Below are 576,716 nucleotides of genomic sequence, written 5' to 3'. Positions count from 1 at the left end.
CATAAAAATGTAGAATCACATCCCTAGACATGTCCAGTCCCATGCAATAGCTCAAATCTCACACTTCTGTCATTTTCTTCTCACTCCAGAAAGGCCAGAGACATATTTTGTGCACTGAGGCACTCCTTCAGCCTCACTGCAGCTCTGGCACCCCAATGTATCATCTATTACCAGCTTCTGTGCTTCTTCTGAACTAACACATAACAATGTCCCGCAGGGAAAATTGATGCCTTCAAATACATCCATGAATGCCAGAGATTCATTTAGGCCTAGAAAGTTCATTCATATGACGTGTTTGGTGTTATTCTATAGAAATACTCCAGTAGATTTGTAGCTTTTGAGAATTGAGTTTAAAGGAGGAAAACATGGCAATTGATGGCCAAAAGGAGAGTGAATAGGGGAGAAAATATGCGGCCACTTGTAAACTGTAATCTGCTGAAACCCAGAGGGTTTTTTTAAGTTTGTCTTTTCTCTGATCTGTGTTTGTTTATTCTAACAGAACATGTTTTTGTCCGGAAGATATTTGAGGCCTTGAATAAAACATACAGCATTCACAAAGAGCTCTATTTTAAACTGGTATCAACCATTTATGAAGACATTGTGGAAACTGCCCAAAGAGAATAAGAGAATGTGAAGATTCAAGCTTTTAAGGATAGGCTTTTCTTTTTGACTGGGGAAGTTATACAGTGTATTAAAAAAAATAAAATAAAATAAAATAAAAAATCCTCCTTGTAAAACCTTCATCTTGCTGCTAAAAGAATTAGGGGTCTCTGACAGATGGCAAAGATAGGATAGTTTTACAGCCCCGGACTTGAAAGCTGCTTGTGACCTTGCTGCATGAAATGTTGCTTTTAGGTAAAGGACTTGAGCTTAAATTAGAAGAATGTTTCTTTGTATGGGTCCTCTTTGCTTTATTTATTCTATTATAGTCAAGTCAAATATCACTACAGAAACAGAACCACACTGTGTGAGACACAATAAACACACAATAAGCTACACTTTCTATGCTGAAGAAGCCAAGGAGGACAAAGAGGTGAAGTAAAGAAGAGCCAGCCCTTCCGTAAGAGCTGGGAACCTGAAATTCAGTCCATGTTCAAGGTTGCTCAGGAGCTGTGGTTTAACCAGGCTTTCTGAATCTCAGGCTAACATCACAATTGTGAAAATATTTCTTCATTCTTAAGTTTGCAGTTACTTGGCATTTGTGCTAATGTCTGATGCTTGACTTTAGTATTTCAGTTCTGCTAATGCCATACTGGCTTGCCTTTATATGAAAAAAAGGTTTAAAAATGCGGGACAGGGACTGTTTGTTGCAAAGACTTCAAGGTGGTATGTGAAAAGAACTCTGCTGACTTGTTTTTAGTAATTCTGTGCCCAAACCTTACTACAGGAGTAGAGCCCTAGCTGATTAATGTGATCAGGGGTCACTTGTACTGCTAGTGAAGATAATGGAGATATCTTGTCTTTTCAGTGTAAATAGCGTAGGGAAGTGTTTGCTAACACAAATCTGGAGTGTTACTATGCTTTTCCTAAATTGACTTGTTTACAGTGGAAATCAACTGCCCCCATGCCAGTAACCGGCATGAGATAAGGCTAGAGAACTAGGCTAGGGAGTTTGGGACTTGGCAGGTGTTAAGAGAACACAGCAGACCATGGTGGGCACACCCAAGCTGTAGGTCCAATCTGTTATAATTACTAGTACCAATAGGATCTGAGTATTTTCAAAGAATATGGGGATTGTTTTATTTAGGTTTGATCTATGGGATAAACTATCAGAATTTTTAGAGGGACACTTTGTTTTCATGACCCTAATGTCTTTCTTACATGCTTCTCCATTTGGGGGAAGGAAAGGGAGTGAAGCAGAAACAAGGTTATGCCTACAAGATCTACAACTCTGCACAGAGGTACCTGTGCTGGGTAAAGTTACTGGAAGAGGCCACCTTGTGGAAACCAAAAACACAACCACACATTTCTGCAAATCGCCAGCTCATGAGCAGGCAGACTTCTTGGTTTGGGAGGCTGATTGTTAGGTATTACTCACTAGGTAAAAAAAGAACAGCCCCTTTTTTGACTTGTTTGGAGACTTCTGTCACTGCAGCCTCATGGACTGATATACAAAGAGCTTAAGTTGCAGCATTTAACCTAACAGAGGCAAATGGCTTTGCAATTTCAATATTTTTAAAAATATCTCCCTCTGTCTGTCTTTATCTCCCTTCCCTCTGGTAGCCAACTCCAATTCCCTAATAACTACTGAGAATCTATTTAGAATAGGTTTCAGAGTAGCAGCTTGTCACAATATCAGTAATGATTCTCCAGGTTTCTGACTTGTTACTTTTTTTATTATTATTATTATTATTTTTTTTTCCTGATAGTGCTTGTCTTTGCTTCTGTTCTTTTCAAATAATCTCATTGCTGTTAACTATTTGTTTTTTATTTAGGAAAATTAGTCATGTTTTTAAGTGTGCACTTCACGTAACCCCCATAATCTTACAGAAGGGGAGGAAAAAGATTGTGACAAGCATAAATAAGCAAAGAATAGCTGTTGTGTGGTAGCAGCAGGCATTAGAAAGGAAGCCAACAGCAGGTCCTGTGAATGCTGAGATCACATCTGTCGGTGTGACTACTGGTCAGGGTTTGGCTTGAATAATCCAAAGAAAGAGAGGGCAATATTTTAACAGGTGGGTTAAAGAATAAATGAATTGGAATGTTTACTTCTGTTTTCTTTGTTAAAATAGAAACATAAAACACCCATAGCCTTACAATGGAATGAGCTCCAGATTGTGTTCAGAGCCTAAAAAATAGAAACATGGGGTACAAAAGGCTTTCTTGATGTTCATGTATGTTCTGCCTGAAAGGAAAGATTAAAAAGAGCAGTCTTTTTAAAAACACATAATCCTGTGCAAAATAGTTTATTTAAATATATATATATATATGTTTGAAGTCATCAAATACAATAGAAGAGGGACCTGGTTTTAACTAGAGAGGGAATGTGTCAAATTGGCTGTGAATAAGTGTGGTGAGTTTTCTATTTGGGGAGGCAGCAACAAGTTGTTTTTAAAGTACCTGAATGAGGGTTGAGTCGGTATATGACATCTACTAAATTAAAGGACTACGAGTCCATCTCCTGAGTGATCCCTAGCAGTCACCCCTCTCGGGATCTTAGAGAGAAAAATATTTGAGTCTTTGTGCTTCCTGGCATAATGGCAAGGTGTTATAGCAGAGCCCAGGAAACCAGTCCAATCATGTAACAGAGCCTCCAAAGAAAAGGGAAATCAAAAAAGTTGTGCTCAGTAAAGGCAACTGACTGGTAATAGCAAAAGGTTCCTCATCACTGCATTGAGAGGACCAAGAGCCGTTAGTCTGGAAACAGCATACGTTAACACAGTTTATAAATCAGTGTTTTCTCAACGAAAAGAGTGGTGGGTAAGCTAGTGTTAATGTCAGATTTATGTTAACATGCACCAAGGAAATCAATACAAGGTAACACTGTTTGCATAGGGTAAACAGATTTCTGGCATGCTTGCTGCTTTTGATTATCCAAAATCGCGTACACAGAACTGTGAGTTTGTAGTGCATTGTACAAACCAGAAGGTAGTTCTCCCATGTGGAAAAACCAACACATTTCAATAAAGCATCAGAAGGAGCTCAGAGCCAATTTTCCCTGTTGCTTGGCACAAGGGTAGGGGCTGCCCTTTGCTACAGCTTTTTTCTTTGGTTTGAATTTTACTCACTTGCACGTCAGCTTATTCCTGGGGCACTCTTTAACTCTGCCAGGAAAGTGTAAACTGAATTCTTTATGTGGAGGTGGAGGGTGTGGGGGAATTCTTAAGACACAATCAAAATAAAAGCTTGTACAGAACCTGTTCTCAAGGGAAAAATGTGTATGTGAGGATGCTCAAATATCTTTTGTTTTTGTTTTTTTTTTTCTCTCTGTGCAGTTACATCTGAAAGGCCATATGCAAATCTAGTCAGAAATAGTATTTGATCCCAATTGGATTGATTTCAAATGTTTTTTTGAAATCTGTTTTCTCATCAGTGGATGAAATTTTCATCAGTAGCGAACTCCAATGTATTTAATAAAAATTGGGAGAATTTGCATCTCTGCAGCTCTGAGTATTCCCTTTCATACTGTGGCACTACCTGTTTTATACCTTTAATATCCAGTTGTTCTTTTAGTGCAACTTTTTCCTAGGAGAGCTGTTAGTGTGCTTGCTCTCTCACCCCTTAATGAAACATGGATTGTTTACAGCTAATGAAGCTCACTAATGAAGCCCATTTTAATTTGAAGCCTAATTTTCCTGGGCCCAACCAAAACCTATAAACCATCAAGAGCATAAGTGGGGCCTGACTAAAGGCCTGAGGATTTTCTGTCCTCAGTTCCCTCCCCTGCACTGCCAGAACTTATTTCTTTTCATGAAGAACCAAGAATGTAGTGTTTCCAGCAGGACTTGGCAGTGGGGAAGCAGAGGGGCTTTGCCGACCTTTGTCTGCTGAACTAGCTGTCGTGGACCAGGGATTTGGTCTCTCAGCAATGTCTTCGTGTCCTGAGGGCATGGAACATCAAGATTCATATACCCGTTCTCATTTTGCAAGAGTGCAAGCTTATTTTCTTGCATCCCCAGGTGTGGAGATGTCTCCTGTTTAGAAACTGCTCTGTTGCATTCAATCCTTTTCACCTGTTTGGGAACTGTCATTAAAGCAAAAGCTTTCTCAGTAAGAAATATACAGAATCATGTCACCAATGAACATATTTCTTTCTATTCCTCTCCTACTCTGAAACAGCAGAGTAGTTTTGTACACTGAACTGCTAGGTTGTATTTCCCCTTAGCAGGATCCATATTCCAGATCCTGAGGGTGCACAGTGTCATTTTGTGGCAGGAAACTTTTTTACAGAGATTCCTTCTTACTTAGAAAAGTAAAAAGAAAAAAATATAACTTGTTGCTCTTTGCTTCAAGTTTATTCAAGACATTTATTTCCAGACTGCATAATATTTGTTTTCTGCACCACCGGATGGAAGACTGTTTTTTTTTTTTTTTTTTCCCTCACTACTTCTCCCAAACCCATCAGTATTAATAATACAAATAATAAATCTAAAAAGGATTCCTCACCCCCCTTCCCTTACATGAATAGCCTGTGTGTTGCGTTTTGGCTGATATAATATTTCTGCTTTGTTAAATTCAGAAGCATTTATTTTTCCTTCCATCATTCATTTTACTACATTAAGTTAGTGGTACTGTGGGGATTCAGTTGATTAATGACTAATTTCCATTCTGTGCATGCTCAAGAGGAACTTGCTCTCACAGTACTTGCCTCCAAAATAATTTAATCTAAAAAGAGAGAAGAGTTTTGAGGAAGTAAAACCTTCATGGGAAAACAAAAGCCCAGTAGAACTACAATGGAAAACTGGGAAGTTCTAACTGCACTTGCATTGCGGTACTTTCAGGGTCAGGAGAGCGCTGCCCCTACACTGGATGCCTGTGTTTATGTATCCCCTTTTGACTGTCACAGCTTATGAAGACATTACTCAAACAATCAGTTGCTGTTCTGACCCACTTGGAGAGTAAACTTCTGCTGGTTTAGCTGGTCATCTGAATTCCTGGCCGCTTGTTTTGATTTTCTCCATAGAGATGGAGAAAAGGATGGGTAAGCACACAATGACAATCTTCCCTGCCCTGAGAGGAAACAGAAGCAGGGATGGCAAGTGCATTACTCTATGTTGTGCTGCAGGTTGGTTTGAGTTAAAAATAGATCCCAAATCCAACTGTCTGCTTAGTTCTTAATTTCTTCATATTCACACTTACAGTAAGTATGTGCATCCTGCTCCTGGTCTGAGCTTCTCCAAAATAGCCCAGAAATACCCCCTGAACTGCTAAATATGTGCTCTGAGACATTGGGAAACACAAGAACAACAAAAGGCAGACAGCTCCCAATGATGACTCCAAAACTCCAGCAGATGCTTGGAAATGTGTAACACTTCTGAGTGCTTCTGTCATTGCAGGGACAGAACCTGGTCTTAGTTCAATGAATTGCACTTGAAAGTTTGTGGTAAAATTCAGATAGTTTCTGGTAATAACTGATCCATGAAAGCACTTTTTTCTTGTTTTTCATCTTTTATTTTTTTTGGGGTGAAGTCATGCGTTCCTCTGCAGGATCACCCCATGTCTTTTACATATATTTTCAGCATTTGTGTAATGTTAACATAGTTTTAATAATAATACAAAATTCAACAAAAATAATGCAGGCATTTTGGCAACTTTGGCAACTGTCTCTCTCTCTCTCTTTTTTTTTTTTTTTTTTTTTTTTTCCCTGTAGGAATTTAACCATTTAAATTAGTATGTCAGTAATTTAATTGAAAATGCAGGCACCAGATCTGAATTCTCTTGTTTCTCACATCACAAGAGCCATAGGCATCTGGCAAAGGATGCTGACAAACTGACCTTGTGTTACTTCCTTATGCTTCCTCTGAGATTGCACTGAAATATCTATTAAAGGAATGTGGCAATCATAGATCCTTTTTTTTTCTTTTTGGAGATGAACCAGAGGCAAAGTTCCATTGCTAAATCAATTAAAAAGAAAACTACAGGTGCTCTTGTAAGGCTGTTCACAGGAAGACAGATTTCCTGATAAATCAGTTCTTCTGACACACTGTTAATGAGAAATTAAGAACCGCATTGTGTTCTGGGTCTGGGTGACTTAAATTTCTTTTCTTTCTTTGAGTATGAAATTATATTGAAGGGAAAGTAGTTCCTAGCAGAAAGTAACTGTAGATTTTTCTAACGTGCATTTACATTATCAGTCTACACACAGGTTGTAAATATGCTGATAGGACTTTCCTTTGCCAACTTTAATGACAGACAAAAATATTTCCTCTAATTATTAGCAACTAAACCATCTTGTCAAAATACTGTGAAGTAATGTTTTGAAGGAGGAGATAGAAATAAACATGCAGCACCTTACTAACAAGTTGGGAGAAGACAGAAGAGCTACAACATGAGGTTAACTCCTAAATACAGCATATCTATTTTGATCTGTTTTCTTCTCCTATCTTAGGTTTCGACCCTGTGCCTGTGAGTTGCTATGTAAATGAAACTTTAGTCAGCTGTGCTGGATGTCTTGATGTATGAGTGTGGAGGTTCTGATCCAGCAAAGTCCAAAATCACTTGTAAGAGCTGTGGAGGGATTACTGTCAGCTGTGATGGAAAGTGAAAATGTTCAAATGCCCTCTCTCTCTGCTTGTGACTAAAATATCTGACTAGGCATCAAAATCGTTTTGTTGTGCTATTTTAGATCACATAAGTGGAAAGCAGTCTCAACCAAGAGTCATGTTCTTGCCTGGCCTGTTTCACTGGGGAGTTACCCTTCACAGTAGGACTGGGAAAGGAGAAGCAGGATCCCTCAGCTGTCACAGTTCATGGTCACTGCAAAACTCCAGCCCTTACTTCATGCTGGCATTTCATGTCTGTAACTGCTGAGAAGTCAGCACCTGTTCCTTTTTGTTGCAAGGAGGGTAACCTCATGCAGAAGGTGAGGTTTGCAGCTGAAACTGATAAGGTGTTAAATTACCACAGCAAAAATTTCTAGTCTGCATGTCTGTCTATCAATATTTCAGGGAACTTTACTGTGACCCCCCGCCTAGGGCAGTGAAAGTGTTGTGCTAGTCCTAGCTAGCTAGAGTCTCTTGCAGCAGAAGTTAGACTCCACTGTGGACTATCAGATGATATCTGTTTGTCATAACTTTATGATAGCAGATGAAATTGATTAACTTAGACTGGTCGCAGAAGATTATTTTTCTTCTATAGATAATTACATTTCCCCATGAAATTTCACAAAGGCAGTGCTTATGCAAACACATGCATGCACTTACTCTATTAAAAAAAAATATATCTTTATTTTCTGTTTCATAATGTTTTGGATAGATAATCTGCATGTCTCTAGGGATACATTCTGACTATGTTTTCAAAGCCTATTGGACTCGTGTTTTACTAGATGGACTGCTTGCTGTCAGTCCTTCTTTTTGTTGCTATATCTCTTTATTAAAAACAAAGAATACTTTTTTACAAAATGGAATTGGATTTTTTCCTTTTTTCAGATGTACTAGGTATTCAAAGGCGTGATCCCTAACAGAGCAGAGGAGGTCAGTAGCTAAATGTCTTCGTGTTACCTTAAAGGAGGCTGTAGCGAGGTGGGGGTTGGTCTATTCTCCCACATGCCTGGTGACAGGACGAGGGGGAATGGGCTTAAGTTGCACCAGGGGAGTTTTAGGTTGGATCTTAGGAAGAACTTCTTTACCGAAAGGGTTGTTAGACATTGGAACAGGCTGCCCAGGGAAGTGGCGGAGTCACCATCCCTGGAAGTCTTTAAAAGATGTTTAAATGTAGAGCTTAGGGATATGGTTTAGTGGGGACTGTTAGTGTTAGGTCAGAGGTTGGACTCGATGATCTTGATGTCTCTTCCAACCTAGAAATTCTGTGATTCTGTGTTTTGCAAATGTAAACCAGAAGAGCTGTGCTGAAGCCAGTAGAACTGAATGAGTTTGTATCAAATGAGGAAGCACTTGATATATTTGATGCAGTGAATGTTTTTAAAATGCAAGTTAGTTGGATTTTTTTTTTTTTTTTTTTTTTTTTTTTTTTCTGGTGACTATTTCACTCAGTTGCATCTCATGTACAGTTCATATTATGTTCATGAGGGACTAAACCATACTCTGCTACCATTCAAATCTACATGAACCTGACTTTATGGGAATGACAAGCTTATGAATATTAAGCGGTCTTTTGTTTCTATTTCTGAGGTCAAAGGTAAGAGCTAAGTTGCTAGATCAATAGTCTAATCTTTAAATATGTGCCAAACTGTGGCCTGCCAGCACAAAGTAATTGACCGATCAACGTAAGCTGGACCTCACCAGAAATTGTGTGCTTTACCTCATGATTAATTGATGTAAGCTCAAGATACTTTGTCTGACCTTTACTAATTAGTTACAAGGCAAAATCTCAAACAAGTGGGACTCTACATCCAGGCAAATTGCTGCAAGTCTCTGCTGCAGTGGTTTGTGCAGTGCTAATGGGGTTCTGGCTGCATCCTCCCTCCAGAAAAATGGTATGAAAATTAGAGGGAAAAAAAAAAAAGACATTGTAGGATGACTTTTTGACCTGAGTAGAAGCACTAATGGAAACACTGTGAATGAGCGTCTGGGGAAGGAACCCCTGGATGTACAAGTTGCCAAACAAGACTCTCCTCTTTTGTTCAGAAAACTGGGGTGGTGTTGTACAATTGTTGCTTACTTGATAATGGCCATTTTTCTTTGCTGCTCCCTCTGCACATGTACAATTTGCAGTATTTAAAGGCCTGCCCATCTTCTCACCAAGTTCACTTGTGAAATCTCTACTAATCTCAATAGTATCAGAAGCATCCCCAGTAGTTCCACATTGCAAAATAAACCATAGAAGTCCTGTTGCCGGGGGCTGCTTGAAGAGGACATTCCGTAGCAGCAAAGCAACAAGGTACTACTAATCCTTACATCTCTAGCTAGAAGCTCTTCGGCTCTTGGCCCTTATAAGCTCTCTGCTCACCACACATACATGTGCCCAATAGTGGTGAACCTTTAATGTTTCACAGGAAAACCCACATCCTTTAGATGATGGTGATCTCTTGCCTCTTTTCTCATTTTAATCTCCTGGTGTACATCCTCCCTCACCAATGATCAGCTTTGCATAACAGAAAAGTGCTGCTTACAATAGAGTAATTTAGTTACAAGCTAGCAGTAATGGTGTACGGCAACAAAAAGCATAATGCTATACAAAGTAAAACACCGGGGGAGGGAATCAAATAAAAGGCAAAGCAAAGAAAATCATAATGTGTGTTAAGGATAAATCTTATGTCATGACCTTAAAAAACTCCAGCTGGGATTCTGCTATTCAGAATAGCCCTTGGAAATGATTTTCAAAGGTTAGCTGCATGTGAAAAAGGAACAAAACAAAGTTTGATCATCTAGGGATTTGCAAACATGTTCATGGGAGCCACCAGAAGGTGTCCTGTACAAATGACCTGAAAGGAGAGAGAAACAGTTCAGCTTTCCAACCAAGCAAGCAGGAGCGAATGTTCTGCAAACATTTGAATATCAAAGGAGGTATTTTAAAATGAAGCCCTACTTCACAGGAAGCCAATTTAATGAACACACACCAGAAAGAAAATAAATTACCAGGCTGGAATACATTACTAATTGATATCACTCCATTTTGAGGCCTGCCATCTTCCAGAGATTTTTCTGCACAGGTCAAGGAACAAACTCTGATCTGAACCTCACAGTACAACTAGTAGGATGAGGGAAAGAAGCACAGGTTCAGAAAGGACCTGGATTAATGTATAACATTTGAGAATGCACCTGGAGCCAGCTGCTGCTAGAAAAACAGTAGGCACTTGGCATGCAATAATCCTTTCAGCAGGTTTAATGAAGGTTTGTCTCAGATGGTCCCTTCTGGCTTATAACTTCTTATTACTCTGCATCCTTGCTGATTTGTCTATTGCTGATGAAAAGCTACTACTACAATCCCTAAAAGCTGGGCTGGAGCTTGGGCTTCTTTTCTGATGTATCTTTTCATGCAGATGACGGTAGAAAGAAACCTTAAGAAGCAATCTTAGAGATAGGCACTTTGAGTGCAAGTTCCATGTTGGTGAAGGGGAAATTATGTTCCTATCAGTTTAGCACCATGTAGTCCTATGCACCAGCGACATTCCAACAGACACTATTTGTTTCACAATTTTTCATTTATATTTTCTGGAACTCCAAGTAGTAGGGCTATTTATGCTCATTTAGAGTCCCATTTTGTAAAAAGGAACCCCAGATACACTGAGTTTTGAGCAGTGGAAGGCCCTGTGCAAGATTTCTGCACGTCTTACTGCCAGAGCATTCTGTTCAAGTCTAAAGTACAAATGGGTTCTCTGAAGAGTTAGACACATTCATGTCTCTTAATAGTAGCCTGGTTGTTACTTCCAACTCCAGATGTCTCTGCACCACTGATTACAATAAATCAGGAAATTCAATATGTCCTCATTATTCTATTCCTCAATTAGCTCTAGACCCCCACTGGAGCTGGGAGGCTGAATTAGTTGGACTCAGCTCCACGCCTGTTCAATGCTTGTGTCCACCATACACGTAAAAATTTTTCATAAAATAATCTGGTTTTGATATAGAAAGCCTGACACAGGCAGGAACAATGTAACTAAGCAAGAAATATAGGCAAAGAATCACAAGTATGATGGGAGATAAAGATGAAGAAGAATTATGTCAGTATAGATCCACTGAAGGCAATGAAAACGTGCTGATTTACACAACTGTAGTCTTTACTAAGGTAACAGTATAAAAGTATCACTGGGAGTATAACAAATGTTTCTTTCTAGACACAACGGATTGCAGCCAGCTACAGCTGTGAGTTGCATGTGCTTACACCAGGGCTTAATTTGGCACAATAGCTATAAACATGAGATGGCTTAGTGAATGATTTATGCTGTCTCTGTAGGTAGCTGACGGCAGAGATCTCCCAGTAAAACCATAGTGGTGAAGTACAAAAAGAGAAGTGAACGGAAGCTCAGATGGTACAACTGCAGTAATCTGTATGACAATATTTGTGTTGTCTAACTCTGCCTGTGTGAGCAAAGGACATAGAGGAAATACATAACAAGAGCCCTAAAAATCCCTGAATCCAGGATTGGCATGCTATTTTGTCTTGTGATGATTTGTTGGAAAGGATAATTCTCCAGGGGCTATCAGATGAGTTGTTCTCCATGTATAAGCTATCAGAATTGGCAGATTTGGTCAGTGGGTTTCCAGTCTGGTTCCTCTTTTCCTGCAGGTGTAGTAGGAGTGGGTTTGTCCTTTTGTTTGCAGCTTGAGAACAGAAGATGGGGAAAATCCTCTCTTCTAGGAAAAACTGGTGCAAACTGGCATAGCTATGATTTTCCTTGAGACATTTGGATGGCCCCCGTGTCCTGAAAATGAACCACCAGAGCTGAGCAATTTGTTCATACCATGTACCCTGGTGTCATGTTGGGGTATAACAAGTTGACAAATCCAGAGAAGCAGCTCTGGATCAGCAGGAAGCAATGACAATGGAGTGTACCATAGATTCTGTGAAGGAGTGAAAAACCTGTGAATCTCTGAAAACCAGCAAGTATGTGCAAAATAATAGTAGTTCAGATTCATCGCTTATCTAAATGAAAATGTGATAAAGATGGCCAGGGTGGCTGCTGCATATCTTGTGACCTGGTTCTTCTATGCAGAATTGATTCAGTTTGCAAGCAACAGCACTAACCTGGAAACAAAACTGCTTTTCATATTTTAGATTACCCGGTTATGAAAATATTTTTAAAAGAAAAAAAGATCCAGAGGGAGTTGTATTTCAACTTTACTAATTCTTTTAAATAATACTGGGGGAGGGAGAATCTGGTATGTAGCCATGGATGGGGACAGGACTGTGGTTTAGATGAACTGTATGTTCCCAGACTAGTAACTCTCACTGTGTTGCTTTGCCTTGGAGAGTAACAACCAAGATGAGACTGATGGCTAAATTGGTGCTCAGAAACGCAGAGAAGACGTGATCTGGAGAACTCAAGTTGGAGCGTATGCTTTGCACACAGGGAAATGAAGGCAGCTTTTTTGCAGTCAAAGCAGATCTATAATTATAGATATATACTTATAACTATTATTAATACAAGAAGGTGGAGGGAGATTGTATGTGGAGAATATTTCCAGTCATTAAAGTATGTACTGGAATAGCTAGCAGTACTGTGGTTGGTACACTGTGAACTTCCTGTGTTTTATCTCTGAAACGATGTGAGATCACCCATCTGCTTCTGTTCTGCAAGCTGGTTTCTCCTTGTGAAAGAAATTGCTTTGTATATCCCATCAGGACATAGCTTGAAATATTAGCTTGCACTGTTGACTTTCTCCCTAGCATCAGCCTTATGAGTAGATACCACCAAAGGATTCGTGCATGGTCTGATGTGCTGTGGCATAGGAACCTGCTACAACCTTCTATGCTGTCATTGTAAGGAAACATTCAACAACAGAAGCTAGAGTTAGATTTTTTGTTCCTTTTTTGAGTTTTCATTTTTCCTTGTTACAATTGGTATTTCTAGTCCAAGAGAACAAGGAAGCAGGAAGGGAAAATGGGCAGAGAAAGGGAGACAATGTTTAGCATGCAATCCTCACTTTTGACATCCTTGTCTCATTTGCGTCTCTCTTTTGTGTGTAAAGTCTGTCTAAATGTCTCTATAGTGACGTTTGCTAAAGACTTTCCCATATGTGAATCTGTTCTCCCCTGTCTACTCTATTTGACCTGACATTTTCTATGCCAAATGGTGTCTGCGTTAGGCTGCATTATTAAAATTTTCAGGGGGGAATGAGGAGGGGAAGTACAACTGTTATACATAAAGGTAAAAAATTGCCTTTGTTTGTTTGTTTGTTTGTTTTCCTAGTAATTAAACATGAAAATTCTCCTGCCAAGTTGAGGAAGGTAGCAAGGCCAGCATGTTCTGCATGACTTCACCCCCTTTGAATTCTACAGGATGACAGCACTGTCTTTCCAGTCTCTGCTTTTAGGGAGAAAACTACTAAAACTTTAGCTAAAGTAATCTCAAAATAAATGTTTTTTTTTTTTTTTTTTTTTTTTTTTTTTTTTTTTTTTTCTTGATTTGGTTACAAATTCTCAGAAATTTGTGTTGCAGGGTACTCAGGTACTGAGCAGGGCTTCTGTCATGCTATGACACTGCTGAATTTTGCTCTTCTGGGTATTCAAGCTGATGCCAATTAGTATTAAAGCAGCATGCCAAAAAAAACAGAAGACATTTAAAGGGCCAATAAGAGGTGTTAAGTCCCCAGGGTGGGTTTCTGTATGGCAGGGCTGCATGCACAGCTGGTAAAGGATGAGGCTGAAGCAATGAGCCCAGGGGCCTGGCCTTTCTCCTAAGGTCTCTTGCTCTTCTGGTTGTTCAGAGATGGGTCAAAGCCAAAATACAAATGAGTTGTCACAAATTCAAGGGTATTTACAAAGCATCTAAGGAACTAGTGTGCTAACCATGTTTTGGTGGCTATAGTTTTTAATCACTTTTCTCTTTCTATAGACTCTTCGTGGTCTCAGAGAAGACTATAAAAATTCATCAGAAGAAACCCAACCAGCCCACAACATATATACTAGCAAGAGAACAGCATTAGGTAAGAACAAAGGCAATAAATGTATGTCCTAAGTCTTGGTTTTATGTATTTGTAATTTTGCACAACACAAAATACCGAGTCATTTCTACCCCCTCCCCCCCCCCCCCCAGCTTTAATTTGCTTCTTGATTTTAAGAAAAAGATTAAGAAAAGCTCCTTCTAATTCTTCAGAGAGTTCTGCATTCAATTAAATATGCAGCAGGTCAGTTTTTCCACTGTGAGGCACTGGAGAACATGTTAAAGGATTATTTTGTCATTGTGGGTGTGAGATAAATTGTGAATAAAAGATGAGGCAAGGGCAGGGGGCAAGAATCATGCTGTAAGAGGAGAGAGGATTTACTCCCTTAAAAGAAGCTTCCAAATCTCTGTCTAATCTTAGCCTCTCTTCTGTATCCCCTGCTACTGCAACACCTCCCTTCCTCTGCCCCCTTTTCCTTCTCACTGACCTCCTGTGCTTAGAAGGTGAACGTTAGAAGTTAAGCCAGCCCAAGCTAAACACTTTGACAGTATGCAAATTATTTGCCTTAACGCTCCCAGTATGATCACAGTGGAAGTTCCCATTACAGTTGGTTCAGATGGTCTTGGATCCAGTACATAAATACAGTTTCATTGAACATAAATAGGACCAAATGGCCTTGCCACAGGATTAATCCCCCAAGGTCACTTGGGACCCTGGTGTGGGGTTCCCTCTGTGCTGCTGTAGTGCAGGTGTTGAAGCAAATTTGAAGGTAAACAAGATGAGCAAGTCCATCTAAGAACAAGTAATCAGGAGCAAGCGAAAAGCTTGAAAAAAGCATATGTAATCTTGAGTTCTTGTTTACTTTTAAAGAATAGTGTTGAGTTTTTAAATTATTATTTTTTTTTAAGCAACAAGCAAAATACATACAGTTGATTTTATGCTTGTGCTTGCATATTCTGATGTGGTTGTTCCGTCTTTTTGCCTCAGCAATTTTAATTTAATTTCATTTTTTTTCTGAGTTTCAAGTCAATATGAAATCAATGATATTAGGAAATTTGAGGTACTGTTGAAGATGAGCCCAACTGATATTTTTCAGAGCAAGAAGAAGGATTTGGGTTACTCCAGGCAACCCAGCGCAGGTCTTCCCTGTCTTAAAAAATATCCTAATGTCTCTGTCCTACAGAGAAACTAATATAGCAACCAGGCTGGACAGAGAGACTCTCTCCATGATGCTTGGTCTAATTTTTCATCTCTCTTTTGCTTATCTTGTCTTCTAGTACCAGCAATAACTAGTTTCTGCTTACCTCAGTGATGTTCTACAGATATCTTCCCACCTAAGGTCATCACTAGTCTTATTAGAACAGAGGTTTTAATTTCTGTTTGCTAGTAGGCATTGCCCAGTGCTTGCTTTTCACTTGTCTTTCTCATCTTATCAACTTTCTATTCATTCTCTTTCTCACTTAATCAGATTGGTGTCCTCGTCTGCTAAAGGTGTACCCATTATTTGTAAAGAATTTTAAAATAAATAAATACTAGGGAGTATGAAAAAGAGGTACAGCATAGATAATATTCCTCAGTTACCTCAGACTCAATTTCACCACCAAATATAACACAAAGTGCAAATACCCTTCACTTTGATCTGTGATATGGCAGCTCTTGGAAGGGTCTGGTGGGAGAGGTGCTGTGCATGCATTTCATTAGGGCCCTAAACTGCAAACACTCTCAACAACCAAGGCAGAGTCAAGAGGCAAATGAAGGTCTAGAGTTGTGAGTAAAACTAGATGGTACCATGCACTAGGTCAGTAATCATGAAAAACTAAAATGAAGCTTGCTGACTACCAAACCTGACTTTGGACTGGTCTTGCCCAAGCTGCACAATGGGATCCACCCTCAGCTTCATTTGAAAAACACAATGTGGAACAAACTGGAATTAAATAACTACCACAGCTTCTATCCCATAACTCCTAAATTTGAAAAGTATGCTTATATGAGAGCACAGTTTTTACTGTTCTTACAGTTCCCCACTCTCAGCTAAAGATATTAATGTTATTCTCACAGTATTTATCTATAAAGAAAATTTATTCTGGTTGGGTGGGGTGGGGGAGGAAAGGGTGACATTTATGCTGATTTTACCACAGCCTTTTCACTGCCTGTGTCCTTTATTATAGCTGTATTTCTTTCATTGCCTGCTGTTCTGCTGTTCATCCCCTCTTAGAAGTAAAATATTTTAGCAAGCTGACCATCTGATGAAACATTTTTTCTGCTAGGTTCAGAATATATTTATGAAGTAGCATTGGAGGAGTGAAGGCATATAACATTTTCAGACAGTGTGTCACAGTATAAGGGTGATGTAGGTTTATGGGAGATATAAGAGAAAGGAGGGAATCACTTCCTTAGGGTGATTAAGCAGATTTTATTTACAGCACAAACTGGACACATGCAAATTGAGTATCCATTAAACACAACATTGCTTTAGATTTCAGGCAGCTGGAGATGAATGCTTTGGTGTTAATTTTCACCTAACATAGAAATGTTAGATCAAGTTAAGGTTTAGTATATATCAAGTGTTCTTAAGTTTAAAAAAAAAAAAAAAAAAAAAAAGGCAAGAAAAGCAGAGATGCTGCAATTATTCTTAGAGAAACTACTACAAGTACAATAAAATGAAAATGCAAAGTCAAATTTCAAGAAAAGTAAACCATTTAAGGGAAGGAAAAGTGCAAAGCAGTTTAAGCTCTGCCCTCTAGTTTTTCTCCAGATACGTATATATGAAGTGTGTGTGTGTATATATATATTTTTTCACATTATTGTGGTAACTGGTGAGAACTGGGAGAAGGCAGATCTTTGCCTGTATCTTGCCTCTCCCTTCATCTTCAGGGTTGCTTCCCAACAAAGTCATCTGTGATTTGTGCTCCCTACTGATGCCAAAGTGCATTGGAAGGGAAGCAGCTGAGAGTCACCCTCCTCGTGCAGAAGGCATCAGGTGATGGCCAACTGAGAAATGAGGTATATTCACCCAAGGATCTGACCTGAGGTCCCAGGGGAGACAAAGAGGATGAGACCTCTGCTGGGTCTGGCACTGAAGCTGCTAATTAGAGTGAGGGAGAAATTAATAAAAGTGAAAGAATGTATAAGTGGCAGCCAGGACCACACCTAGTGATGACTGAGCAGTCATGGTACCCACTGCTCTTCCATACATATTATGAAACTGTTTTTTGCCCACATCAAACCAAATACAGAAAACCCATAATGGGTTTGTGGCTTAAAATGAATTTACTTGCCCGATGGCAGAACAGGGACCAAAAAACCCTCTCCTCTGGTGAGTCTCAGACCTGTTCCAGCTCATGGTATTTCCTATGCAAAATCCCATTGTCATCAATCTGAGCCACTGTTCTCCGTAAGGAACAGATTCTGGGAGCAAGGGGGGAAGGATACTGTCCTCGCTTGCAGATGTGCAGATTAGGTGCATTTCTTCAGAGTTAGACCCATGTTTCTGTGGAGACAAATAGGTAAGCATGGAGCAGGATGGCATTTACACCTTTTACTCAGCACCACATGCTTTGCACATATTCACTTTCACCATCTCCCCGGTCTTTTTTTGCAGGAACAAAATATGCTGAAGTGTAGGAGATAAAAATCTCACTGGCTTTACAGGTTTCAATTAAATATATCTATTAATGTTATCCTCATGTGCTTATTTATAAAACAGAATTTATTCTTTTCTGCAAGTCGTTCACACAGCTGCTGCTACTGCTATCAAAGTGCTTTCCTTGACTTCATATTTTAGTATCAGCATATTTCTTTAGCTACTTTCTATTCATCCCACCTTAGAAATAAAATATTTCATTGAAATGTCCATCTGATAAAATATTCCTCCTTAGACATATATTTACTCAAACAGTATTTGAAAAGTAAATTTGTATAATGTTTAAGGCAGAAAGTGGTGCCAACATCAATAAATTAGTGGCTGGTTAACCTGCAGTTTTGTAGGCATTCTCTTCCTGCAGTAATACACAGTATATTGTGGTTAGTAACGATATACATGCTCCTATAGATCCCAATTCCAGCAAGACTTATGTACATGATTTGAACAGAGTCACGTGCTCCAGTTATCCAAACTGGAATAGGCTTTAAGTACATACCTACTTGCAGATTGAAGCTTCCTTGGACCATTTGGTGTCTCACAAAATCATGTATTTTATGAATTCCCAAACTGTGTAAAGAGCAGAAAAGCTTCAGTAAAATACAGAAGAGTATTTATGACATATTAAGATGGGGTTCTTTGCAAACTTAAGTATAGCTTTTAATCTGGAAAATATTGCATTTTGGATTCAGAGTTCAACTGCATCCCAAGGCCCTGAGCAGAATTTCCCATTGACCCACAAGGTTTCACCAAGGGTCCAGGGCAGTCAGCTACCAGTGCCTACATCTCAGCACTGCAGGTGAGTTCTCCTCCCCTTTGACTGCATTACCAACTCTGAAGCCTGGCTTGTTTCTTGTTCATTACTCAAGTGAGAGACAGTCAAGGCAAAGCCGTAGCTGAGACTGGAAGAGTTGCTTGCATTTCATTGTACACAGATCTGTGGTGCACAGATCCCTGCTCCATTCACCTGCTCTAGAGCTTCTTTCTGTAGCCTTAGCTGTATGTCCACTTGGTCCAAATTGATGAAGCCATGTGGCTTGAGTGGTGCAAGATATGCTCCCTGATATGCTGTAATGAGACTTCAGTGTGACTGAACACTTGAATGTTGTGAATGTGACACATATTATGAATTATACAGGCCAGAATAAAATGGAAGAATTTACCTCACTGTACAGGAGCCCATTTCCACAATCTCTTGTTTAATGCATTACATGTCCTGTCCAAGGAAGCCTGAAAACACACAGGGATTGAGTGCAGCGGTAAGTTGCCATAGCTGTGCTGCTGGCTCTCAGGGTTGCTTTTGTGTGGGCATTTTGGCAACTGGGGACTGTTTGTGTATTACAGCAAACAAGGGACTCTTCTATGTCTGACCAGCGTTTATGAAAGGCTTTGCAAAAGACATAAGCCGTATGTGTTATTTTAGCTCCTTAGCTGGCTCATTACACAGTAAATAAAAGCTCTAGGAACTGGAGGAGAAAAATACAAATGGATTCAAAGGTAAATATCTCACATCCACAGCTCTTTGCTAAAATCCTTGTTATGCTGGCAGAGCATGGAAAGAGGCTTTTCTCTTTATACAGAAATCATTTTTCTGCTGTGATTTTTTTTTCCCTGATGTGATCTGATTTAGTCTTTACCTAAGAAGGAGCAGGGAGATTTTGCCTCTCAAAGAAGCAAAGTGCCATGTGTTCTCTCTCCATCCCTGCCTTGTCCTTCCCAGAAGCAGCAGCTGCTGGTCCCTCTCCATTTAGCAACTGCTGCCTTTCACAGCATTTGATTTGGGGTCCTGTGGATCTCACATCCCAGGCCTTTTCCTTGTAAGCATGAAAGCATGACTTGCACAGGAATAATGTGTTTTTACCCCAAAGTGCTGTGCAGGTCACTCAGAGTCATTTGCAAAGCAGAATGTAAAACCGGGGTGAAGACCGAGAGCACTTCTCTTCTTAACTGTTGTCTGTGTAGGCAGGTGACAGCCCATGTCTTGCAAATGCCATAAACATTTGTTGTATATTACTTTAATTATAATAGCACTTGAGTGTGAGACTCATCTTACTTCTCTAGCTCTTCAGTTTTCCATGCAGTCTTTCCTCAGAAGGGCTAAATCTACAGCAGTATATTTTAATATTTACCAGCTGGCAATGCTTGGTCTAGAGGGCAGTTTTCTGCTACTGAAGATACCAGCTGGAGCACCCTGGCTCAGGATTTGGGGCTTTCTCCATCCCCACATCATGTGTGACAGCAGCAGTTAGCACAGCTCTCCTTCATGTCCTGCTCTCTCTGCCTCTGGTGCTGAGTAGAGCAGGATCAGTGTGTGGTGTCCCTAGGCATGCTGCTGTCACTGCTGCCTTCCTGCTTCCCCTCTTGTGTCTGACTGGAGGGATTTCTCTTGCTGTAAAACTAAAGAATGGTGCAATGTCACAGGAAAGTTAAATATCTTTGTGTGGTACTTCTGAGCATGGGTTTCGTAGCTTAAGTCTGCATTAACTCAGAGATCTTGCTTTCACAAATTGCTTCCGTTTTTTCCATTGTAACCTCAGTGTATCTTTTTAAAGATCAACAATACTGGAATGTTTATGTTCTCTCTTTTTCGCTTTTTCTCTGCACTGGTTATCCCAACCCTGCTCTCACTCTCAGCGAGTGAGGAGCTGGCAGACAAGATCTGTGTGCCAGCAGAGCTCCCTTCCCAGGGGTACACCACATTCACCTGTCTGCGCCCCTGTTTAATGTGTAATCCTCTGTTTCTGACAAATTAATCTTCTCTGTGCGCAAGCACCAACTGTGACATTACAAGCAGAGGATTACGCTTGCAGGCAGGGAAGAGGAAGCAGAGGAACGTGCACTTTAAACACCCCTTAAAGTTCCTGTTTCTCGTGTATCTTAGTAACAAAGAATTACAAAAAGATGAAAAATGAGAATTTCTAAGATTAATGTAAGATAGCACTTACCAGGTGCTGTTTGAAGGCCCCTATAAAGTTTTGTTGCTGTCATGCAAATCCATCAAGTAAGTGAATATTGCTTCTTTGAAATCGGTTTGGGAACATCTCTTTGAAACAGGTTTTGGGCTTTGAAGGAAACTTTAAATAAAAAGCACATTTTGAGCCTGTCTCCAATGTGGGTCAGTGTTGCAGGGCTTAGGTGTCATAAAACCTGATATGGATGGGGGACATCAGCCAGATTCAGAGTACTTCCTCATATTTGTACTGTTTTTCCTTGCATTTACTGCCTCCCAGTCATGCCTGTCAAGACATATCAACCATTAAACTTAATTCAACCATGGGTCCCCATGGGGTTAAGGCTGTGGTTTGTGACACAGGTGTGGTGAGAACCTCAAATGTCCACTCTAGTTTGCTCTGTTGAAGGGAGATAAGGCATGCTTCTGGCTACTCACTGCTCCTCCCCTTCCCAGGCCTTTTTGAACAGAAGAGGTTTAGCAGGATTTGCTGAGAGGTGCCTGCTCTTCTAAAATTTCTGTAGTCCTCATTAATTTCATGAAAGCCCTTCTTTGCCTTGCAGCAACTGACAGTAGTTCATTGACGGTGGAAGTGAAACTGAGCGTCTTAGAAGTCTTATAGCACTTGAGTAGTCAGGCAATAAGTATCTTTAGCTATGTCCTTTACACGTGCTAGTGCAATACTTATGCACTCAATATATACCCAGAGTAATGCTGTAGTGTGGAGCAGCATGATGCAGATATTACTACCTTTTAGAATCACAGAATATCCTGAATTGGAAGGAACCCACAAAGATTGTCAAGTCCAACTACTGGCTTCCCTTGGGTCCTGTTTCTGTCCCCAGAGAGCAGAGCTCAGTGCCTGCCCCTCCGTGCCCCTCATAAGGGAGCTGCAGGCTGCTATGAGGCCTCCCCTCAGCCTGCCCTGCTCTGGGCTGAACACACCAAGGAGCTATTCCTCATACAACTTCCCTCTAGATCCGTCACCACCCTTGTTGCGCTCCTTTGGACTGTCTCTAATAGTTTTATATCTTATATTGTGGTGTCCAAAACTGCACGCAGTACTTAAGGTGAGGCCATGCCATACTGGAGGTAATTTCTCATTTTTGGTCTTTTGCTTTTAGCTCTTTTGTTAAAAAGCCCAGATGAATTATCTCAGAAATAATCATTGATTTAGTATTTGTCTGATAGTTTATATGGAAGGGAAAAAAGTGACTTTATTCCATTTTATAGTGCAATATCCATATCCTATTGGTCCTCTATTCCCACTCTAATCAGCTTGTATCTTTTCAGTGGTGGGATATGAAAGATGAAATATTAAATAGGCATAGAAAGCATATAATTGATAAACAATATTTGTCATTGTAGAGAGCTGGACATACCAGAGGGTAAATTTGGGTATATTTAAACTAAGGGACACAATTCCTACTGCTGATCAAACTTTGCAGAACACCATCCAGGATCTATAATGATTGAAATAGGCAGCAAGTATAGTGCAAAACCATTTCTAGTTCAGCTGTTTGTTTATACTCTAAACTATTGAAACATCCATTATTTGGGATGACATTTTTAATTTCACCATTGGTATATTTCTGCAAAACTTTGGAAAAATTCCTTGTACTATATTTTAAGATGCATTTTAATTAATAACTGCTTTTGAAATGAAACCCTTTGTCTCCAAGCAGGAAAAGAGAGAAAAAGAAAAGCCACATATCATAAATATTTTTTAAAATGCTGTGATGCGTTAATATATTCAGTTTTTTCTTAATAAAGATTTTGATTATTAAAAATACAAATTGTCTGATTAATTATAAATTATAATTTGATTTATAAGATGGTGTTACATATTAAATAATGCCAGATGGTGCCATGAGGGCATTAGCTCCCTGTAATAGATTCTGGATGACAAGGGAATTAAAAGAGGACAGAATCCGTGAACCAAATTAAACAAGCAATGAAAACTCTGCCAGAATAAAAACTGTTCCCAAAGCATTTTTCTCTCTCTTTTTAAAAGTTTTGTTTTGTTTTGTTTTGTTATGCTTTCAGCCCTTATGATTACAACAGGATTCCAAAGGCAATACAACATGGATTAAATTTTCAATAATTTCACATGCATTATAAACTTCACCCAATATGTTTACATTCTTTACTAAAACACAGAAATCTATTATTTACCAACAGTTTACCAACACTTCTTTTGCTGAATGTTAGAGCAACCAGTCTCTTTACTCATACTACTCCTTGCTATGAAAGTTCCCTCTTTCTACCTTAGCTCTAGAGGCTGTGGTACATCATTAACCTAATGCACAGTTTATCTTCCTATGCAGAATTAAATTAATTAACTGGCTTTACTTATAGACATGCTTATTTATAAACAAAAATATGTGCTTATACATGGAATGGTCTAATACTACTAAAGTGAATGAAAAACTTCTCCTAAAGAGGTAGGAGGGGGTGGAGAATAGAGTATACACAGATTGAAATTCCAGTGAGAGACATTTTTTTAGCACTGAAGTTGAGGGGACATTAGTACTTTCATTGCTGACTTTTAATAGAAGTTGCCTGTGTTAAACTCATGTGAGAAACGGTATTCTGCTTCTTCACCGACCTGAATATCTCTTCTCTTGGCCCTAAGTTTTAATTTCATGTTGGTTCAGTGTATCTAAATATCTGCATTCTCCTATGCTTTCCTTTGCCATGGTATACCATGTCTTCCATCTTAAAGGAATATCCTAGAGGGAGCTAAGCTATGCATCTTTTAATTGCATGCTTTATTTTGAGAGCCATTCATTAAGAGGTTGCTTGTTTCTTTGCCCAGTGAACTATTGCCATTATGTGAGCACTGCGTATTGACTTAGTAATATCCCCTAGAGCATCCTACGGGTAGCAGACCTACAGCGATATTTTCATTTTTCATTTTTCTCATTCTCAAAACAAGTTTGGTGTCCTTATTTGATGTCATTCATTGAATATCTATGGAGACTTTCCTTTTCCATCTTCTTGGAATTTCCATGGATTCTGCTGTAGCAGGAATACAGACAAAGGTGTATGAGAGACTGACAGTCTTGTAAAATAATCCTTGTTAGAATGTGCAATAAATGTCTGAGAAGCCTAAGGAATTCTTTAGGCTTAGCAAGTATGTCTTTCCCCTGGGGACATTGCCTTTTTTTTTTTTTTTTTTTTAAATTAAGAGAACTTTGAAATAGCCTCATGTATTTTATATTGAAATGTCTGATTCAAAAGCACCAATTTCTTTTTTCTTGTGTTCTTGATGCTCTTGTTTTGATATATCATCTTTCTATTGAACAATGACTGATGACTTCTGTTTCTGCCTAATGTGCAATGTTTATAAATGAATCAGAAAAGCAACGTTGCACGTATTTGCATGAGAATATAATGTAATGAAGTTGAACCAATTTTATCTCTGAAATTCCCTATTTAAAGTGCACTGGTCTTCAGTATAAGATGATTTAAAACATGCTGAGCCTGGTTATTTTTTAAACTTGGATTTTCCACTGTAGCTAATTCAAATTTTCCAAATTTCTTTTAGTACTGAACAAGACAAAGCTATTGTATCACTCAATGTATGAAGAAATATATGAAGAAACAGAGGTGTTTTTTTTTTTGTTGTTGTTGTTTTGTTTGTTTGTTTCTCCTCTCTCTTCTTTCCTCTTCCTGGTAAGGTTAATTTTTTTGTTGTTGTTGTCTTATGATATAGTTTTGACTATTAAAAATATAAATTGTCTGATTAATTATAAATCAATAGTCCATTTAAATTTGAAATGAAGAATTTCAGTCACTAAAAAAGAAAATCTAGTAATTCTGGTACAAACATGAAAAAAAAAAACAACGATTAAATATTTCAAAAGTATAGGTGAAAATCACATTTTTTCAATTCCTTTTTGTATGCTTTCTAATTCTTAAGTAGTAATTTTCATTTAGTCTCCAAATAGCATAGAACTTAAATAATATTTCTACTCAGGCTCTCTGTACCAAAGGTAGTAGAGTGATCTGCCTGAATCTCTTCAACATTACACCATACAATTTTTAGTGACTTTTATGATATTTTTAGAAATTGCTTCTGATACTGTTAAGCTTCAGGTGAAGACAACTAATCTTTACCACACCTAGAGGATGTTTCCTGAAACTGTCCAGCTTCAAATTGTAATCTTGTGTTTGAAGAAAATAATGTTTGAATCACAAGATCTTGCTTGATCTAGTCTGCAGACACAAGTTGCTGTAATGAGACCTCAGCTTTGACTCAGCAGTGTGTGCGTGTGTACATAGTTGAATATATGTTTTAATACATACAACTCAAGAAATTAGTACTTAAAAAGAGTCATCTCACAAAGCAAATGAAGAAAAATATCACCCTTTATTTCATCAGCAAAGAATGATGGTAAGTGTCTGTCATGCAATAAAAGTTCTAACTTAGTTTCCTTCCATTTTGGAGCTTAATCTCTGTGATTTCTTCATGAGCTACCCTCTTTTCTCCCACCTCTAATTTCATGAGGTGTAGAATCTCTGTGTCTTATTTTCAAATACCTACATACCTAAAGGTCTCTGAGTCATCTAAGGAAAGGAATATAAGCAGGCAAACATAACATTGTGACCCGTCATTTGACATTCTGATCCTGGTCTGTATTACCAAACAAATGCTCCCACGCTAGTGAAGCTGGACTGCTTGAGACAGCCATGATGCTGTCTCAAGGGAATTGAGTCTTTGATTTCCTTCCTCCTGCATATGTGGTCCATCTGTGGAGAAGAGGCACCCCATGTACTAGAGGCTACCATAGGTCAGCAACATAAAATGGACTGGAAAAGACCTCTGCCTGAGCATATTGCCCTAGCATTTCCAGTTGCTCTCTGAAAACTATTGCAGTGGAAGGGGGGTGAGAATAGGGAAGCAAAAAGGATAGGAAATATTGGAAAGATCCAGTAAAAAAGGAGACTGAAAGCACTGGAGAAGTGAAGATGAAAGGAAAAATTGAGAGAGGATGACAGATATCTAAGGAAAGGTTGCCCAGTTGCTCCTGTTTCCATTTTCTTGTATTATATAATCAAGCTATAATTAAGCTCTCCAGAAGCATATTAAAGCTGACTAAAGGAAATGTGTGTCTTCTGTTTTGTTTTATTGCATTAAGTATTGCATAACGAACTTATGGAACGCCATCCTGAAGGGAAGCTTTTATCTGAATCACATGAACCAGTTTCATTGTAGACACATCTCTTAAAATGATCGCATCTTTAGTTTTCAGGACTAATCTTTTACTCAGCGCAGGTTAGGAAAAATGTTTTGTTAACTCCATAGATATTTCTGTAAAAGGTACCTTTATGAAGTACTTAAGTTTAGCTACCAGATGAGGAAGACTGTTTTCACCTGCTGTTCATATATAGCAAGTAATTAAGTCCACAAGGATTTCTGCCTCTCCACCATAATTAGGTTCAAGATCTGTTCCTGAAAAATGTTCTCTAGGAAAAGACAATTTGAACTAATTTCTGCCATAAAAAAAAAAAAAAAAAAAAAAAAAAAAAAGAGAGAGAGAAAACTATGGAAATTAAAAAATTAAAGTTTCATCTATTTACATTTCTATTTAAATTTAATGTCTCATATTTAGGATAAATTAATTGTGAGTTAAAATATAAATTATTTGAACTGAAAATAGCCCAGCATTGTTATACTCTGGTCTTTTTTGTTCATGAGTATTTTTGATACTATCAGTCTTAAGATGTGTAAAATCAGGAATAAGTTTCAAATTGCCAGCTCTTTAAACAACATGATAATCTATTAGTGCTAATGCTTCCAAAGGCATGCAGGTAAAGTGCAAGCTATTAAGAAGTGGGGCAAATAGAGAAATTACTCCCAAGTAAAGTTTAATTTTATTATTATTATTATTATTTTTCCCTACATGTATATCATCTGTAGATGGGAAATATTTCTGAGTAGTTTTGCTCAGGTATGTAACTCTATTAAAAGAATTGTTCTTACACAAAGATTGACCTAGACTGGAGTTTTAAAAACTGAAATTTGACAAAACATGAAAGATTGTTGAACTAAATGTGCAATTAATTTAACTTGTATTTCTAACACACACAATACCAGCCATAATTTTTCTAACCTCCTCTGCTTTCTCTTTCTATTCATTGCACATTTAAATTCATTATGGAAAAAAATTGGGGAAAAAAATCCCTGATAGTTATTTTTATGATCAAACACCTTTTCCAATTAGTCTTGGCACCTCACTATAATCACGATGAATGTTATTAATTCAGCAGTCTACATCCTATTAAGGGTTTCATCAGAGTACTGTGTTCAGGAACTTAATGGCTTTTGCATATTAATGCTGTAGCCTGTGGTCTTGTATCTGTACTGCTGCATAATATCATGCATTTGCTCTCATACATGTGCATATAAACATATAAACTTATAATTACATACAAATACTAATCAGATGAATGAAAGACTATGAAAGAGCATTTTGAATTTAAACAAGTATTTTAAGTAAGTTTATTCTACACTGAAAATGTTCTCCTCATAACAAAAGATACAGTGCCATTAGAAATCAGTAGGATATCAGGGCAACACAGGAAAAGAAAACAGGAGTAGTAGTTGCTAGGCATGGTGCTCAGGCCTTGGGGATATTTGAGCGCATGGTAAATGCACACTTTAGGTATATAACTATGAGGGTAATTTAAATAAGAGTGATTAAAGCAGGGATATGGTGCTTTGCGAGAAATCTTGAAGGTTAGCAGTGATTTGTAGGGCAAAAATTTTGGTAACCACTGGGCTATAGTAACCAGACTGACAGTCAACTTTTCTTTCTTTTGGCAACAAAATAAGAAAATGTTTGAGCTATCCAGCCTTCAGAGGATTTTGTCTCACCCTGTGTGTATCGTGCTTCTTATTTATCTTTTCTTTAGTAAACCTATGGTTCTTCCCTAATCCTCGAAGATAAAGATTTTTGAAAATTTAAGTGATGGACTGTCAGTTCATGATTTAAATTGTCCCACTAATAATGACCAATATTTAAATATCTATATCTTAGACATATTTATCATGTCTATCTAAATTATCTCTATTTCTTCTTCCATACTGTCTTTTTTTTTTTTTTTTTTTTTTCTTTTTTCTTAATTTATTCAAACTTTCTTCTGTTTTTGGATTTTAAATATCTGGAGCATCTCCTGCAAATTGCTGCAAAATGTTGTATGTTCCTGAATTGCTCTTTAATGTTGCTGTCAGTTCGGCATTCCTCCGGAACACTCCTTTTTGTATGTCTGTTTAAGGATTCAGCAGCACATACCAAAATTTTGACCTGGACCTGAGCTGCAGTTTCTGTTTCTTCTAAGTTGTTGAGGGTGTCCTACTTGTTTGACCCTTCCCAGAGGTAAATTCAACCACATCACTCCCTTCTGTAGTGTTTTTTTAAAAACAAAACAAAACTACAAACTTGTATGCCCTGATAATGTTACTGCTGCAGCTCTTGAGCAGGCTTTGATTTGGAGGGAACAGTCCTTGCACTTCAAACTTGAACTCTTTCCCTGTCTTCCAGAAGGAGCATTATGCAAGATCTATTTAGATATTATGCCCTCATCAGGAAGCACATTTAGAGCTGAGCAATGAAATAGTCCTTGTATCACTAATTAAAATTCAGTGGTGAGGTTGTTTAATTACTCCCTCCACTGAAAATTCTTACTTTACTTTTCACATTTATTCTGGTAATAACGTGTTGAAGAGCTCATCAGGCTCTGAAGGAAGGCAACAATTTTTCTCATGTACATAATCATTAAACTGACAAATAGGCACAGCACTATATAGTTATCAATATTAGTACTGCAGCCCCATCACTATTAAAACTCTTTGTGGCAGGGGATTAAAGTGCATAATGGGGGAAAAATGGTGGGAAACAACTAAGTTTGAGATCCTTCCCTCCTAGCAGCCACCTCAAATCAATTCGTACTGAACACTGCTACTTCCCGTATAAAAGCAAGATGAATGCATTTGATTCTGAAGGGAGGAAAAAAAAAAAAAAAAAAAAAAAAAAGTAATGGCCTTCTTTGGTTTTTCTTTGTGGTTTAGGCTAAAATGATTTCCTTTCTTTTTCTTCCATTTTTTTTTTTTTTTCATTCAAGACTTTAAAACTGGTAGATGAATATAACTGGCTGCTGCAGATGGCTTTGAAATTCAGTCACTGGCTCTCACTCCCAGTGAAATAAGTGGTGTGGAAGGGAGAATTCCCAAATTATCTTGTTGAATCTTGACTTGGTTTAAATAACTGGTTTTCAGCTGCTCAGGCATCTTCTCTGACTTTGGAGAATCAGAGTGCAAAGGAAAGACCACCCAATTTCACAAGAATAAGCTAGCTATCCACAGACTGCCTCTGTGATCTGTATAAATAGGGCCTTATACTCAGGTGAAGTTTTTAGGAGTGTCTGGTCTTGCTGTTTCAAGGAAGAAGCAGAACTGCAGCAAATGGAAATAAAAAAATACCTGCAGCTGTGTTGATCATTGCAGTTAGGGTTATACGGCTGTAAGCATAGCAGGAGGTGAGGAGGGGGGTTCTCATAAGTGCTCTGGAAGGGTGGGATAGTGGTTGAGAGAGGGATCTTCAATGCACTGTGAATGCAATGTCTCATGGCAGGTCTAGGGATCAGGGGTAGGATAATGTATGTTTTGAAAACCCAGCTTGGTAATTTTGAGGCAAATGAGAGAAAGACGATGATAAGGGAAGAATTGTGATTTGGAGCACGTTTATAATGTGAAAGAAAAGGGAAAAAATATGGTATTTCTTCAGTAACTGTGCTGATGATCTGGAAAAGTTGCTAAGCTATTATCACAAAAAAATAATTGAAGTTGAAGATCAATTATCATGATTAACGCTAAAGAAAATACAGGTTCAGTTTGTCATTTTGGTCATGGGAGCTTCTAGCACAGCAATCTGGAGCTGCAGATCATTGCTTGCAGCGCTACAAGTAGGCATGGCAGCACTGCCAAGCCGGGTGGTTTACTAGCACTAAAAATCACTTTGAATAAAGAAAGAAATGATGGCAAATTTAGCTGCTTAAGAAAATAGCAGCATGATAAATAATGTATGGAAATGGGATGTTTCTTTAAGAGATAAAAAAGGAAAGAATGCTGAAGCTTTTATTGAGCAGTTAATGCCCTCTTTACTTATTATCTTTGGAGTTTTTAAACCTTTTGGCAGTTAGACATGTTTAAATGAAAGAATTTATTCTCTTTTACTCTGGAAGAGAGGGACCATAGATTAGATTTGACCTGAAGTTCCAGGTTGTTAGTTTCATTTTGCAGAATTTTTCCTGCAGAGTTTGATGCTTTTGTTGTTTTGGTATTGTTTTATTAGAGATAAACAAACAGGAATGCAAAATTCAAGACATGGACCTGGAATGTGATGCATGCTTTCCATGGGCATTTTTGCCTTGGAAAGGCCAGCATTCCCTGCAGTATAAAAATTACCCCATTTCCAAGTTTGCCAGTGACAGGGCAAGTGAAATTTTTTTTTTCACTTCTAGCAGTCACATCTCAGGCTGATATTTTGAATTTGAGACATGTTTTCTTACCATGATGACTTTGGGCTGATGTTTACTCAACATTATTTTTCAATTTTGGGGGGCATGTAAAAAATGTTTAAAAGGTAGTAAATCCAAATGGTTTATGTATTTTTGGCAGCATTTCCAAATCTTTTGATGTAGTCTTACAGATAATGCATGATTTGTGTCCAGAATCTGTTATTTGCCCATTGTACCATACAGTTTGGAGGCAAACTGTTCAAGGGACTGTGCTAAACTCTTTAATTTGGATCATACCTCTGAAAAGCTTAGAGGAATTGATTTACACTGGATGTGAGCTTTATTTTTCAACCAGAAAACAAACAAACAAACAAACAAACAAACAAAAAAATTCATGTAATAGAAGATAGGCTTTGTTTTGGTACCTCCAATTACTGTTCATTGCTTTGAAGCTTGCTGGATGGACTTTCTGAGATGAAGTGGTGGGAGCCTCACCATCTTGAATTGTTAAAAAAAATCCCATGCTGCAAGCAAAGTTATTGTGTCCAACAAGATAATGAAGTGATATCTAGTGAGTGCAGAAGACCCAAATTAGCTGATCACTCATCCTTTTTGTCTCTTACTGAGTTACAAAGATAATATTACAAGGAATTGAGGAAAGTAGCATACTGGAAGGCAGATTGCTTGAATCACTTGTGGACAGCAGAACATTCAATTCAGATTTACATTTTCATCAAGGGAGATGATTTATCCTAAAAATCAATATTGTGCTGGATATGTCATACAGCACTTCATGTTTTCAAATCAAGAGATGACTGCTTGCTGTTACTAACCTTTGTGATATCTTTTGGGGGTAGATCAAGTGAAAGCTTTTTTTTTCCCGAAATTATAGGCTGGCACAGCAAACCAAGCAAGTATAAGAATCCTTCAATGATTATTGCAATGATTATTGCATTCAATTGAATATTGCAGTCTAGTTGGCAATATCTGAAATGCTTCTATTCAAAAATTATATAGCTGGTCCCCTCCCCAAAGCTGACTGGGGTTAAAGACCTTTCATAGGTTCCAAACTCCAATTTGTTGGAGGATCCAGGTAACCAAGGATCTTGAGCACCATTGTACTCTGTGGGATTTGCTGCAGTGTAATCTTCTTGCTAAGAGATTTCTCTTTATGTCTCTCAGTAAGTACTGCTCAGAATGCAATAAGGTTTTGTATTTGCTCATCTATTTCCTTAAAAAAATAAAAAAATCCACACACACACAAAAAATAAAAATAACCCTAAGCTGAAAGCTTGTCTATTTACATTGAGAAAGTACAGCTGATTTGTAAGGAATTGGTTAGCTTTCATATTTTCCACCTACATGTGTCAATAATTTCATGCAAAGCTGCTTCTGAGAGGGCCCACCCTCTGAAACTATATTGAGATATTTCTTTTGGAAGGATGATGCTGTAATAAGTGACCTCTCAAAATGGAATAAATTAACTGTCATTGTCCCTGTACTCTGATATGTCCAACTATATATATATGTATATGTATTGTTGTCTGTGTTTTCAGAATTGCACCATTTGTAAAAGCCCAATTTGGAAAATCATTTGTTGAAAGGATGCTGAAAATTCAAGGTGTAAAGGGACAAGATAATCACAGCTTATATGTGAAAAATAATGTGACTCATTGTCTTGTGTGTGTATGTGTGTAACAGTGGAATATTACTACCTTTTCTGTGTCATTTTTGGACCAAAACGTATGTCATTACAAAATACTTAGCTATTGACTTAACAGTGAGAAAAGCCCTGTGATTGAAGGGTGGGGAGGAATTATCAGCTCAGCTGGTGAAATCATAAGTGTCCTAATCAGCAGTCCCTGCAGCTGGAGACATGATGCATCCTTTCTCATGTCAACATTTTTCTTTCAATATTGAACGTATCATGAACACTCTTAAATAGAAGGTGAGAGAATTTTCCTCAGTAGATCATAGCTTGCATCATGTCTAAGAGTGAAAGATATATAGCTCAGAGAAGTCCACGTGCTGATTAGGAAAATATTCTGCTTGATGGGGTACTGAAAAATTAATGCCTACAGAAGATCTAAGGTCTTCAGTGTAATAAACAGCTGTAGCAGTAGTATGTAAAGACATCTCCTGAGTTAGTTAAATGCATGCTGTTGCAAGCAAAATCTCTAAGACCTGAGCTATATACTTGCCCATGTTTTAGAGCATGCCTGAAATATTCGTAAAAACAGCTGCTTGAGATTTATTTTTTTTTTCCTGTGAACATGTGAGGTGAAATGCTGTGTATCTGTTTTTAATGGGAAATAATGAGCTTTTCAGCTCATGCAACTTGAATACTGGCTTTTGTGCTTCAGCAGAGCTGATGACCATAAACAATCTCTATCTGAATGTAGATGTTAAATCCCCAAACCTTTAAGTGTGCCAAGCAAGGGTCAACACTAATAAAGACAAGTTTCCATGGGTTTGGTAATGGCATCCAGCTTCTCCAGTCCCTAATAAGCCTTGAGCTCTGATTAAACATTTCTAGCACATGGGCTATTTGCAACATCTTTTTCTGTCTCTCCTGTGGATTTGCTGCCATTTAATAATGTCTGAATTCATAGTGCAGTTTTCTGGTTTTGTTGTTTGTTTGTTTGTTTTCTTGTGAGATGATTAGAGCCATTCCTATAGCTGGTTACTGTTTATTTTCGTGTGAAAACTTAATATCATTCAGCGTAGTCTTCTGCTGTCAAATCTGATTGATACTTGCCAAAGAGCTAAAATTTATTTTATCTCTCTATATATATTTAGGGAAGCACAGTCACATGCACACAGGTTTCTTCAGGAAATGTACCAGTAACAAGGCTGAATAATTGATTCTGGTTCTTGGATCACTTGTCCATCAGGTGCCTCAGACTGATTTAGATGTTAGGGTAGCATGTCAGAGCAGAGACCAGGGGATGTGGTTGGGGTCAAATCACCAGACTGTGTAATTAATTTTATCCTTTTATTTCCTTCTTTCCTTCTTTCCTTCAGAAAATTAAATTAGTAGGGTCAGGATGATGGATGGGGGTGGGATGGGGGGGGTGGGGTGCGGAGGGGTGTTACAATATTCATAATAGTAGCTTTGGAGTTTAAAATAGGGAAAATATGAGGAAAACTACTTAATATGCTATCATATCTCTTCCTAGACCTTCCATAACACATTCCTCACCCTTTTTTCACCACCCTCCAAAAAAATCTGTATCTGTTACTGAGCTCTCTAGGAAGAAATGCAGTATTCTCTACCCCATTTTATATTTTGTCCCTTTTTTAAAATGAGAAAAATTTGTTGTGAAATCTGTTTTGTGATGTTCTGGATCATCAAACTGTATTTGTTTGTTATGTGTCTGTGTTTTAACTTGCTTTTTTTGTAGTTATAGTTTAATGACTAAGTTTATACAGATTCCCAGGCACCCTATGTTTTGCTAGGTCACCAGCTGGGTCTGCAGTTTTATAAGCTGTTTTGTTGCCAGACTGTTCTCAATGGATATGACATTATCAGGTGTGAGGTTGTAAGGATGAAATAGAGAAAGGAAATAAACAATAGAGAAGTAAAGAAAGGGAGAGGGCAAGGTGGCTAAGTGAAAAGGGAGACTGGTCTTCATGAAGAACGTGAGTCCAGTGCCCTGCACAGTAAGGGTTCCCAGCATCCCCACAAAGTACCAGTGTATGGCTATGGGTTGAACTGGGTGGCATCACTAATGAAATCCGTTAGTATTTTTATCCTTTGCTTCTGTGCCAAAAGTACAACTGGCATTTCTTTTCTCACCCTCCTATAATGTTGAAAACTTCTACTACAGTTCCTTCCTTCTATCTTTACCTGATATATAATTTCCCAGCTATTATCAGCCTGTGACATAATTTCTCGAGCAAAATCTCTTTTTATTTTCTTTTGCCCTTCTTCACAATCCTTTTACAGTCCTTTGTTATGTCTGTCTTGAGTCACGTTTGCGGCTTCTCCTCAATTTAAATCATCTGTGAATTTAACATGAAGTTTGTTCCTTCTTGTGGAATATCAGTAATTAAATTAAACAATCCAGATAGACCCTTTCCATTTTCTTCATTACATTATATTAAAGCCCAATGGTAATTAGTTAATGAACCCTTCGATTTTTTTTTTCTTCTTAGACCAGATCTGAAAATTATCATCAGCACAGAGCATATTAGCTTGGCTGGGCCTCTGCTAGGTTAGAGAGGGCAAAATGCAAGCACTGAAAGCATTGTAGTCTGCTGAATCTAAGTGCAGAGAGAACATCACCTGGACTCCTTAAAGAAAATAGCCCTCCTGATACAGCCCCAGACCACACTCTGGCTCACTAGAGATAAAAGAAAGCATCACTTCATATTTTCTTTAGTGGGGATTTTACTAAGGTTAGTCACAAATTAGACTCCTACAAAGCAAGGAAGATGATTGGCAAGACTTTCTTCTACTTGTTTTCTCCTTTTTCCTTTGAAACTCCTTTTGATTTCACCAATGTAAAGAACAGGCAGCCACATCAAATTAGAGGGCTTGGAATGGGAGGATCAAACAAATGTTAACAAGCTGCAGGACAGAAGAGAAATTATTTGAAAAGTGGAGATGTTTATGTCTTTTCTTCTCTTTGTCTTTCCCAAAACAATAGTAAAGGTTTTGGTAATGTTGCTGGGAGAACATAAAGGTCTGCTCTAGCAAGCACATAGGAGTTCGGGTTTACAGAACTTTGGATTTGCAGCAGCGTTATGCCACACAGATTCTGGGGCACAGAGAGATTAAATGATCTGCCTATGGCCATGCCACGTGGAAGAGTTCTTGCTGCCAGTTCTCTGTGTACCCTTTTCTATGAACTAATCCCATGTAAGCCTGTGGAAGTGAAATAGGCCCTATTTTTTTCATAGAAAGGTAAATACACTACGTTTTTGCTGACCCAGGTGGCTCTGTTTATAGGTTAGTGCCAATTTTGTTTCTCTTAGCTTGAGCTAGGAGGAAGTCTTTTCCAAGCTTTCATATTTAATTTTTGAAAAAATGCTAGGGGTTACACTGTTCATCTCTTTAGAAGCATCTGATATTATCCATTTTTAAAGAAAGAACTTAGGTTGCCTGTTCACTTCCAGCTACAAAGAGAATAAATTTGCACTTATTATGGTTTTTTTATGTTTGTATTTTAATGTAAATATTACAAAAATGCAATGTGTAGAATGGCACATGCTAAAGTGTTTCTATGATGCATTTAGATGTTCTGTCTGTGACTTCAAAGCATTAACTTCTTGAATTATTTGTGAAGAAAGAAATGTATGGTAATAACCTGTAATCTGTTTGCATAACTCCCTTGTGGCCTGTTGTACTGCTGCACATGATGTGTTGGTTATGAAATAGTGCTTTGTCACACTGGCAAGGAGATCTGAAATGGAATGGAGAATGAGAAGAGCATTCCCTTCTGTGGCTTGTGCAAAAATACTCTCTTTTACTTTGTCTAAAATGATTTTTAAAAAGTCCTGTGGGAACATTGACAGTGACTTTTAAAGATGATGCCACTTATGAAGCTTCTTTTTCTGGTTACATGTTACGAAACAAAATAGAACAATCTGGGAAAACTACCCAGACACTTCAGTGCCTCTTTCCAGATGAAATGTGGATGCTGTAGATTTTATTGAAAATCCCACAAGATCATGCCAAATTTCTCCTTAAAAATCAACAAGAGGCAATAAATGGCATTACTGGTTATAGAGAATTACAGTGGAATTACTCAGGTTTCTGTACTCAGAAGTCACAGGCAAATCATGTCTCTGCTTTGTAGCTTGGTGGTTTCTCCACTGGCTTCTAGTGAACACTAAGTTGATTGCACTCTCAGACCCTCATGGCAACAAGCAACCAAACACGGACATACTGAAAGCATTTTCTATCACAACTTTGACAATCCAAAGGTGAATCTGTTCGTTGCCAAAAGATGTCCGAATAGAATGCTTCACCTGAAATCTGAACAATTATGTTAAAAAGTCTGTTGCTCACTGGTGGGTCTCAGAGTTCCAAGGCGCACTAAACTTTGTTGTCTGAACTTCACAAGCGTTTCCACTTAATGTAGATTTTTTTTTTCCTTGCTTAATTGCTTCCTGTGTATCTGTGTATTTCTGCTCTGTGGGAGAGTCAGAAAGTGATTCTGAAACAGGAGGATGTGATATGTATTCTGTAGACATTAGGAGTTCTAATTACTCCCTGACGATTCTCATTCACAAAGCATTTTATTTATGATGCTTTTTCTTAAATGATTAAACATTTATTGGTTAAATGTTTGCTAAGTGTAAGGGCATCACATCCTTGATGCTGGCTTCCAGTAGAAAAATAAAAGTAAGAAAATAGTATGTAGCTGTTACAGGAAAGTCTTTCCCAATAGACAATAGCTATTTATCAGAAAGATACTGGCTTCCCTATTTAAAAAAAAAAAAAAAAAAAAAGTAATTACACCACATATTTTTTTAATATGTGGTTCTATCTAAATAGCTTTGGTTTTGTTGTTGTTTATCATTGTTCTTGTTTCACAGCTATTCTGTCTGCTCTTCATCACATAAATAAATCCTTTTGAGGTTTGACTTTGTAAAAAAAATATATATATATCTGAGGTAGCTCGTTAGTCACTGTTTTGTTTCCAAATTGGCAACAGTGTCTTTTTCAAGCTCTCACCTTCAGCCTGCTTGAGTTCAAATGAAGTATATGCAAAGAAAACCAAACTGAAGGACAGAGTGGAAGTCAACCAGGGAAATGCCCTCAGTGGCTCCCATAGAGACATGGGTCTCATGAATGTAACATGTGCCTTTCCAGTTTGCTTTGGAACCATTCTTTGTCTGCTGCTTTTTCTCCCTTCATCCCCCATTTCATTTTGACTCCTGGGATTCCCTTTTTCTGGTTTGTTCTTCTCTTAATTGAGGCAGAGGCAGCAAAGTTAATCACCCTTGGTAGTGCATACACTACCTGATTTGAAATAACCACAATCATCTTGTATATTTTATTATTCCAACAGAACATGCCAAAACAGGAGGGAGAAAACACTTAAGTAGTATCTATGTAATAAAGATGCCATGAAGCATTTGGCCCCACATGGGCATAGGACTTGAGGCTGTGTAGGTGCCATGTTGAGGCCAAGCAAAAAAGTCTCTGAAGTGTGTTATCCTTCTTGGCATAGTGTAGATAGGTACTCAGAGTAGCTCCAGCAGTGATGATGTATGTCAGTGGAGGAATAACATGTAGTACTGTGGACAGGCAATTGAACTCCACCATGCCATTGAAGACTGAAAAGGGTACTGGTCTGGCTTTACTCCTTGCAGCAAGGACTTGGTAAACCATGTAATTCTAAGGTGTAACATCTCAATCCTCCACTCACTGACTGGCTCTTGAGAGCTGAACATCACCAAGAAATACAGTTTTCACTTCTGAGTGCACTACCAAGAGTGCAACTGTTCCTTTTGCATGTCAGGAGAAGGCAGCATGTGGGGCTGCAGATAAAAAGATACAATGGAATTGATTTCTTCAGAGCACTCCTATTTCCTGTGTCTAGTCTGCTGCATAATGCGTGAATTCAGAACAGCTCCACCAAATCCAGAGGAGACGAATGGCATTTACTCTACTGCAGGCGAGATCAGAGTGAGGCTGGAAAATGTATGCATTTTAGTGCCTGTAACATTATGCATTATGCACACAACCCGACAATTCCTGAGCTCAGTTCCTGCTGTTAAGTACCTTCCTCACAACCTGCAAAGGCAGATTCTTTAATTAACCTTTAAATGATAATTATTTCACTGGCAGTGCACCAAGCCAGAATCAAAGTAACTCAGTTCATAGTGTATTACACTTGTCTCCTGAAGATATGTTAGATTACCTGGAGTAAGGCTGCTTCCCCTGCTTTTGTGCTGTTTACTAGCAGATCTGTGGCAAATAGGATAAGGATGGGGAAGATATATGGGGCAAGGCAGATGATGTGCTTTCCTGTGAAACATGCCAAGTGGAACAGGCAGACAATGCAGTCAGGAGTCACTGGGGAAGCAACACAAAAACGCACCAAAAAGGGAAAGTGCAAAGTAAAACTCACCAATTGTAGTGACGTTGGAAATTACCTAAACTAACCACCTTGTGACAAGCACTGAAGTGCAGGTAGAGAAATGCTTGCTATGATACTTGAAAGATACATCCCACTAGCATTAAATCAGTGATATCACTTGCTGCCATTTTAATAAGCTGAACATGGAGTAGCTTACAAGAGGCTGGTTTACATGGATGGCCTCTTGGAACTGCAGAGAGCAATGCGGCAAGTCCTCTCAAAACGAGGGAAGTAAACTGATTTCCTAGGCTTTTTAATGTGTTTCATTTCTATACCATTCACTCACTCCTCACTGAATTTTTTGCAGTGAGCCCACGTTGTATGACTTGAGGAAGTCCTAAGTATGCAAGGAGATACAGGCAGACTTTTGCCTCCTTCAGGCTCCTCATGATGTTTTGTCTGTAAAAGCTAAGGTAGAAGTGAATCTCCTAGCTTGGGTAAGAGATACCAGTGAGGTGAAACTGTGTGTCTAAATGAATTGATTATTTTCTGCAGACCCATCATTTCAGGGAAGGCAATGATGCCAAAGCAAGCAGCTCCCCTTTTTCCTACAACCATACAAATTTCCTCTAACTCTGCAGAAAGCAACTCCCATGAGATAAAGAAAGGAAGACAATTTAAAATGAATAAGTAAGTAAATGAAGCCTCTGCTTCCAGGGCATTTTCCAGATCAGATTGGAAATGTTCTTGGAAGTGATGGTACTGCCTACTGATATTTAAGTCCCAGCTGTCCCAGGAAGCTGGGTGCCACTGCCTTCTCATTTTTTTTTGATTCCCTCAGCAGCATGTCTCAGATGTATGCCTTCCCCTCCACTATAGCTATGCTGTGGTTTTACACACAATTCACTAGTTCCCATTTATTCCTATGTGCTCATCAGCAAGTCTCTCATCTGAATGACTGGAATATATTGCTGTCTCCAGGCTAGTAAAGTAAGAATAAATGGATGCGACCACATTCCTTATCTCCACATTGCAGAAACTTTTGTCAATCCCTGAGATAGACTGGGCAGAAGCTGAATGAATAACAAGATCATTTGGGGTCATGGTACAATGATTAGATTCCTACAGCCTGTGTTACTGTAGATTAGTACTCTGACTCCCTGGAGGAAAAACAAATTTGAAATTCAACACTACAGCCAGATGCCAGGCAGGCCATCATAAGCAGCTTGTGAACGTGAGGAAAACACACGTCCTTTTAATGTACAGAGATCTTTTCCCAGCAAACCCTAATCTCAATCCTAAAGGGAATGCTCAGTTAAGCTTGAAATGCCCTGTTGCAAATGGGACATCTCTGGCCTCTTGTGGAGATCACAGTGGTGGTTTGGCGAACTTTGGAAGCGGTGCTTTTTCTTGAAAGAGGGAGAAAGGCTAGGAAATGCACAGCAGCTCTAATTCAGTGACAGAGATTTCAGAAGCTTTGTGGTAAGACACATAGCAAGGGACAATTTTGACAGGCAAGATCAGCAAGGGACTGCCTTTCTGTCCTAGAATCACATATGTTATCCCCCTGGTGTATGTGTGAAGGACCATAAGGTGCTGCCTAGAAATGAATCGGTGCAGGACATGAAATTGTCCAGGGAGATGGTTTTTATTCAGCACTGACAAGGGAAGTTTTCCAGCTTTTTTGATGTTGCTCTAGTTTCATAGCTTTCTGATTACACAGCTAAATACATTCTGCAGGTCAAAGCTGATGCTTATTTCTAATCTGTATATTTTCTCCTGACACAGGGGTTTATCAATATTCTTCTACCACACAGCTTTTTCCAACATAGTAGCTGCTTTGTGTATGGTTTGCTTACTGAAAAAAAGAAAAACAAAACAAAACAAAAAAAGTCTTATGCCTGATTTACAGACAGCCCCTTAGAGTGCTTGATGGCAAGTGGTTTTGTCCAATCTTGGCATCATGTGATGAGAAAACCTCAGTTTTCTCTAGACATGCTGAATACCTTCCATGGAGAAATACAGTCATGGAAAGCTGAATTTCTAATAGAAGCATCAAACAGGGAAGCGTAATTAAGTCCCATATCATAAGATGAACAAAATAATTCTTCTAACAGGGTAAAAACCCAAGCAACTTCCTTCTTTTTTTTTTTATGTGGCAAAAGAAAGAAACATTTCATCCTGCCAAAAAAACAAAAACAGCAACAAAAAGGTGTTAGCAAATGTGATCTTATTCCAGCAATGCCCAACCTAAGAGAACAATTTGTGCTTCTGCCAGTAGATACTGCAATTGGATACTATTTTGTAGCAGCAGAATTGTTGTAACTGCTGTCGAGGCACAGCATGCTGCTAAAAACCTGGCAACTTTTATGAAAGCCGTTTATATTACTGTAGGCTTCCTATAAACAGTGGCAATAAAAAGCTAAACTGTTTTAGGAATAAGATGCAGATATTAGAGATGAGTTTTTCTGCAGTGGTAATGCCTTTTGGCAAGCATGCTAGCATTTAAAGAAAAAATAAAGATAAAAATAATATATATATATAAAGTATCTCTTAGTCTGTCTCACTGCAGCCTCTATGGCGAGCAGACAGGCAGTGAGCAGAACTGCTGTCCCCAGTACAGAGCCCTGTTTGCAGGGATTTGCCCTGGATTTGGGTTTAATCATTCATGAGATTCTGGGGCAGAACACTCCTCCCAGGTAGCAAAGACATTTCCGTAGAAATGAATATTCAGAAGGGAAGGTCCAAGTTTCTCAGCTGCCCTCCGATGCCTTGTATCGCTCCACTAGCATAGTGTGAGTGTAAGGGTATCTTCAGTGCTGTTGCAGTCAGACACTGAATGACAGCACCAAAGCATGGCTATGGAGACATCTAAGGATAAATTTGCCTTTTCATCTTGAATCCTCTTGGGTACCTACTGGCAGAGCATAGCTTTCCAGATATTTCTGACAACCCATGTGGGCTTATATATTAGGAGTTTAAGACTGGTCCATTTTATTTTATTTTATTTTATTTTATTTTATTTTATTTTATTTTATTTTATTTATTTTATTTTATTTTATTTTATTTTATTTTATTTTATTTTATTTTATTTTATTTTATTTTATTTTATTTTATTTTATTTTATTTTATTTTATTTTATTTTTTATTTATTTTGATTTCTAGTGCTGTTGCCTGGTAGGGTTCTTTAGATTCTACTGTACTTTCCAAGGGAGACCTTGGAAACCAGAACACACTAATTTATGGGCCTAGCTGTAGCAGAGCATATCTGATCTCCAGGTTATATATTTGAAAGCTTTGAACTACATTAATTTTCATACCAGGTATAATTTCTACTGGTTTCTAGGCTTAGAGAGGTTTTCTTTCAGAGCCTGGTTCAAAACAAACAGTCTCCAGAAAATCCCTGAGCTGAAAGTGGCTGGAAGCTGAGAAATGTGCTTACTCTAGTTGTATGTTCTTCACTAGGCATCTCCTTTTAGTCACCACTGGAGACCAGTTATTAGGCTTTGGTTTGAACTACTGAAGCTGTTCCTTACTCGTTTTCTTGTGTGCTGGTGATGCTTTCCAGTCAAACAGCTGTTGGGCAAAATGAAAGGATACATGCTGGGAACTATCCTGTTATTTTTAGGCTCCAAAAACCTTTCATACAAGAACAGATGTATACTAGAAAATCAGTCATGTAAAGTGCTACACCTGGCAAGACTGTTTTCTCTATCCCCAAAGTCCTTTTACATTTTGAATAAGGTAAACAAGAGTCTGTGTCATGCTTCTCTCTGTGTTTAAAAATATTAATACAGTCCCACACATACTCATAAAACACAGAATTTAGAAAATCTGAGGTATTGTAAATTTATGGGAGATTTATAGCCACGTACACTTAATCATGGGCTAATGGAGAAGTGTGGGAGCTGGGCATGAAATGTGTGGAAATTAAATTTCTGTTTTCCCAACAGAAAGCTGTTGCAAATACATCGGCTGCCCAGTGGAGCAGTACAGCTGGGGTTGGCAGTAGTCTGTCTAAGATTAGGTTTGAATTCATTGTCTGCAGCGCTAAAATTATGCCTACTTAAGCTGTGCTCAGTGCCTATTATTTATACTACCTGGAGCAAGATAACAAGGGGCTATGATATCTGTGCTGACTCTCTTGATCTTAAATGGGTTTTTCTTACACTTTGTAGGAGGCTGTGAGTATAAATAGAGTTAAATATAGTTTTCCCCATATTTCCTTATTGTTCCACAGAAGCTCAAATTCTATCTGCTGCATTTAGTATTAGCTACCTAACAGGGCTGGGTACAATGTATAACACATTTTTTTGAAAATTAGATATTTTTTCTCCTTCTATTTGTGGAATGTGGGTGAGCAGATCACCTTCTTTTCTCAGTTACTCACTACAAGAATAATTAGGGACACAGAAGCATGAAGTCTGAGGTGAAAAAGGAAGAGGGAAGGATAATTCTTTGGCTGTATACAGCTTTAGGGACAGCATTTACTGAGATTCAGTGTTGGAGCTCTTTCCACTGGATTCTCTAACTTCAAGGTTTTGTGTCTTCTGTTTGAATAGCAAGCAAGCAGGAGCAGCATTGCAGAGCTTTTTAAAAAATAATTGCTCTTTGCATTAAATCTGAAATATTCTCTTACAACTGAATTTTTTAGTAAAAATTTAAACCCATGTGCGAACTTGTGAGAATTGGGTGATGAGACTTATAGAGGTTTATGAATATATATAAAGGAAACTTATTTAAATGTTTGCTGAAAAATGTGCAGAACATAACTTTTTTCCAAGCTAATCCCCAGTTTATTCATTAAATAAATGTTTCTGCATTTTTCAGTTGCTGAGAAAACAAATCCAAAAACTAATCAGGAGACACAATATCAGTAAATAGATTGGCCAAATCTATTTGGAAATAGTGTGGTGGTAAGAGGGCCAGGTTCTGCTGCCTTCATAACCTCCATCCTCTTTTCCAAGTGAGAACTTGAACCCCTGGGCTTCTTCTGAAAGCTGCTTTCAAAACTAACTAGGAAAGACTGGGAAAGAGTGTCAAGACAAAGCCTCCAGCACATAGATGTGTGCTGCCATTTGGTCTGTCTGAGGATACCTGAGTGCCCGTGTTCAGCAAACCAAGGGGAAGCAGAACCTGGAGGGTACCAGAGCCTCTCTACGGGAGCAGCTGGATGTCAGTCAACATACCCTACAGGTCTGGGATGACATTAAACATGTTTTTATAGAATCATAACATCACTAAGGTTGGGAGGCACCCCTGGAGATCACTTAGTACAAACCTAGTCAAAGCAGGGACAACTACAGTGGGTTGCCTATGGCTGTGTCCAGTTGGTTTTAGAGCATCTCCAAGGGTGGAGGGTCTACAAGTCTCCCTGGCCAACTTGTGCCAGTGTTCAACTACCCTTACAGTATTTTTGTTATTGTTGTTGTTGTTATATTTTGAGGTATTTAAATTCCAGGGCATCCTGAGCTATCAGTCCTGTTATGGCTAACGATTAGGGACACCGGTCTTGGTGACATGGAACGGTCATGGGAGTGGGAAGTGCAGACAGCTGTGTGCAGAGCTGGGAGCAAGCTGCCAGTGACAACAGAGGTCTCAAATCAGTGTTCCAGTAGTTATTAAAAGCAGAGCACATTTCATTAAATTCCTGGTGGTCAGATTCATATGAAGTATAAGATAATGTGACTTCCAGTTACCTGATGCTCAGATTTCCTTGCATCCCACCAGGGGACTTTATGGTCTCCAGCGTATGCTGTAACATTTAGAAGTAGATTCCACTTGTCCCATGGGACGCACAGTTTCAGAGGACTGGGAAATGCACCCGTCACTTCCCTACCTCCACCACAAGGGCAAGATCTGGGAAATCTCAGCCAACCTCTATCCAGTGGACAGAACGTCAGCGTCTTACACACAATTTCTAAAATTTGCTAGTGGCATAAACGTGCATGAGCAATCCACAAGGCAGACAGGAGTCAGTTATGCTATAGATAGACACCCTAGGCAAGAACACATTGATGGGGCTTTCTGCAAAGAAATAGAACAGCAAATAGCTTCCATATTCAGTGCAGCAGCCCAAGGATGTGGCTGCATGAACTGGTTAATGCGAGGTACATGGGGTGTGAATATAGAGCAAGCAATCCTGCGGTCCTGTGTGCTCACTGTTCCCGGCAGTAAATGCAAAGCAGCTAGTCCAGTTCCTCTCTGTGTGCGGCATGGGCCCACGGCCAGCCGATGTGCTATACATCCTCATCCAGCCTCACCTCCGGTACTCACAGCCTGTATAGTGCATAAATAAATCAGCATATCCCTCTGACAAGGTTTTTTTTGGGGACGGTAAATTTATTTCTGATAGGAAGATGCGCATTTTGCCTAGGAAGTGAGGAAGGTGCCTGGCTGTGTAAGAGCATGAGCAGCCGGACCAGAGGCAGGGTCCGTCCTGCCGGGACTGTCACTGCAGGAGGGTTCTGGGGCTGCTGCTGGGGACCAGGAGAGCCTGACTCCTGCCCTGGGCAGCCCTGCAAACGCTGGGTTGTCAACCTGTTGGGGTGCATGCTTGCGTGCTCCCTTCAGCGTCTGTCAGGATCTGTTGACAAGGATTTACTTCAGCCTTTTTGAAGCTCCTGTTGCTGTCTGTCTCCAGTGGCAGCAATTATTATTATTATTATTTTTTTTTTTTTTTTTTGGTGGGGGGGGGGCTGCAGGGGGTTGTTTGTTGTTTTGTTTTTTATTCACGCATAATGGCAGAGCTTTGTCCTCCTCCAAAGATCCAGCCAATATTCACCTGATGTGATAGACCTCAGTTTCCAGCACAGGAAGCCAACTACCATCTCCCTTCCAGCCATTCTCTGGCTTGCTTTCATCTTTCCACAACAGAAACAGCAACAACAAAACCACAGTTCACCCAAGGGCAGGTTAAACAGTGTTGCAGCATTGCCTTTTGCTGGAAGGCGAGCTGCATGCCTGCTTGACAAAAGTAATTAAAGGCAGCACTGTCACTGTGCTTTGAGAGTTTTTTTTTTTTTTAAATCTTGTGACCACTGCATATTCAGGAACTTAATGAATGTAATAGCTGGATCAAAGTTGTGAGGGAAAAATAAAACTGTACACAATTTTTGAGTAAAAATCTTGCTACCGCCATGCTAATCCCTATATACATAATTTTATATACATAGGGTATGTCTATGCGTAATGTAAGCTCAGAACAAGACAAAATATGATTTGATGATTCTAAACCCTTTAGAAAAAGGGACCATATCTCTGTTTTTTTCTTCTACAAAGAAAATATGGCTTAAGTACTTAAGGACTTCAATGATGCAGCAGCCTGGTACAATCAATGGGAATTTCACCTTCTATTAACATCTCATCAGTCAAGTTTGATTAGCATGAAAGAGAAGTTTGATTCACAGAAAGGGAATTTTGAAGCCATGCGTGTACTGGTGAAAACAGGATTTCCAGCTAGCACTCCATCAAAGAAGCTGTGGAAATAGTCATGTGATACCACTGACCCTTTGAACAAAATGCCAGCTCAAATAACTCATAATCATCCATAGGCTTAATATTTGAAGCAAAGAAATCAATATAGAATTCTAAATAGTGAATATATTTGAGGATCTCTATTCTCCCCACAGATTAGCAAAAATGAAAGATTAATTTAATCATATATACTATTGGGAATTCACTGAATTCTGTTCTCTGAGAAGTGATGTGGGCAGGAATTTTCCCACTGTAGATCCACATAGCACCTTTCAGAGGAATAATTTAACCTGCTCCTTCCATTGTGAACAGAAGAGCTTTGCCATTTTTTACCAGCTGGAGTTGGTGAAATTTTGTTGCTTCTTAGAGCAAGCACTTGATCAGTTCCTTTGACTGTATTTTTTACAATAGCTACAAGCATCTTGGGTTCTTCAGAACAGAAAAGAAAAAGGTTCTGATTTCCACGTAAAACTATGATTATTTTCTTTTCCCTTGTGAGAAGCAGACAAAAATGATTTTTTTTTTTAATGCTATTTCACTGTTTTTTTCATCATTTTTCTTTACAGAAAGCTTAGAAAAATAAATGTGTTCATTTAAAGATGATCTGTTTTTATTTTTAAAAAATCCATAAAAGCAAGAAGATACAAAAACATATTTGTCCTCACACAACCTGATTCTCAGATGTAGTCCCTTCTCTGAGAAAATTGATTTGGATACTAGGGAAAGCAGGCTATGGAACTCCCCTGGTGGCTCTTTTCAACTGGGATATCACTAATAAGGTTCTCATGAGATTTGCTGGCTGGTTCTGTAGAAATCAGACAGGTTGTTCTGAAAAATAAATATATAAATAAATCCCACACATCTAAAGAATAAATAACACTATTCTAGTGTACCATTTATTCTGTCTTTGCTTGGAGAAAGCTCACTTTGAGAGGGCTGAAAACACTGGGTGTTTTGTGGTGGCTGGCACTGAATGTGGCATGATTCATGACTGAGGTTGTCAGGATGCTTCACTTGGTCTGGGAGCCAGCTCAAAAACAGAGCTGGCAATCACGGAAGATCTTTGTCCTATTTTTGCTCTCCATGTGCCTTTTAGTCTTCCTTCCAGCCCTTGAGAAATTTCACTGTCCATGTTTAAAACACGTAATTCATTTACGTGGCTTCACTTATTTACATTCTGACAAATCCTTTCTAATCAGACTATTTACTAAATTTGTTTTCTCCAGAAATAGCACAGCATTAACGTGTGACAAATGACATTTCAGCTTGTGACATCTCTCACTTAAATTAGTTTGAAGTGATTCTAAGTACATTTGTGGTTTCATTAAACATGGGCTTTAAAATAATATTTTCCCATTCAGTGTTTCACACTGTAAGGAGGATGAATTCCTTTTCATCTTACCTATCCCCAGCAGTGTGCAAAGAGCTCAGTGACTTCAAGGCTTAAGCCATTAAGATTTTGTAAAGAGATCTATGAGAGTTGATTCTTGAAGCATAAAGAAGAAAAAAATGATAGAACCATGTCACAATAAGTCCAGACTCTTAAGGACCAGATAAGGGGAGAGGGTGGGAAGATCCTTTGTAATCTTTACATATCTCACAGGTATCGAAGAGTAGTATATATCTGTGTATCACTCAAGTGCACTCTAATCCTGCTTTGAAGTCATAATAATCCATAATGTTTATGCATTAAGTCATTTCATCTGTTTGCTAGTAAATAATGTTTAAAAAGCATAAAAATTCAGCAGTTTGAGAAGTAAACATTAAAGAGACAGTAATAGACTAAAATTGTCAGGGAGTTCCAAATAAAAATATTAGTTTTCAAAAGATTGAAAAGAATAAGACATTAACATCTCTCCACTTCTCATTGGGGTGCAGAAAGATGAGCTTGACCCAAGAGAAGGCCACTTCCATCTTGGGCGTTGCTTATATTCCTTGTGTGGCCTCTTCCCAAGCCAGGACTGATCCTCACCTTCAGGTCCAGAGAGGAGACCTTCTGCCCTGCTTCGGGCAGTGGATGTTGGTCTCTTCTTACAATGAAGTCCTGCAGCTTCTTTCCAAGAAGAGTGTGGACAAATATATATATATATATTTAGAGAAAAAAAAATAAAGCAAAACCACTTGTGATAAAAGCTTGAGGCCAGTTAGTGGTGTAAGGTTTATGCTGAATGACTCCCAGGTACGAAGAAGGCCAAAGTGTGTTGTGACAATGTTGGGTTGGCAACTTCCTTTGGCAATGGGCTTGGTGTGCAATTCGAACATGCAACTTGCATACCTCCGTACAAGCAGAAGAAAGCTCTCAGACAGTCAGCAGTGTGAACAGAGAGTTTTATGTACCCGCAGCAGGCAGTTCTTCTAGTGGCTGAAAACTCAGTTAAGCTAAATATTATTCAAGATGGTTATATTATATGATGCTGGGTTTCAGCTGTGTACTGTTACATATATTGAGGCTTCTTTAAAATATATATATATTAAGGAGCAACTGTGATGTCTACTGCAAAACATTTTTAAGTTCTCAATCCTAAGAAATGATGAGAAACCAGAGAAGTGTGATGGTTCTTTTAATAGCAATAAAAGTCTAGTTTCATTTTTATGGATTTTTTATCATTTCAAAGTACTCATTTTGCACTTAAGTCACATTTTCTGTCTTTTTCTCAAAAAACACAAGCAATAAAATCTGCTTAAAAACATAAAAAAAGCTAAAGAAGGAAAATGAAGGCAGAAGTCTCATTTGATTCAATGTTGTTGAGCTTAAAACATCAAATATTGTGATAGATGGTTTATGAAAGCCAGAAATGCTGGTCTTCTTGTTTCTAGTAAAAGAAATCTCATTGAATGATATCTCATATTTTATTTAGAAGAGAAGAGAAGAGAAGAGAAGAGAAGAGAAGAGAAGAGAAGAGAAGAGAAGAGAAGAGAAGAGAAGAGAAGAGAAGAGAAAGGAAAATAAGAAAAGAAAGGAAAAGAAAAGGAAGGAAAAGAAAAAAAGAAAAGAAAAGAAAAGAAAAGAAAAGAAAAGAAAAGAAAAGAAAAGAAAAGAAAAGAAAAGAAAAGAAAAGAAAAGGAGTAGCACTCATTCAAGAAAGAAAAATATCAGTTAACCATTGTTATTCCAATTACAAGTTATTAATACTTTGCTTTCATTGGAGAAACCTTTTTTTTTTTTTTCATATATTGTTCTTATTAAAAGATTGACTTTAACTTGAAAGAACTTTATAAGTTTTGATTAAGCAAAGTGACTCATTTTCAGGTTCGAGGGGAAAATGAGCCTGTGGCAAAAAATACATAATTACACTGTGACTTCTGATTTCAGTTATTAAAAATCCTTGATGGACCCTTTATCTTTTGAGCCCATTCCTATTTTTCTTTTAGCAGTATAACAAAAAGGCACACAAGTTTAGAGTTCAAAAAATCTTTCTATATATTTAATTTTGTTTTGTTTTGTTTCTATCTATGTTTCTAAATCACCACCCTTGACAAGTAATCAATCTTCAATACAAGCTTTATGATTTATGGCTCATGCAACCGGATCAAAAAAGCTTGTGAGAGTCAGGTTGTTATATCTGTCTTTTGCAGGACCATAGGATATAAATAAACATAGAAAATTTAGGTTGAATGTGGTAATAAAAAGCTACATATCTTGACTTCTGTATTTAGCTACTAAAAGGCAGGAATGAACACTTAATATGTATGGAAATTTCAGTTCTAAACTGGAAACTTTATTTATTGATTCCTGATAAGTTTCTTATGATTATTACAAGTTTGAACAAATAGAAATAATACTAAATTCAAACACTATTCTGAAATACATTTCATGGATGAGGTGTCACTGATAGAAATGGAAATACTCTGAATGGATAGAGGATTTTACATGTTGGAAGAAGCCATAGCTGCCATTATCTTTTAAGGCTTGGTCCACTCTCCTCTCTATTTTTCCCATGAAACTGTTTTATGTGAAATAGTGGTTCTGCTGCTTTCTTGGGACTTATTTGTCACTGAAAGACTGGATTATTCCTTGCTCCCAGTGTTGAGTAGCCATGTAACTACTGCATGGTGATCATGATAGTAAAAAGATGGTACTGTTAAGTGAGGAGGGATAGTTTTATGGCTGGAATGGTATATATTTACATGTGCTTGTTTTAAGCACAATAAATAAGTAGATAATAAGAAAAAGTCATTATAAAAGGGTAGTACCTGAGATACAACTACTATTTTTTTTTTTTCATAAATATGCAGTATGGCCATAAGTACCATCTTTTTGACAAATCTTCCAAAAATAACAAGCCCAAGAGAGTGATAACAATACAACTGTTCCTATTGCATAATCAGAGTTCTTTTTTTTTTATTATTATTATTATATATTTTTTTCTGTAGAGGCAGTTATGGAAGAGCTGTGAAATACAACTATATCTAAAATGTTAAAATTTTCTGGCAGTGAAAACAAAGAAATCATCTGAAATTTGAGCCACATCAAAATATGCTTTTCATGAAGGAGTCTCCACTCTCAAAGACAAAACTGAGATGTTTCCAGCTTGCTCCCTTATAGTATGTCGGTCATTTCTTTTGACCTCTGTAACTGTAGGACTTCCCAAGTCTATGAAATGTTGACTGAGTCCAGCAAACTTTGAGGAGTCAATGAAGTTTGTGCATAGGAAGACTGTTGGCATAAGAAGTCATCTGAACAAACAGCAGGAAAGTAGCTAAGCAGTCAATCAGCATTCTGTAATTCTCATGTAAATTTCTGAAAAAATTGATAGGTCTTGGATGGCCAATCCCAGTCAGTGGAAACTATTACACATTCATGAAAGTTTGCAATCACTTCAAATGACTTTCAGATGACTCATTGTTATAGAAGTCTTCAAGGAGGAGAGTGGTAGAAAGAGAAAGGAAGAGAGGAGGAGGCTGTATTAATATGCATTATTAATATATGCATTAACTGAATTTTCTCTTCCATTTTCCTCCCAGATTTCTCTTTTTCTTTGCTGTTAAATTTCTCATCGCAAAGTGTTTGGAGGGTGTCTATGCAGAATTATGCATTACGGTGTTATGGCTCTTCATTAACGAGTGAGATTTGAGTTTGTTGATTGGATTCTGCCTTTTTCAATGTGTCCAAATTGGAGATGAGCGGAGTTGTTTCCACTAAAATTCTTTTAATTTTATGAGCAGAAACTCAAAATAAATACTAGAAATAACAGATAAAGAAATAAAGGAGGCAGTGAGTGAAATACTAAGGAACAAAAATACTGTTCAAAAAGCTATGATTAAACATTTTCCGATAAGCTGTGTAGAGAGTTGCTTTTTCACAGAATTGTCTATATTTGTCCTACATGTTTAGATGATAGTGTTTTCAGTTTTTTTATTATAATAAAAATATTTTTAAGAACTGACAAAAGCAGTTAAAAATATTTTTATCCAGAAGAAAATAAAATTAACCCCCAACCAAACAATATCACACTATTTGTGAGTACAGAGTAAATTTCAGTCTTTCTTAAAATATAGCAAACAAATAAAATCATGTTTGTATGAATTGCATATTTTAAACAAACTACTATTTTCCATTAGTAAAACTGTTTTCAGCTTTGTGACTTTTAAAACTGAAGCTATCAAGAAGAAACACCTTTAGCTAATCCATTGTATTTATATCTTTCTAAAAGAGGTTGAACTTGGAGTATTGATTTACTTCAAAATAAATAAATAAAAAGCCCTCACCGTTTACCTAAACCTTTTACTTTTCAGACTTTCTAACTTCAAGGCTTTACTGTATGGTAGATTTAAATCTGACATTTAGAGTAAGTTTCAAGAGAGCTTGAAAGAACCTGAGCTGTACAAGTCTGTGTTACCCCCTAAAGTCTAACAGCTAGTCCAGATATAAAGTCTAACACTCTAGTCCAGATTTGTATTAAAGAGAGCAAAACTGGGTAGCCTGACTTTGGATTTGTGGGCAGTTATATCCAATCTGTTTAGTCATTACAGTGACATGCAAAAAAAAGAAATACTGATGCTTTTTCTACAACATTATCTCTGCCACACTAGCCTAATAATAAATATGGGACTCCTGCAATATGGTGCAATTTCAATTACTTGGTATGGTATGAATTTTCATAAACTAATATACTATTTTTTTCCTACTTCAGAAGGACTACATTAAAATAGCACTGTGCCAACCCATGCAAGCTGTAAAGCTGCCAGGAAAGGCACCAGCATGTTTTTTAAGTCCTGCCCCTTCCTGTGTGCCATGCAATGTCTGGTGCTCCTCCACAGCCTTCACCTTCTATCTACTGAGATCTCCATGCTTGACCACATACCTTTTCATCCAGAGTCTGTTTTCACATCTGACTATAGTCAGCATTAGCACAGAAACCAAAGAGACAACTCCATATTATCTAATCTATCCCATTAGTGTTTTTAATTAAAGCTCTCCCTTATCTATTCACTGCTTAAATGTATTTAGTGTTGGATTTATCCCAGTGCATCTGATTCTTTTTCTCTGGTATAACAACAGTCACATGGTTTTCCACAGTTATCAAGATAGTATGTTTGGGAATGTGGGTATATATGTTTATAGGTATGCAGTTGTTCTTTAGTTCTTTTTCATTCTGCTGATTTGTTAGTCTGGAAAACAAAAAGAATCGTGCCTTATTTATTAACCTGTTTGTGCTTTAGATAGCAAAAACAATATGAGAAGTAGGTTTATTTGTGACTATGAGTCTGGCTTCCTGTTTGTTTTGATTGCGTTATGCTTTGGAGAAATATTTTTTACTTGTTTATCTTCATAATTTTAGATCCATCTGAAAAACTAACATTTGAGCAAATGAGGTATTAACCAAAACTCCTTTTTGGTTTTGGTTTGGTTTTTGTTTGTGAGAGTTTTTAGCTGGTTTGGTTTTGTTTTTAATCAGCATCTCACTACCTTTCCATCAAAAAGATTACAGATTTCTGAGTCTACTCTGCTTGTGAGCAAAGGTGATAATTGTCCACAACACAGTAATTCATCTAGAAAGAATACGCATCTCAACAAGAACTAGAATGTGTGTATAATTTAGTGGACGTTGGAGTGAAAGAGCAAACTAGAAGAACATTCCAATGACCTCATGCCAAACTCTCTGGTACTGTATACCTCACTTTCCCTATATGTGCAATGGTAATGTGTTGTTTTTCCCTCTTTGTGAATGTTAATATCAACAGTTTAAAAAATGTTTTGGAAAACACTGACAGAGTTGTGCATTTCATTGACCTTACTTGAATCTTTCAAAAGCTGAAAAATTGGTCCTTCATGGCCACAAATTACAGAAATAAAAGGAATTTTGTTTTTATTATTTTAAATCATTTATTCCAGCTGGAAAAAAAAAAAAAAAAAAAAAAAAAAAAACAACAACAAACAGCTCTTCTGTTCACACATGTGTATCATATTATCTACCCTACCCCTGCATATTTTTCTTTTTGTAGCCATGGTAATTGCAATAGCCAGGGTACATGTGAATCTTTGGTCATTGTTCAGCAAATATCTCAGCGAGTAGCAGAGACAGAAGAGGTTTCCCTATACAGAAGATTGAGCTTTTATTTTTATTTATTTATTTTTTATTTTCAGTTATTATATTGTCATGGTTTACAAAAGCAGCAAAAGTTTTCAAAGATACCCAAAATCAATTGTTCTTTTTTCAAACAGTGCCATGGGAATGACTACCTGTGAGTTTAAAAAAAAACAAAAAAAAAAAACAACAAAAAAAAAAACAATAGAGGTGAGTAGTAAGAGAAGATCAAGACATGCTTTTAGCTTATCATGATGATCTGTGACTGGAAGCCTTCATGTCTGATGACAGAATATATGAGCAACCAGATGCTCATTCTAGCTGCTATTTGAGGTTGCATTTTCTTCCATCAAGCCAGGTCAAACACAGATTACCAGCTGTCTGACACTCCCTTTGCAAATAAGGAATTTTATCTCTTGGATAATTACTTTTACAGTGACTTCTATGAGCCCCTTGTCAGGCCCAAAATTTGGATTAAAGTCACATTTATAGTAGCTAAAGAGCTTACCTGATGTGTAGGACTTATGCTGGATGTTTTCATGGGGATTTATGGTGAAATTAAAATCCAGGTACCACAGAAGCAAGCACAAAGACCACCACTAATGTCATTAGAAACTGCATTAGACTGTTTAATTTTTTTTTTCCAAGCAAAATATAAGACATTTCTAATGAGAACTACAAGGAAAAAATGTATGTAGAATTTAGAAGCACTCTATGTTTCCTCCTTTCCTTCCTCCCTCCCTTCCTTGCTTCCTCTCCCTGAAAAATGGTGATCATTTGGTGCTTTTAATTTAATCATTTCAGCTTCTGTATCTGTTCTCTAGTTATCATCTATAGCCAAATATGAACCAATTTTGGTTGTGTGTGCTCCATATCACTCTGTTATTTGCAAAGATACAATGCTCTGTATTTATATTTAGGCCAAAGAGTTTTCTTACACTTTTGCAGTGAACATTATACATAAAAAGACAATATAGATGTGATAAATAGTGCAGTTTGAGGTGATTACAATGGGAAGAAGGGTTTGTATAAATGACCGATATATTTCAAAAAGTCTTCATCTTTTGAAAGTACAAAGATGACTAATTCTTATACTTGAAATGAAAGAATTCCAGAAATAGAAAAGTTTTATTAGTTCTTCTTTCCTAATCACTCACAACAACCATCATCTGCCTACTGAGAGAGTGGGTGGAGGAAGTGTTCTGAAAGCCCATCAAAATCAATTAAAAGATTTTAATGAATTCAGTGGATATTGCATCATCTGGAGTCAGCAATGAAAGGGGAATGGCAAATATTCTGCAAAACTTAAACTTGCTTTGGAATAACCTGAAACCATTACTACATTACAGAAGCATTCTAATCTTTATCCCATTCACTTCTACTTTAATCCAATCTTGAACCTCATAGAAGCAAAGTGTCATTACAGTGGATCTCAGTAATAGGTAATAGGGATAATAATATAATACTTTTTTTTCCTTATCCTAGCCATATATTTTCAACTAGGTGTGCAGTGAGAAGAGTCCAGAAGAGGACAAGAATGCCCAAAGTTCATTAAAACATGATAAAAAGAGAGAGAAAAAAATAAATCAATTATCTTATTTCAGAGAAAGAAATTCAATGAAATTGTTGTGGTGGTCCTAAAATATGAAAAAGGTCACTGAAATTACAAGGAATAAAATGTGCATTTGTGGATGTGTTGGGAAGCCATGGACTTTTGAATTAAAGTATATCCAGGTCAGACTTCTGGAAAAGATCAGGAATCAGTGGACACGTAGGGTATAATGTGTTAGACAAGCGTTTGTCAGGGGAAGGTTACATAAAGCTAGTCCTTCTTTTATGTTATTTTCTTATCCTCAAAATGAAATTGGTTATATCTGATGACTTGGATGATATTGTCCTTTTGAACATGAATTATTTACCACTTACCAAACCCCTTCAATTTTAAGCACTTCTCATTTATGATTCTCATGTTCATCTACTATATTCAGTTCCACAAGTGCCTGTATATTGCAAGTGATCTGAATCCTTATTAACTCAAAGTGATATTTGCCTATGTGTACATATCTTCTTTTATTAAATATTCCTCCTGCAAACTTTCATGACCATTGTGTTGCTGGCTGCTGACCTTATTTTATAACTTTATGCCCCAAATATTCTTTTAAAATCGTAAAGTAATTCCAATTTAATTTCATACACATTATTGTCTTTGGCTACTAAGTACCAGACAAAGTAAGATTAATCCTCTTTAAGGAAGAAAAAAAAAAAGAAAAAAGAAAAAAAAAAAAAAAAAAAAAAAAGAGCTCTTGAAGCTATTATCTTGAAGCTACCATGCCTATTTTTCCCCAAACTCTTGCATTATGCAGGCTCAAAAATATTACAGTAACTAATGTTTCCTAACAAGAATGTACTGTGTTTAATGCATAGAATTATCACAGTAAAGAGATAGCAAAATTAATTTTATTTTCGTATCTTACATATTACTAGATATTTTAGAACTACCATGCATATGATTTATTCTGAATTCATGTTTTTAATGTTTTACACAGACCTTTGGCTCAGATCCTCCAAAGCACAAATTTGAAACCAATAGTAAGTTAGGTAATGTTAGGATCTTCATTGATCTGAAATTACACCCTAATTGACAAGTCAGTTAAGCAGGTGTTTAAATCCATTCTTTTTAAGCAAAGCATTTCATCTTGGCTTTTGGCAAAAATTCAAAGTTAAGCATAAGTGTAGTTAATGAGTCTTCAAGCATATTATACAGTGTTTCTCTAAGTAGGTTAATTAAGGCCTGGTAATGAATAAGACCTTCCTGATGGTAAATATTGTATTTAAACTTAAGCATTTCTGTTTTTGTCATTTCTTTTTCTTTCTTTCCTTTTGCATGTGTACACATCTGCTGACAGTATTAAAACACAGGGATGAGGAAAAAAACATACATTTCACTATTTCACTTCCTTCTTTTTTTTTATTAATAAAAAAAAAAAAAAAAAAAAAAAAAAAAAAAAAAAAGGAATTCCCTGAGGATTCACAGGCTCTCAGCTGAGATTACCATTTGATACTGCCTTGAAAATGGGGGTTCTGGTCTCACAGTAGAGTCCCCAGCACTGTCTCACTGCTGAGGAAAGTCTCCAAAACCATAATTGGAAATAGGATTGTTTTTTACAGATCTGCTACTAGGTCTTAATTCAGCACAGAGGTCAAAGAATGTACTAAATGTAATGTTGAACAGGAGCAAGTATCTGTCATAAAAAAAAATGAAAAAGGAATACCAAAGGGACAAAGATGAAGAAGCAGCCATTTTTCCATTTCAATTTATTAATGTTACAACTCTTCAGAGGGCAGTATATATATCACCAAGCACTGCTTCAGAAATGTAATACTGACTGCTTGGAAGCAAACTCTCCATGTGGGTGTGATCTGATACCTATCCAATGTGTTTATAGCGTCAAAGTTTGTCAGGGTCCACTGGGCTAAAAAGGTTTTGGTGCATGTTTCAATTTTGTTGAGGGGAAGTAGGGTGATTTTTTTTGTGAGTCATTTATCTGTAATACTGGAGCAGAAGGGTTCAGAAATAGCCTACAAAAATGTTCCATGTAAAGCAAACCTGAGGTGAGCAGGAGACTCAGGACAGCTATTCTTGGATTTTTAGACATGGAAAGAATTAGAATATGATTCAAATAATGTCAACAAATACTTACAAGACAAAAAGATTTCTGAAAGTAGATAGATTTTTTTTTTTTTTTTTTATCAGAAGACAGTATGCGATAGAAGGAAATTAAAGACAATTGAATCCTGAGGACAGGACACCCATTTTAGACACAATGTATTTTAATTTTTGAAGTAATTCATCTAGGGATATGATGAATTCTCCATCCTTGAAAGTCAAAGACTGGGAACCTTTTGAAAACTAGGTTAAATCAGAATCATAGCTTTGATGTAGAAATTGCTAGACAGAGTTATTTAGCGTGTACTATGGAGGAAATGATCAGTTTACAACTCAGTCTAAAAAAATGGTTAATATGCGTAGCTAATTTTCATAATGGTTTAGTTTTATTAACATATAAACTATCAGACTGTTATCTAGAATACTTTTACATTAGTTTTTTTAATGGTACAGCTCTCTCTCTGTGGCATAGCCTCATGTTCTCGTCAGGTTCAAGTTTTACTTTATATTCAAAAAGAAATAAGAAATGCATTTTTAATTCATTTGCTTATCCAAGTAAAAGCACCTGCTTATGGGAGTTAGGTCTCTGAGAAAGAAAGTTCTGTTTCTTGATATGACATTTCAGAGGTTGAAATCTGATTTACACCTACCAGGAATTCAGCCTAGCAGTGACATGCTCTCACTTCAGATTTCCTAAACCTGGCAACTCAACAGCTAAGAATCACCATAGACAAATGAGCCAAAATTTGGTCAGGCAGGCCATTTCCCTTGGGAATCATTACACTGAAATTTCCTACTTCCTTCACTCTGCATATTTTTTCATAACAAGGTATCACTTGTACTCCTGTGACAGATGCTGCCAAAATTGCTGTTTGTGCTAAGGATAATAAATTCTATCCAACTCATAGTGCTCTGGGACCTGTCACTAAGGCACTAAAAAATTCCTTAGGAGGGTATTTTGTATGTGAGAGAAGGTGAGATCTATCACAGACCAAGCAACCAAATGAAAATAAAATGTGTGACTTAAGCAAAGTAATAACATGAGAATTTCAAAATACCATAGTTATCTCCTTTATTGACTGCAGACATGGGAAACAGAAATACTGACCTTGCAGGATGATCCTTTCAGCTCTACTGGATGCCAAATTCCAGTGTAAAATATATCCGAATTTTAGAAGTAAATTTTAAAATTCATTTTATTATGAACAGCACCATTGTGACTGACCTTGAAATCTTTGCCTTTGTGTAAACTTTATCTGAAACATGCTGAAACACATCTTTTTTTTTTTTTTTTTTTTCTTTCCTCCCCGGTCTCTGGAGGTGGGATGTATGATTGTTAGTTTTCATTATTATTATTTGTTCTACGGTATATCTATTGTATGATTACCAGTACCAGTAACTATTGCCATCTACAACCCAAACAGGATTACTGGGTGAGACAGGCCTTTGGAGAAACCTCCTTCAGTTACTCTTGTCTTAAATCACACTGGGTCAGTTCCAAAAATAACCCACAACCATTTGTGTGCTGCATCCTAAGAGAAAGGGCAGTCAAAAACACAACAGTTTCTAGATGAAACAGAAATGATGGCACTATCATCTTTACTTCAAACTCTTTTCAGGCTCCTGTGATCCTTGCAGAGATGTGACACGTTGGTATGGTCTCTAGTAGGTGTTGATAACACCTTGCTTTTGGTACAAGGATGCCACTGGGAAATCTCAGAGATAAGCAGCAGTTAAACTCAGGCTGCTTATTTAAGGGTCACGTGCGTTAGGGGTATTATCTACAGCCACTTGGGCATATAAGCCTTGCCTGTGATTGCTACCTGCGTCAGTAGTACATAAAAGATAGAATTCCCAGCTTTGAGTATGTTACTAACCAGTGCAGCGGGGGAGGAAAAAAAAGAAAAAAAGAAAAAAAAAAGATTGATCTGCTGCAATTCATTACAGCTCTTGAATCACTTGCCAGCATCGCATGTGTGCCAGCAAAGAGGCTCATGCAGGCTGCTGATCTTGAGTGCTCCACCAGGCTCTGCCCAGCAGGTGATGGTGCATCCACCCCAGCCGGGGGTATGGCTTTGGCTGGCACAGCACAGTGCCCTACAGACAGTACCCTGTGACCTTTAGGTTAAATTTAAGGTTAATTCACACCTGGAAAGGGCTGTTTGAGCCTGTTAAAAGGCTAAAGCACATACTCTAGCATACTCTAGCTGTCAGCTTTGCTTATTCAGTCTCATACCAGCCCTAGGTTTCAGTGAAATAAAGCATTCAGCAAATAAAATGCTAATGTGGAAAGAAGAGTTCTCTATGAATCTATGTATAGCTTCTTTAGCATTGCTGAGTTGAAAGCTCAGTGCATTCAACATCTGAGTGTCATATAAGGCATTAGAGTTAGTGAGCAAAACAATTACTATCCACAGTCACACACCACATGTACTGAGAGCATACATTCCCTGTGGCAAGGACCTTGTGTACTTTTATGTTTTCTACCACACCAGATGCACACACGGTTCTTGATAAATATTTAAATAACAACACAAGCAGTAGCTCTGCTTTGATTTCATACGAGGCACGCTTGTTCCACTAGATATTTTCAGGGACGAGAAGCTTATAAGGATGCTTGTTGTTCTGTGTGATAGCAGCAGGGTTTTGTTTGGTTATGTGTGCATGAATAGCCTAAGGAGTTCGCAAATGTATTTGATTTGCATTGAGTGAAGAACCTTAGAAACAGCTGTGATGAACAATAAGAAGAAGTACAAATTAGTGTAGCAAGTAATCGGTTGGTGTGTAGCTCTCTTATTAAAGCAACAACAAACTGGTCTTCAAAACTAGATGGCCTTATTTAGTTTCTGTATGATGGTGAATGCATGACCTGAGATCAGAAATTGGAGATAACATTTTGTTGGTTGCAAACTGCAGCTTCCAGTTCCACAGCATCCATGTTTCATCCCAGAAAGGATTTTAACCATGTTTTTTTTGGCAGCCAGGTCTACCTCCTGGTACTATGAAGACATCTGCATACAGTCTGCATTTGCTTGATTTATTCACAAACATCTGGATGGCTGACACACTTCTATCTCTCATTGCAGAATAAGGTGTAGACAATCCATTTTCCCAGTGGGAAATTAAAGATAACTCTAGCCCAGCCTCCAGAGTATTTATTTACAAGTATTTATTGACTGTTCTCTTTGGCCTTTCTGAAGCTGACTAATGATTAAATAGGGACCTCTAACACATCCTGGGAAATGCTGATTGAAAATGGTGGATCAGTGATTATATTGAACATGGATAAAAAAAATAGTCATATATCACTGGGGTTTAATCTCCTTTATAGCAAGCAGAGCATATTGATCAGAATCAAAATGCTTAAAGCTAGGTACACCTTAAATGACAGTATTGGCACCTAGACATGCATCAATAAGGCTATTTTAATGTGTCTTATATTATTCTGTCTAAATTATTTCATGGGCTCTTCTATCATCCTTCTAAAAACCCATTGATTTCTTATTTTCTGTTATTGTTGTTTTATGCCAGGATGCTCTTTGTTGTATTTGCAATGATGTTGCAGTTTTCTGATGCTGTTGGAACCCCACTGAAATTGTTATTTGTTAAGTTACAATTCCTGGGAATAAATGCATAGGTTTTTTTAATTTACTAATTATCTAATATCTTTTTGTTTTCAGTCATTGTGTCTTTAGATCTGTGGTGCAGTTGACAAAGTCTTAACTGGATGTTCCAAATTATTCTTACATTGCAAAAACAAAGCAAAACAAAATAATAATAATAATAATTAATAATAATAATAATAATAATAAAGTCAAGGATGCTTCTTCCTGTTTTTAGAGCAATGAGAGAGAGAAAAATAGTCCTTTCATGCTATTTTCTCTATTCTTCATTTTTTTTTTTTTCTTGGTGAATAACTTGGTTTAAAAGGTAAAGACTTTAATTTTTCTTTCTTATCATTCTTTGCTCTAACTAACATCAAGAAAATGGTAGGAGAACATTATTTTGGATAATTTCAAGCAGCCATGAATGTTAACTAAGTATAAATGCAAAGGGGCTATTTCAGTAGATCGTCACCTGCAATACAAGACAATCCAACTATTGGAAAGGACAACAACCAATTTTGTGCTGTGTGTCTTCCTTTTCTTCAGAGTAAATGGGCTTACAAATGTTATCAAAATTTCAGTCTCTGGAAAATGTCTCCAAGGCATCACACAGTAGCTGGAAAAGTACTGAAATTTTCTGTTGTGATTGTATGAGCAACAACTTCTTGCTCTTCAGGGTCATTCATAGTAGAAATGGGCTGGCTGGATAGACAGTTCATCTATTTGTTGGCATATTTATACATAATTTAATAGATCTATTTAATAGATCTGTTTAATAGATGCATTTAATAGATCCATTTCATAACAAAAGCTAGCCCATTGTATTTTTTTTTTTTTTTAATGTTGGTTTCTTGTTGTTGTTTGATTGGTTTTGGGTGTTGGTCAGATGGTGAAAAACAGAATTGTTCTCTCATCTGGTTTGTTTCATTTGACAGTCCCTTTGTAGATCAGTCTTCAAAGTAATCATGTCCAGATCTTAAGGAACGTACCCTGCAAATACAGTTCTTAATAGCTAATTTATGATAGTCTGCTTGATGACATAGAAAAACATCTTTTGCACATAGGCTACATTGCTAAGTTTCTATACAATTATGTGAAGGGACTATGCATTACTAATATTGTAATAAGGCTTGAAAAAGAAAAAACTTCCCCACTCTCATTTTTTATGATGAGAAGTGTGGTTCACAGTTCCCCATTTAATACTCAAATAACTGGAATCTTCTGTTTTTTCTTTTCCTCTCTGGGACGCTTACAGCTGGTTGTAGATATAAACTACTGTTTATTAGGCTGATATTACAATTGACTTGCTAATTCTTCATCAGATCAGATGGTAATTTGTTTGCGTTGTGACAGGATGGCAATGAGCTGATGTGACATGTATGATGTTATATCTTACAGAAAACTAGAACTGTTTGGATGTGAATTAAGTTCCAGTGTCACTTACAATCTGTTCCAGAGCTGCTTTCTTTGAAGAGAAAAAAGAGTATTCACACTTCTACCGTCTGTGCCATGTAACTGAATTTACGTAGAATACTTCAGGTCATATGAAACAAGAATTTTGGCAGTCAGGAACATATGTTCCTTAAATAGTCCATCAAAGTCAGAATGCTAACATGACTTGCTGTTTGCTGCCGCTGTTTTTTCCTGAAAATTACCCTTTCATACATACTCTGACAATTCTGACAAAATTGGAGGGAAGCACAGATCCTGTATCAAGCTTGATTTTAATCCATGTTTCTTTAAATCTGTGAGACAAATCATGCTATATTCTTAAGTACTGTCTTCTAAATTAAACATTTGCCAAGATGTTCTACTAAGGTACTCCATGATGGTAAATGGATGACATGAAAATCTCTGGGATTGCCATTGTAATAGGGTAAACTGTTTTACATGTCATCCATAAAGACATTAATGCATTACATTTTGTATTGGATTCACCCATGAACACTCAATTATTTGAATTATTTGCACTGTAGGTTATCTTTTTTTTTTTTTTTTTTTTTGGTCATGTGTTGTCTATTAATATAACCTCTTGCCTCTTGTTATGGCTGCAAAGCCGACAAGGCCATAAACTATTAAGAGGCACTCACTTTGCATACTCGTGACTCTCCATTAATACAAATCACTGCAGGCTGTATGAACATGCCTCTACAATCAGACCTGATCTCAGTCTATCCTCATTATTTGCTTTCTCTGGGTCACTCTGGACATGTCAGCAGGGGTTTTCTGAACTAGACAGCCTCAACTATCACCTGTTAGTGCGTTCCCATGCTAACATAGCTCTGTCACTGCTGGTCAAACAGAGAAGGACCGTTATATTCTGCAGTTTGATCTCCTTTAAGCAGTTTCATTCAATGTACTATACTCCTCAGCTGTGGTCTTACTTGTGTCACCAGCAGCCCTTCTCCTCAAAATACTGTCATCAACGTGGGAATACTACACAAGTATTGTTATCACTGCTCTATACAAGTACATCAAGGTTTTCAATCTGTATATGCTCTTGCTTAGGCAGATTTTGAAAGCTTAAAGTCTTACCACAAGATGTGGACCATGGGCACCAGACTGTTTTCTACATATGTGAAGAAATACCCTCAAATTCTGCCAGGAGAGGTTTAGACTGGATATCAAGAAGAATTTCTTAATGGAAAAGGTAGTTAGGCTTTGGTACAGGCTGCCCAGGGAAGTGGTATAGTTGTGATCCCTGGAGGTATTTAAGGGACTTGCAGATGTGGCATTTAGGGACATGGCTTTGTGGTGGACTTGGTAGTGTTAGGTTAATGGTTGGACTTGATGATCTTAAGGATCTTTTCCAACCTAAATATTTCCTGTGATACTCTGTCCACTGTCTGGCAAAGAAGTCGAGAGTACTTAAGGATAATTCCTATGAACTGGAGACAATTGAACTCCGGGGAAAGACTCCTAGTGCATTAACCTTTGGATTGTATCCCTACTTAAGCCTAGTTGAAGAAATGATCACCAAAGCTATTCTGCTGTCAAAATGCATCGAGGATCATTTGTCATGTTGCCATCCTCTGTAGGTTTTGTTCAAAAGGAGAAAAAAAATCAGTCTGTCTAAATTGTCCTTGGGGAGGAGCTTGAAGACAGACTTCAGCCATTTAGTTAGGAAGTGGAGCAAAGATTCGTATTTATCAAGACAGCTCAGAGTATTTGTTATTCTCTACTACTTGAAGATGTAGACTAAGTAATCAAAGATTTCAAGGCCCAAAGAAGTTATTTTGACCCCACCTTTCTTATAATACAGGTAATATAGTCATCTACATGTTTATCATGACAACTATTTCTTGAGCTTCACAGATGTGGATTTGTCAGAATGGGAGATAAAAGGAAAATAAACTCTTTCTAACCTTCTTAGCCATATTATCAGAACGTCAGATGTGAGTGTCTTCCTCTGTTACGAGTACTTCATTTACTGATGAAGGGTTTCTCTGCCTTTGGCTATCCAGTCCTCTGTATTTCACTTTACACTCTTGTGTATCTTTTCCATTTCTGCAAATGGGAAGAAATCAAAATGCATGGTGACTCTATAAAATTTGCATACTATACATACTGTAATTTCTCCAAATGTGACATATTGTCAGCATGTGTAAGTTATTTATTTGCAAAAGATGTGAGATGAGTTCTAGAGCAATCTACATTGCTAGGAAATAACTCCCTCTTCAAACACACCAGCTGCCTCCCTTTTTCACTGGGGTGTTTGCATCATGTTACCACCTGACATCATTTGCCCTGGAGGCTCCAGGAAGGAATAGAAAGGTTGCCATGTTAATTAGAGAAGAGCGATAAAAACTGATGTTTTATTTATTTTCTTGAAGAGGGATTTGTGTGTCTTATCCTGTTTTATGGTAATATTTTTATGATGATTTTTTTGAAGTTTAGTTTAGAATCAGTTCCCCTGAGGAACAAGTAACACGGCAAGTTGCAGAGACCTTCAGTGCTTGAGATTTCTCATTAAAATTAACCCACCCCTGACTGCAGTTAACAAAGAGTCATCATATCCTTAAAAACTTAACTTTTTTCCTGATGAAGAAATAGGTATATTCAAACATATAAACTATTTAAGCATTTATCTTTAAAGGATTACACTGTGATTAAACCTGCTAGTTTAGAAACACTGCAAATACCTGAAGGTTGCAGCAATTTATGACAAGAAAGGAACAAGAAGGCAAAAAGCATGGAGTTATCCAGGTCTATTGTATATTGATTCATGATCTGAACACTTTCATGGATCTGGGCATATGTGGCTCCTTTGCCTGGTAGGAATAGAAAGCAAGCATCACCATTCATGCAAAGTGGACCTTGGAGTAACTACTGAGTGTTGACAAGACTCATGGAGTCTGGTGTCACGCTGCTACAATTACAAGGACTTATGTTTGAATGGGGTCAGGATAGATCTGGGCATAAGAGTGCCCTGAAGCAATGAAACAAACAGGTCTCCTCTTGGAACAGAGCTAGACTTGGCCTAGAGGGGCCTAGTAAGCCAGTGATAAAGACAAAGAAGAACAGTTATGTTTTCCTTGGCCTCAGATTTGCCATAGTTCACTCTTAGGATTCAGAGGTAACACTAAGTTGTCAGATATAATGAAACTGTTGTTGGAAATTGAAATTGTCCCAGAGGAATCAATGGATTAAAAATCAAAAGGTAAAGACCTAACTTTTATAAGCATTTTGGTTTAAATATCCATTTGGTCTAAATAACTTGAATAAACCAATCACAGCTGCAGCCTTGCTATTTGTATTCTAGAAGACCCTAAAATATCCAACCATGAACGAGGTCCCATTTTTCTAGATACTTTGTATAATTCACTAAGAAGAGATGCCTTCCATAAGCATTTATAATCCAAAAGAGAGCTTAAGTGAGAAAATAAATAAATAAATAAATAAATAATAATTATTAATAATAATAAATAAACAACAACAATAATAATAATAATAATAATAAAAAAAAAAAAACAATAAAAGAAAGACCGTTTAGTGCAGACTAACTTTAGGCATATGTTACAGTCAATTGCCATTCAACAAGCCACTTAAGTATTTATCTCACTGGATTTAATGATTAGCTCATCATCTATTTGGGGCAAACACAGTGTTTTACACTTGTATAAACTGTTTACCTCAGCAGGATTCTGGTTCTTGATTGTGGCTACTTGAAGCAATTGCAGTATGAATGACAACAATGATCATAACGGTTCTCATTAACAAAGGGTCACATGCTACAGAAAATACCTCTGAAAAACATCTTTCATTTTCCAATTGTTTTGTACAATTTCTTGTGGTTTCTCGTGAAAAACTCCTGTGTTTACCTTTGAGCTTTTTGCTCTGGCTGTGATTTTAAGTGTCTGTTTTTATGCAAATTGAAGATTATTGACAATTTTTCAGTGTTTGTCTTATGCTGATTGCATTAGCAGCATGCCTTCTGTATTTGCAGTCTTGATGCTAATAATGTTACAGATCATATAATGACGCTAATAAGGAAAGCAACTGTGTCACTTTCATTGTCTATAACACCTATGTGCATGGATGAATAGAAGCTGCTGTGATAATTTTGGAAGGGCTCAACAGCCCATCGTGTGTGGGAGGTTTAACCCATTACGTGTGGCAGCTTTTTTGCAATAGTCTAGCACTCTTCCATTGTCTAGCACTAAGTCCATTGCTTAATGAGAAAAAAAAAATAATGAGTTTTCTCAGGGTCTATCTTTAGATTCTATTAAACCCATTATTTAGATAGAAGAAAATTAGTCAATCCAAATAAAATGGTATAAAGATACAGTTTTTGCTCTAATTGTCACAGATTTGAACAGTGTGTTCTTGCCAAAAAAATTAAATGCATCACTTTACAAAGCTGTTTGTGCAGCATGTGAATTATTTAGAATAAGTTTCATTATGGTGATTAATATGCATGACACTGCATCACAATATGAAACCTATCAAGCCTAGATTGTTTATTTTATTGTTGTTGTTCTTTTGATGGCATGCAATTTAAGAGCAAAACCACCCCCTCTCAATAAGATTTCAGTGTCTTTTCATAGGCTCAATCTCAGTTCATATTTCCAAGATGTGATCATGTTTTTGAAATGTTAATTTATATGCATAACACCTTTGTTACATACACTTCATGAAGAGCTGTTGGGTTTATAGTACACATGGAAACTAATTTTCTCATAGTTAGACTTCTGAGCTTTTACAAGTTCAACACTACAGTTTCCTTTAAAGACCTTCAATTAACACTGGCTCAGGACATATACTCAGAGCTGTGACTTGCGTTCCCTTCTGAACAACCCTTACTCCAAATGAAAGGCAGATTGAATTGGAACTGCCTGGTTTTACTTTTTTTTTTTTTTCCTACAAACTTTGCAATGCTGTGAATTTTATGAAAACCTTGGCACTGATGCATATATGCAGCCTTTTGAGAAACTAGGCAAGAATCCAAAGTATGCTGTAAAGCATAAAAAACAGGGAGTTTCTGGTTGCTTTAAGTTTCATTTTAAATATTTCTGTGCATTTTTGATGAAAAATATCTCAATAGAACTATACCATGAAAAACTCCCTGTCAGTCTTAACTTCCCTAGATCTAATCTAGCTAGTCTTCATTGAAGCTTTATCATATCTTACTGTAACTGAAATCATTAATTAAGATGAAAAAAAAAATAAATTAAAAGGACTGTAAGGTGCATAAGAAACTGGAATGCAAGGAAGGAATAATATTAGGCTGAGGTGAGCTGATATCCTCAAACTCCCATCTCGTTTAATACTTTCTATTGCACTAGTTGTTATGACTAACAGGGTAAATAACGTTTTTGAAACACGTTAACATTTCAAAGGTAGATAGGATGCCAATAAAGACGGAGGATTCAAGTACTAAAGAGAATTTGCTGAGTGACCTTGAGGTCCTGGAGTAATGGAAACAGAAGGTCATGCATGCCGGAACTAATACAGAATATTGAGCACTGTCAATATTTAGCACTACAAGGGAAGGAAAATGACCTGAATGTTTTGATCAAGCTTGGTGTGACTATATAACACCTATAGAAAGAAGCAAATATGGCACTAACATATCTTAGGCAAAGTATTTGAAATAGAAAGAACAAAGCATTAACAATCCTGTGTAAAGCCTGTACAGTTTTTATTCCCTGTATATTTCTGTTTATATGTACTAAAGAAGAATTAATTTGAATGGAAACATATACAGAGAACAGATGAGGAACTGGAAACCTTCTCATATAGAAGAATGAAAGATTTTGGCTTTTTTCACCTAATAAGCTCAAGACTATGACTTCTTTCTGTAAATTCCTCAGGAGATGGAACCTGCAGGAAGGATATGAAATAAAGGGCAAGGTGGACAAAGAAGTATGTATAAATGAATTCAGGATGGAAATCAGAATAAAAACACTCATTTTTAGAGTTATGATAGTGTGTCCTGTACTGAATGATGAGAAACCTGCCCATGTAAACATAGATAAATACAGAGCTACATTAATGGAGGGAATTACTCAAGATAGCAACTGATAATGGGACTTTGACAGCCTGTGATAGACCTGATGACTCAGCTGAATCCTGTCTAGCCTTACGCGTGTCTCTCTCCTTAGCTGTGTCATGCTGTGAATATGACTTGCTCTTGTAGACTTTCACATCAACAATCAAAGTGAGATGTGAAAAGGGATGCTTGTATTATAGACTCATATCTTCTAAAATTTTGTACTTCAAAAGTAAATCAGAAGAATCAGAAGAAATGGAGAAAACTCCAAGTTTCTATATACATTATAAGTCTAGTTGACAGGGAAAACTATAAGTTACAGATAAATTATAAAGTTATATATATGTATATATATTGGTCAAGTGAGTAGATTTTTGCTAAAAAAAAAAAAAAACAAAAAAAAAACAACAACAAAAAACACAAACAAACAAACAAAAACAAACAAACAAAAAAACACAAATAAACATCTAATTCTGCTATAGGCCAAAAGACATTGAAGTTACTCAATACACACATAGAAATGAGAGAACTGGCACTGCCTAATATATTCTTGTCTATAAATGACGTCCCATCTTTCAGGGTTGTAGTGTCCTTTAGGTCACTGTGTGTTCAAATGGGGAAGATCACACTGCACGGTAGTACAGGTGTAATACAGCTGTATTTCTTTTCCTCTACAGCACAGTTAAGCTCTGGCACATGTCCACCAACATACAAGAAAGGTGAACTGCCAGAGTGTTGTGACTCAGTAGAAATATCTAGTGTCAAATCTTGTAAGTCTAGATAATACAGAACATATTAGAGGCTAATAAACAGCCATTAACCACCCAGCTTTCAGATTTACCAATTACCACACTGTTCTAGGCCACGGACCTGCTTGCTGTTGCTGACAACATTGCATTAATGAATCTCAAGTCGTAACCTCCTTGAATTCATGAATAACAATTTGGCTCCAAGTAACTTGATTACTATGAAATGGAAACTTTAGTTGAGTCTAAACATTGGTTATGAGGTTGAGATGGGAGAAAGACAACCCTATTCCATCACTGGTAATTTAAACTCATATAAAACCAAGCACCTGTCACGGTGATAAATGGGTTTTCTTGTTATCTTGCTGTCGGTATCATTTCCCAGTCAGATTCTGATCAAACACCCAGACAATGCTGTGGAAACTAAGGTACAATTGTCTTAATTTTATTTTTCTTCCAGGGAAATAGGTAAAGGTCACAAGATGCTTATAAATATGATTGATTTCATTTTCTTTAAGTCATTCCCAGAACACAGATTAATTTCCTTGTATATGCAAGTGTAAGATTTTATAATCATCATAGAAGAGAGCACCTTTCATTGCTTACAGTCTCCAAGCTTAAGGCACAGCCATCTCAAATCAGGAGGTGTCACAATAGGTTACATCTTTCAAGTTCCTTTTCATAGGATAGGGTGAAAATAAATCAATTTTTTATTTTGTTTTACTTTAGATCAGTGCATCAAAATGTTGAGGGTGTCTTCAGCAACTATACTATGAACAAGTTCCTTTCTTACTATGCCAATGTGTCTTGTGTCCAGTTGTGCTGTATTTTTTTCTATATTTGAATATTCTTAAAAATTACTCTTTGGTTTAAACCTTTCGGTTCTAGGCCTAAGTAGAAAGTTTTCTACTTTCTAAGTAGAAAAGACTGAGAAAGGAAGACATATAAAATAAAAATAAAACATTACACTTGGAAGAATTATCTGTCTTGTAATAAACAAGATGTCTGAATAGACAATCACTGTGACCATTTCTGAATGTAGAAGCTATGTACAAGCTGTCACTTGGTATCAGTATGAATGAAGAGAACTGTTTCTCATCCTGACCTATCTGACAGGTTAAACATTAGCTCCATAACACTACAATGTATTTTCATTCTTTTACAGCTTTGGTGCCGTGCATTCAACATGATTATAGTGAACTTTCATTCTCTTTTCTGAGTGAACTTTCATTCTCAAAGTCTCTGGACTTTGGACATAAAATAGAAATTTGAATGTTATGGATTTTATTATCAGTGTAACAGAATAACTTGTGAACATAGATTGAACTCTCTAGAGATTACAGTAGTACTGCTGTTTTCTTTTAAGTTGTAGCTGATGAAGGAGATGTTAATGATGATTTCCTCTTCTTTACAAAAAATCTGAAGTAAGCAGAACACTCAGATTCTTTCACTCTGCCTCTACTGGATGCTGTTCCACACCTCTTCTCTGAAACATGTAGCAGACTATGGTCTGATCTTCCCTTTCTGAAGCTGTCTCCTTGTAAAGAAAAATACTTATATTAATGGATCATACAACAGGAGGTGAGAGAGAGAGGGATGCTGTATGTGAATTAACAGGTCTCTCTCTTTCTGGGAGAAAGGAAAGATGGTTTTAGAAGATACTTTACAATTGGTTTTGTATTTTAACTGATGGGGTAAAAGAAATAACTGTCCTGAGAGAAGAGAATAGAGATGCTCTTTTAAAAGGGGCAAGAGGGCAATTTGTGTACTGCCAATAAAGTAATTTAACAGTCTATTCCTTTCCTCAGGACACTTTCCTCTGGAGGGGAAGAGCCCAAACTTGATGGAGTGCAGCCAGCCCTCGCCACTTTCTGTCCTTGCCTTCCAACAACACCACAGTTCTGCAGTAGTCTGTGAGAGCAGGAGGCAGCTGGAGAGAAGTCAGAAGAGGAGATGGGGATGTGCAGAGATAACACAATAACTGTCAAAATATTTCACTGTAGAACTTCTCCAAGAGATGGGAATTTGAGTCGTGTCAAAGACATTGAAGCCATTTCTTGAGTGAACCCTCATCTGCTAAGTTGCTGTATATACAGGGCAAGTATGAGATACCTCCCCATCCGCATAGGCTTGGAAAGAAAGGAATGAGAAGTGCTAAGCTCTTTGAAAAAAAGAGCCTCTAAGCCAGCCTTTCAGGAGCATGTTTCAGGTTTCAGTCCAACAGCAAATGGATGGAAGATGTCTTTTTCTTCTGTCGTATTGCCTACCTATTAGGTCTAAGCTGTTCCTTCTCAATTTTCTTTGCCTGCTTTGCCTGCATTCAAACATCTGAATTTTCCTCTAGTCCTGGACAGGGTTTCAAGAGCAGATTTATCTTACATAGATATTATAGCACTACTCATTAAGTCGTTAATGAGATCTTTTACTTATGTAGGACCTATGTGATTTATGAGGTTGTGTAAGTCAACACAAAGAATAAAAATTATTGTGCTGTTAGCTGTTTCCTCAGGTTACCCTTTCTTTTGTGTCAATGCCCAGGCAAGACAGTCCATAATAACTGTGGCTCTTTGGGATGCAGAAATGGAACTTGGCTGGAAATGTGTGAAGGTTTGCTTTTAGTTAAGTTGAATGTCATCCTCCCTTTGAAGAAGACAAAGAAGACAAGGAAGGAAAGTACAATTTATCCACTGTATTGACATTTGGGTTTGGAAAGTACAAAAATATGTGAGCTGCAGATGCTATTAATATTAATAATGTTAAAAAAAAAAATCCCTCACAAGGGCTTTGTGTTAATCTTACATGATTCAAATCTTGGTTGCATAATGAAGATCTTACATATTTAATAAGCAAATTGAAGTAGGCCCAAATGAGCGAACAACATAGCACTGTAAAAAGAAACAGGGAGGAGGGAATTCTTGTCAGATGAGTTTGCTGAAAAAAAAAAAAAAAACCTACACCAAAAAAAAAACACTGATCTACTGACATTTTTATGTCTCCCATCAAATGTCATTGTGAATTGAAAGTGGAATGTCTGAAAATAAAAGCAGCAGTAAGTTTCTATATAACCTGATGAATGTACCTCCATTGTTTCCATGAAATTATATTAAAAAGGTCATTGCTCTATGTATGAAAATACCATGGCAGTTGCTCTATTGCTCTTTCAATTTGGAATAAGCACTTGAATGTCATCAAAGAGAAATAGCTGATATTCTGTAATTAAAAGTAGATTTTGATTTACAGTGGGGAAGAGGATAAGAATGAATGCTTCCATACAGCTGATGTAGACATGCAGCTTATTCAGGAATAAAAGAAACTCTCTGAAGGATGAAGGGAAAATATGATTAAATTAAAATGTCTGGGGTATGAAAATGTGTATGCGAAAGGAACTGAAAAATTCCCCCTTCTTGTGGTATTCTACAAGCAAGTCCTTTGGGTAAAGCCTTTTCCATAGCAACAGATAAAACCTTTATGAGGTGCAAAGTTTTGCTGAGAAAATGAAGGTTTTCTATTCCAGTTCAGTTGATGCTTAAAATGAAATTAAGTCTGGTGTGAGTATTTAGTAAATTATCATCATTTTAAAGATGCATTTTTTAAGACTATAACAGTGAAGAGTCTGGGATAGTTGTAGGGTATATATGTATATAAGGTATATATGAAAGCTGTATTTTACTGCTGGAGATGAAAAGCAGAAATCAGAACACAAATGAGTAGTGACTTCATTTACCCTTCACTCTGCCCACAGTTCTGTCACTGGTTATGTCTCTTCCATGTCTCATTAGGTTTGATATCTGCTTTACCATCTTCCCCTTTAGCCTTTCTGTGATGTCTTTTATGTCCCTCTATATTTTTCACATTTTTAAGAATAGTTAGATGAAAGTATAGTGATAGTTCTTGGCCTAGGGTGTAACATTTCTTCCTACTTTTGCTGGCTCTGTTCCTCATTTTGTGTTAAATCTCTTCCTACCTAACATTGTATTCTCTATTTCTCCAATGTAAAATCAGAGATCCAGACATCCCCTCTTCTCTTGTACTTGATTTTATTTTTCAGACACCAGTAGTGCTCTATGGTACTTGCTCCTTCAATGAGCTCTTGCTTCCATTCAAGGTGAGGGTCCCGATGATTTTTTGTAGGATTCAAGCATTTTCTCAATAGTGCCTCTGTAGATAGATTGAAATTTTCTTGTTCTGGGCATAGGAGCATATAAAGGCTCCTAAGAGCAGAGACAGAGGTATTTGTTATGTCATCATCCTTTTTACTGAAGGGCTCTGGCTCTTCACAAGATACAGGCAACTATCTCAGAGGATTAGGGTGAATCGTAAGAGGATCCTCTGATTGTCTGACAGTCCTGTGAGTTTCCTGGCATTTATACTCTTGGAATTTAGTCTGTGTCAATTATACCTGCAGATGAAACATTTCATCCAACTATGCCAAAATACTTTCTGGTTTTATCTTGCCTTTTTTGTCTTCACCTTCAGGAACATCAGAGTTAAGTTTGTGAATAGAAAATGCCTGTGCTGTAAATTGCTGAACACTTAAACAAATGCCCCCTCCCCTTTCTGTGTTTCCTACCCTAGGCTGTGTAGTTATTTCTCCTCTTTCGCTCCTTTTTTATTCCTCTTTTTATGAGGGATCTGTCCTGACATTGTGGAACTGGGACTGCAAGATTAGAATGACAATGTGTGAAATGGAAACCTCTGTCTATCACTTTGCAATCAGCACTCTGCAACACTCTTTCTTGGCTGCTATCAAGTCCCCGAGTTATGCTTTTATCAGCTGGTTTGCTCTCTTCTTTCTTTCTTTCTTTCTTTCTTTCTTTCTTTCTTTCTTTCTTTCTTTCTTTCTTTCTTTCTTTCTTTCTTTCTTTCTTTCTTTCTTTCTTTCTTTCTTTCTTTCTTTCTTTCTTTCTTTCTTTCTTTCTTTTTTTTTTCCTTCATCAACTCAGTCCTAGAATGCTTTTTGAGAGCTGGCAGCTCAGATGAGCTGCCTCTCCCTTGTCTCTGTTTTGAACACAAGCATTCAAGGTCTCAGAAGCATGGAATTAAAGAATGCATTGAAATGGGGCTCAGAAGTCGTGCTCATGTTCTTGCTCTGTGTCTGCAGACGGTTGTGTTTTGTTCAATTTTCATAGGACCAAGGAACCTTGCCATTCACTATCTGTGGTTACAAATGAACTCTGGTGAGAACAGGGTAAAGTAACAGTGCTTGTAGATCACATAATCACCCTGCTCCTCAGCATTACCTCATGACTGTGGCTGAGGCTGCAGTGCTATTCTGTCACTGGACTGGTTCATGGGATACTTAGACTGACATATAGACAGAATCATAACGCAGGAAGGAGAGTACACCTAAAAAGTACCCAAAGCTTGAAATTTGTGTAAAATAAAATGAAAAAAAAAAAAAAAAAAAAAAAAAAAAGATTCTAAAGAAAATCTTTCAACCACTCTAATTCAAGACATTTCTTCCTTGTAAGTGCCAAAATATGCTATACTTTACACTCTTCTTTCTGAAAACCTTGGGGTGTGTGATTAAACTTACTTTCTAGGATAATTTAGGTATTAAAGTACCTATTCTACTTCCTGTGGCACTTTATTCAAGAAGAGGAAGCAGAAAGGAAAGTGAAAGCAAAATCAATTAAGTGGGGAAAAATCAGTTCTTTCTTTAGAAAGCCATTTTTAAAATTAATTCTCACATGAATTATTTGCATCTAGTTGGCTTGTAGCAGCAGGGAAGGTAATGATGGTGTTTCCTGGCTCTTACTGTGCTGCTGGTTCAGTTCAGACAAATGCAGTATGTTGCTTACTCTGCTTATACACACATGACCACCACACTTCCAGAAGTGTGAATTGCTTTTGTCTGACATGTTTGCATATTAATTTATATTGTTAAATATATATTTTTTGTGTATTAATAATTTATTCTTTTCCCAAGCAGTTACTGTGGTTCCCAGGCACTCTGCATGTATTACAGCACCATTGAACTTTTAGTAATGGAACAGACTCACATGTTCCAGATGCTTTCCCATGTGATATGCTACGAAGCTGCATTTTGTGTTCAGTGCAGGTTTGAATGACTTGAAATTCACTCATGTCCCAGTGAAAATTTGTGTCACATGAATGAAAAGTCATGTCCCAGGAAATTTTACATTTTAGTCTTCTCAGACAGTGTCCAACTGACCATTTGTCTATACTCACAGCCAGGGCAGTCTCTTTTATCCTTTGAAGCTTAGTCTTGTTGACTAGAAAGTCTGGGGATGATGCTGGAGGATGTTGCACCATCTGCTCTGCTGTGTGACACACCAGACAAGGTAAATGGTTAGGAAGGTGAGATTCCATCGCACTGACATTTCCTCACACCTCTCCTTAGGAAACCACAGCTAGATCAGGGCTATATTCAAAATGTTGCTGACTTTCATACAGCTTCAACTAGTAATTGAATGTTTCGTTCAGTAGGGTCTTGTTCTACTGAACAAAATAAATCAAATCAGTTGTAAGTTTGCTCCCTACTTCAGGTGGGTAAATGCTCTGGTTCTTTCTCTTTCTCTTCCATTCAAAAATGAATAGGGGAGGGAAAAAAAAAAGTTTACTGTAGATACAATCACAGATACTTTAGATTTCCTGAACGTGTCATTTGTTAGGCTGCCTGGTAAAAGGTATACGTACCATAGTGATTTTCTCTCAACCTTGGCTTCCTTGCATACTGAGGACCCCCTGTGTGTGTTACCTCTGCAGCAGAGGATTTGATTTATCTCCTTTATGTAGATGATTGGGGTCTAACCTTGCTCTTTCCGTTTCTCTCTGAAGGTCAGAGCCCTGAAAAATGGTCTTTTTTCCTCCTTTCTGCAGGCAATTCGTGGAACTGAGGGAAGCAAAATACAGCATCGGCAGGTGTGCATTCATTGAAAATGTCAAGACTACTCAAAAGCTTGCTCTCTTTAGCAATTAGTGGCCCTGCATGTCAAACAAAGAATCAACCACTTAATCTTCTGCCTTTCTTCACATTATGTTCAGTCTTTGAAGGTTTAGGAAACAAGACACCCATCACAAAAACATGGCCCAAAACGTGTTCAAGTGAGGCATCTCATAAAATCCAAGGCCTGCTAGAAAATTGAGCTCACAGGTGAACAACAGAAATGATAAACTCTGAAAGTTCAGGCTCCAAACTACTGCTGTTGCTGTTTTCAAATTCCTTGAAGTGATTTGCAAGCCACTTGGGCAAGTGGAACTACTGTTACGTCCTTTTCAAAGATGGAAAACTGAGTCATGGAGAGATGAATTGAGTGAAGATCGGCTGTGCCTGGGCTCACTACACTGACCTGGGTCTCTTCTGGATGCCAGGCTTGCACCCTCTGGCCCTATAGAGAGCCAAACTGTTGCAAGGTCTCCTGTCTAAGGCCAAGCAAATGTTCTGTGGAAGTATCAGGATGTGAACTCAGGTCTTTCCATTCTCAGGATACTGCTTTTATTTTTGTTTTCCCCCTACGTGCATCCTCCAAGGCTCTATCATGCAAACAAGTAATAATCCATTACAGACTACTGTTATAACTAATAGCCAAAGTGCTCCCCTTACTTTCGGTCTTTATTCATTCATACCACACAGGTAGTGTATACACAATGGTTACCAGAACATCTCTTTTAGCAGTGTTTGGTGCTTAGCAAGCTCTGAGCAAAGCACAGCACTGACCAAGATGTCCAGAAACGTGCAGACAAACACAGGATTTCCTATGGTGCTTGCCCTTCTGTGAGGCATGGCTGACATCACTTGTGAAATATCTTCAGTTTACTCAGTTATCCAAAATACAGTCTATCTCTTTGTGTAATACCTGCTAGTTCATTAATTTTATGCTGTTAAGTATAGCTAACTGTAGAGCTTTGGATTTTGGCATTTGTGTCTCAACAGGAGAAGAACTGTATGCTACTGTCTTTATATATTTATTTAAAATTCTCTAAGCAATGGTTTATTTTGAGTCATGTTTTAATGTTTTGTGTTCCAGATGAATTCTTTGCGAGAATCAGAGAATGAAGAGATCATCCAAGAAAAAAAAAAAAAAAAAAAAAAAAAAAAGCCAACCAAAAAAACTTAACCCAAGGTGTCAGTCCTTCATTTCAGGTATCCTGAACCCCAAGGTTTGCTAAAACACATGGGCAGGCTAAAATGAGGGAAGTAATTGCTCTTCTTCCTCTGTTGGTCAGACGTTTGGGTCTTTTGGTTTTTGGTTTGTTTGCTTTTACTCCGTATTTTTCAATATTGTTCAGGAAAGTGCAGAAGAAAAGACAGAGTTTATTTAGTATCTTGGAAGAAAAAAACCTCAGCACTGACAAAACCTGGTATGCTCATGCCAGCTCTCTAACAGCTTGAAAATCAAATTAGGTACAGAATTGTTGGAGACAATGTTTGCTGTCAACAACCTGGGTGAAAAAAAAAAAAAAAAAAAAAAAAGAGAGAGAGAGAAAAGGATAAAAAAAAAAAAGTCAACCCCACAACAAAACCAGAAATGGCCTTCCCCAGAAATATCTGTAAGAGCTGTGCTTTCAAATCCATTTGCAACTCCTTACTCCAGCTCTGGTGTTCCCTTTTGCCAGGTGGCTGGATCTGAAACAAAGGCTGCAAAACAATGTTTTAAAAAGTCATTTGAAAGGGAGCTGAGAGATTATATGCCAGATGGGAAGCATGACAGCAAGAAATATCTGAACCTGCTTTGCCAGTGATGAGGAAACCTCCAGAGCCACTTTAGGTTGAGCTCACTGGGGTGGAGGAAGGGGATTTAATCTTAGACTTTCCCAGTGCAATGGCATGCACTGGTCAGTACAGCCCTGCATTGAAGCTACCCTGCTTGTGGACATATTCCTTGAATGTATGAAAAGATGAGGTGGGTCAGATTTACAAAACAAACAAACAAAAAACAACAACAAAAAATCTGCTAACCCAGTCTCTAACTGCGGCCATAACTAAATGCCTAAGACAGATGAAGAACAGTGCAAGGATATACAGCACTTTCCCCAAGTGATCTCCATGATGGCAGCTCTTTTAAGCCTGGAGATTCTGTTATCCACATGTGATTTCTACTTCTTTATATTCGTCAGTGTATTTTGTGAATGGATCCAATCTATTGCTGAACACATATAAACTATTAACATCTGTTAAAGATTTTAGCAACAAGTTCTAGAAGACTTCTACACCCCATGGGGCCCCAGATCCCTTTATTCTCTTTGTTTTGAACTTGATATGCTTCATGTAGCTTCATATGGCATACCTTAATTTTGGTACTGGTGAAGAAATGGACAGTCAGTTCCCAGTGTGTCCATGTTCCTCCTGTTTCCATGGTGTTTCTTCATCTGAAGGATTTTCTACTCATCTGCTAAGCATTATGGCTTCTCTCTTAACATTTTCCAGTTTGATATATCTTTGAAAATACAAGGCAGGAAGGGCTATTATACTGCATGATGCACGCTCCTAGGTCTGTAGCATCATTTCTACTTTTCCCAGGGCCTTTTCAGCCTAGTTGTCTTCCCTCTTCTGCAGTCCATGTTCTCTTTAACAGCATAGCAGCTCACACCATATGTGCTGTAGAGCTTGTGCTGACTTTGCTGTGAGATGAAAGGGACCACTAGCCAGCCTGGTAAATTCTCTGGTGTCCCCTGAATAGGTTTGGAGTTAATTTCTGTTGTCACTGTCAAGTCACAACAAAGTGAAGGTACATTGGGCTAGAAATCTGAACCAATGTGACACCTCCTTTACATGTAGTTTGAGGTACTTGTTTTGTTGGTCTGTCCATGTCCAGCCCCAACTTGAAGAGACATCACCACAAATGGAAACTACCTGTGGGGGAAAAAGCTCATATGCATTACAGTTTGCTTTATCATTTCACTTGTACCTGAGCCCTGTGTGCCAGCTTGTGGCATATTACTGCTACAGTTGTGTGGTTGTCAACATTAAAGCTTGAGTCTGGTCCACAGCAGCAGGTAAATTTTCAAGTACAATTTTTCAACTTTTTTTTGTCAACTTACAACTTGTCCTTTTTTTTCCCTCCCCAATATAACTAAGCTGACTTGTCACGTTAGGCTGCTTTTGTTTCATTTCTAAGCTGAAAAAGTAATCTTGCCAATGTATGGTTACTAATTCCCAGCTGGCATGTAATGCAGATATTTTGAATCAACTCAGATCTTGGATTTTTGTCTTGCTTCAGTAGAAAGGTAAGGAACACCAAAAAAAAATTAAAAAATAAAAAATAAATAATCTAGGGAATTATTTAAAATCAAGCAATGGCTTAGGAAAAAATATTTGTAAAACTTTATCTTGCCTTCTTAAAATTTACTGGGCATGATTTCCATAAGCTACTTCTTACTAACCGGAGAAGATGTAAAGACATGAAACTTTAAAATATAGACAAATTTTATGTTGTCAGACACTCTCAACATTCTCTCTCTTTTCATTGTATCATATTAAATGGAAAGCAATTGTTTTGATCTCTGATTGAAAAAAAAAATCATCACAGTGTGCATCTTGTTTTTGTGATAGTACTTAATGTCTAGCAGGGAATCATGTTGAGGGTTTTCAAATGTCTCTTTCAGCCAGACACTAAACAAAAAAAGTCAGGCAAGAATGGTCTCAATGAGCTGAAGGTGAGGAAAAGTTTCTAGGGAGAAGGTTGATAAGACTATAGAAGAATATTGAATTTTATGTTGTGGTTCATTTAAAATTTGACAGTACAATATATACATTGGAACACAAACTTGTGTTGGACTTGAGGGGTAGATTAAATACTCTGGTTGGCCTTGGAGATGAGATTTTTTCAAAAGCAGTTAATCTACTCTTCCTGTTTAAATGGTAATAGTGTATGGTCAGTATTCAGTGCACTTTGAATATCCCAGATTATGTCTATGGTTTTAAAAGCTGGATCTTCAGTTCTTTACTAAAAGGAAACACCCTCTGTCTCAAAGACAATTTTTTTCTGAAGTTAAATGTGTTGATATGTACCAGGTTGCAAATATACATATTTTTTTGTTTGTTTTGGTTTTGGTTTTGTTTGGTTTTGGCTTTAGTATCTGGAAACACTTCACAGAATCTGATGTTTTCATAGAATCATAGAATCATCTAGATTTGAAAAGACTCACCAGGATCACCAAAGGATCACCAGGTCACCAGGTCTAACCATCAGCCTGACCTATCAAGTCGCATCACTAAACCATGTCACTTAGTGTTACATCCTCATATCTCTTAAATACCTCTAGGGATGTGGACTCCACCACTTCCACCAGAAGCCCTTTCCAGTGCTTGACCACCCTCTCTGTGAATAAATTCTTCTTAATACACAATATAAACTATCATTGATGAAACTTCAGTTAGTTTCCTTGCGTCATATCACTTGTCACCAGAGAAAAGAGACTGACAACCTCCTTGCTGCAACCTTCTTTCTTGTATTTGTAGAGAACAATGAGGTCTCCCCTCAGTCTTATCTTCAGCCTCAGTCTAAACAACCCCAAGTCCCTCAGTCACTCCTTGTATGTCTTGTTTTCTAGTCCCTTCACCAGCTTTGTTACTCTTTGCACAGCAGCAACATCTTGAATCACTGCTGAACCTCTTCTAAGGTTCCTGAAGGTGACTCTTGGTGGATTAACTCTCTAAAAAAGATTCTCATAACAAATCTATCACTCCTTTGCTGCATCCCTGCCCTTGTAAAGTGTTGTGGTTTTTGACAGTGGGAAAAAAATTCTTACTTTAGAAACATCCCAATTTGATCAGCATTGGCAAAGGGAAACAGAGGCTTACAAAAACTAATTTGATTTATTTTTGAAAAACAGATGGGAACCATCAGCACCAGTCCATGCTGGATCCAGGCATTGCCACATACAATGCAGGTACAAAGTCAAATGCACATTGTGGATTACCGGGATAACCCTGGCAAGGTCTCTGGCATGCAATTGTCCTGCTTGATCTAAACATGCAGTATGAGCTACTTGTAACCACTGTAACTATAAGACAACTTTGGTGGGAGTAAGAGGTTGGACTATATCCTTCCAGAGGTCCCTTCTTGCCCAGGTTTCCCTATAACTATGATTCTGGAAGTGAGAGTCTCTTCAATCATACCCTCAGCTTGTGTAATATATTACTGAAATTGTTGTCGATCTATAAATCTGAAACCACCAAAGGTTAGCTCTGGTGATTGACTCCTGAAACTGCTAAAAGTAGGGCACAGTCAAGGCCCTGTTAAGGTTTGAGGCACGACTTGGCTTTGTCTGAAAATACCTTCCAGATTTATTCCAGTCCTGGGAGGCTTTACCACCTTAAAGCTGGATCCCAATATTTCCACACTTCTCCATGTTTTTCTCTTGAATGGAAGTACTGAAAGATTTCCTGTATTTTTTCCCTCAGTTCCACTCCTTGTTGTCACTGCTCTAACTCAAAAAATATCACAGAACAGTCTGATGGAGCTGAAATAAGATATATATTGTTCTTTAGACAGTTGGCAGGTCATAGAGAAATAGCAAAAAACAATAATCAACTGGGAATAGGTGAAGTGCATGATTATGGCAGTCCCATAGATGACACCTTCCACCTTTTAAACTACCTATTAGCAAGGGTTGAGTGAAGACTGCAAACATTCTGTGTTTTACTTTTATAGTTTTAGTGTTATAGTTTTCTCTATCATACTACCACACTCCCTAAACTGATTATTTTTTCTTTCTAGGTTGCCTCTGGAGAGGGGAAGAAGTCTGAAGACTCAAAAGACTAGTGAGAGAGTAATCATTGGTTCACACTGTTTCCCTTCCAGCAACTTGCTGTAAGCAAGAACAACAGAAAAACAAAAACAAAAACAAAACAAAACAAAACAAAAAAAAACACTAAACAAAAACAAAAACATACAAGACAGAGAAAGAAACAGAGCCTGAGGAGAGAACATTCCTATTGTCATTTAGATGAACTATGCAGCTATCTCTCTTGACATACCTATTCCACAAACATGTTTCTTCTCAGCCTGGTATTCATTTTCTGTCTTTCTTGATTACATTAGTGATTCTTTTTTTTCCCCTCCTACTCTGGCTAGAGTCTCAACTACTTGCTTATTTTTTGGCTAAATTAGCCAGGTTGTTTGTATTGCTGTCCTGCAGGTGACCCAGCAGCTCAAACTAATAACATATATTTTTTTGTCAACATGTTACTCTCCAAGCTTGTTGAAGACATTTTATACGTCCAAATTGCAGTGATGTATTTCAGGGATAATAACACAGAAGTGGAATTAATGCCTTTTGGAGCTTTCCTTTCTTGCAAGATTGGACTGGCCTAGATAAATGGTTTTCTCAGAGCTTATTTTGGTTTTTCTTTTGTTTCAAAACCATTGAATTTAATAATGTTGTTTTTCTCCAGACTCTTTATAGAATTTTTATGTTTGTTTCACTCAGTTTGTTCTTATACAGCAGGATTTGCAAGTTCTGTTTCTAACTAAAAATAGAATAAATTGAGACATTCAGATATCATGAAGGTGTGATTGGTTTCATTTACAATGCAAAGTGCCTGGGGCTGCGATTTATGTATTTGTAGAGTTCCTGACATAATGAGGTTTCTTGACTAAGATGAGGAATCTGGTCTGTTTGAGATCCTGACAGATGATTGAGATGATGTTCATGGTAAAGCTAAAATAATTCCAGAAAGAAGGTGTAATTATTTTTGGGTCTCCCTCATTTACCTGATCATGAAACTTGTAGGAACATTTTACATTAAAGTCTGACAAATTCGATTGAAAATAGACAATAGAGTCACATGCTACCAAGGAGGACAGGCACATAAATGGCAGATAATCACAGGAGCTTTCTGCATCTTAAGAAACTAGGATAGAGAAGGAACAGTGAAGACCAGTAATTTCTTAATTATCCATTAATGCAGAGAAAGATGCAAGATGTTGTACATCACAGGGTGCTGTCAGAGTCCATTGCAGGTAAGGCATGGCAACTCTGTCCCACTTTTCTCAGCAAAACATTAATGGAAACTAAGATCAGATTTTTCTCTCACGTGAGATTCCATGTGCATACAGAAGGAGACTCCATGTGAATATAGGAGGAGAAAGTCCTGGTCCTACAGATGTTAGGATATGACAAGATATGAAAGTAATGGAAAATGGTAAGAGCAAATAAATTCATCCTATTCTTAACACATGGAGAATTTAGACATGTTTTAATTACTCCTCACAGAGTAATCCAAGAGTAGTCCAGAGCAGTCCAAGGCCTTGCATTTTATGTACTTGCATTTTATGCACTTCATATTATTATTATTATTATTATTCATATTATTACTTGCATTTTATGTACTTCAGTCCTTGTGAAGTTTTGGGTGTGGGTCATTTACCCAAAATCATGCACTTATCTGCTGTAAGACTTGAGGTCTGAATGAGACTGAAATAATTATCACTCTACTGTGTTACAAAGAACTGCCTAATCTCTGGGTTCACATGAAGTAAGATTTTTTTGACTGTGTTATATCTCATTTTGATTATTTTGTTTCTATAATGTTGCTGCTGGACAAAACATGAGGTTTTATTTGCTTTTAACACAGAGACAACCACTAGTTCATGCAAAACAAAAAGAGCTTGAAGTTCCATCATGAACCATTACCATATCTAGTCTAGTTTCAGGGTTATAAAGCATAACAATTAATCTGTATAGTTAGAGCTCAGTGTTGTAGAAAGGATGCTGGCTTGTTTTGCCACAGCTTTCCAGTAGTATAGCTGTAGATGATTAGCTCAAGATGATTATTCAAGTCCTCTTCTAGATAAGGTCTGTATGGACATGTTAGCTCATATGTTATGCATCACTCACATCCCTCTCTTCGCCACATTGCATAAATGGTGGCTCCAGTGCAATGTGGGAGCATCCCAACAGTGAGATGACCAGTCTTATTGCTGGCTCCATCCTTCCCAGTAGTGTAGGTACAGCTGGCTCCCTGCATTGGCTCTGCAAGCTCAAACATGTCTACCAAAGACAGAACAGATAAAGGTGTTTGGTTCCCTGACAGTAGGGACATCAGCAAGAGGCAATGAATATTCCCCCACATAAATGGATCATGCTTCATCTAATCCGTTTGGGGGAAAAAATAAATAATTATTAATAATAATAATAAAGCAATGAAGACCTAGAAGGCACAAAGGCAATGGAAAGCCAATCAATATTAATATTTTTAAAATGGGTATAAACTACCTACAGATATATCTATTACATCTATAATAGAAATTGGTTGATGATTTCTGATCTTCAGAGGGACAAAGGTCTAGAAGGTCTCCCTCCAAGCAGTTCAACAGAGTTTAAAAAATGTAATTTGTTTTAAGAGAATACAAGTCCCTTTTCAAAAATAATCTTTTTGAATCGCTTAGTAATTTCCTTTTTCAGCTGAGGAACATGACTTACCTCACAGGGAACATTGTGAGGAAAAATGAACAAATGACTGTGTGATGCTAAAAGAGTTGTAAAATACGAGGTAGCCAGAGGGGTTCGGCTGTGAACACATCCAGTAACTCAGCATGTAGGATGTATCATGTCTGCTCTTCAGGCCATTCTGGAGTTTATTCTGCTCTATCCTTTCAAATTAGCCAGATTCCAGCAATACATTTTAAAATATATGTGAGTCAGAACAGAGTGAAAGAGAAAAGAAATACTCTTTTTTGTTAACACTCAAATGGTAGAGTCCTGTAGGTAAAATGAGCCACAGCATTTGAAATCTCAAAATCCTTAATAGAGCTTTGAATGTGGTTAGGTGCTAATTTGTAGTTATCATTGAAGCAAAAAGTGTGCCAAAAAAAGTAGGTGACAGGCTTTTTTGGTGAAAAAAAAAAAAAAGCAAAAAAAAAAAAGCAAAAAAAAAAAAAAAAAAAAGCAATGAAGACCTACAAGGCACAAAGGCAATGGAAAGCCATTCAATGTTAATATTAAGAGTAGACACCACAGTATCTGCTCCAATCACTTTTTAATGCTAAAAGCATTTAGAATATGTCTAAGAGTTGAAAGATTTTCTGATCAGCTGAAACAAATGTGAGGGTAAACCATCTTCCCATGTTTACTTCTAGGATAAGTATATGAAAGCCCCAAACAAGTTAGCTTTAATATAATCTTAACTTTTTCCAGAGGCAGGTGTTAATAGCTTGTGGGTATTCTGGGAGGCAAAACTCTTGAAATGTTTCAAGCTATGCTTCAGTTCCTTCCAAACATACAGCATTAATGCTTGCTTTCAGGGATCTCTGCCAGAAGTCAGGTGTCTTCTCTTCTCAGCCAGTAAAGCCACATCTTCAGGTGTGTATCAAATGGCCAAAGGAGAATGAGGGGAAAAAAAATAAAGGAAATTGTTTCTATATCAAGAAAACAGGGATTCTTAGCAGGTGTAAAGTTATATAATTCCAACATGCATTGCAATTACAACCTGACTGACCCATCATCTCCACAGTGTCTACCTAGTATAGGAAACATAACAGGATTTCCTATTCTAATCCAAGGAAATACTCGAGTGCCAAGGTAAGTTCTCCTAATGTGCTGATTTTTGGTGGCAGTTTACACTGGGGGCACCAGCCATCTCTTACTGCATGCTCTGGAAAGTAGAAATAAAGCCAAGTTGTCTCACTTGAGCACTTATCTGACATGAAATTTTCATCTCATCAGGCACAGCGTCAGTGCCTTGAATTGTAAGCCTTCTGCTGCTGTAAACTGTTATGTGAGCTCTAATGCAAACCAATGCACATTTTTCTTGTGTTGGTGTTTTTTTTTTATTCCCATACCACCATAATTCTTGGCGAGGTCACACAATGGGCTCTTTTGCCTGCAAGCAACTGCTTCAGAGCTGATTGTAGAGAGCTGCAAAATCTCAGCTGTGGCACCGGTTCTCGTTTATCTCACCAACAGGAAAGGGAGAGTTAAAGACGTTAGTTATTTTTCTCTGTTTTTCTTCCTAGCATTTTGAACAATAATCAGTTTTGTCTCATGCTGAAATGTTTCCTAGCAGTGACATTTGATGCTTGCTGCCTTTATGCCTCAATCATCAAACTTCAAGTATTTTCCCAATGATAAAATCAAGATGTATGGCAAGACTCATCTGGGTCTATATAAATTGCCTCTTCCATTCTCTTTGCTTTGTAGTTTTGAAAAGAGTAGATATGTATGAAGAAGCCAAATGCTTCTTGAAATTCAATGAGATTTGAGACCATGTCTCTTTGAATAAGTACTCAGAAACTGACAGTGACCCAAAACAGTCCCCACAGTCTTAAAATTAGCCTTCATATTTTCCTAAAAACCTTCCAACAGTGTAACTGAAAATTATATTAAAAATATATAAATTTCCCTTATTCTGAAAGTACATTGAAGCATCTTTTGCCATCTTTCATTTGCAACCATAGGCTGAAAGCCTGGATGCATGGAAAAGCCAACGAAAGCTCTTGTTGTGATCAGTAGGAAAAGGAATTTCAAATGTTCTCAGAAGTGTATTTAGGGCCCACAGCTGAACTATGCATATTTTTTCAGCCTTTTTTTTCAGAGCTCAGCTGCACTTCATGTTGTTGCACTCTCCAAAGAAAGTTTTTGAGCTGATCCTTAAGTAGTGAGAAAGACCCTTACAAACACCTGCTCCGTGCTTCTGCAGTGAGAGATGCCAGGAATTCTCTATTGAATTTGCAACTAGAAAGCTGTTATTTGGGGCTTGTGGATTGGTTGTTGTTCATGGTGGTGATGTTTTTGTTTTTACAAAATATAGCTGCAGTGGCATTCACATACCCTGTAATTCTGTGGTCCTTCAAAGTTTACTTTAGCTGAAGGAATGGCTAAATGATGAGCCAGCCTCCCTGTTGTCAAACCACAGAACAGACTTCCAAAGTGAGCCTGGTGCCACTTTCTTTCCTGTCTACATTGATTTGTGAATCCATACTTGTCAGAAAGTGTGATTTTGTTCTTGTTTCTCACACTTCCCCCAAGCTAACTGTGACTGTTATTGTGTTTTGGACATGGTCTTAGGTTCCAGCTGCGCCTTATACTGTTTATATAGAGTGTGAAGAAGAGAGGAGAGGAGAGGAGAGGAGAGGAGAGAAGAGGAGAGGAGAGGAGAGGAGAGGAGAGGAGAGGAGAGGAGAGGAGAGGAGAGGAGAGGAGAGGAGAGGAGAGGAGAGGAGAGGAGAGGAGAGGAGAGGAGAGGAGAGGAGAGGAGAGGAGAGGAGAGGAGAGGAGAGGAGAGGAGAGGAGAGGAGAGGAGAGGAGAGGAGAGGAGAGGAGAGGAGAGAGAAAAGAAAAAAATAAGAGAAAAGAAAAAAAATAAGAGGAAAGAAAAAATAAAAAAAATAAGAAAAAATAAAAAAGAACAAAGAAAAAAGAAAAAAAGAAAAAAAAAAAAAGGAGGAGGTGAAGCTGGGTTACAATGGCTATGAACCTTTCATGTTTGATTTGAGGTGGTTTACCAGCCTGGTCTTTTCTCCTTAAATTATGCCTTTTAACCCCACAACAACCATTGCAATTGTTCACCTTGTTTCATGAGCAGGGATTAAAAGGCGAAGGTATACGAGAGTCCAACTGTTCTGTAACAGCCCATCAAACAGATTCTATCTCACTGGATTACATGCTAGGCTGTATTCTTGGTTCACCACACCCTAGTATCTGTTGTTACTGACAGTAAATAGATGAAGGATAGGAATGTAGGTGAAACCTGGAATTCAGGAATTTTGGGACAGTTAAAGAAGACTTCCTCTGTTTGATGTCTTAATTCCTTGATAAATGTGAAGAACATTACAGAAAAATAAGCTTGGGCAAGTACAGGGGTGAACTATCATGCAGACATAGAATTGGAAGGAGAGCAGAATCTCTACATTTGGCCTGGTGAGAAAGTTTTACCATTATGGGTGAAATTACTGGTTAACCAAAATGGGGAAAAATCAGACACAGGACTTTAGGAAGATCTTAGAGCTGATCTTTATTATGTTTACATACATGTATAAATGGTGTTTATACAGTGTATTATATCTGGAAGTTCTGAGCTTAATTCAGTTATCAACGTATGGTTGTGGAATATAAGGAGGACAGAAATTCTGGTCTGGTTTCTTGAACTGATACTGACACTGATATGCTCACTGTCCTAGCTTCCCTCAGTCTAAAATTGAAATAATCTATCTTCTTAGAGACAGCATGATGATGATTTGTTTCATATCACACTCTAAAGATGAAGTATCATTTTGAATCCATCCTTTCTTACAGCTAATGTGTGATGGTAAAGAATCACTGTACCTTTAAAGTAAAGGCAAAACACGAAACAAGTGTTGCTTCTTTGGCATTGATGAGTTAACCTGGATTTTTGTATCTCAAGCTATTCAGATGCTGGGGACCACAATAAATTGCTAACATTACATTTCTCTGAGGCTTCCTATGCAGCTCCTCTGAAAGGTTAATTGTCAAACTTTAGTTTGGGACTATATAATATACTTCCCAACTCCATAACTTGACTTAAGTATTAGCGTAAATGTGGTGGATGATAAAAAGAGACATTTTTCATATTTCAAAAGGTTAAGTTCATATAATTATTCATGATTGAGTAAATAGTTTAGTGAGGTTATTTATTTATTTATTTATTTTTATTTTATTTTATTCCAGAGTACTAACAGCACTATAAATACTCACTTTAAAGCTTCTGTATCTCATCTGACAGCCATTAGAACTGATGGAAAGGTGTACCTTGAGAGCCGTGTTCTTTGGATCATATTCTTTACCTAGGATGACTGTAATTCACATTCCTTCCATCATTTAGAATAGTATTTTCAAAACAGCCTCAAAAGAATGAAGTATAAAACCAGATAGTGTTTACACAAACGTTTTCATCCCCTTTTCTCTCCCCTTCAGTGAATTGATGGAGGAATGGTGCAAATTACTTTGATTGTTCCCCTATTTGTCCCCATCTGTTAAAGAATTATAAGACAGATCTTCTTTATGAAGTCCTTAGAAATCTACTGAGGAAAACTAATGGGGAAGAATGAGGTAAAAGGGGCTACTACTTGTTTTCTTTTCTCTTTAACATTGTGTTCATACTTGTCAGCTGGACACCTTCTGAATTTCACCTCATATTGACTACAACAAAGCTTGTTTTAACAGTAAGAATAATAAGATAAAGAGTGCTGACACTGGCAATGCTCTGCAACAGGTTGTTTAGAAAGGTTGTGAGTTTTCTATCATTGAGCATTTTGAAGAAGAGTTGAGAGAAATATCCATCAGAAAGGAAGCCACTTTTATTGGGAACACAAAGAGTAATGAGCAAGCTTAGATTCCTTTCTAATGGGGATTGTTTCTGGAACTGATTCCAAAAGTAGGCTGAGGCAAAATAACAACAGTTCTGTAACCCAGGACCATTCTGATGTTCAAGCTGATGTTAGTATAGCTGGTATCAGTACCAATACTAGTGAATAATTTGCTGACAGCCATTCCCTTGGAATAACCAACTTGCAAGGAGTGCCTCCACAGACCATAATGGCATTGAACATCAGTCACTATACAAAGCGTCTGCTCTACTGCTGCTCACCAAGTGCATGGCAATTACAAAGGATGTGGAGAGGAACCCAGCAGGGAAAATCCCTCCTCTCAGTTGGAAAGTTCTTTTATTAGGCTTTGCATGAAACTAGTTGTACATCTCTGAACATACAGTTAACAGCAATATATGGGCACTTTGAGAGCTGCCAATTCCCTAAGCCATGCAACTGGGTAGAGGCAGGGTTTGGATGGAACCTCTGTTCTTCCTTCTCCTCATGTGTCCAGCACAGCTAAGTCACCACTGACACACGACTTACCTATGGCAGGGAAAGACTTGCTGCAGGTGGATTCCCTAAAGGAAAAATGAACTTTAATTTGGTCAGTTCTTTGTGCTGGGGGTTGCACAGCCTTGTCCACTCCCTTACTTGGGCCAGACCAGGGAGCCTTAGGTAATTTCTAAAATCAGTCATGTATATGCATATATATATATATATATATATATATATATATATATATATATATATATGCCTGTGTGTATGCATGCACATGTATATGTAATATGTATGTATACCTATCTATAAAAATATGTGTACATATTTGTGTGTGTGTACCTATATACACTCTATGTGTAGGAAGTCAAGCCACAGTAAAGAGATATCTAAGCTAAGCAAACAGCAAATGAAGATGATGTTAGTTTTGGGCAGTGCTTTCCTGGCAGGAAAAATCCTATAGATCATTCTGTCACTGGACTGTGGTCTGGAATTGGCAGCATCTCTGAACAAGCCCACTGCAGAATATTGTCTTCTGGAGATAAAAGTTGAGTGTCTATTTCTGTAACAGAATTTTGTCTCTCTGAGCACAGATTCAGGACACAGCTGCATTTAAGTGAACCTTGTTATAGCATTTCTTAGATCATACCAGAGAGACTTATGACCTTCATAAAGCTGAGAAGGACAAACATTGCTGCTTTAAAAGCTTTTAGGAACTGATCATTTTTCATGCCCACTTGTCTGTGGCAGTTGTAGTAAATTTGTTGTTCTCTGCATGGCTCCAAGATAAACTTTCCATTATTACAGAACCACAACAAAAAATTGTGTAGTAATATATGTTTCTGGCTTCAAATGCAGCTGTACTACTTTGGTTAATTTCCTATTAATTTAGTAATATTAACTGCATGCAGGTGGTTCCTCTCCCTTTAAAAAGTGACATCAGGAAGTCCATGGAATGGGGGTTGTTTATAATCTGCAGCTTTTTTAGATCCAGATGTCCCTAGAACTATTTTTTTTTCTTCAATCGGGAGTCCTCTTGCAGTAATCCAGAATAATTTTTGCTATATATATTCAGTAAGGGACTGTCTTTGCCCAAAGACCTTGTAATACCAAACAGCATATGATTGCTATTGTTTTCATTAGCATTATTATTAAAATATTGTTAATAATATAATATTTTTAATAATAATAACGATGTTCTAAGAAGTAAAATTTTCCCAACCTTAGGATTTATTAGGCTGGAAGTGAATAAACAAACAGAAAACCCCATTGCCATAGCAGTAAGCAGTTCTAAAGATGGACCTGGACCTGGTGGAGCTGCCTGCTATACAAACAAAACCAGCACTTTCTGACACCAAATATCTTACTACTTAATGTAGTAGTAAGAACAGGAACAGACTACGTGGAAACAAGGGTAGATTCATGGTATATTCTCTTGAAAGTTTGTCCATCAAGGGCAGTGGAGTTCAGCTTGATCTCATTTAACAGTGCTGCAATATAAATAATTAATATTTTGCTAGAAGTGACCAGTAGAAATAAATAGTCCCTTAAGCTGTCTAAAGTTTACTATTCTCTTCCTTTCTAGTAGTTTCATAAAACAGCATTTTCCTTTTTTTTATGAATGGCTAAGGAGAATTTGCCATGGGAAAGAATAAGCTTAACCCAATGATAATTCCAGGATGCTTGCTTTGAGATGATCTGACATGTTTCTGTTTGTGTAACAGTGTGACAGGATTTTTTTTTCCCCAGGTGGCAGTTCCAAGGAGTTCCAGCATCAAGTCTATGAGGCACAGGTTTACAAAAATGGCTCTATTTAAATTGCGATTAATATCTCAGATAGATTAGAGAGAGAAAACAGGCAGAATATCCTGTTGTGGGACTTTTCATACATCTTGGTCAAAAGCCATAATATGCACATTTATTGATGTTAACCAATAACACAATTGAAAAAATATTATCCCTCTGGAATATAATTCTGCATAACACACATGCACACAAAAAGGAACAGAGCTACAGAAAGCAAGTCATTTTCCATTAATTATGACAGCAATTATTTCTAAGATCTATATAACCAAGTTATATTAATATTATGAGATAGTAATACAATGTTATGAAAATAAATGGTAGAAATGAAGAGTTTGGTACATTATTAAAAAAAAAAAAAAAAGGAAAGAAAAAAAAAAAAGAAGCTCCAACTCACATGAGGAATAGAAAAAAAAAATAATCACTTTCAAAACCTGATTTATCGTAACAGGAGGGGTTGAGATGTAGTCAAGAGTCAAATCAGGATACAGTTTCTATATGGTGCTGGGTGTGCCCAAGTCATGTCTTCCAGTCACGTAATGGTCAAAGCCTTTTTGAGTAAGACTGTGGACTGTGGTGAGGTTCAATGCAAGTGTGGTTAATCAAAGCATAATATATTCAAATACACCCAAAGCAGAGATATAACCAACGACATCCTGCCAGACAAACATTTAGAAGAAAAGACTCAAGCAGTGGAATTCAAGAAATTCAAGATCTAGGGAATCTGTGAAACTCAGAAACTTAAAAACAAACAAACAACAACATAAACATGGTTATCTTTATTTCTGATCTTCTCTGTTTATAGTAATAATGCTAAACAAAACAGCCTCAATGTACAGGTACTTATTTTCTTTCAGAAAGAAAAAAAAAAAGCATTTCTGTGAACTGAGATATTGCAAATATTGAAAGAATCAAAACATTTTTTTTCTGAGATCTGGTAATACTGCAAGGTTTTTGAATTAGAGAAGGTGAGACCTGTGCCATGTGAAGCCTTCCTTCAAGATCGGGGTCACCGACTCTGTATCTACTGTATTTACTTCATTTATAACTTCCTCAGTGTGGAGAAAAGCTCCATTTATTTATTTACTTATTTTTAATACAAACCATGGATAAGATGTGTTTTCTGTACTTCAGTAATGATGATTCACAATGTGGTATCAAATATTAATGTTCTTTAGGACATCTGGAAAATACTGACTGGAAAATTAAGATGAGATTAATGTTCCTTCTGATGTTTTTATCTTTTTCATGCCTCATCATCATGCCCACTGTACCATGAGATCAACAAGATTAGATATCTTTGAAACCTGCACACCAACAGAATATGATATTCAAGCTGAGGCAAGAAGCTAAAAAAAAACTGACCTGCAAGATTAAGGTACCAAATCAGATGTCCAACAGGGCATCTTTGTTCTAAATAAATGAGGTATGAATCCATGATGCATAGATGTGTTGAATTCTCCTTAGCTGAATTATAATTCGCAAAAACACTAACACATTTTGTTGCTTTTATTTTTTGTGATTCAAGTGATAATGAATAATATTGGTCAACAAAAGAGGCAAAGGGAGAAAGAAAGAAGAGCTTGGAGTAAATAAAATGTTATATATAATATACATATGCATACATTATATAGATGTAAAATAGAATATTTCCAAAATGCACATATATATATATATGCATGTGTGTAAAAAAGAAATAACACATCATGCCTGTTCCTAGACAAGTAGCTCAAGAAGTGTCAGGCTTAAAGTGCAGCTTCATAGGTTAGAAGTTAGGAATAATGCTAACAATTATACTTGTGGATCATGTGGATCTTACATTGCTGAAAATTATTATGAATAGGCTGGACAAACATCTACTAGTCATGATATAGCTGTATTTTATCCTTAAGTTTAGATCACTTTTTAGCATCCTGTCAGCTCTATGATACTATTTCTTTCTAAGATTTTAAACTGTGAACATCAGCAATGCATTTAATCAAACATTTAATGGACAACTGGCACAACATTTAACAGACAACTTCCTTCTTTGGATATATTTGCTATTAATAAAAAAAAAAAAAAAGAAAAAAGTTACCCAATGGAAAACATGCTCTTCTATCCAGCAGAGAGTAAGAGTCATTGCAGGATGTAGCCAGATAACCTAAAACATAAGTTAAACATAACCCAACACATAAGTTTGAGAGACAGTGCATAAGGCAAGTGAAATAATATTTTTAAGTGGTCACTTTGATTTTTCTAAGCCCGGAGGTAAAAGAATAGAGAGATGCCAAACAAATGGGTGTGTTACTGTTAGCAGTTAAATGTTTTAATGTTTTACAAAAAGGATGCTTTATCATAACAATAGTAATCAAGTTTTTTTTTTTTTTTTAATTTCTGACAATTACTGGATGCTTATTGCTATTTTTTTATTTTTATTTTTTAAGTTATGCAAACACCTAAAAGTCACTAATGTACCTTCTTTACAGCAGTAAAGAGTTTCATGCAAGAATATCGAAGGGCTTTCAGGATTCAGGATCAGGTAAAAAGGAAGTTGTTTGGAAAGGACACTAATAAATACATTCATTCTAAAATAAATGTTGAGTAATTCAATCATCAAAATGTATGAACAGAGTGAGCTCCAATGTGAAATGCAGTGACCAAAGAAATTAGTGGAACCAAGTTGCTAAGCAGAGATAAATAGGGGTCTAATTAGTTTTATACATCTCAATTGAGGTACTTATTCATGTGCAAAAAACTCACAACATTAAAAATAATTTGATTTAGAAATTGTTTTCATGGAAAGCGTTTGGTATGAAGTTTTTGTATCAGTGTAATATAGTGACAGCAGAAGATATTTCCAATTAAACACTTGAAAGCTTCATATCCGTAAATTAGTTGGTAGGCAATAGAGTTCATATGAGCTGTGGTTCAGAATGGGAAAATATCTTCTCCTCAGGAAATTCAGGCAACTGAATAATATAAACATACTCTGCAAATTCTGATAGGTCAGTAGTTATCTTTGTAGTTAAAATTAAATTATTTGATATGTTCATCTGCTCTCTTTTACAGGTAGAAATCAAAGTAAACCCAAATATTTGGGTGCCCACATGACTCAGGGAAGCAATAGAAGTATGTACATCCTTTTTTAAACTACAACTACAATCAGAATTAGTCTGGGGTGTTATTACCTTGGACCTAAATTGCCCCACACTCTATTCAAAACTCACTGGTTGTATTACCACCACACTCTGTCCAGAAACTCTTATCAGCTGAGGCTGAACTTTTAAAGCCATGAAAGTCAAAGGTTTTGACCTACCATTTGGGAACCTGGGATCTTTTCCACAGCTCACAAATGGATCCAAGTTGGCCACATTTCTAATGGAGGGACTTGCCCAAATGAAGAACTTCATAGTTTAACACAGGTTTACCAGTGAGTTTAGGCTCCAGCTTGGGGTAATATACTTCCAACATCTCCGGTTTTATTTCACATAAAGAATTCTGTCTGCACAGAAGCTATGTATTTTTTCTACTTTTTGGCAACAAATGTACTTAATAAATAAGTACAAGTTTAGACAAAGTACTAAAAAAATCAGCAGTTATTAAAGGAATTGTCAAGGAATGCATTTGCTGAACTGGTCTCAGATGAAGGCAAACAATGACCTTCTGGGTTATTTCTTAGAAGAAAGCAAGGAACAGAGTGGTTTTTTGCTTGAACTTAATGAAACATGCATTATTCAATAAAAATAAAATAGTTTTCTAGTTGAAAAGCATGCTTTTGAAAAAATGAGATATGTCTTATAAATACTAACATAACTAAATGAATGGTGAATTTTGAAATACAAAACGTCAATCAAAATTACATTTCAGTAAGTGGAAGATTGCATTAGTTCAGATTAAAAAAAATCATTAAAAATATAGAGAGATTTTTCTAAAAGGGAAAGAAGTCTGTTTTATAGCCTTCTAACAAAATTTTGAACTACTTTTTTTATTTTATTTTTTTATTTTTATTTTTTCTCAAAACAAAGTTCTGTGCTCTAGCCAGCATAATGATCTTTGGGTGCTGTGCATGTACATCTGATTTTTTTTTTTTATATTCTATATCATTTGCATCCAACTTAATGCCCAAAAGTTCTCTCAGCAAAGAAAAAATATGGCAAAACTTCTCCGTTTTTAAAGGAATGAATTCCTTATCAAAGGAATAAATTTTGAAATGAATGGGGTGGAGACATGGTTCTTCTTTCTTTTTTTTTTATTGGAAGCAGACAGAACACTCACTTTACAGAAAAAAAATTGAAAATTTTCTGAACAAAAAATGAAGGGGAAAAAAAATCATTGGCTTATTTCTTGTCCTTATTTGATGCTCATAGGGATATATATTTTTGTTTGTTTGTTTGTTTTTCTATAGTCATGTTGAATAGAGATGTTTTGGTCTCCTGTTTCAAATCAACAGAATTAGTTTTGTGTATATTTAGTATGATCTGAGTTACTCTGACCTGAAAGAATTTTATATCAGATCTGGAGTTAAACAAAATGTTCCATCTAAAGAAGTATTCAGCTAAATAAGAGTGTTGGAGATCTGATCTATTGAATTGGACACATTCTTTTTTTCTCTTAAAATACAAAATAATGTTAACAACACATTTATATATGTATATATATATATATATATATATATATATAAAAGTAGGTAGATAATATATATCTTTAAATATCTGTGACTGTGTGTGTATGTATGTACATAACACTACCTGAAGATGTCCAAGTATAATTAGATAATGTCTTCAGAAAATGTGTCTTGCTTTAAAAGTTTTCAAGGTATTGAAACAAATCATCCACTTATAAAACATAATGCATCTCAAAGCCATTGACTTTGTAATATCTCATATCAAATAATTTATAATCTTTCTTGAGGGTATATGTTAATTTTCTTACAAGAACTAGAGCCCAGCTTCTTAAAGATATTTTACTCTCTAATTCCCAGTGAAATCAGTGAGGATTAAGGATCTAAATTGGCATTGGACTTTTAAATAATTTTGAGAATTTGAATATAGTCTGTTAACTACAATGACATTTATAGTAATTAAGAAAAATAATATTCAGATTATAAGTATAAAGTAATTTTCATCATCAACTGAAACTTATCTCTGGAAATACAGCTAAGGCAGTACCTGAAATATGAGAACATTCAGCTGTGGAATGAAATTTTTGTATACAAGCAGCAATAGAACTGAGCTATGGTCAGCCCTGATAAAGGCTGCTTATTAAAAATAAAGAAATATTTCAGTATCTGTCTACTGGTTCCTGGGGAACTCAGTGAATGTCACCAAATTCTACCTAGCTAGATTTTAGCGCCATGTCTCATCCAGGTGACTAGATGAGGCTACTAGACCCAAACCCATTATAGGGCGTGTACTAGTCCTGTCTTCCCATATTTTCATTTAGATGCTGCTCTCTCTCTCTCTCTTTTTTTTTTTTTTTTTTTCTTTTTCATTTCAGCAGTGGATAATAACTCTTGTCCAACATTGGTGTTCATTGGTGCTTGTGGGCACTTGGGATGAAGGTGATGGATACATTGTACAGCGATGAGAGCATTCTTCCCCTTTCCAGTTGAGGGGTGGATTAATTATGCTAGCTGGTATAAGTATATGTATACACATATTTAAATGACTTTTTAAAGTGCTGCCTTTTAAAAGGTCATTGTAAGTTTTTCCATTTCTACTAATTTGGTATAGCATAGCAGTCCCATGCATTTACTTCCCAGATCACTCTTCTGTTGTTTTTCTGCTGTTGTTGTTTGTTTGTTTTAATCCAGCAACTATCCTTTTAATTAGCTGCTGCTAATTAAAAAACAAATAAAAAAATAATATCCAGACTATTGTCAAAACTGGTGATAGTGTATAGATTAAGTGAATAAGGACAAATAGAGGTTTAGCTCATTAACTTTAGTTGAGCATTGCTCATAGTTGTGAAGGGGTCCCCATTGTCATGGGACCTAGCGCAGAGGCTGGATCTGACCAGGTGTATGGGGACACAAACAAAATATCACAAGTCAGGACAAGAATTGACAGACATCAGCTACTCAACAGGTGCTTTTAGGGAGTGGCCAACATGTCATGTAAATCTGCGTTAGGTTTTCCTGTGATAAAAGAGAGGTGAATGATGTTAACTGTGTGGTACAGTGGCTGAGAGCTGTGAAACTTGGAGAGAAAGCCTTTGCATGGAGGCCAAGCACACCCCAGCCAGCAGTGTAGCTAATCATAACCATTTGCACTGCTGGAAAAGTCATGGGACTGATGCCAAGCGGCCCAGTAAACCAAGGCTTTTGGGATAGCACAATGCTGTATGCAGGTAGGAATTGCTGCAACACACCAAGCAGTTACTGCTTTAAGGTTGTTACAGATGTGTCATACAAGAGACATGGCTGCACTTGGGCTATCTCTGTGCTTGCAGCATATATAAAGAGGCCAAAAAGCATGCAGTGCTTTTAGCTAACCTTTGTGCTTGTGCTACATACTACACTGTGGTATGACACAGCAAGTCCAAACAGCTCTCTGAATGACTCAATGGTCCAAGTGTCAACTGCAATATTTCCAGGCCAGATTTAAAGTTAAATAAATAAATAAATAAATAAAAGGCAAGCAAAACACCTAAAAAATAAAAAATTCAAAGCCCCCAAAAAGCTTTCATTATTTTTTCAGAAAGGCTTTGCTAACTGCCTACAAGTTAGAAACAGTTGCATAAATTGTGTTCAGCTATAAAGGTAACTGGCCCTGAGGTATCCAAGATTATTTACATTGTGCAGTGAAGTAGCCAGCATTTTAGTAGGGTAGCATAGGATGATCGTATTGGTAGGAAGTAAGCAATAAATATCATTAAAATTCTAAAAAATTTGGATGATAAATTATAATATTGGAATTGTAAAATTGTAATATTGCAGCTGGTTATAAGACAAATTTAGGTAGAAGTATAGATGAAAATGGCAACTGGGGATAAAGAAAATATTAATAAATAAAATAAATATTTATCTAATACTCTAAATATTTATCTTAATAATAATACTAATAACAATAAAACCAAAGAAGACCTAGTAGTAGCAAAAATGTATTAAGCAGAGGATATAATTAGAAGTGACAGCAGCTACCACATACAAAGTGTTCAATGTTGTGTTAGGCCTTTGCTGATGTTGTTTGACAGTGGACTCTTCTGTGAGGAGAATTCAGTGTTTTTAAGAACCTCCACAAAAAGGAGTATGGCTAGTTTTAGGCAAAGGGGACAGTCTTGCTTTACATAAAATTACTACATTACCAGTATTAGAGCCGGGCTCTCTCAGATCTCAGAGGAACCCAGAGACATTTACCTCAGGTGTTGACTATTCTTTAAGCATATTTGACAACATCCTGGTACAATTTCTGCTAGGAATATAGTGTATTGATTATTTTAGGGGAAGCTTGCCCTAGTAATCATCTGAGAAAGAACACGAGTCCCTGATGACTTGCAAAGGTCCTGGCTTATCCCTGGTATTTTTAGGCAAGCTGAGAAATTAAGTCTCTAAGGCTCAGCAGTTTCATCCTGGTTTTCTTCAGATCCAGAAAGAGTTATTTACTGTTTTCTGTTTTTTTTTTTTTTTTTTTTTTTTTTTTTTTTTTTTTTTTAAAAAAAACAACAACAGCAACAGCAAAACTTTACAAAAGCACTAGCTTTTTTAATCTTATCTGACCTTTGGTGTACAGATGTGTATTTGCGATTCTACATTGGCCATAATAACTTTTATGCTCTACATATCCATGGGGGGAAAGCATTAACAATAACAATAATAATAAAGAAAGTATCCACAGAGTTCTGAGCAAAATGATTGCATCTGAAATTGCTCTTTACTTCCTCTTATGTCCTGGATTAGGGGATTAGCCAGTAAACAGGAAAAGCAAATTAACCTTCATCCAACTCTATTATGAACATCTCAATAACCTCCAATATGAAAGAGGAATGCAACTGAACAAAGATGTAGATTTTCAATATTAAAAGTTTGTTTTTGTTATAATTAATATATAAGGAGAGAACCTGAAAACTGAGGGCTGCGCTGACAGTTTTGTCTGGGGTCTAGAGAACAGAGAGCAAGCAATTTGAATCTGAATAGTACAACCATATTATGAAAACATCCTTTGAGATAGTAATTTATTATATTGTATTGTAATATAAAATTAGGGCTTCTACAATTGTCGCTGTCTCTGCATAATGTAAAACCAATCTGCTACCCCTAAAAGCCATATCAAGACAGGACAGCTTTACATCTTGGGCAGGGGAAGATTCCTACACACACACAGACACACACACAAATCACAAAAGTTTGGATGTTTGTAACAAATAATCTAGTGACAGTCACTACCAAAGCTTATTTTAAGTCTCAGTTTCTTTAATATGATTTGAAAACCATTCCCATCCTTTTGATAAGGATTTAGCTGGCTGTGTGAGAATATACAAAGGTACTCTTCAAACCATATAGTACAGACAATGCCTGCAGATATTTTGACTACTGGGTGGGGGGTTATGCCTTTCTGTATTAAACTATTTTCCAAGCCTGCTATTACTGAGGGGAGATGAAAGTGTGCAGTATCTGTGGTCATCTGAGGAAGCTCATCTCCTTATCAGTGTGGGAACTGTGGGTGTATGAAATATATTGAATGTTGCCCACCTACTAAGGGCCATTACGAATTGGTAATGGTGGTCAACACTACTAACATGCTCTGCATACCATGTAAAATGATTTCTGTCAGGAAACAGTCTCTGGAATTTAAGAATGTACATAATGTCTTCTGAGAGACTGAGGGTCTGAACACTTTAGTAGATGCCCTTAGCTACTTCAGGGTATGCAAGTCCCTAGGTGAGAGAGCTGTAATGATAGTTTTGAGAGACTTTTTCAGAATTGAGAAAAGACAAAGGTATCTTGAACATGTCTTTTACACTATGCCTTCACTAGTAAGTAATTATCCCTGTTTTAGGAAAAAAAAAAAAAAAAAAAAAAAAAAAAAAGCAAATGTTCTTGAAACTCAACAAAGTTTTAACAGGAAAAAAAAAAGACAGGTGTTTTTCGGAAACATGGAGAGAAAAGCAGAGAATCAGGAAAAGAAATAAAAAGAAAATGAAATTGTTTTTAGTAAAGCTAAATAATATACCCCCTTCTAATTAGTTTTGCTGATGTAAATGGTAGACAATATCAAAGTGAACCAACAAAGGTATTTTGCTCCACTGTGTTCAGAGAAATCCAATGTTTAGAGTGCTTTGGTAGGAAACAGTCTTGCAGACTCTGGGGCTTTAGTTACACGACCAAGGAGGTCTTGATTTACTGAATACATGTGTAGCATTTCAAGACTTTTCCTTCCATGAGCAAAGAAATTGAAGCCAGCAGTTCCAGAAGCAGAAAAACGAATGAAGTCTTGTTCTGTGTGGGTTTGGATGTTCTGATTGAATTCTCTGCTCTCATCTAATGAAAATCTGACTGAAGCTTTTCCTAGAGACAGTTCAAGCAGCAGCCTTGCTTCAGTAAAACAGGAGGCAGGGGGGAAGAGTCTATCTTCCTGCTCTGTACTTGTCTGTGTATTTTATTGAAACTTGTAGCAACAAAAAATGATTTAAAATTCATCTTAATTGCAGAATGCCACAGGTATTATCCATTGACTTCAGTAGCTGCAGGAGGAAGTGGGAATGACAGTGACAAACACAGTCTGAACCTTCCCATATGTCTGATGTCTTTAGGTGACCAGGTTAAAAGCAGTGCAAGTCAAACGCCTTACCCTACATGCACTATCACAACACTGCTAAAACGATGTATCACTTCCCTCCTGTTCCCATTCTCATCGTTCAGAGAGGCTTCTACATAACTAGAGAACACTTGCCAGGTTACCCACATCCAGGCCTTTTAGCTTTTTAGGTCTTAGTACAAAATGAGGGATAGTTGTACAGATTCGTACAATTCCCAGGTAAAATACCAGTAGATGGCGCTTGAGAATGTGCAGTGCTGTTCCTGGGTATTGTAGCACGATGAATCCCATTCTTGTGCACCGTGACGGTATTTTGTGGGTAGATCTTTTCTTACAGCTCCTAACAGGAGCCCCTTCACAGGAATCTCCTTCCTGCCAGGTGGAGACAGCTATGCTTGCAAGTTCAGCAGGGGTGAGAGAAAACATAGAGGTCCTGTTAGGGGACACTGGTTTCGCTTGCAGATACTCTGTTTCTTTCTGAATGCTAAAAGGTCAGACTCCTGAGACTGAAGGAGCAGGGCTGTGCTTTTTGAAATGAGCAGGCTCATACCTGGTAAGTGAAAAGCAAGCTGGGTGGCATATGCCTTGCATGACACACTGCAAGCAGTCTGGGCCAGAGGCATACCAAGACTTGGAGCTACCACAACACCGTAGGTCTGGCCTCCCCCCATGTTGAGCCTTCTTGTCATGCACAGGAACCAACACCATTCATAAGTTGAATGAAAGGTATTTTATTTCTATTGCCAGTGAGACACGGATAACCATTGGGATATTGCTATCTAAAGTACAACCACAGCAGTGTGATGATCTTAATCTTAAAACTGAGAAATAAATCCTTTTTCAATATATCCTTGTAAAATTTGACTTTTCATATTTCTCTTTCAATACAGAGATGCTCTTATGTCTCTTGAATGACAGGCAACATTTGCCTCTGGGACTCTGAAACCTTAGTGGAAAGTTCACCTGGAAAATGGGACCTCACCTGAAGCTCCCCTTTGTTGCAGTGCTGTTCCCTCCCCTTCTACTCAAATCACCCCATCTTTGCAGCAAAATGCTACACGGAGAAGGCAACATGAATAGTGGAGGGTCTTTAGAGAGTGGTGACAGTAAAAGAGCTTTAAATTAGGACTACTGATGTTGGTGGGAATCAATGATGAAGCTGCTGCACCTGCCCTCTGTTTGTCATGCTGCCATTTGAAGAGATCACAGCTATCATACAGTGAAACATGTGGGGTGGTATTTAAGTGGCTATGGGGGGGAGATGCTCCAGTTTGCCAGGGCAGGGTAGAAAAAGACTGCTGCTCCTGCTGACCAAGTCCCCACACTTCCCTCAAAGCTCTGCCATCAGTACTGTTATACTGAAAGGCTTTTAAACCACTGTATGTAGATTATGTAGATATTTTTCTTACTGCTTCTACACTACGGAAGTGTGGTAAGTTAAATGCTCCACAGCCTGTTACTCCTTTACATGACAAAGCCTGGGCTGGAGATATTTATTGTGACAGAAGAACAAGAGATAAATATCAGGTGTGTGTGTTTATAAGTATGGAACTTATGCATTTTTTCATGGACATGACTTACTATTTTCCTAGCAACTCTACCACAAGGGACCTCAGGGCTGTAGATGGAGGCAAACAGCATGCCTTAATGTGAGAGAGAAATCCTGCTAGCACTTTGCCAGAGTAATTGACAAAATTATGCATTTGTGCCCCCTTGGAAAGCACAGCATTGCAAAGTGCCTTTTCTTCCCAAATGAGCACCTGAATAATGTTTTTGATAATTTATCCTGAAGCAAATGCATGGTGTTTTTGAGAAGGTCAAACCTTTTTTTGTTTTCTTTCACACGCTTGTAAACAATTTCACCTTTACTCTTTTGCCACATAATAAAATACATCTGAGCATCCGTTTCTAGGCTTATAAATATGACACACTTCTTACTGCATAGAAGATTTTGAATAATTTACTCATGAAAATGTTGACAAAATCTTCACATTGCTTCACATTCCTACAAATTGTTTATGTGTAAATAAATCAACATTTTTCCACTAAAGCCCCTCTCCATTATTGCCTAAATTTGCATTTGTTTCCTATAAACCTGTTCCTGTAAGGCCATTTGAGAAACACTAATTCATGAAATCTTGCAGCCAATCTTGGTGACACAAATCTGGATTTCCATTTTATAATGCCCTAGAATATTGGTTCAAGTGCAATAAAATCAATGAGAATATTTCCATGAATCAAGCACACTCACAGACCCATAGAAGTGAAGGACCCAGTTTTCTATTCCTTGAAACTGGAACAATAGTCTTATCTGCATCAGCTTGTGTTGGAGCAAGTGCATATCTTGCCTAAAAGTCACACAGTGAGTGAGCTAGTGGAGCAGATTTGAGTAGTTAAATTACAGATTCACCTCTTCCTAAATCCTGAAGAGAGATCAAATAATCTAACTTAATTTCCTGTAATAAGCCCTAAAATACCTTATAAGACTTAGAATCATTTCTTCTTGCAAAGAATAGGTAGATGGAGAGAGAGATGGAAAGTGAGATCTTTTTTAGGTCTAGGTGACCCTTGAACACAGAATGAATAATAGAGAAAAAAAAAAAAATAACTGCAGAAATCAGCAGAGAACTGGATGGATGTATCTCTGGAGCATGTGTGTGGGAACACATTGGTGTTACAATGAAAGGCAATTCTCAGACTTCAGGGACACCTGTCTACCATTCATCAAAAACAGAAAACTACATAAAAACCAAAAAGCGATAATCCTCAAAATAAATAAATAAATAAATGATTTTTGGGTAAGCTAAAAAATTGCCTGGGGGAAATTCCTGCTGAGACAAAGTAGTAATGGTTTGGAAGGTAATACAGTAACTGTAATCCCAATGAAGCTGTGTATTAATAACAAGGGATGCTAGTTCTGAGATAAATGCCCTAGCTGGGTTACCAAAGTGCGTCACTATCTATTATTTGGTGGAGAAAAATATAAACAGTTAATTAATGCTTTGGGGACTTAGGGGGATGAGAAGAAGAAAAAAAAAAAAAAAGAATAACAAAACCAAAAACAAACCAATGTTCTCCTAGGTCCCCAGGGATGAATAAATGTAAGAGGTAGAAAATCATTTATTATTTTATGTTGTTTTATTTCAGCTAGAACTTTGACAGAAGGCTGTAAAGCACAACTCAGCTTTAATCAGTGGAAATTTTGGGCTTGATTTGTTTCTGAGTTGCATTGAATTTTATCAAGTGTATAATGACATAAATGCAGAGCTCTCAAGATGATCTAGTCCTTAATAGTTACCAGTGAATTTGGCCCAAACCTTGTATTAGATAACTGTCCCATGAAGATGCTAGTGAGGTGAAGGATAGGTAGGTAATTCTTTGCTATCATAATTCCACTGAACTATAAATGAATTTATTATGGTGTATTTTGTTTGTTCTAAATTTGTTAGTTTCTTTACGAGGGAGGTGAGGTACCGGAACAGGCTGGCAAGAGAAGCTGTGGATGCTGGAGGTGTTCAAGGCCGGGCTGGATGGGGCTTGGAGCAACCTGGTCTGGTGGGAGGTGTCCCTGCCCATGGCAGGGGCTGGAACTAGATGGGCTTTAAGGTCTCTTCCAACCCAAATCATTCTATGATTCTATGAATAGCTTGGTCTTAGTGGAAAGGCCTTTCCATTAGGTGAAGAAAGTTAAGACACCTATTTAGCAGAAGGTATATTTATATATTTATATATTTATGTGTATGGATATATATATATATTATAATGAATACATGTATTATATTTTATATTACATATATTTATATATAAAAACAAAAATAAATATAAATACAAATAATCAGAATATAAATATGGAAAAACTCAAGCACCCAGTTTCCAGAAAAGCAGTTTTCAGGTACTTTAGATGGGGGTAAGCTGAAAAACATGAAGGTACTAGAAGAGAATAGTTTGTATACTCTGGCTAAAAAATAGGAAAACCAGCAGAATGATACAGCTGGAGAAAGGAGAGCTGTGCCCTGACTGACAAGAAAGTTCTGACCTGTTGAAGCCATTGGAAGAATTCCTGTTGATTTCCTAGGGACTTTGGCTCAGGTGCTGATGAATTGCTTAAATGCTCCTGAAGCACACGAGTGGCAATGGAGAGGCAGGGGACAGCTTGGAGCTGAAATGTCAGTATGTCCTGAAAGCCCAAGTGTAAGTTTTTTGAAAAGCATTCAGCTTCACTGTTTCACCTGAATGTCAATATCTCCAGCCTGTATAAGGTGAACATTAGCTGTAAAAAACAGCTGTTCAATATTTTTAACTATGCTGATTATTTTTAGTTCAATGCCTCTTTAAACCTTATCAGTATGTCTCTGAGAAATTTGCCTTCTGGCAGTACCCCCTTGAATTTTTTTTTTCCCCGTAAGGCGCAGATGCTTAACACCAATCCTATTTTCCTCACCTCTTTTCCAGAGAAGAGTGTATTGTATTCTTGAGAATATAATATGAAACTTTATCCAAACTTCATGCTTGAGACCTTAATGTTTCAAAAAATTCAGATTTATCCTTATTTGGATTTTACTCCTTACCCTTCATGCAAAACTTGATATTTTGTTGGATTTCACCTTGCAAATTATGGCACTTACATCTACGTATTAAAGATTGACCTAAGGGTGAAATCCAGCTGCCTAAATATTGGCTTCTAGTGCTATTGTTAATGTTTTTGGACTAACTACTTCATCTCCAGCTACTATTCCAGAAGGGGACTAGTCTCTCAAAAGTCCTCCATCATCTCTGTCAATTGTGTCTTTGTGTCAGGTATCACAGATGGCACTAGAACCTTATTTTAAGGACAGGAATTGAACCCCTAAATTATGTACCTCAGTCTGAAGTTGAATCCTATCCTTACTGAATAGTCAGGATAGATTTCAACCTCATGTTCATGTCTTAAGCTTGCCAAGTGTCTACACTCAGAAAGGCACCAAACTCTATTTAAGTATTAGATGGGCTCTGTTGCTGGCCTTTCTATCCATGTTTGACAGACATAGATACCTTCTCCATTACCTTCTCAGTAGACATAAGACCTTTCTAGTCCTGGACATGCTTCTATAGTTATGGGCCTACAAATGCTGTAAGTTTATGTCTGGTTTCTCAGTCTGGTATACTTCTCACAAGAAAGCTGCAGTGAAAGTGCATGGATATGAGATCTACACTTTCAAAATATGTGTGTAGGATGGGCTTCCAGCTGGGAAAGATGATTGTTATCTAATTATGCATAACATTGTTAAACCTGCAAAGTAACACTGATAGCAACACAGATGTTTTTGCATATTCAGCATCAGGCTCTTTTACAGTGCTGAGCACCCAAAAATCTTGGGAAAAAAATAATATATTTGCGTGATTCATGCCCACCTATCATGCCCAAACTGCTTAAATTAGTATGATATTGGAACTTCAAATTTAAACTCTTTTGCAAGTTGCTGGAAGGTGTTCTGGTCAAATTTCTTGAGCATGAGCATTTCTTTTTCATCCTGTTTCTGTATCCCTTAGCATAACATCTGCAACTTAGTTTTCATTTATGTTTGGAGACAAGGGCAAGCCTGTTATATCTTTGCATTTTGACAGCCCACAAGTTAGCGTTTCACAGAATTTCTCTAGAGATGTTTTCTTGCACTAGACTCTATGAAAGGACCAAACGGACATTCAGTAACAGAAATTCTAGTCTGAGATGAGCAAACATTGACAGGTTTTTGACATAAAATGGAGAATGTCAATAGATGAGACACCATCATGGAGGTTTGGATACCAAAGGCATAAAGCCTCAAAAATATGCAGTCAATCACAAGTCTTTTAAATAGATTTCATCATTTTATGAGATTCCTATCAGATCCAATGCAAATTTAAATCTAATTAATTCCCTACCAGAGTAGCAAACCCCTTTGCTTGTTAGTTTACATTAATAAATTGATAGACTTGACCTGAAACATAAAAAAGTCCAAAAAAGTTCAAAAAGTCCATTGAGAGACAAAGTTCTAGCTGAAATAAAACAACATAATCTAGACATTGAGACTGCAGCTCAAGGTCTAGAAACCACCATCATGGTAGAGATACACAGTGCTGTTGTGAATATTTCCCAGTGCTGCCTCTCCTCCAGCTGGGCTCCTTCGAGTGCATCTCCCATGTCTAGAAAGAGCTGTCTCTTGAGGGGCATAGACATATAAATATGTATGTAAATACATATTTATGTATTATATTTATGTATATAAATATATAAAAATATGTTTGTGTGTGTTTTTATAAAAAGATATGTATACATATATAAAAATTCAGATGTGTATATAAATATATAACTCTTTGTTTTTCACAGCGGTGCCTCAAAGTGGTAAAATGGATTTCAGATCCCAGGCAGGACTGACTTCTGCCCTCACAGTTAGATGGAGTCCCTCACCTTTCTGGCTACTGAGCTTCTTTAATTTGATGATGTGGATCACATTGTAAGGGCCCTGCACAGCAGTTTGCTCTGGAAAATAAAATAAAAATCTCTCCATTTTCACATCAGCTTGCCCTCTTAGGAGGGCAGGGTGAACTAGTGAAGGGAGATTTCTGCTCAGCCCTATGGGCTTGAGGAGCTTCTCGCTCCTGGGCACCAGCAGTGGTGGTAGGAAACAGCTGAGTAGAGACAGTTCCTCTCTGCTGCATAAGCAGAGGAATGGCCTGAAAGTCACAGCCTCATCCTTGATAATACCGGGTGCGTATGGGGATTTTTTATAGATCTATGTAAAGCCTTACCTGTGGGACTTAATCAGTCTTTTGCATAAAGCTCAGGTAAATCCTATCTATGGAAGGCAGCACACAGGTGCGGGTTCAGGTGTACCCTGGGGCAGAACAGTCCCACGTGCCTGCCTCTCAGTTTGACTGCTTCCCATGGCTTTCTGTAACTGAGGGAAATAAGTACTGCTATTTATTAAACTGTTATTTATAAAACTGTTCCTGGTTTTCTCACTCCTCTACAAAATTCAGATGAGAGATGGCCCTAAAGAATAGTAGGTCCTAATCAAGACAGAAAGTGGTTCCAAAATTAAAAATTTATATATAAAATAGTAAATTCCCTAAATATCAGTAAGAAAAAAAACATCTTTTTGTCAGTCCATACCCAGCAGTTGGCTGGTCAGGGGTGTTATGATATTTTAGGCATCAGCACCAAAGATCACCACCTAAAACTGATGTCCATAGGGAAGTAAGGAGTCCGTATATATGTTTCACTTGTTTGTTACCACTCCTATTCCTACTCAAAGTCCAATATTCTGTTCAAATGCTCAATCTTTCAGAAAAAATGCCTCACTTTAACTGAATAAACTTGCTAGCAGGCTGCTAGCTTAGGTTATTGAAGCTGAACTGCTTCATGCTGAATCCTTCATTTGTTATATAGCAGCTTGTTGCCTTTCCTACATGGATCATCCTTTTTAATGCATGCTTTCCCCATCAGAACTTGTTCATTTCCTGATCTGTCCTGTTTATTACAGTTCATTTTACAGCAAAGCATGATACAAAAAAAAAAAAAAAAAATCAGCTTCCCTTCCACATTATTTTTTTTTTTTTCTCTAAAGCTGTAGTTTAGCCACGGGGCAGAGATGCAGCAGATGCATTTGAATACCTTCTCCTTATTAAAGCAGAGATCTGCCACACCTGTCAGTTCCTAATTTCCTACTGCCCAACATTTTGGAAAGTGAAATTGGACTGGAAACTGGTCTTTTGGACAACTAGCCACCCCTTTGTGCCTCCTAATGAGGCAGAGGCACTGTGGTCCATCACATGATGTGGTATTTTGTGTCACAGCAATACTTGCCATGTGTGAGCTGTTTGCAGTAAACTCTAAATCATGTTGTTGGTGCCGTACTGCTACACAGCCATCATCACTACAGGGCTCTGGTGATGTTTTGTTAGGGAAGACTGCAGGGGGCGGGGCTGAGTAAACAAAATATTGGGAGAGGGAAAAAAAAAATCTACAGATCGGTCCTGACACCCCAGCAGGTAAAATAAAGCACGGAGTTCTTGAGATTGTATAGGGTTAAAATATGGTGTGCAAGAAAAGGTGTAAGGGAAGTGGGGTTGGAGTGTCTGAAAAAGAGGGAAACTGAAGAGTATGGGGAAGCTGGAGGAATGCCATAGCTGTTAAACAGAGAAAAAAAGAAAAGGCTGCTGCATGACAGGAAGGGAGCAAGATGTTCTTGCCCTTTCCTTGGGCATTGGAAGTAATGGGCTTAAATTGAGGCAAAGGCTATTTAATTTAGGCATTGAGAAAGAAAGAGCAATGAGCTTAAGCCAGTAAGAGTTAAATATGGACATCACCAGCATGGGAGGTTGGAGGAACAACGTAACCTTGTATAGTTGCTTTTTGTGACTTCTTGCTAGGCTAACTGATATAGAAAAATAAGCACTGACTGCAGCAGCCTAATACTCATGCTGCGGGGAAAAAGCAGACAAATACCACAGCTTACTATAGAAGGGCTCTCCTATATTTCTTTCACAGCAGAGTTTACTTAATGGTATTTGCCTATATATATTTGCCAATGGGCATTTGGATGAAGCAACAAAACTTTATTATAAACCACTTGCTACTCATGTGGCTGCTGCAGGAGAGGTGAATTTTTCATTCTGCCTGATAGAAAAGGACAGCAGGTGTTGAGGGTGAGGCAGATGAAAACTGTATTTGCCACCCACCGTGATATCTTGTCTCTTCTTCCAGACATGGCTAACTATCCATAAACTGCAATTAATGATGTTTTATCAGCCCATCAACTATATACATGCGTTTCCATTACACTAGTGCAATTATTTAATGCAACCTTTTGAATAAAGTCTCCAACTTACCATATGAAAATTCAGGAAGAAGAGAAGCAAAATAAAGAGAAGAAAAAAAGAAACAAAAAAGTAAAAAAAAAAAAAAAAGTATAGGCGGATGGGAGGGCTAAAGAAGCCACCTAGGGAGTTAAAAACAAATGAAAAACCTTCTCCCTCTCTCCTCAGGAAAAGAGAAAACAAGCCACAGTGATGTTTCCAGACTGTAAACTACACAAAGTTAATTTCCAAGTGTTCTTACAACTTCTATTTCTTACAAATAAAATTGTAAGATTTGGCATGGCCTTGCAGGTTTTCAAAGGTTACTTCTGTAACTCCTACTGTATTAGCCATGAAGAAAGAAGGCTGGGAGATTTGTATTGGTATTGCTCTTACTTGCTCATCTTTTTCTCTGAGAAGGAAACTGGTGTGGGGTTCATTGCAACTTGAAGTTTCTGCTAAGTCAAGTGGTCTCTAACGCCTTTCTTCCCCACCCACGAGGAACAAGGGGATGCCAGGAGAGGGTTGCTGGGTAGGATGGCAGTTGTGTCTGCATGTTGTGTGGCTGGCTGTGGATTGGGACACCTGTAGTAGGTTGGAGCATCCTGTGAGACGAGCACTCAGGCACCGTTAACTGCAACAGAACCCCAATGTACATACCACCAAGCTACCCAGCCAAACAGCGCACCTGTGTGCAGGACCATGAACAGTTGTTAACCCCATCTTCTGGAAGGTGTTTTATCCAGAATTGAAGGGGAAAAAAAAAAAAAAACACAAACAAACAAAAAAAAATCACAAAGAAGTTCCTAAGATAACAACACCCACAGCTCATCTGCTAATATATAAATGTTTAATGGTAAAATCACTAATATTGAGCCAGCCCTGGTTTATCATGCTGGGGATGCATGTGATGGCAGCAGTGTGTGAGTGAGAATTGCTGCGACAGGCAGAAGTGTGATCTTTTCACAAGTGGACATGTGGATGCAGCAGGACACACATGGCAGGCTGGGAAGCGTGTACGTGCATGTGCATGTACCTGGAAGGCTGTAGAGCCAATGCCCACACATGCTTTCTAACCCAAATTAAAGCACATCTCCAGACATGTCTTTTAACCCCTTAGACATCTGTGTGCTTGTGCACTCGGGGTAGGTGTTGCAAACCAGCATTAATGAGTTATGTCAGGGATGTGGGTGATGATCAGATGTCCTTGGACAACAACTTTTAGCAATAGCTGAAATCAATAAATCCAGGTTGTGGACTCTTCAGCTTTTATTAATATCCAGTGAGATCTGTTGGCTTAAAGTTAACGCGTAAAAGCCTGAAAAGTAATTTTCCCATATTCACCTCTTTTTTAATGTCCATCCCATGCTAAAATAAAAACACAGCAGGAGACATTTGTCTTCCACACAAAATCATACAAAAAGTCTCTTTTTATTAAATATACATTATTTACAGTTTAAGTCTTTCTTCTGTACAACAGTAACCATAGAAAACAAAAGAAGCTAAGGCTAAATTTTTTCAATCCCCGAACAGTGTATTAAGACGTTACATTGTCTACAAAACTGACGCGGACTGAGGCAACGTCCTGTGGAATTCTCTTTAGAAAACCAGATAGTGAAAGGGGAATCATCTAAATCTCCATTTTACTTTTTACTGTAACTGAGAGACTCTTGCATTACCCTTGGACAGAACATTAAAAGAAAAAAAAAATCTTTGCTACTGAAATGAGCAGTGTTCTGAGAGATTTATTTAATGTAATTTAAGTAGAACAAAGTAAAACGAATGATGCAGGGCCAATTTTTAATTATTATAAATATTTAATCTCAGCTAGATTTCAGCCTGTGAAGCCTTTTTTTTTTTTTCCCCTTTATAGGGTGCATTCATTTTTCAAGTAGGATACAGCAACCCACAGTCCACCAAGAGGTGTATTCCATTAAAAATGCATAAAATCCTCTTAAAATCAATGTGTTGGCTCCCAAGTTGGTTGATAACAGCCCTACTCACATTTCCAGAAACTTGTGAAGGTGACTTAAAACATGACATGGGCTTAAGTGTAGCCGAAGTTCATTGCCTTATACTGAGTTTTATCCACAGTTCTGCTAGAAGACACACATAATTGCAGTGAATGCAACTCTTGTTGACAGCAGTAGGGGATGACGAATATAAGGTCCTGACTTGAATTCATATATGTCAGGCTCAGTTTGCAGGAGATCATCACTGCCCTTGCCTTGGGTGATCTAAGGCTAAATTCATCTGTGAAGTATCTAGATTGACCTCAACAGGATTACCACCAGGTTTGAAGCTGGCTCTGTTTCTTTCACAAAGTGGGTTTCAAAGCAGGTCATGTGTAATGATGTTTAGCTTCTTCCTATCATTTACATATAATGGTCTACGTCAAATATTTCATTTGCAAAACTCACAGAGATTTATATGGTTAGATATCTGAAATATATATATATATATATATATATATATATATATATATATATATACCTCCTTGCTCTTCTAACCTCTGTCTGAAAGTTCATGGAGTGGGCTCAGGTATCCGAATACTCCTCTGTGTTGTAAGGGGCTGCAGCCAACTGTGTCTAAGCTTTAACTCAGAAGTGATCAGCTTTCCTTCTTAATAGGTGTGCTCAGCATTGGCAGCAATGACAAAAATGTCAGAAAATGGTTTGCCTAAACAATGCAAGAAGAAATTCTAATGGTCTGTGGCATGCAAAATAATAAATAATTTCCCATGCAGAAATTGTATCAGATGGACTTTCGTTAGAGTTGTGGGACTGAAATCCACAAAAAGAGGAATGACTGGCATATCAAGAAGCAAATGGTGTTGGGATATAAACAGCAATCAGTAATTTTACAAGAAAGCTGCCACAAGCATCCAAAGTGAGAGAGAGACAAGGAAGAGGATAGCCTCTAAGCAAATACCATTCTTTGGATCACCTGTTGTACCCATTAAATGATCGTTTGAGGGCAATAATCCCAAATTCTTCTCTGAAGCAGCTGGGAGAGCACCAGTGATTTAACTGGGGAGATTCAGATTAATACGATTTAGAGGTGGTTTGAAATTCTCTCCCATGATTGAAGCACATCTCTGATACTTTGCAGATCATCAGGACAATTCAGGTTATGTTTTGGCCAGATAATTGGTAACCCAATTTATGGCATAAATATATTGTGGAAACGGATCTGAAACCCTCATATCCACCCAAGGATTACCATACATGGGTTCAAACAGCTTTACCTTTCTGAGAGCATTCCTCTCATGCACTGCCTCGCTGTGTAATCTGGCGAGGTAATGTCCCCATTCCCCCTTACAGGTCACCATCCCGAGATGACTACATCTCCATGGTGGAGAGCAGTCTCACAGCTGAACACCCAGATGACATTTTGATATTCATGCCATTTCTTCATATTTCTGGTTTCTGCGACTGCCAGGAGAAAAATCATAACCTTAGCATAATAACACAAGTTCTTCTATCTCCTACCACCAATTTGATAGACCCACATGTTAAAGAAAAAAAAGGAGAGAAACAGGAAAGAAACCAGAGGTGAACTAGATATGGAGTGAGTGTCAATATAAATTGTTGCCTTAATCCTTCCTTAGCTCGGCTTGTAGACTCAGTACATTACAAACAACAAACAACGAGCTTACAAATTGCAATAGTTCACCAGAAAGTGTGTTTTTTTCCAGTTTTTGTTTTTGTCAGAGTAACTTAGTGCAAAAGATCACAAAAATAAGGACCAATAGATAGAAATATCCAAAAATCCAAAATCCTATAGGCATGGCTCAAAGTAAACAATCAAAGAGAAAAACAAAACAAAACAAAACAAAATAAAACAAAAAAAAACTTTCAGTTCTAAAAGAAGTGTGTTTAGAAGTTTCATATACAGAAGGAGCACAGAGAGGGGGGCAACCCAAATCAAAAGGGGATGTGGAGAGCTTTTCACTGCAAAAGGGAGCACAGCAAAGTTCAGATCCAAAAGAAACAAAATATGTTTTGAAGCTGTGTGGCTGCAACAGTAACTTTTCAAGAAAACCCCAAAGGACTTGGTGCAACTCTAACTGTAGTCAACAAAGAGGCCTCCCACCAACCTCAAAAGACTGGATAAAGCCATATTTTGGCAGGGATGTAACTATACTGCTTGGCTTGTTTGATAAGTAAGCATTGCAAAACTGCATGAAAGCTTTGAAATAGCACTTATCTCAGAGAGCCTCACAAGGTCTCAGCTTCTGTACAACTCTTTTACAAAGTGTTGCTTTTGGAAAAATAAATAATAATAATAATATAATGACCCTTTGTGCCTGTGCAGTGCAAAACAATACTTGAAACTCATCTTCTTCAGTGTAGGCTTAGTGTAGGTGAAAACAAGAAACAACAATGTCATGAGACGGTGGAGTACAAAGGAGTCAAATCCTGCCTCCTCATAGACTCTGCTAACCCAGGGTAAAGGACGCACTTCAAAAAGTTGGCTTACACTGATGGAAAGGAAGGTTGATTTTGTTCTGAAGATGGGATTTTTCAAGGATTCACCTCATTTAGAAGTTAGGGCTTCTGGATGGGCACTTGATGTAATTTGAAAAACCAACAGGTATCAGTAAATATCTGCTTGGGTCTAGTAGATACAAGACATGAAAGGCAGGAGACTTGCATCCTTACTGGAGCTGCAAAGGAAATCCAGTTTATCTCAAACGGCACCAGACCCATGGGTAGAAAGGCAACTAAGGGGGTCTAGGTTAGCTTTAGATTACAAAATCTGTGTAGATCCGTCTACATGTATACTTTTTGTCAAAGCTCCCCCACTCCCACAGGTCAATGAATGGATCCTGTATTTTGAATAGATCAGAGATTTATTCTCTCTAAACTCCACAGATTACTGACTGGTTGGTCACTGACTCAAAAGGGTGCTTTGATGTGATTTTCAGCTATAAGTAGACATGCATTTCTTAAGCAGAGATGACTAGTGTAATTCTAGTTGCTAGGATGTTCCTTCCTCAATTCCAACTGGCACCTCTGAAAGTAACGTATCTTGTAAGCCCTGTGCAGATATGTCTACTGGAGTTGCAAACACAGTGTGAGATTCCTCTATGTAGATAATCATTGCTATAAGCAGCTAGCATATTGCCCGGAGCTCTATAATCAATAGAGAGAAAGATGCACCTCTTGAGAGTGATTCATTTCATCTTAAAGGATGTCTGAGCTGTTTGCCCTGTCCTCACAGACCAAAGGACAGGACTGAATGACAAGTGTGAAACAGGTAGCTTGTAAAACCAAATGCAAAACAAAACAAAATGAAAGGACTCAAAAAATAAATAAAATAATCTTCAAGTGCTTTGTGGTCTAGGGCTCAATCTTACGTGCAGCAAAATCAATAGTGGACTTCATTATGAGAAGATTCATATCCCCTCACCCTAGTGAAACCATATGATGTATTGATTGTTCCTCACCCAATATGTGAAATGTGATCAGCTAAATGCTAATATAGACAAGCACCTCATTAAAATACAGGTTTGGCCTACACTGTAAAAACTTAATGACTACTAAATAGGATTGGTTCAGTCTGGCTAGATCAGATTAAAATAAAGCAGAGAAAATGCACCTCATGTTTGAATCTTGGCCATCAGTTTTAACTGAAACATCAAGGAAAAGTTGTGATTGAAAATGATCTTAGCACGGCTCTAAGTTGCTTTTTTTCACAGCTACTTTCACCCAAATGAGAATCCTGGTTTAGCCAATGCAGGTTAAAAGCCTGTCCTTTGTTTGCCTTTGTTTTTCATTGTAAACATACTTTAAGGGCCATACCGTGACAAAAAAAAAAAAAAAAAAAAAAAAAAATCTCAGAGCAAAAAAGACACATAACTCCAAGTGAAATTAATTTCAAACAAGTGCTCATCCTGTTTAGTCACTTTAGCATTGATATACATCCTCAGGAGACTAAATTCCTTCGAAAGGCAATGCTTCACTTAGGTGGCAGCCTATATGTCTCAAAAGCTAGTATTAGGGTTTACTTTATATAGTAGGTTTTAGATACTTCTTAATTAGAAAAATATTAATGTCCTGATTTAGAAGACAGTATTTTAAATCATGAGCTCCTACAAATGTGTTCTTTTGCTCAGACCTGTATCATATAAATATTCACATTCATTGCATCCATAGGCATAGATGCATGTGCTTCTTTATACCTATGCATGCACTTATGTACGTGCAGTTCTTTCTTTTTATAGAAACATACCAACACAGCTAAATTTAAGTTTTGATTATTATTTTTTTTCCATCCTGGACTATAATTAATGAAGGTAAGGAAAAATAAAGAAACCACTTACATTGTTTTGCCAGGTCTGTGATTGCACATGACTTGCCACCTGGTCCAGGACTGAGCCACCATGCTGTATCTGAAATGATTGCAGCAAGGCTGCATTTGGTGATGGGAACTTGATCCTCCATAAGAAAGTTCAGCATTTTGCAGAATCAGATTCTGAGATGGCTGAAAGTGATTTAGTCACTTGACAAATGAGAGGACTATGCTTCCTTGCTTAGTCCCTTTTCTCCAGCTACTGCATTGTTTGAGTAGCTTTGCACTTTATATCTGCACTTTGTAGTACTGTTATTCCTACAAGCTAGCACGCAGCAAAGCAGATGAATGATTTGTGTCTATTAGTTTGGCCAGACGAAAATACACCTGTTGGCTTTCCCCTTCTTCCTATTCCATTTTTAATAAAGCTAACTAGATGCATTAGGTCTTCAGAGATTTCTTATGCAGAGGTCATTTCAAATAAGATGACCCAAACAATGGCACAGGGGCTCATGGGCTTGCTCATTCCTCCCCTCTCTCAATGAAAGACAAAGCAGCTTTATCTAGGAAAAGAAAGGAAGGAAAAAGAAGAAAGAATTGCTTTGCCAGGATTTTGCAGTGAAGAATAAAGCAACATAAAGGGAACACAGCCAATGAGTCCATGATTAGACATCTCATCATACAGAAACACACTCAAATAATCATATATTATAAAAACATCCAGAATGAGACAAAAAGGTTGCTGTCAATTATGCTCGAGGAAGAATGACATCAATACTAATTTCAACATAGCTGGCTTTGTGAAATTGCTTTGTTAGACTTCTGGTTATGGGGCAGGTCTCATATATTCCTCTTCATATAAGAACAATACCAACCCAAGATTACTTTCTCTTCACTGTAGTCTACTTCTCATAAGTCTTCAAAAAGAAGCAACACATAATCACCACTTTCAACCTGTCATTTACTAATTTCTTTTTATTTGACCCCTCCATCCATTAAAAATAACCTGCTACATAACTCTGTGATCAGTGTATTGATTGGAGGGAAAAAAAAAAAAGACATTGCACGTGTAATCTCATCAATAAGTTGCTGTTGGTCATTACAGCAATACAGTGTTGCTTTGATTTTGATCTATGTGAAAAGGATCAGTACGTGGACAACCTGGGATGACTGTAGAATGATGTAGGGGACAAGAAAAAAAGAGATTCAGGTGCACAATAATTCTCCTGAATGTATTAGCATCCAAAGAATACTGCAATAAGTAGGAAAAAGCAGTCCTGTGAAGGAAGTATGTTACACAGACACAAGCAGGGTATAAAAACCCCACTTAGGTGGGACTTCTCCATTTCTTAGCCTTGCAGTTACTGTGACTGAAAAGATTTTTCAGGCTTGTATTGAAATCCATGCAGTGCAAGTAAAATGAGCAGGATTTGAGTCTTCAGTATTGTTTTCAATCAGGAAAGGACAGAAGACTTGAATTAATCTTCACCACCATTTCTCTTAAGTGCAGTATTTTGGATTTTTTTTTTCTTTTCTTTTTTTCTTTCTTTTTTCTTTTTTTTTTCACAGCATTCCATGATGTTCTTCCTTGTACACAGGGTTCATTAAATATTAACCTTTTTTAACATGACATTAGACCTCTCTCTATTTAGCTTTGGAGAAGATATTCCAATTCCTACAAACAAGAAATACCAGTCAATCTTTCATGCAGTTTTGGTTGTGTGTTTTTCTAAGAAGTTGGAATTTTATTATTAATATTATTATATTTTTATAACTGGCAGAAGGTGCATCTCATGTTTAAGACTGAACTTTTTATTTCTTATGTATTTTTTTCTTTTCCAAAGCGGCAACAGTGTTTAACCTCAGCGCATGATAATCCTCCATATGGCATGAACATATGCTGCATTTCTAACATTTCAGACAAATATAGTGCACCTAAGTCCTAGCAGCTTCCTAAAACCCTTGGAGATTCAAGCTACTAATTTCCATGCTTCATCTAGAGTTATGCTAGAGTATGTTGGGTCTCTAAAGCCAGCCTTATGAGATGGAGATGAAAGAGGCATATGGGAATGACATTTATTGTTGATATATATTGTTGGAAAAGTATTGGTAAGCCTAAAAGTTACAGTAAAAGGACAGGAGGCTGGGGGAAGGAGCCTGACAAGAAAGACACGTTTTATTTTTCATTACCTCACACCAGCTTCTCAACTGGTATAAATTAATGTAACACCACTGAAATCAATAGATATATATATCAATTCATATCATTTGAGAATTTGGCTGGTTCTTTATGATTGTTGTAAATGAGCCTGTAAAATAAGTCTGGTGTTTTGGTCTCATTCTTTCCCTCTATCCTGTCCCAGTATCTGCAGAGCTACGTATTCAGCTACTTTACCTCTACTTTACAAAGTCCAGCTCTAGTGTAAAAGTGATTAATTAAATGGTCCAAGAGAAAAAATAGAAGTAAAAGTAGGGCCTTTGAAACATCCAGGAACTCAAAGAAGAAACCAGGTGTGCATGTGGATCTTATTCTGTGTAGTGTGGGATAACACGTCTCTTGAGCTGCAGAAGTAAACTGTGACTGCCAGGTTCTTGTGCAGAGAATGAGGCACTGTGATTGTTGTCAGTGTTTCCTGTGCAGGGTGGTCTTTCCCAAATGAAAAAAAAAAAAAAGGTACGCAAAAAAATAATGTTAAAAAGAAAAGAAAAAAAAGAGAGGGAAAAGGAAGGAAAGGAAAGGGAAGGAGGTTGGTTAGGGGAATAAGAGTAAGAAGAAATTGCATTGTCCATCAAATGAAATATTCCCGTTTGCACTCGCTCACTGTGTTCTGCAAGTCAATGTCAGCTTTAAAAGAGCTCTCAAGATTTTCTGGGTGTTCTTTCTCCTTTGTCTGGCTATTTCGATGTGCCTGTTTGTGTTGATAGAGGAATCTGCTCATGATGGCGATGATGCAAAAGATGATGAATATCACAACTGCTATTACACCTGAAGAGGGGTAAAAAAGGAAGGATAGAAAGGGTAAAATATAAAACCAAAAGACTTAATTATGTCAAAAATACATCACCATTGCAAATCACCTAATGGATATGATATAGCAGCTCTTCTCAGTCTGTACCACCAGTCTGTCTCTATCACGCCCTCCCTGATAGTCTTTATTGCTATTTTGTCACTTCAGGTGAGACTTAAAGCAGCAAGCATCAATGTAATTGACCTTTCAATTTGAGTCAAATTCTGCCTTCACAGATAGTAAAGTTGGTTCAGTGTGTTTGTTTATTAAAAAAATAAAAGAAAAAAATCTGTATGCTCAAACAAATTCCTGCCCTGTCATATTTTCTTCTGTGTTATCTCTGAAACCTTGCATGAGCCTTGTACACTTAGCTTTATAGCTTCTAGATATTATCAAAGACAGCTCCCTACAGGGTGTCCTATAAAATAAACAGAGATAAATTGCCTTCCAGGTTGTTAAAGGAAAATGAAAACCCTACATGAAGCTATAAAGACAACTTTCCCAAGTATATAAATGCTTCCATATGACCTAGCAAGTTCCACAACATCAACTTGCAAATCGAGAGCTCAAGAAGTAGAGAATGTGTGAATACTCTGTTGAGGCTCTCATCAGAGTAGTGTGTAAAGCAATTACCAGTTACCTTGGTTGGTACCCAATACCATGTATACCAATACCAAGCCCAGCACTATGGCCTTAGTTCATAATACAGGTACCTATCCAGGTAAATTGATATAGATGTGTGCTAATAAATTGAGAAAATACTAGACCTGCATCAGATCACAAAAACTAGCTGAATTGGATTTTATGGGGCCCAAATTTAAAGTTACCTAGATACTTGCCATGACAGAATTACATTTCAATTTTAATTTTTAAAAATGAAGTTACCTCCAATAACAGCAGAATCACTTCTGACAGCATTGGTGAGAGGCTCCCTTTCATCTGTCTTCCCAAAAGGATCTGCAGTTGGTTAAACATAACAAGACTTATTTTCTATATCAACTACATTAATTTTCACTGTAGTTTAGACAGAAGTGTCCTTTTACCCTCATGAATTGTAATGTGTTTTCAAAAGATGTGATTTGGGGGACTGAAGAATCAAGAAGCTCTCTGAAAAATAAAGTGAGTTTGCAGGAAAATTTTCTTCTATGTGTCCAAGAGCAAAGTCTGTTAAGGATGTATTTAAAAGGAAACAGAAAGACTCACAACTACTCTAACATCTGAAAGTGTTTTCTCAGTTTATCTGTAGAGGAATCACAGAGAGACATTCAAACTAGACTTTTTTTTTTTTTTTTCTTTTTTTTTTTTTCTTTCTTAGTACCTAAGAAACAATATCAGAAAGAAGCAAAAGGAAAGCTAGACAGATATAGACCTGACCTACATTTGTAGGTGAAGATATACAAGTCAAATTCAATCCCATAAAGAGAAGCAGTCTCTGCTTGGAACAATATCTTGTAAGGGATGTTTTCCTCTCCATTGCAGAAATGCAGTGGTCAAATGGAATTCAAAACAGAGAGGGGTCATAAATGAATTCCTATATTTAAAAACTCCTAGATGTTGAAGCTCTCTTCTAACTTTTCTATAAATGACTGCTGTCAAAAACAGTGGGCCAAAATGTCTATATGCATTGGAGTTTCAAATTCAGATTCAAAACTGAGAGGTTAAGCAGTCTCTGAAGTCAGTGGAGTTACGGCACTGTATCTACTTTTGCCCTTTTTGTACTTTTGTACATTTTCTTCCACCTCTTTTTTCTTTCTTTTTTCCTTTTATTTATTTGTTTGTTTGTTTGTTTGTTTTCTTTCAGCTCACCGTCTCCTTTAAAGAGACAATTTGTGTTTCTCTCCTTTGCATACCTCCAGGTTACCACTCAGTGCATGTACTTTGGAGTTAGGGATGACTCTCTCTGCTATGTATTGTATTTCTTTGTCAAACTGATCTTTCCAATACAAATGTAAGCCTGATTGAGAAACTCAGAGTATTGCAAGGTTTATTGCAACTGAACATTGCCTTAGAACCTGACAAAGTCACATTTAGGTACTTCATCATCCAATAAGATATTTTTTAAATAAACACACAGCTATTTTGTATTTGTGTATCACGAGGTGCTGAGTTTGTAAAGATGGTGGCTTTGGGTTGTTTAAGACCATAATGAGGGTACTTTTTTCCCTTATTCTCCTCCAACATTCATATGAGCCCCAAAGACATGCAGAAGGCATCAGTTTCAAAGAGGCTACTGTGGGATTTAGAGGTGGAAGGATTTCTCATCAAACAAATTCATTCTAAACAGTCAGGGTTCATTCTATCTGCAGTTCATTGTCTGAGCTACAGGCACAAAAAGGACTTTGGGTGTCAACTGAATATCTACAGTACAACTCTAGCATACCCACAATCACCATCAATGTAATTGCTAATTTTGACATATTTGGACACTCAAGTTGAGACCTATTTACAATGTGTCCCTTGTTTGGATATTGGGTGCTTATAGTGATGTTGCCAAGCAAGAAATAGTCATGGTAATGCTTATGAAGCATTACCATGACTACTATTATTATGACTTATTTACTATATTCGTGGGATTGGAACAGGGATAAAAATTGTTCTTTTACACATAAGTACAGATAAAGTATATTTTCTGTTCAAGTCCTCAAATGTCTCCAGTGAAATTAACGACAATAAATATACACATCTGCTGAATTGTCAGTCCTACTGTAACTGAAGAAATATCTCTAACTGGTATTTGGTGTGTGATATTAGTCAAGTAGAGTCATGAAAGACTATTAACCATGAATGGAAAAGTGAAATTAAATATCTACCTTAAAAACATATCAGATGTAATTCATGCCAAAAAGGTACATAAGTTCTGATTCTACATGTTATCAAAGCTCCATTGTTTTTTGGTGACTGTTACCAGAATTTAAGCACTGAGAAGAAACCAAAGCAAATGTTGCAAATTATTTTCAGAATGGGAGTCAACAGGCATAGGTCTTAAGAATTATGTTTTGACTGACAAATAAAATCAAGATACAAGGAGATAAGTGTTTTTTACAGGGGAGCAGATGGCATGTGACAGCTGAACCATTCCCAGTGGGAACACAATAAACTGTGAAGCCGAGGAAAAGCAACACTTTGTCTCATAAGAGAATTTTTCAGGACATCCTCCTACTTTTAGATATAACTGATGACATTACTGTGAGTCATAAAGTCACAGTATTGATGAAGTTGGAAGACCCCTCTGGAATTCATCTAGTTCAAACCCCTACTCAGAACTGGGTCTGTTACAACAGTTTCCCATGGCTGTATCCATTTGGGTTTTGAAAATACCACCCAAGGACAGAGACTCCACAACCTCTCTGGACCTACTGTCTTCGCTAAATTTTCCTGCCCATCAGGATGAACCATTCTTGATCTTGGAGAAGGTGATCCTTGTAAATCAAACAGCTGTCCTGGATCCCTCTTCTCAGCATCCCAGTATCTCATGAGATTCTTCCAAGCAGGTCCCTCTCCTGAATTTTGGGATTGAAGTCATAACTACTTTTTTCTTTTTTTTTCTTTCCTTACTTTAATCTCATAGCTGCTACAGCCAAGGCTGCCTATGGCTCATCTACTGTTCTTCTTCATGAGGAAATATCAGGTTCAGCAGAACAAGCACAATGAGACAGGGACTTGTACCATCTAGGTCGCCTTTCAGAAGCAAAAATATTTCTATCTTTGGTATTTTTACTTTAACTGTATGAAGACCTGGGCTGACAAACAGTTCAGAATTCCACCATTCTCACAGATGCATCTGCTGTGGCATTTCCAGTATTTTAATACACTAAAACAAATAGTACAGTCAGAGTCCAACATCTTTATGCCATCAGTGTAGAGCTTAGAATGCCAATATCTCTACATGTATCTCAGCAAGGAATAAGGTGATTTCCACATCTTTGTTAAATATCAAAATCACAATGTCAGCTTTCATTTTGTGTTTCATAATCAAAAACCATGTGCATGGATAACTGAGCCACAAGTGACTACATTTTATTCAGCATCTGTTACCTATGGGACTTTCTTGAAGGCAATAAATATTCTTGTCTGAAGGAGAGAGCTTCAATTGTTTTCAGCTTATAAATATAGAAAGTTTTAGTTTGTTTTTTGTTTGTTTCCCACACATTTACATTGAGATTTCCTAAAGGTCATTTTTGTTGCATCTGTACACTAGAAAACTGACACAGACTTGTAGAGTCAACTTTGAGTTCTATTTTTCTTCTCAGACATACAATAATGATAAATCGGGAAGTGATGAATTGAGATATAAGTGGCTGAAAGTTAATCCTTAACTATCTTCTTTTTATTAAAATGTATCCTTCCCACGCATAAATGTAATTCTCAAGTACATCTATACAAAGAATAATTTGCTATAGATGGAGGGTTTTTTTGTTTGTTTAAAGAATCTACCACCCAGTGTTCTTACTATAGCATATAAAGTCTTCAGAACTAACTTGTTCTAAAGATCTTATTCAGGCTTTAATCAAGACCAATGTGAATAGTGAGGCAGTACTGTCATTTAATGTATCATATTGAGAAGAAAATGTATTTTAAAGCACAGAGAGGGTAAAATATGTTTGGGCTTTTATAATAATTCTACATTTCTGATGTAACAGTACTTAACCTTGACATTAAAGTGCAGCTGATTATAAGATTTAAATATATAAGTGCAAAGATGCCAAATTTTGCTCTGTGTTCTGTCCTGCAGTTCTGAGTCTCAGGTTTTACCAACTTCTAAAGTTCAGAAATACTAAATCATCAAGAGGACAGATTACAGGGCAAGGAGTTAATATTCTCAGTATTATCACACATACAGTATTTACATTTTTTGTGTGCTTCAACGCAGGTACTTTAGACAACTCTGGGTGGAGAAAATAAAGTTGGGGGCAGGAGGGAGAGAAGTGCACGCACACACACTGCCAGCCGCTCTCCACAGAGTAATCAGCAGCTTTTATCCTTATGCAGAATGCTAATAGCAACCTTTTTTTTTTTTTTTTTTTTTTTTTTCCCCATTGACTATCTTAGGCAGAGGCTGCAGGAAATGGAGATTTGATGCAAGTACAAATGTAAAAAGAATCATATTATGATATATAACAGAGGTTTATTAGTTAGTAAAAGAGAAAGTGGCTTCAGAGGTCAAGGGGCAAAAAACAGCTCTTAATTTATACCACTTTCTGGTCATTAGGAATTCTGCTACATGCAGTGGTGACTAAAGCAGCAACTTGATTGCCCCTGTTTAGTGGTGACAATGCTCCCAGCTGCTCTGAGACTCCTTCTCTGCATACAAATTCACATATGCAAAATTCTTAAGATTCCCAGAGGGCAGTTTCAGGATTGAAAGACATAAACGAACTGTTGGAATCATCTTACTGGCACTGCTCAAGTACTGCTCCTTCCCTTTAGCCTGAGAGAATAAATTACAAGCATTCAATGGAGGTGATGTGTATGTGTCAAGGGGCTCATACAAAGAGGTTTTGCTCCTTTCTGCTAGGGTGGGAACAGATCTGACTAGTTTGTCATATGATTCTTACTGCTGATCACAACCAGGATATGAAATCTGTGTAACATTTATGTTTTCCTTTGAGATCTGTGACACTGGAGCTATCTAGAGTGGACGGGAATGTCAAATCAGACAATAATTCAGATGCTGTTTCCACTATGGTGGTGAGAATTTTTTATTTGTTATAGGTATGTTTTAGTACAATGCCCTTTAAAGTGGCATTGGCTAATCCTAAGGCCCATCCTTAACACTCCTGATTCTGAGAGAAAAGTCAGCTTCACAGTTCCAATGTTTATAACACTCTCGCAATTGCATTACAGCAAAAATGAAAGAAACCTCACACCCTGGTATTCTTTAATTTTCCCATTCCCCTCTTGGCAGATCATACCTGATGAGGAATATATTGTGGTTGCTGTGTTCACATCAGTTTCCATCAGGGATGCACAGCTGGATTCAGTCAAGGAGCCCTTGACAGTCACAGGAGCAATGCTGGGATGGCGTAAGGCAGCTTTCAGGGGAGCAATGTGGTTATACCGAACAGAGGACAGGCAGCCAGTGAATCCATAGGCGTTTGCCTTTGAGACTTCAGGGTCCAGTGACAAACTATCTGCAGCACAACAGAAAAACAGTCTGGGGATTGTCTGTTTTAGGAAGACACATTAAAAAATTAATTCTCTTATTGTTTTACCTACTGTTTTACTTCTCTGTATTCAATTTCAATTGTTCAGGTTCTCTTTAAGCAGTCCACAAGTCCTCCCTGGCATGACCCACAAGGTTACCATCACCAGTGTTTTCTCTACAATGCTACTTACTTACTTACTATCAAGTCGGTTTGGACAAAAAAAAAATAAAATTAAAAAATACAGCATTGTGTTATCCATATCCTTATCCATTTTTCCTGCTGTCTTAACAATACCTAACATATTATAGGTGCTAATCAGCACAACAATAATTATAAACAGCAAAAATAACAACACTGACTATCACAGGATCCTGGGGGTGATCTTCAACATTTTTGCATCTGTTAATAACACCATGTTCACAGATGTGTCTTTCTACTTCCTCCACTCTTTTCACAAAGGATCCTGCTCTCCATTGTCTATTATATAATGCTTCATGTGGTCCAGTATTGATAGGTTCCTAGTAAAGACTTCCACTCTTCTTCAGACATCTATTTTTTATTTTTTCCAATCCATGCAATTATGTTGTTAGCATTAACACTTCTTATTTTTATAATAGAGTTGCTAGGAATCCTCCTAATTATGAGCTAGGCTGTCACTCTGCCAGGCCTATTCTACTCATAAAATTCAAAACTATACTTCATTTAAGTCAAAACCAGTATCCCCATGCTCTTTTCCAGCCAGAAGATGAGATGGTGCAATTAATGTATGTGTCTGCCTGTGTTCATTTCACAAAGAGAAAGCAAATTCAACGACATGTTTTTTATTTAGTTCTAAATGTTTTAATATCAATGTTTTGAAAAGTCAGTGAAGGACGGTGAAGCCATCTTCTCTTTCCTCCAAGCTCTCATTTATTTACTTTCCAGAAATTGAAATTCCTACTGCTCAGAGGTCTGTAGCATGATGTGCTTTGGTATCAAGGTCAATCAAACAAAATAAGACAAAAACCACAAATGCACATAAAAATAGTATCAATAGTTATTCAAAGTCTTCAAATTTACTTGTTAATGAAAAACAAACAAACAAACAAACAAACAAAACAAAACAAAAAAACAACTAGCATTCAAAACTTTGGAAATAGTTCCAATGATATTAGAAAATAAGGATTCTCAGCTTTTCAAGTTTATTTTCATAGCTTCAAAGAGTAAGATAGTAAAATTTAAAGTAGGTTCCAGTTTTCCTACCATCATTCCAATACAATGATTTAAAAGCTCTCAGCCAAAGGAATTTAGGAAAAAAAGTACAACTTCTCTTATATCTTTGTAACTGACTTTTCTACCAGAAAGACATATACATATTTTATGTATAAGAAAATACCAAGACTTCTCAAAACAAGCACAAATCACAGGTTAATTTTGGCACTAAGGATCTGAGTCCATAATATCATGCAGTCAGAGGGAATAAACCAAGAAAGATTTAGTAATTATGTTTGAAGGTTTTCATAGAAATATAATTTGGAAGAGTTTGGCCATTTTTTCCTAGGGGTCTTATAGGAGACCCCTCAGTCTGCTGACCTATCTATCACTGCCAGAGCTGTCATGGGGAAAAACTTCTGGGCTGTGGGCAACTGCCAGAAGGAGACACAGGAAGGGAAACAGTGAGACTTCGCCAGTGGAAAAATTGCTGCCTTACAGAGGTTCACATTTGCTCTTCTCAAAGTATATAGGAAGTATTGCATTCAGGTTTTTAATGAGATTTTGGCAGAGGTATTATAAAACAGACAAAGAATCATTCCCAAGTTTCTGCAAGAAGGCCTATATAAAACTAAAAAGGCTGATTTACAGTATTTGTCTTCTTTGTTGAATTTACAGAAACCTTTGTAAACATTTGTACTCTCAGCTTTTCCTGTTTTCTTAGCTCTGACACAAAAGGTGGTTTTGTTGTTATCTTTTAGGCATCAAGCAATCTAAATTCTTCTGTTCTGCTCCAATGTGCAAAAGGTAAAACCTAAGAAATAATGAATTCTTTTTTCATGGAACAGTAACTTGAAAAGTCTAAGATAGAGTGCTGTTGAAGGCTTTCTTTAAAAGTCAAATTAAGGGCAAATTCCCATAGTCTTTTCACAAAGTCAGCTTTGCATGAATGAGAACTAAATTTGTTAAAAAGCTTTGAAATTTGAAAAAATAAAAAAAGTAATAACTAAAAAAAAATGAAACAAAAATCAAAGAACAAACTGAAAACAACCCCAGAGTCCTCTGATAAAAATTCCACCTGCACAGGTACAGGCTTCTTTATTATAAGGCTTTCAGTGCATGATTAAGTCTTTCAGAAAGTTGGACTTTCACTGAACTCAACAAGAGTCCTATGCAACTTGGATGTGAATGACTTGTGATGCCCTATGAATCTCTGTGTGGATCATGTAAATCTGTGTTTATAATACGATTACCTGTGGGAAAGGCTTTTTAAAGGTTGAAAGCCATTCTGTCACTTGAAGTCTTTAAATCACAATAAAATGTTTTTCCAAAAGATATTTTCACTACATGACACAGTGCTCAGTAAAAGAAATAGCTCCATGAAGCTCCAAGGTCTGTGTTGAACTAAGGTCATGTGAAATGTCATTGGCCTTCCTGTGACCTCATAGTGCTGTAAATCTTTCCATGCATTAGACTGGTTTTGAAAATTATACTGAACTGCTGATGATGGTTCGATTTGATCTTATGACATTTTAGCATAGTGTTTCTGTTTGCGGTACAGGAGACTAATTAGAGACTGAGTTACTTTGAATTATCTTTTTGGGGGTGGAAGGGGATGATCGGTGTGAGAAGGCATTTTTGGGGGCTTTTAAGTAATTTAATTCTTCATTACCTGGAATTTAGGTTTATTTTTCCATAAATTTATTTTTAGGAAAAAAATAACTTTCTCTGTTGAGTTGTGCATAAGTTGGTCTAACTTTTTGTGGGGTCCTCTAGCTGCTTCCTGAAAGCTGTCTGCAATGTCACAGATCAATAAAATTTGCATCAGTTTTACTCTTCTGTTTTCTAGTTTAATGTGTTTGCAGTAGCTTTCCTTGACAAAGAGAATTAGGTAAAACATGCAGTTGTATTTGCAACACTCTACTTATTATATCCACATAATTTCTCTGCTGATTCATTTCTGTTCTCCAAAACAGACATTGTGTTGTACAGCTGTTTTTTGTGCACCTCTGCTATTTGTAACACACTTGTTTTAAAATGTTAAATAAAGCATTTTCAAATCTTAATATCTCAGTAATGTGGAATTAATTTTCATCATAAATAGAATAATAGAATTCTTCTGCAAAACTCTAGGACCAAGCATGAGGTTGCTCAGCAATGTATCAGCAAATTAAGACAAAATAAAGGATAGCTAACATGACAGCTAACTGGAATCAAAGAAAGTGTTATCTGAGTGCAGAGAGAGTGGCTCAAAAGACTTTTCTGAAAATAACACTGTAGAAAATGGGACCATAAGCATTACCTAGTATACTTATCCCGTCCTTTCTTTCTAAACATTAATTTCATGTCATTCAAAATTAAATCAGAGATGAACGTTTACTTGTGTGCTCACTAACATCCAGAAAGGCCCATCACAGATTTCCTTATTAGAAACTTCCTTAATGTCAGTGAGGATATAAAACGTTTTAAATAGCTGCACCCTAACTAGCTCATTAATCTAAACATATTACTTAGATACTTTTCACTTAGGTGGACATGCAAAGGATAATTTACTCTATATACTGAAGCACCGGTAGTCCTTTTTTTTCCAGTCTGAGAAATAGAAAGATGCTTTTTGTAGAAGTTATACTATATACTTCACCTCAGTTTACCAAGGTGCTGAACATCGTTGGCAAGGTTACTACTTGGACCTTGTCACTAGATTAGTTTCTGTGAGCCAGAAGTAAAAGACTCTTGTAATCTCCGTATTGCTCCCATCTCATAAACATTTAGTCAACAACCAGGTACCATGTAGTTACCTAGAAATATACTCTACCCTGTCCTTCAACAACCTCCATAAACATTGTTGATGCTAATTATTAATTTAGAAAGGGAAGAAAGCATATCTTGGTTTAGGCTGGAACCTGCAAAAAGGCATCCATGGAAAAATTTCATTTCTTGGTGTGAGTCTTCCACAAAGGTGGCAGTGTGAACAACACAGAAACTTTTTGTAGTCAGAAATATTGAGTTCTGCCACTTTGGCTCTTCCTTAGGAAAAGGATGAGATTAAACAGGAGACAGGGCTCCAAGCATTCAGCATACCTCCAAAACACTTCTGAAACAGAAAACAACAGCAAGAGCAAAAAAAGGGACTTTTTCTTTCGTTTTCCCAGGAATGAGCAGAACACTCCAGGCTTTACTTACTGGCAACTGAACATTTCATGCAAAGTGAAAGATTTGAGAATTTTTGTTTCATTAGGCTTAGCAGAGATAATTTCAGACATGCATTTAGTATGTTTTCTAAACGACAGGTTGTCATTGAAAATGAAGGGCTGCTTTGAATGGCAATGTGAAATTCATTACATCAAAATTTTTGACATTTGAATCTTAAGCTGTCATAACACAGTCAGCCCTATGTGATTTCGCATAGGCTCAAAACATAATCCATAAAAAGAAGAAAATGTGCAAGAAAATAGAGAGACTGTGCAAAAGACACGTTTTTCTCATGAGTAGACAGTTAAAATCAATTAAAGTAGCAAAAATTCAAACTAAAAATAAAATTTCTAGATAGGAGTAAATAATCTTGGACACATTTAGGCAATATTATAATTGGGAAAAAAAAAATTTAACTGTGGTGCGAAGATTTTAAAGTAAATGATACCACTGGAGAAAAAGTCTGAATGTATTTCATCTCTTTTTAATAGAAACATGATGGCATTGTTGGCTCAGACCTTGGATTGCTTCAAGCGCTTATGATAGCCAAGCTTTTTTATTGTAACTAGTGCCATCTTGGTCCCAAATGTCTCTCCTAAGTAGCTATTCTAATTTACCCAAATACTTTACTAGGCTACTATGGGGAAAAACAATTTTAGACTTAAAATGCACCCAAGACATCTTTTTCCAGGATAAGTTCCTACTAAGAAATAGGCATTTAGGGTGGGAAGAATCTGCAGTAAAGGAGAAAGCTTTGCAATGACAAGACAAATCCAGACTATAACTCTTGCAGCCATTACTGTATTGTAAAAATTGTAAACTACAGTATTCTCAAACTTTAAATTTCTCAAGAAATTTGTGACCTTGAGAGCTTAAAAAATGGAATGACTTTCCACAAAGGGGTTAAAAAAAAGACTATAACTTATGTTCTTTCCATCAAAACTCCCCAGAAGGAGATGCTTCTTCAGGGTTAAGTTTTGTATCTCAGGCTTGATGCCAACTTACCCACTGTGATTTAATTATCCCATTATCATCTCCTGTACTATGACACCACTCCAGGATTAATTGTACTGTGATCTCTTCTGTGTATGGGTTCCATTTTCTTCTTGTGAACTTTTAGTAAGAAAATCTATTATACAAATAATAAAAAATGTACTGCTCCTACACAATGATTTTAATAAAATTACTTTTCAGATAAGCTGAATGATTCAGTGTAAAGACTCCTACAACTTAAGTGTGTTTCAGTTCAAGCTTTTAGAGATAAAAGGTATCATGTAGCTAGGCTACACAGTTCTTTATATCGCTAGTGTAGGAAGTTCTGCTAATTCATTATTTTGAGGACACAAATAAATTAGACAGGTCAACATGAATAGGTGCTAAGGAAATCTTTGCAACCCTATTCTGCAGAATACTCCTAAATTCCCTTAAAATCTCCTTTCAAATTCCTTTCAGATTTCCTTTACTCTTGTAATCACTACACTACTAGTGTATTAACTTGCTCAGAAGCAAATATGCAAAGAATTAGATTCATTACCCTGCAATTAGATTCATTTCTCATCATCACTGATTGTTTTTCCAGGTATTGTAATGGCAAAAGATTTAGATATGGTGAAGCACGATGAGAAATTTTCAAAGTGGGGAAAAAAAAAAAACAAACAAAACACTAAAAACTAAAAGCTGCTGCAGATATGGTCACATCTTAGGTACTTCTGAGCTGATATAACTAGTTCAGAATAGAAATAAAGAACTCCAACACTGAACTAGAGCCACTTTCAGATCCTTTCATTCACTCTTCTTTCTTTCAACACCATTCACATTATGGGGTAGAAAGGAACTGTTATTCAGATACTTATGAATCATACAGTAAACCCCAAAACAAATAGATGATATTTTCCATTGGGATAACAGCTTTTTTATTTTAGACAAGACCTAAGCATATGCAAATGTATATCTGAGATCAGAGAATTACAGAATAATCTAAATTGAAAGACACCTCTAAAGGTCACGCAGTTCACTCCCTTGTTTAAAGCAGAACTGGCCTCACAGTAAGGTCAGATTGTCAATAGAATAGAGCTCACGTGGTTAAGTTCAGCAGTATGATCTCTATAAGGAGCACTTAAAGTAAATGAACTGGGACTCTGGCTAAAATTTCACTAAGGCTTTGCCATAAACTGTACAACCCACTTGGGGTCTGAATCCAGTACTCACTAAAGTCCAGGAAAAGAGTCCCCATTGATAGTGATGAGCTTTGGATAGGTCCTTTTGCATCTTGCCTTCGTATGTGTGAAGAAAAATGACAACGAACTATGGGATAATAATATTTCTCTATCACTGTTGGATACTGTGAGGATGAATTCAACAAACGCCTGTTGGCTACTTGAATGCTGCTTCTTTTTACTCCCTTGTCTTCAAAGCCACACTTATATTTAGATTGATCTTTCTAAGGCAGCTATATGGCCCCATTACCGTGGATCTGAACAGCTCACAGCCTTTAACGCTTTTATCCTCCTAGTGCCCCTCTGATGTAGGGATGTTCTATTATCCATGCTTTACTGATAGAGAACAGAGATACTAAAGCTTAGATTGGTTCCAGTGGGAATAAAATGCCTACTTACCTTTATATCTGCACATAAACGGCTTGCCCAAGGTCATTCAAGCAGTCTGTGGCAGAGTGAGTGCCCCTATATTTGAATTCCAGGTGAACCCCCTCTGCCTTAAATGGAAGGCTTTTTCCTGGAATTCAGAGATGGGTGTAGGGCAACCATTCAAAAATACAGCAGATTTCAAAAGCAGAAAAAAGTATCAGAGTGTAAGTAGCTTTTGACTAAAGAAAGTCAAAAGGGGCGGGGGGCAGTGAGAGACTTAAAAATTGAATAAAACTGTACTTTTCAAGAGTTCCAGCTATGCTAGCATAAGAAAAATGTTATCATAAGAAAATCTAGTAAGGAAGAGGTTTTAATCTTGTGAGATGTCTTTCTGGAAGACCTCTTAGAGATTTCTCACCCAGAGAAAAATAAATGGTAGAGTCAAGAAAGAAGATGATATAATCATGTGGTTAAGCAACCATAATCAGACTATTAGAGCAGGCAAAGGAGCAGTGCTATTCAGGTTGGAAGAGACAGAATTTCAGGAGAGTATAGTACAGATGTACCCTATACAGGGTACAGTTTTTCTATATGGTTCTATATGGTTCTATTTTGGTGGTAACTTACATGGTACCTAAGTTTCAGTGACATTCAAAACAAACACTGCCGAAAGTCTAGATCTACTGCTAAGCATCACATGCCTCCAGAAGTTTATGCTTTTACTGAGGGGAAGGGGATGATGAAAAAGGAAGAAGTTGGAGCGTATTGGTTTAGGTTAACAGTATTCACCTTTTGGTAAGCCAACATTATAACAAGCTATGGTTAATATTTTACCCATAAAATATTATAAATTATGAATGGACACATTAATGTAAGTTCTACCTTCCTAAAATGATAAAAGTCTAGTTCCTCATTTGATACTACAAGGCAAGCAGTCTTGATTTTGTAGCAGTTGGGCATTTTTCATTTTTTTATTGTCATTATTGGACAGTTTACAACTTCAGTAAATTTGGAGAAGATACAAAACAGGGTTGATAGACCAGACAATCTCTCCAGCATTCAGAGGGACCTTGACAAACTAGAGAAATAGGCAAAAAGTAACCTCATGAGCTTCAACAAAGAAAATTCAAGGGTCTACACTTGGATTAAGAATAACCCCATTCGCTAGCATTGACTGGCGGCCCAATCAGTTGGAAAGCAGCTTTGCAGAGAAAAGACCTGGGGGTCCTGGCGGACGACAAGATGACCATGAGCCAGCAGTATGCCATTCAGCAAAGGTGGCCAATGTTATCCTGGCATCCAGGTCTGCCTTGGGAAGAGCAATATCAGCAGACAGAAGAAGATGATCCTTCCCCTGTACTCTCTCTGAGTGTTGCATAACTGGAGTCCTGGGTTTGATTCTGGGCTCCCCAGTAGAAAGCAGACAAGGACTTACTGTAGTAAGTCCACAGAGGGCAAAGATGATTAAGGGACTGGAGTATCTTTTGTATGAAAAAAGCCTGAGAGAGCTGGGTCTGCTCAGCCTGAAGAAGAGAAGAGTCAGGGGAATCTGTGACCCGCAATGTGAGGTCATAAGGACTCTCCTCAAAAGAACTACAGCTGTGGGATAAAACTTGGCAAATGAATCCCTAACACAGAAGAATAGTCTGAGGAAATTCATTTAATATATGAAGAAGAAACCAGAATTAGGATTAGGCTGGAATTAAAGTGACCTGCTGGGATGAATTGTGAGATTCCTGGTACAGTAATAAGATTTCCTATCAGCTGGATGAACAAGTTCATGGCTCTTGTGTTACTATATAAGATTAACTACTGCTATCATTAATTTTATTAGTAGTACAAAATACCAAGAAACTTTGGAGCAAGAGAGAAGAAAACAGAGGAGGATGTATCCATTAGAATTTGTCTAGAGACAGATCTGTGGTGTTCAGTGGAACTGAATGCCAATCTAGCTTCTCTCCGTGATGCTCAGTTGCAACTTGCAACTTCAGTTTGCTGGTTATATGTTTGAAGGTCTTTGTGCTATGTTCCATTTGCTGTTCAGAAAAGCCTTGGTTTACTGATTTGTTATTTATAACTGGAGCTTTAAGGTAGAGATCATGACAAGCAATGCTCTTTCAATTTTTCAGCACTACAGATGACCCTTGACAAAATGAGATTTTTGCTTAGCCCTTACTTGGGTTGAAAAGTGTCAGGTCCCCAAACGTGTCCAAAAAGGCTTGGAAGGTTGCTGCATTCTGACCAAACATCAGTTATAATTAAGAGGAAAATCAGTTCCTGTCCTTAATCTACTCAGTAAAGCATGATGCAGAATGCACTGATGTCATTATATACAATTATATTGTACAACTAGACACTAGAGGATGTCTATTGTTTCTGTCTAGCTACCAGTCCCAGAGGCTTTGGGTGCTATTAATAAAGCAGATAAATTGAAATAATGAAACAGATGGTAGGCTTGATAGGGAGGCCCAACTCTAACAAAGGACTACAACGTTTATATCCAAGGAAGCATTTAGAATCTTACTGGGAAAGAATGACTCTCTTATGTAAAGTACTGTGACATACTTGAAATGAAATAGAGGAATTCTACTTTCCAAATTTATGGCCAAGTTTTCCGGTCTTGTAATGGCTTTGTAGTGTGAAAGGGTAAATACAAAGACTGTCCATGCACAGAGCATGCAGAATTGTGGCCACAGTGCTACATGTAACACAAACATTCCTTGCACAATTCAAACAGAAAAGGACAGGGAGTGCAATATGGATAGAGAGGATGAAGGCTTACAGCACTGTTCTTATAATTAGGAAAAAGAAATGGCTTCAGAGGAGCAAGCTACAGTCAGCAAAATGATGCCACCCTGTGCAGCCACACAGGCTGTATGAATCACTTTACTGGAGTGAGCAATGGGAAAAGATAATATTGCTATCAGTGCAAACAAGTAAAGCTGCCAGATTTTTGCATAGACAAGCTTTTACAAGTAGGAGTACTAGAATGCTCAGGCTAACCTTACAGCTAAATCAGCCAAATAAAAAAACAACTCTGTTAAAAAGCCAGCACACAGAACAGGTTAACTCAAGCACTATAATAACTGATGAATCCAAAATATTTTTAGTAAAACCTACCTGTGACCTTGCCCAAGGTAAGTGATTTGGTGGCCTTAAAATCAATCTCAGAAAAGTTGTGTTTGAGTTTGAGAACTTGATCAACCTGGAAGAAGACAAAAAATTAGTTCATTAAAACAGCACACAGATACCCCTAGATCTTTCTCTGTACCACAAACTTGTGGGAAAGCTCTCAGCTGCAAATAACTTAATTCTGCCCCCAAGCGTGATTCAGTTTCTAAAGACAGCAAAGTGAATGTGCTTTAATTTTTGAATGAGAAGCTGAAGGTGCACAAGTATAGTCATATAAAGGGATTTAAAGAAACTTCCCCTGCAGAAAAGCTTAAAATGTTTAACACTGAAATTCCCCTGCTTCCCAAATTTCATGTCTAGTCACTTCAGAGTGCACTCAAAGGAGACCTCTCTAGGAATGCATTGTGGAGAATTAGTTCTCAATAGAAGAAAGCCACAGTGTGGCAGACAATAGAAGACTGGCAATAGAAAAAAACCCTGACTGTTAGCATAAACCTCCTTCCTAGATAATCAGGCCTACCTATTTTAGTTGCTGTGTTAACTGCATATTATTTTAACAACAAGAAACGGAAATTGCAGAGGAAAGAAAAAAATATGGTGCTCCCTGTGTTTCTTTTGCTTTCTCATTCTATTCTTTCATTAACACATGGTTTCTCCTTAGACCTACCCTGCCACTCCTCTGTTAAATGATCATGGACCAGACATACCAAATTTAATTTGGAATTTGAAATGATGTAATTAGCCTCAGAAGGAAAGCAGAAGGAGCAGTAAGATGGCACTCTTCATCCTGCCTTTGAAAAAGAGGCAATGCAAGAGAACAGGGACAGATGAGGGGTCTCACCTCCCATGAAACCACCACAGTAACAGGGCACACCGAAGGGTGGGCCTACATCTAGCAAAGGAACAGGACATCAGCAGGCACACAGTGGCTGCACCCTGCCTTCCTACAGCCCTTCCTCTTTGAGAAGATGAAGCTGCTGTAGTCATATTTTCCTTTGGGGCACATACACCTAATGAAATAACTTTCCCTGGTGCTCCCTCCTTGGTTGTTTTTCTCCATATGACAGCTTTTAAATGATATATGTTGTGTACTCCCTTTGGGCCTACAGGTCACACAGATAACCCTAGGCCCCAGCACTGCTCTAGTGGTCCAGATGAATTTCTAGTCAAATGTGTTTCCCAGTTCACAGATTGTAAGAGACAAGGGAGAAATCACTCTATAGAAAATACCACTGCTGGGCACTCTTTGAGGCATGGTCTGGGCCAGGCCGTGGTCTGGATGGAGCTTTTGTTTAACTCACAGGGCTTTTCTGCTGCTGGACCTCCTACTGGCAATCAGGCACTGAAATCAGTGTGTCTGTTTGTGGCATGAAGTATTCCTTTACACCAAACTGGGAATTTAGCCCTGAAAATAAGCCATGACATACCTGAATGATGAGCTCTCTGCCATCTCTGTTAATCTTCACATGGTGCAGCTCTCGGTTGGCAAAATTTCCAGAGTCAATTGTGAAAATAAGAAGCCCATCCTTACTCAGCTTATATCGGACCTGTAAACTTCCTTAAAAGCAGAGCAAAATTATATAAAACTTGTGTCCATAATGAGATACTGTTCAATACCTTTACATAACATATAACTTATTTTCTTTTCATTATAGTGGAGAAACAAGGTTAAAAAGTCAAGAAACAGGTTGAAGAGAAATGACAGAGTTCACACTTTAATGAAAGGTATGGAAAAAAAAATGCACTGGAGGAGTTTTTCTTCTTACTAGCTAACAAACTCTGCTGTGGAGAAACATAACTTAATAGAGTAACTGAGTGTAACAAAGAAGACAGTGTCTGTCCCCAGGTCAGACATTGAGCATGGCCCCAACAGCTGATCTACGGTAGTCTGTGAAGGATTGCTTCCACCAGAGGGCATGCAGGCCTTGCACTATTCTGTTAAACTAATATTGGTGCATTTTACTATTCCAAGTCAGGACTTCATCAAGATATAACAGCCAATGCAGAAGACAGTGATGACTGTGAGAATTATAACTTAATTTCAGGCATTTAAAGGCCCAGATTCATTATGATTTATATGCTATGCGAGAAAAGATATATTGCAAATGATTAGCAAAAACCACTTTGGTTTTCTAAACTATTTGAAAAAATAAATAAAATTCGTTTAAAACAAATCCCAAACATCTCTTTTAGTTTTTGCAGAAAATAAATACAGCATTGTGACTTCAGAGACACACCACTGACCCTTGATGTAGTCTGGCATTTTAGAGAGGTGAAGGAGCAGCCCTGCTTGGCTCCTCTGTTTGGCCATATTAATGCTGTAATACTGACTTCTTGTCTAGATTTAGAGGCAGAGGGCAAGAAGTGGTTCTCCTTCACTGCATAGCATGGACATAACTGCTCTCCTTACCCTTGGCCTTAATGCAGGAATAAGTGCAGCTGCACTGCAACAGCACTTGCAACTGCTGTCCTTAAGGCTCTTGCAAAACTACTTTATGAGTATAAAACAATGGATAAACTTCCTGCAGAGAAGGAATTTTGCAACCCCTATGCAACTCATAGTTATGTCAACAGTTCTTCCAAATTGGACCCAAAGTCCTATTAAATCATCTCTCTTCCTTTGCCCCACCAGGATGTTTGCTGCTCAGGCTCCTAAGAGCTGCTCTTCTTGTAACATTCTGTGTAATCCCAGATGAGAACTACCTCTCTTTGAGCTTTGAGGGATAGAAACAAAGCTTTTGTAGATGAGAGGGAAAATGAGAATGAACCACTACGATGAAGGCTTTTTAGCTGACTGAGAGGTCTACTGGATCAGGTGATGGTTTAAATGAAAAAATAAAAAAAGTATTTAAAAGGCATTTACTTTCTCACATGTAGTCATGGAAGTAAGAGGGAAATTTCTGAAGAGATCAAGGTCTCTCCTTTAGGAGAGACAGCTCCTAAATTATCCAGTGTGATAATATAGGTCCTGATTCAGCTGCTCTGATTCATACTGCAAAGCTCCTGTCCCCTCATTGCATGTCCAGGACAACTGTTTATCACCTTTAAAGTTAAAGGCCCAAACTTATATCATAGTGCCGTTTTCTTGTACATTTTCTGAGTGATGCATCAACAGGGAATAAAAGTGGGAACATCTGATAATAACGTTAGAAAGACATGAGAAAAAAAAAAAGCCCAAGTGTAAAAAAAGTTAACAGAACTTCTTCAGACTTGCTCATTCAGGAAAAAGTGGAAAGGTTGTCTCAACCTGCATGTCACAGCTGAGATGACCACACAGAATAAAGTGAAATGCATTGTGACAGAGTTACAGAGTGGTCCTAATTGAAAATCACATCCCAGAAGAAGTGTTTTATCAGCCACTCACACCTCTTACCTGCAGTCTTTGAAAAAGGCCTAGTGCAAAAAATGGAACACGGCCAAGATTTGGTCTGTGACCTTGTACTAGTTGATTAGTTTGAAAATCTAAAAACATGCTTGTCTGCTCTTTTCAAATGCTATGATCACACCAGTATATAAAATAAAAATGGTACTACTACATCCAGGCAATCAACATAGTAACCAGCACATTTGTGTTCAAACAATCAGCAAGATATGCAATCTATCCAGGCTCTTAGCTGCTTCAAATAGGGATTTACTCATTGTCTTCATCAGAGAAACACCAATTTCTGCTTTAAAGTAGAAATCATTTGTTCCACAGAGACAACGGAGGACGTTCTTGGCATTCATTAAGAAATAATTTTAATTTCTGTAGTGATATTATTTTATCTTAAATCATCAAAAGAAATAAATGAATAGCATCTTATCAAATTGCTTTGAACACCGATAGAAAGTTTTTTGTTATTATTATTTTTTATTGGATGGCTGTTCTTCAAAACCATTTTATTCAAGTTGACATTTTGCCTGTGGTCAAATTTGCATTAATATAAATCATAAGTATATGGGCTCATGTCTCCAGAGATGTTTTGGCATTTACACCAATGGAGCTGAGAGCTGATTTTGATATGCATTCAGTATCAACATTTTTAGTGTTGGCAGAATACAGAATTGTTACTTTGGTAGATTACATTGCCTTTTTACTATTTGACAGGCAAAATAAATGGGTTATTAATTAAAATTATTATTAAGATTTTTTTTTTGGCCTCTGAATTTTGATTATCTGGTCTGCTGGCTTTTTCTATCATATCATCCTAGTGTCACTAACCACAAATAAAAACCTGTGCATAAACCAGTTCCTATTCTCATTTTTGCATCATTTCTGCTTCACAATAGGGATTCACACTAATCATAAGCAGCATAATTTCTGACAGTCTTGTTGCAGTCATGCTTGTCATCTTCTTTTCAGCTCCCTGTGTCTGAGCATGCACACCTGGAGTGCCGTAATGCTCAAGCAATGCACTGCCTGTTGTGTTTTCTTCCTTCTCTAATATATTTAGAATTGCTGGAGGCAAATTCTATCAAGTCCATAAAAGAGGGAGGGAAGGAAAGAGAGAGGTATCATGTTTTTGGCCTTGGGCAGTGAAATTTTACTGGACATATTACCTCAGTAGTATTAGATAAGAGTATATTCACACTTAATGATTATAGCCATCCCTTTTAGCTTCAAATTCTGGAGGTAACTGCCACTGCAGACTACGGATCAACATGCAGATACACTGCGCTACCTCCAGAACAGCCTGACAGAGGAGCAGGCATAGCTTAGCTGCTGTGTGACCTCTTTTCTCCACTTCTGCAGGAAATGAGTCCACATGGGCTGCAACACTACTATGACAAGGCGACTACTAGTGTCAAAGCTAGTTTGCTACACACCGCTGTGGCTTTCAAACTGTAATTTTCAGTAGTATAATCCATGACTGTAGGGCTGAATGACACCCCCCCGCTCACATCAAGTGGCTTCACAGCCATTTTAACAGGATTCCATGGGGATCCCCTTGTACAGAGGAATGTTCTGGGAAATAGACACCAAACGGAAGTATTTATGCCATCCCATATTGGTGAATAGGTAGGGGTTGATTCTTCTGAAACAAAACACTCCCAGGGTACACTTTCAGTGGTGATGGAGGTCAGGGTTAGTACTTGCTAGCAGTACACTAATGATCAGTATCAGCATAACTAAACCCCAGGCAGCTACAGAAATAGCATGGTGCCTTCAAACCGTTTCTACCCATTTCCTGGGGACAAGAAAGATGAAGTAGCAGCTCTTGAGTCTAGTAATAATACATGGATATTATGCTGGTTCGAGACTTCAAAGTGCTCAGCCTGAAGAAGAAAGTTCTTCATATGCAAGGTTCTTGTCATGCATACCACCAGGACTACTGGTCTTGTGTCATTTTGTCTTGAAGAACCAAACAGCAAGAAAGGGAATGACAAGCCCTTGGGGTCTGAGACTTCTCTGCAGGACTTTTGTTTATAGAAACGGGTTTTAAATGAGCCCAGATTGAACCCAACATCTAAAACAAGTTCAGTAGCAGTTTTTAATGACTTAAACTGGCTGGAGCAGCTGGCAAGACATCTTGCACCCCTCTGAGAAGCTGAGGTTAGTGCAGGGAGCATGTGTGGCTGGCACACATAACATGTGCAGCTTTATCACCATCATGTAACATCAGGAAAAATCATTTAAATCAGGGCAGGTGACAAGTTCAGTTTGGGAGAAGTGTGTATGTATAAAATATGAAATACTGCATTAGGATAAGGATCTTATAATACACCTGCATGTCCCGTTGCCACAGAGGTACTCAGAAACACAAAAGTACCAACAGAACCACTTCAAGCTCTATCACACTGGCAGTCACCCTTGTCAGACAGTAAGGTGTTACTGATGTTAACCCTACCCACCCTCAGCACTTACTGAGCTATTGCTAACAGACAAAATAATAAAGGACTGCACCAATTAAACAACAGGTGGGAAATATTAGTAAGCCTATTGATATTGCTGCTATTATGAAAAGAATTAAAATATTTAGCCCCGAAAGTAATTTGCAACTCGTAAAGTAGAAATGTCGCTTTTTCATTCCTGATTGCAGAATAGCAAATGACAGCTTTCGGTCATCTCCACCACAAAATACCTCTCTGGAAACTTGTACAGCTTCAGTGTCTCTCTTTATAGCCTAGATATTTAAAAATGAACAAATGCTTTCTTGGTTAGGAGCAGCTGGCTAAGAAACCTGCTCCTTAATTAGCAGCTTCTCCCCAGGGATATTTACTCAGTAAATTTACTCTTCAGTGGAAGTTCCACTGGTGATTCAAAGTACAGGGCCCATTCTCCTCTGCATCCACTGGCTTTTAACTAAGAAAATACTTGTACATTTTTAGGAGATGACTCTTGCTATTTGCTTTGCTCAGAGAAAACAAAGAGGAGAAACTGCTGAACATGTTTGCTGATACAATTTCTCAGCTGCAGTGTTGGTTCTGATGACACTATTCTATAGGGTTAAAAAATAAATCATGCCTCCCAAATTCTGCTAATCTCTTATGACAATGAAAAAGATGTTTATTTGAATACTTCGCACTCAAGACTTGAAGCATTCAGGACTTACAGACCATATTCAAGACATCGTATATTAATAACACACTTTCACATTGCATTTCTTCAATTTAGAAGAAAAACAAAAATGAAACAAAAAACAAACAAACTAACTAACCAGCCCCCCTCCCTATAAACAAACAAGCAGGCAGAATAGGAGTCTGTCTGGAGGCCCATGACCTCAGCTTACTTTGCAATCCTGCTAGGCAGCTGGAGCAGAATTAAGAATTTCACTTAAACGTCAACAAATGCAGCTAGTGCCCTTATACGACTGACAAATTTGTTTAACCTTGGTAGACATCTCATTTCCACCAGCCACCAGTTGGCTTAACACAGGCTGACCAGCAATTAAAAAGGAACTGGCAGATGCATCTTACTCCAAAGATAGAAAATATTGCAAGTCTAAAAGATGACCCAGAGGTCCACAGTTGTATAGCTCATCATGCAGTGGCTTATACACCAAGGTTATTCCAATGATTTTAAGGGGAATGTTCTACACAAAACAACCCATAGTCATGCCCATGTGGCTGGGCCTAAAATGGGAAAAGGGCTAACCCATAGATATGGAATATACTAATCAATGTCTACATGAGATCAGCTCATGGGTATCCTGCCATCATACACAGCAGTATATTTGTGTACCCTGGAGGCAATGGAGAGAGCACTGCCACCATTCAGGATTTACCAACTTTTTACTATTGACAAATCATTTTAATTCTCTGTGCTACAGATTATCTGTTGGTGAAGCAGATGAATGCTAACATCCTTTGGAAAATTATAGAAAATCTCTGGATGAGCAGCAGTTTCAAATAATACTATTACCCACTATCATCTGTTGGTCATTATCACTACCTCTCCATGTCATGTCTAGCTACTTCTTTCTGATGAAGAACTGGTTGCCTTTTCTTTTACACTGTGATGCTACATTAATTACTTTTTCCCCAAAGGTAATTTAATGCAAAGATGAAGAGAAGAGTTCAGGGCATCAGACGAAATTAAATCTCCCTGAAATTATCTGCTTTCTGTTTCTGAGATTTATTCTGGTAATTTTTAACCTATACTTTTTCCATACATGCTATGGAATTTCAGAAGTCAATTTAAGACCCTTCATTTAACAAAAGCTATCCGTATAATACTATTGGATCTGATGCTCAGATCTCTCCTCTTGTCTTTGAACACACACTGTATGCCATTAATCTTCTCATGGTCAGACACTCAGTAGGGTCCTACAGTTCACTCATCTTTGTATACAGAAAAATCTTGCCAGGCTTTGATCTTACAGTGTACTTTAAATTTAAGATTAGTGTAGCAGCCAGGCTGGCAGGAAGAGCCTTTACTTTTTACCCAGTGAACAAAACAAAGTATCATTTTATGATTTATATTTCACAAATTCAACCTGGCTTTGCAAATTACACATCAGCACTAACTCTGTGCAAACAGCTTGCAGGCAAAAAAGACCAAGAACCTCTGCTGTGATACCCCAAGGAATCCACGCCAACCTGCCTGCACCAAGATCCTGGCTCATACCATTAGGCCTCTTTGCAGTAAGGGCACTCTTCTGGCTCATGTACAACTTGGTGTTCATAAGGACTCCAGGCCCTTTTCTGGGAAGCTGCTTTCCAGCTGGGCAGTGCCCAGCATGAACTTACATGCCAGTTCTCTCAGTACTCATGTGAGCTCATGGATATATGTATGTCCAGTTTCCTCTCTCACCAAGGGTACATCTTCCTTGTTCCATATTTTCCCCCGATCTCTGAGACATAAGATTCCTGAAGGCTGGTCTTGCTAGTAAAAACTGAGACATAAACACCCATTTTCCTCAGGCAAAGAGGGACAAAGTCCCTCTTCATTATGCAGTGTAACAGTCAGTATAACTCATTTTTAATGGTAAAAATTAACATGCTAATAGGGATGCTATAATCAAGACAGAAGAAGGTTTGCCTCTTTCAAGTTGTGTGGAAACAGCTACACTGCTCCAAGGCAGCACTTGAGTTTCTGCCAGACTACATATCTCTACATCCATAATACAGATACTTCATAATTTAGGAATAACTGAGAAATGACTAAGATCAATCCTCATGGCTAAAGTTTTTGGCAAGTCAGGTTGTAAATAGACCCTTACTTCAGAATTACTGAAGAACACAAACACTCACACGTATATATAATCTGCAGCATCCACTTAAACAGGAGCTTCTGACTCTGTCCTTCCTCTCCACTCCTTTTGGGACAGCTCCTTAGAAATCCAAAAACAAAAAATGACTTTTTAACAGCACAATGTGAGCTTGACATTTCGATCTTCCAGGAGATAGACACCTCCTTCAGTCAAATGTAAATGTATGTTTTCTTCCTAGCTGATTATCTGCAGCTATTGGTCTGGGGTTTTATGCGAGAAACCAGTAAGTTCAAAATCAGTCTGTATATATGCAGAGCAAAGATCAATTATTAACTGCATGCTCAGCCATTCCTGCTCAATGTAATCCAATTATAGTTCCCTTGTTTTTCCCTTGTGGGTCTCCAGAACATCTCTTGACCCTTCGGCACAGTAAAATAATCTTTGTGAGTACAAACATGTCCATGAATTGAGCTAATGAGACAGATCTTTCAGTTCTGTCCTCTTGGAAAGCAGATAAAGAAAACTGCCAGACTCTTTGGCTGAATACTGCGACTGCTTCTCCTTTCAAAGAAGTCTTGTACACTTAGAGATTTAGAATGGCATACGTTAAAACAAAACAAAACAAACAACCAAAAAAGGCTTTGGGTGCCAAGCCCACTCAGATGACTCAATGACTAGTGCAGGATTTGAACTGAAAACTCTAATCAGCATGTCCACTTTCTGCAAGGTGTGCATACAACAAGGGATCATCCAAGGGACCAGAGATGCTTCCAACAAGAGAAGTTTCTCTGTTTACATAAAGAAAGTGTTTGGAAGATCTCCTGCCATTCAATCCTTCCCACTTAATGGTGTCACAGACAGTGTCCCATTCACAATCAATCAGGGGCATTTTTTATTTTTTTATTTTTTTTTACATTCAGCATTCCTGATCAAACTCTCACTGCCCACGCCCCCAGTAAAAAACATAAGATTTCAGGACCAACTACAGCAATTTTTTGAAATGATTTTTAGAAAATATATTCTCCTATTTGCCGTATAAAAGCATTTAATGATTTAAACCAGGACTAGGCAAGTTCTTAGTCTACATTTCTTAGTTTACTCAGAGTTGCTTGAGAACTAGTCTCCTCAACAAAGCTGTCTTCCTCACTTCCCAACATGACTTGCTTTCCTGCTCGTGATCTGTTAAAAATAACTATACCTGAACCTTGGCACAATTTCCCACTTCACAGTCACGTAAATTATGCAGGTTGTTCAATGGGTGTTGAAACTCTTTAAACCAGAAAATGTTCTCAAACAGAGAAAGCCCCAGTGTAGACTTGAAAGTCACCCCCCAAACCCACCCCAATGTTGCAGTAGATCCTATTTTCTCTAATTTAGCTTTGTTCCATTGAACCCTGGAGTGCACAGATTCAACAGTCCTTACCTCAAAGAATGAATTAGTTTATTTTGGCCTGCCTTTAACACTGAATGACAAAAGTTTTGTTTTTGTTGCAGAAAAATTGTTGGAGATGCAGCTCAACAGATTTGCAAGGCAAAAACAACAAAGATAATTTACATGTCTTCAATAGAAAGGCTGCTGCTGAGTTTGAGACAGAAGGAGATGACAGTAGATTACTAGTTTATTAAAAGGCAAAATGTCAGTAGCTTCTCAATGATGACATTTTCTTCTTTTTTTAAGAGTGTTAATTTAGCTCACCTCTATTACAGCTTTTGGTTTCCTTTCCTATTAAGCAGCAGCTGATTTCAAGAACTTTTAGGACAGGGCTGTAAGGCTGATCTATGTCCTGCTACTATATTTTGAATATCACAATATCACAGAGCTGATAGAAGAACTCTGCAAGCTGTTTTCAGTTGCACTTTTGCTTGTAATGTGCTTTTTTCTTGTCTTTAATCCTTCCTATGCAGTTTCAGAGACTTGATTTCCCGAAGAAACTGAGAACAGAGCTCACTCTAATGACAATAGGTCCTGAATAGAGGCAATAAAAACAGGACTCAAATTACTTAGTTTCTTAGGAGATCAGATACTAACTTCAGATTCATTTCAGTCATTCTAGAATAGTTTGAGATCCTATCTTTTTTCTTTGATGTTGGCTATCTGCTCTTTTTCTAGATTTGGAATTGAAGAAACCCAACCACTGTAACAGACAAAGTCAAGAAAGAAAGAAATATTTTCTAGACATCATCATCATATTCATATCACATTTGATCACTTGCAGAGGGAAGGAAGAATATAGAAACAAGAGGCTTTAATGGTTTCTATCCTGACATTTCCCACTCCCATCAATTTCTATCTTTAGGTATCAAGCTGAGTGCATTATAATACTAAGTTACTGATAATTTGGTGAAATAATGCAAATTTGCAAAAATATGCAATGAAAAGGAGAGTGTAGCCTAGTTCCCCAGAGCCTCATCCTCAGACTGATGCAGTGCATTTGCAGCCCTGGGAAGAAAAAGTAGTATGTGTGTGTGTGTGCAGAGTAAAGATGAGAAGAGTGCAAAGGCAGGCCACATATGGAGCAGCTCTGAACAGAAGACAAGACCAGCTGTATTTGCATAACACTGTGAGAGCAGTGCCCTTCTACAGTGTTGGTATTGCCAGGAGACATTTATAAATGGACCAGACTTTTACCCACCATTACTGTGACAAGCTTGAGAGCGCACCCACAGTGACTCTGCTGTACCACAGCTCTGTCCATAGACACAAAATAATCAGGTTACTCAGCTACCCCTCAAGGATGAAAGATCACAAAGCACATGACCTTGCAGCACTATTCATAAGAAAGCACAGCTCTGTGGTGTGCAAATGTCTTCCATCATGCAATTAATGACACCAAACCAGACTCCTCACCATTCAATTAATTAGTGTTACAAGATGCAGATGTTCAAAGGCATATACCCCCTGAAAAAAAAATCTAGAGAAAGGCTTGTGAATACCCCATCCTTGTAAGTGTCTAAGACCAGGTTGGATGAGGCTCTAAGCAGGTCTAGTGGCAGGTATCCCTGCCCATGGCATGGGGGATGGAATTAGGTGATCTTTAAGGTCTCTTCCAATCCAAACCATTCCATGATTCTAAGAAGACTGGGGAGGAGAGAAATGCTAAATTATTGCATCCATTTTCAAAGGCACATGTATGATATAGGAGACTAAGTATTCATTAATAGCAGAAAGAATCCCTACTGAGTCATCTTTAAAAACATAAACTTTTGAAAACTTACCCATGCCATGACTTGAAACCCATTGACCAGATGTAAGAAAAACACTGTGATACAGATAAATCACTAGAGTGGGAACTGTTTCTAGACATACTAGTTGCAAGGCACCACTGAGCATCTAATTTAAGAGAAGGAGGTCATCTGTAAAGATCCAGAATGGTAGCTCCTACACTGACACATGGTGGTACCCAAGATCTGTTATATTTTTATTTCCTACATGAAGCACCTGACCTCTAAGGCTCCAAGCACTGGAAGGGCTTTCTGTGTGAGTGGCAGTGTGCAGCGTGCATAAAGAAATGACTGACTATGAGGAGATTTTATTTCCATTCCCAGATCTGAAACTGACCCGTTGAGTAACTCTAAGTGAATCATTTTACTACCAAAATTCTGGTGTCTCAGTCAGTATGTACTGTATGTTTTAATGATATGACCTCCTTTACAGTCTGCCAGTGGAAAGTGCTTGGGGTTAAATGTGATTATTTATTAATTTTACTGAAACCAATTGATTTTACAGGGAATATTTTACACCTGACTGGATTAGACCACAGTTGCCCATACAAGTTCATTTTCACATAAGCTCCTTTCAATATAGTCTAAATATGAACAAGCCTTGCAGACACTTTCACTTCTTTTATGTTATTTAACATGAGAAGTCTGAACTACCAGGAAGATTCCTCTCATTGCCATTTTTATTAACTAAAAATTTGCAGAGTTGGTTTGTGGTTAATAGAAAAAAGGAGTGACAGGATACACCACTAGAAGCTTCAAAAATACTTACAAAAGTTTGGTTGTGTTGCGAAGCATTAAAGTATACATAGACTGTTCCAATATAATTTCTTAACAAGTTGAAAGGGCCTTAGGATTATGGCAAAGAATATTACTGCTAACCTCTTGAGTGAGAATGCCCAACCCCATTTCACCAGAAGCTAACCTTTATTTAACTATCAGTTACACAGCAGGGACCTACCTAAGTCCTACTATACATTGTCAGTCTCAGCAAATATCCTTGAAAATAAGCCAATAAAAGAGCAGGAATTGTGCTCACTTTTAATTGTACAAAGAATATTATTATTCATAGTCCAGTAACTTTATGGCAAGCATAAACCTCTTGGAGGAAGAAAGAGTAACACAATCTGAATAATCTGAACATTATTTTCATTGGAACAATTTCAATTCCAACAAGACTAAAAAATAAGAGGACATGAGATTTAAAAAAACTACTGATTTGGAACAGAAGACAGAGAATATACATGACTAAAATGACTCTTCTGACAGAATAACACAGGAGCAAGCACAGAACAAATCTGAAAGAGACTTTCAGGACTTAACAAACAAGGTCAGCTAGTTATCTTAATTCTTTGTGTACAGTGCTGCATTTAAATAGTCCAGGGATTTTGAGCCTGACATCTCACCAGCCCTTTAAACTAATGTTCTCTTCATTTTACAGATGAGCAAAGATAAATACAGAGATGAGAAAGACACTACTGTCCAAACTGCCTCCTGATTCTGAGTGTGCTGAGAGCTGCTCCACCTACTTTCTGTAAGTGGAAGAATCTCTATCTCTTTCTGAGTCAAAGAGGAGATCTGCAGATGATGCAGCTGCCAAAATGCAATATTTATTTTAAAATCTGTGGTTCTGCTGAACTACTACAAGAGATCCCAGTGTCCTGTTCCCAACTCCTTCCCCAATCACCATTAGAGAGTTCCTGCGTCTTAGAGACCTCCCAGCTTCACCTTGCTGATGGCTGCATTTCATCAATAAAAGGCAATTGACTCATGTTTCTAAGGTCATTTTATACTACTCTGGCAACAGTAAAGGTGATATAAATGGATATTACATTTTCATTTACTTTAGGGCTATTTGTGATTGCTTGATTGGCATAAAGAGACCTCAGTGTAACTGAGAAGCAAGTTCCAAGCTTTCACCTCAGCAGGGACTAACCTCTCCAACTCTGGAGCTTTGCACTGGAATATTCATATATCTGAATATCATATACACTGAACACCTGCATCTGAGAGCAAAGTGAAGATGGAAATGTGGGACTGGATGGCAGAGGAGAAAGAAGAATGTTTCCTCAAGAGTCCCACCATCCTCCTGCTACTTCATTTAGAGGAGATGGGCCCAAGCTGATACTGCCCTGGCAGCAGGAGGGGCAGCCAGGGATTAGGCTATTCATCCCATGCCAGCCTGAATGCTGGCCACATGACATAACCAGGATATCAACTACTTCAAAGTCCATACAGAGAATAAAACCCTTTTTTTTTTTTTTTTCTCCTTTATACTTTAATTTGATAGTACTTCAAAGGTTAGCTATTTTGGAATTTGCAAGGCTTCAGAGTGGTCTGGGTCATTCGGTCAAATGCACATATTCAAGCACATAACATTAACTTTCTATTGTTCTGCCACAGGCTAGTGACTCACCAGTATGCTTAGTCATCATTTCCAGTGCTCCAGTGCCTGATAAGTCTTGAATAATTCAAACATCCCAGTTTGTCTAGGATGATGCATGTCTGGAGTAAGTTTTTTGAAAGCACTACAAGGACTCGGAAGCTAGAGACTTACTGAGAAGACAGACGGTCTATACCCCTAAAATCTTCACATGTTTTCAGAATGTGCCCACACCATTTACCTTTTAATAGCAAATGGATGTTCTGGTCAGTGGATCTAGAAGATCTGGACATTTTCTGGCTTTAATATTCAGACGTACTGGCTATATTCTATTGAAACAATGCAGTGAAGACCAATATGCATTCCAATAGAGAATGCAAAAGATAAAATAATATATTTCTGCACCAAGTGTTCTTGTACAGTCATGGAATTTCTCATTCCTTTATCCTGGAGGCCTAATGGATCTCACTGTGGAATAAATAGCAAGGAATTGCTATTGTGCAGTCTTGCCAAATGGAAGTCAAAGCACATTTTAAGCCCCAACAATATAATTATTCAAAGACTGAATAGGCAAGTGTAGCACTGAATGCCAAATAAAGGGACATAAACAAGAGTGATGGCTATTTGCATGAACTGAATACCACAAAGCTGATAAAGTTGCAGGCACTATTCTCACAAAAATCACAGCCACATTGGTCTCCCTTTGGTAGCAAATCAAGAGTACTTACCATTTTTGGAGAGAATCACAGCCAAATATTCATGAAAGTAGGTGTTGATGTACAGCAGAAGGCTTGGAGTATGTGCCGTGAGAAAGCTAAATGCAATATTTTCCTTGGGCATGACAGCATCCACATAAATGGAAGAGCTCAAACTGCTTGCATTTTTTGTGACAGGATAAGGTTCTTGGAAAATATAGGTAACGGAAGTGCCGGCTTCAAATAATGCAGAAACCTCTGAAAGCACATATAAACCAAGAGAATTGTTTCAGCCACTGCATTTTCAGGTGTCCCAGACAGGCATACTGCCTGCCTCAGAAGCAGAACATGGCAAAATGCCTCTGATCCAGCTGACATCACCATTCCTTTGGATGAGCAGAGTGTCCTTCCTTACAGTCTATTTGTCTGATTCATAGAAGGGCAGTGTACAGAGACAGGCCTCTATATTCAACAATTTTAGAGCTTGAATCATAGCTCCACGAGATGGAACAGGTCAAAATGTTGTTCAGTCAAATAAATGCTCGGTTTACTATCTTCTGACAGTTGACATGCAAGGCAATATTCTCTGTCTTCCCCCACAGTAATGACAACAATATATTTGTCCTGTCTAGTATTCTTTTTAAGCAAAGTCATTATTAAAACAACACATTAATCCAAAGACACTCACTGAGGGAGAGCAGTAGCTTCAAAAGAAGACAAACATCTACCTATGTGTACTCAAACTATAAGATCTTACAATTATGTTTTCAACACACAACTCAGTCTGGCCACGAAATACACGGAAAAACAAAACAAAACAAAACAAAAAAAAACTGCAACAGCAGTTTTCCTAGTGTCAGACACAGCAAAATCAGGATGATAATATCTTCCACTACAGGCTGATTACAAGAACTCTCTCCAATAAAGCAGATCCGCCTCTATAGCAGTATCTACCAGGGCACTATGTGGGTATTCTATATGCCTCCCGTGACATCGGTGCCAAATCCTCAGCTCATGTAAGTGGGCATAGTTCTATGGACTTGAATACAACTAAGCCGATTTACACCAGCAGATGATGTGGCCCACTGAGCCTGTCGCGTTTGTAAGGTGAGGGGCAGTCACGGAAATTAAAACACTCACATTGCACCTTGCTGTTATTGAGCAGTGATTTTGGTAGTTTCTTCCTCTCCCAAAGAGCATGTTACCTAAACTGGATGCTCTTTATTTGCCCTGCTCCTTTTTCTGGTGTTGGCCATCCCCTAAAAGCCAGCAAACAGGTTCAGTGAGGACACGCTTATCAGAAACTAAACCATGCAAATCCGTTTTCTCCTGAATGTTGCACGTTCATTTTTGACATCTCTTCTTACGGCCAGGTTTAGATGGGTTATCACAGAGATAGCAACAAAAATAAAAAGATGAACTCTTTTTGTCAAGCCCTTGTTCCAAAACTCTGTAATGAAAAGCCCTTAAGATTTTATTAAGGTGGACAAAGCTGGATGAGGTTTAAAACCAAGCAAATGAAGCATTCATATGTGGGAAGAACCATCACAGAAGTTTTCAGCGCTATTGGTTAATGTCTGGACAAGTTATATACAACTGAATACAGGAATCATGCAATACAGTTGGTAATTTAAGTAACAGTACAGCTTGAACCATTTTAATTTCTGAGGCCATCCATCACTGAAGTCAACAATAGGAGGAGTTATAGCCCTCTTAACATAAACACTTAGTTATGTTCAGGGGAAAGCTGCTATTAGAACATACTCTTGCAATATGGTGGACACCAAACTGACATGGGTGAAATTGTGTTAGAGATATTCAGAGACCACTAAGGACTTAGGATCAAAACTCTCTGCCTACCTTTCTTGCAGAACGGTCCTTCATACGCTGAGTTGGTACAATCACAGTAATACCCATTATACTTCTCCACACATTTCCCTCCATTATGGCACAGGTTACCATAACTACTGCAATGTCCTGGACATCCAGGTTTAACACCAGAAGTCATTTTAGCTCTTTCTTCAAGGTCAAGTTTCTGTCCATTTAAATGTAGAGATCGAATACATCCCATAAAGCCCTTTTGTCTGGAAGCTGTTCCCCCTGAAAGAGAGAAAAAATAGGACACACATTTACTGATGAGTCCACAAAGTAATCAAAGCCCTGAAGTTCAATCCATAGGTATAAATATGAATCCATTACATTTAAAAAATATTATCTATTGTGTATCAATGCACACTGTCGCAAAAGATGACAGATGGAAAGCCCTGGAAACTAAAGGTCTCTCTCTATCTGTAAGAAAGGACTAAAGCTGTGTCTAACTTTCCAGTTGCTCTTCTTTTCTTTTCTGCCTTATCTACTGCCCTGTTTGGTATTTAAATTGCAAATTCATTTGGGAAAAGATTAGCTTCTTTCTCATAAGTACACATATCACCTAACAAATGAGAAACTCTTTTTTTTTTTTTTTTTCTTCTATTTGTTGCTATAGTATGGAGTATAAATAACACCTTAATCCCAACATCAGATGAGTTACACATACTGATGAGTCCAGTTATCAAGGATAAATCATGTTCAGTGCCAGGTTTGATGGCTGAAAGGAAATGACTTTGGAGTCAGAATTTATGCATGACTGACCAACCTGATGTTGCATGTGAATGTTTGTTGTAGGCAAGAAACGTGAGTTTGGGTTACAGTTGTGAAATTTATTACAGTTGTTAAACATAATTGCATTACTTTGTGAAGTACAAAGCTGTATGGATTTAGCAAGAGAGCAGTCCAGTCTCTACAGCCTAACGAGCATCTTAGCTGCCCACTGAAATTTCTAACAGTGAAATGAAGATAGTTTTCCCCTGGAAGGTGGTCAATAATACAATAGGTACAATAATAGTAATTCTTGATGACAGTCATAGTACTTTGTGAAAATATCAACATTTTTATTATTGTAGGCTTTGTTTGGCAGTTGCCAATGTTTTGCTCTCAAATTTACTACAATTTTGATTGCTGCTACGAAATCTAACTCTGGCCGAAGAATTAATAGCACTTGTAGCCCTTGAAATGCTAGCTTTATTGCTAATGCATCAATAAAAAAGAAAGAAGTATGAAAGAAAATGTTATCTTTCCAAATTCTTATTCTTTCCAAATTCTTATTCTATAGACGTTTGTTCAATTACAAAATGCATAACTGATCTTTTGATGAGTCCTTGTAGAAGAGCATCTTTTCTGTCACAAATTATTTAATTAAATCAAGAGTTCTGCAAACTATGAGAATGAAACAACAGTCTGAAAAACACTCTCACCAAAACAGTATTGTTCTGTTATTCTGACTTATTTTTCTTTCTGGTACACTAACAGCAGAAGTACTGGATTTGAATTAGAATAACTAAATTCAAGATAGTATGTGTGAGAGAGGTTTACTTTATACCAATATTATGGTGTCTTTCTCAGTGAAACTTTTTCAAAATATTATTTAGCCAACTGCTTTTTCCAGATGAATGAATGTTAACTTACTTATTTTAAAGGCCCTCTGAGCACAACATTTGGGCCTTTTGCATTTGCACTGTGTACACGTGACCATTTTCTTTGGAGATTTTGCTCCAAAACCAAACACACCACACACAATTTTCAGTAATGTCCAAATAAGAAGGAATGTGATTTCTCCCTTTAAAATTACTGGTTACTCTGTTTTCTCTTGCATGGTTACTAAACACACATTTTTCAAGGATAAATGACAATTTCCTTGACTCCTTTTGGCACACAATCAAATTCCAGCTGGTACATTTAAATGTAACACTTTAAAGAAACTATTGTTAAGTATTCTACAAATATCATGTTTACTGCACTGCCCATATTTTTACTCATCGCTGTAGTGTTTTGGAAAGCTGCATAATATGTTTCTTACTCTTCTCCTCTTCTAATGTCTGGAGATTATAGAGCTTAACAGAGACCATCTATCCAGTCCTAGATCCATACAGCATCGATTAAGCAAATCTGTTTATTATTTGGGCATTATGGAAGTTTTCCCCTATTGACCAAAACTAATCTTCAAATACATTCTTTGGAAGTTGAGAAAAATGGAAAACAAAACAAAACAAAAAAATATTTTCCAAATTAGAGTAGGAAGAATCAACAAAGCCTAATAGGCCTGTTTGACTAGACAATTTCATGTATGCAATCTAAATGTTTTATTCAGGAAAACAGATTTTAAGGTAACCCTCAGGACCAAAAAAAAAAAAAAAAAGGTTAAACAGGGTTAAAGTGTTCTTTGCTGAGGAGTGGTGGTGGCAGTCAAACGTGCAACACCACTTTCAGAAAGGTATTTATGCAGCTGAATTTTACTGAAAAGTCTTGGGGCAGAAAAGAGAGAGTCTGAGAGGAGGGGGGAAGGAAACAAAACTGAGAACCAATAGTATAGCTTAGTGACACAACTGGATAATATATTAAGGTTCTATCAGTGAATTGAGGATTTGCTTTTAAAAGCAAAGGTTTTTTTGTTAGCAAGAACTGGATTAGGGAGGCTGAAGTGAAGAACATTAGGAGTGTTCTTGCTTTATGTAATGGATGCATAGAAAAGGATAGGGTATGAGAGTGTAAGAACAACTATCATTACTCGGGAGTAGGAGAACTTGCTATAATAGTACTTAGAAGACATCCAAGTCACACTTAATAGTCTCAGACTAAAAGTAGTAAGCAGTCAGGATACACAAGAATTTAAGCCTACTCCTGGCCTTTGATACGTCCAAAGGTATCCGCAGATTCTTTTAACGAGAGCAACGTCCAACAGGCAAAATATGTCCCTTCTTATCCTCTCCATCCTTTTCTCTGTCCCCCAAGAAAGTTTCTCAGATGTTGACTCTGCCTGTGTTATATTGTCTTTGGACCACTTACAAGATACAGAGGAGATTTCCCCAAGGATTCCTCACATCATTGCTCTCAGGATAAAAGCAGGAACCCAAGCACTTAACTTTGCCAGTCTCTTTAACATACCAAATAAGTAGAACAAAAATTTCTGATCAAGGCTGTAGGCATGAAAGTAACCTCTCAGGATTTTTATTTTGCTTCTCTGATGTTACAAGTCTGAGTGCAAATCCTGTTGTAAAGGAGGTCTGTGAAGATGTATTTCCACTCTCCTCCCCATCCTGGGGTGTTATGAACATGCCTTCACTGGATAAGACAGCACATTTCATCTCAGACTACAGCATCAGAGAAGGTGGTTACAGAACTCCTCTTGGACAACAAAGATATGCCAGAAGATGCAGTATCCAAAGTCACTCATTTTAAATAGTGAGAGTGAGTCCATTGAAGGGAAGGATTTTTGTCTGTTCCTTCAGACCAAATTGGCCTGCTGCTGCACAGAGTTTGGTCAAGTTGATATTATTCAGCTTGTAAACTTCTTCAGGATTTGATCCTTTTACTGTATTTTTTTTTTTTTTTTTTCAAATTAACAGAGGAACATAAGGATATCTATCCTATTGCTGAGGATTATAAAGTGACCAGAAGTAGTTAGATACCCAATGCCCTCTAAAAGAGGTTGAGAAATAGGTTTTAAATTCCTTTAGGCTGCTCTAAAATCTGAGCTTGTTTGATTTTGGGTAATCCTCGATGTACTGAGGCAGTGAAAATTCATTTTTCCCTTTTGCTTTGCACATACAGAGAAAGCTATCCCAGAAGCCTGTCACATACTCCATGTGTGCCAATGTTGGCCTTAAGCAGACTGTCTTTATTCTAAATTATTTTAACAAGTGCAGTCATAGAAAAACTCTTTCTGGTACTACTTAGATAAATACCTAAGTGCCTTATGATTCAATTACACAATAAACACACCAGCTAATCATACAAACATTACGTAATCTACCCTTCTGTCTTTTACTGACTATTCATAACTATTTTGCTTTAACAGAGAGAAACCATAATTGAATACGGTCAGACATTTATAGAAAGTGATGGAATAAAACAAGAATTGTAAAGCTGAATCCTGTCACATTGTATCACTATTGATAACAGGGAGAAAGGAGAGAGATGCTCTATTTTGACTCCTCTCCTTTTGCTTTTACCTCTAGGTAAATCCAGCAAGGAGGTATGGAAAGTACACTATGGCATGTGTAAGAAATCATCACTGCAGTGGAATCCTAGGAGCATCATGCACTGAAGATTTCTTGCACATGGTATGTGGCTGCTGACTTGCTCAGACAGAACAAATACTTAGGTTCTGCTCCCCCAAGGGCGAACATCCCCAAATACAGACATGTAGGGAAAATGCCACATTGGCAAAATGCAAGAACAGGCAAAAAAACCCACTGTGTTAAGTACAAAGCAGAGTAATAAAAGGTGTCTTAAACTTCCAAGAAAAGCTAGGCCTCCTCAACTCCGATCTTCACAAATTATTTAAAGGCTGATTAACTCACTCAGAACATCAGTATCATTGGACCAGAAGTAAATGAAGCACACCTCAAAGACCACTTTGCCACTGACTGCTTTGTTAAGTTTTCTTGAGAAGGCTTCTGTTCAAATTTCTTTGTAATAAGTTGCAGAAAGCTAAAAGTTTGGTTGTCAGACCAACTTGAAAATAAAGCAAAACCACCATGAAGACAAACTTAGGAGCAAAATCCTTCTATTCCAAACAGTCTTAAATGTATCTAATTCTCAGGTTAAGGAGGAAAACTCTGGGCAAAACTTAAGCAAAAAAATTGGTCAGAAAACAGAAACAGTTGACAGGGAATTAGTTGATCCAAATTAGCAGAACTCCTTTGAAATTATGTTATGTGCCAATGGCCCCTGTAGTCAAATTTTATAAAAGCCCAGGTTTATATGTGTGATATACAGTGTCTAACCCTCCAAAAGGAAGACAGACAAAACTGCCTCACATATGCTGTACATATATGCTGATAGCTCTGAAGCATCATGAAAATGATCAGAGTTTGAAAGCTAAACTGGATATCCATTCAATCATCATTTTAGTGGTACATGCTGCTAATACAGTTTCTTTACCCCAAAGGATCAATAAATCTTTCCAAAAGATAAATAAAGTAAATTTTGATATTGAGCTTTATTTATGAGATTTATAAAATATTTTAATTGATTCTGGAAAAGAACCAAGAACAAAAAAAAAAAAAAAAAGGTTTTATCTTAACATCCTTCACAATGAAAACAAAGTTCTATGCTTAAATGAAAAAAAAAATTATGAAGATTAAATTTAAATATACTTGGAAAAGTTTTAAAACAGCAAATCACGTCAGTTACACAGATCATTAATTAAGAATGTGAATACTAACTGTGGAAAACCCTTAATCACTGTCAGTATGCATACTGCTGCAGAAACAAATATGTTGTGGATTATGGAAGACGAAAATAATATGTGCTGCTGTTTCTTTCCTTTTTTTTTTTTTTTTTTTTTTTACAATCAATGTTGTTTATGTATTTATTTTTCAGATGGGATAAAATTCACTCTGCATGGTTCAGGTATTAAATCTGTTGGTTCCTATTAGAAACTGGAATGAGACCTTCAGCAGAGACAAATTATGCTACATCTGTGTATTGTTGGACTTCTGCCACCTTTCCCTGAAGTACTCGAGTACTTCATGGAAACCTTGAAGTACTTGAAGTACTTTCTTGAAGTACTTCTTGAAGTACTTTCTTGAAGTACTTGAGTACTTCAGGGAAAGGGTTAGAATTAGAGACCATTCAGGTTTCCATCTCTTCCAGCTGCTCTTAGAAAAACTCAGAACATCACAGACAGTTTTGATTGTCAACATGGTTTTCTGTGGTAGAGTTAAGGGCCAAAACCCACTCTTATAAACATTAGTTTTTACTCAACCTTGTGTTCAGGGTTCAGTAAAAGTGTGTATGAAAAACTGAAGGTAGTCAAATTACTGAAAGTGAGAACTTTCTATCCCTCTACTGAAATAAAATAACTATGTCCTAGAGTATACTGTAAATACTAAGTACAATCAGAGAAAAAATAATACTTTAGGTTGAAAGTCACTACTGGAGATCAACTGGTCTAACCTCTTCCTCAAAGTATGCCTACATTCGTAGTTAGATCATGTCGTTCAGGGTTGTTTCTAAGAAAGTTTTGATTATCTCTGAGCATGGAGATCACACAGTCTCTTTGGGCACCTGCTTCAGTGCTGCACTACTCTAATTGTGAAGATGATTGTTTCTCTTCCCTTGCTGCAGCCTGCAGGCTACAATCCTGCTAATACAGCCTTGTGTGCAGCCTTCAAAGGCACACTGGAGATTCACTTCTCCACCAAGGCCAACAAGACTTTTTCTGATCAGTGACTACCCACCCATCCAATCAATCCCCGGTTTGCATGGATGCATTGCTATTTTGCCCCAGGTATGTGGCTTTGCATTTGTCTTTGCTGATAACCTTCTACTGGCACATTTCACCAATTTGTTGGGGGTCCTTATCTACCTTGAATTTCCATGATGCAACTCATTGATTATCACTTTAAAATCACCATGAAGTTGGTTCCAGTAACCTGTTTATTATGCAGAGAAACAAGATTATATGCAGATACTGCTTTTCAGATGCAAGACAGTTAAGACATATCTGATAGATGACATGATAATACCTTAATTTTTACTCCTTTACAAAGAAACAGACCAAAAATTTGTAAACAAACAAAGAAAAACAAACAAACAAACAAAAACCCTATCCATTCATTAAGTTCTCTAAGTCTTCTGTTTGCAAACTGTGGCTTGGTTAGAATTCTCTGATGTTTCTAAGGTGCCTAGCAGCCCAACCCTACTGTCCTCAGGCCCTGTCTCTCATGGAACCTCTTTCTAGGATCATCATTTGAGTAACAAGCGATAAGCAGCATGCGTCATACCAGAAAGCAGAAACCTTGTACTGTGACAATTTTAACAGAAAATAAGTTCTTCAGTAGACTTTTCTCAGGCTGAGAGAACGTTTTAGGTATGAATCTATTGCTATGAGGGAAGGACTCCTGGTCAATGATACAACTCTATTTATTAACCAATTCACTCCTTCTGTTCAGACCCCAGTAATTATTGCACAAATCACTCTAACAAGCTCAAATAAATACCTCAAAATCTTCTTAATTCAAGGGGTGTGGATACACAGGTAAACTTTACTAAAATTAGTTTACAGATTGAGGTTTGCCATACCATTTCAGCTAAATAAGATAATTAATTTTAAGGAAAAAATTGGTAATTATTTGCATGGCCCTGAATAAGAAGCAGGTTACAACCTACTCCACCACAGTGTGGAGTACTCAGAGAAGCAGTGTTTGAATATTGAAAAGGGAGAAGACCCTTTTTTATCCCAGATTATATTATCAAATACAAGCTAGTTCTATGTTATCAAATACAAGCTAGTCCACCTCTAGTTTTCATTTACATGGAAGACAAAGAAACAAACTATATGCAAACAGAGGTTTTTGTTTGTTTGTTTGTTTTGTTGAAGAACACCTTCAGTTGAAATAGCTGCATTTGCTTTGACTGTGTTTATCATTCTCTCACACACACATTTTATAGCCAAATGGCAGGCATATTTGAAGGAACAGATTTTAAGCACATATTGTCATCAAGCTTTGCCACTGTAACTTACAAGAATGTATGCCATTTACATTGCATCACAAAAGAAAGATCACATTTCCTTCAGCAAATTACATAGTCAGAGCTGTACAAGAGGAAATAACTAATTCTTTTGCAACAAATATGTTTCATGCAATCTTAGACCCTAAAAATGCCATTTAGTATTGTAAGGCTAACGTTTCTGTACTAAGTGCTTTGAGTGTAAAGGTAGTAGTTTGGGTTGGATTTATGTTGTTTATGAGGGAGTGGAAGAGGAAGAGGCAGAATTTGGTTACCACACCCAAGCTCAGCAGTGAAGCAACAGCATTACCAAGGTATAGACACAGAAATACTGTGCACATCTGCAGAAACCCTTAAACGGTCCCTACCTACAAATAATTGGCTGTTGAGCTGCAAGCGGAAGTGCCCCTCTGCAGGTGCCTCCAGGACCTTCTTGGGGAGGTTATCCACTTGTAGAGATGTTTGCTTGAGGTTCCGCTCTGCTCGGACATAGTGCCACTGGTTGTCATTCAGGGGTGTGGGAGACTGCACGATTGCTTCTGTGGGGCCATTCCCAACATCTACAGAGAAGACTATCTCTTTGGGGGCTGGAACACACAAATAGACATAAAGAGAAAGTGAAGGTCTGAATTAAATAGTGGTTTTAACATCAAGAAATCTTACATAAATATAGGGTCCATTAACTTTTGTGTCAGCAAATAATACAGCATCATTTACATCCCATCTTCTACCCAGCAGCCTCACTGTTTGATCTCTGCTGTGATTATGCTTGGCTGTGGGTATCCATCTTTTTTTGCTATAACAATTATGGTGCCCTAGAAATTGTGATTTATTCTCTTTTGGAAGTAAAAGTGCCAAACACTGTAGTAAAGTCACACAAAAGCACTTGGACAAATAATGCTGAGATGGTGGAAAGGATGAAGGAACTGTTTCTGACTAAATCTTTCAAAATGCATATTCTTAACAGAATTTGGTTATATATGGTTGGAGGGAAACCTTCAAGCATTTGTTTGAGTGAATAAGCCTGACTCAGGAAGCAAGGGAGAAACAGAAGGGAAAAAAAAAAGTTCATTGGTGATCCTAAACTAAAGGGTCATATACATGTATAACATGTCCAGAGATAGCAAGGCTCCTAGAAACAGAACAGTAACTGAAAAACAACAGTCATATGAAGGAGTCCATCTTCCTCTGCTAGAAGCCTGAAAGGGGCCAGAACTCTTTAACATTTTTGTTACTGATTATTTTTCTTCTTCCTAAAATGCTAAATACACCAAAAAGGGCAAGAACCAGGTCCACAGACTGCACAACAACCAGTAGGTTTTGGATTGAAAATTCATAAAAACCTGTTATTTTCAAGCCCAACAAATTGGATTGGTCTGGTTTTGGAAGCTGCTTCTTAGATAGTTAGGATAGGAAACACTCCATAGGGAGAGACAAAGATCTATTCTGAGCTCCTGCATCTGCTAAAAGGCCATTTCCTTTTGAAGCAGCTGGTCTGTGGAACTTCCTTGATACAAGGCCTTTAGGCTGAAATTCCATCTGGCAGCAAGAAACACACCACATAACTACTAATGAGAAGCCCAAATTTAAAGGAAAAAAACTTTCCTCAAATTTTTAAATAACACATTTCTCTGGGAGCCCAGGTATAATATACTTTCACAAACTTTCACTAAACAATCCTCTTAGTGGCTTGCAATATTTGTCAGATATTTGACATCAAAATGCCATTTTTACTTCTATATCCATGAGAATGAAATGCAGTACAACCAAATTGGACTTTGATGTGCAATTAACAGTAAATCATACCTCATTACCTTGTGATAATGCACCAAGACATTTACCATTGGTTTAATGAATTGAAGGGCCTCGGGGTCCATTTTTATTAAATTTTATGTTGGGGTTATCTTAAGCATATTATAAAATGCATAGCACTCAGTTTGTTTTTCCTAAGCTTGACAGAATTTGGAATACAGAAGTCATATTTCATGTCAAAGCCACAGTACTCTTCTGTCACTAATAAAAATTTGAAGTCATCAGAACAAGAATGAGGTTAAAACCTACTCACTAATTAAGTTCTCTACTCCTCTCTTTTATACATTAAGTTGCAGTTGTACTGCAGTCATTTATTACATTTTGAAGTATTCAATGCCCATTACAGCTTACCCTGTATTAGCACTGTGGTCTTCATAGGCTCTCACCTCATAGTACAGTATGCACATAGTACACACTGAATTCCTCTGAAACACTAGGATTGCATTGTAGTGGACATATCATTTAAAAATAAATAAAGGTAACCATGAGAGTTGTTGGTATTAAATTTTGCATCTCTTGACTAAAATTGCAGTCTACAGTCATGTCTGCTGAGTAGCTCTTTCTCTAATGAGGTAAAATGGGTAAAAAATACTGTAAATTTAGTCACTTCTTGGTTTAGGAAAGAAGAACTGAATAACAATAAGATGAAACAAAATGATCAACATTATACAGAGACACTCTGACAGAAGAGAGAGATCTATGTCTCCATCTTATCCTCTCCAAGCTCTTCCAAAAGTCCCAAGACAGAAGTAAAAAGTCCTTCTCACTTTCCTGCTCCTGTCAAATTGGGCAAATACATTGTGATTTCTCCATGGTGAAACTTACAGCTTATTTCAACTCGTATGAAGTCCTTAATCCCCAGGTTTTCCAAGAATACCCCAGAGGGAGCCGTGGTTTTGAAGAAGAAGGAGATGTCTGCGCTGACCTCAGCATGGAAGGTGGGGAAGTGCAGGTAGGAAGCCTCAGTGTTGAAGGAAGCTGCATTCCAGAACTGCCCTGCAAACACAACCCCCTTCTCTATAGTTAAATTGGCACAGGACAGCAGCTGTGAGCTGCACGTGGAAAGATAGCTTTCATCAGATAAACACGTTTAAAAAACAAACAATGAAACAAAACAAAGTAACACCAAAAAAAAAAAAAAAAAGGTACATCCTGTTCCTCTAGAAATTGAGAAGAAGAGCTAGTACTTACTGTCTCCATAGCAACGCAAAGGGCCGATTTTCCAGGCAGCCTCAGAATTTGATCTGTTTGTGTCAGTGATCACTATCTGAGTTACAGGCAAATGGTCTTTGAAAGCAAGGAGGCCAGTATCATTTGTCCTGGATTATAATAAACAAACAAAAAGAGACATTAACAACAGACAAATCCCCAGCATTCCTCGCGTAAGGCAATAGTTGAAAGATGCTTACTTAAATATATTTGCATACTTACTATAAGACTTGTGACCAGTACACATTGCTTAAGATACATACATGCGCACATACGCTCTATGCTCAGACGTAATACTGACCCCCCGAAGACACTGCATTTTGATACACGATACTGTCTGGTATGAATTCTAGCTGTGCTGAATGCTTATGAAGCAGAGGCAGAATGCTGCCCTTTTACCTGACGGACATTGATGTAAAATAGGCTCTATTGGGTTTCCTCAGCAGGATGAATTTGATGTGGATCAGATATAAGCCCAAATCTGAATTTCTGTTAAGTTAGCCAGAGACGGACAATGGAATTTGTGCTGGCTTTATGCTTTATCTGAGCAGAAGGAGGACATGTGATACCTGATGCAGCGTGGTGTTAGCAAGGGGTCGCTAGACAATACCTGATCCAGCTTGAAGACAGCTAGTATATAATTGACTCAGCACACTGCAAAGACAGTTGAATTGGCAGTGAGTTTGCAGTGGATCAGCCCTTTGCGTTACATGTCTGAAATTTTTAGGTCAGCAACTGAAATAATAAAGGCTGATTTACTGTATTGCCCAACTGCAGTCTCTTGTTTGTATCAGCTGCATTTGTTGTTGAGCTATTAACTTACACATGGCTGCTAAAAAGGAAGAGGATGGGAAGATTATTTTCTTTTTAATCTGAGTGCCTTGGGGAAAGCAGTGTCCTCAAAGTGAAGCATGACATTTCATGGCAGCCCTCTGGTCCCTAAAATGATTCAGTAGCTTTGACTCTAGCAGGGTATACAAATGCACATTCATTCCACCTTTCTTCATGAACTTAACCAAGTCCCTCAGGCATCCAGCCCTGATCTTACCAGAGCTGAAATCCCCTCTGGAGGTATTTCTCTATCTATCGATTACAGAGAGGCAAGTGCTACTGCATCTCATCTCCAAAGTGATGTGTTCATCTTCCCCCAACTCAGGTTTGAAGTCTGTTGGAAATCCAGGCACATAAGCCTGGTACAGCATTCTTCATGGAGCCAAACCTCAGTAGTTTTACTGAAAAGGAACCCTAGGTCTGCATGGCCAAGGAATCTGCACGCAAGGTCTGGACTGATCTCACCCATATGCTCAGAGGGGTAAACTTCATGCTGCACACAGGGATGGCAACAATGACCAGACACAAGGTAACAATAATCCCAAATTTATAGCCACTCTCTTTTATGCATACATGAAACAAAGCCTCAGGAAACAGATTGCAGTTTTTGAGTGAAATCATTGCCAAGGAGTCTGACATCCTAGGCAGGATCCCAGACTATACACTGCTCATAATGCCACCTTCCACAAATGTACCCCTCATTATACATGTAGTTCCAGCTGTGGGAATAGACATGATATTTCAGCAAAGAAGTAATCAAGATGAACAACACAGCTGTGCTCTGACACAGCCTCGGATGTTTACTTGTCTAACTGCTCTATTCTGATTAATGTTAGAAGACATAGAAGGGGCACTTTCATCTTTTTGATAAAGGCTGCAAACATTTCATTTATTTTTCGTTGTTTCTAACTGCATGCAGCACAGTTAATTGTCTTGTAATTCCAAGAAGAAAAGGAAAAGTACCTTCTTTGACCCTTACATTTTTCTTGCTTCAGTGGGTGTATGACATGTAGATAATTACAAAATGCAGAAAGATGACATTCTCACACATAAGACAGAGTGAGGCCTTCAACAGAGACTGACACCTTCAATAGAGACTGACATGGAAACGTATCATGTATGAAAATCAAAAGTACATGGTCTCCGAATCTCTTCATTGAGGCCTCTCAGAAGCATTGTCATGTAGCTTATTGTATCAATCCTTGAAAGTCAGTGCAAATGCTCTCAACAGATTATGAAACAGTTGTAACAGAAGCTGATCTATTTGAGTATTTCTTAGGAAGATAATTAAATAAAACATTTCAGGGCACAGTAGGAAGAAAAGTAGGTAGAATGAATGAAAGAAAGGCAGAAAGATTTACAGAAATAGGACATAAAATATGCAATATACACATGAATAACTAAATGACAGTTACATTAAAAAATATAAAAGATTTTTCACCAAATATCCAGGGGTTTTTCCTGCAAATTTATTTTTATTCAAAAAATAGTGCAGACTTTTGACTAGCTATGATCAATAATACAATAAAAATCAGTACCTTCCTGCAGCTACTACTGAAGATACTCACAAAAAAAAAAATAATAAATGAAATTGTGACATTTTAAAGATATCTATTCCACATCTCTGAGAACTGCATCACTTATTAGATAGTCTGTTATATTGCATGAAGTTCTTTTATATCAAACTTTATGACTCTGAGTTTTTACTAGTTATATGCCAGCGTTACTGAGAACTTTAGTAGCACAGCTCAACTGTGAGAAAGAAAAATATTCAAAAACAATAAAAATTATCACTTTTATGTTAATGTATTGAAAACTCAATTAAGTTTCTCTGGAAGCTCAAAAAGCACATTTTATGTATTTTAATCTCTCTCACAGAAGAAAAAAAAAAAAAAAAAAAAAAAAGACTTGTACAAGCATACATGTCTCATACAAGCAGACACTGAAATAAAGTCTATCCGAAACATTCTACCCTTTAGAGAATGTGTTTAGAATGGAAACAACATACCTATTGTCACAGCTAATTACTATTATTCCATGATGAGTAATCAAATTTTCAGTGAAGAATCAACACTTAGGCTGTTTCAGCTAAGAAAAGCAAAAAAGATATTTGAAGGCACTATAAAGTGACTTGCGGAAGCTAAAGCTTGAGTATCTTGAATGCACGGTCTTTTAAGTTAAGCTTATTTCAAACTCAATTTCTTATAAAGCACCACGATTCCTCTTCTCTTTATGTGGTGCATCATGGTAGCCTCTCAAACACAACATATTATGTCTCTGAGAGGAACAAGAGAGTTTCACGTACCTGTACAATCATTTCCTGCAGGCACTATTGTAGCACTACAAAATACAAATATTCCAGGATTTGGACAACATATTTGGAATTTTACCTGAAGAGGGCTTGAGGGTTCACTTTTAAACTACCACAGTTGTCAAGGAAAAGGTGTTATTACCTGATTAGAAAGCACCTGAATTACAATGTGCACACATAGAATTTAGTCTTTTAAACAAAAATAAAGCCTTGTTAGATTCACTGCTTTTGCATTTGTTCCCTGAGCTAGATTTTACATATATGTATTTTAATTTAACACTTCACATAACTTAAAAACAGATTATACTTGGTTTTCCACAGCTGCTTCTCAGCTTTGCCAAAAACACTACTTTTTTTCTCTCAGCAGGCTTCACATAGCACTCCGTACCACTTCTACTTCTTCATTCCACTTCTACCGAGTGCACTTTTTGCACCAGGTGACATCCCACTTCTCAGCACCAGTGGGTCCTGCCTGTGGGATACTCTTTGGCTGGGAATGTGAGCTAAAACCTGATTTCACACAAACCAAAACAGTCTTTATCCCATTCTTGAAAAGAGTTCTGTATGCACAGAATATGGTGCAAATAAATTTGGGAAGAACTTCTGCCTACCTGACTAAGCATTTGGTTCTGCACAAATTCAGGTGAAATTTTTAATGTTTTTCAGAGTGTGGAAAGCACCTTCAGTTAATGTCTCTTTCTCTAAGCTCTTTGCAAGAAGAGCATTGTCAATTTGTACTTCCCAAAACAAAACCAAAACCAATAAAGCTTTTTAAATTTAATTACCAAAATACTTTTTAGCTATGGGTATTAAATACAGTTGGACGTCAACTGTGGATCCATGTCTGAGTATTAACGGCATTGACCCTAAGGACTTCCTCAATAAGTTATGAGGCAGGTTATGCGTCAAGCAAATTCTCTACATATGAGAAAAAACAAATAAACAAACAACATAAAAAAAAAAAAAAAAACACAATCAAAATCACATTTCATTGCAAATGCAGCAACACTAAAAGCGATAGTACATCTGGATACTTTACAGAACAGTACAGGTAGTCCTACCTGTAAATGATGAATAACTATTTTGATGGTAACATTAGGAGACTATTTTTCTTTTTCCTGCATACTAATAAATACTCCAAAAGTTCTCACTCTGTGGTATCCCAACAGCATAAACCATCATATATTGGTAACCTCAAAGTAGCTGTTTCCATATTTCCGTCTACCATATGTTAGACCAGTAGTGTCATCAGACATCATTTCTTCTCATATGATCCCCTATTGGTATGTTTTCTTTTTATACATTAATGAAAACTTTGTTGAGGTCTTTGACTCTGTAGGTCAGATATTCAGGATAGATTTTCATGAATATGGTACATTTGGGAAAAAGAACACTATCAGCGGCAGATGTCAATGAACAGCATTAGGAGTGGGCCAGCAAAATAGGTTTCCATCACAGAAAGTTTTGAGCCTTGTGCAGGACAGATCATTAATAATCCAAAGGAATACATTTTAATTACTATCTTGCAAGTCACATTAATGAAAAAAACAGCAGCAGAAGGGGACATATGTAACCAGTGAGGGCAAAATGCAGTTGCTGCTGGAATTAGAAAAGAGAAACAGAGAGAGTTTGGTAATGATAGTAATGAACTGATTCCTGACATCTCAGGGGCCTGCTACAGTCAGCTCTCTGCAGGCAGCTTTTCTACTTTGTTGACAAATGCAGCCATGAAGGCAGATATGCAAGACAGCTCTATACAGGCCAGGTCACCTCCGGCAGGGTTTCTTTATGAGCTTGCATCAAGTGCTCTACAGAGTTGCCTACCCTGCTTCTGAGGCAGTGGATTCAGCGTGGGATAGTGGCTGAGCAAACAAAACCTGTCAAATCCAGGCTCATCAGAAGCAGGGTTTCTTTGCCCTGCTCTCCTCAACCCTTCCAGTTTTAACACCCCAGCTCTGGCAGAACTCTACACAAATACATCTTGTCCAGATAGGGCCTCATTCAGCTTCATGGGGCTTTCCTCCTCCCTGAACTATGAACAAAGCCAGATATACTCAATACATCTCAGGGACACACAGTGGGTTTGACAATAGTAATATCTCACCTCACCTTTTTTTTTCCTTCCTTCATGCCCTGCGGTTCCCTCATTGCCTGCAGTACCTCAAAGGCATGGTAAAGATGTAAATGTGCATTACTATGGAAATAGGAAGACTCAAAGGCTTAGTTTTCCAGTAATAAAGGCTGTTCTGGAAGATAAAAGAATACTCCTATACCAGTATCTTGTATATACATCTATAGAGGGGACTCCTATAATTTGAATAATAAGATTAGATGATCGGTATAAAAGAAGGCCCTTCAGTTATTGGTCACAATCAGCAAATGCCCACCAAAGTCTGTTGAGACACCTGAGATTTCTGTACAAAATGAATTTCAGAGATGCCATTCTTTCTGTACAAAATAAAAAGATGTAAAATTCCCCAAGTTCACAAGGTATTCCAGTGAATGTAGTCAGCAAGAAAGAGGTTTGGTTTGATGATAGGCTTCAATCAAGCAGTTGCATTTGAAGTGAAAAATGGATTCTAGACAGAGAGACCAAAGTAGCAAATGGACTTCATGACAGTCTTGCAACACCATGGCATGAAAGAGGTTCCTCCCATTTCAGTGAAATGTTTGGTGAGCAGTGATACTTTTGCTGCCAAGGCAAGAGAATTTTGCTTGAGATGAAAGACAACCTGGTAGAGTTGTTTAAGGATCTGAAGGATCTCTAGAATGGACTGATGATAGTGCAACCCTCCATGCATTTCAGAAATGCTTTATTCTTCAGATCTGTTTAAAACCTTTCCCCAGTAATGCCTACATCAAGAACACACCTTCTTTTTGAAATAGGGCATATCTTTTAGGAAGACAATCTCTTTCAAGGTAACTGCTTGAAGAGATGGCAAATCCATCTCATCTACACATAATGTTCCAATAGTTAACTATTCCTAGCTGGGGAAAGGGGAGAGAGAGGAAGAAAAGATTTTTTGGTCTAAATTTAACTTCTGCTTGCAGCTACTGGATCTCAGTGAATTTTCCCATCCACTAGCAAGAGCTTTCAATGACTCCTTTTTTGGAGGCATGCATAAACTACAGTCAAGTCATATTTAACACCTTTCGTGTTAGATATGGGGTCAGACTGTGCCTCTATGCCTTACTTGGGATCAGGGTGCCAGCCTGTGCCTCTTCTCCCTCAGCAGAGGTGATCTCCCATGCTCTAGTAAATACCAACAAGTTACTTCACTGTTCTGCAGTGACAGAACTGGCTGGCACCATACTGCAAAGTTTGGAAGTATGGCGAGGAAAGAAGTGAAGAGCTAGATGGAAAAAAGTATTTTTCACTAAACTGATTTAAATAAAAAGAAAAGGGAAAAAATTCAAAAGACTTCCCCATACAGAATGAAACTAATTATATTCCTGTTCATCTGGCCAGCATAACTCCAGGGGGACTAACTTAGCATCACGTCAAGTAGGAGACTGGAGTTAGCAGCTGGCTCAGGTGTCTGCTTAGATATCATTTAAAAGTCAGCATGCCTAGAAGTGCATATTTTGTTCTGCCAAACACCTGGCTTAGGACTTATTTTTTTTTTAGATCTGTTTTCTCTTGTTTCCTGTTTCTTTTGTTACTCTGAGAAATTAGTAGGTTCTTCTGCACCCAACACAGAGTCTGGGGAAACAAAATCAAAGCAAAATCCTCAGCCTGTCTCCTCTTCCAAAGGATGCTCCAGCCATTCTGGTGAATTTCTACCTTGGAGCTGCACTGAGCAGCCTGACTTATCTAAAAAGAATAAAAATGATTTTCTGCTTTTCCACTCTGTAGCACCCATTTTATTTCATGCTAAGGCAAATAAATGCATCTACTACTGTCTTACTCCTTCCAAGATAATGTATAGCAGGTTAAAGTCACAGTTCAGATCTCAGCAGGTTTCAGATTCAAATGCTCATTATATATCAGGGGGTCAGTGTTCAAGCAGAGAAGCACAAAAGTAATCTTCAAGAGGCATTAAATTTTCTTATGTTTAGAAATTCTTTGTAAAGGTCACTTTTAAAAAAAGCTTTTAAACAGGCAACCTGCAACTTAGAATACCACTCAAAAGATGACCAGATTTCTAATGGATTTTAAAAAAAGGAAAAAAAGAGGAAGAAAAAAAATAAACAAAAAAAGCACCTGCACCCCCAAACCAACAAACAGTAGATAGTTTAACTGAGGAAACTTCTGTGTGTGTCCTGCTATCATCAAGAAATTAGGAGACACAAGCAACTCTGTGAGTTACCGTGCTAATGAAGCATGATATGTAACATCTCTCTCCCATGAGGGTTTTCCAAAATCTAACAGAAGTGTAAGCTTTTTCTTCCTTAACTTCCTTCTTGTGGATTTTAATTGGCTTTTTCCCCTCAACCTGGCATAAATTTTCACAGAATATGTAATTTCTAATACTTTGGAGAGTTCTACTTCTCTGTCAAATATGTTTGAAGTTTATCTTCCTGTTCAAAATCACTGTGCGCGCGCGTGTGTGTGTGTGTGTGTGTGTGGGGGGGGGGGTGATAAACACACCCAGCATAACTTGCTTAGTTTTCACCTTGCATTGGTTAATTGGTTAATATGACCTTGCGGTGCACTGTCCTGCGATCTCAGGTTACCAGCACAGCATATTGTAGAGCAGCAGCTCACCAAGCAAAGAAAAATGTGGATGATGAACACAACCAGGCACCAGTACGAGCATACTTCTGATGCTCATGTACAAACCTTACCAAAGTGCTTCTGGTAACCAAATATTAAAGAAAAGATAGATCAACATGCACAGTGAGGTGTTTCTGTACAAATCGATACAAATTATATTCATAAACTAACATTTACATAAAGAGCTTCTCAAAGAAATCCCTCTAGAACTATGATCTTTGAAAGTGAATAGTGATTCCAGGGATATAAAGGGTCCAAGTGAACATGCACGTTATCTGGAAATGAGGCCATATTGCAAGTATTGCACACAAGCAAGCAAAAAACCATAAAACCATAACACTTAAAATGACAAATCATTTCTGACTCTTTTTTGAGGTGGGGGAAGGGGGATGTTGTTTGTTTCAAGAACCCTTATGGTTCCTTTGTACTGACTCTCTTTTAAGTGAAGGTTTCACAGGGATAATTTGGACACCATTTCAAACAGAGTACTGTATTATAGCAAGACACCCTTGCCCATTTCCATTATTCCTAAATTCTGAACTATTCTATGTTAAAATATACACACTTTTTTTCCCCTTCAGAGAAAGGGCAGCTGCTCCTATCAGTGAATAGTCTAGTAGAGACAGCAGGTGAAGCTGAGTTTTCACATGCATTTTCACGGTATTTCAAATTGTCCTTTCAACACTTATCTGGCATTTCTGTCCCCTCTAACACAAGTACAGAATTAAGTGGAAAGTTCACCAACTAGCTCCCAGCTACTCAAGAGACTATGAAGATGCGAAGAATGGGAGAAAGTTGTGAGGTGTCCTTAGGAAATTCATGCAACATCCAGGCAAAGCTAAGCTCTGAAGCCAAGGAAAGCTTTGAATGTCAATGCCATAAATCTAAAACTTCTTATGGAGACAGAACCAAAACCTACAGGAGCCAAAGGAAGTCCTTTCATTCGCATTAACAAACTTGAGAAACAATGTAAAAGAACATTAAAGTACTTAAAGTACAATGTTTCATATGAAAAATACAAATCCTTTTGATAGTACAGATTTCTCATCCTTTAACTAGCTGTACCTGAACTTTACAGTGTACTCCTGAAATTTCTCTCATGTATATCCATGCACCAACTTCCTATAGCTTTTACTCATCCAACTCAATCAATGGAAACTTTCACACAAATAAAAACAAAGATTTTTGTCAACCTATCCCAGCAACTTGCTTTAGCCAGATATCTTGTCTTTGGTTCAAACAAAAAAATTAATCTGAAATCAGAAGTGTAAATTCTATTTTGACTTTCTTTCTCATTTGATTATACTCAAACCTTTCAGATTTCCCCCAACATACATTAACAGAAGATTTAAGCCTTCTTGCCCTACTTTCTACCCCCAGCTGTCACACAGACACTACCATACACATGTGAAAATTATTACCATTCTTCTCTATCTGCGTCACAGTTGCAAAAATATCTCATATCCAGACAACTTTCTTCCAGTCCACATGCACACTGTTGAATGCCCGGAAGAGATCCTCCCCAGTAAAGATGCTTTTCATTGGCACGGCCAACCCACCAAGCAAATGGCATTCCATCTGGATGAAAGGGGGGGGAGAGGGAGAGGGGGGGAGAAGACAAAGAAAGAGAACTTGATAAGCAAATTGGAATCTCCTGAGAATGAAAAAGAGAATGGAGGTGGACATGTTAAATAATGCTGAAAGAAAAGATGCAAACTGGAGAAATTACAAACCATAAGCTTTGCCCAAATTCCATTTTAATGAATACATGTTGAGAAAGCAATAGCTATATGGTAATACCATTTGGTTTGAGGAGCAGATGTTTCCCCATTGGTCTCATATGCCAAACACCATGAGAATCTTGGTGCATTTTATCTGCAAAGACTTTTGACATGCAATCCCAATGCTACTGTGCACCAGCTGTGTCCAGAGTGTTTGCATGATGCTAGAGGGGAGATCTGATCACTGAAGGAGTCTGAACGCAATTCTTCTGCCATGACTCACTGCATAGCTGTCTTGAACCAAAGACCAAAGACCTCCTGCAGAATCTAACCATCGTGAAGTAAATACCAGCTCTTAGATCAGTATTTTCATATTAGAATTCATACAAAGAGTAAAAATATTCTGAAATAACACAAAAACTCACCTATTACTATGGGCCTAATCCAAGAACAAAATTTGTATCATTTTCTAAGGGAGCAGGACTAGGGATTTTAATATGCTCTCCAAGGGTGAAATCTGCAAATGCTAAGCTTCATAAGATATTAGAACATCCTGGATTACATAGTCAGGTAGGAGATAAGTGGGGAAAAAGATTTCCATACTTATGAATTAAATTATCTCTGTGAAGTATTTTTCTATCTACAGGAGCTCTAAGATCTATGTATTTATATAAGGCAAGGTAGTTTTTGTTTAAATTTCATAATCTGTTTTACATGAAACATTAAATATTAGTAGCCAGTTATAGTAAGCAGATTCAAATATAATGAAATCCATGGATTAACATTTTGCTAAAATTGACTTTGTCTTCTATCTCAGCTAACTTTTCCATTGACTTCTTAATCCTTAAATCAAGAAATGTAATCAGTTACACGTACAGGTAGATAGCAAATTTAGCAAAACTGACATATCAAATCCTTCTGATCAAAGAAGCTTGGAAAAATAAACTGCAACACTAATGTAGAAAAATGCATCAATTTATTCTTCTGTTTTAGTAACATTATTAGTAGGAAGCATTCCTCATTACACAAAGCAAGAAAGTGTAAAATATGAAATGCAATCAAGGTTAACTGTAGAGTGTAAGGGACTAATTAAAATGAGTTTTAGAATCACTTGGCAAAATTAATTCATATTTGTTTTCCTTCTAAGCTTAGGCTGCTGAACTGTAAACTCATGAAAAAAGGAAAATAAAAATAGGAAGAGTAACTCCATTCTCATGATACCAACAATTAAGACATGAAGATTTTGACCAATACCCAGTGGTACTCATTAGAAAATTCATAATTCAAGAACATCTAAGGATTCATCTTACAAAAATGTGCACCACCATTTTAGTTCTCGGATTTTTGTCAACATAAAAAATGTTTTCATTTTTTTCTTTTCAGCTGATGTTGTGAGAGCTGATGCTGTGGCCAGTGAAATAAGTCTGTACTATATTATTAGGAACTTACTTGATAAAGCTTGGAATAATAATGCTAATTGAATAAAAGGGTGATTTGTCTAGCAGCTGGAATAGGCATTTATACAGAATTGCTTAATTTAATTTTAAAAGTGCCCTTTCTGGAAAAAAATACTTAGATAAAAGATAAATCCTTCAGGCTATCAGCAAATAATGGTATTCATTAATCAAATTCAACCTGTGTCTTAGATTCTTTTGGCAGAAATCATTACATACTTTAGCATAACAGTGAAATAAACAATAAACAATCATTCACAGGAATTAAGAACGAGCAGTTTTCTAACATCTTTCAATTTCTGTTACGTATTATCAAGCAATACTGAGCAAACATACAAATAAGATTTATGATATAGACTGAGGAAGTGGAAGAAGCACCACAGTTTGAGACACTTAAAACTGAATTAAATACAGAGCTAAAAACAACAGAACTAAACAGTATAAGGAACAATCTTATTTTGTCAAGGGATAGACTACAAGACAAACAAATAAAAACACTTTTTTTTTTTTTTTTTTTTTTTTTTTTTCCCCAAATTCTATTTATTAGGTGCAATTCTGTCACCCTTTACTCAAGGTGAAAAAATTATTTCTCCCTAAGTAGTCTCTTTGAGATCAATTGTAGTATTATGGAAAATTATGCCCTGATTATTCAAAACTCTTTTCCATGTGCTTATTTTTAACATATGAGAAATAGCAGACCTATTCAGCAAAGCTCTTAAATCTATGGGACTTAAGCAATGTCTGAAGTGTTTAGGAATTACTGAAATGTATATTGTCTGTCATATACCTGTAATGCTGAAGTAACGTAATATTGTACTAGCAACATCAATCTATTCCCAAGCTCTTTTAAGGAAGTTTACATCATTGTACAATCACAAATCTTGAGGATGCCTTACATTATGATTGAGTTTGGCCAACAAGTGTTGACTAATGTTCTTTCTTCTGTATCTGTAGATTTGTTACAGTACCTCCCATTCTGTAATCATTACTATCAGTATTATTATTAATTTTTTTTTCAGAGCATTATCAGTTCTCTTCCACCTCCAAATGAATCAATTTCCTTTCCATGATAAAGCCTCAGACTTAGATCAGTTATGTTAATCAAGGTGTTAACATGGACACAGAAACTAATGGCTACATAGGTCAACAGAATTCCGCTTTAAAATTTCTAAGCCAAGAAGTCCACTTAATAAAAGTGCTCCTCTTTCTTTATTCTGTGCTTATGTTGTACCTAGCAATACACTACTTAACCAAAAAAAGGAAGTCAAAAGCCTGCTGCACAAACTGAAGTACAATTTTCTATGCATTTTCACCTATTTAGAATTGAAAAAATAAAATCAGCTATAATAAATTTATTAAGGTTGTCTTTGAACTTCATTCTATGGTTCTTAAGGAGAAAATCTGTGAAACAATCCCAAACCAGAGAAAGCAAACAAGCCTCAGATGACTGAACCCATAAGTAAAAGAACTAGAGACTAGGTTATTTCAAGTATTTATCCACATATAGCTCAATCAGCCTTTAGAAAGTTGTAATTTTGATAATAAAATTCTCAAAACAGGCAAAGATTTTACATTTCCTACAGAAGATGATAATCATTTCTGTCATGATGCTGTCTGGGAGCCTCTACAAACAACTGTGATAGTAACATCACTGTTTTTACCTGAATTTATTATGACATTAAATAAAGGGAGACAGTATTTTGTATCAAACCAAGTACTGCTGTGTGTTCACAATACCAGGCACAAGCTGCAGAAAGCAAGGTTGGTATTGGTGTTCTGAAAAAGAAGAAGAGGTTTCATCTTCGGTTGACCATTTTTATGTTTGTTTGTTTTTTTTTCTAACTGCCTCTACAGCCTGGTACTGTGTGGTCTGTTGAGCTATTCAACAGCTGAATGCCCAAAACCTGAATGCCCAAATAAGACTTTGGAAACCCTGGCATATACAATACTGAAACACACAGCCAAAAATTCAGTTTCATTCCATCCTGAAAGGCAGAGTGTGAGCTCCTTTCGGACTTCAGTTCTTCAGCAGATCTCCAGCATCTGCTCTTCCAATGAGCTTAACTAAACTGTTCATTATTAGTTCCACAAAATCTACTTTAGCAGAAGCAAAGCTGGAACAGACCATACAGTTCATGAGCACAGAGGCTAAGGACTATGAAGACAGTACCAGTGAGACACATAAAGGTTGTTCCCAGTGAGCCTTAAAAAGAGATAGGGCTTGAGATCAAATTCACCTGCAGTACATATCTGGCTCATGTGGAGACAAGAGTGGCTGGACACATATTTGGTGTCCCTCTACCACCTTACTAGAAAATGTCCGTCTGCCTAAATCTCCCTTGTATTGTCAGTTCCCTAATTTTCTGTATTAGAAGGCATTGAAATTGCTAGTGATATGAGTTATTTTATGTTTGTTCATGTTTTAAATGGAAGACAATGATTTCAAAAATTATTTGTGTAGGCACATAGAAGCTGAAAGAGGGGGAGAATCAGCATATTCCAACAGCATTTAGGTTGAAAGTACAATGTCTATAGATCCCAAACAACTTCCATAGAGTCAGTTTACTTTCCTATAGGCAGAAACTCCTGCCTTTGGTTTTTATGTTTATAAAACTTGAGTTAAAATAAGCCACGCATTTTTAACACTATTATACTTGGAATGTCTTTCAAGATTTGTCTGTATCATTTGCCAGGTGGCTTTTGTTATTGCTACAAACAAAAATCTAATGATAGAAATATAAGATAAACTTGATCCTGTGTTAAACTCCTGTGCTGTACAAACTTAAATTCTGTCTCCAGTAATTGCGTACACAGGGAAGGCTTCTGCACTTAGATACTGAAAATACTGAAACAAGTCAGTTTAAGGCCTTTCCCACCATCATAGCATGTCAATTTATTTGTATTTGTCTGTTGAAATACTGAAACCATATTGTATTTAAACAACATTCTCTTGGCAGTCTTATGTTCAGTTTCCTCTCCAAAGTCAAACTGAGTTAAGCAGAGAATGGAATTAAATCTTATGCCTATGTCTTACTGATAAAAGAGAAGACTAATTTACATATATGCTGTTTTCTCTTAAGTGGAAAGATACACATTATCAAGAGACGATGAAAACTGGGAAAATACTGATTCTAGAATTGAATAAAACAATCAAAGACAATTCTTTGCTACAATACTCAAAAAACTTAAAATACCAGTTTGCATGAATGACTTCAACAAAATCAGATCCTGCAAACAGCTCACATGGTATCCTGAATGTCAGATAAAACAATCAGTTGGCAAGTCTATGTAAACTCATGCATGGCAATGTCAACCTGAATAACTGAATGCAGAGGCCAATCCAGAGGATAAATTATGCTCTCAGATTATCCATTTTTAAAAGGCTTTTGAAGAAAAAAAAAAAAAAAGTGGAGAAAGGAGTAAGAGAATGAGAACAAGGGAAATAGTGATTCAAAGTTTTTTTTTTTTTTTTTTTTTTTTGTTTTTTGTAAGAGTTTACCAGGATCCTGTTTTCTTGTGGTTTTGATTCGTTTCCGTCACATCATTTCTCTAGCTTTTTTAAAGAACTTTTAGAAATTCAACTGCAGCCTAACCTTCTCTAATTAAACTGCAGCCTAACTCTCCCCTTTGGCCTTTTCAGGAGGAAAAAATAAATAAATAACAAGAAATGTTTATATAGTAATTTTGCTTAAAATTATGGATAAAGTGGAGAAATATTCCATATTGAATGGATAATACAAAATAATTATTGAATGGATAATACAAAATAAAAAATTCTTAGAGTCTGTTTATTCAGCAAAGAGGTCTGTGGTGCTAATGACTCTGATTCTGTATTGGTTTAAATGGCAGTTTACAATTTTGGAAGAATAAACTAATCACAGTATGATACAAACTCAGGCTGTGTTGCATTAACCAGTACATCCTACCCCTTCTTTGAAGCAAGCGCTGACAATTAATGGCAAAACCAAGTTGCTCACAGATTTATACACATTTGTGAGGGACTCATGGCTCTGCCCCAGCAGGTAAGAAGCAGCACTTTTCTTCTGAGGTGGCAGCAGGTGGTATATCACAATGGAAGGCAAACTCCAGATCAGTTTGTCTTGGAAAAATGTAATGTATTTAATATGGAGCCAAAAAATAAAATTATTATTATTATTACTAATAATAAAACAACACACTATGACATGTTTCTTTTTAACTACTGACTGAGCCATCAAATTGTTCAATTGTTTTCGTACCACACTACAGTGCTTTTATATGGACACTTACTTGTTCTCTGCTTGTTTCTTCTCCTTTCAGTATAGCAATAATGACCATTTAACACTTGTTTCCTTTTACCCACAACTTCCCCCATGCCAACTGTGAAATTAGGTTTTACTGTCCTTTTTCTTTCTTTAAACTGACACCCACATACCACTGCCCTAATTTTCAGAGATGACAAATGCAACTTCACTGGAAACCACAGGAGGTCAAACAGTAGCAAGACAGATGCCATTCTGTACTGAATAGCAATGCTGCTAGACAATGTTATTAAGATTTCCACTGAATTTGACTTCAATTTGTGGTCAGATCCTGTAATCTTTATTCAGAGCAGCTATCAAAAACTGAAGTAGTTCTGCTAACACCAATAGACCCACTCCCGGGCAAATGTTACCTAGTCACAAAGTCTGACCCTTAAATTTAAACTTTTTTTTTTTTTTTTTTTTTTAAGTGTGGTTAGAATGAGGGGGAAAAAGGCACTGCTTCACTGACTTTTTCTTTCTTATTATTCAGCTTTGCTGCCAAGATGCACTACTGCCATACAGTCTCAGGCTGAAGTAATTGCATTAAAAAGAATAGAAAAAACAACAACAACAACAAACTGCAGCAGATATAGTTGTCTTCTCCCTCTGGAATGGCTGTTATCACACTGCTCTTCCTGGAGTTGTTAAGACATTCTTGCAGATGAGAATGGGCAGAAAGAAGGTAAATAAACATGGAGTTTTACTTCTTCTCAATTTGACAAAAGGCTAATGAGCAAAACTGCTGAGTTGTAATGACAGAGTTGTTATCATCCTACACTTACTGTACTTCAGTAAGGCGAAATCATCATCAACCTTTGGAGAGAGAGAGATCTGAAGGTGGGAATAGACATTTGATACCCAAATACTTTTATATGATGGGGAAGGTTGAATTTACATCAAGATTAAAATTTTATGCCTAGTGTCTCTGCAGAAGGCCAAAGATGACTGAAAATATTATGAACGCTCTGCCAGCTCAGGCTGGGCTGCTTTCTCAATAAATTTCTGGCCAAGTGACAAGTTTCTTGAAAGATCCAAGCGGGCCTTGAACCAACAAGAGAGACTATGGGAACAGCTTATGCGTACAGGTGAGGAAGAAAACCGAGCAGCAAGAAAAACAACCGGAAACCAAAAATGCATAGAAGATTGAAGCTTTTAGGACATACAAAAAAAAAGGAAGGAAGGGAGGAAGGGAGGAAGAAGGAGGAAGGAGGAAGAAGGGAGAAGGAAGAAGGGAGGAGTGGGGAAGGTAGGGAGGGAGGGAAGAAAAAGAGAGAGAGTGAGAAAGAGAGAAAACATTAGTTTTGAACCCTCAGGAGTTTTGCTTTTGCTGAAGATGGACTGGGTATCCTATGCTGCTGAAACAAAGTATTTTACCTGATCTACTTTATCTCCCACATTTCATCTCAGCTTCACTCCAAATCCTGTCTCTCTTGCTTTTAATTCTTTTCTTCTCCCTCATTCCACTTTTCTATCTCATTTTCTTTATTAGCCTAACACATGCAAGTAAATTCAGATGAAAAAATCTGTACTGCCTTAACAGATAGGCCGATGACATCATTTCACATCCTTCCTCTGTGCTGTGACCAAATCCCTGTCAGTGACCTGGATTCAATTGCAAGTGAATAATGGCAATGGGTAAGCAATGCAACCAGCATGACCCTGCCTAGGCCAGAAGAGCAAAAAAAAAAAAAAAAAAAAAAAAAAAAAAAAAAAGAAATAAGTTGATGCCATCATATGTTGTCTTCACACTGCTCTTTCAGCTCCTGTGTGCTCATTCTCATCTTCTTTCACCAGTACCATCTTACCCATTCCAAATAGAAGTCCATATCCAGCAGTGGGAGAAACGCTATTTAAGTTTTCATAGAGGAAGCAATTTCAGAGCCTAGAAATACATCACAGTGGATAGGGGGCAATAGTTGAAACATCAAAGGCTATGGATGGTGCAACAAACTGTAAGCCAATCATTTCACCACGAGAAAACTTAGTTTTCATCTGTTATTCATGGGAATGTTGACATGACACAACTTTCATAGCACTGTAAAAATTATATTACGAGCAACTGCCCCAGAAAAGACTGCCAGGAGGAAACATTTTACAGCTCATTCATTCACTATGATTTTCTAGGGATGAAACCAGCCAGATGCAACAACTATTATAAATGGATCTGGCTCCAGTGAAAAGAGTGTAGCTGTGCTGACCTGCACTCACTGAGGATGAGAGCATTCATAGAAGCAGAGTGTTTGAAGCTGGATGGGACCTCTTTTAAACATCTATTCCAGCCCACTACTTCAGGCTGTTCTGAAACAGAGTCAACTTGTAAGAACTCCTTAGACAAATTCTGTGGTTGTCATTGATACAGATAAAAGCACCATCTGCAGGTATGCAGAGACTGAAATAAAGCCCTGAAGGATATATTTCTGAAGGTGGTAGAAAGGGGAAATTAATTATATATTTGATCCATTTGTTCTTGAAAGAGACACAGCAACAGCTCAAGCTTTTGGGATAGGGCATGGATGGAGAGTAACAGAGGAACCCTACCTGCAGCACTTTTGCACTTAATGTGGTGCAACGGCAGAGCTGTACAGCAAAGCTCACAGATTTGCACAGCTCCCAGTCTCATGGACTCTTAGCTGCCTATCTGCCTGAGGCAGCTAAGAAATTCCAGAGAAATTTCATCAAGAAATTCCAGAGAAAAACAGGTCTACAATCTGGTCTAACAGTAGTCTGAAAGCCAGAGCAGGTTGCCAATGTTTATGGACACAAGTCGATTGAAATAGAGTGGAAATAATACGAGGTTTAATCCAACACTTGCAGGTATCCATGGATGGTTTGCTGGATCATGGCCACAGCAAAAATGTGATTTGATAGACAATAAGATGAAAATAGATAAAATTGGGACATTTCTTACTAGAAACACGGAAAACAGGCTGTGGAGAGCAATCTCTGCTTAGTCCTTTGGGAGAGACTATATATACTAATAATAGTTCTCTCTCCCTTTAGTTTGAAGAGTATCTAAGTAAAAATGAAATTACCTTACTCAACAGAACTGCTTCCTGGATATGCAGTTCTAACTCCCAACATTAATGAGAAAAGTATCCTTATTATTATTTTTCCCCTCCTGCTAACATTACAGCAGAACAGTCACTAGTGACTGAAATGTACTGTCTTCTTATTTGAAAACCCTCCACAAAAGACAGGTTAATTTTATTGCCATCATACTTATGTTGACAGCCTATAGGAATAATAAAAACTAGATTTGGGTATAGAGAATAATTATTAGTAATATTGATTCACAAAACAGCAAGAACACATCTTGTCTTTCAGTTCCCAGCATGGTAGACAGTTAGAAAATAACATCTATTTACACACGGTGAATCTAATCAGAAAGTCATTGAGACAATGTCATTTTCAGAGTATCTTTTTGTAGGGCAACCACAAACTGGTTCCTGTAAGTGGCTGATAATAACTACTGACTTTCATGGCTTAGATTGGTCTTAAAGAAAACACAAAATATCATCTGTAAATATGCTGAATTCCTGAACTAGAATAAAAATAGAAAAAATGTTAAGAGAACATAAATTAGAAAAGGTAATAACATATTGTTAATCACTTTGAAGCTGCAATCCCTAATTACATAAATGAGAGGATTTTCTTAAACCTGATAATAGCTATCGGAGATATTACTGGTATGATGCTTCTGTTTTGGAAAGAATCCTTTGAAAATGATATGTGAACATCTAAAGTTACCTGTAATATTAATTAGATAAACAAACACCTTTGTTAGGAAGAAATCTGGTACTGTTCCCCATACATCTTTCTGTAACAGCCAGAGACAACAATAAAAATAAAATAGCTGAGTGTTTAGATTTACACTAAACAGCTGAAAGAGTACCTGTGCAGAGTACATAATATAGTTGCTGTAGTTTAAAAGGCAAAAATTGTAAACAATGACAAAGGAGAGGGGAGGAGAAGAGAGGGGAGGGAAGGGCTAACATCCAGAAAGAGTTTAGAGAGGTACATTTCCAAGTTTTATACTAATTATGAGCAACAAGGCAGCTTGGACAAGTAGAGTGCTCCTACTCTTCTGTTACATCCCCACCGAACTCTCACACAGCCAGTTGAACTGGGTTTATTTTGTGCTCCCAAAACATATTAATCAGAAAAAGACAACATTCAGTTGTTATTCCTGTGATCCTAACAGCACCCATCTGGATACCCAACACAGCAGTGGAGAAAAACCAGCTACAAGTGCTTTATCAAAAAAAAAAAAAAAAAAAAAAAAAAAAATCGAACTGCATCCCATTATCTGTGAGTGGGCACAAGCATTACTGCAACTCATTAAATTTGCTTATAGTCTGATGTGTTACAACACATTATAGAGAAAAGGAAAATAAATAACTGCTGATTTGACACTGCTTTCAACTGCTGAGCAATTCTGTTTTCCTCAACATTACAATTAATGTCAGCAATTAATGCTTTAAGAGGAAGAATCAGAAACTTCACTACAATAAACAAATACAGTCAGTTTCATCTTAAAGATGTACTCAAACTATAGCACTTTGTTGGTTCAGCCATCCCCTTCTCGGGCTGCAATTACACTTCTGTTGGTCAGAACAGCAGGGGCATCATTTGTCATCCTAAGTAAGGCTAGAGTGCAGTGAAATTGGGCACTTTGGAAAAATGCAGCTGTAGCAGAACATATGTATAGGCAAGACCATGAAATGAACTGGCTCCAAGCCAGTATGTAAGGAGAAAAGCAAGAGAATATAAATGAAAAAATTCATAGAATACTATACTCAGAAGAAGGTCCTGTTGATAGATCCTGAACAGCTTTAAAGGTCAAAATGACAATCTGTCTTCTCTGTGGAGGAGCTTAATCAATTCTCAACTCGTTTTCCTTCACACTCCTAACAATAAGTTTACGTTTTTAGAATAGTTTCTCTATTTAGTTTTTGCTATTTAATTGATGCCAAGTCCCTGTGTATCCAACTGCAGCAAACTGAAGGGTATAGACAAAAGTGTGTATATACATTCATGCGCAGACTACATTGGATGGCGTACGAATTTCTCTGTAGCTCTACTGTAACTAACAGGGATTATTTTTCAGCTCAAAAGGCAGTTTTCTGCTTCTGGAGCAGAAGGAAGAACTCAGCTGTAGCTTCACCACTGAAGCAAATACTGGAATGGCAGAGATTGCAGAATTAAAATAACCATGTAGCTAGCCACAAGATGCCACCAATATTGTGTTAGGTAACACATATACAAGGAGATTAACTCAGCCCACTCTTATTCCAGCACAGGAGCATTTACATGTAGGGAAAGGCAGAAAATTGCATTACGCACCTCCATCTTTCCCATTCCGTCCTCCTCTACCCCTTTTCCCAAGTGCTGAAAATGAACATAATGGAGTGGAGACAGATTTCTTCCCGCACCACATGCATGCACATGCACACACTGCAGTAGCTCTGGGAAATGTAGCAGCGTGTGCCCAATTTCAGAGTCAACAACAAACCTTAACAGTTTTCAGACACAGCACTCCCTACCATCTGCAGGTCAGATGTCTTTTCCCAACCCAGCAGAAGATGACCTGGCCTCATTTATTGATTTCTTGGCGCTACTGGAGCAGAGCCCTTGACTTGAGAGAACTCCAGCTGCCACATCACTTGAGGATCACACAGGCTGCAATAAGCATATCAAATACTTTTTTTTTTTTTTTTTTTTTTCCATTTTCTTCCAATGGAATATATATTCAACAAGGTTACAGTCCCTATTTTCAATTGTAATTAATCTTGTGTTCATTTTATCTTATTTTCAGCACAACTGAGATGGCTATGTCTATATGCCTTCTGTATCTAACAGCAGGAGAACCATTCAGTCAACCTGTGAGCTTAATGAAATCTCAATTCATTAATTCATGAAATTTCATGAATTTATGAGATTTCATTAGCTTAATGAAAAAAAGAAAAAACCTCTTAAAGAGATTTCATGAGCTTAATGAAATCAAGATCTTTACGCACAAGATAACTTTCTACCATGGATCCTTAATCACAGGTAAAAGGTGAAAGAATCATAGAATCATAGAATCATAGAATATCCTGAGTTGGAAGGGACCCTTAAGGATCATCAAGTCCAACTCTTGACACCGCACAGGTCTACCCAAAAGTTCAGACCATGTGCCTAAGTTCACAGTCCAATCTCTTCTTAAATTCAGACAGGCTCGGTGCAGTGACCACTTCCCTGGGGAGCCTGTTCCAGTGTGCAACCACCCTCTCTGTGAAGAACCCCCTCCTGACGTCCAGCCTAAATTTCCCCTGCCTCAGCTTAACCCCGTTCCCGCGGGTCCTGTCACTAGTGTTAATGGAGAAAAGGTCTCCTGCCTCTTGACAACCCCTTACGAGGAAGTTGTAGACTGAGATGAGGTCTCCCCTCAGCCTCCTCTTCTCCAGGCTGAACAGGCCCAGTGACCTCAGCCGTTCCTCGTACGTCTTCCCCTCCAGGCCTTTCACCATCTTCGTAGCCCTCCTCTGGACACTTTCCAACAGTTTCATGTCCTTTTTATACTGTGGTGCCCAGAACTGCACACAGTACTCGAGGTGAGGCCGCACCAGCGCAGAGTAGAGCGGGACAATCACCTCCCTTGACCTACTAGCGATGCCGTGCTTGATGCACCCCAGGATACGATTGGCCCTCCTGGCTGCCAGGGCACACTGCTGGCTCATATTCAACTTGCTGTCTACCACGACCCCCAGATCCCTCTCTTCTAGGCTGCTCTCCAGCGTCTCATCGCCCAGTCTGTACATGCAGCCAGGGTTTCCCCGTCCCAGGTGCAGGACCCGGCACTTGCTCTTATTGAACTTCATGCGGTTGGTGATCGCCCAGCTCTCCAACCTGTCCAGATCCCTCTGCAAGGCCTTTACGCCCTCATTTGAGTCCACAACTCCTCCAAGTTTGGTGTCATCAGCAAACTTGCTCAAAATACCCTCTATTCCTACATCCAGATCATTTATAAAAATATTGAAAAGTACCGGCCCTAGAAGAAGGGAAAAATCTTTCTCGAGTGCTGGATCACGACAGTGAAAAAAAAATCCCACAAGATCACCACATACATCATCATCTTTCCTTCCAACAGGAAGGAAGGCTCCTTAACTGAGTGTACTGTCCTCAAGACAAATACAAATTGACACAGAAGTCATGGATGAGATTCATATTTTAGAGTTAGTCCAACATTGAACATAATGGGAATCCTCAAGGGCCAAACTACTTTTAAAATTGTACACAAGCTCCTCCCTCCAAACATGTCTTATATCTATGTACATTAAGGAATTAAGAAATATAAGTTACACATTTACGGCTATAACACACTCCTAAAGATTATGCTTTCTCTGAAGAGCAGAACAAATGAAAAGACAAACATTACCCTAATGTGTGCCTAATTATTGAACAGGCTGCAGAATCAATCAGCAATATGCAACCTCTTTTAAAGAAGTGTCAACTTCCCCTCCTCCCTCCAAATCAGTATTTGGCAATGTTGACTTTGTGCCGTTTATTTTCTTCCACTCACATGCAACTGATCAAGATAAAGTGCAGATGTTCCAAGATTCAGGTTAAGATACAGATCTATTATGCTGTAAATTCAGATATATATAGAAAACTAATGTGTGTGAAAGAAGCAACCCCCAAACGCAGGAACAAATGTATTTTTCTGAATTTGGGTTTCTTTTCTCTCTACATTGTGACTAAAGTACTTGAGCATATAGCTTTACTTTTAAATAAAATACATAAATGGCTCCCTAACAGCTGGCCTACTTAACAGTACCATGTAAACATCTGTTCGCATTCATGCATGCAAATAAGTACATCAACTAGCAAGTCTCTCAGGCTCAGACTAGTATTTATCAAGTCTTCCCAAAAACCACCAGGGTGGAGGCCAATGATTGCATGAAGAAAGAGGAAAAGAAATTCTTAAACTTTTTTGGAGAATCGGTCCTTGAGAAAGATTGAGTGAGAATACCACAATCATGTTTTCTGTTTTCCACTATGCTTGCTTTAATGGAAATTTTCTTTCCTGTTTATTTGTGGCTATTTCCTACTTGATCACCTATTTTAGCAGCTTGTTACATATATGGACACTGCATCAAAATTTTATTCCCCTTTGTTCAAACTGCCTTTTGAAAGTGCCAGGGATCCCATGTCTGCTCCTAACTAAATGGGATTCTTGACATTGACTTGAATGGAAACAGGATTAGGCCGGCTGTATGCCTCATTAGATAGGCAATTCTATAGCACCCTCTAAAATTCTGCTGAACTTTCCCTTTCAAGCAAATAAAGCAGGTAAACTCAAAGGCCATGAAATGTCACTATTACATTTAGACACTTAAACCGAGTACCTGATGAATTAGCCATGTTCTTGCCAGGCGTCTTAGAAAACTGCAGCCCCCTAGGGACTTCCCCTGGCTGTTACCACTTATTGCAAAGTCAAAGAGAGAAAGCTAAGGTTATTGTTTTGCCTGTGGAATCAAAATATGCTGAGAGATCATGTTATTCCCCAGACTTTCAGGTTTATTGCATTTCTAATTCACACCTAAGGTCACCATATGTCAAGTGAGTAGGTATTCTGTTACCATAGCTAGTGTCATCTTTTCAACTCTAATGCTAAATAGCCCTAGACTGGAACAATACTGTCTTTGAAACAGCATGATTTAAATCTTATAACAGAAGATTGGCCTTCTGATTAAAGATGGAAAATTAAATGTTCTGGTTCCACTGTCAGGTTTATCAGACTCTCCAAAATTGTACAAGTTAGTCAAGCTGTCTGGACCTTCATTTTTACACCAGAAAGCCAAAGAAATAAAGGCCCTTAATAAACAAAGCTAGTACAGCAGCAACTGATTCTTCTCTATTGAGACAGATTAATAAATAAATCGATCTTTGCATTTAAAACTACCAAGATGATGTTTGAAACCAGCTTCTTGTGGCCTGATAAGAATATGCCACAATGACAAGGCTTCCCTCTGCATAATGCATGAACGTGAATTTGACCATACAATTGTCATTTCTTGTCACTTAAGTAGTCTTACAGTTAAGCAGCCATAATTGTCCTTTGGGTGTTATCTTAAATACATTAAGAAAGAAATTGAATGCTTTCACCACATTATAGCTGGGACACTTTTTCAAAGCTAATTTCTATGTCTGTGAATTATTCATAATACACTTCAAACAGGCTCTTCTGGATAAGGTAATTGACCTTGTCTGCATGAAGCACCTACTATCTTGCCTTGGGATAATTAAATCTATGATGTGGTCCATTATTTAAAGGTAATGTCTTCTCATTAGGTTAGGCGATATATTATCACTCTACTAGTCACCTAATTCTGCATTTAGAGCATTCAAGTTTTCATTGTTTTGTCATGGGTTACACTCATAGCAATGTCTCACATTAAGTAATGTGGTGTAACAGTATTTGCTTGATAAATGGAAGCAGGACTTTGAGGACTAACATTTCAAGATCTACACCAGTATTTGAAAGCTCATTTGGCCATACTTTATTTCTGTGGGTGAAAGCAACAAAAGTGTGTCTATATAGTAAGATCTATTGTCATGTCAAAGTTTGAATCCAAGTAATAGACTCATCCTTAAGGTTGGGAGAGACCTCCAAGATCATCTGGTCCAACCATCTCTCTGCCACCGATAATCACCCACTAAACCACATCCTTAATGCACCATGTGGTATTAGCAACACAAATCCACGTACTGCTCAGTGAAAACAGGTATGTACTGTTGACAGGTATACTAAAACACATGCATTGATAAATTAGCACAGATATTTCTAGAGAGTTTTATTTTGCTGTGTAGAGACACCCTTGGCTGGCCTGCCATTGAAGATGCAATTAGCAATGCAGGCTAGTAATGTGCTATTTTGGTTTTCTCTTTGAACCTGTAAGAGACCACTGTGACTCCATTCCTCAGTATGTATTCCTTCAAAAGATGTTGCTCAGTGAAGACCAAAGTAACTGATTATTTTCACATATGCAGAGTGGAAACCTGCGAGAGAACGTTAAACAGCTGAGAACACAACTCTCTCCTCTGTTCAAACTACTTTGAACCACTTTAGCAGAATGAAGTAGCTCTGAATCAGCCACTGAGAAAGTCCTCTTGCTTGGGTAGATTCTTGAGTGGCACAGTGATTTGAAGAAGCTCCTGCATCAATCTCTTTCCTGCCTCTGAGAGATGGCCAGAGATGGTGTTCTAAATTATATTGCACCACTCCAGTAAACAGCTTTAAAGGTGCTATTCCATCCCCTCTACTTAAATTGTGCGGGGTATACCTGTCTGTTTTAGTACAGGAACACAGCATTGGCTTTTTCAATCCATCAATGCTGAAGTGCTTAGTCTCTGATTGTAAATACTGCATTAACAAGCTCTGGATTGACTTGTTCATTTTTCTACTTTACTTATCTGAATTTTTACAGTGTTTCTACAGTTTGTCGTTTCCTTTATACTGAAGTACAATTTCATGAAAGATGCAATAACTAATGAGTTAATCCACCATTTTATTGGCCTAAATCAATATAAACATACTAAATCCAGGGGAACCGATCCTGCATATCTTTGTAGTTTTCAGTTGCATCATTTGATATTGTAGCTTCTCTTCAGCTGCCCATTAACAGAATGCCATAATTATGTTAGCTATCCACAGCTTTTTAATCATATTATACAAACATCATTCAGCCTATGAATTGTTTATTTTGATTAGATTTTGAGCATTTACTTAAAATTATGAAGTATTACTTTAGAACAGAAATAAATACAAGGGCATCAAAAAGATTTCAAGGTGGTAGAGTGAACATATACATTGAAGACCTTTGGCTGAATTCCTATTTGCATGAATATTCAAGAACAATCTGTTCATACCTCAGGAACATTTTTGCAAACAAAAAGTCTCAGTACAGTGGTCCAAGATAATATAAAAGAAGGATTATGAAAACTATAAAAGTGAAATTGAAACGAAATTCTGGTAGGAGAGGAAAGAAATAGCTGCCATTTATCATTTCCCATCAGCTAAAACAAACTAGCCAAGGAACGTATTGTTCTAAGCAGGATTACCTGCAATTGGCCTGTCTGCTAAATCATATTTCATAATGGTTGACTGCCTTTGATTGTGTAACCACAGTTGTGTACTATATACTGATAGCTCCTGTCACTATAATATGATTATGTTTACCCATTAGTTTCTGCTTTTTGTGCCACAACCCAGCAACTACAATATTACAATGGGTCTAATGGCTTGTTGCACTTTGTTCATTTACCTATTAATTTTGGCAACGGCATATTTCATGGCACATAAATTTCATCCTTTGAAAACATGGCAACCTGTAGTACAATATGGTCAGACAGAATCTAGAGCTTTGTACAGAAGTAAAATGAATTGTCCAGGGTGGCATTTTGGAAAGAACATACCTCCCTCTGGAGGCATTGGTTGTAGATAAGGTGATTACTTCAGCAATAATAGGATGTAATTATTCACTCAATAAAATTCCGCCTCTATTAAGTAGGTACTTCTAATGTTCTGCAGATTGAGTGGTGGCCCTAGCCTGTCTCACAGAGGCAGTAAACAAAATGCAACACTGAATCTCTTTGTCTGAATCCTGAACATAAATGTGCACTGTGCAGGAAGTGACCTACTAAGCAGACACTGCTTTGAAGCTGGAAGTTTCAGGAAACAAGACCCACAAAAAGCCCCTGAAAAACAGTCATTGACAGGAGAACCCTCCCCACTTTGGCAATAGATGTTAAAATGGCAAACAGGCAGACCAAACTGGCTTTTCATTACCAGAGAAAAAGCCAAAGGGAGCTGAAACAGAGCATACTTCAAGAGAAGACAATTTGTCTCAGAATCCACTCTCTGCTGTAATGTTAATATTCATTCATGCTGATCTCCCTGTGGGAACCAGCTCCTAAACTTTTGACACATACCAAAATAGTTTCATCTGGATAAAATCAGAGTTTGAAATCACAATCACAATGGAAAGTGAGCAAATGCTAATGTACAAAAAGCCTTCAGTTCAATGTGTGGAATAGTAACCAAAACTAACTTGTCTTGTACTATTTCTGACAATGAGCCATCTACCAGAAGAAGTCAATTCCAGTTAACCATCATTCTTCTTTCCCTCCTAAACTACCTGCACAAATATGCAAACACTTACTTTCTCAAAAAGAGAACACTATATGTATATATTACATATATATGTATATATCAGTAGACAATTTTACGGATTGTTCTGACCATTTGAAACATCAGCTAAAAGAAAAGTCCATATTTAAAACACACCTACAATGTAATCGATGTTACTTTTTCTTCAGAGCTACTTTTCAAATCTCTCTTCATTTTTGAAAACTTTCCACCATGGGCTTGTATTCATCAGTAAAACAAACCTGTCAGACCTGAATTAGGTTCAGTTACAGAAGTTTGAGGAGGACAGTCAGGAACCATTATAATCTTTTCTTTCATATCAACGAGTGCTACTACAAACATTTTGACTGCATTGAATGGCACAGCCTGAACAAAAAGAAGAATAGAAAATGGCTACTGACTGCAGAATAATCTACTGGGAGTACATTTCATGCACTATTAATGATAATATATTGGAATCATTAGAAGTTTTAAATTAGACATGTCATTTAAAACTCTTTAGCCAAAACAAATATGTAGGAAAGGGATACGTGGATTTAAACATTCCAGATAAAGAAACAGGCAGGACTTGAAGCAGCCTGAAAACAGTCTGAAAAAAATCTAGTACAGTTACTACTAGCAGCATGTCCAAAGATCTATGAAAGACTAATGGTTCAGTTGATTTTAGGAGGTACATTTTTTTAAAGTTCCTATTCCTATGTCATGGAGGAGACATATATATATATGTATGTGTCACAACAAGGAAATGAGTGCATCTGCACCTCATTTTTGCCCAAATTAATATTTCCTCCTACCTTAATATTTCCTCCTACCACTAGAACACTTGGAGCCAGCAGGATGATTATATTACTCTCTAACCCCATTGATTCTAGTGAGCTTTATATAGGAATCTTACCCTATAAATTTTCTAGAGAAATGAGACATACTGTCCAAGAGATGAAGGAAGAAATCTGGATTCTTGAGAGATACTTGAGACTATTGCTGGGGCTACAATATAGATTCACAGCTTTCTCTCCCTACCTGGAAAGGAACACCAAACACCTCATTATCACCTGCCCAAATATAACATTACATCCCATGTAATTTGATGGGTCCATAACATGCCACAGATCAAGCCTTCCTCTCTGAATCACCATGTCTGCTTAATCAGTTTGCTAGAAAAAAACAAATGTACCACTAAAGGACGGTGCGCTCATTCTGCTACTAGCAGAACAAGGAAAAGGCGTAAGAGGCATCTATGTGAGTCTTACACTTGGACTGCAAGACTTCAGAGGTGTAGATCTGGGAAAGAAACATTCATTTTACAGTTCTTTTTCCCTGTGTGGACAAACTTGGCTATTTGTTTTAAAGTGGTAATTTCAAATAGAACTAATTGCCCAAACAATTTCAGGAGATTTCATCATTAGTAGACTCATGCCTTTTTCTCCTCCCTGTTAAAGGACATAAGAAATCTTCCTTTAGAAGAGGACTGCATATAGATTAATTGGTTAACCTTTCTAAATGCTAATGTTAAAAAAAAAAAAAAAAAAAAAAAAAAAGAATTTTCTTCTGGGACTTTTGAATTTTCTTGTTGATAGCAAAGTAAGAAGGCCCTTGATGTTGCTTTGAGTCCTGGACAACTCAGGCAGGAACACACCCCTTGGCTAAACCAGTTCCCATTAACATCTGAGTCTTCCTCCTATCAAAGGGACTTGGAACACATTCAGCCTCAAAAGCATTTCTGTTTTTCTTCCCAATTTTCCTGGCCCAGCAGATATTATAAAAGCTTCTCTAAGGAAAATTTTAAAAGGGTTGTTTCTTTTCAGGTCACCATATCTTTTAGCTACTTGTCAAGACTTAGTCAGATCTTCTCCTCCCCCAAATCAATCTCGGCTGGGGAGAGAAAAATAATTCTCAATTGCTTTTAAATGTTTCTTGGGAGGGGAAAAAATACACAGCTTTTTTCCTCAATGGTCTGGAGATGTCTTCTCCTTGCATGCTTGCTTTCCCTCAAATATGTGTGTGTGGGGGGGAGTCATTTTTTTTGCATAAGAGAGAAACAATTTGAAGGGCTATTTTATGCTCTTAATGTCAGATGGTTCACAAAAGCAAAACACTGAACTAAATACTCTTAGGGAAAGCTCTTTGTTTTTTGCTGTTTGAACACCAAACACAAAGTAATCGGAAAATATAGCCTTCAGCTGATCTTCATTGTTTCCTTTCCTCTGTCTCTTCCTTCATACTTTCAAAAAGAGAAAATACGTTTCCTATAGGCTGTTTTCATGCTGTAAATGGAGTAAAATTCCTGGACTTAAGATTTACTAGCAATGAATCTGAGTCTAACCCAACCTAGAAAGACTGAAAACTTGACTCCTTTTTCTGTATGCTTTCATTTTCCTTTCTCCTAATGACACCATATAATTAAATTATGCCATTGTTCATATACCCTCATATCATGTCCGTTTTCCAGGATAGGTCAGAGCAATTGTGGACTCTGTCCTATTCACTTGTTCCATCTGATCTGATTTTCAGTATGTGCCTTGCTTTGCACACACTTTTTTCCCCCAGATCTAGAACAGGAGTCAAATGAACCCCAAACACCCACGAAACTGAGAGATTACAACACAAAATGTCTTTCTATCCTCAGAGATAACATGAATACAAATGCAAATTATTTCTTTACTCATGTGGCATCATGGCAACTGAGAACACTTCCACTGCTATGATTTACATCTTCCATGCTCCAGAATTGGAAAATGTCACCATCATCCCACCTACACTGGGCCAAATTTGAAGGGGAAATTAGTTAAATGTCAGTAAGGCATTTTGAGTCTAATGGAGCCCAAGATACTCAAAGTAGGACAGCTGAATGAAGGAGACAAATGCAAGTGTGATGAGAACACACTCCCTGCTGTGGCTCTAATGAGGAAGAAGACACACTTTTCTGCTCAGGCAGCAGTACTGCTTTCTTTCTTGAATGGTGGACAGGTTGCTGTCATAGCTAATGACCCATTATCATAACAAGCAATGGATTAGCTGTTTTTTTTTTTTTTTTTTTTTTTTTTTTCTCTAATTGCCATTATTTATTTATTGTTAACAATGTGCTGAGTCCTGCAAATTAAAAAAGACTATCACTGGTTCTAATTAGGGAATGCAGACTGGGACAGTCTGAAAAAAATGGTATATTTCTTTCCTTCTTCAAATCTTGTTTATAGAAGAGCTTACATGACTGTGTCTCTCAAGTCTGAGGTATCATCAGAATTTGTTTGGTTCTGGTATACTTGTGTAGCTCATAAAACAATCAATTTTCAAAATCTTATTTTGACTACAGAATTCTCTGAACTCAAGGTTTCTTCATTACTAAGCTATAAGGAATTGTATCAACCCATAGGTTTCACAGGTTGAGCAAAAGACACCATCAACTTTACTCCAAACTGGAGGTTCTTCAGGAACAAAAGTCCCATCCTAATGGATTACAAAGGTTAAGCAAATATGTCTTAACAACATCAGTTTGCAACACTGACTTCCTTACAGCACTGCCAGTAACAGCTCACACAATAATTTCCAGATTTCAAGCTCAAAATCTGTTGTCTAGGTTTACACTTCATTTACTTGATCTGTGTGACTTCATTAATATCCCTGGTAGAAGCTTCATTGGCACTGGAAGGGGTACTTCCATGTCAGTAGAACACAGTAGATCTATTCAATTTGGATTGATGAATTTGTTTTCCATGTCTTTCTCATTGCTTGGCCTGTTAACTGCATTGCAATCTCAGAGAAGCACAATGGGAATAGAGGAGAAGTATTCCAAGTAGGTGCTATTTCTTCCTTGGCAACTATAGCACAATTTACCTACTGTCAGGAGGGCTTGTTTTTAGGGAGGGAGGTAGAGGTTCAGAAATCGGGATAAAATTTCCATTACTTACAGGTGTATGAATGTTAGATGCCAAGTTACCCTCTCCATGCAGCAGATTTTTTTTATTCTTATTAGGCCATCTGCATTTTAATCAGCTTCACATTCCTAACAATATAGCATCTTTCAAAATGGCCTCTAAATCCATCCATACAGGTAAGAGGGCTGACAAGAACCCATGTTACATCACTATGGTGAACTTTATTCAAAATCTCTAAACATAGCACAGTTTATCTAAAGTGTGTTGTGAGAAGCTGTCAGTCAGCACTGCCACTTTGGAGGGGAGAGACAAGGTGTGGTGGTGGAAATACAGATGGCAAGTCAATCATTCTCAAGAAGAGGATCCTAATTACCCAGGAATAATTACACCATACAATCTACACCTGCCACCTATCCACCACTCTCTTTAATATGAACCACTTCTTGAGGGCGGACTGCCCTGTTCTACACTGTTATGTACAGTGACAAATCGTCTCCTGGTAATGCAATAACAATTTAAAGTGCCTGGAATGATAGAATGGAAGTTATATTTGAAAGGCAAAAAATAACAGTGAGCAAAAACCCGACAGTAAATTACTGCTTGTTATGGGTCATTTTATATCACCTCATGGTACTTCTATGTAAAAAAATGTCATCAGAACCCAGGTTTCACACTCCTTTCTTCACAAAGATGCTGTTCTAGGAAGTAGTGTGCTCACTACATAAAATCTTGTTGCAAGCATAGCTCAAACACTGTGGGTCAATTTTGGTGGAAAAAAAAATATTGGACCTAATGAAGGTCCAGAGAAGGGCAACTAAAAGGACTATAAAAGCAGTGGATGAGTGCCGGACTGATTCACTGCATCATGCAATAGCAGAATTCAAGTGCAGCAAACAAGACCTTGGTTTAAAACATGGTCTCTTGCATGACTTGTACTACATGGTAGTTTTGTGCAGTTGGGGAACTTCCAGAACTTGCTTTCCTAGTAGGCTTCATTGGCAGGAAATACAATCAGGTTCATAAAGGGATTAGACAAAGTTACAGACACCCAAACCATAGCGAATGCTAAAAGAAGTAGGGAATGGTATAAGCTCTAATACACTTAATGGTGCAATTATGGTGCAATTCTGGGTGATGGGAACATGTTGAGCAACATACTGAAAACCTCCAGACTTGTGTACTCAACGTAAGCTGCATCTGTCCAGCTGCTGCTGTCGGAGGCAAGACACTGGTTTAAAAGCACCAGCAGTCTGACCCTGCAGGACATTTCTTAGTATCTTAGGCTCTGACATCAGATCTCACCTGTAACTAAAGACTAGGGAGTCTGTATAGACAAAAAGCTCTAACAACAGTACAGGGCAAAAAGGAAGCACCACTGAACTATCCTAACAACAAGAATGATGTCTAAACTGAAATCTAAACTCAGAGAACTTAGGACAATCTTCTTGCTGCCATGTTTTCCAGGCAGTAAGAGAGGAACAAAATGCAAATGCAGTGGGACAGAGGCAAGGGAGAACAGCTATGCCTGGCATGAGGGGGTCACGGCATGGAACACCTCAGTGCTGAGGTAACAGGTCTAAACTGGAAGGCAGAAGGCAGAAAAGGAAGCAGAAATCCAGTGAGCAAGTCCTATGTTATTGAGATTTCACAGGTCTTAACAGGGACAAGGAAGAAGTTCGAGGAAAAGACGTGTAGTTTAGGATGGACATTTGAAATCAAAGCTTGAAGCTACATGGTGTGGTAATTCTACTGGAGAGAGGAAAAAAAAAAAAAGGAGAAGAAAAAAAGACATTCCTATTTCTTTGACTTTGCTCTAACACTGATCTTTTCTCAGTCTCTGCCTATATAAATGTGCTATGAACTTGACTGACTGTCAGCCAAGTATTGTAAAGCAAGCTATCCTGACACTGATACATCCATCACTGTATTGTCCTTGATATGGTGTATGTGAGGTGGCTTTCCAAACATTAAGCCTTTGAGTGCACTTGCTGCGAACCCAGTGCTTCTCGCAACCTGGGTAAATTCAGTCAGAAGCGAGAGGGTTTGTTTGGTTGTTTTCACACCTTGAAACGTCTTATCTATTAACAGTGTAATAAAATGTGCATGTACACACATGCACCTCTCCTTGTACACTTGCCTTAGGTTATTTGCCAAGATGCTCCCCAAGGAAAGGAAATCAGAGCCTTAGGGACCTAAATACCTCTTCTAATTACAAGCCCAATCTTCCTGCCCTCACCACTCAGCTCTTACTAGCTTGTCTTGGTCCTCATCAGATGGTCTGTACTTCTAAGGAGGAGGCAGTGATAAAGTCTGCAGTCTCTTGCTAAGAGTGCAGACGACTTTCCTAATTAATGCCAACTGTCATACTTGCTCTTGTTATGTAGGTGTCTTTCCAACAGGCACGAAAAATCACAAGAGATTTGCAATTACTGGTCATAGATTAAAAGTTTCATTTGCCAGCATCGTGAAAGCCAGCTATTACTTTGATGAACAGACATCTATTCCAACATTCACAAAACTCCTGAAAATCCAGCTGATAGCAGAGATGTACAAAAATGCAGTTCAGGGCAATTTAATTTTAGTTTTCAAAGACATGTTTGCAGCTAAGCCATAGTATGACAGTGAGAACTGATAAGGCTGTTCCAGACAGCAGGAGGTGGAGATGAGTAAACTTCTTTGCCAACTGCCAGATTGCATGTCTGACACATTGCAGATGTAAATTCAAGTAACTCAATGGGGAGACTACACTGAATTACACCCACTGAGGAGGTGCCTATGCCTTCAGGGCAAGAGGTAGTAAGGCGAAAGACAAATTCCATGATATAAATTGGAACAATTTTTATGCAAGCCTGGGAGCCTCCCTTGGTTTTTCTCTCTGAGGCAGCCCAGAAAGCAATGTTTGCTCCTTTGCCTAGGCACATTATTCTTTCCCCACATCAAAGCTGTGAAAGCTGAAGTTACTATGTAACAGCATGTACCTCTGTTGGAGAGTGAAGTCAAGGATGAAAAAGGAAAGAAAAATCTCTTTATTCCTTCTCTGTGAAACATGATAGTGTCTAGATCCTGAAGACAAGGATTTAGGGTTTTGGTGTTACTAGCTGAGATATCCTAATCAGAGGTTCCTCCTCCATGAAGGAAAGAAAAAAAAAAAAAAGAAAGACCCAACAACCCCCCACACTAGATGAAGCTCAGAAATGAATTAGATCCTTTGCAGGAAGGGGAACTTTTATAGTTCTGTCAATATACCCCTGGAAGATGTCTTTCCATCAAACACTCACTGCTGGGCTAAGTCCAGAGGTAAGTGGTGATATTCAGCAGAAGGGATTACGTGACATGATGCTTCCTATTAGCCTATGAATGTGGCATTGTTGTCAACACATGCATTTACATACCAACTTCTGAAGGAATATCTAAAATGTGCTTCATTAACCACAATTAAACATGATACCCTTCATTCAGGTATCCAGAAGCCTGGGCCGAATCAAGAAACCAACCCAAAGAGTTTGATTTCCATTCTGTTGCTCTGACCCCCGTATCAAACTCACTACAATTACTCCTGGGCATAGATAATAAAGTTGAGAATATTCTGCAGTGAACCCAGGAAAATGCCCTGAAGTTAATCACACACACATCTCACCTTCAAGTTTAGAAATGGAAATTCTTTAAATCTTAGGACTATTCAAAATATTCATGGTGCTCAGCACCACTGAGTCTCTAGTATATTTCTACGATATAGCAGCAGTTCACTTCAAGATGAGTATCAATTAACAAAATGATATTTAATGCTTTTGGGGAGAATATTCCTTTCTACTATTTAAAAACATTGAATACTCAGCTAAGAACAAGTATATTCCCCAAACCTTGTAATTTCAGGAGCTCAGACAATTTATTTTTGAGTATGTTCCAAGTCTAGCCAAACTTACAGCCTCAGGCTACTGAGAAAGTTCAGGATGAAAAATTGAAAGTGTAATTAAAAAGCATACAAAAGGAGGAAGAGAGAGAGCTAGAAATGAGAGTCTGCCACATGCAGAGCACTAGATTGTAATTTTTTCTGATTTATCAGCTGGAGATGTATTAAAGAGCTATGAGTCTCGTATGGTCAATTGTCAGGACCACAGCAGCACTGCAGCAACTGCAAGAGAGCAAATCAGGCTGCTGGGCATCATCCCCATACCCCTTCCCTCAAGGAATCAGTGTCATATCTTTTTTCCTATACAAGTGGTGAAGGCGCTACCTATCAGGAACTGTCTTATTATATCTGCCAGTTGGTAAACAGCTTTAGCCCTGGAGAAGGATAGTTACATGCAACAGTCAATCTAGCAAATATTGTTATTTTATTTTTCTGAAGAAGTGGGTCTGGATCTCTAAGAAGCATACCTAACTTTACAGAGGTACCATTAAGATGTACCTCCAGCATATACTCGTAGTGTTTCTTTCTTTGTGTGCATGAGCAAACAAATACCTCACAGAAATGCATAGAAGTAAATATGTGCAGACCTGCTCTAATACTGTGCCCTTCACCCTTAAAAAATTATTTCAGAATTAATCACTGTGGTGATTAAAATTTTCATAACATGTGTCAAGAGTGGTGTGGGATACAGCAGACAATGACACTGAAAGTATTGATAGGATACTTCTCTCTTTTGATGAGCAGCTCCTGTTCTTTGTTTCCTCTTCCTGCTCTACCCTGGGTGCTAATAGTAATATCTCATTCTTTAAAAAATCATTAGCAGTACAAGCAGTTCTATTCTGCTAGTAAATTATGCTGATGACAAAAGGCGTAACTCACAGCTTATAAAAATAAACTGTCTGTAAGGAATCTGATCACTAGATCCATAAACATTCAGTGCTATAGTAACTTTGCTGGAACCAGTCATTAGGTATTTTTTTAACACAACAGAAACGCCTACTGCAAGCTCCCCTTAAGGATTTTCATGGAATTTCTTCTAACCTACAAATAAATTTAAGAGTTCCTAATAATCAGAGAATCACCAGGACCATACAGACATTACAAGTAACCAGATGAAACTGTGGAGACATCCAGAAATGTGCCCTTAATGGCATTCCTCTTCTCTGGATAACCAAATGTAAAATCCTGACCCCAGGAAAGGGCTGAGTGGAAGTGCTCTGAGTAGCCACTGTAGTTTTGCTATCACAAAAAGATACAAACTAATCAGACCCTCTCTGCTTTGTTGTTGCTGCTACATTAAGTCAAAGCAAAAAACTTGATCCTTCTAGCAATAGGTGAAAATTACTTTTGCCCCAGAAACTGTTCTACCAAGCACTTTAAACATTACATTCAAGACTGTCAGATTTGGAAGAGGATACACCCTTCCTACTCAGAAACATTCTGAGTCTGGACTGTTATGCTGTCTCTTTCTAATACAGAGTTAAAACTGTAAATGAATGAAAAGAGCCATTTACCTTCAGCTAAACACATCTTTACTGCTTTCCAACTAGTACTTTCCATTGCTGAAGCTTTCAGACCCTTTGTACTCATGAACTTACACAGTGGAAACTCCCCTGCAGAGCTCTGTCCATCTCATGTCAGAGGGTAGCCACTGCACAGTGGGATCCAAAACAGTCAAAGGCTTTTCACTCTATCCTGTATTGCTAGTACACGTGCAGTTTTCTTTCTCCTTAGTTACAAGTGCAGCCTGCACCTGCTATATAATCAATAGCAGTTAACAAGGAAAGATTTGGGATCATGGTACTTACTTGGGGTGTTCAGGAGACGTGACTTTTTGCAGTGGTAGGCTGCCTCCTGTTCGCAGTACTCCGCACTGTTTATCACAGCTTCAAGCTGCTCCATGCTACTGTTGTAGTTAAAGGACATGGTGTACTTCTTCTCTGGACCAGCTCCTTGGACTCTAGTTAGCTCTGTGTTGTTGTGTTGCACTGCAGTCCAGATCTTATCTTCTGTTAAACAAACAAACAAAAAAGAGGATTGAGTGGGAAGTTAACAGAAAAAAAAACTCGCAACAAAGCAGGGGACAAAAATCAACCTAAGTCTAAAGCTTTACTGCATTAGAGACAGGATCAGACAGACCCTGGGCTATGAAATGACGATGCTGTGATGAGGACCTGCAGGTCAACACATCCCACAGAACTTTCTCCCTAAACCAGCTTGAGCAAATTCTACAGCCTGCTGTGCCAGAGAGAAATTAAAAGCTTCCCAGGAACCTTGGGAGATCTTCCACATATTCCGTTGCCAGCATCTGGAGAAAATTAGATGCACTTCAGCTGTCTTCAGTCTTGAGAGAAAAGACTTAATAATATGGATCAGGATGGTAACTTTCATCTTCTGCAAACATAGCCTGACCTGAGAGTACAGCCCACTGTTACAACACCACCACATATGAACTGCAGCTGATAAGCTCACAAACTCACCACAAACAAAACTCTTGGCAGAAAGCTACAACTGCAAACATGTTCTTATTGCCCAGTTACAAGTCAGAGTGCTCATTCTACTCAACTCCCAGATTTTTCTGCACATAAACTGAGCAATGCCCCACTTGGCTGATAGTATAGAACATATGACTCAGCATCTGTAGCTAACTGTACATTTTGATGCTTTTCCATGCTCTGGACCCCATTCTCATTTCTTTCATTGCATTTGCTGGCAAAGCAAAGAATTGCTCAGGTCACAAACAGCAGAATCTAGGCTTATGCACAATCTGCACTGCAACAACCCAACTCACAACCAGCATTGAGGTTGGCATGATAAGGAGAACATCAAAATTAGGAACAATTAACTTAGCAGGGAGGCTATTTCCCAAGAGGTTCTGGTGAGATAGCAAGGGACAAGATAACAAGGACAGCCTGAATGACCAATCTGCTGAGCTGACCCAGAGTAAAAGGCAAACTCTCTAATGAGGATTCACAGGACTGAGCCCAGCACATGCTCCATGATGTTATTAAGAGACACATCCAGTAAATTCCTCTGTAATCAAAGACCATGCTCCCTCAGGGATGATACAAGGTACTGATGAGGCAAAAATAAAGGGAAGGAAATTTGATCTTTAAAATTGTGCATTGAAATATTCAGATGTTTTTACTGCCAGATAACTTTGGCTGAATTCTTGCACAGCACTAGCTTTACAGTTACTCCCCAGTACACTGGCACAGATCCCAGCAGCTCTGTGGCCACTGTAATGAGTTGCAGTTGACCTATTTTTCCCTTGAGCTACAAATATCCCACAGATGACTTCGATAGAACTCTAATAGGCGTGTATAAACCCTAAATGGACCATCTTTGCAAAGACACATAAGTTAATGGCTTGTCATTATGGAGTCATTCAGATGACAGGCAAGTAACAACAAACATCTGGAAACCATATAAACATGTCTGGTCCAAGTTAGGGAGAAACCACTCTCTGAGCAATTTACAGCATAATCTTGAACTTCAGAAACTGTAAAGACAGTTTACACCCTGCAACCCGTAGATTTACTCACAACTCTCATCATTTCTGGGACCGTGAACAGAAGCAGTTTTCTCATAGATCTATAATTCTGTGATTCTTACTGAGTTCAGGATGTTGCTTATAGATCCTTTGAATTGAATCTCAATGAAACATGGGTGCAATGTGCGACACATAAAAGTTAGATTAAAATCACAAGAAATATTGCAAATTTATTGCTTCTAAAACTTTCTTCAGTGCTTGTAACCAGTCAATGCTGTAGCACAATATAAAATCCTACACAGTCCTGCACAGTATATTGCTTCCAACACAATATAATTCAATGACTTCATAACACACCTCATACATCCAGCAATAGCGATTCCTATTACCTAATCAACCAATCTTTTTTTTTTTTTTTTTTTTTTTTCCCTGCAAATATTGATGTGAACAGAAAGGATTTTTCAAAAACAGCTGAGGGTGAACTCACTTCCTCTCACTGAAGTTGATGGAAATTTAAGCCCTGCCTTCACTAAAAAACCTATATTACCATTGAAAGACAACAAACACTAAATTGATGATATTATAAAAAAAGATGTAAAAACAAGAGAATGGAATGAACTGCTTTGCTGGAAGTTCCAGGTGGGCAGTCTTAAACTCTTCCACTGAACATCAGTAACATGCTTTTGAGAAACTATAATAAAATCAATGCTCATACTAGTGGCTATACTGCTGCTCAGGAAGTACAACAGCTTATAATGCTAGAGTTACAACATGGTTAACACTGACATGTTTTCCAGACTTTGTACTTGTACACCAGAAAAAAGTGCTGTGTGGTTACCTGAAAAGCCAAAAGCATCATGATCTGATAATTTACAAGCAATAAAGGACTATTTAGGAAAAAAAAAGGGGAGGGGAGACGACTAAAAAATATCATAGCATGAAAAAGTCTTCCCAAGCAGTGTTGGAAATATAATCCATTAGTGTGTTTGAAATGAGGCTGGACAAAGCACTGTAACGGACAACCACTCATTGACAAGCATATCAAACAGACAACACGACCAGTCTCTCTCTTTTCTTCCTCTTTGATTGTTCATTTATTTCCAATGGTCTTGTTATTATTACAACTGCACTCAGCTGTTCCGCTGCAGTCTGAACTTTGACTTTCAAAGACTGCTTTTCTCCACAGGATCTTGTGGAAATGAGAAGTAAACTGCAGATTCTCCACCTAGTTTGTGAGGGGAAAGGGAAAACAAATCAAACTTCTGTCTGTAGTGAATGTAATTGTGATTTAGCATGTAAATCAGAACAGAGAGGAAGAAAAAGTAGTAGCAGAAAGGAAAAATTTCACAGTTATATTTCAGATGTTTTGTAACCTACATATGCCTGATTTATTATGTTTATTAGTTTTGTAGGTTAGATCTGTGTTTTGCTGGTCAATTCAAAGACTGCCTGTATGCTCTGTCTTTGAGCTATAGGTAACTAACAGCACAGCTTCCCAAAAAATATATACATTTGGCTCACTGGTCTAGTTAAAAGAAAGTTAAGCACACATTTTGGACAGTAAAAGCTACCATCATTCAAAAATTAATTTATTTTGCCTGCATACGCTTGGTGTAGAAAGAACACACAGAATTACATCTTCCACTTTTCCTTTTTTTTTTTTTCCTCCTGTTTTTAACCCCCCAAAAGGCACTGAAAGAGGCTTAAAAAACTTGAGAGTCTGAACGGAAGCCTTCATACTGGAAGGGAGATCCAACACATCACAGATGCTTGACAAAAGATCTGTTGACAAAAATGTTAGGAGGGAAAGGAAGAGAGACGCATTCAGCTTCCTCAGACATGCTTCCTCCCACTTCCTAGGGAAAGAAAAAGTACTTTCATCTTACAAAGGGGAACGTGAGATGTAGAGGGACTAGTTAATATACACAGGGTCACACACAACCTGCTAGAAGAATAAGGATTTGTATTCACATCACAGTAAAAACAGAGAATTTCTTCTTTCAAAAAGCCAATTATTGATTTACATGCAGCAAATGAGCCTGAAAATTATTTAAACTTTAGTGTGTTTTGGGATGGAGTGGGAGAGTCAGCACTGTTCCCTACTGCATCTCAGCCGACTGAGGAAGGAACAACAAACCACTGGAGGGCAGTAAATTCTTGAACCATTTCAAGACAATAGCAAGACCACATCCACCTGCTTCCAAAGATCAGAAGGCAACCTTTCTTCTAAAGACCCTCGCCACTTAGGTCAATTCTTGGGCTTTAATCCTGTACCATTTTCTCCGTGTCACACCTGGCAGCATATGGGAAAAGACCATTCTATTTTCTCAAACTCATATATCCAAATACCTACGAGGCTGATATTCATATCTCATATCTGCAAGGCTGCTGCCAAGACAGAGTTGTCTGCCTCATAAGGAGGATAAGGAATTCTCCTCCTACAGCTTGGTCAGTGTGTACTCTGAAGCCTACAGACAATTATGTGAGAGCTTGCATTTCAGGCATGCTTCAGGACCCACACAAGTCAGGTAGCTGCAATCTGTATATGCACACAGATCACTTCAGTTAGAAAGAGGTCTAAAAGCTGTCTAAAACTTACCTCCAAGATTTGCAGACTTCTGCAAAGATTATGCCTATGCCATTTGAAAATTGGTCTCCAAACACTGTTCCTATTTCACTCTATAAGGGTTGTTTTTTGGTTTTGTTAAAAAAAAAATAATAAAAATTCTTTACTTTTTTTTTTTTTTTTGCTTTTGTTTTCATTATATTTTTAGGAAGTGACACAGGTGCAAACCAAATTGAGTGTCACTAGATCCTTCTAGCCATTTCAATGTCTGGAAGCTGCTAATCCAAGTAGATAAGGCCATCTTTTCTTTATTTCAACAAAGAGGCTATCATTATCTTTTCCTGTTTGTCCATATTACATGTGTTTTTTCTCCATTTACTCAACTTAATGAGCTCTCCCTGCACATGTGAATTTACAATGAGAATGAAAAAGCTGTTCTCCAGGCAAAGGTCACTGTTTATTTTTACTTTCTATTATTCCACTCTATTATTTTATTATTTTCTCAGTTTGGTAAAATTCGAAACCACATACAAGCTGAAAGTCGTTCAAAGCCCAGTAGGAGAGTGCAGCCACACCTTCTACTGTGTAACCTGGAATAGTTAAATTCAGCCTTGAAAAGCATATTTCCTAAATGCTTGTTAAATTGTTCCATAATTCAAAGGTGACAATGCTTTAATTTCAGGGTAATGCTACAGCTTTATGACTTTGCAGTTTTATTTAATGGACCAATTTACTAGGATATTATGCTGCCTGTATTTGGTCCTAGGAGATGTTTTTACAGCGTGGGACTGCAATGCATTCAGCACATTTCAGACCCTCTGCTTAGTCTCACCCATAGTTCTGTCATCTTGCTGGAAGCCTCCAAGTTGCTTTTGACAGCACACAAATTAAATTGTGGGAAATTAGAGCAGCTGGAAAGCTGGCTTTCAATGAGCTCTGTATTGTCTAATTCTCATTTTTATTCTTCAACTTGAAATATCTCTGTGGAGCACATTTCACCCATACAAACTGCATCACTCCTTTGTGATTTAGGAGGTTTGTCACCAAACAAGATTATTCAGACTGATTAAATTGCCAACAAGCCAAACATACGGTAAATGCTACATGAGAGAGAGAGAAATTGCTCTGAGAGCTCATATGATGCATTTGTTTCATGGTGCTCTACATTGAATACCAAATATTGTCCTGAAAGCTGTACCTATAATTACTGGAGTAACTACACAAAAGACAGACTCTCCTCCTTTGACACTGCATTGTTTTAAGCTGCAGTGGCAGTTTAGCCCAACCACTCTACTATACCCCTTGAAGAATATGAAAAGACAATTTCTTAAAGCAAAAAGCTGTAATTCACTAACTTCAAGGAGCTTTCTGCTAGGAAATCCACCCATCATTTTTATTTTTTTCCTATTTCCATTTTTTTTTTTTCTGTTGGCTGACCCTGAAATATGTGCTTTTGCAGCTTGTTTCGTGCTCATAAGCTTCCTCCTAGTTTCCAAGTCAGCTGCTTTCAGGCAGCACACAAGCACCGTGATGCATTTCCATGGAAACTATTCTGGGGCAGTTCCCATTTCCCAGACCTGCATGCAGCCCACTCTCCGACAGTGCTGGCAGACTGTACCTGCAGGTGCATGTTCCCCAGGGATGTCTACACCCAGAAGAACTGCCAGCCCTTAAATCCCTCCCAGAAGTCAGTAGGCAGCACCTGGAAGGTACAAGGGTTGCAGTGACACCCCTGGCTCTGCAGATGTGCAGCCCCACCAAAAAGGGAAAAGCTGGGCTCCAAACTCCCTTCTGTCCCCAGGCATAATGTTTGCTCGCTCTGAGACCAAGGTTCAAGGGGTGTCTGTCAGCAAAATGATCGTGGTAGGTGACTCTGATGGATGAGAGTGAGACACCTCTTTTGCGACCCCTTGCATCCTCATCTCCCCTGTTATGCTGAAGCTCAGAAATGACAAATCATTACCCTGCCAGCCCACTGCTTGCTAACCCTCCATTTCTGTCTTTCCTGTAATACAGGATATCTGCAAGCAGTAAGAAACATTTTTGTTTATAGAATCATAGAATATTCAAAAAACTGAAGAGGCAGTCAATGAACTACCTCTTAGAGCAAAATGGACACTTCTGTCCTGCACTTACACTTACAAAGCTCCTTCATCCCAGGTGAGTTTTGAGAGCCTCAACATATGACCTTCTGCTCTCATACATTGCAACATATGCCTTATGATGGCTCAGGTACCTGCATGAGTCTAGCAGACAAGAAGGGGAGCCCACAGGGGATCTGCTGTGTTTCTGGAGCAGCATCAGGAGGCTCGGCAGGACATCTGAAGTCTTCCAACAGGGCACTAAGCACCTGTACCTGGGGCAAATGAATCCCACACTTGTGAGACTGCTGGAGTAACTTTTAGGGAGCCATAGCCTACCTCTAGCTTCTGAGCACTGTGAATGTGGGAGAAGATTGATTAAGCTGCAGTAGTCCTTGGTTAAAGGTTAGAGGAAAATGTCTGTTACATGCTTCTGTAATAAAATTTCCTTGGGGGGCCTTCTACATGTGTGAGGGTGAAGAAGGCCTGTGGGACATCTGCTGTAAAGCTCATCAGAAACACAGTGCTTGCTGAAAATAGCAAGGCAGCTGTTGACAGCACAATGCATTTGACATAATAAAAACATTAAATGCTTATTTCATTTTATGAAGTTCTGGAATACTTAATGAAAATTCAAAGCAAATGTATAAATTGTCACAGCTACGTTGTGCCAAAAGACCTGCAGTGTTTGAGGGGATAAGTTGTAAATCTTTAAGGACTGTCTTTAATCTAAGGAGTAGTAAATAATTTGTAAAGGATTCCCATTCATCATCTTCCCCCAGTAATGAAGTCAATCATAATTATAGACAATAAGCTGCAAGGTACATTCATAAACAAACAAACAAGAAAGCAAAGAAAGCAACCAATAAACCAAAACAAATAAACAAAGAAAACACTCTAAAAACTTCCTGCATAACTTCAAATCTGTATCTGACTCATTTTTGACAATCTAAGGGAGTTTCACTATTGAAGTTCTCAGCCCACACTTTCACAGTTACAGTTAATAAAACCAGAATTAAGTGTGTGACCTTCTCCTCTTCTCTGTTATTGCTTGAGCCTAACTGGTGTTAGCCCTCCTTTTAACTGGAGAGAGAGTTAGAGTGATTTCTGTATCAGTGTAATTGCTATAAAAAGTAAAAAGAGATAATGATTTCTTATGGAAAAATAGATTAATAATTTATATGCAGATGATCTGAGATTTCTGTGTGGAAAGGGGGGATGCCAGGAATGGTAATGCCACCAGTCCCGTAATTAGACTGGGAACATCAACAGGGATCCCTACAACAAAGATTGATGTCTGGCCAGCTCACCTTTGCGTTCTACCTCATTCTTACTCCAGTCTGTTGCTTGTTCACAGTAAAGCTGAACTGCTACAATATTTTCCTCAAATAGCTGATCAAATATCCTACTATAAGTGGGACTATTGGGACACCTAAAGTATTTACACACTTCAGCTACAAACATAACTTTTATCTTCCTGAATTCAGCCCTATTTGTTTACATACCATGGAATATGTACTACACAGAAGAACAAAATCTTGATCATTGTTAGCTGAACAAAAGAAAAAAAATGGCTAGAGGCAATTTTATAAAAAATTACAAGTATAACTCTGGTAAACTCTCTCATGTATTTTTAGAATCCTTTACTAGATATCCAAGATTTAAGCACAGTTTGCCAGTAATATTCTTAGACAGAAAAAATAATGTTTTACTTTTTTTTTGCATGAGAAAAATAGGCAATAATTGCATTTTTAGAGGAGTATGTAAAACAAGAAAAGATTTTTTGTTCATTAATTTTGTTTGTTTTTTTTTTTTTTTTTCATTATGTCAGCTTCAAAAACAGATCTTGGACTAGCAGCAAGAGCTGGAATAAGAACTAATCTCTCCCAGATCTGCACCTCTGGAGGGAAAAAAAAAAACAACACTTGAAGACTGGACAAATATCTGGCCACGATAAAATTAAGCATTGATCTTATCGCAGTAATTTCTAAGCATTATTGATTTGATAGCCCAGGGTCTATCAAATCGGTAAAACAGCATCAGTAAAGAAATACAGCAAGAAAATGGCTCTGTATTATAAGCAAATCTGTCAAACATCAGGGGTAAAATTTATACCAGAGGCGATGAGGAGACTCCACAGAGATGAGGACATCAATAGATTTCTAAGCAACAAGAGAAAAATAATACAATAGAGAGACTTGCAGAAAAGCTGTTGAGATGGTCCATTAGCCATTTTCTGCTATCAACTGTTATCAGCCACTGCAGTGGAAAGTGAGAATTTGTTTGGGCTAATTATCAAACAGCCTACAGGAAAAAAATTATTTCCCAGCCTTGGTGGTTGCTTATTTTCCTAAAACATGACAGGATACATCCTCTATGTACCTTATTCAAAAAAATGTCTAAAGGACCATGGATGACTGGAGAACCCAGGTAATGCCAGCAGAGCTAGTTCACATTCCCATGCAGATGGCCCTGGAACCACGCTAGCTATGTAATGAACAGTAATGAACGTAATTAATAATCCCTGTGTGAACCCACACAAACATGTTGCTTTTCATATCATCCACCTACATATGCTCATGGCTTGGGTGTATAAACCCAAACAGGCGTTTCTGATGTGGATTCCTTGTTGTTTATTATAATTGATTAATTTTCCTGTGAAAGTGACTTTGCTTTGGGTGTAATGAGCATATAGGGTGAAGAAAACATGTTAATAAGGTGTTGTTTGTTTGTTTTTTTTTTTTTTTTTTTTTTTTTTTTTTTGTTTTTTAAATCCAGTTTTGAGTTTCTTGTCTTTCATTATCATTGAACCGTCCCTTTATTCTTATTGTAAGAAAATGCTAATGAACATCACTTCTGTCAATGACGTCCATTCACTTTGGGTTTTCCTAATCTAAATAGCCATGGATTATTTACTTTTAGCCTTTCTTTGTACAGATATCTTTCTATGCCTTTAATTAGTTACATTAATACTCCTGACTATCTCTTATTTCAACAAGATATTTTACTTTTACTTGAAATAAACAGCCTTCAAGACAAGATCCTTCTGAAGTGCTTCCCATACTCTTTCCTATTCTTGACCAACCAATTTAAATAAGAGCATGTCATCTACAATGTTTGTCACTTTCCTTTTTCAGCTACTTCTCCAGACAATGAATAAATATATTTCTCCATTCTGGTATCAGCAGATATCCTGTGACACTCTACTGTTAAATTTCTTGCCAGGCTGCTTTTTCTTCCTGCAAAAATGTCCTTTCCCTTATTTCCCTCTCCTTCTTTGTCTGTGTCTTATTGTCCAGTTCCCTCTCAACATACAAGCCTATAATTCTGTGCTTTCTTCAGAATTTTTATTCAACAGTAGGCTGTTGAAGTTGACAGACTACACAGAAATCACTGGGACCATAGACATAATAAATTAACTCTTAATGTTGATACTTCCCATATCCGTATCACATATGCCTATGACCAGACACCAATATGTGAGAAAGAAGGTGTTAATCTGACATGGTTAATAACTGGCAAGGCAATTAAACCTTAATCTGTTCAATTAATCAGATGAAAATTAGAAACAACTTTAACCAAATGTAACTGAACATTAAGGAACAACACTTCTCTAGATGCAAAGATGCTGCTCATTTCTGATGATCTGACTCCTTTGAATACATCTTTCACAAATGCAAGGCACTGCAATTCCCACAAGTCATTAGCTCTTGCACCTCTACTTTTAAAAGCACTAAATGAGTCATTTCCCCAGATTTTCCCTTCCACTTCTAAATTCTTCAGCCTAAACACATTTTGGGCACAAAGAGACCACCTCTTCAACTGCATATGAAAAGAAGATCTGCCAGCCTGAGTAAAACCAAAGCTCCATTTAACCCAGGAGCCAGCCTCTACCTCAAAGGAGAACAGATACTCAGGGAAGCGAGGAAAGGCAAAAGGTTTTTCTGAAACTCATTCCCAGTGAGCTTTTCCTCACAGCTGCCTGAGATGGGAATGCAATTAAACTTCCACATTTAATAGCACCTTCTGAATCTATCAGATAAGAATCTTTTTTATTTTCCAGCCTGTTTTTTCCCATCTGTTGATACATTGGACTCCATGGCATCCTGTGATAGTAAGTTTCAAATTGAATTATTCATTGCATCAAGAAAAACAAAACCAAAAATAACTGCTGGAATCCTGCTACCTGATAATTTAACAGTCCCCCAGCTCCCATATTAAGAGAAAAAATTATTCCTTTTTTGCTTTCTCTCTGCCACGTATGATCTCCATTCTTTCCTGCAACAGTTCCTTCATCACCTCATCAATCCATTTAGTATGTCCACATATGGAAGCCATCCATACTTCTTGACCATCTACATGTTTCTATTTACAGTAGGTGTGGTATGCATTTATTTCACTGGACAATGTTGTTTGTTTTTCCTCTATTCCTTCCATAATATAGCAACATAGATGTGTTTGTTTGTTTTGAAACTTTCCTTGAATATTGATCCTTTCTGAAAAACCGTGCAGAAACATAAGCTGAGAGTAATAGCAAAATTCAGAATCTATCACTGTGCACATAAATTAAAAGTTATTTTTCTCAAACACTTTGCACTTAATCTATTACTGTAAACATCCAATTATTATCAGCATAATAATACATTCCCAGAGAACATTAAGAAAAAGCTCTTGTGATTAAGGCACCCAAATCATATTGAGATGATACAGAAACATAGAATGGCTTGGGTTGGAGGGACCTGATATCCCTCTAGTTCCAATCCCCTGCCATGGGAAGGGATGCCACCCACTGGATCAGGTTGCCCAGGGCCCCACTCAACCTGGAATTGAATACCTCCAGTGATTGGGAATCCACAGCTTCTCTGGGCAACATAACCCAATTGTACATCAAACTCTCCTAATAATTACAAAATAATAATTTATCTCTGTGCCTCAGTCCTCCTTCACACAATAGGAATAACAGAGATGCCTTTGACAAATGACCTTCCCCTGCCTCGAATGAGACATCTGGGGGAAAGAAGAAATGCGAAAAAGAAAAGTTTTCCAGGCTAGCAGGTTTTGTCAGTTTTCCCCACCTCCACTTTTTTGTAACCAAAATAAAATAAGAATGTCAGCAAGTTCATTATAGACAGAGAGAAAATCTGCTTTCTGGATTTCTGCCAAATAAAATGTATTTGAGGAAAGCAGACACTTTCTGCAAGGAGTTTGTCAAAAATTGTACTTCTTGAGCAGAGATAAAAAGCACTGACAATGTTTTGATCACACATATTTATACAATAAATAATAAAAATGAGCACATTTCCCATACCGAAGATCAAGGAAGGATATTCAGACAGAAAGGTGAAACTGTTTCAGTTCTTACAAAATTCAGCAACAGTGAAGGAGACATTTTATTAAATATTTGTTACACTTGAATAAAAAACATGTTTAATAATGAACTGGTGTGCATTTAATTAACATAATGATTGCCCAATTAAATCAAAATGAAAATTTAATTTGAGGCACTTTAAGTACAAGAAGATTAAGGAGAAAATATGAATATCCTGAGTCCTTTGTTTTCTGGACTAAGCTTGGAGGTGATATGTGGCAAAGTAGCTCTACCAGAGTTAGCACTTTAAAAAGGGTAATAACATTTTCTTTCACCCATACAAAACAAAAACAAAAAAAAACAAACATGAGACAATGTAGGAAATTTCCTCTACATTTCAAAAACAAAAAGCAGAACGGAGGTTCTACCATATTTCCATCTCCAAATATGGACTGTATTGTAATCTTTCCTCATATTTTTGCATGACAACCATATAAACAAAATAGAGCTAGCTTATTAAGGAGGAGATTTGCTAGATGGGGATTTTCATTTTTAAAACTTTTAGAACTATAGTACCGTAAGTTTGAGGGGTCTCAACCAATAGGTCACTCTTCCAGGCTCTTGCTCTTCTACCTGTCTCTGTGGTAAGAGACAGGAGAAACTCTGCTCTCTCCTCCTAAGAGCATCTCATCTACATGTGTACTCAGGTAGATGAAGGCATTATCTGGAACATTAAAGGCCACACACTTGTAAGGAAAGTATTATTACTTAGAATGGGAGGGTTAACAGCCAGCTCAATATAAGGAACATAATAGTCATTCCCAGTTTATTAGGCAATGATCTTCTTGGCCTAATTGTGAATAAGGTTCTGCTTTTTGTGGCCGTGAACATCCTGTTTTGAGACATGTAGAGCCAGCTGAATGTCAGGAGAGGTCATGGGCAGCTCTTTCCCTGCAGTATCCTGATAATAATCTCATGTTACAATGAGAAATAACATCTTTCCTTTGTGTAAAGACAGCCTGTTTATTTGTGTACTGATTAAAGGTCTTGTCTCTATCATCTCTTTTACAGATGCGCAGTTTTATTTTAAGATCTGGCCCTCTGCTTTCAGCTGAAGCTGTACCCTAGTCTGGAAAGCAAATGTGTAATCCTGTGTAATGGATCTATTTCTGCAGCATTTGATTTGAATCCCACCTCGCGTGTTCTAGTAAAGCAGAAAAGTTATTCATCAATGAAAGAAAGATTGAATTCTAAGTTTCCAAATCTTTAGTAAAAAAGTCATCTCATTAAGTAATATTATGAAAAAAAATATATCTGCAATGCCGTTTACAAGTGCAAATAACATTGTTAATTAATTACAAATAAATAACATTTAGCAACATGACAAAGTGATCTCTACAAAGTAATTTCTTTAAGCTTAAGGTTTAGAAATCACTTTTACTTGGATCCTATTTAAGGTAATGCTTCAGAGTTGAACCTCAGTTACTAACAATGCTCTGCTTTTCCCCATTACTGAGAGAACCACTGGTTTCTGGTGTCTTCTTAGTAAATACAACAATAGACATGTTAATAGACATGTTATAGGCAACATCAAGCACCAATGACAGAGTTAGGTCATTACCTGTTATATTGCAAAAAACCTGAAGTGGTCCAAGTGGTCCACTTCCATCAGAATCGATGTAGAAGAAACCTGATGACTTCCCTTGATGTCGGTAAGCCTCACATGATTGTTCGTAGATAGCTTAAAAGGAGATACAGAGAAATTGTATCACATAAACAAGCAGAAAATGTATGACATGTAAGAGCACCGCTTTATGCACTGTCATAACATAAACTTTTGGTTCACTCCTAACTAACATGGTAGAGTTTCCTGCATGTGGTCCTCAGCCTGTGCTCAAAATTAGGCACATTTAACTGTATTTAACTAGTTTATTGAATTTAAGTATATGCTGGCTTTAAAAAACATCGGTATAGGTCTTATTTTGCATTAAACTATGTAAATACTTAAGAAAACAGATATGAACTTTCAAACATGACCCCATACAGTTAGAGGAGTGATACATGTGAACATCCATGTGATGATATTTCAAAGATATACAAGCAAACATACATGATTTACTGCCCGGGCAAATGTTTAAGTCTCATCAACATAGAAGACATATTTCTGTCAGTCCCTAGCTTCCCTTTACCACTGTCTACTATCCCAAATGAAAATAAGCCATTATTCCCTAGCAGAAAAGCTCAAGCTCAGATATGGTCTCCATCCAGGGTGACGTCTTTATGCTTTAGAGTTATTTTTATACAACCAACTCTTCCTCTCTGCTTGTCAATATTCTTCTTTTGGAGGATTAGTGCCTAAGAAAATCCATGTGATTAATAAACAAGCACAGCAGGTTGGTAACAGCAATAACTGAAGGAAATTTTTCCACAGGTCAGTGCAATTCCTTGTATTTGAGTCATATTTTCAGGTAAGACACTGTAACCCCACTTCACATGGGGCAGAGAACGAAACCCCTTCAGAGAGGGGAGTTACAAGGTATAACAAAGTCATTGGTATGATCCTGGATCTTGAACAGGAGTGACCTTAAATCCCACTGCAGGAGGACTGATTATTTCCCCAATTTAAAGCGCTACCTGATTATACTGATGAGATTATCCATAATACATTATGATTGTTCAACTAATTGTTAACAAATACAATAAAAATCACAAACTGACTTAGCAGATAGATCAGGACTTCCTTTTTACTTCCTGTAAGACAGAGTTATTTAGATGAGTGGAAATGCAAGCAAACAGAATAACCCATGCTCTTTCACTAAGCTTTTGAGTGCTACCAACAGAAAAGCACACAACATATCTGGGCATTATCTTTGGCTGTTGCAAGGTCAAATCTATCACTTTTCTTAGCCCTTAATTTTATGAGTACATTTTAACCACTATTTGCACATTCATACACCATTATACAGCAAATACAGGACTTATAGAGAGTGGGAGATACCCAGGGGAATTTGTGAATATCCCATTTGTTAGCCATTGCATATCTTTTCACAAGCCCCCTCAATTCTTTAAGCTTCAGAACAGTACAGTTAAATTTGATATAGCATAGTATTTGCTGAGTCAAGGTCATAAATTAAACTGCAAAGTTCCCAGTGCCTTTCATCCAGAAGAATCACAAAGAGATTTGCATACTGAGCGTAGGCAGAGTATTTTCTCACCACTTTTTAATTGCAGTCCAACCCTCTCCTGCAGGAGGCAGCTATTGTTCTGCACCAGCAGGAGTAATTCCCCTTTCCCATCATTGTGCATGCACAAACTAGCATACCTCCATTCCCCAGTTTCCCTAAAAGAAGTTTACCTGATGAAACAAGTTTCAGAAAGACTTAAACGGCCAGTTTGAAGTAGACTTGTTTGACTATTGTCTTGTCTTTCTCATTCTGAAAAAAGTTCTGCAAGAGATCATCACTAACATTTTAATGATATTTGGAGTTCACTCCTGCCAACAAAACAGAACCATCATTCTAGGGTGTTTCTATCGCCACCCTATAAGATTCTTACCAAATCAATCAAATGCTTGTACCACCAGCTGAAATATGTTTTTGCCTTGTACACCTCTATCCTGACCAGAGATCTTTTGCAGGCAGAACACCTCTAAGTGCTAAATATGCACAGCATTACCCTTCCCAAAGTTAAGAAGATGCTTAAGGTACTCAGCACCTGGTAAGATAGTGCTTTAATTAACACCTATGCTATCATAAACAGAATAAAGAAAGCTTCTTCCTCAGAGTCATTAACAAGTAAAGAGAACTATAAGAGCCTATGAGACCTGTAAATTCCCCTTCTGAAAGATGGTCAAGAATACAAACCAAATACAAATAAAATTAAATCTCCAAGCCAGAAACTTTTATTCCAGTATTCACAACTGGAGGAGCAAACAGGGAATCCCTCGGTTGCCAAAGCTCTGACAAAAGTAACTGGACTATGGAGGGTCAGGAGAGAAACTGTAACAGGTGATTAAGTGAGCAACCAAGGAATCATAGTTTGATCAATTTGCAAAGTTCTAAAACTCCAGTTCATTTAGTGAATTTGCTTTCATCATCATTACAGGTCACTTGATCTTTTCTTGTTACGGATTATGTCAATTGGTTTCCCTGAATTGTTTGCTAAGTATTTTTGAAAGCAAACGATGGTGCAACATAAAATTAATATATTGGCATTGAACCGGCACATCCAGAAACTCATTCTTCATCACAAATTTTTTTCTCCTAAGTGTTTTTGCTACTTCTTGACTGTCATTTTGGCTGGAATCTGGATACACTTTTATCCAAATTGATAAGGAAAGATGTGAAGATTGAAACATTAATAACATGGACAGATACAAACAGAGATGAGGTAGAGGGCATCTTTATCACTGCATCTTTGGAAACAAGAAAATTCTGAATAGAGCTAGAATTCAGGCTAAAGGTGCTCAAGTGGCATAAATCTGAAAGGATACACAAATTTTGTATGCCTTGGTAAAGCTACAGTTATGTCTGCCTGGTGTTCTCCTTTCGGTTATGACAATTCCAGCAGTAGGTATCAGGGAGTAGCAGAAGAAGTAGGAAAAAGCTATAAGCCCCAAGCTCTAGTACATAATGCATATTCTAACTATCACAACTTAGAGAATAGACGTTTTGCTGGACAGTTTATTTTGTAGTTGCACACTGAAAGTTTCATACACCTGTACTTTAAGCAATTGGTACTACACACTTCTAGACTGGATGGGTCATTGCTTTCAGTTCTCTCTCTCTTTTCTTTCTTTCTTTCTTTCTTTCTTTCTTTCTTTCTATTTTTTGCTATACAGTGCATCAAGGAGAAAATGATATTTGTTTTTTAGTCACCAGCAGATCCCCCCCAGACATTTCATGTGCACCATCCATTCCAAGTTCTGCTCATTGCTTTTGCAGGCCGAGCTGATTGCAGGTTTCAGAGTGAAGTCACGCAGTTCCATTTGTTGAAAAAGGCCTTATTACCCCAGTGACAACAACTTGAAGCTTTCTTACGGTTCAATGGAAGACCACATCTCTTTGTGGTTTTTGCACTTTACACAATCAGGAATGCCATACAAAAGTAAAAAACAAAACAAAACAAAACAGTCAGCTATGACTGTTAAGACCCCAGAGCCTTAACTTTTAAAATTGCCTTTAGATTTACGTTCCACCTTGTGCCAAACTTCTCTGAAGTAGATGGAGATACAGTTGTTTTGGGAACAACAGGAAATCATTAGTCGCCAACTATTTATGAATGTAATAGGGCCTAGCTTTCAAAAAGCAAACAACAATTGTAATTATGAAACTGCTGACAAAGGCACACATTTTTGTCAAACAACATTTGCAGTAATTACACTTTTTTTTTTCTTTTTAAATAAAGGAGATCTCAGAGTTCATTCTGAGTAGAACTTGTCAACAATTTTCAGGCATTATGTTTTTAAAAAGTTATTCATTTTGTGAAGAATTTTTAATAATATTTACTTTCACACCTTCAAGTTTATTTTCACATTTTAAAATGTTTTCTAAAATGGGACTAAAATAACTTAAAATAACATTATTTCTAGACTGCTCACTGAAAGCTCATTTTCGCATTAAAATGTTTAACCAAGCAGTTTTTGAAAAGTTTTTTTTTTTTTTTTTTCCCCCCAAAAACGAAACCTGTAAGTTATCATTTTTCCCCAAAGGATCAAGATCACTTTTACTTGTCTAATCCTATCTTTTTTTTTTTTTTCTTTTTTTGACCACTTTTGACTTATATCAACCACTGAAGAGAAAATGATAGCTTTCCAAAGATATTTGCTTCACTGAGCCCCAACACAACTTGTGACTTTCAGTTCCTGCTGCATTTCCTCAGGCCCTTTTGGGAATGAGATGCACTGCCATGCAGCAACAGCACTGCAATTGAGTTTGTGCAGGCAGCAAAGGCGAATTTGTTTGCTCATGAAGTTGCATTACACACAGCTGTAAGAGCTGCTAACAACACATGCAAACCCCCTGCAAGTATGATTCAATATGCTGCAAGAGCCTGCCTGGTTTTAAATATAAACAATTTCATTGCTGTTCAGATCTCTGAAGTATCTGGAACCTGTTAATCCAGCTGTTTTAATTACAGTCCTTAAACCAGAAGAGATTGTATCACCACTGTGATGAAATAACAGCATGTGATAAAATAACAGCACAAACGTTTGCAAGGTCAAACTTCAATTGTTTCCAATAGCACGTTTTTATTCAGTTTTTCACTGACAACTCATCATCGTATTGACACTTCCTACCAGTCTTTCTTTTGCCCTTATCAGTTCATCTGCAGTCAGATTAGGTTTCACTAAACACACATAGATGACTGCTTCTTGTGCAAAGACTTGAACTTCTGCAGATAATCCCCAGGGAACAAAATATTTAAATCCTCCTCTCTTCAATGAAAGAGTGAACTTGTTACTCACCAATTACAACTCACCCCCTGGATGTTGGACTTGATGCAAAAGTTAAAGTGATACCTGGTCTTTGCTTTTACTCCTGGGAGATCAGGCAAGGTAAACCTCTCTCCAGCAGTACACCCAGCAATATGTTATTTGTATAGATAAAACTGAGATTGTGAACTCCAAATCACGAGAAATTTGTTTGTTGCCTTTTTTTTTTTTTTTTTTTTAATTAACATCTGAGGATTTTATCACTTTCAAATGCAATGGACATCAACATGATCTTCCTGCAAAAAATAAATTAACTAAAACCAAACCTTAAAATTCTCAGCATTTATTTCTTACTATATTTCTAATTACTTTGGAAAATGATGATACACAGTTCACTGCAAATACTTTGTGGTGGAGATTCAGAATTTTGGCTGTACTAGATATGATTACCAAAGTGAGTCCAGTTGTATTGCTCTTTCTAGACTGGATTCTCTTAATTTACTGAAAGTAGTTTTTTTTACTCAATTTACATCAATTACTCAGATGAAAGCATTTTATGGTGATATAATAAATTAAATATACTAAAGATGCCTGCCAAAAGAACTTTAATTCTTGATATCATTGGGATGTACTGACACTGTCCAACCCCCAGACAGAACACTGCAGAGATGTATGTTGCTTTTACCACACCAAACAATTGCACCATCACGAAATATTGTAGGCAGAATAGCTGGATCATCTGTGACTTCATTCCTTCACAATTCTTTGTACCTTAGATGCAAAAAATAAAAATAATCCTTATAATAATATTATTATTATTATTGTATTCTGAGGTAAAATATTATTTAATGGTTAGAACAGAAAGGCCAGTAAGATCTGGGGATCCTGTTTGGATCAGCAACCTGCCATGCACCTTGGACAAGTTGATATGCATAAATGCTTACCACAGAGCATTCTCATCAAAACTCTCAGAGCTCCTGGGGCACATATTGGAGATGCTTATTTCATCCTCTGCTTATATACCTCTGGCCTGACAGATTTGCTCTTACAGACTCAGTGTAATGAGTACTCAATCCAGGATTTTTCTAAATTAAGCAATATGCAACGAGAGGTTTCTTCTTTTCTCTTTTCAACAGTAGAGGGATTAGTACAAGCAATGAACTATGGGAATGGTTGTCATTCTCACCCTTATAATACAATTGGCTTGTTAAATGCCAGAAAATGAAATCTGTACTCTCAGAAACTGGATTTTGACAGCTCTGCTGTTTACAGACTAATGCACTCTCCACTCTGATGTGCCTGCATGACAGATGGCTTATTTTCCCTTTTTAAAATATTTATTTACTCATCTGATAAATAATGTGTTATTTTCACAGATAGCTTTAAAATGACTTTTACCACAATGTCACTTAAACGCATGTTGGGAATGGATCCTCCCATTATACATGGGATTACACCATTTCCTACAATTCAAGCTAAGGCTGTCCCTAGCCCTGGGTAGGAAAGGTCATATCAGCCCATCCTGTCATTTTCCCACTGAGGTTTGAAGACTGCTGTGTCAGTCTTTCATGCCCAGCAGCCCATGGGTGATTCAGGATGACCTCCACATCCTTCTGGAGTAAGAGTGCCAGGGAACCCTATACTGTTAAGAGCAAGGTTGGGGGGAAAGGAGAAATTATAGACTTAAAGAACATCAAGCATAGCATTTCAGCCTTACTCTTGAAGTACTGGCATTCCTGTGGTCATGTCAGGTTACACCTGACAAAGGCAGGTTTGAAAAAGTACTGAGTACCTGAGAACCCCCTACATACTCTGGGCTGCAGTCACAGTCACATCCCAAAGTGGATTAGTCTCTGCATTATTTACAAGAAAATGTCAAGCAAAGGGAAAACTTTTGTTTAAACAAACACCACTGAGAAATGCAAATGTACAATTTACAGATACACAAACTGAAGAGAAAGCAATAATAAGACAGGAACTTATTACAAAATAAACAATGAAAATTCATATGCCAGAAGCATGGTGTGAACAGAAATATGCAGGAACACCAAGTACAGTACTGAAGGCTTGATATGAATATTAAGCATGTTTTGTTTAGTCAAAGAACACAAAAGTTTTTAAATACACATGGAAAATCTATTTCAAAGGAAAATTGGCTACTCAGGACATATAAATTACATGACTAGATTTACTACTAGACATCTGGCATACTGAAACTCTGAAATATATTTGCCCAGCCAGAGAACTGTGTAAACGCATCCCTACTTTGGAACACAAGAGAATTACCACCCATGGCTTGCTCCTTAAGGTGCAACTCCAGTACTCCTAGCAATCTCACTGAAGCTATATTAAGCTCTTCAGATCAAAAATTATATATGCTGTAAATGTATTAGTATGAAAAAATACATTTTCAAAGCCTCAAGTTATGTTAAGTTTATGTCATATCAATGAATGTATGACATTTCCATTATTGGATGGCTCTTTCCTCCAGCAATTACCTTGGCCAGTAAGACACATGCCTGTATGCACAAGATAGATCACACACCAAAGCAAATATCCAGAATTAAATTACATTCTGTTAATTATCACCTTGCAAAGCTTTGGGACATGTTGATATCCCCAGCACATGAAGAATAAAATCATTATTTTATATTTCTCATCATCCTTTATTTCAATGTTCAGCATCCTTTGGAATAAAAAAATACACCCAAGACTAAAGGCCATCTGAAACCTGTCATACATAAAAATAACAGAAATGCAGAGAGGGAAGATGAGGCTTTCTAAGGGAGTAACATAGCTCACACAAAGAGGAGATTACCAATCATTACCTTGCAATAAAGTTATAACAGTCTGTATCTCAGGGCTATTTTACACTTGTTACTGCTTTCCCTGTCACAGGATAATTACAAGCAGAATTAATACCATGAGAGCGATGACTGTTCAGGTTTTCAGCTATGACCTCTCAATTAAAAAATATATCTATATACCTACAATTCCTCTCTGTTTCTTTGTCTTTGTACATATGCATCTATAATCCTGATCTAGGTTGAACTGCCTATTGCACATCTAACTTGAGACAGTCCCCCTCTGTGTAAACAGACAAACTGGCATATTTCAGAAGTGGTCCATTCCACAGACACCTTATTTTACAGTCTCATTAGTCAAATTCTGAAGGTAGCTCACTCCCTCTGTTAAATAAAGGCCATTCTGTTAAACAGAGACCATTATCTTAGAATATATGTTACATTACCCCCAAAAATGGAGCTGAACCCTACCTAGGCCTTTTTCCCAAGCTGTTTACTGACATTGGTGTTGCTATCTAAAATAGAAAAATAGAAGCAAATATTATATTATATCTATTTTGCTACAGTTACTGAAACACAGAAACCACTAGTGAATTTTATCACTACTTTATTTGTATTTACAGCTAAGTTCAGAAAAGAAAAGCAGGACAAAAGGAAACTTCAGAGTAAAACTTCTCTGCTGCACTATATTTATTTAAAGATATGTGACCTTATACCCTTTTGCTGGTGGTCCCTCACCTGGATAATGTAGATTGCCATAACTCTTGTAACTGTTCAGAAGCTTTCAGAATCAGAAGGGATTCTGAATGAGCAGGAAGATACCTGATGTTTGCAGTACACCAATTACCTCTGGGAAGATTACATCCAGACCATTTCTAGATCAGCTAATTCTTTATACATATATACATGTATTGAGATATGCACTTCTGCTCTTTATCCACACATCTTGAATTTCAACTATACCCATTTTAAGTCATGAAAGACACAATCTTGTCTCACTTATCTGACATGGTCATGTAAACATTGTTCCAGGTGTGTCTTTTATCAACATATTGTTCTGTCCTGCCACTGTCTACTTCCCCCTAGTTTGCTTTTCACAGAATATTTCCAACCAGTCTACCTGTCATTTTCCCTGTCAAAAACGTCAAACTTCTCTGGTCATAGCCTTATATTTTTCAAACAAGCACATTATTGCTTTCTCCCATGTCACTCCTTCACACCTGTGAGCATTCAATTTCTTCCTCTTTTTAATCCACCTTATTACATTTTGCCTCTAAGGAATTCTAGTAATAATTATGTAACTGGTAGACTGAAACCACTGCCTATGATGATGATGAAGACTTTTTGACACTCCATTATATACACCAGAATGTTTTCTTATCTCAGAATCCAAAGGGCAAACTCTTTGGAACAGGAATAATCTGTATTATAAACTGTTTCTCACAGTAGGATCCAGTGTAAGTCCACGAATGTTTAGAAGAACCCAGTAAGACAGCTTGTGCATCAGCCACAAAATGCTGATGCACAAGCTCAACTATTTTAGAGATGATGACAGTCAGTTAAGGAGGATATATCTTCAGATATCAGTTCTTAAAATGGTAAGGTCTCACAGTCTGAGCTGATAAAACATAAATCTATTAATTCTGGTTTGCAGATACACATGATACAGTACTTCTTGAAAACAAAGCAAACCTCTTACAAACACCACACCAAAGAGAGACAAAAATCACAATGATTCAACTCAGAAAGAAACAAAATCTACCTGACGATGAAACTAGTCACACTATGTTTGACTTGCAGCAGATTGCCAGCTAAATCTTTCCAGTGTTGCTGCACAGACTTAAGTCTGAAGGGCATTTTTGTAAAAGAAATAGCCTCTCCAAGTGGTAGTAGTTCAATTTCAGGACTGTCAGCCTCAGTGTTCTACTAAAAATCAAAATCTGTTGAGATAATGTTTCAAAATTTAAGAAATTAGATGTTTTACTTTAATAGAACTATACTGAATTACCTGATTGGAAGAGCTGCCCTTACATTGAAGATATTCTGGAGTTATACCATGATCAGATCTGAGGTTTTCATTCACCTGCTACAAGGTACTCTTGTATGTCAACCACTATCAGCTGAAAATGATAACGTCTCTTGTTCTGCAGGTTTCTTATCAACAACCTACATTTGCCCATCGGCTTTGAAACAGTTTCATCACACATCTCAAGCAGATGACTGGATTCCTCCAGACTAATGTTACTGCTTATCAGCATTGCTTGGTTTACAGGGCAGCTGGCTGCACAATCTAGCTGGAATCAAATTAGCTGTTGATAATATGGTTGTAAATAAGCTCAGCAGCTGAATAGCTGTACATCACATGTGTGCACAGCTTGATCTGATTCAAGTCTTAACATAGATCTACTTGAGAAACTTATCAGGGTAGTTTTTACAGGGTAGTGAACCTTAAATAACTGCAGACGTCTGTGTGCCTTTGGGATCTGAGGGAGAGCAGACATCAGTTCACAGATGCAGGAGGTTTCAATAACTCCATGCAAATATCTTTGGGGAAAACTAGTCATAAACCAGTCCTCTGCAATAATTAATGAGATGGTCTCCTTCAGACACCAGCCATGCCAAGCTGACAGAGACATAGTGAGCCTCAGGCCCAGAACTAATGTGATTGTTCAGGTGTAGCCTAGAGGTTAGCATCCCTAACCACCTTTGATGGTCAACAGATCTCTTCCTGCCACAAGGACCCCTTCTCTTCTCGTTAACTGATTTGGCCATCTAGCTTTGCACCAAGCATCAGCTGGTGTAAATATTCTGCTATGACCTTAATTGCTGCGTACTTTGGCTCAGGTCTGGATGATTTGAAGAGGAGTGATGTCTTTTGGAATGACAAAAATGCCGGGCAAACAGCAATCCCTCTCTTCTGAATTATAAACTTGTTATTTTTCTTCACATCCTTCTTCTAGTTTGGTACAGTAGAACATGATTTCTGCACCAAACACTTAGCTTGCTTTGAATTTACAATGTAGTTCAGGTGCCTTCAGCTTGGAAGACAAATCTATGAATAGATCTCTCAACTGCCTCTCCCATATACCGGAGACTTCACACCACAAATGGTTTCATCGTTAAGTGGCAAACCATTAGGGTCTCTAGAATTAGAGTACCATTGCCAATATTCTCAGCTTCAGGCCGCTAAGTACCTTTTCTTCTCTTCTGCTTTTTAGTTTACCAGGGAAAAATGCATCTCTCACCAGCTTCATCCTATCTGCAGTCCAACTGCTCATCAAGTACCTGAAGAGGTTACAGCTGTATTCCTGGAACTGTTACTCTATCTCCAGTGATAGAACAAAGTTTTACCTGCATTTTCTAACTATTTTTCCTTTTAGTTAGCTTTATGAACAGGCTTTATTTTAGACTCCCCTTTCTATTTTATTCATTTATTTATTTTTAATCAGAATTCCCAGAGTGGTGTGCCTACTGTGATACTTTTTTTTTTTTTTTTTTTTTTTAAATACCTTAATAATCCTTGCTGTGGATTTCAGTATGTGTGTTCATCATGTACTGCTACTGTTTCGGATAATGTATCCTTGCTAAAAGGCAGCAGCCCAATGAATTCAGCAAAATTCCAAAACCATAAACTCACGAAAACATTGGTTTTGCAACATGAGTTTCCAGATAACGAGCAACAAAGACAACCCATCCACTTCCTATTGGCCTACACATTTGGTTCAAGATATGAACAGAAGACATAGTACTGAAGAGCAAGTATTTCTTATTTCATACATTCATTACTGGTGCTTGACATGCAATCCCAACCAGAGATTCAACTCGCCCAGCTCATTCTAGCTAAATTTGACTAAATGTAAATGTCCGGTGACTAACTAATCTGTGATGTGTATGCAACATGAATGAATGAAAGGTTCTCCAAATCACTGCACAATATGAGAAAAAATGTGGAAAGCAGTTAAAATAATATGGCTTTGTTTTCACCAAAATATTTGTCAAAAAAAAAGCAAATTTATAAATGGGTTCCCATAGTTTTCCCAGACCAGTTCTTGAACTCTTCCATAAGCCATGTCAGGGCATGTCATATCCTACAATATGAGATGACATCTCACTAAGTTTCTCTCTGTTTTATGTGCACATTGACATATCTGTTGTAGTAGAGAACAATGAATGTGTGAGTTTACTTACAGTTATGACAGGTAGCTCCCATGTAACCTGTATCATTACAGTCGCAGTAAAATGTGGTCCAGGACTGAGAGCATTTTCCTCCATGTTCACAGTAGTTAGGCAAACATCTGGTCAGAGACAGATTTAAAAAATGTAATTCATTATAAATATTTCAATAAAAATAATGTTCTGGGAAAAAAAAAAAAAGTCTATTTTCCTTTCAGGCAAGTGTTTCCTAAGGCTGAATCACTGCATATTACCTGAGGTAATTAGTTATTCCTCTGATCTTTGACTTCCATCATAAGCACTGAAGACAACAACATTTAATAAATCTAGCAATCCAGTAAAGATCACTCTCAAAATAAATGAATGAATAAATAAAAATCCAGTTGTCCGTCACTTGTTAGCAATTAAAGTGCCACAAACTATCTGAGCACAGAGGAGTAGGAGGATGAATAACAGGTGAAAATACTACTGAAATCTAGTTTCAAAGAAGAATTCCCAGTCCTCTGATTAAAAAGGAATCATTATCACCAAAATTAGGCTGCATTACATTTTGTGGTAGTTCAAATGACATTAAAATCTCAGAAGTGAAAGGGGAAATATGCGTCAGTTATGAGTTCTGTACTCTCTCTTCTTTCCCTTGTTTTAGTTGGTATGCTTCCAAAGTATTATTGAGAAGCAAATTATTAAAAGAAGAAAGAGGCATAACAGCATGCAGCTTGGGAAGTGAACAGAAACAAAAGCTGTGGGAGATAAATTCAATCTCCAGGACAAGAGGTGAACACTGATCTGAACTACAGTGGTGTAAATACAGGCAGTGTAATGGAGTTACACTGGTCTACATGGAAACAGAGCTTGTTCCATTGTCTTTTCTTTCCTTTCCTTTTTTTTTTTTTTCTTTCCTTACTGTATATTAGATAATCTCTTTTACACTGTGTGTTCAAATTCTGAAAAATGAGTAACTTGTTTTTAATACCACTGATGCAATTGTGATGAGTGGGTGGATAGAAAACAGACAATCTATCCATCTCACCCTCACCAGCATTTCATTAGGGTCTGCTTGGCTGCAAATTGAACCTTTTTAAGGCCCAGATTTTTCAGTGCTGCCCGCAACCAATGACGTCACTGAAGCTACCTAGATTTGTACTAGTTGAAGACCTGATTTTCTTGTAGTTCGTCTCAGTCTTAGTAAACGTTTGCATTTAACTGTGCACATTGCCTTTAACTTTATCTTTCTGTCTGTTTCTTCAAGAATCCTGGCAATTAAAGCACATTTAATTTGTAGAAATTGAAAATTTATGTGTCACTAATGGCCACTGTGCTCCACAGGCTTCTGAGCCCCACCAGCCATGCATTCATCAGCTTACTTGAGTCCAAGGTTATTTGGAGTTGCCAACACTAACTACTCCAGGAAACTTGCATATGTGAATAAAGGCCTATCAGACTAACTTCGTGTCCTCAACATGCTGTGTGCAAGTACTTGCACACACATCCTTGTCTCCATATGTCTGGGGATGAGATTTGATCTGGAACTCAGATTTACTTGGCCACAATTTATACCACCATAATAAAATTACACAGACAACATATTAAACATCAAAAGATTAAAGATTAACTCATTTTTATTAATACTTAATCAATTGTTCTTATAGTCATTATTTATTATTCAAATATTACAGACATAAGGGATTCAAGAAGAAAATGTGATATTTATAACTATCAGTAACATCAGTTGAGGCAATTATAAAGTATATTACTCTTACAAAAAATAATTTTTATGGCTTCCACTAATCATCGGTCTCAAATATAGAATGGGGAAAGAAAACGGCATATATGCTCCTGGATTTCCTGCTCACCAGGGAGGTTTTTGCACTGCTGTAGAGAACAGTTGAGACATACAGCAAGGGAAATAAAGACGGTGAGTCTCAAAGTCCATCTCGTCAGTTTATCTCGTCAGTTTACCATTTCTTAGGCTTTTTACTTAAACATCTAAAACAGGAAAGACAAAGGGAATGGGCAAAGCTGTTGGTTTTGCCTTGTACTGACAGGCAGTCTGAGAAAGGGCGAGCCTTCAGCTTTTAATGGTATGCTGAGAAATCATTCAGCAGAGAGAAAAGCCCCAGAGACAGCTTAGCCAGCCCCTCTGCCATCACATCTACTCATGGCAATGGAGAAGAGATTAAGCTGTGGGTCAATGCTAAAGACGGCAAGAACAGCCTACGGGATGGCACAAGTAGGACTGGCTGATGCATGACCTGTGCCCAGCTATGCTCTGCAGGACTCACCAGCAGTTTCATCCCAGAGACTTCATGAGAAGCACAGTGGTTCAACAGCTCTGCAGTGATAAATATAAATTTTGACTGGAAGAGCAATTTGCTCAAGTTTACACTTCGGTCATGCCTGGTCTTGCCCTCAGCTCATTGCCTTCACTTCTACCTGCTTTTTGATGATAAACATTCACTTATATCACCTTTACAAGAGAAGTAGCTATACTCATATTGCAGAGAGTGATGAAGACAAGAAATATCTGATGTTTATAAAGCTCTTAGGAGAGGTAAAAATAGCACTGCACTGTATCATTATCATAATTTACATCATCAGTGTAATGGACAAATGTTTTTTGCCTACTTTTAAACTAACTCTTATTAATTAACCCCATACAGTACAGCTAATCGCTAGTCATTTGTGGTTTGCCAAAGGCCTGTATCAGAGGCTTAGACACATTTATTCCATTAAAACAGCTTCCTTAATAAAGGCTTTACAAAGTTGAAGGTCACTTTTCATTTCTGTTTGTCTTACAAATGCAGACACTTTTTCTTCCCCCAACAATGCACAACAGACGAGTTGAACTAGCTATGTAAGCTTTTAATGATATTCATAAATTCAGAATTAAACATTCTTTTATTCCTTAGTCTATTTGCTTTAATTAGCACCAACCACATTGATCTTGTTTTGGTCAGATAACTAACCCTTCTAAGAGCTTATGAAACAAATTTCTTTGCAACTCTAATAATTACCATAATCCCATTCTAACTGAGCAGTTCTGTCTTCATTAGAAGCAAAATTTATCCTAATTGTCAGAGAAGTCCAAATTAAGAAATAATTATGATTAAAATTAATCAAGACATGGATAAATCACAGGTTGTTTCATTTGTCGACTGTCCCAGAACCTCATGCTGAAGGGTTCAATACATATATTTTAAAATACAGATATTTGCATTCTAGTGGATTCAAGCAATTCTAGCAAAGATCACAGTGGTATCATAGAATTTTTCAACGACAAACAACTGCAGTAGGCAGCCCCTGACCTATTTGCAATTGAAACAAACAAACAGATTCAGTCAATTTTAGTGAGTATGACAAATGGGACACTTTGAAACTTAATGATTTGCCTAAGACAACTTGTGATAGACCAGGAACTCTGATCTTTCTGATTCCAGAATAATTCACAAAATATCTCATGGTGAATTAATTTTATAAAAATAAATAAATAAATGAAACAAATCATTTTTCCCTTCTTCAGCCAAGCTGGAAAACAAACACTTAAGTGAGCAATTAGCAAAGCCTTCACAAAAGCACTCACTGTACTTAGATGAAACGTCTCCAAAAATGCATGTGCTTCCTTTGAATTCAAAGGACAAACTGCATAGACATTAAAAGGCAAAATTTGGCCGTTTATTGGAATGACGAAGAAATAACAATGACAAAATTACTTGAGTGGGAAGGTTGAAGGAGTTCTATGCATTTGATGCTACACTTGACTGGAAATAAACCTGGTACTTTCAATAAGCACCTCTCAGATTTTGTTACAGTCAGCACAACACATCCTGCCTGTACCACTATGTATTCTTCCTAAATAAACAGAAAAAAAAGAAAGCTGAGAGAAAAAGAAAAAAAAAAAAAAAGTTGTATCATTTTGAAGCAACTCAACAGTGTTGTAACAAGAACACATACAAAAGTGAAAGGCATCTTTTTCAAGACAGCATTTGCTTTATATTATCACCAATTAATGTTCCTTCAGCATGTTTTCATATTTTAGGAGGTGCAGCTATTTCATGTATAATCAATGAAATAGACTGTTAATACTGATTATTTTGTATAGTAAGCATGCATGTACAATTAAGCTCATGGTGTTACCATAACAGTGTGTAACCTTTGCTCTGGTAAAATGTCGTGTGTCCCCTCCCTCCCCCCCAAAAAAAAAATCAGTACACTTAGGCCAAAGGCAATAGCATGCCTTTTTGTCTTACTCTACTGAGCAGTGAATCTGAAACTCCTTGCCAAATTATATCTCAAATATATGAAATGGACTCAAAGGGAGACCAAACAAGCACTGGAAGGGAAAGGTAAGATAAATCCACCAACACCACTACATGGACAAAGTTTATCAACTTCAGGGATTTACCAATGGGAAAACAAATGAAGAGATAGCATTAGAAAAGAAAGTACTACAGGAACACATCCCATCTTGTTTATCTCTGAATGTCCGTTTGTGGCAAAATAGTGAGCTATATATCCTATGGAGAAGAGAGAACTACTAGAACCAGAGGACGGAAGGGAAAAGAATGAATAGAAGTATCATTAAGACTCCCAACTTGCATCATGACTTTCTTTTCTCTTAGCATCAAGCAGCACATTCCCTCCTCCTTACGCCACTTCCCAACTTCTTTCTCTTGCTTCAGCTTTAACAAACTGAAGAACTTTAATAAAAAATACTATGGCATGTTTTCTTTTTTGTTTTGTTTTCTTTTTTTTTTTTTTTCTTTTAAGCCACCTACATTTTCTTCCCTAAATTTATTACCGTATGAAAAGTAATGGAATACAAAAAGAACAGGAGTAACATGAACAAAGGATTTTCCTCTTCCACACCACAAGTCATTTCCTCTGTCACTTCTAATAGATATAAACATATCTAAAGAAAAATATTTTTCTTCTTCCTGAGATTGGCAAAACTTTGATGACAGAACATTTAAAATATATTATTACAATTTCAGGCTCTGTGCTTGAATACCACTGTGAGAGCAACATTTAGAAGATCTGAAGTTGATGCTAAATGCCCACGGGCACATGGCTGGGACAGAACTGTGCGAGGAGGCTGTTCTGGGATTGGTACAAGTAAAAGGAAAAAAAAACTATTTATCTGTGCTTAGATAAAAGGCTTTTTTTTTTTTTTTTTCCTTTTTTTTTCTCCCTTTTTTAAGCATTTGATTGCTTTGTTGTTAGAACACCTACATTTTCAATAGAGGTAAATGTGCTGACAGTTTGGCTTGGCATCAGCAGAAAGGATTTTATATAAATAAATTTGAAAATTAAAAAAGGACAAATAAACCATCCTGTACAGACAGCTGTTCCATTTAGAATTCATTATTTTACAAAGCAAAAGCAGAAAAGCCATCTGTGAAAACCAAACACACAAATAAACAGGGAGAGGATATTATATCCTCCATGCATACCCACAGTTAGCCTTTAATATACCATGGGGTTGCACATTGCATGAATTTTGACTACATGATTAGCAATGGGGATAAACAATATTTAGGTCTCCCTAGAAATTCAGTTCCACACTTAAGTCAGATTCCAAAAAAACACTTCAGAAGCTCCCTATCAACCTTCTAACGGTCTGCTTTCTCCACAGAGGCCTCATTCAGTGGCAACCCCCTTCTCCAGCGTTACTCGGCCCTCCACTCCATAAGAAAAATAAAAGGTAACTATCTCAATCTCTGCCATCTTCCCGCACATACAGGTACATGACAGATAGAGCAAAATGTTCACCCTGCTCAAACTAGTTGTGTAATCACCTGTTACAGAATTTGTTAAACACATTTTAAGGACCAGATCAGCACTGATCTTAGTTACTCTGCAGCACCATCAGTTAAGTGAGATTTTAATTCAGCACCATTTTCTTACTCCACTTGAAAATAAATAAGTAGGCAAGCTCATCTGAAAAAGAACAAGACTAAATTAACACAGTCTGTCTGCAGTTCAGATGAAGGATATGAATGCAGCAGGTAAGTCTGAAGAACCTGTCTGTTTGCTCTGAAAACACAGTATTGCTACATACCAGTGCACCATTCATGGTCCTCAATCAGTGTTTTCTGCAGCTGGTGTTGCATATACAAAGCAAAGTTAATAAAAACAAAAACTTAAAATTAAGTGAGAGCAAAATCATCTCATGACATTATCCAAATAATCTGAACATTAACTTTCATTCACATTAGAGGCAAAGGACAGAAAACTGCCCCTTTCTTCAGAGGTAGCGTCATCCAGTGTGATTGCCTATTTTACAGAGAATTTGCTTTGTACAAACATATTCTTGTCTTATAATTACCACAGAAGGAAATCATCTGACAGTGCAAAGCTCATATACCAGACCAACAGCAGGGAATTCTTTTACATAGTTTTATTACACTTAATTGCCAGTCAGCTCTTAAGCAGCCAGAGAGAGATGTTCTGTCACCAGCTGCATTATCCAGTTAGTTTAACATTAGAATAGATATGAGAAGAGGTGGGGATGTTCTCCAGAACTGCAGGGGTTTTAATTCTGATACCCAGATTTTGGGTTGGCTCAGTGTGGTTTCCTTTATTGCTGAGTTTTTCTTCATCCTGCCCTTCCATCCTAAAACTTGTGTGGTATTGAGTGGGTTTCCCAGACTCTCACTCCAAAATGAGCTACCTGCAATGGTTTTATGTTAGCATGTTTAATTGATGGTACATTCTTTGGGGAAAGATCTCCCAAGGGATTTTTCACTCTCACAGAACACCATGTATACTTCTGTTTCTAACACTTTTTTTTTTCTTTTCTTTTTTTTTTTTTTTTTTTTCCCCCAGTGCATATCAATCTTTACAAGGGAAAAAGTAATTAAGATACCTTTTTCATTTTTAATCTCCCCACCATATAACATAGTTTGGATTAAGGATTTTTCCTTTTTCCTTTCCATAACATTATTTCCAGTGTTTTGCTTTGTTTTTAGTGAAAAGAAAGTGGGAAAAGTTAAATTTTATAAAGACAATTTGATGAAAAAGAAAGCAATTTCTTACAATACTGTATTTTTTTGCTGCACAAAAAGCAATTTGTCAGTGTTTTAGAAAGTATCAAAACAAACATGAGAAAGGGAAAGTTTTTGAAAACCTGTCTTCAATTTCTTTCATTAAAATAGAAACTGAAGGGATCTTCAGTGTGCTTATGTGCTATTTGTAAATATGTGCTCTGGAGCCTACATTTGAAAGAGGCAAGAGACACAAAAAGGACACAGAAAATAATCCGTCACAGGACTGAAGTCATATTTTTAATGTTATATGAGATCAGAGGATCTGTAACCTGGATTATCAGACCTTCTTAACCAACCCATGAGGACAGCCTCCCTGTAGCATTTCAATGGAATAATTCAAAAAAGAAAAAAAAAATAAAAAAATCCAGGCGTTCCACCATCTGAGGATGTGCAGTTCAAACACTCTGCTGACAGAAGTACAAACTCACAAGATTCACAACTACCATATCTACCTGTGATTTACCCAGAATCAGATTTTTTTTCTTATTCAGCGAGCATGATCTGAAAAGGTCTGACTCATTGCTAGAAAACCAAAAAGAAATGTTAAGACGACCTTTTGGAAAGAGAAAAAAAATCCAGACTGTCAAATCAGTGTCATTTCTGCAGAAAAGACACTAAATACTGAAAACAGGAACAGTAGAGAGAACGAGAAGAATGAATGCCAAATTATTAATGTTTTGATTCCTTCTCCAATGCACTGCAGGTATTTATATGGGAAGTATGTAGTATTCATACGCAGTATGAAGTGTTTGCTTTTCCAATCCCAGCCTGGGATTGTAATAAATAAAACTAAAACTCACTGGGCATAATTAGCCAGGATATTTCTCATTTGCATGGCCAACTTAGAAAAAAAAATCATATAAAGTTTGGCTTCAGCTGCAGGGCATACATTAATTCTTAGAAGAGATTAGGGAAATGCAAAAGGAGACTGTACTTTCATCAGATTTATCCTAACCTGCTTCACCTGCAATAGTAATTAATTTCCCAAAGGTCCGTTTTGACAGTACAACACATGAAATAACATTAAGTTCATTACTAAAAGAAGGAAAAAGTTGGAAATTATTATTTCTTACAAGTAAAAACTGATAGTAAAATCTAACGGAATCTACAAAGGAAGTACGTAAAAAGTAGGATTTAAAAGGTCAGATCTGTGTGGCAAGGAAAAAGAATACTTTAATTTATTTAGAAAATATTACGAGGAATTTCCACAGATAAAACATGTCTAGGGATAAAAGGGTAAGGACTAAGGACACTTTTCTTTCACTTCTTTGTGCTCCATGACTCAGGAGCACAGGGACACAAACCTGTGAATCAACTCAGCGTGTTTCTCCCTAATGAAGTAAACTGTTAATGTCAATCCCATCACAGTGATTATTATGTATACCACATGCTGCTCTCTCTACTTGTATTTCCTAGGAGAATTGGAATATGCAGATGAATCTTGGTTTAATAAGGATGGCAATAACAGTGTGTGTGCCTGCCCACTGATGCTAGCATGATAAAACAATGCCAGAATTTGTAAGGAGATATCTGAGGTCAAGTTTGCATTCCTAACTGCAAATCCTTGGAATCCCCAGAATGTCCTACATGACAAGACATCATCAGCCCATCTGTTAAGGTGGTTTCAACATGAATCCTTTTGTTTTGTTTTGTTTTGTTTCTTCCTAGGTCACTTAAGGGAACTGAAGCTCCCAGTGTTGTCCTTGACAAGTACTGTCAGTATTTGCTATAGTGAGGGCATGGTGCCAGCCAAGTAAAAATAGGACAACCCAGTCAAAGCTTCATCAGCACAAAATCAACACTAACTGCAGCAATCAGATTAAAGTACCCTCTCAGTTACAGGCAGGGAGAGCAACGCATGCATTTATGTATTCATGTGGATGTGTGCCTAAAGTAAAGGAGGCTCTGACTACTAGTTTATTTATGAATGACAGGTTCAGCACAGAAATGTGCTGTGGCTTCAGTCCCAAAACTATCACGTCTCAGATACATAAGCACAAATTGTGTATACAACTTATGATGATATAATAATGGGTGTACTGTGCTTCTGCACCTGCCTTAGCCCTACCTTTGTCCAGGTAAACTTTATCACCAAAAAGTCAACAGCTTCAAGCTTTTTCAGCCCTGGCAGGGAGGGCAGAATCATATTGAAGTTCAGGCTCCTTAGCAAAGCTTCTCTGTCAACAAACAACCTAAAGGCCACATCCATTGTGATACAGGTTGAGAAGTTCAAAAGCATGAAGGTAACCAACATGATTGTTAAAGATGCAACTATTCCTCTCTTGAAACCCTGATGGAAGCAACCATTTGTCTAGAAACATTTGGAGGAACAGAGACTAGTTCCATGATGTGAGGTCAGGGGAAAATGATGCCAGTTTTCTCCTTACTACCGCTGTTTGGTGCAAGATATCTCAACTGCAATATCTCCAAAGCACTTTTCTTTACAGAGTTTGAAGGAGCTGGTATGAGAAATCATGCCAGATCTTACCTCTTTGTGAACTGGAAACAGAATTTTCTCCTCTGTGACTAACACTGTTAAACAGAGTTTGTCCCATTACACACAAGAAGTGGATGAGATTAATGAACCCATGTCTACAAGCTTTAAGGCAGCCCTTGCTGATGTATTCCCTTGCTGATGTATCTGCTGTAAGAGCAGACAGCCTTGCACAGCCCAAAGGGAGCATCTGTGCCATATGATGTAGGGCTGGAAATCCACAGTGTTTCTGGACTGAGGTTTAATGATTTTCTGGCATGTTTTCCTAATATCCATGGCAACTCTTGAGCTGCAGTATCTCTTGAGCCCACATTCCTCCATCTATTAATTGAATAGGATGCCAACTATAGCAAACAACCAACTCAGTGTCAGGACTGAAGCTAGTACTTCTAGTCCCAAAATCCAGCATTCCAGCCAATTGCTGAATGGGAAATCCCAGAGCTTCTCAACAGTGTGGCCAAGTTCTCAGCATCTGCATATTTATTTTCCTACCCATTTCATTTATTTTTAAATGAGAGGCTGCTTGAAATTCTCCCAAGCTATATATCTTTTATATATATATATATATATATATATGTATATCTTCCATTGTTTGCCCACATACACACAGACTAACACCCCCACTAATCCATTGCTATGCAGAAAGAGAAAACAGTGCAAATTATTACTTAGTAAAATGCAAAGTCAGATTCCCACATATTTTGAAATGAGCACAGATACAACAAAACATATTTCTGCTCTGAAAAACTGAGTACAAAGAGTTGCCCATGATGAAGAGGATGTTTTAAAAAGTAAGAAACTCAGAATTCTCAGTACTAAGACCTATCTCCAGACTTCAGTTCAGATCACCAGTGCCTCTACTCCAGTTTCCTTACTCTGATAGTGTCACAGCAAAGATGCTGATGAGATGACTTTAAGAACATCTCACCAAACTCTCTATCAGCTTCCAACAATCTGTGGCTTAAGGATTCATGTATGCCTTACTGGCTTTTTCCTTTACATTTGACCTCTACAGCATCTAATGGCATCCAGTTTGATGCTGTGTAAGATGTGAATTTTGAGAAACAGCAAATACTTCATGATTCACCTCCTTCATGCTGCTCCTCAATGCACAATCCTGCTTAGCTCTTGTATCCAGGCTGAAGAGTCCTAGCCTATTTAATTTTTCCTTGTAGACAACAGTTTGTGGCACACAAGAACAGAGGGTCAGTTTTAGAAACAGCCAAAAGGCCTGAATGACAGACTTATAGTCAGAGCTGCACACATCACCTCTGAGTGACCCAGAGAGGACATACTTCTTGGAAAGGGTTGGTCAGGCCAAGGCTGAGATCAGTGAATATATCCAACTGGATTTGCACTTCTTTTAGCAACTGAAAGAGGATGCGAAGTGATCAACACACAGTTATTAGCTTGATATATGAAAGTGTAAATGCTTCCATAAATGTCCAGTGCCTCAGTCCCTGCCTCCTCCCAACACCATATGAATATCTTGCCATCATTTTGACCACATCCGAAAGATGGTCAGACACCTCAAAGCCAAGAAATGAGACAATGTCATAAAAATAGAAAGACGAGTAGAAAGGAATCAAGCTAGTAGTCATCAAAAGAAACATACGGCCTCAGATGAATCCTCATTCTAGACATTATGGAGTCCACAAAGAAGAACCCACCCCCCCAGAAAAAAAAAAAAAAAAAAAAAAAAAAAAAGAGTAGAAAATTCTGTCACTCACAGAACATCACCCTGTAGTTGCAAAAATGAATCATGCATTGTTAGAAGCAAAGAGCGAAACAGGAAAAGGACAAATGGACAGAATTTGTTGCTCTTCTTCCTCCATTTCTTTACACTCTAAACTTAAAATATATACAAGTTAAAAAATATATATATATATTAAAAAACATCATACCTGAGGGCTATCTGCTTGCCTCCCCACCCTGCCACAGAACTTCCTTAGAGCACCAGAGAGATGCATCTACCAAACAAGTTCTCACAGGTGTATGATACAATTCTGAGCTGAATTCCTGACAGGCTCTTCCCACATTTATATGCTTTTTTTTTTTTCTGAAGCAATGTTATTGTTGTTGACATTTCAGACCCCCCTAAAGCAAGAACAAGCCACAACTGTTCTAGCTGGAGGAGAAGCCTGAGCAAATGCAGAGAATCACAAAGAGCTGGAAGGGAACTCAGAAGATCACTTAGTCCATGCCTATGCCCCAAGGCAGGATTGTGCATACCCATGTTTCCTGTTTCTCAGAGACTCATGTAACCTGTTCTTAAAGTCTTCCAGTGACTTGACAGTTTCCTCAGGCAGCCTATGTCACAGGTGTTCTCCTGTACATCTTGGCCAGAGAAGATTATTCTTTTCTGAACTGCAGCAGCCTTTTACCACCTGAGGCCCGTTATGCTGCCTTCCCTCAGCAATCTCTTTTCTGGTTGAAGAACCAGCACTTAATCAGTCTTTCTTTGCAGAGGATGTTTTCTAGACCCATTTTATTTGAGTTCTGAATATGTTCATAGAGAACAGAAATTTAAAAGCAAGAGTGCTAATGAACCTGTGATGGCTAAACATCAGGATTAATGGCCAAAGACAGAAAGAATCATTCTGTTCTCACCAGACTTTCTTACCAGTCAGGCTTTTCCCTGGAAGCTTTTAGATTTATTATATCACCTCAGAAGACGCCTTCTTTCCCAAAAACCACTTACAATGCAAAATCCCAGGAGTGAGGGTTGTATGATCCCTCTAGCCACAAACCTAATTTACATCAATCTGAACTGAAAATAAATCCACAAAGAGAGCCTGCATTTATTTGCCAGATGGCTTGTGGTCACAATTGTCAGTGTAGGACTTGTACTTCTGCAAAGTATGCATACATACCCAAAGACACCTCCTTCCCTCCCCAGAAGTCTCTGAATTCAGGGACTTCATGGCACCTTCACTTCCATGTTTCATCTCTGCCTTGTTACTCTCTGCTCTGTACTCGGCTGCTATATTTTTCTGACTCATTAATTCAGCATAAAGCAAACACACCCTGCTGAGTACCTGGCACTCCTAACCAAGCAGAAATCCTGAAGAGGCAACAACAAAGACAGAGAAAATTAAACAAATCCACTTTCTTTTACATATGGAGCAGACCTCTATGGCTTAGCAGCATATTATCTCATTTTTTCTTTACATGGGGATAAATGCATTGGAAAATGGCTATGACATCTAACACTTCGTAACAAGAGCAATGTAAGCACCACACTTTACAACACCCTCAGAAAACACAGAGCAATCTATGCATTTGGACAACCACAGTAAATATACATACTATGAACAAAAGAAAAACAGTTTACTAGATTAACAGCATAAAGGCAGCAGAGGTAATGCCAAGTCCTACAAGAAAGATTGCTTCCTCCTACAAATTGTATTTTTCCATTCCACAAGGTGTTGGGAACAGTATCGAGGAAGAGCTTTGCCCTGAAGGAGGCAAAGGGAATATGGTATTACTTTCCAGAACTTGTGGAACAGACACAGCTCTGAACAGACTGGGGGTGCCTCTCCTTGCACAGGTTATGTCACCTGAGGATGACATGCAGGTACCATCCAAGGGCATGGCAAATCAGAGATGACTTCAGATGCCACAGTAGGAATAAAAACAATTCTGGCACTGCAACTGAGGGCTGCAAACAGGCAGTTTCTTATTAAGAGATAGCACTTACTAGCCTTCTTCCATCATGACAGTCTGTGTTGACTACTTCAGACTGCACAATGTCTTAATGTCCTCATGAAAGCATGTAAGACTTGAGTTTCCTTTGCATTACCTGCTAATCCCAGCTGTCTCAGATACCTCCTGGACTACCCTTTCAGGCAGGACCAGAGCAGCTACTGGGTGGTCTCATTCACAGAAATGCTGAGGCTGGAAGGCAACTCTGGAGGTCCCTGGCAAGAGTCACCTGCTCAAAGCAGGGTCAGTGATGATAGATTCACTCAGGTCTGCAAAAGCATTTTCACTTGGCACTGTCTCCTCAGACACCAATGAAAAGAAGGCAAAATTCTGTATATACCTATGGACATCCCCATTTTTTTCTGAGTACTGTTTAATACCTCAGCTAGTGTCAAGGCATTTATCTCCCAGAAATAGGTACTGAAGAATAGAAAAAACAAATACAGTGATACAGAAGGCATTCATGCAAAGTTCACCTGAGCACACATATAGTTCAAATGCTAGAGATGAAATGATGAGATATTAAGGCTCAGTCCCTCAGGTAGCTCCATTTAAATTAATGGAGGCTCATCGCTTTATACTGAGAATCCTGGCATGAGCATAATAAGCTTACACAATTCATTGCTCTCTCTCTCAAAAACAAAAACCAAAAAAACAAACAAACAAACAAAAAACACACACACACACACACAAAAAAAAACAACTACAACAAAAAAAAAACATACTGCCAGCATCAACAGTAGTCCCAACTTGTCATCTTTCAAAATAAACCCGTTCATCCTCTTTCTAAGAGCCAAAATAAGTTGCAGAGAGCTGTCTAGCTACTGTTTTCAGAGCCCAGGTCTGAACAAGCTTGGCCTACAATCCTGTAACAAATGAATTGCTTTCTAAATAGAGGCATATTCCTCAAAGAGCTTTCTGTGCTTAGGTAACTAAGACAAATGCCCCATTTACATGTTAATTAAGAAACACAATTCCCACATGTGTTAAAATTACAAAAACGTGCTTTTACAGTGCACATCGCAATAAATCTTACAATTAAGAAAGGGGAGATCATATTTCTTGTGGATGATGCTCTTACAGAATTTTAACACTCCTTACATATATAGAATGAGCAGCTGCATATTGCATGCCTGGAGCCAGACCCCAACTTTCCTACAAGCCCAGAGCTGCTGCAATATAGAGCACTATAGTGACTGTAAATGATGTGTCAGACACTTTGTGCAATGAACCAATCTGAATAAGGCTTGAAAACATACTCAAGCATAGACCGTGCAGACTAGACAGCAAGGCTGACCTTCAATTTGCCAGAATTCTGAATTCAAATCTCCTGTTCTCCCCAACCTTCCTTCTATAGTTTAACTAATTAGGCCATAATATGGACCTGCAGAACATAAAATGTTCAAAAAATGTTAGGAAGAATGCACTCCAAGAATACTTTCATGGTCAGGCTTTCCTCAGGTTAACCACTGGATTAGGAACAACCCTGTTGGAAAATAACACAAAGGATTTGCCTCTTATCTGTATTTTCTTAATTCATTTTCATTTAATTTCATCCCTCTTTCCAATGGCCTGTTTCTGCTATAATCACTCGACTTCAGTTCTACACCAGCAGTACTTCACCCTGAGAATCTTTCAACAATTTTTGTAACTTCCTGAAATCTATTTTGTAAATTTAACTTCTCTCAGGATGTGAGAAATATGTAGTATGATTTGGACAAAAAAAAAAAAAAATCCTTCTTTCTTCCCTGCAAAATAATTTCAGCAGAATTATTGGAGTTGCCAGACAGGGAGAGCGCACTGAGTGTTTCACTAAATGAGAAAGCTGCAATCCCCACGACTCCAGCAATGCTCATTCCTTTTGGTTACCAGGGGAATTTCAGAATTTCTGTACAATACTTTACTACTCTGAAGGTTTCTGTCTTTCCCTTCAGGGCAGGTCCACTGTTACACTGAATCCAGCCATAAGAGAAACACTTTTGACAATTATCAATTGTCTTTTCCCCCCTTTTTAATCTACTTTGTCTTTTTCACGTAGATCATATAGTAGAGACATAAATTTAAGGCTGTCCAGAGAATCATAGTGGAACAGACCACATTCATCTTCACTAGATCATGTATAGCTTTTATTTATGCATGACATATTCAAGCCAATGATTATGTAAAATAAAGTTCCACCTTTCTTATTATGTTTGGATCCTTGCCTTAAATAGTTTATGGTATCATCACAGACATATGCTTGTCATCTTTGGGATGCCAAAGACGAGCATGACACTTGGAGTAGTACCATAGATTTACTTTGCAGCCTGGACTTTGTGACAGTGAAGGCATTGGAGATGTCTCATAGCACCTCTGCCACATACCAGAAGCATTTTCTTCTGTTTCAATATACGAATTGGCATTGAATGGTCCACTTAATCTTAAAGAATCTGTTCTTTCAAGAAAGAAAACACAATGCTTTTTTTAGCTCTTAATTCACTGGAAAGTTTATATTTTTATCCCTTTTGTTAAATATGCTGCTTCTTATCAATTCCATCCACCATTCCAGACACACCAAGTGTGAAATTCATATCTACCTGAATTTGGTCATCATTAAACTTAACAGATTTGATCAACAGAGTCAATATTTTCTCCATACAAGTTAAAAAACACAAGCACAAAAATCTCATATAAGAGAGATTTTTCCCACCTTACTAGCTCTTGCTACCTGATCCTTCCTATAGAAAGCAATGAGATCAGCTTTCAGCTCCACCTAAGCAGTATGTCTGAAAAATTACTTTCAGTCCTTAAGCTCCTAACGTATTTCCAAAATATCCTTACTATTCACTTAACTATCTGAAGCATGTGAAATTTTCAGCAGTTCCATTTTCATTTTTCAGAACTTAGCCAGATTTAAAAACAAACAAAACCAGAATCTATCCATAAGAAGCAAAGGAGAAATTATGAACTATATAAAAAATATTTGTTGCTTATTGCTTCTCTACCCTTAAATAGAAAATCGGGGCTTACTCTCAGATTTTAACTTCCTAGTGATTCAGATCAGTATGTAAACTAAAATGTGTCATTGGTAGATACAGGCATTTCATCATAATATTGACTTACACCAAATGGTCAATATGCTGCATGAGGTGTACCATATCTTCATTATGGAAGTGCTGTGCTGTAATGGCTAAGAAGAAAAATTGTAAACGATCTACCTAACCAAAAACAGCTAGTATATTAAGGGGATGACATGTTCTGATGAATCAAATAATTTTTCCTTCTCTTTCATTTCCCTCTAAAACTTCAAAGCAATCAAATGTTGTTTATGCATAAAATTTAATCCTTTCACCAATCTGTAGTTTGATTGGATTTGCATACTCTATTTCATACAAGTCAATGTGAAGAGAGCCTCATGTAATTGAAACTATTTCCCCTCCAGCTCTTCTATCTTTGCTGTAATATTTCCTATTAGTAGCTTTATTATGCCTAATATCTTTAATGTTGGCAGATGAGAATTTTCACTTAATGTAACCTGTATTTATAAACCACTAGGATGAAAAAAGAACAAACACAAGAAAGAGGAAACAATAATTACCTGTCTTTGATGCCACACAGATCAATGTGTAAATCACTGAAATTCCCCAGGGAGCCTTGCTGAACTAAAATGAGGTCCTTGGGCTGGTTATCAATAAAGATGAGCCTCATACAGCCTTGAAAAGCAGTAATGGGATTTAAACATTGGGAATCAGTGAAATTGTCAGGGCACCCTGTGGGAAAAAAGAAAAGAGGCAGAGAAGAATATTGGAATGTTCATCTGTTTCTGTTGGGATTTCCTAATGTAAGGGCTTGGACACTCATTATTCCAAGTGTTTTTTGAGCTATGCAACTTTCTGTGCTATAAATCTTTCAGTAAAAAAATAAAATAAAAAAGGGAAGAAATAAAGGATATCTCACCACTAGAGATATCAGAGTATGAGATTTTTGCATGTGCTAAGCAAAATCAAAGTTCATTTTTTGCATGTTCTTTAAACCTCACAGTCAATAGCAATTGACTCCCATAAGAAAAGCTGTGCAAACTATGAAATTATTACGGGTTAAATTCTGCTGCTGAGGCAAGGCACAGAGTATAACGGTGAAATCATAGGGACAGCAAGCAAGAAAATTGTTTGTGTCTGAACCTCTATGGTATTTGGCCAATTCTGAGATCCAAAGCCTTCTTCATATCCTCACTTAGCGCTGTATCCAGAGAGTTCATCAGATCAGAGCCTCACTGCAGTAAGCACAACGCAGAAGTATGTCAGAGCTAAAATAGACAGTTGATGACACTCCCTTTATCTACATTAATGCTTACACTCCAAAAAGCAGGAGGTAGTATTTTTCAAGATTCTTTCCATTTTCAGAATTGAGCTAAACCTACATTCATTTCAATGAAAGCACAGTACCTAAATACCTTTGTAGATCTGAGCCATGTGTCAATTATGTTCTGAAGTCTAAAATCACTGAGCCTGATCAGGACAGTGATATCTACAGGAATTTTAATGCAACTGGCAGTGCTCTGTCCTTTTAACCAGAAAAAAACACTCATGCCTAGTACAGATACGCGGCTTTTGCATGTTTTACTAGCTAGATATAGCTACTCCTCAGCTAGTCCCCTTTAACAGCTGTGTTAGTTTGCAATGCAACTCAATAGGTGGTAAAAAACCAGTTACTACAGCATTTGCTATTAGGTGCAAAGTACATTTGGGAGACCTCAGAATCTGAGAATTTCTATCATGAAAACCTGTCCTATGTCTATCTGAAACAACTTACCTCCAAAATAGTAGCTGTTTCCCGAGTAGATCCTTGAGACAGTGGTTGCATGGATGGCAGTGCCAGCGTTGTTATCCAGTGTCAGGGTAATGCGATGCCTTCTGGCATTGATGTTAACTGAATGCCAAAGACCATCATGGAGATTGGTGCCTGGGAAGGAGAAAAAAAAAAAAAAAAGGCACAAAGGGTGAAAAAATGTGAAAAAAGAAGTGCAGGAGACAACGTTTTTCAAATCTTTGCTTCCAACCTGTGATCACAAACAGGCAGCAGAACCCAACATGGGCAAAAACAGCAGCTGAAAAGAACTCATTGCCTCTGAAAGTAAACCGGCATAGAAGGTCCAAGAAAGGGAAAGTTTTTAGGAGTATTTAAGTAGATCATCTGCACATTTTGATCCAACCTGCTTGCTATACTGCAGGCACTCATGCATGTTTGCTGTGCCCTTTACCTTTTTGGTAGTACACTATTAACATTGGGGGGGGGGGGGGGGGAGGGAAGAGAGAGGGTGGTTATGATTACTTTGAGTCTGTTGGGAAATGCTTGTAGCTCACAGGATTGTGCAGAGATCTCTACTAAACTTCTAGGACTAAATGCATACCTGAGATTTCAGAGGATTAGATTCAGTGAAATGGTCATAACTTCTCTCAGTCTCCTTATGAAAGCTGACAACCCCCAATATGTTTCAGTAGGACTTCTGTCCTTAAAACCCTTCAGCACTAAGTTAGCACACACTCTTATTGATGGATGTGCCCATATATATTCAATTTTGACATGGGTTTTCTGAGATCTGGGATTGTTGCTGTGTCCAGGAACCTTTAAAGGGATGTGGGAGATTATAGTACTGGGTAGCCTCTTTCTGTTATACTTTTATGCAAAGTAACAGGGAAATAACACCTCAGTTTTCATATTCTGACAATCAACGTTGCATCTTGGGGCTCTTGAAATAGCACCACAAGGATACAAAGAAACTCCACATCCTCTACGTTGACAACCATGAAAAGCAGCGGGCAAATCTCTGAGCTCTCACACAGTGGTGCAGACCAAAAGTAAACCAATCACACCTTGACGTACACTACCATCAAGCTGCAGTCTCTGAGACCAGGCTCAGACAACTAGCATTTATTCCCCTCCCTAATGGGATATTTTTTGTTAATGTAGCTTTCAGAAGAAACAAACTAGCACTTAGTGACACAAAGAGGTGTGAGAACAGTTCAAAACAAAATAAAAAAAATTATGGGTGTTATGTGTATTAAAAGCCATTTCGTTACAAATTTGAAAATGAGACTATTTCCGGAGTAATGGCTGCTAACGCACACACAATTTCCATAGAATAAGACGCCAGTTTCCCAGGGGGAAAAAAAAAAAAAAGGAAAAAAAAAAAAAGGATGAGTTTACAGCTAGAACAAGTCCATTATGAAATACCGTGTTTAAGTTTGAAAAGATGTCAAGAAAAAATAGGCCACATTTGGGTCAAAACCAGGTGCATTCTTGACTAAGCATGAGTTTATTGTGCGTATCAACATCTGCAAGACGTGGCACTTGCAATTTTTGCACATTTTCCATGTCAATTTTTGCACATTTTCCATGTGTAAGTAGGCAGTTTAGCAATGTTTTGGATAGCACCAAAGGCTGGGCTCAGGATCATGATTTCAGACCTACATAAAAACAAGTACACCCAAACAAATATTGGCATCATCTCAGATTTGTCAATCTAATTAGGACTGCAATAAAGGCTGGAAATTCAGTTTTCAACATTTGGTTGCAGCAAACTGAAGCTGTAACAATCCACATGAATAAGGACAGACGCAAGGCTGCCTCATTTTCTATCACAAAAGGGAATGAAATATACATACGGAGCAGCTCTGCTTTGACAACTCTGTCAGATTTTCTCTGTATTTCATTTAATAGACACAACTGCACTCTTTTAGTCTGCACCAAGAATATTTTATATTACATATTTTTAAACAGATGTTCTTTTTAGAAAATACTATTATTATTCAGACCTCTGAGTTCCATCAAGTCTATTATACATCCATGTTTGGAAACTGTGTATTCAGCCTGCGTGGAAATGAATTTCCTGGACTCCCACCCAGCATGGTTGCATAGTAGTATGAGACGTGCACAGCCCTGGGCTAGAATACTTCTGCTCAGGAAACCAGCATGGCATATATAGGTCACACTGAGATGACAGCTGGGCCGCCCTGGTCCTTGCTCTGCTGTACAGTTTGAAACTGTTGCCTTGTCTCTTGGAGACGAAACACAGCTGGCCTGTTTAATGTTTACAAACAATTTCCCCAGAATTTTAGGTCAGAGAGGCAGCCACATTTCACCCATTTGCATCCCTACAGCTGCACAAAGCAGCTTGCAAATTGGCTTAGGATGCCAGTGAGGGAGTTTGAGGAGAGGAAGCCCATGGTCAGTTTCTCTTCTGTGTGTAGTGTAAAAGGAGAGTGTAAAGCAACAGCCAGATGAAGAAAATCAGCTCTGAGGCTGTGTTAACTTGTACTAGTGAAAAGCATAGCTGCCAAGCTGGCTCCCAGCTTACTTCAGCACAATGTGAGGACAAGAATCATGAAGGTCTGCATGTGACCTGACTGAAGAAAATTTAGCAGGACTTTGAAAACACAGAGATAACTGTAGAATAGAATTAGTCTGAAGATCGTAGGATACCAACTCTACGCGTTCAGATCTTCCTCAAACTGCACAGAGTGGTGGTACTACTGGAAAGTGCGAAAAAAAAATTGTAAACAGAAAACAAGATTTGGTGCTTCCGTACTTTGCTATCCTTTCTTCCAGTGGCATCAAGCCTTTGTATTTTAAAGAGAGATGGGTGAAAGAAAACAAAAATAAAGTACCTTCACTAATTTCCACAGGGTTTTCTGTCACTTTCTGAATAAGTAGTGTCAATCTCCCACCGTGGAGGTAAACCAAGAGAGATCCTGACTTTTCAGACAATTCAGTGGACAGGAGTAAGCCATCTTTATTCCATGTTCGAAACTGGAAACTGACTGACAAACCATCAATTTGAGGAGTGCCAGGCAGTAGCAAGTAGCTTCTACTGGAGCTGACAAAGGTGATGGGAACAATTTGTGGTTCTGAGCAGGAAAAGGTCACGTTCCCCTGCAAATAATAAAAAGCAAACATTGTTAACATATTTTTTTCAGACATCAAAAAAAAAAAAAGTATTTAAATAAGCTCATTGGATTTCTACTGGTGCTAGGTACTAGGAAATAAGTATTTTTATTCAGACACAAACCTTTGGAACTCACTAGGAAATGTATTTGTTCATTCAGGGAAAACATACATGACTTCAAATTTGTATGTTCACCCCACGCAGAAAACAAACAAACAAACAAAAAAAAAACACTTCCAAATCTCAGTTCTTAGAAGGATCTAGATATGCTCCAAATGTTCTGTATCAAGTCTGTATTTGCTGCAGGTCAGTGTTAGCCCAGACAGACCACCTCCACATGGCTGCCTGTGCTCTGTGTTTCCCAATATTTCCCATTTCAAGCTCAAGTTTGGCTTTATGTCATTTGGATCTAGGCTGACTTCAGGAACTGACACCAAAGCACTACTAGCAAGTTCTCTTGAGCCTTCATGTGCTGCAAGATGTGACACAAAGGTCCCACACAATGACTGTGTACTGATGGGATTACATAACTGTGAATGAGAAAAGCTGCAAATTAGAAAAAAAAAAAAAAAAGGAACTAGACTAAATTTATTTTAAATATAAACCAAAATGTAGCTGTTAACAACAATATTTTTTGCCCACTTACACTGAAGCTATATGACCTTAAAAGTAATGCCTCCCACATTTACTTCAATGTATCGTATGGGACCAAACATGAGGCACGTTTCCAGTTTTCCAGAAACATGTTCCATGTTTCAAATATTCAATATACAACTTCCACTAGTAGTACTACTGGCCACATTTTCTTTTACACAGGGTGACACACCCCTATGCTATTCCAAATAACAATGGTCAACTTAAATAATAACATATTTTTATTTTTTTTTTAATAAATGATTATTCTGAAAAGATTCATAAGAAAAAAAATCATAAGAAAATTCAAGCTAAAAGTCTCTCAGATCCAGTACTTATAAGTGGGATAATACAATACTTGTGTGATTTACTGGCTGATGGTAGGTCTCATGATTTCCATGGGGAATTTTGAGGAATTATTAAAACATTTGACACACAGCAAGAGCAGTGAAATCCAACATTATCTCAACACCAAACTTAAATGGTCTTTAACTTAATCAGTCATCCAACCCCGAAACCAATGATGCTATTTGCTGAGAAGAGCACCATATTTTCTCACAGCAGTCAGCAAAATCTGCACCAGCATGTATCCCTGTAGTTTATAAATGAACCAACTCCAGTGTTTTGTTCAGCCATTGTAGATTACCCAACTAGGTCATTCAAGCCATATAGTAAAATCTTAACAATATATAAAGCCAGAATACATTCAAGGAGCTGTGTCTTTCAAGGCCACTCCAGGAAAGTGTTGCAGCCAGCTTGCTTTGAACTAGTCTGCTTTATAAAATACCAAAAAAAAAAAGAGTAAAAGGCTTTCTCCATAGTACCACTTGTTATCAGAGCTGGTATCTCTCTCTAACAGGATAATTATAACGAACAGCACTTGATGGATGTGTAGGAAGTTGCGCAGTGCTTGGGGAATTCCTTTCTGAAATCTAAAACAGCTGATGGAACTGGTTCCCTATTGCTTTCAAATGTCTTTCTACCCTTTATTTTAAAATGGAAAATAAATAAAGTGCCAGAAAGAGACTGAATTTATCACTGCATGAAACAGCCCTTGACAGATATATATCTATATCAATCTATGTATTCCCTGCCTTGTTATGTGAAGAATGCTACATAGCAGATTTAGCAATGGCAAAAGGTATCCATGGGTATATCATGTTACAATGAGTTTTGAGATATAATCCAAAGCTTATCCAAACTTATCTGAACATTAGTCAGGTGGGAAGTAAAATGGAAATTTGCTCTCAACCTTTTAAAAGTTTCTGCTACCTGCTGGGTATTGTCTGCAGAATAGATGCCACAGGTTTTTTTTTTTTTTTTTTTTTTTTTCTTCTTTTTTTTGTTATTGTTGCTGTATTTGTACCTCCATTTTCAATCAAATTCAAAGCAGATAGACAAATTACACAAAGCAGTCAACTGCAATGATATAAGCAAATACATGTAACTTTCTCTAGAGCTTTTTAAAGGTTTACAAAATCAAAATGAGATGACAAATCTTGGGAATCTTAGGCATTTATAGTGATTTAAGTATCTCCACACAAAGCAGTAAAGACATTTATAGATCTTATAAATACATAACAGTGGAGCTTGGAGGAAATTTCAAACTGAGTCTGCACTCAAGTATCTAATTTGCTTCAGTAGCAGTGGGAGGCTGTAACAAAATGCAAGACTGTAGAGGGAAGGATTTGCAAAATTCAGACAAGATTTTTGTCTCAAAGTTCTTTGCAGATTTTACATACTAACAGAACAAACTATAACTAGACTGACTTAATGGTGCCAAAGAAGGTGAATGCTGAGATAAAAAAAAAAAGTGTTTGCAATGCACAATAAACTTTCAGACAACCTTAAAATAAGGTAGTAGAGACATTGTGTTGTCAATATCACTTCAGCTGTTTGCAGTAACATCATCAGTTTTAAACCAAGTTATCCCTGATGCACGTGCATGGGCTCAAACATAAGGCTAAGTTTCCACCTCTTTTTGATATAAGGTTCTTAACATATGCAACTAGTCCTAAACCCTTTCAAAAACTCAGCAACACTCTTCAGTCATCTGCAGTAGCATGCCACCTGGGATCCATACAGAAAGAGTGTACTAGGACTTGAGCTGCAAGCAAGAGCATGGAGTGAACCCATTGTCTCTGTTGGGACATACAGGCAGGACCTATGCTCTCCCCCCCATGTTCAGACAGCAGAGACTTTATGCACTGTAGCCTCTCTGTTGAGTACAAAGAGACAGTGCAGGTGTGATCCCACCTGCCACAAGAACAAGCAGGTGGGAAAGCTTAAAGGGTTTGTTGCAATATTCTGTGTACAGTTGCAGCCTGCTAAGAAGAGTGCCAGGCCTGCAAGGTCTCTGGGGTTGCTTGACAGGAGCTTCCAGGCCCAGACACCCTCAAGCTCTGTGCATGTAGGCAGCAGCTGCAGGTGACCAATCTCATGAGAGCTGGGCAGTGCCAGCTGGGCATACAGCTGGTTCAGGCTACAGGAAGCCATGTAGAACAGGCCCCTGGGGAGCATTAGCAGCCAGGAGTGGCACAGCAGTTTCCACACAAGAAGGGCAGAGCACTCTGCCAGTAGGCCAGCAGCCATCATCTCCATTCACCTGCAGCTTAGGATGCCATCATGAGGGTCCCCTCAGCCAGCTCACTGGGGAAACAAGGAAGAATCATAGAATATCCTTATGTGGAAGGGACTCACAAGGATCATGAAGTCCAGCTCCTGTCTCCACACAAGACCACCCCAAAATCAAACCATGTCTGAGAGCATTGCCCAAACACTTCTTGAACTTTGGCAGGCTTAGTGCTGTGACCACTTCCCTGGGGAGCCTGATCCAGTGCCCTACCATGAACTAGGTTGTCTTAAAAGGTCCCTTCCAACAGAACCCATTCTATAATTCTAACTTCCTGGAAGATTATTTTGAAAATCCTAGCAGATTATTTTGAAAATTTTTCATTCACCAAAGTGGGATAGGTTCCTATAAGAAAAACTATTCAATTTGCCTTGAATGGTATTCTCAAATTATTGCAGCAAGCCTTGTCAGAAAAGTAAGCAGTTCCCTCTCTGATCAGGAGCATTTCCTTTAATTGGAAGCAGTTCTGGAATTCTCCAGGGTACGTGCAAGATTTCTGGCAGACACTTGATTTTATAATTGAACCTCATTTAACTGAAAAGTAAATGTTCATTGGCTAGGAAATGGGATAAGAAGATTCTAACCCCTAGAGAAAATAAAGAAGATGATCAGCTCTACTCAGCTGCTGGGAACTCCAGCTATCATGTGGCATTTGAGAATTCCATTGAGTCCAACATCTCCAGACTGATTAATGACTCCTCTAATAAGCAGTGAAATCTTTCCAAAAGAGTTACTATTCTTACACAAGAAACCTTCTGAACCTATAAATTAAATGGAGATATTCACAATTTGTTCAATGACTGCCATGACATTCAAGAATGGACTTTTAAGACAAGAGTGCAATCAACCCCAGATTTCTGCAGGACCTGTATGGTTGCAGAGGTTGTTCTTTTCTAAGCATGCTGTGGAATGAACAGGAAACAGTATGTTACAGCTGTTTAAGGAAGAATCAGAACCTCTCCTATTAAAAAAAGGACAAAAGAACACAGTTGCTAAGTGATGAAGATAAAAGTGGATTACAAAGACGACCCTCTGAGCCATAAGCCTGATCTGAAACTGACTGGAGCCTATCTAGTGACTTCTGTAGGACTTCAATAAAACTTGTATAATCTTAATGAACCATTTCAGCCTTTTCTATCCTTTCTTCATTTAGTATTATGTACTGTTGAATGAAGACAAAAGACTGCTACAACACAACCAGGGCAATTGGAAACAAGTTTCTTACACATCCACCTTTCTCTGATGGAGTACTAATCAAAAGTAATATGTGCTTGGAAAATTTTTCAAATTGACAGCTGAACTGAAATCCTCAACATTTAGCCTACCAAAGGATACAGGCCAAGATCACAGCTTGAACAGGAAGAACAATAAATGAGTATTTCTGAGCTCTCATTCTACCCGCAGGTTAGAGCATCAAATGGGCACTTACCTTCCTCATTAATCATTCTGTGGATACTATCCAATAAAAAGGTTATCTTGTTTTCTGCAGAGGGTTAGAAAGGAATATTTCATATGACAGGTAAGGGAACTAAAATCCCAGCCCTGGCTGAGATACAAATGAGGATAAACTGGCAAGAATACCTCCAGGTTGGAAACCGAAGGTCTACTGGCTGCAAAGAGTATGAGGTTGCAGATGGATTTGTAAAGAGAGTAATAGAAGAAAAAGGTGATCACTGATGCAAATTTAAAAGGGTAAGATGAAAGACTCATTCAACTATGGGTAACTGGATTTCAAGAATGGGGGATGTGCTTTCAAAGCTTGTCTTTAAATTAACTACCTCAGGCAGAGGCTTACATTGAGACTTACATTGGTTTTAAAAGCTTTTCAAGTCAAAACACTGCTAAGCACTGAACAAAAAGCAAATCAAACTGAGATACCAGCTCTAGCCTACTCGCATGCCACTGCAAACTGTTTTCAAATGTGATATGGTAGCACCAAGATGCATGTTGTTACTTAAATTAAGATCTGTTCTCTGAATGACGGAGTAGTTCATCCCAACAGAGAAGCTCAGACTTTCAGAGAAGTTCCTATAGTGGTGTGGGTTTCTCTTTCTGTGCTCTAAATTTCATTATGGAAACATGAAAGCTTTCATGGACCAAGTTTCACTGAAATTAACACCTCCATGTATCAATCACCCTTATGATAGAGAATTCCCACCTTCATTCACCCTAGGTATCATGTGTGTCAATAAAAGGCTATATCCTACTAACTTTTCATTATATAATGTTCCTATGTAGAGAAAACAAAAACAAAAAACATTTAACAAAAAAATGAAACATTGTGACTGTGGCAGAACCAAGGATGAGATGCATGACTAGACATTTCTGGATATTCTTTATCTTACATTCTTAAGCTGACTAGGTCACTGAACAGCAGTGGAACAAAGGATCTGACCATCTTTATGCCAGTAGTAACTGTACATTAATGTTTCATTATATGATAGAATAGCTAAGTGTTGCTGGCAAAAGATGAGAGCAAATATAGAGTTGCTTTGGAAAAATTATACATCATTTTAGCTAGAAAGAGACAGGAAAAGGAGGAAAAGTGTATAGAAGGAAAAGCAAACAAAATATAGATCACTTAATATTCTCTCTCCTTTGAACAACAAGCAGGAATGAAGCCAGCCTTTCAAATTCACCTTGCCAGAAGTGACTAAGATAGATTTCTTAAATTAAACTGGCAAAATTAGCACAATTCAAACACATTTTTTTGTTCCAGTTCAGGGTAAGCTGATCTACATCTTATTAGGTTTTATTACCTGGTACAAAACACAGAAGCAAGGAGATTTTTATTTTTTTTAGTAGCAGTATTATTAAAACAGAGCTACATCTACATCAAAATAGAAAAATGCATAGAAAGCAATTCTGATCAGCTTTCATTATTATTATTGTTGGTAGTTTTCTTTATTAGATTTTCCCATTTTAAACTCCAGTCATTTGTGTGTCATAGCAGAACACAAGTCGCAATGGTTGGTATGAATTGCCTGTACTCCAGGGCCCTGACCAATGGGCATCAGCTTGCCCATTTCCTTTTTTCCAGGCAGCCAAATACCAGGCAGTTCCCTGGGCCTTACCAATTGGAATAAGACCTCAAAAAAGCCGACATTTAAAACTTTGGAATAAATTACATTACCACCACCACTTTCTTTACCACTTGCTAACTCCTATGACAATAATTAGCCATCTCTCTTGCTTTCCTACAGGGACTAACTGCCTTATCCCTTCTTGAAACATCCTCCTCTGCTCAGCAGGAACTAACCACCCTATTCACTCAATTTGACTATCTACATAATGTGATAAATTAAACTCTGAAGAATTGTTTCTAACCTGTAATTTGCTGAAGGCTGATACCTTCAAAAGGCCTTGATTGTTCAAAACTTTGTCATTTTTTCTGCATATGTCAACTAGTGTTATAAAAATATAGTATCTCTCCCTGAAAGACTCGTTTCTCTTGTGGTCATCACAACTATCAAAATCCTAAAACAAAGAAACCTTTTTATCAAGAAGGAGAGTTTATTATTGCAGCCAGATGATGGATTAAATATTTACAGAATAAAAAGTCTTTAGAATTGTAGACAAAGCCAAGTGAAATCAATGGGAAAATTGTCATATAAATAGAATTTATTTCAAGGCCTTGATTGAGGTGACACACTTAATTTCTTTCAAAGCAATCTTGTTACACCATTCAGCAACAATAAAATGGGACCTTAAAATGAATGCTATTTACACAGACTTTCTTGCTGTTCTATACTGCTGATATGATGTGAAAGAGACTCATCTGAAGACTGGGAGAGCAGGTAAAAAGACAAAAGAAAGCATAAAAAGATATTTTTTACAGGAACCAAATATTCCGGGAATCTGAGTTCATCCACCTTGTCAAAAGAACAGCAAATTCAGTTGTTCTTTTTTTTTTAACGTGCATGTGACATATGCACTTTCATCAAATAATTGGATTTATTTAAAATAAATAAGTAAATTCAACTTAGACTTACAGGAAGTTGTAAAAAAGGTCTGCAAACAGTGTTTTTTGTTGTTGTTGTTGTTTTTTTGTTTGTTTGTTTGTTTGTTTTTTTAATATATATTTCCTATAGTCTAGTTACAGATGAAAAACTAAACAAGAAAAAAAAAATGTCTTATATATCTAATTCCTGGTTCTCCAAACCCTAGTAGAAGCCTTCCTGAATTACCAGCCTGATATTCATAGATATATCAACACTTACAAGAGCACTTTGGTTGAAGAAGACGTGCGTAGACAAGCAAACTCTTCTCAAGATGAAGGTATCTCAAATCAGCTTAATAAAATAGCATGTTTGGATTCTCTATAAAGGGAATGAATTATTAGTTTACATTCTTCTGTCACTAGGTATCTTTCTTTGCTCTTTGATGCTGGCAATTGGTTATTTCCCTGAGGCACCACAGTGATGCATTTACATGTCATCACATCCCTTGCCATGCTGAATTGTCAGTCCCAGATTCAACATGGAAGGCTGATGTAGAAATTCAAGCATATCTGAGAGCTGACAACTTCTGCTTTTCAAATATCTTGCACTCCTCTCAAGTCAGTGTAGGGTTTAGTCTGCTAAATAAAAATATAGCTCCAATTCATATTAAGCGAAGGTAATGGAAGAAAAAATGGGATAACATTTTCCACAATTTTAGCGAATATGTAGGGTGGAGCATTGAGAAGATCAAAACTGCAGTTTTTAATGACCTCTTTATTTCTTTCCTTCAGCTAGACAACTTCCTATTTTGACATCAAAAATAATTGAGACAGGAAAAGTCTTAAACCCTGGTCACAGATCTTCACATTAGAGCAGTTTCTAAAGGTACAATCCGAATAGAGCTATAGGTAGACACTAGTGGCCAGAGGGCTCTGACAGAGTATCCTGGATTTAGTACAGAGTTACAGCTACTTAACTTCACCCACTCTCAGCTGTAAGATCTGTATGAACCCGGGGTTTCCCTCCAGCCCTCTGCCAAGTGGTACCAGACACTTGTGCGAGCATCATCTTAAAACTAATTCTGTACCCTCACATACCCAGCTGTACTGGGACCTAAGGTCCATCTTGCCTTTACTAATGCCTATAGAAAGTTGTTTGCAGAAGAGTACTAGAACAACAAACACATACCCTATATTTCCTGCTAGTAGTCTCTGAGCCTTTCCACTGAACTAATCCCTCAGCCAGAAATAATTTCCACATACTTAGTATTGGAATTCCTTAATGGATTGCTCTTGCTAGACCTTGTCCAGTCTCCTCCTAAATCTGCATCTACCCTTAACATGCACAAAATCCTTCAACAGGGACTTCAACATCTCAGATATTAAGAGCTCAAATATCCTTCTGTGAAGAACTGCCTTTTATTTCTTGTAAATGTGCACCTTTTATCATATTTTCCTGCCCCTAACTACTGGCTCAGGAAGAATGAATGAAAGCTGTACAATTCGTCATAATGGGAATTTTTTGTTTGTTTGTTTGTTTGTTTTTGTGGTGAGAACCTACATGCAGCTAGTAATAGGAAAGGTATTGAAATTTTATTTTAAAGCTTTTGCAAAGGCTCCCCAAGGGTGTAACCCTAGGACCACAACATTGGTAATTACAGAAATTTAACTTCTAAAAACCTCTTGCAATTAAAACCAGTAACCACTTAGAGAGTAAATAAAAGGTCTTCTGCTATTTCGCCACAAAAGGACCTAGGGAAGGGGAAAAAACAAACAAGTAAAACAAAACAAAACAAAACCCTACAACATGCCATTAGGGACAGAAGAAACCCAGGGGGAATACAGACAGCCTAGCCAAATAGGGCCATAGAAGGGTTAAACTTCAGACAATACAAAAAGGAAATTCTGAAGGCAAATTCCAGTTCAAAAGAAACAGTCTGCCTCATTATCTTGAGATGTTTTCTCAAGGGGATTTATTGCAAGTCTGACAACTGCAAATGAGTTATAGAAAAGAACAGGCAGAATGATAATCACATCCACCACCCATGAGTATGACACAGAGCAGTACTCTGTCACTGACAACCTGTAGTTTCTTCCTCTGACTTTAAATGTAGCTGATGTGAGACCATTATTTATATGGGTGAAGAACTTCTTCATAAGAGAAAAATGTATACCTCTAAAACTGATTTATCATTCTCCTAATTCTGTGAAAGATGTCAACAGTAAAACAAACAAACAAAAATTGGTGGGTATGATAACCCATAAGTTTGGCTCACTGACTGTGTCAATGTTCCCAAATGGACAAAGAATGAAACAGAGACTGAATGTTGAAGGCTGCTTCCATTTTGAAGGCAAAAAATGTCTCTGAGCATTAATCTGAAATTGGTCAGTTGTCCTCAAATACCTTTTCTTAGGGACAAAGATATTATGGGGACTAACCATGCAGAACCTTCTTTGGTGATCTCCAGCTTGAGGGGACAAAACATAAGTACACAACAGGTTGTTAGAAGAAGCGATTCAAAGCACCTGATATATTTAATTCAACTTCTATGCTGTTCCTTTCATTGCATTTCCACTCCAGAAAACCTTAGCAACTACAGAGACACAAGGCGGAGAAGCTTGTAGCTCCCTGGGGATATGGATTGTTGCTTGAAAACCTCAATGAACTTGGAGTAAAAGCATTTAGTGCAAAGGAAATCTGGCAGACAAAAGACTACATTTAACAAGAACAAATTATTTTAATTGAGTAAGTAAATTGCTAAGGGGTCGAGAAGAGCAGGAGGACGGGAGAGGGAGATCAATCTGTGATGGCTGGAAGTACCTGAAAAGTGCCAGAAGAGATAAATTGTTGTGATGGAAAGAATATTGGAAGACACCAGACTTGCAGGATCTGTTTGCCATAGAAGGATGTTCAGACAAGAACATGAGACATTCGTGGCAACGTTTTTATGTATTGTGTGTAAACAAACTGTCACAGACACAGAACATAACAGCTCACAGACCTTGCAAAATGCAGTGGAGCAGCCAGCATATTAAAACATTTTCTTTAAAATCATCACTTCTGTGAGGGAGATCGAAGGATGGGGGCACTTCCCCTTTACTTTAAATTGACCAGAGAAGCAAGATTCCTAGACCTTCAATCTAGAATTGGCTGAACTAATCACAGAATCACAGAATTTCTAGGTTGGAAGAGACCTCAAGATCATCGAGTCCAACCTCTGACCTAACACTAAGAGTCCCCACTAAACCATTTCCATAAGCTCTACATCTAAATGTCTTTTGAAGACTTCCAGGGATGGTGACTCCACCACTTCCCTGGGCAGCCTGTTCCAATGCCTCACAACCCTTTCGGTAAAGAAGTTCTTCCTAACATCCAACCTAAAACTCCTCTGGCGCAACTTAAGCCCATTTCCCCTTATCCTGTCACCAGGCACGTGGGAGAACAGACCAACCCCCACCTCACTACAGCCTCCTTTGAGGTACCTGTAGAGAGCAATAAGGTCGCCCCTGAGCCTCCTCTTCTCCAGGCTGAACAAGCCCAGCTGCCCCAGCTGCTCCTCGTAGGACTTGTTCTCCAGGCCCCTCACCAGCTTCGTCGCCCTTCTCTGCACCCGCTCAAGCACCTCGATGTCCTTCTTGTAGCGAGGGGCTCAAAACTGAACACAGTACTCGAGGTGCGGCCTCACCAGAGCCGAGTACAGGGGGATGATCACCTCCCTAGCCCTGCTGGTCACACTGTTTCTTATGCAAGCCAGGATGCTGTTGGCCTTCTTGGCCACCTAAGCACACTGCTGGCTCATATTCAGCTGACTATCCACCATCACTCCCAGGTCCTTCTCTGCCTGGCAGCTCTCCAACCACTCATCTCCCAGCCTATAGCTCTGCTTGGGGAAATATTTTATTAGCAAAAATTTGAAGATCAAGGGCTACAGCATACATAATAGGCAAGGCCCAGTTTTCTTCTTTATGTGCCTGAAATGCTCATGGGAAAGATTGAATGACAACTGTTTGGCACTTGTATGCTTCTATAAAGTCATGGTTTCCAATGGCGTAAGTACATCTTAAGTGGGCTGCAAACATTTCATCATACGGTGGTTCCAACACTTGTTGACACTTCTCTGGAGATGGAAGCTGAAGCCTTGGGTTTGCGACATGAGGGTGTTTAAACGATACCAATTCTGCACAAAATTGTCCATCTCTGCTGTCAATGGCTTCTTGTACCTGCTGCAGGTACTGGTTGATGGTGATGTGCGCCATGCCGCAGCAGCCCTCCTCACCGCCCGCCGGCAATCATGGCGCCGCCCAGCGCGGCACTTCCGGCAAAGTATTGTGATAAAAGAGTTTCTAAGTATTGTGATAAAAGAGTTTCATTGCTCAGGGATATGTTACCCCCAGACAGTACCCAACAGAGAAAAAGCACATTACAAAATTTTCCTTTTCCCCTTTATGAAGGTCTTCACATTACCAAGCTGTCAAAACAAACAGCTAACAACCTAAGAAAAAGGCCCGGACTTTTTCCTCCCCTTAAAAACTAAGCTGAGGAGAAGAGCAATTTAACACAGTACCTAAGATCTGTACCTTAGAGTCCTGAGTCAGAACAATCAAACTTGAGGTTATTAAAGCAGTCTCTTAGTCCCAAGCCAGGGGAGCATCCTGGAGCAGAGTCTTAACAGCCAACAACACTGTACAGGACCTCTCACCTATCAGCTTTCTGTTTTCCATTTCCTTGTGCATTCAGTTTAGTCCCAGGCAGGGACAGTAGGAAAGATATGGACTTATCTTGGACTTCGGGCTTTCTTTGTTGCAGCTTCAGTCTGTTCTATGAAAATGCCAAGAAAGCCAGAAGCAGTTTTGCCTCCTTGTTCTCCAAAGACACAGTATTAACCAAAAGGCTTAATATTAATATATGGTGTGGGAGTGAGGCACAAGCTAAACAAACAGTTGAATTATGCAAAATTTGTGAACACTGAATGAGAGTATACTGTTCTCCTTTCCTATGAAATAAAACGTAGTTTATTTTGCCCATGATATATTTAAACATATTTGTAATTTAAGACACTGTTAGATATGAAGTTACTTGTACACTCTATGTTAGCAGGCTGGATAAGACTGTAATTCACACACACATACACATTCCTTTTGCTTCAACTCCACTCTCCCCCATTTAAAGACACTAGAACCAGGTCAATGTTTTCCAGAACTGCCAATAACACACTAAACATAAGGAGCGGTAAAAAGGAAAATACTTTTGTTAGTAAGAAAAACATTTATTTGTCTCTATAATACCAAATCACACAGAAGAATAAAATGTTTTACTATTCAGCAATAGTAATGGGGAATGGCTCAAAACGTAGGATTTTATCTGAGAATCATAAAAAAATTCTCTATGACTTCTATCATGCCATCAGAAAGACACATCTTCATCATGGAAAAGGAAATTAAAAGTTGATCCAAATTCTCATATACTTGGAAAGTCAGAGAAATATATTAATTTATACATGTATCTTTCAACAAGTCTCACCATAGTAGTCAGTGCTGGGTGGTGCTAGCCTCAGCAATACAATTTTAACAAGCTAATTATACCCATAGCTACCTAAGTCTGAACTCTGTTCATTCAGCAGCACCAACAGGGAAGTAAAGAAGGAAAGCAGACATCATTGTCTCTTACCACAGTATAGATCTGAGGTTTGCGCCTTTTTGCCAGGTCAATGATATTGACTCCATTGTAATAAAGGTTCTCAATGCACCCATGGAAATTTTTCCTCTGAAACGTTCCTGGTTTCCCTGGGACAGGAATGCCTCCGAAGCTGAGCTTTTGGAAAGAACAAGAACTGCATTTAGTTACCACCCCAAAAGGAAGACAGCAGAGCCCCACTCCATACAGCCAGCTGGGATGTTATCTCAGGGACACAGCACACCAACAGCATCATCTCTGAGCACAGAGCAGGGCCCAGTTACAGACAGTGTAGTATTGCAGCTGTTGGAGAAATGCTGCTGCAGACAGCTTTGCGATTTGGAAATAGCTTTTATGTGCCATGAAACACCACTTCATCAACCTGCTATAAGCAGTCCCCCACCAGGAACACCCAAATTTTCAAGCGGTCTCCAACCTGTGGTTCCTCTGACCTGGAGGCTGTCACCAAGCAGGAAACACAGCAATGTGGGGAATAAATTCCTTCTGCTCACAGAGCACGGGGTGTACAGCCAGAGTTACCCCTTTCCACTCACCATGTATCTGAACAGTTTTGCTTTCAGCCAGCGGAGGGTAGTAGCACACACACACACTACTCCATTTACATCTTGCAAATGTTTTGCCTTAAATTTGCCTTAAATTTCATGGGCTTTATAAGACTTACACACAGTATTTGGGAATGAACAGTGTAATGGAAAAGTACAGCAGTTTACACAAGTGAACAAAACTTATGCTATGCTGTTATCTAAGTACTGAAATAAGTTAGTATTGTGCAGATTACAACTCATCACTTAAGTAGAGGGCTAAAATTTCCAGAGAACAAAGAGACTAAGGAAGTACAGTTCCCCAAATCCTTGGAACACAATTGCTTTAGAATCCTAAAGACAATAAAAAAGACTGAACACCACAAAAACAAAGCTTATGATAAGCCAATTTTCCTTTTCCAGATTAGACAGCTCATATCTAATCAGCTTCACTGTTTGTTTGTTTGTTTGTTTTTTGCAATGTCTTGGCAGTGGCACCTCTGCTTTTTTGTTTACTTCCATTTTTTCCATTACAGCCAGCAGCATCACAAATGTTTTGCCCACAATGTGGGCAAAGATCCTGCAGCCACCGCACTTCTCAGTGCTTCCAGTGTGCTGGGAGCTGTGCTGCAATCCTGCTGCATCCATCGCAGCACGGGCACACAGCACTGTGCGGCACCGCAGGCACACTGACGGCTGCTGGAACGCAGTCAGCCGTATTCCTCTGTCACTACTTCTAATGGCTCAGCTCATCATTACAAAAGTAAAGGGAAATTTGGGGGTTATTTTTCCTCCCACTCCACCTAGCAAGCCAGGATAAATAAGCAAATTAAACCTCCCTGGATAACCTTGACAGCACTTCTTTGAAAACAAGTCCTTAATGAACTTGCGCCTCAGTTGTATTAATTGATCAGTTCATAGAAATAAAGAGTGAACAGACTGATATCGTATATCACTTGCAGGTTTGTTATTGGCATGAGGGCTTGTGGGTAGTGATGTTTTTCGTTTGTTTGTTTGTTTGTTTGTTTGTTTTTTCCCAGTAAGAATCATTAGTTTTTCCTTAAAGCACCAGACTTTCCTTCTTTCATGTTCTATTCTTTAAGTCTCCTACTCAGGGACTCTGCACTGGGTTTCAAAACCAGAAGAAAAATCAATATTCATTATACCACTGCATTATTAAGAAAACAGTTTGTTTGGTGATTGGTAATAATTTTAATTACAAAACTAATGGTTGTATTACCCTCAGTGAGGCCTTTAATCCCCAAAGTGTGCTGAGATAAACTTTCAGTTGAATGTATTGCTGTAATGTTCAATTGAAAGATCATTTCAGTGCAAATGCAAAGAAAACATGCCACAGAGGTCAGTGCTGACATGCTGATTTACACCAGTTGAAGATCTTCACCATGCTCCCTATTTTGGAACATCTGGAAAAATGTTCTGCAAATTACACTGGCGCCTGAGTTATCCCTAGCTGGCATCAACCCTGCAGAAGGAAGCAAGGAATTTTATGACTCTGGAATTAGGAAAGCTGATGACTCAAGTGTTTGGTTTTCCCCAACTCCATCTTAAAAGCAGATATAGCTTTGATCCTGGCTAGTTTAGTCTGTAGCTGTTCCAGAATGGTTAGGAACTTTCTCCTACTTCCTCTGTTATTTTAATATTTTTATTATTTTAACAGGTGGACAGACTCTGTTTTCAGCACTTTGAGAAATGTAAGGAAGGGAAATTCAGCTGGAACATGAGAGGAGCAGAGAGCAGGCACCTGCCACTGCCAAGCCATCAATGTTTGTCACTAAGGTACACTGGGAATTGGTCTTTCAAGAGAAATGAATCCAAAGTGCAGAGAGGAAACTTTTGATCTCAGAGCAATGAACCATGCCAGTTCAACGCATCCGAACAAGGTGATGGCTCTGACTGTGCAAGCATAACCCTGTGCCCTATGGGCTAGCAAGACTTGGTAGACAAGTGTGTGTGGATAAAAATTAACATGAATAATTTGCAAGCAGGTGTGCATATGCAGGAGGAACAGATAAGATGAAGAACTGTTTTGCATATAGATATGATGATAATGGTGGGGATTTATGTTTGGTTTAGAGTATTTTGGGTTTTGTTTGTTTGTTTGTTTTTGGGTATTTTTCACTACAAGCCAGAAGAACCGAATTGCTGGAGTGATACAAACAGCACTTTTTTTTTTTTTTTTCCACACTTTGGCCTCATCGTGGGGGAGCACACCAGCATTGGGTTTGCTGGGCAGGAAAGATGTTTCTTCTGCTCGATCCTTCCTTGGCTGTGCAACTCTGGCTCCCTAAAGCCAGATACTCAGCATCACATCCCCAGATATGAATGGATCTGAGTCACAGAAAGATATTTTGACTGCTTTGCTCAGGGTCTTCTACTCCTACAGGGAATCACAGAATCACAGAATTTCTAGGTTGGAAGAGACCTCAAGATCATCGAATCCAACCTCTGACCTAACACTAACAGTCCCCACTAAACTATATCCCTAAGCTCTACATCTAAATGTCTTTTGAAGACTTCCAGGGATGGTGACTCCACCACTTCCCTGGGCAGCCTGTTCCAATGCCTCACAACCCTTTTGGTAAAGAAGTTCTTCCTAACATCCAACCTAAAACTCCCCTGGTGCAACTTAAGCCCATTTCCCCTTGTCCTGTCACCAGGCATGTGGGAGAACAGACCAACCCCCACCTCACTACAGCCTCCTTTGAGGTACCTGTAGAGAGCAATAAGGTCGCCCCTGAGCCTCCTCTTCTCCAGGCTGAACAAGCCCAGCTCCCTCAGCCGCTCCTCGTAGGACTTGTTCTCCAGGCCCCTCACCAGCTTCGTCGCCCTTCTCTGCACCCGCTCAAGCACCTCGATGTCCTTCTTGTAGCGAGGGGCCCAAAACTGAACACAGTACTCGAGGTGCGGCCTCACCAGAGCTGAGTACAGGGGGATGATCACCTCCCTAGCCCTGCTGGTCACACTGCTTCTGATACAAGCCAGGACGCCGTTGGCCTTCTTGGCCACCTGAGTACACTGCTGGCTCATATTCAGCTGACTATCCACCATCACTCCCAGGTCCTTCTCTGCCTGGCAGCTCTCCAACCATTCCTCTCCCAGCCTGTAGCTCTTCTTGGGGTTATTGCGCCCCAGGTGCAGGACCCGGCACTTGGCCTTGTTGAACTTCATGCAGTTGACCTCAGCCCATCGGTGCAGCCTATAGAAGGGGATAGTCTCTACCCGCTCTTCTCCATTTTACACCAGTTCAGTCTCATCTCCCAGGTTATAACCAAAAGGCTTCACACACCTCATAATCAATATCCAAGTGATCTGAATCCCCCTTTGTTCGGAAATGCTGAGTGTGCTTGTCCACCGTGAAGTTCACTTGCTTGTTGAAGCGCTCTATGAGAACTGAGTGCCAATGCTGGTCATCTAGGAGGCTGCCCAGGGTGACGGACGTGTGGCTGTTAGTGGAGTGCAGGTTGGAGTCCCCTGGAGGAACAGAGACAAGGCATAAGATGTTAGAATTAATTCCAGGCCCTTAAATCAAGGGTTAGGGCTCAAGAGGAGAGAGGAGCAATGCAAACTGGAGCCCTGCCCAGAAACAGACCCATCATAAAGCTTCCCTTAGACTCTCTGGACCTCTCTTTTATATCTGCATGTATACACACTTTTCTTTCCCTGCTGTTTTAAGAGCTCCCTTTGAGTTGCACCAAAGTCTGCTGTCTATTCACACTAACAAAATACTCCAGACATTTCAGTTGCAACTACGTGTTTTTTATATTTTAGCAAGAAAATTACACCTGACCATTTTCAGAGGAAAAAAAAAAAAAAAAAAGAACCACAGTCAGTGAAACAACACAATTGCAAGTGTTTCATTCAGTTCTAAGAGATCCTTAAACCTGTTCTAGATCTCTGCAAGTTTAGATTAAGAATCATACAAATATTTAGGGCCTAGCCCTGGTGATTTCAAGCACCCTTCTGTTTTACAGCTGACTGCATGTCTGAACATTTCAGAGAGACTCATTTAAAGGGAATGTGTCTTTTATTTTATTATTTTTATTTTTATTTCGTATTAATATCCCAGCAGAATGGAAAGAAAACATGCTCCAAAACTGTCAAGCAAGATGCAAGCACATTTTGACACACGTCAAAATACTTGCCTCTGACATATGAATGGACACGGAGGATATGAAATAGCCAAAATCTGTAAATTTGAGGCTATTGTTGAAAGAAAATAACTCTTATCTGAGAGTATGCATTCACACAGCCTCTTCCCTGGAAGAAGTTAACATAATATTTTTAACTATACCATATTCTCATTCTAGCATTAAGCATTTGGAGGAGGAGAACAAATCAATGGAGTCAAAGGATCCCATATTCAGGGGTTCAAGATGTAGTTATTTGGTCCAAGTAACATTCAAATGACTAATTAGAAAAATGTTACTTTATCATTTCTACCATTTGATGAACAAACTAAATTAAAAGAAAGAAAATAGGAGTTGGAGACTAAACAATTACTGAGCTTACATAAGAATGAAATCCCAGAGAGCTGTGGAAAATTGTTACTAACATTTAAAACAAAGAAAATTAAGCACAAGGAGAAAAAAAATGCAGAAGAAATTATCTTGAATTCTATTTTAGTGTCTCCAGTTTGTTACCACGAGTTTATGACTTCTTTACTAGACAAACTTACTGAAGTGTTCTGGAACTGGAAAAGAGGGCTTCAGGTGGAACTTAACAATATGTCTAAATAACTGAAGGGAAAATGCAAAGAAGACAGAACCAGGCTCCTTTCAGTGGTGCCCAGTGACAGGACAAGAGGCAATGGGCACAAACTGGAACACAGGAGATTCTGTCTATACACCAGGCAACATTTCTATACTGTGTGGGTGACAGAGCACTGGCACAGGTTGCCCAGAGAGACAGTAGAGTGTCCTCCTTGGAGATCTTCAGAAGTTGCCTGGATGTGGTGTTGGGCACCCTGCTCTGTGCGGCCCTGCTGAAGCAGGGGTTTGGACCAGATGGTTTCTGGATGTCCCCTCTGATCTCAACCATTCTATGATTCTAAGAAATGCTAGTCTAAGATCTGTCCCTACAAATACCATATATTTCTTAATGTTACACCTCCCATTTTTATTAAAACCAGCCTTTAGCAGTATAACCAATGTGTACATGAACCACAAATGGCTCAGACTATTTATTCAAAGTTATTAAGACTGAGAGCACTGGTGAGAAAATCTCCTCCTTGCCCTCACCCCATGGTTAACAAAAGGAAAGTTTTTTTTTTTGTTTTAGCTTTCTATTTAGATGGGCTACGAGGGCTTTCACACCAAGTTAAACACCCAAATACAGTAAATGCAAGTCCTGCCCTGACTTAAGTGCTAGCAATACTGACATGGAAACTGCTGCCCAACCTCTCACATATGAGAAATGTGAGTCAGCATGAACTGCTGAGGTAATATCATGGCTCTCCCACAGCTGAAGCTAATGAAGATTCTGCAATAAGGCTTGGAGACAGGGAATAATCACTCCTACTACAGTAACTCCTGACATCAAAGTGCTTTAGGGTATTCGCCAAGGAAAAGCAAGCACCCTTCTACAGAGAGAAACTAAGCCAGCCTTTCTTCTCCTGCAGTCCAATGTGATCACATGCTCAAGGCCTTCCACATATTCACAGTTCTCAATTACAGCCATCTCCAGGAACAAAGTGATATCAATGTGCACAATGTTTTGATCGGAGTGTTTTCATTTAATTTCTGCATTCTCTGCCAAGTTCTAATCATAGAATGGAAAAAATGAGACACAGCAAAAATAAACCTTTAGAGCCTCAAGCCATATTTCCTGGGAATTATGTTTTTAAAAATAACAACAATAAAATATCAATAAAAAAGTGAAAGAAGCAGAACTTTTTAAAATAAATAATATTGCTGCTTCAATGCATCATCAAACAAAAGACCAAAAGTAATAATTAAGCAAGCTCTACTGTGGCCATCTCTAGTTAGGAGAGCCAAGGCCTCTTCTTGGCTCATCTACCATGTGTCCTGCATGACATCAGTCACGTCTATTCTCTTTTCTTTCCCCTCTCACCTTCTCTGACCAGTATTTAAACTCTGAGTTCCCTGAAGCACACAGCAGGTGTTGCTGGTCTGAGCTGAAATTGCTAGATACTGCTTAATATAAATAACATTGATAAAAGCAACTTGAAACAATCCTTGTTAGAGCAATATGTGCACCAATAATCCTAACTGTTCTTACCCAGGTTGATGTGCAATGAGAGCTTTCCTTTCTGCATTTCTAAGGTAATGTAGTCTCCACGCTGTCCTTCTCCATGGAATAAGACTCCATCCCCCTGCATGCTCTTGAACTTCAAGGAAACCACATCTTTGAATGTGCTCATAAGCTTCTGATTGAACCTGTAGAGGAGGGAACTTCTGCCATCGAAGTCTGCAATATCTGACTCTGGGAGAAAGAAAATGGCAAAATGAAGAGGGACAGCATCAGGAAAGGGAATATTTAAATAATTGAGTAGAAAAGTGTACATCTACAGGTTGTAATGGCACCTGTGTGACCCTGATATTACATTTCATCCATTTCCAATCCTCTCTGTTCAGGTTATAAGGAATGCTAGAACAGAATTCCTCTGCACTTTTCCTCCTCGTTCTCATGCAAGATTTGTTTTCTTACTTTACTTTTTAAAGCAGGCCAGGCACTTTCCATTGTATTCAGATCTCCAGAGCATCCCTTGTCATGTTTGTTGTTTGTCTCTTAAACACACACAGCATATTATTCATTACTTCGAACACTTCAGTTCTTACTCCACTCACTTTTTCTAGCTTCACAAGTGTCTGTTGAGCTGTTTCTGCATGTTGGCCATGCCCGCATCCACCTTTGCATCCAAATAGGCATCATCTTAGCCTCTAGGGTTGGCTGCTTGATTGTGATGGGCATTTATCAACCATGTTTCTGCATGCAAATTGACTAGGCTGGCAACAATTTCCAAATACCAATTCAAAAAACTTTTGAAGGGATTTCATGGAAACTGTGCATCTAACCTGATTATACACCTTCAAAAATCCTATTAGAAGCATATTTTCCTCTTCAGCCAGCCTCCAAAACCTGATCATTGTGATGGGAAACAAGCTGTCAGTTCTTCAATTGAAATTTCCTGTGGCAGCAGCAAAATACAGTACTCTCTTTACATAACAAAGTGGCATTTTAAGCAAAACAGATTTTTAGTAAACTTGTGGTTTTTTTTTGTTTGTTTTGTTTTTCTTTTTATTTTCTTCCCTCTTCCCCACTTTTTTTTTTTTTTTATTATCCCTTCACCTTCTTTACATTACCAGAGCATTTCACATAGTTTTAAATATTTTTAACTAATGCATCATATTCAAATGTGACTGACATATATTAACTCAATTCTAAGTTATCCAAATGCAATTTGTTAAAAATCATGGATAAAATAAGTACTTGTAAATAATAAATCAATTGGTATTTCCTTTTCTTAACAGAAATAATAAAAAATAAGAACACCAGAAGAAAATCAAAACAAAACAAAACAAAAACTCGGAACAAACATTTAACATTCTACATAACTACTGGGATACATATTTAAACACAAAGCATATCTTTTCAGTGAAGAAGAAGAAAGAGCATAGGCTATCTTTGTTTGCAAACCACATACTTTAATGATAATTTAAAGCAGTTTTGTTTGTTTGTTTGTTTGTTTCATTTTCTTTTGAAAAGTATCTGAAAGGTCCATAAGTAAGAGAATCAAGACTTCCTGGTCAGCAACTGTATTATGATTAAAGCTAGTGTTTTAAGTCACTTAAGCTACCTTGAGAGTTCTTCCACCCTTTTGAGCTTTAATGGTAGTTTCACTTTTTCTTCTTTAAAAAACAAAAATAATAGTTGTGGATCTCCCCCTCTTTTTTATTTTTCTTTTCTTTTTTTTTTTTTTTTTTTTAACTGCACCAAATTTAAAGATTTTTTTCTACATACTCAGAAAATAAACACCTGTTAATGATTTGTTACTACAGAACGCATCATTCATAACTTCTGCATGTCAGAATAACAATTTCTACAAAAGTTTGACAGCACACTACGAACTTGCAGGTAGTTCAAAATTTAAATTTCATGGAACATTCTATCACTCCAAAACTGATTCCGTTAAAAATAAATAAATAAATAAATAAATATTTATTCAGAGAATGAAACTACAAATTATCCTGGGAAAAAAAATCCACTACAGAATAAACTAGACTAACTTCTTATCTTATGTTGTTAGAATTATAAAATGCTGTTTAGAATCACAAGTGTAACAGTTGTTGCTGTAGGAAGCATTGTTACAGAAGTATTTATGCCATCTGCTTGCCCTGTTTTTACTTTTGATTTATGTGTTCAAGTTCACCCTCTCCCTCCCTAGAATTGCTGCTTTCTCTCTATTGACACTTTGACTGCCAGTTTCTATAAAGAAAATTCAATTCATGGTTTAATTCTTATGAATTTTCTCTAGCTAGATTAAATACTTCAAGTTGTTTAAAAAGTGAATTGTAAGTGCATAATAAAAACAGTTTCATTTTAACACAGGCAGAAATTGGGAAATAGCTTAGAAAATATATATAGTATTTGATTTTCAGTGCATTTCGTGGTTAAAGTAGATTTTCCTGCTAAGTGTCCAAAACAAAGATGCTGCAAGAGAAAGAGAGAAATGATTCAGTGGTTTCGTATAGCAGTCTTTTTTTTCTTTCAAGATCCTCACCCCAAATAATCCAGGCTCTCAGTCTGAATTCACACTTCACTCCTTGTTCTTATGTCTCCACTAAGCCACAACGTAACATGCAATTTCTAGAACAGTTCTGATATCACCACTTACAGGGTGTAATACAAAGGAAAACCTGCTTCAGAAAAATTCTGCTTCACTAATTATCATTTGTGAGGACACTGACCAATAAATAGCCTTGAATGAAACGGGAATATGCCAAATAAATGCTAACACTGGCTTCCAAAAGTCATTAGTGGCAGTTTGCATGACAACAAATCATTGGCTTCCCGTTAAAAACTGAAAGATCTAGCACAATTCTAATGCAATCACTGCAGAAAATTTGCTTGATTGCTCGATGTTTATTTAGAGCCCACACATGCCTGTAATCCACTTGTGCAAGAGAACAAGGATTTGAAATTTTGTAAGTCTCAGAAAATCTGTAGAAATAACAAAATAAAAACACGTGGTTTTATTCTGCACTACCCACTGGTTTACTTGTACTTACTGAAGAGAGACTTTATTCAGTCTTCATACTTTCCTATGCCGTCCTCCACCAACAAAGCTACAAAATTCATCAAAAGTGAGACCAGGTAAAAGCTTCTTCCGTGTTATTCTTTTCTGACCCACAATTCAAACAGATTCCTCTGCTGTAAATACATACATCTTTCTGCTCACAGCTGAAGAAGTCTCCATACAATAGAAATTCATCGAGCCTTTCTTAAATTCATTAGAGGCTCAAGGGGAGCTGGTTACTTTATTCCACTTCAATTTGGTTTCCCAACACAGGTCCTAACATTAAAGTCACTTGGGGGTGGTTGGAAACAGCCAGTTGAAGGTGGATTATCAGGCTAATTCAGCCTGTAAATAATAATAATAACAAGCAAATAAATAAAAATGGCAACATGTGACAGGAGGACTCGACCTATGAGACTAGTTAGGCTAACAGAAGACAGGCTGGGAGCAAGGTGAGAGTATAGAGTTTACCTGTGCAGCAAGGAGACAGGAGGCAGCAGAGAGGATGCTCATTTATTCTTAAAAAGACGGTCCTCCCTAGTGATTTTGGAAAAAGTAGCCACACAGGCAAAATTATTCCAAAATATCCTCAAGGAACAGTTTCAATTTGAGACAAAAACTCTTATTCTGGCACCTGCATCAATGAACAGAAGCCTTAGCTCCCTGTAGGAGGTAGGAGCTCTGTTCCCTGTCTGAGTAGACATCCCTCCTGGCTGGTCATGACTTTCTGGTTTCAGGTAGTCTGAAGCAACCTGACCTCCCTCTCTACAGCCCTCTCACACAGGCATCCCAAGGGATGAATGTAAACGAGTACCTCAGAGGTGACTGTTCTGCTAGGCAGCTCTGACCCTATCACAAATCTATGTCTGACTCCTGGTAAGCGATCCTTTGGGTATTTGTCTTACACAGGTGGTTACAAACACTACTGGTCAGTGCCTTCAGACAGACAGTGGTTCTCTGTAACGTGTTCTTTTCCATCTTATCAAAAGACAAAGGAGGGAAAGGTGGGGGGTAGGGAAGAGAAAGAGAAAAAAGAGATCAAGAATCATTTCATCTAAAAACACAATATCAGATCATATTCCCTGGAGCAACGAGAGCAAAAGATGAGAAATTTAAGTCCTGAACTGCAAATGAAAAACTCATCTCTCAAAGGCAGAAGATACCCTATCTCACACCCTATCATTGTTTCTCCTGTGCTTTCCCAGCCTGTTAAATGAACATACCCCTGATCCTGCTGATGCATTTTGGGCCGTTAACCAGTTACAGAATATGATCAGCATCTTCAATGCAGCTATAAATCTTATCCTATAAAAGCAATTGTGTCAGCAGATTTTTTTTCCCCTCTGCTAAACTAACAAGACTATTCCCAAGTATAAAGATAGTCCCATGCTCCCCAACATCCAAAGCAATTGGTTTGCCATTGTCTGAACACCAGCTCTGTTGCAGCTCCAGTTATCTGTCATAATCACACTATTTCTGGAGTCTCTGCTACAAATGGCCAGTGAGAGCTAATGCACACCTCTTAATGGAAGTTTCTATTTAACGCATCATACATCCCTTTATCTGAACAGGATGCTCTTTCAAATCAAGACCATTTCATTCCTATTTTAGTACCTATTTTGAGGATGTGAGATGGAATCTTGCAGGAATTTCCAATAAATGTAATTAAATTTAATTTAAATACCTACTTGCAGTGTGAGGAGGAAAACAGCAACTAGCATGTCTCCTCTGACAGCCCTGAGTGCTTTGTTTCACATGAACTTTGATCTATATAGGATAGGGTCAAGCAAACTCATAGGCCTGAAAAAGCTTTGCTGGTAAAAATATGTATTTGTGTTCCAATGAACCAATCTCAGCTGGCAGCCAGCTCTTTTGACAGACTACTGTTTGAGATAAATTCATAATAGTATATTAATCATCCCAGGAGTAATGAACTACAACGAGTGCCATTCAGCAGCACAGTTCAGTCACATGGTAAGTCAGCCACTTTGGCATCTAGTGTATATTGCAGTTAATCTCTAATATGATCGTTTGATATTTTGTTGTTACTGTGTTCTGGCAGAAACTCTGTGACCTACAAGACCTGATGCCTTCCATCTCCCTCCTACTACACAGTCATCGTTGAAAGCTACCTTTGCCAGAAGTTAGCACAAGGTTGTGCTCCTGGGACCTGTTCAGCAGTGTGCTGCACAGCACAGGCATGCTCCACAACTGGAGGTCAGAGCCTTGCACAGGCACGAGTGTCACACCCAGCTCTGCCGTCACAAAAATGCTTAAGCAGCAAAGCCACAAACCATCTTCTGCTCAAATACTCAATGTCAACAAGGAGCTGATGAGATCGGAGACAACCTACGGAACCACAGGCCATTTTGCATGCCTTGGTGTAGCAGTGAGGTGCTCGTATTCATGTTTGGCAGTAGTCCCGCATTTTAACAGACGTACAGCAGCACATTAAATTCAAATGGCCTAAGCTGTCAGTATCCCCAAACTTTTATTTAAGCCATCCAATGAATGCTGCCACTTGCACAAAAAGAATCTCCAGCTTGCCTCTAAATCATTGCTTCTGCGACTTTCTGCCCAGAATACATCACTATAAAGCAACTCTGTTTCCAGATCAGGTACCACACTTTGGGGGCAGCAGTTGCTTGAAAGGTGGAATATACAGACAGAAGTCAAGCATCACCTGAATTTTAACTTGCTGTCACAAGTAGTTTAAGAGGTAGAAATCATCCAGTGGTTGCAGATGTATATTCGTGCAGGATCTGGTTCACCTGTATCCCCCATAAATGTGTTCTCTTTTTATGATATGCTTCACAACTGGAATCAAAGCAAAAATGCTGGCAGAAAAACTTTCTTCAACTTTAGTGGACTTAAGAGCAAATACTCTGGTTTTGTTTACTTAAAGCCTTTAAATCATTACAACAGCATAGAGAGGATTGGGCATAATTGGGAATCAGGTTCTTACAGATTAATTTGTATCATCTTAACCCTTTGGTACCAGTAGGTGATTAGAATGCTGTTCTTACTTCTAGCCTCACATCCCTTCTTTTATACACACAGATGTTTGCATGAAGGCTCGTCTCTTAGAGATGCTGTACATTTGGGCCATTTGTTCTTCCTTAAGCTTAATTTTCTCCATTACTTGTCCCCTACTGCCTCTAGTGATTTTATGTCATTTCTTTTAACTTTTTTCAAATTATTTATATGTTTCCTGTGCCAGGATTGAACATGGTGGATGAGTCTGCATGCTGTCGAGCATTACAAAATGCATTATGAAGGTGTACACCAGCTCAGGATCTGCTGCAGACATTCCGTCAGTTTAACAGTAAAGATGACATTTTATAAATGATCATACATCTTCGTACACTGCTAGAATGCCTGGGTTAGGAGTAGCCAAGACTGTGAAGCTATATAAGCAAAACTTGTAGACAGGTATTGCTTGGCATACACAATTTGCCAGACAGAAATCTGAATGGCACATTTATATAAATGGAATGAATATTTCAACACCCTGTAAAACTTTTATGAATCCCTTTATTTCTTTTCTGCCTTGCTTCAATCTCACACCTTAATTCTCTACAACCATTTTTATTTCCAGTAACTGCAGGGTACGGGATAAAGAGGAAGACTTAGATGATATCAGCACAAGGAAACTCAGCCAGCAAGTCACTCTGAAGTCTTCTTTATATCACAGAAGATACAACCACAATCTGACATGGAGGTAGTGCCCATACAGTATTTCACATGGAGAGCACCAAATCACATTCAGCTGAAAAAATTTCCATCTTCAGTTCCAGTTTTTATTTGCAGCAAGTCTATTTGGACTACATTTTTTATAGCAGAGGTTTGGTCACTGTAATGAAAGGAAGTTCCTTGGGAATAGATGATATAGCTGCTCTGGAATGGTGACATCAAGGGCAGTTGGTTTTGATTTGCAGGTTTCAGTTTACACATCCACTGGTGGGAATGAAAAAGATCTCTTGGCATAAGTAGCTACCTGTCCAGATCAGGACACTGCAGGTCTGTACTTAAATGAATAGTCCATAGTGCCTGAGCATCCAAGTAGATGGAGAAGCAGCATCTTAAAAAAAAAAAAAAAAAGCTGAACGGAACTTCTGGATCAACGCAGACTATAGTCCTGGCCTTCACCTGGTTTCTATGATTCTATAACAAGATTCTACAGGCAAAACCACGTGAATTGTCTGTGAAGCCTGAGAATGCTGATGAAGCCACTGAGAGTCCAGGAGTGTGCTCTCAATGCAGTGGAATCATGTGAATCAAAAGTTTTAAGACAATTGGCACTTTGATACAGCTCAGATGAATCCAATAACTGTCCCAATTAGGAGTTTTACCACTTTTTTATTTACAACCTCTTTTCTACACATCCGAGGAGGAGATAAGGACCTGATCTAAATAGGGAGATGTACAATTACAGTTGCATCACATGATGGTGATCTATGCCACACCACATTGAATTTCCTGGCCAAAGCTTGCAAATCCCCTCAACTCCCCAGTAAAATTTTACCTGTCTCCAGCAGTGTCTCTGAACACTATAAAGTCACATTTCAGAAATAAAACCACAGCCACCAGTGAAACAAATACTAGATTTGTGTTTCCTCATTTGTGCACTTGTCTTCATTTTATGCCTGGGAGCAACACTGGTTCTTTTTCTTTACTTTCATACTCTTCCATGGTCGTAGGTCATATATCTGCAGTACACAGAGATAACTACACAGATGAAACACCCGCAGGTAACAGTGTTCATAAGCTGCTCCAAAGCCCACATGACAAAGTGTTACAGATAGTGTCTCAGAAGATATTCACCATATCTTGAAGAAAAGCATGGAAGAAAACTCCCATGCAAAAATGATAAAGCAGCAAAATTCTCTCTGAAGCTATGAAATCATCAGCCTCAAATAGAAATACTAGCTGCACAAGCTGCACCACTCTCCTCAACTAGATAACATGCCTTAAAAACAAAAATAAACTACTACATACTAAAAATACACTTAAGCAGATGGTAGTATCATTCCTAAATTAAACCCTATACAAAGATCCCAAGTAGCTCTGTGTCCTTCACTGGGGCAGGAGGTTCCACAGCATTAGACCACCTTGTGATCACAAGCAGCAGCAGATCACTGTGTTGGGCTTAGCTCTGGGAAAGCTTCAGCAGCTGAGCTAGATGGGCTAGCACATCCCCATGCAGAAAGACAAGACAAGAAAGACTGAAAAAATAAATGACTATGTATTCCATGTTGCATTTTAATTCATACTCTGATGCATCCCTCCTGCAGCACTGACAGCACCAACAAAAGCTCTTTGAGAAAATGTGAGTTAGGATTTTGCCACTTACTATAGGAGCAGCCGAAGACCTCTACTCTCAGTCCTATCTGCCCACCGACATTCCACTTCAGAGGGACGAAGCGCAAGAATCGGGCTTTCATGGAGTGCAGGAGCTTGTGGTGAACCACACTGTCAGCATTGCTGTTCCCTGTGAAAACCTGGAACAACAGAAATCTTTGGTGAGCACTGAGTTCAGAATTAAGGATGTAAACTGCCATTCCCTTCCCTGAATCTTATTCTTATAAATTACTTAAAATTATTTTGATTGTTTTCTTCCAAGCGCTGTGTGTCTTCTGCAGTGAGAAAGGAGGGAGACAGGAGCACACAAAGCATCTCAGCAGAGCGGAGGAACACATTGGTGCATTCAGGTCAGCAGAAAGAGGTGAACACAAGGCACTGAGATTGGAGAGAGCTTGGTAAGGCAAACAGGACATGTACACATGCAACAGAAAACTCAGCAAGACACAGGAAGAGATGAAAGCCTGAGTCAGGACACATGACAGTCAGGAGTTTGACAGCTTGCACTCATGAGAATTAAAGCCTGCACAAACAGTAATAATTAAACTTTCTTTTCTTGACTATTCGATTAATTGCCTACAACTGCAAGCCAAAATTAATGGTCCTACTCAGAATTAACACTCAATAAAAGGAAATTTTCTCTTTGAATTTTTACTCAAATGTTCATTTTTTCCCAAGACATGTTGTTAAAAATTATAAAAAAAATAAAAAACGAAGATCATGGTGTTCATGCATTACTAAACCCAGTGTGTCACTGTTTTATACAACTACATTCAATAAAAGTACTCTTGAACCTTTATAAGGCACAATACTTTGAAACCTTAACACGCTTTTTTTCATTTCACCTTAAAAACACTGAACTGGAAAAAATCTCCTATATGCGCTAAGCCTTATTTTCTGCTCAATCATTATTGCAAAAAATAGCATACGCCTCAATCCCTAAGACATGGTGAGCAAGTGCATTTCATTGCTATTTTGCTCAGCTCTGAAGATGAATAATCTTACTGAAACAATCTCTACAACCCCAGCTACCTCAATAAAGTGAAGAACCCTACAAAACATGGGACTTGTTAGAAGCTTATCAGGCTGAAAAGGGTATATAATTCTGCTACAGTATCCCAATTGTCCCCAAAGCTTTGTTTATCCTGTATCTCTTATAATAAACTTTCTCTGCACAAGATCTTGTTTTCTACAAGGATTTTGTGATGGTTAACTAACCTCTTTCATTTTCAGCTATATTATATAATTAAAACCTTCTGGATGGGGATTCTTGCTGGTCTTAATTCAAAGTTAACCACATACAGAAGTTCAGCAGCCATCGGATATGTTTTGAGAAGTGCCACAAGTAGCACTTCAGGATGTCCTGGGCTTACTCATACTGCTTTCTAGATGGCAGACAAATTCAAATTCCAGCAGAGATAATTTCAGAGTTTTTTTTTCCCTTGTATTTCAAGTGAAATGATCTTATTCTTCTCAGTAATGAAACTGTCAGCAGAGAATAAATCTCACAGTCAGAGTTGTGGCAGCATTCACATTTTGATTATGACACTCACAGATATAATAAGGTGGATGGACGAACGGGAGTGTTGTTTGTATGTTTAGAAAGCTCATTTCCTGAAATCCTGTGATTATGTAAAAACCTCACCTTTTATAAAGAAAAAAAAAAAAAAAGGAAGAAGACAGAAGAAAAGAGTGGGAGCAAAAAGTTTCAAGTCCTCCCATTTGTGAAAGAAAAAAAAAAAAAAACAAACAAACAAACAAACAAAAAAAAAAACATAAAATGTAATGACTAGAATGCAAGCAAAAGGTGAAAATTAAGAGACAAAAGAAAAAGAACACCTTAATATAGCAGTACTGTGAAAAAATTTCAGGGTCTATGTTGCTTTTTTTCTCATAATCCTCTAATACACGGGGCTGTCAGTACTGCACATTGTATCACAGTCCACAAGCTAATAATTTTCTTGTTTATATGAAAAAGAAAACATTCTGGGAGACCATATTGAAAAGCATCACACCTCTAGAAATACCTCTTTGCAATGAGGAAGTAATGGGAACTAGGTGATCTGTACCTATGGAGGGCAAACTGAGCAGTCCGCACATTTCTGCTGGTGAAGCGGGTAGGAACGTAGCCTGTGCTGACACAGCACCACTCAGTGACCAGTGGGCCCTTGTGGAAATCATCCACATTTTCCATCTCTGGAAAATTGCAGAGATGTCTCACAACCACCCATAGTTGCTGCTAAGGGCCGTTCTGACACCCTTCTCACAGGGCAAACCTGTAAGGAATGTTTTATTATTATTATCATTATCAACATTATTATTTTGTTTTATTATTATAATTATTTTATTCTATTTTATTTGATGTTGTTTGTTTGTTTTGCAAAGCTCATGCAAACCACACCCCCATGCACACTGCTCAGGAGCATCACCACAGCTCACAGAGGCAGTCCCCTGCTCCAGGCAGATGGTGTATGCAGCACGCTCCAGTGGCCTCTTGCGCAGTCAAAGGAGTCTTGTGCTTGTGCCAAGTAAAACTGAGGCAGCTGTACCCTGCTGTCTGTAAGCAGACCCAGGTGCTCACCCACAGGCACCTATGCCAGCACATTTCTTTCACGACACCTCAAGGACAAGCCAGAATTGCCAACACCCATACTTCAACACAGTCACAATACAACCTGACACAGATCTTTCTAAACATTCTTCCCATGCTAAACTAATTAAGTCAGTAAAAATAAACTCTACATAAAACAAATGCGTCCTTTAGAGCAGTGTTTATCAAGCTTCTCTAATAACCAAAGAGCCACTGAAACTTTTGGCAAAAAAAAAAAAAATCCACAGGCAACACATCGACCTGCACCTTTGAGCTGGTTTTGCATGCAGCCAGCACATCGCTGCTTGTTGCTAACTGCAGGGCATCACTGCATATGCCTTTAGGATTGCTTTGATTTTTGCTTTCAACTCCCACTGCTCTACAGATCACCTTCCGATGTTTTATGGAGCACCTGTGGGCTGTAGACCATTGATTGAATAACACCAATTGCACAGATGGTCACTTGAAAACTCAGATCCACAGCTGACACAGAAATAATCTATCCATTATAGAAGATGAAACAAGGATGCAGTACCAGATTTCTTAGCCCTGGTGGTTCAAATATTGATTAACAGTAAAGTTATTGGTGAGAACGGCAGAAATACTTCCTCTTGAGAAACAGCCTCTATTACAACTTGTTGCTGACAGGGATTAATTCACAGGAACAAAACGACAAACCAGCACAGAAAACAAAGCACCCACATGACATTTCCCATGCAACACAGTTGCTCCAGGAGGGAGCATAACACTGAAATCTCACAAGCCCTCTAAACACAGCAGACTGATGATTTACCTGGGAAATTTTGCTTCTGGCATTATATGGGGCTTATAAATCAAAAAGCTCCATTAGCACCAGATATTGCCACCAGCTTCTTGAAGGCAAAACACAGCCTGTTCCCCAGCACTAGTGGCTGTGAGGTTAACAGCTTGCTACGGGCTGGGCTGCCTCTCGGACCAAGCTTGTTTCATGATGCCTGGCTGTGTGGTGCCCCGCTGTGACACAGACTCTGGCACCGCAGTAATATTTTATGTGGCTATTTAATGAGCCAGCCAAGGCAGGTCCCACTCACATGAAGAGGTGACATAAGAACAGCTGCAGTGGTTCAGAGCAGGGTCTGGCCAGCCCAGTGCTCGGGTTATGCTGAAGGTGAATAAATATAATTCCAATTTAGTTCTGCATTAGCAATAACATATACGAAGAAGAAAACTTTCAAAAGATGTTCAAATCTCAAAGCTGCTGATGATATCTGGAATTTGGAAGTGTAACTCCCTCAGGGAAAAAAAGAAACAAACAAAAAAATACAAAGCAAATGTTTTTTTTTTTTTTTTTTTTTTTATATATACAACTTTTTCATTCATAAGGATCTCAAAAGCTGTTTAAGGGGAAGCTCAGGAAAATGTCATGCAACTATGCTGAAATACAACAGTTGGTCAATAACCCTGCATACACACATTTGTTTCTCTACTTGATGTATTAACTCAGATCCACGCCGGATCATAACAGTGAAAGATCTAATATGCTCAACTTTAGGCTACCCTTTGACCAAACTCTCTCCAGGTTTAGCCAGACAAGTAGAAATTTGGAGCAAGAAAATTGTCTGCTCATGAAAGCCTAATCAATTCAGAAGATAGCATCAGTCTTGGGACTTTATCTCAATCTCCCTGCATGCACGCTGCACAGCAAACAGCATCTTATTTACAGATCTCCAGAAGGTGGCTCCCATAATGACTCTGCTGAATATATATTGCTCTCCCACTTTGTTAGGCAGGTAATGGGATGGGTTCAAATTGTGTATGCAAGCAGCAACATAGGCCCAATCAGCCCTGAACAGCGAGCAGGCAGACCTGAGGTTAACTACCTTCTAGGGGAGATATTTTAGGATGTATTGAGTACTCTCATTTGTGCCAAAGTCACTCTGATGAACTGAGCTGAGAACAAAAAAAATCAGATTATGAATGTGCACAGGGCACATAACACAGATGTTAGCAATTTACAGCATTTCAAACTCCACTGAAAGAAAATACAAGTACAGAAAAGAGCACTCCACCTTCAAATCTCATCCATGATATCACAGTATGCTTCCTCCCCTGCCTGAAGAAATAAGGACAGGAGCACACTTCATTCAAGATATCCAGCAGCTTAGCAAAGGAGCCAAAGTGAGATAAAAAGTAGTCAAGCCTGTCATAAATCCCAAAACTGCAATACTTTGAGTAAAACAATGCCATTCTCCCTTTTAAACTTCCTTACTAGAATTAGAAAGATCACAAACTGGAAGGATTCTGCACTGTGATGCAGAACATGCTTCCTGTTCCATTCCTCCCAGGACCTCCTCTAATATTTGAGTGTACGTGCACTTTAAACAAAGCATGAATTTCTAACTAAGAAACAAGAAAATCTGAAATAGGAAGGAGAAAACATTGCCTAGTTTTTCACATTTTCTAGGCTGAAATAAGCTCTGAGTCACAGATGGCTTTTATCTTCTCAAGAGATAACAGAATTTCAGTCCTACTCAAATCAATGTTACCTGAGATATAACTGCAGGACCATTGAGTATTACATCCTGGTTTTGGAGGGAAGTTGCAGTCATCTCTACCTGTATGTGTGGAACGAGACTAAATGGTACCATGAGAAGGACACAATAAAGCCACAAACGCACCATATGGAAACTCAGCAGCCTTTGATTTTAATGGAATGCTACAGTATTTTCACAGAACAATTATACTGCATCACTGCCTGCTAGCAACACCTAGGGTCTAGACAGGTTATTGGTAGATAATGAGACTTTTTATAGCAATAAAAATTAAAGAATCCATTTAGTTTTTGCTGCAAAATGAAAGCAACTATCAGTTTTGGCAAGTCTGGAAACTTTCTTCACCTCAGCCTAGCCCCAAAACTTAAAAGCATACATGCAGATGTAAAAAAAAAAAAAAAAAAAAAAAAAAAAAAAAAAAAAAAAAAAGGGCCTTGTACATTTCACTTTTTTTTTTTTTTTTTTACATACCATGCACATCAATAGTGAAAAATGTTTCTTCACAAATGTTTCTTCACTTATGTAATGGAAAACCCCTGACCCACTTATCAAGCTATATCTTTTAACATCATGGAGAAAAGCAATTAAATTGCTTTGCTGTTGTCTCAAGCACCCTGCATCCAGACTGTGAGCCACTAAAAGTTTCAACCCACTTGGAAAGTGAGTTAAAAACGGGGGGTTCATGGCAGGTGGCAGGACCTGTCCCCTGGGAGTTGCTCTCCTTCAGCATGTGGCCTTAAAACAAACATCCTTTTGCTATAAGTGGGGGCCAGACCATGGGGAGAAGGAAAGGATGACAAGGAGGACTGCATTTTAGGTCTTTGTTTTCACCTAGGATGCAGCCACGTTTGGCACATAGAATATAAGCTTCTGCATTGTGCTTTCTCACTTCTTTTTGTAAGGATTTTTTTTTTTCTTCCAGAAAATTCAACTCAAATAATTTCTAAAACTGAAGTACACATTTTCTGCTTTATGGAATCAGTGTGAGCCTCTTCCACTGATTTCACAAGGTTACAGTCTGAGCCCAGAAGGACCCAGCTGCCAGCCTGACCCAGGGGCTGGAGGCCTGAGTGGGAGTCAGGAGGTTTGGATGTGTCCTTTGAGCATGTGTCCTCCAAGCATCTCTTCTTACTTCACATCCATCTTCCATGTCAATGTACCACATTCTTCATGACAAAAGGTGGCCAGTCATTTCCGGTTAACAATCCAATCTACTGTGCTGAGCTTCCTGTTTCCAGGCTCATGTTTTCCTTTCTAGGTTGAACACCATGACGCCAGGTAGTCTAAAGCCTGTCCTATCTTCAGAAAGAGCAGCCAATATTTTGCTTACATTTTGCTTTCTTCTTTCTTAATAGCTGCTTCATTTTCCTCCATGAAACACTCATCCTTCACAAGAATGTCAGAAGCAAGCTTTCCTGGCACAGTGTCTGAGCTGCTATTAGGGAGGAAGGGGGATAAGAGACACCTGTCAAAATTATCCTCCTGTAACAGAACAGCTGAGGAAATGAGTTACTCTGCCCATTCATTCACCCTCAGTAAAAAGAAAGTAAGGAAAAAAAAAAGTCTGGTTTACAAAAAGGTAGTTTAATTTGGAGTTTTCTGTACATAGCACAGTGGTCCAAGGGAGAGAAAATACAATTACATAGCATGATTCATCCCACTTCATCACTTCTTTAAGTAATCTGCACAAGTGGGAAGGCTATTTGCCTCTGTCCTGCCCTGTTATGCTGAATGCACACCCTTGTCTCTAGTTAGTTACTTTCCAAATACAGGAACACATACTTTTAACAGTATCATTAGTGGACAATAGTAGTAGTAGGGCAATGGTTGGACCAGATGAAGGTCTCTTGCAACCTTAATGATTCTATGATTATCCTCAGATAGATGACTGCAAAACACCAATCACATTCATATAAGGACACGGTTTATTGTCCTTGTGGGAAAAGTTAGTAGAACTGCTCACAGAATTTCCAGTTAAAAAAAAAAAAAAAAAAAAAAAAAAAAAAAAAAAAAAAAAAGAACATAGATACATTTCATATATAAATATATGGCAAATATTTTGCAAGAGAAAATTTTAAAAAATCTGTAAAGAGTATCAGTTGAGACAATCTATGCAAATTTTGTTTTAGATAAGACGGTATCAATACAGAAAACATCAGTTTAATGACAGTGACATTAAAAAAAAAGAAACTTCTAAGGCTAGGCCCCTCCAGGATAAAAAGAAAATATCTCCACAGATCAAAGAAAATGAAACAAAGTATTGCAAAACTTTTGTACTTTGTATTTTTATTTTTGTTTTTCTGTTTTGATTTAACCCTAGCAAATTTTAGTTTTTCTTCTTCTTTTGGTCAGCAAGACATCTCAAAATGTTGGATTTCTATGGTGGAATACACAGTCTGATTTTAAAACCAGGATGAATTAGTCAAATTATTTAGGTAAATAAGTAATTATTTAATTCACCAAATCCTCTTTTTTTTTTTTTTTTTTTTTTTTTGTAAATTACATCTTACAGAATAAATTTAATTCAAAGACTTTTTTTTTTTTTTTTAATAATTTAATAAATAAAATAGAGATAGGAAAACTTCTGGGCATTTGTTCATCAATACACCCATATTGTTTAACCATTTGCACACAACATGGCACAGTTTTGGTTGGCGTCCATCTGCTTTCAGAGTCTGCCAGACTATACCTTGGAATCAGCCAGAGCCCATTCCCAATAGGCAGCTGGGTATGTTGATCTCTTTTGAAGAAAACATCTTTTGAAGAAAACAGAATTTACCAAATGGTAAATTATTTGAGGTACACCAGTGAGCCTCAGGAATAGAAAATTGTTCCTTTCCTTTTCTATTTACTCATGTAGATGTAGCCCAAGTATCTTACCCAACTTGAAGCCAGGCAGACAGCCCCTCCCAGCAATGGACCAAGTACAATTTTCTCACCCTTCTAAGGGGCTTTCTGAAAAGAAATGTGATGCTGCATCTCACATAAAGATGCATTTCATTGATGGAGAATTGATCCCCATCTCGAGTTTTTAGAATCATATCTGTCTTTAGAGCACTTGGAGATGAAGCTGTTATTGCTGTTATTATCACCGATACATAAATTAATAATAATGGAAGCGAGAAGCAGCAAAATTAAACCCGTAAATTATAAGTCTAAGCTAAAAGTCGGCAGCTAATTCCTGCTTCTGTTCAGCCCCCTGTACTTTATCTTAAGGGCAATCCTACATACATATAGTATTTTAAGCTATATCATAGCAAAGGATAAATATTTCCCCAGTACCTTGACTAGATTAACCTTAGCCAACAGACTGAAACTGCTCTTTCCACTGCCAATATTAATCACAGGTTTCAGCTGTTCTTTTGCATAAATCTCATGGAGACCTGCATGATTTGTATTAAATTAGTAGGATTAACAATGCAGTGAATGTGTTTGTATCTAGCAATGTCGGGGAACTCTGAGAACCTTCCCTGTACTTAGTTTCATCAAAGTGTGTTTAAATAGATGGCGCTGTACATGGTATTTCTCTGGTTATAATTTGCCATACTAATCCAGCAACATGACACCAGAGGGGTGTTAGTTATTCCACACAACAGCGATCTCAGATGAATATTGTGATTCATTATCTTACGCTATTCTCTGTTATGGAGTTTTATGGCATTTTCAATTGGATCAGTAAAGTAATATCCTGTGGAAGAGGACAAATAGGGAGCCTTGATTTTCTCCAGTGTGATATAATGCACTGAAATGCACATGCATGCACATATTTTTAGACATACATCGACTTCTACATTTCTTTTTTCTCCTTTGAACAGGAGTAAGTTCACATCCCAGCCAAGATAACAATAGTCAACATCTCAAAAGGGCACTGCAGACTGATCTCACTATGCTGTTTACCTTAATCAAGATCTTCTCTCAAGAATGCCATCATCATAAGGTACACAAACATAAGGTTACTAATAATACTAACAATAGCAATTGTTTCTAAGGTTTGTTATGCTTTGGTTACAAAAATACCATGTAGTTGAAAAATGGAAAAAAAAAAAATTGCACCTGTTATTTCTCTCAACTTTTTAACCAAGCCTTGATAAACTGCAAATTCTGCTGTCAACAGACCATGAGTTACATCCTATGTTGGCATAAATCATTATAGCACCCTTTGCAGCAGTGAAACCATACTTGTGTACATTGACTGTAGTTTTGGCCAGTTGAATTATAGAGACTTCTTGCTTACAACAGGAGGGTTAAGTCTAATTGACATAACTTCCTCCTATGAAGCCATTACTGTAATGTTTGTAACATCCTACAGCTGACTCTTGTCATTCCACTTTCACATTAGGGTCTGTCACTAAACCACATTAATTAATCCCCAGGATGCTAAAGGAATTTAAAAAACCACCTTACATCTTCCTGAAACAGAATAAGATGAGCTTTTGCAACATCTCTGTGGGCATATGTATAATAGCTTCCAAATGCATGTTTGCTCATTGACTTTCAACCACACATTTTATTAAGCCAACCACACCAAAAATCCTGAGCAGTAGAATCTGAAGATCATGACATTCTCTCAACTACAGCATGTAAAAAGGAACTTTATGATAGTGATCTAAGGAGGAGGTAGCCTGGCATTCTGACTCTGAAGCGTAAATTTTGCCTGCATACGCAAAAGGCCTGTAACTGTTGTTATGGTAGTGCATTAAATCAAGTCATGATACATTAAGCAGGTCCAAGATCAGAATAGGCCATAAATAAAAAGTACTTCATAACTTTTATTTTTGAAAATGGAAAGAGGAGAAGTATTGCTCAATGAGTTGGAAATTTCAGGACTTGTAAAAAAACATATTTCAAAGTGAGCACAATCACTGTGTTCCTGAATGTACAGGAAGGAATTTGGAAATTGTTTCATGGAACTAGAGGAGTTTCTATGCAACAGAGGTATTTGTAAATAACTAAACTGGACTGAATTCTGATGAACTGTTTATTAGACCTTCAAAATGAACAGCATTCTTGTCCTTTTACCAAGGAAGATCATCCTAGAGAAACCATGTCTTTACATCCTTAACAGCAAGACATGCAATGCAGATTTACAGACACACAGAAAAAAATCACCAGTTTTTAAGCAATTGTAGGTAGCGACCTATAGAAATGCAATGATTGCTGGTTGTTATCCTCTGCCAAACCCCTCCGCTTAAATAAAAGGCAGCAAAGATTCTGCTGTGGAAATATTCCTAAACCTTGCACTCCATGACACCAGGTTCAGGAGCCTCACACACAGTTTTAGAAAATATAAGAATATTAAGAAAATAAGTTAATTTCTGTATGGACCAACCATCCAACATTTATCTTAATGGATACATTTAAAGAAATCAAATTTGAGCTATGGTTTAAGTGAATGAAAAAGCAGAATTATATTTTAAAACACAAATATAATGTCAATAATAATGTCTCTCAACACTAATTGAATACTTCTTTTTTTTTTTCCTTCCCTTCCCCTCCTCCCCAATATTTTCTCTTACCAAACTTTTTGTAAACTGTCCTTTCTCCCTTCACTTCCATTCAATTTTTCTGTAAGTAATACCCAGATAAACACTTAAAAATAGAACCTTTAGGAGGAGTATCTCCTCAGGTACCAGTATTTCCCATTTAAATACAGAAAATGATGGGGGAGGAGGCAGGCAGGGCGGGAAGGTATGTGAAATCAATAGCTCCTTAACAAGTCCTTCTCCTGAGGTGTGAAATCTAACACACACAGCTTTTATATTCCTCACTAATCTCCTCATCATAGATGAAAAAAAGACCTATGAGCTGGATCCATGAAAGAGCTTACATTTTAGAACAAGAAATAGGAACACCTAACATTTTCTGAAAATACTAAGAGGAAGACACTGCATTTAACATTTTTACTGAAAGCAGTGTGAATAACTACACCTTGAAAAGTACCAAAGAAGGGGAGATAGAAATAAGTTTTAGATAATGCAACCCACAGAGAAGGAAATTATCCTATTACAGGATTTAGTCTCATAATTTCTGCATACTGTGACATGTTTACAATAAATGGTGGTATGCTGTGTGTTCATTGTTTAGTCTTCAGTGAAGATGACCCCAACTTCTGCCAAACAGAAGAGTAGTCTGAAAATATAGAAATTTAATGACTAATAAGGACACTGATATGTCCTCATGTGCACCTGCATCAAACCTATGGTCTTATTCACATTTGAACTCCTCAAAGGTGTTTTTGTTGTTGTTGTTGTTTGTTTGTTTTTGTTTTTTGGTAACTCCTCAGAGTTAATTTCAACAGAACAGCATCAATGAATACTTGAAAGCAACTGCTGAGAAAACAACAGTTATTTAGAAGACCACCAAATCAAAAGAACATGCAGCGATTATGCAGACTTCCACATCTTTACTATGTGATATCTTCATATGGTCTCAGATCAGCATTCTGAGTCTTATTCCCCCTTTATCTTGGTCTTTATGTGACTTATTGAGGAATTAATTCATAAAAATTCCTTATGAATTCCTCCACCAGAAGAAAACAAACAAACAAACAAACAAAAAAATGCACACAGAACACAGTAAACCACGGTCTCAGGATGTTAAGTCCCAATTAATCATAATGTTAGGATAACTAGGGTTATGTCAAAAATACATATGCTAATTGCAGAAGTCTAAAATAAGCTAGGTGAAAACCTTATTTGAATGAACAGATATAATGAGCTTTGCGGAAAGTAGAACCTGGAGGAGGCAGAGTACAAATGACACAAGGATGGAGTGGGAAGCTCTGGTAAAAGAGAGGAGGTGACTCCTTTCTTTTACAGGAATGGTTTTAAAAGGCTTAAAGAATGGTTAGAACCAAGCAGGGACAATGAGGTACTACTGAGCATCCTAAAATCTCTCTGAAGTTTCAAAGCACTGAAGCATTATATCTGGGTTATTAAGAACATGACCAGGTGATGTTACCGTTTCATACAATAGTAGATATGGTGATAAAGATCCATGAGGGTAGAAAACCGAGACCTCTGTTACCTTTGAACAGACAGGTTGCGACTTCAGCCCTGAATTTTAGAAAATAGAAACACACAACTGCTCAAGTTAGCAGCAAAGGTATCTAAAATGCAGACACATTGCTTAAGCAGTGCACAGGAGAAAACACTGCTATTGAGGAGATAACGCTGCAGCAGTGGCCACACCTCACCGAAGTTCAACAACATATTTAAAGTGCAGAGATACACACATAAAAAAAAATAAAAAATAGAAATTAAGCTGCTCTTTAAAAGGAAGAGTTAGTACATAAAAATTATGATGTTATATAGACATTAAAATCAACAAACAACAAGATAAGTTATTTTAGGCAGCAAGGAGATAATTTAAAATCCTCATATTAGAGACTGAAAATAAATACATGTCACTTACTTTGAAAAATTAAAAGTGAAAGAAATAAAAACAATCTGGTTAAACAAGAGTGAAAAGAGGCTACTGGAAGTAGAAGAGTTCCTTCTAGAGAAGGAGTCACAATTAAATGATAAAAATAGAGATCACGATCTTTTCTGTGCAGTTAATACCAAATACCAACATAAATGTAGGAATTCAAAAAATGATCAATAATTTGAAATAAGACAAAAAAAAAAGTAATTAATAACTTGTAAAACAATGACAGAAGAAAAAAAAGCCTGAAAAAGAGTCTGCAAGGCAGGCTTGAAAAAGACTGGTACAGCTGAGAAATTAAATAAATTCTTGACAGCACATATCTGTAGGGCAAAACTTAAGGCAATTTCAACTCTAAACTCTTTCTTTTAGCGAAATGGGTGAGAAAAATCAAACTGCTGAGTTTGTAAACATGTAAAATGAACAGCAGCAATTCACCACGTTCTACTAATATTCTTCCACAAGGAAATTCAGTATAAAATTGACATACATATATATATATATATATATATATATATATATATAAAACTGTTAGCTGTGGTGTCTATTCTATAATGCAAATTGAGTTCATTACCAGAGAAACCAAATATGGTTCCACCTTTTTTTTTTTTTTTTTTAAAGGGCATATCTCAGTATCCACATACAAGTAAATCCATAAATCATTAAAAATAATTAAAAAAATAGAATAAACAGACATGCAAATCATTACAGAATGACTAAAAGACTTCCTGTGTGTTTTTTTTTTTCCTGAGTGAAGCCAAATCTCATAAATTTATTAGAAGTCTTCATCTGAATTAATTTATTGATAAGAGTAGCATAACTGATATTAAGCGCTCACACTTTCAAAAAGTTTTTATCAAAAATCACTGAAAAGCAAAAAGCAAGCAAACCAAGCTGGCATATGACCAAAGAAAGTCATATAACCCTTACTGTTAGCAATTTGTTAAAGAAAAGAAAGAAAAGTTGGGAAGAAAATATTCAGTGGATGTTAGGGTGTATCTAGTCTGATCTATATAGTATTTCTTAAATTTGTAAATGAACTTTTTTTTTTTTTTTTTTAAAAAAAAAGGCAAAACATAGGAATAAGAAAACTTTATGATAGCACGAAAATTTTTGGATTGTAAAAACAAAGACCAACTGTGAAAACCTATCTGCACAAGGATGTGATGATACTGAGTGATTCGCGCAGTAAAATAGAAAAATGAATATAGTATCAGCAAATGTAAAGTACCACAGCACACAGACAAAATCATCCTCATCAAACACACACTAAAGTAGATTGTAAATCAGCTACTGCCATTCAGAAATCTTGAAGCCTTCTGAACTGCTGGGTGCCAGCATCACTTCTAGATCCAAATATGGCCAAAAAAACAATGAGGGGCTAGAAATTGTTAGAAAAACTAGAAAAACAACTAACTAACCAGAAAATGTCAATATCATTATACATTTAACAGCTATGTGACTGCAACTTCAGAACTGTGAAGTCTCTCCATCTAAAACAAAACAAAACAAAAAGATAGACGAAACAGCAACAGAGTCAATGGTATAAAATATTTTTTAAAATTTTTAAAATATTTTTGAAATGTGGAAAAAATAAAAAGACTAAGATTTTTCAGTCTGAAGAAATGATATCCAAAGTGAAATATGACACTGGGCTATAAAAAAATGAAAAACAGATATCACAGACATCAGAGGAGATTGAGGAAGTATTATCCATATTTACCAGTCAAACAACTAACATCACTTTCAGACAAATTGTGGACCCTAAGTTTTCTTAGGATTTCTGGACATGGTCTTTTCTAGTCAGATTTTATGTCCATCTATATTAAATGTCAAACCTACTGCTAAATTTCGCTGATCTCTTCACCAATCCTCTAAAGAAAAAGACAACAGAAACTACAAAAACTAATAAAATACATAAGCTCTTACATACAGATGGGTATATAGAGATTCATAACTATTCAGTGTCTCAAGGGCATTTACTGACAAGCATAAGAGCTGAAATACCTCAACTCCACTCCTTTTCCCTCACTGAAGGAGATTAAGAAAATTTCTTATTTGGAGTTGGTGACATCTCATAGGAAATTTTGAGTTCCAATAAAAAAGCTAATTTTATTTCTGGAATATTTATTCATTGGCTTACTTTCCAACAACTATACTGAAAAGAACAATTCTGAAAAACAATAAAAAATTAATTTGATTTCAAACTTTCTCTTTGAAAAATGTCATTGAAAATGTTCCTTTCCCTTGAAAAATAAATGGTACTGACATGGGTAGTTTTTCAAGAGGAAAATTTATCTATAAATTGACTAGTCAGAACCTGGAATTATAACTGCAAAGTTATTTGAAAATCAAATACAGAGTTTGTACCGTAAGTCCATCAGTTTCCTTCCATTCCTGCAGAGCTGACCATCTTTACAAATTATATTATGTTTATGAAGCATTAGCAGTTACATGGGTGTATATCAAATAACAGAGAAAAAAAAAATTACTTGAAAAATTTTATATGGCTCTTACAAAGAACACATCAAAATATTTTGACTAGTTCTTAAGTTTTTATTGTGCTTCTCCAAGGAGCAGATGAATGGTAGATACAAGACCAATAATCTCCACTTTTTGGTTTTCCAGGCAGGAACCTGTGGGTACCCTATATATTGCCCAATTTACAAGTGAATAAATCTTGTTTGCCTGCAGTTGCCCTTGACTAGATTGATGCAGCCAAGCCCTACTAAGCTACAAAAGCATCCCCTTTAATACATCTAATTTATGTCTTTGTTCTGCCATGGCTTAGACAGGGCAAAATAAGCTCAGCTGCAATCCAGCAATGATGAACACTTATTTATCTCCCCCTGTGTTGAAGCCAAAGGATTTTACAGCAGACACAGACAAGTGCCACACTCAGCAGCTCTGGGGGATTTGCTGTTCGCCTGCTGACTTTCTCCAAGGTTTGCAGTCCAAATGGTATTTCCAGTTCCAAATACAAACAGATGGAGAAGGGCACGGTGGGGAATACCCTGGTCTCCAGGCCTTAGAGCTCCCAGCCTTCCACAAGCCTGTGGTGATCAGAAACCAGACTGGCCAGGATACAGATGCAAGGGCTGCAGCTCCCACACCCTTCCTGATCCTGGCCAGCCAAAAGGGGATGCAGCAAGGCCCAATGGATGCGCTCTCTCAGGACACAGCTATCCCTACAGAGCTGCAACAGTCAGGTGAGCTTCTGCAAGTTTCTCTTCCTCACACATCAGGATGCTCTGATGATAGTCATTCTTCGTTTTTCTTTTCCTCAGTTTCATCATAAAGCCACATTTTGTCTGTCTTCACTCTGCTGTTCTGCAGATGAGGCACTCTTAAATGTTATTGATTGCTACTGATAGCTACTAGGGAAAAACAAAACTAAACATTTTAAACAGATGAACTCTTTTTTCATTTTGATGTACCCTTATGGTTTATTTTTAAGGTCACTCCTGGTGTTAGTTTTAACCACAGTTGGGTCAAATATCACAAAGTATACACTTTCATACCAGAAAACACGTAGATCAGATCATGCTGAATAAAAACTTCAAGTATCTTAAGATGTTGTATATTTGTTCATTCTTGTTTATTCTACCTTTCCTTCCCTTTCACAAAATAACCCTGTGCATCATTTTTGAAGACTTCCTCCCCTCCCTTCTCCTAACCTTTTGTAAACAATTTGTAGAGTCAGCTTTCCTTGTTCATCCAGACTTCCTGCAGACATCCACGGCACTCTAGATTATATTGCGAAGGAGACAAAAGGTCTAAAGAAAATAAATGAAATACATGCCTGTATAAGCCAAAGAATTGCAGAGGTGAAAGAGTTTTTTTTTGGTTTGGTTTGGTTTGGTTTTTTGTTTGTTTTGTTTAAAAAAAAAAAAAGGCAAAACTGAGAATGTTGAAAACCGGGACTTTATATGATTCCATATCCAAACAGACTGCCCAGGGAAAGGTGTAGTCATAATCTCTGGAGACACTCAATAGACAAGTGGATGTGGAGCTTATGTATTTTGGTCATGGTAGGTTTGGTACATGATGGCTGGACTTGACAATCTTATGGGTCTTTTCCAACCTAAATGATGATTCTATATGTAATCCTGTATTTTCTTTTTTGACATTTTCATCTTCATTTCTACAATGTTGACCAATTACAGCACAAACTCATCCAGCACCTGGGTAAGCACATAGCTCTCTATGATGGCCCAAGAAACTGGAAGGGGCTGTAAGCATGACCTACTGTTTGCTATACTGGTCTTCAAATAGCCGCTTGGACTCCTGGCAAGGCGCTAACAGCAACACAAAAAAATCCAGACGTTGTTTTTAGAAATAAGTAAAATTTTGAAACATCAGAGTGATGTGAGATATCTCCAGCTTTCCAACATGCAATTAAATACAAACAGTTTATTTCTAATACTCAGGTAGACACAGGCAAGGCTATCATAGGGGAGATCTATGGGACACTCTAAATGTTCTCCAAAGATCTAGAAATCTTGAAGGTTAGGACTTTTGAAAGTCTCAGTTAAGTCTCTGGGAAAAAATAAAGAGGACATGAAGGTTTCTGAATAAAAGAATATGTGTTAAATAATTGGCTTCCCACCACTGATTTCTCTAAATGTAATGTACCATTTCTTTTCTCAAAGAAGACATTGTTAGATGCTTCTAGCAGCCAGTTGTAGTGCTGTATCCAAACCCACATCTTCCTCCTGCCTGAACGCGATGGATCAAGACTGCTTTGGATCACCTAATTCTGTTCCCCACCATTTTTATTTTTTTTTCCTACTGTGATTATTTTACAAGGCAGTTTAATGAAATCTACAGATATTTGAATCTGCAAAGCAGAATAACTTTCAAGTAATTCCTGCACCATTTTCTCTATCCTACCAATGTCATCTTAATAAAATACATATCTACCACTGAACAATGCTTGCACCTCTTATTCACATGGGAGAGCTTTAGGACCTTACACTGCTAAGACCACCCGTGTGTTTCCTGCAGGTACCCTTTGTCTCTTTGGTACATTTTCAATCCTCAAATTCCAACCTGTTTGGACACCCACCCGAGTGTGACCTATAGTAGTACATGCAAACACATACATCTTCGCATCCCCTTTCTGGGGATTTATGCATTCCCTAATGTTGAAAGACCCGTAAGAATTAGGATAATTGACATTACATTGTATGTATTCGTCTTTCTAATCTGGCAGAAAAATCATCTGGTCCCAGAAGCAGTTAATAATGCAACACTACAAAGTGATTTGTGTCTGTAATAATATATTTCCTCAATGCATCATGGGAAGAACGTATTTAATTGAATTACATAAACTGGATTTTTTTTTTTTTTGAGTTCTAGTCTTTTGATTATTTTTTTTCTCTGTTTACTTGTGCTTGTTAGTTTTAAATATTAGATGAAGGAAACAAACAAGAAAAAAATGAAATAAGGAAATGTTGAAATTGGAAAAAGAATACTAAGTTCCTAGCTATTCAACCATCTATCCCAGATGATATGACAGCATGCTGATGAGCATTTTACTCAAATACAGAAGCTAGAAGTCAGACTGCATTCTGCCAGGAATTTCAAGGGAAGATCCTTCCCCACAAAATGCTCCCATGTCCACGCGCAAGACAAAAGCTTGACTGCAGACATCTGTAGTAGGATGTAAAAATCAATCCCCTAACTCAAATTACAATCTACTTTTTTTTTTTTTTTTTAAATAAACATCCACACCAGAGAATATTTTTTTAAATGTCTCCTTACTTGGAAGTTACAAATTTCAGAACTAACCATTTTGGATGCTGTTTTGGAGTATAGATAACCTTTCTGATCCATTCCCTCAGCTCCAACAAGAGTAACTATCAGGCAGTGGAGTAAGGAGCTGTGGTTTGCCTCCAGTCCCAGTTTGCCTGCCACTTACTGCATCATTAGCAGGAATTGCTTCTAGAACAACAGTATACAGCCTATGCCAGCTGAAGGTACTTGCTAATAAGTGCAGGAGTTTTGCAACACTCAGGACACTGAAACTCATCTTAACATATAGACAGTAGAAACATCCTCTATTTGTATGTAGCCTCAGGAGTCACCAACACCTTGGGATTTGAAGTAAAACAATATCAGGATTTGAAATTGACATTTCTTGATTTTAAGGAAAGAAAATATACATTTTGTGAATGTTAATATACAGGCTCAGTTAGTGGGTCTCATAACTGCTTCCAGCCAAAAACATCCTAGTGACAATATCTTGTTTCTTAAATTTGCTACTGTCAGAAACTGCCCCACTACGAACTTGTCAAAATATAATTAATGTCAACTTTGAATGGAGCCTCTTTAGGCTAAAACTATTGTAACAACCTATTAATAGTAACTACTTTTCTGTGGTTTTCTGCATTGCCTAAATATGTAAGGAGAATAGTAGTCTCTTACCTATATCAAGAGCTCCTAGAGGGACAGCCATTTGCCATACAAACTGCACTGTATTCTCCTCAGCTGGAATGACAGCCAAATATTGCAAAGGATCTGCAGCTTGCCCCAGTCTCAGTTTCACAAATAACCTCCTGAGTGCTTATATGGATCTAACATATCCTTGGCATGGAATATGACCAAAACTAAACAAATCAAGGCACTGATAATGATTTGCAGAATAGTACAAGGAGGTTCCAAAAACTTCTGGTTTATTTGTTTGGTTTAATTTACTTGTTGTTTTTTGGTTTTGTTGTTTATTTTGCATTGGGGTTGGCATTAAATCCCCCCAACTCCTAGCTGTTAGAAACATATCTAACTGATATTGAAGAGTCAAAACCCAATATTGAGAAATAAGAATTTGCCCTACTTACCACTTGCAATGTTATTTTAGGTCACTGAAAATTCTGCCAATCAGATTCTCTGCTGATACCTAGCTCTATCATAATCAAATTCTTAGGAAAAAGGAATTAAACACTTTGACTCCAGTTGGACCCTTCACATAGGATTCTGGAAGCATAAAAAGCATTTCATAGGTGCTTGCAACAACCACTGACTAGTAACGTATTTACTGTACCACTGAATGGTCTCAGTCATGCTTACTCCCTGTTTTCCACCAGCCACCTCTGAAAGTCCTGCCAGTCTTTGGCCTTCAGCCTGTTCGCTGCAGTCTCCTGCTCCTGCAGCAAACAACTCAGATTTGCTTGGCAATGTGGGATGGGAAGGAGCAGGCGATTCAGCAACAAGCAGTGTGCTTTGGACATACATAAAGGCAACAAAATGAAAATTAGTTTCTCTTACATCTAAACTCCCGTGCCTTCCACTTTCTGATTCAGAACTACATTTCTTCAGTCACAATCTGTATCTTTCAGGTGGATGGGACTGTTAAAGCAGCATGCAATTTAAAAAACAGTACTGTGGCAAAATAGTAATAAAGATGCTCTTGGAACCTAGTTTTAGAAAAGCAGAGGAGACTGACATTTTAAAAGAAATGGCAAAGCTTAAATTTCATAATGTGCAAAAAGACAGACAGTATGATTTTGCACAATTGTTTTATACTCCATTTCCTTTGAAATATTGTAAAAGAAAATGTAGCTAATTTATTGCAGTAACATGACACTTCCAGAAATTTATACTGAAGTTGAAAGATTTGCCCAGGCTACAATTTGGCACCAAAAATTCCAAGACAGCAATGTGCTCTTTTCACCTAATCTACAAACTTCCTGCTTATGACTCTGCTGTCTACATTTTAAAATCTGGAGTCTCAATTTCTTGTGCTTCAGTGCTCAGCATATCTTAAAATAACACTTTTTTTTTTTTTTTTTTTTTTTTGTCTGTAATGACTTGCCAAGTCCACAAAACTGCCCAGCAATGAAGGTGAACACATTAATTAGTTTTAACATTATTACAGATAGTTGGGAAGTCATATTTCCTCCCACAAGCAATGTCCACAAACAGTCCAACCTGTGCTGTTCTGAGTCATGAGGTACCCACAGAAATTAGATCCCCTTTATGTCATCAAACTACTACTTATTCTGACACCACAATCACTCAACTCCAGCTCATCTCGGGTTGCACAGGAGGAGGGCTAATTCAGCATTCTTGTGTAATGTCCTTCCAAATGAATGTGACAAAATGCCATGCCTGGCCATTGCATCTGCAGCCAAGTTCAAGCCATTATGTTCCTCTCACTGTTGGCATCATGTTGAAAATATTTGGCTGCATGGATATGTCCTCCCCCCTCCAAATAAACAAAAATAAAAATTCTATCAAATAACATTTTTCTTTTCTTCCTAAAATTAAAATAAAAAATATTTCTACTAATGGTGAGAAAAAGTGTTATATAAGAGGTTCTATACATGAGTGACTTTGGCACTTGATAATTCAGAACTAGCCATTACAGGCATTTAGCAGGTTAAATGCTAGGAGGAAAGTTCACCAGTGTGTAATTTAAGAGACACGAACTGCTTGCAGGAAGGGCATAGTCTCCCTGCTGGTACCTGAAGGGCCCTTACCAACCTTCTCTCTGTCCACATGAATATCTTGACCTTGTCCCAAAAAGAGCACTTAACCAGTCTTTGCTTCTGCATTCTACTTTCCACAACAAAGTAACTTTATGACATAAAGCATAAGAAATTTTTATGCTCCAAAACTCAAGTCCTTGGTCTTAACAACATAACACACCAGGACCCATGGAGCCCCATATTATTTTCCTGCCTCTTAAACTTGAGAGTCCCTGGGTGTTGCATGTCAGATAGGGGTAATAATACCATACTAGTCTTGGTTACCTACATACAACTTCTCTTAAGCAAAAGTCATCTCTCTTCAGTGGATATTTATGATGCATGGCAAAGCACAGCTCTGATCTTAGCTGAGAACTCTTTATGTATTTCAGTAAAAATGCTAGAAATGATAATGTAAAAAATACTCTTTCCCTCTCACGCTAGAAAACCATTATCCACAGTCCACCATGCAGTTGCCACTAATGGTAGATGTAAAGAAATGTGAAATCTTTGAAAAGTGCTAAAATTATATAAATATTCTATAAATATGTGCACCATTGTTTCCCAGAAACACAGAAACCATAATGACTAAACAGTGGATTTAAAAATGGATAGAGTTGTAAGGAGGATAAACTTGAAGCATATTAACAGCTTGTAAATAGAAGTTAATGGACCAGTCGGATTTTTACCCCCCCACATACACACAGATTAATAAAGAAAATCTTTACTTTTAGAACTGGTTTGGATGTTGCATAATCTTTTTATGGAGGATATTTTAGGAAGTGTCTCTCAGCTATAAATGAAGTGAATCAGAATCAATGATCCCGTGATGCTGCGGTAAGGCTATATTGTTTACTGTCTCATTAAGGGTTAGAGAAATTAAATGAACAGGCTCAGAATCCAGACTATCACCTAAAAGATACAGAGTGTTTACCTATTTTAAAGAAAGACTTGAACCATACTTTGGTAAAGCTAAATAAAATAAAAATGGTGGGTTAAAAATGGCATATGCCTGTTTAAACCTGGAGCAACTTTTATTTCTTTGTCAAGATAATCTGTTGATTATCTGAGTGGAAGTTGAAAGTGCTGACACAATTTAGAGTGCCACATTTCAGTGGATTTAAGTGTAATCCAGAGACCATTATTATTCTTCCCCATTGTCTCTCTGTGCACTTTTGACTGAAGGCAGAATTGCTAGCAATTAGCGTGCTAAATTCTTCATCACAGATTAATCCCTTACATCCACAAAGGACCAAGTTTACTTTTGTAAGTAGGCATCCTAGGGAAGATGAGAGAGATTGTTTCTGAGGAGGAATACATCCCGCTTTCAGGTCTGTTGTCCTAGACCTTGACTACAGAAATAGAACAGATTATTCTAATGCTCGATCCAACCTGACACATTGCAGAGTTCACAGAGCTGACCATAAGAAGCAATGTCATTTTATTGTGGCCATTCTCACTTTAAAACTATCACCTTGCTTCTGATGTCTCTCTGAAAAACATCTGATCAAGCTTTTAGGCTCTTCTACCAACAGCTGCAAAGGGGAAATTCTGCTTGTGGCAGACATCTGAGTAGCAAGTACAGGACTAACTGCAGTTTTGAGCCATGCAAGAAACAATGGTACTACACAATAGGATTCGTTTTTTCCACTTCATTTAAAAACAAACAAAAAACCACATGGATATACAGATAATTACATGCTTGCACATCAACATATACACATCCATCCTTTTCAAAAACTTTACAGCTGCCAAGCAAGTACTAAAAAACTAGGAAATATCAGCATTCAGTACCACAGAGACTACTGTGGACTACTCCCCTCTCCTCTAGTACATGGCCATTTTTATTCCTGAAGAACCCCAGTTTCAATCAGCAGTAGAGAATGTTCCTAGAAAGCTCTAGTGCTAGTTGCAGTTCCTTGGTAAAGCAGGTGTCATCCTGACACTGTCATCCTTGCAGAACATGTGGTCAGCAGCAAATGAGCAAGAGGAGGGGAAGCCAGAACAGTAACTTTCATTTGTAGGGCTCCAAAGAATCTAGGAGAATACACTTTAATCCCACCCATACTACAGAGACAGCAGAAACTACTAGTTATGAGGTATCAGATTTACAGAGATACTATAGATAAAAGAATGAAGAATTTTGTTCTAAAATATTATACACTAATTCCACTTCATCAGAAAATGCTTATTATTGGAAAGACTCCAGTATGGGAGCACATCAAAGTAAGTGATATTTTAGGCCATTCAGCCACATTTGGGGAATTTTAGGCTCAAAGTCTTCATTGATTCTAATTCAAAACTAGAACATGGACATTCAGATGGAAACAGCAGGGCCATCCAGAACTCTGATTCAAATTGTCCATTAGGGACCAGGTAACTGGCTCACTTCATTTAATTCTGATGCCTCCTTCCATTTTGGTTTAAACACTAAACCTGTGATTAAGAGACATGTGGAAGAGAGAGATACTGGCTCGATGTTCCTAGTGACAAGTCACTTTTGCCTCTCAGGCAACTACTTATACTACTGTGCTGCAAGTTATTTGGGTAGTTCCACTTTGTAGAAATACTATAATCACAGGAAAACGATGCAGATCAAAATGGCAAACAGAAGGAATAAGTGTGACTCACCTCATAAACAAAGGGTTCAGGCTCCAGATGCAAGAAGTATGGTTCCTTATCACCCAGTAATTTTTAAATACAGAAAAAGCATCCATTCCTTGGAACAATGAAGATGTGTTTATTTTTATAGCTACCTCCCACCATCACCAGAGCTGCTTTTTCTGATTCACAGCAACAATCTACATGTGGCTCAAATATAGTGGCTTAGTGTGTTAATCATATGTCTAGAGATATGACAGCTCTCCAGCACAAGGCATGATCTTGCTCTCCCTTACTATTTCTTTGAACAGGTCAAAGTCACATGTTTACTCCATTCTAGAATGGAGAAAAAAACACCAAGTGTTTACAGTTGTGTGATCTGATTTGTTTCACCTGTTAGGATATAAACTGAAGTTATAAGATTTTTTTCTTAAATGCATTCAGAATGCTAAAAAACAATTTTACTTGCCTTAAAATAAGTTTCCAAATTAATATATGCTTTCTCTTTGTAACAATTCACTGTCTGAAAAATATCATAACAACCTATCATCCCTTGTGGATGGTTTGAAAATAAACAAATATTTGTGAAATAATCTTCTTGTGAAGTGTACTTCAGAATTTCCCATCAAGAAATGAATAATTATGTTTTTGGAGCTAGGCTTGAAGAGTATACAGTAAACAAAAACTTAGAGCTGCATACTGAGGAGAACAGAAAACACCAAAAAGTTGCTCATTAATTAAAGCTCATCCAGCTTCTATGCTGAAAGGAATGGGGGATGCTGTGCAAAAATAGTTTGTGATCAGGTAATTAAAGCCATTCCTACTGAATACACATTAGGGGGCCTAATTAAATTTGCAATGACATTTTCTATCCTTCAGGTTTCTAACTTCACAGCTTAATAATGTTCTTTTAACATTTCTTCCTTTATAATAGCTCCTTACAATGTCCCCATAAAACATTTGCACATTAAGATTTTACGCATAAATTCACCTGTTTAAACAAAACAAGAAAACCCACCTTTCATATCACAGATGTAAAATGAAACATAGCAATTTCATGACCAGCAAGAAATTCAATATTTTTTTTTTTTTTTTTGCCCAGTACTTTGAGCCCTTAGAATATGCATGTACAGTTTCACTCTGCTTTTGGAGTTAACAGCTGAACAGCTCCCTGTTACACAAGAAACAATGCTGACAACATCTGTACCACAGATCTACAGATAGGTGGGATTAGCATACAAAACATACAGCTATTTCTCAGAGTTTTATAAAACTCTCTCTCTCCAGAGCCTTCTGCTTTTCCTATAATCCTGTGCAAAACAGGTAAGAAGAGAGAAATCTTCAAACCCACTTAACTTTTCTCCCTTGTCTTTTACAGAATGAAGCAGTTTAATGAAATAAAAAGCATAAACTTAAAGAATAATTTTAAAGTGTGCCAATGTGTGAAATTTGTACATTGTGTTCGAAACTCTCTTGCCCCAGCTCTGCTTCTTTATCCTAATAATGAGCTAGGATTTTCTTACTAAGACTTGAAAAGCATTTAGTCATGCCCAGTTATATGCGAGGAAATGCAAAGATACAGACCTCAAAAGAGAGGTATTGTTTAGTCCTGTGTTTACAAAAGCCATTTTTTTCACTACAAAACTTGAGATTTTCCCCCTTGCCTTGAATTCTGTTTTCCTCCAGACGCTGGGAATGGGTCCCAGCAGCTAAGGGGCCTGGAAGCTCTGCTTTTTCCTCTGCCGTATTGCTGAGGCTGCCCAGTGGCTCAGGCACCCCAGTGCCAAACTGCTCTCCTATGTACCCAGTGCTGCTGTAGAAACACAGGCTATAACAACTGAAATCCACACCACACCTCTTCTCCATAACTTCCATCCCTCCCCTAGGATTAATAGAATCAGCCTCCACAGCAAAAAGCACAGGTTACACATACGTTAAAAAAGCAATGCTTATAAATTACCTCTTCTCTGCAGTGGACAGTTTAAGCCACCACATCTTCTTATCACTAAGATTTTTCACCATCTAATTCTATTTGCTGTTCCTCAGTGAATGTCAACAATAACTCATTTAGTTTTAATGACATTAAAAGTAGAGTCTGTCCTTGAGATAGCATCTAATTTTTCTTTATGAAAGCCAACATAAATTCTATGTATGAGGTCTCTGACAGCCTGGTAATAGAGGTGTTGTTAGAGTGAGCTAAAAATACAAACCAAGAAAAAAAAAAAGTATCTTTCAGAGGAATCATTAGAGAAATTGATGAGGTCTGTTTGCTTTCCTTGCAATCTCTGAGGACCCATTATGTTTATAAAACATGGAGTGAACACTAAGTCTGTTACATGAAGATACTATTTGAACAGATCTTGACCTTTCATTCCATCTATGCAATAAAGATAAAGGTTATTACAGGAGTTCTGTGAGAGCCCCTTATTATAATTATCTCACACTTAATGTGAGAGTTAGTAAACTTCTAGCTACTTTTTCCCCTCTAGGTATCTCCCATGAAGAAAAATAAATAAATAAATAAATCTGGCCTTTAAGTTTAGATCAAAATACACATAATTAAATGAACCAAACTGTTTCCCAGGCAACTAGTTCTGCTATTTCCTAACTTTCTACTTGACTTTGTAGCCTTGCTATTTATATTTGTACATAGCTGTGTATCTGAATGCACTAATAGATTTGTCAGAGTTCCTGATGTGTACAGATAAGTGGTCCCTATTGAGGTGAATAAATCTATTAGACATTAAGATCAAAATTATCAATACAGTCCTAAACTATACATAGGATTCAAATAGAAACAACAGTGAGATCTACAAGGAGCTTTTTTTTTTCAAAAAAAAAAAAAAAAATACAGGATAAGACACTGTTTCACAGATGTAATGATATCAAACTACTGCTTTCATACTCTTAGGAGATTTTCTTAGAGGGATTTGAGACCTCTCTGCTATGTGGCATAGAATTGGATGAAGGAACAAATTTACCATGATAAACTGAGATACAGAAAACAGAAGCTGAAAACAGAGAAGATGCACCATAATAATCCAACTGCAGAACTGCTTAATGTAGTTTAGTGCCAACTTCAGAAATTTGCATGTTGTAGTTTTAATACAAAAATACCAGTCTATGCTTTCTCTGAACATGTTCACATCTTAGCTAAGGACATACCTCAAACTGATCAGGCACATACAGTTTCCATACATATGTCCAACCGTGAGAACCTCCAAAGGCTTCACAATGAAATTAAACAATTCTGCTGAGAGGAGAGTTTTGTAGGAGAGAGAAAACACCAAATAAAGTTGCACATATCTTGGGAGCAGTTACCACAAGAAAATATTTAAAAGATGCTTAGGCGGGCCACCTGATAATATTTTTTGTTTCTTCTAATACTACATGCATCACTAACAGTGATTTTGCTCATCATTTTTGTGTGTTTTTTATCTCAGAAATACGAGATTACCTTTACAGAATCACAGTATGGTTGAGGTTGGAAGGCATCTATGGAGGTGATCTGGTCCAAACTCCCTGCTCAAGCAGGTAAGCAGGTTGCCTTAGGAGGGAGAATCCACTGCCTCTCTGGACAACTTGTTCTATTGCTCAGTCACCTGCACAGCACAGAAGTGCTTCCTGATGTTTAGCCCTCCACTTTTTAGTTTAGTTCCACTTTGTGCCCCTTGCCTCTTATCCTGTCACTGAAAAGAGCCTGGCTCCATCTTCATCGCACCCATGCTCTCAGGTATTTATACACATTGACTAGATCTCCTGAGACCCCATCAGGCTAAAGAGTTTCAGCTCTTTCAACCATTCCTCACAGTAGAGGTGCTCTAGTCTCTTCACCAACTTTGTGGCCCTTTGTTGGAGTCCCTCCATTAGGTCCTATCTGTCTGGTACTTGGGGCCCAGAACTGTATCCAGTGCTCCAGGTGTGGCCTCACCAATGTTGAGTAGAGGGCAAGGACTTACAGTCAGTAAATTGGTCCTGTGTGAATTTTAACTTTCAATAGTAACAGGAAGAGTCCAGCATTCATTGGACCATTTTCTTGCATATCCTTCTTGTTCTGTCATTTTTAAGTACTTTCCTCAGGGGGAAAAAAAAAGGATCTTTTTTTTTTTTTTTATATGAATATTTTATCATCAACTACATCTTATTTTTACTGTCCGTGGGAGAAAACAAATCATCCTATTTACATAAAATGCTGATGAGCCACAAAGCCGGGTCCTGAAGCAAATCAAGCTCTTGTACTATGTCAGTGATGTATTTCACTATCATAAATGTTACGCGTGACTTTATAGTTTGCCATGCACACGTTAGCATGCAATAAGGAAAGAGCATTTTTGAAGTTACCCATCATGACTGCTAATATATATATTTTTTAAACAAAAATCCTTACTGGAGTCTGATAATGCAAATACAAAAGGTCCATCTGAAAAGCAGAACAAAAGACCTCACAGGCAGTCTCACTGCCCCTGATTTTGCCCACTGCAGAGACTTTCTAGAAGTTACTGTGTACCCTTCCAGGCTAATTCATATTGATTTCCAGTGGAAATTAGGATGTCTGGAGACACGGAGATGGGGAGAATGGCATGGCTTATGCTCATATCCAGGCTAAACAAAATCAAGGCGCATGGGCGGGTGTGCTTTCTAATTTCTTTCAAGTCCTCCTCACTTGGAGCAGCTGAAGAACCTTGGGAAAACAGTTCACTTTGCTCTTGAAAAAGAATCAAACACATCCATTTCTTTCATCATAAATGTCTAATCTGCTTAAGAACTGTACTGATAGGGTCTCCCTACATATCTTTAACAAAAAAAAAAAAAAAAAAAAAGAAAAAGAAAAAGAAAAAGAAAAAGAAAAAGAAAAAGAAAAAGCAGAATAAGCCTTCAGATATCTGTCCAGGTGAACTGGGACTTGGCATGGAGCATTGGTGACAAGTAAAACACTTCATTAAGATACGTTTGAGTTGTGCTCTTCTATTTAACTTTAGTTAAGTCTTTCTTCTGATTATGCTCATGCTTCTCCAACTCTGGTTTTCCCCCCATCTATTACTGAGAAGTAATAGTATCAGAGTAATGATCTTTACAGTAACAACTCTTACACAAACATGGTGTTTTAAAAAGATGTGTTATTGCAAATAATTGCTTATAGCGTAGCTGGAAAGTCAGTATGCCTGGAAGCAGAACAAGATACTTCTTGAAAGGATAGTGGAACACTGACAAAAATAAAGCAAAAGATAATAAAAGATAAAAAACATAATAAAAATAAAGCAAAATAATATCAAAGATAGAGTAGCTAATTAGCTACAATAAAGATTCAATGCTCCACCCAGTTATCATTTTAAAACATGACTGTTCTTTTCTAGAGAAAGGAGGAGGTAAAGACCTTAGCAGAAACAAATTCCTAATGATGGGTGGAAGAATTGTTCTGCCAAGAGCCATTTTTGTATGTTTGTTTGTTTTTCTTGCTTGGTACGTTTTTGTTTTGTTTGAGTCTGGGAACACTAGCATTTTAATTGCCCAGATGAGTAGTGACCTCTGGCAGGTTTAGGGAGATGGGAGTAAATTAACATTAATTTCCATCTGAAGATATTTGTTTACCCTCTGTTTTGTCCTGTGTAATATAAGGTCAGATTCAGCCCTGATCTTGAGTATCATTACATGTTTTTTAATGCTTCCAGTCCACTCAGATCATAAAAACTAGGTGTAACATTATAGCTACTGTGCATGTTACTTTTGAGAGTGTCTGATAGCCTCAGGAAAAGGAAATATCCATCTTGGACACACACAGTAAGAATGCATTACAAACCCAGACCTACCAGAATACCAGAATCTGGGCTAAAATTCAAGCTAACTTTTTAAGGTCATGCTGTAATAATCACTTACAGAGAAGAATATTCATTTGAAAGTTAGTTATTAGCCAGTGGTGATGAAGGAAAGTTGAAGGTCATGATTTTGCCCAGAAAGCAAAAATAAATAAATAAATAAATAAAATTACTTCTCCAGAGTACACTTCAGGACATGTGAAAACTTTAAAATAAACAAACAAAAACAAGAAAAAATGTATATATATGGAAAAGATAACAAAAAGTCTAATGGTAAAGCTTAGAATGCTTATTGTCTAAAGTGAATACTAAGGAATTATTTTGAATTTCTCATCCATTGTTTACTAATAGGATCACAGGACAACATGTTAAAGGACTATATGTTACAGATAATCTAAGTTATTAAATATAGTAATGAAATTAAGATGTAGCAGGTAACTTCAGATCCCCTCTGTGAGATAGTCCTAACATTATGTCAGGTCAACAAATGTTCTTCTCCTTTAAATTTTAAATAGAAAAGAGGAAAAAAAACCACAACCTTATCAACAAAATTTGCAACCTAAGAACATAAATCACATTAACTAATCATGTTATCAATTTTAAAAATTATATAAAGCTTTTGTCTCTGATCAAATGATGATATAAAGTAAAAGTGAACAGCAATATACAACAAAGAGTTTGTTAGCATCCACATACACAACAGGATCTTTGGTGTCCTGTAGTCTCACCAGCCCACACTGCAGCTGTCCTCAGTACAATTCCCTTCTTCTCCTGAATCCTATTTCCTTGGCTCTACTTTTGATACATTGTCCAGGGCACTTGTCAGGACCTCCCTGAAGACAAATCAGAATATGTCACTCCCGTGTGACTTTTTCATGATGACAGCACCTTAAAAACCAGACGACACTGACTCTAGGTCACAGTAGTGACAAAGACACATGGGGTCAAAATTGCTATTAGAGCAACCAAAAAACAAACCTACTATATCCTCTGGAAAAAGTATGATAAAGTACATTTCAAAGAACTAAGCTTGATGCAGTTGAGATTTTATTTTTTTCTTATCTGATTCCTGAAAATTTGAGTTCATAATATTTCTTACAGGACTGGAACATGAATATTCCCTTTGCTACAGGTAACATTCAATATATATATACACACACATTTTTGTCTGCAGTGCATTAGTGTTTAGTAGCTCAGTATCAGCAAAAACAGTGCTATAAAAGTTTTTTAAAAAAACAACACCCTATAACAAACAGAAAGTATGGAAATTACATCCAACAAAGCTTTGCAAGAAGGACTAAATAACAGAAGAAACAAAACTCCACTGAAAAGCGTATAAACAAGAAAAAAATCAAAATGAAAGGAGAGAGAAACAAGAAGGGGCCCTACAAAAGGACCTCTGCCAAACAGTGTTTATAAACAGGTAATACCACCCATTGGTCTGAATGAACACTGGAATGCGCTGACCTCCATGTAAAGCAAAGACCTTTATTGGCATCACCTCCAATGTGCCCATTTTAGCATTGATTTTGTTTAAATCTTATGATTTTTATAGCTTTCATTTTCATATGTAATTCAGCTTGCTACCTCAGGATTATTGTGTTCTGCCTCACAGTATTTTGCCCATCCCTCTAAGATAATATTGAGAGATTAGAAATACAGTTTTATCAGATTCATTATGTTCCCATTCCATCTACTATCTCACCTGTATGCAAGTTGAGGGGATTTTACACTAGCTCAGGTATTTTTCTCAGTTTCACTTACTATCCCACAGTATGCCATTGAGACCCAAGGAAGCAGTGTTTGCAGTACATTTTTAAAGGAAAGGTCACATGTACAACACTAAATTAGCATCAGTCTGCACATTGGTTAAGCACCTTTTGCTCCTCACCTAATCCTAAATGTCAACCCTACTAATCAGTAAACAAGTGTCCAAGCTCCCACACCTAATGTACTTCTCTCTGCCTCTTCCTGAGAAATGCAAGGGAAGAAGTAGTTGTGAGTGAGTACTAATACATTTATATACTAATACATAATTTTGTAGTAAAAGAACAAAGAACAACAACAAAAAGCTTTTGTTTCCTTGCACTTACCTTAAAAATGTTCTGAGTCACCCAGGAACAGAGGTGCCCCAGGAAGCCAACAGAGAAAGAGGCCAAATGACAGCTCAGGATGGTCTGAATAGAAAAATAACTTCCATAAAGTAACTCCAAAGTTTTGCAGCAAGCCCTGGAAACCAAGATGCTGAAGGACACAGCTGCAGTTCTAACAGCAAGGGGACTGATGGAAGAAACCATTTATGCCGCTTAGTAAAACATAGATGCATTTGCTCAGACAACAAGTGACTGAGTGGGTTTAACAAGCAGGATAATAGCTCAGGATGTCATTTTGATCTGAATACATAATTAAAGGGGATCAAGAAGAGGTTCAGGTTTAGAAGTGGCCTTGAATATCTGCAGCCTAATTAAGATTGATTTTTGCCAGTCACTGTTCAGAACATGAGGCTTCTGTTTGCACTCAGCTTCCAGTAACACATTGCAGCTGCATCGGCACAGCTTCTGTATCCATTGCCCATATAGAAAACATGGTGGGTTCAAGCCTGGTCTACAACAGCTATGTACAAATCCTATGAATTGTTATCTTTTAGCTTTAGATTACTCATGACAAGCGCAATCAATAAGGCTTGTTAGCCTGAGGCTCAGAAGGGCTGTAGCTTTGCTTTTCTCTCTCTCCTTTTTTTTTTTTTTTTTTTTTTTTGAGTCTTGGCCTGTACGCGTAATACGATACGGCGATGAGGAGGCACAGATGAAGCGTTTTGTTATTTATGATAATATCAATCAATGCACTCTATTACTAAGTGAATTAAGTAGCACTGCAATAACTGGCTTTTCTGCTGTAACTTTGTTTTTTAAAAATTGCACAGAAGAGTGATATTGATCTGCTTAAGTCTACTGCCATTTCATTACAATTTATCCATGATGGAACAGAGAGTCCCTTCTACCACTATCCCAAAATTTATATAACCATAAAACTAGACTCATGTAAAGACTTTCAAAAAGACTTCAGAAGATTTAAGTTTTTGAAGTTACAAACCCTAATTCTAAACCTCTCAGCTAGGCATCTAGTTAACGCAGGAGATTTCTCAACTCTTCAACCACTTGACCTGGAGGTTCTCCAATTTCCTTCAGTTCTGTTTCTCTGCTTGCCCAAACTTGTGAGTCTAAGCAGTGAGATACTTTGCTGCTGCCTAACCTTGAACCAACTGAAATTGTGACGCTGTTTTCTAATGCTATTATCACCCTTGGTGCCATCACAAACTGAAGCAGCCAGTACATAAAACAGATACCCTGGAAATTAAAAACCCATGCTAACTTGGAAGTGAAGGACTTGGCTTCTTCTTGGCTTCAGAGAAGTTGGCTTCTCTGAGCCAGGTTCAGGCTCTTCATTTCATCTGAAAACCCTCACCACAAACCCATCATTTCCCACTGTCTGCCACTGCTCCTGAGAGCCATTTCATTCCGTCTCAATGATCTTCTCTTCTGAAGATCAGAAACTAAGAGGGAAAAGAATGCAGCTCTGGGCCATAGCCCCTCAACTTGTCATGGGAAAGTCTCAGGAGATGAGGCATTCACTGTCAATCAGAGCTACTTTAAAAGTAACATGGCAATGCAAGGGTATTACTTTGATTGTTGAAGGAAGCCTGCCAAGACCTAGAAGAATGGCCCAAGGTAGCAGGAAGTATATGGCCGCATAGAGATGAACAATCTGCATGATTCAAGCAATAGAAACACTGGGTTTTCAGCTTTCAACCAACTACAAAGAACAATTGAAAACTTTAGCCTATCTATCAAATCTGAATTACAATGAGTCCGTTCATATAACCATGTGCTTGAAAACTTGTAGGTATAATTGGGCCGGGAAGATAGCAACTGACATATGATAAAGAAATATGCCTAATCAGGGAATTTAAGACAAACTGATAAAAAGCAGGCTATGGCTCATTGTCTTGGACCAGGGCTGCAAGATATCTAGGCCTGACTGCTCTGCTATGTCACCAGGGGCACTGTAGTGTTTTGTTTGTAATCAGTGTGCTTGCTGCTGCCCAGACAAAGAAACCCTCTGGGACCATTTGATGCCGCATTAAGTTTTGTGCTTGAACATATAAGGGCCCCTAGAAGGCAGCAAGAGGGTCATGCAACAGGCAGCATTAGATAAGTAGTTGGCCTTCTACATTATCAGTGTAGAAATATATAGAAAAAACATTGCTATTGTACATAAAGTGCTGTTAGACTGCAGGAAGGCACCATCAGTATATTGAGCTTTTAATTTTGCTCCAAAATTCCGAGCATAAATTTATTTTATAAAATAAAGTACCTTTTTACTAATTTGCCTCTCTGTCTCAAAATAACTAAGACGAATATTGTCTAAGTCCAAGGTGTCAAGATGGCTGAAGTTTTAATCACATCCTACTGTGGAATAAGAATAAAAAAATAAATAAATAAATCAGAAAAATCTGAAGCCTTTAAAGTGCTTTTGAGACTTCTGAACACTATTAACACTGAAATTGTTATGACTAAATTTCAGCATAACATTTTCCTTTTACTTAATATTCCAGCCAGTTTATAACATTATAGAATCAGCCAAAAATACAATGTACAACTGAGCGTGCAACTGTGTAGTAGTATCTTGGAAATTGGCTATATACCTGAACATCCACCAGTAGCTTTTTTGTACGCCTCTTTCTTTTTAATGCCAAAACCAAGGGTCTTTGGGAGAAAGTAGAGCAGGTAAGACAAAATTTTCTGGCAGCCACAAAGGTATCAAAACCGGTTTATGACGAAACAGTTTTATAAATAACAATAGTTTTGTAGGTCCTGAAATTAGCACAAGTTTCTGCATGAATGAAAATACTGGGATGGGGATCAGCACGGAAAGGCCTTAGTAGACATGGAATCAAAAATGAAAGCTGGACCCCTAAATTCCATCTGACTTAATCACTGAACATCCAACTTTTATGCAGCTAAAATGCAGCAAATAGGTAATTTTTAGGTAACCACTGAAAGAGTCTCCAAAGAGGAAATGTAAGTGTGTTCTGTAACACTTCTGTGTGAGGATTTTTATTATTATTATTTTTATTATTTGTTTTGTGTTATTTGTATTTCTGTTCTCGGTGTTTTGTACTGTGTGCGCACATTTTTTAAACCTGGAATAAACAAGCATGCAATTGATAATATAGATTCTATTAATAGAACCAACTTTGATTGGGTACATGCAATAAAAGGAAATGTTTCCTTCCACTTGCCCTTTTTACAATTAAGTGTATGAAATAAGAGTCTGGACTACATCCAAGTGACTAAACAAATTATGATAAATAGCTACATTTGTGAATATGTAGAATCAACTGATCGCATAATTACTTATACTCCTGAGGCTATCGTAAAAACATGACAGCAAAATCATCGTTATTTTAATCATAGTAATTAAAAATCATCATTGTCACATTCTCACAGATATGGCAGGATGAATGCCACATGAAATTCTGCTTTTCCTCTCTCTGATTTGCTTCTCCACTGTCTTGCACATTTAATTTATTTTTATATAATACACACACACCTGCTCTTCATGTTTGCCAATAACTCTTCAAACCTTTCTTAAGGTATCTGTGAATATAATTTCATAAGATTATTCCTTGCAAATCACTTTGTTAACCTTTATAATAATGCATGCTTTACCACATACACACACACATGAAATAGGGCACATATTTTAACAAAGGAGTAACCAGATATCTGATATGAACCAAATATAGATTATAATCACAGGTTCTACTATAAGCCTTCAAATACTAAAGCTAAGCACTAAAAACTGACCTCCAGCTTTGTAGAGGGGAAAAAGAAGAAACAGAGTTAGGTGGAAGGCAGTGAAAAGTCCAGGGAATGTGCCGTCACAGCTCATTTTTTTAAACTCAGACATCAGATATTCAGTTGCTTTTATTAAGTCTAGCCAGACGCAAAATGTGGGCAAGAAAAAAACACTCAAGAGACAAATAGGCAATGAAACAGTTTATCTGAAAAAGAGGAGAAGCTTCACAGCAAAGGAGAAAACTGCACAACTTTCAAGTTCAGCAAGTACATAATTGCATGGTCCTTACTCTATAATATGTTACGTTCAGTACCTAATTACAGGTGTGGGATGAAATCCTAGCACTTCTGGAAATTCTATTATAGGCTTATTTGGAATCAACATTTCAGATTTTCTCATTTCTAAATTGTTGTGCTTCATGGTTTATTCTGCAAATGGAAATGCATGAGTTCAGCACACGTGCCAGATCACAGGCTAAAATTGCTATTCAGATGAGTAGTTACTTTTACCTGAATAACCTCACTGATTTCAGAAAGCATTGTTTAAAGTCAGTAACTACTTGAAGTGGTAGTAACAGGAAGTTGCCCAACTAGAAAGGAGATGATGAGATCTTCCAAAACCTCAAGAACCATCTTCAGACCCTTTTCTACTTGATAAGTTCCACAGAAAAATTAGATAACCCTCCGAACTCTATAGGAAACTAAAGGCTACTTGATTTTTCATCTTTGATATCCTCATCATTGTAATATATGTGCCCAGTCTAACAAGGCACATAAAAGACATAAAAGAGATGTTAAAGGATAATAATAATAATAATAATGGTGGTGGTGAATAGCACAAGTAGGGGAGTTGTGAAGATATCTTGTGCATCGCTGCAGAACATGACATTTCCTCCTCTAATGAGGGAATTCAGAATATCTTCTGCAACACACCCAGAAGCTACTAGACATGACCTCCACAGCCATCAGATTTGAAAGAACCAGTTTCCCTAAGGATAATCTTTTTTTTTTTTTTTTTTTTTTTTTTACATATATATCTTTTTAATGTATATTTATACATATATAATGTTCTGTAGATAGACGGACAGGAGAGCACCTCTAAATGGGTCACAAAATTTTCTAAATAATTCTACTAGGATAGCTTTTGCTTTGGCTGATAGAATTTTGTTTTGTTTTGTTTGTTTGTTTGTTTTTGGGGGGGGAGTTAATTTGTTAACATGATATGCTCTTTGCAGAAGTCATATGCACACTTCAGCTGTCCTCACTGACTGAAAGGACTAAGGAACTTGGGAAAGAATCTAACTCTAATTAGACATTACAGGCTGCTCTCAACACCAAAACCAAGTTTTTATTTTCCTTCTACAGAAAACAAAACCAAGAACGAACTACATTTATCACTGCGCTAGCTCCAAATCTTCTTCAGCATAAATCATTTGTTTTTGTGATCTTGTAACAAGAAACAAACTGAAATTAGAAAGTTTAAAGAGAGTAGAAAGTGCTTGCAGAGGACCACATATTAGATGCAGATAAAAGCCTGAATTTATGCATTCTGAAACACAAATCAAAAAGCAAGGAAAATTACCTATTCTAAAGACACATAATGAATATAATGACAGATGCTTGAACAATGATTCCATTGCAAAATAGCTTGAAAGCCATGAGGTGGAATTTTTTCTTAAATTTCTAAAGAATGTTTTTTCCCCCTAGAGACTGCTTTACTGAAGAAACAAACAAACAAACCCAACCCACTGAAGTGTGTCTTCTTACTTGGAGAGCAGATCTCTTCCCTGAAGAACCAGTTGATGCAAGAAAAAAACATCCAAAAGATATATCCTTCAATATCAAGAGGACAGATCTTGATATTGGTTTTCCTGACTAAAATTGATCTGTATTTATTTACTGAGTAACAAACCAAAGAAAGATTTCCAGTGAGCACTTTTTTTCTCTCTCTCTATATATATTTTTTAACTGAGGTCCAAACAGGAAAGCTCCAAGAAGCATTTTCCAAGCATAGTGACATACATACAACTTGTATGTATTATTATTAATGGACACCGATAATGAAAATATTCTGTTCACTGTGCACATTATATAATATGACTGATATAATATCCAATATATAATATCCAAATGCTCTTGAGTCTGAACGACTTGACAAGGAGAGATGAATAACTGTGGACAAGCAGTACAGTACAGAATGAACATCTGTGCCCTAAGACTATCAGGAAAACACAGGCTGGGGTCTGACATGGAGAATATAGGACACTCACTTTAGACATTTAGCAGTCTCCTGGTGACAACATGAGAGTAGAGTTAGAAAACCTTGATCCAGAGTTAGATTGAAGTTTTCTTTTGATGCTGCTACAGAAATCCCACCCTGCAATCTCAATACATTGATATTATCCCCCAACATCACCCAAAGAAAAGATCTGAAAGCATCAGCCAAAACCAGCTTTTGCCCCAGTGCCATCCCACAGGACCTGAACCTCAGATTTGTGAGGATTTATTGGATTATATAGAATTACAATGCTTTGCCAGAATTGCTTTTGTCTTCAAAATAGTTCTCAAGCTGAAGGTATATAGTTCTTTTGGATCAACTTTCTTAAATGAACTGGTACAAGTTTGGATGCTTGTTTGACTTCCAATCAGGACAGTGACCCTCCTGAGACAACTATGAAGCATATTATAAACTGATACATCTAGTTTCCGAATGTAAGTTGTTGTAAGTGAAATCATTATTTTGGTGTATATTTCACATTTAGGCTCAGTTCTCAAAGGAAGCTGGTCTTTCCACACAAATTCTCCAGAGCTTATCAAACCTTGTCTCAGGAAAGGAAGAATTGTCTGCAGAGAAGGCTTGTCCATTCTGATCACCAATGTGGGAGTCTGCATATTTAGATTAAAAACAAGTGACTTACATTAAGTGTTCCCTGAACAAAACTGCTTTGCTATGTTTTATTTCTGAGCCAAATCTCATTTCTCCTTGAAGCTGTAAAGGGATGGATATATATATATATATATACACACACACACACACACACACACACACACATAACTTTTATAGTATTTCAAGGACTGTATTTGCTCCCCAAACTCATGAATATTATTCCCTGAAGGTTCAAAGTTCAAGTAATGCTACTTAAAGATTACTCTGTCTTGGTTTGCTCACACTTTGTTTAATCTCTGATTACAAACTCCAGAAACATAAGCTGACAGCTGCTGAACAGATATATGTGACTCCCCAAAAGTGTGAGATGCCTATTGAAAAGTTTAATGGTTACATTACAAAGAAATACAGACAGGTTTACTAATGTATGTACAGATGTAATGAAACAGGTCTTTATTTATACCCACTGCAGGTATTGAAGCTTTGGCCATAACTACAGATTCTTACATCATCTCCCATCTTACTCTTCTTGTCTCAACTCTATTTCAGATATCATGGTAATTCTCTTTCTCCTCCTTCCAAGGTGCTCACCGCTTTATTAGCGCATCTTATCAGTAAATTTGATACCTATATGATACTACATTGCTTTGCTTAGCCAATAGTCTGTCACAAGGCTTAGTATCTTAAAAAAATCATAGTCCTAGAGTGGTTTGCAATGGCTCATTTATAGCTTGCTTCTTATTATTACACATTATTTCCATCAACCACAAGCAAAACTTCTGTTTCTGAGCTTCTTGCTACAGGAATAAACCAAAGTTTAGAAAGGCTTCAGAGCAAAATAGATAAATTGCTATAACAATTACTAAAGACCTGAACAATCCAAGTCCAACAAGAGGAGCTGATGAACTAGTTAATTATTACAATTAATGTAATAGAGAGAATCAGTAGAAGTGACACAATTTTCAGCAGCAGGACAATTCATTTTATGTACAGTAATGTACAGTAAGACTACTCATTAGCTAAGAGTTTGCAAGTTAAGTGAATGTTAGGACACCTAGACCCATTCTAAATTTTCCTGAAAGGTACCAAACAACTGCAAAGGAATCATCAAGATACACACCCTGGAAGCACAACCAGTACTGACTAGTCATGCTATTTTCAGGAGCTTTCCTTTCAAACAAAGGTACTCCATGAACAAAACCCCTCAAAGCTCCCACTATCTTCCCACCAGGACTATGCACGAACTCTGAAGGATGTCAAGTTCTTCTCGTGCATTTCACCATCATCTGGCTGCTACCAGAACACTCAGCAGTACAAAATATAAGTGAGCTTTTTGCCTTAGAATCATTCCATTTGGATTAAACAGGCTTTTTATAATGATAAAACCTCCAGATCTCATTACCAACCCCAGAAGCCACTCAATCCTGATTAATATGACCCAGAAGGACCATGGAAATTAGCATAGGCTTCATTGGGAACATTGTTGGAGAAAAATATTTGCATATTGCATTCTGTAAAGGCTTTTTCTTGGTTCAAAATATACACATGCAGACTGGCTCTGGAAGCAATTTGAGGAGTCAGGTAACTTCTCTGCACAGCACCACAGTCAATCCAACTATTATTGTGTCAGAATGGCTTTCAGCTGTGGGTGGATCAGCTTTAGTGCTTATCCCTGGGACGTTTTTATTTGGCTAATCTTTGTAAATTGTTTGCTACGAACAAATTAATGATGCATTTTCCTTTAGCAAAACAGTTTTACTGTTTGTTCTTTGCTTTATGCTGCTTTCTCATTTTAGTCCATTTGCAAATGGTCATTTGCTCACCAGAGGTGAAACTATAAATGGATTGAAGCACTCTTTGTTCCATATTTATTTATAATTTGTAAAGGCACCTTTTTATAGCTTCACATACCATAGAATATGATTTGCAAACAACAATGAAACTTGATCTACTGATGTGGCCAAAAGCCTTCATCTGAGCGGAAACGTCCACGGTTTACCACATGTCTACCTTAGCACGCTGCCGCTAACTTTAATTCTTTTAGTGGAACCCTGGAGGGGAAAACAATAGCTTTGTGGCTATGGCAGACAAATCTGCAGGTGATCTTTGGAAGATGTGAATGTTTTAGGACCAGCCTTCAACAACTGGAGCCACGCACACCCCTCTCTCCACACTCTAATCTCTTAGAGCCAGCACTAGAGTCATACCTCATAATCCCTGAGATAATGAAGCATCGGAGAGACCAGGTCATGCAGAAAATATGGGATGTAGAAATTGGAAATCTAGGGACATTTCACAGCATCCCCAAGCTAAATAATTACAGAAAATGTAAATTTTAGGCAATGTGCGAAGGAACAGGATTAGGAAGTCAGTGACAACAGCAGTGACTTCACATAGTCACATTTCTTGCAGTTTCTTGGGTAAGGATAAAATGATTCCAGATACCAAGCACAGAAATACTGAAGACATTATTGATGGACATCATGATATAAGCATTGAATTCTCTAGACTCCATCTTGATATCACTTTACAGTTAAGAAATTATAAAAGCATATTGCAATGTCTCAGAATTCATGCAAAATTCAGTCAGTTCAAGGATAATTTGAGTATCTCAACACTAAAGTGTACTTTGTAATCTGTGTATACGTATTTTATTCAGGCATAAATCCATACTGAGCGCACTTAACAAAAGCAGATATATTAACACGGTGAATTATTTTCCCAACAGGAGGACTGCCCTGGCAGTATCAAGACAGACAGATTTCCTGAGAACATACTCAGGAGGCCAGGTTTGCAGCCAGCTCAGTAAACCAAACCAGAATTAGAAGCAAATTAGTAACATCCAAACAGCATCTCAGAATCAGATAGTCTTAAATCAGAGCAGTTCTAAATACAACAAATGGCTAACGGTTGCCTCTTCAAAAGCTGTAATAACATGGTTCCTACAGGAAAAGCGATGAAAGCTCTAAAGAGCCTTGCCTCCCTGCAATTGGTTCCTTCGTTCCTACTTGAAAGTAGCAATTGTTTTTTTGTTTTTTTTTCCCTTCATTCCTGAGAGCAAAAGGTGATGGAAAAGAAAATAATCCACAGATACTCTTTTAATACCTATTTGCCTGGCAATAATTACTGTGCATAGAGGAGATTAAATATATCTGAATACTAGGGCAGGTGGAAGCATTATAACAAGGCAAATAAACTCATTCTCTCATCTAAGCAAACAATACAGGACCTGTCTTTACTACAGGTAGAATTTTGGTCTTGCTTGGAGGGCATTAGGACTTGGAGCTAAAAGATGCTTTAGAATAAATTAGCACAACTATAAATCTGACAAGAAGATTAATATTCTAACTATGTTCACGATAATTAACTCACCAAAACAGTTCCACAATCATTATCCAGCTAGAGTGGAAATGGGAAAGTTTACAGCACTCCAGTAAATTTATAAGCCAATTAAGAATGACCCTCCTCTAGATTTCATTAGAAAAGCCTCTGGTTCAGCAAAAGCTCACACATGCAAGCAAGGTTTTTCTTGAGGAAAAAGGATGCAAGGGATCTTTACCACCTCTACTGAAGACATTCCCTGCTTCTCTGAGAGCTGCATACATTCCTAAACCATCCTCAGCTTCCTGCCAACTCTACAGTCCTCACATTGCACCTGCAGGAGGTGGGACTGATTTTGTGACACTTCTCCCTGGGGGAAGCTCTACTCTGTACCATTTGTGACCCAAGTGTCATTGTCCAACACTTCCTATCTTGTCATCCAGATTTGGGTTTAGGACTTGCTGTTGCCCTTCTACCTGAAGTCATCTTCACCCTTCCATATGCATTAAACAGTGGAAGAGCTTTACCAATAAACAGTGAGCTCCAAACTTGTGCTTCATGTGTGCAAGCATTTGCACAGAGTATGAACTATCTCCTTGTTATCCATACCATTTTCCACTTTTTTGCCTTTTCACACGTTTTTGTGGTTCTAATACAAGAATGTGCTCTACCACTGTCAGTGCAGTCTCCCTTCATCTCCAATTCCTTAACTTTTCAAAAACTTTGAAGAACTTCCCTTTTCTCCTTTTGCTACATAATTCTATGCATCCTTCCTCCCCTTTCTTTTGTGTCTTCCTGCATAATTGTGTTTTTCAGCTTTGTAAAGTATTTCTCCCTATAGATGGCATAAAAATTGCTATCTAAAATGAAATAGCATTGTATCACAGCCCACACTTTTGTCCCACTAATATACACAATTTTGACTGACTCAAGCTGTGCTGCGTATGCAGGTAATGTAAATTCTGAATTATTCAACACTTAAAAACACTAGAAAATCATTTTCTTGTTACAAGCCATAAGATTTATGTTTTATGTCTTCCAATCAATAGCTAGTGTGTCCACACACAGCTGATTTATCCATATTGAAAATATAATTATAAGCCTAGTTTGCTCTGAACCACACAGTCCTTTTGTAACAAGATTATTTAAATACAAATGGGGTTGGAAAATTGGTTTTAAATGGCTAATCTGTCTTGTCTTCAACTCCAGCTGCAGAATTTACTAACATCATAAACACAGCCTGAGTGAAAATGTAAGAGGTTTTCTGATTCTCCTTGCGATCTGTCTATGCAGTGCTCTCATTAACAGTGAAGTTGATGGAAACTGTATGCATGCCCTGAGAGAAGGATAATAAGCCTTGTAATCTCTATAAAGAGAAAGTGATTTTTACTAGTGATGTGGTCATAGAAAGTCGTGTGCAAACATCCATCTTATCAGCCACCCAATAAAGAACTTATGTATCCAGGTCTCAGATGCATTGAAGGACACATATGCCACTTGGTGGACATATGTGTCCACCTGTACCCAGATGGCTGAAAACAACTTGGAAGCACTGTTTACAATATAGAATGTCTGACATTTGTGAAGACATGATAATGAAAAGTTTAATCCAGGGACAGATTTACTCGGGGATTTTGAAAGGTACTACTGCCTTCCTGATATCTCCACCAAATTTGGATGATGGCCCACAAGATGTGAAACAGGTGAAAAGGCCAGTAAATCCTCCTCCCAGAGCTCTATGGCATAGCCAGCTGGGAATACCCCCCCAACTTTGTCTCTGGGTCACACAGATGGGCTGGTAGAAATTGGAGTTCCAAGCCAATGTAGGCTGAATATAGGTTAAGGGTTCCTGCCATTTTTAACGTACATAGTGGAGACAACATCACAAGATAGTTTCCCTTCACTGAAATGCAGGTGAATTGAAAAAAAATGTGAAAGTTTAGATTTCTACTTGAAATCAAATACTTGCCTGGAAACCCATGGAAGCGTGTACTTTTTACACCTTCTTTTTACCAGTTTACCAGGCTACCTAGGTCCCTTCCACATAATCCTCCCTTCCAACAGCCATAAATGACAGATTAGTTGTCACCAATGAGCAGCTGGTGAGGCAGCCAGTAACAGTCACACATCAAAACACAAACTTCCAGCTATAAAAAGTGGAAGCTCTATCAAGGACCTTAACAGGTCCAATGTATATCAATATTTTATATTGATATAGCAGACTCCATCTGAGGAGCTCCAGGCAATAATGATTTAGGTTTCACAGCCCCTTCTGAGCCATGAGTCACAGTGTTTACCACCTCTTAAGCTTGGAACAGCACAGCTTTTTGAAACAAAACAAAAAACAACACACCCAGGTAGATTTCTAGCCCTTTTCGCTACACACAAAGGTTTCGAAAGGAAATGTTAAAAAGCTTGAAGCCCTGAGAGACACAGACAAATTGTTGTCCTATGGACATGAAAAAAAAAGTTCCAGAGTTAAAGCTGGCAGAGGCCAGCAGGGAGGGAATGCCTTTCCCACCCAACAGCCAGAGATTTCTGAAGGGCCTTATTTTCAAAATAACCTAGATTTTAACCCCCACCCTCTCCCTGTGAATGACAGGTAACCTTGATCAGCACTGACATAGGAGACTCCCACCTTGAATCCTGCTGTGACCGATCACCCCGGCCTCCACAAGCAATGGGATATAGATTGCTATTGCTGAAACGGCCTATCTTGTGACACTGCTGGAGACTACCTGAGGGCGCCAATTTTCTATACTTGTAAAACGATCCTCTCTACTGACCTCCCTTAAGTCAAGGGCTATGCTTCTGTCTGGGGTGTGAGCAATGCAGAACTTCCCTTAAAGCTATTTAACAGCCCAGATGTTTAGGACAAGTACACAATGGCGCTTGTCCTCATTTCATCCAGGGGTCTTTTATAGAAAAATCTTCAAGTAAGTCTGGACAGTGTATTTTATCTTCCTTGTCACTAAAAAGCCTATGGAAAGGATTATTGCCAATAAAACAGAAATGTTATATAAGTTGAAATCATAACTCTTTACATACTTCTGAAAGCATCTTTGCCTTTCCTCAGTGGCTCTCAAGATCTATTTTCATTTAATGAAACAAATCCAGAAGTGCCAGGAAAAAAAGAGAGAAGAACCAACTTTCCCTTAAGATAGAATAAAAAGTGTACAAAAGTAACTTGATCTTCATTAATTCCATGGGCAGGCATACAAGTTCTTAGGTGTTAATGAGACTTGCCAGTTTAGGTGGACTGCACAGACTAATGAAATGTCAAGTCAGCCCACTTTGGATTTTTATCATCAGATCCTTCCAACAAAGTCTGGCCATGCATCCCAACAATCCCTTCAAGCCCTTTGTCTGGGGACTTCAAGCAAATTCTTCTTCTTGATTTGAATTATATTTTTGGCAACCATGGTCAGTGTGACTTATAGAAACTGACATGCAGGGAAGAATATCCAAATCCTTCCCCCCTGTTACTTTTCCTCATCCAAACTCCATTTCATTTTTCTTTAACTATGTACAAAAATAAATATCCTCTATAGCTTATAGTGGTTTCCATTAGAAAAATATATTAAAATTATCCCACCAGAAAAAAACAAACTTTAGAACTTGTGTCAGGGTCTGTCCTGAATCACCTTCATACCTGATCATTTAATAAAACAAGAGAGTTCAGGTTCTTCATAAATCCTGATTCACTGTTAAATGTCTGCTGGGCTTATTCTTATTCTAGTGTGCAATATTTGGTGCCAGATCAGAAACTCACAAAATTGGATCTGTAGGGCATGAAGATTTGCTAGGGTAAGTTTTATGTGTTGTCTTTTCAAGTTTCCTTTTAAGAGGAAAAATTTCCAAAATAAAATAAAAGTTCAAGGGTTTTGAAAAAGGAGACAGACTGAAAAGTTGGACATGTAGTCAACAATTAAATTTAAGATTAATAAAAAATGTTAAGATGTCACATAATATTATCAAAGAAGGAAGCATTTGATGACACTGAGTCTACAAAAATATCTATGTTCTAGAATTCAGAGTCCCAAGGGTAGAAGTCCAACATCAGATTAAATGATAACTATATTCAGTTCTGAATGAAATTCCACCACTTTAAAATATATATTTTTTTTTTTTTAAAAAGTATACACATCTGGAGTGAAGCTAGCATAATATAACTTTAAAGTGACAGATGAAGCAGAGCCACACTTGACAACTTTATGACCATCTTTGGGCCAAAGTTGCCTTTCTAAAGGAAGAAGGATTTCACTTGCCTTCCCTAAATCAAACTACGATAAAACAAAGACGGTGGCAACACAATGGATTTTTAAACCACAGAAATTAACCATCCTGTACATGTGTTCCCAGTGCATAGAACATGCACAAAAAAAAAAAAAAAAAAAAAAAAACAAACAAACAAACAAAAAAACACCACATCCCTTCTGTTTTCTTCCTGCTGCAGCCACAACACTTCTAACTCATAATTCTATTCTGGAAATAAAGTCTCCTTTTGTGACACAGTACTTAAGCAAGTTCTTCACCAAAGAAAAATTTAAGACAAAAACAGAAGTCTACTCTTACAATGTTCTCTTTTATGTTCATGAAGAATATACTTGATTTACCATGACATACTGCCACACTACCAAGGCTCTTGATCCTCAAAACCAGAGGATGCTACCATTCATTAACAATGTACTAACAATTCACACTTTCCATATGATATTTAGAACTTCTCTGTCCACACCTGAGGTGGCATTGTTACTTCATACAGTCCTACCAAGTGCACCTGGCATGGCCACACACTGAACCTGCAACACATTCATTAAGCATCAGGCCTACATTAAAATTTTAGGAAAAGTCTTGAGCTTGTCTGCTAAATCAGTCCACTAGTCACACTGCAGCTCCAGCCTTCTCCAGCTGAGGATCAATTTACCACCCACCTCCCCCAGCGTGTGCTCCCTTGTTCTGACCAGCAAGTGTGCATAAAATAGAGTTAATTTCCATACTTGCAAGAGAAAGTATGTATGAGATTAGCCCCATTTACCCTGGTGTGCCTGAATCAAAGGCATAGAAGTGTGCAGGTCATTTCAAGTGCTCTTCATATCCTCATAGTTTGAGGAAACAATGTAGTTCTGAGGGCCTAAACACGTGTTGCAGTCAGCAATGCAATCAGTTCAGATCAAAACACCCTGTAGCTCAGTTACACTCAGCTCTGCTTCTCTCACCACTACACTACTCCTCCAACATAAAGCTGAAGCTGCTTCTCCAAATCCCATGCCGAGCCTGAGCCAGAAAGATCTGGAGCCAAAGGCATCCGCAGTTCAAACCTACCCAGACAGTGTCGTCTTGTCGGTACTGTTTCCAGTTGCGGCCAGTGTCACTGAACATCAGCGTATAGCTGGTTACCCAGTCGGAGCTCCCATACCTGCCCTGGGTAGCCACTGCAACAATCTCCACTCTGTCTCCTAAATCAACCTGGAGCCACTGCTGCTCATTGGAGTACAGTGGGGACCAGCCACCAGCTCCTGTAAGAGATAGGATAAAAATGATGTAGATAATGATGACAACACAAGGAATTATACATGAGAAAGAAACATGTTATCAATTCAGGTTACCACAGAGGAGTCTAATTCCTAAACGTAAAGCTGTTTGTTTAAATTTTTGTGTTAGGAAATATGTTACCTAGTGTGCTTCCTTACAATTTTCTTAATTGACCTAATGCTCATAAGGAATTCTGACTTTAAGAGTTTTTAGAAAACCTATTCATCATCAACTGGACAAGTGTTAGTGAGGATGCTGGCACATTTCACTGACAGAAATATTGTACCTGTTCCCTCCTCACATGCTCCAGCAAATCTGGGAATACTGATTTCTAAGTTCTAATTTGCTTTGACATTTTCTTTTTGGCTAATTTTTGAAAGATGAGAGAAAATGTTAGTTATCTTGATTTTTGCTGTATTAAGTGTTCGAAAAAAATGGTTTAATTAAAGGTTGTAAATGCACTTCGATAATACATTGTAAAGCTACAGACCTATAGACTGAACAACTAAAATGAATTAACTTCACACTGAAAAGCGATCTCTTCTTCACAAAAGATGCTTGTTAAGTGAACATGTGAAGATGTGGATTGTTCTTTTAAGATAAAATACAAGGACAATGAGTTGCAAGTTATCAAATTCCATCACCCACTTCTCCATTCAGGAATGGAGATTTTATGATTAGATGTAAGCCAGTAAGTTTGTAACTCATGTTAATTCTTTACAAGTACATGAGCAGATCTACTGTCCCTCACACTCTTCTACTGGTTAAACGGGAACATGATAATGTCAAGCCAATGAAACATGGAACTGCAACCACTGCTTGAATTACAGCACTTCACTCCCAACAGTAAATGTGTGCGCTTATGGTTAAAAAGGGGAACCCTTTCAGATTGCAATACATTATCTCGTGTTCTCTAGCATACTCTTATATCATTATAGTCTGCATTTATTTTCTTTTACCATGTTTTTGCTTTCACACATTTATTCTCTGTATATGTTGAGCATTCACTCCAGCCTCACAAATAAGTGAACAATGCAGCTATGAAGAACAGAGAAGTCATTTATTCCAAAGTAACCAAAGCAGTAAATTTTCAGGCTGTTGTTGCCTCTGAAACCTATCATCTTGTTTGTTTTACCATTATTAGCAAAGCTTACAAAAGCTTTTTTTTTTTTTTTTTGTCCAATTGTACTGAACAGAATTCCATTGGGAAAGGGGAAATATTGAGTTGAGAATAAAGCATTAACAATTCTGCACGTAAACTAGAAGAATGATTCCAAATATACATTTCTAAAGAAAAAGCATCAATAAACTTCAGTTAGAAATAGCTGGGCTTACCTTAATATTTTAATCTTATTAACTGATCTGTTTCAAAGCTGCTCCTTGAATAGCATATTAATGGTTGATATCAAAAACCTCTATTTCAATAACTTTGCCCTTTTAAAATTTTCTTGATTTTCCTGGACCACATTGGATTTGCCACCTCACAACTGAAATTATTTTATCTAAGAAAAGATGTTACAATTTTCATTATTACAGCTCATTAAAGTAGGATTTAGTCCCAATTCCTGAAAAAGAAGTATGTTTATTCCACAGGTGGAACTGAGTATCATCCCCAGTCCCTATGTACTGGATGACTCAATCTTCACTTCTCTACCAAAATGTTCCAGGGAAAATAGTTTGCAACCAAACTGCTTGCTAGCACCATGCTTTATTTTACTTCTTTCAGATATAACAGAAGTCTTCATTGCCATCGTGATTGTTTTACCTGCCTTAAATACTGCATCCTTGACTATGAGCATACCATGAAAAAGACCTAACTAGAATATTAGGAAGTTCATTGCTCACCTCGCATCTGACTGCTCTCTTAACTCTGCACAGACACACAACTTAAAGAAGCCCGCACACCAGAAGTCTTAATACAGTTCCCTCAAACCTCCTCCCCCCATCCCCCTTTTTTGAAAGGTTCAAACTATACATTGATGTTCAAAAAGAAGTTGCATATCCATTCTGTAAGGAATTCTGACTAATGTACATGGGAAGGAAACCTTTTGTACTATAACATCTCATATCTGAAATAGACTCTGAAACAAAGTTGCTGCTCTGTTGCTTCTTCCAGGAACCATCAGAGCATTGATATTTAGTGGAGAAGTTCTGGCAGGTTTGTGGCACAAAGCTGTTACCTTCACCACTCTCAAGAGCTTATTCAAAAAGCATTTGCAGTGACTCTTAAGAGAAATGTAGGCATGTTCCTCTTTCCTGCATTGTCTCTTTAATCAGTCTTTCTACAACAAACAGCAACAACTAGATGGTGGAACATAGCTCATAAGTCATTAGGTGAGTTTTCCATTAAGGAAAAGGAAAAAAAAAGAAAAAAAAAAAAAAAGAAAAAAGAAAAAACGAGAAAAAAAGAAAAAAAGAAAAAAGAAAAAACGAGAAAAAATGAGAAAAAAATGAGAAAAAAAGAGAAAAAACGAGAAAAAACGAGAAAAAAAGAAGAAGAGAAAAAGAGAAAGAAATTTTATCTTTGCTTTCTCTATTTTAGTTTCTATGTAAGTTCTTAAATGAAGCTCATTACCACAGGTAATTTCCAGTACTAAGTTAAACATCATATCCACCGTCTACTCTATGTTGTTTGTACTTTCTCCCTCCTACTGCTATGAGAGGCAGTAAGGTAATATGCTTTCCACAGAGGTATTTTGCTTTATTATACATTGCTGTTTTCTAGTCTGAGCATGGTACAACAGGTTTATATTTTGGAAGCAAGTCAAAAGAATGATACACAATGAATGGAAATTTGGGAGATCTGCAGTGAGCTCAAGCTCTCAAATTACAGACTATAACAGCATCTCTGAACTGCATTTCACTTCAGATGAGCATATCTGTCTGTAGGAAATGTCATTCTTTAGACGAGAGCGCTGCAAAATGCAGCAATGACACCTGTTCTTAGCATCATCTCTGCAGGTTTCGTTGGTCCAGCAGTCCGGAAGTCAGACTTGCAAGAGACATTTCAGGCTATGGACCCTGATTTTACAGAAGAGCAGCAATACGTACATTCCCTTGGGAGAGGAGCAGTAGGGAACACCCCAAAACTCACACTTTCCCTTTCTCCATAGATTTTTTGGAAAGTAACAAAAAAGCATGTCCACAGTGTAGCAAACATTTTATGGCTCTTGACCCCTCTACCTACTGGTGATGTTCACCCTGGTGAACATTCATCAGGGCAGGCCTAAAACAAGAACGTATAACATTAAGGCAACAACAGCAATGGCTGCCAAAGACAATGCTACTGAGCATCCAAACAGATACTAGTATAACTGATTTTCTGCAGTTGGGTATAAGGAAATTGAAGAGTATCATAATTCCATCATTAATAGTGCGGTATAATCACAGAATAGACAAAACATGGCACAGATTACAGCCACTGGATCAGGACTTTTGTTTTTTAGGTAACCTGGAAAGTGCTGATGTATGAAGATGCCACATTCCCTCTCTCAAAGGAGCAAGAGACAAAATGTAATCAAAGTCAATAAGTTTTGAACCTCACAACATCATGTCTGAGGGGCAATAGCATTTCCCCATTCTGCCAGCCAGATTCCTATTCCTTCTGCTCATTGCAAAAAGGCTACATGATCATTCCTCAAAGGTACCATGTTTCACATTGCCTATGGGTCATTGCAAGGGAGAGCTTCAACATGGTGAGAAGAGAATGTCCTAGTGGAGAAACAGTGCCACAGGAACATATATTGCTCATATTCTCCATGGCAACAAATCATAATGCTAGAAATACGAGAAAGAAGATCATACGGTTTCTCACTTGGAGACCCAAATGACTCCAAGAAATATGATCAAATACTTTTTTCAAATCATTTGTACATTTTGCCATAATTGTTCCAAAAACTGCACTTAAGCCCAGTGCTATGCAATCAATGCTCCTTGATGTTCCACAGGACTGCTCAAGATGCCCATACTTATTTATAGCTTATTAATATGAAGCAAAAGGAAACGTTCATTTCCATCCTACAGTGCCTTACAAACAGCTTAACTGGCTTTATATTGTGCTACAAACTCCTGGACTTCCTGCTGATGCTAAGCGCATCCCTGCTGCACAGCTTTACTTTAATGCCCAGATCAAACAGTTCCCAGCCATACGACAAATTCCTTTTGACATTATGTATGTTTTATATTCCCATACATAATTACCTATACTGACTATTCAGGCTGAGAACTAATAGGGAGTCGAAAAAGCCCTGTTGATACAGTCGCATTGTAGCAATTTTCTTATTCTTTTTCATTATTTATTTACTGTAAACAAAAAAGTTGATTAATCCCTCTCATGGATAATATATTTCACACCCCAGAATCATATTCATCTGAATTATACTAACTGCTTTACTGTTACCAGGTCAGATATATTAGCACTTTAATTGAGCACTTTCAGCTGTTCATGTAAAGCTTTGCTTAGGTCTTTGCTGATGTTTGTTTGCTAAATGGCACATTTCTCTCCTGCAAGTCTTTCTTTAAATAGCCTATTAGTTACCTGCTACTAAATCAACTTGATGAATTAAAACTTTCTATTGATGTAGGTCTGGACTGTATTTTATAAATTCATCTTCACCTGTTGCTTTCATATTTATATTAACAAATATATCTGGCTTTTTGCCTTGAAGCACTGTTACTTGCAATGTTTTATCAATTACAAATGAAACTAAACAAGCTCATCAAAACATTCCAACACTATTAGAAATTCATGGCATAGTCTTCGTTAGCAGATATTATTTCCTCCAAAGATGTCTGTTGTATGTATTCAAGTACAAGCCAAAGAAAGTTATTTCAGCCACTATCTACCACCACTTCCTTCTCCAAATCAAGATGAAGTATCCATGTGAATACTGCTGGTACTACATCTATCTGCATGTTTCTACAAGAGTCTGTGCAACAAAAGAATTAAGCAATGTAGAATTCAGAGTTTAGCTCCTTTTGTTATGTTTAGCTCCTCAGTTATCACCTAAAACTTCAAAACATGAAATAGAAGTTGCTTGAACATCTGAAACTAATTCCCTGCTTAGGGCTCAGTTTCAACATTCTCTGTCTTTCCCTTCCCATGATTTGTGCCAAAGAACAGATAGGACCTTACTGATGTGATAATGCATACCTAAAGCACTAGAATAAATTACAGCCCCACTACATGGTAGAGCAACCTTAGCACACCTGAATAAGACCTATTTCATTTTCTACCCTTATTATCACTGTAAATTTACTTTAGATATCATTAATATAACTTTAAAATTCAGTACACCCAGAGCTTGCAATAGTATTGACTTTGAATCTTCTTTTCTGTAGATAAAATTAGTCATTTAAGCCATTTTCAAAATCATGTAGGTATGTTTACCCAGTATCTCAGCTAGTGGCTAAAGACAAAGGCAAAGCAAACTCATATCATGCTCAATGTTTCCAACTTTCTATATGTCAAGAAGCTATCACATCACCTTTTACTTGCTGAGGAACTCTAGTTCAGTGGTTTGAGATAGTAACTCCCATCTAACACTTCTCTAATGACATCACAACTCCTTATCATTAGTGCCTTATTAGGTTTCTCAAACAGTAATGTTAGACAGACAATTCATAGAATATGTTCAAGTAGGAAAATTCTCATTTAAATTTCAATTAAAGTCTCTTAACTAGTAGTATACTTTTTAGTGTTTCTAAGAATGAAAATCATATGTAATGCCATAAGACACAGCTTTCCTCTTTTTGAGGCTCTAACTTTGGAATAAGATGAGAGCCGCAACCCAGATTTATAACAAAATACCTAAAGATATCCTAAATATTGCCTTTTTTTCCCCCAATATAAAATTTGATTCTAATAGTTTCACTTCATGTGTCAACACATTATCAGGGCAATCCTTGTTGCAAACGTCTGCAATTTTTTTTTCATTTATTTTTATTATTTCTGTTAAGTTGTGTAATCATTGGATTCTACTAGAACATGTACGTGTATATCTAGTTGCTACTACCTTTAATAAACAACTACATTTTAGAATGGAGTCTCAAGTCTAATGACCTTCAAGCTCTAAAAATTATGGTGAAAATTATTCAAAAGAAAAATAACTACCTGAACTTCCTATAGGATGTTTCTACAAGAGGAGAGCTTCAAAATCAATAGAAGTTTTCAACAATAACAGGAATGAATTGCTCCTAAATAAAGCTCTCAAAAAAGCATAAATTAACGGCTCTACTCAACTTGGCTCTGAACGCACTGCATACAAACAGCATAAAAAGTTATTCTTTATAACTGTGATTAAAAATATTTTAGTCATTTTCCACTGAAACCTTACCATCTCGCCTGTTGAGCTTTGCAAAGCTGGGACTGTGAGTACTGAAGAACTCAGAGGAGCTGGTAAAGGCTGATGAAGGTAAAGTAGATACCAACGCATCATCACAATTATCTAAAAAGAGCAAAAAACAATACATAGAGAGGTCATCACATGAGCAAAAAATATGTAAACTTCTACTAGCTCAAGGTGGTGTTTGCATCTACTTAGTAGACAGAGACTGGAGAAGAAGAAATTTGCATGAAATCCCTCAGAACAAAGTATGTCATCGTCATCATCAATACGTCAACAACTCTGAAATTTACCTCCCAGAACAACAGTCTGATGGGACTGCAACCAGATAGAAGCTGTTAACAGCTAAAATCTTGAAAATGTCTTTCTTCCAGACAAAGCAATTTTATGATATACCCTACCCTTAAAGAAGATAAAACCTCCTGTTGCAAAAGCCACTAGAAGAACATAGTAATGCTATATCAGACTTTATGTAACACCTCAGGTGTTGTGTTCAGTAAAATGTTTCTCAGTGGAACAGTTACCTAAAGTAGGAGTTACAACTTCTTACTTCTGTGTGTAAGCAACACATAAGGGATATGCCACCTGGCCTTGTGCAACATGTAAAAGTATGTTCCAAATTAGCTTGTTAGGTCAAATAAGTAGTCTGCAATGTTTTTTCCCCCATTTTGAAATCCTCATCTGAGGAGAACTTCAAGTAGCCTAGACTAACACTCCGAATGATTTTTTGGGCTCATAACATTTGAAGAAGAATGCAATTAGGCAAAGTGAGTTTTCACATTACAATGCTGTCACATACACATTAAAGACTATGGTGCAGGATTTCAATAGGGAATAACAATTAAAACAATAAACCCACAGCTCATTTTTAATTAAATCTCCCATGGAGGGAGATCTAATTACTGGAAAAGTCCTGCAGGTTAGCCAGATCTTAGACACCAGTGTGCTCTCACACTCATAGTAAATATGCAATTTGCAAGTGGTGGGGGAAGAGATGCATTAATACTTCAGGGTTACAAAAAGCAAGGAATAAAAGCAGCAACGACTTTCCAGTTCTGACAGTAAATGTAGACTCATCCAAAATTGGATGATACCTTTCCCATAAAGATCCAGATTACAACTAAGCTATTACTTGTCTTTCTGCAAAACAGCCAGAGAGTTTTGTAACCAAAATCCTCCACATTGTAAGAAGTTATCTGCTTGTCTGATCAACAGGAAAGCAACACTGTTGGCTACCTTCAGCATCCCTGTGCACTCTGGGCTGAGAGGTGAAAAACTTCCACTACATCAACAGACTTCCACCCAACTGAAAGAACAAGTGGCCTCCAACACCCCTCCAGCAGGGACCACTCCTTCATCACCCCACTCATGGAAGTAAAATCAAGGTCTACCTTAGTAACTGCAAAAAGACTCAGATGTGGGCTAACCTGCTATTGGAAATTCCTTAAGCAGACAAATTTCTCTTTACATGCAAATATGTTTGGTTTGTAATTTAAATATGTAACTGAATTTTTAAAGTGGAGAATTTCCCCTGAATAAAAAGAATTATAGAGTAAAAGTAGGTGGAAATTTTATGTAAACAATAGTGGGAAACTGTTTAAAAATTTAGCTCAGTTCTGCATTTACATACAGTTATGAGAGGTTTATGAGAGGTTTAAAAGAAAAAAAAAAAGAATAGGCTGTTCAGGAAAAAAAAAAAAAAAAAAAAGTAGAAATGAAGCAAGTATTACATGACTGGGAAAAAAAGAATAAGCTGATCTTTGCAACTCCAAAGAAATGGTTGGGAAGTACAAATTATTGGTGAAGAATGCTAAAAGAACATACAGCACATGGCCCAAAGAGTTCAAGACATAGAGAAGGAACCCCTTCAATGCAGTAGATTTCCCACTATGGATTTTTATACTGATAATTACATTGCAGAAATGATCATCATGATGGAATGTAAACAATATTAAACATAAATCCATTTGATATTCTGAAAGAGCAGAATGATATATTAGTCTTCTAAATGCGTACAAAAGTAATATTCTGATGGATTAACAAATAAGAGGAGATGACACAAGTGGAAAACTATAAATACAGACTTAATTATTGGCCCAGAAACTGGATTAAAACATTTGAATCACCAGTTTAGAATTTAAATAAGCCCTGTAATACTGGAAAGCCTCCAAACAGAGGAACGTGAACAATGGACTACATATAAATTGGCAGAGAAGGTAGCCTAAGGAAACATAAGCCAGGTTGTCTGATAAGGATTTAATGCAAATCAGTGAAAGGGATGATGAGAAATTCAGCCCATGAGGAGTTAAAGAATGGCAGAGAGAGATTTTATCTAGCACATTTATCCAGAAAGCATCAAATTAAACATACCTGATACATTTTATTAAAACACTGTAATTGAGAAGGGTGAAAATATACATTTAGTTCTAAAAGTATTTATTTAGTACTCATATCTGAATTCAAAACAGCTCTACATCAAAAGCAGTGTAAGAAATATAATTCATAACAGGGTATTGACTGATGGACCTCAAAAAGGAATCTCAAATATGAAATCCTTTCAATCTGTTAGGTTACCATCAGCAAAAATGCCTAACGAGATCCATGAATTAGACAAATTAAGGACAAGCATGCCACTGGTGTTTTGACCATGAGGATAATTAACCAACAAAACAGAAAACTGAGTTCCTGAGCAGATTCCTTATCACTTACAGCCTTTAAGTCTCAAAGAGAACTGACTGCAACGCAGAAATGTGTGTGGAGTGCAGTGCCCCTTGGTACACAAGAGGTCAGACCATAATTATTCCGTCTGGACTTGAAAATCTGCAAATTAAAATAAGCCTGTTAAATTCAGTGTCACTTGTGACCTAAACAGTGATTTAAACAAAGATGTCAAATGGCAAATATATCAGGGCACCGTACTCGCCCAGTCTTCTGCATTCTATAAAATCCAGCGAAGGGGTTGGGAACCTCTTCAAAGGAAGTTCAAGGTCCCAGTGACAGGTCTACATTAAGGTAGTAATGACATCAGTTCAGTGCTTTCAAGAGGGATAGAAGGAATAGTTTCTATGCTGCATAACTGTCCAGAAAAAATTGTGTGAGACCAACAGTAGGAGAGTCTCCTTCAGGTGATAACAGTGTTGGTCTCCTCTTGGTCACCCTCTGAGAAAGTTTCTTTGCCAGATTTTTCTGTGCTTGGATATCCGAGGCAGAACTGAGTGTCATGAATATATTTCTTAGAACTTTTAAGCGGAGATATGACCAATTATTATGCATTAAAAAATATCAAGCATCTTTTAAGCTAAACTATGCTCTAGGAAGATACCACGCATAGAGTTCACAGGCTAAATCAGCAAGAATTTGCTGGTATACTTTATGTAAGTTCAGAGACTGAAATGTCTCTGAGAAGTACTTCAGCTGAAGAGGATAATCTGATTTGAAACAACACCAATGAAACTACAGCTAGCACCAAATAAACCATAATTACATTTCAAAATGCCATCACATAAATATTAAAATTGCATTACCTATCACATATGAGCTAATTTTCTCTAGTTGTAGATATTCAGTCATTGTCATAAGAAGCATTCAGTACCACTTGAAAATAGAGGTTGAACATAAAGGAGAAATTTCAATTTAAATAACGTCTAGACTGCTGGCTCACTTCAGTTTGCTGCAGTTGCCTAAGGACTACAACAACTCAGCATATCAGCCTGTGATCCACCAGTTGTCCATGACCAGAGTCACAGCAATAGTCTCTGTGGGTTCTCACTATTACCTAAAGGTATCGTTGGATACCTATGGGGCACCAGCTGTCTCAGTGCTACAGCAAGTGTAACCCATTTCAGAGAAATGTATTCAGGGTGTTCCCCAGGATCTCTGTGGGACCCAGCACAGGAAGTGACAATTAGCTCATCTAACTACCAGGTGCTTTACCTTCATTTATTTTATCTGTCGCTCCAGTTTGCAGACATACTCACATGGATCTCTGCTACAATGACATTTTCACACTAAATTCTGGAATCCTCAAAAGGATGTCTCTAGAAAAAGACACTACGGGGAAGATTTTTTCTCCAAGTCCATAACTAACTATAAAACATGTAATTTTAAGGCTTTAGGATATAGGAAAAGCATTAACAATTTGAAGATTGTTCAAAGAGAACTAGAACAAATACAGACTGACTCCCTACAGATAAGAGAATAACAATTGATTGACTTCAGATTGCAAGCAAGAACAGCCTCCAAGTGAAGCTGATTCTTGAGTGGATACTCTGACAAGATGCAAGGTCACTCTTCTGCTCTTCCCTCAAAGATAATCACGCAACATCAGAGGTTGCACATAACAGCTCTACATATAAGACATACAATTCAGGATGTAGCACAGATTTTACACACCAAATGAAATTTCAAAGAACAGTAAAGTGCTTAGAATGCATCAGTCAACAATTCAGGTCATATGCAGGGCAGCTCTGGCGTATCCCTTATCAGACATTAAATAACAGATGGAAATAACAGATGTGAGATCTCTTTATAAAACTTAGATGAAATAGGCTATGGGTTTCAAAAGGTGGGATGTGCACACAGAGTGAGGGTCATACCTTCAGCCCTATTTCCATGAAAAGCCAAAATAACGCATACCCCAAGATGACAAACGTATTACAATGTTTTGTTTTTCTGATGATGCAGAAAAGACAGGTTAAGTATTCTGTGCGTATACAAGGTCAGAGATGACCTATATCAAAACCAATAGCAAAGCCAATATATGCTGATTCCCACCACACACATTTTAAGAGATATTGTCTCCCTCATTTGGTATGAGGGAAACAGGCCTTCATTCCAGTTTCTCCCAGGATTCTACTTTCTGGCTCCACTTTACAAAGCAGAAGCTTTGGCAATTCGTCAGAAAAATAACAACTTTTTTCTCTGAGTCAATCACATTACATTTTTATGGAAAACATTGGCTTTAACAAAAATCATTCCACACTACATAATCACTTAAAACATCTGGAGAAAGAAATTCATTTACTGTCCAGTTGTTTTTTTCTACAATTCCTTGCCAACCAGATAATTACCAAAAAAAAAAAAAAAAAAAGCAGCTAATTGTACCTATAAACCATGTTCTTCATGCAAATCACATAGTGATACAGATGTTGACTTGCATTTGAGAAATGTATGTTGACCTCGACTATGCTGAGTTCTGAGAAACAGGCAATTATGCATAGCATTTACAATGTCATGCATATCATTAGAGCTGTCCTCGGCAATCTTACTTCTGAAAGGAATAAAAATATTTATATTCATTGACTTTGTTTTTCTCACTTTTGAATTTTAAAAATGATGATAAATTAACAACAGCAACAAAAAGAGAAACTCAACAACCTATTACAAAGTTGTTTGGTTTATTGTTCTTGATTCCTGTCTTACAGCTTTAATTTCCCTCCAAGTAGAAACACAGAAGTCTTCTCTCCCCCTTTTCCCCATATATTATAATTTTGCCAAAAACATTTACTTTAAGACAACAACATAAACATTAGTTCAGTTTTTAAACACATCCAATTAGAATTTAGACACTAAAACTTTTGGGCTTCTGCGAGACATGCCAGATAATATCAACTTTACCCAACAATCCATAAAATAGTGAACTTCAGAAAAGGCCTTCTGCCCAAATATTTGAGATTCTATATTTTGTGAAGGCCTTTGACACCTGTGACAATTATGAAAAAAATAATTTAGAGAAATGTATCCAAATCCTGGAGAGACAGGACTTCATACGCTTCTGAAAGGCACCGAGTATTTTGTCAAAATTGGTTTTGCACAGAAACTAGAAAGCACAACTTCACTAATTCTTCCAGTACATTTTATGTAAGCGTTAGTAAGTATGACATGATCTAGTTTATAACTTGCTGCAGCTAAATGCTATCTCAAGCTTTAAGAAACTACTTGGAATTTAGATTTCTGATTAGAGGGCATCACACTAACGTTTCTATCACCCTCTTTTGAGGGGGATCAGTCTCTGAGCACACACAGGGTTGTCACCAGCCATGACTTCGATGGGTTAACAATCTTGGTGTGCTGCTTGAAGAGTCAGTGGGACAAAACACATTGATTTCCACTCGTGAAGGACATCCAGAAAGGTCACTAACATTTCCTTAATGAAAGCTTTGATGAAGAGGACACAATCAGGGAAAGATCACCAGTCCTTGGGCTCCATGGATTTCCCATAGTTCAGATTTGAACTGGTTTTAGTAATGCTGTATCCTGAGACAAATGTGCAGAAAATCTTCGACTGTGAAGCTTGTGTTACTTCTACATCTTATACTGCTAGTCTCTTATTGGTATGATAAGTACCATACTTACACCAATGATACCTACACCAATAAATGGAAAGTCCTTGAGAAGCCAAAGAAAGACTCCGGTCTATATTGCAGTAACCACAAGTATTATGAAATAGTAGGAAATAGTGCAAGACAGTAGCAGCCAGAGCTAGCATTGTGCTAGTGCAGCTGAAGAAAGGGTACACAAGCACACAAGCTATTACAGAGAAAAGAATGCTGCTCTTTGCAAAGTATATGAATTGCAGAAGAAGGAAGAGAATTTTATCCCACAAACTGGTGTGGGTAGGCCTCATAATAGAGTCTGAAGGAATTCAGAAGCAGATAAGTGGCATGCCTCCTGCATCATCCCAAGGTAATAAAAGGCTTTTTAAGAAAAGATAACTGCCTACAGTAGGTGCTTCTCCCCAAGTACACAGGGACTGCCACAACAGCAGAGAGCTCCTGGATTAGACCTGGCTTAGAGGTCTCTGTCAAACCAGGCCCAAGTCCTGCAGCAAGGGCAGGAGTGCTTGTCACCAGCTGTGCAAACCCTTGTCTGTACCAGAATCCCCAAGGTTCAGAGGTAGTTTAACAAGTGCTTCACAAAATCATGCAGGCCTTTTGTCCACAGCTTGCTATTTAAATATGTTTATATTTATTTTACGTTACATGAAGGAGATTTCAGGGTAAATAAGAGGCCTTGTAGCTTCCTCTTGGAGGTCTTACTTAGAATTTAAAGGTATTTTATTTAAGTGTGACTTTTGTTGCCAAGATATAATTTTATTCATTATTAAAATACCAGCAGAGATACAGATGGTGCTGAAGTTAAATTGTGTGCATCATTTTGATTGCAACTGTAAATTGTCTCTGTACTGGGATTTGACACTGAAAAGATTCACTGGTATTTATAGGTTCAATAAAACTCTTCTTAGCATTACCCATTTAGTGGCATACTTCGTTTTAAAGACATAAAACATGCATTTTGTACAATGCCTACAACAGTGCTCAGAAGTGACAACTGATGTCTTACACTTCATCTATTTTTCTTCCTCCTTCTGTAGCTACAGCTCTTTGTAAAGATCAGAAATAAGTATTTGGATATTACTGTAAAAATTAAACTTCCATCTTTACAATCCAAGCAGGTCTCTGTGTATAGGAGTAGAAGCTTCTGTAAACTGCTGGGGGAGAGACAGGGAGAATAACACACAGACACACAAAAGAAATACTAGATGCACAAACAGCATACCTACAGATTTGGAGAGAATGAGAGATGATATCCATGTCATGAGTCCCCACACAAAGCATCTCACTGGGCCTACCTCATGTTACTAGGCTTTACTACCATAGATATCTTAGTAAGTGATTGTGGGGAAGATGAAGACATAAAAATATTTTTCTGTAAAGGAAAATTCCCTTCCCCCCCGCCTTTTCCCGCCCCCCCCCCCCCCCCCTTCCTAGAGACTGGCTATGCTCACATGCACAGCTGTGAACTCCATCTGTTAGCTGATAGGCATGGCATATTTTTCAAGATATAAGGCACTAGAGAAAGTACTTAACAACACAACAGTGTTCCTTTTTCTTGCCTTACTATAGTGCAAGTAAACAACAATAGTTTAGATAATCATGAACTCTTCCCAAATGACTGTAAATTACATAAGTGTTCTTTAATATGTCTGTAAAGCTTGACATAAAAGTATTAGTCAGAGTATTTATAGAGCATCCTTTTATGATCCATTTTTCAGTCTTACAAAAAGTGGTCAAGTTTGTTTTTGAATAATGCAAGGTTCTCTCAAAAAACTCTGATTAAATAGTTGCTCTTATGTATTTATTTACACTGAAACGAGCATGTCTGCAGTCCAACTCCCATGCACATAATGAAGTAGGAATTGAGGAACAACGCAATCATGACACTTGGGCTTACAAAGCCAAACTGAATATTTCAAAGAATCATCAATGCAACTCCAGTGAACAGAAGAAATGCAGAAGCAATGCTTTCTTTGGAGAGAGTCAGAAACATCTGACAAAACAATTACCATCAAAAATTACAAAAAAAAAAAAAAAAAATCTTATGTTTCAGCAACAGATGTTCTAAGATTCCAACATATCATAGCCCATGCAGTTTAGGTGATACACAAAGTCTGCATCTGCAGAATGAAGGTACTATTCATTTCATCGTATACTATACACTCTTCACTAGATCAGATTTTTTTTTCCTTTAAAACAGAAAAGAATCACCTAGTGCCAATAAACATCAAATCCATCAGAGAAATCTGCTGAATATGAGGATAGCCGGATCCTCAATTAACAAAATCATTGTTATTTCTATATGGAAGGAAAGAAAAAAACACATAAAAAGGATGCTGTGATTCACTTGTGAACACTCATATTCCAATAAGCAAACCTGCAAAAACGTATCATTGCCCAAAGCTGTGATTTACTCTCAGCAGGTGTAACAGCAGTTGCCAGGGGTTCTTACTACTTTCTACTCACAGAAAGTAATTCTTCTTCAGCCTACTTGCCTTTTTCATTAGCATTTGTGAAACGCTGTTAATTAAGAGTACTCTGACTTTGATCTGGGATGAGAAAGCTACAAAGCTGATCCAGCAGATGGAACAGGCTTTGTATCTGAAGTCTGTCCTTTTAACATGTGATACACTTTAGTGGACAGACACCGTAAGTGGCCCAGCCAGTGACTGAAGGGATATATCCAGAGGTTGCAATCCTCTACACAAAATCATATGAGATTTTGTCAGCACAGGGCAGTATTTCCTACATTACAAAAAACAGAATCCAAGGACACAGAAACCCTTTGTCATAGCCACACAGCACCACAAACATCTTTTTTAGCCTCGCCTACATAAGACTCATTAGTTGTGCATTTTAATGAAATAGCCACTGCATTTCAGCAATCAACACTGTCTTTTATTCTCAGAAGTTTTGACAGAACTCACAGAAATACAAAAGTTTACAGTTATAAAGCATCTATACAACCTTCAAAAGCATCAGGTCACAACTGAAAACAGAGTTCAGGACTCCACCAATTAAAATATGGATACAAAAAAAAATGTTTTAAAATACCATAATACATACAATTAAAACACTGTATTTGTTGAACAGAAATGTTAATGCACCTGCACTCAACAGCAAGCTGCCAGCCTCATTACTAGAGGAAAAATACACGAAAGATCAGAGGCAGCTGAACTGAGTTCAGTATAGACACACACACAACCTAAAATTAAAATGCAGAGGGGGTAATGCAGATTTTCTGCTGATGTAACTCAGCATTAAGATTGTTCAGGAATTCATTGGTGAGCAGTTTTATCCAAGTTATCTAAATACAATTATTTAAATAGGAGTGTAAATACCTGTTTCAATGAGAATAAAGTTTGGTGGTGGGGGGCAGGAGAGCAAAAAAAGGCTTTCTGTAGAGTTACAGCAGCAAATAAGTTTGCATGCTGAGAGGAACATGAAAACCAATTCAGGAAATGCAAGTGCTTTATTTGCAGGGGGTGACAGGAGTGGACTGGGGGGAGATTAAGAACCATTTCCTAGCCCAATTTGGAAAGACTTTCAGTGATTTAAGAAGAAAAATCTTGAATTCACCACCTGATATCCAACCCAGGGACAGAAATATAGTTCTATTTCTCCAGACTGCCTGAATCTTTCATGCAGATTAGCATTTATACTATTCCTCACACACTTAGTGACCTTCACATTGACCATTCATACAACAGCACTGCTGCAAACTTCAATGGAGCATCTCAACACCAACTGCTTATCCAGCATCACACCTGTCATCAGAGACATATAAGCACGGACCCTTAAGTGAGGCTCCCCTTACCTCATAGTGCCTTTGCAGAAGTACACTACAAGGGGTACATTAGAGAACAAAAATCAGGATCCAATTATGATGGCGAGTTTCCTTTTGCAGATTCACTCTTGGCCCTGATGAATGGAATAAATGTAAAGGGAACTTAAGGCAGAGTTTGCCATTCATTAATCTTGTTTCCTTGCACTTGCCAAGCAAAGTACACTGGTTCCCAAGGGTTCCCATACTCCCAGTTTCCATGCAGTGCTACAGTTCCCCCCACACCTTGGAGCAAGATCCATAAGTATCTGCATCAGCATGATATCCCATTCACATTCTCCCTCTTTCTAACCCAAACACCAGTTCAGAATGGCAATGAATTTGGGTACACTCCATCACATGAGAAACTTTATCAGATCTCAGCTTGCTTAAGTGAGATTTTTCTGTTCTGGTTTTCCTACAGACCTCTACGGAAAAGGGTTCATTCACTCAGGAAAAGACTTTCAAACAATTCCATACCTTTGTCTGATAAGGTCATTTTGCATAGATCTAAATTTACAGCCTCTATCTCTAAGCAAACAACAGAAGCAACAACAAAAGCCACTGAATGCTGATGAGTTTCAGAGGCATACCCAGGTAACGATGCATAGCAATTTAAAAGCCATCAATAACCTAGAGGTTGTCCCTTGAATTTTCAAATCAATCATGGTCAAGTGAGTTCAATTTTTACTTTTTCTTTGTATCTTTGATGAACTCATGGATAAAATTGATTAAAGGGGGGGGGGGGGGGGGAATACAGAGCATGGGGTTCACTAAACATTTTCTGTTCTGAAGAAAACCTCTTCAAATTGTGTAACATGCAAGATGGCATACTGAAAACCAATTATAACTCTGAGAATTTCCGTACATCCCATAAGGCTGAGAGAATGTTCAATTTGCAGTCTGTGAGCAAGGATTAACAGAGATGAAGGTAGTAGTAAGTGCCCGTGTACCACTGCATTTAAATGTAATGTCATTTCAAGGGATGATAAGTAATCATTTCATGTCTCAATAACCTCCAACAAAAGCACCTTATTTAGCCCCAAAATACCCATTTTTAAGACTTCTGTGCAAGTTAATGGTTTAGATAAGGAACTGGATTGAAAAAAAAAAGGTAAAAATTCGCATTCTTAGTCAAGGTGAATGCAGCTTTGATGTCAGTTTAAAGATGAAAATTTTCTGCCAGACATTTCTTAGGGCAGCATATTCTCTCCATCAGTGGCATTTTTAGTGCCATTGAAGGGGGAAAAAAGCAACAGAGATCTATTAAATTGAACATGTTGTCAAGTAAACAAAAGAGTTTTTATGCAGGTTTGGATTTTTGTCTCTTGCATTTCATGATTACTTTGGGGATCAGTATTGAGACCCATGTGCTATGGTCTTTGCTTACAACCTTAAGCTCCACTGGGCTCCAATACCTTGCCCTGAACAAGATCCATGACACTAAGTGGTCGCAGCACTCAGCCTTATGCTTACTGCAGGTCTGGTTCATGATTTTAGACTCACCTCAGCAGTTCTGTCATTGAGTTTTCTGTTATGTATAAGTTATTAATCAACCTTTGAGTTTCTTTCAACACCCTTGGATGATAAACAAGTATGCCAGAAAACAGTAGCAAACACAAGGACAGAGAAGTCCCTAACAAGCAGTCCTCATGGACTGAGGCACACCAAGAGGGTGATAGCAGCATCATCTTTCCACCACTATCAAATACTAGAGCTGCTAGGGGGTGTGGAGGATGTGATATTTCTCACTCTTATAAGGAAACAAGGACAAAAAGCTTCAGAAGACAAGCTCCAGGAGAAAACTCAGAGCCACTCATGAGTCACTAAGACTACTGAAAACTGAACTTCATTTGCACACACAAATATCCTCCTTGATCAATACTGAAGGTGCTTTAAAATCACAGAATCATTTAGGTTGGAAAAGACCTCTGAGACCATCAAGTCCAACTGCTAGCCTAGCACTGCCAAGTCTACCACTATACCATGCCCCTAAGCACATCTACATGTCTTTTGAATACCTTCGGGGATGGTGACTCAACTACTTCTCTAGGCAGCCTATGTCACGTTTCCATATTCAGCATACACTTCCCCCATTGATGATGGCATTGAATGCAGCATCCAGACAAATCTGCGTGAACCCAGGAATGCATTTGACAGTCACAAAGTATGAGATTATTTTTTAGTGGAAATCTTAGAAGCCAGTTAGAGTGGTACTGTCAAGGCCACACTTGTCACACCTGATTAGTGGCTCCCTTCCAAGTCCTGTCCCAAATCAACTAGAAGTTTTGCATGCAAGCAAAGATACAGACTTGATATAAATTATGCTGATAATTTGATCCTATCCAGTGTTTCCTGTGTCAAATATATTTTCATAGAGATAGATCACCAATAGCTCTCCTGGATTTAACATAGAATACAGGAGGACTGGAGGATGAGAGAAAACTTGTAACCTCTACAAGCATAGTATCGTAGACAAGGAAAGATAAAGTGTATAACATGAACATAAGAGGATTATTTACATTCGGGTTTTGCAAAATTTCTTTGTTCTGTAACAAGTTCACAAACACAAATAATAGAGTTAAGAGGTAAAATATGCAAAGCATTGCAATGCAGTATTTCTTTCATGTAGAATTAAATAAAACCTGTTAATCTTTATTTTAAAAAGCACAATGAATATAGAAGCAAGTCAAAAACCAGAAAGAGGAAATTAGGAAATTCAACAAGATAGCAATTTCAACTTGAATTCTTATTATATCAGTTCAAAACCAGCAGAACTTTTTTTTTTTTTTTTTTTTTTTTTTGGTCTAAAGAGACCATTTTGCATCCAGCAAGAAAAAAGGTTCACCTTCTATCAGTAGTCCCCCCTTGTGATGAACTTTGTACTTGGAAACTGAAAAAAAATATCCTGATTAAAAAACAAACAAACAAACAAATAAATAAACAAAAAACAATCAGAGAAACTGACAGAACTCTTTTCCACTGCCCCCTGTCAAAAACAGTATATAAAATAGAACCATTTTTGCAAAGTTACTGTAAGGAGCCTTCGTAGATACAGCTGTCAGACTTGGAACAATTTGAGTAATAATTTGATAAGTTTATTTTCAGATATGACAAATAGACAACTCCCCCAGGCTCCCTAATTGCTTGTCATTTTGTTTAGACAGATTCTACTCCTTCGATACTGAATGACTAGCTCAAATGCTTTTACATATAATTATGGCTCAATCCAAGCACACTTCCTTAAAAACAAAGAAACTGTATATATTAAGGTAATAATCATTTAAACACAGAGGAACGCTAAGCTGTGTATTTCTTACTCTCTTTAAACCAAATTCAAATTTTGCTTAGATTTCTACTGGTTCTCACCCCATTTTAATACACAAACTCCCACAGGTTTTTATCTCTTCAGCAAAGCAATTAATAAAGCAGGGCTCAAGCCATTAAAGGTTTATTTTAAATATCTAAATCCCTTGAGATAAAAAGGAATTCATGCTTATTTTTAACCTTTTGAAATTTGAATCATTTCTGCAAAGTCCTATAGCCCTGAAACTAAAATCTAATTACCTGCAAGTGTTCACACATATAAGTATACATTCAAGCTTACTCCCCTATGTGGAAAGCTTTTTAAAGATCAAAGAATTACCTCTAGCCTTCAGGCATCTTGTTTGAAAAACGCACACGAACATTTAATGGTGTCATTGGCACCAAACCCCTGCACATTGCTTTGTAAACAAAACCTTCTACAGTGGAAGTAGCTAATCACTAGCACTAATCAAATGGACCAGGAACATATTATCAAAAGATCCAGGCCAGAGCCTCTAGACCAAAAAACGGGATGCCCAGTAGTCTCACAAGCATCTCTGGAGTCATTTTAACTCAGTACTGCAGCCCAATGAAAAAGCACAAGAGATCAGTTTCCTCTTGATTTTGCCCTGGAGGACTTCGCATTCAGCTCTTCTTTTGTCGTTGCCATTGAACAAATTCACACTTGAAACTCAGAATCACAGAGCAGTTAAGGTGGGAAAGCACTTCTGGAAGTCATCCAGTCCAGTACCTTTGCCCCCTAATGCAGGTTCCCCTACTGCAGATTGCCACCTTTGACCTTAACCCTAACCCAGACTCCTGTTGGTACCTGTAAATTTCCCCTAATCTCTGGGGCCAGAAAAATAAGATCCACTTTGTAGGTTCATTACGTTTGTCCTACCTGACAATAAAAAACTGCATTCAGGAATAAAGCAGCTCTCTTCCAGTGTTCTGGTGGGATATAACCTGGAGAAACACCATGAAAAGCTACCTTCTGTGTAGTACAAAGTTGAACTTAAAGAAATAATGAATGGAGCAGGAGGTCTTGAGAAAAAATAATTCTCCAGGAAAGAAGAAATTTCTAATATGCTGTCTCAGATATTTTTGTTATATATATTATAATGCATTAAGCTACAGAGATGATGATACATATTATGTCACCTATCTTTCGAGAAGGGTTAAGGAGGGCAGATCAGTTTCTCTGTATCTGTGTTCATCCTATTTCTCTTCTCGTTTTCTTGTAAGACAAAAAAAAATAAAAAATGTGTGAACCAATAATGAGGGGAATTAGGGGAGGAACAGAATGTCTCAAATAGGCAAAGATTCAGGAATACTTCTGAATAACTACAGGGAAGATGTTTGTTTTCTCACCTTGGGGACTTTCAAAACCGTGAAAAGAAAAGAAGCGTGTCAGAAGGTTAATTCTAAGGAATGTTTTTCTGTTAGGATTCATATGGTTAAAAATGAGTCTATGTTGCCCAAAAGACACTGAAATCAGATCACATATTATTAAAGGCAGTACAAAATATCACACAAGATTTTGTTACTTTTATAATTACTCCTTTCACCTAGGTTGGTAAGCAAGAGAATAACTGTGCAAAGTGATCGACCTCTTTCAGCAAGCCCATGAAGCTCCAGAATGACCTGAGCAATCCCTGTCACACACTCATCCCTAGAAGGTTAAGTGGATTTTGATGAAGCCATCAACTTCAGACACAAATGGCTTGAGCCAATGCCAAATGAGGTCAAAGGGATTTTTTTCCCCCTCCATTAGCTTCAATGGGCTCTGAATAAAAGCTGGTGGGCTCAAACTTTCCTACTAATTGTAAAGGGAATTAAAATCCCAGTAAATCATTCTAACTATGGACACTTCCAACCAGAATGACAAAGGGAAAACTATCTGATATACTGTGAAAACATATCACTGTGTGAGCCACTGAATTCATGCCAGAACTGTGATAACGTTGTCCCAAAACTTAAGGATACTACCTCAAGCAATGTGAACCATCACCTAGTCAATGAGACTAACTCCCGTCCCCTTGAATTGCAGAGCAATAATTCCTCATAAATCTAAATGACTTTTTATGTACTCACATCAAACAGCCTAAATAGCCTCTCCCTGTTTCTCAACAGTAATTTACTTTTCACAAAAGCATTTCAAAAGTTCGTGTCTACTGGTGTGAAGCAGAGACTTATTCAAAGGCCATGACACTATATTTTCTACACATGAAAAAAAAAAAAAAAATGAGAAAAGTTTACATGCCATATACATTTTTTTTTTTTAAATAAAGCTAGAGCAGTTTCCAAACCTTATTCACAGCACAGTGACTGATAAGCTGTCATAGTATGAAACTTCACGTTGCATCACTCTTTAAAGGTTAGTTGCCAACATGATGCTTCTTACCACTTAGTTATTAACTGGAAGACACCCATAGCACTTTGTTGTTGCCCCGGCTAATGCTTAAATACGATCAGTCTCATTACTTCATTTTTTGGTGTTTATTGTCTGTACAAGCATTTTCAGAACAAGCCTGCGTCCCTGTGGCATTCAGAGATACTCCCTGTAGACAGTTGTACTAGCAGGACTACACATGGTAATGTTTGTGGGCGGCACACATGAAAACACGCCAAGCCTAGTTAAATGAACTGAGACAAGTCCAAGCTTGCTTATTATTCAAGTAGCATACAGCAGTCCTAACTGAAGTAGGGAACTTGCAGCATAGGAAATGCATATAAGAAGAGATCAGTTTGGAGTGGTACTTTATATAAGCTAGAGCATGCCTCCCCCTTCTGGAAGGGCACATTACTTTATCCCCACATTGCAAACGTGTACCCAAGACAGTAGACCTGACTGAATAAGGTCACACAAAACCCTTGGGAGAACTGTGCACTGCCCACTAGAGTCCCCAGACCAAGCAGCTCTGGTCCCATTACTTCTCTTTCTTGTTCTCACAGAAGCAGTCATTTGAAACTCACCAAATGCATAGAAAGTGCAAGAACTGAATCTCAGAAAATAATGGGGGGAACTAAAGGAGAAAATTAAGAATACAGGTATTAGCAGAATTGAATAGGGCAATTTCAATGAGAAGAGGAAAAGCCAGAACCTTTACAACCTTTCACTTTTAGAAGAGCTCAGATCTGTTAGTATAGTGTTTGAATGAAGCAAAATTGAGTGTTATGAGGATGGTAGAGTAGAAGCTAATTTAGGTACATGTCTGGAGCTTAGGTTGATTAGGTCATTCACAGCCTGAAGCTTTCTGGCCATAATAAAGCCTATTCCAAACCATCCCTGCTGCGTCTCACTTCTGTTTATTTGACTAGCTCTGTTCAAGGTCCAGATTTGGCAGGGCCTCTGGTCCCCCCAATGTGCATTTCATTTCCAACCATCTGCTGAAGACTCAGAGTCTCCTCTCTGAAATTTGAAAGATTTAATGACAATTAGCTTGAAAATACCCTTTTTAATTTTATTAACAGATTGTAGAATCATGAAAATTCACAGGGGGAAAATGTATTAAATAGCACTGCCTTTCCCCATCACTAAACTTGCCTACCAAGCAGTACGTATGAGACACATATGGGTAGTTGCAAACTCCTTTGAATTCAGAGCTATGACATTAACCCTGTTAGAATAATCACAATGCCCAACTTCCACTATTCTGCAGCTTTATTGACTCAAACAAGAACTTGTGGAGATATGTTAAACTGTGTACAAGTCATTCAAAAGAATTTATCTGCTAGCTTCCTACTCCTTCCACAAATATCAAAAGCATCAGACATTAGAGAAAAGCACATTGTCCTGTAGCTGGTCCAAGAAGCTCAATATAGGACAACTTTCATACTTAGCTTCCTTTTTCTTTAAAGCAACAACAAAAACAACACTGATTAAGTTCCCTTGTTTCAAGATACATGTAAGTTCATGACATTTCAACAGGAGTCAAAGGTGCTTTGCTTTTACTTCTTGGAAACTACAGACTTCATTTGCTTGTTTGTTTTTAATATGTTGTATCCTCACTGCATACATACATACTCTCTCACTTTCATAGCGATTCATGTCACTGGCAGGATTTGGAAACTTGACTCATACTGTCAATGCAGTAAAACATGGCAGACATAACTATGTCCCAAACATAGAATCTTTACGCTTCAACAGCATCTCAGACTTCAATTGGATTAGTTCCACTTATCAAAACTACAGGTGGTCAGATATGTCTGAAGAATGCATGTCTGCTTGTGTAATACTGTTTACATTCTTCCAAAAGGGAAACTACCTCTTTTGGTGAATTATGAAACTCAGTTGTTTTATTTTTTTCCCAATTGGAAATAGCTTCCCCCCCTCCTGGAAAAGGCATCAGTTTTTTCCTCTGCAAGCCTGCACCAAACTGCCTCATAGCCTTGGTGCAGAGGTATAGCTCCAGTCTATGGTCAAATTTACCTGTGACTTAGATTCTGCTGTGTACTCCAGGCCACTGGTTCCATACAGGACCATCTAGAGCAGTGCACCTGAAGTCTCCTTTCAAAACAATTTCCCAGTAAGATCTATAAAAGCTAGTTATTTCTGAGCTAGAATTGGAGAAGCGGCTTTAAAAGCCTCAAGGGCTTCAGAAAACTTGGTGTATGGAACCAACCTAGAGCTCTTAGGAGATCTGTTTACTTCACAGTCCTCTGAATTATGGTATCCAGAAACCTTCAGTCTCAGTGGCAGGTCAGAGCAACCTCTGTTCATGCAAAAGTAAATTTTTCAGAAACAAGGCATGAAGTCTTCCATGGACCTCCACATCTCACAAGGAAGCACTTGTGCAGTGTCCTAAGTATACTAAAAGGGCAACTTTATTATTTTTGTAAGTGTGTGGGGAGGGATGTTGGATATTTGTGCTTGGAGAAGGTAATAGCTAATAAGCCAACCAACTGAAGTGTGAAAATATGACAGGTGCAAAATTAGCTTTTGTATTTCCTGACCACTGACCAGAGTGAGAAAACTCATTCATAATTAAGCTTTTCACACCTTACATAGTCCAGACAGATTTCTGGCTATACTTACTATTGTAACACTTCTCTGAACAGCAAAGACCTCAGCAAGGAAAAATGCCTCTTGATCACACAAGTAGGAACTAGGTCTGTTTGTGTCCTGCTTTTCTTTTTTAACCACTAGTAAGCCTTGTCTTTTTTATTTATTTTTTTTTTTAAACACACTTCTTTTAACTGAATAGTATTATATATCTCAGCAAACATCCCCATAAAATATAGGTAATATATGAGACTCACAGATGTCCAATTTCCTGAACTAGATGCATCAAGTACTGCCACCAACTTTTTGCACCAAGGCATTTCAAAGCAGGCTTCATTATATTACCAGAGAGAGGAGCACAAATCTCAGAGGATTCATTTATACTTGTGATTAGTCCCAAGAGTCTATTAGTTGTGGGTGATGTGGAAATAAGCCTCTAGTAATGCATCACACTGTCTCACTCCATATCTAGATCTACATATTTCTGAGGGGTGAGGAGGGGACTGTTGCATCACTTTGTTTAACCTCCAGCATAACTTGGGATCTGCAATTCTGTACCACAATTACTACACCAAATGCAGCAGACTGTTGTCAGATAAAATACTGGAAAACTTATTTGACTTATTTCAAATAGAAAAACACTTCTATGTTCTTTTCTTAAGAGAAAAGCAAATCACAAAACCAGAAAGATACAGAAAAGAATTTATAGTGTTTTTTTAAAATCACAAGGAACCTTTTTTTTTTTTTTTTTTTTTTGCATGTGCAATCTTGTGCTTCCTTCCTGCTCTGTGAATTGCTGTAATCCAACCATTATTTACATCTCTGAACATTTGCAGGGTCAGCACTGACTATATCCAGCTACCCAAAGGCAATTCTGAAAATGTTCTTTCCTGTGCTTTTCCTGCATAAGAGCCCTAACAAAGGTGTTATTTAAAGATTCCTCCAAGTCACTGAATGGTATTGCTATGTAAATGAGCAAAGTAAAGCTGTGCTGATAAGATGACAAGAAAAAAAAAAAGTCACACTGGCTCCCACATGCGATTCAGCCCTTTATATTTTTCATGCACATCCCCATGAACCTCGTTACACCTCTTTGGTAGAATCTGCGTTGGTCAAGATCTACAAACAGTTGCACTCCTATGTCGCATTGCAGACTTTGTACTACTGCTGATAAACAACCAGAAAAAAAGGGACATGAGGAGGAGGATTTACTTAAAGATTTTAAACATTCAAGTCAAGCTGATGTTGTATTTGGGTGCTATTTCGGGGAGGGAAAAAAACAAAACAAAACCACTATCGGTAGCAGTCAGTTCTTCCCTACCAAAATCAGCAAGGTTTGCATCTGAACATTGTGCAACTCTGGGAGGAGAAGGTCTAGAACTGCTAACCCTCAGCATCAAGAGAAAGGCAGATAGAGGGAAACACAATGCAAAACACACACTGGTCGAAGGATTTCTTCAAAAGATGAATTACCTCTGACTTGAGTCCTGCCTGCAGAGCTCTGAGACTACTCAGAACACAACACACCAGGGCAATGCTTCTTCAAAGTGTTATCACATTATTAACCCACAAAGCATTGATTCTCTCCATGTCTCACAGACCAGATAATGAGCAGTAAAGAGTTAGTCACAGAGAGAAAAGTTTACAAAGCAACCTGCTCCCTTCAGAAGTGTTTCCACAGGGCGTGCAACAGGTCAGGTCAACTGTAGATATGGAGACCAATGATAAGGGCAGTTAAGCAGTCCCTCAGCACCCCATGCAATAAAAAGAATTGTATGGCCAACAAAACGGTGTCACATCCAAGCTCAGATCACCACTGGAATTACAATAGTGTCCACATTACTTTCCCCACTTCCAAAAAAAAAAAAAAAAAAAAAAAAGGATTAAAAAGCACCACAAGAAGAACAACTTTCACATAAAAAAAGTCACATCCTCTCCTAGAGTGAAGCATAGAGAAGCATAAAGGCCACCTTCTGCTTTTCCCAAGTCGTTTGTTTTTTTTTTCCCCCCCTGCCAACTTGTACCTTGTTGTTCTGGGAGGAACTAAACATGACTTAGAAAGGGAATTAAGGAGAAAAGACTGAAATCTGACTCCTTCAAAACCTAAAGACTTTAAGCAATTTAGAAGAAAAAAAAAAAAAAGACACGCCAGCAGGGACAAGAAGGAAAATCACATTTTAAAATACTTCAAACTGAAAAGTCTGTTTTGTCCTTTGTTTGCAACTTGATGATGGTGAGCCACTCACCTGACAAAACCTGGGACTCTAAACATAACCAATACATACTGTATTGGTAATTCATCTTTCCCATTTCTTTCCTACTGGCTATTTCAAATAGGGATACATTGGTTCTCCACACAGAACTAGCAAGATGTAGGAGAAGGCAATAAAATTTTGTACCAACTATCTTTCACAGAGTAGTGAATTTAAAAAAAGCAAAAAAGCACAGTCCAGGAACTAATTACTAATTAGACATGGGCCCCAGTGTGCTTTATATTCTCCAAAATGCAAATCTTCATCACCAGATATTCTTTCCATATACCCGAATTTTAGATTTTTGAACTCACGCACAAGTGTAACCATACTATTGAAATCCACTGTCTCTTAGCTCAAAATCAATCACCCAATATTTTTAGCAAATCACATTATGAGCCCTGTATACATGCATGTAGAAGTCACACAAGATTCCACATGTGATTTTAATGTGAACAATTTAAAGAGGTTTAACAACATCATAGCATCTATTACTCTACCATTTGTTTCCCCCAGAAATCCTTGTGTTATTCTCGATTGCTCTGCTATTGCAGTATTGTGTCTTGAAGACAAGTTCCATGCAAAGGTTAAATGAGAAATACTGCAGAAATTATTTCTAGAGAAAACAAAAAAATAAAAACTAATGCAGTGGTCAAAATAGAAAATGGGGTAAGTTAAAATAGAAGATGTGTGCCTGTCATAGAAGACTTTTACCTGTATAGCTACAGATAGTATTCTGCATGTTATTGTATTACTCGGACAAATCCACAAGGATAACTTTATACCAATGCCTTCCCTTCCGCCAATATAACTTAACACAGCTTAGCACAGGGAAGAAAGTAAATGTTTTAGCTTTATCAGTTTGTATTTTAATGTTGCACATTAAATTTAAGATTTTTTTATGTTACCAGTAGAAAGCTGTAATAGTCTCGAAATAATTTTCAGAATCAATAATTTACTGCATGCTCAGCGAAAATACATATGGGTTTCTTTTTGCTTGGTTAGGTTTCTTCTGAGTTTTCAGATATTAATACACATTCTAGATGCTTGAAAGAGAAGTCATGTTCTTTCATAGTAGGAGGTTACCCCAATGCAGCTTAAAGGGTACACCTCTGCCAGGAATTTTACCTAGTGACCATGTAGTTTAATAATATAAATATCTACTTGTTGGTGTGAATCAAGTATGAAAGGAAACGTGTGTGAAGCCTCACAAAGCAGCACAAAGAGAAAGAAAAAAAAGAGCCCTCTCTTTTAAAAGATAAAGGATCCCATTCCTAGGACACTGCTTCTAGCAGGGAAACAGAGGAACCTCTTGCTTATGGCACAGCCACAAAGCCCCTACATCCTCCCTGCAGGAGAACAGTTAAGGTAGGAGTTGCGGTATATCACACATACCCTTTTTCTTGTCAGTCAGGAGGCCAGACCTCCACTGTATCGAATATGAGGGGAGGGAGAAGGACAGGGGGGGAAGACACAAAAAAACAACAGCAACAACCACAAACAGAATAGGGAGAAACCCAAATGAAAATTTATGGGAGCTACAGTCATCAGCAAGGTCATGAACCAAAGGGCATAGTCCTCCAAGATCTAGTTTGTCACTCCCATCCAGAGGCACCTCTGAGACTTAATGAGTTGTCAGATGGTGTCTCTTGTTCTCTGAAGCCTGCTTGTTCTGATGCACTTGCCCTATCCTGATGCTTACAAGTACACAGTTATGAGAATGAAATCGAAGTGTAATAGCACAAACACAAAATCAACCCGCCTAAACATTTTGTACATAAATACCACTTTCCCCTTCCATAAGATCTCACTGGTTTTTATTACACTACTTTCTTTTACACCACTTTTTTCAGCCACAATTAGGGCTGAAAAAGACCTAATGTGAAAAAGACCTAATGGAAACCCTCTAAGTGCTAGCAAGAGCATTTTTCTCATGGGAAGAGGTAGGAGAGTTGCAAGGTCCTGGGTCTTTCTGGAGCGCAGGCATATAGTTTGCCTATACATTATGAGTAGGTACCAGCTGAATAAAGAAGAGGTTTTCCCCATGCAGAAACTAGTGCTGTTCCTAAAAGAAGCCTTAACTAGAAGCAAATAAGGCCCATTTTTGTGTGCTTCACGGTCATTTCTCAAAACAAGACATCCCTAATTGCTACTTCATTGTTTTTATCCATTCATGCAAGGACAATGCATAGCATATAGTAAAACACAGTGCAGCCCTACCTACAAAGGGCGCATCATACTTGCAGCATGAAGGGAGAAAACGGTAATTATTGTGGGAGATCTCAGGCAAATAAATTATTGATATTTACCTTTGGATCAGCCCAAGTAGAGCAATGCTATAGGGAACGTGAACAAAACACAGAGCATTTAGGTTCATCCCAAGAGTGTTTCAAGCAACGCTAGAAATAAAAACTACGGCTGCTACTATTAGGAAACTGTGAAGGTGCTAAAGTCCCAGTGAATGCAGCTCTTGAGAAGAAAATACACCTCTTTATCCCACCTCCCAATTTCTTTCAGTCCCTTTAGGCTGAGCAAGCATGACTTGGTGATGGATGTGATTTACATGAAAGGACAAGCACATCAAAAATAGCTCTAACTAGTATGTATGTGCCAAAGTACTTGGTCTCTCAGCAGGATATGTCTTATTATCCTGGGTCTTACTACTCAGCATGCTCTAACAAACTTACCTATCTGATCCACAAATCCTGAGATGCTTTGCTAACTTGCCCTCATAAGAAAGGATTCAAGAAGTAGGCATTTACCCCTTCACTGCCCTACAATTAAGCCTTTCATTCAATCTTCATTTTTAGGTTTTGTTTCATTAGTAATGCCTCCCAAATATTTAAACTCAAATGTGACAGGAAAAAAATAAATTGATTCCAATGAGTGAAAACATCCTCCTAAGAGCACACAATACATTGTTTTTCTTTATTATTGCTATTTCCTTCCATTACTATTTTTACTCTCTTTTAGAAGCAGAGATGCTTCAAAGGACGGTTACTCTGGTTAACATTTTACTAAGACTTTTTCTTCCTCAAATCACATGACTGAATGAGAACTTCAGCTGAAACAGCACTTTTACTATGGTCACACATTAAAGAGACTGAACCTGTATTAGGAAATTCTTCTACAGATCTCTGTACAGCGTCTTTTTCAGAATTTCTCCTCTCTCTGTGAGGAATAACACCTGTTGGTCTGAACAGACCTATGGGATAAACTCTGTTTTAGCTTTTGGTTGTATACTTCCTTAATTTATTCAGGTGTTATAAAGCAGGGCAACAGAAAACCTACTGTCCTCATACAAAGTAACTAATTCACCCTGAAGTAGCAGAGATAACTCTTCAGTAAATTCACCTGCATAACTTGACAATTAGCTTGTCATGACAAAGGCTGCCTTTCACTGCTGATTTACCTCTGCCCACCAAGTATTACCTATGCCTATAAAAAGCTAACTTTCAGTACTACCAAGAGACATCACAGACATCACACATGCAGGAAATTGTGTCCTCCCCATAACTCCAGCTAGTTTAAATGTATTTGCCTTCATGGGTATTTCTACTACTAAAAAAAAAAAAAGAAAAAGTAAAAGGGATTTCAATTGTTTTAAAGCTTCTTGTAGCTAAACACAAACCTGACCAAAGAGGTGTTTTTTTGTTGGTGTGTGTGTGTGTGTGTTTAAAGCAACATAGCTACCCTGGTGTGCAAATTGAACTGAAATCAATTGCTATTTTATTTCAGAAGTTCTAAAGAGTTTCATTGTTCAAAACAAACATGCCCTTTGGCCAGAGCTGGAATTAAATGCACTTAATCACAGTCAACACAGCAGTGAATATTTCCACTGTGAACACTGAGTGGCGAAGTGGAGCTTCACACAGATAATGATACCAATCACAACACACATGGACTGCAGGCAGTGAGCTATTTCACTGGAGAGCACTTTTCCAGCGATTCATTGTTACAAAGAAGTAAATAAATTCAGGAACACACTTAGAGTTATTTAAAGGTGTTTTAATGAATAGCTAACACATTTTTTAATAAGCAAAAGGTCACTAAGTCCCAGAAGTGCCAGAACGATCGATGCTTATGAAATCCTGATCAGACCCCCCTGAAGTTGAAGTCTTCATGACACAGCCCCACCATCACTGGTTATACTGGAGTTCCTGGGGCACTCTGCACACAAGACAAAAATTAAAGCCTGTTTAATGGAGTCCATAGGAAGAAAGACACAGAGGGTCATTCTCCTCAGCAGTTTTCCAGCAGACCACTCCTCCTTGATCATGTTGGAAATCAAGTATTACATGCAGCAGAAAATATCAGAGAGACAGTTTCAACACTTTGCCTTTGGCCAAAAGATCTTGCAGGGAACTGAAAAAGGAGCAGGCCAGTTTCTAACTGTAAAGGCTAAAAGACAAACTTGGGACTTAGCACCAAGCTAAGCAGAGCCTTGTGAGGGTGGATCTCCTGCACCTGCTAGTCTGCGAGGGGTGCCCTCAGAAAAGGGATTTGGAGCAGGTACAGGTGGTTTCCCCTCTCTCCACTGACCAACCTCCCTCACTCTCACCACTGTTTCACTGAACAAATCTGAACACAGCATTGTATTAACTTTTGCTTACCAGTATCAATGTTCCTAAGAGCAAGCTCAAGGCTTTAAGGACTCAGCCATGAAAACACTCTAAACCATCATCACCACCCTGGACTCATCTCAGCTAGTTTTTGAGCAAAGTAATAGCAGAATTGGCTTAATTTAACCACTTGGGGACTGGACAAAAATAGGATACAGGCCAGTGCCAGCTCTGATTTATTCCTATTTTCTGTCTTCTGTGTTGAAGGCATGAAGTTTTAAATGGGTTTAAAGGCATAGATTTGTTACATCAAAAGAATGAGAATAGTATTAATTACTGTTATTGACTGCTTTAAAGATAATTTTAGAATAGAAGAAAAATAAATCTTTGTATTCATCACCTTCCTTTCCAACATAATTGCTGTGGAAGACATTCATCAAAAAAACTCAAAGGAGGTGTTCTCAAAAAAATCACAGCAAGAACAAAAAAGGTTACATTTCCATTTCTCTATCGAGATCTACCTGACCTGGATGAAGATCTCAAAAAGACTTTTTAATAATATGCATGCCTGCAGGGAGGAAAGATGAACAGTCAGTCTCCGGTAAAATAACAGATATTGAGACCTAAAAAAATCAAAAGTATCAAAGATGCACTAAAGTTCTATTAATCCTTCAAAAGCCATGGAGGGTTTGAGTGAAAGGAAATTGGAGCACTCCTGCTTTCAGACAAATTAGGTTAGAAAACTTTTTCCTCTGCTTGGTTAGTCTTCGATAATCAGGTTCAAAATGCTATATTAATTTCTATTGTCATATACTCACAAGGCCTGCAGGAAGCAGTGGTTTCCAAAAACATGTTTCAATATTTAAGCAGTTATTGTACCTTTTTGTATTTTCTACCTATTGTACCTTTGTATTTTCATACCAGTAACATTCTATACTTATGTTACAAACTCGATACTGCTTTAGTCACCTTTTAAGTGAGGACTAGTAAATATGCATGGCATTCATCATCGGAAACACAGTTCCACTTTGTTCCAGATTACAATTCACCTCTGCAGTGAGATACATAACTTGAGGCTTACTTCAGGTTTAATTGTAACTTCTTTGGTTAAATAATAAATTATGCAGAGATAATCAAATTAAACTTCTGCAGCTTCTTGTCTCAGCCCACACTATAAAAGGAAGATATTCTGTCATACTACTGTACAAGATTTTTTCCAGTTTCAACTAAGAGCTTCAATCATTCAAGCTTGATGGAACTAGAATTATGCAAGAGTAGTAATGTACAGTTATTTCTTCTGAATATGTCTTCACTGTCTAAATAATGTTGCCACTGTTCCTAATAGAAGTGTGGATCACATAAAAAAATAATCAATAAAGTTCCACATCTCTTTCAAGGATGTGTGATAATGCTGGGAACACAGCTTGACTTGTTTCCATCCTCATTCCAATTACTTCATCGAAGAGTCTGACATTACATATGTAGGATGGATTTATTTTTATTTAATACTCAGCAAGAAAACAAGGACAAATCTTCAACTGTGCATGAGATGTATGTAGTATCCTCCACCAAGTCTTGAGCGCAATGCTTCGAGTTAATATTATTAAGTTTATGTATCTAATACCCTTATAGTACTACTATACGCAAGTTAAGATTACCTCTCTACATTCCTAGACCTCACTGGAAATTTTCTGCCATGATTTCCTGATATCAAAAGGAATTTCTACATGAAATCTCCCATGAAGATTGTTTTCTACAACTGAAAGCCAAAGTGAAATTTGTATGATTCAAATGTATTATTCAAGTGCACATAAATAAATAAAGGCACTACCACCACAACGTAGTTTCTTAAGAGCCACTGCAGCATCACACTGTAGCTTATTACTACAACGTATCAGTGTAGGACAAAACACCACACTCCCAACAAAGCGCAATCACAAATCCTGTTCACAAGTCCATTCACAACCTTGACTTCTTCACTTGAAAAAGTGGAAACCACAGGCTCTCCATCTCCTTTTCTACACAGGAAAAGGAGAGAGTTTTTGAATCAGAATTTACTATGACAAGAGATGAAGGGACAATGTTTCCTAATGAAATTTGCATAAGGCATTGAATCAATGTGTTTTGTTTTCCTTTTTTATATGAAGCCAGTGGAGTTTTCTCACTGAACTGCTAATACCATTTTGAACAGCTTTACAGCCAGCTGGGCTGCCAAAAACTTTATTTGAGCAATTTCTTTTCCAACCAAGGGAGCGTAGTCTCTACACACACAGGTCTCATCATCAGAAGACATTGTTTACATTCAAATCTTTGCACATTTTCAGTGGAAATATATAAAAATATGTACACCAAACACAGCATAAAGAGACATCAGAAAGGTATCTGTGAACATGCTTAAGCCTTCCATTGTGATGAGAATTCTCTATGGTCTAAGACAAATAGAAAGAAAGGAACCAATTTTTCTACTAGTTTTGTCAAAGGAAAAAATGAGAAGATAATAGAAAACACCAATATACCTTACACATTTAACTTCCCAGTCAAAATAAATAAATAAATTATACAAGCAAGCAAACAAAAAACAGATAAAGACACCTCCCCCCCCAAAAAAAAGTCCAAAGGAAGGCAACAGTAGAAAAACTGAAAATCTCAGAAACAAAGAATTCCCAGAGACTTTATAATGCATGTCTGATATTACATTAATATAACAAATTATGAATTTCCTTAAACTCCTGTGCTGTTTGTTTTTATTTGCTTGAAAAGAAAGATACTTATTTCTTCCACTTCTCAAGTTACCATTCTGGGCTCTCCCTTGTCATGCAGCAACAGCCTACCATTCCCAGAAAGACTCAATATCCTTGGAGCAGCAACTGAGAAGAGAAAACTCAGCCTGCATCCAGGCTTGTGTTTCATGCGTTTAGGGGGTAGGGTTATAAATATCAAGGTGAATTCAAGCTTTTGTCCACCATGGGTCTTCTCTTATTTGCCTAATTTTCTTTACACAGCAGACTACATTCAAAACTTAGAAAACCAGACTGGCCTGTACTTTCTATTCAGTTTGTATTTTGCCCTTTCAGTATGAGTTGAATGAGTAAGGACTAAAAGATATGACCTCCAGTTCTGAATTATACTTTTGGAGATTGTACCAAGAGCCCTCTTATTTCCAGATGAGCTTGTTAATTTTTTCCCATGAGCACACTTCTTACCATACACATTCGAAGCACAGGGCCCCCATGTACTTTTTACAGTCTTTAGCTGGTGTTTCTCAAAATTGCCCATAGGCTTTTGCGTAACTGAGCACAAGTACACCTTTCTATATTGAAATGGTGACATTGTTCATTACAGCATTATGGCCCTGTGAGAGTTTTAGATCACCCGAAAGAACATAATATCCCCAACACATTAGGAGTAGAAAATGTTCAGTGAAATAATTAGGTCTGCTATCTAGTTGTGAAAAGGAATGAAGGCACAAAAGTAGTTTTCCTTCAGCTATTCTACAATAGCCAACACCAGGCAAAGAGAGGACTTGGCCTCACCTTAAAACAGTTCTTGGGAATGAACACAGTCATTATTGATTCTATGATTATGCACGCACAGTTGCACAAAGTATGTGAATGGGGGTGAAGTAGATAGCTATGCTTTTTCATTCTTGTCTTTATCTTTGAACACTACTTATTGTAAAAGAGTTGTGAGTACAACTCACAGCACTAGACACCTATCTCATGGGTAATTTGAATGCTAGCTAGACTGCCAACCTATCCAAAGCAAGAATATGTACTTACAAGCTCCTACCGTTCACTTGCATCTCAGCTGTAATGCTAACACATACACATTTTACACTGAATTAAATTCAGCTTTTATTATGCTATTCTGTAGAACAAAGACACTTCCATAAGAGGAGGGAAAAAAACACAAAAGTACCTGAACCCATAAGCATGTATGTGCATTCTGTTTTATGCAGCCTTTATTGTTCATGTATAACATATTGATATACAAACTCCAAAGACAATTCACATACACAGTTGTGTCAGATTCACATTGAAATGCACAACAGTGCCAGGCTGAAGATGAGCAGCCTGAAAACAGCAGCAAGACCAGAAATGAACCTGACGTTTTACATCAGCAACATTTGATGACACTAACACTGTGGAAAATTGTTCTTAATCAAACCCCAGGTGATTCCTGGGAGGGGGGATGATGACAGCTACATTATCAGTCCACTTTCTCAGCAAAAAGAAGCCCAAGGCTCCTCTAAGATAAGAATATGACCCACTACATTTAAATTTCTAGAGCTATGGTAAATTTAAAGCTAGTAGGAGCAGAGAGATTGGCTGCAGTGAAAATGAGTTTCCCTGTATACTTAGAAAAATAGATAAAAGGTAGCCAGAGCAGGACTAATTTTTTCCCTCACAGAGCTTGTGCTGCTGACGTTATTTCCACCTTCACCCAGACTTTCAGCATCAAAGCAAAATCTTTTTGCATAGACTACCGATGAGGTAGCAAAGATGCCTGAACAAGAAAAAGACATGCAGCAAATCCACAAATATAAAACCAAAAATATACATGCCTCACCCCTATGAAATTTTACTTTAAGTTCTTATAGAGTGAAACAAAATGCTAATGTCCTACAGGCATAATCTTATTCCAAATTGAAATACATGCAAATATAACAGTGCATTGCATTATTAAATGTAACTCAGTAATAAAATTTGCCTTAACCTGAAGGATATAATAACCACGATGAAATATCACATATGATGTTTTAATGAAGATTATGGTATGTTAATCTTAAACTGAACAATAATACATGTAATGCAATCCATTCCCTGCTCACAGCTGCTAACACATAGGACTGGCCTGGTTTTGTGCCCCACAGATAAATACAGAGGTAGCTACAGCACTGCTTCATACACATTTATGGTGACAGCTACTTTTTTGAACACTGAGACAAAGTCATAAGGGCTTTGTTGTACCCATTTCTGGATCTTTTGTGCTCCTACAATGGGGACATTTACTGTCCTAGTGTTTTATTTCCCCTCCATCTAGTTTAACTTGTGAGCACATAAATCAACCACCCAATATGGACTATATTGACAGGTCTTTACAAAGAACTACAGCTATTTCTAAATAAAGTTTACTTTTCATCCCAAATGAAAAGTTTCAGGAAAGTTGTTATTATTCTACACTACTGCACAAGCCTGAATCCAATTCCTCACAATCATTTAATAGGTGATGGTTCAAAATGATAAAGAAAGGCAATCATTTCTCATGGAAGATAAATCCAGGTACAGTTTCAGCTTCCACAACTAATACCATCCCCCAGCAAATGGTGTCTGCAAAGTACAAAGATTTACAGTGTGAAGTCTACACATGAAACACAATGAAATACCGCTTTAGGGAGTGGTCATTGAAGGTACTTGTCTCACAAAAGCACAGCATCACTGAACAGATGAAGGTAGAATGATCAATTTAGTAATTCCTACAGATTCAGGGGCCTTTGAACGAGGAAAGACCAAGCAGCTCTCCTGAGGTACGCCAAAGCTGCCATGCTTCTAGATAAAAACAACTGGATGCTAGAGGAGGAGCAGATAAGGTAAAAGCTGTATTCAAAGAAGGTCTTTGGGTCCAGGAAAATAAAGAAAAAAAAAAATCAAAACCTTGCCAAGAGCTCCTAGAAGAGTTCTACAGAACACAATCCTTCCCCCACAGCAGGGACACACCAATGACTTCAGGCAATGCTAAAGCTTGCTCTGCAAGACCCTGGCCACTATGAAAAGATACACGGGGATACAAGCCTCAACACTGTTGATGATTTCCTTCTCCATAAACTGTATGTTTAGCCTTTTCTACAGTTTTCAGTCAGGCTTAATAATACGTTAGGCAATGAGGCCCAGTTTGTTGAAGACAAAAAGTTAAAACAAACAAACGAAAACCTACAGCATCCACTATGGAAACTTTCATAAGTTTCACCCTTAAACTGTACGACTTAAAAGATGAACCACCAGATGAACCACACATACTTGTTTAATCATTGCATAAGCAAATACTTTCACGTTTGGCTAGAAACAACTTGATTTCTTGAACCTAGTGTCCCTTCCACCAAGTCTCTTGCTTGAAATAGCATCAACAGGACTTATTTTATTTTTTTTTTAAACACAAAAAGCATACACACGCACCCCTTACTGGCATCTAAAAGTTAATTAAGGTCTGTTTCAGCACCGGAAGGATAAATAACTAAGTTCTCAAAATCCTTCCTTCCCCACTGCATTTCAGATCATTACATGACAAGAAGCAGGCTAATGTAAAACAAAACCTCTTTTCATGCTAGGAACTTTTAGTAAAGCTTATGACATATCCTGTTTCATCTTAAAAAGATAAAAATATAACTAAAGGAGGTCCAAAAAAGAAAAGTTTGCCCCCACAAATTCATAGAAGGAATGACCTGTATGTATTTCCTTCCTGACTTATCAGATGAGATATGGTATTTTTTACTTTTTTTTTTTTTTTTTTTTAATAAATATTTTCACATGGATAAATGCTTCCATAGATCCTCTTAATTCCAGAGCTCTAACATGTCTAAAACTAGAGGAAAAAAAAATTCCTTGCAGTCCGGCACTGGTGAAATTCAACAGAGGTTTTCAGTAATTCTGCCCTTCCTTCCCCAGTCCCTCAAGAGTACGCAGCTTTCCAAGACAGAATCCACAGATATGCCACTCAAACCCAGTAGGTTCATTATGGACTTTCCCATATGGCAGTCCAAAGCTTTGTCTTTAGAAAGAAAATATGAGGCTGTAAAGGATTTTTCTTCACCTTAAAGAAGCAGCTTTCAAACTATTATCAGCAAAACATATACTACATATTCTTCTTTCACCTCCACAAAATGGCTTCCCTTTTGCTCTTCTAATAGGTCTTAAACTGACATAGGGGCGTGCAACTTCCTACCCCCCTCTTTCTCTCATGCTGCGGACTGAAAACAAGACGGAGAGGTTTATACAGCACCTGCACTGGAGACTAAAAGCTACCTCAGAGCTGCAAAGCTGCTGAGGTAGTAGCCTCAACGCAGCTGGATGTCCACCCAACAACTGCTCCAAAGAACTCTTCAATAACATCTTGGTGGTAAATGGACACAGTGCAAGATGGCTTTCTGCCACTTACTGAATCCTGCTCCCGCTCCATGTTCTTCCTGGTATTTAGAGACATCAGGATGGACATTCTTGAGTTGACACACCATGTAGAAGACCCTCAAGCAGACTGTATTGCACTCAGGCACAACTCTGCATGAATTTAATGCCAGTTTTGAATGAATTAAGATTAAATGAAGAGTCTATAATGTAGTTAACCATACCAGGAATTAAAAACGTGCAGTGTGGTCACCTACAGCTGTCAGAGATTAAAAGATGAGGCTGCTTGAATGTTTATTATTTGCATTAGCAGCAGCTGGTTACTACAGAAGAAAAAAAAAAGCTGAGCTCCTTGGAAATGTACTTGACTTCTTGGGCAGATCTTGAGCAACTGCATTACAGAAGAACAACCACTACTGATAAAGTCAATGGGAGTAAAAAAACATGAGCATCCAACACAGCAGATTATCTACTGCATATTCCAGGGAGTATGTGTGAACAGTAAACTCAAAGTTTATTAAAAACAAACAAACAAACACAGAATTCAAGGGAACATCTCCTTTCGGTTTACCCCACGTGCACTTTTTACCCTTGCTACTTGCATACACTGTACTCTACCACAGGTAACCCACAATACTAGTAACCTTCACCCACTTGGCTTCCAGCTTCTAGAGCACCTGAACCTACTTTGACAATGACAGGGTAATAATGAGTAAAATAGTACCCATCTTGGTTTTATCTTCCCAGCCCTAAAGCTCCAAACAGAGAGAACATCATGTAATGCCCTCTCCATGAGTACTGAGAGTTTGGGAAAGAAACTGCAGAGACAGAATCCAAGAGTGAAGGCGAAGAAGATGCACAGGCAGCTCCCCAATAAAACTTCATTTTTAAGAGACACTTACTTGTAGTTGAAGCATGTGCACAAAACCACAAAAGATTTAATCAGAAACAGAATAAGGTATTATTTTAAGCTTATCAGAAGTTAGTTTCTCAGTACTGCTATAGAATCCAGAGGGAAGTGCTTACAAAATTAAATTATTTTTTATTTTAAAAAATATACAATATGCTTGTTTAATGCTAGCAGAAGTTATAGACATATTAAGAAACCAAACTTTTTTGCCTCATTGTCAGGTCCCAAACAACAATTCAGGTAAAGAAAAAGTAAACTTGTTTTCTTCCTCTTTATTTTCAGAGGAAAATAGCTTAACTGGGGAGACTGTAAGCCAAGTTTGCAACCAAAATTTGGTGAGGGGCCTGGAGAACAAGTCCTACGAGGAGCGGCTGAGGGAGCTGGGCTTGTTCAGCCTGGAGAAGAGGAGGCTCAGGGGTGACCTTATTGCTCTCTACAGATACCTTAAAGAAGGCTGTAGTGAGGTGGGGGTTGGCCTGTTCTCCCACGTGCCTGGTGACAGGACGAGGGGGAATGGGCTTAAGTTGCGCCAGGGGAGTTTTAGGTTAGATGTTAGGAAGAACTTTTTTACTGAAAGGGTTGTTAGACATTGGAACAGGCTGCCCAGGGAAGTGGTGGAGTCACCATCCCTGGAAGTCTTTAAAAGACGTTTAGATGTAGAGCTTAGGGATATGGTTTAGTGGGGACTGTTAGTGTTAGGTCAGAGGTTGGACTCGATGATCTTGAGGTCTCTTCCAACCTAGAAATTCTGTGATTCTGTGATTCAAAATAAATAAATAAATCAAACTGGCTTTAAAAAAAAGCTCTTTAAAAATAAGTTTAAAATGCTTAAACACACAATGAGAAAACAGTTGTAATACCTTCTGAGATGTCCCAGGGACAGTTAAACACACTATAAAGGAGCAATCTCTCCTTCTCAGTAGAGGCAGATAGCAGCTATTTTTAAAGTATATTAAATTTTTGCATTTGCTCTTGAGGTATTGTCCTGCTAAAAGACAACAGCGTAATACAAAGGTACCATGATAACTCAACCATGCTTCATCAAAGAAGATCAGCATCACAAAAAAAAAAAATGATACATGTTCCCTCACTTTAGAATAAAGACCCACTGAGTATAATTTAAGGCACATAAATATCTATTGAAAGTCAGCTAGTATGATTTCTGCTTAAACATGAACAACAATAAAATTCACTTGATATTTTTTGCTAGTTCTATGTTGCACCCTCATTATTTCCAGAGTGCCTTACACTACAGCATCAAGACACTAAATATAGCCATTTAGAATTATAGAGTATTGTGCTTTAAGAATTTCACAAGTGAGTTTCATCTTTGCATATCCTTTCATTTTACAAGTTGATAATTCTGTATCAGCAAGACAGGTTTTGATCCTACCTTACTTTTTCTCAGACAAAGAAGTGCCTGATTATTTTCTCTGTACATATTTTGATGATCCTCCTTAAGCCTTCTCAGAACAGGATGTCCTCAGTAAGCTATGAACAGAGAAAGGCTTTACTATAGAACATCTTTGGACTTATCTGTGTAAGTCCTTTCTAACTGAAGTATTTTATTGTATCTTGGCCTATCAACAGGCTTTGAGATCAAAGAACATGAAATATGTGAAATACCAACAGGATGCACTCAACAATTCACTCTGCTAAGGATCTAGCTTGCTGTAATAATGCAGTCTGGAGGCAATAAATGCAAGTTATACAATGACTATGCCTAAAGAGAAAAAAAGCACATACCCACAACTGTAGCATGGAGACAGGGAGTCCTCACATGCTGCCTGTCTTTTACTGTGGAAGAGTAGCTCCTGGTTTCTTTGCCATGAAACAGTAAGTAATGATGTGAGCAGTTGTGACAGACTGAAGATACAACATACGTCTACTCCATTCAAAACATTTCTTGGTAGTTCCTTGCCCTCCTGCTAGAGAAACTGAATGAGTTCTTGGCATTCCCCCACATTATACAACTATCCATCAATCAGCTTGTCTGCATGCTTTAGGAACAAACATGCAGACACGTATAGGAACTTATGAGATTTGGTGGTGGTACATCTATGACCCAAGCACAGATCTGTATTGATAGAAGCTCGACAAATACCGCCTCTTCCCAACAACACACACAGTCTGGTCCTTCAAAGAACATCTCCTTCCCCTGTGGCACCAATAAAAAACACTAAGAAATGAATAATCCTACTGAAGCCAAAGGAGTTACAGCTAGCATAACAATGACTTCAGTGAAAAATAAAGGGAGTAAAAGATTATTAGTAGCTAGCTCATTTTCCAGTTACCTAATTAAATGGCTTTAGAAGCCAGGGATATGTTTTTCTACATTTCTACCACAACATTACTATCTTCAACTGGCAAATTAGCTAGCAAAGGATCACTCTAACAAGCACTCAGTTTAGATTCCAAGAACAGCAAGAACTACATAAATCAGTCATTATCCTGACATCTCTGGGAAGAAAAAAAAAAAAAAAAAAAAAAAAAAAAAACAACAAACAATCCCCCCCTCAACTAATTACAACTAATTACAGTGTGAAAGAATAAGAGGGGAAAGCTTTTCAGTGAGTTTCTACTGCAACAAAAAAAAATTAGATAGTCTTTCTTCCCTAAACTGCAGCCATTTATCTTTTAATCTTTAAGACTTATCTTTTACTAATAAATACTGCAAAAATTGCGTTACTTCTCTCTCTACTGATGCAGCTCACTTATTGCCTTACTAACTTTTATTACAGCTGAGGCTTCCATAATTCAGTTCTTTTTCACTCCCAGTCCCTTTTGCTAATAATAGGCATAATTTCCCCTTTTTCTTGGGGGAGCACACAGAGTATCTTTTTACTTTGCCTCATTATTTTTGACACCAGTCCTATTCAATGGCATAAACTCTGCAAGTCCATGCTCCTGCTGTTTCTGTTTGCAGCACTATACATTTGAAGCTTCTTTGGGCTATGGTACTTGCACTACAATCTCTGAAATATTCATAAAAAAATTCAAAAGGAGAAGTAGACATGTGGGCAGAGAAATACCTGCTGTTTGTCCAACTTGTTGAAAATATTCAAAATGCCCCCAAGCCCCCAAGTAATTAAGGAAGACAGCTTGAGCAATTTAAATATTAAAAACGCATTTTATTATTTAAACATCTCATAAGAGGAACATAGAACCTCTGCAGCAGACAAAATTGTGGTGCAGTTAGGATGTCGAGCTCATAGTATGCTGTCAGAAAGACATAGGATTTTCCTGTATTTGGTAGAAAATAAATTTACAAACTTTGTAGCAGAAAGAGAGAAATTGTTAATCTTAAACACAGGGCTCCAGAACAATGCTTTGGTCACAGTTTGTGAAATCCCTGCTTTGCAGCCATCACAAATTAATTGCCAGTGTCTACAGAAATACATTCAGTTCAAATACAGAGATCACCCAGCAATTTTGCCTTAATCTATAAAATATGCAAGTGCCTACTACTCACCTCCACATCCTGAGGTTCTCGGATAGGCAAGGAGTGTGCTGATGAGTGGACAGGGTATCAATATAGCTCTGGAGGAAAAGCTTCTTTTTTTTTGGTCTATTTTGGGTGGATTTTTTTTTTTTTTCCTGGGGGGAGAGAGTGAGGGGCAAAGCTACAACAATAGGCGAGATTCATTTGTGCATTGAAACATGCACAACACCGAGGTATTGCCTCATTCCTTAACACAGAGCACTAATATTTTGGTTGTCCCCACTCACAGCTATTCCTGTATTGTGTTCAGGATCCTACCTGCAGCTCTCAGCTGTGCCTGAAGAGTGCAGAGCACATTTTGGTCAGCCCTGCTTTTGCTGCCCATACCAGAGTGGGATGGTCTCTATTAGCAGACTGCTTTGCAGATTGAGCCCAGTGTCACATTGTTCCTACTGTTTAATAAGGGGTCCTAGTTTCCAAATTAGTTAGTTTCAAAGATATTTTGCCATATACTGTACAAAAGAAGTGTCAGCTTTCCTTTCTCCTGGAAAAAAAAAAAAAAAAAAAAAAAAAAGTATTTTAAAAACATAGAGCTCTTTTGACCTTTTATTCTCTCTCAAATTAAGGCTGGTAACCTATATGAGGCTGCAGACAAGAACATGGGAAGTTAACAGCTTTCCCCATTGCTTTCTGAACACCAGAAAATCTTTATCTTGTTTGGTTTTCACATAGATCCCATTAAAAGTTACAGTTCTAAGCATTCCTACAGGATGTGCTTAATAAGATACCCATAGTTAAAGGAGCTTTATTTCCCTGATAGATCACTTCCAGGCTCACATTATTACTGCATATTATTATTCAGAGACCAACACATAGCAGCAGCTGCACAAGCTCAACACAATTAATAACATGCCTCCACAATGAAGTCAGAATTAAACAGTTCCAAGCTAATTCTCCAGGAACATTAAAGAAACTTGACTAAATAACCAACTTGTGAAGGTTGTTCACTGGCACCCCAAACACCACCGCACAGCTGGCTTTGACCAAAATGTCTGTTATTCATGTTACCTTTGGGTTATTAGACATACGGGCTATATTATTGCAAGACAACTGGGCATTTTTAAGATACCACAGAGTATCTCAGGACTACACCAAGAGCCATGAAGTACTTCCCAACCTGTCGATGTTATCATCTGGGGTACTCAAGACCACCACCAATTAGCCACACTCTGAAGGAAGGAAACAACACGAAACCCCAACAGGTTCCCTCCTCCTCTGAAGACTACATTCCCATTTCTCAGTCCACACCTCAGTGTTGCAACTCAACAGTTTCATCTGCAAGACATCTTTCTCCAAAATCCAGCTGAAAGCAGTCCCACCCCACTAGGTGAAAGACCTTTGCTGGTCTGGTCTCCACAGGCCTCACCCAGCCGTAAATGGCCACCTGGTCACAGCTGAGCAGGGCTAACCCTTCACTCTTGTAGTCCTTTCATTGCAGGCTAGATCACAAAGGCCTACAGCATTTCTATTATTATAAAACAAGATTTCTAGTTTTGTTGTTGTTGTTTTGTTTTGTTTTTCCATGGTGTTTTGTGAACCATTGTATTTCTCAGTTTCCTTCAGAAAAAAAAGTGCTGCAGGCTTTCTGAGGGCAACAACAAATAATGTAGCTCTACTCCAGTTTATTTTTGAAGTATACTTGGATGTGCTTTCTTATGCAAAGTTATATCTAGCCTTGTAGTTGTGAGCCAAACATTACATTACAAAGTACACCATTATCACGGGAATGGGTAGGATGGAAGTACAAGCTCATGGCAATGGCTTGGGGAGTCCTTGACGGTTTGATACCTGAGGAATTGAATGAAGCAGCACAAGACTACAAAGAAGACTTGTTTGCAGTGTATTCTCTAAAAATACCAGGCAAAAACAGTATTAAACCTTGGTTCTCTAGTCTCCCATGTAATTCCAGCATGCACTACCTGAAAATAAACTTGTGTGCTTTGGACTGCAGTGCAGTACTACAGAACAGCAATCTGTGTCTATTTTTCAACATCCTATCCACATGTCAACATCTCAAAAGCAAAATTAAAACTTGAAGGTACAATACCAAACATCTCAAGAAGCTGCTATGCCACAGGAATAGAACAGAAACATGGGCCTCACAGTAAGATGAAACCTTCCAGGTGGATATTTCTCCTTGGTCTCTTCATCTCCCAGCAAGATTTTACAACAATTGTCTTGCCATTATTTTTCTCTGTCCATCCATAATTCATTTTACTAGACTATACCTATTTCTGTATTGCTAGATTTGATAGAGGACGCTTACCCCTGGATTCAATCCAAAAACACACTTAAGCATACATAAAATGTAAAGGACACAAGCGGTCCAATTGTAGTCAATGAATCAGAGCTTACATAAAATTTTTCAGAATGCCAGGTATACAGCAAAGTTTTGTCTCTTTTCCTACTTACTTCATGAAATTTTAAAGCAAAAGAAAAATTTTATTTCTTCCTGAAGTTCTAAAATTTCACATAATAAACAAGTGGAAGGAGAGAAAACTATTATATGCTTCAGGAAAATGCTGCAGAAATGTAGCATGACATAAGGAATAAAGTTCCTTTTTTTTTATTTTTTTTTATTTTTTTTCTTTTCAAAGGGGTTAATTCATTAAAATATATAGCCTTTAACACACAGAGGCTCTTTTAAATTAAAAAAAAAAAAAAAAAAAAAAAAAAAACAGCAACAAATGTAACCATGCTGAATTAATTTTCAGTTTTGATATCAGCTAAGAGAAAAGCAAATAAGTTGGAACGTGCAGGAGGAGAGAATACCCTATTGACACACTGCAAGAGAAGAGCTGGAAACACAAATGTACCTCTGCTGGAGGTTTTTTTTTTTTTACTCTTGGTTTTGTTAGTTTCATGAATCAGGCTAGTTGCAACTTGAAAAAGGAATTCCTATATTTTTAATCCAGAAAGCTAGTAGTTAGGTAGTGTCAAAATTTTTATAAGAAAATGTGGCAATTTGAGATAGTTGTGTGAACACTTTTGAACCAAGCTCTTCTTGATTTTTGATATTATTTCTTACTAATAAGCTCTGGATGAATGTTTTACATGAATATTTTTCATTGAGTATAGTCATTCCAATAGACTCTGTGCAATTATTTTCCTGGTGTGCATTTTGTGCTTTTCCTCCCATTGAGGATTTTAAGAAAGAAGAATACTGATTAATAACTCCCTATTAAACTTTGAAGCTTTTTAGTTTTTCTTATTTATTTATTTATTTATTTATTTTAAAATCTCTGCATATTGCTAATTAATCTGAGTTTACTAGTAAATCTGTATTGTAACCTGTGTTTTCATTTGATCACTACTCTTTAATTACAACATTCTTCACTGCTAAAAAATGCAATGAAAATTTAAGCTAAGAAATATACCGTGGGGTCTGTTGTTGTTGCTTTTTATTTTTGTTTTCATTTTTCCCCTTCAAGACAGCAGGGAATATAAATATATATATATGTATATATACACACAGACATATACACACACACAAAACAATTTGACAGACAGTAATTGCTCTAAAGGAACATGAAAATAAGAGTCAGTTTAAATGAATGGTATTTACATGGACAAGATGTTTATTTTTACATTGAATTATTTGCCATATGCAGTTATGTGAAATGGATCCAATTTAAATTCCCTGAATGAAGTCTACCCACACATAACATACTGTTCAAGATCATGGTGGATTTTCCACTGAACAAACCATGAACATAGCAATACCATCTTAATTATGTTGCTGTAGGACATGAAAATATCAAAAGGATAAATTTAATCCCTTCCATGCAGCTTGAATAACTGCATTCAGGGAAGAGGAAATGAGATTAGGGAAGAAAGGAATCTCCCACACTAGAGGTACTTATTGCCAGTCTTTTGTCTGTCTCAACATTACTCATACAATGGCCCATCACAATAACATACAAATTCCTAAGGAAAACAAGAAGTATTGCATTTTCTTATGCCACAAAAAGCTGGAGAAAGAATCGTGGATTTAAAGATTGGAAATTTCATCAAAATATTTCTTGTCTTCAAAACCTGAAATGCTGCATAGGATGTATTCATTGTGAAATTCCAAAATAAGAGAAACACAGGTCAAAACTGAGAATGACTTTGAAAGAGAATCTTCCCTGGGATTGCTCAAGATATCAGTGTCTAGTGTTCTGAATCTAAACGAGGCACCAGGAAGCTGTGCTAAACCAAGAGTTTAGGGCACTTAAAACACACAAATTCCTATTAAATAATTATATATTACATATATATAGATATATGAGAAATAGATATGTATTTATGAAGATAACTTTTCCCATTTGCTGTTTTATTCCCTTATTGATAGTATTGGTAGTATCCACTTTGTCTTTTCCTAAATTTATGTTAAAAAATTATATGAGCTGTGGAATACAAAAAAACAGCTATGAAAACAAAAGAGGAAGAAAGGCAGCAGAAAACAAATACTTATAGGCTCTGTTGAAGTGGGTTTGCAGTTCCAGGTCTATAGCAGAAATCCAAAAGCAAATACAGAAGCCCTAGAATGAACTTGTCTATTTACAGTCAGAGCAGCATGAAAGAAGGGATTTGGGACATCTTGCATGGATTTTCTTCAATGAAAAAAATTATTTCAGTTCCAGACATAGCACAGCTGCTTCAGACACACAATTCACAACATCAAAATGACTGAAGAGAGGTAATTAGACATATAAAGACCTAAATAACAGAGAAGAAATATTTGGCATAGTTTGATCTCTCTCCTTGCCTTTGATGGTACTTTAAAAGTAAAACCCATGAGATTATTAGTAACAGATGGTAAGACCCCCTCAAAGTCTCTCCATATCAGTAAATGTATAACCAATTTAAAGTGAGACTTCTTTAGAGGCTAGTAGAATAGATCATTTTTCAGTGTTGTCTGAACAAGTAGTTCCCACTAGTATTTATGTTTTTTCTCAAATTGCTATATACACAGCCTTTCTTGAAAGCCACTCAGAATTTTTTAATGTAATTTTTTTTAGTGTCAGATGTGGCTGCCTTTTACTATCCTCACACTGAATGTCTCATTTACAAAATGTACACGCTAAACTTAGTAAATGTGATTGCAACTTCTCAAATTAAACAACTAGCTCTGAACTTAAAGACGGACACGTGGAGCAGAAACATCTTTATCTTCCCAAAATTCACTTCTACCATCATGAATCTTTCTTAAACACACTCTATCTGTTCTTTCTAGGAACTCTAACTCGAATTAATACAGTTGAAAGCACACAAGGTCCTAGTGAAGCAAACAGGAGGGTTATGTCAGTACAAACCTAGGAAGAGAAATGAAAACAAATGCTCAGTGCATTGCCACTCTTCATACTTAATAGGCTGAGTGTTCCAACAACAGTATCTGTTAATAGGTTTGTTAATTACAGGTGATGTGAAGTTTTTAAGAACTCATTAGAAGAGAATTACATTTATCACCCAACATTTTGAATTTGCAAGTTCCTCAAAAATGAGCTGAAGTCAAACATTTACCAAAGCAAGGTCATGGTTTTTTGCTTGGCTACAGCAAAACAGGCAAAAAGCAGGTGTTTGTTGGATAGGAACCCCAGGTGAGGGAGAAGAAGAATTGTGCTTCAGAGAAGGTCTCAGAACTATCTGAGGACACCTTTTACTCCTCAGAGATAAACAATCCCAAGGCATTTAGCCAGTATGATAATTAGGGTCAACTTTATTCTTGCATATAATCTTTATGTATTTTTAATGCATAGGACTAGGAGGCAATCATGCATATTAAAAATAAATAAATAAAAATACAACGATCCACTTCCACTAGTTTCATGGAAAATACAAAGCTCTCCAGAATTACACATCTTACCTACTGAGTTAGTTTCATATCGTATGCGCAAAAAACTTCTTCTAAGCCTCACTGGCTGAAGATGACATTTGTTCTGACAACTTGTCGCTACTTGCTAACATGATATTGCCTCTTCTTTACTGGGCAAAAAAAGGCTCTTCCTCCTTCCCTATGTTTCCAGCTCAATTGGTCCTGCTCAGGGAAGATCAGTGAGACCAGACAGGTTGAACCTGATGAGGTGAAACTCTCACAAATCCCTCCAGCTGCACAGTTGTGAGAAGGGCAGTGTCCAGGGGAATATATAAAAAAAATTAAAAGTGCTGGTGTCTCCAGAAGGCACAGCTGTTTATATTATAAAAGTCTGTTCACTGCATTAGGTGGTAATGATAAACTGGAGAAAAAAAAAAAAAAAAAGGTACGAGGTTGTGTGTGAATAATTAACTGATATTCTGTCCATGGCTCTGTCCCTCCTTTTTTGCAAGGGTCAAGGCAATTAATCTATTTCCTTCTGTATAAAAAGGAGATTAACAACATTTGTTAATTTACCTTAGAGCTACAGAAATGGTTAGTTAATATCTGTGTTGTAATATAAGTATGTCAAATGGGCAATAAAGACTAAGTATGCTTCCTACCTCCATCAAGAGGCAGCTCAGACCCACCTGTAATGTATGAAATATGTATTTAACATTTTAAAGTTTCCTTTATAAATCATTCCCATTTGTCCAGAAGAATCCAGATGGGATCTTGAAAAGCCCTTACTCGCAGACATACAAAGCCCATGAATGTAGATACTGAAGCAAAACTTATCTGAGCAGGAATTAAATTTTTCATGAAATCTGCTGCTGTCAAGTTTTAGAGGAAGGAATAAACCACCAGTTTTTGAGCTATAACCATTAACTTTATCATGCTGAAGACAGTTTTTTACTCCTGTTTGTCTCATTGTTTCATTTGGGAATTCTCACCTTCTCACCCTCATCCCCTCAAAAAACGAGAAAGAAAAAGGGAAACTTTGAGCTCAGATTCTCCACTGTGTAAAATACAAGTGGACTTGCCTAAAGTCAACCTTTGTTGCCATCATTATAGGATTCTTTTTATGGCCAACCAGCTAATAAATACATACATAGAATGTAGTAGCCTTTCATCTAATGGAAACTTCCTGTATATTGTTCCAAAACTACTTTTGCATTAATGAAACTGTTATTACTAGCCACAGCCTAAGTGCAATTAATGTAAATGCCATGAAGATTCTACCCATATTTTTTCCACAACTTAATTAGGATGGTGAGAGCTTTAATAGCTCTGCACCTCTTTTCCCTAAATGAAGAAAATCTCATTGTCCTTGTAATTCTTACTTTCATTACAACAGCAGCATGAGAGATGGATTAGGTCCCTAATGAGCCTTTCGAATGAACAGCCCCATGAACTTGCTAAGGCATTGTAGTGAGAAATGTACATTAGTTAGGCTTTGGCCTTTACAAATTAGCAAAAATTCAACATGAAATTCTCCCCCCTGCCCCCATCCACCCCCCCCCCCCATTATGTTTTGAAACACATGATGTTGAGGAAGTGGGGAGAAAAGAGTCTCAAGAGCAACTGCCTCAAAGTATAGCATCTGTTAACATCTATGTCCTTTAACGTCTTTTTTTTTTTTTTTTTTTTTTTTTTTTTTTTTTTTTAAGACTACCGGATCAAAGATTTTACATCTCATTAAGCTAAAACTACACATTAAGTATCTTCTTGCCATTTCATTTATCTATTTTTAAGGATACAGATCCTCATATAGCCACAAAAGCAAATGCTAGGAGCGGGGCCAAGAACATGCTGTTTTTTGTATTATTAAGAACTTTTGCTTATGTTAGAAGTTCAAGTTGGGTAAGAACCCTTAAGTCTTACTGAAAATCTGCAGTATTTTACATATGTGACTTAATGTCTATCAAGCTATGCAACAGGGGGACATCAGGAGCAGATCGAAAAAATTCTGCTTTCTTAACCTTTAAAGCAAGCCACTGGAAAGATCAGGCATATGAAATAGGAATTTGTCTTACAGTGTGACCTCTGAAATCTTATTAACCCAGTTTCCTCCCCCCCACATGCAATGCTTCAACCTCCTATCTAAATCCCACATCTTTCTGACCTAAAACTTCTTTAGCATTGTAACAGTGCTTTACTTTTCTCTAATATTTTCTTTGTATTTTCATCTGCAAAACTGAATCTAACAGCTGTACTTTAAAAAGCAATTTGCAGAGCTGTCAAGTCCATAGTAAATCTTGCATGCAACTGTAGGGAGAACATCTCTAATTAGAAAAGAAGATGCTACAAAATTGTACTGTAATGGAAGTCCATAAGTGTTTTTCTTTTCTTCTTTCTTTCCTTTGTATTTTTTTTTTTTTTTTTTTTTTTTTAATTTTTGTGCAGGTTTATCTTAATCCTTCAGAAGTGCATATTATATATTTATTTCTCCTGCATGTTTTATCACCATCCTGTGATAAGTTGCCAGATCCACAGAACTCTATTGAACAATGAAGTCATGTTAAGTGTCTGCAAATAACAATTGCAAAAGGTTCCACTTATGACTCACATAAAACTTGCCAATTGCAAAATATGAAAAAGCATAAACTACATTTTGTCACTATTGTGAGGAATAACAACTGTATTCTGACATTAAAGGAAATGATAATATCCAACAGTTCTGATGATGCACAGCTTGGACCATGGCTGGGGAATTTCTCAGCATGCCTTCCATCAACATCTATTCCAGTAGTCTCCAGACTTCTTAAAACTAAAAGATTATCAACCCTTGTATATTATAAACTGTTCATTCATAATCATTTGAGCAAGCAATAGCAGCAGGGTACAAAATAGCATAAAAGAACTGATCATAACCAATGGGTAAGTACAAGTAACAAGACTCTGTGGACAAAGAGCAGAACACACCTGCTGGTCTACCAGATCGGTATATGAACAACTGCTCCTGCTCGTCTATCAGAGCTTTTTTTATTTCCTCACCTTTTTCTTTTGCCATATTTGTAAGCTAAATATATTTTTGTCCATCTGTTTATACAGCAATGTAACTTCTTTTGTAGTGCAGTATGTCTAAATACACCTGTTCATGTTATTATGAATACTCATAATGTATTGTTCATATTCATACTATAGAAGATGTGTGAATGAAAAATAGGTGTAAGCAGAGGTAAAGATTCAGGAACGTACATGAAAATAAAAGCCAGAATATATTCTGGAAGGAGAAATCCCTTTGTACTACTCTGAGCATTCCTCAGCGTATGCATGGTCAGCATCTATTGATGGAAAAACTGCTTAAAAGAAAGTTTTTCTCTTGAAATAATTTCTGCAGCTACAAAGAGGAAAGCTTCACCTTGGCAGAGAAGACGAGATGACAAGGGTGTCCCCAGGGGAACGGCTGATGCTGATTTTTGTGATGCACTCTTTCCCACAAGGAAATTACCAGTGAGCAGCATGACAGCCATCACCAGGGCCAGAGCCCTGTGCCCCTAACCCTTCGTTTGCATTTCTATCCCTCTGCGCTGGTCTCTACAGACAAGGGCAGGGCCCGTCTTCAGAAGTTCAATCCTGACTACTGAAAAGATGTAACAGCAGGATGAAACATGCAGGAACTCAAAGGAGGATTACAGCAAACTTGTGCAAACACCCTGGCCCATGAGGCTTTGAGATGCATGCAATGTCAAAGTCTCCATGCACAGCATTGGTGAAGCTGCTCACCATGGTGAGCCTGGAGGTGGATCTGCCAGCGTGCCCACCTCTTCTCCCTGAAACACCTATGGAATCCCAAAAAGGTTCCCAGCCTGACAAACTTCTGTTTGTTTGCAGATAAATTACATCAAATAAATTTTTAAAGTAGAGAAAAAAGAGTGGCTAATAAATCTCCCCATGTTTCCACAGCATCCTTAACAGACAGGTTATTTCCTCAGGCCTCTTTGTCAGTCCAGCATGTAACTAAAATTTCAGCAACCTCCACATTACAAAGAATTTTTCACTGTCTTCTCTGGGTCCCTCGAAAAAGTCTGTCATCCCATCAGAGCATGCCTGTGTGCCCGGTAACTGCTCTTCTTATGGGTGGCTCATGATATTTCCAGATAAATGATTGTACTTTGCCAGCAGGTTCTCCACCTGCTCGTCCCTTACCTTCCCTCCAGCCGGCTCAGCACAGAGTCAGGACAAGGGAATTACAAGGAGGTAGTGTTCAACAGTGCAGTCAAGCCACATTTTACAGATCATGAGAAAACCATCCATACAACTAATGGATGAAATCCATCCAAGATTTAGAAGTCCATTGTTTTTACACAACACAGTAGGAATTGAAAACGTCTTAACAAATGAATGTGGTTTAAAGTGGCCTGAAAATAAAAGATGAACTGATACAACTGCTGGCAGCTGTTTCAAAATTAGTTCCAAGCACCAAGCATGTATCAGGAGAACCAGCTTTTAATCAGGAAAAAATAATTTTCTGTTGGGGAAAGGTTTCGGAAATGTAATTACAACACTATCCATTTACCCTGATAAAGGCTTCCCAAGCGATAAGATGCAACCTGGCAAGAAGACCTCATTTTATCCCAAGCTTGAGATTATATCCTAATATAGAATTTAATGTCTAAAGAAGATGCTTTACTGGGCTTTCTGAATAGGTGATTGGTTTCCTGTTACCCTCTGAAAAGGCGACAATGTGTTTTAGAGCAACAGCACTTATTCCTCACTAGGGAATGAAGAGTAATGTGAGGGACAAAACACTGCTGAATGCAGGCAGTATTTAAAGAGCACTTTCTTAGTTCAACAAAATGAAAGGTTTTATCTCACATACATTGTTATCAAGTCTGTGGGAACCTTGCCTTTAATTCAAAAATAATTACGATAATTAAAAGAAAAAAGAGTTGTGCTTACATGATTTTAGCCACCTAGAAAGGTTCCTTAGGGAAAGTATCTAAGTATTGGCAAAGAGATAAATGTCAGTTCTCAACCACATTTCCTCAGTGTTGTAACAGGCTAGAGTGAATACCATTACCCAAACATCTAACTAGTCAGACAAACACAGAAAATCTTTCCTTGAAGACCCTTTTCAAACAAAGCAGAAAAGTAAGCAATTCACATTCTTCACACCTAGTAGGACACTGATTCTAAAATGCAGACCCAAGTATTAATTTTCATAATAAATTTTATTTGTGTATGCACACCAAGAGCACCATTAGGCTCCTCTGTTCACATATACAGGGACAGCTACAAGGTTCAGTGCCCTCTAAGGCAGAGCCAGGCAGGGCACCCAACTGCAGCCCTACCAGACAGCTTGATTCCAACATTGCATTGACTACTGGCCCCGATCTGGCAGGTAAGTGTCAAATAGCCACATGAGGCACAGAGAAAACCTCTCCTCAGACTCACCTCCAGGCAAACACATGTAGTCAGACCCTGTTCTGCCATATAAAAGCAAAGTCAATGTAGGAATCTCAGCTATAATCAGTCACCACAGGAACTTTTGACTGGGATACTTAATGGTGTGAAATAAAACTGTTTTAGAGTAATGCATCCTAATGCATCCCAGTTTAATTAGTAATATCATCTCTTTCGACAAGCTTTTATCAATCATGCTTCAATTAATTCAGTTTATACCTGTCTAAGCATGGATGCTTCAAGAGTTCATTTATTACTCCTGAAAGAAATGTGCATTGGTATGGGGAGAGGAAATATCTCCTGGAGATATTAAACTCTTTCTGCTAGAAGACTGGATCAGCATTTGAGATGTATTCAGAGAAGTGGTTGTAAAGGCTACTCTTTTCTGGATTTGTTTTCCCTCAGTGGATTGAATGAGACCTTGCAAGTTAAGATTTTTTCTAATTGGTTGCTCACATACTGATTTTGAAGCAGAAACCAGAAAGAGCTAGGCGTCTTAGGCTTTGCATAACTCATTGCCAATAATTTGCTGGAGTGTATATTCTCAAATGCATGAAAGCTGAGAAAAATCCACTGTGCATCCACAGAGGTCTTCGCAGTGCTGACAACAGTAAAACCAAATAGTTTCCTTTGGCAGAAAACCTAAACAGATATAACCTGGAAGATGTCCAAGAAAGCAGTATTAGTAGCACCAAAGTACACGGTGGAAGTCTGATGGAATCATTCTTTTGATCCAAGAAGTGCTTTTGAACCTGCTGTTCACTGCAATTCTCCTCCACTCTGCCAACATAGGAGCAAATAAAAAAAATCTACTTGTTTGATCAAATATGAGTTCATTCCTTCTAAGTATCTGCCATTTTTTAATGTATTTTTTTTTCAAACACAAAAGTTATAAGGAAGACCTGAATATGCAGAAAAATATCTATATAAAATTACAAAGAAATGTAATTCCCTTGACTTGAAATACTGTTGAGAGGTGCTTAAGGCCAGTTCATGGAGGCAGTGGCCAGTGGACCAAATGTGGGCTTCAGCTCCAGTCCTTGATAGTATTCTTTTTTTCATATTATTGCTAGTGATTGCCAACATATCTGTTAACATGCCTCTCTGTGAAAGGTATTTGGGAAACTTTCTTTTCACCCCAGATCACATGTAACACAGACCTCAATACACAGCCAAAGCCAGACAATGTCTGAAATGGTCCCTCCTCCATCAAATATATGAATGAGAGTTAAATGTCTAAAGAGATATGAATTTATGGCTGAAGTGAAATGTCCCGCAATGTTTTAGAGGCAACACCCAGCATACATAAAAAACAAGTATGAGAAAAAAATAAATCTTTCTGCAGCCATATGAGAGAATTTCTGCTGAAGCCACCTTGGAACCCTGTGCCAGCCTTATCATTTAGGGCTTTCCTTTGGCACACTTCCAGCCTTATCCCTGCTGCTCATCGTACCCTAAGTCCTTCTGCAGTTGGTGCACCCCTTCTAAATACATTTCCCCAAACCAGTTGGATTTGTTTGTTCTAAGGGACTTTGTGATTCACATGTCAGCAGGGAAGACTTAACCAAGCTGCTAAAGGATAATGTCATCTTTAGATCATGCTCATTATAATTCATAAGTATCTCTCCACTTGACAGGTCTTCAGTTGCAGTTTCAATCTCACGCTAGTTTTTTCTTGAGAGCCCTTTTCAATTTTCCACATTGCTAATAGAGCCTGAGGCTAAGGTAAAAATCATTTGGGCTTCTTGAAAGGATCAATAATTTTTATGCGCCATGCATTTTAGAATACACAGCATCGCTGACACAAATGCTGTCCCTGCACTGATAAATATAACACATCAAATAATGTCAGAAGTTTCCACACTTTTTTTTTTTTTAATTTGTTCAATAACTACCTGCAATTCCACATGCAGAGAGCAGTGTTATATTTAACAGAGACAAAAAAAAAAAGGCTTGAAATGAAGTTACTGGAAGATTGATTGAATTTTTTGCCAAGTATTGTCATTTTGTCTGCATCCTGGCTCACATGAGAGACTACACAGAGATAGAAGGTCTAACAGTTTCACTACTTTTAGCTTTTTCTATCAGCTTTTCTGATGGTATAAAGTTCATTCGGCTTTCCCTGCCACCCGTGCACGCAGTCAAGGATATCTGATCAAGTGCTTAGATATGCTGTACTCAAACAGTTAGCTCAATAAATTATTCATTCAGCACCACGCAGAGCAAATTATATTTTAGGTGGACAGTTTTCTTGCTCACAGTTCATTCACTTACAAGACAAGCAAGAGACTGCAGTGAAAGAAAGGGAAGGAAAGGATCGCTAATACAGGGCTGGTTTTCTCTCAATTTAAGGCTTCTAAGGAAAGTACTTATGAAGCCCATCGGGGTTAACAAACTGAGTGCTACTCTGCTGGTGTTTGTTTAACCCTTACCAAGAGCATGTTACTTCACTTAAGGTATTTTGAAGCCTCTAAAAGACTGAAAGGAAATGCACAGATTTCTCAGAGAAAGAAAGGCTGAAGAAACATTAATCACACGTTATAGCAAATGGGTTTTTACATGAAGAATTCTCCCAGAGACATATCACAGAAACAGAGGTAGGAAAAAAGAGAAACACAGAAAACATTGAATCTCACGGTATGTTTTTTTGTTGTTGTTGTTGTTGTTTTTGTTTTTTAATTTTCTCCCCAAATATGCTCCTTTCTTTGCCTATGCCCTCCCTGCTACCATTTCCAATACAATTCAGACTGCCTCATCGACTCCCAGTGTTTATAATTTCCAATCTTCATTCTCCTTCACTGTATTCTCGAGATTGAATCTCTGAGAATCAGCATACTTGGTCTGATCCTGTGAGCAGGTATTCTGTGCAGACACAGGAAAAAAACATCAACGAATGTCAAGTGTTGATGTGTTTGTATTTTGCATCTGCTGAGTTGCTCTCGACTATGCAGCGTTCAGCAGAGCAGACCACATTCAGTTGTGGTGTCTGACTTTTACTACAACTGAAAAGACTTTGTCTAAAAATGAAAATGCTTCAGTGAAGAAAGCTGTAATGAAAACATCTAAAGCTAGTCAAAAATTTCTTTACCCATGGAAAATGTTTCTACTGGCAAATGCTGTTTAGTAATCAAAGCCTTTCACAGAAATACTAGTTTTAATTAAATTTTGTTTAGAAAGAACCTAAGGAAAAAAGCTCCTATTTGAACAATGAAATATTTTTTTAAAAATGACAACAGCTCATCCCAAATGGAAACATCAAAATGTTCCACTGACTCATAAGTTTTTTATTTTTCCCCAGTGTGGGGAGAAAGGAAGAGAAAGGAGAAAATAAGAAATGGGGAGATAAATGGAATCCATATTCAGAGCACAGAATATGATATGGTATGTTGGGAGCCAGACCATTTCAATGAAACTGAATCAAGTGCATTAATTAAACCATCATAATATGAATATTGCCCAAAACAATTTTTTAACTTGTCATCAGGCAGGGAAGCTAATTACCCTTTCCCCGCAGCTTTTCTAGCCTGCTGTACGACAAGTGATAGACCAGTTTCTAACCTGTTGGAGGCTTCTCATATGCTGGAAGGGAGAGCTGTCCTTCAGCGTTTGGATCCAGAAGCACTTCCCTACCTGGATGCATGCCTCTGTTTGTCAGTGCTGGGAGGAGATTAACAGGCTCTGGGTGGCAGGAAAGGAAAATCCCTGTTGGGAGAGAGTCAGGCTCCAAAGATAGGAAACACAGGTGTTGCCCACACCACTTAATTGGAAAAAGGGGGTAACTGGAATAGTACCCAAATTGAACTGGGAGCAACAGCAGGAGGACTGAGCAACAACCCACACTGTTCCATATCAAGCAGCGCACATAAGTGGTACTAATTGGAGGGTTATGAGCTACCTGGAGACCCACTTAGCCCCCAGTTTATGATGATTCTACTCTCCCTCCCAAGGGAAGTGTTGTAACTGTTCATTATGCTGATTGACAGCTCCCCTTCTCCCTAATGATTTAGATAAAATCAATGAGGTAAAACGTGAGCTAACCTGTGCTGCACACTTAGGTTATTTTTTTCAGTTTACAAATGAAATTTGTCTCAGTTCACCATGACAGAAGTACAAGTAAGCATCTTCTATCCTGTGGTTTGTGTTCCTCTGGCTGCATATTTCTTTCACCTAAGCTATTACTTTGCAGCAAGCCTCAATTGTTGCTCCGAAGTTTTAGGAGACATGCCTTTAATAACTCCCACATTTACTCCTCACTTACTGTGCTACCACCCCTTCATCAGATCAGCTTTCTTTCATCATTGTTTCTGGGCTCATTATTCAACATTTAGCTGAACTGAACTGCATTTACCATTCATTAGGTATTTCTAAGCTGGAGGTGATCACATGATCCAATAGCTCTTGGATTTCATTGTAGCTTGTTATATTCTCTGTTCTCATAGTTTAGTGGTATGTTTAAATTTGGCTTTGAATAACATTGTTGGGAACAATTTGTATGAATAGCACAAATTGCAAGACATGAGAGAGAATGCAGAGAAGCAAAAGGAAACTCTATAGCATCACCTGATCAAACCAGCATGCTAAAATGATGCTGACAAATTTCCAGTCACTTTGCTGATACAAGACTGAATCCACTGTCTGATAAAAGGGGCTCAAGTCCATGGCTATTAGCAGGCTAAGTGGCAGAGACTCCTAGCATGATATGCATTACAGAGAATGTAAAATAAATGTTAAAGAATAAAGGAGGAAAAGAAAAAAAAAAAAATGCTTCTTTCCCCAAGTTTTTGAATGGTACATTTCCATTTGAATTGAAATTTTCATCTTTATTTCAAAAATTGAAACAGGTTTTGAAGTGAAAAACAATAATCAAGTCTTTCCTTCCTGCTTCTCTATTTCTCTCCCTCCAAGTGGAGGGACTTTTTTTTTTTTTTTTTTTTTTTTTTTTTTTTGAAACTACTCCAGCTTTAAGAAAATTACAGATATAAGAAATGAAAAAGTGAAGGGAGGGAAAGCAAGGAAATAAAGGGAGGGGGAAGAGGAAGCCTAACTGTTTGGCTCTTTGAACTAAAAATAAAACTAAATGAAAAACCTTCTTTTTATTAACAATCAAACTCATTTCTCAGTAACAAAACTTTTCATTCTATTCTATCAAACCTTTGCATATAAAAATATGTCAAGACATGCTTAACCCATTTCTCCAGTGGGATTCTGTGCATTGCAGAAATAATTATTTCTCTGCAGCTTTTTCTCTGCATATATTTCCTCTGTTAATAGCTTTTGGAGTCTATGTCCATATGAAAGGGAAAAAGTGGGTTTTAAACCACCTCTTTCCCCTCTTTCACATCTCCATTTACCTCTGCCTGAAATAGTTATCGTCAGAGTCATCACAAATTCACATTTTGTTTTCACAAATGTTGTTAAGCAACATTTACATGCAACCTTCATCCTCCTCAGTTCTTTAATGGGGTGAATATTGTTCTGGGAGTCCTCATGCTGTGGGTAATGAGCTCCAGCCACAGAGTATGAAGTGAGTATGAAGTTAGGACCTATCTCCACAGTAACATCTCCTGGACCTACAGCTCTGCACACTTTATGCTAACATCAATTAGCTGTTAATCTCTCTCTCTCTTTTTTTTTTTTTTTTTTTCCTCAGACCTCAAGAGATATTGAAGTTTTAGTTCGAGTTTCATGCTAAAATACTAAAGACAGAGCTTAAATAGCATATGGGGAAAAATATACCAGTTCACTTCTCTAATTCAAATGGCAAACAGTTTAAATATTCTATGATTCCTGTTTGGCCAGCTCACTTAACAGAAGAAAAGTTTTGGAAATCCTACCACCATGCTGTTTTCTCCTTGCCAGAAATGCAAAGGAAAGAAGCCATCACTGGCTAAGTATCACACTTTGAGTCACCCCTTGCATGGTCGATCTGCCAAGACACGATACAGAACTGGAAACAACCAGGGGGAGAGATTATGGCAGTAACATTACAGATAACAATTGAGAAGTATTCCCCAATTCATACTGTGGTAGTATTTTTCATGATGACACACATGCACACAAACCACTGGAGAAGACACTACACTCAATCAAAATAATGCAAGATTATTTATTTCTCTTATTGGCAGAGAGGAGTCTTGTGCAGCTCCCTGTAGAGAATGCAAGGCAATGAGATTAGGGATGGAAAAATAAGATACTATATAAAGGCAGAAAAGCAAGCATGAGAGAGACATGAGGGTAGTTGTGGATAATTTCACTTAAGCCCTGTGTTTGCCAACAAGAACAAGCAAAGTAAGCCATAGGATATTTACAATACTGGTATAGCACAAGGAAGGGCTCTGGCACAGTGTCTCTGAAGCGTTGGTTCAAGGCTCTTGCTTGTTCTTTGAGGCACAGTGTGTCAATGTGTTGATGTAGGCATGTGTGTGCTTATGAATATTCATGCAAGTCTGCTGGTTTTATATTGTATTTTCACTGTTCCAGTGTAGCAACTACTTTCTCATCATGCAGACAGGAAAAAATTTGAATTTTTGAATTTTTCTGTCCATTTTCCTTAATAATAATCCTTAATTGTATTATACAATTACATATTTATAATCATGCTCCATTAGCAGAAATCTGATTCATATATTCATGTTTACACTACTAAATATTTTACATTAAAAAGAAAAAAAAAGTTTCCTTAAAAAAAAAAAAAAAAAAGTTGCACATTGTATAAAGGAATCAAGTTACTTTTAAGGGAAGCCAAAAAGCCACGTGAAAATTCTATCTTGTGAAAAATTTAATATTGAACATGTGCTTGTTGGCTTGTTGTCAGTCTGTCCTCCTCCCACTCCACTCTAAAACAATACAAGTTGAAATAACAAAAACAGTTTGCAAAATAAGATTTTCCTTCAGGTCATTGGAATAGGAAACATGAAAATACTAGTTCAATAGCATGAATTGCTTCTATATTATGTTAAAACATCCCCTGACAAATCTTGTGTGGCTTGACTGAGTCAGCATTTTAAGGGGTGTGCATGCAGAAATTTGATTAAAGCACTACCTTAATTCTCCTTACTTCTGAAAAGCATGTAGGAAGTTCCAGAAGGAATTGGGGCATAAAGCAAGTTGGTAATTTGTTCAAGGTCACACCAGCAATCTTTTTTCCCTAATTGTGTCGTTGTCCAGCTGGCATGCTAAATGCAGTAATTTAAAATCTTTGTTACCACATAAGAAAACCATATATTTTTTGCGGACAGAAAAAAAAAAACGTAGATAGCTAATTCATGCCTTAGATTTAACTGCAAAATCTTTTACAACATTCTAATCCCATGAATTTAAAACCTAGCATCTGAATTTATTTTCATATGAGGTACTATATGTAGCAAGTCCCACAGAAAGGCCCAGGCTCTGCTTCATAAAGAAGCAGTAGAAGAGACATAAAGAAACTCTCCCGTCTCCACAGAAGCACACTGTACTCTATTAGCTTTGTACGTGTTTTTTTTTTTTTTTTTTTTTTTTTGAACACAAACACCTGAAAGCTGCCACATAAGTAATTACCTACACTTCATAAATATGTACATGTATCATTATATATTATTTATGTGTATATATACACACACATTCACACAGTCTTATATGTATATATCAATGAGCGAATATAAAGGCACCTGAAGGCAAATTAACTTTTAATATCAGGTTTTACAGGATTTTGGACCTCATGGCTAAGAAGAAAAGACTTTCCAGAGCCAGATAAGTGATGGATATAGTAGATGGGTGCTAGATTGAACCAGATAAAGCAGACTCAGCTTCCTCACTCAGAGCTGCTCATTTAGCCTGAAGATAAGCAAACCTGATTTGCAGTTTCAGATAAAACTATGTATTTTGCTTCTTCTAAATAGAGGTGGTGACTTTTTGTTTGGAAGGGGATTTTCCTGAAGTCAGTAGTATTGCTGATGGTTTTCATTATTATTGTTATATCAAAAGATGCTCAGATCACTTCTTTCTCCTTTATGTAGACTTCAACATAAATCACACTTCCCATCTTATCAACTACCTCTGATACTAGGGGGGCAGGACCGTATCTCTCAGCACAACACGGAGGGGCTGAAAACATTATTTACTCTTGAAGTAACAAGATTCAGCCTCAGGCTGAATTTCAGGGAGCCCATTGTGGTAAGCCTGAAAGACACAGAGCATGATGTTCTGTACCTAAAAAGTGATGAGAATTAAAGAGATTATGAAAGGAAAAGCAGTTCAGAAAAGCAGTTCACCATTTAATTTAAGGATTAGCCATTGAATCAGAGGGCTGAACATCAGCAAGAGAAGTAGTGGGCCTGAAGACAACTTGAAAGCTGATAGAGAATGGACTAGGCAGCAGGGAAGGCAGAGATGAATCAGAGCCCATGTCCTGCACGAAGGTCCTTCTGGATCTGATCTTTCCTCTGAGACCTCTTAGGAGCACCCTGCTTTTGCTGGTCAGAAGGTGTAAGGTTAACTGAAGCTATGACACAAGATGAAATAAACACTGAGCCTGTACTTTCCTACACAATTTCTTTGGTATTCTTAAAATAGGGCATAATATGTACAAAGAATCTTCCCCTTACAACACAGAAAACTTCCTACACATGAATTGTGTGGTGGAACAGGGAGAGTTTAATCAAAGCAGATTCCCTTAGCTAACCACAACGTCTTTTCCCTGCTATTGCAAAGCATCAGGGCCTTACTAGCCATCACTGACTCGTTGAGGCAATCGGCTGTGGGGCAGTGGAGCAGGGAATCGCGACATGCGAGGGGTTTCCCCCGTCGAGGCCGCTCAAGGCAGCCGGCAGCCCCCGCGGGAGCGGCTGACGGGGCTGGGGCAGAGCCGGGAGCAGCGGCCGCTCCCCCCTCTCGTACAAAGGCGGCGACAAGGCCGTGGCGCGGCAGCTGGAGCGGGCAGGGCGCCTAGGAGGGCAGGAGGCGGCCCCTCTGTCCCTGTAGTGACGAGGAGCAGGCTGGTACTGAAGCAAAAGTGGCATCTGCCGCCGCACCTGCCGGGCTGAGGCCAAAACGCAGACGGAGAGGCCAGGAACACCCATGGCAGATGCCTACAAGCAGACAGAGCCCCTGAGGACCGAAATAGCTTCCCAGACCCCCAGTTGTGGGGAACTCCAGAATCTTGAAGGTGCCCTAGGACCCAAAGGCAGAATTGGGTGTTGTGGCTACAAGTGGATGAGCTTTTTGAGCAAGTTGCTGTCTTGCAAGAGGAGCTCAACAGGCTGTGAAGCATCCAGGAATCTGAGCGAGAGATTCATGCATTGTATGAAGTGCTGGTACAGGCTGAGCAACAGCCCTGCTCTGAGTCCTCACATGGGAGTGGTAAGGGAGCCTCCTACCCTGAATTGGCACAGTTGATGGACTTGCAAGACAAGGGAAGCTGAACCCTCGTCTCTGCTCAGAGTAGAACAATGAATCTCCCCCTTGCCCCCAAAATGTCCCTGTGCAATAGATGCGATGTTCTGAGACTCAAAAAAGGAGAGGATAGCAACAACAACGGTAATGGTCAAGCCCCAAGGAAAGGGCACCAGTATAAAAGAGGACCAGCAAACCATGCATATAAAAGCTGGTGCCACAAAAAAAAAAAAAAAGTGTTGGTAACTGGAGCTTCCTCTCTGAGGTGCGCTGAAGCACCCATTTGCCACCCAGACCATATCTCTCCAGAAGTTTGCTCCCTGACTAGGGCCTGCAACATCACAAAGAGGTTACTAAACTTGGTTAAACAACATGACTGCCCCCTGTTACTACTCTTTCATGTAAGGACAAGTGAGGTTGCAACGAGGAAACTACAAAACATCAAAAGAGACTTTATGCCCCTTGGAAAGACGTTGCAATTGGGAGCACAAGTAGAGTTCACCTCAATCCTCCCAGCTGGAGACTGGGGCCTAAGGAGGAGGCAACATCCAGATCAGGTGAATGATTGGCTGCGTAGGTGGTGCCATGATCAGAGTTTTGGTTCTACAATCTTGGGCATTTTTCTGAGAGACCAGGAATGCTGACACCAGATGGGGCACACCTGACAAAGTGGGGCAAAAGTGTTTGGGCAGCAAGCTGGTTGGACTCATTAGTAGGGCTTTAAACTAGGCTCAGTGGAGGAAGGGGATGTACCAGTAAGAGATGCAAAAGAACCAGTGGATGTCAGTACTCAAGAAAACAACGGGAAGACACCTCTGAATCATCCCATAGGAATTAGGAATGACTCCTCTAAAAAGGTAATGCAGCCCATAGCCCAGCTGAAGACATGGAAGGGGATTGGAAGGGACACCAATGCATGCATCATGGGGATGAAGCAGGAGGATTTGGAAGCCATGATGCAGTTACAAAAAACTATGATATAATTGCTATCACAGAGACGTGGTGGGATGAATCACACAACTGGAACACCAGGCTGGATAGGGCACTAGCAAACCTGATCGAGTGGGTGGCATCCCTGCCTATGGCAGGGGGTTTGGAACTAGATGATCTTTAAGGTCCCTTCCAACCCAAGCCATTCTGTGATTGTGATTAAGAGAGAAATATTAGAAAGTCACAATTAGAGAAATATTCCAAATGGATTGCATGCAAGAGTCAAATTCCTAATGACTAATCCTCAAAAAAATTTATAAATGACTTATTAAACAGAATATTGAAGCTACTCAAGATTAGAAAAAGACTCCCCAAAAGAAAAGAATATAATGAAAGCAATAATAAAATACCAAAATGGAAATGAATTTAATCAGGGAACTGTTTGATTCCACCACTTCATTTTTTGTTTTATTTTAATAATTGTAAAGAAACAGGATTGTAAAAGAACTGTCTAAAATATTATCCTGCTCTGAACAAAGGACCGAAGTAAAACATGTGTAACCTTACTTTTAAAATATGTCATGCATAGATAAATTCTCACACACAAGTTTGTAGAAAAATCTGGATATACCTATTCAAAAAAACAGATTTCAAACATGACATTAACCATAGGAAATTGTGAACTGAGCAGTCAGCAGAATTCAGGAGCAGGGCATTTTGAGGATTTGGTATCTCATTGTCAGGCCTGAACATTATTTATTTGATTTCAACGTAGAGGAACAACTACGTAGATAATGGAAAAAAATAAATTCCTCTAAAAGAAGGGGAAGAAGTAAATTTTATTTTCATCAGCTCTATATGCATTTTAATATTCAGAGTCTATTAGAAGTTATTAATAAATATGCTCTTCTAGTTAAATCATTTTGTGTTCTGATACTATTTAGTGGCATTTTTGATTTCAGTGATCATACAAAGCACTCATTTCAGTTCATCCTGTTTACCATTGCTGGAGTGCACTATCACATTTCTAAATGATACACTAAGAATTACATTCACTGGACTCAACTGAAACATGTTTATACTGTAAAACCTAACTTCAATAGTCCTAATGAGATTCTGCAGCCATTTGCTATTTGAAGCTACAAAGGCAGATCTTTAAATGTTAAATAAACAGAGTGCCAGGAATAGAAACATAATGTGACCTGAAAAATGAAGATAATTTCCCTAAAGATCCTTAGAAACAACACTAGAAGTGCTCTCTGGCTTTCTTGCTTCTTTCATCAAACCCGATCAACAACCTCATAGAAAACTGTTCTGCCATTTTTAGACAACGTCAACTGAAACAAATACCCTACTGATCTGTAAAATGCCAGCACTATTCTGCATTCAGAAAAGTCTTTTCTATTACCTTAGATATGTGACAGACACTTGATTCTACTAGTGTTTCAATATTTGAGGGACTCAGCTTTTAATCTGGCTGAAATGATACCTGAATGCTTAAGTAGCTTGATGTTGCAGACTGGCAAATCTGAGGTCTTCAACAAGTTGGTGTTACTGAAATTGCTCTAGCCATGAAAATAAATGAAGTACAAAGTCGGGGAAGAGTATCAGGAAAGAACAGCTTTTGTCAACTGTTGCTATCAGGAGGTGAAGACTGAAAGCTGTAGGTAGTGAAAATGGGAGGGTCCAAACTCATGAAGGAGGTGGTCCTATTTGCCCTTTCTTCTTTGCACCTCAACCTGTTCCATCAGCAGCCACCAACTTTCCAAGGCGCTGGCAGAGATAAAATAGACATGACTTATTATTCTGAATTCCCCTTGAATCTCTTTTTAATTAAATCTTTCCCTGCCCCCAGGGAAGCTTAATCAAAAAAACAACCCATCAAATTACTGACTTAACAGGCAGATTTGCTCTAAGCCTTGTTCATTTGCATAGCTGATGACTGTTTCTCTTTGCTTTGATCTTCTTGGTCATTTCAGAGAACGAAGTGAGGCTGTGTGTTATGTGCTGTTTATTCATAATACTTACACTAAGTAAAAGGATAAGACTTATTTGCCAGTCTATGTAAGAATATTACAGGAAACAATTTTTAATCTTTCTAACAAAACTATCACTGAGTAAGATAATGATATTGTTGCATTTGTCTTTAAAAATACTAGTCCTTTAAAAATACTAGGGTTTGCAGGTTAGTGCACTTGTCTCTGGCTGTTCTCACCAAACTAGCTATGTCAAAGACAACACCAGACAGCAACATACTTAGAAATACTCAGAAGAAACAGATGTCATCATCTTCTGCAGTCTTTAGAAAGGAGACTCCACTTTTATTAACACAGACATCAAGAAATCCTCCCACGAAGATGAAGACCTCGTGCTTCACATTTCCAAAAACACAGAAAATTTATTTCTATCCTGAAGGAGTCTAAATCAATTAGTCGTCTCATTACACCTTGTGGACAAGAAGAACAGGCATTTCCAGCTGCGAACTGTTTTTCTCCCTGCCTGAACACCAAATTAAGTGCCTGTCTTGGAATTTACAAAGCTTAGCTTGAACATGACTTTATAGATTTGTTCTAAATTCTGTCTAAGCTAAGATTATAGTTTCTCTTAATGTAAGAAATAAAAGGGAATAGCCTTTTTTCTTGTGCATTTCTTTTGGCTACCTCTGGACAGCACTTTATAGTCATATTTATCTAGTTATTATTCTTTAACTTCACATGAACGCACCATTTCCACCAAATAATCATAGTTTAGGACTATGCAGTGAGGTAGCATATGCCACATAGAAGTGACTGGAAGGGCACAGTGCTCAAAGAAAAAAAAAAATTATTTCCCTGGCTCACAGCCAACCACACAGCTCTCACACTGTGCAACTGTAGGTTTACATGGAGATCCTAAAAGTTGCTGCATAGAGACCTCTAGGGAGGTCACCAGGGAGAGCAAGTACAGATTACAATGGTTTAGAGATGTGATTATTTGTAGGCACTGTAAGTAATTTTAAAAGAAATGCACTAAGAGTGTTATTGTTTATATTATGTCATTGCCTAGCAGAAGGGTCTCTTTCTCTAACAGCTGGTAGGTGCAGTCTATTATACACTAAGAGATACACATTTAGCTCTAATGAGATAAACCAGGTAAACTCAAGCTCAAAGCAATTAAACACATCACGTAATGATATCCAGGGAAACTTTCAAAAAAAAAAAAAAAAAAAAAAAAGCATCAAATCCTGGCTTTTCAAATTCAAAGATGGTACCTCTCTAACACCCACCCTTTCATTCTAACATTTAGGATTTTTGTGCTAATTTTCATATGCTACATTTTTTAGTGCAGTAGAAAAAGCGATAATTGCACTTGTAATTGTGGCATTGCCTTGTAAAGTCTGTCAGGTGTTAGAACACTGACCTCAGTGCCTGTGCTAATTAGATGAAGTTGCAAAAAAACAGGCACCGTAAATCACACACTACTAAGGCTTTGGGTGTGGGGCAAGGGAGATTAGATAGGGTAGGAGAAAAATCTGTTCTGATATAGCTCTGACTCACTGTCCGCTTGTAATCAGAGGGAGACCATCAAATCAGGACTTCCTTATTTGATTCTCAGAAGTCATTGAAGTCCAGACCCAATGACAGAATTGGTGGGGTTTGGATCAAGCCTGTCAGAGCAAGTGAAATAGCATGTGTTTGTCATGAAATGGGATGAGTCACAGAGGTTGATACCTCCTTCTATAAGCTAAAGTGGAAAATGATTTATGATGTAGCAAGCAGATTTTTTTTTTCCCCTGTGTGTTCTGCTGAGGTCTCAGGAAAGTAGGGAACCTCTTTCATATTTGTTGACGTTGCCCAAAAAAGCCAACTGCAGCTCCTGAGCAAAAGTACAGATGAAAAACACATCTCCATCAGTTGTCTGAAAAACAGTTTGGGCTTTTGCAAACAGCCACTGATGAATGTGGGTGTGTAAAGGAGATTGTAATCCAAACTCATAATGGTGCAGTAAATAAGATTACTTTGAGTGATGCACAGCCTCTGTGAAGGAGGCCCCAGGGAACAGTACCAGCTACCAGATGCAGGCTTCAAGAAGACAAGAGTTTATAATTTGCAAACAAATATTATAGGTAAAATGTCTTATGTAACAGTCATTTCAGGGACATTTGGAACTTGGGAATGTAGCTGACAGTACTAGTTTTCAGCTTGATTCAGCTCATCTGTTCCTCCCTGGTTCCAGCCTATGTGCTTCTGCTGAATGACAAAGCCAAACAAATTCCTTGATGACTTTCTTAGAACAGAGACCATACAGTAGCTCTCTACCAAGAAACTGAGCCAAGAAAGCAAGAGAAATGCCTCAAAAGCTCCCTGTACTGTAAAGGCTTTGCCCATGCTCAGGATCTGAGGCCAGTAGAGCCTCAATTGAAGTGACCAACGTGATGCATTTCTTCAGAGCAAGAAGATAAAGATAGGAAAAAAAATGTGGGATTTTTAAAAAATAGTATCTATGCAGACATTTGTGCACTGTCATGAGCAACATCGTGTACCTAATGTTCCTAACAAAAAGCTAGCTATATGGTTTCCAGGTTGGAATAAACTGTCATGGAATAAACAGCAGCACCGGCAACATGAGCCTGGAAGCTCATAACTATAACTGCCTGGAAGAAAGAGAACCAAGAATACCCTTAGACTATCAGCGTTTCAGACATTGAAAGTGCTTTCTGCAATGCTTTTACAGAAATGATTATACAATGTAACCCCATGTACTATGGCAACTAGTGTTCAACTCAGCAAAACAAAAGGACCCATGAAACAGAAAAAGTTTGCAAAATATATAGATTTTTTAAAAAATATATATTTTATATTTAAATTATGCAATGAAATATACATTATATTTATTACAGAATGGCCAAGGTTGGAAGGGACCTCTGACAGATCATCTAGTCCAAACCCCCTGCCAAACAGGATTACCTAGAGCACATTGCGAAGGGTGGCATCCAGGCGGGTTTTGAATATCACCAGAGAAGGAACTTGTTCCAGTGCTCTGCCACCATCACAGTACAGAAGTGCCCTTTCATATTCAGCTGGAACTTCCTGTGATTCAGTTTGTGCCCGTTGCCTCTCATCCTACCTCTGGGCACAATGCATTTTATATATATATTATTTTAGTAAATGTTGTTCTGTTTCCTGGGTCCTCCTGTTGAGTATTTCATCATCTATTATTTTACTAAATATATAGAGAGAAGAATACAAAATTGCATGCAACTAACTTATTATATTGTCAGTAAGTTGAATACAAGGCTGGCATGGAATCTGACAAAAGAGCAGGCCAATACACTTTCAGAAGAATACACTTTCAAGAAGAGCAGCAGTCACCAGGAAAATTAATAGTTCTTTCAACTGACAGGTGCAAACACATCTAGTATTGCATACATTGCCAGACAGGTTTTAAGAAAAATAAACTTCACAGGAGAACAATAACAAGGATTTACACACTGGAGGAACTGGCTTCTAAAGAAAAGTAGATCTGAAATTCAAGAGTCATTCCTTTTCATTTACACCAGGTCCTAGATGAACTAAGTCTGTGAAAGAAACCAGTGAATAACTGTCCACAAATAATGAGAATTAATATTACATATAAGATGAGCTCTGCACTTAAGAAACAGAGATGAGAAAAGGGAATTTGATAATCTATAAATATTTGAATGCTGCAAGCTACTTCTGATTGAAATTCATCAAATTTTCATTTTCTTTTCCAAACAAACAGTCTGTGAAAAATGCCATAGCTGTTTAATTTTGCTAGGAGTTGCTGAAGGAGGTTTTCGTCTAAAATTAAAAAGCAAACTATTTTGATACAAAATTTACAGTAAACAAAACCACACAAACTGACCCTCCTGAATTTTTCAGGGCAGACAGGAAGAAATCCAAGGGCACTGTGTAGTGTCTCTTCTACCCTCTCTATGATCCTCTGTTTAGTGTTGATACAAACACTCATCCCAAGGAATTGTTGAAGATACAGCATCCTACATGCCCCAGAGCAGGTGCTCTGGCTAGGATAGGTTCACTGTGAACATCTGCAGACATACAGAGACCGTAGGAAGACTATGACATTTACAGGCACTAAAAGAACACTATCATTACTTGGAGAGAGAGTTTTTCTGGGATTATGTAGAACAGCAAAGGCACTACAGGTGCCCTTAAGGCCAGTTTCAGAGGACCACGTCCTGTGAAGAAAAGCTACCTCTCCATTTTGCTTGCTATTTCTTTTGGTTTTAGCATACCCTTTGCCTTTAGGAGTGTGGAGAATGAGTGCTCCTTAGCTTGTTATCCTCTGGGGCAGACATTTCTCATCACCTATTAAATATTTATATCTTCATATAGCAAGTCATACTGCTAACTTGTTTGACTTAAATTATGCCCCACTGGCAAATCAAATTAGAGAAGATTTGAGTAAATCTACCTTTTAAAACAAAAGCTGTTTTTGTCTGTGTTCAGCCATTTGAGGGATTAACTTTTCTAATGGGTTCTTATGTGCACAATTTTTGTTTTCATGGATACTAGAAGAGGATAAATTATTCATTGGTGTGGGGAATCTTCAACACTCATTTTCATAGCATATTTAGTCCCTTTTGTCCTATTTATAAATCAATCCTGATTGCTGAATGCATGTGTTACTCTTAACCATTCACTGATGGCTCACTTGGACCATTAATTCAGACCTCCTCCTTGAGTGCATTAGGAAGCTGCCAGTAGTAATGGGCAAATTGGGAGAAGATCCCTTGGACCTCCCCTCTCTCCCTACAAACAGTCTCCATCTCCTGCTACTTTCTGTATGCATAATTTTATGGACACACCAGATAATTTCCAGTAACAAAATGCCATTTTGCCCTGCCACTCTAATGACAAGTTTGCATGGAGAGGAGGAAGAAAATAGCTTTATTAACTTTCAGGTTTTTTTTTTTTGTTTTGTTTTGTTTGTTTGTTTTAACCTAGAAAGAGGACAGATAGCAATGGCTTGCAGCATCCATATCAGAAGTGGGGGCAATTTATGTCCAAACATATAGAGCCATCATTGAACTAACATGGGAATGACTACAGCTATGTCACTGGTGACAGAGATCACAAGGCATTTGTCTCTGTTCCTGGACTGCTGATGAGCTGTCAGTGAAGAACCACTGTCATCGAGGAACAATGCCTCACCATTTACAGAATAAAATAGAACTTGCCAGTTCTTATCCAAGCAGTACGTCTATCTACTCCTTATCGCCCAGCTGGGAGCAAAGGAAGGATTTTGCCCATTTGAAAATTATTATTTACTACTATATTGGCAACACAGTGCACTGAATACTTCTAGAAAAAAAAAATTATGCCCCAGAATTCCCAAGCCCAACACTCAGTCCTTCTCAATACACACAATAAAACAGAATGAAGTACATTTACTTCCTTCCCAGTCCAATTCCTACTGCGCCACGATGGTTAGCATTGTGTACAATTCTGCTTCATGCTATGGGACTTTGTGCTAGACTCAACAATGTCAAAAGGGAAGTGTTCCCCAGAATGATACCATAGTTACTCTATTCAATGTCCACTGCTGTGGGTGTTACTGAGCATCTTCTAGACACTAGACTGAAAGGAGTCCAGTCTGTCCCACTGCAGTTTGATGCTCTCTGTTCCCATAAGGATCACATGGATCCCAGGCAGTTAATGGTCTGGAAAAGAGTGCATTAACACAAGCCACCAAAACCCTTTTTAGTGTTGAGAATGACACTAAATGAACAATTACAAAGTTAGCTTTTCCTTATAATTAAGAATCCATGTATTAGTGATGCTCATAAGAATACCCCTTAACCTCAGCTTTGGAGTTGCATTGTCCAGCGCAGAAATACTGCTGGCACATTATAAACTAACCACTGGTATGATGCATCTGATGTTAACTATGACAAGAGGAAACCACGGGAACTCTTCCCAGAAAACCTCCAGCACCTACATCCAACTCATTGGGAAGCCAGTCTGTGTGGTCAGGAGCCTGGGCTTCCCTGGCTCAATACAAGCACACCAACACAACCCCCGAGCTGAAACCCAGATCCTGAATTACAGTGATGCTGATGAATGATCCTGTAAGCGTATTTACTTAGGTAATCATCATTCATGACGAAACAGAAGTCATAGAGCTTCTGTTACTCAAAGCCAGTTTCAAATAAATGGGAACAAAAGGCAAACCCATTTACACTCTGGATCCCTAGATGCTTCCACCAACCCCCAATGCTACTGCACTGTGCTCTCAATCCAAGCCTGACTCCTCTCTGATTTAGCACCTGCCTAGGACAAAGGCTAACACAGGCTAAGGTGCTGGCATCACTTTTGCCATGCAAATCACTTACTGACATCTCTTCCTAAAACTAAAGCCCTCTCCATCCAGGTAACAGTTTCCAAATGGATAGTCCCCAAAAAAGGGTGGAACAAGCATCTCTATTCCAAAATTATTTCCACAGATAACTTCTGTTATGGAAAAAAATATATTTTCCTTACAGATGTCCATGAACGCATAGTATTCCCTTGCACTGTCTGAAGCACAATTCTGACATCTTTGATTATTCAGTGCCCATGCAGGTTCGTGCCCCTGGTGCTGCAACGGAGACTGAAAGACTGAACACTAGCGAGGTCATCATTATGTTAGAGAAACACTGCATAAAATAAAAGGTACCATTACCTACAAGAATGCTGTCTCTTCAAGCTCTGTATCTTATTCTCAGGTGAAATACTACAGCCATACATTCAAGAAATCAGTTCTGTGGCGTTTGAATTCACAGGTTACAACATGCAACAATAATTGAACGAACCAGTACTCTAATACCTGGTTAGTACTTTCAATAGCAAGGTAGCTTCACACAAACTTCCACTGTTTTATTCAGTTCCTGTTCCAATAAACTCTAAGCACAAAATTCTGTAGGAAATGGATCGAGTTATCCGAGTTTCAGCATATGTTTGTAGTAACATAGAGGACGAGCTAGTATTATGCAGATGTAAAACCTCTGCCAGAACAACATTTTTTCCTCTCCTGGTATACAGATCAGGCATGATCCTTCTGACATTTACAAATGGATTCATGCTTTCTCTTTTACTAAGTTATTTTCCTTTCTTTTGGAGCATATCTATACAGAAGGGGATTTATATCACTACACGATGAACAACCTTTTTTTTTTTTTTTTTTTAAACTGCTTAGAGTGGGTAATTAAAAAAAATAAACCAATGTTTTGGCAGTCCCTCCCCCCCCCAATTCTATACTGCATTGTTTTCATCATTTAAAACATCATCAGTTGTGCTGATCTAGAGAACACATGGCATTATCAGCCCACAAGAATCTGCACTGCACAAGACAGTTAGAAAATTCATAGACAAAATTAATACAAGGAAATTAGTTATCAATTATATCAGCCCAGGAACACATACAAAAAAAAATTTTTTTTTTTTCCCCTGATGCTATAAAGACTTTCTAATAGGTCTACTAATAGGCCTATTAATGCTTTCTGCTTTACCAAGTGATGCATTCAAAGCCTTCAAGAACTGCCTGTAATTTTAAAGCTTTATTACATCAGGATTACACAATTCTCTTCCCTTGGTTTGAGTTAGGAGTTTAGTTAACAGAGAACAAAGCACTCCATATCTCTTAAAGACATTTTACTGACAGCAGAAAGAAAGTGCCCATGCAAATCTACCTCTTCCTTTCTCTTTTACACCTTTCCTTTCTGTGTATACCCAGAAGAGATGCGTCCAGTGAGGACCCCAACCCACAGGCATGATGCACGTGGCCCTCATATCAGTAAGACACCGGTAGTCTTAAAAAAAAAAAGTGTGAACGCCACAGGGCCAGAATAACTTGCCCGAGTTCTAGCAGTGGCAAAGTCTGGCAGAAATCCTTTGTTTTACAAAAGCATGCCAGGTTACCCGGTGTGCAGCACAGACAGCTCACTCCCTCAGATGCTTGGTAGGTAGGACACAAGAGGCTGGTAAGCTAAGGAAAAGCCAACACATTTAGAGAGCAGAGCCTCTGTTGCGTGTGACCCTGGGGGGTGCAGATGCAGGTCTGTGTTTCACCCATTCTCATCTTTTCCTGAGCAGGGTGCTGGGGGACAAGAATGTAATTTGCCAAGCAAGCTGAAATCTGTCACATCTACCCAAAAATGCATTTTGGGGGCTAAAAATAAATAAAACCCATCCCACACTCCTACTGCATTCATAAACTTATTCACTTCAGTATTCAGCCATCCAGACTCCATTTGCTTCAAATAGCAGCAGAGATAGGGGAGAGAGGGGAAGAGGAAGTCAGGAATAATCTGTGGATTTAGAAATGATTATATATAGCTAGGCAGATATGAATATGATCCAACAGCAGATAACGGGACATGATCACACCATAAAGGACCAATCCAATTGACCCCAAAGGACTTATTTTAGTTACATTGATTCTCACATTGATTATATGTTTATCTCCATGCTTACTTATGATACACTGACTCAGTTTACCATTGGCAAAAGAATAATTACAGTGATAAAAAAAAACATTCATTGGCCCTACATTCAGTGGGTAGCTGGCAGAAGCTTGTATGTATGCTGAGAGAGCTTCACGCATGTGAAGCATCACCATATTTTCCACTTGAAGTCTATACTTTGTACAAATGTACTAAGCACATTTGAAAACAATTTGTTCTTGCTGTTAATTTATACAAAAAAAAAAAAACTGCTTCATTTACATGACATTAAGAGTAAAAAAAAAAAAAAAAAAAAAAAGGAAAAAACATCCAAGCAGACAATGTATTTGGTACTGAGATGGTAATAACCCCAGATAGATTCCTGTGGTGGGCTGGCAATGCCATCTGCCTAGTGAATGCAGAATCCAAAGACCATTGCAGTCCATGGAAAGACCATCTTTAAGACTGATTCAAAGCCAAGGAGTGCTAGTTAAGTCAAACTGATTATATGATAGATGATGACAGATGTGCAAGAGAGGCACTCATCAGCAGTGTGTCCCCTGGACTTTGCTGTGGCAGGAGTCTCATTCACAGCCTCTCTCTCAGGAAATCTCATTATCTCCTATCATTTATTTCATTGTTGCATCAGAAGGCATGACAAAGCTAATGTTTGGATATGCTATTCTCCCTAAATAACATAACTAAAAGGAAGAAGTATGTCCACATACTAGTCTCTTGTAGGGAATATTTAAGTACTGAAGCCAGAGGAGTAAGAATTAGAGATGTGTATCTGATCCTGTTTGCTCAGCCTGCAAGCGAATAAGCCTCAGACTGCAATCTGAAGATCAATAGCCTACTTATTTCACCAGATCTCTTCAAAACTTAGCATTTCTGACCACATGGATATAAAGGTTATTGTTTAACAGACCTCTTGCCTTTATCAATGCTGACCTACTAGGTCTCTTACATGTCCCCAAATGCACCTACTGGTCTTGATGGCCTCAAGTACTTAGAATCAGAGTTTCCCCTGAAAGTTTTCACGTACACTTGTCTGACTCCTGCACAATTACTGTCAATTAAGACCACCATAAGGGAAGACTAAAAACAGTTAAAACTCTGCCACCAAGAAAAAAAATCTTTAAAACATTTTTTCCCTGTTTTGCAATTAATAGATATACTCACACATGCACAACCTACATTTATCTGAATAGAGTTATTGCAGACAGTCTCCTGGAAAGCCAAATCTAAATCTACTGCAGAGTAGTGGACCATATGTTGGACCTTATATCTCAAAAAGAAATTAAATAGATCTAATTCTACCACACTGAATTTCTGCAGGTTTGACTGACAGTCATGACTGGGTTTAATTGAAAGGTTTGAAAGCCTCAAGATCAGATAACAAATGCTAGTGATTCTGTGGGAGGAAGAGGAGGCTGTGCTCAAGAATGGAAATATGGCATTGTTACCGAGAATAACTTTTGCAATGGGAGCTAGGTGTCACTTCTCCAGAAGGTGACTTAATCTGCCTTGTCTTTCTTGCCATGTAGAAAGGTCAGTCAAGAAAAATATAAATAAAAGGAAGCAGAACATGTAAAATAATAACAGAAGAAAATTCAAAGACACATAACACCAAACTGAGGACCACTAGCCAGGAGTCCTTTCTTTATTGCAGGTGTAGACTAGTCCTGCATTGCTATTTCAGGGTCGTTGGGGTAAATGTAGTTTTATTTCTCATTTCATATTTTCACTATTTACACCTCACTCGAACTTAAAAAAAAGAAAAAGAAATCAAAACAAACAAAAACATGTTCATCTAGACTTACCAAAGCTACTAATGCTTCCAGATCACAGAGTATGCTGCTAAAGGGCACATAATTTGTTTTACAGCAGGCAAGGCTTTGTGTCTCCTTGTCTACCTGATGAATGCAGAAGTTTCAGTTCCGCCAGATATCATATGCAACCCATTCCAATATGATGTATGTGTCTATTTAGTCATTTTCTAGTAATTAGTATCCTGGGGAGAAATCCTATTGCCACTCTAGTATCCTAATGTAATAAATTATTGCAAAAAGCCAAGTAGGAGGAATTCCTCAGGTTTTATTAGCATTTGGAAATTCTGATCTTTCTAATGATGTCTACTGACCCCTAGCCTGTAGCTGTGTTTCAAATCAATTTCTTTAGTAATTCTTTTTTTAATTAAAAACTACACCAAAGAGGAAATTGGAATCAGATATCTCAGTGGCAAGAAAGGTTTTGACTTGTTCAGGGTTTTCTCTTATTATTTTTAAGAATTTCCTAATTTAGGAGCAAGAAAAAAAAAAGTTACCTACACTAATGCCAAGTCAGATTTTTGGAAGAAAACTGAAGAGCTTGCTTTCTTCCTCCCAGAAGCATACTCCTTTTCCAGTATATAAAAAAAATATATAAAAAAATCCCCCATTCTGTTCTTGTTTGCAGAACTAGTCAGAAATGAGGCAGTTACAGCCATTGCAGATACACCAATGTAAGCATCTGAATGCAAGTCTTTTGGCCAAACCACCCAAATCAAGAAAAGCACAGAAGGAACACTTTTCCATTTGCACTTTGATTTCCAAATAAAAGGACCTCAGCTCCTGAGGAATGGCCTATGCTGAAGGTTCCCATTTACAGGATTTGGGAACATCTCTTTCTGGAAAGTTTACCAGGTATCCAGGAGTTTAGCAATCGTTAAAATCAAGGATTTTTAAGTTCAACTAAACTTTTATGATATTTCTACTTCTAGGCAGACATAATTCAACATTTTAACCAGTTTATAAGATTTTTTAGCCCCATCTGCAGTAGGACCAAGCATCCGTGAGCTCAGTTTCAGCTTTCCTGAGCTGCAGCACATAGAGAAGAGTTACTTAAGAAGGTGACAAATTCTCATACTGGATGCAATTACTGAGGTCCATGCACACAGATATCCTCACATCCGAACCTAACGAGGTTTCCAGGGAACTTGTAGGTATTACAGATTCACAGGCTCCTTCACTCAGCTCCTGGGAAAGCACTTACAGCTGATTCTATGCTAATTCATTGAGCAATGAATAAGTAAAATCTGTACAGTATAATAAAACCATTGATCATTACACTTTAAAAAGATTGACTCCTAAATATTTAGGAAGCAGTGTGTATTCAATGGAAATGTTTATTGGCACTGGGAAATTAAACTGTCACCCGTGAAATAGTAAAACTCATTAACGCAGAGTTTCTTTTTAAGTGTTAGGAATTAACTTTATTACTGCATCAGTAACAGCAAGCCTCTGCCTTAAATCTCCTGCCATTTAGCATCCGCGAACATTATTAAAACATATTAACCATAATTTAATTGAGTGAAATTAAAAAAAAAAAAAAAAAAAAAAAAAAGAGAACTGAAGCAAGGCTCCCCCGCGGGTTTGACAGCAGCATCCAGCCAGGGGCACGGAGCGCTGTCCGCTGGCACCGGGCTGCGCCGGGCCGGGCCGGGCCGTCGGTGGGGCTACGGCGCCCTCTGGCGGCCTCCTCACCCCCCCGCTACCACCCCCGCCCGCCCCGCGGTCCCCGACGGGCCCGGCCGCCCCGGCCCCCGCCGCAGCATCCCCCCCGCCCCGGCGGTCTCACGGAGGGGGCAGGCGGCGGAACGCCCCCGGGGATGCCGGCAACAGCGCTGCAAAGCCCCGAACCGGGGGGAGGAAAATGGGGGAGGAAGGGAAGGGGTCCTGCTGCGGGCCAGAGCCGCCGGCACCGCCCTTGGGGCGTGGGAAACTTAGGAAGGGGCCGAAAGGGAGAGGGAGCGAGGAGGGGGGTCGCAGCCCCCCGGGATGGTGAAGGGAGAGGGGACACTGCGGGGGACCGACGGCAGCCGGGGAGGGGGCAACGCCGGGGATGCTCCGCGAGGTGCTGGCAGCCCCGACCCGTGCGGAGCTCGGCGAGCGGCTCCGCCGCGATTGCAGCGAAGGCGCGCAGCCCCGGCCGCGAAAGCAATAAAATAAAAATAAAAAATAAACGCGGCCGGCGAAAGGATGGAAAGCGAGCGAGAGGCTCGCTGCAGGTTCTAGCGGCTCGCGTTCGTATCCACGTCCACAGCGGCAGGACGGTGGCGAGCAACCCCTCCATCTGGCCGCAACTTTGCGTTTCTCAGCTCGATTAGCAAAGCGGAGCTGGGCTAACTTTCTTAGAGGTCGCGTTGCAATACCCTCGGTTTGCAGGGAGTTTTTCCCCCCTTTCATCCTTTCCCGCCTCCCCCCCCTCCTCCCCCATTTACCCCGACACCAGGCAACTCCTGCGCTCCCGCTACTCACAGTTGGTTGCGGTTAATCCCAGGTGCCAAAAACTGACGAGCAGCAGCGTGAAACCCCCGAGGGCTGGGGAATCCATGGTCAGCCCCGCAGGGGAAAGTCAGCCACCCGCTCGTCTACACCGGACCCGGTTTCCGAGCGCCCCTCAGCCTCTGTGCGCTCCCTCTTCTTCCTCTCATCTACTCCATCGGGCATCCAGGCACTCCGGGTAAAGGGGCAGCCGGAGCGGGGGGAGCCGAGGGACCTTCCTCCGCGGCCCCCGGAGGAGGAGATGCTCCAAATGCCGGCGGCAGAGCCCGCACCGCGGAAATTCACCTTGCGAGCTGCGGCTGGAAGCAGCAGCCGGGCGCTGGGCACCTCCTTATAGGCGACAGCCGCGCTGCACTCCACCTCCTCCCAGCCCCCTGAAGTCACTCCTCCTCGCCTTCCAGGGAGGATCCTTATTGCAATCTTCACGCTTTGTTGATAAGCATCAGAATCACGGAGTAAATCAGATGCCTAGAAGGGAGGAAAAAAAATAGTAATAAAAAAAAATCTCTCTCTCCCCGGGTACCGCGGTGGCTGGAACATTTTAAAGCGCCCTCATCTCAGTTGTTCCTTTGCTTATAAATATGTAATATATCCATACATATAGCGCCTACGAGCATCTCGCGGTACGCAGTGCCGGCACAGCCTCACCCCAGGGCACGGGGTGAACACGCGATGCACTCCCCTGGCAGGGGGGGCTCCCTTTGGGTACCCCCAGGGCGGGGGCCGGGGCCGGGGCCGGGGCCAGACCCACATCCCAAAGGCGCAGCTGCCCTCCCAGCTGGGGAGGGTGACACCTGGCAAAACCGGCTTTAATGTTGATTGATAGACTGATTGATTGATTGACTGTCTGACTACTGAATACGCAGCAGCTGAGAAGACTGTGATTATGTTCCAGAGGGACAACGGGTTAGAGGGTAAAGGCACGAAGAGTTAGAAAACATCTCGTTTTCCCTTGCGGTCTGTGTAGAGGCAGCTGGAGCACACCCAGAGCAGGCATCCTATGCTGTTTCCAGTTGCCTCCCTGCACGCTTGCAAACACAGGATGTAAACATCCTCTCAGGAACTCCGCTTTAATCACTGCAGAGATCTAACCTTGTTGCCTTGCTGTGGTGTCACCCCACATCAATACGCTGCTGCATCAAAGTCAGGTCAAAATTGCATTAGTGATTCCACTTTAATCTGCACTGAGAGTGTATTTGGACCATTAAAGTCTTCACGGGGTAAAGTTGCTAGTCCTCAGCCATAGTCCCTTACCATGGTGAGAAATAATCAGAAGAAATGGACAGTTCACCAAAGCCATCCTGACTCACCCATGGAGAGTGGAGGTTTAAATTGCCAGAATGCTACAAGCCTCATATGAAAGTAAGGGGTATGGAGGAAATACATCGTGCTTAGTGATTAGATACTATGTCAAAGAGAGCAGGTGTCAGAGGGACACCCGAAGCAAGACTTTTAGCACTAAAGGAGTAGTTGGCTTGGAAAGCAAAAGCCTGCACTTAAAAAATGACCTAATTATTTCACCGTCTGTTGCTACAAGTGGCACAAGGTTAAATAGGAAGGATAGCTGCCTTGTCCTAAAGCTTTCAGTCAGAGTCAATAAAGATTTAGTCACATAAAACCAAGACTTAGGGGGAACCTCAAAGCCTAGTGAGGTCTAAGTCTTTCATTTTTGGCTTTAAATACATCCACACACACCTAAGTTTTATCTTTGACCGTGCAAAGACCTGCCACAGATACTCTGTTCTTTGCTAACTTCAGATTTCAGAAACTTGGGGTGGGAGTCAGACCAAGGATAACACATTTACATAAGGTTCTTTCCCATCCAAAGGCCCCAAAGGAGTTGTTCAGCTCACCACCCAGGAGATGTTTGTGCAAGGACGCAGCCACCATCTTCTCTGAGAAGGCCCATATTAGAAGGAACTAGGGAGCTCTGCTCATTTCCCGTGGTGTATGGGGAGAGAGAGTCTCGCCTTCCTGTCCTAGTTAACAAACGCCTCATCTCCATAAGTTGCACAGATCATAAACAAGAATCTGGCCCAGAAACCAAGATTGCTTTATTGCATTAGGTCAGGAGGCCTGGGTATTGAGAAAATTATGTTATTAACTTGAGTTTTTCAGGTGAGTAGTCAGGCTTTAGAAGTACTAGCAGCACTTTCAGAGCTACCACTTGAGTAAACCAAAGCAGTAGGATATATCAGAAAGCTTAAAGCCAGAGTGGATTTTCTCTGGAGACATACAAGTCTTTGACACAGTCACAACTTCACAACTACTTATCCTGAAATCAGCAGAGGAATTCAGAGGAAGGAGATTTTTTATTTGTTTTTTTCATGCCTTCCTTTTAAAAAAAATAATTAAAATTAAACGGACTGTGTTTCAAATATTTTCTGGGTCCCTTTAAACTATCTGGCACAACAGTACACTTTTAACTGACTCACTGAACTAATTAGTGGTTTGTTTATAGGAAAGCAGATGTGGAAATGAGCTATGCAGACTAATTAAAAGCTATCAGTAAATATGAGCCCAATCCTATAATGCATCCCAGTGGTTACCAGTATGGATCTGACTGAAGGATCTGGACCCAGGTCGCACCATCAACTTTCACGTTGCACATATGAGGTGCTCATTTCCTTGAGGCACACCTCTTCCATAAGCTTCGTATCATAAATGCCAGGCAGGTGCATTAAGATTTGTGAATGTTTGGGTGCAGGAGCACTACAACAGAGAAGTTATGACCAGAGTGGAGGGCTACGCAGCTGTTCTTTGCAGGAAATTATGTAAATAATGTCATGTTTAAGGGCTCTTTGCCAGCAAGATTTTTATTAGAGTAAATTTATTAATCACTATTAAAACTGCACAGACAAAAAGTGTGTCTCATCCTCAGCTGCATATCTGTGTACCCTGTGTTTGGGGAAAACTCAGTTGTTGATTTAGTCTTACTGTATCTGGACTTTGTTCAAAATAATTGTGATCGCTGCCATTGAAGGCAATGCAAGCCCATCCCTGGCAATGAACGAAGGCCTTGTTAAGCATATAGTGCTGACTCCTTTCTAACTTTCACCTCTGCTGTGGCACTCAGTTCCTCCTCCTTGAGGAAAGCAAAGCTGACCTTGACAGCAAAGACCCTGAGATTTTCCCTTTCAATTCCTGCCACTTTGACACATTTCATTTATAGCCTTTTGCCAGTCACTCCATGTTCAGTCCCTGTCTGTAAAACAAAGGGAACACTACTTCATTTTGTACAGATGGAAGGGGGAGAAATACCCTAATGTCTGGCACATGTTCTATCTGCAGTCATGGTGATCGTATGAGCACCTTTATAATTTCAAAGGAAATGTAAATGATGATAGGTCAGCTGGGACTGTACAGAAAGGACTGCATTAGTTCTGGGTGAGAAAACCTAATGTGGGCATCAAGTTCTCCTCCTCACCAATGGCAGCTGGGTGCCCATATTAATACAGCTCAGGCCACAAGCAGTATATGACTGGCATGATGTGGAGAGGAACATTAGACCACTGGCTGATCTGTCACAATCTTATTGGCTTTACAGTGCAAGCAACAAATTGGTGAAACTTAGCACTTGAGTTTTCAGCCCCAGTGCCCTGTTTGTTCTGTGAGTCTGGAGCTTTGTTTTTTGAGCAGAAGGAACCATTTGTGGGAATTAGATGAGAGAATATGAATAGGAGAGCAACAGAAGGACATGAAAACATAAGAAGGTTTGGGAAAAGCTGTCTGCCACAAGGGAAATAAGAGTATACATTTTTGAAGGAGAAAGCTTTTTTATTTAAATGTTTATCTGAGGAGGTAAGTTTATCTGTGATCAGATAAACTTGTTTTCTTTCCTAGAGTCAGTAAACAACATTTGTACTGCTATAGTCCATGTTAAGATTGCCACTAGAAGCAGTAACGGTTTAACCCTTGTATTTTATCAGTCCAGCTGTTTGGGTAATTACAGATGAACCTTTATTTCTGACCCAACACATACAACATCCAGGGAAGAAAGGAGAATAACATTGTGTATATGAATTTTGGAGAGCACATACTCCCACAAACTATCATACAAGGCTTTTGGATCACCTGTTGCTGTTTTCTGTTGACAACAAGGAATTTGTCTGAAGAATATCATGTTTCTCATTAAAAATAAAATAAAATAAAATAAAGCTTTTTTTTTTTCTTTCTTTTTTTTCCTTTCTATTTTTTCCCCCTTAGAGTCTTCTATAAAAAGAAAGGGCTCATTCATTAAAGAGAATATGTGGGGAGCTTTCACAAAACACATTGACCCTAACCAGGTGAGTGCAGCAGCAGGCTGCTCATTATCCTTGGATAGTTCCACAGCATACATAAGTCCGGAGGATAAGAAAATTTAATGATCTGCTGGGATAATCTGATGGCCAGTAGCATTTCTGAGATGCATGCTGAGATTAGGGTAAAAGAAATCAGATGTCAAGCTGTGCAGTGATTATTGGAAGACAAAGAACTAAAATCACCTCTTCCTCCCCCTTGCCTTTCCCTACATTATTTTACCACTCTCTTCTAGCATTACGGTTTTCATTACATTATCTTGTCTACCTATATAAATGCATGTGTCCATCACAGCTAGATATAGCTATCAGACTTAATAGATCAATAGCCCAGCTAAATAATAGTACAAGTGGCTAAAAATTGGCTAGAGACTTCAATAGCCCTTATATAGGACATATTCCTCCCTCATGTAATTCCAGTGACACTGTATGTTACAGCTCAGGGCAGAGTTAAAGAAGTCACAGAGGACACTGTCCATGTTCTGCTCTCTGTGCTGGTTCCCCACCAGACATTGTCAGCTCCAGGTGGGCCATCCACAGTTCTCCCCAAACTGTACTGTTTTGTTTTTTTTTTACTAATCTACATTGTCATCTTGGTACATGTACCGTCCCAGAACCAGCTGTCCACCACTAAGGGGGAACTTGTGAGTCCAAGGGCCAGGAACACTAACAAGGCCTCCAATGGACGATGGACTTCCAGAGGTGTTGGCATAAATGTAAAACTCATTCCTGTGATCAAATCAACCACAATCATTCCTGAAGGGAGAACTCATACACAAACTAAATAATGCGCTTTTTTTTTTTTTTTTTTTTTTTTTTTTTTTTTTTTTTCCCTGTTTCGAAGTCACACAAGTTAGAATGAGGAAAGTCCTAAAAGGTCCCTGGACAGTTAAGTGTCACACGATGAATTTAATCCCTGAAGAACAGCAGCCTAACTAATGGGAACATAACATAATAAGAACTATGAGTCCCAGCTGAGGTCAAAGCCCAGCATCTACTGTACAGTACTTAGAAACTTCAAGACAAAGTAGAGGGGGGAAAAAAAGGACAGAAGATGACAGGCATTTTAGGAAAAATCTCTATTTGGTAGGCATTTCAGTTCAGACCACAGTGTCAGAAGGGAGACAGTTGTCTATATGAATATCTATTGCCATCTGCAAAGAAGTCAGCTTTCTTTTTCACTCGTTAGTGGGCATCAGGTCTCCATTTTGCAGAAATTCAGTCGGTCAGTCACGGAATAATATCTGCAATGTCACTGACGTAAGTAATGACATATAATGAATAGACTCTGAGCTAAATTTTCAGAAGCAATTAGTGATTTTGCATGAACAACTAAGGTATCCCTTAAGGGCCAATTTTTCAGAATGATTTGAGCCTTTACCTGCTGAATATCAGTACCATGATCTGTCTTCCCCAATGGGACAGCTAAAAGGAGAGGCATTCAAAACCATTAGTCTCCATTGAACACTCACACCTTAGCATACCACTAATCCACAGACTCATGCTTGAGGAGAGAAACAATCACCCAGGCCCACATACATAACGAACAGCTTTGAATGTATCCATCATTTGGTAGAAGAAGTTTCCAAGGAGTGAAAAGAGAGCTAATTTCATCAAATAAATCATTCATGACAAATGGCTCATCCAGTGCTCGCACTCAGAAAATTATTATTAGCAACAGCTGGGCTGGGTATGACAACCTATATTCAGGCCTTCTTTTTACTTTTCTGCATGTCCTTCACTAATTTCTGTTGTGGATAGAGGACGGAGAGGAATGAGAAGAGGGAAGTTGTGTGAAAACTAATGTGATCGTTAGGTCATTTCTAACCTTGCTGCTATTATCATACATAAGGAGCTAACTGAGAATAATGGAAGGCAAGACTTTAATTTAGACTCCCCTGGATATATACCATCACTTACAAGCCATCAGGATTTCTAGGTTTAATCCTGAAGGAGTGAGCAGTTCTTGAGCACTCCTACATTGCTCATATCTCAGCATACACACACGTGGTTTGGCATCCCAAACCCATCTTTTTAATCCAGCCTGCCTTACTAGGGATGATGCTGTCGTGTTTTTTGATGCAGGAAAAGGGAATAGAAAATGGGGTTAACAGGGTGACCTGAATCACGGTGTCTCTGAGCTTCTTCTGGACAAGGTTCTTGCTGAAGACTGGGCTGAAAATTAGTCTGGACTAAACTACATATATATAAAAATATAAATACATATATACATATATACATATCTATTATATTGTGTACTTATGTATATGCATATATATACACACATATATGTACATATATATATGTATACAGACATTCACACACACATATATGCATAAAACAGGAAATAAAACAATGTAAACTCACTCCTCGCTAGGAGATCTATTTATCGCACACTTACTGACTTTAAATGTTTATTTCCTCTAGGAAGTAGATGCATTTGCATCAGAATGAAACAATTCCATGTAGACCTACCACTGTCTTTTCAAAGCAAAGTGATTTTAACTCCATGAGGGACAGCTGATTATACCATAATGTGTAGGCCTGAGTCAAATACACTCACATTACTTCTGACTTGAGCCAGCTTGAGGTATAGGAAGCCTCCTTCTGCCAGCCTGGATTGCCGATTACACTGGAGTTAATGAATCCCTCCTACTTGGTAAAGATCTGCTGACAACATGAGAATATTAACATAATGTAGCTATGCAGAGCAGTGGATATTCAGGGGTTCTTTTGCAATCAATGTATTTTGCATTAGTTAAAAAAAAAAAAAAAAAAAAAAAAAAAAAAATCCTTAGTAATTTTCAGCAACCACTATCAAAACTAAGCCAAAATAAAAAATCCTACTTGATGCAGGATTTTTTTTTTTTCTTTTTTTTTCCCTGACTCTCAGGGGCTGTTTTCTGCTTGTTCTAAGGATAATTATCTATACTTGGATGATGTTATGAATTCCAGAGCAAGGAAAGGAAAATCGAACTTGTTGTTGAGAGTTTTTATGGCCAGGATTTAAACTAGAGTGAACAAGTCCCTCTAGGTTCCCATGAAGGAGAGAGGGGGGTGGAAATCCCAGTCAGTCAAACTTTCTGTTCACTACTTAGATGTGTGTCAAGTCAGCTGAGGTTCAGCCAGAAAGTGTGAAACAGTGCCACTGAGATTTTATTGAGCTGCTGTGAAGGAAGGCCCTCCTGGCTGTGTACAGGGCTGAAAGCAAAGGGTAATGAGCAGCAAATCATGCTCTGGAGCCCACCAAAATCCCCGTCCTCCTTTAAGCTGTCATCCACACAGTTTGAACATGAGATGAATTTGAACTTGAGACCAGATTTAGGCTTACTTTCAAAGTTTGCAGAGACATATCCAGGGTCATAAGACAGGATTAAGCCACAGAGGAAGAGTGTGGCAGAGCCAGGATGTTAGCCCAAGCTGTCTTTCCTTTCTCAGTTGGAATCTATGCCATTATCTTTCCTTCAGTCTGCAAATCGGTTTTGTAAGTGTAACAACTCAAGAGGGTTATATTCATCTGGGACAACAGCATATGACTCAAATCTTATCCAAATAGACAGTGAACTAGGGCATACACCTTTTATTTGAATTTGTTTCTCTATAGTAGGGGTTACGATGCTCACCATAGGCAGATCCAGGCAGCAGAGAATCTCAGCAGTGATGGGAAGGATGAAAACACTCAGAAACCTTCCACACAGAAACCTTCAGTGTTGTTTAATATGAAGAAGCAAAAGTGGAAATTAACAGTATGTATTGACACGTACCCTCTACATGTGTTAGTACCACTTATGCCATTGCAATTGTTAAAAGCAACTCAATTCCCATAGTGCAATAGCAGATGGATAAACAAGGTACAATATACTGTTCACTTTATGACAACGATCACACAGTTCCAGCTTCACTGCTTTTAACTGTTTGCACGAAACGCTGGTTAATAAAGCTTTGAAAGTCTGGCAGACAAGGATTTATGAGTGTGTAAATGATACAAGTGAAGCTATTCTCCAATATAAATATACCTAATTGTAAAACTATTGAAGCTGTATCAGGGGTTACCAGGAGCCATTCACTCTATCAGGGTCTCCTTAACACAGGTTGAGTGGTGACAATGACCAGCTATAATCATTGCCCTCCAGTTTACTTCTTTCTGTATCTACATTTTTGTCCCATATAGACCATAAGCCTTTGAGAAACATCCTTTTTGTTCCCGCTCTGTGTGCATTCTTACTGTACTCCTAATCAGAATAAGAAGGTGCTTGGATGATATTGCAATAGGTCAATCATTACAGAGAAAATTATAGCAGTCTGTGAGCACATCAGTGTGTAAAAGTTTGGTGGCTGAAGGGGAAATAGGAGTCACATAGAGTTTAGAAGGATGGAGGGTTAATTCCTTTATCACAAAAGAATGTTAGTCGTGTTGTATTCTGTGGTTTAATGCTACTGATACATCCATTTCATTAAGTGGATACAGTCCTCTTTGCTGACACGTATTCACTTGAGATGATTGCATTATTGAGGTATCTCACAAAGACTGATACCACTTCATGTTGGTGATTTTAGCAAAACTGCAACTTGAAGGTTTCAGATTTGTAGATTTTAAATCCAGAACAGACCATTTAACAGTCTTTTTGGCCCTGAATTGGAAAATGTGTTTCATAAGAACTGAAATCTTGGTCAGCATGAGGACATGAAAGGATGTTTAACAAAAGACACTGGCTATACCTAGTTGAATCCTTTCTCTTTTTCTATCACCTCAGCAGTCATAGAAATAAAAGGTCAAGAAGAAATCTGTGATATGCTTGTTAAGTGATATATCATGACTGTAGTTCATGCTTATGCCACCTAAGATTTTCAGAGGATGTCCTCTCTGAAAATTATTAAATTCCCAGACCCGCTGAATATACAGTGTTGCCCCTGGGAATCGCTATTTTGAAAGCTACATCTTAAACTTTCTGGGTTAGAGCATCCCCTGATGGAACTTTATGTAGCTCCAACTAATTTTAATGCTGACTTGCATCAGCTGGATGTCATATAGTGCTAAAATAAAATGCAGAAGACAAATTCTAAAGGTTTTATATAATTTCAAGCTACCTGGAGAAACCAGTACTCTTTATCTCTGGGGATCTTGTGCTAGCTTTTCTCACACTGATACAAAATAACACCAAATAAAGAGCCCATGGAGCAAATGGATTTTTATATTATTATTATTTTTTTAATTCTGTGCTAATGTTCACTTTTTTTTAATTTATTTTATTTTAAATAAACTCTTCTTAAAGTGTAGATGATGAGCTATTTACTGGGAATAATCATGTTAGGAGGATACTGTTGTATACATACATCTCTTACTATATCTTATTCTATAAGGACATCAAAATTTGAAACCAGAAAGTGATTCCTAGCCCTATTTTTCTCAGAGAAATTTTACTATAATCCATAATCTGTATCTGTGGTGCCAAATCATAAAGAATAAAGCAAAAGTGAGAGACACAATTTAAGAAAAGGGTAAGTTTTGCCTTGTTGATATCAAGGGACTGGGTGTGAGGAGAGTATCATACTACATGCTCGTTAGGCATTGAACAAGGGATCTCCTGCATACCAGAGTGGTCTGAAAGAGACAGAACTAAACCCCACCAAAGACACTGAAAGTCATTGCTTTGATTTGAACATTGTGGGGTTTTGTTGTTGTTGGTGGTGGTTTTTGTTTGTTTGTTTGTTTGTTTGTTTGTTTCATGTGTTGTTGTGAGCTTCTGTCTCATTCAAGTATGAGGCTAAATATTCTCACACCAGGATGACAGGCTGGGAACTTCCCTCAATTCCAGAACACGTTGAAAGCAAGAAAGATCAGCATCTGGCCATAAGATGTCTACTCTTTGCTGAATGGCTAAATTATATGCTTTTATTCTCTGGTATATATTTTCTGAAGATAAACAGTTATTGTAATGGAATGGGAGATTGCAAAGTCATTGTGAAGTCCTTGAGCTTTCTGCTGGGTTCCTCTGTTTAAGTCCAGATGAGCTATACATCTGGCAAGCTTTCCTAGGACATTACTAGGAAAGTGTAATGATTGTCGGTCTGATGTCAGCAGGAGGTGCTGTGAAGAAGGGAAAGAAAAACAAAACAAAACAACAACAACAAAAAAAACACTTCTAATCCCCCTAGAGGCATTCAAGAAGAAATCTTGCACTGTTGAGTAATTGCAACTCTGAAAGAAAAAAATAGACTTGCATAAACCTGGAGGCACCTTTATGTTTTTTCTTTTGAAACCTTCCATCTCCCTGACATGCTGCTTTGCTGTTCTGTCGTTCCTGTCACCATGCCATGCTGGGCAAGTTCTTTTTTCAGGGGGAAGGGAGTATTTTTAGTCCTCAGAGACCCCACTGTGCAAAAATTTAAAACAAACAAGGCCTTTGTTGAGATGTTTTAAAAGTCTTTTAATCAGCAAACAGATACATTCTTTGTCTGTCGGAAGAGAAGCTGCAATTATCGGGGGAATTTCATTTCGAATGGCACATATGTTCTTCGTGTGGGTGGTGAGGTAGGAAGGCATCTCAGTGGTAGGTTATAATTGTGTTTATTATATACTTTGAATGTTACTTTGCTGATGTCAGTATGGTGCTTTTTTCCAGGGTGCACAGGCAGCCCGGAGCAGTAAAGAGCCTTCGAGACTATTTTCCCACTTGTAAAGAATTCACAGTTGAGATGGTAATTGTCAAGTTATGCAGTCACAGAAACTGCATCCCAGGGAAGTGTGTCTTGCTGCAAGTTACTGCTGTCCCTTTGTCTAGACAGAATATGGCTGAACATCTCCCTAGTGTTTCCCCATTTCTTCTGGATCTTTCCTATGTGAAAACTTTTCATCTCTTTCTCTTTCATTCACTTTCTTCTCACCAGTCTGTCAACGTCCTTTTTCTTCTCAAGTAGTTCAGGGATCAAACAGGTCATGTGCCATCAAATTATACTCTTGCTTAGAATCCTTTTGTCTCTCACACTGTTCCCACTGTTCCTAAATCCATCAGTAATGTGTGGTTTGCATTTTTTTTTCCTGATTGAAACTGATGTTCCTTTTAACTGCTTCTATCTTCCCTGAAAGTCTATTGAATTTTCCACATTATGTTTCCATCTTTGCTTTCCGACTCTTCCATTAATGTTCCTCTAGGCATAGATGGCTCCAGTGAGAGCTTTGATATCTTCAGATTTGCTTCCTGTTTTCCAGTTTGGGAGAAAAACTTCTATCCCACTATGGGTAATTTTCCTACTCAGTCTTTTTCATTGCTTTACATGTTGTTTTGTTATTACTATCTTTACAAACCTATCTTCACCTGTCACTGTCTGCCCTTGAATTAAAAAATGGAGGGCAGGCTCAGCATCTCACTGCATGGAGGAAATATTGCTGATATAAGAGCTGCAGGGCTAAAGCCAATGGCTAAAATGCTCAGACTTTTCTATGCAAGATTTCCCTACAACCTCGTCTTCTTGATCTATGGCTGTTTTATGACAGTGAAGCAACCACATATTAGATTCATCTGGCCTAGTGCTTTCATATTTCATCTGTGTATATGTTGAAATATATTTGCTATTTACTGTGTGTATTTGCTATTGCTTTTTTGTATTTGATGAAATGTGTTGTTGTTGTTTCTTTTTATTATTTATTTATTTTTTTTTTCATCATGTAAAGGCCATTTGGGTGGGACTCAGCCACCTAAGTATGAGCACATAATGTTACTTTAAACATCATCGGAGTTCCTGTTTGGCAGGTTACTGCCTCTCCAGGAGGATATGAGTCTCACACAGGTTGTGAGATCCATGCAGATGTCTCACACTGCATTACCCTGGCACACGTACCCTACTGCATCTGTGCATTAAATGGCTGTGATTAAACAACACAGTGTCTCCCTTCTTATCTTGCCATCTTAAACTTTCTCCAGCAATCTTTCTGGAGGTCACAGGAGTCACACTCACACAGAAACTGAAATTAAACTGTCCCCAAACTTCCACATTGGGGCAGAACACTGGCCAGAGTGTTTTAAGCTTTATTTTATTCAACTGTTTATATTATCAGCAACTAGAAGCCCTCATCATTGTCCTGAGCATCATATATAAACACTAAAAAAGATGAACAGTGGATTCAGCACCAGTTTAATTGATTTATTTGTGGACCTTGGATCGAAGGAGAATTTTAGGGAGTGATTTGAACAGGGAGAATGAGAAGTTTTTGGTTATTTATAGACTTCTCAAGAGGTACACAAGAGACTGGCTGAGGGGCTTAATTGAAAATGTAACCTGTAAGAGAAAGAGAGTGAAAACATGTACCTGAAGGAGGCACACATTATAATAAATGAGAAACAAAGCCATATGACACTTTCCTAATGCAAATAAAGGCTGAGTGAAAATGTAAAGACAGGAATAATCATAAAATAGAAAAATGGGAGAAAGCAAAATAGAAATCAAACAACAGAAATCATGACGAGCAGCCTCATCAGAAAGCCTTGTGGATTCCTACCATCATGGAGGTCATACTGCACGGCTGCATCCTGTTCTGTGGCTTTCATTAGCTTAGCTCTCACCTGGGGAAACATCTGCTCACCACCATGGATCTTCTGCATAATATTCTGCTGAAAGCTCTCTCTCCCTTTCTCTGTGTCTCTCTGTCTCTCTCACTCTCATTTCTATTAAATGCTTTCTCTGAATCAGGTCGTATCTGTTTTACAGTACCATTACCTGTGCACACTAATGTTAGATTGGCATACATTTGTTTATTACTACAGACCAAAAAGGATTTTTGCAGTGCTTCTTTCAAATATCTGAGACCTGTTATTATTCTACTGAATTACGCTGATTAATATGAGGGTCTTGTCTATATTTCTGCCTTAACAAACAAACAAACAAAACAAAGAAGATATTTCTGTGGAAAAATTAGAAGGCAAAATATTGCTCCTTTTACCTGGCACATATCTTGCTCTTCCATATCCCACATGGAAAAGACAAGACAGAATTTTCCACCTATTATGTCTTAAAAACAAACCACCAACAAAATTCTCCATAATTACAGGGAGTTTCAAAATGTTAGATATAATATTGAAATGTTGACAGGCATCTAACTTTTAGCGGGGAGGAATGAGTGATTTAGTTTGGATGAGCTAATAATATATTTCCAGTGGTAAGTAACAGCTCTCCATTCCGGATAAAAATGATTATTTTAACAAGGCTTGAAATTGCAGGCATGATATGCACTGTGATAGTATGTAGGATGAACCAGTAATGCAAAACCAAAAACACTAAACGGAGCTTGAGCAAGGATCCTCTGAGGAATTATTGAAGATTACAATAGTCTGTTAGCCATTGAAATTAGATTTATATAACTTTACATAAAAAAAATTATTTGCAATCTGAAAAAAAAATATGCAGAAGCTTCTTTTCCCTTGCCTTTTTCTGTCTTTTAAGATACTTCACTTTTCAATATTTAAAATGTATTTTCACACTTTATTTTTTTTTTGTTTTGTTTTTTTGTTTTTTTCCTGTTTTCGAGGTTGATGCACCACTTAATTCTCCCACTGTTAAAAAACTGCAGGATACATCCCAAGTTATCACATCAATATCGGAGGAAAGGTCTAGCATTTTCAAGGTGCAAGCTGGGGGTGCTGTGTATGTGATTTGCTTATTATATTTTATCAGCAAAGGTATGTTAGACAGTAACCATCCCTGCAAAGAGGCTTGTGGTCTGCTATAAAGCAGATCACGTGGTAGTCTATGTTCATCCTGGTAGCCAGCTATGTTACCAAGGGCATCTCAGCTTCTTTTTCTGTCTCTGATTCTCTCCTTATCCTTCTTTTCTCTGTAAGCTAAAAGCTCTTTTGGGAGAAGCTGACAAAATTGACTACACAAGGCTGTGCTTAGCATAACAGGACCCTGATCTTGGCTGGAGCTTTTTGGCAATGCAGTGATACAAATGCTGCAATGATAGCAAAGGTTTCACACAAGAAGATCAATAGGTACTAGGCATTAGTTCTCTAAAGCTTCCTCTCTTTTATGATTAGAAGGGAACAATTCATATACAATCCATCACCCTCATAAGAAGTTTTGTGAGAATTAATTATATAATGCTTGCATAGTGCTTTGAAGATACAAAAGCAGATCCCTGGCCTTGTTAGAGTTCAGATAGCACAAATTAACCCAAAATAACCAAGGCAAAAAATCTACAGGATTTCTTGGCTAGTGGTGAGCAACTGTGAAGGTTATTTCGCCAACCTCCCCCCCCATCCCCCCCCCAAAAAAAATCTATGGCTTGTATTATAAGCCAAAGGGTTTTAGGAGAAGATCTTTTCTGGCTTAAAAAAAAAAAAATCCATTAATTTCTTCACAGTTAAATCACAATTCATCAGCAACATTCACCTATTTGTGGAACAGAACTGGAAACAGTCCCTGATGTCTTTTGGTCCTCTGAAAGCTTTTGTTGTTATTTTGATGGAGAAAGCCATGGAAGAACCACTTCCCTCACTGGCAAACCTGAGTTTTTTCTGCAGAAGCAGTAAAGAGACTAGAAGAAAATGAGTGAAAACCAAGCCCTCAAAACAGCACTTGTGAGTGGTTTTGATGCTCTAATTTTGTCCAAGCATAAAAAAGTGAAGAGCTGTTCACAAGTGCTTCTCATCCACTATTGATTTCAATTATGAATCACAGTTCTTGCTAGCCTGTATAATACCTCTGTGTGTATGTACATATAGGTGCAAGATTTCTCATCAGGGAGGATAGAAAGAGTTGATGCAGCCCTGTTTGCAAGAGGTCCTAACTAGACTCTTATTCCTTTCTCAAACTACCTTCCTATTTCCTCTTATTTAAAACCCCAACTCTTACAGAGAAGTTGCTTCTTCCCAGAAAATTGAGGCCTTAATCACAGAGAAATCCTTCATAAAATAAAATAATAATAATAACAAACAAAAACACCAATAAAGGCCTACAAACAAAACAGTGAACAAAGAAACAAAGCACTTATATGAGGAATTGCACAGAAAGCATGAGTCTGAGAGACCAAGAAACAAGCACAGGCCTTCTAAGAACCCAGAGCTGACCTGGAATTGCTAAAGTAAGTTTTAATGTTGTTTCTTTCTCTTTTGCAGTTAGGATTTTAAAAGTCTTTGCTCTTCTAGATTTCTGTACATAGGATTTTTTCTAAAAAGTAATCAAACCAGAATGTTCCTCTTGGAGAAAATGGAAGGTTTTTTTTTTATTCCTTTCCATTTGCAAGAAAAAGGAAAATTAAAAATGCTTTTTCTTATATAAACATAAAAAGATTGGAAAGTTTTAAATTGGCAGTGTTAATATAGACTCTTTTGAGGATGTTTTCACACAGAAAAGTTTGCAACTTCAAAACAATTTATTTCCCTTGAACTAATTTTATGAAATTTTAGAATGCTCTTCTTGTGTGAATGTTAAGGAAGAAACAGTGGTGGTTGTTTTTTTTTTGTTTGTTTTTGTTTGGTTGGTTGGTTGGTTGGTTTTGATAGGAAATGCAACAAGTCAACATAATTCTATTAAGATCTACTGCAGATATTGAAGAGGTGGTGTGAGTGCAGCTGGCATCTGGAAAAGAGAGGGTGGAAAAAGCTAATCCTGGTGCGGTCATGGACCCCCTGGTGTTTTTCTCCATGGGATAGGTCAGCAGCAGGGAAGAAAGCCAAGAGCTGGAGCAGCACACTGAAGCTTCTGCCCTTAACTCCTGACAGGCACAATTTGCAAAAACCCTGAGCACTTCTCATGTCACTTTCAGTCAATGTCACTGCAGATATTCAGCAACTTGAGAAATTGCTCTGTCTAGTTTGGGGCCAGTCTTAAAGCTTTTCTCATTAAGAAACCATTGTACAGCAGAACTAAAGATTAGTTACTTGCTGCACAGAGACAGGTAGTAGATGGTAGATGTAAATAATTTTTAAAAGTTTTTTGTTCCTTTGATGAAAGTTATTCTGGAAGTGGGAAAATACATGGTTCTACTGGCATTTTTGAACAAAATTTTCAAGGGTTAATTTAAGTAGACAGAATAACTGATTTAGAAGTCAGAATATAAGTTAAACACTACAAAGGCATCAGCAAAAGAAGTTATCCTCTCCTTTTTGTGTTCATTATTTGAATTTTGTTTGCATTTTTTTTTCACAGCTATTGTAAAAACAAAATGTAAATTGCACAATTAAACATTTGGAACAGCCTCTTTTATCAGTGTGTAATTCACAGCATGTCAGGGACATTTAATAACATCCTATTATGGATCACTTATCAGATAGTTGTTGAGTTAACTGCTATTATCTTCTTTGCCATCCCCCATAATTTGATGTGAATAGTTTCTGATATTTGCAAGGTGGTAATAATCTTCCATGTTGTTATGCAGCCCTTTCTCTCTCATTCTCAGGACTTGTCTCCAGTTCCTGTGCTTGTTGGGTTATCAATAATACGCTTTATACTGTTTTTTTTATGCTTGTCCTTACACTCTTCATACTGTCCACTGCTGGAGACACCATATTGGGCCACACTGGTTTTGTTTTGGGGTATTATAATTGGGCTTCTATTATGTTTGCAATCGCTGCTGCTGATCTGCATGTTTTCTAATGCAGATGCAGATTTATCCGCAATTGCTAAGAGCACTAAAGCTCCTGCATTAGCACTGCCTGCCTGCAGTGGACGTTATAATTGTCTTTGAACACTCCTACCATCCCATTATTCACGCAGCTGGCTGTGGCTGTCTTTAGTGCCTGTTACTAAATAATGTTACATAGATGTGGGCAAGCATCAGTATTGAGGACCCAATTCCCACTCTCCTTTCACTGGCAACAATCGCAGCTCTTTGACTTGTCTAGCACTGGGACCGCTTTCCACTGCTGCTCTGGGACACTTGCCAGCACAAAGGGTAATGAAAATGGTGGGAGCATCCATTTCACCCCTGGGGCCCAGAAGCCTGAAAGCCTGGTCTCTACCAGGAACAGCATCTGCTCTTCTGCCGTCCTGAGCACCCTCCATGCAGCGCTCAGCTCCCAGATAGAAGAAGCTGTCTGCAGACAATATGCTGTCACACGTAGGGAGAGGAGGTGGGAAGAAGCAGGAGACACAGGCTCCATTGTCACTGGCAAATCTCCAACTGGCTTTGTGCCTTATCACAGCATTTTTCATGAGGATTCAGGTAATCAGGCAGAATAATTCTGGCCAGGAAACCTGGCCTGTGAACTCTCTCTTAGTGTTAGGAAAGAAGTTTTGTTCATGCACAGCTGCTGGTAGCAGTGAATGCATGCTGCTTTCTCAGGTCTTGAGAATTATAGTACAAAATTCTTATTTCTTATTGTTCCTTTTCAGTTATGATTTCTTAAGCACTTTGGTTGTCTGATCCATTAATGCTACAAGTTTCTTGGCACATTACAGTGCATACACATCGTGTCAATTGTGACATCTGAATGTGCAGCTGTTAGTTAAAAATAACTAATTTTTCCATACCTGTTTTACCTAGGAAGTCTATTTTTAATCAAGTGGTAAAACTGAATAAACAGTGATTTTATAATACTATGTCACAGACTGACCAAAAGTTGGAATTATTAATGCATCATCACTACTCCTCACTATAACAGGCCTTTCTCACAGTGTTATTATACATAACCAGAAATACTCGAGACATGTGGGTTAATCCTTGTCTGTCTTCCTGCAAAATACTCATGAAAAATGGCTGAGGATGTCTCAGGATCTTTCATAATAAAATAGCAGAATATCTTGTAGTGCGTAGGTTGTGGTTTGTTTGTTTGTTTGTTTCCTGTACAGATACTAATTCAGCACTTGGCTCAAATCACTATAAAGTACACAAACACATTTTCTAATAAAAAGTGAAGTTTCCCTACAGGAGCAGTGAGCTGTCAGCTATCTTTCTGCCTCCCTTTATTTATTTTTCAGCCTTTCCCTTTTGCTAGCTCTTGTCAAATTTCTTTGGAATATTTCTCCTGTCTTTGCTATTCTGCAAGAACAAAAGAAAATAAAATTGGGAAAAAGAAAAGCTAGGGACTTTAAAGTTTAAAAAATAAACACAATTTGGGAACTGTAGAAGCAGCTGTTAGTTGCACAGGCCATAATTTACTAGAATACACATGGCTGTAGTCAGCAAAATTAGTGTTTGCTTGGGTTTGCATTTCAGGCAACTCTCCACTTTGAAAGTAGCGTGTAACACAGACATCAAGGAAGGCAAAAAAAAATAAGAGGGGGGGGGGGGATTTTTATTCCAGCACACTTACTTTCTTATAAATTCCCTTTCTGAAAAAATGTGTAATTTCTTTCATTTTATGATTACCATCATCATTCTGGGAACAGCAGCAGTCTAGTTACCATTAGCATAGCCTCATGGAAACCTGAGCTCCAGGTAAGGAATGACTGTGAATTTGGGAGTTTTATGAACTGGCTGAAAAACTACTGTTGGCTTGACTACATTTCATTTCCCTTCCAGCAACATGTATACCTAATGTTACAGATCTTGGTGAGAGAAACCTGACTTGTGGGGTCCTGCTCTGAGGGCTGTCTGCTCCTCTATTTATTACCAGTAGAGAAGAATTACATTTTAAATGCTTGAAATTCATGGCTAAATGAGCCAATTCCTTCAGTTCAATTTAAATCTACCAGGTAACAAAAAGAAATATACCTGAAGGGGTTTCTTAAACAGTTGGTTGAGCAAAGAGCACCCAAAAGTGACTCCATGCATTCTTCCATTCCCCTACAGCATCCTCTGTGGCTGCAACACCATCTGAAGGCCTCTCCCTGGGACTCCCACACCGTCACTGAGGTCTTCCAGTCTCCTGTCCCATTTCCATCCCCATCCATCCCTGAGCCCTATCCTTCATTGTCTCTTCCCCATATTTGTCTCTCTCATCATGCCTTCTCACCTTCCTATATCCTTCTCTTCTCTCCCACCTCACAGCTTGATTTTCATCCATTTTTCCCTTCCTTCCACTGCAAACCCTCTTGAAGGGTTCTCCTGTTTATCTTCCTTTATGTATTATGCACAACATTTTTAAAAAGAAAGTGAAGTTTCTTCTTCTTATATATTCAAACAGAAATAGAAGACTGCACAGAAAATCCCTGTTGGCAGCCAATTAGTTGAGAGGCCCTTATTTCCTTTAAAACTTCTTCAAAAATTTTGAATTGCACCAAATCCCATTAAATTGTGCATAGTACTACCTAAAACCTTCACAGGGTAAGGTAATTAGACCTGTAAAATCACAGGTCAGCTGTGATATTGTAAAGTGAGTGAAGTGTCAAAGCTGTTAGCACTCACTTGGTCAATGCAAAACATACACAATTGAATACAGTGATGTTTGCTTATACATGTAGATCTGGCACAGAAAGGGTAACAGGAGGGAATGGAAGGTGTTCCAGATAAAACAGAAACTGCTAAAAATTTTGGTTCAAAACACAATTTGACTTTAAAGGATTATTTCCCAGGAATAGATATTTGATTTATTTCCAGTAATGGTAATCCTGATTCTTTAAAGGGCCCAAAAACTTAGCGTGGGTCCCATGATACATGGATCAAATCAGATGATCTGATTTAATTCTCTGCTCCACCACAAATTCTTAGTAAATCTTAGCAAAACTGAGGATAAAATTAAGATTCTTAATTAAAAGCTGAAAGAAGTTAGGTCCCTAATTACTGCAATATTTTTAGAAATGTTTACTCTTTGACCTTCTGTTTTCAAAACATGCTTCAAAGTTCTTCCTGATAATGTTGCTCACACAAATCCATTAAATACTGTGACGTTCACAGGTGAGAGAGCAAAGAGCTGTGGCCTTACAGTGACAAAAGGCAAAAAATAAAAATTAAAAAAAATCAAACAAGGAAAAAACCAACCAACTAATCAACCAAAAAAGCAACCAAATATAACATCCCAGCTACAACATCCCAACTGTTTTATGGCTGCTACTGGGTTCCTAAATAAAATGAGTCACATCGAGAGATTATGAAATATGTGGCCCTTGAACAAACTGTCAGTACTGCAAATACTGGTTTACTTCTTGCTTTCACCCTAAAACCTACTAAAGTGAAAATTAACCCCATTTGCCCTTCAAGCCACTATTCATTATGAAATTACCTATCAGTACCACACTACCTCAGCAATGTTTGGTCTGATATATATTTCCATCAAAAGAACTGAACCCAAATAATAAAAATAATGGAAAGAAACAACAACTAAAGATAAATTTTCTGATTAAATATTGATGTAGAAATTATTATTTATGTTTCCTGGCTTTTCTACATTTAGTACTTGTTAGCAGTGTCCCTCACTTATGAAACATTAATGCTCTATTTTTATAGCTCACTTCTGTTCTTAATCTGAGTTATTTTATGAAAAGACTCTTTTTTTATGGTGCTGAGGATTCAGATTCTTTCTGCCTATTGAGCCACACCATTATTGCCACCTCAAGTGTAGCAAGATTTTTTAAAACTATTTTTAGAAGAATGGAGAGTCTTTGTTTCCCTCTACAGATTAGCTGTTTTGAGAGATTTGAGTCTGTCCATGTTCACAGGCTGCAGAATATCCCCCAGATGTTGCTCTAAGTGTTAGGCCACTGCCAGACAAGTAAATCTTTCAAGGCTTGAAATATGCAAAGTAGTGAATCAATGTAATTTCAACTTCACGTGCTATCAGCTACATGAGATCATAAACACCAGTTAACACCAGGAAGGTCACAGCCAGTCAGACTGTGGTCCACTTAGCTCAGTGTCCAGTGTCCAGTGTCCAGTGTGCAAGCAGAGCTAGTTGCAGATACTTGGGAAAGGGTATAGCAAAGAACAAAGGATATAATAAAGAAAAGAGTAATGCTTTCTTACAATATATTTTCAGATTTCACCTGATCTACAGCTCAGAAACTTTCTGAGACAGAGATAATATCTTGCTGTTTGACAGCCTTGCATAGTTTTGTATTCATGTATTTGTCAGAATCACTGCTTGTGGGATGCACAGCCTTCTGTAGCATCAGTTATGCATACACATCCTCTGAAATGCTAAGTGTTCTTCTTTGTTTGGAACCTATCATGTGAACGTTTCATTGGATTCCTCCAAGTTTTGTGTTTTTAAAGTCCACAGACAATCAGTCCTAATTGACCTGATTTACTTGTGGTTTTCCATCCAGTTCCTCTTTTTGAGGCCTAAGAGTCCAAGTCCTTTTGGCACTGTAAAGAAAAAACATTCCCTACTTTTGACTATTCTTAGAGTGCTTTGACATTGCTTGCTTTCCTGGAGAAACAGAAAGGTCTTGGCAGAGTAGGGTTACTGACTATGATTGTTGCACATTTCTCCTCTATTGGTTCTGTGACTACTCTGCATAAAATTCTATGGGGAGTTTCACTTAAAAGTAACTTTAGAATAACTAATCATCAGTAAAGAAGATTGAATTTCTAGAGTCTTGAAAAAGTTCTTTGTTTTCCCTTGTTGTCTTTTTTATGGGCTGTAAAGATGCAACAGTTCAGCAGATCTTGTCCTGGTGTGAGTCCAATGGATCCCACAGCTGGTGTTTATTGAAGTAGCTTTATTGATTTCAAGAGTGCTACACTGATTTATATCAACCAAGGATCTGGACCTCTATCTTCCAGCAGAACCCAGTACAAAGTAAAACTTTGTTTTAATACAAGTTAAGGAAATAATTCTGTTGAACCACATTGTTGTGTCACAAATATATTACTAATGAGAAATTTTAAAATCCTACTGACCTTTTAGAGACAAAATCTGTGATAATAGCAGTATATCTCTGTTGTGGCCACAAGATGGCCATATTTCTGAATACAGCGTGTCAGAATTGCTGTAGCACAGGAAGTGAATTGATTTCTTTCATATGGAGAAGGCAGTCATTAGTGACAGTGGCTTTGTGCTTATGGCACGTGCTGTGTCTCTTCTACCTGTCTGATATAACTGAATTCAAAAAACCTGCAAGAATCTGCAGATGCCAGTGTGTTTTAGTAGAGGAAAGCAGCCTGGAGATTGCAAGCAGTGTGTGAACTGGACATGATTCTCAATCCCTCCCAGATGACACACCAAACTCTTAATTTGGCTGTGCCAGATTGCTCAGTGGTGCAGAGACAACCACCATCATACCTCTGCCCATCAGGCACAGCAAAACCACCCCATACAATTCATTTGGCAGCACTGACAATGGGATGCTGAACACAGCATGTTATTAACCAAAAAAAAAAAAAAAAAAAAAAAAAAGATTTAGTAAATATGTAATTCATATATGGTTTTTTCTTGAGATTGAACACATGATGTGCCCAAGAAAATGCTGGTTATTGGATCAGCAAATCAATTAATCAACAGGGCAAGGTGTTCATTGGGAAATCAGTGTGTCCTGACTGATAAAGCAGAAGTTTCTGATATGCACCACACAACTGAGGTTTAGCACTGGAATGGAGGAATGCCAAGACCTCTTTACATTTTTATTTTTATTTTTATTTTTAATAAAATAACTCCACTTTATAATTAGAAACTGCAAATCACTCTGTAGTCTCTCAGTGATCATCTGAAGTTGGTTCTTTATTTAATCTGTTCTATCAATTTAAATTTTATCAATAACTTCGGAGGTTTATGTATTTTTTTGCTTACATGCCCACTGATTCATGCAACAGAGGAACAGGGGAGGGAATTAGTATTTGGAAACTTAAGGGGTCACAGGTCTCCTACATAATTTTTAACTAAATACATGTTTGTCAGCTCCTGCACCCACCCTTCACAGCTAAACACAGAACTCCGCTGTCTCTGTTTTTACCTTCAGGGAACTGAAACATATGGATAAAATGGGCCTGATCCAGTTTACAATGGATTATTCTACAGAAATTTCACTTTGACTTCAGCAGGAATAGGATCAGGATGGAACAAGCTAGAACAGGGTTGCAGCAACAGCCTGTTCATGCAAGAAGTCGGATGATGAACTTTTGACTCCTAGTCCTTATAAACTTCTTTTTAACCCCAGTTTAAGAGTATGTATTTAACCACTTGATAAATTCATGGATGTGACTCAATGGGACTACTTATGAACTTACATTTATGTATGTTGTCAGGTACTCTACTAAAAGTCTGTTCACTTTTTGAATAAACCTTTCAGATATTATCTTTTCCTTTTATTTCTCAATGTATATTGAAAACACAAAAGCAAAATAAAACAAAAATTCAAACAACAGAAGCTGATGTTGACTTGCAAATGAGCTTCCTGGTTCATTAGTATTCTTTTGTAATTATGAGAGAGATCAAGAGATCATCAATAAAATAGCTTGTCTTCATTTCTCTTGCCAGCCTCAGTAAGATTAAAAAATCTGCTTTTCCTACAAAGCCTCATCTTTTGCAGCTCCTGCCCATCAGTTTAATGGGCATCCCTTTCACAGAGCTACGTTGTATAATAGGCCTAAGACCAGGAAAATTCCTGTTTCTCAAGTTTTGGGAAAATTTTCTGTTGCATCAAACAGCTCTACAAATAAAATGTTTGCAGAAAGTAATTTTTGTATGCCAGCAGACTGATGTTTTAACCCTATAGAGATTTCTTGTTTAACTGCAGATAATTGAAGGACATTTAAAAATGCACATACATTGTCACTCCAGCATTTTCAGAGAAGTAACACAGCAAATATTAAGGTGGCATACACCTATTATTTTCTCTCTGACATTTAAAATTAGGAAGGAAGAAAGCAATTTGCAAATGTGAGTTTGAATTAGATCAAGAGACTGGTGAATATTTCAGCATTGTCTGCCAGAAATGTTTCTGAACAATTCAGTTCTCACAGAAAACTACTGGAACTTCAAACAGAAGCTGTATGTGAAATGCATGCACTGTTCCTCTGATATCTCCATGGCAAGATCCCAGATGCATAGAGAATAAGTGGTATGGAGAATTTCATGCTCTCCTGATCATTATGTAGCATTATCACAGTCTTCATAAATTTTAGACTTGAGGCAGGACTTTTCTTTGTGAACACAATATACAAATTCAGAACCAAAAGAAGACTTTCATTCCAATTCCATGAAAAAATAAAAAAGGGAAAACAAGTGAATGATAAAACACAATCCAACAGAATATTTAATAGTAGGATCAGTCATGGTTTCACAATTTACCTGTTGTCATTATTTTTGCAGGCATCTGAAAACCATTTTAACAGAGGGCTTGACAGAGGGCAATGAACTGGCTCTGTGGGTTCCTTGGGAAGCTTCTCCCAGACAGCAGGACAGAGTGACATGAAACCGAAGTGTTTGTTAGAAAGTGTGGACCAGGACAGAGTGGGAAAAAATGAGTTGGCCCCTCCTCAGCTCGTGAGATATCTGGTATGGAGGGTAGACTGTAAAAGATTTTACAAGAGGGACAACTGTCTCATATTTAAAAGTTTTATCTGAACTATTAACATTTAATATAAAAATGACTGCAAGCCTGATTACTCTTCACTGAAAGAAGTCACCGATCAGCACAACAGTTAAATAGATGCTCATTCTGAAAATCACTATTAGATGTTTCTTCCTGTCCCTCTGTTAGACACTGAGGTGGCAGGACCTCTCCTTAATCTGCTTCAAACAGACTCATTAAACTATTAAGGAAAGTGGATTGAGTTTATCCCCACTCATTTCATCTGAAACAGATTAGGAAATGCTAATCCATTCCCTACAGATTTGGGGTTACTAAACCTTCCAACATCACTATAAAATCTGGAAAATAATGTTTATTTATGACCACATTAAAATAAAAATATAAAAATAAAAAATAAAATAAAAAAGCTTGGGCATGACATATCCTTTGATCAAAGAAGAGATTTAGACTTTTACCCAGCCCTACAGCTTGTGAAATACCTTGCAAAACACATATTAAGGCATTGGCATGGGCTGAATATCACACACCCCATATAGACAGGTTTCTGGTGGTCCCTGGGGTCCTTACCCTATGCACACAGAAGAAGAGGGCCACACATGAGGACAGAAAGCTCAACTTTGACCACATGGACAGCACGTACTGGGGTTCTTTGTACCAATGCTGGGGAAAATGAGGGCAGCAAGTGCTGTAAGAGGAAGAATTTCACCAAGTGCTGAGAAAATCCCTTAGTCCAGAACTGGTAAAAACAGATTTCCCTGCTCAGAGGGGTTACTGTTTTAGGCTTTCTCTAGCATCTGCAATGATATCAGTTAAACTTGGAAACAATTTCAAGCTCCTCCACAAAGTTCTCCTTCATTATGTATACCTTTGGAAACATTAACACTGTCACACAAAGAATCCATTCAACAAAGCAAAGCAAAGCAATCAAATAGCTCCTACAACTCCTTCCTTCCCAAACATTCTCAATATGTTAGTAAAAAACTTTCTGATAGATAGGAATGGGGATTTCATCTCCTAATGGTCACATGTGACTTGTGACGTGCTAAAGGTCATCCTTAGAGCACCTACTTTGCTGCCTTTAGAAACCTGGAAATGAAGCTGTGTTCCCAAGCAGAGGGGACTGAGCTCTGCACCACCCAACTGCTCAGGATAAAGAAGGCCATGAGAAGGATGTGTCTTTTGGAGCCAAGCAGAGGGGAGCTGGAAGGATGAGGAGGAAGGAGGAATAACTTTCAACCAACTCTGTCACATGTCAGCTCCAGCATCTACAAACATGTTATGTTTTTATCAAAAGCCAACGTTGGGTTACCTTTGCTTCTGTCCAGGTTTTAATCCTCCACACATCCAGTGGTTTCAGTGAGTTGAAGAAGCCCACACCTACCAGCCACACCAGTGGGACTGCAAGATGAACAGAGCAGAGGTGGAGTGGATGGTTCAGGAGACGTTCCCTCTGGCTGCCCCTCCTGATAGTCCTGTCCTTGAGTCTTACAGCAACCCTCCTCAAACTTGACAGTGCTCATTTCCTTCATTTCCTTTTTTTTTTTTTTTTCCATTGTGAGCTGAAAATGCATTTCTTATTTTTATCTGTCATTGTCACATAGTGTTTCTGTCCTTGTGTGAACGTGGGCACTTGGATGTGTCTCGGCTGGTTGGGGTAGTCAGATATTGAGATCTGATTGTTTCCATTGCAGAGAGCAAAAGAAAGTTCAATGCATTTTCACACATTATCTAAATATCAGCTGGGATTTTTAAAAAAAGTGATAAGTTTCCTTTGCATGGAAAAATACCTGACTATGGTTGTAATATAGTTGGTATTGTCAGACCTACATTTAATTTCACAAGCACCAAACTGTTTAACATCACATGATACAACAACAAAATTAGTAACTGAAAACACCTTTCTTATCAGCATGTTGAGTTTGGTAGAGAAACCCAAGGATCATTCTTCACAGAGGTCAGATAATCTACTTAGGTGAAGAAAGATCATTAGATAAAGATCTTCCTCTTTAAAATGAGCACCTGATTATTCAGTTTGGGTATTCAATTAAACTGTCTCCCTTGTACAACTGAGGTGTTATTTTAAGATTTGTTCTGGAGATTGTACCCTGCATTTAAAATCTCCTTTGTGTGTAACCTGCTATCTCCTTTGTTCTTGTCAAAGAGATGAACGAAAGAACTCCTGCCAGCTTTTTTTGTTGTTGTTGTTTTGCATTTGGCGTATTACTATAAATCGTACATACAGACCCTCATAAAAGCTTTTATTCACCATCTTTTTTAAAAAAACTTGGTGTGTGTGTATGTGTCTGTTTATAATGATGTATATTTGCATGAAGAGGCCAGTAGCCAAAATGAAAACAAAAAAGAGCCTGAACCTTAGCAATATGAGACCTCAGAAAACAAATTGTTAGGCTCATTAAAGAATTTGGGTTAATTCATGAAAGGTTTCACCTTTGAAACCTTCTGGATGCATGCACTAGCTTATACAGTTCCAGCAAATCTGTCAATCAGTCGCAATTCTCCAACAATCTTTCTTTTTTTTTTTTTTTCATGCAGTTTTCCAAATAGTCTGATATATTGAGATGTCCTGCATTAGAAATGAATGCTGTTCTTTATAACTATTATGCTGAGCACATTTATATATGTGTAGTGCACTTTAGAGATACAAGGTAACACTATCTAAGTGCAATGTATTTATTCAGCCTTGTAAATATTCATAGTGCTTCTTATGTCAATAGAAAATAAATTATATTCTGCTCTTGGTTAGGATGATACTGATCCCTGATTTTTCCACTGTGATAGTGATGCTCTGGACTTTAATAAGTGAGTCTAATAGAGGGTTATGGTCTATGTAAGAAAAGATAAAAATAAATAATAATAATAATAATAATAATAATAATAATAAAGATTGAAGTACAAGGCTTTTCAGGTTCTGTGTTCAATCTGCTCTGAGATCTGACCTAGAGTGAGATGACAGACATTGTGCAGTCTGATTTGAAATTGTAGCTTGAAGTGTTTGCTTTGGGAGAAACTGCAGGCATGTACAAAACCTTTGTGGTTGTTATCAATTCTAGATACCTGAGGAAGGCTGTTAAAAAGTCACTGGTATTTTCTAATCTAAGCTCTATACTTTCAGATAATTAATTTACTAATATATACTGACTGAATTCGGGTAGTTAAAATCCATATATCAAAGATGGAATTGGAGAAAGGAAGGGAACAAACTTTTCTCCAGACTGTCCAAACTTAAGATATTTAAGGGATACATTGCCTTTGTCATTTGTATAGATACAGGTGAACACAGTATTGCTCTTATTCAGTATCTGTTACATTTGATCTGGAACTCTGCACAGACTTCATATTTTCAATACTGGAGCAGTCACCTGGTATGTTAAGAAGTGGTAGATGAATAACAGTGAGTCTGAGTCTTAGTGCAGATGTATGTAGCTAGAAAGCAAAGGTTTGCAGTAAAAGCAGTCTGTAATAATTGTGACTCAATGTTTTTGAAATCAAAAAGCTTGGGTATAATTCTAACTGTAAAGAGTGCAGATCTCAAGCTTGCCCACGACTCCTGGGGGTTTAGGCGAAAGCTGGAATTGCTGAAGCCAGACCCATACCCTTGACATCTGTCCTAGAGGATCTTTAGAGCAGGCTAAGATGCAGTTACTTCTTGTTCTCCTTTCCTTTGGAGAACAATTTAAAAACTGTGAGATTAACAGAGAAAATGATTATATATTTTTGATCCTTTTCTACTTTGAACTCTGAGATGATACCTCACCTACATCTTCAAGAAATTGAAGAAAATCACTGAAGGAGATTTCAGTACTCAGTTCTTGGATATCCTAACCTTCACAAAGGTACCTTGTTATTGCTGGCTTACTTTTTTATCAAAACTTGAAAACCGTTTCAGTTTCCTGATTCTCAGAAAATGAAAAGCTTAAACTTTAAGGAATAATCTTCAAATTATGAGATTTGTAATAGGACTGTAAATGATCAACACCATTAGGTTTTAATATAAATTGATGTTGCTTTTGCAGTCATTTCATATTAAATTATGCTCTAATTTCTTCATAGATTTTCTGATGTGGATTTTTTTTCCTTCTCTCTGATTCAGAGATATATTTTTTTCTTCTATAAGATAGGACTGATGTACTTAAAAGTGAGACCAAAGGTAGAAATTTCACAGATGTTTTACAAGCAGCTTATGGACTAATGCAAAATCAAAGGTACTACTTCACCTGGCTGTAGCCATTTATAAGCTGACCTGCTGCAGTAAAGCTAAAGTCACAGATCTCTCTCTTCACTGAGTACAGCCTGTGAAGGAATATAAGGCTGTCTCAGATACCTGTTCCTTTCATCTTCAAATCTTATCTTAAATATTAACAATATCATACTCCAGTTCCTTCATTTCAAATCTTAAGAAGAGGCACATGAATTATGGATTTCCTTCTCAAAGTTTCTTCCCCCCCCCCCCCCCCCCCCCCCATCCCCCCGTGATTGTTTTAATGGTCATGAGACACAGTGGACTGATCAGTTCTCAAAGAGATGTCCTGTATTTTTTAGGAGGATTTACAAAGGTTTCTGTGCTTTGTCTCTTCTTGCTGCCTCTCTGAGGTGAGGTGATTTTGGGATGCAATTACGCAAGCCAGTCTATGCGTCCTCTTAGGCTTCTTAATCAGTGGGGCAACTATGCATACTAAACTTGATGGTAGATTCAGAGATGGATACAGAGATGTCAGCATTTCCAACTTCTTATATCCCCATTTCTTAAAAAATAAGCCTAGAAAAATAAAAGGTGGGTCTGGTTGTTGGGACCAGTCCCCCAGGCATCTGCACTGCTTTGGGAAGTTCATGATCCCAAGGATGAGAAGCCGCTGTATGAAGATGAAAACCTTGGCTTAGGCAACTTGAGCTGCCCAAGCATCACTGTCTGGACACAGTTACAGTGTCCTGCATGGGGCAGGTCAGCAAAACTGCCAGAGCTGAGCGGTTTGGTACTAAACAAGGGGAGATCTCCCACAGTCACTGTCTGTCCTGCTCACCACATATCTCCTTCTTTTTCATGGCATTATGTTTTTACTAGCTCATCCTGTAGGCAGCATATTTATCTTGCCCTCAATATCTCATGGCAGTGAGCCCCAGAGCATGCTCTGTGGATCAGTAATTCATCCTCTGCATTTTATGTCTGGACGGAATAATTTCTTTGTTCTGGGAAAGTAAATAAGAATGTCAGATTTACCTTCCTTAGGTCGTGTCTCTCTATACTGTGATTTTTCTAAACCTGCTCCTTTCTAAACTACACAATATTAAGCTATTTCATTTTCTCCTATCATTATCCATAATGGACTTTCAGAGCTAAGAAAGGTGAGAATAAATACGAGAAAAGATCATTTTTTGTTTGTTTGTTTGTTTGTTTGTTTGTTTTTCACAGCTGATCACATAACTTTTGTTTTACACAGCTCTGAACTGTTTACTTATTTACAGATTTAGCAGAGGACTAGGAGCAGATAGTGCTGATGGAGACAGCTATAGCAGGAGGGGAGCATAGCTAAATGAGTTTGCAGAAGAGATTGGAAAGGAAGAAGTGAAATCATTGAGCAAACAGCACAAGGAAGACAGCAGAGCAGGATTAGCATGGGGAAAAAAAGCATGAAAAAAGTAAAGGAAGGGTACAGAGCTGAACTTGACAACCTATAGGTGGTAGCACTAGATGCACTAGATGAAATATTTTATTGGCATATTAATGGAGAATGTTTTACTTGTGATCCAAAGATAAAAGGAAAATGCAGACCATATCAAAATCATATATCTAATTCTAACAACTCTTAAGAAAAATGCTTAAATATTTTTCCAGTGTAATAGCTATATTACTTCACTTAAAAAAAAAAAAAAAAAAAAGGTTTTTTTTTTCTATTGAAAAATCAAAACACAAAAATTATTTAAAATAATTCATATCAGTTACACTAGGTATTTTTAATAGCTAAATGAACAATTAGAATCGTGGAGACATAGTTAGATATGAATACTTGACACAAAGAATGCAGAAGGAAGTGAAACCTGAATGTGCTGATTCCCCATGTTTTCCTCTTTTCCTCCAATGACTAATCACTTTATTAAATCTGTTAGTTTTTTTTTGTTTGTTTGGTTGGTTGGTTGTTTTTTTTTTTTTTTTGGTCAGTGTAGATTATTTATTTTTACAGTCTAATGTGAAGAATACTCAGGAGTTCTGGAGGTCCCTATGCATTGGCAAACCATATATTTTATAATCACTAGAGAAGAAGCTGTTGTTTTGTAATATCAATTTTATCATCTCTGTATTGCAGTATTTCTGTATCATAGCTGTCAGGACAACGTCCCCATAGGAACTCCTGCAGCAATTCCACACCAAATATGACCGTAGATATCTGTATGTAGTTCTTTGTTTTAATGAACTAGTTTAAACAGAAAGGCTTTGGTAACTGGCTGGCAATTTTGCTGAGGACAAACAAAGCAGATGAAGCCTCAGCTCCCACTTCTTTACACTGAACATTGTTGATTAAATGGCATTAAATACTGTAGGAAAAGGCAGTGCTTTTGCTAGCTCCACACCAGCCAGATGAACTAGTAAGATTTTGGCTGGTCAGATCATAGAAGCAGTGAATGGTTTGGGTTTTCAAGCTTAATAGTTTTAATAGAGCACTTGGAAGACGATGAAAACACACTGAGCCTCCTACCTTACTTTGAAGTTACAGTTTTGGAGAGGGCTTTTTAATATTACTTTTGCAACCCATATGGAAGAATTGTGCACAAAGGGCTGCTTTTTACTGTCATTTGATCTAGATCCTATTAAAATGAAGGGAACAGTCAGACATTTAAATGGATATTTTCAATTTTTACATATCTTGCATAATCATAAGAAACAGAGATGAAGGTAACACACACCAAAGCAAATGTCAGTTGTATTAGAAGTAAAATGGGATAATTTCATGGATTTGAAGGATGGTTTAAAAATCTGGGAGGAGACTTTTCTCAAATGTCACAAGTTTTTGTATAGGCTTAAATGAGTATTTTAGGACAAATTACTGTATGATCTGAGGCAGACTATGAAGTAGGATTTCTGTACGCTACACCTGGCTCTTTTATTTCTCTGATGTGCACAATCAGTGACTCTGTCTATGTTTTATTCTCCTGTCACCTATCTGTGCAGTTAAATTATTTAAGGGATTTGTTTGCACAATATTGAGCATAATGGGTCTGACTGCAGAAACTGTTGCTGTTACATAACATTTTGACAACAGATTTTATATATGTGTCCATGAAGACATAATGACATTTTGTGATGCAATTGTCTTATGATCCTTGAAAAAAATCAACAAAAATGTTTTTAAAATGTTGCCTTTCCAATATAATTGCCTTTCCAGAAAGAACTGCATTTGCAAACAGTACTTTGCTGAAAGTTAATCATTTAAATACTTCAGTTCTGGCTTTTTTTTTTTTTTTTTTTTTTTCCCTTTAGACAACATGCCAGATCATTTCCCTAAATGTAAGAGTAATTCCATTCAAAATGGCACACTTTAGGTTTGCATCTGTTGGATGGACTGAGCAACCCTTCATTCAGATAAGCCATGATGAATAGCAATATATGAATGTCGAGGAGGTTTGAAAGAGGTTTTAATTCAAACTCTGGAGAGAACTACTGATACCTCCTTGTTTCCAAGGAACCTATCATAACACTTTGAAGATCAGAAAAGGTGTAGTTACTACAATTTCCTGTCACCATATCCATCCCAATCAAAACAATGTCTCAGGTATAGAGATAAACAAAACAAAAACCAAACCAAACCAAAAAAGGCTTGTGAGCATTTTGTGGGAGATTTGTGCATTGTCTGCCCTTATCTGGAATTGCTCACTCTTACTTCAGAGTTTCCATTGATGGTGAACACTGAAAATATCAGCAACACCATCAAAGCACCTTTGTACTCCAAAGACTGAGAACAATTGATTCTGCTTCCCAAAAGACTCTGCTGAGGCCACTGCCTAATTAAAGGCAGAGGAGCCTTTAAAAGAAGCTGACACATAGTAAAGCAGATCATGCGTGGTATGCGTGGTATACTAGGGACCAAGCTTGATGTCTGCAATTTTCTTGGGCTCATCTTGGTGTTTTGGGTCAAAGTCTAAATTAAAAACTGGGATTAGACAGATGTATGGAGACTTAACTCATCATCAGCTATTAAATTTAAAGGTCTGAATGTGACCTATTGCTAAAAGTCTTTAAATATTGATTGACGAAAGCTGGGAGGATAGAGGTACAGTAAAAATTACTTCCAATTTTCTGTTTCTTTTGCTTTTTTGTCGAGTATTCACACCTGGAAACAGAAACAGGATACTAAGCTACAGCACTAGTTAGATTAAGTGACCATTCATACAACAAGCTATTCATATGAATCTGTTATTCCTTTAATTTACGTGAGCCAGAAAAGTCTCCTTTGAAGGCAATTCTCCTTTGTCACCTTCCATTTTAAGTTTGAAATTGAGTTGCCTTAGCATGAAATTTGTGTAAAAGGAGACAAGATTATTTCCACTGAGCTAAGTAAAACAGTATGGGGAGGATAAATCTCTGTGGACTCAGAAGCTTTCTTCACATAAACTTTCACACATCCATTAGTTTCAGTGGACATATGTAGACTGGGACTTGAAACCTACTCCTACTGCATAATCTGGTAAAATATATTACATGGAAAGTTCTTGTTATTTTTGCACACAAGCAGAGAAAATGAAGACCAACCAAACATTGTGTGGCTGTTCTCAAGCAAATAGAAAAGGTCTGTGACATTTTCCCACTTCACACACCCAAAGAAATTCTGCAGCAGCTAACCTGTTTGTTCAGGGACTTGGGGGAGAGGTTGTGAATCCATGCAGAACTCTACTGATGATAATAATGTGAATAACTTTCTCAAGAGCAGACAGGCTGAGACACAGCAGAATGCGATAATGAACTGACAAAAGGAGACCTGGCAGAAGATTGATACTCTGCCCCAGTTTTTGCCATTGGGACAGTTGATACTGAAGGGCAATGCACAGATCTTTGGACCTAATCAAGTTCTGATTTTGTTGTCTTCTCCTTAGGTTGCCATTCTGTTTTTGTCACCACAGTAAAACATCATTGTCTGTTCTCAGCAGCTAATTTTTCACTTGCACATTCTTTTCAAGAAGTATGAACAGAGAATATTTTTATATAATGACAGCAAGATGTATTGACTATTTAAAAGAGAGAAACTAACGGGGAAAAGGCAAAAAGCCGAGCTGAAGTCCTCTTGATAACTGTGGGTGTCATTGACTCCAGAACATAACTTTGAACAAGTTCCTTAGAAGTGAGTTGTTTCTTCCATGGCATTTGGTTTCCTACCACAGTTAGTGTGTGAGGCCCTGGTGAGCTTTTCTATGTTTCCACATATTCCATGGGTGTTGTTTCAAGTATTTGCTTTGTTTCTAATGTTTATTGTTTATAGAATAAATCCTCCCTAAAATGGAGGATGAGTTTTCCTGGCTAACTATACTCTGAAAGGAAATATGAAGTATGCTCATTTGGAGCTTTAGCTAGATCTGTTTAGAGTAGCCACACAAACATATTGGTAAAGGCACTTTCAGGCTCTCACCCTGCCTCTCACCTCAGTTACAGATTTCTGAAATTCTGGTAGCTAGCCACTCAGCCCTTGTCACAGGGATTATTATACTGAAAAGAAACCTGATATCTTGAGTTGCATTCATCTCAGTTAACATTTGCCACCTAAAATGGTGTACAGTGCAACTGAGCTTTCTAGTCTTCCTCTATATTCAAGAAGGAGCAATGCAGGAGGTTTTGCTGTACCTACTTTGTAATCAGTGTCTGCATCAGTGTCTGGATAGGAACAAGCACCCTCTAAGGCTACTGAGGGAGCTGAGATGCAGAAGCATTACAGGGCTGAAGTTAGGAAACTTCTATCCCATACAAGTAGTGCATCATTCAAAATCACCTCTGAAGGCCTGTCAGGAGCAGGAACACAGCCAACAGGTCTGTCCTGTTTCTTTGTTTATTTCTACTTTTTTTTTTTTTTTCTTCAATAAAATGAAAGACAATTTACTGGAACCTAAATTCAAGGTGCCTGTTACAAATTTTATATTTTGCATGGGATAAAATAAGATTTCCTACCACTAAAATGATAACGATAGTCCATTTGTACTGACCTGTGCAATCAAAAATTCATTCTTCCTATGACGAGAGCCAGACTTGCTTCTTTCTTCACCAAAATAACAATACTTTGATTTGTTATGCTAGGTTTTTCCATAATTACATAATAGAAGAAAATATTTTCCTGGAGTTGTAGCAATCAACTTGTAACAATTCCATCCCCCACATCTATGCCATTCTTTAAAAGGCCTAAGGCAACAACAGATTGCAGCTGTTTCCAAAGCTTGTTGATTCTAATGAGGTTCCCACCTTCAACAGAAAGCAGTGATGTACTGTGGTGGCAGCTCATGTATTTCAGGGGTTACGGGATACAGGAGGAGGCCAAGATGCTTCAGCCAATCTTTGGTATAAAAAAATCTGATTTACTGCAATGAGCTTTGGTCAGGCTCTTAGTTTATCTAATGTCTCCCAATCACCACAGAACTCATCACCTAATGGGAGGCAGTTCTGTTCTGAATTGAGTTTAGGGAATAATAGATACCTGAAAATTAATGGCAAAGAGGACTGAAAGGATGTTAGGGCCTATCCTACCAATTAATCACTGGAGCTTTTGCCTACTGCCAACAGCAGGCAGAAAACATTGATGGAGTTTTTTGTAGAAGTCAATGACAATAATCAAGGGATTTTTTTAGGACTTCCACTAGTTTTAGAGATGCTCTGGGACAACATGACTCTCTTCTCCTGCTGGCCAAACATTCCAATAAATAATCTCAATTTAAAATGAAAGATAGGTTATTTCCTTATTGTCTGAGAAGTGAATGCTATTGAATCTATTGATTTTTTTTTCTTTTCATTTTAATAAAAGCATTGCTAATTTGATTTCCTCCTTCAGATTCTCCAATTCTGTTTGGAAGCATCTAGATTCTGTTTTGATTTTGTATGGAGGTTTTGGTGAAGAAAAAGGAAGTCAACAAACAAACATTTTTGAATATGGAGGAAAACATTTTTTAATGGTTGAAGATAGCTTTTAAGTGAAAATCATGTTTCAGAATGAAAATATTCAGAACTAGAATAATACTAACAAAACACTACTATTTATTCCTGCGTTCCTTCATTCATTTTTAAAATTTTATTTATTTTAAAGAAGGTTTATTATAGGACTCTCTGAAAGGAATAATCAAGTCTTTCATCAGTGATCAAATCCCATCTCAAAATGCATCAGTCCCTGCTGTCTGAATTACACTGAATTTGGGAATTTTACTTTGATGTAACATTGCATGGTATGTGCCATACTACTCAATATGGTTGTTAGAAAGACCTATCTGCAAAGCAATTGCTTTGTATCATACCTGTAGAACAAGTGGGTATTTTTTTGAAACTTTCAATTTTCAAAGGAAATCCACTTTGTTTTCCTCATTTCAAAAGGCAAAGCAAGCTTCTCTGTGTGTATGTAAGACTCTCCAGGCATCTAATATATGCATAAAAGACTAGCTTCAATTTATGTAGTTGCATCCCTCATTTCAAGCTACTGGAGACTATTAACTCCAAAGTAAAGCTTTCTTACAGAAATCTAGTGACCCTGCTTTCTCTCTCAGCAGTCTAATAATAATTTATTTAGTACTTGGTTTTATATGGTACTTTGATCCTGTAGGATACAATATTGTTACTGGACGCAGCTTGAACTGGCCTTTGTATGTCACCGGAAAATCCTGCATCAAATACAAATGTTTGAACACAAAACCTGACTTTTCAAACCACTGCTTTTCGGGCTAAACTCATTACTGATCAGAATCAGACTTGATACCAAGTCTTCATGTGGAAACCAGAGGTAATTGTAGGGATAGCACAGAAGCTGTAAAAGCTTATTCAGCAAAACACTGCCCCTGACTTTGGTTCAGTATGGGTCATTTTTTTCTTCATTACAGTCTGGCCAGGGAAAAGGACAGTGCACAGTGCTCCTTCCCAAGGACAGGTTATATTAGCCTTGGCATACTGCTGTGCTGATCACCTTTCTGTATTCTACATGGAGAATTAGAGAATCATTTTTATTACCTCCTTGTTCTAGAGCAAGAGAAAAATATCTTTTTCAAATCCTTTTTCACACACTGTTTTACACATACTCCAGGATGTGCCTGGGTGGAGAAATTCCAGGCTTCATGCACATTGTCCCACTCTCATTGTATGGCATCCGTTGAGCAATCCCCACTGTGCCAGGCAGGGCTTGGGGGCACCATGTGAGGGACAAGCCATAGGGAGGAGATGCTTTGCTCTTTCTGTCTCTCATTCCCATCTGAGTAAAAATTTTTGACTTCCCAGTATGAGGACTACATCCCATTTGAATGGAAAAATTGAGTCTCTGAAATAAATGTGTAAAGACTTTCAAAAAATTAATTTTAAGAAGCTGGTACTTGTTCATGTGTCACCATGTATTTCAGCCAAAAACATTCTTCTTAGCAAGAAGAAAGGCAGCACTGAGAAGAAATCATTTTCCCTTTGTGAGTGGCAGCATTATTAATATGTGTGATTAATTCTGAGACTATTAAAGAAACTGCAAGGCACTCTCTATTTAGTTAATATCACTAACAAATACACATCTGTCACTCAAAATGCTGTGTATTCAGCAATGTTGTTCTTATGATATTAAATATTTACTATTTATTATGATTGTTATTTTTGTTATTTATTGGCTTGCAGAAGCCAACAACAAACCAGGCAGCTTGTGGAGAAACTAGAAAAACATTTTAAAAGCTAGCTGCCTTAAAGTGAGGTTCTTATATACAACATTAAATATTTTGGTTGTAGTTTGCAGAAGCCCTTTCTTTCCATCATACATCCACATCCTATGGAGTGGGTGTTAAACACACACATTGCAGCTCCTTGTTGGGGATGGAAGGAATTTTCCTGGATCAAGCCTGTGGCTAAAAGCATCTTCTTGCCTTTCGCTGAGCACTGGCCTTTCCACTTAAGTAGCTCTGAAAATAGGACCAGAATCCAATGAAGATTTGCAAATTGTTTTCCTATTGGGATCATTTCCAGCATATGGATCTTGATATTGTAACATAATTACTTCTATTCTCAGTCTAAGTAGTTTGAAATGCCTGATGCAACATGTCCTCTTCCTGAGCAGCACTGATGGTCTATAACTCATTCATGAGAAACTCCACTGGTCCATTAATGTATTTTTAAGACTATACACAACTTATATTTCTTTGGACCTACAATTCTGACAGCAGAAATTGAGTGGATAAGAAAGAAGGAACCCAACTTATAACAATAGTAACTTATAATAATGCCTCTGATGTAACATATTAAATTCTGTCCAAAATACATGCATTGATTTTGATGCAACTTTTATGAAACTGCTATTAAATTGAAACTGCTATTAAATTGCGGTTGAGTACAACTATAACAAATACTGCTTCTTATCATATCAGCATCTTCATTTTCTTATGATTCCTAAGGAGCTGAATGAAGTTATGATAACAATTTCAGTGTTGTTCAATTTTCATTTCTCAAAAAAAAAACCAGCTGAGGTGTGACAGGATGGATGTCTCCCTTCATGAAGCAATTTATTTATTTATTTATTTATTTATTTATTTATTTATTTTCCCACATTCTTCATCTTGCCTTTAATTTCTCACTCAGTAAGAAGTATATTATGTAAGTATACATATACTCAGTATAATGAGTATACTCACTTTCATATAAATTTTAGAGAAAGTGAACAGACTAAACAGACTTAGATAAACAATCATTCAAGTACTTACTATGAGTAAGGATTTAGTCTATTATAAAAGAAGTTGGGAAGGAAATTTAAAGTGCAGAAAAAAACAGGTTTCCTATGTATTACATTCCATTGTTTTCTGCCTGGTATGACTTCATTTTCTTTTGTGTATATGTGTTGCATGTTTTTTCATACCTCGTAAAATTAAGTTGAATTGTGTTCTCAAAGCATTTCCTTCTCAGGTTTTGATAAATGTGATTCTCTCTGACTATATTTCCATAGACTTCACTGAATTGCCTTTAATTGAGACCATTTGTTATGAGATGATATCAGAGCTCAAGACCAATCGCTAGGTTTTCTTGCCATAATGTTGCTCCCAGCAAACAATCAGATAGGAGACTCTGCAGAAACATAGAACCTTTTTTTTAACTAGCAGTATAACTCACTAGTAAATATAGAAGGTTATAACATCTTAAAATAATTTATGGTACTGTCAGGTCTGAAGAAGAAAAGACTTCTCTTGGGAAGCAGCTTCAGCAGCAACTTCACAAATTGTATGTTTGATAAATAGCACCACAACTAACAACGTTCAAAGTGCAAGGATCAAGGGAACTTTAAATAAGGAACTTAGACTCTCAGGTCCACACAAAACTATTATGGAGGAAGATGCTATGACTGAACAAAAGATGAACATTTAGTGTGTCAATTAAATCAACAAGAAAGACATATCTACTGATCTTCTGGGATCTGAGCTTTGACCTATCTGTATACTAGGATGTCACTGATAGAAACTTGTTTTTTATTATTATTTTTAATCCTAAAAAAATAACATTTTCCACTCTTTAAAATTTTTGAGAATCTCAAACATGTTTCTATCTCATATCGAGGCCCAACTTTTAACATATATAAAAAAATAGTTGTGAAACAATAACTATAGCTGAGATCAAAATAAATATTATTGTTATATGATTGGGCAGTGCTTATCACCAAATCATCATAAGGTTTGGGTTGGAAGGGACATTTAAGGATCATCTAGTCCAACCCACTTCTAATCCAACCCACGTCTAATCTAAACCTTTCCTCTTTAAGTTTAAAGCCATAACCCCTTGTCCTGTCACCACACCCCCTGACAAAGTGTCCCATTTAGGTACCGGAAGGCAGGTATAAGGTCAGCCTTCTCTTCCTCCAAGCTGAACAACCCCACCTCCAACTTTTCTTCATAGGAGGGGTGCTTCAGCATCTTGATCATCCTCACAGCCCTTTTCTGGGCTCATTCTAATAGGTCCATATCCTTCTTGTGCTGGGGGCCCAAGAGCTGAACACAGTACTCAGAGAGCATAGTAGAGGGCGAGAACCAACTCCTTTGACCCACTGGACACACTTAATTTGATACAGCCCAGGATATAGTTGGCTTTCTGAGCTGCAAGCATACATTTCCAACTTATCCTGAGCTTCTCATCAATCAACACTCTGAGGCCCTTCTCCTCAAGGCTGCTCTCTGTCCATTTTCTGCCCAGCTTTTGTTTGTGCTTGGGATTGCCCTGGCCCTTGCATTTGGCCTTGTTGAACCTCATGGGGTTCATGCAGGACCCCTCTCAAGCTTGTCAAGGTCCCACTGGATGACATCCCTTCCCTCCAGTGTGTTGACCACATCACACAGCTTAGTGTTATAAGCAAACTTGCTGAGGGTACACTTGATCCCACTGTCCATATCACTAACAAAAATGTTGAAGAGCTCCAGTCCCAACACTGACCCCTGAGGAATACACCTGGACATGGAGCTGCTGACTGCAACTCTTTGAGTGGGCCCATCCAGCCAATTCCTTACCCATGGAGTGGTTCATCCACCAAATCTGTTTCTCTCCAATTCAGAGACAAGGCTATCATGCAGGACAGTGTCTAATGCTTTGCACAAGTCCAGGTAGATGACATCAGTTGCTCTTCTCCTATCTAACAATGTTGTGCCCTCTTAGAAGACCACCAAATTTGTCAGGCATGATTTGCCCTCAGTGAAGCCATATTGGCTTTGCAAAAACTTTTTATCTTTTTGAGCTGCATTCTGGCTGGCATTTTAAAACAGTAATTTGTTTCATCTGGAAATGGTTTCAAAATAAAATGCTGTAATTTGAAGATCTCCCTCCCTCCCTACCCCCCCCCCCCTTTTTTTTTTTTTTGGGGGGGGGGTGTTGTTTGCTTGTTTTTCAAAATTAATTACACCAAGAGGTCCATGAGGAGAGATTCACGGAAAGTACTATTTCCTATGAACTGGCATTTTCTAATGAAAAACACTTTATTAGAAGATTCCTGACAGGTTCCACTCCTTGTTTTAGGCTGTGGCATTTGGAATATATTATTGAAGACCAGGAATCATTTACTTCACCTTTTATAGGTAAGTTCCATTTACCTATAAATGATCTATGAACAGAAGGATAGATGTGCCTTAACATTAGTTCCTCTTGACAATATCAAGGTACATAAAATGTTAAGTTTCCTTGAGGTCCCCTTCAGCTCTTGTACATATAACCACTCTGAGAATTCTGAATGTAGAGGACATCTTCCTTCTTCTACTGTTATCTTGGTTTCTTTGCTAGGACAATATGCTTTGGCAGAGATAAGAAAGTGAGGATTTACTGTTTGTGAATACTCATTATAACCATAATGAGCAAGATAACACTGATTAACAAAGAATTAAGAGTTCTGTATTTTGGAGAACAAGGCACCCTACTCTATTCATCTATTTAAGTATTCAACATTGAACAGGTGAATAGTTCTACTGATCCCAATTTCTTATAGTTTAAACAGTTGTTTTTATGTTTTATTAACACATTGGCCTTGCAACAACCCAAATTTTCTTCAAAAACTACTTTAAAAATAAAGCTAATGAGATAAAATAAAGCTAAAAAAAGAAACAGGGAAAATGTTTTCACAGATTGAACAAAATCTACAGTTACCTTGGTGTATCTAAATAGTTACATACAGTATTTTCTGTATGTTCATGTCTCTCTACATTTGTGCATTATCTTTTTGCAATTGGATACTCTCTTTTGAAATATTCTTATATTGTGGTGTTTAGAACAAACTTCTGAATTTCCTATTTAAATTACACTTTGAGTTGTGGTAATTTCATTATGTTTTTCATAAGGAATCACTGTCTTTCAACAGAAAACAATGAATACAGACAAGGCATCTCTAAACTACAGATACCTGGGTATCAGAGAAAAGAATAGAATCTTTCATCTCGAAAGTTTCAGGCCTCATGAACATTACCAGGAAGAGCTCAAAGCTGACATCAATAGCTTCATTCTTATATCTACTGAAATGGTCTAGTAAATCACGCAGAAGTATCAAATAGAAAATATTGCTCCAAAAAATATCACCCTCCCACTAACGCAAAACGTTAACATTCAACTGGTCCCCCTTGCAAACACTCACTTACAAAAACAAATATATTTTCTTCCATACACCTATTAATCTAATTTATTTTCTCTACATTACTACTGCAGAAGTGGAAACTGTTATCTTGCACCTGGCTTGCATAGTAAAGTCTCATCAGGACTGTTATACTGATTGGAAACCAAAAATCTGGGAATGTTTCTTTTGGCCTCAGTCTTGATAGTAGACCCAGAAACATATCTGTCTGTCTGTCTCCTGGTATTTCAACCACACTGATCATGGATGATACTTCCCAGGTGTGAAAGGGCAAATTACACTGATGAGAAATCTATGGGTTGAAAAGGGAAACCACTGAATGAGAATAACAGCAGTCCTTTGGAAGGAGGTTGCTCAGTGTGCTCTGCAAAAGCATTCTTTAACAGCCACAAGTATGTTGCCCATGACCTGACCTTTCAAAGTCTTCTCTTTATCAACTCAAAGTCAAGGTGGGTGAGGGAACAAAAAAGACAAAAGCTAAAAGGAAGAAAAAAAAAAAAGAGAGAGAGAGAGAGACTATTTAGAAATGAATATAACCAAGAAAATCTTTTCATAGGGGCTGAGACAGCTGCTTGTTCCACACAAGACTCTTTCATTAGGTTGTTACCTTCCCAGTATCTCTCTAACAGTCTTGCCCTCTCAGCAGCTGAAAATCATCAAAACGTATGCTGAGTCTCTGCTGTTACACATATACAAAGCAGCCTTGCAACATCTGAAAGGCAACTGGCTTCTTCACTATTGCTGCTTGTGAGTTATGACACAGTGGATCTTATATCCAAATTTGTACTCCTCTTCAAGTTCACTTCTTATATTGGCATTTTTAGGAGAAGTTAACTGCACAGGATAAGCTGTGATCCAAAATGCAATATCAGGGAGACATTCCATTAGAACTACAATAGCAACCACATTTTATTACAAGGTACCAGTCTGCACTCCCTCTGGGAACTGGACAGGCTTCAGCTGAGATTTGCATTCAGGAATTTTGTTGATGTGATCCTTTGCCAGCTAGAAAATCACCTCTTAACACCAGACAGGCATCTTTGTCAAGTGAGTGCATTTCACAATCATAAGTGCCATCGTCAGAGTGCTTTCAGACCCCACACTGTGATTGCAGGCTGTCTGCCTTCCCTGTTCCCCCTTTAATTAAGATGCCCTCTTGTGCTCATGCTGGAGCTGTTCCACACATTGAACCTTGGCATTTCCAGATCCATTTCTCTTCTTTAAAACCTTACCCCTTCTAAACAATCTGCCGAGACCGTTGCATTTCAAGCGGATCTTTAATGAATTCATATGTACCTAACTTTGCCCCATAAAGTCACAGTGGGAATACCAAGCTGCTGTTAGCTTGTTGTACACACAAGTATCAGACTGAGTTTGACTCCTGGTAAGTTGCCATCACCTTCCAAAAGATTCAACGAAGAGATGGCAAAAAAAAATAAAAATAAAAATAATAATTGTTAGCATATTTACTATACCTACTTCCCATCTGTGATGTTCATTAAATGTCTATCAGACCAGGTATGGGGGAGGCTGTGGCACATGGCACATAATGTATCTACAATACTGCAGTCATTGAACTAAAGATGAGTATGAGACACGTATAAAATGAGATGGAAGAGGAGAAATAGATATAATCTCAACAGCAAGATCAGCCCTATGAGACTCTTCTTCCCTTTCCTTCTCCCTCTTATGGGGGAAGGTCATCCTGTCTTCACTTTTGGGGAGGTTGCATTCATTTCTACTCATTAGAAGGCTGAGTGCTTGGAAGATTTTGAATCTAAAAGGGGTCAAACTCAATCTCAAATAATCTTCATGTAAATTTTCTGTGCTCGTGGTAAGATTACCTTATTATTCAGGGATTTCAAGACATGTCTGCAGGTCTTTTAAACTGGAATAGCTTGACTTATCCTAGGTTAGCTTATTCAGCTACCCAGCTCCATAGAAATCAAGACCATAAATCACTTTTTTTTTTTTTTTAGAAAGATAAAAATAAACTAAGAATGTACGTTTTTGTGGTCAGACTTTGTCACAGTAGGCATTTTTTATCTTTTTGTCAGTCTCCAGCAGTTAAATATGTAACAGGAAGTGATTTATACAGCCTTTTTATTTCCTGAAGCCATTTAATGAAGGGCTAAAACTAAGATAAAAATTATTATTATTATTAGTATAAAAAAAACCACAACAGTCTAATATCAGCAGTAGTGGCTCCTGCAAAACAAGATATAACCTTAATAATTTATGCAGTATTTGAGAAAAGAAGGGATTAGTGTGTTGTATTCTCAACCTAGAAATTACTATTGTTCAGAAAGAATAATAATAATGAAAAAAAGATTAAGCATCCATATCCAGGCTAAAATTGCTATTGTAAATGAGGCTGTAGGCTGAGGAATTGACCCTCTCAGACACAGCAGCTGAATCTTTCTGTGAATTATGGGATGCCCCTACAAGTTAACATTTATCCACAGCCTGTGATTCTTCATACTAGCTAGAGAAATTATGTGCTGTGATGTGGACCTTGTTGCATATGTAATCTACAGAGTGAAATGAACAGAGTTCTTATAATTAGCTGAAGTGTCCCTGACAAACCATAGTTCCAAGAAAATAATTTTGAAATCTTAGGACTATGAATCTATGATTTCATTCATCTTTTGGACTCAGAAAGAAAGCTCTGCTGTCACATTCAACCTATCACCCTTTCATGTGGGGATGCTTCCTGAAACATAGCTGCTTCTGTTAATATTTTGACTTTTAATGACAGAATAATAATTGTTTCCATATTTTCTCTAGGAAATCTGAATCACTGGGAAATCAGGGAAATTAATATACCTATCTCCAGGAAGCTGTTTTTATAATCCCAGGCTAAGTCTGCAAGAGTCAATGCCTGTAATTCTGGCACAGAAACACATGCAGGGAAATGACATTTCTGTAGAAATGCCATAAGGCACAGTCCTTGCTTGCTTTAGGCAAGCTCACAAAGCAAGAGTGAGGAAATACTTGCTTCTCCATCAGTTATGCAAAGAAGTACATACAGTGAAGTATTCCCTAGTGGCAGGGTGATGACTTGGGATGTGGAAGATTCAGGTTCAGCTCCTGAATCTGGTTCACTGCAAAGGTGGCAGAAAAGAATAACACACCCACATTTCATCTGCTCCAGTTTGCAGCCATGTATGAGCACAAAGGCACCTTCCTCGCTTAGCCCAGAAGACAAAAGTGGTTAGTTTTAACATGGATCAGTTACCACGCCATTGCTTATCACCTGGCTTGCAAAGTTAGGTGCCCCTTAAGAGGTTTGTGAGTATCATGACCTAAACCAAAAAGCAAAGGATGAGCAAAATATATTCCCACTAAGCTTGTTTAGATGGAGGTCTGCATTATTAAGTACTGCATAAATCTTTTCACTCTTTGATTTCTTATTGTATCTTCATACCTGTCTGTAAAGAACCACTACTATTATTTATTTATTTATTTATTTTAATACCAGATAAATCATGGAAAAGAATAATAGTTTCTGATCATTTATACTATATGATTTTTTTTTTTTAATTTATTTTTTTTTTCCTAATCTGCCCTTTCTGACAGCTCTTCATAGATTCCAGCCATGGTCTTGCATGCTGTTTTCAAATTTATGTACTTTTAACTGCATCCTAGCTGTCTCCCACACAGCTAAACAATTATTCGAATATTGGTTCTTTGATGTTAATACCCACCTTTTATTGCTTCATCAATACCATGCACAGAGTGAAATAGAGCCAGTGAAATAGAGCCAGATGCAACTTTTTAAGGTGCAGAGATCATGGGCATGAAGATGACAGAATCAAATTTACCCTGTCTATGGCTTATGTGTTTTGTGATATTCCTCACACCAGTGACATTTTTTTTGGCTACAAAAAATGAAATACTAAATTCACCAAATGCACATAAGAAGATAAGAAGAGATGCTGTGAGTCCTTCTTAAGACTAAGTATCGAGTGGCCTCAAAGGAGTTACAACATGAGAAACCCATAGAAATTAGATGTGAAGATTTTCTGTCATCTGCAGAAAAAAAAAAAAAAAAAAAAAAAAAAAAGCCCAATATTTTGCCAGGTTCTCAGATTCTCAGATGGGAAATTTTCAGCCCCAAGTAACTGAGGTGGTGTAACATTACAAGGAAAACAATTTTGCTCTGTGTGAGTAACTGTGCATGTTTCCTTGCTAGGAGGTCTACTTGTCACCTTTTAAAAACAAATTCTGATGAATAACTTTGTTTCTTTAAGACTATCTCGGGGTTGTGGGTAACTAAAACCTGTTTGTGTAATTATGCCCCCTGTGTTGCTTAAATGAGATACTAGTTAATGAGACATAGAAGGTGATCATTACATGGTAATGTTTGAAGCCAAAGATCAAGTACAACAAAATTCTCTAGTACAAATCATGACCTAAACTGTTTTAAATTAATACAGTTTCCTGGCAGCTCTTGGGGTTCAGCTGCTTCACCTCAGCTTCACCCAGAAAAAGGAGGCCTAGGATTGATTAATACATTTGCAAATTTGCCTAGATTTAGTACTGTTCATATCATCCCGATATCGCACAACAATTTACACTGAATAATTGGTGAAATTGTATGAACAGGATGAGACTTTCCACTAACAAACATAGAAAAACATCAGATTCAGAGAATCATGTAGGTCGGAAAGGATCTCTTGAAATCCTCAGGTTTGATTTTATTTGCTGGTTAGACATGCTGTAGCCACACTATTTAATACAGTCTGTCACTCAAATGATAGAATATGGTACAGAGAGCATAAAGCAAACAGGATACAGGAGATGAGAAAACACTGAAAACTAATTATGAGTCCTGGTAAATGTTTTCTGTTGAAATTTTTTATACATAATGGGTTTTGATTACAACTAATATTTTTCAGATAGTATTTGCTTTCTATATTTATTAACTTTATTTATTTGATTATTTTAAGAAAGCCAACCACTCCAGAAAGAGAGTTTCTGTTTAGAAAATGGGATGATATATCTATAAAATAAATATATAAATATAACTTCATAAAGCATTATTTATAATAATAATATATATATATATGGAATAAAAAAATATTTCCAAGTAACCCTATAATTAAGGATTGACCTCTTTACAATTTTCTACACAGTTTGCTGTTGCTCATGTGTCCTAAACACAGACACCTCCTGAAAATGCACAACTCCTCAATCAACATAAGAGTTTCAGCAAAATGCCAGGGTATGTGTAACCCAGCAGCTCTGTGACTTTCCCTTTTTGGGACACTGTCACCAGCACAGCTTCTCACAACAAGGACATAAGACAAGGTCAAGGACAGCCACCTGTGCATGCACCCCAATTGCTTGGTAATATTGCTAAATGTGAGAAAATAGAAACTCCTGAGAATAACAATTATAATGCTATGATAGTTACAGAAAGCCTGAAGAGGATTAAATGGTCCTTCCCAGAGGAAATTGAGATCATAGACGGTTCAAAACTACTGTTAAAGACAGGAAAAAATGCCATGTCCACATCCTTATCCATAAAAGGACTCTTCAAACAGTTTTTGATGAGCAAAAAGAGATGAATAGTTTATGTTCCAGGACTTCCTCTTAGCCATTTTCATGTGAGACATTTCACTGGACAGTCTCCTAAAGAGTCACTCCAGACACAACCACAACTCAGAGCTGTCTCAGTTGGCCATATCTCCTATCCACGCACAGAATCTCTCTGCCTTGGAGGGTAAGATAGAGCTGCAGCAGGAGACAGCATGGTTAGGGAAGCAACAGCTGAACCATGGAGAATTAGTTTCAAGGTAGAAGAAAGTCAGGAAAATAATAATCTGTATTTTTACAATGTTTACAATGCCAGGGGTTTGTTGATTTGTTCCTCTGCTTATTTTTGTGATACTAAATTTGATTAGAATGAACTTTCCCTCTGGGTGCATTGGCAAACCATAAAGTAGAGATACACTGAAGCCTATTATAAAGTCAAAATCTATAAATAAATTTAGACTTACACAAAACAATAGTAGGCATACTGAGCATTTTATTATTCAATACGTCTTTTTACTAGTGGCACATCTACTTAATTCTGAGAGATCTGTGTTTTACTAAGCCCAGCAAGCATTTAATAACTAGCACTTTACAGCAACTTTTGTATAAACAAATATTCAAAGGTGGTTTTCAAAGATCCTATCTCTTTTCTTCCGTAAACAAATTGAAATGTAAAGCTCTTTGGAAGGTTATGGACATTTTCTAGCTCATGAGAGAAAAAGAAATGTGGATCGAAACAGCTCAAACTGAAACATATGGCTGCTTCTGGGGGAGCAGAGTGTTTTTACACAGAGAGATCTATAAACTTGGAGTTTTGATAGCTGGATGAGATGTTTATACTGCCTACCTGAACAACAGCTTTCAGTTTACTATAAGTGGGGTTATTCTCTATTTCTTGTATAAATTGACAAAATCCTGATTATGCTCATTCATTCACATGCCTAAGGCTGGAGGATGTGAATATCCTACATGGCTGAACTGAATTTGTCTCCCATGGCATGGGGGTCTTGGTATTCCCTAAGTCAGTGTCATCCAGACCTTGCCATATTACCTTTGTGTAAAGAGAACTGTCCACTGAGACAGTCTATAGCTGAATATAGAGATTTGAAAAAGTGTCTGCATTTTAAAGACAGCTATCTGAATGCGGGCTGCGTCAGTTCACAATCATTTCCCCAACTTAAGCAATGTCTTGATTCACATCAAAACCAAACTACCATCATGAAATGTGTCCATTTATATTCTATGCCTACTCAAAGTTAAATAAAGAGGTCCAATGTAATATAAGACTTCCACTCTCACCATGATTTTTTGAGCTATTCTGTACAAAATTGAAGAGAAGATCCTTTATGTAATCTCAAAGTTCAAACATGTTAAAAAATAATTAGAAAACTATTGCAGAAATGAAATAATGCATCAGAAGTTTAATTTCAAATATCAGTATTTGCACAAATGAGCATTTTAATTGACAACAGACAATGAAACATTGGTGTGGATTGAATACTCAGTATTTTTGAGTATCTTGGCATTTTCTTTAGATCAGATGCAGAGTCCCAAAGGAAGCAACTTGTAAGTTATTTCCTCCTTGGTATTATGGGAATTACACTGTCATTTGATTGGACATTTTCAGGAATCAAATGCAATACCCCATGTTTCTTTGAAAAATAACTCTCTGCCCATTTTGTAGATTTCCTGGCAACTCCATGAGAAAAAGAGAGTCCTGTCTTCAGCTGTGGGAAACCCTGAAACTGTATCCTAACCAGTGTCAGCCTGTGTCACCAGAGGTTCTGCTCTGTGGATTGCCCCCTCTTCCTTTATATGTGTTGAGTAAGGGCAGTTCTTACTCAAGTAGAATTTCTGCTGAGGTCAAATTTTCAATCTAGTCGGAACATTTTTGAACACTGAATTTATGAATAACAAAAGTTATGACAGACTGTATGTTAACATATTAATTTCAAAGTTCTAGTAAATGCCATGGGAAAATCGTGTAGAATTCACTATTACGTTTGAAGCAAGATGAACAAATGGTTTTCCAGGTAGTAGAGAAGTGGAACATCTGAATAAAACTTATGATAATAATATTCCCACTTGAAACTGTCTTAAATACAATGAGTTTCTCTTTGTATACACTTTTATACCCAAAAGTGTGAGCCCTAAAGCTAAATATATTGTCAATCCATTGGCCATGTTAATTATTAGACTTGCAATTCTTAATTAACTCATTTTGATAATACAGGGCAAGAAGCACTATCAGCAGATCATCAGCCTCCACAGAATGTAAATGCCACTGCTCTGCATATTGAACACTTAAAAAATTAAATCATACTTAATTTCCAAATAATATCTATTCTATTATTTCTAATAATTCAGTTGTATATATATTATTTTCCTTTGTACTTTTTAAATACCAGTCTCTCATGTCATTTTGTTTTATGCTAGGTTTGCAAAACCTTCAAATTTGAAAATAAATTTTCACAGTCTTTTATAAATCATTGCACTGTTTCTTAATATAGATAAACATATCTCTGAGAGACAGCTAGCACATTTCAAGGGGATATTGTGCATTCATTGTGTTCACTATTCTGTCCTTAGTGATGTATTTTCAACAACGTATATTACTTCTAAATCAAATATGCCAAACCAAATGTCATTAACACAAATTATAGACTCCAGTTCTGTTTCAAGAACCTCATGTACCCCATGGTTTAGCGAGCATCAGCCCAAAGATTAAGCATGGTCCGCTGTATGAGGAGAGGATGAAACTATTAAAACAATCACTGATAACTGCAATTTCGGATCTTCTTTTGTTCAGAGATATTATAAATTTAATCCCTTGTGAGAGAAAACAGGAAGGAATGGGAATTCCCTTATAAAAAAGAAGCAACCCATAAAATAAGATATCTACCATCCACTGTATTTGTTGCTACTCTTTGTCATTCCAGCATCCCAAAAGTCAAAACTGAACATATCTGGTTGCTGTGTTCATTTATATTATCAGGCTGCAGTTTTTGCTGTCATTTTCATCACTGTGCCTGGACTCATTGAATGAAATTAAAAAGTCTCAAGAGACAATTAGATTGCACCAGAGAAGTAAATTGGTAGACAAGAGAGATGAGTTTTCTGCTTCAGTAAGGGTCATTTTATGTTGGAGCATCTAAATATTAGTCCTGTAGCACAGATCAGATAGAGGTAGCTATGGTCCCTACTCCCTACCGAAGTAATTTGAATAAGGTTTTCCAAGCTACTGAAAACACTGTTAAATTATGAATCCTATCTTAGGGAAAACATCAAAATTTAAATGGCCATTTTCTAGCCTGAGAGTGTCCTTGTGAAAATACATGAAGTTAAATGTACTTCACTGTGCTTGCACCAGAGTTGAAGTTGTTGCTTTGGTACTGTTGGTACTTTTTTTTTTTTCCTGAATGTTGTGATCATTAGACAGGATTAAAGAAAGGAACTGTCCGGCTATGCTGACAAGTAAGGATAGTTACAAGTTCATGGGAGAAAGAAAAAAAACACTCAGGCTGATCCTAAGAGGATTACCTTCTTGCCATTGAATGAATTTTGCATTCCACTAGGTGGGATGAGCACCAAAGAAAGTTTGTATTTTATTTTGAAAATTTATGTGTGCTATAATTTATTTCTTTTAAAATACAGGAAAAAACATAGCAATAGTTTCAGTTCTGCCATTGTCAGTGAGATAAACTTTCCAGCTATATGAACAGCTTAGGCAGCCTGTCCCCTCTCCAAAGCGATATTGATAATTGGCATTCATGTTTATTTAAAGACATCTGAATTTCATTTTCTATTTCACAGTTATCAGTGAATTAGAGGTTATCTTTCCTGTTGCAAATCAAGTGTGAAAAGCCTCATAAACATGCCCAAAGACTATTAACTTGCTGAACAAAGTTTGCAACAAGTTGCTTAAGTCTAAGTGACTAATCTAGTGTTTCTCTAGCTATGAAGATTACTAGCTTTATTAAAATACTTTATTTATTTATTTATTTATTTATTTATCTATTTATTTACTTTTGCCACAGGAGTTACAAAGGACTGGAGCTCCCCCTTTGCTGCATTACATGTGCCAATTATTTCCATTCCCAAAAAGAGATAACGGTCCCCAGCTATTTCACAATCATTGCTGCAGTGCTAGGCTGAGATTAACTCTCTTTCTCCACCATCTAATGATTTTTCAGTCTGCAGTGACAACATATTCTGTCAGTATCCAGTGGGAATCTTGCCATGGACTTACAATGAAGCCAAAATTTTAAATGAAGTTGTCAGATGGTGAGGGAAGGAGCTATCGCTTTGGCTCTTGGTGAGAATGAGGCAAAGTAAATGTGACCCTGCCTCACGCTGTAACCCTGAAACAACTCCACATGGCATGAAGTGGCTTCAGAGATGCTCATTTATGTGCAGAACAACATTTGGGAGTCACCACAAAGAACTGATTTATCTGAAGACCAGATTGTAAGTGCTTGGAGGCTGAGTGTACAGGGTGGGCATGGCAAGTAGGTTAGACCGTTTTGAGCCAGGGGCCCCTGCATGCATCAGCCTAACTCAACAGCATTTGAGGATAGGGTAACATGACTCAGGACTGTCTGAGCTTTATGGAAAGGCTCTCCAACTCAGAGATCCCTGGCTACCATCCAGACTTCCCTTCCTTCCTCTAGGTGGTCTTCTCTGTACCTCTATGGACACTATCCAAATCTATAACTAAAGACAGTAAGCATTTTCTACATACATGATGACCTATGTGGATGATGTATTTACTGTCATAGCCTCAGTGATGCCATTTTAAACAGTGCAGAAGGTAACTGGTATCTGAGTGTTTGTTTATGCTGTTTTTCCTGAACTAGCCAAAATTCATCCTATTATGGCATTTACCTGATCAGAACATTGTGTTCTTTAGCTTGTTTAAATGTAAATGACATGATATTTTTATGTCTAGATTCCCACATTTTCTTTGCCTAGACTTGCTGTTTTTTTTTTGGGGGGGGGGAGCTTTTTATTTTCCTTTGGCTTATGTTTAGTACATTTGATAGTTTGATTTGATTTTATTTCTAACAGAAGTGTGGCTGATAATCTACTGCTTGGCAAATTACTCCAAATTGCTATTTAATATTAAAAAAATACTGACATCAGGAGAAAAATATTCCTGTTTCTTGCTTTTGAAGAAACAGACCTTGTCATCTTGGTTTCTGTTTTATCATTCTTAGCCATTTTTACCTTGTACATTTCATTGTATTATTTTTTTTAAGCATGTAAAAAATATGGCCTAAAGTAAGTGCATAGTGTTCTATTAAGTTAAATCTTTACCTTATATTCTACTGCTTAGGTTTTGTCTTGAAAACAAACAAATAAACAAACAAAAACAAACAAACAAAAAAGCACTTAATGAGTTTTTCTGTAATGTTGGGTATTATTTATGCAGGTACAATAGGAGAAATGGTCTCTTATATAGATGGTCTCTTATATAACCTATAAGGAAAGAAGTTCAATTGTAGGCATGTAATTTCTGAGGAAAACATATTTATTATTCACTCAGAGGAAACCTGAAGGTAAATAGAAAAGAAAATAAAAATAAAGAAATAAAAGCTACACTAGAGTTTTTAGGAAAAGCTGATCCCATCATATTCTCAGAGGAAATGTAAATGAAATTAGAACTAGCATATTTTCATACAGCATTTTTGAATATGTCAATTTTGGGGAAATGGAATAACCTTTGATAACTTGACTAGTTATCAAAAAATTTATTATTTACAGCTATTCATAGAATTAAAGATATCCACAGTGATACTGAGTGATACCCCTGATGACCACGCTGTTGCTCTGTGTGTCACTTTTTACTGAGGCAATTAATGGACCATGTTCATTTTTGAACAGATCAGCTACTGGAAAATATTCCAATGCTAATGAAAGCAGGAAGGGCAGAAAACAGAAGCTCTGACTTAAATTGCTTAGATTGGTCCCCTACCCACAGCAACATGGTAGCGTCTGGTGAGCCAGCCCCATGTCTCATGATGGCTAAGGGAGTCAGGCCATCCCTGCAGGCAAGGAAGTCTGTCCACTGTTGGTATCAAGACAGGGAAAATAAGTAGACTGTCACAGTGTAATAGAAGAGCCCCAAATGGAGAAATGATATTGATTTACAGTTGCTAGAATATGTTTCCATTTTGGAGAAGAGATTTAAGATATCAAAAGATGGAGAAATGCTGAAACTGAAGCTCTCCTCAAACAGTGATGACAACCACTGGAACGGTGTCCGGATTACTGTCAGCCTTGCATCCACCATGGAGATACCCAGCAGATGAACATAGCCATTCAATTTAAAGGGATAAAATTTGGATCCTCAAAGTAGTTGCATAAAAGCTTTACCAGAATACCCAGGAATGTAAATTTCTTTGTTCTCAATAGTCTTTTATTCTTTCTCCTAAATTTGAAATCAAGCTCCTGAGCTGGTTGAAAGTTTTTCCCATCTTTTCATCTCTCAAAGTCTCCTGTAAGTCATACCTCTTTAAACAGACCACTTGGCCCCCACTCTAACAGAAGTATTGAAAAAACAAGAATGCCACATAATGACAGGAAAAGGGAAAGATTTGCATACCATTGCATTGCATTATTCCTTTCATTACTTCATTTTGTGCAACGATATACAAGCAAATTACAGCTGGTTCTCAATAACTACATTCTCCCAACCACAATACATGAAGTTAGTTCATTTCTCTAGAAGGCAGAATCATGAAGTTTCTATGGAAACTTCATAATTAATACCTCCCAGTGTTAAGCCTTTTTCATTTTCAGATTTCTAAGTGTTTTCCAGTGGGACTGCAGGCTCCTGTACAACAAATGTAAGCCTATTGACAACAGTCTGGTCTTTCCTAGCTACAGACCTCTTGGAAACATTGCATGGATCCTCCTAGGATCTGTACATCACAGACACAATAAGCATTATCCCAGCTCCCTCATGTCCTTTATTTCAACTCATTTAAGCTTCAGTTCAGTAAAAGGCTTAGGTCCCACTGAGCAAATATGCTGTGTCCCATTAAATAAACATACTCAAGGACTTGGGTTTCAAATATAACTCTTTATGTTAAATGTCAGCACGGACTGATATGTGGTTATGGATTAGAGCTTCAGCTATTAAATCCTTCAAGACACAACTGCTGTATTCGTACCACTTCCATGTCACAGTCTACTGACACAACAGAAAAAGAAAAAAAAAATGGTATTGAGCTTTCCTAAGTTTTCTATTTATAATTGGAGTATACTTGAATGCATGAACATCTCATTTAGACTTCTACTTCAATAAATTAAGGAGAGAATATTCATATCAAACGTCATGGGAAAATTAATTACCTTTAGATGTCCAATTAAAGTCCGAAATTATTTTTGCTTCTCTGTGATATCAATGATCTTAATATAGGTATTAAGTTTAATTTGTAATATTTAAAGCATTGTGCTGGCATTTTTTAAAATGAGATGGTTAAATGCAGAAAAAATCATAGATGCCCTGAAAAATGTACTCATGTATTAAAGTGAGCTGATTAACCTTGATTAGATCTATTGCTTAGATGGTGCATCCATGGTCTTAGACATACTGGGTTCTTACAAGATTAGTGAGAGTGAAAATGTTGGGGAGAATTTATGAATAACTCTCATGAGAAAAAATCCCAATCTGTGAGTACAAACCACATTATACCCCAAGGAACTTTCACTTATAGAAGACTATCCTCATAACAGATATCCCCAGCAATGCTCTTTTATTAGTCTTCTATTCCAGGAATACTTATTTTTAATTTAAGAAACATGGACATAACTGCATGAATGATTTATTCCTTTCGTCATGAAGCACCTAATGGTAGATACAGTATAATTCAATCTTATTTTGCAGGGTTTAGTGGAAGGTTTTAGGTTTCTTTGTTTTTCCCTCCATCCAATTAAGGAGTAGATGATAGGACTCTGAATAATTGAGGAAGAGAGGAGCATTATGATGAAAAAGTATTAGGTCCTTGCAACAAATGAGTCCAGTAAATAGCAGATTTCTGTGTCCTTATTTTTTTTCTTTCTGTGGCAGTTAAAGTAGGAACTATACTTCTGTTTTAGAAAATATTTTAGAAGGATTTCTACTTTTTTTTTTTTTTTTTTTGAACTATCATTCAAATAGGCCAGAAGATGGCCTATAATACAAATGTGAAGACATTTATTTAAGGGATCCCCAATTCACAATCTGATCACCTCCAGAATGAGCTGTAAAGGATTCCTTTTTACCTTAGTAGTTGCTTTTATATATAGATTTCAAATATTTTTGTCTTTAATGACTCATTACCTAAATGACAGAGAATTTAATCAGAAGAATATTCTCCAAGTCAAATGCAGATTGCAAACCCACACTCTCCAAAACTGGAGGGTTTTCAACAACCTCACATTCTGTCAGGCTCACCCACTTAGTTTAATCATGCAAGTAACTGATGGGGTTAGTGTAAGAGGAAAATTCAGGCTGAGTATCTAGAAGGGAAAAACAATAATCTGGACAGAGAAGATGCACTGAGCCATGAAATTAGCCTCCCTGAGGGATGTGGAAGAAACAAGAAAATTCTAACACACCAGAAAGTTGCTGTGAGGCAAGGAACTAGATAGAGGGATCTGAGACCTCAGACTGGCAACCTCTGTCTGACTCCTGGCAGGATTTAACATGTTATTGCTCTTGCTTTCCTGCCAGATAAGATCACCTCCAGAGCAGAATCAGAAGGCTTACCAACTTCAGTACGGAGTCTTACTTCCTAGGTTGAACAGCTGAAAAAAGAAGGGGGTTGAATCAAGTTATCAATCAGTGAGTGTGATGTGTAGGATCCCTCTGGATTATGACAAGCCTTCTACATAGTGTGGGGGAGGAGCAAAGACAGGAGCAAACAGATTAGAAAAAATTTCATCTTAAACTGCTCTGGAAAATTTGTCAGAGGACACCTGCCAGAACTGTAGCAGTTTTTTGTTTTGGTTTGGTTTGATTCGGTTTTAGTTCCTTTTTTGACTCCCACAATAGTTTAAAATTACAAAAAGAATAACAAGGACAAAAAGTAGGCTGAGAAACACTTCTTGAGCAATAAAGAAATAAAAATAGATTGAAATAAGTCAGGCTAAATAAAATTGTTAAAGGCAAACTCACACAAATTAACTTCCACCCACTTTTGCTTTGGTCCTCCATATTTAAAGCTTTTCCTCCATCCCAAGTCCTCTGGAGATGGGTAGAATATCTATTCTTATCTTTATTTCTTTTCTTCACACACTTTATTGGGTAAGAAAAGCTGCCAAAAAGTGGGAGTTTTATGAAAGCAATCATAAAATGTTATGGGTAATGCTAAACAAATTATGTGTTACTCTACAAGAATGGTCCATTCTTTGGGTAAAAAACAACAGCTGCCTGACAGAGATCAGGTTACCACTCTCAAAGCAATGATAAACCTACTATCAAGGGATGTAGCTGGCAACTGTGGAGGCTGTTGAAAGTCAACTTTATTGCAGCTGCTTTCTCAACAGTAATTTCTGAAAAGTTAATAATGATTTGATATCTTAATGTCCTGGGTTGCAACATGTGTCTGTACAGATGAAGTGCACTGTCCTACCCTGGGATTTGTGGGACCTCAGTTCAGTGCTTACACTTGTCCTGTAGCTGCTGGGACCTATACTAAGACAATTTGCTCTCAGTCTATTTAGTTTATTATTGTTTTATTAAGCTAGAACTGCCCCTACTCCCTATAAAATGTCTAGCATCATAGGACCACCTAATTGGGACCACTCCACAATTACTATAAAAGGTGTTGTTAAAAATATTTGGGCTGCTGGAAATTATGTTTACTGTTTGTTTGTTTTCCTGTTTGTTGTTGTTGTTGTTTTTAATTATTATTTGGTTTGTGCTTTTCAGGTATATGGTGGGAAACCTATAATGACATAGAAAGTAGTTGAATGAAGCCCATCTCTGAAAGTCAGCGTGCGCCCTTCCAGTATTTAACCTGTCATGGACAGTTCTGGAGTATAATGCCTCTATAACACGGTGGAGTCTTAGAAGCGGGACTTTTGTAGTATTTAAAGTAATTGGATTAATAATCTCAGAAACTTCCATTTACCTGGCACCAAAATTTGGAGGTGAAGATCTCTGGCTGCCTGAAATTGTATTTCTCCATATTCTAAACTAAAATGCACATTAGTCCTTCAGGTCTGACTCACACACCTATCCAGTTCCTCAGCCCTTTGTGGTCCATGGTTTAGGTGTTTCTCCAAGTATCACATATCTGCAATTCAGCAGATGTTCTTGGGACAGATCTACTGTGTGGCAGTGTAAACAATATGCACCCATCTAAAGTATTCTCCAGTTACACCATGCAGCTGAAAAAGAAGAGACCTGGATTTAACTCTTCTGTTTGAGATGCAAATCCACTCTTCTTGAGAGTGCAATAAGAACTAATCAACTGGCTAATGTGACTTGGCATTTTCAATTTCTTCTGTAGAAACCTATCCCACATTGCACAAAAGATTGAAGGGAATAGGATAGTGTGTAACAGAGCCTGACTCTATGTTTTTGTGATAGGCACTCACCTGGAAACAGAGAAAAGTGGGTCTTCATCTCTGAAAGCACTGTTTATGTATTTCATTCCATGACTGTTTAATGCAAAAGGTACAAAATTAGGAGACCATGAAGCATTAATTAATTTATAACTATTGCTCACGGGCTTTCCTCCTCAGAGAAAAGAACATTTTGTGCTCTGGAATATGAATGACAAGTGCTGCTTCAGTACCATGTCTCTGTTTCACCTGCTTCCAGTTTCACCAGATCACAAGCTTTTTTCCCCATGCTTGATATTTCTTAGACTGTCTGATTCAGTTTCAGGTTACCTTGCTTGTTTCAGGTTACCCTGCAAAAGCCAAGTATGGGGAGCAAATAAACGGCAGATAAATAAAGGGAGTTTCTAAGGACAATACTTCTAGTAAGTGACTTTTTAGAAGCACCATAAAAAATTCATAGTTCATCATAGCAACTTTAGTATCTACCGGTGAAGCTATTAAGTTGTTACAAGGAAAATCTCTGTGGCATTCCTTCCTTTCAAAATAATTCCTGTCATTGTCATAACTTCTAACTGATAGCAATGATAAACATTCACAAATTCAGAAAATCAAGATTCACCATGAAATTCTAGAGCAATGGTTTGCTTTATCAGTGTGATGCAAAGTTCAGAAATGCATTGTTGCCAGGATAAACAGCTCCATATTCCAAGTCTTTTCACCTGGTACTTAGGTAGCCACATATATTCAGTGTAATAATTTTAATCCTCTTTTTCTGTTAATTCTTTCTGTCCACTTGTAAGAAATGAAAGGAATTTGATTATCTTTGCTGACTAGTTTTTACATACTTTTTCATCATTAAGAGGGGGTTAGGAGTGTTACCCTTGTGAAAGTCATATTTGAGAAACAGACCAATATTTAAAGACATTGAGCAACTGTTGAGTGTGTTATTCTTCTGCCTCTAAAAGTTATCTTCATAGGTGAAGGTGTGGTACAAAGACTATATAAGGGACAAGAATCCTTTAGTTTGCAAGTATGAAAATGATTTTGCTTTAATTGGCAGCATCAGACCTTTAGCTTTTGCTGTCTGTACAAGGAATGGAAGAAGTAACTGAATTAACCTATTTGAAGTATAGGAGCAAAGAAAAGTCAGGAATCATAGTACTTGCTGATATCATTCAGACAGTTTCTATTTTATGGAATTACTTCTGTAGTGTTTTTTTTTTTGTTGTTGTTGTTTTTTTTTTTAAATGATTGATTGATTTTTCCTGTTTTCTAACTATGTAGCATAAAGTATTGAGAAATAAAGCAGGAGATGCTGTAGATTCTATCTGTGTTTCTATATTTTAACTCTAGAATAATTATCTTGAAACATTATTTTTTCCTATGTAGGGAAGAGATTTAATTTCGATTATCATCTGCTCCATTTCTGTTTCAAATGGTTTGTTATAATATATTAGTAATTCAGCAGGAGCCTGTTTTTTGAAGTTAAACTGTGGAAAAGAAAGAACTCTGTCCCATGTAAATTTTATGTCATAAGAAACACTCATACTTTCTTTGGCAACTGGAGAGAAAAGTCCTTTCCTTATGTGACACATGGCAATGCCTGAGCCCTGGCTTGGTCTTGGCCCTTCCTGATCCATGATAATTCTGTGCACATCTACCTCCACCGTTAGGTCCTTTAGTGTGGAGCATATTGGGACCTTGTTCTACTCATCTACATTGTTCTTGTAAATGGCCTGAACTCACTTTCGGATTGTGCTAATTTTTAATCCTGTTTTCATTTGTCAAAGCTCTTCCTGGGATTGATTTGGACAGCTGATCTGCCTAATGTTGGACAAATCAGGTTAGCAAAATGATAGATGGAATGCATAGAAGAGCTCAAAAGAGATACAAAATGCCAGTGACAGTCCACCCCATGGATAAGTACACTCTTGAGTTCCCTTTTAAATATAGTGTTTCCCTCCCCCTAGCCTGTTCTTGGGCCTCCCCAAATGTGATTCCTAGGGTGCTTTGAATGGGAAACAAAGCTGGCATTGGAGCAACATCTCTGCTGCTATATAGATGCAGTTACTGACACTAGTATTATTTGTGTTATGTGAGAAGCTGTTCAATGCAGAAGAATCAGGACCAGCATAAAAAGCAACCAGGCTATTTTTTTTTTTTTTTTCTGTCAAATACATGTGAGAAATAAGAATTTTAGCAAAAAAAAAAAAAAAAAAAAAAAATTCCCTGCGTATTTTTCCATTTTCTTTAAAATCACCTACTTTTCCCATCATATAACAGACTACATGACCAAGAAAACCAAGAATGAAAATCTTTCTTGGTCTTTATAAAAAGACTGATATTTATGTGTTACTGTGAAGATGAATATTTTACCCTGTCTTGTGTGTAACATAATTAGAAAAACATGTCTTCTATCTAATAATTTGCATGTGCCAGAAGAGCAGCTATATTAATCAGTGAACAGTTAGTTACCAGTAGGTGTTCAGCTATACACATTATTATGTACAACACAACAAATCTTCAATACCTTATATTGGCACAGATAGGTTAGACTTGTGACACCAGTCTGAATAAGTAACTGTTCCTTTAACAGCAATAACAGACAGAGGAAGATAATGTTGGGATAGAAAATTATATGTAAATTAGTAAGTATTTGAGGCATACCAAGAAACAGAGGCATATATTACCTAAAAAACATTGTGTTGAAAACAACAGTTCTACACTGATCTTGTCAGCTTCAGCTGCTTGACCCTAAAGCAAACATACTGATTTTTTGAACTATTACAGCAATGAGTAATTTTTTTGAAACCACTACAGTTCTTCAAAACAAGAGCTAGAATGAGACATTAAGGACTTCATGCAATGAGGTACTAAACTCAGGTCTACAAGTTCATTCTTTCTGCCCACATAACTCAACATTATAAGGTAGAGATCAGAGAATCACTTGTACAGACTTGAACAAACAGGAACTAAAAACAGAACTATGAGTACCAATAGCAATACAGTCCATAGAAATCAACATTATCTAAAACCCTACAGTATCCTGACTTTTAACAGTCTGGGCTGAACTCACAGTCCTTCAGCTTTAATATTATTATTATTATGCTAACGTGGAAACCTATCTCAAATACAACTTAAGAAGTAGATCTACATTCATCAGAAACCACATTAGTGAGCAAAGATTTGCAGACTCCAATAGTTTTTGGTTCATAAATAGTTCTGATACCTGATTAGTAAAGCTAGCCAGCCACATACACATTTTGGGTAGGCTGAAGTGCTGTATTTGATCTGAAGGAAAGATTTTCTATTCTGAGCATCCAGTCATTTAAAACCTGCAATTGCAGAAATTTCTAAATGTGATGTCATTTGAGAACAACAAAACTATTTGACCCAGAAAACTTTACACAAATTTGAGGAAAATTACAAAGTTTTTTAAAAAATGAGGCAAATAAAGATGTCCTTTTCCAACTTTTTGCCTTTTTTACACAAACAGATTAGTCAGATGCCTCAAAATCGGCAAAATGTTTACATTCTGGAATTAATGCATATAATCTAGAATGAAGAAGGACTGTAGCTGAAACTGTTTCAGTTAAGAGAAAGTTAAAACACTGCAACCACATCCACTAAATATTTCTGATTAATACATTAGATATTCTAAAGAGACTGTCAATCTGTGACTCATTATAACTGAGCTGGATAAAACCTTCTTGTCAGAGCTGTCAGTGCAATTGGAATTTAGATGCCTAAATTCCTTTGAGGGTCCTGGGCAAAGTTTCTTAGTGTTGGAGAGAATCAGATTCAGTTTCTGAAAAAGTCATGATTTTAATAATTCAATAACTGTCATAATTTATTTTTTAGGCATAACAAATACTAAGCAAGAGATGTACTGCTCTTCCAGGAGTCTTTTATAGAATAATGAGTGAAAGAATTCAGAATGACACTATGTTAACCCATATATCACAAATTCCCAAACATAAATGAAAAAATCACCCCAAAAGCCTAAAAAATATATCATATAGAAACAAAAGCATAATATTGCTAGCAATATGAGACAAGAGGTGCATATAAAGATTTCCTACAGTGAGAATGAAATGATCTGTTAAATATTTTACTCAAATGTCTCTTTTAACATTATTGGGGGGTGGGGAGGTGTTGCACATCTGTTAAGGCTGAATATGTGCTATTTTTAAGAGAGTGTGCAAACAACAGCAAATGTACTTATTCTCTTTGCTCAGCCTTGGTTCTGTTGGAAAGAAAATCTATTCTCCACTTTCCCCTCTATTAATTCGCATCTGCTATGAGCAAACTTTCAATCGTTTCACAATATTTAGTTTGTATGCAGTCAACATTTCTGGGTGGGAATGGGAGTACTAAGGACGACTTGTGGCTTTTTCTGAAGAGTCATAATTCGGAACATACACAATATTTTGTTACTGAATGATGAAGGAAATGACTCAAAATGTAGTGAATATTTTTCCATGTGTATGGGTGTGTGTGTGTGTGTACAAAACTTGTGATGTTAGAAGCTAACAACCGATAACAGAAATAAATTCTAATTCAGACAATAATGTTCTGTCTACTGAATTTCCCCTGCAGTTTAAATTTGAAATGTTATTCTCTACTTACTGTCCGTACACAATCATGTAATGTGAATATGTTGTTTTAAAAGGTTGTTATTTCAATTGAAGTTAACAGGTTATGGATATTTATTTTCAAAAAACTTTTGTGTAGTGAATCAAGCACTAAAGCCTTTATTTCCTTTCCACCATCACTCGTGAGACTGGTGTGATTTAACTCTGTTAGGTCAGAAAATGCTTCCTTTAGGGGGGAAAAAATCCATTCAGCTCAGCAGAGGTAAGGAATTTTAAAGGAAAAAATTGTATTTGATCTCTGAGTAGAAAGTCTACAAGAGGAGAAAATGTTATTGTTGCATTCAAAAAACTCCTGAATGCAGTGTGGACTGAGAAAGACCACCTAAGCACTTTCCAGAATACTCATTTTTGGATCCTAACATCAGAGATTCATTGCAGCCATTTTGTGGTCAAAGTGACAGGAACAAATCATAGACTACTTGATGCTTTAACACTGTTGTGTCTTTTACCTCCCTACTTTTTTTTCCAGCACATTGGAATCAGACATTTCACAAGAGATCTCAGCTCAGAACATAATCAAGAGAGACATTCCCAGAGTTGATTAAGCTGCTGTCCAAATAAGATAAAGACAGAAGGCATTGGGTCACTTTTCTCTGTTTATGTAGAAAATCAGAGGCAAAACTGGAAATAAAATAAGTCAGTTTAAGTCCAAATCAGATTAAATCCATAAAGATGGGACAGTGAAAGTTCCAACACGATATATTTGAATGTGAGAGTCTCAGCTGCACAGTAAGACAAAAGCAAACAAGATGTGAAAATAACATGCACCACTTGTGATGATGAACAGACTCTCAGTCCCAAATGTAACCAAGCACCAGGCTCAGGTGTTATAATGGTCCTTTGATGTCAGCCCTGTGGATACTGTCCATAAATAATTTGGCCAAGGCCAGTTATTTATTTCACCTATCAAGTTTACATTGATCAGAAGGTAAAAATTTTGAATTCCTACTTTCCTTCAGAGCAGCATTTCAAGGAATGATCCCTGAAACAACCATACTGATGTTTCTCAACTGCTGGGTCAGCAGAGATAATCAGAGTGACAAGGCATTGGAAATATTATGAATCTAACAGGAAGAAAACCTCATTCCTAAAGTATTTGTATACTTCATGGCCATGCGCTCTCTGCAACTTCTCATAAACAGAATTAGTATCATTACCATGGACACTTTTTACTCTTTCTTTTAATAAGAAATAAGTAAACCTGATAGCAAGTAGAAACACAAAACTACATGATGCTCTTTCCTCTGCTCTTTTTTATTTTTTTTCAATATATTGACAGCATTTGTATGTGAAACATGAAATATTTTTTTCCCTTCCCAACTTTTCCCACCAAATATAGATGAATACTACTTAAAAGGAAGCAGGGGAAGTATATTAATTCAGCCTCAATAGTTTAGTGAAAGAAAAATCACTTTCTCATGTTGAACAGCACTTCTAAAATCTCCCTATGTGACAGGTCAGAAGACCTAAGACCAAAGCAATTGGAAAAAGAACCTAAGGTTACAAGTTCTCTGATATCAAAAGCCAGGCTAGCCAGGCAAAAAAAAAAAATCATGTTTACTATATAAAAGCAACTTATTCATTTATAATGAAAAAGAAGGAGCAAACAAGAACAACAACAAAACCAATAAACATGCAAATTTCTAACTCTGTTTTCAAAATATATTCAATTCTAAAGCCTGTTTATCCTTCAGACCAGCTGAAGAAACAGGAGAGAGAAAGAAAAAAAAGTGTAATCTCTAGCTTTAAGAAATTGCTTATGGAAAAAAGCTTAAGCTGATGAGACTATTGAGTGAATAAGATGATTTCATAATACAATTTGTGCCTTTTTGGTAATGACACTAAAGATGCAGAACAAAAAAAACCAAGAACAATCATTCAGCAATTCAAGCAAAGTCAAGGCACTTTTTTTTTTTTTTTTTTTTTTTTTTTCTGGTGCCAGAATTCCTGTAGAAATTATGTGGATTGAATGAAGCTGGACAGAGCTGAGTTCTAGTCTAAGAAACATAGACCACTTAAGTCCTTTTATGGTGGGGGCTCAACTTTTAGTAAAGTTTGAAGGAAAAATTTTCAGAGGTGTTTTCGAAAGGAAGCAGTGAAGGAAGCTGCAGACTGCTCTGCACCTGGGAGCTATGAAGGCACCTTGGTTGGTGCAAGAGACAAGGTGAAAGGTGAGAAAGTGAGTATGAGCTTTAAGTATGTGAATTGTAAAGTTAGATGTGAATTGCAGTTAAAGACTACGGAGAATATCGACAGTCAAAGCTTTTTTTCTGGCTGTTGAATTTGGTGGATCTGCTTTATCATAAAAACATCTCCAAAAGGTAAATGTTTCACTATGAATTTGTCATCTCATGTAAGTGCAATTGTTTAATGGGCTGCTACTTTCTGCTGACTAAGAGAGTGAGTTGAGCCATGGTGAGAGAGAATCTTTTCATTTACTATAGGCAAGTAGTTTGAGATGTGATGGTCCATTCTCCATAATGCCTTTCCTAGACTCTAACAGCAGCCTGTTTTACAGGCTTGGACTGCACATATTTCAGACAGATAAGATGAATCTCTCCAACTCTTTGGCTCAAGTTGGATGTAATTCATCATGTCCAGCTGTAGCCAGATCTCACTTTACTCTTCCTTTATTTGTGCCTACTAACTCTTCCATCTGCCAGAGAAAGGCTGCTGGAGCACCTTTCAGATGAAGAGGGATGACTGAAGGAAGAATAATTCCAGGTTTTAACATATTACAATGGTTTGGTGTTCATACACTGGCTGTATAAGTGAAAGCTTCCTTGTGTAATTTACATCCCTCCTTCCCTTCAGTGGCTTCACAGAGATTTTCAAGTAGGAAATCCACACCCTCTTGGACTTGGTTGGTAACTCTAAGGGTTGATGCAGAAGAGAAGTTGCTATTACGGTGATCTCAGGGAAGTCCCAGGAACATGGATATAGGGCACTTTACAATTCTGTCATACTGAGAAAGAATCACAAAATTTGTCTGTGCTTTCTTGTGCCTGACAGCAGATAACTTCTAGATGAAGCAAGTATCTGGGCGATACAGGAAGTAACATGTTGTTTATCATTGAATGCATACAGGCATTCAAGTGATACCACTTAGTATCTACAGTAAGAAAACTGCTGCTAAGAAAAGCTGTGAGACCAATCTTTAGCTAATAAACAACAAGACAGATAATATGGGGGCAGATTATTTCTCATCTTTTCTGGGTATTCCCTGAGGCCAGCATTCCAAATTAACCAACATGAAATATATGGAGCTGAATTATTTGAAAGGGTAGATAGAGTGACTATCTACTTCAATATTTTATAATAGATTTTCTATTAAAAGATAAGTAGAGAGGTCTGTGAGAAAGAATACAAAAGTAGAAGTCAGGCAGTCCTGGTTTTCAGACCTCATTCTGCCAGTGACTTTTTTTCTTTGGTTTTGGGCAAACCACTTCAATTGCATCTCTTAGTATCTCTAATTATAAATCCTAAAAATTACAAAATATGTGTTTTCTAGCTTTCCTTGTTGTTTCAAGTACCAGTTACTGTCTGTACAGTGCATTGAACTATAAAATGTTAACTATTATCTTGTCATAAATACTAGGTTTTAATATTGATTCACTGAAATGGTTACTTCACAGATGTTATAAAAGTTAGTTTTATTAGCTGAACTTATCTCTCTGCTAGTTTTTGCTTTTATATATTCTCTTTCATCATATAAGGTTCATTCAGTTACATTTAAATTACTTCATTTCTGTGTCCAAAAACAGTTATTCAAAGTTAGATTATGTTTGAGTTTACTGAATAAATACATTTTACAGATAAGCCTTGACTATTAAATTATTTAAAAAAAAAAAAATATCATTATTATTAAGTTTTACATCATACTGCAGAATTGCAGTCCTTGCAACAAACCAATAAATACAGATTTCTAGGTTTGTTTTGCCAAACAATGTACTTTAAAGTGTATTTATACTTAAATATGCTATTCAGTCTATGAGCAGCTTAATGGATTGTTGACTGAGAAGGTAGAGCTCAAGCAGGATGTGATAATACCAGTAGTTTTCTCACTTTTATAAAGTTTATATAACTTTTAGTTTCATTTCATTCCAGCTGTCACTTTTCACAGTGCAGTAACAATGACCTTTGTAGTAAAGACCAGAATTAGCAGAGGAAAAAGCAGAAAGAAACTGTAGAATCAGAACACATATCAGAGATAACAACACATTTCTTGTGGCCAAAGAAGGTTAGATGTCTGTGACTGACTGGAATACGAAGGAAGTTCAGATGATGGTTTATATTGCTTTCAGTCCCCAGACCTACAAAGTCTTTTTCATGTCTACAGTTAAAAGTCAGCTTTAGTTTAATGACTAAAGAGTTTGCCTTATGAAATTTCAGAAGATGCTCTTTACAAAAGTAAGAGTTGTATGGCTGAGCTAGATAAGGACACTCACAGAGAAGTAGATTAGTTTCTTCTCATAAGTCTGCCAGAGCTGTCTCCTTGCCTTTTGTTTTTCCCCATTGGTTTTATGTCACTGTTACACCTCAGTAGATCACTTCAGAGGAGAGCTCCTAAGCCTGCAGAGTCATCATTAATCAGGGAAGGTTTATTTTGTGGATGGCTGCATCTGCATACATATCCGCATATTGTACACCACCACCCTCCTGCACATTTGGTTCTTGTTCCCCTCCAAAGAGCCTGTGTAAGGATATGTAAAGCTATCCATCCACTCCTAAGTCATTCAGAGACAGTCCCCTCAGATGATGTCTCAAGGAAAAAGCCTACAAGTTATCAAAAAAAATAAAAAAATAAAAAAATCCCTCAAATTTATATTTGTCTCTGAACAAGATAGAAAAGCAATAAAAATAGAGACAACCTGTCTGTCAACCTCCTTGTGACATAAACCTCATAGTCATTTCTCTATGCATTTTGCAGGTTTGTTCATACTATATCATAATTACCTGAAATTGCCACAAGAGACACTCTAATACCACTAGAAAAATTATCTTCTTACCCAGCAAATGAAAAGTAGAGCATTGCAGCAGTAGTACAGTCACTGTTTTTCTTCACTTTTTTATTTGCTTTTGGGTAAAAGTGGGGGAGTATTTTAAAAATTGATTATTGGGAGACAAGTCTGATTGAATTTATATATACATATCTATTTTTAGTGACCATTCTGTGTTTATTTACCTCAGGTAACAAACACCAAATTCTTTATCTTGCACTAATTTTGTGCATTTTTTATTTCTTTGGAAAGCCAAATCAGAGCAATCAACCCAGTGGCTGTTAAAAAACACTACGCTATGCATGAACTACCTCTGGCATGCAACAAAATGTATCCAAAACCATGAAGAATCAAAGACATTTTGGTGAAAATATAATGACACATCAGTCATGGTCTTTTTACTCTATCTTTTTGTTTAAGTGTGTTCAGACTTCAAAAAATGGTTTCTATAAAACAAACAAACAGAAAAACAAAACAAAACAAAAAATCAACCAACCGACCAACAAAAAAAAAAAAAACAAAAAAAAAACAAGACACCACAAGGGGCAGATTTGCAGCCACTTCAGTTGGAGAAAGGCCTTATGTATCTATCAGTTTTGAAAATGGTCTGAAATCCTGAGGTTTTGCATAAATATTAGTATGCTGTACTCAAAGGGGTCTCAAATCCATTGGAATCCAGGCACAAATTTACAACTGCCCACATCTATAAGCAGAGTCCCTAAACTCATCACACCTTAGGATCATTTTAGCAGATGGGAGTCTTCTAGTGATACCAAATCAATGCAATGCACAGTGCTGGCTTAACAGTACAGCTTGTATTTAGGACCACTCATTAGCACGGTTGTTCTAATTTCTACAGTGTTCTGTTGGGTTCAATTGCAGCTAATATGATGTCAACAATTTTAAAACTAACTGGTACCAAGAGGATATTGAGAATTCAAACCTGTGCATATGGGTTTATAAGTATCATTGCAGTCACAGACTGTACAGTGTGGACATGAAATTTTTCCTGCTATCACTCTAAGGTATCACGCTAAGGTTCAGCCAAAGCCAATTTCTATTAATAGCCCAGTAAGCAAGCAACACTATCCAGATATATCACTGCTAAATACGGGTGAAGATTCCACACAGTGTGGGGGGTTAAATTACAGACATCTAATAAAAAACAAACAAACATACAAAATCCCAACGACTGGTAAGAGATCTGCAAGAAATTACATTTTAAATCTTGGATCTTCAGGTTATTTCAGAAATACCTGAGAAAAGAGTGGAAAGAAGCATCTATAAATTACCTGGTTTTAGGCCAGTATCCTTGCAGCCTAGAAGCAAGATGAAGTCAAGGAAAGAAAAAATTCCAACTTTGCAGATGATTTGGAAGACAGATCAACTTCCTCACTTCAAATTGTCAGCAAACAATGCAAGACAAATGAAAAATCTTTTATTTGTGGTAAATTCTACATTTAGCCAGTGAGAACATCTGACTAGGAAAGCAATTCAGTGATGATTTCTTGTAGCTATATGTATAGAAACACACCTTTTCTATGCTTAGAAAAGAAATCCTGAAGCAGCTTGTAGTAAAAAGCAGCGTGCCTAGATTTTCCAGCTAATATTGACCCTCACTTCTACATCTCAGAGGGAGTTAGATAATTGAGTTGCAAATGATATTACTCAAACATAGATGGAATAAAATAAAGGTCAGGAAATCTCATACTTGGTAGATTTCAGGTATACAACCTGTGCTGTCAGAAAACAATTGTCTTCCTAATGCAAAATCAGCCAAAGTGCTTATGATTATATTTTCCTATATTTCTTGATATGTTACCAAGTGCTGCTCAGTTTCCTTTTATTTGCCTTCATCCGGGTGCAAGACTCTCAGAGGCCTCAGGGAGCAGATGTGGTATTTGCAATTTTATTCTGAACAATCTGGCTGTTTTCAAAATATTCACAGAAAAACACCAGCCACAACACCAGATGTGAATGTAGCAAAGCAGCATCTTGTGTTTACATTTTAATTTCTCCAGCTAGGAAGACTGGGGTGCTTATGTACTGGGAACACATAATACACGCTGTGTGCTCTAATAATCTATTACTTTTATCTGGAGCTTTTCACCACATAGTGCTCTGCAAGCTTTCAGGGTAGGGGACCCACCCACTCCCAAAATGTGGCCCTCACAGGTCTGGAATACAGCAGCTGTATATGAATTCTAAATAGAAATAACCTTAGTGTAGGAGTAAAGGGTAAATGAGTACTGCATCTAACAGCAGCTGCTGAGAGGGCTTTAAGTTGGCAAGTCTCTAGATGCTTGTGTGTGTGTGATTTTTACAGCTTTTGAACATCTGCAAGACTCGCTGACTTTATAGCGCTGCTGCAAACACCTCTAAATAATCAGGTCCCAGGAATCTAAATTCAAGGCACACAGACTGGAAATCCCAGCTCATCTTTTGCTGTGGAAGGGGTGTTTTTCTCTTCTGTATGTTTGAAGGAGCCAAATAATAGCAAAGAAAGAAACAAACCCATCTGGCAGCGTGGCAGCCCATTTAACTAGTTACAGGTAGTAGCCAGGTAAGAGATGTGAGTCTGAAATTCATGCCACGTTTGAAATGTGGTAGAGACACTGCTCTCTATGACAGAAGTAAGGGATTACATTGCACGGAGCTCAGTTGCTCATATTTCCTAGCAGTGGTTTCAGGATAGTGCTTAGCATCCTCAGCAAGCACAAATCTAGGAAGTAAATACAGAAAATTCAAGCTGCCCTTAATGGGATGTGGTGAAGGCAGAGGTATGTGCTAATGGACAAGGGAGACGGGAAACAAGACTCTGTGCCCTGCCAGGAGATCTCAGCAAGTAGCCACGTTTCTCCTTTTATGCTTGTGCAATTAGGTGGGAGAGGATTCAGCCTCAGAGACTTACAATCAGCATGTGACTGCTAAAGCCAGTGGCAGCACAGGCAGAGTGAGGTATGGAAGAGCTATTTATTCCTAAAAGCCTTCTGGTAGCTGTAATAGAGACTTGGCTATGACAGCTCCTCCTCTAAAACCCAAACGTGCTACCAGGCTGGAAGAGAAGTGCAGCCTTCAGCAGACAAAGGAGCTATGGAAGAAGAATAGCAATGTAACCACAAAGGCAGCATCTCTGCAAAGCTGATCTCTTAAATACTGAGCAGGTCACCAACATACTCACTTCATCCTGCTTTGCTCCACCTCAGTCTTGAGACCAAATTGTTCCTCTTAAGTGAGGACTTCTAATGATGAGGAGGAGAAAATTGAAAACCCTTCCTCCTGATTAAATCAATGAATTCTCACTGTGGCTGTTAGAATAAATGCTCAAGGAGCCATAGAGCACTATGTCATTGAAAACAGGACTAGTTTACATTGAATTGATTTGATCCTGGTATTTTATGACTCCCGTGTGAACTCAGTGTGGCCAAATTGGCTCTCTCTTAGGACACTTTATCAGGGAGTTATATCTTTTGTCTAATTAACGGGACTCAGAACTAAAAGACGTGACTGTATAAAGGATTTAATGTGCAGGCTGTAGTGGCAAAGGAACACTTTACAATGTACTGTTACTTGAGTGAGAGGCAGTGGTGGTTTTAAGAAAACCTCTCAGGGAAAAAAAGAAAAAAATTTATTTCCTGTTTTTCCCGATATCATATCTATGTTTGGAAACTTCCTCCCTAAATCTTTAACGAAGGCAGAATGGGGTTTGAAAAACAGCTGGAGGACATTGATCTACACATTCCAATTTGTTTATGTATAAAACATGCATAAAGGATTAAATGCTGCTTAACAGTTTGTCTGCTTTCAGCTGCTTTCATGCCTCATATCACCAATCCATGTCAGAAGATACCCTGGGGGGCTTTTAAATAATAAATAGGTTCCTTTGGAGGATGTCTTTTTTTAATCTAATATTAATTGGCACACACAATGGTAATTATACCTGCTCTAGAAATATGCTGTGCCACTCATTCCTCCCTGGTCGATGGCATTTGCCCTGTCTCACAGTAGCTTGGGAGACCAGAACTAAGGCTGGAGAGTGACATCAGATTAAATTAAGTGCTCATGCATTTATGTATCAGCATAAAGCAATGCAAATGCATTTATAAGGTATGAATGATTTATCCAGAAGTCGTTTTGATGCCTTTCTGTCGTGTGTAGTTAATATGGTGAACAAGTCAGTTCATTGATTCCAGTTCAGGATCCTGGTTCATCTGTCATTATGAAGAGGAAGTTTCAAAAGACTGAATTTTAAGTACTTTTGTTCTCCTATTTTTTTTTCTTTAACTTTCGTCTTTCCTTCCTTTCTTCATTTCTTTTCTCTCTCTCTTTCTTTCCATTCCTCCTTCCCTCCCTCCCTTTCTTCCTATCTTTTTCAGCCCACAGAGGTTGTTTCACCTCTATCAATCTGAATGAATTGTTAAGCAAAAAAATATGACTAGCTCTGCATACAAGCTAAATGCTGAAAATGGTCTCTTCAAAATAATACTTTGCATTTTCTGCTCATCTAATCCCATTTTACACAGAGGCACACAAAATAGATTGGAGAGACTGGTAATTATAAAAGATATGCAGCTGTCCATGCTATGGGAGGTCAGAAGCACCAAGCTGTGCAGAAAGAACCAAATAAGTCACCTGTCATTCAGCTCAGCAGTGGCAAAATTCTGCCTCACGATGGTCTGAAATCCAAAACTTCAGCTTTTCTGTAGATATGCCTCTGATAAATGACAGCTCTGTAGCACAGTATAGGGATAAGTTTGTAGATAAGATCAAAACAGTTATAGCAGATATGTGAGCTCCACTCTTGGATATACAAGTTTTCTATCTCCCTATAATATGTCTCCAGTGTTCTTGGTTCACAAAGTAAGATGCCAAGTTTCACAATTGTATCCTATAACATATAAAAGCACCATATGGTCACATTCTTTATTCTTATCCCAGCTGTCATCATGACTCCAGGGTCTTTTAGGATCCAGTATCAAGCAGTAAAAGCAGCAGAGTTAAAACTGAGCACTCTACCTTTTCTAATGTGATATGTCTTGACGACACAGTTAGCCCAGGCTCTTACCATAATGATCCACCTTAACTCATACCAGCACACTTAGAAAGAAACTCCCCAAAAATAGAGAGCAGTAAGAGTTAAAAACCCATTTATTTACCATTCTGCAAAATCTTTCTGTGGAGGACAGACAAATGCTCTTTTAATTTATACTATTGGCTAGAAAAAGTCACAGACTACTTTAGGAGAAAGAAACCAGATCTTTTGGGAGATATTCCCACAGGTATAAATGTAAGAGTGGAAAACCAGTGAAAACAATGGATTGCAAGAAAGATTTGCTAATGAAATCCCTAGAAAATCCCATCACAAGCCAGACTTAGCTTAACTCAAGGCTAAACTAACCTGACTGATCAGATGTGCTGTCAAGCATTCAAGTTATCCACACAATGGAAACAAATGCTTACCACTGATCAAGCAACTTCAGCTTACAGTAAAAATCTTGCCTTCTCAATCTTTTTTTTTTTTTTTGTATTTCTAGTTTAATGTTATTCCAGGACACTTTAAGCCAAAATTGTCTTTGCTTTCATTAGGTAGCAGAAGAAATGTGTGTACATCCTGTCAACCTCTGTGACTAAAAAGTGGATTTAAAGGATGTAAAGGAAGAAAAAAGAAATCTAAAACTCCAGAGGGACAAGAAAGTTGTGCCATTTACTTGGTAAATAAAAATTGTTGTATTTGCTTCACTAGAATTATGGGGGCATACAAAAAATAATGTCGATTCTATTTATGCATTTTTTGACAACCTTGTTAGGCCTTTGTCCTCCAAATGACATCTAGCAAACTAGGCATACAGAAGTTAAACTATTTATTCAATGTTGACAGACAGTGTGCAGACGAACTTGGAGTTCAGGTCTTCCCACCACCACAGTCCATCACATAGTTATATGAAGGCTTTGCCTATCCAGAAAATAGTTCACAGTATTATGTTTGTGTCAGAAAAGTAGCTTTGATTTTATTTTCTACAGAATGGCAAGTCAAAAGTGAGTGCTAGCTCTTTTTCCATGGAAAGGAGACAAGTGTAATTGATTTCTTATTTATATGATGAGAGAATAGTTGTCCTTATCTCAGTCAAGATTTATTCATACTACTAATCTAAATGTGTTTATGAAATGTGAAATGTGAATATGAAATGTGATTTCAAACTAAATGTGATATTTTGGTAAATAGGGCTTGTTTCCCCACCTTTCTAACTGCGTGTGCCCAACTCTTTCAAGAATATCAGTCCCATGGCCGTCCCTGAGGATCTTTCAACCCTGCTGCCCCCTAGCTTCTATCCATGCACATTTCTCCCACTGTGCATGAATACTGGGAGAGTTCAGCACTGAATTCAGTGCTGCTGCACTCACCCTGATACAGCCATTCCAGGCCTCCAGCCCTCACTGCTCCTGGACACAGTCCCCATAGGTCTGTTGTTGTATGGGTCAATCTTCAGTAGATGCCTAGGTCACCTAGACACCTATGTTTAGGAACAAAAATCTATCCCATGAAAGAGATTTTTAAAGACACTGAGTATTTTTTTTCTCTTGCTGATTTTATCAATATTAGCTTTGATGGGCATCATATGCTTACATTGGAAATCCTTGAAAATCTTTCCCTGTCATCTTTACCAGCACAATTTTTCTGCCACGTTAGGTTGAAGAACTTAGGTTCATTTGAAAATATAAAATATAATCATTATCTTTTTTTTTTTTTATTTATTTTCAATGTACTATAAAACAAACTAAACAAACAAACAAACAAACAAACAAAAAAACACACACAAAAAAAAAACACTATAAACAAGATTATAAGCTAGATAAAGATAGCAGCACACAGATGGTGTAAAAACCAAAGCATTTAGCAAGCTTTGAGACAGGCTGTACCCATATATACTTTGCATTACAGCTTGTTGCCAGCTAATATTTCTCCACAACATGGTTAAAATCTCACTCAGCCTTTTAAATTGTCTCACTTTATTATCAAGTAAATATAATAGATAGGTCTCTTGGACTCTTCTATGAAGTTTGAGTGTCTCTTTATCCTAAAATATTTACATTTTATTTTATGGGCAAGTGGTTTCCTGCTTTCAAGACACTTCCCTGGGTGCATCAACTTTCTGATGCAAGGATTCATCCAGGATGCACAGTTGTTAGACCTGAGAATGTGGGGAGTAGGGTTGCTGAGGTACCAGACGGTTTTCAGTCTGACTCTTCTGCCAGACAAATATTATCCAGTACATTTGGAATTAGATGAGGGGGAGAGCACTCATGTATATAGAATCACAGAATGATTTGGGTTGGAAGGGATGTTTAAGAATTATCTAGTTCCAACACCCCTGACATGAGCAGGGTCATCTTTCACTGGTCAGGTTACCCAAAACGCTGTTCAACCTGACCTTGAACACTTTCAGGGATGGGGCATCCACAGCTCTGGGCAACCTGTTCCATTGTCTCACAGTCCTCAACATGAAAAATTTCTTCCATATATCCAAACTAAATCTACCCTCTTTTAGTTTGAAACTGAATTCTTTCTAGGCTTTCCAGACTTGCTGGGCTAAATTACCCTATGCACCAACTAAACTAGCTACACTTTTCTTTGTGTAAGGTAGAGAAGAACTGTATTCAGGGAAAGCTCTAGTTCTCTAAGCTGGTATAAAAAATAAAATAGTCTTGACATTTTAATGCCACTTTAAAATTAAAAATATATATTCATATAGTGAATGTTCAATATTTAACTTCTCAGATTTTAACTAATGAAGTTAGAAGCAAAACTTTTAACACTTTTAACATCTTTACACTGAAAAACAAATACACATCAGATTTTTTCTAAAGATACACATCTCTTTTCAGCCCATTCTCAACAATAAATTTGAAAACACTTAAGTAAAAAAAAAATAGAGGAAAAAAGCAGGAGATGGAGGAAGACAAATGAAAGCCAAGGGGAAAAGAAAAACAAACAAACAAACAAACAAAACTGGAAATATACCATGTATTTTATATACAAAAATAACAACATTTCTTCAAAAAATAAAAAAAAAAAAAAAAACAGAAAGCCCTGTAGATATGTGAAGGGCCTTTTCTTTTTTTTTTTTTTTTCTTTTTTTTCCTCTGGAATCTACAAAAGCCTAGAAAAAGCTGGTGGGATGCCATTATTTGAAAAATGTAAATGGGATTACCTGTATAATTACAGGTCTGTCAGCTTCACATTGATCCTAGGCAAAATACCAGAACAGTAGTACAAGACTCAATAAAGAATTAACAAAAGTTGAAATAATTAATGTCAATCAACAGTTTTATGAAAGATAGATGTGATATCTTTCTATGACATTAAGAGTTCAGTTAATAAATGTAACAGATTTGGGTAAGGCATTTCACTTTGTACCACACAACTACTTAATTAAAAACAATATACAATCAACACAGAATATGTTCTGTAGATTTTCAGTGTGCTAATTTATATTTCTGAATGATTATAAGCATTCATCATCAAATGCTATAACATAAGGTGTTATACCATTATAAGATGTTATACCAAGATGTTATAAATTTCACTTAGAGGGTGGTCTGGCACTGGAACACAGTGCCCAGGGAAACAGTCATGGCACCAATCCTGACAGAGTTCAAGAAGTGTTTGGACAATGTTCTCAAGACACAAGGTCTGATTTTTTATGTGGTCCTTTGGGGACCCAGGATTTGGACTCGATGATCCTTGTGTGTCCCTTTCAATTTGGGATGTTCTATGACTCTATGATTCTATGATAAGATTGGGAACAGTGGGTCTGCTTATCAGTCTGTACAGCCCAGCATCCACTTCCCAGCAGTGGTCAGGAGCAAGTGGCACAGTTCTTCCTGAGTCTTCATGAGTCTGCAGGACTAATTTTTGATTAGCACTTGAGACATTTTTAATATTGTGATTTGTGAGAAAAATAATGTATGACTGACAATGTCAACAATGCACTGGGGGATTGGTGCACTGGATTCATTTTTAATAAATTAATATTGGAAAAGGAGTATAACAAAATCTGTTTTAGTATGGTCAGATCTGAAATCAGATGTCTGGGAACAAATGTGCTCCTGGGCATTGGATGGCAGGCTTTGCCTCAGAAAAATTTTTTCTGGAACTTGCTTTAGGTTTTTGGCTGCAGTGAAGTGAATATGTGTTATCAATGAAATGCCATGACCACAAGGTATAGCAAGACCTGAATCTAAAAACAAAAGAGTTGAGAACCAGTAGGGCATCCATACTGTATTGTAACTGGAATTCTATGATAATTTTGGAGTTGAAACTCAAAGAGGATATTGAAAAAAATTAAGAATGAGTTCACTGGAAGGTGAATATTAGAACATATTGAGCAGATTGAGGGGATTTGTAATGGATTCACCATCAGTGGTAGTTTGAAAGTACGAATTGTACTTTTTTCCCTAAAAGTTTTATTCTCCAACAGGAAGGAATTAAATCTGGATACCTTGTCAATGCTTAGTCAAGATAAAATCAGTACGTCAGTGAATGTGCTTCATGAACTGGATATAAGGACTTAGAAACCAAGTCTACAGTTTTAAAATTTTGTTATGTTTCCCTACTCTGTTCTGATAATTAACTGATGCTCTTCTACAGAAAGAAAAGGAGTGAGAAGTAATGGAGGTGATGTTGTGAGATTAAAACCTTGCTTTTTTTTGTTGTTTTTGTTTTGAGATGGACATAGCAAAAGCTGTTTGCCTTTATAGACCTATCTTTCCCATGCACATACATTCACTGTCTGCTTCAGTACTAAAGTGCTCCTTATTAATGTCTAGCTTTCTGTGGGGGGGGCTATCACTTTGTCTTTTTCTTGCTTATCTTCATTCTGAAACTCAATTATAATGACCAGATTTGCAAGCCATGAATCATGCAGGCAGAACACAAATCAATATAACTGGACGTTACATAAAATAGATCTAGTTAAAATCCATGAACAATTTCCAAACCAGTGGTGGGGGAAACACAGACAATCATATTTTCTTTCTAGAGCACTTCCCAGAAGGGGAAATTGCTGCAATAACCTTTTCTCAGGCTTAAGATTAAACTATAATCCTTTACAGTGCATTGCCTAGGGATGTTTTTGATGAAAAATAGTAATTAATAATAATTACAATAATAAAAATAATAATAAGCTTAATTAATTATTGAATAGAATTGATCCCAGATGATAATTCAAGTTCCAAATCAAAACTGTACTTAAAGAGCTTCTCGAGCATAAACACACCCATAGTCTCCATGGACTATTGGTATTACACAGATGATTTAAGTTAGAAAAGCATTTGGGGACTGATAAATACTGGGTGAGAGATGAGCTCAAAATGGTACTTAACATTAAGATCCATTAAGATGAGACTTTGTCCCTTCACTGGAATGGTTCTGAGCAGCCTCACTGAAGCTGATAATATAGTGTCCCAGCATAAGACCATGTTTTATTAGGTTGTCGAGTGAGATGCTGATAGTATTAGCAGAACAGAAGTATGGTTTCCAAAAGGAAAGCTGATTTGATAAAATAAATTTTCCTTACACTCTCATCTGCTGGCACAGTGGGAGAATTTTCAAATTAATCTTGTTGATATTTTTTACTTTTTCTTGTAAAAAAAGTGGATTTTAAAACTTTTCATTTGGATGGCAAAAAAAAATAATCCCTCTGCTCACTCAGAAACCCAGCCTAACTTTTCCAAGAATCACTCAAACACTTTTATTACATTCCTCAAGTCTCCTTTAAAATAATTGATTAGACAATAAACATTAAAAAGTACATTAATTATAATGTGAGAAAAATTTTACCTCAACCTCCAACTTGACACATTTTTCTTCTACAAAAGCTGCTAAATTGCTATGAAACAATTCAATACTGCTTGTAATAAATTTCTAAACCTAAGCTGTGTAGATATAAAATGACAAATTTAACTGCATTTATATTAAAGCAATTTTCTGCCCATCAGAGAGATGAGAAAATTAATATGTAAACCATTAACTTACAGTCAGAAACACTGTGCACTGCAACTGAAATAAGGATTTTTTGGATATTATCACTTACATTTTATTGCTTTCTCAAAAGGAAAATGCTTACCAAAAATTACAATCACTGCATTTAAAGGAGGCTCATTAAAAGAATATATACTTTGAGGGAAATCATCCATGAATTATGTGGCAGTCATGTTTGTAAGCCCCAATTCTTTATATTTTGCTGTTTGTTTCACTAGCCTGCAAGCATCTCAGTGCATTCCTAGGGCAGCAGTCAGCAAACATCGGCACACAGTGCAATGCTAGTGCTCTGTGGTGACCTTTGCTGTTTACCAAAATAAAGCTGACTTAGAGGAATTAAACATTATTTCATAAGCTTTGGTATGTTCACCTTATCTGCATAAAAAGCAGGTTTGTTCCTCCTCTGTGCCAACCCTCCCTCAGCTTTCATCCCTTCTCCATGCCATAGCATTCTGGTTAGCCTTTGCTTTCCTTTGCGTGTCATGCATGTGACACCACCTTCCTAGGGACTTGACATGACTCCTAATGTATCTGAAATCCCTTGCTTTGAGCATCCACCAGTCTAGCTCAGGTCCCAGGGCTGCAACAGCAGATAATTATATCTTTCTCACCTTGTTTCATTCACAAGGAAAGATCGGACCTTTTCTAGCCTTACTCATTACCTATCTGCCTTCCTCCTCCCAGTTTTTGGTGCTGGTTGAGTGTGGTGTGGAACCAAGCTACCCATCTGGGAGGCAGACAGGGTTCTCTGTCTTTCCCAGGAACCAACTTTAAGATGGTCTCATATGTATTAAATCTGTCCCTAGATGTACTGCAACCTAGATTAGAATTCTGGAGCCAGAATGATGTCCCTGAACTCTGGCTATCTTCTCTGTGAAGATAACCTCTCATCCATGTGTCTTCTCACCCTGTTGCTTGTTCTCTCAGGGGCTGACTCGTTTCTGTGTTTTGTGGAAAATCCATCTTGCCTTGCTAAACTGCAGTTTTATCTTTCCAAACCAGCAAGGGAAATAATGTGTTATAATCTTTAAGATCATGGAAACTGCTTTGCTACAAGGTATGTTCAGTTAGTCAGCATTAATCTGTCCTCATTGTCAAGCGTCTTCCCTTTACCAACACCACTTTGTTTATTCCAGATACTACTCCCCATATTTTAATGTGCAAACCTACTCGGACAGAAGCAGTCACCAACCACAGAGTAGATGGTCTTCTGTATTATAAAAGGGCAGTATGTTGCTGAATAGCCTAAAAGGTATAAGAACAAGTTGCCACCTTTCCTTCTCAGCTTCTCCCAGAAGCATGTTGCTTCTTTGCAGAAAATGTTATTTCCCTCAGTACAGCACCCAGCTGTTCACCTGTGCAGCAGGTGAAGGAGAAGGTCCTCATGGCCAGCCTCTGTGCAAAGAATGGCCATAGAGAGAGAGTAAAGATATAACCCTCTCTGCTCATCCCCCACCTCTGAGATCAGTCTGTACAGGTAAGCCTTTCCACATGAAATAGGCTTGAAATAGTCTAGTCTTAAAATATGCAAATGGAGGACATATAGGCATTATCATGGAATAACTTATTTGCTTTTTCCTTTTGTCTTTTTTTTTTTTTTTTTTTTTTTTTTGTGTCTCACATTGGGATTTTTTGTCTTTCTATAAAATATAACTTTTATCTCAGTCTGGGAAATATGGGATACCATTTACATAATGCATTCTTAGCTAGTGAAATATCCAAAATATGCCATTTATTTTAATGGCAAGCTTTTGTTCTAAGACATACAGCCGTAGGTTCACCTTCTTGCTGTTTATAGCCTGATTAATGAACTCCAGGTTTTCCATCTATGGATTACAAAACCTCTGCACTGACCAAGTGTGTGATTCTTTATTGACGTGTTTAATGGCCACTTTGGTCCACTCAATTCACCATGAAAATGCCCTTGGCACAAAGGTAAATTAACAAGTCCATGAACACCTGTGGAAAATATTTCTTATACTGATCTGTGTGGAAATTGACCCACCTTGGGGCGAGTGGAACAGCAATTCCAGCAGAACTAACTGAAGCATTTTTTGTTGTTGCTTTGCTTTTGTTTTTTTTTTTTCTGAAAGAACGGGAGAAAATAAGTTGAATAGAGAAGAAATAATAGATGCGTATTGTCCTGTTCAAGACTTTGAAACACTGCAACTGTGTCCATATCAAAGTCATAGTAAAGACAGAAAAATAGAGATCAGAAAAAAGGTGTGTTGTTTTCCTCCATCTTTTTATTTATTTATGTATGTATTTTTGTGCTTGGCGGTACACAGACCCAGACTAGACCTCAGAAAGTCAGATTTAATCTCCTAGGATTTGCATGTTTTTCCTGGTTTTGGGACGTTTTCTTGGGTTTATTGTTTTCAGTTACACAGTTTCAGTTACAGTTTCTTGGGTTTATTATTTTCATATTTTTTTTTCAGGTTTATATTGTCATTGACTGAATCAAAGATGCAATCATAGAAGTACAAAATTAGAAAACACTAAGAGAAGTGATTTCATGTCAGCTGAGAGACATTGCTGGAGTTGGACTAAAGCCTACTGCTGTGACCCTGGTCCTTTTTTCCCATTTGCCAACTTCAGTCTTCCTGGGAAGTGTTTCTCTGACTTTCCCATCAGATTCCACTTAACACAGCACTTCTTTGCAATTTACAATTGCTTGTAATTTCTATTTTTTCCTCAAGGCTGTTTTCAAATGAAACAACCTACCAACCAACAAAAACCCCATGCCCACAGCATTTGTTGCAAATATATTAACTTAAATCACATATTCCAAATGATTTTAGTTCTTCATAGTAAAGCCTATGTCACGTTGTTAATACAGAATATAGAAACCCTTTGGGTTCTTGTTTACGTCCCAGTCATCTTTTATAATTGTTGAGGTCCTGTCCCAAAATGCAAAAATATTTTCCTCAAACTGCTAGGGAGTCTTGACTCCAAGAGATGCTGCTGTCATGGCCTTATCTGAAGAAGACTCTTAAAATTGGCAGAGAATGAGAAATTGCAGTAACTGGAATAAATCCTCACTGCAGGGTAAACACCAAAAAGCCCCACTCATATTACCCTTTCTTACACTGGCCGGACAGGGGATGCCTGAATGAGAGGGAGGATAAAGAAACAGTCCTTCAGCAGAGCCTTATCAACAGGGTGCCTATTACTCCCTAGAAACTTAATCAGGACCTGTGGCAATGCTTTACCTACCCCCAAGCATGATTTCCACAAGAAGCTGTTGAGTGTGTGTGGTAGCTGCAAGCCAACCCACTATTTACATTGAATTGCAGAACTGAGAAACAGAGCAGAGGAGCTTGACACAGGAGATAGATGAGTTATACAAATAAGATTCTCCCTCCCCCCCCTTCCTAAATGAAGGCAGCAAATTCAGCTGCAATATGCAGCATCAAGATATTTATTGCTTGCAGGTGTTCATGAAAATATATGAGAATTCCATGAGGTTCACAGATTTTAGAAGGAATTATTGTGCACCTGGAAATTTGTCCTGCAAAGTGTGGTATTTGTTTCCTGTTGTTATTTGCTGTCCGTTCTTTTCTTGTCACCATGCATTATTCATAGTTGTACTTGTAGGAGAGCCAAATTCTGCAGATATTCTTCATCAACAAGAGGAAAAAATTCAGATAGAAAATCCTCCTAAGAAGGCTTGTTTAAGAGATACAGTATGGAATGAATTCAACCTCTTTTTCCACATTTCTGGAGCTTTTATTTTAAAGCTAAATTTCTGTAACCTAGCTCCAGCAAAAAAATAATAATAATTAAAAAAAATGAAAACAAGTAACTTTATTATCTTTGCCATGTGGAGTAAATCTACCCTTGTACTCTGTCTATTGTGTTACACCAACCCATTTTTAAAGACTTCAAGGAAGCTGTGTGCAATTCCCTTTCCTTGGAAGTTTGAGAGAAATACAAAACCTTATGCAAAGCACATGTTTCCCTTTTTTTGCTGAGAAGTAGAAACTGCAGAATACATAACCAGGTGAGCCCTTCCTTGCACATTAAGAATACAAACAAATCACAAACACCAACCAGGCTGCTTTTGTTAGCATAACATATCAGGAGTAGGTCATGAACACTTAAATGCCAATTGCAATGGTCAAAAATGTGACAGAAGATACAGCTGTTCCCTGACATGATTATCAGTCAGATGAAAGGATTCACAAGGGATTCTCAGGACCATACAAAACGTGCATCTCTTTGTGTTGTCAGAGTGGTGCCTATTCCATACATTTTGCCTGGGGGAATGAATATATTATTTAGATGATTAATTTGGCCTTCACAAGTGTACTTCAGCCTTTAGGAAAGAAGGTAATGTTCCTACAGTTGTTTGGGCAGCCAGAATGGGAGCAATTTCGCAAATATATAAAAACTACAAATCCTTTCCTAAGAGCAGGGCAAATGAAAAAGTTATCTGAAAATAGGAGAATCAAAACCCAACATCAACTTCATTCAAATATTGAGATTGACACAATTTTTGTTAAGTTGCATTTTCAGAGAAAAATGTTAAACCTCAAAATGTTAATACAATATTTCATGGTTTTTCTTTTTCCTTTTCAATATTAGCCTGTACTGAAATGTCTTTTAAAAATTGTAATAAAAAAATGAAAATTGTATGTGAAATAACATGCATTTCCTTAGTGTTGCTGTAAACTATATTGATGCTCTCTTCAATTAGAACTAATAGCTCATTATTCTATAATCAGTCAACTGTCTAGAGTCATGGCTAAAACTGGACTACAGAAGACAGAAAATTCCATATTTCTAACCAAAGATTTCATTTTTAGCATAATAGCAAAGTGACTATAATTAGAAAGTAGACCTCTTTCACCTTCTTATTGTACAAGAGGACCAGGACTACTTGACATAATGAAGGCAAATGATTACTGATGGAATATTAAGATATTTCTGCATGCTGGCCTGTCCCAGTAAACAGTGGGGAATCTAACTCAAACCCAAGTGGCATTTGTAGTGGGTTTACGTGGCAAGGTTTTGGTAGCAGGGAGCCATAGGGGTGGTTTCTGTGAGAAAGATCTAGAAGCTGCCCCATGTTTGGGAAGGGCCCCATTGTTTTCCAGATCCGAGCCAATAAGCGATGTTGTTTTGCGCCTCTGTGAGAGCATATTTAAGACAGGGAAAAAACGCTGCGCCACACAGCAGCCGGGAGAGTCAAGGGAGTGGGAGAACAGCCTTGCACCAAGGTCAGTGTAGAAGGAGGGGGAGAGGTGCTCCAGGCGCCGGAGCAGAAGTCCCCTGTGGCCTGTGGTGAGGACCATGGTGAAGCAGGATGTCCCCCTGCAGCCCATGGAGTACCACGGTGGAGCAGGGTTCCACGCTGCAGCCCGTGGAGGAGACCACGGTGGAGCAGGTGGCCCTGCACCGACGGAGGCTGCCGCCTGTGGAAGACCCCTGCCGGAGCAGATTCCGGGCCGGACCTGTAGCCCGTGGAGAGGAGACCACGCAGGAGCAGGTGATCTGGCAGGAGCTGCTGCCCATGGGGGAGCCAGGTTGGAGCAGTTTTCTCCTGAGGGATGGACCCCGTGGTACGGACCCATATCTGGAGCAGTTCTGGAAGAGCTGCTGCCTGTGGGAAGCCCACGCCGGATCAGTTCATCAAGGACTGCATCCCGTGGGTGGGACCCCACAGCACAGGGGACGAGAGTGACCGAGAAGGAGCGGCAGAGAAGAAGTGCTGTAGACTGACCATAACCCCCATTCCCCATTCCCCTGCGCCGCTCGGGGGGAGGAGGTGGAAAAGGGTGGATGGGGGGGGAAGGTGCTTTTGTTTTTTTTTTTTTCCTTTGTTTTCTCACTTCTCTCGCTTGTTATTTGTAGGCAATAAATCTTACTATCTCCTTATGCCGAGTCTGTTTTGCCCGTTACAATAATTATTGCGTGATTTTCTCGTCCTTATCTCAATCCTTGAGCCCTTTTCACATATTTTCTCCCCATTCCTCTTTGAGGAGGGGGAGTGAGAGAGCGGCTGTGGTGGAGCTCGGTTGCCCACTCGAGCAGAACCACGACAGCATTGCATCACAGAAGCCAAAGTCCTCTGTTTAGCTTCTCTGTTTTCATTTTATACATCATGCCATTTTCTTTGACATGTTATGCTGTTAACTGTTCAGACTGAGTAAATCTCAGATTCATAAAGAAGATGGTCAGAAACCCTGACCAACTTGTCTACAATTCTGCATGGCTCAGCTTCCCCTTCCAACTCTTTTCCTATCTTTTTTATTCTTGGTGCATAATCTACTTCCCTTTTCCTTTTGGATTCAAGTGACTGAGTCTGTACTTTTTCACCCATCACTTTCTCTGAGATGAGTGAAAACATTTCCATTCACTGGAATTCAACTGCCACATTCACTCAGCAGTTTCTCCACTATCTCTGTTTCTAGCACAGCAAGATGAGTTAGAGGTCTATTCACAATTTGTTTTTCTGTCTGGGAGGGAGGGAAACTTAGAACTGCCCCTATCTGAAAGGGCACAGCAAAGAAACAGCTTTTGTTTTAAATGCTTTTTCAAGACTACACCTCTAGCAGAAGTGTCTCAGCAGTCTTTAGAAAGTAGTTATCTATCATTGAATAGTTTATTGAGAAAACATCTTTTAATACCAGCAAATAATACCCCAAATTTTCCTCTCAGACTTTCTGTTCCCTCTAGAAATGACTATCAGACAATATTAACAAATCTCCGATTCTCCCTGCTGCTATTGTAACTTAGTATTTAGACAGGGCAATAACAGTCACCCTGGATAGCTTTGTTCTCCCATCTTCAGAAACAAGGCCAGTCCTCTGTACTCTGAAATAAATATTTGGACTGAGGCCGCCTTGGAATACTCTGGAGAAATTAGATTAATTAGGAAGTCAACAGCCTTTGAAAAGCTTGTAGTAGAAAGTTTAGCCTCTAGCTCATTCCAAGACAAAACCAATACACCTAGAAGCTTTACTACATTTGAATATGTATTTATTGTTAACATTCATCCTTACCATTCAAATTGAAACTATGCTGTACTGCGGTAGGTGTAAAAACATAGGCAACAGAAACAGACTACAGAAAGATTTTCTATTTTAACACACAAGACGAAGGGCAAAAACTAAACCAAAATTCAGAAGCACAAAAACTTATTTAGAACACAGCAAATCAGGAACAGAACTAAAAAAGCAAAATAAACAAAAACCCATACATGATGTTTTCACTTCTAGTTCGGTTATTCTGCTGATTACTTTTTTTCCCCCCTCATTAATATTTTAGACAGAAAACAACATTAAATTCATTGATCTTTAGGGAAAAAACCCACAACCTCACATAATTTTTCCTAATATGACTGGCTTGATATTTGCATAGCTAAAACCCTCTCCTTTATAAACACTTTATTTCATATGCCTAACTAAGAATTATTTTGTGATAAAGTTGTCTAAACTTCCTCATCATTAACTTCTTTAAATTATACTGTCTGAAGATGTTTATGGATTAGCTAAGTAATCTACTGTAGAGCACAAACTGCAAACCAAAGTGAAATTGAGTTCCCAACTGACTGAGAAGGTAATTAATGATTTAACTGCACAACTGTTAGTAGATCTATAATGTAGCTTAAAAGCTAATTGAGAACTGTACAGCCAAAGGAAAGAGGAAAGCATAGAGCAGCCACAATACTCCTTTGAGTAGCATTTGGTCAGCCTGCTGTCAAAGGAAGTGGAAAAATGACCATCCCTACCTCATATAAAAATAAAGACACTATTCAAAAATATATAGTAGCTTTGGAGAATTGGCATTTTATGATCATCTCATTAAGAGGGCAAGTTTTTAGCACAGCACTGAATTCCACAACTTCCCTTTCTCCCTTGCTGATTGCATTAATATGCTCCATTTCTCTCCCTGTTTACAATACATCACAACTCACTCCCCACCCCAGTAAACCAGATACCCTGAAGAGCCAGGGAATGCTTTCTACTTCCATTTTATAACCTGGTTATTTTAATTAGCCGCAGCTGACTGAGGAAGCCCAGAGATAAGGCAATTGATGGGGTCGTCCTTTGACTTAGAGGGACTTTTCAAGATTCCTGGCAGCTGCTACAGAATCTTTAAGGACCAACAGCTCTTTTGCTACCTTATGCCTGAGCAAGTGTTAATCTTTACATGGTACTTGTGAGTAGTTATCATCCTACCACAGTCAGGGAAATGGATAATGATTTATTTGATGCAAGGATTTGCACAACTACAACAATGTACAATCTCTAAGAAAGGCCATAGATCATATTTACCAGAGAAAACATATGCCTAAACCTCACAAACATAACCCTCAGGCCCTGTAACATCAGTAGATCCTGAATTTTTAGTGTAATAATTATTAGTAAAAGTACCAAGGACTAACTGTGTAAAACCTGGCAGTACCTGAGCCCTATGAATTTTTCAGTGAGTGATACTGCTTTCAGCAACAAGTCAGGCTGGCAAGCATTTTCCACAGCTATTTAGTAGTTTGGACACTACACAAGCTGTTTCAGAAGGATGTGCTGGTGCTTCCGTTTGTCATGTAGTTAAAGGGTCACCCAGACATGATTGAGATCTGCAGTCACTCCAGTTCTCTGAAAGGACATGAACTGCATCATCAGTCTGCAAAAGGAGTTGACATAGTCTGTACCTCAGAAGTTGATCTAAAACAACTAAATTAGGGAAAGCAAGAATACATATGCATTAACATTTCCTCCAGTGGAAAAGGGAGATATTGAATTAATACACCCTGGGCAGCTGTACTACACAATCTTTCAGTGCCTCCCTCTAGCCATATTTTACAAGCTGGAGTTGGTTCAAGTGTATCAGTACAAGAAATAGAGCACAGACCTGATTCCTTTTTGGGCTGTCTCCAAACAGGTCAGAATAAGGCACATGAGTACCTTGACTACTTTCAATGTCTGCCCATACTGTGTGCTGGCTCTGATAGAAAAGTCTCTTAGCAGAGATTGCTCCACAGATTCATAGGTAAAAGTGATTAGAGCTCTGTGTTCAGTTAAGCAACCAAGCTGCTACTGGCAAAGCCCTTTAGGGGTTGTGGATTTATTTGTATTTTTTTTTTACTGTTAGCATTAACAGTTTTTTTACTGTTAGCATGTTTACTGTAACTTAGCTTCATTTGAATGTCCGCATAAAAACTCCTGTGAAAACGCTATGTGTCAGCAGAGGGGCAGGAGTAACAGACAGGGAAGATCCAAGACCAGCTCTTCAGTGAAATTCGTTACCAATTCAGTACAGTGAAAGACGGAGGGGATTTGTTTTTTAGATATGACTAATATGTAGGTTCCATCAAGCCTCATAAGGAGTTTTTCCAGATTCCTGGCACTTTACTTTGAAGAAAAAAAAAAAAAAAAAAAGGCTTAATTTCTAAATGGAAGTCCAGTAGAGTGAAACAAGTCTGAAAAGGGTCAGATGCTAGAGGGAATTATTAGTGTTTTATAACAAAGTCAGTGAGAAATTGAACTAACTCTGTATCTTAAGAATTTGTGCTTCCAGTCCCATAATTTCCTTTAACTTCCCTCAAAATTATTTAAATATTTGACTAAATTGATGACAGGGATTCTTTCTCTCATCTGATCTGCATCTGATCCTAGCTTATACACATTCAAGTGCTCGCTGTATATAGTTGTACATGGTGTCCAGTTGCTTACTGGTTTCTTCCTCTTGAAATGGGTAAGCATCTGAACTGTCTTTCTGCGACTAGAAGCACAATTTAAATATTTGTCCTCAAGCAGGTGGCAATTTCACTGAAGTTGTAGGACAGATAATGGTCTGCCTGGTATATTTGGTTGAAAGTCAGCAGTAAATTCAAAAGGCATTGAGGGTATGATTCATTAAACAAACAAACAAATAAAAAAGAATGAATAGAGAATACAGCCATTGAAAACCTAATCTAAAACACTGGAGGAAATCCATGGTGGGTTGAAATCTTGGCCTTGCCGAAGTTAGAGGTGATTACATTTTAGTCCTGACAGTGTTTCACCTTACCTGGAACATTTACATTCACCATGTAAATGTTCTTGCAAACCAACCTATGGAACTGTATATCAAAAAGACAGCTGTTTGTTTTGGTAATAAAATAAAAAGAAGATGCTAGTAAATCCATCAGTGTTCCTTCCCTCCCTGATGAATACGTTCTCCACAGTCCCTGCCTCTGAAAGTTTAGTTGTCTCCTAAATCCGGGAGCAATGAAAACCCAGTGTTCCTCTTTTTCTGCTTTCACTTAAAAAGCTTTAAGTGAAAGCTTTTCTGCTTTCACTTAAAATCTGGGGGTATGGGATCCCTCATTTCCTAAAATCAGCACTTAGCTGTGTACCTGAGCCCCACAGTTACAAAGTAACTTATACAGGTCTTTGATTAAACCATGTTTTCAAGCACTGCCTTGTCTTTTTTTTTTTTTTTTTTTAAATGTCAGTACAATGCCTGACATAAAGAAGCCAAAGGCTTTCCATGCTCTTTGTGCATTTAATAAATGAATTAAACAATAGTAATAAAATGTCTTGTGCAGAGCAATTTGAAGGATAAGAGGAATAGTGGTTTTCTTTTTACCTTGTTTCAATCAATTTTGCGAGCCATAATTAGACAGCTGAACAGAATGCACAGCAAATGCATGAACAGGCAGATTGGCTAAGGGTACAGGTTGCTAATCCTCTAGAAATGGCCTGTTATCACAGTTAAATCCCTCCTTTCAGGAAAAGAAAGACAGAGAGAGGGAGAGAGAGAATAAAATGAGAGAGAGAATGAGAGAGAAACTCCCATGCTTATGTTTGCACTGATTTATTGTTGTTTAATTGTCATTTTGCAATACAAATAACGCCTTCTACCCAGGACATTCTTCAGCTCCCTCTGTCCTCTTATGATCTCCCTGTGTCCTGACCAGAGCTGCTGAAATGTAACAAGTTCTTCAATAAAACAGTGTTAATTTTAATGCAGCTTGTTCAAAGCTTAGAAATTTTGTTGCTGCTGCAGAGGTGGAAGGAGAACTAAAGAAGATACAATCTAGTCAGAAATATTCCCTTTTGTACTTTCCTTGTTGGCAGTGTGATTTTTAGATAAAAGAAGAAATCTTGCTTTCTTTGTTTATAGAGTAAGGCCACTGAAGAGAAGGAGGAATGTTCTGCAGATCCCCATCAAGAGAATAAGAAACTTTCATCTGTGGACTTCTGAGTCCCTCTAAACAACAGAGGTTTGCAGTAGCAGTATGCTGTTTAGGCATGTTATTGGTATCTTTGAGCTCTTAGCACACACAGATGAATGCAACAAATACTGTCGAAAATACCAGAAGTGCCTGTATAGGATAGCAGTTATGAGAAAGCTACTGATGTGTCAGACTGTTCATTAATTGTGTACTAAAATGTCTATTCTGAATTTAAGATTTCACTAACTACTAAAAACCCAACCCTCTCCTTAATGTGAAGTGTGGATTTATAAATGGCATCTGTACAAGACTATATGTAATCAACAGAATTGAGATGATGTTCCTAGTGACTCAGGATCTCAGTGTATGAGATACTGAGCCTTATCGGATGTCTTGCACATCCTTTAGAACACAGTTCAGCAACTGAAATCATCTTCCATGCCCTAAAATACTAACAGGTCCTGTCTCTTATTTATAATTTTTCATGTATTCGAATATCAACACCATTCAGGTACATTTACTCTAGGAAAGCTGTATGCTGCACTTGTCATGCTGGGTCACAGAAGGTTATTAAACAATCAGAAGCAAAACACTGGCAAAAGAAAATCAACTTTCTCATGTACTGCTAATGCTTCTGCTGATTAGAACACTAGTTAAAATGTCCATTTCAACTAAGTTAGGTGTGTGCATATCTTCTTTTCTGAAGAGGAATAAATACATGCACGTGCCTTGGCACTTTGCTGAATGCAGGCCCAATATAGCATTTCTGCTTTTAAGCAGGCATTGGGAACAATATGTTCTTATGATATTAATATAACCCATCTGCCAGTTGCATAAAGGCTGGCAAATTACCTCATCATTTTTCATCCTACATTACAAGAAAAAAGTGAAAAAGAAACCCACCCCCAGTATTACTGAGATGCTGAAAAGCTGTGTAGGAAAAAATTTCAAATCAACCCTTGCTATGCTCTGAGCACCAACCTGCACTTCTAATTAAAATGTACAAATAATTCCATAATACCAAAAAGTCAGGACCAAGCAATTTGTGCAAGCATCAGTGATGACAGTCACAACCAAATCCTTGCTGTGTCTGGCTGTACTCTTGGAAACCAGAGAAGAGATTCCTCTTGGCCATAATACTGACCTGCAGTTTATGTTGTCCAAAGAGTGAGGTATTCCACAACTGTGGTAGCCACAACAAAGAATACTTCCTTCTTGGGCAGATTTTTCTTGTTGTAGTATTACAGCCAATTTACCCTGTTCAGAGCCCTGTAAGGGCACTATTGGTAAAGCCATGCTGATAAATAGGGATAGGGAAGAACTTGCTCTATGTTCATAATCCTGGGACTGAAAGTGCAAAGAGTCAGTCCAAATCCACATGTGACATGACTATATCATGCACAGACAGTTAGGTCAGCTGCAGCATTGCACTATTATGATAAATATAATAATTATTATATATATTAATATATAATTTAGATTCAAACAGGTAATTTCATATGAAATGAGTTAGATGTTCTGCTAAGATAAGTTTCTCTACACTCCTCTTTGACCTTGGCTAGAGAAGCTAGATTTTTTCCTTCTAAAGTCACGTTTTTTTGGAAAGAACAATACTATTCATCTTTTCCATTGCTGTGCCCAAGGGACAGAGAATGACTTTGTTGTGCTTGCAGTTGTAAACAACTCTCAAATGGTATCCAAATTTTGTTCTACTTCAATAAACATGCAAAGGCTGAAGCAATGTTTTGAAATTTGATTCTCCAGAAGTGAGTGAGGGAATATCAAGAAAAAGACGGCTTCATATTATTCCCCATGTGGTCTTACATGTTATTTTACTATCGATCCAAACAATCATGGAAAAGCAATGCTGAAATATAACAGAAATTTGTATTTTAATTATATGTAAATATTCCATTTTTGAAGAGGATTTTACATCAGAACATTAGCTGGTATCAAACACAAAGCCATCAGTTTCTACGATGAAAAGAAATGAATGCTAATCTTGAGCGGCCACCTGCAAAGTACAAGCCAAAAGCCCTTTCACACTTGATAACTATACCCATAGGTTTTGGCTGAGCTAGATGTTCAGATAATATATTCAAATAAGATACCTATTCCTGATGAAAAGATACACAAATAAATACCTCACAAATACCACGCTGGATCATTCCAATTATTAATTTTCTTGATGTTATAATAATAGTTTGAAATTATTAATTTCAGTAGAGCTATAATAAATAGTACCACTGTGCCTTGGGTTCTTGACTCGAGTTTGCTTTGTATTTGATAGTAGCTGTGTTTATTTGGACCAGTTTCAGCATGGCTTTCACTACAAGGGCTTGCATCCAGTGCAATGATTCTAGTGAAATGGGACCTCAGCATAGAAGAATACTTAGAAAAAGAGATAATAAATTTCTTTCATAAGGCTTACACATACCTGCAATAAAACAAGCAATAACAACGTTTATGGACACTTTTATTAGCTTTTTATTTATTTTCCTCCAGGAATTATTTTAAATTTGAATCACAATCATTCATACCATAGCTCAAAGAAGAATGATATGTTGACTAAGAATTGGCTAAAGGATCATAAACAGAAGTCAAAAATAAATAATCATGCATTAAGAAGAGAGCCTATGCTCAAAAGGAAGAGAAAGACTTGTTGTTAGACCTGCTTTAACGTAACGGAAATATTTTACTTGTAATTTCACTTATCAATAGTCTTGGAGAAGAAATAAACAAGACATTAATTAAAGTTTGTAGGTCCAACTGAATTGAGATGTTTTGCAAACACCATTGAGAAAGGGAAAATTATAAAAAGAGAAAGAAGTTAGAAAAATGAGCAACAAGCAACAAAGGCTTCCCCTTGGCCAAAAGCAGGTAGTGAGATGAGGAAAGTAAATGTAATCATATATATTCAATAGGTAGAAATTCCCAGAAAGAAAATATCAATGTAGACAAGATAGATAAGTGAAATAGACAAAATATATATATATATATTAAAAACACAAGACAAACAGACAATCTGAAAAAGGATGTGTCAGTAAGGACCTGACTCAGAAAAAGAAACACCTGAGCTACAGTTATCAGCAGAAGAAAAAGTTCTGGTGTGGATCCACAGTTGTCTAGTTTCATGAACAAGGGCTTTACATCATAGACCAAAGTAACACAGCTGAGGCTGACTCTGGAATACTACTACTTTCAGTTGTTAGAGATATACTGTCTAAACAACCAGAAGGATATTCATGGGAAAATAAAAAATGAGTTCCTATCTATCATTTTTTAAACGGAGGTTAAATTGTAGAACTGCCAATGCCTATTTTAAGTCTCACATCAATGTGCAACAGGTACAGTACATTCCTTTAGATAATATATCATCTTGATTGCCTTATCATTACAAATAATAGTTCCAACTAGTATTTGATAAACATACAGCCTCCATGCCGGTCATGCAGAAACTAGACTAATTCCTCACCTCTCACTAGAAAGAGGAAATACAAAACATGGGAAGAATTAGAAATCCCTGTCTGAGGTTTTGATGAACCCTAACTGAGAAACTGACTCAGCTCAGAGATCCAAGCTGACCTATGGCCCCGTGAAGTTAATCGTTAAACATCCAAGAATGAATGTTTGCATATAAGCAATATAAAATCTTCAGAACAGTGAAATGCAATTTGAAATGATCTCTTGGCTGATCTTCCATTAAAACCAAGCAAAACTTTCCTATTATGTCTGCACTCTATTTCCAGTGTTCATTGTAGGCTTGACATACATCTTTCTCTAGAACAGATTGTATAATACAACTATTGATAAGTTCATTGTTAATTCTTTGAAGTATGCCATTTTACATGATATGAAAAAGGTTGTGTAGACAGTGGGGCAAATATGGCATGGTCCACAACTTCTGTTATCCTGGATAAACTTCAGATGTGTTGCACACCTACAGCTGAATTAGTATACTAGAACCTGCCTTTTTTTCAGAACTTTTGATATGTCAGAATAAATCTCTGAAGGCCACGAATTATAAATGTTTGGTTATTTGGCACTACTGAAAATCAGCCCATATCTAACATAGCCCATAGCTAAAACAGTAGAACATATATTCACTATGGTGTTATTTTAATATTTCTCTAATTCTATGCAATCTACATTAACTTTAGAATGGAATTAAGGGAATTAAATACAGACAAAGAGCATTTAAGATGAGTAACGACAGAAAAGTCATAGCTGGTAGATCCATTAGACTGGTGAGCAGTGTCTTTTATGCAGGGAGTGGGAAGAAATTCCATTTAAAACTATGCTGAACAAAATATACAGAAATATACATTAAAAAACAATTGATCTTTACTTGAAGATTATAAAGTACAATATGTAATCTAACTGGTCTCTTTCTGTAGTCTTTAGGACTGACTGATTTCTCTAGATGTCATTAGTTTCTGATTTTTATAATCCTAACACAGGTGGGGTACATTTGTTAATAAACATACAACACAAAATCAGTATATACAGCAGACAAGAATAAAACAAAACAAACAAAACAAAACAAAAAAAAAAAAAAAAAAAAAAAAAAAAAACACTGAATAAAACCTGAGGGATTTTATTTTCTGCCATCTTAAGTGTACGTATTTAGTTTCATAAATCACAATTGGCAACTAGTTTAATAGCATAATCCCATTGTGACTAACCATAATTTGGTTGTAAGAGCAACACATGATTATACAGAACATAAATATGTATTAGATACCTGTGTTTAATAGCTTGTTATTCAAAGTGGCATGAAAATCTTTGTGGGAGACTGAATCACATTCTTTTTATGTTCTCCTGATGTAAATCTGGAATAACTCCATGCAATTCAGTTAGAAACCTTTGCATTTTCTATGGTACAGGTGCTGAATCTGTAAAACTCTGCTATGAACAGCTGAAGTTTTCTGTTTTCTCAACTGAGCACAGAAAAACTCATATTCATTTATATACAAGCCATGATAGATTTACAGCTTGAGAAAAAGAGTATTAGCTTCAAGAGTAAGGCAAAAGAGGAAAAAATGCAAAGGTAAATTTAAAACAAGAATCCAGCCTTGTTGTCTTTCCCCTTCATGGACAGGAAGAAATTATTTGCCTGAGATCTTGTTACTCATAAAGTGTTCTTGTGTTGGTTTGATGCTTATGCCCTAAGAATTAAACCAGAAAATGAATATAACACTAGCACCAGGTGCAAAGGAAAGGATGTCACTGGTAGCATTTTACAGAGGTCTATTCTGTTCAATATATGCATTGATGATTTAGGAAAGAGAGGGATTTGTGGAATGATAAAAGTTTGCTGATCACTCAGATTTCAGGATAGTGAAGATGAAGGCTGAAGATGAAAACTGGAGAATGACATTATGAGACTGTGTGATTAAGAAACAAATCGGTAGATGTAATTCAGTATAGACAACTGTAATGGGGGGGAGAGGCGGAAGAGGGGAAGTCTTATCTTTACATACAAGAAGATGGCTCTGAACTGACCATTAATACTCAGAATTGAGATCTTGGTACTAGAACAGATAATAGTAAAAATATCACCTCAGTTCTCAGTAGTGATCAAAAACCAAATATCAGCAAAAGAATAAAGAACAGAATGAAGTATTATGATGACATTTTAAAAATCTCAGTTGCAACAGGAAGGTTTGGTCTGTTATTTCTGAAAGAATATAGCAGGACTGTGAAGACATAGAAAGACGTTATAAGAATGCACAAAATGGTGAAACAGACACCCAAAAAATGAACAGCTATGTACACTTGTCAGTCTAAAAAATAGCTAAATAAATAGTAATAGAGAGCTACAAAACTATGACTGAAATGGAAATGAACACATTTTCACTGTTTCTGCCAGTAAAGAACTAAAGGGCATCAAATGAAGTTGGGATAGTGGTTTCAAAACAAACAAAAAACAGGTGGTTCTTTACTCAAGCTGTGATCCTTCTTGCATGGAATATTTTGGATGTTAAACTTTTTTTTATAGGTGTTTAAGAGGTTATTGAACAAATTTGTGAAACTGAAATACATTGAACAATGTTAAACACTTCCAATGAACATTCTTGGAAGCATGAGAATGTGTGCTCTGGTACTTTATGCCTTCTTCAATTTTACTTTTACTACTGTCATGGATGGATCTTCTTTCTGAGCAAATACATCTATTCTTATGTTCTAAGATAATTTAAAAATGGTTTCATCCACAGAGGAAAGTTGAAAGATAGAAATTATGGCTTTTTTTCTGCTGTTGTGGCATGTGGCAATTTTATTTATTTAAAATCCGAAGAATAGAATCCTCTCTGATTTTATTCAAAAAAAAAAAAAAGTTGTAAAGACTACACAGAGATTCAAATTTTGGAGAAGAATGCTTGAAGAACATCTTTTTATAGGGGAGTTCAACTCTCTGTAAGAGGGAAATGAGGAAGGTACAAATTCTTTTCATATATGAAGGCAACTGAACTCAGTAAATGCTTGAACAAAACACCCTTGAAGATATGAGAAAGCACTTTCATTATCTTTAACAGTCACAGAATCAGATAGATTTGGATAATATATTTGCTGATGACTTTGCTCTGAATAATACCAGGTTAAAGGTCTCCTAGGAGCTCAAATAGTCTGCTAGGTTATTATGGTAGAAGCAAGCCAATTTCTTTTAAGGGTCAAACCTATGCAAGAGGTCAGATCACCCTATTAAACTCGATATTAACCACTTCCCTGAGACAGGGGATCAGATTCTCATTTAAAACATTGCCAGTTGGAGGGACCTTTCTACATAAGTTCAAGTGAGCTGAAACTCAAATCTCTACGTTTGTAGCAAGATATTATAATCATTCTGTCACAAACTTTTTGTCTGCCTGGGGCTTTATAAGAAAATAATAAATATAACACTTTAAGGAGATCATAAAATGCACCAAGGTGTGTAGCTGTTACAAGATAATTACTTACTCTAGGGGAATAACGAGGGCTATGTACCCTGAAGATATAAGAAATGTGGGTACTTCAGCTGAGTACATTCCCTGTAGTATATAATTCTATACTGAATATGGTATAATGGTCTTTTAAGTGGACAAAAACAGAAAGGCTAAGTGGTTCTGAGCTAAGTATTGTCCCATCATCGCACAGATTGGGCTGTTAATTAGTCAGTTAAATTACTTTCTCTGTCCTTTTCATTGGTTTCTGTTAGATGTTTTTTCATCTGCAAGCAGTTTTCATTTTGCTAAGGTTGATCTTAACCACAGAAGATTACAAGATCTCACAGTAGTTTAATGTAACCTCCTAATTACCTGAGCACATTAACAAAGGCAATGAAATGTTACTTTGCACCAAGATCACTAAAATGCAACATAATACACGCACACACAAAAAAAAAAAAAAAAAAAAAAAAAAAAGAAAAAAAAGGGGGGGAGGGGAGAGTAACACAGACGGGAAATAGACATTATCTGTAAAGCCAGAGTGAGTGGGACACCCTATTTAACAGTTCTTTTCAGCTTCATGATTCTACAACATTAGAATTCTGACCTCACCTCTGCCAGTACAATACACAATATGGCACCAATAGATTTATACCAGTGGAAAGTAAAGTAAAACACAGAATATAATTTCTGTTGCTTCTCATTCTGCAAAGGCCTTTGAAAAAGATCTCTGAGATCTTGTAGTAATCTGGGGATCAAGATATTAAATTTTCTTGGATAGTTTATTCATCCTTTCAAGCACTGGCATCTAGGCTTTTAGCCTCAGATTCTTCCTAGAGTCTGATGAACTTTAAGCAAATATTTGATGAAAAAAATCTTATTAATAGGGTGTATGCTTTTTATTATACATTTTACTAATTTTAAACGTATGTACAAACCAAATTTACCATGCTGCATCACATTCCTATGTAATCCAGAAGATTACACAAACAATATTTGCAAATCTCAATGTAAATTCTTTTACTGATACTACTCATTGTTATGATGGTATTAATGACAGGTCCAGGTCAAAACCCTAAACTTTGCAACTTCATATCCCACATAAAAACACAAACATATGATGTCTTCTTGGAATTAACATTATATACATAAGATGCATATTCTTGAAGCCTTTGGTGAGACCTGCCTCACCTAATTTCACTTTCCCTCTAGAGGTTACTACCATTTGGCATTTTCAACCAATGGATTCCACACATGTAACACATATCTATTTTGAGATTATATGTTTGGTTGGTCCCTCTCTATTCAACAGTTGTAGAAGAATCCTAAACAACCAGATTAAATTAAATTGTCTGGCTTCTATGTAACTCTAGGCATGTCTTGTGAACAAATGTATGCATTGTAATTTGGAAAACACCACCAGCTCCTTGAGCCTTTCTAGCCAGTAAACTTCAAAAGAAAATGTTCAGCACTTCAATTGCATGCTTTATCACAAACTGATTTAGAGATCAAACTGAGGTCACAGTGCCGTTATGTACTCCAAACTGAATGGATGCATAATGTAATATATTCAGATTATTCTAGGTTGCAATTTTTATACATACAATTAGAAACAACTCAGTACATTTTCTAATGAGGTTCCTAGTATGTCTTCCAAGCTTGGCGATGTCAGTAACATGACCTGAGCTAGATGAACTGCTTAAGCATAACAGCATAAAGAGGTCCTTTTCTTTGTTCAAAGATGGGATGAGATGTGCCTTTGTACTTTTAATATTTAATTCTATATTTATTTCTTCACCATGTTACTTGTAAGACACATTTTATCAGGAGGCAAAACAAGACCCCTTGATATCTAGACATGATTTCCTATCAGTATACAGAAACGGTGGATGTTATCTGATTTATATCATTGCCCGGGGGGGAAGTATTAATTTGACTCATAAGGAAGTAATAATAGGTGCTATAAATTTTTAATGAATAATTGGCACATTTGGACATATGAAATGTTAAAATCATGATTCTGTTACTACTGGAATTATCTGTTAAGGAGCACATCTGCACCTGCAGACCCAAAGGAGTTTCCTTAGATTGCAAATTTGAATTTTCTCTCCCTCTTTTCCAGGAATTCTCTCCAACCCATTGAGTCATCTAAAAGACAACAAATATTCTTGAAGTAAACAGCTCTGAAGCATTCAGGGAACACTCAAAAGCTTGGCTTGCCTCTCTTTTCCTCTCTACTGCTTCATAAGTAGTCCAAACTCTCCTCCTGAAAAGGAAGAGTTTGTTCCAGTATCTACCAGATAAATTCATAAATAATAATAATGGTTCGCATTGTTTTATCAAGTAGATGCAGAAAAGTCCCTCATAACCATACAATTATTTTCCTTTTCTCAGAAGAAAAGGTCCATACAACTCTGACAACACAGATTGTGAGAGATGGTGAGGTGGCTCCAGTTAAGTTGCTGATTTATACCTGCTAAAGATATGGACTCCAGACAATTTCTGATGGGTAAGAAAAAAAATCTTGCATTTCAGAAAAAAAAAAGAAAAAAAAGATACATTTCAATCCAGGATGATTAAAAAAGGAGAGATTTCCTATCTAGTGACTGAATAAACATGACATATTTAGACAGTAATAAATTTAATTGTGCCTCTCTTTTTCTTCCTGATCCAAGGAAGTAGAAATTGTAATATCTCATAATATGATTAATATTGTTCTTACTGTTCTAATCACAGAAGGCTCATCCACTACAATATTGCATTTGTGTCTACAGATAATTACCTTCCTTCTGAGAGTGGTCTGAATAAGCTAGAGTAATTAAAATAAACTGGCATAATTTCAGAGTGTATTGCTACTGTACAAAAGTAACCAGAAGGCACATTTTGGGGAAGTAAACTTCAGTATGACATATTCACTCGCAGATGGCAAAGGCAGTTTAAGGCATCACAGTTTAATTCCTGGCAGTTGAAATTTCTGCAAAAATTTGCTTGAATATGTAGAGCTTGAAGAATGTGAATGAGGAATCTGAGTTGTTAAGAATATGGCTGCCTGGATCCATAAAGTTCCCTCCACTCCAACACAGAATCATCTGGACATTAACCTGTCAAAAATCTGTGTAGCCATGTGAAAGGCACCTTTTTCTGTGGTGAACATGCCCAGGCTGTCAGCAAGGTCTACAACTCAATGCAGAACAGATACAGGTCTATGATTTCTCCACCAAATTTGGCATAAATCCAGCATAAATAATAGCCTTTCAGCTTATGTCTTCTTATACACAAGAGAAGAATTACATGTGAAGTTCTTCCTATTTAATTTTAGCCTCCTAAAAGTTAAGTATCTAGTTATCCAGGCTCTTGTGATCCACAAAGCATGGAATATATGAAGAGTGTGATGCAAGCCTAACCTAAAATGGTGTATTAAATAAAAGGGATGAATTATTTTCAAAAGGTGCCAATCTCTGCATTGCCTATGGGGAACTAGACTAAGCCTGGACTTCAGATATTTACAGGGTTAATGTTTTTACAGGTTATGGTTTTTACGTAAGCTGATTTTATAATTTAATGAAAAGCATGTGTCTGTGTCTAGTCAAAATCCCCCAGAAAGACATATTTTGTATTGCACCCTCCAGTTAGCATCCTGTATCTCTATCCGCAAATTCCCACTGATTCTGGGCATCCCTTGCAGAAAAGCTGCATTCTGAACCAGATTCTAACTCAAGGTCCATGAGGCTCTTTCATTATATGGCATTTCCTTTTTCCCTAACAATTTTATTTTTTCTTGCATCTGTTAGGGTTTTCAAACAACTGATTAAAAATGTGAACCAAAGTAGATAGTTTTAATTTATCAGTCTCTTCAGTACAATATACAAAGCTAAAAATCACCTCCTTATGGTTACTGTTTCACAGTTATAATTTAAAAATATAAATTAAAATAACATATTTTTTCAGTTTTGGCTCAGCATCATGTCAGGAGTTTTTCCTGCTTACAAATCTTTTTCAAGGTATATTTCACCTGCTCTATAGAATGGTTTCCAGTTACGGCAACAAAGTATAAAACTATGAATTTGGATTTATTAAAATGTATTTCATTTAGTTTATCTATTTTTATCTTTGTCATCTATCTTTGCAATTCTACCAGTGTTTATCTCAGGTCCCATATTTATAATCTGTAATATTACACTCAACTCACTAACAAAATCAGTGTATAACATCAAGCCTTCTTCTAGTTCCAGCAGTAAGACAATTCATTTAGGCAATTTTTAATCAATTCTGCATGTGTCCTTTTGAATTATAGAATGCTATTTATTTATTTTTTTCTTCAGGATATTTTGCAATACTTAATGAAATGTCCCACAGAAGTTTAAGATTAGTTCAACATTGCAATTAGTCATCAAACTTACTATGTTATCAGAGGAAACAAATTGTTTGAGAAGATGTATTTTCCATAAAATAACTTTGAATTGATTACATTCCTAGGCCTTAATTGTTTTTTAATTGACCGCTGTATCAGTTTTCCATTATTTTACATCAGATTGATAGTAGACTAAAGGTCCACAGCTACTCACATCAGTTATATTCACTTTCAGCTTTTCTCCAGTGATCAGAGTAATGGTCAGGCAAGATTTTTTCAGCAAAATCCTTGGGGATTCCTGAGTAAGTTCATATTTTAAAATATATTTTCCTTGTAAAGAAAGTTTGTTTTATCTTAAAGGTCTTAATTACTAGTTACTTAGTTACTAGTGGACTAAAAAGTATTTTATCACTTTCAGCGGCAAAAACAATGTTATTATTCTTTCCAGATACTGAACACTAATATTTATTGAATACTTTCCTATTTATGAATTAATATCAACTACTTCATTAGCTGCAGGTGCAATGGAGTTGTTCCAGGGTTAATATTTTTCTCCAATATGCTATAAAGAAGCACTCTTTGTGTTTGGCCAGATCAAAATTATTTTCCTGGTATCTTTATCTTCATTTATTAATGCCTTTAATTGCTCTTCCAGTTCAAGTAGATTACTTCCTCTTCCTTATCTTCTCTGGGCCAAATTAAAATGCTCTGTTACATGGTTAGCTCCTTTCTGAGGTTATTTGCCACTGGAAATCTCCTTACAGTTCATCTTCCTACTGCTTGATCTGGGATATGAAGTTAACACGAAGTTAAAGGTATCCATTACATAAAGTTTCAATTAAAAACTATCATGTTTACAGTACATACAGGAGTAAAAGCAACCATGATCTTAACAGGGAGCATTAGCACTATGATGACCCTAACGTATGCCTCAGCATGGAGAACACTGGAGACCAGCTGGAGCTGATAAGGGTGGCAAATGGGCAAAACTTCCTTAGCTTTGCCAGCTTTTTTCAATAAATAAGTAAATAAATAAATAAATAAATTTCTGATTTAACACAAGTTGAAATCCTGAACACATTAGCTAAATTCAGTGGATACTCTGTGATTAATATCAGCTTTTCCTCCTGATTTTGACATATCATACCTGTTTTCAACTAGAAACTTGATGTTACATTTAATTTTACAAGCTGTAAACACTATAGATAATCTGTAAATCTTCATGAGTTTCTTGCTGAAGCAGTTTCCCTGACCTTCCTGCTTTCTCTTGTATCACATTGGGCAAGATCTGTATCCTAGAATTAAAAAAACAAAAACAAAAACAAAACAAAAAAAAAACTTCAGTTGTCTGCAGATGTCAAGCTCTTTGTTGTTTTCTTTTCTTTTTTTTTTTTTTTCTAGCTAGACTTTTGCAGTTTCTGTGTATACTTCCCCAAATCTCTGTGTAATTTAAAAGTGTTTTTGTTGTTGTTGTTGTTTTTTTGTTTTGTTTTTCATTTTGTTCTTTCAACTTTGCTATGCATTTGGTTGACTATAAGCAATGGCGTAACACTATGTTAATCTCAATAATACAAACCAAAAAGGAAAACATTCAGTTTCTGTGGGTTTTGTTGTTCTCACTGTAATTATTATTTTTTAATTTAGCTTTTCATATAGACAAACAAATTTGAAAATACTTATTCAGGAAACAGGCACATATGAAATGCAAAACCTTTATCTCTTTGCTGAAATTAAAGCTCTTCTCAGGATCATTTTAGTGGTTTGCAGTTCTGGTTTAACTCAGATTTTCAGGACTTACTAAATACTGATTTCTTATGCACAGAGTCCTGTGCCTGGCTGCTTACTCCTAGTTGCACTGTATTCTTGGGTTTAAAGCACATCCATAATGAACCTGCCTCAGCTTTGGCAAGATACCTGAAAGGCAAGGATGAATCAATGATTTCTCACTCTAGCTTTTGCTAGAAAACATCTCATTAACTGCTCGGGCAAATACAATTAATAACTTGCATTTCAACTTAGATACATTTCAGAATTATGGAAAAATATTTAAGTTGATGATAAATTTATATGTAGTATACAAAATAGACACAGATAAGAAATAATCAAAAAATAGCATGAATTTCTAGGGGAAATGTCAACAAGAATAATTCTTAAAATAATTTTTTAGTTTCTGCAGAACTTTTTCTGTTTATGCAAACCCTCACAAAATAAGCAAAAAAATATCTAATATGCATGTATAGGTAATTAATTGAATTAAATCTGGAACTACAAAGCAGAATAAAAGTTTCCTACAGATAATTCACTATTTAAAAATTATTTTTAAATTGAAAAATGTCCAGTCGCAGAACTCCTACTAGCTCTAACTCAGATGATCTTCGTCATCTTTTCTTTTGAAATTTCTACCCATTATGGCATAGATTCTTAGCAGTGTCAAATTTGAAGAAAAGGAACCTGTCTATGAGTCACTTTCCATCCCAACTTCAGAAAGTGAAAAGTTGCCAGAATTTCTGGTGGAGATTCTCAGTGGAACCATGTGGTTGTAGAGGGGTCTACTGAATTACTGTGTGCACTGTCTCCACTTCATTCTCAGTAATGAGGAAGCCCCAGTGAAGAATACAGTAATTCTGGCTTATTGCTTGGGTATAATTTTTGAATCAGCTTTAAATACCACTGAGCTACTGGGCAGGACTACAGCAACACTTCTTCCTCTTTGGCTCATGAATTCAAACATCTTTTTGTTGCCAAGAGATCTATCATTGCAGTGAGTCCCTCAGGAATAGCCACAAGCAAAGCTAAACTAATTCATGGATTTCATAAAATGAGGTCTTCTGACCCAAGCTGGTGAGTGTACAAAAAACAAAACAAAACAAAACAAAACAAAACAAAAAAAAAAAACAACAACAACAACAACTCCATATTTCAGCCATTGAAAGTTCTGCAGCTTTCACTGTGGCATTTGAAAGCATCACCTGTATTTTTCATTTTATCTGGAGGAAAGTTAGGATTCAAATTTCAGAAAATCATTTGATGGACCTGATGGTTCACCTCTGGCCATCCTCTGCCTCCAGAGCACATAAATATGACTAAAGCTCGGTGGTGAAGTGTCAAGTGCTTCTTCCCTTTCAGATGAGTACAGAACTTGAAACAAGGTGGCCTAAGAGCAGAGGCTTTAAGATTGATCTTGCGGATGATGGGTAAATCCAGTCATGAAAGTAAGTTCACATTCAGCCTTACACAGTATGGTAGAATCCTTTGTAGAGGCCTGGAGAGGATTTGCACCTCAGCACAGCCATCTGCAGAGAGTCATTTGTGATTTAAATTGGACAGAGTGGGGAAATCCTGGCAAGTCTGCACACTGTGCCTCTAAGTTATTCTAGAAGAAAGAAACAAGAACTTTTTATTCATGATTCCTTGCTCAGGGCTGTACCTGGGGTAGCAATCCAGCTCTTACAGCAGCAGCTATGAAGTGTAGTGATGACTCCTGCCAGGATAATTTTATAGTTCTAGTGTCACATCTTTCAACAAACAAAGTAATAGAGTAGAACTGGGAGCCTTAATGTGCAGTATCATGTCATTGCATGATGGGGGGGATAAATGAGGGGGAGATCATATTTCAGACATATGGTATGTGCACAAAGGCTACCAGGTCCTGCAGGGAATCCTAAAAACAATTTTCTTCTGTCTGAAAAGCTCAGGGGTCTGCTTAAACCTCAATGACATTTTCATTTTCCTGGTGGGAAAATAAAATGTCCCCAGCAGTGCAAACTCACACTTCTAATAAGTAACAGGCTTTTTAAAGCACAATGTTATATGATGACATTTTATGCAGAAATCTAACTCATAAACTCAGAGAGCAAAGAAGGATAAAGAAAATGACAAGCTAGATACAGCATACATTAATATATGGCAGCAATAAAAATCATAGAGGATGGATTGGTCCTTTACACACAGGGATAAACCTGGAAAAACTGTGTTCCAACCAATAGGGGTATGCTAGTTTAGTGCTGGTGGGAAATGAGGTCTGAATCAAGCCCTAAGAACTCAAAACTTACTTATCCATAAACACTATCATGTAATACAAAGGCAAAGAACTATTAATGTCTGAACAACTGTAAACATACGCTACTCAGATGCTGTGATCAATGCAGTCATTAGCAACCTAAGCAGTTACTGCTCTTAATGTAAAATCATTTCTCCTTGCTATATACCTATCAGTATGGAGATCTAAAAGAGAGATGGGTGAAGGGAGAAAACAAGTCTTCAAATATCCAAAGGAAAATTTCCTGTAAATACTTCAAACAAGAAATCAAAATCCTCAGTTTTGCTTTATTTCTTTTCAGGCTAATACAGAAAATACATTACATTCAAAATCAGTAGGAGTATGTATAGCGAAGGCCTTAGTTGTTTAGTGAATAGAGCATTTATGTATCATCCCCTGGTACTGCTTTGAATTGCAAGATTATTGCTCAGTGTGGGGATTTTGTATTTTTAAATAGCTAAGACCCTAATACATATATATCTGACCACGACCGAGATTTGGTCATATATGGTGTGTTAATACATATGATATGGATCACACATAAATATATATTTCAAACCAAAGGCATCCCCTAAATAAACTCATTCGAATCTAACACAGATCATCTGGTCCAACACATCCCACCCAGTGGGCCAGCTTCAGAGTTCTCTTCTTTACTGTGATCCCTCTCTCTATAGAAATATATAATTTCATATATGTATATTTGTATGTATGCAATATTAATACAATGTACTGCCCTTACAGATCAGGTATGGCCTGGATCTTGGAAGATGCAGCATTTAGACAGAGGGCCAAAATGCATAAGAGGTTTCTGGAATGACTCTGGAGGAAGAACCCCATGTCAACACAGCAACGGTGGGACAATGCTTACATTCACTGATGAGAAGTAAAAGGTAACTGTCCTATTTCAATATTCCAATATCTCTGTCAATATTTTCACAATTACAATTAAACATAGAACTTGGAGAAAATGCTGATAATTCTTCTATTAAACAATTGGATAAATACAGAAATTAGTTCATAAGCTTAGAGACCTAGAAACGTGAGGTAATGCAAGACCTCATGTGAAAAGTTTCATTTGCACCAGTATATCTTCTCTGTTTGATTCACAAATCCTCACCTTGTTCAACTTAGTCATCAAATAAGAGTAGCAGAACTGATCACGCAGCATGTCCTTTTGTTTGCCAACATTATGTTTAACCAAACAATATTCATTTGGCTCTGCCTGAGAAGTGACTCCTAATTTCAAAGGCATCAATAGGTCTCACCTTCCACAATTAACCCTGGAAGTTGTGCTCAGATCCGAAGCTTTGATACCAAAACAAAATGAAATTTTGAATTTCAAATATTCATTAAATATTGCCTATATCCTGTGAGTTGGGCAGGCACAATCTATCCCTGAACATAGTGGAGATCATATGACTAGTTTTTTTTTTTACCTAGTTCAGGTATGACTTCTTTGTTAAATATTCTTGTTTCCTTTAATCTCATTTTAGTTTAATGTAATACCAAAATATAACTATGTCTCTGAATCATTGAATATCTCAAGTTGGAAGGGACCCACAAGGATCATTGAGTCCAACTCATGGATCCACATAGGACTACCTAAAATTTAAACCATATGTCTGAGAACATTGTCCAAAAGAATATTTTGCTGCATCCCAGTTTCAACTGTTATTGCAATAACGTATTTGTTTGCAGCCTACTTTTCACCCACCAGATATGTCTTAGAGATAGAAGAAAACCAGGATTGGTTATAGTTTTAATAAACCAGAGGAATTTTTAATATACACATTCAAAGGATTTCTCTTTCCTCATTTGGTTCTCCCCTTTCCCTGCATTTTTAGTGGCAACCTTTTAAGGGCAATTGGAGAGGACTACATTTTATAATATATATTCTAAGTACAATCAAAATTCCATGGGCATTTTACATGATAGCATTTCACACTCATCCTGTGCTGCTTCCTGTCCAAATTTATGCATACTTATTTTCACCCCTGCATCACCCATTTTTATGTTGGTGCTATATAAATGTTACACAGACATTTTTGGATGCTGGCAGGAAACCAGGCTAAGAGACTTACCCATGTTAAAAATACTCTCCACATTTGTATTTATTTATTTATTATTTAAATGTTTAATGTTATCTTGGGTTAAATCCATGATTTTATTATATATTTAAATCCATTTGCTTCCTTGATCCTACATGAAGTTGCTGTGGCATAGTTAAAGAAGAGGTGTGGGAACAGGAACACAGTAGCTGAGGACAGAGAATATGGTTATTAACACTACTTTCTAGGGACATGTCTGTAAGCCCACTCCTGGGAGGCAGACCCATCTCTTCCCTATTTCTGTATTTTGTTTCTAATCCAGAACTGAGTGAATAAGGGTAGACTGGTAACTGACCGAAATGAGAGGTACAAGGTCAGGCCAAAATCTGACTTTTTAAGTTTATAACATGTCAAGAAATGAGGATGTGAATGTGGTTGCAAAGGGAGTAAATCATTTGACAGAGTGGTAGAGAGAACCCACTCATCATCTGTGGAAAGGCAGGCAATCCACAGATCAAGCAGAACAGGCATGCTTACTCTGAAGGATTTATGGCACCTGCTAGACTTTGGCCTGGAGAGGGTAGAACTAGCTCAGGCATTAGAGAAAGGTGTTGATTTTTTTTTTTTTTTTTTTTTAATATACCATTATTTGTTCTTGTCTCCCAAGGACATCAAGAGAACTATTGGTAGACAATCAGGTAAGGTTTTCGACAGGCAAAAAGACAGATGATGGTTGGAGAGGCCTAATATGGATATTGTTTGCAATAAACTTAAATTAAACCCTAAGAGAATGATAGTTTAGATAAATTCAGACATCCTGGAATGGTCACAGATTCTGACCATTCTCATTGTACACACACATCAAATTTTCATTCATTTCTCATATGGTTAACAAGTGTTTTAAGTACTGTGTAGGTTTTTTAGAGAGGTGAAATGAAAGATGCTTCCAATTTCCTTATTAACCCACTTCAAATTCCTCTGCACTAAATGATAATGCATGCAGTGTTTACAATACCAGAAGGCTCAAAGTGCATGCAAGGAAAGAGATGAGAAAATATACACCGAGTGTTTTGCAAAATGACTCATAAATAAATGATCCTGATTGAATCGTTGTGACTTGAATGTTTAATCCTTCAATCTATTTTCATTTGGGAAAAATTGTTGAGCAAGCCCTGGGTAAGAATATAAAGGCTTCTGTCTAGGGATGCTAAGATTTTTTCACCTCACTTAGACTGTTAAAAAGGTAATTATTTGTTGCAGGTTTGACTGAATCCATTGCATGTGTCTGTTTAGAATTGTCTTTTTACAATTAAAGGAGCCATCCATTTCTAACACCTATGTGACAGTCCCACAAATGATTGCAAGGGAGTGATTCCTGGGCTATGTTTTTGTAAGTGAGAACACACTTCATCTCAAAACTTGCTCAAGTATTCAAGAGAAAAGAAAACAACATGGATGGATAGATGGAAGGAAGGAAGGAAGGGAGGAAGGAAGGAAGGAAGGAAGGAAGGAAGGAAGGAAGGAAGGAAGGAAGGAAGGAAGGAAGGAAAGGATTACATTGTGAGCCTAATTGCTTGTTTTTATTCTTTAAATATCAACAAATGCATTCTGTGTTATCTACAAAACTGCAACATAGCAATCAAGCCTTCTTTACTGATATTGCATCATCATGAGCATCCCTTCCATTTTTCTTTGATGTCACTGGTGCAATTCTGTAAGTCATAGATGTACAGTATTGAAACTATCTCTTTCAGTTTCATTACCGGGTTAGCTCTAGGTAGACCTTATGTACATATAACCTGACATGTAGAGATTTGGCCTGCCCATTCAGATGACAAAATGACAATAAGAAGTATGCACATGTTCACACATATATGTTAGATACAGAGAGAGTATACAGTAATCTTTGCAGCAAACTAAACTAATTTGTTCGACAATTAATACAAAATTTTAAATCTTAAATCTCCTTTAAATCTTCTAAATTACAGGCCAAATGTCAAGCATGGCCCTACAGCTCTCATCATGTTGGCTTTCAGTTAGCAAGAACCATTGCAATAAGCAGATGAAAATCCTACAGGATAAAATCCTTATCCAGTAGCACCTACTCAGTCAAGAACTTCCTTACGTTCTAAACAGGTTATTGGAAAAATCACTCTTCCATTCTACCGATTGATTCTACCACATTCATCTTCTATTTATTCTCTGAAATAGTGGTGACTTAGCTGAAACCAGTTCTTAGAAGAACTGCATTCTATCCTGCTGTGTGGACCTGATTCAACACAGAACAACACAGAACAAATAGCAATCTCTGCTATAATCTGTAGAAAGTTCTGGACTACACCACAGGGTGGGCATATTAAAGCATTTGTCCAGCTTATGAAGACAGTATTAAGTGGAACAGGAAATTAAAAATTACAAGCAAAGGACAAAGGATATTAAAGAAAAGAAATTAAAAAAAAAAAAAAAAAAAAAAAAAAAAAAAAAAAAGGATATTTTAAACATATTGAGAGAAAATGAAGTGGAGAAATGTTGCTTGAACTACCATATTTTGTTTAATCTACAGAACGTATTCTCATCCTAAAATAAGCTGCAAAAATGTGTGCATGTGGATGCTCACACACACAAAGTGTGTGCAAAAATACACATCAGCACATACAAGCATTTCACAAATGTAAATATACATGTATATGGAAAGAGAAAGCAAACTGAAAGCCTATCCCCAAGCGATAAAATATCAGAGATGTTACATAAAATTAATGATCCATGTTCCAAAACCATCACACTGCAAAAGGAGTTTTAACTGAATAGGAGTGTCATGATTTCAAGAGAGAGAGGGCGGGAGAAGGGGAGGTAGTAGCGTCTTTTGAAAACACTTCTATAATGTTTACAGATAGGACATCTGAATACTTTAAAATCTTGAGCATGTTCAGCTTCTCAATAGCTTCTGACAAAAAGGGGTGCAAATAATCATATACAGATAAAAGAAGCAGCAGAGGCCACAGCCAGGTCTAAATCATGTATCTAAGTCAACTCACTCATGGTATGTCACTCACATGCCATCAAAGCCTGTAAATTGTCTTTCCTAATAAAGTCAATTCAGCTGAGCTTTTGGGGATGGAGCTTGCTTTACCACTACACTCCATTTTCCAAATTCAATGTCATGATTCAAACCTTCAAGTGAAGGAATTCTGCCAGCAGAGATCTTGGGTGAACTATTCCATAACACCTTTCTGGCTTTGAGACCAGAGGTCTCTTCTTCTGGCTGCTCTTTAGTACAGGTGGCCCCAGATGGATAAACAACTCATCTGGAAATAAGTTCCTGGAAGGACTTTACATTTTTAACATTCCAACAGAGAATGCATACATCCTTATGTCTCCTCCTAATCTCTCAAGAAACTGTGTCCTGGGCTGCATCAAAAGCAGCGTGGCCAGCAGGATGAGGGAGGTGATTCTGTTCTCATGAGACCTCATTGGAAGCACTGTGTTCAGCACAAGAAAGACATGGAAGTATTAGAACAAGTCCAGAGGAAGGTGATGAAGATGATCAAGATGCTGAAGCACCTCTCCTACGAAGACAGGCTGTGATTGTTCAGGTTGGAGAAGAGAAGGCTCCAGGGAGACATTATAGTGACTTTCCAATACCTAAAGGCGGCCTACAAGAAAGCTGGTGAAGGGACCCTTTCAGGGAGTGTAGTGATAGGACAAGCAGTAATGGTTTTAAACTAAAAGAGGGTAGGTTTAGATAAGTATAGGGGGGAAACTCTTTACCCAGAAGGTGGTGGGGCACAGGAAAAAGTTGCCCACAGAAGCTGTGGATGCCCCATCCCTGGAAGTGTTCAAAGCCAGGTTGGATGAGGCTTTGAGCAACCTGGTCTAGTGGAAAGTGTCCCTGCCCATGGCAGGGGGGTTAGAATTAGATGGTCTTTAAGGTCCCTTCCAACTCAAACCATTCCATGATACTATGATGAAAGAGTAATTGAAGACAGGAAGTCTTGGCAGGGACTGATTCTATGATGGTATGGTGAAAGTACAGTAGAACTGAGTAGTAGATTCACTTTTTATCACAGCCTGTCTGAATGCAGGCAATGCAACTATTCCAGATTCTGTATACTTTCTATATAACTGGGTACAGTGAAGTGACACAATATTCCTTCCACCCAGATAACTATTTTGGCCTGAATATCCAAAAAAAAAAAAGATTATCCTTCTATGCTTCTTATTTACATTTCACATTGAGCAGCTATCCTTTCACCTGTGCATATGACTACACTTTCTCACTGCCAGCATAGCCAGAACAAGAAAGAAAATTAAGGTTTCATTGTGATTATGTCGCAACTGGATGCACTGATTCCTGGGACTCCAGGGGCAGTTGGTGCTGCCTCTTCATCAGGGCATCTCACAGTATTACTGTCTAGCTCAATAGGAGGCTTGCATTAAAAACTCTCATTGGTTTAGTGAGCTAGATAAAACCCAGCAATCATTTTTACTGTATAGCTGTTTGGTGCTCTGCAAAAGCTGGTTGTAAAAACCTACACAGCTTAGATAACTGGCTATCAGTTTTGACCTTCAGAGGGGAAGTTGTAGAAAACTGTATAAATATTAAAATTAGAGGTGAGGTTGAACTGCAAAGTTCATACCCAGATTTCATATCAAACTTGCCCAACACTTCAGTGCATTGGGAATGACTGATTTGGTTTGGGACCATCTCTAATTAAAAAAATATATGTATCTAATAATCTCATATCATTCCCACTGCTATTTTTGCTATGTACCTTGCTTTAGGTCTCTCTCACTTATTTCAGAAGCCTGAGTCATACATTTGGGCTTTGGAGAATTGAGAGTTACTCTAAGGGTAACTCTAGCTCATAATGAATATATAGTATCCTTAGGAGAGTCCATGCACAAGCTAAGAGAGAGAGAAGAAAAATACAGCTGCAATGAGAATCTACACAAAAGCTGGCAGGCAAAAAATACCACTACAGTGAGCAGCTCTCTCTGTAACTAGCAGACAGAGAAAATGCAACCAAGACGTTCTGGCAGACCAGCAGTAGAAGAAACAATATATTGAAAGTGGCATCAGTGAAAAATGAAAAAAAAAAATTAAAAAAAAAATGTGATGCTGTGAGCCCAAAAGTGATGCTGTGGGCCCATTACTTTAGATCTATGTGCTTTGTGCCTCCCTCTGAACCAAGAACTACCTCCTTCACCACGGGCTTTGACTTCCTGTGGGCCTGCAAACATTATAACACTGGGTTTAAACCTGAAAACATTCTGGCATATGTAATGCAAGCCTAGAGTTATGATTCACAGAGCACAGAGTAACATCATTTTAGTTAATGGAAGGACAGTTAGACAGTTTAACCATGACATAATATAAACCCCCACGAGCACGAAATCAATTGAGTTCATTAAAAACATTGTGTCTCACTAGTCTTTGCAGATGATAAATTATCTGCTGCCTGTCAATAGCCAGAGACCAAGCTGGGTAATGGAATCCATGACAGTTATCTAGATTTGAGGAAACAATTCCAATAATATGTGAAGCTTCACATACATACTGAAAGCTTCAGTTAGAGTTTAATCTTTACCATACCATGGCTAACTCTTTTCTCTTTTACCCTACAGCCAGTGGTTACATTTATATCACATGAGACAGTGTATCAAAACTAGCATATCCTAAAATGATCAGATCCATACTGTTAGGATGACAAGCCAGGCCTTTCCCTGATCAAAAAAATCCATTTATTTTACAGAACAGGTTCACACCAGGTCAGAATCTTTCCTCGTTATTATTTTTATGTTACCTGAAAAGCTGAAAATATCATTGAAATTATTCCCAATAAAGATGTGTCAGTGTCTTCAGAAAAAGGCAATTTATGTTTGAGAGCAAATTGGCCAGAAAATTGATTTATTTTTCATATGATGTTGAGAATTTTTTGTTAACTTTTCCCATTGAAAACTGATTTGTGTGTGGATGTTAACTATCCCAAAAAGATTTCAGTTTTCTAAAAAAAAAAAAAAAAGAAAAGAAAACAACCTCCTAAATAATGCATGTGCATTCTTAAAACACATCAAACTTTTTTAAAAAACAACTGTACCTTAAAAAAGGTGATGATAATTTTTTAAATCTATCTTACTACTATATAAGAAGAACCAGTAGTTGGTAGGCAGGTTCGTGAAGTCTTTTTTCTATATGTGAAAATGATCAAAAAGAATTTTAAGAGGGAAGCAATTCACGATTAGCTTACTCTAACACAAACTGATGATAGCTGAAAGGAGGAGAATGTATGGTATAAGTAATAGGGGACATAAAAAGCATATAAAATAATAATAAATAAAGACACTGAATTTCAGCAGAGAGAATGTGTGTAGACATGCAAGAAGTGTTCATGGAAATCAATGGAATGAGGCAACAGAGGTAAAGGACACAGAGGAGAAATGGAAAGTTTTCATAAGTAAATTAATGTATGCCCAAAGGGCTGTGAGCTACCTGAAAAGCTGAAAATATGTTGGGGGGGAGGGGGGGTGGAGAGAAGGAAGCAAATGAATGATCTGTGTAGTGGAAAGAGTAAAGGAAAGACATATGCAAGATGTGAAATAGCAGATCCAGAGGAAGGAAGAGATGATTAGAAATGTTCAGGACTTCTACTCATTAAGGTTATTAAAAGGTGATGAAAACATACTGATTGTTATATATGCATATTCAGGAAGGAAAAGGGAAAACAGGGAAGTGGAGGAGGAGAAAAAAATGTTAATCTTAATGTTAATTCTAATGTTAACCTTAAAGCTGTAAAGTGACAGGAATGTGCCCAATGTTTGTTACCGGTTTATTAATGCTGCAGTATTTTCTTGTTTTGTATTTCTGTTGATGATGCAAAAGCTAGAATTCAAGCCCTGCTGAAACTGATCTTGCTTAGAACAAATTTAAAAGTGGTTCTTTTTGTCCTGTAAAATATTTAAGGCCCACAAGATCATACCACAGACATAGACTTGCTGCTAGCAAAAATTGAAACAGGAGAACACTTCTGCAGATACCCTTTCTGCTCTCCCATCTCTGCACTATTTCAGCACTGGCTGTGAGGCAAGGGTGTAGGGGAAATCAATAGCAAAAGTCATGCTATTTTTAGTGAGGTCAAGATTTTCTCCTAAGTATGATGACTACTCAGGGGAGCTGTAAACATCAGCAGTTAATATTTCCTAGTCATGAGAGATTAAAAATCTAAAATTGTAATAGTAACATTAAAATTGTAATAATATAGACAAATTACAATGTAGATAATTGTAATAAAGTAGATAAAACCTCTCCCATGCTGAAGGTATGGGTGGTGGGATCAATCTAGCTCTCATGTGAGGACGCAAATCTTAGCTTAGTTAGCTGGTACCATTGAGGGATATATTGGTTACCTCTGCTGGCAAGTTACCTGAGTTGCAGGCCCAGAAGCTAATCAAAAACTGATCTGAAAAGCATTTCTGTAAGTTCTTTGATGCAAATAGTTATGATTTATTTTATTTTATTAATTTATTTTATTTTTCATCTTAGAGTTCTATTTCTCTTTGTTAGGAAGAAAAAAAAAAAAAAAAAAGATGTAGGATAAGCCCTCTAAGAGAAATTCAACTATTGGATGCATTGAGAGAAAGAATTAGTAGACATAATAATTCTAGTTCTTTGTTAGAAACATCGAGGCTACATAGTGAAGGTCTGGCTAGCAGAGAAGAACACTGGTAGACTGAGAGGAGGTGACATCAATAGGAATCAAAATGAAAGCAGATCAAACTTTTTAATTGTTCAAAAGAAAATTAGGAAAATGCCATTTGAATTCTCCTATCAAGTCACAAGTGTTCAGTAGTTTTTATACAGAAAAAAAATAAAAAAATGTAGCAGAGTTATAAATCAGGTAAAGGACAGAAGTTTACTGATCTGAAAACACCATTCAGAATTAGAGAGTACATCACTGATGACCTAAACAAGGAACAGTGAGATTGAACACCATGAGTGTTCATAATACATAATGAGTTAACTTAAATATGGCCTCTAAGAGCTGACTGTACAGTGCAGGTATTACAATATATCACACTTCTTCCATGCTGCATTCCAAGTGTACACTCCTGTATCTCTATCAGGTGACTGTCCTCATTAAAGAACTAATGTTTCTGCACCCGAGGTGATATCCTTGCATTCTTTCTCCTTAATGGTGTTAAGTGAATTTGTCAATCTTGCAGAAATTGTCTGTGGCAGAAAAATAGATGTTCCGCTTCTCTGTTAATCATTATTAGTCCAACAAGCAGCTTACATAGTTTTGGGTCATGTTCTCCTTCATATCACACACACATCCCAAAGCATTTCAAGGTACAACTTTATGTGACCTCTCCTATGCACAGGTCTCCTGCCCTGACTTCACCAATCTGGAAAGCCTTTACTTTTTCTCTTTTCTGGTTGCTCTCATTGTTTCTAGTCACTCAGTGATATGGAGAAGATATCCATCTACTCCAGGGCTACCGCCCTTATGAACAGCTTTTGAATCTTGCTTTCACTTCTTCCACCTACTATTTTTTATAATACCATTTGAAAGTTCTTCTCCCTCTGATTTTATCCCAGACTGTTCATCCGTCTCTGTTTATTTAAGTCTTTCAAAAGTTTCAGGCTCTGTAGTGGTGCCTTTAGAAGCTATTTGCAGGTTCACAGACTTTTCTCCTTCCTCATATTTAAATCATTGTTTGGGATTCCTTCTCAAGGGAAATTTGACTGTATTGTTTATTTATTTTTTTTTCATTTTTCTCATTTGTCTTTTACAAAAACAATAAAAGGCTTTGGCTGTTAAGGATATAATAATCCCTTGATTATTATATCCCTATATACCTGGACTAAGGGATGTCTTGTAAGCAATACGTATGATATAAAATAAAATAAAATAATAAATAAATAAATAAATAGATAAATAAAAAGCACAAATGTTTGTCAATATATATTAACAACGTTTTTCAAAGCCAGTTCTGAAAATTTTGATTTTTTGCAGGCTTTACTGCAAACGCCTTGAAGAAGGACTGAAGAGGGAAATCAAAAGAGGGAAAGGAAATAGATCCAACTGTCACTTTGTGAATTACTTTCAATCTTCACTAATAAGTAAAAGAAACTACACAGAACAAAACAACCAAACAAAAAATCAAAATTGTTGTGAGGCTAAAAACCTCCAAAGTGTCAAGTGAAAGTAAATACGATCAGGTTAGTTTGCAGAATGACTGATACCATTCTTTGAAGGAGAAAAATTCACACTTAGTTATAAGGAGGATTCCATAAACCAGCAGTAATATCTCATCATAGCAGGGATGGAAAGAGACTTTGTAGCATATTATTTATATTAATATCTTCCCGTGTTTCTCAAAGCTGATAATAGGAAAAAGATGCAAAATATGGCATATTGGAGTATGAGTGACCTATAAAACAGGATTCAAAATCTCATAAGAAACCACATAATAGCTAAAGGAAAGGTGACTTAGGTTTCCTGCTCCTGAACACAAGATTTAATTTCCATTGTGTCGTGCATCCAGCTTCTGTATTACAGAAAAGAGCATTTATTCATACCGTATCACCTATCTGTAGAAGGACTTACAGCATGGATCTCACCATGCCGTAAGTTTTCTACTTTATAGGGAAAAATATTTTTGCGCCTTCTATTGATCTCAAGGAGTGTAATACTTCTATTATTTAATTCATGTTTTTGGAGAAACTTAATGATTTCTTGAACAGTTCCCTAGAACTTCATAATTGCATGAAAAGGTCAATCACCCATCCTTGCAAGTACTTGATAGGCTTCAGGGAAAACAAAAAAGGGAAGGGAAGGGAAGGGAAGGGAAGGGAAGGGAAGGGAAGGGAAGGGAAGGGAAGGGAAGGGAAGGGAAGGGAAGGGAAGGGAAGGGAAGGGAAGGGAAGGGAAGGGAAGGGAAGGGAAGGGAAGGGAAGGGAAGGGAAGGGAAGGGAAGGGAAGGGAAGGGAAGGGAAGGGAAGGGAAGGGAAGGGAAAGGAAGGGAAGGGAAGGGAAGGGAAGGGAAGGGAAGGGAAGGAGAAAAGACAAAATCAACATCCCCTGATTCAATGGGTGGAAAAAATAATTATCTGTTTGGTCATTCTCTAAGCTCATTTCATTCTGTGTGAAAGAAAACATCAATCTTCTAGGGATAAAAGATATTCTAATGGTAGTATCTTAATGTATTTCTACAAAGGGGCATGCTTTAAATACCGAAGGAGCACTTTAAGTCCTCAACTTTTAAGCCAGCATTTTGATACAGCTTTTGCAAAGGTACATAATTATTTTTTTATACTGAAGTACTAGAAGCAAGAAAGTTCATCTGGGCTAGGTGCTCTGCTAGCATTAAGCCAGAGCCTGGCTTCCTACTCCACAAGGAGCTGTCAGTCTAAATAGTCAAAGCAGGGGAAAATGAGAGGACAGACATGGATGAGACCCACTGAGAGGCTGAATGACCTGCACAGGGTAACACTAGAGACTTGCTTACAGACAAGAATACAATACAAATTTCCTAAGCCAATGACTAACACAGAAAACATCCTTCCTTTCCATCACTTCTATCCTCATCTTTTCAGTAACACCTCAAAAAAGACGGAGTTTTAGTGGCAGGGACTTCCATATCTTGAGAATCAATGGCAAACTAGACTTATAAATATCTAGCTAGGCCATGAAGCCATATCTCCCTTTTGTTTCTCAGAAAATAGACAAACATACTAGCAAACAAATAACACAGAGACATCCTGTCACTTCATCAGATGGTATCACTTGGTACTCTGGAGCAGGCAGAGGCTGAATGACTTAACATTGAAGCACAGAGTAGAACCTGGCTGCTCATAAAAAGAGGAAGGAATCTGGATATTTTCATTTTAAAGACACCTTAATACATGCTTTTGACTGTGGAAGATCACATCACATCTCATCCCACATCTCATTCCTTCCATCTGCACCACCAAAGGACCCCTCTCCACACCTGGGATGCTGCTTAGAGTAGTGTTTGCATGGTAAGCCCTAACTAACCATGTGTCGTGACTGTCTCATGAATGAGACATAATCAAGAACCAACTCCTTTTTTTGAAACATTACAGACAAAATTAATAAGACTAAGCCATGAAGCATAAGCAAGGAGAGTCAGGAATTAGCTTTGAGTCATGCAGTTACATTCAAAAGAAAGGTCTTCTGGCTTTCAGGAAAATCCTCACCTGCTTGATCATTTCAGCCTGGGAACTTGAAGGGAGAAATGTGGCAGTGAAATCCTTGGTAAGCCATGGTAAAATATAAGTGCTGAACTGGAACATGAGCTCCGTGGTCAGAGTGTGTACCTTTTCAAAGTGAAAAGCCAGGAAGCAACATTTGTTAATAGTGTGTGGGAGGAAACCCTTCCTGACAATAATGGGCTCTCAGCTCTTCCTATTAAGAGCAGAGCAGTGTCCAAAATAAGCTTCAAAGCACCCAGTTCAGGGAAAGACATCCACTTCACATAAGAGGAGAGGAAACAGGAGGAAGCAGAACAAATGTGAAATTCTCCTTCACACTCAAGCTTTTCTCTTGCTGATGCTCCGTACAGCCATTGGTAGGGACAGGCACTTAAAACCAATCTCTTTCACATCCTTCTTAGCCAAGATCACTGCTCCACTGCTTGACTTTGAAAAACTGTTTTTTAAAATCAGACCTAGAAGAAAAGCCACAATGTGATCTGTTGATCATGGTAAGTTTTTCAGGAGGAAACTTCAGCCTTTCACATTTCAGCTACTGGATACCTTGTGGCTGACATAGGTGGGTCAAAAAATAGGAAATAAAACAATTTGGATGGGTTTCTTAGCTATTCTGTCTGTCCATAACCATAAATCTCTAGTTCTTACTGAAATGGAGGAACACTGTTACCCATAGACTCTATCAGGAAGAGAGAGAGAAGTAGGTGTCTATGTACAGTGCAGTTTGGCATTGCAATTACAGGAGACGTAAGTTTCTGTACTTCAGTTTTTAATAGTAGCTATGACAATACAGCAGCACAGGCTGTTCTGTGGTAGCAAGCCAAGAAAGTAGCCAAAATCCCCATGCTGACTTTCAGACTCTGTGTTGTTCTTTCATTTTTGTTGCTACCTGCACTAGCTAAATTAGATCTAAAGCAAATATAACTACATGAGCTGCAAACATACCTTGGGAATGTGGAACGAGCATACCCTCAGGCAGGGGAATGTTGGGAATGAGAACAACCTTTGGTAGCAATATTCGTTTCTAAAAATAAGTGCATCACAGCTGACAATAAGCATTTTTGCAAAGTATTGCTTTCAGATGTTAGATTGGAACAGCTGGATGCTCACTTTTTTGCTTGTAGTGTCAGCCTGGATTTCCAGAAACATCTAACCCAAAACTCATCAGCTACTAGCTACATGAATGGTAAATTTTTAAATGTTTGCAAATAAAATTTACAAATTCATTCATTCCAAAATAACTTTATTCCCCCAAACAGAGGTAGGTGAACTTTACTCTGCATGCTTTTGTGAATATCTGTTCAGATGAAATCTGTGAAATCTGGCAAATCTGGCGATTTTTGCTTGTCCTCCTTCCCTCTCCTTCCCCTCCCCCCAAGGTTTTCAGTGTTTGCTGCTTTTATTTCTGGACCACTTAGAAATGTAGAGATACGGGGGAAAAAAAAAAAAAAAAAAAAAAAAAAAAAAAAAAAAAAAAAAAAAAAAAAAAAACATCAGAAGTATTTCAGCCATGGATAATAATGCATTTCAGGCCTGGGGTGGAAATCTGGGTCAGTTCTAATTTCATCTGAACCACTTCATCCACCCGTATCAGCCACCCAGGGCAGGATAAGCTGCAATAGCCAGTACACATAAGGAAGGAGAATGACTATTGTTGCAGATAAGGGTTGTATCATAGAAACCCTGGATTTATAGCTAAGATAGTGGCAATGTTTCTCTGTATATGTGCTTGAACAGTCATGTGTTTTATTGGTAACAGTACTACATCTATAGTCTCTGTTTTCTTGATGCTAGATTGTGGGTTTCTTATTATTTCTCCAGCTTCGCTTCCACTCAGACAACAATTCAGATTACAGTGATGATTAGTAATATTCACTTATACCTGAGGGCTAAAGTCCTACAGACAAAACCAAAATCTGCTTTTTAAAGTAATGAAAAATATGATTCTTTTTACTGCAGTGTGCTGCTTTATCTCCTTGAGTTCCTTTATTTTTTTATTTTGGCAAGAAAGTAAATGTTTAACAAGTCATAAACAGAAAAAAAAAAAAAAAAAGGGGGTAAAAAAAATACAAAATCTAAACTGAAATTCTGTGCTTATATATAAACATAACCAAAAGCACACATATATTTCTTAAATATGCAAATATCCTTGGCATGCTTACATATGGTATCTTGGAAATACTATATGCATTCAGGAATAGAAGGAAATATTTTTTTTGTGGCTACTCTTTTTTAATCCATAGTGTCAACCAAGACACTTTACTTGTATCACAATATTCTTCAATCTTTTATTTTTTCTCACACCAGATCTACACATAGCAATACTAAACAGAGATTTTCAACTCTGATCTCAGCACAACTGATGCTCTCATCTTCAGCACAGATGATGCACTTGCCCTTGTTTCTGCATAGAGGCTGGCTCTGGGGCAAGCCATGCCAGCTGAAAAATCATTTCCATAAGCAAAGAATTCCTTCCACCCCTAAGATGGCTGACCTGGTAGCATAGAAAGGTTTTAATCAGTTTGAGAGGTGCATGTCCTCTGTTATGGAAAAGGCTATGATTGTCAATGCTGGCAGCTAAGAGAATTTGTGTAAACAATATATATGAATTTAAAATCCCTCATTTGTTTGCAGTAGTGAAAATGGGATAATCTGTGATATCTCACCACACTTTGTTAGACACCAGACATGTTCTGGTACATGTATATTACCTACAAAGATGTTTCAACTTGGAATCCTACATTTTGACTTCAAGCAGTGTACAGTGTGCACCTACACCTATGCCTACAATTAGTCTTGTTCTTATTAATTATTCCTTGAGCAAAACCAAGACTTAACATCCTTGCAATAAATTGCACTACTGCTCTCCAGTTCAGATTTTCATTGGAATACTGTGTATATCCATCCACCTCAGAAACTACTTTTAAGAAACAAATCTAGATTTTAAGAAAGCACAGATTACGTCATAGAGATAAAATCACTGGAGAAAGGTGGGAACAATTTGGTCCTTGATTTGTTCAGACATGGTTGCAGGTGTGATGCTAGATCCCCTTTGGATGAGTGCTATTGAGGGAAGAAAAACAGTTTTCACAGTGCATTTATTCCATGTGAGTGCTAGAAGAGCACTCACAGCACATTTGCTGCAGGATAAGACAGGACAGGTGGTGTCTGGATCTGTGATTCCAGTGTTTACACTGGCTATGTCCTCTAATGCACAGTCAGATCAAAAAGATTATCACAGCCTTTAAGAAATGTAGAAGCCTCAGAATTGTCCTAAACTTCCAGCAGTTACTGAAGGAATTTTGTTTAATGTTTCCATGGTCTTCACGAGAATGCACAGTTCCTTCAACAAAACTACTTAACACGGGTCTACTGTGCTCTTAGAATTGTAGAACAACCTGGGTTGGAAGGGTCCTTGAAGGTCACTCAGTTCCAACCTCTCTGCCATGGGCAGGTGTGGCCTGACAACCACATGGACACCAAGGTTCTTTTAGGATCAGTAACTGCTACTACTTTATTGATGACATAATTTCAACTCTCTCTTATTAAGGACATAACTTCTTTCCTATATTGTGGACAGGTCCCCTTCTTATACCATTCATCCCACAGCAGTACTTTTCCTCTAAATTATTCATTGGTCAACCAACTTTGCCTGGCAACTGCAAACACCCAGCAACTTCCATGCCTTAAGGGCTGGAGAACAAGCAACCCAAGACAACAAGGCATCTCCTGAATCACTCTTCTTTGTTCCTTCTAAACTCTGTACATTCCTGATGGCCTCATCATTAAGAGCCCGATGTTATCACCAACCATGGGGGTTGTCGACCCCCATGGCCACACTCCCACAGGCAGGTACACTTTCCACTAGACCAGGTTGCTGTAGTGGGTTTACATGGCAAGGTTTTGGTAGCAGGGAGCCATAGGGGTGGTTTCTGTGAGAAAGATCTAGAAGCTGCCCCATGTTTGGGAAGGGCCCCATTGTTTTCCAGATCTGAGCCAATAAGCGATGTTGTTTTGCGCCTCTGTGAGAGCATATTTAAGACAGGGAAAAAACGCTGCGCCACACAGCAGCCGGGAGTGAGAAACAGCCTGCAGGTGCCAAGGTCAGTGTAGAAGGAGGGGGAGAGGTGCTCCAGGCACCGGAGCAGAAGTCCCCTGTGGCCTGTGGTGAGGACCATGGTGAAGCAGGATGTCCCCCTGCAGCCCATGGAGTACCACGGTGGAGCAGGGTTCCACGCTGCAGCCTGTGGAGGAGACCATGGTGGAGCAGGTGGCCCTGCACCGACAGAGGCTGCCGCCTGTGGAAGACCCCTGCCAGAGCAGATTCCGGGCCGGACCTGTGGCCCGTGGAGAGGAGATCATGAAGGAGCAGGTGACCTGTCAGGAGCTGCTGCCCATGGGGGAGCCAGGTTGGAGCAGTCTTCTCCTGAGGGATGGACCCCGTGGTACGGACACATATCTGGAGCAGTTCTGAAAGAGCTGCTGCCTGTGGGAAGCCCACGCTGGATCAGTTCATCAAGGACTGCATCCCGTGGGTGGGACCCCCCAGCACAGGGGACAAGAGTGACCGAGAAGGAGCGGCAGAGAAGAAGTGCTGTAGACTGACCATAACCCCCATTCCCCCGTTCCCCTGTGCCGCTCGGGGGGAGGAGGTGGAAGAGGGTGGATGGGGGGAAGGTGCTTTTGTGTTTTTTTTTTTCCTTTGTTTTCTCACTTCTCTCGCTTGTTAGTTGTAGGCAATAAATCTTACTATCTCCTTATACCGAGTCTGTTTTGCCCGTTACAATAATTATTGCATGATTTTCTCGTCCTTATCTCAGCCCTTGAGCCCTTTTCACATATTTTCTCCCCATTCCTCTTTGAGGAGGGGGAGTGAGAGAGCGGCTGTGGTGGAGCTCGGCTGCCCACTCGAGCGGAACCACGACAGTTGCTCAAAGCCCCATCCAGTCTGGCCTTGAACACTTCCCAATCCACAGATTCTCTGGAAAACCTGTTCTCTATTCTCATAATAAAGACTTTCTTCCTCATATCTAATTTAAATCTACCCTCTTTTAATTTAAAACCATTTCTTCTTGTCCCTACACCCCTTGACAAAGAGTCCCTTTCCTGTTTTCTTGTAGCCCTCAAACTTACAAAACTTTTATGCATCACTAGGGAAATAATAAAGGATTTATATATATATATATATATATATATATATACATATATATATATATATATATATAAATGCTTTGATAATCCCAGTTTTCTGTAGGATTGGAATTATAAACCAAGAGCATTTTGGTAATGCTCTCTTGATTGGTGTCCAAGTATTTGTAAAGCAGCTGATTTTTTTTAGGGAAAATTCCTTACAGAATTTCACAATGTCATTTTTTTTTTTCTTTTGAATGACTGTTTTCAATCTTTGAGCCACTGAGTGTCAAGGCATGATCTGTGCAACTATTCAGATATGTCCAACAAAAACACGATTTCTACTACACCTATTCTATCTTAGATCTCCAAATAAGTGCAGGGTGTTGAAATGGTCCAAGCTAATGAAGTTTTAAGGTTGACGTATAGTGGTGTGGATTGAAATCCCAATAAATTAGTAAGAATTTTTCTGTTGCTGTTCATAGGCCTTGGATCATTTACAATCTGGGCTTCACAGAATATTCTCTTGTCTGAGAAGCATTTCAGTGTAATCCACATGTTGAGGTGAAAATGTCCATTATGAAACAATATAGTCACCAAATTGATTTCCTACTGTATTTTTAATGAGATCTTTTACAATGGCAGCCAGTAACCAGAGTCATAAGTTCCATTGGTGTCCTAGATATTAAGCAGAGCCATGGAAATAGTCTATGCTAAAATACTCAGGCTCCAAATAAACAAGGCAGGCATAAGGCCAGGAAACTTTAAAAGTGTCTTCTGACATCTTTAAACTCAAGAAATTAATACATAATAGCGGTTCAATGATTTCAGAGCCTAAGAACACTTACTATGAAAGTCGATCCTGAACTTTGATTAACATCTTAACTATTTTTTCAAAGTTTTATTTTAGCAGGCTTATCTAAGTTCACACTTCCAGTGTGCTAGGCGGTGAACTAGGGACTGAAGACCTAAACCTAGCACCTTTTCAAACAAGGTCACCCAGCCTGTGTAACTGTGAGAAAGAGCTTGATGTTGAAGCTCATGAGAAAACTAGAAAGTTGGTTCTTGAGTGACAACTAAAGGAATCAGTTTTGAAGTTCCTTGCTTGGGTGGTATTCTAGCTTCACTCATAATCAGCTTAGATCTTTAAACCTCTTCTTTGGGTGTTTAAATGGTTTTAACTTTGCAATTTAAAAAGGAAAGACAGGCACTTTTATCCTGCCTTTGCTGCATAGAGTTTAATGCTCTCTGGTTTCACATAACACAAGGGACCTCACCTACAGCTTTGTAAATCTGCAGAAACCAGAAAGAGCAAGTGAATCTTACTCCGTAAGGATTCAGATAGGAGCTGCAAACAGAGTCAGAGACAAAATCCTTGATAATTTCAAAAAACTTCTGGGTCACTGGTAAAACAAAATATGAGTCTTGTATCTCAGCCAATGAATTCATTCAGCAAAGTCCCACTATTTTATTAATTGGATATCTGTGTATTTGATGTCTTTCAGCCTTAACTTTTAACTAGTATTAATACAGAGACCTGTGAAGCTTTCTTCTCTCATCAATAGCACTTGAAAGACTTCACAATACTAAACTGTTTAAAGATCATTATTGCCTTAACAATGGTGTCTATTTATTTATACTAAAGATTAATAAAATAAAATAAAATTCTATTTTGTTATAAATTTAAAAACATTTTTAGAGTGCACCAAACAGACAAATACATCCATATCTTTACCTTTACCTTGAAATAGCAGGCTACAATTTATTTTAGTGTAAAGCATCATGAAAGTGCTAGGAAAACACAGTACAAATAAAATCGCTATTTATACTTCTTTGGCTAACACAATAATTTATTTTAGCATGTTTTCCTGTGAGTTATTGATTAGATTATTCCCCGTTCTTTCCTAGGTCAGAAAAATAAAAGACTCTGATATGTAACCTTTACAAGCAAGGATTTCACAACCTATCTGTGAATTGTTTCCCAATGGGGTTCTGTCTCAGGCAGCTCTCTTTCTACAGCGGTGACTGACTCGATGGTCCAGATTCTTTTAAGGAATAGGGCTATTGTGCTATTACTATGACTGACCAAAAGTTGGAATGACTGCAAATGTTTCCCAGAAAAATGCAGGGATTTTTGAAATAACCATTTTATTCTCAAAAGAAAAATGTCAGCATCAAATATGAGAATACACACACATACATATATATATATTTTAAATATGAAAACCTCAGACCAGAATTAAATCTTTCAAATGATGTTTTGAAATGTTGAAAATGTAGCTATTTCAAATGAAATATTTTCTCTTCATTTCAGCATTCGTGAAGGAATATTACCATGTCATTTAAACCTTTCTCATCCTATTTTGAGAAGAAAACAGATGTCAAAATATCAACATTTCCCATGGGACAGAGATTTTGAACAGCACTAATCAGTGTCATTTTCAATAGCTTTTGCTCTGATGTTTGTATCTGCCTTCAAAACAACTGCTGTTGCTATTCTGTCATTCAGAAAATAAAGCATGGAATCAGAACATAAGGAAGGGACCTTATGACTTAATCTAATCTGTCCCCCTCAGTATCATGCATACCTGATATATGTGCTGTTTATTTATTAAAAATTACTCTCTGCTACATTTTTTTTTTTTGCCCCCCTTGGAAGAGTATATCTTCCTAAATTTATATTTGCTCTTTCACCACCAAGACAGGATTCACAATACCTAATCTGAGTCACCTTAAATTAGGCACCTTGTTGAAGCTAATCAGCCATACTCTGTCAATAATCACAGCAGAAATAGCATTGTCTGTGTCCCCTCAGTATCAGTAGGCACTGCCAAAGAAACATTTATCCATTGTAGAACACACAGAAGGACTCACCTTCCTAATGCTAGCACGCTTCTCTTATGGGAAAGAAGTCAAGATTAGGTTAGCGAGATGCCCATCCACAAGCAAGTCTCCTAAAATAATAGAATTAACACTTTAAAAGAGAATGGTCATGAAAGCTGAAGGGCAACAAGTGAGCAGGATCAGTCAATATTAACTGTTGAAAAAATAATTGAAGAATGACATTGGATATAAAAGGTAGAAATGAGCCTGAATTCATAAAAGAAAGTTAGATCTCTACAGCCTTTTTGGTTCTTTGTGAGAATCAACATGAAGTAAGTGAACGGACAACTCATTCTGCTTTTGAGTATCCTTTTCTCTGCCATCCTGAATCATAGAGGAAAAGATCTACCAGTGTTGCAAACTGCAGCCGCTTTGTACCCTTTGGCTCTGTTCAACGTTAAGCACATAAGTAGCCCTAGTAATACCAAACAAACTTTAACAAATTAGGACTTTAGGAAACGTATTGTTTAGTGTATTACAAAAGATTATGGACTGTAGGAAGACTGAATCAACCAACCTTTTTTTTCCAATGAGACAGGAGAAAGGATGGAAAAAAAAGGGGAAACATTTCAGAGAATCAAACTGAATGAGTGGTATCTTTGTGAAATTTAGTGTTGACAGGACTGCATAAGTGTAATCAATCCTTGTCTACCATATGGATTCTAAATTCAGACTACACTAGCTCTAACATATGAGAATGCATGAAGAACAGAGTACTGTTTTTTTGGTCAAGTAGTGGTGCAGACTAACCTCTGAATCTGGGAATCATCTCAGGTACTGTATCTCACATGTAAAATAGGGATGTCTAGATGCTGGCAGTGCAGATTCTTGGATGTGTGATTTTTATCAGTGGAAAGATGGACAAAATGACTACAAGGAAGCTAAAGAAAAGAGGAAAGGACAGAACAGACTTCTCTATACTCATAGGTGGTATGAACAGATTTTGCTGAGATGACCTTTTTACTTATTTGTTTTTAGTAACACAAACATGAGTGGAAATGCAATAAATTTGAGAAATTACACATTTAAAAACTGTTAAAATGGGATACATTAATGAAAAAAAAATAATCTTTGTGCATTTTTGCAATATGCAAACTTCTGCATCCACGAGTTTTCCAAGATTTGGGCAACAATCAGTAATTTATATGGTTAAGGAAACAGCTGTAGATAGAGATGCTGAGACAGAAAACTAGAAACAAGATCTATGCTTCATGGACTAAGTCAAAACTAACCAAGTATGAAAAGAAAAGAAAAAAAAAAAAAAAAAAGAAAAAAAAAAAAAAAAGAAAAAGAAAAAAAGAAAAAAGAAAAAAGAGAAGATACTTTAAAACAGTTTGGAGATGCTTAGATTCCTATTTATTTTATATATGTACCAGCTTAGAATATAAGCATCTTGATGGTGGTGGGTGTATAGGTCTATACTCTACCACTCTCTATCTCAGCCTGAATGTTAAGAGAAAGCATTTAAGAGCAACTCAATGTAAGATCACACCCCTTTGATGAATTTCAGTGCAGTGGTGTTGATGGAAAGACTTGCACTTTGTTCTTTCCGGGAAACCAAGATGTTTTCAGTTTGTTTGTTTTTTTTTTTTTTTTAAACCACCAAATTTAATTGTTTACTTCCCTGGCTGTAATGAAATAAGAAGATAATGAGTTTTTCATTGTTCACTAATTGTATACTAAAGATGAGACACAGTCAGCCAACTGTAAATTGCTGCTTTACTGTAATGTTTGGATATTTCAGTGCAAATAGTCACAAATACATCTGTTCCTGCATAAAGTAAAATGTCTGTGTTATGAAAACAAGCTGATGTAGAGAGCAATAAAAAAATAACTATGATGACTTCTGTTGATTAGGATTTGGTGTATTGTGAGAGTTGCTTCTGACATCTCAGAAAGATGCTTGCACGTTTCAGCACCATGAAGACAGGCAATATTTCAGCAGCTTTTCTCACTCTGTAGTATTTAGAATTGCAAACCTGGAGCTGATATTCACAGATAATCCTAAGATCTAAGTAACTTTACAGTGCAAAATGACAAAACCTGTTAAGGCTCAACAGGCACCATCTTTTCCTTATCTTCGTTGTTTCCAAAAATAAAGGCTCCCTCGGTGAGTTAAGCATCAAAGTTATGTTAACTTTGAATTTCCTTACATGTGTGTGTTCTCATTTTTTTTTTTTTTTTCTACCTGTTTTGGGAATGGGCTAGATTTAACATTAAAACCTGACCCAAAGTTCCCTGAAGGATCCAGATAGAGATTTTAACCCTATTGAGTTTAATGGGAGCTTTATTATTGATATAAAAGAGACTAGGATTTCATGTTAAAACTTTCAGTCAGACTATCCATAATGTATAAATTTAAGTTTAGAGGCAGAAAATGACTGCTTAATCAGTTAGCCCATTTCTCTGTGGAACAGGGAGGTGTCAGTAGACAATGTTTCATGCAGACCTCATCCAAAACTCACAGAAGAAAAAGAACAGACTCCTATAAGAAAAACAACAGACTCTTGTAGACTTCTAGTAACTCTGACAATATTCCTTATGCCCACTGCTCATAATTACTCTGCTTGTTCCAAATAGCTCAGCTCTCTTTAATAAAATACACACCTACATCACCGCATAGAGAAACATGTAGTAGTTCTTTCGTGATCACAAGATACTGTAGCAAGATTTTACAGGAAGAAAAAAAGGTATCACATTTTAATTACAATAATTTCAAGTATTATTTGTTCCATCTAGCTTTCTCATTTGGGAAAATATAAGAAGGACTGAATTTGACAATAACAAATTCTACATATATGTTACAGTTTTGAGATCTTTTTTGTACTGTGGGAGGCATTAATCTCAGATTCTGAGTGGCATATACCAGTTACATCTGCCTTGTCATTAACCACTCAGCGACACAGCTCTGCATGGCTGGTGACACAGCCTGGCAGCCAGTGGGGCTGGAAGCAGACCTAACATCCATCTGCTTAATGCCTGAGACAAGGTGCTCCACTTGCTCTGCCTTCACCTGTGAGCTTGTGCCTGCTCCCAGTTCCTGTGAGCTTGTGCCTGATCCCAGTTCATCTGAGATTGGCAGAACAATTACTGGGGATTTTCTTGTGGAGATCATGGGTTATAAAGTCTATTTACAATACAAATTATTTTAGGGAAACTGGAAGTATGGTATATTTCACTCAAGTTAGGCAGTAAACCTTTTGGCTTAGTTGTTGTTTTTGTAGTTGTTGTAATGATTATTTAAGTGTATTTGGAGTTCTTTGTATTTAAAAGTGACCACTGATAGGACCCGCATGAATGGTGTCAAGCTGCAGCAGGAGAGGTTCAGGCTAGACATCAGGAAGAGGTTTCTCACCAAGGGGGTTGTCGCGCACTGGAACGGTCTCCCCAGTGAAGCAGTCACTGCACTAAGCCTGTTGGAGTTTAAGAAGTATTTGGATTGTGCACTTAGTCACATGGTCTGAATTTTTGGGTTGACCTGCATGGTGCCAGGAGTTGGACTCGATGATCCTTGTGGGTCCCTTCCAACTAGGGATATTCTATGATTCTATGATTTACACAGCCCAATCTTTTTGGCATTTCTTGTGCACCACACAACTTTCACAAAACTCTGGGTGATCTGGCAATGCCTTGCATTCCCTGTCTATTTATTTCTGTTATGGTTGAAAATTGTAGAGGCTGCAAAGTAATAGAATACCTGATCCAAATATATTCTAAATCTCTCCACTTTTCTGCAGTCATTGTCTAAAATCGGTTTCTTGTAAAGACTTCCATATCCATTACAGGAAGCTATGATTAGTTATTAAAAATGTGTATGCAATTGTTTTCTGTTCTGGGTCCTTCCACTTTTTTCCATTTCATTAAGTAGTAAAATGAAAAAAGAGGTAGTTCACACAGGTTTGAAACAGCTGCATGATAAGCCCATGCTGACAGGACCACTTTTATATTTACTATTATTTTATATTTCTATATATTCATATACATCTTATCTGTAAATATATATATTTAAAGGTAACATTTGCAGCCATTGGCATCTGGTGCACTGCTTTGATGAAGGGACTCAAGACGGTCAGACTGACAAGAAAGGCTGACTGCCTGACTGAAAACTACACTACATGTTTTTAAGAAAACATTGATGTGCCTAAATGTTTTTAAGAGTTACAACAGACTAGAGGGCCAGATATTCACTGGTTTACTTACTATATTACTTTACTCTATTACAAAGAAAACCTTGGGGCCATCTCTCATTGGGTCACTGGGAAAAGGGATACTACTTTTCTTAGGATTTATTAGTTCATCAAGGCATTTCCTTTGAGTCCTTTTGAACTAATGAATATTCAGCATATAGGAATCACTTTTGTCTTAAGCCCTCATTTGCAGATATCATCCCTGGAGCTTTGCAGAAGCAAAGCTTCTACAGCAGGAGCCCCAGCAGCAGCAGAGATTGTGGGTTCCAAACCAGGCATGCCCTGCTCTCGCACAGGCTGCTGTCTGCCTGTGTCTGAAGAGTGAGCAAAATATCAGTGCTCACCATTCTATCCTTGAAACAGGCAGAGAAATAAATTAATAAGTTTAACACCATGAAGAAGAAAAACAGACATAGGGTCAAAAGGGAACTAGCAGAAATCACACTAAATCCAAATGCACATACATCTAAGCTTTTTTCCTTGGCCTTAGGGTGGGGACTGAGGGGAAGAACACACATTGACTTCTCTTCCCAAATAAAAGCTTTGCAAAGATCCCATCAAATGATCCTGGAATCTCCAGAGATAGAATAAATGTTACAGAGGGTGAAGATCAAGTGGCTGTGAGGAGACTATGCAGAATTAAACTGCACAACTAATTTAAACAGTTCCTCATTATTAGTGGCTTTAATAACAGTGGTGTCTATGCATTGTATTTCTTCCAACTGTATGCATTTGGTACTGGTGGTGGCCGTCCAAGATGCCCACAATAAACTGCCACACTGCCAGCAGTGTGCCTTCGCAGCCAAGAGGGCAAACAGCGTTTTGGGGTGACTTAAACACAGCACGGTCAAAACTGGCAGTCAAAAAAGGTGGTCCCCCCACGCTGTTTAGCATTGTCACAGCATCACCTTGAGTATTGCATGCATTTCTGGGCTCTGCAATACAAAAAGGAAGCTGTTACTTGACACTCTACAGAGAAGGGCAACAAAGCTGGTGAAAAGGCTGGAGGGCACATCCCGTGTGGGAGGCTGAGGACACTTGGGCTGTCTGGTCTGGAGAAGAAGAGGCCAAGAGGTCACCTCCTTTTTCTCCCCAACTTCCTGAGTAGGGGAAAGGGAGAGGGAGTCTCTGCTCCCCAGTAACCAAGTACAGGGTGTGAGGGAATGGTACAAAGCTGTGCCAGGGGATGTTCAGACTGGACACAGAAAAAATTGTTCACCATGAGGGTGGTCAGACACTGGAACAGGCTTCTGGGTGAGGCAGTTGATGCCCCGGGCCTGTCAGTATTCAAGAGCTGTTTGGACAATGCCCTCAATGACACAGTTTAACTTTTGGTTAGCCCTGAAGTGGTCAGTCAGTTGGACGAGGTGATCTGTGCAGGTGTTCCTTCCAACGGAACTATTCTATTCTATTCTATTTCACATTAGGATTCTGCAGTGACTAGAACTCAAATCTTCTGCATTCCAGCTACAGAGATCCTTTAACACAGCCAGTGAGCTAAACTCTTCCAATGACTTTGTCACTTGTCTACTTGAAAAATATAATGAGAGGAGTACCAGGATAAACATATATGTGTGTAGGTGGGTATTAGTATTTGCTTAGTGGTGAATAGTATATTTGAGTTTATGCTCAGCACTTATTACCAAGCAAACACTGCTAGTCATGACAGTGTTTGCTGTCTGGCTCAAAGATCTTACCCACTAAGGCAAATCCTTGGCATAAATGGTAAAATTCAGCCGCCTTCAGCCTTGTGCTGAAATGGTATTTTTGCCATTCATTTCACACTACCAAGGACTGCTCCACTACCAAGACTTAGTTGCCTCCAGATGATCTGCTTGTGTTTGATGTTATGGCTGAATCTTTTATGTTTCCTCTTGGCTGGGCTGGTTCCAGCTCTGTGGAGAGGCTAGTTTTAAAGCCTCTCCACAGAAGCATCACATCATCCCTACCAGTGTAGACTGCTGGAGGCATGCTTTGAATTAATATATCTATATCAACAGACCACCATTCCAACCCACCTGAAGCCAGTGAAGAGCCCAGCAAACTTCCAGGCCACTCTTCTCATTGCTGCTTTTCTCTTTGTGTCCTGCATCCTGAGAGAAATTTTGTTTAGATTAAAGAATTCCTGAAGGTGACTTCTTGTAACAAAAGCAAGCAAAGACTAAACAAACTAAAAAAGCTATACATTTCTTCCTCACACCACACAGGATAAATGAAAAAAAAATAAATCTATTTGGAGAAGTATAATGTTGTGTTTTTGTTTTCTAGCCCCTTTTCTTCTCTCTAGGACCTTTATTCATTGCATATTTTGCCTGCTACTACCAGGTGATGAGTCTATCAAATGATAATATAACTGCTGACTTCATTTATTAAACTTCACAAGGGCCAGACATGAAGTGTAAATAGAAAAATCACTGTCTCTGGATGCCAACAATGATAATTGCAGCTACAGTTACTGTGAAGGCAGTGGAGTGCTTTGCAGAGTAAATGAGAGGCAGGTTTTTCCTCAGTAGATAAACATCCTGTTATAGTTCTGAGCAAGTGGAGAGATAACACAAACAACACAAGTGTTTAGCAAATGCACTGCTTATCATTTGGCTAGTTGAATGGAAAAGGTGGGAATTATAAAGACAAGTCAAAATATGGGAATGAATATTGAACTCTGATCAAGAGAGATATACAGACTGATTTATTTGCAGTGTCTGTTAGTTCACTGGTGGTCAATAATATAGTGAGAATGAATTTTCAAATTAAATTTCTGCATTATTTGAATAATAACTACGTGTTTCTAGCACAAGTCTCTTTCTGCCTCCCCAGGGGTATCTTCAGTGCATTCCCATGAGTGTCTTTCGGCATTTATGACTTATATATATCACTCTGCTTTGAAAGGCTAAGCTCAATGCAAGACAATATTTAGTAGTGTTTCAACAGGGAATTAAAGAAGGAAGATGGACAATTCATTATGGAGAATGCAGCTTTGGGCATGAGCTGTAGAGTTCTCATTTTCATGCAGAAAGACAAGGCTCAGATGCAAGCTTAGAGGGATTTTTATGAGAAAAACGAATAACTAAAAATGCAAACCTTGGGGTATTGCCAAAGTTGCAGGAAGGAAGTTACATCCCCTGTTTACTAGCTCCTTCCTGTCATTATGTCATGATCTGGACAGTTGGGAGGCAGTGGCTCAGTTCATCACCCCACTGAAAGCCACTGGGAATAGACAGGCAGAACAGCCAGTGGTGAGTCTCCAGACCTTTCTCAGCATCTTCTCCCTTGCCCTTGTAGAAGTAAAGGAGGTAGTGAGTGATACCAAGAATAGAGAGAGGGTCAGAGAGGGTCAGAGCTTGAAGACTGACTGTGATTTCTCTCTGATTGACTGACTTCTGCCAGCCCAGAGATTAAGAAGAAAGTTTAATCATTTCTCCAACATCAACAATAAGCCTGGAAGCACTCTTCATTTTAACACCATGTTTTTGACTAATGTCAGCTGAATCAGACTGTTCATCTGTGCCTAAATTTCTGAAGTGACAAAATGGCAATAGTACTATTTCCCCATTGTGTTTCTCAGATAGAAAGCATTTTAGCAGCATCTAGATGATGTTTTGTTATTATACACCTTATGGTAGGAATAAAGGCTGGAAGAATTTTTTATTTCTGAATGCATTTGAAGGCAAAATTATTATTATTTTTTCCCAGCACTGAAAAAAAAGCAGCAGATTTCAGGGCAGGTTGTAAAGAACCAGATACCATTGACAAATTAATAAATCATCAAATAATAAGAAGAGTAACTTCACAAGTGAACTCAGAGTGAAGATTTTTTGGTAGTGGGTCAAGCTAGCATATGGTCAGCTTAGACACTGGGATGATAGACAGAATCTGAACAGAAGCAATCAAAACAAAATCTGTTAAGGAACAGACAGCAAAAATATGACGAGTGGAAGCAGGAAAATTAGATTGTCAACTGAGAGAAGTAGATAAATGATAAATAAATGATTTGTCTCCTTCCTTCCTTCCTTCCTTCCTTCCTTCCTTCCTTCCTTCCTTCCTTCCTTCCTTCCTTCCTTCCTTCCTTCCTTCCTTCCTTCCTTCCTTCCTTCCTTCCTTCCTTCCTTCCTTCCCTCCCTCCCTCCCAATCAGAAATTCAATAAATCCTCCACTCCCCCCTGCTATAACATTTCATACACTTTTGATACCTTAACATGCTGACAATAGGAAAGTCATTTAATGGTAAATACACTAGTTTCACAGGGAGCGCAACATAAAACATTTCACCAATCGTGTTTCCAGAAGGGATATATTTTTTGCAGTTGCCTGAACTTAATCTCTCATTTGCATCACTGTAAAGTAGATCTAGATATATTTCTATGCCCATTTTGGCCAGAGTTACACATTACTTAAAACAGAGGAATTGAAACACTCAGACAAAACAACTGTCAACTGCAACAGGAAGTTCTGGTCTTGAGTTTTCTTGGTTTGCTGATTGCTGCTGCAACACTCTAGAAAAGGTTAGAGATACCTGCAGCTATACAGGTGCTATCCCCCACTCACCATGCCACCATTCAAAACAGAATGCACCATGCAGAGCTGAAACAGCAAAACAGATTTTAAAGGCACTTTTCATCTGCTTCAGTGCAAACTCAGCTTAGTTCAAAACATTTTTGAAGTAAATCATCTGCCCAAATTCATTATCTTGATCTGGTAATATTCAATGTATATAGCAAAACCTGGGTAAGAACCACACCTCCAATGGATCAATGGAAAACTTTCTGCTTATGTCAGTGGAATTAAAACATGTAGCAAAACAACAACAACGACAACAACAAAAATTGAAAAGCCTACAGTTGCCATGAGTAAATTGCAGCTAAACTCAATGCATAGTATTAATTCAGGCTCCATTTTGTTATTCTTGTTCTCTTTTTTAGAAGACTCAGTGTGTGTGGAAGGAGGGGATTTAGTTGAAGAACCACATTTGACAGCTCAGCATTGTTATATGTGTGCTGGCACATGTGGATATATATTTATTTGACATGATGCAGTGAACTCAGAGAATTTCTACACAGCTTCCATCAATTAGCCAAAGTGGCTGTGAAATCTCTTCATCCCATTTTGCTTTTCACCTTCTCATTCATGAAAGAGCAATAACCTCTTGTGGGTTATTTCAGTACTCTGCTGTGACCACTCCACTGTTGCCAGCTACAACATAGTTTTATTATTTCTAAGTACAGAATAGTTTCTATGAGCTCACTTGCATGCTTTCAGAACTGCAGGAGTAATAATAAAAATAAAAAAGGTGTTTTTTGCTGATTCTAATCTGTTGCATAACCATGTCTTACCAGAATGGTCATTTTCCTTGTATACAAATATTTTATTTATAATTACATACTATACATAAAAGTTGTAGTTGACCTCCAAGTGTCTATCAACAATACCCAAACCAGACTGGAAATAGACAGAGGACATTTAGGTACTATGTAAAATATATATATATATATATAAATATTCCAGAGAGGTAAATAAAAACTTAAAAACTGACTTTTTTAGTCAGGGAAATATTATTTAGCTGTGTAGATCCAGGGATGTCTTCTGAGTGACATATCCCCATCTGATTTAGGAGACTAATTCCCAGAAAGGGAAGAGGATTTAGGACTCCCCATCCTTTCCACCATTTGCTTAGCCAGTAGAGGTGACTTCCCAGACAGAAGGAATCAGACTGTCATGCCATGGTCACACCTCTCATGGTGTCCACCTCTCCCACTAGGACAGAGCCCTCATCTCAGTCACCAACAGCTGGACAGCCACAGTTGGATCCCTGGGGATCCAGTGGCCAAACACTGGAAATTGAAGTGCCAACACAAGGCAGCCCAACAGGGAAACCTCTTGGTGAACAGAACCCTCTATTGGTAGAAAGGGATATTACTATTATTTTCTTACAAGGATGCATTCATTTGATATGACTAAGTGCTCAAGTTAACTAGACTGGTAATGGTTATTTAAAATTTAGTATAGAAATTAGCCCAATACACAATGAGAAAGAGGTGCAGCTAATGAAGGTAATGTTTAAACAGTCTTTTCTCCCTCAGTGAACAAACCTGTTTGCCAAATAAAGTCTTATTAAAGATTAAATTTATAAAACCTTTCTCTATCTTGTATTTTGCAGGCAATTCCAAGTTGTATATTTGCATTTCTTTTTCATCTCTGTGGCTTTCTACACCCTTACAAATAACGAATTGGCTTCCAGAATGATAATGCTGAACTAGTGTCCCAGGCATAATATGTCAGGATGTATATATTTACATTTCTTACAGAACATATTACCTCATGGAAAAAATAAATAAATAAATAAAATAAAATAAAATAAAAAATAAAGGAAACATAATGTGTGAAAGATCAAATTAGGAAATACTCAATCTTTGAGACTTCTGAAACATCAACATAAAAGATTTTCTGCCTGGAGATATGGAAAACTAGTAGAACAATGGGATGTCTGCATTGAGTCATTCTCATGTGTCATCAAATGAATGAAAATCCAAAACAATCCACACAGATTGCATGAGTTAACTATGTTCAGATTATGATTTGCACTGGAAAGAGGATTATCCCTGAATCACTAATGTGGATGGTACAATCAAGTCAGGAGTTGCTTTTCAACCAGCTAAAATGAAAACAGCTTAGACTGGATGCACTGGTTCATGTAAGGTAGAGGTGAAATTAGAAAAAGCTGATCCAAAAGATGGAAGCTTTAAGATCTGTGAAACAAGAATTTTTCAGAATGGTGACTCTGAATAGTATGTTTCCAGCATGTTGCATTATATTGTGATTTAAAATCCATTAGAGTCACTACTTTCATGGAACTACAATGTTGGGAGAAGTTTCTAACTGGTAGTTGAAACACACATCTCAATCTCTTAAGCAATTTGCCCTGATAAGGTACAAGTTCAAGAGTTTTACTTTCTTAGTTAAATACATACTTTGTGATATACACTTACACAATTAAAAGATTATCATTCCTCAGCTGAGCTGCAGAAGTGCACTATACATGAGATCAAAATTTGCTACAATATAAAATCTATCCCAGCTGAAACTTTCTGTGGTTACTTTTTCTTCAATCATTTCCATAAGACAATTTTCAGCTATCAAAATATGCTCTTAGTTTCTCATCTGAGTTGATAAAAACCAACCAAACAAAAAGTGTTTGTTTGACTATGTTGTGGTTACAGGAAATACCAAAAGTCCCAATTCCACTTATGCAGGGACAGGTATGAGATTTGTATTAGGCCTCGCAGCACATTGATTAAAAGGACTATTTCTTTCAGTGCCTGCCTTCCTGGGACTCAAGCTGTCTTTTCACAGAAGTGAGACACTACAATACGATTTTTGTCATCTGAGAACTGCAAAGTACTAGTAAATATTTTACTATCCATTTTATGATTTTTTGTAAATGAACTGCATAAAGAAGCTAAAGAGATTATAGCATTTTCTCTATTTCTATTCCATCTTTACAACCCCCCAAACATTAGGTGAAAATCTGTAAGTTTATCCATAATGTGCAATGATACAGCACATAGATTCTAATAGATGGTATTATAGTGCATAGACCTCCCAAAGCAGAGGCTGATGAAAATGGATTTCACTGCATGTAGAGTTAGAAGTGCACTTGTCAGCTAAGCATTTCAACAATATTAAGTTCATAATAAAAAACAAATTGTCATTATTATTCTTGGTGTAGTTCCATGTGATTGCTAAGGTATCTAGCTGCTGCTCTGATAGAAAAGACATATTTTAAAACGATTTGTCCAGACCACAAACTGAATAGAAAAAACAAAATCAAGAACAAAACAGAGTGCTGCTCTACTGGCAGTTAATTTTAACCCTATGTTCTTTAAAAAAGATAATTTTTTAACTCCATTGATAAATGCCCATTCATTATCAGGTGTATATAAAAAGATATTTTATGACATTATTAATTTTTTTTCATCACTTCTTGTGTCTCTTTGCCCTCCCTAATTAGTCAATATCTGTGGTGTTGAATTGTTCTTGTCAGAGCAAGCAATCATTGATATTAATAGAATAATTCCTGATATGATCTTTCTTGCTTGGATTTAGTTTTCAGGTTGACTAAATCACCCTGTAGCTGTGAGGTGTCAGTTATTTTCAGTTTACAGCCACAGGAAATTTGATAATTAAATATGGTGAAGCACTGTTTTCAAATACCTTCAGCAATTGTAAGGATATCAGTAAGGATATCCTTACTAAGGATTAGCTAAGGACAGAGCTAAGAAGTGACCAAGAGAATATTTTCGGGCTACCTGATTACACTGAAGAGGAATTTTCAAAAGAATTCAGCAATAAAATGAGAGTGATAGAAAAAGCAACACAGCAAAATGCTTGCTTTGCCAATAAACACACAACATATTTATGACCAATCCAAGTTCTTGAGTTGAAATTAGCAAAGCATGATTAGGCCACCATCAGACAACCTGACTACAACTGCCATTTAGAACATCCTAGGATTATAAGACCTCATACTAATAAAATTTCAGACTGCTGGCAATCAAGTGAAGAATAGGAAAATTGCTTTTTAGCAGATTGAGACATGGGACTGTCTGGACTAAATTTCAGTTTGCCATTTCATTCAGCCTGTTTTGGGGATGAGGGTGATGTCTACATCACTCAGATACTGGTAGTTCTCTAATGACTTCTCACAGATCTGCCTTCAGGTTTGGAGACCCAAGTGACAAGACCCAAAATGCACCAAAGAAAAAAATGTCAGAACAGCTTAAGTAACTGCATTGTTCTCCTTCCTTCAAAGTCCTTGCAAGTCTTAGTGGACCTACTAGAAAAGCTTGAATATCTCAGAGCTGGCTTTAGAGTGCACTAGGCCGCATAATCTAGGACAAGAATATATATATATATGTCTTTTTTTTTTTTTTTTTTTTTTTTTTCTCTTTAAGTTCCTGCATTCTGAACTGAGGCAGTATTGCAGCAGTAAAGTCACAGTAGCTGGGGCAGACGCATAGGATCAAACAACCATTTTAATCACAAAGTCGTGAAATGAACAGGTCAGATAAAGGTGACCTTAGGAGGTCACTAGTCCAGCCTCCTGCTCAAAGGGGCATCAGCTATGAGAGCAGACCAGGTTGTTCAAGGTTTTTATTGACCTGGTTACAAATTACCTTGATAGCACCTGTGGCAAACACTGCAGATATGCAGGAAGACACTGAGTTTGTGTTTTGCTCTCAGTCAGGAGAAAAAATAAAGGAGAGTGAGAATTCTTACAGAATCACAGTTAAGCTCTGAGATGAAAGGCAGTTTACAATTGCTGCTAGTTGCTGGTTTGGTTTTTTGTTTTTTTGATTTACTTTAGGTGTTGATAGGCCCATGCTACAGGCAGCTGTCTCTGCAGCAAAAAGTTAAGACTCACTAAAGCACCAGCTTTCTCTGACTATCCAAAAATGAATAAGAGTTCAAAAAAAAAGTAATTTAGCAAGACTTGAAATGTAACAGTGTAGGTGGATGGTGAATTGGTTTTGGCAGTAGGACTGGATGCATGCTTAAGTAACAGCATACATGTGTTTTTACTCTGCTCTGCTAGTCGACACCTTTTAGCTAAGTATGCCTGCAACACAAAGATGAATGCAGAGCCCCTGAAGAACAGGTAAGAAAGAAGGAGAGGTTCCCTGAAAGCAGACAAGGAAAGTGAAATATAGTCTTCAGACTGAGAGACATGTAAATGGGGTATTTCAAAGAAAGCAGGAGTGAGTTACTCCAGTGAAAAAGACAGTTGATAGACAAGGATCTGTTATACAGCTCAGCTTGCAAACATGGGCCTGTGATTTATTAGGAAGACTCAATTTATAGCTGTAAGCCTTGAATCACAGTAGTTTTCAAAGTTTTCAGCTTTACAAACACAGTAGATTATGCTTGTTTTTCTCTGGCCACATCTGTGACCCTGATCCATGGCTCAGTGCCTGAAATGGAAGCAGCATTAGAAAAATACTCACTGCTATAAAATCATATGGAGGTGATAAGAGTCTTTCTTAACACAAAGCAGATATGATGAGTGCTTTTGAATAAGCTGTCCTGCTGGGGTGACTGTTGGGAAAAGAGGGATAATCATGCATTGATTTGACTTTTTTCTTAATCAGATATGCTCCTGAATTTCATAAGCAAGAAAATCTAGTGGATAAATTTATTACATTTGTATAAATTTATGTACTGAAGCAGTTGTATCTAGTATTTTTACCCTTCCTGTCTCAAATTTTTCTGCAGTGTGACAACACTTGCAACATTCCTTCCTAAGGTGGCCGCATTTCAGGAGTTAGACACCATTTATGTGATCAATTGATCTTGCCTGTACAGTGTGATACAAATGCATCAGGCTTTATTGCTATCTTTATTTATTATTGCATTATGCAGTATAGTAGCACTGGCAGTGTTTATTGTATTCTTTCATACACGTGGTAGAGCCCAGAGAACACAGGATTTATGTAGCATAAGAATTTGTTAAGGATTCCAGAAGTACAAACCAGTGACTAACAATCACAAGAAACTGTTAAAAAAGCTTTTGCACAGGTCCATCAAAATAATTAACCCATGCTCCTGTCAGTGATTTCCATCACCTTTTGTCCCCTCAACTGGCATCACTTTGTGATTTGATTCTCTCTTCCAGCATGACCCATTGAATGGTTCAGAATAGTTAAGAGAGCTCCAGCAAGTAGTAATGGGAGTGCTAAAAGTAACAGTCAGTGTCCCTGTCAGATGATCTTGCAAAGTTGATGGTCACATAGGTTGTAACAGACAGCTTCTTCTTTGACCTCCCTGAGCTGTTCAGAGAAAGACCTCAGGATTTTTCCAGAGTAAGCTTTAAACCTACAGAACTATATACCCAGTTTCAAGGACAGCAGCTGGAGATACCTGTGTTTAGAATATACCCACGCACTCAAACACAAAGCTCTCATTCCTGCAGTGTACTTGTTACTGCTGAACAAAGACCAACGTGTTACCTTGTTTTTGGAATTATTTATTCAGATCCATGTAACACATTTTTCAAGCCTATAATAGTCTCTCTGTGAGGTCCCCCAAGCAAAGTCATGCCTGTGAAGCAGATTCACAATTATTAAAATACTAAGGAATGCAAGTGTATCCTATACTTACCCTTCATATGGAGAATAGTAATGTCTAAAAGAATTACAGAGGCTGGATTTGTAAAAAAACTTGTCAGAGCCGGATGGTAACTGATGTGTAGTAGTTAGTGTGAAAATAACCTTACATACAGAAGACTGCAGTGAAGAAGTGTCACTTGCTTTGGCAGACTCCATGGTCACGGCAACTTATATAGCAAGACAGGAATATATGCTCTGCCCCAACCCACATCTTATCAATACTTATTGAGTCCAAGTCTCATATGATATCTACCAGGGTAAATCTAGATTTGCTCTGTATTAATCTGGTAAAATAAAACTGATGTATCAAAAAGTGCTGTCCAAAGAGTGTGCTATGCAACAGAAACATAACATGGCTGATACCTATGTGACAAACAGAAGACTACTTGCTGATCAGAGTCATAGTCAAGTATTTTAGTCCTCTGTTTAGGCTGGCTAGGCAAACTGCTTGATTAAAAGAATTCTTTTCTAAAGCATAAAGCTGTATGGCAGAGCTCATAGCAAATATTATGAGTTTTTATTTTATGGATAATAACAGGGGATTTTCTAGCACTTAAATAATTCTGATTGCATCAGAAGCAATTTTTCCCCTGATTAATTCTTCAATAAACAGTATTGTGCCCTAGCTTCACATAGTAGGAAAGCTTCTTTTTGATGTTAGCACTAAAGCTCTTTCTTCCTCACAAGCCTCATCCTTTGTGTTTCCCACCCGGTATCCTTTACCATGTCAGGATGCTCTTTCCCACTTTTCCTTCCTTGACACAACCTGTTTTCTCCCAGAAATCAGAGGAGACTTCTATAGAAAGAATCTTGCTAGATTGCCAGAGTGCTTGCTTCATTAAGGAGCCATTTACATGTTCTCTCTGCTGCTATGTTACCTTGTGGTACTTTGTTTTGTTTCGTTAGCTTTTGTTTTGTTTGTGAAAGAATCAAAGAGTCTCCAAGAAGTGTTTCCTGCTTTCTTAAAACTTGTCCTAGTTCTTAACTCCTTCTCTAGCACTCCTGGAGTCAAGCTGATACCACGAGAGTGCCTCAGTGCTCTGCACCCTGAGACGCAGATGTAAAAAATTTAGTTAGGACACAGAACTGGTCATGGACATCTCCTAAATTTGCTTTCTATAGATAAAGCTTAGGCACTGAGATTTCATTTTTCCCAGGCAATCAGGATGTATTTCCACTTCAGCTGAATGATGTGCACGCTCTGTAACAGCAACACAGTCTGATTCTTTTTTTTTTTTTTTTTTTTTTTTTAAAGCTGGACAGTCTCAAATCCTGTGTGTGTATATACATATATATATATGTATATATATATATATATATATATATTTTTTTTTTTTTTTCTCCTTATGTTCTACTTTTGGCTTGCAAGAGAGATGTGCCAGCATATCCATAAGGAAGATATTCTCTTTCCACCACTACACTGGTGAGGCTCTGGCAGCCAAAGTAAAAGTTTCTAGGCCATCAGCACAGCCATCAGCTCAGTGACAATCCAGTTCTAAGTAGTTTGTTCACAGTATCACCCATGAGAGTTATTTGGGATGTATTAGCTTTTATCGTAAAATTCAGTATAGCAATAACAAGTGCAAAATATCCTTGACTGATTTTTTCCCATTTTTAGTTTTCTGCAATTGAAAACCACAGCATTTTCCATTCCAGTCTGTTCTGTAGTCAATTAATATTTTAAAAGTGCATGAAGCAGCCACAGTGACAGCCATTTGCAATGGAAATGGGCATTTAAATGAAAATGTCATCTGCCTCCTTCTCTGGTCAGAGGGCCATTCCACCTTCCCTCCTACTTTTTAGCCTGGTGCCCACTGCCAGGCCTCTACCTTCTACTTCAAGGCATGTGATAACACAACCAGCCTAAATTTTTCTTTTTACCTTTTGGTCCAGTTATTTCCCTGTGGAGAGCTGTCTTCCTAGGAGTCCTATGGATATCTTGCATTCCTTTTAGAGAGGCTGAAAGCTGCCAAAAGTTATTTCCCAGAGAGTTTGAGCTCCTCTTCTCTGCAGCTGGATGGTGGCTTTTATCTTTAATCCATCAGCCCATTAAGGTGTACCAAAAAGCTGGGCTATACCTTAAGTCCTTCCCTCACAGGATTTAGGAGCCTGCCTCACCACACTTTGCAAGAGGTAAAAGAGATAGACTGTCCTGATGCAGTTTGCACCACTGGTTAATCTGTTATCTCCATGACTGACTCCTCTCAGAGTTGTGATGTCTTGGAAATAGGAACAATAACAATGTAAGTCAATGTGACTGGAAGCTATATGATTAAAAGGTTTGATGCATTTTAAGCCTATGTTTTATGCTTATTTCTTCATTGGTTGTACATGTCATTTAAACCAAAAGTAGATTTTGCTTACAGCAGTTTGGGAAACATGTCTAACAAAATCTAGCACCAAAGATTAAGATGCAGCGAAACTATGTATACATCAGACATGACAACTAAGGAATAAAAGCCCTTGTAGTTCTTACTGCATAAGGTTCAATTAGGCGTTAAACCAATAGGACTTCTGTGATTTGCATTATGAAAACTAAGCAAGTGTTTACACCTAGTGCAGTTGTGCAACGTATTCACATTCATTGCTCATAAAGACAAACTCACTGGACAGCTGGCCGGACAGTTCTGTGCCTCACTGAATTCTGTACTTTTTTCAGTAGCCCCAAAAGGCTTATCTGTTAGAAACACAATGCACTTGCCAGTGTCCAGCTGTGAAAGGACACAGCAGCTGGAAAACACCAAGTGCTGGTGAACACCTCTTTAGCTGTTGTTCTCAAAACCAACACAACTGACTGCAGCTGTATCCACAGAGATAGACAGAGCTATTCCAAATACATGACATTTCACATCACCAGAAGTACTTTGCAGCCATGTAACACTTTTGGTTATGAAAACAAAAAATAAATATTGGACAGATTTAGAATGTTCTGGCAACGACCAAAGAAGGACATGTACCCTCATGGTTAGGACACAGAGGACAAGAGGGAATGGCTTCAAGTTGCACCAGGGGGCGTTCAGGTTGGAAATTAGGAGAAATTTCTTCTCAGAAAGAGTAGTTAGGCATTGGCATGGGTTGCCCAGGGAGGTAGTGGAATCACCACCCCCGGGAGTGTTTAAGAAGAGGTTGGATGTGGTGCTTAGGGACATGATTTAGTGGATAATATTGGCAGTAGGGGGACGATTGGACCAGATGATCTTGGAGGTCTTTTCCAATCAATGATTCTGCAATTCTATGATTCTATGGTTAAGACAATAGCCTCAAAAGAGTTGAGACTTTACCCTCTGACTGAATCAGAGTGAAAGTGGAGCTTTGAATCATTTGTGCAAGGATTTAATGTGTTCTCCAATTTCCATACATTCTATATCTCAGCCTCTCCCAAGCCTACACATCTTACTGAAGTTAAAAGCTTGGAATTTATTCTGAAAAAAAAAAAAAAAAAAGGCATTTGGAAACAATTCCAGATTTTTTTTTTTTCCATTTGCTTTGAGCTATCAAAGAAATTTTCAAGTTACAAATGTTGTTTGGACTGATCAGCATCCAGTATTTCATTAATAGCTCTAATAATGAAAACTGCAGCCTAAACAATACTCATATCAATAGATGGCAAGTTTTACACACCCTGAGTATCTGGAACAATACAATTGGTTGGATTTAAAAGGAATAATAAAATTGTCCTCATATATTTATTCATAGTCTCTACTATTGGGTTATGCCATCCCAGTTTACTGCATTCCCCCCTCTGCTGTACATTTTCTAAAAGTTGTAAAACTCTAGTCTTTTGTCTCTCTTTGGGGAGGGACAGTTGTAGGACTCCAAACACCCAATCTATCTGTGTCAGATGTTCAAAAGATTGAAAGTAACACAACTTTTAAGAATCATACCAGAAACTTATGAAGCCAGAAAAGATCTGAATGGTATTTACTTTGTACTTGGTACAGCTCACCACCAGCTTTAGGCACATTCAAATACAGATCCTTTCAAAGACAGCCTCTGCCAAAGAAGGAATTGTGACATACAACAACAAACAGTCTAAAGGTCATTGCCTTTAAGTCTACTAATTACATTACCTGTTTCAGATACTTTTATTCAAATCACTGCTCTGAATATAAATGTCTCTTCAAACTGGCTGAGAGGATTTGGAAAAGTTTTCTGGTTTGTTTAGAAGGTGAGCTTACTGAAAAACTATGATTTTATACTGATTTCAAGACCTGGTTTGACTGTTCACAATCTTTTCAAGAATTTCCTCCAAGAATGTTTTTGTGTACTGTGACCTGTAGAGTTAAGTGGTACATTTGCAAGTCTATTACAAACACTTATCTTAGACATTGTTGTGGTAGAAGACAAATGCACTAATACCACAGAATGTTTTACAGAGATAAGCTTTCCTTCTCTCTTCAATGTCTGCCACTTCCACTCCAGAAGTAAAATTTAACTGAAGCACAAAATTATCAAAATGAGAGTTAAGAAGCTAAGGCTGGTTTAGATGTTTTAAATTCTTCCATATATAAGAATATATACATATATTTGTACTTTGTACTATATACATATATGCATATCTCCATTTGTTCTTCATGGAGAAGAGAAAAACCTCAGGAAAGCATCCAAGAAATTTGTAGTGGAATAAGCATCAATTCTATGTTTTAGGTTTTTTATTTTATTTTATTTTATTTTTAAGTCAATGACATTTGGTTCATGCCCCTTCAGAATTAAGCATGTCACCTTTCAGAAAACAGAAACAGAAAAGAAGAAAAGGAAACTTTTTTTTTTTTTTTTTTTTTCTGGCTCTAGAAGTTAAGTATCAGTTTTGTTTTTACCACAGCATTAATACACTTACTTGATGACCAAAATACATTTTAGCCCCTCTGATGAAAGTTCACTTACTGTTGCAAATCTATGGGTTAGCACAGCTTTCTCATTAGCTGATTTAAAGCTGGTATCTTTGATTACAAAAAAAAAAAAAAAGATTTTGGAACAGGCTGCAGGTTTGGTGTTAGAAGGTACAGAATATGTTTGGTTTCCCCAACATTCAGGAGACAGCTGCTGTCACCTGCTGCCATCTCTCAGATGCCATTGCAAGATACAGAGTTGCTGACAACTGCTTAATTCAGCACAGTGTTCAAATTGTTCCAGTTCATCCTAGAGATCAAATACAACCTGAGGAGCTCTATGTTTACCCTTGTGGCCTGCACTCAGGAGCTGAGTAGCACTGCAACTGATATGTAACAGCAGAGCTATCAGAAAACTTTCATCTCCATTACATATTTTTAGCTATATGCCATCATATTGCCACATACAAGTCTGGAAAACAGACTCAACATCACTGCATTTCCAGAAATAATTACTACTTGTGTCATTTAGAAAGAAGCAAGATCCCACAAATCTCTAAGCAGTCACTGTTCATGAATCAAAACCTCCTGTGAAACACTTTGTCAGCCAGCACTGAATGCATTTTTTCTATGTATTTTAAAAATACAAATCCAAGCCCTCTTCCCAGAAGCATGTTAGCCAAAAGAAACTTGTTATTCAAAAAGAAAATTAGCCAAAACCAAAAACAAAACAACTTGTTTTCTTTTAAATACAAATATTTATTAGTTGTGATATACAAAGTGCTGATCAGACAGCAGTGCAAAGGTAAATGCTGCTGCATTCTAACAAAAATACTTCTAAAGGATATAGGGAAGGGACACTCACAATGCAGATGCCAACAAAGGAAATTTAAGCAGCTTTTATTAGCTATTTAAACTGCAGCATCACCATTCTCGGACCTAAAATAGGATTTCAGGGGAGTGTGAAAATGGTTTATTTCTTGAGTGAGGTCCTAGTCAGCTGAACATAAGGAGTTTCTTTATTCCTTTTCTGAGAGGCACAGCGGGAACCGTTTAAAGGCATGGTGTTACCTTGACTACAGTAATCTACATTACATCCTTTTGTTTCAAGGCCATGGCCTACAGCAGGGTAGAGCAGTGTCAGCATAAGCTACTGCTTACATCCTGACAGACATTCTTCTACATTGTTTGGGAGGAGGATTCAGAAAGATCATTGTCTGACCAGGATGAGATCACCCAGGACAAGCAATTTACACCCAAATATTTTGAAATTTGGGAACGAGTCAGACTCAAGTTATGAATACATAGAAAGGGAAATTCATGGAAAATATCAATGCACAGTTACTGGAGAAGCTAGTAACTAAGTAGCTAGCTTGTATTTGGCTATTGAGATACTTACTCTCTTTGCTTGTACCAGTTCTCTGTCCTGCTAATTCAACTCAAATCTGAAATTACTACAAATAAAAGGGCTTGTGAACATGAACCTGGTCTACTGTCCTTGCAGCTGGGATGGGAATTGGATCATTGTCATGGTTAGTCATTGAAAAAAGTAGGCTCTTTAAAATCTGTTGATTTGACTGATCCTTCACCTCCACAGCTTTCATCTACTCTGTTCCCACAATCATCGATCACCTGCCCTTTGATTCTTGTCTTTTGGTTCTGTCTCTTCATTTCAAGCTGTCTCTGTATCTGCCTGCAGAGGTCATACAAGGTTGTCCATGAATCCCACCCGGACACCCATAAAGCACGGTCTTGCTTAAAAAATGAAATAGATCTTGTGGGAGAGGGAAAGGTGGTAAAAAATTAAAAAGACCACAAAGAAGAAGTTTACAATTACCCATATTCCTCCGGCTGGAGATCATACATACTAATAACCTATTCATATGGAATATTACTGTTTATAAATATGAAGAGTTATTTTGGTTATTTTAACACAGCTTTCATTAATTTCTAAACATATATCACTACTGTCTGATACCTTGTAAAGAGAAAGATATTTTGAAATTCAGGAAGAAAACAACAAAACTTCTCAATTCCCAGGTAAGCTGTTTTCTGAACAAGCTCGAAGCCTGACAGCTGGCTCCCATGAGAGTCATGTTCTCAGTGTGATTTATGCTGCTGAAAACCAGTGAATGGCCTTGTAAATGGGTGTCATGCTTTAACAGGCTCATACACTCAAATAATTCTGTCTGTGGCAATCTTAAAGAAATAACTCCACCTTGCAGAGACTTAAGACTTTGTAGATGGGTACAGCCTGTCTTGAATGCTGGTATAACTCTAGGTATGTCCTAGGACTTGAGTTAGTGGAGTTTGCTAGCATTGCTGTAGGTGAACTAATGAGATACTAGCAAAGAATTCCCATGTGTCAGGGGTCCTATTTACAGCTGGATGTCTCACAGAAAGAACATTATAGCCCATAGGCAGAAATGTGCCAAGTCGAGGAAGGTGAGGGAATCTTGCAGCAAAACTGAGCTCTTGGAGACTAGCCAACGTGGGGAAAAAAATATCTATGAAGTAGTTCTTTGAACACCCAGGAGATGAGGGTGGATGGTTACTTGGACTTGTTTCAGTGAGGCTGAAAAAAAGCCACAGCTAGGATGATCTTTTTCCCCATATTGCGGATGATATGGCTGTTTAAGTTAAGGTAACATGAAGGGTAGAAAATCTAATTTTCTTGGACACCAGACAAGAGGCCCTAAAGGCAAGTTAGTTTGGAAAACTTAATATTTTTAGAATTACCTAACAGAGCAGATGTAAATTAATATTTACCGGAAAATAAATAAATAAATAAATAAATAAATAAACTCTCAGAAAAAAATGAAAATTTCACTTTAAAGGCACAATTTCAAAATCAATATTTAGACCTCCAGCTACTTCTTCCCTTCCCCTCAAATGTCTTACATGTTAAAAAATAATCTGTTTCAGCAACTGGTCCAGCATGTATTAATGCAATTCAGCTAAGAGCACTGTCCTGAGGAGATTAATATTAAGTGGAGGAAAAATAGCTACAGGTACTTAGCTCACTGAAACTGGTGACTCTCTTAGAACAACAACTAGAATATTCCTACTTTCAGCCATGGAGTTACTCTCACCAGTAAAATACCTTTTATACTTAAGAGGTTATACAAGCTTATTCTCCAGCCAGTTACTCCAAGGGAATGTAATTTAACCAAGCAGAAAAAGGTGAAAGCCTACCTGCAGCACTGGAAACTCAGTTTAATCATTTTGAAATGATTCTGTTTGAATGAATCTGAACTCTCACCAAGGAGAGAAGGAGAGGAATAAATTGGTTGACAGACTATAGAGTTACAAGAGGAGCTGCAAGTCTGCAGGCTGCCAGTAGCCAGGTTGGATTTTTCCCCACATTTAAGCTTTTAAATTGTTCCTGCCAGTCACCCATGAGGCAATTAAAAGCAAAATCAGAAACTAAAATTATTTGGCATTTTATTACTTAAGCTAACATATTCACAGATATAAGTAAAAGGGAAGCTTTGTCAAAAAGAGTCTGAAAAATTAGTAGAATTTTATACATTTTTCAAGCTTCTGACATTTTTGTGCTATAGAAAGTAAATAAGATTAGAATGTTTATTTAATTTCCTCAGATTTATTAACTTTTTATAAATGCTTCAAGAAGGCTGCTGCTTCCACTTCCCTATTTATTGTTGATATTCACCAGAAAGTATATTGTTTGTATTTAAGTATCATGATGTTGATTTGATTTTTATCTTTTTCTGTATAATGAATGTTGGACTATCATGTGAACAAGAATGTCTTTTTTTTTTTTTTTTTACATAAAAACATTTAAAAAGTTTTGTATGTGTATGCTATATAAGTATTCCTCCATCTATTGCCATAGCTCTCATACTTAACATGTAGAACAACAACTTTTCTGCAACTTTAAATAAACAAGATCGTGGTCATGTTGCATTAAAAATCGCACAGTCAGCTGCCAGCTTTTCACAAGTATGTTTTCTCCAAAGAACAGCTTTATTTAGAAATATTTGATTGTCAGTAGTTTAATCATTATTTACTTGTTGTTTGCCTCCATACACAAGCACTGTAAAAGAAAGACCTATTGTTTATTGAGTTACTGCTAAAGCTACAAGTGCACTCCTTCACACACAATGTCAAGCCAAATATTCTTTTATAGCTATGACATAGTTTCAACTTCAATTACTTTTTCATAGTTAGCCAGAACAGGAACATTCATGTTTCTTTATAAAGAGATGAGAATTATTTTGCCTTATTTTTTTTTTCTCCCTCTTCCTCCCCCCCGATTTTCTGAAAAGAATGAAATTGTTTTCTTTGTTTGGAAAAAGGTGGATATCCCAGGGAGCTGTTTGAATTCCATAGCTATTTTAAATAATGAAAGTTATGGTGTGTCTGATCCTTACTGCCTGAGACCATATTTCAGACATCAACAATGCAGTTGATTCCTTCTTGCAAAGTTTATTGTTACTAACTTTTCATTGATTATAAAAGTCAAAAAGTTATCACTAACTGAGGATCCCTAAGCTTTGCCAGAAATTGCATGTGATTTATAATTAACCAGCTCTCCAAGAGGGACCTTAAACCCTGCAGTAAAACACCATGAAAGGAAATTTATCACTCATCAAGGATTAGTCTTCCCTCAAGACATATGAAGGGGGGAACAGGGGCAATTAGGGAATGAGAATTACTGTGTTGCTTACCAAAGAACGTTATTCTGGGGATTTTTGAATTGGACACCAGGGAGCAGCTGAAATTTACATGTTCTTCTGGACCTCAAGAGAGCCTGTTAAAATTACACTGTAGTTCAAAAACGGCTGAGGGGGGGGGCAAAAAATAAACTTGAGCTTTATGGAATGGAAACCCTAGTGACTTCTATTTGTTGTTTAATGATAAACTTCAACTTGGTAGAACTTTTTTTTTTTTTTTTTTTTTAAAAAAAAAAAAAAAGATCTAAAAGATCTGTGATCATTATAGGGCACACCTAATGGTGTATTACTCATATCAAATGGAAATCTGAAGTTGCACACAGCCCATTAAGCTTTATGTCAGATGGTACTCAATTATCAGTATGACTCATGAGACCCTGCAATGTAAAAACTCACACCAGATAACAATCACGGGGTTCAGCCGAGTATTCCTTTGAGAAGACACTCTCCTTTGCCAAAGCAGGGCGCATTAGAAAGACCTTACTGACAAAGTGAAGCTGTCTGCCAAGCTGTGAAGACTTCCAGTGACATATTTCTTCTTTTAAGCCTAAAGCAACACTTAAAATACAAAAATCCCACAGGGACATAGTCAAACCCAGTGCATGTACCACATCTGAATCTAAGCAGATTGTAATTCAGCAATACCCTGGGAACTTAATAACTGGAATCTGAATGAACTTCAAGTTGGTGTTTGCTGGGGTGTCACTGACAGACATACTCATTTATCACTCAGTTAGGACTCATTCATCCCTCATATAATTAGCACTCTGCTTATAAGGTCCTATTATTCAGCAAAGGCCTCAGATTACAGTCAAATTGAACATTCCCAGCAACTTTTACAGTTTATAGGAAAATCACTCTACTGAAACCAGTACTAATGCACTTAAATGACTTGAGAAGGTATGGATACCTCCCAAGTGACGTTGCCTTGATATGCTTTCACAGAAAAAGGCTGGTGGCTGCATCTGTGAACGTACTTCAGCATAATTGATGCTTCCAACTCCAGAATCACAGCCCTTGATCCCTGATTTCAGCTACCACTTTTCCCTGTAGTCACCTGTACACCACACAGATCTCAACTTTAGATCTCCTGCATATTTGGAGTTCTGCCACTGAGCTTGAACAGGACTGGCCTCACCATCACAGAGTACAAACAGGATGTCTAGGTCTCCTCATGAACAGGAAACACATCTCCCCCACCAAATTCTCTCCCGCCAAATACCCAGAACACATGTTGAACTCTGCACAAACTTGTTAGATAAGCTGGCGATGGTATCTTCCCCATTTCATTGGCTTCTCCTAAATTTGTTCACTTATTCAGAATAAGAATTGCATGAAAATAAGAGTAAGATCTAAACAATTCCTTCCCTAGCAAGGATTCAAATTCACATCTTCCCTGCCAGAAAAGCAGGTTAATTACCAAGCAATAGGCAACACCGGAGCATAATGGTGACATTTCTCCTGAAAAAAAGAAAAAAGGCCTCACAGAAGCCAGAAGTATTTATACAATAATAAACTGGAGGTTGTGGCATCGAACATGTTTTGCAGAGACACAGTGCCCAGCTCTTAAATGCTGAGAAATCTACATGTTAATCTCTGCTCATGTTTGGTAACACACAGTGACCAGCTAAGGTTTACTCTCTTTCCCTCTACTGCAGGCTTAAGCTTCTATATTATACCAGAAAAACATACATTCAAAGTCCAAGGTCAAATGACAATTTCATAAGTCAGGAGTTGTAGTACAGTCTGCAATATCAAAGGCACTTCAAATAACCATATTTCTTCCCCAGATTGTTTGGAACCTTATTTTTCTTCACTCTCCTTATGTACATACATTAACAACACAGTGCCTTGTGTGCAACTCCCCCTCCCAAGAGGGACAAAGTTGTATCATGTTTTTCATCCCTCATTATTATCTGTTCTCATTAACTCCACCTTTATCGTACAGTTTATTTCCAAAACATAAACATCAAGAAGCTGATTACCTCCGTTTGGAGGCAGAGAGAACTAGGGTCACAGCAGACCTTGTTATAGCAAAATGGTTTCATCTTCCTCACTCTTTACCAGTGCAGTGTGTCCACCTACAAAAGGGAAGCCCTTAAAAAGGGCAACAAACTGTAAGAAGCAATAGGCAGAGCTAAACTTCAAATCCAGCTCATGCACCTATTTGAAAAATTTAAAATTGCTTCCTACAGCTCATTTTGAAGAAGCAATATGACAGGTCTAGACATAACCGTCCACCAACTAGCTTGGCCAGGAGCTTCAGAGCTGTAATAGTTTTCAGCAGACCACGGTGGCAGAGGAGAAGAGATGGAAGTGATAAACAAGGCAGCACAGAAGTTGTTAATAACTTTATGCTAAGTAAGGGATAGAAGGAAAACAGAAGAGGAAAAAAAAAAAAAAAAGTTAATGAACAAGACTTTATCACTTATTTTCATATGTAGTTGGAGAAGGTTGGAGAAAGTTAAGAAACATTCTGTGCTGTTACAGAAAACCTATAGCTACGATAAAGTACAAGACTTTGCTGTCTATAGAGAAGATATATTAAGTCAAATAACATTTCAACCCCGTAGAAATCTCATTCATCCTGCCAAAACAAAACAAACGATCAACAAACAAACAAACAAACAGCCTTCATATACGCTTCTCCTTTATGTAACCAGTAGCTAGTTTGGAGAATTAGCTAATTTTTAACATTTTCATGTTTTCCATGTGAAAATCGTTGTAATTGTTTCTCCAATTAGAATCCCTCTCTTTACCATGAGGGGGAGAGAGAGAGAAAGCACATGGAGTTAACCCTTCAGAGCCAGGGCTGCAGGGAAAATCCTATTTGTGCTCTAACTTATCTTCATTTTATAGCCACAGATCTTGCCAGGCCTGAGTATCTTTTCTCCTTCTTAAAAATATACTTTTCATTGTCTCTGTTCTTCATAGCATAAGCCTTTCTCTAAATCTCCTAAGAACCTTAGATGCCCATAGCAGACCCTCTTCTCTCATCTATTCCTCTCTTGAATTCTGCTGCTTCTGGATCAGTTATTTTCTTAAGCATCAATGCTTCCTTACCTCACTTTTCTTCAAAAAGTCATTTCCATGAGGAGGAAGGAGCAGCCCAGGATTTCTAGATCTAAGTTTGATATTATTTTGATTTGTACAGAATTCTCATTCATAGAGATTTGTTTGCTCAGTCTCATTTCCCTTCTTTTTGCCATAGCTTCCCTGTACAAGGAGGGTCCCTATCTGCCATCAAAGAAATAATATTCAAATAAGTCCTAATTTAATTTAATGTTATTCTGTGAAACATCATATAAACATGTACAAAATTGCATGTTTCAGAGAAGTACAAAAACTGAAACAATAGTGTCAGTAAGTGGACATCTCAGCAAAGAAATTCAACAGCAGAGAACAGAACCACATCAATTTCCTTGGGGTCCTAAACTTATATTTTACTTCCAAGACCATCCTTTCTCCAAAGCAGGATGTGAAGAGTGAACTTGTTTAACCTCCTGGTGACTTTATCATATCCTTCTAGAAATAAAAATTATCACCAGTTTGAACTAACTTTGCAGTCCCATCAATCTGAGTCCATTCAAAGTTTAAAGAGCAACAGGAATATAATACAAGTACATCATCTACATTTATATCATGACATAGGGAGAGCCAAGAAGTGCTTCTCTTTCTGCTCAGCTAAATCTTCATGGTATTTGATTGATGCACAAAACTCAAGTCTTTTTGATATAATGGTGCCAAATTATTTTTGGCTCATCAAGTTTCATACCTCTTGGCTGGATAACTTCCTTAAGAGCTGACCGTCTGTTGGTTATCAAATTTAAAGACGTATCTTATCTTACATATCCATGAAGCAGATGGAGATGAAAATTATTATTATTATTTTTTTTAATGTTAAAGATAGTAAAAAATATACATACTTTGCTGAGTACAGGGGGTTACTTTTGCAAGTGCATTACCTTGCTTCATTTATTATTACTATTATTATTTTACTGTTACTGCAAGTCCCCCACATCACTCAGGCTGCTTGGAAAGTACCTACTCACTCTAATGCTTCCTCAAAAGCACTTGTGAGGAAGAATCTTACAAATTACAGTACATTTCCCTTCACATGCCAACTAGGTTCTGCAAAGTCAGTGCTTGATGAAGAATTAGATTTTAAACAATTATTGTGTGCTGGAAGAACATACACAGATGCAGGCTATACAGCCACCTATGCCATACATCTCAAAGCAGAAATCTAGCACCTACAGAGCAGGCAAGGGAACATTTCTCACAAAGGGAATCTTTAGAAGTACAAGCTTTTCCAGAAATATGTTGTGCCCAGCACTTGGCAGATGCACCCAGTCACTCACTTTTATTGCTTAAGATCCCATTTGCATATAAACCACCTGAAGTAAATGAACATACCTGGAAGCCACAGGGTGGCATGATAATGATGCACATTTTGTTCTCACTTACTTTGACTGTCCAACTCCAGCATTAAGCAGCAATACCCCAGCTGTATATTTTGCTGTTCTTCACCTGAATGTATAAAAGCTCTTTGCCTTCACCATCCACAACATTCTTACAGAGCTTTCATGCATATTCAAATTTATATTTTGGGGAGGGGGAGTGACTTAAAAATAACTGCAGATTGAGTGCATATTGTCATTTGGGTTAATTTCCTGAGTAAACTTGTCATGAGATTTTCAATGGTGGTTGCACAGGAGACTTGGATAAATGGCACAAGGAAAATTAAGCATTTGTCTGAGCACCAGCTGCAGCTTCCTTTCCCTGCTTCTCTCCTTTTCTTACACAGAATCCCATTGGGGTCAAATTAGATGAGGGTCAGATGAGCAGATAATCTTAGGTTTAAAAGATTCACCTGAGACTCAGGAAACCTGTATTTTTAATCCAATAAGTGTTATTAATCTTTTCTGTAACTTGATCTATTGCTTCATTTCATCTTCTCTAGTCACCCTCTGCTTGTCTCATCTGATGAGTCTTTGCTGTTCAGTTTGCTTGTGGTAGTGTCCCAAAGGACACTTTGCTGTTCCCCCAGCAAAGGCCTGCTTGAGCTGCTGTGATCTTATTTATTCTACACTCAGTCATTTGTGCACAGTACTTCTGCACCTTATGATTCTTGGGATGATACATATTAGAAGTCTTTCTCAGCTGACTTTCAGAGAACTTGCCTATCCTGTGCTGGGAACACTAGGAAGGGCTTTAGGGGCCAGCAACGATGCTATGACAAACCTGCCTCCATCCTCACTGCAGAGTGACATAGCTAATATGCCTAGTTTGCTGCAGTCATCTGTAGATGACTCAAAGCTAAGGTAAGATTAGTAAGCAGAGCTGTACCTCCCAGCTAGCAATTAGTGCATTTTGAAGGCTTCTGTAGAAATGATCTCACAGTGACTTTTGAGGAATAATGTATTATAAAAACACCGGGAAAAAAAAGCACAATGATATAGACTTGATTGGAGTGGAAGAAACTCCTCTGTATCACTGTATCATGTATTGTATCATAACTTCCCAGGTCTCCTTTATTTCATTCATTGTCCTTAGAATTAAATGATACTCATTTGAAATTACTAGGTTCATGAAACATAATGTAAAATTAAGGGGTACGTCAACTTAAAATACAGAGTTCTCTGTCAGAGCAATTAATTGGTAAAATTAGTCATTGTTTCATAATCTGAAAGCAAGAAAAGTATATGTTTTCAATAGACAAAAATGTCACCAATATCCTTTAATTATTTTTCCAACTAAGTCATTAGTATTTTCTTTACTCTTGTAAAGACAGGTTTTTCACACTGTAGCATTAGCTTGCAGATATCGCCACCTCTGCTTCCCAGGCTGATTCTTTCCCTTTTTGTGCTGAATAAATAGCACTAAAATGCAGCAATTAATAATAAAGGCCACCCTCAGGCTGTACTAGTGGCTCCAGATTTACCACAGCATGAATAAAGGCAGAATTGGCCCTACCTTTCTAACCAGGTTCAGATTATTTCCTTTTCTTATTTTTCCTGTGATAGTCATGGGGACATAATGAACACAGTCCATGCTTTTCAATGCAAAGGTAGGAAGGAAGTGTTATTTTTCTATTATTTTTTTTAATATTTCTTAAGATTTGGAATGGTTTCTGTAGATCATTACTTGTTAACTGCTCTAGATGTATATGGATTGAAAAATACTGTATAAAGACAAGGGTCTGCCATTGAGCACATCCATGGACTAAGAACATGATCTGGCTTAATGCCCACAAATTGTCACTGAAGTCAATTACCACTGAGCATAGGTCATGCGCATTCAAGCGGCTATAACTCAGTCATTGTGTTACTTCTGATCTTGTAATATTGACTGACTGAGACAGAGCTTCTTGACCCATCTACAGCCATTCTTAATGGAAATGAGATTTGAGCTTGTGAAATTGGAGCTGCAGCTTGTGCTTTAGAATTAAAACATCCATATTTAATCCTACTGCCAAAAATCCACCTAGTGATGCTATTATAAGCTGTAGCCCACAGAGGAATTGCTCTTGATGAGACAGACGTGCTCAGAAATCTTCAAACAATGCAAATTTTCATTTAAAAATACTCTAAGCCTAAAATAATTCGTTTCAAATTGCTTGGTTTTACCACATCCTAGAGCAGTGGCTGAGAGAGCCTTGCTGTGGTCTTTAGGAAGTGAGGCTAGTGGTACTGTATACACTGAAACTCCATCCACAAGACAGAAGTACCTTTAAATGTCTCTGGTGCTGGGGACTGCAAAATCTGTGCATCCAGTCCCTCCAGGCTATCTGCAGAAAACTTACCTCTGTGCCAGGTTACGTCTGCAGCTGCAAGGTCCATGAGTACATCTTCAGTTTGATCAGCTCCCGAGCTTCACAAAAGCTTCCACTAGAAACTGGGGAAGAGAGAAAGAGGAAATGGCTTCCACTGAACTTCAGAAAAATTTGAAAATTCACCATCATCCAAGCTTACTTGGAAATACCTTGAAAGAACCAATCCTCAACAGTAAAGTTGCAAGTGACTAAGATGCACTAGGCAGAGATTCCTTTGGTCTTCTTGGAGTTAAATTTGTCCCATGGTGGAGGCAGGGAAGGTGGTCCTGAGCAAGACCTGATAAGCTACCTGACAAGTGGGACACTCCTGGCAGCCCTTATGGCACCCCAGAGCATTCCCAGACATGGGATCACACTCCTGTCCCCTGCATTGCATCATCCTGCTGCACTGCTCAGCAGCAGCTACTCTTACACAACCCTCATCTCCAATCACCTTCAAAGCTACTTTTCCAGATGATACAGAAGGCAACTGCTGATATTTACTCCCTTATCCTCTCCTTTTCTGCAGGGAGGTCAGAGCAACGGGTTACATCAGAGTGTGATGGAGAGATGGGAAGAACTCTTGGTGAAGGACCAGGGGCATCTGCTTGCCTGAATAGCTGCAAGACTGCAGAAGGTTGGCACTGAAGAATGGTGTGTCTTTGGCAATACTCCCACACCATTCAGACCAAAAGAAGTTCAAACTCAGAAATTCTGTAATATTTAACTAATTCATTTAACCTGCAAACTGCAGCAGCCTAAAGATATCTTCATTGATGCCACAGTGGATAAATAGCTCCCCAAGTCACCCACAGCATGAGTTTATGTCTAACCACCTAAATCCTTGCACAAACACCTATAGGAGCCCAAACCTCACTAAGAATCAATAGATTTCAGAAGTCTGAGGCACCAGTATTTTGTCCCCTAATAACCATCCTATTTAGGTCTTACTATGAATTCCTTTAAATGAACACACATCATCTAAGGGAATTCCATTCCTAGACTGATTGAAGGGTCAGGAATCTTACTTCAAAATTAATTAGTGAGCATTAATTACCCAACAACAGCTATGAAACATTTAAAAGGAAAAGGAATATCCAGAAATACCATTAGTAAATACATTCCTGAGGAGATTATTTAATTAGCATTTAATTACTATTAAAGAAATTTATTAGTTGCTAAATATTAATTACATAAAACACCTTTTTTTTTTTTTTTTTTTTTTAATCTGCTGACGTTATTCATAATTTAAATAACTACTTTTATCTATGTATTTATTTTCCAGAGTTAAGTGGGTGGTTTCTCATTAAGAGTAGAATATGGCAAACGCTTTCTACACAGGGAATTGATTGCTATTCTGGCTTGACCCCAGCTGTAAACCTGGCATCAGGACACAATTCTTAGCCCTTTGGAGTTAAAAGTCAATCCTCTTATGTGATAGCAGAAATTGGTTTCTGCCATCTATGCAAACCAATACTGCTCCTTGATTGAAGAAATAGATACTGATTATCCAAGATATTCTGGATATTTGATAGCTGCTTTAATTGCATTAAGGACAAAGATCAGACTCAACTTCAGGTCTCTAGCCACTGATTTTTGCCCCCTTCAGAAATGGAATAACATCACCAATAACACCAGAAACACTTTATCCCTTGTACAACCAGTCCCTGCCCATGATAACACTCCTTTGTCAGAATGTTACATTGACTGATTAGAATGAATTGAAGGATTATTTCTGTGAGCAGTCTGCAGACTAAGAAACTGATCCTTATGTTATTTTTTATTTAATGCTCTTTGTGAGGTGTTCTGATGATTCTAGCAACACCACTTGTGTTCTGTTTAGGAATAAAAAAAACTAGTGATCCTCCTCACCCTAAGTTTTTAATGTTGGAAAAAATATATATCCAAAAATATATAGCTGCATATAGTGCCAGATTAAACAAAACATTGAGAATAACAATAGTCACTGAGGAAGGAATACCGTTCCTCAGTTTTCCAAAGGGTATCTGATATCACCTTAAGACGTATTCCATCCTTCCATCTGATTAAAGGTGTTACAGAGAAGCCCGACTCCTAGTAGGTTTAATTACATTTCTTATCTCACAGATCTTTAGTTATGACTTTTTTTTTTCAGAATTTGCTGCAATTTGAAGATGAAGTAGGAGAGAAAAAACAGTATTTGTTCATGACCCAGATTGCACAGTTGAAACAAATAAATAAATAAATGAATAAATAAAAATTCTCCTGCTGTTTTTTAATTGGAACCATCTGTTATTCTATTTATTTCCTGTAAAGAACAAAAAATGTAAACTCTGCTCTGGGTGTCATGTATACATGTTAGTGTTCTCATTTCAGAGTGGGAAGGCATTAGGAGATATTGCAGCTGAGTTGCTAGGTATCAGCATTGTCATTAGAGACAAGGAAAAACATATTCAAACCTTGTTATAATTTCAGAAGTTTTATTTTACCTCCCACTTACACTGTTCCTCAGAAAAATCATAGCAATATTATGTCTGAGATGCTAGGGAAGCTGTCTGGACCTCTTCCTCCAATGTGAAGTTTCAGCAGGGAGAAAAACATAATTGTAATTGAAATTATCCAATGAAAATGCTAATGTGTTAATTTGTTTGGGACATTTTTTTTTTCTCATATCCTTTCCTGAAAATATCTGTGTTTCTGATTTATTTTTCATCTCTTCTCTAATCAGGCAAAAAAAAACAAAAACAAAAACAAAAACAAACAAACAAAAAAAAAAAAAAAACTGACCCCCCCCTACCCTTTACTTTGGTGCTTGGAAACTTTTGCATACATATATATATATATATATTTCTACAGATGGAGATTCTGCAGCTTCCCTGTGTGTCTTGACCAAGAGCTGAACTGCCCAAATTTTTTTTCCTCATATCCAAACAGAATTTACCTTGCTATAACTTGTGTCCGTCTCCATTGAAATCATTATAATTTAAAAACAGTTTGATTTAATTTCCTGATGTGTGGTTATAGAGAAGATGAAGACAGTAACAGAATTTGGCCTTCTCCTCTCCAGATCAAACAAACACTTCTCCAAACACATCCAGTCCCTAACACATCTTGGTGAACCTCCTCTTAAGTCCCTCCAGATAGTCAACATCTTTCCTATAGTGGGAAGACCCCAACCGGATGCAGCACTCCACATGCTGTCTCACAAGCACTGAATAGAGAGGATCAGTTATTCCCCTTCTCCTGTTGGCTGAGCTCTTGCTAAAGCAGTTCAACACGTAGTTAAAATTTCATAGCTGAAAGTAAGACTTGGCATACTGTGCGCAAATCCCATTAAAATAGATAGGAAAATTACCTAGAACTAGAGACCAAAAATATAGCATCTAGACTGTATATGAAATCGGACAACAAAGAGGTTTAAGAACAAGAGAGGCTAAAAGTGTATTTATTTTCAGATAAGGAAATGTTTGATGCATGTAAATTCCATTCCAGAGTGCAAAGATGTAATCATCTGTGGTGGTTTACAGCTAGTACCTCACTATTATTTCTGACATGATATTATTGTTCATTTCCTTTTATCCCCCCTATTTCCCCTGGAGATGGTAATGTGTTAACACTGGGGCCACTGAAGAGGAACAAGGAACAGAAAATGGTTTCTGCATCCACCACAGAATCACAGAATGGTGGAGGTTGGAAGGGACCTCTGGAGATCACCTGGCCCAACCCTCCTGGCAGGCAGGGTTACTTAGAACATGATGCACAGGATCGCATCCAGGTGGGTTTTGAATATCTACAAAGAAATCAACTGGAAACATTTATAAAATAAGTCTAAAAACTAAATTTGCTTGTATTGGATAACCATATTATTACACATTTACTATTAAATTATATCTAGGATCACATACTATTCCTTATCCTAAGATCTCTTCTTTTTTGGCCTCATCAGCATGATATTACTTATTTAAATATATTTATATATACCCCATAAGTATGAAATTATCATGTAATTCTGTTTCAAAATCTCTGTGCAGGAACATCTACTCTAGGCCAGCACAGTGTCAGCATAGTGCCAGCATAGTGCCACTGTGTACGCTTTCTGGGGTTCTGCATCATACTCATTTGTGATGTGTATTTTCAATCTGATTTAATGAGTTAAAAATATGCTACATTGGTTTTGCTTTCTCAGTATCCTGCCAAACTTCATATTTTGGGGTATTTCAAATCTTAAGTATTTTCAAATATTAACTTCCCTGAAGCCAGCCAAGGTATGCTATGAATTAAGATAGTGTTCCTACTGACATATCACTGACAGCAGACAGCTGTTGGGATTTTTTTGCCCCAAAATGTTTGATGTCTTTATAATGATACCAGTTTTTTTCCACTGACAGTGACAATAAAAAGTCAGTTACAGTATTTTTTCTTCTTCTTCTTTCCTGACTGTCTTTCAAATGTGGAGTAGAACAAATATTTCTTTGTCAAGAGGCAGAATTGCTGAAAATAGTAAGGCTGGAGAAGCCATAAAATAGAATATTCATAAAGTGTTTGCATTTGATGAGATGTAAATTGCTTCTAGTTATACTGCTTTTAAACACCAAAGTATTTCAGATTAGCCTGTCATTTGTTTATTTATCTTATATAAAAGTAATTATATGGACTAAAGAATAATATTTAGATTTTATTTTTGTTTATTTTTAATTTTTCTGCATGGAAAGGAAAAGAATCCATGACATATGTCCATCATATCCATGCTCTTGAGGACGTTGAATACAGAAATTACAACTTCAGTCTATGTAACCTCTCCTGAAAATATTCTGTTCATGTAAAGCCAGCTTAATCCAGCTTTAAACATTTAAGTGAAGCAACTAGGTGTTAAACAGAGATGCCTGAAGCAAGCTGTATAGCCAATGATGAGCAATCAGTACCCCTAGATTGTGATTCAGCTCATTTGAAATATCACCTAATTTAATAGGTGTCTAAAGTCAGATAAATGAATCTGAATCATAAAGATCTGTATATATATGAAAGGTCAGGAACAGATTCAGGGCTAGAACCTAGAAGGGACAATTGTTGACCATGCTTCTTACCCCATAGCACTTGCAAAATCTAAAGATAAAACAGACCTGCCGACAGTCTCTAATAGTTGGCTCAGATTCAGTTTTAGTTGAAAATATTTTCATTAATGTGACTGAAAAGTTTTACCCACCCCTAATTGATAGCACAGGATGTTGGTAAAATAATTTTAGAACTCAGCAGACAAAAATGCATTAGTAGCAATACCAAAAATATCACACCAAAAGCAAAACAATGAGATGTACTCCAGTCTTGGTGTTTGCAAATACAGATTTATAGTTTCATCTGTGGCCTAACTTCCTTCTGAATGTCAGTTATATTATTTGCAAACCAACTCTGGGAAAAAAAAGAAAGATCATATTTGGAGAAACTATAGCACAGGGAGATTAAGGTCAAGGCCTTCAAAATTGTTAGATATTTTTTTTCTAATGATTGTTTAGACAATCTTTTTTTCTAGATTTAGTTTATTGGATTCAGCTCCCACAATGAAGGCACCAAAAAAAATCTGAGTCTTAAAATGTGCCCTAAGTGGCTTTTATGGTGATACTGGAAATCTTTTATAATCTCTATCATGGAACCCAAATCTCTTTACTTCTCACCCACCAAAAACAGTCCACACATTTTAAAAAGTAGAGCAACTGACATTGCTGTATTTAGCTATTTATCTCAATACACCTATCCAGAAGGCTTTTTTCTAAAGAAATCCTAAAACATTTTGGCTTTTAAGCTTTCATCTGAAAGCAACTTAACCTGTCAAAGGACAATTGCCTGCTAAATGTGTCATGTTCCCAGTTTGTTAAGAGCCTCTCTCTTCTCTTCAGCCTTCAAGGGTCTCCCTGGTATTTGATTTGGTGTTAGGGTCTGCATTATGGCTATCTGATACCTTCACCCAGCCCTACAAATCAGAATCCTGAAGATCTGGCTTTTAAGACCTGCATTATTGCCATGACTCTTCCTGTTTACCAACAACACATTGAGGCAAGAGGGAAATACTGGCTTAAAAGCTAGTAATTGGAAGCAGATTGCATTTTCTTTTACCTTGTAACAATTTACAATGTGCTTTTTTTTTTTTTTTTTTCCTGTGTCTCTTCATCTCCCCAAAGGGTACTCTATATAAAATATCAGGAAGCAGACTATGGGCCATGAAGACCTGTTTGCCCAGACATTTGTGCATTTTCATTAACATGGGACTGAAGTCCAAAGCATAGTATTGGAAGAAACATCTTTTTTTTTTTTTCTTTTTTCTTTTTTTCTGCTGAGGCCCACAGAAATCCACCTTCCTTCATTTCTTCAGCTCTGTGGAGCTCCTGGGCCAGTTTTGTGCCAGTTGTTAACAACAAAGAAACCAATAACTTGACAAGAAGTATTTCTTGTCTTAATTCCTTGCAGCTTTTAGATAGGAGAGCAATGGTAAGAGGGTAATAAACTCTTAAAGATCCCAGAGCAAAACTGAGAAGGAGAAATATTTAAAAGTGTTTAGGTACTTACAGATGGACACAAGCACCTAGTATGATTTTCATGAAAAACCAAGGACCATGCTACCTGTAAAATCAACTGGGTAATTAAAAGAAGAATAAATAAATTAAATCATTCTGGGGAGCTATTCAAACTATTACATACCTAAATGAGTAGGATTTTCACCCATATGGACTATACTTTTAGTGGGAAAAATTCTGCTTTTAGCTACACTGCTGGAAATCTGAGGTCATAATGCTGTGGCCACATATAATGATGGCTTTTCTGAGACAAGATCTTTTCCCTACAGTTGGTGCCATCAAAATCTGGCTGGATGCATCATTATGCATTTCAGTTCTGCTGTCTGCCTGGATTTGCATGACCAGGAGATGGTATTTAAACTGGAGGGGCTGTTTCATCACTGCAGGGAAAAGAAGCAAGCACCATGGCCAAGTCCTTTTAAGGCCTGTTGCCTCAGAACACGATTTACTATTTGGAAAGAAGAGACATGAATAACAAAATAAAACTTCACTGACAAACTGCTGGCTGCAATTCCCATAAACACAACTTCCACCTGGAACCCCCCTTTTTCTTTTCACTTTATAACTCCCAAGACACAAGATATGAACAAACTCTTTAAATCTTTCCCAGTACTTTATTCAGAATGTTTCTATACTTCAGTCTGCAGCACTTGAGTTTGCTTTAAATGAGCTGGGTTAGATCCCGAGACTCAGTTGCCTTGCATGACACAAAGCATGAGTAAATTCTCTCTACTTCTTAGGGTTACATAGCAATTGATGGTAAACAAATACAGATCCTCTCCTCTGCTGGGGAAGATGACAAGAAGGAAGAGAAATGGTGAATTTCATCCACCTTGTTACACAGAAGTGACAATGGGGACCAATCAAAGATTTTTTGGAAACTGTTTTCCATCCAAAAATTATTAGATCTACAAGAGACCTTAGGATGGCATCAAATTATTGTTATTTTCAACAATAGCAAAGAAATCAGAACAATTAAATGTTTTTCTTGGTCTGCACTATGTCCTTTGGTCTTCTAGTTTGTTTTCCTGTTTGAATAAGATTGTTTCAGTGCTTACAAAACAACTGCTCCATACCCTGCTTGTCTTTGTCTTTAAAAAATTACTTCACAGGAAATTTAATGCCCTTCTAGCTGCACTGCAAGCAGTGATGTGCACAATGTACCACAGGGGGACTGAATGCTACACTGCCTCATACTTCAGTCTCATCTTAGATCCCAGCTTGATTATTCTGCCTGTGCTCTCTTTTACAGCATTTGACCCATAGACACTTAAATAAAGATTTACTGCATTTATACAGCTCTGTTTTACTAGCTCCATAACTGTGAGTAGTATCTCAGTAGAAGCTGTCATAGCCCTGATACTTCCCAGTAGAAGCTTCATTCAGATATTCAGAAGACTGAATTTTTCCAAGCTAAACAATTAAAAATAAAAATAATAAAACAATAAAATAAAATAAATTTTAAAGAAATCCAGCCTGAGCTCTTTAACTTCCAGTTAAATGCAAGATACCTCTGTTTAACCCAATACATATTGCTCTGTTAAATTGCTAGCTTTTTCAAAATAATTAAGTAGTTAAAATACTTAAGTGGTCATTTTTGTTTCCTTACAGTATGATACGGCAATGACAACAAATCTCAGATCACACTGTCAGCTCTCTGCCTAAACAGCTTCTCTGAAATTTTTTCTTCATGTATTCACATCAGTATTGATACAAATAATCTTTGTATTGCAAACCATACTTGGTGTCATGGATGTATAAATACAGAACAACAAGAGAGAACCCCTGTCTCAGCTCATTTGGTAAGAACTGAATTTTCACTGATCTGAAAAAATACAAGCAACCACAAAAATTAATGAGACATCGCACCCAGGGTCAGTTTTAAATAATACCATGACATTTTGATTAGTACTGAAACTTTGGACCTCATTTTCTTGGGCACAATCCATAATTATCATACAAAGAATATCTACTCCAAGATACAGGAAAAAATCTGGACTACATATGCATGAAATAAATCAAGAAGGAATTCTTACCAGGGAAATGAGATTTTGCAAGGCTAGAAGTATGAGGACATTACAAGAACAATGAGTGCAAACTGCTAATGCTCTACTGACAGAAGGAAAGACAACAGTAATGGAAATATGAGCACAAACATAACTGAGTGGTTTTACTCCATCTCATATCTTTTTGCTATTCAGAAAGGACATAATCATGAGTAATATCATAATGAAACTACCTAGAAATAGGAATTAGAATTAATCTGCATCTGAGATTTGAAGTCAGGAACACCTGCATTTCATTGATTCATTTGTTTAGTACTCTATTGTTGTTATTTTAATTGATCCAAAGAGGACAAGGTTACTTGTTAGCTACATCACATTGCAATCTTTCCTTACAATCTGGGAGGAACCCCCAAATCCAAAGGTACACATAGGATTAATATGCTATTGAAAGGTCAATACCTTCCTTTGGAATCTGAAAGTAAAAAGTATTATATATGTTCAGAATATGTATGATATCCTGTCAAAGATATTAAGTTATTGACTTTTTTGAAGATATAGAAAAGCCCCAGCTGTCTGACTCTTTCTATCATACAGAAAAGTGGGTCAGCAAATACAAACAGACCTGTAGTACTGGAATGTACAGCCATAACTGGTCTCTAACACACTGTAAAAATAAAATGAGAAATAAACATGCAGAGCAGACTGGAATTTTACAGTTCTTCCTACACATGCATAGAGAAACACAGTCAGCAAAAAAAAAAATAAAAAAAATAATAAAGTTAAAAGCAGTTTCAGGATCTGTGCTGGTTCCATAGTCCCCCAGCCAATTTTTGACAAGTACATATTTTCCATTATGTAGATTTTTTTCCTCACTCGTGACTGCCTGATATACCCACAGTAACAACAAAATGTTGTCTAGATAATTATACAAAAGGGCATGGGAAACTGAATGAACACAAGGTAAAATACAAAGAGGAAACACACTGTAAAGGTACATAGGAAATATGTTTTTCCTACTATAACATATACACCTAATAGATGAAACTTGAAATGGAAATACGATCTCATGTTTCAACTGATGGACATGAATTCTAACAAATAAATTCAGTTCTCTTGACTGCTTGGCTAACCTGAAGTTAGTCACTTTATTTCTCTGAATTACAGACATTGTTTCCCTTCCTCTATGGTTCTTCTACTTAAATTGTAAATTCTTCAAGACAAAACATCCCCATTCTTTTCTTTTTTTCTTTTTTATTCAGTTGAAATCACAGAAGCTTGACTAACTCTCCTTTTCCAGCTTCCTGACCTGTGCCTGTCTACTAAGTCCTCCCTTACTGAACAGTGGAAGAGAGCCTCATTCCTTCTACATGTGTGTTCCCAAGGTTAACCACCCTCACCTCTGAGAATACAGATATTGGCAACTTCTCAGAATTTCTCAGAAAATTTTGTAATCTTTGGGGTTTTTATGTTGTTGCCCTCTCTCTCTCTTTTTTTTTTTTTTTTTTTTTTTTTTTTTTGGGGGGGGGGGGAGGGAGGGGTGTTTGTTGTTTGGGTTGGTTTTTGTTGTTGTGTCATGGAGGTCATTTTTACTTTTTGGTGGAGGTTTTTAAAACTTGGCCTTCAGTTTGACTTATTTTTTTTCAAATGTTCAGAGGTGATTTTAAAGTCAACTGACAGCTGACTGTAAATTTGACACAGTTGACTGTGTATTTCTCTCTCTCTCTCTCAATATTTTTTGATTTTGCTGTGTAAAGTTAATGAAAATTTCATATAAGAAAGTGTTTCCACATCCAGAGTGACCTCAAGTTCCATCCTTATATTCTTAGGCTTGTTTCTCATTTTTCACGCTTTTTAAATTAATCATGTTAATTTGTAAAAAGTCAATTGATATAAAGGTAATGGGGTTTTGAGAAAGCTGTTAACAGTAATTTGCTTAATTAACAAATCATGTATAAAATCATGCTCGCTATAAACACTGCTGTGGAGCAAATGTAATCCATTAAGATTCATAGAAAGGCATCATGTTCTGCTCTGTCAAAAATGCTTAACTTCTGATGAGCAGGTTTTGAAGCATGAAAGCTGCAAGAATGCATAGTCCCTTCTTGTACATTCATTAAATGTTGCTACTTGGGTCCTACCCTGCCAATAGCTGTCAACTGCTGTGATATGTGGTGAAGTCCTGTATAGCTGAAGGGGATGTGTCATATTGCATAATGTACTTAATAGGATACCATTTGGAAGTGAGTGGTGACTGTCCTGCTTGCAGGAGGGCGCTAGAATTGTTAGGAACAGTCATAAAATCAAGCAGCAGGATGGCTGAAATGGAAGATGGGGCAGAAGAGAAAAGTACAGCACACCATGCAGAACCAGTCCCTTCAGTCACAGGACAGAGGAGATAATATCTTCACATCATTATAGCTCATGTAAAATAGATATTTTAGTGTGGCAAACAAGTGTATCAATAATCCAGTTTATGAAATACACCATTTTCAACTTGTCATGTCAGGGCCCTTCTCAGACGACGTGCAACACTTTTAAGTATTGTTAAGTTATTTAATAATAATAAGTTAACTTATTATTAAGTACATTTAAGTATGACCAATCTGTCTGCAAGTCAGCAAGCTACCAGCCTGGGAAAGAGCTGATCAGAAGCCAGGAGCACAATAAAGATTCATTCAGCAGGCCAGATTTGCTTCCCTTAAATTAATATTGTTTTGGTGAAGAGAAAGCTCTGATTTATTTCATGAAATAACTGACTTCACTAAATAACTGATGTTATCTTTCTCTTTCCTATTTTTTTGCATGTGATTCAGTGCAACACTTTGTTGTTGTCCTTTATGACATTAGCTGATCACTACATTGCAATCACTACTACAGTTGTACACAGACTTCAGATCTTGCTCTGCCAAATTCAGCCCCAGACTTCCAACATCTACATCCCTGTGGTGGTAGAGACTTTGTTATTCAGTTCTGACCAACAGCAACAGACAGGATCGTCTTACACAGTGATATGAGCACTATGTTGCATTAAGACATGAAAAGAGATGAATTAAATCACATTTTCTGGACCCCACTTCATAACAAAGACAAAGACCTGGAAAATCAGTTTTGATTTGTGCATCGATGTAAAATTTGCAGTTCCTACAAATACAGTTCCTAACTGGCCACTTAGGACTTCTTAAAGATGTCTGCAAACATATCATAAATGGTTTGTAGTCATGACAGCTGTGATGGTAAATATAAAAATAACCTCTTTCCTCTTTTTTACACTAAAAAAAAAAATCTCAAGACTTTCAGGAATATTGTCTTATAATACAAGCACTCCAGAGCAACTTAATTTAATTTATTTGGACTTGGTTTCCATCCTTTAGGGTAGCAATGGTTCCTAATCATCTATGTCAGCTACAGAAGACACTTGTATTTGATGGGATCATTTGCCAAAATTACTGTGGTCCAAGGAAGGCATGCAAGATATTCTGTATTGCATTAACTTTTTTCTAGGTGCTAAAGCTGTGTCCATTTTCACATTCATTTAAAATCATCAAATAGAACAGGAAACCATAGGGAGATTTTGTTTTCCACATCAGCTTTGAGAAACAAAAAACTTCCTGTTGCTGACTGGACATCGTTTCTTAGAATTTATATAGCGAGCATTCAAGGTCATGAGCACATTCCAGCAAAAGATTGCTGAAGGCCACTGAGTTTGCTTGTATGGATACTCCTGAATGTTGTTATATCTTCTGAAACTTTAAATCTACCATGGACTAAGGGTATTTAAAGAAAATCCTGACTCCCCTTGAGCTGAGGAAGTCAGAGACTGTCCTTTTCTCAGTTTGAAGTCTTTCTGCATATGCTGTATCAGTCACCACTAGCCTGTATTCTGTGTTGGTCCCTCTGGTAGAACATACTTGAAGCCAAGTGAGGATGAAAGCAGGGTTCTTGAAATCTGGGCCCCTTGCCTAGATAAGCCATGGATGCAACTGAGCCAAAGTCATAATGTTGGACACGGATTCACTACACATCTGGTTTCTGCCTGCCAGCCATCTGTTAAGTGGATTGGGTGTTGGCTGGAAAACCCGTTATCAGGAGAGACACAAAGAGCTGTGAATTGGGAAAAGAAAAGTGAAAAGACAATGAAAAAGGAAAAAGGTGAATGAGGGGAAGTTTATGAAGAACACACTGACATTTACCAGACCTTTTGTAGTCATGTTGTATTGGGTGCAATTGGATGCAAAATTCTTCTCTCAGGGAAAAGACATCCTTGAAAAAAATAAAATAAAAACATGGGAGGAACAGTAGTGACTTTATGATAAAATATAACTAGGAACAGTTACTAATACATATTATCCCATCAGACATTCTGCTATATCATGTATAGCATTACTTTAGAAAAGTTTTATGGGCAAAATCTTCTCCCAGGTAGAAAAAAATATGGATTTGTATGTGTTTCCATATATGCATATATACATATATACATATCTATCACTGCAGTTTCTGTATCAAGTTGCAGAAGCTATGGAATTGGTTGCCTTAGATGAAAGGGATCTAAAATATAGCCATATTCCAGAGGAAAATTAATATCAATATACAGCTTCCACATGCTACTAGTAACATTGATTTTTGACAATAGTCTGTGTATGAATGAGCTATAGTTAATAGCATCAGAAGTTATAACATTCCCTCTTGTAAATACTGCTTATTTGTTACCACACTCTAGTACTGAGTGAAAGGCATCTTCAGTTACTGACTGCCATGAAACTCAATCATAGTGCTCTGTGTGCAGTGTTGCTGTAATTGGCGAATGATTACAGTGTGTGTGTGAAAAGAATACAAATCTGGCTAAAATTCTGTTAAAATAATGGAGAAATCCTGTTACTTTTCATTACTCACTGAATGCTACTCATTCTCAGATTCTAAGGCCAGAAGAAACAAATCTGGTCATGTAAGCTTAAAACAGAGGTATTGAACTACCCTGAATTAACATTAAACTCTGCTATGAAAACTATGATGTCTGATCTTGATTTTTAAAAGTTGCTTCTGATGAAGATCAGCCATAATTCCTGAGTTTATTAGTTCATTACTTAAAAAAAGAAGCACTTGTTGATTTAAATTTATCTAACTTTAATTTGTAGTCAATAGATCTTGTATTGTTGAAACATGGAAAATTGCATTAATATGTATACGCATATGAGTACACTCATGTAAACACACATAAATCTGGTAGCTCATAATTGTAATCCACATCCTCCTCAGTTGCTTTTTTATAAATTAAAATCTTCCATCATTTCTTAAATTTTATTTAATCAGGAAACATTAGTGTTGCATGATGACCAATTTGTCTTTAACAATGAAAATATAACAAAGAAGTAATTCAAAGTATGAATTACTTTTTACAACAATTTAGGATTACTTTAGATTCTTGATTTATGACGGTGACATATGGCAGAATAATGTGGGCTTTTTTTGTTGTTGTTGTTGAAATTGACTTCATATTTTATATGATTGGAGTTATATCATGCACAAAATGTCTATGTCAACATTCTCATAACTGTCTATGGGATTAAGAGCAAATGTAAGGTCACAGTTCATACATACGTTCCTTTGAGATAGCATGTCCATTTTTCTTTCATAGTGCTAATCCCAGTTTAACTTCTGAAACTAAAATTGAACTCAAGATATCAGGAAAACAAAAGTGCTTCTTTATTTAATTTGTTAATAATGTTCAGATGTTGATTTGATGTTCCTTTCTGAGTGAGGATGCCCAATCGTATCAGGTTGAGGTGTATGAAAAAATGTTCAAAGAATGGCTTAGATACACAAAATAAATAGAACAAGTCAGTGAAGTTATGACTTTCATTTTCCTGACAAGTTTATTCTCTGAAGTAAAAATGTTAATATATAAGGAGATTTGAGCTTTTTAAAAGTAACCTTTTTTTTTAAAAAAAAAAAAAAAAAGTTTTAAAAATTTCTCTTCAAGATCCTCTGCCATATTAGACCATACTGTTCTCAAATTTGAGAACACCTCAAAAGGTGTTTCAGGAACATATCAATGGACCAAACTATGACACTCAGAGTCATTCTTCAATCTCACTTTTTGTTGTATAAAACAAATAAATCATCTCTGCCAGATCATTCCCTAGTTTCTTTTACTTCCTGTTACAGTCCAATAAGCTCTGCTAACCTTTACTGGAGTCTTGAGTTCCACCAATGGCTTGCCTCTCCACTCATTCTCCACTCCCCAAGCAAGCAGGAGTCACTGGCTACCCACAGCTGCTCACCCCTTCTCCCGGTATTACCCACCCTCAGGATGCCAGGTAGGCAAGCGTGCAGCTGGAATGAGAATATGGTCCTCCCTTGGTCAAGGTCTATATCTCAGTGTTATGCAAACCTCATGCCCCTGGTAAACTTTCCTACATAGTCTCTGTGGATCTTTCATTAAGGCACATTTAGCGCTTGATTAATTTCTTAACAGGACAGAGTTATCTTATGACTCCATATTAATGTACCCTAAGTAGGCTAAACATTAATAAACTTGAATCTGACAGTAAAACTTTAAGAGGCACAGTAGCAGCTGAATTTTCCCTCCTTCAGATCAGATGCTATATAATGACTGAACGTTACTCTACTGGTTTTATGTAAATGAAGGAAACAGGAAGCTAAACCTTAAGCAATTTAATATTTTCTTGATTGTATTTAATTTAGGATTAACTAACTCTGATTAAACAAGACCTTACAAGTACATCAACAGTCTGTAATTAACATGTTGTTGGTAAACACTTGGAATCAGAATTTTTGTCTCTCACACCACAAGAAGCACGTATACTTATTTCTTATACTTCTGCCTGAATTTTCTAGTAGTTAAAATAATGAAGTATTATTATGAAACAAAGCAGAGATGCTCTACAGCAAACTCTCCAGCAGCAGCAATAGCTTCAGAATGAAGAACCCAAAAGACATAAAGAGAAGGGTTTCTTGCAAGCAACATGCAGACTGGCTTCACCCCCTTACCTGAAAAACCTGACTCATCTCTTGGAGACTTACACTCATCAGATAAGATCATACCCAGGACTACTGGAACAGGGTCCTTCAATTCCCTTCCCAGCAGGAATCAAAGCCCATTCCCAAACATGGCTGCATGTGAGCGGATGCTGTGCTTTTCTACCAGCAGGTGCCATCAATGATACTTTGAATCCCAAAGTGCTTCACAGCTAGCTTTCCAGTTGTCCTACCTGAGTGCTGTGGGTCTGCTCTCACATCTTTTCCCCCTGTCACTCTGCCAGCTGAACAAATTACTCACTTCACCTCCTTCCTGCTGTGCAGCACAGCTTTTCACTCTCCTTACTTCTGCCTGCGGAGCCACTCGTGAATACTCCTAACTTTTCTCGGGCTAAAATAACTGAGGTTAGCAAGGACCTGCTACTTAAACCACTATGGAAAATTTAGATCATTTTGACTTAAATGGGTGAAGAAGCAATTCTCACAAGCAACTGAGCTTGCTAGTCAGTGAAGACCTTTAACTTGAGTAGTCATTTAAAATAAGTTACATTGACATCTCTTGACAATGTCCCAGCATACTTCCCAGCAAGAAGCAAACCAGGTAGAAAGCAAGGCATCATAAGCTCTGGCATGGGAACCAAAACCAACAAGTCTTGACAATATATTGATTTGCCTCTTTAAGTACTTCATTCCTTTCCTCAGAAGCGCTCTGCTTTGTTAAAGACAAAGTGTGAACTAGCAAGAATGATAGTATATTTCCCCCAGCCATACTCTTTTTTTTCTCTGAAAATCTAAGTTTATGAAAAAAAGCACTCAATTTGTGAGAACAGTTAGGGGTGGAATAAAAACCCAAATTACAATGTTAAATTTCACCTACTGTTGCCTTTCCCTTCCCTTTTGGTATTCAGTGGGAATTCTTACATCACACCCTATACATCACTACCTCATTTCCTACTTTTGTCATGTTGTTCTGAAGTTAAAATGATGATGAAAAGGGCCAGTCTTTAAAGACAGTAAATCAGAGTCAAAAAATCATTCAATAAAACTAAGAGAGTTTTATCTGGTATCTCCTTGGGATTAGAGCCAGCTGGAAAATTACTCCTATTTTCTCTTTCGGTTGGGAATTTGGAATTTACTTACAGTTGCTTTGTTTCTTCATTTCACTTTTTAGTTCTCTTTTTAATTTTAAAGAGAAAAAATAGCAATTTATTGATAAGAAATATTTTTCAGTAAAAAATCCTCAGTGTTCTGAAAAAAAATAACTTACAATTTTACTTAAGGGTGTTTTTATTATTATTATTATTATTATTATTATTATTATTATTATTATTATTATTATTATTATTATTATTATTATTATTTTATTACTGCTTTTTGGAGAAAAACAGACCTTTAAAGTTTGTTTGGTTGTTGTTCTTTTTCCCAGAAGGATATCTCTTTTCCTTCTTTCTGCTTTTTTCAAATATTCCCTAAGGGAGCTGATCCCTCAGCAAGGCGGTGTTATACAGAATATAGGTTCAAAAAGGGCTACACTGCAGTGTGTTTAGTTGCTTGAAAGCCTTCAGTCTGAACTTTAGAGTTATTTTAACAGATTTTCTTGCTTTTCATTCCCTTTGAACATACAGCCTATGACTATATAAACCATCACACCAATTGCATAAAGTTATGTAGTGGAAAGACCTAAAATGAGTTCCACTCAAAATTTTAAAAGCTCTTATTGCCTCTGCATACACTACTTAGCCTTGAGAAAAAAAATCATCTATCAATATAAAAGTACCATGAAAGGCACAAAGCATTTCTTCTTTCTTTTGCTCATAAGACTGCATTTTCAGACCCAATTCTTACTGCTTTTCAAACATGATAGATTTGGAGTAACTTTATTTGAAATATTGTATAACCTGAGTATGTGAAAGAGGAATCACAGTCCCTAACATATCACTGTAGAGTGGATTTTATACATGAATCTGTTGAGTAAAACACTGAGAGGTCTTTATATATATATATATATATATATATATATGCATATGTATATTTAGAATTCCAAATGGTAAAATAAATAAATCAAAAACTTGCATACTTTCCACTTCAGCTGAAATATTATCTTCCATCCTTAA

General features: G+C 37.7%; 1 protein-coding gene across 1 annotated transcript; it reads right to left on the bottom strand.

The window, feature by feature from the left end:
- Positions 1 to 118,574: 118,574 nt before the first annotated feature.
- Positions 118,575 to 400,969, bottom strand: CNTNAP5 (contactin associated protein family member 5). Its single transcript, XM_082763797.1, has 24 exons — positions 400,831 to 400,969; positions 327,720 to 327,830; positions 321,175 to 321,368; positions 274,345 to 274,492; positions 265,973 to 266,176; positions 263,022 to 263,206; positions 259,167 to 259,310; positions 246,016 to 246,280; positions 243,161 to 243,310; positions 241,947 to 242,118; positions 225,140 to 225,246; positions 213,336 to 213,455; positions 200,075 to 200,275; positions 172,258 to 172,414; positions 162,960 to 163,087; positions 162,594 to 162,764; positions 160,325 to 160,543; positions 152,262 to 152,501; positions 150,431 to 150,659; positions 136,899 to 137,025; positions 135,460 to 135,544; positions 125,138 to 125,356; positions 120,111 to 120,182; positions 118,575 to 119,203 (listed from the first exon to the last, which is right to left on the bottom strand). Exons 1-24 carry the CDS (start codon positions 400,904 to 400,906, stop codon positions 119,007 to 119,009), a joined length of 3,921 nt encoding a protein of 1,306 aa, XP_082619923.1. The 5' UTR covers positions 400,907 to 400,969; the 3' UTR covers positions 118,575 to 119,006.
- Between the last annotated feature and the right edge of the window lie 175,747 nt (positions 400,970 to 576,716).

This window comes from Aythya marila (genome assembly GCF_965140915.1).
Source record: "Aythya marila genome assembly, chromosome: 6".
Taxonomy (NCBI): Eukaryota; Metazoa; Chordata; class Aves; order Anseriformes; family Anatidae; genus Aythya; species Aythya marila.
This window is presented reverse-complemented; position numbering and strand designations above follow the sequence as displayed.

Bases quoted from the DNA above. Each gene is read 5' to 3' on its own strand.
- CNTNAP5 (XM_082763797.1), bottom strand. From the start codon at position 400,906: ATGGATTCCCCAGCCCTCGGGGGTTTCACGCTGCTGCTCGTCAGTTTT. The intron at 172,415-200,074 runs GTAAGTACCATG...CCTTTCATCCAG, and splicing joins ACGTCTCCTGAACACCCCAA to ATGGAATGCCATTTGCTTGG. The intron at 119,204-120,110 runs GTAACTTCATTT...ACCCCTCTTCAG, and splicing joins TGATTCTGCTGTTATTGGAG to GTGTAATAGCAGTTGTGATA.